The following is a 474,450-nucleotide window of genomic DNA, read 5'->3' as shown; positions in this document are numbered from 1 at the left end:
GGGATCGAGGCATCAGATTCCCTGCTCAGTAGGGAGCCTGCTTCTCCCTCTCTCTGCAGCTCCCCCTGCTTGTGCTCTCTATCTTTGTCAAAAAATGAATAAAATCTTAAAACAAAAAAAAAAGTTAAGTAACTTGCCCAATGTCACAAAAAAAAATCTATCTTTAAAGATTTTATTTATTTATTTGATACACAGAGAGAGTGAGAGAGCACAAGCATGGGGAGCAGCAGAGGGAGAGGGAGAGAAGCAGGCTCCCCACTGAGCAGGGAGCCTGATGTGGGGCTGGATCCCAGGACCCTGGGATTGTGACCTGAACCCAAAGTCACCCAATCAGTAAGCAATGGACAGGACCAGCTACCTAATTTTAGGAACCCAATGCAAAATGAAAATGTGGACACTTTTATTCAAAAAGCAGGAAAGAGATACCATTAAAGGTACTAAAATGTATGAAGTCTTGTTTTCTTTCATCGTCTCTGTCTTGACTGACAGTGTTTTTCATTTGAGATGTCATCTAAGTAAAGAACAATTAAAAATTTAAATCATTAGTATGAATTTTACCATCTGTCTTTATATTGTGCGATGCCATCTTTAAAGACATTTAATTCCTATGTTGAACCACTGACATTATATAATTTGTATTCGTAGCTTGTACTTGCACACGTATTTTGTTCTTACCAGGACTGTGGGGACTCTGGATAAAGTAACTCAAACATTTCGATTTCTCTTTTTGATACACGCACATCCTACCAACACTTCACTTTCCACTTACTGATGAGGAAGGAAGGACTGACAGGGTAAGGAACTCTGGGTTGACTTGTCTGCCTTTTCCTTCTGTGTCATCTTTTTTTTTTTTTTAAGATTTTATTTATTCATTTGACAGAGATCACAAGTAGGCAGAGAAGCAGGCAGAGAGATAGGAGGAAGCAGGCTCCCTGCTGAGCAGAGATCCCGATGCAGAGCTCAATCCCGGGACCCTGGGATTATGACCTGAGCCAAAGGCAGAAGCTTTAACCCACTGAGCCATCCAGGTGCCCCTGTGTCATCATCTTTAACATGAGCGATGGGTTCATACGGAGAAGTAACATGAGTAAGAAAAGATAGGATATGGGTCCTTGGTTTTCCATGTTTTTTAGACTATGTCTTCTTTCCGGGTTTGAAGCAAGTTCTAGTTTGAATGGAAAGTATGGCTTCTCAGGGCTTATTCAGTCATCCATGTAACAGGCTTATCTTGCACTCACTCTGAGTTTGGCTGAGCTCCTGTGCATCACGGGCACTCCAGAATTCTGTGTTCATGGGGCATCACTGATGCTATTCGTGAATGGGGTGGCAAGGAACCGTGACACCTCGTTGTGCTCTTGTCCTCCACTCACGCATTTGCTTCATGCTGCATCAGACTTCACATACAAAAACCAAGTCCAAAAGTAAAATTGTTAAGAGTTTCAAAAGGGCAGCAGTGAAATGTATGTGTGTGTGTGTGTGTATTGGGGGGGGTCGTTCTGAATGTGGGACCCTGTACGCTTGCACAAGTAACATGCAAATGAAGCCTGCTCACCGTGGTGACAGAGCAGGGTTCAAATCATAATTTATTTAACCAGTCCTATAATGACGGGCACTTAACTTTTATTTTCCTCATCTTTGGTTATTAGAAATAGTTAAAAACAAACAAACCGATAACTATGTTTATATAGATTGTCTAAAAATTTGAAAGTAGGGAAAAAATTTGTTATACTTTTTTCGTTTTATTTAAGGTGCTCTGATCTAATCGGAAGTATGTTCTCTGGTTGAGAGTCAAGCCTTCTTCCTCAAGAACCACTTCATGATGAGAATGAAATAAACAGCCCAATGTTTCCAGACTTTTCAGAGACGATGTCAGTAAACTAAGTTCTAGAGCATAAAGCAGCGGCTGTTATATAGCAGGTACTCAATAACTATTTGGGGAATAAATGAATACGTGTCCAGAGATAGGATTGCCAAATTAAACGGTATTTGCATTAATAATTTTGATGGCTGGGTACCTGGGTGGCTCAGTGGGTTAAAGCCTCTGCCTTCAGCTCAGGTCATGATCCCAGGGTCCTGGGATCCAGCCCCACATCGGGCTCTCTGTTCAGCAGGGAGCCTGCTTCCCTCCTCTCTCTCTGCCTCTCTCTCTGCCTCCCATCTGCCGACTTCTGATCTCTGGTCTGCCAAGTAAATAAATAAAATCTTTAAAAAAAATAATTTTGATGGCTATTGCCTAATTGCCCTCTGTAAATTTTGGAACAACTTTTATTTTCTCCAGTGATGTATGAAAATAGCTATTTTCTCCTCTACTGCCAACACAAAGTGCTAGCAAATGTTCGTCTTCATGACCAGCTAGATGAACATAGTGGAGCTTCAAATGCATGTTTTTTAAAGAAATTGAACATCTTTAGTTTAAGAGCCTTTATTTACTATTTTCTGCTTTGTGGAATTTCTGTCATATTCTTTGTCGATTTTTCTAAAGAGATGTTCTAAAAAATATTATCATTGTGAACTGTAACATACACACAGAAGAATATATAAAACTTTCTTGGTGCATTTTGACAAATAGTTATAGAGCAAACACTTGTGTACCCGTTACCTGATCGAAAAGTAGAACATTGCCAGCCCCTGAGAACAACCCCACTCCCAATTAAACAAAACTCCTTCTGCCCCCTACTAGCTCTCCTGACTTTTATTGTGTTCACTTCCTTTACGTTAGAATTTTACCACCTGCATATACATCTCTCAACAATACGGTTTAGTTTTGCCTGCTTCTGAACTTTATATAAATGGAATTACACTATATATATATTTTTTGGTATTTTTGCTTTTTTGTGTGTATTCAATATTACCTTTGTAAGAATTTATTCATGTTGTTGAATATAACCATTGCTATCAGTTTTCATTGTACAAAAATACCACATTTTAACCATTTTATGCTTGGTAGGCATTTGGAATGTTTCTAGTCTGGGGCATTGAGGAGTAATGCTGCTATGAATAGCCTCGTACAGCAATTCTAACCCTTAAAATTCTGCATTTCCTTATAACATATATCTAGTAGAGGGACTGCTGGAATAGCGTATGCCTATCTTAAATTTTCTTAGATTATATCTGTCTTCCAAAGTGGCGTGCTAGTTTACATTCTCACTAGCAGTGTACCAGGATTGTTGGTCTTTACTGATTGGTAGGAAGTCTTTAGATATAGAATTATGGAAATTAGCCCTTTTGTAATATGAGTAGCTAAAGTATTTTTCTGAAGTTAAAATCTGCTTGAAGAGGCACTGATGTTTTTTCCCACTAGAGGAACGAAAATATAGCTGGTGGAAGTGGAGTCTTCTAATTTTGAGGCATTAAATGGAAAACGAGTGTTCTGGGTTAACCCCTTTTGCTTTTCATTTGCTATTATATATGTCATTAATACAATAATCATACCACCAGTTTTCACGGAATAACCTGGATTACACGATGCCAGATATAATAATAATAGCAGTAGCTAAAAATTGAGCGTTTAGGGGTGCCTGGGTGGCTCAGTGGGTTAAGCCTCTGCCTTCAGCTCAGGTTATGATCTCAGGGTCCTGGGATAGAGCCCCGCATCGGGCTCTCTGCTCAGCAGGAAGCCTGCTTCCCCCTTCTCTCTCTGCCTGCCTCTCTGCCTACTTGTGATCTCTCTCTGTCAAATAAATAAAATCTTTTTAAAAATGAGTGTTTAGCCAAGTCAGGTATTATTTTACATCCATTATATGTATTGACTAATTTAAAACCCTAGGAAATAAGTACTATTTTTTCCCCCATTTTGCAGATACATGAAATAAGGAGCTGAATTGAAGATGTTTTCTAGGGCTGGTTTAAACAAAATTAATCAATTCAGAGAGAACATTTTTTCTTAGCTGATACAGATTTTTCTTTTCAGATTTTAAAAATTTATTTATTTATTTATTTTAGAGAGAGAGAGAGAGAGTGCGCGTGTGCATGAGAAGGGTCAGGGGTCGGGGTGGGGCGTCAGGAAGGACCTCAAGCAGACACCTTGCTGAGCGTGGAGCCTGATGCTGCTGGATCCTGAGTTCATGACCTCATATGAAGGGAAATGCTTCACCGACTGGGCCACCCAGGTGCCCTAGGGTACAGTTTTTTAAACCTGTGATCCTCAGATTAGGAAATTCATGAACTTAGATCAGGAAAAGTAATGTGCCTTTATTTGTGCTAAGGTCTAATGAAAATTAACATTATCATCAGTTCCAAGTGGAGAAATAAACCAACTAGTACTAGCGTTAACTGTGATCTTGTCACTAATAGAAATCACGGATATTTTCCTGTTATATGACAGTTGTTGCAAGTATCTTGAAATATTATTATGCTCATCTACTGCCTCAAAATTATGGTGATTAGGCCTGCCGTTGGATCTTATTATTCAATACATTGATGTAAAGCACATCTATTACTATATCACACTTATAAAATATTTTGAAAATTGTGGGTTTTTTTTTTTAAGATTTAATTTATTTATTTGACAGAGATCACAAGTAGGCAGAGAGGCAGGCAGAGAGAGAGAGGGAAGCAGGCTCCCCACCAAGCAGAGAGCCGGAAGTGGGGCTGATCCCAGGACCCTGGGATCATGACCCAAGTGAAAGGCAGAGGCTTTAACCCACTGAGCCACCCAGGCACCCCCAAAATTGTGTTTTGATATAATTCCTTTGAATTTCCTTTGAATTTGTAGGTATGTTTCTTTTTTTTTAAACAATGTTTTTTTAGATTTTATTTGTTTATTTGACAGACAGAGATCACAAGTAGGCAGAGAGGCAGGCAGAGAGAGAGGAGGAAGCAGGCTCCCCGCGGAGCAGAGAGCCCGATGTGGGGCTCAACCCCAGGACCCTGGAATCATGACCTGAGTGGAAGGCAGAGGCTTTAACCCACTGAGCCACCCAGGCGCCCCCGTAGGTATGTTTCTTAATGCAGTTAAAATATTCTGAGAAGGGGTCCATATGCTTCACCAGAATGCCAAGTGTCCATGGAAAACGTTAAGAACTCTGCCTTACTGGTATTTTCTTGGCTTGCTTTCTTCTCGAATGAGCCTAAAGAGGGTTCCTGGGGGGAACTCCAAGGACTGTGAGGCTCTCATGGTTTTATTAGTCTATTTTTTCCAGGTATCCTCCCTCCCTTAATTTTCATGCCTCTTCAACATGTATTGTTTTCTTATACTACTCACCATGTTTCTATTTCTTTCATTGACTCTGACTGTGGTTGTGTTTGTACACTTCTATGGGGAGTTTATCCACCACCATATTGCATAGAGAAGTGGAAATCTCCCCTAGTCCAGATTGCCCACTCTTTCCCCAATTCCATAACCTTGGCTGCCTCTGGGACACGTCCACTTGCTTTTATCCCTGATATCTGCAAGGAACGAATTAAAAACTGAGATTCCTCCCCACATCTGCATTTTGTCCCAATTTGCCTGGATGATCTTCTTGTCTGTTTCTCTGGTTTTGTGGCCTTGTAATTATTTAAAAGTATAAATCAATTAATTAAAAAAAAAACTGGAATCTTAGAGAATGGTACAAAATTCAAAAGATACAAAAGGTTGTGCGGGGGAACGCAAGTCTTCCTCCCCTCTGTCCTCCTAGGCACTCAGTTCCCCTCCCAGGAGGAAAGCACTGTTACTAGCTCTTAGAGTGATTTTTTATTCTTTCTTATTTTTGGCTTTATCTCAAGTCCTTCCCTGTCAGTAAGATGAGTGCCCTTTCCTCTCCAGGCCTTCATCATCATGTATGTTTGACTTTATATATAAGTATGGGTATGTGTATATTTTATGTACATACATAAAATCTCCCCCTGTGGCCTTCCGGCCTAGAGTTTTCATCACGTCGCTTCCTGGATGAGGAACCTACAGGGGTGAGGGGCCGGGGTTGGGGGTGATGGAGAAGAGGATCTACAGGGCACTTAGGTAGGGGGGCTTTGAGTGGTAGATTGGTGGGAAGCTCTGACGGGGTTCCTCTTTCTATTTCTTTCGCCTGGGGCCCCATTCCCTTCGTCTTGTCCAAATGCCTCTCGTTTCCAAGAGCCGAGACAGAGACAGAGACAGCGAGATACACAGAGACTGAGACGCCGAGGCACCAGCATCCTTCTGCCCCCCCCCCCCTGTCCCGCCCCAGCGCTCTGACGGACATCCTCTGTCAGCCAATGGCACTCACGATGTGCCCCGGAAGGGCCAATGGGAGACAGAGGAGGGCGGAAGATTCCCCGCCCCCACTTCTAGGCTTGGTTGAGCGGTGCAGGTAGGTCCGGGGCCGGGGGAGCCGCCGTTGGCACTGGTGCCCGGGGGGGTGGGGGCACGAGTCGGTGGTGATGATGGTGGGGAAGGGGAGGCGGCCCCGACTGCGGGAGCCTGAGGGGGTGGCCCGGCGGGGAGGCTGGGGGCCGAAGGGCCCGGGGAGCGGGCGCCGCCGAGGGCCCTGGAAGCGGCTGGGCTGGGGGAGCGGGGACGCGTGTGTGGGGCACCGGGACCCCCGCCCGGCGCCCACCAGAAGGCCTGGGCCGAGGGCTGCGGGCCGAAGGGCCGGGGGGCCTGGCGGCCCGGGGGCGGGCCGGGGCCGGGCCCGGGGCCGGGGGCGCAGAGCAGAGCCCAGGGCGCCAGGCCGAGCCGAGGTGGGACGGACCGACGCGGGGAGGAAGGGAAGCGGCATCCCGCGGGCCGCCCCTCCTGAAGCAAGCCGGGGCAACGGCCGCAGGCGCCCTGCCCTGAGCCCACTCCCCCACTCGCCCCCGTCCTAACAATGGGGATGGGGCAGAGGGAGTCGCCCCACAGCAGGAAGGAGCGAGGGGTAGGTTTGGGACTAGGGTCCAAGGCGGGGGGAGGGGTGGGAACTCGGGCTCTCCCCTTTCTCTTCTCTCCTTGGCTTTTGCGATGGGGATCATGGAGGGGATATTAAACCTCCTGAGACTTAGGTCAAGGGTCAAACTCCTCCCCCCTTGGACCCCCCAACCCCCCAAAAAATCCGATGAGCGGCAAGGAAAGTGATGCCAAGTCTTCGAAGCAGAAGTGACAAGCGCATAGCAAGAACAAACCCAGTCCAGAGGTTTTTATTTTTTAATTTTTCTGAAAAACGAGGGCATTGTAGTCTTTGGTTTTTCAAAATTTATTTTACGGTGCGGGCGGGGGGGGGACTGCTGTTATTTTTGTCTCTACTCGGGCAAGCCTCCATTTTAAGCGAAGCAGTAACTGGTTAAGCTGGAATTTTCATTCTGGCCTAGGACTTGAACAAGGATCCTACAGGAGATCATTTAATCGATCCTCCTTCCTCCACGCAAACATACCTCCCTCCCAAACTCAAAATTAAGTTGTTTGGTCTGCTTTTAAATATCTTTAGGAAAGGAGGGTCTTTTATTTGCTTGTAGGGTATCAAACAAGAATAGATTTTCTTTTTCATGTAGAATGGATTCTGAAACTTAAATTTAATAAAATTTAGGACAATCAGAATGATCAGAGAGTTTTTTTATTAAGTAAAATTAAATGTGGCAAGGGTCTTTTTAGATGGTCAATTAACAGATCAGTTTCAATAGTGTTTTTGAAGTACCCTGAATAGTCATTTATTTTTTTGTTTGGGATTTTGGTTTTCTGATGATTTGATAAGCAATTCTATATTATCTAAAACACGTGTTAGACATCTAATCCACATTTTATGTAAAATATGTTTCTACATATATATGGAGATATACATAGACAGATTTGCCCTTTTCTAAGGGGACTGAGATCTGTACCTCTTGTTAGGATGGTGATGCAAATAGTACTTCGAATTTCTGTCCCAGTAGCTTAAACTATTTGGTTATCCTTGATTAGCTTTCAGTCTAATTGAAAGTCCTCTCTTTCAGATACCTTCTTGAGACCAAAAATTTTCCTACCTGCTCATACTTGGTGACTGAGGGATTACTAAGATTCCCTTATTGCTCATTTCTGGGTATTGTCTGAACTCTTCTGACACTATGAATGCTACTTGGATGCCTCTCAAGGTAGGATGTATTATTTTTAAAATTCAAGTTCTCATTTTATTTTATTTTTTTCTTTGGAATTGAGAATATTTGAGCCCTTGAATTTGCAGTTCTTCAACCCTCTTACCTGACACTCCTTTCCCCTCCAAAGGTACTATTCTGTTTGCTTCCAGGACTGATTGGTTACTCCTTACTCTGCATTGCTCCTGTTCTTGATTATTGGTGTTAAAGTATTAGTGAAGTTCTTCAATTAACTTCCATTATAATGATGTGTTTACTTTTAACTTTAAATGATGAGAACCCACGTAGTTATAAAATTCTGTTTCAGTCTCAGTAGGATGGCTTGGCAATCAGACATCCAGGTCCACTTTCAAGCAGGTGCTTTAAAGTCATAGGTACTAGGGTGTGTCCCACTCTTGCAAATCTGTAGCTGATTCATGTGTTACAAAAGATGTGTCATTAACCGTGTGTTTACTTGAGACTTCCTATAGTAGATCAGAACATTCTAAGACCTGTTGGTTTCTGTATACAACTCTGTCGGGAGAGTCCTCCTGCTGCCCCCTAGTCCTTTGCACTTGAATTTACAGTATTTTTCTCAACAGGTAGCATTTTGTGCTGTGTTTCATCTCATACGATAAACTTTTTGGGCAGTGTGGACAGCTGATCTTTAGATGAAAAAGCCTTCATTGATATGATGGTTCTCCTGTCTGTTGTTTCCTTCCAGTTTCTTGTACAGAGGTGGCCAGAGGACTTTCCATTAGGACTAAACAGAGGGTAAAGCTTTACTAGGAGGGCACAGGTTGCCTTCCTTTGGAGCTAGAGACTAGTGTATCTGTGAGGTAGTCTGTCCTGTGGAATTCCAAGTTAGTAAAATGCATAAATCGAGAATACACGCAGTCTGGGTAACTTAAAAATAGGACTGTGGGAAATCTTCAGGTAAATGTAGACTGAATTCTCATCTTCATTTATGTTTCAGCTGCTGTTGTTAGATAAGGAGTGCTTATGTCAGTATAAAGGAATCCAAAGTGACACAATTTCTAGCCATTCTGCTTGTAGAGTTGGAGGGGTTGCATGGGGAATCCAGCCAGAAGTCCTGACCGTATAAGAATTGAAGGACCTTGTTTAAGAGTATCTGTCTTTGGTACCAGGTGTTTTTTTATTTTTTATTTTTCATTTTTATTTATTTATTTATTTATTTTTAAAAGATTTTATTTATTTGTTTGACAGAGAGATAGAGAGCACAAGTAGGCATAGCGGCAGGCAGAGGCAGAGGGAGAAGCAGGCTCTCTGCTGAGCAGGGAGCCCGATGTGGGACTCAATCCCAGGACCCTGGGATTATGACCTGAGCTGAAGGCAGCCGCTTAACTGACTGAGCCACCCAGGCGCCCTGGTACCAGGTGTTTAATCCCAGGATCTGGTGGCCCCTCTTATCTTTAAGAAGTAGGCAAGGGGGTACGAATGGGTCCGAGTTCTCTAGAAACCTGAGAAAATTGAGCCCAATATATCAGATACTATTTTTTAGTCACCTTAGTTTTAACAAATGTATTAGGTACAAAGAGCCATGTTATTTAACATGTATATGATGTTTAAGATTTTAACTCTAAATCTCTGAATCTGGGATATTACGATAGGGTTTCACAGTAATCCCTGAAGTTGTACGAAAAGCCTCTGGCTTGGCAGGAAAACAGAATGGAAGTCACTGTTCCATACGATGCGTTACCTACTTAAGAATTTAGTTATGTGGCTTCCTTAAATTTATGTTCCCTACCAAGCCTTTGATCAGTGGGAGACCTCTTCTGAGCCTAAACAAATTTTTAATTTGCTGACATTTTCCTATTCCTTTTATTACCTTAAAAAAAAAAATACCTTGAAACTTGTGTTGGAGACCTTTTGGGAGGAAAAGGGCACCTTTTGGGAGGAAGAGGATGGCATTGAATATAAGGATGGAAAATTAAAAAGGGAGAGAGAACTTTATTCTCTTTTTCATTGTGAATATCCTTAAAATGTTTCTTAGATGTATTTTCAGATTACAGGTGCTTATTTTTAAATTTAAAAAAAAGGCTAATGAAAATGTATATTTTGGAGCCAAAGTGCTCATTTTTTATAGCTCTTATTCTTTGTTTCTCATTCTCTTATTCAGAATGAACTCTAGTTCTGTCAGGCTTCACTTACATGTTAGACCTGAGTATGTGCTTGTTTCCATGCGTATGGAAAATAGCGCCATCACGTACCCTTTTCGCAAACCAGAGTACCAAAGGAAAGATAATTAACTCCAAACAAATACTCCAAACAAATACTCCTCCATTTAAGGCACTCTTATCAATTACGAATTCCCTTGGAGATTACTTACCCGTCTTCTGTATGTCAGGGATCTACAGCTTTGTCATTGCTGGCCATGACTAAACACTGTGGATAACGTTTGATGTCCCTAGGTTCAGTTGTCAGGGTTGGGGCATGGGTGAGATGGAAGAGGAACAAGGAGGAGGAGGAGAAATGGGCAACCTGGAGACAAGAGTGAAGAGAAGTTGAGGTAGTAGAGAAGGGATACATGGGCTCTGGGACGTGCTATGGAGCCACCGTCGCTTCTCTCAGGTAGCTTTACGAATTGCTGGTTGCCTTGTGTGCTGGACTGAACTATGATGGAAGGAGAGTAAAAAAGTATCTTGACAAAAGGACAGAATTACAGTATAATTCAATATGATATGGAAGGGTCTCCAAGATACGTAGTTAGGTGATAAAGTAAAAGGAAGATATAGAATAGTGTATGTGGTATGTTACCCTTTATGTTTTGGGGGAGGGTGGCGGAAAGGAATAAAGAAAATTCATATTGGCTTGGTGTATATGCATTTAAAAAAACACTTCAGAGGAATAAACAAAATGATACATTATATGTTTATAGAAAAATTTTAAAAATTAAAAAAAAATTTTATTAAAACCAATGCATGGATTGCCTTGAAAATGGAAATGTAAGTAGAAACACCCCTGATGTTCTCCACTTTCTCCCTTGCAATGAATATGTGACATCAGTTAATTTGATATAAACACATAAGTGGTAAAAAAAAATAAAATGGTGACATTGGTCACCTGTTAAGTCTAGGAACTAGGTGTGTCGAGGACAGGGTAGGAAGGAGTCTTCTTTCTGTATTATATTATTTTATACTGTGTGACATTTGTATCAGAATTTAAAAATTTAACACAAAATTTTAAAAACCCTTAAAAAACAGTATTTCGGTCCTTAACATCTCTTCTCCTCCAGTGTCTGGAAGTCAGAGAAATAGCCAGGGCTGCCACTGAAAGAGCAGAGAGCCCTTGAACAGTGGCTGAAGGGATACATACACAAAGGGTACTCTCACCTAGGATACACGTTCTCCTGAGATCGTAAAGAATTTTGAACTTATAGATGTGGATTTCTAGGATTGAATTAGGTGGTCAGGCATTTAAAATTTTAACTTGTTCTTTAAGTTTTAGTAAAAAGATTTTCATTGTTTACTCTCATGTTGGCAGTTAGATACACTGTCATGTTCTTGGTTGTGTGATCTTGGGCACTTTCTTAAACTCTCTGAGATTCAGAGTTCTCCTTTGTATTGGAAAGAATATTAACATTTAGTTCACAGGATTGTTGCCTATATTACAGCTGTAAGGGACATCATATCTGGCTTAGTGAACTACTACAGTTATTACAATCATTGCCATTAATAATAATTCCTTATAGCCTGGTGGTAAGAGTGAGGGCTCTGGCTGATCTTGGGCAAATTCCTTGACCTCTTAGAACTTTGGTGTCCTCATATATAAAAAGGGCATGATGCTAGTATCTAGATCCCTGGGTGGACTTCTGAAGAACTAAATGAGTTTGTTGCTGCAAAATGCTTCGACTGACACTTCATATGTGCTCAGTAAACACGGGCTGCTAATTCTCTTCCTGACATCTGTTTGCCAGGGCTCCCGTAACAAAGTGCCACAGAGTGAGTGGCTTACACAACAGAAATGGTTGTGTCACAGTCCTGGAGGCTAGAAGTCTGAGGGCAGGGACATGCTTCCTCTGAAGGTGCTAGGGCAGGAACTGCTCAGTCCTCTCTTCCAGCTTCTGGTAGTTCCCGTGGCCCATGGCCACATGACTTCAGTCTTTAATATAGAGTTCACCCTGTGTGCATGTCTTTGTGCTTAAAATATCTCCTTTTTAAAAAGGACAACAGCCATACTGGATTAGGACCCACCCCAGTGACCTCATTTTAACTTGATTACTTCTGTAAAGACCGTTTTTGCTCTACTGGGCATTAGGAGTCCAAATCTTTTTGGGGATACAGTTCAACCCATAACAACATCCAGTAGCCTTGTTGCTCAATATGGGGACCCTCAACACCTGTATGTAGGAAATGAAAATTTTGGTGCAAATTAGTAACATGATTTAAAGAAATAGATTATTTCTTTAGGCTTCTAATGGATTTATCTTTTTTTTTTTTTAAAGGTTTTATTTATTTATTTGACACAGAGAGAGAGAGAGAGAGAGCGCACGCGTGAGAGAGCGTGCGCACAAGCAGGGGGAGCAGCAGGCAGAGGCAGAAGCAGGCTTCTCATCAAGCAGGGAACCCGATGTGGGCGGGGCTCCATCCCAGGACCCTGGGATCATGACCTGAGCGGAAGGCAGACGCTTCACTGACTGAGCCACCCAGGGACCCCTGGATTTATCTTTATTATGGATAGATTTTTGTTGCCATTGAAATTTTAGATTTATATAAAATCAAAACTTTACAAGGTTAGATTCTTTTTTTTTTTTTTTTAAGGTATTTGTAAAATTCCAACTTGAAAAATTAAGGTCAGGATTATAGTCTTGTTCTCTATGTCTCATCCTTTGTGGAAATTGGTAGAACTTTGGGATTTCTTTAATCTGTAAGAATTATGCTCAGGTGTCTGTTTCTAGGGGTTTGGGAGCTAAGGCTATCCAATGAGGAATTAACACCCCCCTTCCCTGTGTGTTTTCTATGCAATCAGATGCCATATTTGAAGAAGCAGGCATGGTTATCCTCTAACAATTTGGTTTCAAATTGTCATTTTCGGGGTAGACAGTATGGGTCACCCCCAGAAATAGCAAGACCTTGAGGAATTTCCTCCTGTGGCCTGACTAATTTGGTCAGCCCTCTGCTTCCATTCCCTTCCTATGTGCCATTAGGGTAAAGTTCAAACTTTTTAATATAGCGTATCTACTCTTGATGATCCAGCTGCTGCTGACCTTTCTGTTTTGTTTTACGCCTTACCTTTCACCACTGGCCTATATGTACCTTTGTCTAGTAGTTTCCTTGTCCTGAAACTTCTAGTGTTAAGACTTAAACAGTTAGTATTTAGGTGAAAGTTTTTCTAAAGGCATTACATAGTTCTCTGTCGCCTTAAAGAAAGCATCCTGCACAAAATTTTTATCTTTTTTTTTTTTTTTAAAGATTTTATTTATTTATTTGACAGAGAGAGATCACAAGTAGGCAGAGAGGCAGGCAGAGAGAGAGGAGGAAGCAGGCTCCCTGCGGAGCAGAGAGCCCAATGCGGGGCTCGATCCCAGGACCCTGAGATCATGACCTGAGCTGAAGGCAGCGGCTTAATCCACTGAGCCACCCAGGCGCCCCAAAATTTTTATCTTTTAATAATAATCCAAAATTATTGAAGATCCTCACTATGCCCAGTAAATACTGTACTGGGCTGAACTATAATGTGCCTTTGGAGACCATAAAATATATTCTTTAAATGGACTAGTATGTATGTGTTCTATACTCTTGGCTTGTTCTTTTTTTTTTTTTTTTTTAATTTTATTTACCTATTTTAAGTAATCTCTACACCCAATGTGGGGTTCAAACTTAGGACCCTGCGATCAGGAGCCACATTGCTCATCTGAGCCAGTGAGGCGCCCCACTCTTGGGTTATTCTTAATATTCTTTTGTCTGTTATCATCTACTTGCGTGATCTCCTACCCTGTGTCATGAAGTTACTGTCTTCGTTCCAGCCTCCAGCAGCTCTCCCCTCTATTGTCATGCTTGCTTTCTGGAGTAGGCTAGAATACCAGCAAACTAAGCTTATATAAATTATTTGCCACGGAAAAGTAAATAGATCTTTAGTGATGACTGGAGGGACTTTTCTATGGATAAAATACATGAAGAGTGAGCATTTTCAGTCAGTCTGATACAAAATGATATGGTTTTATTTGTGTGCATTTTATGGAGAGGAAGGGTCCGTTGCTTTCATCAGATTTTTGCCGTGGTCTGGGACTGTTTTTAGATAAATACGTGTTATGAAATTGCTTTGTGAGTTGTCACCAGAGGTCAGTTCCTAAATTCCTTCTCCTAGCTCTCTACCCTGACGAGAAGGAGTTCACAGTGTTGGGTCATTGTTTGGACTGTGGGAGGAAGGGCTATTCAGCTAGGCCAGAGAGTGCTTGACAGGCCAAGGCAGAGCACCAGAGGTAGGGGCTGGCACTGGGGAGAGAAGTCAGGTAGAGGGTAGAAGAGCAGCACTGGGCTTTGTTGGCCGGTTTGCTCCAGAGGATAAAGGGAGTGGCCATAGTAATTCTGGAAGCTCCGAAAATATATGCAGCTACTTGATTTGAAGAAATTGAGAAAAAAAAATTTTTTTTTAAAGATCGTATTTATTTATTTGACAGATTGAGAGAGAGAGAGAGCACAAGTAGTCAGAGCAGCAGGTGGAGGGAGAGGGAGAAGCACGCTCTCTGCTGGGCAGGGAGCCTGATGCGGGGCTCAATCCCTGGACCCTGAGATCCTGACCCAAGCCCAAGGCAGCTGCTTAACTGACTGAGCCACCCAGGCGCCCTGAGAAAAATATTTTTTTAAAAATTATCTTTTTATTCTGAACAGTCTAGTGATTTAAGTTTTTGCTGGATTTTTTTCTTCTTTAAAAATCATCTTACAAAACGTTAGCAACCTGATCATAATTGGTAAGTGAGACAGCTAGATGAGAGTGAAAACGGGGTAAAGGAATCAAATAAAAAATTTAATTAACATTATAATTCTAAAAGCATTTTACTGTGGGGACTTCGTTGGAAGTTAAACAGCTGCCTTGCTTATAAAGCCTTTCCCCCAGGGACTTTGCTTCTTGGGTCAGAGAGCACGCAAAGCCTGTCAGGAAGGAAGACCTCTTGGGCACATCCCTGTATCTGTCTTGCCTCTTTCCATGTTAGGCAGCCCCCCTGGCCTCTTGAGCTATTTTCTTCCTCCTTGTAGGGACCTCTGGATGTCAGTTGTCTCTTTTCCCAACCAATTTTCTACCTCCTATTCCCTGTTGGCTCTTGTGCTTCAGCTTATAAATACACTGAAGTCTCTTTCACTTTTTAAGAATACAGAATCCCGGGGCGCCTGGGTGGCTCAGTGGGTTAAAGCCTCTGCCTTCGGCTCAGGTCATGATCCCGGAGTCCTGGGATCGAGCCCCGCATCGGGCTTTCTGCTCTGCAGGGAGCCTGCTTCCTCCTCTCTCTCTGCCTGCCTCTCTGCTTAGCTGTGATTTCTCTCTGTCAAATAAATAAAATATTTAAAAAAAAAAAAAAAAAAAAGAATACAGAATCCCTACATTACAACCACTTGTTGGTCCTCTGGTAGCTTCTACCTATGTGTATCCTTACAGATTCATCCCTGTTGCCACATTTAGAGGATCCCTTTTTGCCCACATCTTCTGAGCCCTTCTCATAGTGTTTAGCACTGTGGACTGTTCCCCCTGGCTGTGGTGGCTTTGGTCCCTCCTGGCCTCTTGTCTTCATTGCTGAGAAGAAGGGTGCTCATAGAGCATAGATTCCAGATCCAGAATCCTAGGTTCACATTTCGGCCTTGCCACCTACTGTGTGCCGTTGGGAAAATAATTTTAGCATCTCTCTGCCTCAGTTACTGCCTCTAAAAAATGGGGGAAAGGACTCTGGTGAGGAGGAAATGAGCTAATATGTGAAAAGTGCATGGAAAGGTGTTTGGCATAGTCAGGTACAAACAATGGGAGTGCAGACTCTATCTGTCATCATTGTCTTGTCTGGCTGCTCTTTGTGTTTTCTTTGCAGACTTTTTTCCCTTTTATATCACTGTTTGCCGTACCTTGGCCCTCTCTCCTCTCAACCTCTGCATTTCCTGGGGCGGGGTGGGAGGCATCTTACAGAAGTTTGTGTCTCAGTCTCCATCCATATACTGATGATTTGTATCTGTGTTTTTTCCAGCTCCCCATGGTCTAAGCTCTGATCCCATGCATACTGTTGCCTCCTGGACATCTCCACTTGGTTGTCCCATGTTTGTTTCAAAATGACCTAGTCAGCTATTCCCCCAAGTCCAGCCTCTTCCCATCTTCATGTCCCTGTGAGTGGTCCATTCACCCACCCAGTCACTCAAGTCAGGATTCCTTGTTCTGGCCCAGTGGTCACCATGTTCTTGAGATCCTAACCCGTAATGTTTCCTTAGTTACCTCTACTTCTCTCTCCTGAGTTCAGACCTTTGCCACCCGTTGCCCACATGAGGTCCGTCACCTTCTGATCTTCTCCTTGTCTGCTTTCTGTCTTACAAGTTGCTGCCATAGTGATCCTTGTAAAAATCTCGGGGTAGAATTCAAATGCTCTTGAATTCTTGAATTCAAAAGCATCCAGGCCTTGGTGAACTGGCTGGCCCCTGCCAGACCTTCTCTCTCCTTCCCGAGCCCCCTGCCCTCGACGGCGCTGACCTGCTTGCAGTTGCTGCTGTGCACCTGATTGCTTCTTGCTTCTTTGCCCCTGGGCCTTCACATGAGCGCTTGCTTCTGTTTAAAATGGCATCCACGCCTAGAGTAATAGCAGTAGTAGCTGATACCGAGAGTGTGCCATGTACTCACTGTTTCTGGGTGTGTGTGCTCGCACCTGGCACTTCTGTTGTATGGGGATTGCAGCTTTACTTCTCCCCCAGCTAGTCTCCAAGTCCTTTGAGAGTGGCAGTCCATGTCTTGTCTTTTATCATCGCTTGCCATGTGATGGCACTGAGTGAATGTGCGTTGAATGAGTGTTTTTTTTTTTAAAGATTTTATTTATTTATTTGACAGACAGATCACAGGCAGGCAGAGAGAGAGGAAGGGAAGCAGGCTCCCCGCTGAGCAGAGAGCCTGATGCTCTGGACCTGGTCCAGGACCCAGGACTCTGGGATCATGACCGCAGCCTAAGGCAGAGGCTTCCACCCACTGAGCCACCCAGGTGCCCCTGAACGAGTGGTCTAAGGACTACATTGCTCAGTCTGTGGAGTACGTCTTTAGGAGGGTGTGAGTGGAAAAGCTGAGTTAGTTACAACTATTCACCAGTCCTGGCCTTCCCCTTTGGAACCCTAGGACTCAACCTCTTCAGTGTGAGCAGCTGTGTAGCTTGGAATAAGGATTACAAGGAAGTTTTTGTTTTTGTTTTTGTTTTTTTTTTAAGATTTATTTATTTGACAGATAGAGATTACAAGTAGGCAGAGAGGCAGGCAGAGAGAGAGAGAGGAGGAAGCAGGCTCCCAGCCAAGCAGAGAGCCCGATGCGGGGCTCGATCCCAGGACCCTGGGATCATGACCTGAGCCGAAGGCAGAGGATTTAACCCGCTGAGCCACCCAGGCGCCCCTTTGGTTTGTTTTTATAAATTCCCATTGAATGATGAAGGGCATGGGTGTTCTTGTTTTCTTAGTTTTGCTTTTGAAAAAGAAGCCAATTTGCTGACAACCCAGTATCACCTGGTAATTAGAATGTTTTCACATTATTAGAATAAAGCATAGGGAAGTGAATAGTATTTAGCTTATGATGTTCCAACCAGGTAGTATATTTGGCAGTAAACTGATAATAATTTTTGAATGCTTTACTGGTGATCAGATGTCCCTTCCTTTCTCATCACTGTTCTGTTGAGTTTAGACACATACTGTATTACCTTTTATCGTTGTATATAAGTTGTGTTTTAAGCAACAAGGCCGAATATGGACAAGCTTATACAGTTGACTCTTGAACAGTGCAGCGGAATGCCAACCCCGTGCACTTGAAAATCTACGTTTAACTTTCGACTCACCCACAACTTAACTGCTGATAGCCTACTGTTAACCAGAAGCCTTATTGATAACATGAACAGTTGATTAACATGTATTTTCTATGTTACATGTATTTCAAAATGTATGCTTACAATAAGGTAAACTAGAGAAAAGAATGTTATTAAGAAAATCATAAGGAAGATAAAATACATTTACAGGACTGTACTGTATAGATGCTGTCAGTTTATAAATGAATCATGTGTCTATCAATATCTACATCAATGTTGTCTTTTATGATACAAATTGCTGTAGATGTTATATATATTACTAACACTAGACATCAAAAGTGAAAAGATGGGCACCTGGGTAACTCAGTTGGTTAAGCAGTCGCCTTTGGCTCAGGTCATGATCCCGGAGTCCCAGGATTGAGTCCCACATCGGGCTCCCTGCTCGGTGGGGAGCCTGCTTCTCCCTCTGACCGCACCCCTCTCATGCTCTCCTCTCTCTCTCTCCCATTTTTGCTCTCTCTCTCTCAAATAAATAAATAAAATCTTAAAAAAAAAGTGAAAAGATAATGTACAGTCTGTTTGTGTATATAAGTTTTTAATAAATTTTAATATTTATAAATTTGTATATGTTATATGGTAGTGATATACAAGTATCTACATAACATTTTATGCATTCATGATTTACCTAACATTTTCTTAATTTTTTTGATATTTATAGACTATATGGTTCATCTGCCAGTTTTTTTTCAATTGTTGTAAATCTTCCAAAAGTTTTTCCAATATACTCATTGAAGAAAATCTTTGTGTAAGTGGCTTAGCACACTTCAAACCCTTATTCAAGGGTCAAATGTAATCATAGAGTGTGGTTTATTTTTATCTAGGTCTTAATCAGATAGTAACTTTTGGCCAGCAGGGGGAGCTGAAGCCACTGATACGTGATTACATCTCAACTGGTTTTCATATGACACTACATCTACAACTAATAAGGTACTTACTAAATGTTAGCTAATTGAATTTGAATAAAAAAAACTTTAAAAAAAGAGAAAAGTAAAGAAAAGCCTTACTGACAGAGAAATAATCAGAGTTTTCAAGGAAGAAATACAAGCATATGAGGAGCATTTTTATTTTGATAAGTAATCAGGAGTGCAGATTAAAACGATATACTCTTTTTTTTTTTAAGATTTTATTTATTTATTTGATAGGCAGAGATTACAAGCAGGCAGAGAGAGAGAGAGAGAGAGAGGAGGAAGCAGGCTCCCTGCTGAGCAGAGAGCCCGATGCGGGGCTCGATCCCAGGACCCTGGGACCATGACCCAGGCCGAAGGCAGAGGCTTTAACCCACTGAGCCACCCAGGCGCCCCTAAAATGATATACTCTTTTTAAAAATTTTCTAATTTTTTGAGTAAACTACCCCTAATATGGGGTTTGAACTCATGACCCCAAGACCAAGAGTCTTAAGTACTACCAACTGATCCAGCCAGGTGCCCCTAGATAGTATTTTTATTTTAACTTATCAAATTGGCACTTGAATTGTGCTGTCTAAGGTAGTTAAGGGGGCAGTTTCCACAATTACTAGCTGAAGTGTACATTGGGCCCAGTTTTTCTGATCGTATTCTGGCAACTTACATTGAAAAACCTAAAGATGCCCTTTAACTTAGTTTTTTCCACTTCTAGGACTATACCTTAGGAGAGAAAAATAGAGAGCTATAGAAAGATTTGTGAACAAAGATATTTATCATAGCATTATCTGTACTAGTGAGAATTCAGAATAAACTTAAATAAGCAGTGAGATTAATGGATACATTATGGGGTGCCTGGCTGGCTCGGTCAGTAGAGTATTAGATTCTTGATCTTGGGGTTGTAAGTTTTAGCCCCATGTTGGGTGTAGAGATTATATAAAAATAAGATCTTAAAAAAATAGGAACATTATGGCATTATTTAAGGATGGATGATTATACAGCCATAAAATAGTATTTTTGAGGAACTTTTAATGTCTTAGAATGTTGACTCTTTGATAAATGAAAAAAATCAGGATATAGAGCTATATAAGGATTCTAAATGTATAAAAGATAAAGAAAAAATATAAAAACACGAATACATAAATAAAAGAATGAAAGGAACTATAGCAACAAACCTCACTGAGCCTATTACACAAGGGTCATCAGCCAGTTCTGTCACCAAGGGATGTTTTGAAGACTTTGTTACCTTAAAAGCTGTTAACCCCAGAAATTTAGGGCCCCACCTAAGATACCTCTTCTATCCTGTAGGACCCCAGAATGCACTTAATATACATAAATTTATGCACCCCTTCAGTATTCTGCACCCTAAACACCTCTTGGTGATAACACATTCCACACATTTCTTTTTTTTAATAATAATTTATTTTTTTATTATGTTCAGTTAGCCAGCATATAGTACATTATTAGTTTTTTATGTAGTGTTCAGTGATTCATTGGTTGCATTTAAAACCCAGTGCTCATCACGACACATGGCCTCCTTAATACCCATCACTCCCTGCTTATTTTTTTTTTTTAAGATTTTTAATTTATTTGAGAGAGAGAGAAAGAGAGGGATCACGAGTAGAGGGGAAGTGTAGAGGGAGAAGCAGACACCCCGCTGAGCAGGGAGCCCAATATGGGATAGGGTTAGGGTTAGGGTCATGACCTGAGCTAAAGGCAGACTCTTTAACGGACTGAGCCATCCGGGCACCCACCCTCCTCCCTTTTGTAACCCTCAGTTTGTTTCCCATAGTCCAGAATCTCTTGTGGTTTGTCTCCCTCTCTGATTTCTTCCCATTCAGTTTTTCTCTCCTTTCCCCGTGGTCCTTCGTGCTATTCCTTATGTTCCACATAAGAGTGAAACCATTTGATAATTGTCTTTCTCTGCTTGACTTACTTCACTTAGCATTAACCCCTCCATGTCGATCCAGTTCCATCCATGTTGATGCAAATGTTGGGTATTCATCCTTTCTGATGGCTGAGTAATATTCCATTGTACATCTGAACCACATCTTCTTTATCTATTCATTTGTTGAAGGACATCTCGGCTCCTTCCATCATTTGGCTATTGTGGACATTGCTGCTATGAACATTGGGGTGCCACACATTTCTTTTTTTCTGTTGTGGAAAAAAAGACTACCTTTTCAAGTTTAAAAGCTTGATATATTGTACCAAGGTGGGGTGAGTAAATTAGCATTTTTGTCATATTGATATATTTTCTGATTTTGATCATAGTGCTCATTAGCTTTCATGTTTCTCAGTTGAAGATGATGATTTTAGAATGTAGTCTCCTGTGAACCTCCTTCAGCCTCTTGGTCATTCTATTTACATTTCTTTGGATCCTTGTCAGCATTGCTTTGCCTTTCTGGATTTATGGTAACCAGTCAGAACTACTTCAGAATTAGCTAAACCGTGATTTGTTAGAAGGATAGGAAAATATGTTCTATTTATAGTCTTTTTTCCTTGTTGTCGTCAATAGAATTTCCAACTACCCTCCATCCCCCGCCTTTGCACAGAACATCATAGTCTCTTTAGAGGAACATTCTATAATTATTCAATTTTTTTTTTTTTTTTTTTTACTGAAAGCCATGATTTCTTTAGGTACAACTTGGGTTTTTTCCTGTAGGTGCTCTACTTTCCATTTGTCCGAGCTGTGATACCTGCCATTTTCCTGTCTGGGTATCTTGGCTTTCTCTAGCTCACTGGGCTCTTAGAGCTAATTCAGGGTAAGAACCACCTTCTTAGTTAGGTTTGATAGTTAGAAAGCTTGACCTTATGTTGAGTTGAAATGTGCCTCCCTGCAGTTTCCACTTTGGGCCTAATTTTGTCTACACAGGAACTGCGTAGAGCAACTCTAGTTTCTCTTCTGTTGGACAGATCTTTTAGGTATTTAGACAACTTTCATGCATGCCAAAGTATTCTCTAAGCTGAAAATGAATCCCTACTTTTTGCAGAGGTTTCTCATTTGATACATTTAAGAATCCTTTCCACCTCTCAGTTCCCTAATTTTTCTGTATTTCATTATCAGGAAGATCATCCCTCCACCTGCAAAATGGGGAATTTTCTCTATGTCTTTTAATATAATTTATTCAAATGTTAAGTGTAGCATTTCCAAAATGTTACCTATATCCGTCTTGTGCTTATACTTCTTTATTTGGGGAAGTGCCTCGGCACCCATTATAATTTTCCGTCTAACTTACAACCCATCTTTGGTAAATATTCTCAATTTTGTGGTCACTTAGGTTTTTGTTTTTTTTTTTAAATAAACTTTTACTTAGAATCTTGTCAAGACTTTTATAAAAGCCCACATAAATCATATTCACATACTTACTTTCTTCTTAGAGAATTTGGGTAGACTGGTATGGTGTGATTTCCTCTTTTAGAAACCATAATATCTTTTCCTCAGAAGGTTATTCATGCTGATATGTCTTCTGATCCAATCTTCTATTAGAGATTTGCCAGTTTGGCTGATTTAAAGCTTATAGCCAGAGCACTTCTCTTGAGTACGTGGGAGTTATAATGACGGCATGTTTCTGTTCATTTTTGTTCAATAAATATTTACTGAGTGCCTGACTATGCCAGGCTTTGAGCAGGGGGCTGGATAAATGTTGATGACGGAAACAGATCCGGATTCCATCCTTTTGGGGCTTGATAGGAGGTCACTCCTCTCATATGACAGCGAGTTAAGTTCTGTCTGGCAGTTTTATAATTTTATACTCAACCTTGTTTTAAAATGCTTTGGGATTTTGGATCCCAAAAGTATTTTGGGATTCTGTGACTACCTAACATTGATATATTAGTTAAGAAGCATCTGGTTTTTTTAATGATGAATTTGACTGACTATCAGGGATTTATATGCCTTGATTTAGAAATAGGTTTTTCTTCTTCATGTTTTCAGTAAATATTGAAGTAAATTAAAGTTATCAGCTATCAGCTATCTTGCTTTTATCACTGTTTATACCCTATTTATCAAGTGACCCATTTGGTATTTATTTGGCTTTTTTTTTTTTAGATTTATTTATTTGACAGACAGAAATCACAAGTAGGCAGAGAGGCAGGCAGAGAGAGAGGAGGAAGCAGGTTCCCTGCCAAGCAGAGAGCCCGATGCGGGGCTAGATCCCAGGACCCTGAGATCATGACCCGAGCCGAAGGCAGAGGCTTTAACCCATTGAGCCACGCAGGCGCCCCTGGCATATTTTTAAATATATATTTAAACCACCTCTTTGTGGCTTTGCATTTTCTTGCAAGGTTTTCTTGTTTGTTTTTGGTTTTTGGTTTTTGTTTGGTTTTGGTTTGGTTTTTGTTTTTAAAGATTTGTAGCATGGGGGGTTGGCAGATGCAGACTCTGCATCAGCATGGAGTCTGAATTGGAACTTGATCTCATGACCCTGAGATCACCACACCACTGGAAACCAAGAATGGGCCCTCAATTGACTGCACCACTCAGGCGCCCCTCTTGCAAGGCTTTATTTGTTGTTTTGCTTGCCTGTGTCTTAGTGCTCCCGATCAGCTACAATTTATGGTCTTTTATTGCTTTTCCTCATTTTTGTTTTTCTATTTTGAGTAAAGCTTTCGCCTTTTTCCACCTGCCCCTTCTCTCCCCTCTTCCATCCCCACGCTAGTTAGCAATTTAAAATTTAAACATTTTCAAAAATTTGGGTTGAGCTCCTGACTTTTTTTTTAATCTCTCACACTCAGTACAGTATTACAAAGTCCACCTCTATGTTTTGTATTACTCACTTGCTTCTTAAGCAATTTTAATTATATCTAACTAAAGTCTGTATTTTTTTTTTCTAAAATTAGGTCACTATATAATACATTTTTTTTGATAGGCACGTTTTTTAATGAAATGTGTTTAGAATAGAATGAGCTGGGCAGAAAGGAAAGGAGTCAGGAAGGTGAAGGTTTTCATATAAATATTTTTATTTTTCTCTCACTCTACAGAATGTTGGTTAAGTGTGTTTTGTATTTCTGTTACCTATGGATTATGTATGTCAGTTTCTGATTATAATTTAGAACCAAGTTCTGTTATATGTGTATGTTGTAGGTTCTAATCTTTTTTAAAAATGTTATTGAGAGAGAACAAGAGAGAAAGGACAAGTGAGGGGAGGAGCAGAGGAAGAAGCAGACTCCCCACTAAGTAGGGAGCCCAACACGGGACTAGGGACTCCATCCCAGGACCCTGGGATCATGATGTGATCATGACCTGAGGTTAAGGCAGATGCTTAACCGACTGAGCCACCCAGGTGCCCCTGTTCCAAGAATTAGTGAGAAAGCAGTATTGTAATTACTTAAGATTTTATCAGTTCCCTCCCAAAGAAGTTTTGTGTCAGTAAACACATAGATCCTTGAACCCCGCATTACTGTTATTGTTGTAGTTTTCGGGTTTCTGAATTATTGAGCATTAGAGTTGAAAAGAAATCTTGATTTAAACTAGTCAGGCTCCCTGGTTTTCTACGTGAAGAAAGAGAGTGGTGCCGCCATTTGCCCAAAGTCACATAGCTACCAAGTAGCAGAGTTAAAACTTTAGCATTAATTTTATCAGTCTGATGAGTAGTAGGGATAGATTTATACATACATTTATATGGAATCATATGGAAGCCAAAAAAATTGTTGATTGATGGGGGAAAACAAATGATTAATCTGGCTTGGAATTGAGTTGACTGATGAGCATACTTCTCTGTTCAGCCCATACTCTTCCTCTCAGATCCTGTAGCTGTGGATCCGGGTATCATCTTTACATTCTGAACAGTGCTGGGGATGACAGAGCCACATTTTTTCTCTTTGAACTACCCACCTATAGCAGGCATGTCAGCCATCTGTTATAAAATTCTTAGGGCAGCGTATAATATAGTTGCTTTTCTTTAAGCTTTTAAAATAGTAATACATTCCAATCCTGTCTCATTGAAGATAACCTTTCCAGTGATAGGATTTTGTGTTCCTTAAACTCTTAAACTCTTCCCTTACTGATGTTCTAATTCGTATCTACCTGTAGATAACTGTTCCTATTGCTGACATGTTGGGTTTTCCTCATTTCATTCTTATATAGAGTTAATTAGAGTAAGGTGAGTTTGATGAGAACCTCATTTTTTGCTTATGTCTGTTGCTGGTAATGAGTTTTCAAGTGTTATATGAAGGTGAATTAGTGCTCTGAGGTAACCTCTGAGGGGAAATAAAAGAATTATGGCTTGCCTTTTCTTGAGATTTTTTGCAAGTGGCTGAGTATTTTTCTTTTCTTAAAATTGTTTAGAAATTAGGTATTATTTTGGCTCCGTCCATTTTTTTACAGCTTTATTGAAATACACTTCACATATAAAATTTACCCATTTAAAATGTACAGCTGGTTTCTTTTAATGTATTGACACGGTTGTGCATCTGTCACCAAAACCTAATTTTAGAACATTTTTCAACACCCCCAAAAGAAACCCTGTATCTACTAGCAGTCACCCCTGATTCCCTTTTGTTCCCCAGTCCCTTTCAATCACTAATCTACTTTCTGTGTCTATAATTTGCCTATGCTGGACATTCACATAAATAAAATCATACAATATGTGCTCTTTTGTGACTGGCTTCTTTCATTTAGCATGTTTTCAGAATTCATCTATATTGTAGCATAGATCAGTACTTTATTCCTTTTTAAGGTCAAATAATATTCCATGGTATGAATGTGCCCCATTTTGCTTATCTGTTAGTCAATTGGTGGGCCTTTGGGTTGTTACTATCTTTTGGCTATTATGCGTAATGCTGCTATAAACATTCTTGTGTAACTTTTTGTTTGGACACCTCTTTTCAGTTCTTTTGAATATATACCTAGGGGTAGAATTACTAAGTTGTATGGTAAATCTATTTAACTTTTTGACAAACCACCAAACTATTTTCCAAGGTAGGTACACCCTTTACATTCATACCCACAACATATGAGAGTTCAGTCTCTCCACATCCTTGTCAATACTTCTAACCGTCCATCATTTTGATTATAACCATGAGGGTAGTTGTGAAGTGGTGTCTCACTGTGGCTTTGCATTCATTTTCCTGATGACTAACGATGATGAGATGTTTTCATGTGCTCGTTAGCTATTTGTATATCTCTGGAGAAGATTTTTCTGTCAAAACTTCTGCCCATTTTTTAAACTGGATTGTCTTTTTATTGTCGAGTTATAAGAGTTCTTTATATATTCTGGAAAGAAGTCCTTTGTCACACAGGATTTTCACATATTTTCTCCCACTCTGTAAGTTATGTTTTCACTTTCTTGATGGAGTCCTTTATTTTTTACAAAGATTTATTTATTTTTAGAGAGAGAGAATGCAAGCGAGCATGAGCTGGTAGAGGGGCAGAGGGAAGGGGAAGAGAGAGAATCCCAAGTAGGCTCTGTGCTTAGCAGGAGTTTGATCTCATGGGGCTTGATCTCACAACCCTGAGATCATGACCTGAGCCGAAATTAACAGCTGGACACTTAACTGACCGAGCCACCCAGGTGCCCCTTGATGGGGTACCTTAATGCACAAAATTTATAATTTTCATGAAAAGTCCAAGCTACATGTTTTTTCTTGTCACTTGTACTTTGGTGCTGTATCTAAAAGCCATTGCCTAACCCAGTATAATGAAGGTTTTATTCTGTTTTCTTCTAAGAATTTTGATTTTAGCTCTTACATTTTGGTCTATGATTCATTTTGAGTTAATTTTTGTGTAAGGGGTGAGATAAGGGTCCAACTTCATTTTACTGCACGTGAACATTCAGTTGTCCTCATTCTGTTCACTGAAAAGACTATCCACCTACCCCCTCTTGAATTATTGTGATACCCTTGTCAAAAATCAGTTGACTGTAGGGCTCCTGGTTGGCTCAGTTGGTTAAGCGTCTGCCTTAGGCTCAGTTCATTCTGGCTTTCTACTCAATATTTAGCTGGTTAAATATTAACTTGGGAGCATGTTTTTTATATATATATATTTGTTATATATTCTTATTATATCTATACTGGCAATGCGAGTTTTGCCCCCTCCCCTACACAGAAAGTTTTTTTCTTTTTTATACCACAGAACATACGGTTTCACTTAGCAGTTTAAAAAAATTTTTTTTATTTCTATTTGTTCTGCTAGTTCAAGTTCATTTGGGACAAGTTTTCCTAGATAAATTTGTCTAAATTTGATTGTGGAAATTAATTTGGAATATGGCTGAAAATACTGAATATTATATTCTTTTTATCTAATTCAGAAATGAGAAAAGGTTGTTGTTAAGGAAATTATGTATGATTTCTTAGTAAATGAGTGACAGAGATAAGACAGGGACTTTAGCATTTCCTGAATTCTAGTCATGTTCAGTAGCTTTATGGTCTCATTTATAATATTGTATCCATGACAATTTTTACATTAGATTTTTGCAAGTTTCATTATTTGTATAGAGGGATTATGGTCAGGATTTTGGGGGGATTGCATATTTATCTATAAATAATCTAAAGCAGTGTTTTTCTAACTTTTCCGTTAAAATACGCTCAGTCTGCGGTTGTCCAGAGCAACTTGTTACAAAAAGGACATTTTTTTCTGAGGACTCCTCTATCTTGAAAAAAATGAGAATTTTGCATTTTGCTCTGTAATCTATTTATGTTTTTAACAAAGTGTAGGCGATTTTACTACAGTCTTTGATGGAATTGACATTCCAGAAAGGTGCCTCTCCTGATTATTTGTTGGCTTCAATTACTCCCTAGTTCAAGCTCTGTGCTCCAAAGTGTACATGAAAACCCAGTGCAAGAATCCAGGAATTAGTGAATTACAAAGGAATGTTTCTTTCTGAGAATGGTGTGCTTCTCCGCTGGAGGGCAACAGGTGTGCTGTCTCCAAAATCCCTAGGTTTGCTTTGCCACCAGAGTGAGATTTTAGAAGTTGCACCTTAACTTTGGACTCAGCAACTGACTTAATTTTTTTTTTTTTTTAATGACATTTGCATTGTCCACCTGTTGCCTCCTTTTCTCTTTGAACTTTTTTTTTTTTTTTTTTAATCTCTGACTCTCTTTATAGGGCCCTCTACAGGTTGCTAGCTCATGACTGCCTTGAAGTTATTTTGCATGTTTACCTTTATGTTTGGAAAAGAAGCCAGGCGGTTTCTAGGCAGATTTGGGGCAAATTCTGACATTCAACTTAATTATCTGAAACAGTGTTTAGGTCCTAGACAGATTGTTTCATTTGACTTTGCCTCATATGCAAAATCAGTATATTGGAGCACTGTCTCTGTTAATGTTTGGTCAATTAACTTTTTTGGTAAATTCTAATTATTTGACAATTCTTTAATGTTCTATACTAAAGTTTAAAGCAGAATTAATTAAAATCCACCTTTATAATCAGTGTAGTTTTTTGTTTAACTTAGAAACTTTATTAAAATAGTCATATGAAGTCCTTGTTAAACTGCATGCATCAGAAGTCAGTGCTTGTTGCTTTAACACAGTGCTTCTCCACAGAGGAGAAAACCATCGATCTTGGATGTTAGATCCTAATGTAGCTGATGGCCTGAAAGAACCTGACCTGTTTCTTTACGTGGTATAGTTGTATTCAGTTGAATTTTAGTGCTATCTTCTGAATTATCCCCAAATAAAGTACTTGATTTAGGAGTGCTTTCAAAGTTAACCTGTAACTTTAGTTATTGTTCTTATTACTAACACAGTTTTTCTTCTCAAAGAGTTATTGAATCACTTCTATGGTGAAATGGTAAGGTTAACGACTTTATGTAAATTTGGAAGCCTATCTCTAGTATGAAGAAAATTATCTTGTTTTTAGGTGCGATTGAAACTAAGGAATGCCATGCATTCTTATAATACTTTGCCATTTACAAAAGTTTTTTACATGCCTTAAGTTGTTTAATCTTACTGAAAGTTTGCTACTGGACTGAGTACATAAGAACATATATTTGGAATTAGTTGAGACCTCCATTTAATGAAAAAAAAAATACTGATTTTTGAGCCTTTACTGTCATTGTACTCACTATGAGGATTTTCTTTTACTTACTTTTAGCTAAGTCTTGATACTTGTGAAACTGTGAAATAGGTAGTATTTTTTGGGTTTAATACCTTTTATCACGCTTGTAGTTCTTATTTGTCAAGTGAGTAGCCTGTTTCTGTTGAGGGGATGTAACTCTGGAAGGCAGGTGATGCAAGGGGGAAATTGAGAATTGGAGACTGACCTCTGATCCCAGCTTGTAGGGTTTAGGGTAGAATTCTAACTTCTCTCTTGGCCTCCCCTCATTTTTGCCCTAATAAAATTTGGAGGTTTAATTGGATGAACTTCCATATTCCTTCTATGTCCAAAATTCTTTGATTTAAATTTCTTACCTTTGGCTCAGTTCATTCTGGCTTTCTACTTAATATTTAGCTGGTTAAATATTAACATGAGAGCATGTACCAATTTCAGTTTTAAAGATGTTTCTTTCATGTTATAATTTAATGTATTAAATAGATTGATGCATTCATTTCTGTGATATCTGGAACAGGATCTTGAGCTTAATAGGTACTCACTAAAATTTTGTTGAGTAAATGTATCTTTACTTTTTTATGTGGCTTTGGATTTAAAATGTAAATAATCTTTTTCAGAATTAGAATATGTTTATAGGGAGCTCAAAGTATTTTTTTTTTTATACTTTTTTTTTTTTTTTATTTTTTTGACAGAGAGAAATCACAACTAGGCAGAGAGGCAGGCAGAGAGAGAGGAGGAAGCAGGCTCCCCGCGGAACAGAGAGCCCGATGTGGGGCTCGATCCCAGGACCCCGAGATCATGACCTGAGCCGAAGGCAGAGGCTTCAACCCACTGAGCCACCCAGGCGCCCCTCAAAGTATTTTTATGGGTAGTGTTATTTGAGTTTATGAATGAAAACATTGTTTGCTGGAGTGGATAGGGATTTGAATTTTGAATTAGGGAAGAGGTGCTGACCTTGTCTCATATTTTAATTCTGAATTACGGAACTTTGGAAAATAGCTTTAATAGTTAGATTTATGAAGTAGGCACTACTCTCTCCTTTTTACAGAGCAGAAACTGGGGCTTATAGGTTGAATACTTTGCCCAGAGTAACGCAGCTGGGCAAAGTAAATGGAGGGCTGATAATTAAAGGAGGCAGATAAAATCTAGGGCTACCCCTGCATCCTATACTCGTAGCTACCACACTATACCCTTTATTCATTTTTTTCAGCTGATTCTTACAAAGTGTCACCTTTTGCAAGGCTCTGGACTAGGTCCCTGGGATGTAATGATGCAATGATAAATAACAGAAACTGGGACCTTGTTCGTTTGAAACTAAATGGTTTAGGATGTTCTCTTCTGAGATAGATAGATAGATAGATAGATAGATAGATAGATAGATATATATTAAATTTTAGAGAGAGAGGGCTTGTGAGCACAAGTGGGAGGGGCAAAGGGAAATGGTGAGAGAATCTCAAGCAAACTCTGCCCTGAGTCGGAGGCGGGGTTTGATCCCACAACCTTGAGATCAGGATCTTAGCTGTAACCACGAGTCAGACGCTTAACCAACTATACTACCCAGGCACCCCCTGAGTTTTTATATATATATATATATATATATATATTTTAAGTGAAACAGAATAATCGAAACAAAATAATCCCTTGTCTTTTTGAGATTAGGTTGGACATACGAAGTACTGAATTTGTGATAGAACGTTCTGCTAAGAATATCTGGCTTGTTAAAAGATATATGGTGGGGGAAAAAGAGAGATGTGATGGGAAAGTTATTAGAGAATGTCTTCTTGGAATATGTTTATTGTATAGATGAGAGTTATAAATCTGAACCATAGTTCCTGCCTTTTAGCGCTTTTAGGCCAGCTTCAGAAGTGAGATTGATACATGAAAACAGTCTCAAAGGGATTACAGAAAGCACTTAAATCAAGATCAGGGTAATATAGTGCCAGTTATCTATATTACTGTTAAGTATGTAAATGATAATGGTGGTCTGGTGAAACATATCTTGAAGGAAAAATAAATGGCAGTATATTGGGGAGAGGAATGAACAGGAATGATTGTGAGGAGGGATGGTTCTCTTTTTCTAGGTGTAAAGAACATATAAAGACATGGATGGGTACAGAGTTGTATATAGAAGGGAAGGACTTTGCTGAAGAATAAATAAGGTTTTATATAATATGAATAATCAAAGAAATACAGATATTCTAAAATATGAGAAATTAGAATATTTTTTTAACTTTCAAATACAGAAAATCTAACTCAGATTGGCTGAAACATTAAAGAAATGTTTGTTGTTACATTGTTCTTATGTAGCTGGAAGTCCAAAAGTCTTGCAGATGTATTATTTGATGTAATGGCTTCAGGTTGTCACCAAGGACACAGGTTCCTGCCAGCTCTCCATTCTGCCCCCTTTGATGATGTTGGGTTAGGCTTGCTGTAGGGGGACTGTAGCATTTTGAGGTGCCGTGTTTAGCACTGTCTGAAGAAGAGGGAACTGTGTCTTCCTCATTTTGTCTTTAGGAATGAAGCTTTTCTCACAGTTCTCTCTTGCAGGCCTTCCAATGGGCTTCTGCCCATGTCTCATTGGCCAGGATTGGGTTTCATACCCATTCCTAACCAATCATTGGCAGAGAGAATGGGTTAAATTAATCCATTAGGATAAAGTAGGTATTTGAGAATGAACCACAGTGACTACTCCAAGAGTGATTTGAACAGTAAGGTGTGTATGAGTGTGTGTGTGTGTGTGTGTGTGTTCAGCCTTGACATCCACTGTGTTTCTGGGGTAAATTCTAAGAAAATGTATTTCTCAAGATTTTTGCATCTGTAGTGAGTGGCTCACCTTTGAATGTCCTTATTTGTAAAAATTGGTGCCTCAGCAAAAAGACATCTGGTTTGGGATAAGAATGTAAAACATGTTGACTGATTTAAATGCCATAAACACCGTGAACTCCCAAGTCTTTGGTTAAGCAATGAGAGAATGAGAAAGTTGGAATTCCCAGGACCCTGGGATCATGACCTGAGCCAAAGGCAAATGCTTTACGGACTGAGCCACCCAAATGCCCCCAAAATGCATGTTTTAAAATGAGCATTTCTAACTTCTGATCCACTGAAAAAATTTAGTTTATAATCTTGGTTATTTGGGGGCCTAATTTTTTTTTTTTTAAAGATTTTATTTATTTATTTGACAGAGAGAGAGAGATCACAAGTAGGCAGAGAGAGAGGAGGAAGCAGGCTCCCTGCGGAGCAGAGAGCCCGATGCGGGGCTCGATCCGAGGACCCTGAGATCATGACCTGAGCCGAAGGCAGCGGCTTAATCCACTGAGCCACCCAGGCGCCCCTTGGGGGCCTAATTTTGGCAGTTGTTTTAAGAGTTGGCAGTCTACTTACTAATCAGTAGTAAGATTAATTATTTTGTGGGTGGGTGTCTTTGAACGTAATGTTTTTAGGTATACACTGCAAGGGGCTTTGCCTTATTTGGTGTTTTTCATTCTGTTCATTTAGATTTCAGACTCCTTAGATTAGGGCTCTAGTTCGCCATCTATTGGTCTGTGTTTAACACCCTTCTGCTATATTTTTTGGAATTACTATTTATGTGGAGGTACGTATATACATTTTTTTAAAAGATTTTATTTATTTATTTGACAGAGAGAGATCACAAGTAGATAGAGAGGCAGGCAGAGAGAGAGAGAGAGAGTGAGAAGCAGGCTCCTCGCTGAGCAGAGAGCCCGATGCGGGACTCTATCCCAGGACCCTGAGATCATGACCCGAGCCGAAGGCAGCGGCCCAACCCACTGAGCCACCCAGGCGCCCCGACATTTTTTTAATCAACTAAATTTTTCTTTCCCAGGATTATAAAAAGCCAAGTCCAGCATCTCTTTTGGATGTATATACAACTCTGTATACATATATTAGTTTATTCTTAATGTAATTTGTGACTTCATTCTTAGCTGCTTGCTTTTGATATTTGAGAACCATGACTGTAATTGATAGTGTGATTTTTAAGAGTACAAATGGAAACTGATGGAAATATAGGTGTAGATGCTAGGTGCTGATGAGTTATTGTAACTTTGTGGAGGACTAAAACTGAGGGTGTTTTTTTTGACTAGCGGAAGTGACGCATACCACAGGATATTGGTTCTGGTAAGCCACAGAACAGTATTGAGCATTTCTCATCTTCCTTTTTCGCAGTAGAGCATGCCCTTTCTATCTTGCTGCATTTGATGATTTAACTGTTGGAATCCTTTTGTTGTTGTTGTTGTTGAGCTACTTAAATTCTGTGAATCCCAGAGTTCCTTTTTAAAATCTCAAAGCACTGAATTAATCTTTTGGCAACTTTTTCTTTGGTTTTAAGGGATAGTGGAATTATACTTTGTGTTATTCTTTGCATTATATTGCATAACTTTTTTGATTTAGAAAAGGTTGCATTATTTTAAGGCCCGGTTTTGGGAGAGGAATAAAATACTGTGCTGACAAAGTGGTCATGAGAAATGATCGAGTGCCACTACTTTAAATCAACTCTGGTAGGAAAGTGGGAAGTTTTGTTGTGAGATTTGGATTTCTCTACAGAGTTCTTTGTTAAACTTTTAGCACAGCAGTGAACTTCCTTTTGGTGGCGACAGGAAGCATAAATACTCATTGTGTAATGCCATTTGCCTGCTTTGGCAGATCTGCCAAGCCATGACACCCAAAACAAGACGCGTGTTTCTTACCGAAAACTACAGTTCCCAGCGGGCCCGGCGCGGGTGGGCCATCACTTCCCCTCTCGCTCCCGGCTGTCCCTTCCCGGGCTGGCCCGGCGCGGGCCCTGGCCTGCGCCTGCGCAGTGACGACGTGCGCCTTTTTTTTTTTTTTCCACCCTGGCGGCTGCGGAGCGCTGCACTGGGGCTAGTGCCCAGGCGTGCTGCAGTGTACGGAGCCAGTCGGCTAGGACAAAGGGCGGCAGAAAGCGCTTCACTGGTCAGGGAGCTTCCCACCCGACTCAGCGCGCATTTAGCCCTGGAGTAGTGTGGCACTGACGGCATTAGCTTGTTAACTACACAGTGCAAACAGTTCCTCGCTCACGTCCTCTTGCTCCGCCGCGCCTGCCCGCCTTGCCCCCTCATAGCCGCCGCGCGGCCCCGCCAGCCCCAGCGCGGAGGGAATGTGACGGCGTCAGTGCCTCAGGTTAGCCTCACCTCGGCCGGAGCGAGGGCCCGCTCCCGCCTGCCGCAGTGCCGCGTGGCGTCGCCGCACGTCTGGGAGCAGCTGGGTCCCGGCTCCGCGGCCTCCGCAGATGGAGGTGCAGAAACAGCGGCCGCGGCGAGAAGCCATGACTGAGGCGGCGGCGGCGGCGGCCGCGCCTCCTGGCGGCCCGCGGGGGCGGCGCGGCGGGCGCCCCCTGGCGGCGCGCCGGGGCGGAGCGGCCCTTCGCCGCCGCAGCCGCAGCCGGCGGAGGCGCTGCTGTCCCTCCTCCCCGTGTCCCCGGCGCTCGCCCGCTCGCTCGCTCGCTCCATTCTCCCTCCGCTTCAGATTAAAGGGGGGGAGGGAAAAGGAGCTCGGCCGCCATTTTCCCAGTGCCGCCGCCACCGCCGCCACCGCTCGCCGAGCCGGCGGGAGAACCGAGCACCGTAGCGAAGCCGACTCGTCTCACCGCGGCGGCGCGGGGGGCGGCCGGAGCGCGCTCCCCGGCCGGGAAGAGGCGTGCGGGGGTGGCGGCCGGGGTGCGGGCTTGGGCTGCAGACGGCGGCGCTTGTTTGTGCGGGGCGGGGGGGCGGCTTTACCCTCTGCCCCCGCCCGCCAGTCCTCCCGGCCGGGCTGCGGTCCCCGGCCGTGCCCAGGCCCCGCCGAAGCCGAGGAAGGCCGGAGAAGGGGCCCGAAAGAGAAGAAAAAGCGGCCGCTCCCCGCCGCCGCCGCCTTCCCCTCCCCCTCCGCCTCGCCCCCCCCCCCCCCCCCCCCCGCCCGGAAAGTCAGGGCGGCTCCGGGCGCCGGGGGGGAGGAGAGCGGCGGGCCCGGGCCGGAGCCGCCGTCGCGCGCCCCCGCCTGCCGCCGCCGGCCCTCGGCGCCCAGGCCGGGGGCTGTTTGCAAACTGCGCCCATTTTGTGGGGCTGAATCCGCCAGGGCAACGCTCCTCCATCACGTGGTAGGTGCTGCTGCTGCTGCTGCTCCTCTCCTCCTCCTCCTCTCGCTGCCCTTTCTCCTTCTCCTCGCTCTCCCTGTGGCTCCCATTTCTCTCTCTCTTTGTTAGTTGTAACTAGAAAGGCAGGGCAGGGCAGGAAAAATCCCCGGAACTTTAAATGGCCTCTCCGGGCTTCCCCGCTGCGGGTCCGGGGCTGGGAGTCGCCCCAAGGGCGGGGGTGTGCGGGGGCCCTTCCCCACCAGCTGCCGCCTCGTTCGCCAGCTTTTCCTTTGGCGTTCTATTTAAAAATGCGGCCTTAAGAACACGGTTTATTCCCGTTAAAAAAAGCCCCAAACAAACTCTGGCTGTCGCCTTGAACTTCTCTTGACTGCAGAAGGCCTTTCTCTGCTCGAAACACATCTTGCGCGTTTCACGGTGTGTATCACAACTCTGATTGTTAAGTCAGATGGTTATTTGTTTCATGTATTTATTATTTTTGTTGCCTGTATATTGAGGTCACTTACGTTTTCGGATCTAGTCTCCCTCAGGCGGACGTGTTTGTTTGTTTAAAAAAAAAAAAAACTAAAGAGGAAGAGGCATTTATTTGCTTTTAAGTGAGTTTGGGGGGCCTGTTTTCCGGCTGACTGTCTTTTGATTCTTCAGCAAATAGTTTGATTGTTTTCCATACGATAAACAACCTTACCCTCATGTTTTGCTTAAAAATCCTTTTGTTTTCCATTGTCGGAATCTCAGTGTGGTTATTTTGGAGAGACACGTTACTTAACTATTGCTTATTGATTGCCTTAGGGGAGAAGGGGTGACATGATGGCGCCACTTTAAATTGCTCTCTTTCGTCTGATTTTTTTCCTCCTTTTATTCTGGAGGTCACTGGAGCATTTTTCGTGATCTGGTAATAAAACTATATTTGAGAATGTTAACGATACAACTTGTAGGGCTAGAGTTTGGTACCTTAAGGGTCTGGAGACCGGAATCCCGAGCTCCCCAAAGTTCCGAGAAATCTTCCTAGTCCTCCTGCCTCGCCTCCCTCCCCTCCATTCACAATCCTGGTGTTGCCATCTCCTTTGTCACGTGGCTAGCAATCATTGTGTTTTTTTGTTTGTTTTGGGGTGTGTGTTTATATTTTTAAATTGTAGTCCAGAAGAACCTACCCCCTCCCCATTAAAGAGATCAAAACATTTTAGTTGTTTTAGTTTGAGAGTAGGAGAATATTTATAATACATGATAAAATTACATAATCTTTGACTTGCATAATCATGATATAGTTATAGATTGTTACTGAACTTTGTCTCTGAAGCACTTTCAAGTGTGGAAGGTAGTACATTGGAGTATGTTTGGCATTTTTTAGAATAGTTTATAGTTTTGATTTTTCCCAGCTTCTTGGGACTTTTAAGTACCACTGTTTAGAAAGGCTTAAGTGGGTGTGTTTTCCCCTCCCCCCTTCCATAAGATATGCTTGGTTCCTTTTCTAATAAACTGCCTGACCAATTTAGAAATTTTCTGTTGTCTGCAGCCATTGTCAGTTAAAACTATTTTTTTTCTCCCAGCAACAGGGAATACTTCTGAGTAATAATTATTTTCCACCTAAAAATATTTCGTTTTGTTTCTGTTGCATTTTTTGATCCAGAGAATTTTTGCTTTTAATCCTTGATGTTTAGAAGAATTATTTTGTCTGTTTCTTCATATTAGTTTTCCCAATAATTAGGTAAATTCCTATATTATGAAATACCAATTACCTTTTTCTCTTGTTTTACGTAGTTTCCTTGCCACTTTTCCAATTAAAAAAAAGTCTATAGTGAGTTAGTAAATATCTTTAAAAAAAAAAGTAAAAATGTAATATAGTGATCCTTAAGTATGTATTGATTCGTTTCCTCTTGAATATTTTTATTGGTTAGGGCCATTTTCTTTGCTAACAGTTACATCATGTCATGTGATATATACAGTGTGATGTGTAGTTCTAAAAATAAGGCAAGGTAAAAATGTTCATCCCTTGGGAATTTAAAAAATGTATTATATGTGGGGTAACTGTCCTCAGTCATGGAATTTTGATTTTAATTTCCACTTTGTTTCGCCAACAAAGTATGCAGTATCTTTGACCTTTCCGGTACTTGATGTATTTGTTAGTGATCTCATGATTTGAGGTGGTTAACTTTTTATTTCTCAAGTATGCACTATTTGGAGGGAAACATTAGATGTGACAAAGATTCTTAACATCTCTATTATGGTGAAGATGGTTTCTGTGGACTACTGCATTTAAGTATATATAAAATAACTTTTTGATTTGTGTCTTCAGACAGTTGAGAGAGTGATGAATTAATTATTGAAAGTTTGAGGTAAGGCAAGGTTTTTGGTCCTTCCACTTACATGAATCTGTTGAATGAAGAATTTAGAAGTGTCCTTGCTTCTTTCCTGAAAGCCTTATTCAGAACATTAGTATTTGACTTTTGTGCTTTACCAAAGTGAGATGTTAAATTTTTGTCTGATTTTCTTTATTCCTGCCTACACACGTAATTTCTGTGGTTAAACCTGCAGAACATTCTTTGATTGTTAGACTTATCATTATCCTGTTGGGGAAAATTCTGGAAGCTAGAAAATGAGTAAGCCTCGTTCACTTTTGAGCTTTTATCCTAAGGTGGGAAGAAAGGAAAATACTCCCATTTTTTTTCTTCTTCAAACACTGCCAGTGCTCTTTCTTCTTTAGTAATGCTACAGTGTAACCAGTGTCTTTACATCGTCTCCATTTTATTGGGTTGAGCACAGATTTTAATTGTATTTTAAGGTGAATAACAAGTTTTAGATTTGTTCTGTTTGACATAACCTGAATTATGTAATCTCTAAACATAAGGCCATTATGGGTGGTGATGCTGGTTTGAGAAGGTATTTTGGCATTGAGTGTAGTAAAGCTTAGTTGCCTTGTTATACTGGAAAAGCAGTTTTAAAATGTAAAAAACATGCTAGTCCGTATTGGATTTTCAAAGCAACCCGTTATTGAAAATCCTTTGTTTAAAGAGTAGTGCTTATTCCTCTTATATTTAGTCAGCTTCCTTGGGAGGGTTGGTAGGGGTTATTTTTTCTTGGTGAAGCTATTAAGATACAGAAACTAAGTGACTTCCTTCCTGGAGAGAGATTTTTAAAAATTAATTGATCTCCCCACCCCCAAAGCATTTCTCCCCTGAGTTTGGAAAGGAGGGAATAGTACACACTAAGTATATGCTCTTTGGTGGATTGTCCTAGAACAAATCTCATCATTGAGTGGTTTATTTAGAGTTTTCAAGCACCTTTTCACCTCCCCCTTTCTCTATATTAGGTAAGTTTCTGCCTTGATGGGTTAAACTGTTGCGTGTCTCAGGAAGCACATTTTACTTTCGTACCTTTTTACTTGATCACTTTATGAAGGAGTGCATGCAGGTGTCTCTAATAAAATGGCCCCAAACCCGGCCTGCCTGCTGTGTCAGTGCAATGAATACTTGGACCCTGTCCTTTCCCTAAAATAGGACTTGAAATACTTTCTGGAAATCTAAATTCAGCCTGGTTTTTTGAGTCTTCATGTTGATTCTGAATGTATGTTTGAATTATAGTTTCTGTCCTAATAAATGCTTATTAGCCTCTGGGCATACTAAAAGTTGTGCAAAAATACTTCTGCCTGAGTGCAGTAATTTATAATACAAAATAAGACTCTTTCGTCAGTACTTCCTATTCCCTGGAATGTGAGATCAAAATTCAGTGAACCACAATAATGGTTAGAAAGGACTGTATGAATTAGAAAAGACAAATATCCCACTCTACCAGAGGTCACAACTCAATTTTGAAGGTCACAAGAAGGGGTAGAAAGTAAGTGGTATTCGTGGGTGTCACTTGTGGATTGTGGGTCATAGGAAAAAGACATAATGTATGGAAGGGTCTCTGTTGGTTATTAGTTCAGTTATCATTTGTTCCTATATTACACCATGTGCTTGTCTTTTACAATGTAGGGTAAAATGTATAGAAGAAAATAAGCCAGTTGATGTGATTTTCTAAAAAGAACCGAAATAGGTACTTTTTTGGTGTATTAACCTTTTTCATGTCTTTGATAGAATAAAGGTAAAGGTAAAAATGCAGAGTCTGAGAGTTTGAGGAGACTTCATTGTAGAGAGCACAACGCATGAATGAAAAACAAGCTTGGGTAGTCTGAAAGAAATTTTAAGAGCATATATGAAGATTTTAAACTTTTTTATGCCAGGAGGCCTTCAACGTGGAGATGTTTAAAATTCTTGGGTTTTTGTTGTTGTTGTTGTTGTGTAGTGGTGTCTGGCAAATAGTAGCTGTTCAGTAAATGTTACCTTCTGCAAGCCTTGCTTTTCCAAGATTTCAGGCTAGCTCCATAAATTTTAACATTTGAATGCCCGATCCTCTTAGAGAGTTATTTAGCTATACATTTTATTGTTGTTGACTGTGAACGTGCCCTTTTTTCTCTAGTTCTAATTTTTTTAGAATTACAGTTGCCACCCCAAGCTTTTGAGAGTCAGGCAATGTAAGGTGGAGGTAAATTCAGTGCAGTTTTATCTAAATGTCATCAAAAACTCTGGTTCTTGTTACTTGAACAGGAGTCCCAAATGAGATCTTATTCTGAATTTTAAGTAAAGCATATTCTTCCCTTGTTTGGAAAAAGTTGCTCGAGTGGCATCAAACTTGATGGAGTCCCTCACCTTTTAATTTTTTAAAAAAGGAGTAGTTTAAGGTCAGAGCTGGTTAAATTCAGTTGGAGGGCAAGTGTTGAGGAATAAAAAAAGATGAATAACAATTTTGTTGTTCAGATGTTAAACCAAAAATTGCTAAAAACTGAAACGGAGGCTTTCTCTTGCTACTTGCTTTTTGGCCTTTGTGACGGCTTATTAGCACCTCCCCTAGGGGTTGTGAAGGGATAGAGGTGAAAGCTAATTTAGTTTCTGATGTTTGCTAGTAGAGAGGCTTTGTGGAAATACTGGTTGATTAAGTTGAACTATCAGGGAAGTTTCATTTAACTGTTCACATATTGCCATGGAGAACTGAGGATGTTTGAAGACCTCAAGCATATATCAAAAAAAATTGGACTGCTGTTTTTCAGTTACTGATGAATGGTTACCTCCTATTTTTCCCTTTGGCCTCCCAAGGGAATGAAAGAAGGATGTTAGTACTAACTTTTAACATTTTCCTGACATTGGAAAAGGTTTTTTTTTGTTTTTTTGTTTTTTTTAATCATTAAGTCAAAACGTTTAAGGGATAAGGTAGGTTTCAGTGAGATCCTTAGAATCTAGTCAGGGACTGTTTACTCCCCAAATCACCTGTTTGCTTTTGAATTGCTAGACCCTTCAAGCAGTGTCTGGTTTTAGGATTGTTCAGAAACACTTGTATTATTAGAGTTTGTTAGAAAGAAATGAGATTAAAATACACTTTTGTGAGCTAGATTGGTAGGAAATTTGAGTTCAGGTGATAGGGTAGAAATAGGATAAAGTCCAATAAATAGTTTCATACATAGTCATCTTTCAAAACAATTTTCTGTTTATATGTTTTTAAACAGAAATGGGATTATACTCGTTATGTGGCTTGGTTTTTTTTATGTAGCAATATATCATAGAGGTTTTTCAAATTAAGTTATGCAGTTCTTTTTAAAAAAAATAACTGTATAGTATTCTAGTGTGTCTTTAAGTTTAGGGCTTTTTTTTTTTTCTTGTATTACAATTCTTCAGTGAAAGAATTATGCATGTTTCTTTATGAGAGTATTTCTTTTGGGTAGGTTCCTAGAAGTGCAGTTACTAGGGAAATGTTTGGGTAATTGCATTAAAATATTTGATAGATACTGCTTTCAAAAGGCTTATGTAATCAAATTTAATAGTTAAAAAATTACATTTAAAAAGTTTGCCAGTCTGAGTGCAGGTGCTTGGCATTGTAAATGACTGGAACCTAAGGTAGATGAAGTCTGTCCTAGATTCAGTTGATGCCTGCTTCTCATTAGGTTGTTATCACTTTATGATCAGACATCCTGGTTAACTTCATAATGGATCTCCATCTGATGCATTTAACATACAGTTCTCAGGTTACCTAAGGTGTATTGGTCTTTTTTCTGCCAGGCTACATGTAGGGGATAGAGATAACACAAGCCAAAACCCTCTGTCTCTCTCTCTCTCTCTCTTTTTTTAAAGTGTATAATCTAGAGAAGGAGGGGGACAGTCAAGATTGGAAGTTTATATTACATTATGAGCTGTTGTCCAGGGTGTCGTGTGAGCGCGGATAAGACCCTCCATCTAGTGGGTGGAGCCAGGGATGGGTATTTCAGCTCAACCTGAAGTGGATGGGGAATACTTGATAGAGCATGTGATCTTGGAGGTGAGCCTTGAAAAGAAAGAGTAGTGTGGGCAAAGGTGCAAGGACATGGAAAGAGCCTGGAACTATAAATAAGATTCAGGTGGCTGGAGTGGGGATAAGTTGGAGAGGAGACTGACTGTAAAAAGGGGCCAGATATATGCTGTGTGGGGAGTTTGGATTCATCCTCACTCTAGAGTCCCTGAAGGATTTTTAAGAGGAGCACAGCATGTCAGATTTATGTTCTCTTTCCCCTTCCTTTCTAATAATCATTTTGGTAGTGGACGCTAGGTTGAAGGCTTGCTGAGACAGGAAGAAAGAACAGTTGGGAGATTATTACTGCCTGAATTACTGTAGTACATAATGAGGCTCTGAACTAAGGCAGTGGCATTAAGGATGAAATGAATGTGCCTATCATTCTACCTATCGAACCCTCCCTCTTCAGCCTTCCAAATTCAGTCAGAGGGCTTTTCTGGAAGCCTTCCTTGACCCCTTCAGGCAAAGCACTGTGCTTTACCTTTGCACCTACTTTCTATTCTCTTATCTTTAGCTTTGATGAAAGTGCTCCTATAGTCTTTTTATTATTTGTATGTGGCACTAGTGTATGCTTTCATGAGATATCTATGACAGATGGTACATCAGTAGTTGGGATCAGTATTCACTCACGGGGGGAATGTTGAGCAACAGGAATTGGTTTTCGATTTGGTGTTGGGGGCAGGGAATGGGTTTGGGTATGGGATTCTTGAAGTAGCTCTATGAGGGATGCTGGACCCTACTTATTCTTTAGGTTTCAACTAAGAATTGCCTCCTGTGGGAAGCCTTTTATGACTACTGACTCAGCTTGTGTGAGAGCCTGTTAATGTGGTTCCCTGGGATTTCCTGATCACTTGGTAGTGTCTGTCTAGAGTGGTCCTTGTCATTCTTGTAGGCACTTAGTGTGGTGATTTGACTGTTGTAGGCATTTTCATAAAGTGCTTATTGGAGATCATCAGTTGGTGTTCCCTCACTGACTTTCGTCTGAAGACTAATGTTCAAAGTCTGGTGTCTAGCAATTAAAGCCCTTCCAGCTTAAACCTAGCCTTCAGTGACTTTGAAAGCTTTAGATTTGAATTGGAAATCTTCCTTCGGCAGCCCGAGTAGTCGTTTGATCTTGGGCACATTACTTAACTTTTGAGCATAACCTCATCTATAAAATGAGAATAAGAGTACTTTTTATTGCTGTGAGGATTAAATGAGAGCATATGTATAAAACAGTACAATGACATAGTAAAAGGTCAGTTAATGTTAGTGAACAGTAGTTGTAATAATAACTTATCCTCCAGTCAGATCTGTGTTTCCCTTAGTAATTATAAACCCAAACCGTATTCAGTTAAAAGAAGCCTTGTGGGCATGGGAACATGTTAGGAACTAGGGTGGTGTGCAGCCCCCATTAGTTCATTTTATGATAAAAATTTTGCCTTCTATTCCATAACAAAACATTTGTTCCCACGTAAAAGAAGTACTTTCCAGTGTGTCCCATTATGTAGCTTTCAGTACTTTATCAGAGATCACTACAAAGCTGCATTCCTCCTCTCTCCCTCTTCTTGAGAAGCTGTACATGTACCACTTGCTTCATAAAAGGTGTTCTGTGGATCATCTCTCAAATCCTTTCCCATTATTTCAAGTGTGTTATTTTCTTGGTTAGAATTTCCTCATCTTTCTCTCGGCATAGCAAAGTGTTGTCTTTTGACCACTCTAGCCCAGTTAGTAAGTACCCATAGTGCTTACTGTGTTCCAAGCTTTAGATGAAGTTAGTGGGCATGCAGAAGAAGGGTGCTAAGGAACTTTGTCATCGTGGAGATAGAATTCATAAATTGACAGTTGGGGAACATTCAGATAATTTGAGTTGAGTGATGTTGACTTTAAGTGCCTTGTACAGTTTAAGCAGGAAGAGAGTGATGCGAATCTGAACAGTCTGGAAAAGTTTTTGTGGAAATGCCATGGTATTGAAGTATTAATTAAATATTGGCCTAAAGGTTAGAAGGGTATTCCAAGTGGAAGCAGCAGCATAGGCAGAGTTTATGGAGCTGGGAATCTGGGCGAGTTCTAGGTCTACTCGACTCGATCCCCTTGCTATGATCTCTATTAAATTTCATCTTGGAGAATTTGAACTCCTGAGAAAGGCTCGAGGAGCTCTTGCAGGGTAGAGAAGTGAGGTAATAAAAATGTACGGACGGATTGAAGGACCAAGGCTGTCAGGAGGTTGTTAGCATATTTTGGAGAGTGTTAATGAGACCCCAGACTGGGTTTGGGTGGATAAGGTTAGGAATGGAAAGGATATACCACCAGAATAGCCTTATGAGAAATAAATGGAGGGATTTCATCATGAAGGAGATGAAGGTACGAAAGAAAAAGAGTCTTCTGTCTTTAAGAGCCTTCACATTTTTGTTCGTGTCATTTATTTGGCTCTCCTGCAAACTTTAGCCTCTTCCAACTTCTGTATTTCAGCTTGGAGGAAGCATGGCTGATTGTGCTGTGGTGACCACCTTAGTTTCCCTCCTTGCTGCACCCTGTCTGGAGTTGCAGCAGCTTCATTGGTGCTCTTCACCTTTTTACTTCCTTATAATCCATCCTGCCCGCCTGGTCTCAAAAGCACAGTTCCTATGTGTCACTCCCTGTTTGAAAAACCTTTAATTACATTCTGCTGCCTTTAAATGTGAGTAAAGGCTGGCTATTCGAGGTTGTCCATTAATGATCTGGCTTCAGACTGCCTTTCCACTTTTTTCTGTACTGTTTCCTCCGTTAAAATATGCTTTATATTTCAAGCAAATTGATCCTTTCTTTTAGCTTCCAGGATGTCCTATGTTTTCCCACAGCCTTGCCTTTTCCCATGCCATTCCCATTCCTTTCACTGGAATGTCGCATTACCATTCTCTTGCCTTAGCCTTTTGCATGATGACATTTTAGCTAATTTTCAAATTTAAGTTGAAATTGTGACAACCTCATGGATCCTTCCCTAACCATCTTTCCTCCTGTTATTTATTTACTTTGTGCAGATTAATGAGGTAATGGTGGGGAAGAGGCTAATAGAAGCTGCATTATGGGCAAACTTTTCTTTCTCATCTGATTTGTGCTTCTGTTTCCAATGAAAGTGTGGTTTGTTGGCCAGCCAAATCGCCAGACCCCTCCCCTTGGGTCTCTGCAGCTTATCAGCATTTTTGCAGAGTGGGTGCTGCTGGATTGTTCCATAACCTGGCGTCCTGTGTTGGGAACTGTAAAGGAATAAGGCAAGGTTTTCATTTGTAGATGGGGAGTTAGTTCTGACTTGTGGTATTTGAGGCAACTGGATATGTTTTGCTTTCTAGAAAGAGAACTTTTATGTGGACAATAGTTTTAAAAAAGTACATCTATCGGTATGTATAAAGTCTGTATCTAGGCAGTAGTTTTCTATTGGAACATGTGATTTTGCCCCCTAGGGGACATTTGACATGTCTGGAGGCAATTTTGGTTGTCGTAACTGGTAGGTGGGTGCTGCTGGCATCTAGTGGGTGGAGCCAGGGATGCTGCTAACTCTCCGACATCACACAGGAGAAGCCCTTCCCCCACCACAAAAAATTATTTGGCACAAGATGGCAATAGTGCTGGGGTTGAGAAACTGCCCCAGGGGTATATTTTTGCTTCTCAGCTGCTACTTGTGTTAGGTGGAAGTTTTTCTTTGAACCTGTATTTCAGTTTAGACCAACAGAGACCCTGAAGGTCACATAGTTGAACTTTATCCCAACTTGTATCCCTCAGGACAGGGTTCTGCAAGATAATAATAGGTGTAATGAGGGGGGAAAGTGTTCATTCGGTTTGATAAAGGCAAATATTTAAGTATTCAGTCTGATGAAGTGCATTCGGAATCTCCGTCAGGACATTTTTTCCCAAATGTGTTTTCCTGCTGAACCCCTCTTACATCTTCCAGTCCCCAAAATACTTCTTGGAACTCGGGGGGAACCATGAGTACCTAGCTCAGTCTTCTATAGCCCTTTTTTAGAGGGTCTCTTCAAACTTACTCAGGATCTGAATTAATGTCAGTGACAGCAGGTACATTAGCTCATCTGTATTTATGTGTCAGGTTGTGGTTTATTACATGAACTAAAAATTGGGATATTTTAGGTTTCTTTATTCTGAATGTGTAGTACAACTTTATTGTCTGTCCCCACTAGTAAATTGGAAGTTATAATCCCATGCTGAAACCTATTGCCCAGGTTGTTATGAGGATTAATAAGTTAATTATAGCTTCTAATGCTTTGTATTTGGAGAAAGGTTATTTATCATAAGCTGTTTTTGTAAAACTGCTTAAGTTTGAGAGTCTTTTTCTGCTTTAGATTGTTGAAGAGAAGCTTTTGGGTTTCAGGTGGGATGGGAATCATTGCTTTAATGAACATTTTACTCAGTATGTTAAGTTTATGAAAGTTACTGTGGCATTTTGCCTTACTCACATTTTTTGGTTAAGAATGTATTTTTGATTTATTTATTTATTTATTTTTTTTGCTGCTTTTTATTATGCAAGTAATACATGCTTAATGGTGGGGACATTATATATACTAGAAAACAAAAGACAAAACAATCTTACCATCAACTTTCTTTAAACAAAAATGAGCCAATAGTATGAATTTTATTTTTTGTAACACCTTTTTATTTTTTCATTTAACAGTGGAGCAAGCACTTTTTCAAGTCAGTAAATATAGTTCTATATTATTATTATGGTTGCATAGTATCCCATTGTACGGCTGTTGCATAATTTAAGCAAATTATTGGGCATTTGGTTTGCTTTTTATTGTAAGCAACATCATGAAGTATTAAAAGTAGCTCTAGGGGTGCCTGGGTGGCTCAGTTGGTTAGGCATCCAACTCTTGATTTTGGCTCAGGTCATGATCTCAGGGTTGTGAGATCAAGCCTGGCCTGGGGCTCCACCCTAGGTATGCAACCTGCTTAGGATTTTCTCTTTCCTGCTCCCTCTGCCCCTCCACCTCCCCCAAAAGTAAATCCAAACATATAGCAAAAATCAAGGAAAAGTTCTAAGCTTTGGAACTTGATGGCAGTTGCAGCTAATATCAAGTGCTGACTGGATTTGCCATGTCCATTTTTATATGCATGGGTCCCCAAGTACAGTGATGTTTTAGGGAACTATTTACTTTATGTTTTTCTTGTGCATTAAAAAGTCTTACTGAAATTTATTCCTTTTAAATTTGCTTTTTGTTGGTAGGTTTAATAATAGTGCAAATAATCGGTGTTTGTGTCTGGCACTAGGCTAAGTAATCGAAAGTATTTTGTTTAATCGTCAAGCAGCCTTGTGTGGTAGGCTGTGTCATTTGCAGATGAGGAAATTGAGGAACACCATCAATAATTTAAATGAGGGTAGAGCCAGAATGTGAAGCTGGACCTGTTCCCCTTACATACAGAGTGAGTGCCTTTGGGGGTAATATTGAATCTCAGCATAGTAGTTCAAGTCAGGAAAGGGGAAGGATGAAGACTTCAATCTTTTTTTTGTTTTTTTAAACACTATTGTTTTGATACAGAAAGATAAAGATTTAGGAGTTAGGAATGGAATTCCTTCTGAAGAGGTTGCTTTTCCCCTTCGTTCCTTTTCACCCTCCCTACTTATGTAGATGATTGTTTTAGTAACTACTCTTTCCAGTGCATCCTGTGGGGATATGGAGACCAAGGAGAGCATGTGTAAACAAAATAAACTCTGCCTTTGAGATGTACATGATTAATGTCAAGTTCACAGGTGTACTTTCAGAGGGTCAGAGAAATCTTTAAAGAGTTGGGATTTGAGCCAGCAGATTTTTAAGTTGTAAAGTTTAAGGAATTGTATAATTCTAAAATAACTTTGGAATGTTTACTGCTTAAGTACCTTCTGTGGTGTGATGTTAATTATGACCCTTTTTATGTGTGCTGGGTGAGCCTGGGTTTTCCTGAGTAAGTTTAGTGTAAGCTATGTAACATCTGTGTCCTTGCCTGGGCCCCTGTGGGGAGGTTGTTTCCTGCAATGGCTGAGACTTACTGCAGAGCTCTGGGTTAGTAGAGTACAAGCACTCACAAGTACTCTTCTCATAGGTTGTATTGATCATCTGATACAGATAACATGCCTTCCTTCTTTGCTATTATCAACTGTGTATTGATGTCCTTTCAAAAGAGGAGACATTCTTGATGGGAAAGACCTGATAGTGATTTTTGTGTTTGGGAGAAGATCCTTTGCATGTTATAAACCCAACTCAGTGTATTTTTGAACAAATAACGAGAACATTGGTTCAGTTGCTATTTGGTTTGTAGCACAGCTGTTTATACTATATTAGGAATTATTACTAAATTTAAAATCAAATAGGGAAAATGGACATAGAACAGTTTGTGACACATAGAGTGCCATATGCCAGAAACTCCCTAAGGATAAAGCTCTTTTTAAGCCCCAGAAGATCTAGTTATTTCATAGGATGTTTATTAAAATACAGTATTAGAACAAGAAACTTTTGGTAAATTACATAGAGAAATAGACATATTTGACTTTTAAGTATACTGGTATTTGTATAGATGGTTTTCTCAGTCATTTGCTTAAATATTTCAATATTAGTAATTTGAATTGTCATACTTTAAAGAATCTTAGTGTATTCCCTAGGGCCTGTTTTCCGGTGTTGGTATTGATGTAGAGATAAAAAATGTTTGACTAAATTGGAAGTTGCTCTTCTTTTTTTTTGATTGGGGAGGAGGTTGGCTTAGTTCAGTGATACACAAATTTTTTGGTTTCAGGGCCCTTTTTTATGCTTTGAAAATGTTGAGAACCACAAAGTGCTTTCTTGGGTTATCAATAGTTGCTGTATTAGAAACTTTGTGAAATTTTAAAAATAACTATTTACTGATTTTAAAATGACAGACCCATTACATATTATGAAAAATAACTTTCTACCAGAGCAGAAAAATTTAGTGAGTGGTACTTTATATTTTTGCAAAACTCTTTAATGCCTGGCTTCATAGAAAACAGGTTCTCATATCTGCTTCAGTGTACATTCTGTTGTGATAGGTTGAAGTATATAAAGAAAATCTGGCATCACACAGATAGGTAGTTGAAAAATAGAGGAATATTTTAATAGCCTTTTTAGATAAATGTGGGTATTCTTTGACACTACACCCATACTTGACAATTAGTAATTTCATAAAGGTTAGTTGCACTGTAGAATCAAAAACTGCGTCAATGAATTTTTTTTGTATTCTGTTACATTAGAACCCGTTGGTTGCATTTGCTTTTACCTTTGCATGAGTTTCCAACAAACATTAGTCATTTGGTTATTCACTTGAGTTATGCAGATCTCCCAGATGTTGACACATACCATTGCGTGGTACCAAAAATTTCATATTCACTGATAATTAGAAGTAACCTGTTTAGTTGGAAATAAGCTTTTTAAGTATTGAGAAAATGTTTGAGCTTGTGGTAGATAGATACAAGTTTCCAAAATACTTATTTTTGCTTGAAAACTCAGATTTTATCATAGGCAACAAACATCAGTGGTTTTCCTTGAAGTGACAGGTTCACTTTGTTCATTTTTGAGAAAATATCTGCTAACTATTCAAGTCTGAATAACCATAGTTTGTCAGTTGTTCTGCCAAGTAAAAATAGTGTTCTCTGAAAAATGCTTCCAGTTCAGCTTGCAAATCAGTTGTATAATGCTTTCTCTGAGACTTCTTAAAGCGTAAAAGTTGCTTTATGTATACTTTTCTATTTAAAAATGTATACTCAAGAAGGTATGTACTCAAGATTGGAGATTTAAATAATACTCAAAATTTCATCAAAGACATTGTTCGATGGAATGAGGTTTGTTTTTTTTTTAACTGTAAATGAGTAGAGCATACAGTGACCAATGACTATTAGTACATTTCGGTGCCTCTGCCTTGATTTATGTGAATGTACCCACAGTTTTGCTCAGCCTTGTTTTTGTACCCTCATTGCAAACTTCTGTGCAGTAAGAGACAAATGATGTTTTACTGTTAGTATGAAAATAGCTTTGGTCTTGTGGACCCCTGAAATGCAAGCTCCTAAGAGGTTTGTAGACCATGCTTTAAGAATAACCGGCTTTTAACCTCTGTGTTTATAGCAGCATTATTTGCAATAGCCAAGATACAGAAGCAGCCCAGGTGTTCATTGACTGATGAATGGGCCAAATCCTTTCATATCTGCGGCATATATATACAATATTCAGCCACGAAAAGACTGAAATCTTGCCTTGGCAACAACATGGATAAGAGCTAGGGGGTATAATGCAAGCAAAATAAGTCCATCAGAGAAAGACAAATACCGTATGAATTCACTCATCTGTGGAATTTAGGAAACAAGACAAATTAAGCAAAGGGGAAAAATAAGAGACAAATCAAGAAATACTTTTTTGTTTTTAAAAAGATTTTATTTATGACAGAGATAGCAAGAGAGGGAACACAAGCATGGGGGTGCTAGAAAGGGAGAATCAGTCTCCCCACTGAGCAGGGAGCCCGATGACTTGAGCTGAAGGTAGTCACTTAATGACTGAGTCATCGAGGCGCCCCAGGAAACACTCTTTTTTTTTTTTTTTTTTTTTTTAAAGATTTTATTTATTTGACACAGAGAGAGAGATCACAAGTAGGCAGAGAGGCAGGCAGAGAGTGGGAAGCAGGCTCCCTCCTGAGCAGAGAGCTGGATGTGGGGTGATGTGGGCCTTGATTCCAGGACCCTGAGATCATGACCCCAGCCAAAGGCAGTGGCCCAACCCACTGAACCACCCAGGCACCACCAAGAAACACTCTTAATTACAAAGAACAAGTTGATGGTTATCAGATGGAAGGTGGATGGGGGGGATGGGGGGATGGGTAAATAGTTGATAGGGATTAAGAAGGGCACCTGTTGTGATTGGCACTGAGTGATGTATGGAATTGTTGAATCACCTAGTTTTATACCTAAAACTAATATAACATCGTGTTAACTACACTGGAATTAAAAACAACTTAAAAAGTAGTTGGCTTAGCTCTTTATATAAATTTCCTTTTGCTCTCAGACCAGATAAGTCCAAGGTGATATATAGAAGAGGCAAATGACCGAGGTTTTTAGCTTGGACTACTAAATGCAAGCAGTGCCATTACCTGAGATAATAAAACAGGGTGAAGAGTGTATTGGAAGAGGAGAGTGAATTTTGAGTTTCAGGGAGCTAGAGGATCATGGGGGTGGGAATGTCAGTTTGTGAAGCTCAGCAATTTTTCTGAGCATTAGGAGGCCTTGCTATACCAGGTGGTTATGACCAGGGAAGTGAGTTGAGAGAGAAGAGGGCAGAAGGGACCTTGGTGTCAAGGACATCAGGAAAGGAGGATTTCAAGAAGAATGAGGTGGTCAGCACTACCTAATGCTTCAGAGAAGTCCCATAGGATGGGGATTGAGACTTGACCAGTTGGATTTGATAATGAGATTACTAATGCCCTTTGCCAGAGCAGTAGGATTAGAAGCCAGATGATGAGTAAGAGTGCAGAGGCAGCTGTTTATATTATCCTTTCGAGAAGTTTTTGGGTAAAGGGGGTGCCTGGCTGGCTCAGAGGAGCATATGACTTGATCTTGGGGTCATGAGTTTGAGCCTCACATTGGATGTAGAGATTAATTAAATAAACTTAAAAAGTTTTGGGGTAAAGGAAAAGAAATATGTTGGGCAATTTCAGAGGTGGGCTGTACTGAGGACAGTGAAAGAAGAGAAATTGGATGAAGCAAAAATACAGGTGTTATACAGTTTGTCGGGTGAGCCGCCCTTCAGAGAAGTGAGAAGCTGATGAGCGCTGGATTCTCTGGCTAGAGACATGCACAGACCTATTTAGAGTACAAGCTTTTTGGTAGGAATTCTTTTCTGTTTAACTGCTAAGTGTTTGGTTTGATACATTTGCTTTGTTTTATTCTTAAAGATTGATTTATTTTAGAGCGTGAGAGTGAGAGCCTGTGGACAGGGTTAGGGTTAGAGGGAGAGAAGCGAAGGAGCTTGATCCCACCACAACTGTGAGATTGTGACCTGAGCTGAAATCACGAGTCAGCTGTTCAAGCGACTGAGGCACCCAGGCGTCCCAATACATTTGCTTTAAATCCACTAATTTCAAGAAGTTTTATAGTGATTTTTTTTTTTTATGCAGATGATTTAACTTTAACAGTCTGATTCCTTCAGAATGGAACTTCTGTTTTGGCTATTTTCAATCTTTGGTAACAAGTGACAAAGAAGAAGGGTGGAATTCTTTCTCTGTATAAGGATTGTCAACCCCTCCCCCCATATTTGAGTGTTCGGGTACCCAGAATAGTCATAGTGTTTTTCTTTCTGGAGGCAGAGTTTGGATTATAGCCTCAAGTTGTGTTTGTATTAAAAGATGTGAGTTGTTTTCTAATGTGCATATATTTCTAACTTCCTTTTCTGTTTTTCTCTTTTAGTCCGTTCTCTGGGGAGGCAGTAAGGGGCCGAGGAGCTGGCCTTGGCACCGGGAGAGGCTGGACTTCCTGTCTCTCTGTGCTGAATGGCTGCGATGGCGCCCGCTCTCACTGACGCAGCAGCTGAAGCACACCATATCCGGTTCAAACTGGCTCCCCCATCCTCCACTTTGTCCCCTGGCAGTGCCGAAAATAACGGCAACGCCAACATCCTTATTGCTGCCAACGGAACCAAAAGAAAAGCCATTGCTGCAGAGGATCCCAGTCTAGACTTCCGAAATAATCCTACCAAGGAAGATTTGGGAAAGCTGCAACCACTGGTGGCATCTTATCTCTGCTCCGATGTAACATCTGTGCCCTCAAAGGAGTCGTTGAAATTGCAAGGTGTCTTCAGCAAGCAGACAGTCCTGAAATCTCATCCTCTCTTATCTCAGTCCTATGAACTCCGAGCTGAGCTGTTGGGGAGACAGCCAGTTTTGGAGTTTTCCTTAGAAAATCTTAGAACCATGAATACGAGTGGTCAGACAGCTCTGCCACAAGCACCTGTAAATGGGTTGGCTAAGAAATTGACTAAAAGTTCAACACATTCTGATCATGACAATTCCAGTCCCCTCAATGGGGGAAAACGAGCTCTCACTTCATCTTCTCTTCAGGGGGGTGAAGTGGTGGCATCTGAAGCTGGGGACTTGAAGGGGGGTATGACCAATTGCACTCTTCCACATAGAAGCCTTGATGTAGAACACACAACTATATTTAGCAATAATAGCACTGCAAACAAATCTTCTGTAAATTCCATGGAACAGCCGGCACTTCAAGGAAGCAGTAGATTATCACCTGGCACAGACTCCAGTTCTAACTTGGGGGGTGTCAAGTTAGAGGATAAAAAGTCTCCCCTGTCTTCCATTCTTTTCAGTGCTTTAGATTCTGACACAAGGATAACAGCTTTACTACGGAGGCAGGCTGATATTGAGAGCCGTGCCCGCAGGTTACAGAAGCGCTTACAGGTTGTGCAGGCCAAGCAGGTGGAGAGGCATATACAGCATCAGCTGGGTGGATTTTTAGAGAAAACTTGGAGCAAACTGCCAAACTTGGAATCCTTGAGGCCTCGGAGCCAGTTGATGCTGACTCGAAAGGCTGAAGCTGCATTGAGAAAAGCTGCCAGTGAGACCACCACTTCAGAGGGACTTAGCAATTTCCTGAAAAGCGATTCGATTTCCGAAGAATTGGAGAGATTTACAGCTAGTGGTATAGCCAACTTGAGGTGCAGTGAACGAGCATTTGATTCAGACATCACTGACAGTAGTTCAGGAGGAGAGTCTGATATCGAAGAGGAAGAACTGACCAGAGCTGATCCCGAGCAGCGCCATGTACCCCTGTGAGTAAAACCCATGCGTAATGTTGGTCTTGAGAAGTGTTAGGACAAGGGAGGAAGAATTAGTGAATACCCATCATGGGGATATTGGGGTTCTTTTTATATAGGTGCCTATGTTCCATTTGTCTTTTTTTCTAAGTTTAGGTATGTGGTTGCATATTCTTGCTAGTGAAGAAATGAAAGATATTTCTGGCAGAGTGTTGTGTTGCTGTAGATGTTGTTTCTTAAGAAAAAACCCAGAAGCCATCCTATTTGTAAAACTGTGTACTTCTTTCAGAGTAAAGTTAGATTTCTTTTGAAACTGTATGTAGGGTATTTTTTGTAAGTCTGGCTTGACTTCAGATTCTCTTATTTCTAGTTAAGTGGGGACAGAAGTTTTCTTGACTTCGTTAACATTTCCGGAATTTATAATTGCATTCATTCATTCATTCATTTATTTTTAAACAAAAACTCCACCCCCAACATGGGGCTTGAACTCACTCTCCAGGGTTCAGGAATTGTGTGTTCTACTGATTGAGCCAGCCAGGGGCCCCATAGTTGCTTTTAGTTAAACTTTTCAGCAGAGAATGTACCCGGTTTTCAGTTTTAATGCTTGAGGTTTCCTTACATTTTAAGGACTATAAATCAGAAAATGCTTCGGAGTATTTTAGGTTACCTCCAAGTACAGTCTACTTTAACAACTTGATTTACTACCTGATTACTTCCTCAGAGAGCCCATCTTTATCAGATTTGAATTTTATTATTTTTTTTTTTTTTTTTAGTTAAATTTAATGTACTGACGTATTTGGGATAAAATTTTTCTGGTTTTTCCAAATCTGTTTCCAAATCTGTTGTTGTTTTCCAAATCTGTTCCAAATCTGCACGAGCTTTGGCTGGCACTCCAGATTGGCCTGGTGAATCCAGGGGTATTTTACTCATGTCCTTTCCTCTTCTAGTGGCTCCTTACCGATCAACAAGTATAGTATATCTCCTTAAAAATAAAGCAGTCTGCATTTGTCTACTTGTGATAAGTGTTAGACATATGAGAGAGGGAAGCACGAGATGTTGGGAAAGAAGGTCAGGGGAGTTGACTAGTAGATCCTCTTTCATTTCCCTTTTTGGGCCAGGGATGTTACAAAGGTTAGATTGAAAGTAGGCTGAAATAGGTGGTTATGTTGGAATATTTAATTTTTCCTTGCCTGTAGTAAAAAAGTGAGATTTTCACTGAAGAGTCTGTTGGAGACAGCCATGCTTTTAAGCATAAGTAAATCTCCTTTTTTCTCAGTTTTGTTTATAGTATTTACATGGACAACTGTGCTTTATCTGAATGTGAAGTTTCTATTTCATGGCTTATGTTTATATTTCAAGGGAAAAGTCTGGATAATTTTGCTGAATTTCTTCCTTGTAGACCTAGTTCATTTTCTTTCATTAGCTTACTGTGGTTGAGAGTGCACATCTGTATTCACATCTAAAGCAGATACATTTCAGAGGCTTGGTTATCTTTCTTTAAATGGATTAATGACTTAAACCAGCTTGCAAATATTTGTGGCGGTATCCCACTGACTTTACTGCATTAGCCACTGCTTTAAAAAAAAAAAATCTTGGTTAATGTTGAATATTTTGTATCTTAAGAGTAATTTCATGAAACGTATTGTAGTTGATCCATTTTAAGTTCATGTACTTCTTTTGTATATTTGAGAAAAACTAGAATCCATAAGCTTACTGTTTTCAAGATACTTTGTATTGAAAACATTTCTAAGTTTTGGTAATGTGGGAAACTGTTCATTTCAGTGAAATCAAAATACCTAAGTGAGAACTTTTCTTGTTCTCTGGAATAATCTAGTGATTTGAAAAGACTCCTTAGGCTTAGTCCATTCACTCACTACTTAGTTCTGAGCATTCCTATCACGTAATGGTTTGTTAATTGGAAGGTTGTGAAGTGTAAGAACAACTAAGGGATCACTTTAGGAAACTTGGAATCATTTGAATCCTCTGACAATTAAATCAACTAAACAGTGCTTTAAAAAATTGAGTCTCCAAGTATCATCATATTAAAGTAAGGAAGTTGGGGCATTAAAAGTACTGTTGATGTATATATACTTTTTGCTCGTTATGTATATAATTAAACTAAAACCACCAATAAAGCACAAGTACTTTAAAGTTTCTGTTGAGCAAGGTCACCAGACTGACTCCTGAGGCTGGTAGTTAGCCAGGTGTTCCGTTGAACTTCTGAGTGTTTTATTAAAGGTTTTCAGCAGTGAGCCAGACAGTGAGAACGGAGGGATTACTTTGACCAAAACAGAAGAAAGGGGGCAGATGGAGTGTTCTTTGGACATTGAGAAGCTTTTTCTTTGTGATTTAATAGTTGTTCCCAAATCTGCTAACCACTCTTATAATTCTTGAGTCCTGGAATAAGAAGTTAGTTAACTGTTCAGGAGCTTGACCCAGCTGATGAATTTCAGCTTTTTCCCTAAGGTAGCTTAATATTTCACTCCTTTGCTGAAGTACTTCTGCCAAAGATAAAATTGGCTAGATATAGTCTAGGCAGCCATGATGAAGATATTTAGCAGAGGAGCCTGTTGAAATGAATTGTTTTTAAATGATGGTGCTTAAATTACAAGTGGATGGTTCCGTGAAAATTATAAAGCCTTCACCAAGAATTTGTGTTTTTTTCTTTTTTCCTTATCTCCACGGGGAAAAAACAGTAATCCATTGTAAGTCATAGGCACTTGCTAGCAGTAGTGGAATGATTGACTTTTATGTTGTTGAATTTTTGACAAATTTTGTATTTATCATCATATTATACTTTACAGTTAGTAAATTCTGTATTGCCAGATGAGATATCTTAGAGAAGTTCTTTTCCTTTTCCTGATTAATTTTTTTGGGTAATGATTTTATTTAGTTTAAACCCCTTGTTACACCTTTTTATTTTAAGCTCTTTTTGGAAAATCTTCCTAAAACGTTTCATATATCTTCCTGTCTTGGTGCATTAATTACTTCTGAAATTCTGCATTGTACTGGGTTTGACCTGCATCGTTGTTTAGTAGTATCACTGTGGAAGGAGGAGGAATTTAAACATTACCTCTTTGATGGAGGGACAAACAAGCAAGGAAGGTGTATGTTTCAGCAATCACCTTAATTTTTATTTAAAAAAATTTTTTTTTAAAATTCATTTGAGGGAGATAGAGACAGCACAAGCCAAGGGAGAGGCAGAGGGAGCCGGAGAAGCAGACTCCTTACTGGGCTGGGAGCCTGACATGGGGCTGGATCCCAGGACGGAGGCCATGACCCGAGCGAAAGGCAAATGCTCAACCATCTGAGCCATCCAGGCGCGCCTTAATTTTTAATACTTAACTGTAGAAATAGAAATAAAAGCATTCAGTTATCTCATGTGTATACAGTATAATTGTTGAGTATGTGTGTGCGTGTGTGAGCGCACGTTCTCTTCTTTCTGCTTTAATTTTCCTTTATATTCCTTCTTCTCTTTTCCCTTTAAGAGTTTTCTTCTGCTATTTTGTTAAGAATTCCTGGACCGATAATCTCATTTTGCTAAATTGGTTTTCATTTTCTTTGCCCTTGTACTTACAAACTTCTGTAGTAAGTACTTGCTGTTAAGAAAATAATTTTTTTTCAGATATTCTCTTAAATGTTGGATAGCAGTGTTCTGGGTACCTGGACATGAATTATATAAAACTCTTTTCTAGAAAAAGTATATATATTTTTTCGTTCAGAACTGTTACTGTAGGCTTATCTTGGTGGTCGTTATAAAAAGAATCCCAAAGGGCACATGGGTGGCTCAGTTAGTTGGTTAAGTGTCTGCCTTCAGAAGATCCAGTGTCCTAGGATGGAGTCCTGCATTGGGTTCCTTGCTCAGCAGGGAGTTTGCTTTTCCCTCTTCCTTCTGCCCCTCCCCCTGCTTGTGCTGTCTCTGTCTCTGTCTCTCAAGTAAATAAAATCTTAGGGGCTCCTGGGTGGCTCAGTGGGTTAAAGCCTCTGCCTTCGGCTTAGGTCATGATCCCAGAGTCCTGGGATCAGGCCTCGCATGGGGCTCTCTGCTCAGCACGGAGCCTGCTTCCCCATCCCTCTCTGCCTGCCTTTCTGCCTACTTGTGATCTGTCTTTCAAATAAATAAATCAATAAAACCTTAAAAAAAAAAAGTAAAATGTTTAAAAAAAGAATCTCATAAAATGTTTCATTAGGACTACTGAAATATATGTTGTTTTATATATATTATATGTCTTTATATTACACATTGCCTTCTTTATAAGGACCTGAGGGAGAAAGATAAACAACTAGACTAAGTGTTTTTTTTCCCTTAAACTTCTAAGTCTGTGTCTGTTACGTGGATGCTATAATTTGTGTTGTTTACTAGGTTTCTATTTTCCTGTTGCCTTTGGAAGTTTAGAGCCAAGTTTGTAGGTCCTGTACCTTTTTTAAAGCCTCATTCTTGGCTTCATTTTGTTCTCCTTGTTCTTGTTTTATTTTCATGCTTTTATTTCTGGCCTAATTTACACTAACCTATGTTTTATTTGATAGGCTCCTAAAGTCTGTTTCAGATCAAGGTTGGGTAAAAATAAACTAGATGTTCAGTTTAGTGACATTAAAGAAATTATTGAATTTTGGATTATCTTGATTGCAGTGACTTTTCTTCTGGGGAATTTCGTTCTCTTGGAATTGTTAATAAAGATTTCAGTGTATAGTGAATTACTAGTGTGTTGGTAGGTTTTGCTTTTTAGGTTATCAGGGAGTGCTTTGTGTTGTAGCTTCCTATTTAAGTATACACAAGTGATGTTGCCAGAGGAGGTAGTCAACTTGATTTGTTCTTATTTTCCTATTCCTTACCTTTCACAGAATGATGGAATGAGAGTAGTATTAGCCAGAACTAAGTCATATCTAACCCTTCTCTGCTATAGACTAGCTATAGGGCTAACCATGTAACTACTTTTATAATAAAAATGAAGGAATTGACTAGATAAGCCAAAAGTACTTTAAATTGTGACTACTCTGTCTTTAAATAACATGGATCGGTGGAGCTGTTCTCAGCACTGGTTTGTTGTTTTGTTTTGTTTTTGCATTTGGGGAAACTGAAGCAAAAGTCCCTATAAGTTGCTGGTGTGACTTCAAACAAAACAGCCTTCTTGACTTGTGACTTACAGCTTTGATTTTTTTAAAGGCTATGTGTGTGTGTGTGTGTGTGTATTGTTTTTTTTATACAGAGCGCTTCATGAACTTTGTGTGCCTTTCTCGCACAGGGGCCCTGCTAATCTTCTCGGTATCTTTCGGGTTTTAGTATATGTGCTGCCAAAAAGAGCATTGTTTTGTGTTGTTTTGTTTTTTAATAGTCCACTAAAGTGACTATTGAATTTGTTACTGTGAGATACATACTTGGGAATAATTCCATTGTGTTCTTACGAAACAAAAAAAAAAAAAAAAAAAAAAAAAAAAAAAGAAACTTACTTCAGAGTAAGTAAACTCATTTGCGGAACACCTTTGATTTAATGCCCCTTGTTTTTCTGCTAGCCTGCATCTGACATCCAGTGGTAGAAATAGGGGCTTCTCTATTTTCTCCCTTTACTCCCCCCCTCCTTTTTTCTAAGATATGTAGATAGAATTTATTCTTGGTGTTTCTTGTGTGACTCTGAAGGAAGAAAGGAAGTCAGGCAACAAGGAATTGGGGGGTTACCCATTTGCTGCAGAGCTAGTTGCTCCAGATATTTTCTGTGGCCTTTTGACTGACTGGTGTTTTCGTTCTCTAAAATTGAGTGAAAGGACTCTTACGGTATGCTAAATTGGCCACAGAGTAAGTAATTTACTAAACGAGCAAATGTGTAAGAAGCAAGTGATGAGATAGGTAAATAAACGGATTATCTTTAAGAAGTTTATGCTTTAGATACGGAGAAATGGTAAGACAAAGATGAATATTTAGAACAGTGCCTGGCTCACAGTGATGTAAGGCAAATGTTAGATGACATAAATGAAACAGGAAGAGATCACAGCTGGAAAGAAAGGATATTAGAGTGAGCTAGGATTTTTGGTAGGAAGTTTCCTTTTGGTTGTGGCCTACTGAGGATAGGAAGCCTAAGTAGTACTTGTTTTAATTTACTTTTTAAAGATATTATTTATTTGAGAGAGAAGAAGAAGAGAGAGCACACACACATATAAACGGGGAGGGGCAGAGGGAGAGGGAGAAGCAGATTCCATGCTGAGCTGGGAGCCCAGGGTAGGGCTCTGTCCCAGGACCCTGGGATCATGACCTCAGCAGAAGGCAAATGCTTTACTGACTGAGCCAGGCATCCCAGAGTTAGTGGGACTTAATAACAGTGGATGTCGGGGAACAGTGAAGGAGGGACTATCATAGATGGAATTTCAAGCCGTGGGTGACTTTAAGAATACATTTTGCAAAATAACCCTAATAGCACATGTAGGTCCAGGTTCTTTACTAGTGTCTTAAAATGAACATTTCTGTATTCCTTTATACATTCCAGCAAGTGTTAAAAATCAGGAGATGGGCGGGTGCGCCTGGGTGGCTCAGTGGGTTAAAGCTTCTGCCTTCGGCTCAGGTCATGATCCCAGGGTCCTGGGATCGAGCCCCACATTGGGCTCTCTGCTCCGCGGGGAGCCTGCTTCCTCCTCTCTCTCTGCCTGCCTCTCTGCCTACTTGTGATTTCTCTCTGTCAAATAAATAAAATATTAAAAAAAAAATCAGGAAATGGGCTTCCAAGTAATCTTGTAGAAACAGAGACTGAAGAGTTAAACCTGTACCTCAGAGCCTTATACTGGGGACTTTGGAATGGATGAATTAATTTATTGGGTGTATTGAATGCCTACTGAGGGGTGCTAGGTGGTAGGGATATATAGCAGTAAGATACAATCCCTGCGTTGTCCTTGTGGACAGTATAGCTTAGAAAGAGATTAATTATTTAAGCACGTAATCACATAGTTTATTGATGTATTTACTGGGGTTGTGGGTGCTGCAGAATGAAGTTCAGAGGGTGCATATCAGGAAAATCTGATTACAGTGGGTAGGGATATTATAGCAGGTATACTGAAGAAGTAATGTAAGCTGAGACCTGAATGATGAGAAATCGGTGGTGGTGAAGAAGGGGAGTGTGCTATAGACTGAAGCATACGCTAAAGGCCTCGGGAATGGGAGGTGCTTGACACTTTCAAAAACAGGGCACAGTTTAAAGAGAGTGATGAGAAATGAGTCAGAGAGGTAGTCAAAGTCCAAGTCATTTGGGTATTTTTGTTGATTATCTCACGTTTAAAATGTTAATTGTGGAGCCAGTGATGTTCAAATATTATTGGATTTCTTTTTTTTTTTTTTAAACCTCTTGTAATTGTGTGAAGAGTGAAATGGGTGTAGATTTTGGGAGATCAGTTAGGCTGTTGTGGTAAACCAGGTAAGAGAGAATGATGGACTCAGACTTTGGCAGGGAAGAGTGAGAGAATTGGATATTGGAGGTAGGGTAACTAGAACTTGTGATTGATTGGATGTCATGAGTGGATGTTGAGAGGGTAGGAAAAGGTGTTATGAGTGATTCCTAGCTTTTTGGTCGGAGTAACTAGATTGAATGGCTGTGTGGAGATGAAGGAGCAGTTGGAAAGAGGTTATTAATTGTGGTGGGCACTTGCTAATTTTCACTTAAACATTGTTGGGTATTGGGTATACCCAGAGTTTTCAGTATCATTTGCATAGTACCCTGCTAGATTCCGTGTGCATGATAAATTATTTTACTAGAAAAGAGAAATCATGGGACCACATTTTATTTCAAATGGATATTAATTTTTTTTTTTAAGTAGACTCCAGCCTGAGCATGGGCCCCAATATGGTGTCTTGAATTCATGACTCTTGAGATCAAGACCTGAAATCAGAGTCAGTTGCTTAACTGACTGAGCCACCCAGGCACCCCCTCAAATGAATAGTAATCTGATTGGTTTCTCTACTTTATCCCTAAACAAAGATCAAATAGACTAGATTGTTTTGCAGGCTTGGCAGAAGTTTATACCTGTGGTCATGTCCTTTAATATCTGCCAGTTCATTCATTCCCCCCCACCTTTCCCATTTTATACCTGGGGAAATGCTCTTACATTCAATATAGAGAGAGCATTGAGTCTCTAAAACTTCTAACTAAAGGGTGGAGTATGTAACATATACATAAAGTAAATCTTACTAATTGGGATTCCCCTTAATGCTTGTGACCACTGCAGCCTGTTTGGTTTTATATTGGTTTAGTTACAGAGAAGTGTTTTGCATTGAAATGGTGAACAAAATTGTTTTGAAATCAATTTCAGACTGATTAAAGTGTCTGGAGAGTCTTTTTGTCAAGTAGAGTATCCTGAAAAGTTTTGGGTCAAGTACAAATGTGGGTCACTCTGGTAACCTGTTAGTAGCATTGTAGCAACTGTATAGATTATATTCAGAACTCTCAGGTAAGAGGATTTGTGGAGAAAAGGTATGGGGGGGGGTGGTAGTGAGGATTTGAGGAATGACAACCAGGAAGGAGGGGTTATATTCAATTTTAAATTATTTTCAAGTTGTCTTACCTTTGCCCAATAGAATAGAGGACATGAGCCATGGGATTAAATGAGTGCGTATATGTATAGTGACTACTTTTTTGCTCACCGTTTAATCTTTTTTTTCCTGTTTGTTCTTCTGGCACTTGAGAGATGCATCCTGGGAAGATAGAAGCTAAGACAGAGCTTAGGACTATTGGGACTAAATTAGTCTGAAACCTGGGAGATCACAGAGCCCCAGGGGGGACTCTGACTGAAGTGATTCTGACTGAAGTGATTTGTTTGAACTAGGGAACAACATTTTTTTTTTTTAAGATTTTATTTATTTACTTGACAGACAGAGATCACAAGCAGGCAGAGAGAGCGGGGGAAGCAGGCTCCCTGGCAAAGCAGAGAGCCCAGTGCGGGGTTCGATCCCAGGACGCTGGGACCATGACCTGAGCCGAAGGCAGAGGCTTTACCCACTGAGCCACCCAGGCGCCCCGGGAACATTTATAACCTACTTTGCCTAATCAGACAACAGAGTTGAAACGTGTTAGGAAGAAAATAATAGCTTACGTTGGTTGAATATTTTGATTTGTGGGCAGTGTTATAAGTGCTTTATACTTACTAACTTACTTAGTCCTCACTATACAATGAGGTAGGTATTAACTTAGTTTTACAGACTGATAGTGAGAAATGTCTCACAGCTAACAAGAAATCAAGGTATTATTCTAGGCTGTTTACCCACAGCCTGGGCATAAATACTAAGCTGTATTAGTGGAAACAGAAGCAAATTGCCCTTTAGACTTGGTTGATGAAATCTACCAAACATAATGTAAAATGGTACAATTTAACTTTATATTCAAGAGACTTTCTAGTATTACTAAGTAATTTGGTAATAAATTTTTGAGGAAAGGTAAATGGTCTGTATCTTAACCAGATACACCCTTTGGCCTGCAATAACCTGTTACTCATTTCTTTTATGGAATAGAAGTTGGATGGGTTGGGGAGGGGCATTTTGCTAGGGCAGACCTAGCATCTGGGAAGTGGCTGGAGTGACTTTTATTTATTTATTTTTTAAAAAAAATATTTTATTTATTTATTTGACAGAGAGAGAGGTCACAAGTAGGCAGAGAGGCAGGCAGAGGGAGAGGGAGAAACAGGCTCCCCACTGAGCAGAGAGCCCGATGCAGGGCTGGATCCCAGGACCCTGAGATCATGACCTGAGCCGAAGGCAGAGGCTTAAACCACTGAGCCACCCAGGCGCCCCTGGAGTGACTTTTAAAAAAAGAGAAGGAAACAAGAGAATGAGTATGTATTCATTACTCCTGCTGTATGTTAGGTGGGGTTTACATTTGGTACCTTTTTTTGTTAAGATTTTATTTATTTATTTGAGAGAGGGAAACGAGATAGCGACAGAGATAGCGAGAGGGAGCACAAGCCACAAGGAGAGGTAGAAGCAGTCTCCCCGCCGAGCAAGACATGAGGCTCAACCCCAGAGCCCTGGGATTATGCCCTGACGCTCTACTGACTGAGCCACCCAGGTGCCCCCTACATTTGGCATCTTAATTTAATCTTGAAAACATTCATATGATGAAGGTATTACCTCCATTTTATAGTTGAGGCCCAAGACTATAAACTTGTTACATAATTTACTTCAGCAAAGATAAAAAGCTAGTTCTTTCTTGCTGCTTTTTCTATGACTGTTTTTCTCTTGAACTGATTGGGAGGGAGCAGAAAGAAGATTCTGTTTCCAGAAACGGAGCAACCTGAAGGTGCATAGCTCTTTGGATGCATCTCTGACTGTACAGTACACTGGTGGGCATGGCGCTGATCATGAGGGATGATGGAAAGTTGTTTTTCCTCTACTATAATAAACAATCCAGAGAAGTGACCTAGTTCATAATTTTTTTAAACATTTTTGACATTCTAAAGGGATGATTTATATTTTAACTGATGCGGAAAAACCCTTATTCCCCAATTGCTGGAAAAAGAAATCTTTTAAAATATGAAGGTGTTTTATGTTCTTTTTCCTTAACTCTTGCATTGTGCTTATGGCTGATTATATGAATTATAAGCATGTCCTTAGGGTTTATTGAAGTATTTTCCTCAAAAAATCTTTTTCTGTTGAGTCTGACTATTACAGGAAGTTGAAAGGCAGAAAATAGCAGTTACAGAATATTCGGATTGGTTTTCCACACACTTACCTGGGTTTGTGTTGTTTTCATGTCTGAGTATGAAATTTATGATTAACATTCAATATCTTATTTTTATTGATTTGATAATTACCAGAGAACTTGAAGGATGAATTGGAGGTTATTATTTTTCATAGCATTTGTGGGATTAATACTAAAGAGGGAGCAGTATGGTAAAAAAAAAATTCTAAACTGTTGTTGAGAATTACTCATTTTAATTTTGCCTTTTAATCGTCTGGGTTCCTCACTTACAAAGTCTAAATTATACCTTTTTGGAAAAATGTCACTTGTTGTTTTGTCATGATGAGATCCAGACTGGGATGAAAAAGACTTTTACACTGCTAGGCGCTCTGTCCGTCTTATTGAGGTATGCTGAGCAGCTGAGTGATCCCCCATGGAGCTCATACTGCTTGTGTTTCCACAGGGAGTCTGCAGACTTGGTCCCAGCAGGGAGTTAGTGGCGGAGCTGCTGCAGTCTGCTCACTTGTTCTCTTACTTGTTGGAAACCTGGTGCCAGTGTGTATACCTGCAGTAACTTTTTAAATTTTTTTTTAATAGGAAATGCTTCCATGCTTTATTCTAAGTAGACAGTGTAATGGTATTACTAGATGAGACACATTGCCTTGTGTGTTTCACTTATGGCAATGAAATCTGAAAGCAAAGTATGGACTCTCAGGATGGGGTACAGTGAGAGAGTGAAGACAAAGGCTTTTATCATATGGGCATCCTTTTTGCTGAATAAAGCTGTTGGAATGTTACACTTTGGAAATAAATATCCCTAATGAAAAACAGTCCTCTATATCTGCCCCCTCACCCCAGTAAGCAAAAGTGGGGCAACTGGGTGGTTCAGTCGGTTAAGTATCTGCCTTCGGCTCAGGTCTTGATCCCACGGTCCTGGGATCCAGCCCCCTGCTCAGCCAGGAACCTCCTCTCCTTCTCCCTCTGCTGGTCCCCCTGCTTGTGTGCTCTCGCTCTTGCTGTCAAATAAATAAATAAAATCTTTAAAAAACCCAGAGACCAAATAATCAAAACAGTGAACATTTTTTTTTAAAGAAAACAATAAAAAGTTCTTTTATTCCTGTTTCTTTCCCAGAAATAATTGATTAAAGATATTTAGGTAAAATGAGACCAGTTGCTCTTTGACAACTATCAAAGGCAGAATTTTAGTTACTGCCTAAATGCGTAAAGTTAACAAGGATCACTCTTTCATTGATTCATTCAATTGCCTTTCGTAGAATTTCACTCTGAGAATGAAAAGATCAGAGTGTTTCCTTAAAAATTTTTCGTCAGATCTTAAGAGTTTTCAGCTGAGTTGCTGCAACCACTGTTTCTCTAGATTTCCAACTGGGTGAAAATGTTTTTCTTTTTAAATTGGCACCCCTCCAGCAGATTTTTCCACCAAGTATTCTTCGGGCACACCCTTTGCATAGTGAATTTTGCAAGATCTTTATTCAGAAGGCTGGAAGACAGGCCAGTCTTCTCTTTGTTAGATGAAAACAAGAGTGAGGCTTGCTTAAGACTCATTTTGCTTCTACCCAGCTGTATTTGAAATTGATCTCTTATGCAAATACATTCAAGCATTCACAGAAGAAATTTGACTTAGAAGTTTAAGTGGAAAGGCTAATTTTATATTTGCAGGAAGTTTGCTTGGTGCAGTGATTTTCCTCCCAAATGAGAATCTCTTAATTTGTTCTTAATCATAACTTGAGAGTAAGTAGGTCTCAGACTGGAGAGGTGACTTTGTATCTGTAAGTGTACATTCAAGACAGTGATGGGATACGTATATAGAGTTGACCCTTGAACAACGTGGGAGTTAAGGGTGTTGACCTCCCATGCGGTGGAAAATCCACGTAGCTTTTGACTCCCCAGCACTTAACTACTAATTGCCTACTGTTGACTGGAAGCCTTACTGAGAACATAAGCAGTTAATTTAACAAATATTTTGTATGTAGTATAAATTATATACATAAGCTGATATAGCAAGTAATAATTAGCAATATAAATAATAATTGATAAGCTAATAAAGTAAGCTAGAGAAAAAATGTTACAGGAAACAGAAAGTACATTTATAGTACTGTACTGTATTTGTTGGGAAAAAAAAATCCATGTATAAGTGTACCTGCACAGTTCAAACCTGTATTGTTCAAGGGTCAGCTGTACTTGGATTTCCATTTTATTAGGTGCAGGAAGTTATTTCTATTAATGTCCAAAGCAGCGTTCATTTGTTTATACTTCCATGGTTTATTCTAAGTAGACAGTGTAATAGTATTACTAGATGAGACACATTGCCTTGATTTCATCCATAAACATTAAGACTGACTGAAAAACTTGTGGATGGGTGAGGTGCAGTATTGCTCTTAGGTGTTTCCCCGCAGGCCAGCCTTCAAAGAGCCTTATATTATTCCCTTAACAGATACAGAAGTTACTATAGTTGATAATCGAGTAGAAACTAGTATGTGTCATTATTGAGGATAGTCAAAAATGTCCCTGTGGCAGTTCCAGAAAAGGAGAACCAGAATTCTCTGAGCAAAGAATAATAAATATAAAAAATTTCAAGGTAACTCTTAATTATTTAGAGATTAGCTGTTCAAGATCATCTGTCATGAAGATTGACCTTGCCCCTAAAGGACAAGGGAAAACTTCTCTGATAGTAAAATAAGGAATAATGAAAACACTTTAAGGAATAATGAAAACACTTAAGAATTGAGAACTTGGTTCCTGTCTTCAAGGAGTAAGTTATGTGACTTGATTTTTCTTTTTCTCCCACATTCAAGTAGAAAAGGAAGCATTAGAATGGCAGTGAATGCCTTAATTGTAATTAGATCCCTGATACAGGCATTAAATGCTGAGATTTAGGAGGAAAGAGTGATTACTATGGGCTAAGGTGATCAGAAAACCTGAGAAGGGTGGAACTTTAGTTTGATCCGAGGTGCTGAGATGACACCTAGGTTTTCAAGAGGAAATAAGATGTTTCAGATCCAAGAATGAGGGACCTCGGGTGAGGATGTTTTGTTGGGTAACAGGGAAGAGAGCCATATCTGCCATCTGAAAGATGAAGTTGGAAGGTTAATTGTGGTCACCTTGTTGATGAATGCCAAGCTGGTACGTTTGAATTTTATCCTAAGAATAGTGCAGAATCACTAACATGGAATGGCATGATTGGAGTATTCCTAAAAGGATCTTTGATAATGATGTGGAGTGAATGGATTGGAAGTGTAGGGTGGTTTGGAAGCCAGGGTGAGACTTAAGACAAGTAACTCAGCTGTGAGTAAAAGTCTTGAGCTGGAGCAGTGGGCATAGAATGGAAAGAAAAGTAGAAATGAAAGGCTCATGAAGTATAGAGCATTTTTTAAAAAGATTTTATTTATTTATTTGACAGGCAGAGATCACAGGTAGGTAGAGAGGCAGGCAGAGAGAGGGGGGAAGCAGGCTCCCTGTTGAACAGAGAGCCTGATGTGGGGCTTGATCCCTGGACCCTGTGATCATGACCTAAGCTGAAGGCAGAGGCTGGTTAAGTGGGTTCCACTGAGCCACCCAGGCGCTCTGAAGTATAGAGCATTTAAAAACTCACTTTGAGATTAGGCATGAATTTGTTAAAATTTACAGATGAGAAACAGAACAGAGAGGTGAAATGACTGCCAAAGATTATTAGGTTAAGAGTCAAGGTTGTACTAGAGTTCTTGACTCCAAATCTAACATATTTCATTGATTACACACATAAGTAAACTTTTGACATGACTGATATTCATGCTAGAAAATTGGAGAATATTGATGAAACTAGGAGAGGCCAGAAGGGATATATGTTAGTGTGTGGGAAGGGGAAGAAACAGAAGGAAATTTTTTGGAACATAAGGTCTTTTGTAGGAGAAACATTTCCCTGAGAGGATTGACTATATGTAGCTTTTATGTTTAGCTCTTAAAATTGGTTTTCTTTTTAATTGAGATGTAATTGACATACAGAATTACATTAGTTTCAGAATACAACATGATTCACTATTTGTATGTTTTACAGATGATCACAGTAAGTCTAACATCCATCACTATAAATTGTTACAGAATTTTTTTTACTTGCCATGAGAACTTTTTTTAAAAAGATTTATTTATTTGAAAGAGAGAGGGAGCAGGATTGGGAGGGGAGAGGGAGAGAGAACCCCAAGCATACTCCGCACTCAGTGCAAAGCCTGATGTGGGGCTCCATTCCACAACCATGAGACCACAATCTGAGCCGAAACCAAGAAGTTGGATGCCCAACCGACTGTGCCACCTGTGATGAGAACTTTAAGTTTTAGTCTCCTAGCAGCTATCAAATATGCAATACAGTGTCTTTTAGCTGTACTTGCCATGGTGTATGTTGTATCCCCACAATCTACATTTTTGTAACTGGAGGTTTTTACACTGACTCCTTTCACTGATTTGTCCACCCCTCTGGCAACAACCAGTCTGTTCTTTGCATCTATGTTTTTGTGTATAATTTGAAATAACATTTTAATCCCCCCCCCCCCCGCCCCATGGACATCCAGTTGTCCCCAAACAATATATTGAATAGAAACATTCTTTTTATATGATTAGAAATACTACTTTTATTGTAAACAAACTCCATATAGATGTATCTTGATAATATTCTCTTGTTTGATGCAGTGTCAGTTCCTGCATGGATATCAGACTGTTTGAATTACTAAAGCTGTAATGAATTGTAATATAATGAATTAGTAATATATAATGAATAAAGTAGTATAATGAATTACTAAAGCTTCTAAGTGATAAAATATATACTACTTAGCATAGCTTGAGATAGCTGATAGAGTAACTGCACTTTCCTTTTTCTTAAGATTATATATATATTTTTGTGAAGGTACTATTGCTCATTATCTTCCACATTAATTTTAGAATCAGTTTATCAGCTTCCTTTAAATCATGTTAGGATTTGGATTGGGACTGTTTCGTGACTGTGCATTTATTTGGAGATATGACATCTTGACAGCATTAGGTCTTCCAAAGTTGTGGTATTTTCCTCTAATTGAGGTCCTTTATGTCTGGAGTAAAATGTATACTTTTCTTTCTATAGGCCTTACACAGTTCCTGTTACATTTATTTGTAGATATTTTGCAGATTTTTAATGCTATTAAGAATGAGAATTTCATGTTGATACATGGAAAAACTGTCAATTTTTATACATTAATTTTTTTTGCCCGCCTTTTTGAATTTTCCTACTCTTAGCAGTTGTTTGACTTATTTTTTTGATATTACTATAGTCACCTGAGTGACAGTGACATTTTGTTTTCTCCTTTCCTTTCGTTTTAAGATTTTTTTAGTTGTTTATTTGAGAGAGAGAGAGATTGAGCGAACCAGGGGGAGGAGGGGCAGAGAGAGAAGCACACTCCCTGTGGTGCTGGGGCCCAGAAGCAGGATCCCTCCCAGGAAGCACCCTGGGATAATGACTTGAGCCAAAGGCAGACACACTTAAGCCACCCAGGCACCTTGTTTTCTCCTTTTCAATTGTTAAGACTTTGTGTTTCTTTTTCTTGTCTGATTGCATAGACTGGAACCTTCTAGTACACAGTTGAATAGTATCAGAGTTAAGGGACTTTCTTAACAGGGTCCTGACTTTAATTAGAAAAGTTATGTTTTGCCATTGAGTATGATTTGTGCTGTCAGTTTGTGATAATTGTCCTTTGTTAGGGCAGTCACAGTTCTTTTAATTTCTAAATAAGGAATTTTGTTACAACTGAACATATTATAGATGCTTTTTCAGTATGTTTGGAGATAGTAATAGGTACATTTTTTTTTCCTTTAGAGTCTTTAAATGATTTCCTGATGTTGACTGGCCCATGATTTTTATTCAACAAATATTTATTTATTGAGCGGTTATTATTTATCAGGAGCTCTTCAAGGCAGTGGAGATAGAACAGTTAAGAAAATAAGAAAAAAAAAAAAATCCCTGTTCTCCCTGGAGTTTGCATTCCAGTGGGGAGTGCTTAGGAGAAACATTATCAGCTACTATCAGGATGATTTGGATTATTATTTTAATACATGTCTAATGGGATTTTGTGGAGGGAGGACTAATTTTCCTCCCCCATATTCATAACTTGGAATGACCTATAAGATAGTTTTAGGCTGGCTGTGGTTATGGCAGGCTTATATTATAGACTAACTGGGTAAATTTTCTCATCTTTTTCTCCACTTGGAAATAATTGACAAGGATTAATCTGTTTGCTAATACTTTGCTAGAACTTGTTAAAATGTCTGAACAGCCCAGTTGCCATTTTACTATTACGAATGGGTCTTTGCTGATATTGTAAGCTGTTTCTTTAGTTACTGGTTTAGGTTTTTATAACCTTTTTATTCATGACCCAATTTTGGCAACCTTTTTAAAAAAAATATTTATTTATTTGACAGACAGATCACAAGTAGGCAGAGAGGCAGGCAGAGAGAGAGGAGGAAGCAGGCTCCCTGTGGAGCAGAGAGCCCGACATGGGGCTCGATCTCAGGACTCTGGGATCAAGACCTGAGCCAAAGGCAGAGGCTTTTTTTTTTTTTTTAAAGATTTTATTTATTTATTTGACAGATAGAGATCACAAGTAGGCAGAGAGGCAGGCAGAGAGAGAGGAGGAAGCAGGCTCCCTGCTGAGCAGAGAGCCCTATGTGGGGCTGGATCCCAGGACCCTGAGATCATGACCTGAGCTGAAGGCAGAGGCTTTAACCCACTGAGCCACCCAGGCGCCCCTTGGCAACATTTTTAAAGAAAATCAGTCATTTTGCCTGGATTTTTAAGTTTATTGCCTGAAATTCTGCCTGGTAATCTCTTAGAATCTTCCATAGATCTGTGGCTTGTCTTGCTTTACTCTGTTGTTTGCTCTTTCACTTCTGTTCTCTTTTCTTGGATACAAAGTTACCTGCTTTATAAATTAGGTTCTTACAAAAACTTGTGCTTGTATTGATTGAATTTTTCTTTTGTTAACAGTATTTCATTGGTTTTGTTTTTGTCTTTATTCATTTCTTCTGCTTTCTTTAGATTTTAAGCTGCTTTAGGTTATACATTTAGGTCATTTATTTTCAATCTGTCTTATTTTCTTAAATAAACATTTAAGTTAGGGCATTTCCTCCGAACTCTTTGGCCAAATTTAAGAGTTTTTTTCTGTCATATCTTCATTGTTGTTTGTTTCTTTCTTTTTGAAGAGCTTATTTATTTATTTGACAGAGAGAGCACAGCAGGGGGAGCAGCAGGCAAAGGGAGAGGGAGAAACAGGCTCCCCCTTGAGCAGGGAGCCTGCGAGGAGCTGGGTCACAGGACCCGGGATCATGACCTGAGCCAAAAGCAGACCCCTAACAGCTGAACCACCCAGGCGCCCCCATTGTTGTTCATTTCTAAATAGAGCAATTTTGGTTTCTCCTCCTCAGAATTACTTAGAAAGATGTGGTAAATTCTTATTGTTGGGTTTTTTTTTTATTCTTTCTTGCTACCCTTTTTAAAAGTGTTGATTTCTAGGGCTTTTTGCATTGTGTTCAAAGAATGTGGCCTGTGTGCTTTTTGTCTGATTTTTGGAATTTGAGCTGTCTTTTTACTTGTCTTTTACATTACAACAAATGTCTGTTACATGGTCAATTGTTAAACCCTTTATGGCTATTTGAAGAGTATTTGTTCTCTGTTTAGGTATAAAATTCTATCCGTGTCTAAGAGGTAGTCATGATTATTTTTACTAAATTCATAATACTCTGTCAAATTTTTGCCTCAGTTACTCATGGCATGCAGTATAGCACTAAAGTGCATGAAAGTTTAGAGCCTGGTCCGCCTGCATTTGAATCTAGCTAGCTCTGTGATCCTTTGCACCTTAGCTTCTTCTATAATATGGGATTTTCCATACGTACTTATGGGTGTTTTGTTAGGATAAAGGAGATAATATATGCAAAATGCTTCTATTCTGTTTTAGGGTCTGGCACATAAATAGTAGTAGTGATATCCAGATTTTGAGTGTCTAGATTTTGAGTGTTGGACATTGTTGTCGGTTTTTGTAATTATGCATTGAGTACTTTTGCACGTTGTGTTCTTTTAAATTGGGTTCTGAGGTCAAAGGATATCATTTTTATTCCTGTTTTTACCCCAGGATGCTTTCTGAGTTATATCACTTTGTTCTGTTCTGAGTGATAGGAGCGTACCAGTTTAACTCCCAAACTTCAATGTTATTACTGTTATTTGGAAAAGTGAATTTAATGGGTTCTCATTGATACTCTACCTGCATTTTAAAATATTGTTTGAGAAGACAAACTATTTTTCTGATGGTCTACAAGCTTTTTTCCTGACATTTTGATTTGTCATTTGAGTAACAGCTGCCATAAGATAGTGCTGCCTTTAGACTGCCATTTATTTATTTATAAATTTATAAACAAATAAATGATTTTACTTATTTGTCAGAGAGAGCATGTGCGCAAGCAAGGGGAGTGGCAGGCAGCAGGAGAAGCAGACTCCCTGTTGAGCAAAGAGCCAGATGCAGGACTGGATCCCAGGACTCTGGGATCGTGACCTGAGCTAAGACAGGCACTTAGCTGACTGAGCCACCTAGGTGTCTCCAGACTGCCTTTTGAAATAGGTTTCTTTCTTTCTTTATTTTTTTTTTTTTTTTTTTTTAAGATTTTATTTATTTATTTATTTGGCAGAGAGAGAGATCACAAGTTGGTAGAGAGGCAGGCAGAGAGAGAGGGAAGCAGGCTCCCTGCTGAGCAGAGAGCCCGATGCGGGACTCGATCCCAGGACCCTGAGATCATGACCTGAGCCGAAGGCAGCGGCTTAACCCACTGAGCCACCCAGGCGCCCGGGAGTGCCTGGGTGGCTCAGTGGGTTAGAGCTCTGCCTTTGGCTCAGGTCAGCAGCAAGGAGCCTGCTTCCTCCTCTCTCTCTCTCTCTACCTCTCTGCCTACTTGTGATCTCTGCCTGTCAAATAAATAAATAAAGTCTTTTTTAAAAAAAATAGGTTTCTTACAGACCATAGGGAGTATATATATAGACTCTTTTTCTCTTTCATGTTTGTGTGGTTTTCCAGCAATGAGTTTGTTTGGGTAGAGTCTCCCAGTGTAGGCATTGCCGACATTTTTGGTCAGATAGCTCTTTGCTATGGGGAGGAGTCCTGTTCATTGTAGGATGTTGAACAGTGTCTCTGGTTTCTACCCACTGAATATCAGCACCCTCCCTCCAAGCTGCTAGTTGTGACTATAAAATATGTCTCCAAACATTGCCACATGCGTCCTGACAAAAAATGTTTGTCCTGGGGGAAAATCCTCAGTTGAGAACCACAGGATTCGTCTTTATCTCTTTGGAAGGGAAAGGGCACTTTTTATATTGGACGCCTGGAATGCTCTTTATATGGTTATTTCATTTTTTATAACATTCTCTAGTTATGTAGCAGGCTTCGCGTCTGTTTCATAGATGAAGAAACTAAAGCGGAGACTAAATCTTAAGAAGGCATCTTGTAAACTATTTAATAGGACTACTTCTCTGGTTGTTTACTCCTTCCCCTCATCCCACCCTCACATTTATCACCAGCCCTAAGAAAATATGCTACAACTGTGTTCTGCTAGTGTTTAGAGGGTTTGAAGTGAAGATGGGCATTGATGAGTCAGACTGCACCTTTAAAGTAGAAATTCTTAAAGGGCTATTGTGAGGAGGAATAGCCTCCTAAGGGACAAATCAGAATCAGTTAGATATTTTCAGCTTCCCCCTATATCTGATCACATATGATTCAAACACATGAATATATGCCAGTCAACCTTCCTTAGTCTAGGTAGAAAAGGTTGTTAGCCGCTGCTTTGTTCTTTTCAGTCTTTTTTCCCTTGTCTTTTCTACTCTTCTCTTCCTCATCACTGTTAAACATTTTTTTCTTCCCTTGCCCCAATTAGATATCCTTTTATCATTTAGCCTCTATTTCAAAAGTTAGGAGTTAAGGGAAATGGGGCTGATTTCAAAAACACTGTGTCCCATTTAGAAGGGGATATATAGAGGGAGAATTAAGTGCAGTATTATTATGTGGCTGCAAGAACAGGGCATTGAGGCAGGAACTAGAAAGAGGGGAGTTCTCTCTCTCTCTTTTTAAAGATTTAATTTATTTGTTTGAGAGAGATGGAGGAGGGAGAAGCAGAGTCCCTCCCCACTGAGCCGGGAGCCTCTGCTGCGGGCTTCATCCCAGGACTCTCTCTTTAAAGCCCTTTGTATATTAAGGCATCTGAAGTTGTTCATGAAATAGGCTGTTTTACTGTTCAACTTTTTTTTTCCTTCCTCTCTCTCTCTTACCTTCCCTGACTTAGGCATTTAACTCTTAGGGCTGGGTTTTTCCCCCCATCTTGTAGTTCCTTTTGAATCAGATTTTCTTAACTACTACTACTACTTCCTACTGATATTTTCTTTTTTTGTTTATTCTTGTCTCACCAAATTAAAAGGAGTGAGTGGGTTGCAGACTTTCAGAGTCGGTAACATGCTACTGAATAAATGATCCTGGTGTCTTGGTGGTCATGAGGTCTTCGATGCCTGTACCTCCAGAGAGCCCTTTCATGTAGTTACCATCTCCTGCTCCTCTGTACTGGCAGCTCTCTTCGTATTACATGAGGCTTCTGTACATGAACACATTTTGTAAGCAGCCAGTGGAGTTCATATCCTGTGCTGCTTTGTGTTTGTTTCCAACCCACATTTTGGGAATGTGTATCTGTGGCTTTATTATCCGTTTACTAGTTTATCTCAGAACATTTATTTCCATAGGCTCTTGATAAAAGAGAAAGTCACTAATAAGAGGACATTATTTTTTGTAGAGTAAAATGACACGGCAGGCTAAAACTACCCCGTGGCCATTGTTGTAGAAGGGAAATTTTCCCACTCTGATAGTTTTACATTTACTCAGTTTTCTTTGCATTTCAAGCTCAAGTTCTTGGGCTAAAATGGGTTGATGAGTTGTGTACATCCACGTGTCTCTCTGCACTTTCTCACTAAATTTACTTCACTTACTTGACAAGGGCTTTTCATATATAAGGCTTAGGATAGACTATCACTGTACTCTGATTAAGTCAAGCCAGAGAGACTTCAGAGCTAGGAGTCTGGCTTTCTTCCCCAAAGCCTTTTCAATTTAAAAACTTTGCTTTAAGTTCGTGATGTTCTTTATCAGGTGGGTTCATGATCCGCTGCTTCAGCAAATACCCCTATACAGTCGAGAGTCAAGACAGAAGAGTAGGTGAAATGAGTGCTTTAGTGATTCTAAGTATCCCAGCATTTAAAATTATTTGCAACTGTGGGCTTTAGCATTGCTGGCTTTGTTATTTTTCAAATATTTAGCATTTTGGCTTTTTTTTTTTTCTCTTTCATCCCATTAATCATTTTTTTTTTAAAGATTTTATTTATTTATTTGACAGAGAGAGATCACAAGTAGATAGAGAGGCAGGCAGAGAGAGAGAGAGAGGGAAGCAGGCTCCCCGCTGAGCAGAGGGCCCGATGTGGGACTCAATCCCAGGACCCCGAGATCATGACCTGAGCCGAAGGCAGCGGCTTAACCCACTGAGCCACCCAGGCGCCCCCCATTAATCATTTTTTAAAATTTTTTTATTTTTTTTTTTTATTTTTTTATTTATTTATTTGACAGAGAGAGATCACAAGTAGACAGAGAGGCAGGCAGAGAGAGAGGGAGGGAAGCAGGCTCACTGCCGAGCAGAGAGCCCGATGTGGGACTCGATCCCAGGACCCTGAGATCATGACCTGAGCCGAAGGCAGCGGCTTAACCCACTGAGCCACCCAGGCGCCCCATTAATCATTTTTTAAAAGGGGCTACCCGGGTGGGGATATTAAAACCAGTAACCTATGATACTGTGGATTGGTAATGATGAATTGGCTCATTACCTGGTGTTTGCTTGTTGGACTTTAAAAAAAACAAAACAGAAAACGTGACACCACCTGTGTCATGTCTGACACCTGCTTTTTTCAAATCCTTGTTGGCATGATCTAAATAAATCTCTGAAATTGCCCATCTTCTTTTTTTTTTTTTTTAAATTTTTTTTTTTTTTTTAAAGATTTTATTTATTTGACAGAGAGAGATCACAAGTAGACAGAGAGGCAGGCAGAGAGAGAGAGAGGGAAGCAGGCTCGCCGCAGAGCAGAGAGCCCGATGCGGGACTCGATCCCAGGACCCTGAGATCATGACCCGAGCCAAAGGCAGCGGCTTACCCACTGAGCCACCCAGGCGCCCTGCCCATCTTCTTTTAATCCTTTTGTGTGTTGTCAATATTGGTTTCACCTAAAGCCACTGTGTGTCATCCTGTATAACAGTGGAGGCTAAATGATACATACACATTGCTTCAGAGACATTTTTAGCAATAAAACTGCAAAGGGCTTCACAATTGTAATGTGCTCTTGATTAGTCATCAAAAAGTATTTTATAATTCTTTTGATATATATAGGTTTCACCTAGTGTATTATTAACAAGTGAACCTCTATTTGAAATAAGTGGGTTTTAAATGAAAAATGTGATTTATATTCTGGGGGTAAGGTCTAAAATCTCAATGACAGATAGTATTTAAGTAGAGTTAGAGATATTAATCTTTATTTTAAAATGTTTTTGTAATAGAATATTTGTGCACTTATATATGAATCTGTTTGCCAGAGATGCTGATTTTTTCAGGATTCTCAGTTTTAAAATTTTATTTGCTTCCATATTAAGTGGCTTTGAGAAATCTGATCCATTTAACATCTGTTGCTTCCAAGTTGCATTTTTCTCAGTTTCTGCTGTTTACTAGAATCACCTGGGTAACTTAAAAAACAAAAGCAGCAGCAAAACCCCAAAAAACCAGAACCCTAGAAGTAATGCTGTACCCAGATCAGGTAAGATATCTTCTCTGTGGTGGAACCCTGGCATCTGTATTTTAAAAATTCTCCAAAGAGATTCCATACTGTAGCCAAGGTGGTAAATCATGGCTCCTAGTATGTTTTTGTGATTAGGGACCCTTTAAAGAAATGCTGTAGACTTTTCCCTTTAAAAAAAAGTTTGGGTATAATGACTCCCTGCGGTCTCAAATTAAGAACTTCTGTCTTGGGAGTAGCCTTGACATGCTAGATTTAATTGGAAACAGTTGAGTATAAGCAGCTATTGTAATTTGTGATGATGAAGGAATATTCCTCAGCCCTCATAAACATGTATTCATTTAACAAATAACAAATGTGGATCTAGTATGCTCTATGTGCCGGACACTGTTTTAATTGGCAGGGATACAGCTGCCAATAAGAAATTGCCTTTTTCATGAGGTTTTACCCTAATGTGAGAGACAGATGAATAAATGAACGAAGGCTAGTCTAACACTTGCTATCATGAGAAATAAAAAATATAAGGAGAAAAAAAGTGATGGTTACCTGGTGGGGTGATTATTTTCAGTGAGCGGAGCAGGGAAATCTCTCTAAGGTGAGCTGTGTGCTGACATCAAAATGAAGGCAGAAGAAATGTCCTGTAAAGACCTTGAGAAAGAGCATTCCTGGTGAAGAGAACAGGTGCGTTGGCCCTAACATGGAACTGAACTTGGCTTGTTGGATTTTCAATAGGAAAGCCAGGGTGGCACAAGCACACATAATAATCAGGGGTAGAATGATGAAATTAGAGAGCCTTGTAGGCCATTGTAAGAAACTTGACATTTAAAATTTTTTTTAAAGATTCTATTTATTTATTTGAGAGAGAGAGAGCATGAGAAGGGAAAGGGTTAGAGGGAGAAGGCAGGAAGCCCAGTGTGGGACCCTATCCTGGGACTCTCTGGGATCATGACCTGAGCTGAAGGCAGTCGCTTAACCAACTGAACATGCAGGTGCCTCTTGACATTTTAATTTAATAGGAACTTACTAACTTCTTATAACTCATTGTTGTTAAATGTTTAGCTTTAGGCCTAAAATATATTTGAAATGATACTCATTGGAATTAGCTGGACTCAATGTATTGCTGCTTATCTGAGAAAGATCATTACCTGACTGAATTTCTCCATAACAAGGAACCATCTATGTCTTTATTCTTCATATTACTGAGTACAGAAGATGTTCAACAACAGATAGGAACCTTGCAATCACTTTAGATAAGTGTTTTTAAATTTGTATGAAAGTCATAATGCATAATAATTTAATGTTTGCTGCTCTGTGCTAATAGTTATTCCTGGTCTCTTCCCCTCTCTCCCCAGGTGGAGGTAGCATTAATATCTAACAGGGGGGAAACACAACAATGGCGTAGCAAGGATTTGAATCCAGTCCTTTTATGTTCTTCCCACTTTACCGTTTTGCTTTCTGAGTAATGAGATTGAAACTGATTTTTGAAGGTATAATTTGTTGAGCTAGTGTCATTAGTTTTTCTGCAGTATATTAATACAGAACAAGAAGGCCTCAGGCTTACTCCCTTAAAAGTGCTAGGTTATGTGAGGGCTTTTAACTCTAGGAATATTTTCTTTGGGAAAACAGTAGTCCTTATTTTAAATATTTGGTGAGTGTAAAGTACTAGGGAAATAAACAGATGAGTCCTGAATAGATACTGTCTACAGTGTAAAGAGATCTAAGATATTCACACAATTCACTGTGGTATAAGATATAAAACAGTCATTGTCACAAAGGATAAAGTTTATTTTATTTATAAAATAAAATATTTTTATTTATTTATCTTATATATCTAAGAGTTTCTTGGTAAAGAGAAGGGGACTTTTTGGAGGATGGATAAGATTTAGTAGACCTGGATTGGGGCGGCAGGGCGGGGGGGCGGATAGGTGTTAACTATTCCAGAGGGAGGGAAAGAAAGGTCATCATTCTGTATACAAACTGAGCAAAAGCTTGGAATTGGGGAAGTGTAAGGAACCACACCAGGGAAACCAACTTGTCTGTAATGAAGGGGGAGGGAAGGGAAAAAAATTGTTGATGATGAAGATTAGACCCATTTGGAGGATGCCTTTGTGTATCAGGTTAAGAAGTGTTGAGTTCTTTGTAAGAAAGGGGACTTTTGATCAAAAATAACATCATCTCTGATGGAATTTAGCAGTTGTTGTTAGTTGGATTAGAAGGGGTCAGCAGATTGGCCTGTAACCAAATTTGCCCTGACGTTAGTTTTTGCAAATAAAGTGTTCTTAGCCATGCTCATTTACTTGCATATTGTCCTGTGGCTGTTGTAGTTCTACAGTAGCAGAGTTCAGTACTTGAGACAGACTTTATGACCGCAAGCCTAAAATATTTTCCATCTAGACCTATACAGAAAATTTTTTCTAACCCCTGGATTAAAGGAGTGGAGGTAGAAATCCTGTCTGGGCTAGAGTCTAACTAAACCTGTGCCTTTATGTGAAATGAAATGAAAGCCAGAATTGCAGTCCCCCTACTAGAAAATAAAAGGAGTGAATGAATGGAGAGATAAGATTATTGAGTTTGGCAATTGATTGGATTATCAGGATTCTAGGGAGAGGTAGGTATCAGTTTTTTTAGAAGTGTAAGTGATTGGGGATGGTGTTTTGGGATAGAATAAGATTTTATTTATTTGAGGTAGAGCACACCTGTATGCAGGGGTTGAGGGGTAGGGGGGATGGCACGGGGCTGCGGACAGAGGGAGAGGGAGAAGCAGATTCACTGATGAGCAGGGAGCCCGAGGTGGGGCTCACTTCCAGGACTCAAGAGATCATGACCTGAGCAGAAATGCTTAACTGACTGAGCCACCCAAGCACCCCTAGAATTGTAAGTCATTCTCCATTATCCGTGTTATTCTCTGTTTAAAAACCTTACATTAAATACTGGTTTAGAGCTCTCATCTTGGGAATCATGAATTTTTCCTTCTTTTGATAACCAGTAAACATTTCCTTCCTATTATGATTGGAAATGGGTTTTCTCACGGTCTAACCAGGTGATGATTTATATGTAAATGTCTAACAAATTGTGTGTAATGTTTAAATTCTAGTCCTTAAAATGTGACCATACTTTCCAGTTGTCTTTAAAGGAAACAAGGTTGATTTGTGTACCCCCCCTTCAAATCATGTGACTCTTATATTTAAAATGCTGCTTTCTTTTGGGAGTTGTAGGGGAAGGAGCGAAATGACACAACATATAAAGCTTGATAACACCATTCACTAATGTTAAAAGTGTCAAATATTTATAAATATAGGAAATTTTCCACCATAGTTGGTGCTATTTATTACTTACTATGTGTCAAAAGTCTATGCTACGTACTTTCTAAAATCCCATCTCCTTTAAAGCTTCAGAACTTTTCTGGGAAGTAGGACAACTGTGTCCCTACCACCCCTGCTTTACCATTGCAAAACCCAGGGGCTGAGATAAGTAATTGCTCAAGTTCTACAGCTACCAAGGCCAAGGATATTTTTACCCTAAACTTGTCCACAGTTTGACTCTGGTGGTTCTTAAATTTTATACTCATTAGAATCACCCCAACACTTAAAAAATACAGATTTGTTTGGCCAAGGATTTTACCTGATGGGTAATTCTAGTATTTGTGATCCTTGAACCAAACTTGGAGAAAACACTGCCATGTAGTCTTTTGTTACTAGATATTGCCTCATTTGGAAAACAACTAAAGTTTACCTACAACCTGTTTCCATGCTGACCCAGGTTTTTGGCTTTTATAATAAAATATTTTGAAACGTTTGTTAAGTTGGTCAAGCAGAAGATAATGTGGATATGTAGTATCTTATTAGTTGAGGTTTTTCACCCTCTCTCTTTAAAATATGTTTAGAATTTTAAACCAGTAATACAAAATACATAGTTTTTTTAATTTATTGCTTTTTTAAAAATTTCATTTTTTTAATTGGCTCATATTTTTGCATCCAGATACAGTGGCCTTTCCAGGCTGTTCTAATTTGAAGCAACAAATTTCTTAGTTGACTGGATCTTTTACCTTTTTATTTATTTATTTATTTTAAAAATTTGTACTTTTAAAAGATTTTATTTATTTATTTGACAGAGAGACCTCAAGAGAGGAATACAAGCAGGGGGAATGGGAAGGGGAGAAGCAGGCTTCCCATGGAGCAGGGAGCCTCCCGGACCCTGGAATCATGACTTGAGCCTAAGGTAGACGCTTAACGACTGAGCCACCCAGGCGGCCCTCTTTTACCTTTTTAAAAGAGGAAACCCTGTCTAGGTGTGAAGAATCTTCGGTCTGTCAAATTCCTGTGATGTTTCAGTTTTACACCTATGATCAATATAGGAGGAAAATAGAAGAGACTTGAATCGTCAAAAGACCATGTACCAATTGGGCTAGTTAGTTACGTTATGACCTCTCAGTTACGCCATAGAACCTTTACTATACCATTTTCTTATCTGTAAATTAGAGATTTTTTTTTTTTTTAAAGATTTTATTTATTTATTTATTTGACAGAGATAGAACAAGCAGCAGGCAGAGGGAGGGGCCGAAGCAGGCTCACTGCTGGCCAGGAAGCCCCATGCAGGGCTTGATCCTAGGGCCCTGGGATCATGACTTGGGAGGAAGGCAGTGGCTCTAACACACTGAGCCATCCATGGCTTGATGGCTTGCCCTCTTTCCTTTTGTTTTGATCAAATGAGTATGTGAACATTTCTGTGTAAACTAAAAGCCTTTTCCAATACAAGGTTGGTAGTAGTTTCAGAAATTTTTGGATGAATGATGCATTTATTTTAGTACTTTTCACAATTAGTGTCAAAGTAATGATTGCTTACTGAGGGTTTGGTTCTATGGAGGTAACAGTAACCGTCTCTTTAGGAGATGTTTTTAGCTATCCCAGATGGAGAACGGAAGGTCTTTATGAAAGCTCGTGTGGTTGTAGCATCTCCATACTCATCATTGCACTTAGAGCTGTGATGTTATTTTAGACTAACTTTAGGTAAGTTTTGTAGTTTGGTTTCTTAGTTCTTAACAGGCAGGGATTTTGTAAGCTACACCAGCTTGACAGTTTATGCTTTTTTTGATTAAAAAAAATTACAAGCTATTAATTTCATGAAAATTCAGACCTAAGTAGTTGGTTCTCCCTGAGAATAAGGCTGTATTTTGCATAGCACAACTCTGTTCTTCAGGAAGATAATTTCCCAGATAGGTGTCTTTTGAAAATTCCTGATGATGGAGGTCTGGGGAATTTAGAACTGTTTCCAAATATGACATTATCAAATTGGTTAAGTAGGAATAGAAAATTTGTTGCATAAATCAGTAGAGTTTTCTTCCTAAGAATCTTAGAAAATAGGAAAGGCCAGATCATGGTGTCTGTGTCTAAAATAGGGATGGGCCCATTGAGGGTGAATTGATGCAGGACTGTAAATGAATGTACCCCTTGAATGAGTTTACCAGTGCTCTTAAGTCTTAGAGAACACCTTTCCTTTCAAATATAACCATTTCCCATGGCTTTTCTTTGTGTAGAGTAGATTTAAAGCAGAATATAAGAAGCAGATTTTTAGTTGGGAAGATAGAATTAGTACTTTTCCTAAAAGATCTGTGTGTATCCAGATTCTCTCTTTTCACCACCTAATAGTGAGTTTGATCTTGTTCCCACTATGTTAAGAATTGGAAACTGAATTTGGAATATTCAACTCCTAGTGAACTTCCTAACAGTATTTATCTTGATACTTTATTCTTTACCTACTGCCTGCCATCCAGATAACTTCATAAATAATCTGGGGAGTTAGAAGCACCATCCATCCTGTGTGGAAAAAACATACATTAGTAATAAATTTAGCCTCAGAGGCCCAATACTCTGTTTTCACATAGAAAGTTCAGTGCAGTGTTATCATTCCTTTGTGAGGTAGGGTGCTGCAAAAGTAAAATTATAACCAGCTGTTCTAAAGGGTCTTAATTTCTTTCTTGGGATGATCTTGTGCTGTGCAGTGTCCCCACCTACATTTTTTGAGGGGGTGGGGGGCAGCCTCTTTGTAGATGGTGTTCTTCTTAAACTGTCGTATACTGGTTATGTACCTGGCAACCTATACCTGTAATTTATGCCTATTTATTAAAGGTTCAGCAGAACCTTCTCTTATGTAACATACTTTTATTTTCACAAATGACTAGAAAGAATGCTGAGTCTGAGTGTATATTTTGGTATTGTGTTCATTTAGAGCCACAGAAATTGGCAGAGTTGGTTCAACTCGTCTTTGGTTTAAGTTTGAATATGGAATTAGTAGTCTACTGGTATTTCAAAAGTTTGTTGTTCTAGGTTGTTGTTGTAGGTCTCTTGTACTTACAGGGAGATCTGGAATTTCTTGTTCTATTTTAAATTAGTATTTGTTCATTCATTCATTCAACAAACTTTTTTTATTATCTCCTAGAGTTTTGGCACACCATGGGAAATCTAGAATTGTACAGTCTGTACCTACTATTGGGAATGATAGAGATTTTTGAAAGGACTTGGAAAGTAAATCAAACTAATTTTGTCCTTCCTTGGGTTAATTAAAAAAAAAAATTAATGCCTTTTCCTCTCATGACAAGGTCACAAAAACAATCTATGTTTTGAAACAGAAGTGATGAGACCTATGATATATGAAACAGGTATTTTACCTCTAATGTTACTTGGTGTCTGTAGAAAACATTCCCTTCATTTAGAGTAGTGTGGAGAGCTTGTAATTTGGAATCAGATAGCATTCCAGTTCTGTCATTTGACTATGCCTGTGGCCCTCAGAACATCACTCAGCCACTCTGGACCTCAGGCATTCCTCTCTCTCCTGGGAAGGTAGTAACTCACAGTATTGCTGTGATAATTTTAATGTATGAGCACATTAAAATATAATATTTGACTTTTAATTGGTATTCTTACCTTACTTTTTGCTTTGCCCTTCATTTCACCTCAAGGTCCCTTATTTGTAGTGTTTCTCATGGCCTTTGAGGACTTTCAGTTTGAGTATACTCATTTGCAGTGTACTTACAGAGTTGAAATTTATAAATTTGCAATATTCTGGTATCCACTGCATTGAACATGGCCGTGAACAAGGAAGGCATAAAAGGTTTCCTTTACTACATACATACTTATGCTTTGTTACTATTCTTTTGATGAACTTTTCTAACATTTGTTGTTTGTACATAAAGTTCTTTTTGTATTTATTTAGATTTTCAGAATCTACAAAGAGGGTTTGAACACTTCAGAAGACTGCCTATATATCTTAGGTTGCTTTTCAAGTTGTATTCATTCATTGTCTGTTGTATTCATTCATACCAGCGGCAATATTGGATTGCTTGTTTAACCACACTCTAGTTAGCATGGAGAATGATCCTTTAATGTTTGCTGAAGTGATGGGTGAAAAATAACATCTTTACTTAAATTTGCATTTAAAATTATTAGTGATTTTGAACATTCTGATACGTTTTAATCAGTGTTTTAAAAGGGAGTCTTGTCCAGGCCGCCTGGGTGGCTTAGGTGGTTAAGCGTCTGCCTTTAGCTCAGGTCATGATTCTGGGGTCCTGGGATCGAGTTCTGTATTGGGCTCCCAGTTCAGTGGCTCAGTGGGGATCCTGCTTCTCCCTCTGCCTGCCTCCCTCCCTCTTTCTCTCTCTCATTAGTAAAAAATAAAATCTTTAAAAAAAAATAAAAGGAGTCTTACTTATTTTTATGATTCCTTGATACATTATTAATTGATTAATCCCTTTATTGGAAACCAAACTGGGATAAGATACGGATTATAAATATTTAAATTTTTTGTCTATTGATCTTTTTCTCTTGAGCTTGCTTTCTCAACCTAAAATAGTGGAAATCCTTCATCCCTTCCAGACGTCAGTAGGAGAATTTTTTCCTGTTTTCTTCTAGATGTTTTTAGTGGCTTTATTTTTAGAAATTAGCCCTTTAATTCATCAAAACATTTATTGTTGCATTCTTATTATCTAAATAAGGAGTTAGAGCCACCTCATTTCCCAAATAGCTAACTAATGTCTCAGAACCATACATATTTATATTACTTCCCTTTGGGACTTTGGAAGTTGTATTTAGCCTACATGTTAATTTGAAAAGTACATATTTCTTTTTTTTTTTTAAGATTTTATTTATTTATTTGACAGAGAGGGATCACAAGTAGACAGAGAGGCAGGCAGAGAGAGAAGAAAGCAGGCTCCCTGCTGAGCAGAGAGCCTGATGCGGGACTCGATCCCAGGACCCTGAGATCATGACCTGAGCCGAAGGCAGCGGCTTAACCCACTGAGCCACCCAGGTGCCCCTGAAAAGTACATATTTCCATCCAGAATCTGGGTTGTCCAGTTCCCTTTATATTCATATAATCTGTTTTTAAGGGTATTTTTGAGCATACTGTATTTTTTTTAATGCCTTTATAAATAGATTACTTTCATTAGAAGTTTTTATTATTGGCAAATAGCAAAAATGGTAAATAGTAAAAAATAATTTTTGTCTTTTATTTGGTATATTACCTACTTTAAAACAATCTAGAAAAAAGTACAAGTAATAGGAAGTAACTCAGTTGATTAGCAGTTTATAATTGTATGCATGCAGGTGTCCTGTTCTCTCTAGTAGGTTGAAAGGATAATGACAGGATAAATGATATTTTAAATGAAAACTGTCTTGGTGATTTAAATTCTCATGCAGTCTGTGAAAGGCCTAAGTGATTTTGCACATCTTTAAAATGTTTAACAAGGTAGTGTAAGTGAAAATCCCTGCCTGCCATCTAGTAGATACTGTTGGTGCTCTGGTTACATTTTGTTTTTGCTAAAACTTGTGTGACCTGTTGCTTTTGGTAAAATTTTGGTAAAATTTTTCAAATTTGCTTTTGAAGTGGTAGTTCTATGGCATGAAAAGTAAATCTGGTCAGTCCCTGTGCTCTAATGAAAATGGTTTCATTTTCTCTTTTATGTAAGTAATGATCTTAGAGTCCTGGATTTTCTCCCATCCAAGTACTAACCAGGCCCGACCCTGCTTAGCTTCCGAGATCAGACAAGATCGGGCGCGTTCAGGGTGGTATGGCCGTAGACAGTCCTGGATTTTCTAAAAGTTTTAAGAGGCCCTGGGTGGTACCAGGGCTACTCTCTTCCTTGTACAGATAGGGGAACTGAGTTCTAGATACATTTGTTGGTGTCAGTGGCAGACTAGCAACTGAAATCATGATTGTAGCCCAGACTCACTTATACCTTTATATAGTAACTCTCCTAAGAACACTGTCATCCATACTTGGTTGGAACGAAGACCACAACTTCCTTGGGAAGTTGGAATAGGGAAAGCCTTTATACATTGTGGGAATTTTTTTTTTCTCCTGCAGCTTCAGTGTTGGTGCTTCTCCCCACTCCTAGAACGTCTTCTCGTGATACCTGCCCAAGTATATGAAAGACATTTACCTATGGACACAGCTTACAATATTTTATTAAACACTTTGAACCTGGATAATACATTTAATGAATCCATGTGCTTTTGTTTTCTGTCTAAATATAGCTGGTTTCTTTTAAATATTTTAGATTTAGTGGACCATTCTTGTTACTTCTCTTTGTGTTTCTACCTGGATCTGTCTGTGAGACAGCTGTCTTGTGGCTTGCATGGTATTACAGAGCCTGGTGTAATCATCAGACCCTGTTCTCATAACAGTACTTCTTTTTTTTTTTTTTTTTTTAAGATTTTATTTATTTATTTGACAGACAGAGATCACAAGTAGGCAGAGAGAGAGAGAGAGGGGAGGAAGCAGGCTCCCCGCTGAGCAGAGAGCGGGATGCGGCGCTCGATTCCAGGACCCTGAGATCATGGCCTGAGCTGAAGGCAGAGGCTTAACCCACTGAGCCACCCAGGCGCTCCTAGAAGGTGATGTTTGACAAGCTTATTCTTTTAGCCATTTTCATGTAGTTTAAAACAACAATAAAAAACCTAACAATGAAGAAAAACAATGTAATTATATTCCATTCTTTGGTATCTAAGGTGAAAATTGCCTCCTTTTTCTTATTTTTCACCCAGTGTTTCTATTGTAGCCCAATGGAATGTTCTGAGCTTAGTGTGAGAGACCTTTTGTGAACTCAGGATACTGCATGGAAGTATTTTTCTACCTTAGCCCCTTAAACAGCCCCTTTCTTCTCCCTTCAGTGAACTTGATTTAGATGTGCAGAAAGCTTTGAGGGAAGAGAAGGACACTGGCTGTTTTCTTGTCTCGAGGAGTAGCTAAATCTAGAATTCTGTGAAATGTGAAAGGATTCCTAGTGGTAGAACTTCAGTTTGGACCTTGTTCTATGAGATAACCTCTGAGTTTAAATGTAGACGTTCCCTGTCTCAAGACCTTTTGTCTTGAAAGGTAGCTTTATAATATGGAAACTGAGTTGGCTTAGGTTCCCAGTGTGTGTGGAGGGGTGCGGGGGGTGGGGAATAGATTTTAGTTAAGTGTGGGTATCTAAACCATCTATTAGGAAGTTGAATGTGACCTGGAACTGCAAGATTTCGATCTTGGACATCTAGTAATCTTTACTAACTGCTTGACCTAGCTTAGTTTTAGCCAGTAAATAAAGATATTATTGTGGCTTAGAACTGTATCTTCCTTTTTCCTAGTTCAGATATGTGCTGTTAGTGATCAGTAGCATGACCCCTGGAGTGGCACACTAATGTTAATGACTGGATTGCAGAGCTGCAGTGACTTACTGAATTGTGCTAAGGCAGTAAGGAGGTTACTTGAGACACCTGGGTTGGAGTGATTTGAGAACGCCTCAGAGGAGTTTCAGATGCTTTCATTTAGGTTTTGCTCAGGGTTCTGACATAATGGAATTGATGTTTTAAAGACGAATCTCACAAATGTATGCACTTATAAGAACAGAGAAAGGCAAAAGATACAGTTAAAAACCATTTTTCAAATATTTATTTCACTGTGGTAACACTCAAAATAGTAGGTAACTTTACCTCATGACCATGTAAAATTACCAGTGTCCCTTGATGTGTAGGCCTGTCTGCATTCCTCCTTGATTTTCTTTGATATATTTTTCTCCTGAGAACTGTTTATATCAGTTGTTACTGTGTATAAGACCTTTTTAAAAGGATAAACACCAATGAAAGCTATTTTGTTTCATTTATAAATTTTGAAAGGCAAAGCTTCTTTCAGCTATTTTGATCTGCGTGGTGTAACTCTAAACAATTTTTTTAAAAAATCAAAGAATATATAGGCAAAAACTTGTAATTTCAGCCTTTTACTTTCTTTTAAGATTTTTTTTTTTTTATTTTTATTTATTTGACAGAGAGAGAGATTTCAAGTAGGCACAGAGGCAGGCAGAGAGAGTGAGAGGGAAGCAGGCTCCCTGCCGAGCAGAGAGCCCGATGCGGGACTCGATCCCAGGACCCTGAGATCATGACCTGAGCCGAAGGCAGCGGCTTAAACCACTACCCCAAATATACACTAAAGTGTCATAAAACCATACTGATATTATTAATTATATCCAGACCTTTAAATATGCCTTTTAGACTTGACTTTAACAGTGGTTCTCGAAGTGTGGTGCCCAGAGCAGCAGAATGCACATGAACTTAAGTTCATGTGGAACTTGAGTTCTGGTTAGGAATTTCTGACCTAGGTTACGAATGCAAGTTTGCAGAGCATACCCCAGGCCTACTTAACCAGAAACACTGGGGATGAGAATTCACAGTGTCTTTTGTTTTGTCTTTTAGAAGATTTTATTTATTTAAAAGAGAGAGAGACAGAGGGCGAGGGAGAAGCAGGCTCGCCATTGAGCAGAGAGCCTCTTGTGGGGCTTGATCCCAGGACCCTGAGATCACAGCCCGAGTCAAAGGCAGCCAGCCAACCAACTGAGCCACCCAGGTGCCCTGAGACTTAGAGTGTTTTGTTTTTTTTTAAGATTTTATTTATTTATTTGTCAGAGAGAGTGCACAGGCAGGCAGAGGGAGAAGCAGGCTCCGCGATGATCAGGAAGCCCGATGCGGAACTTGATCCCAGAACCCTGGATCATGACCTGAGCCAAAGGCAGATACTTTACCGACTGAGCCACCCAGGTGATTTGGTGCAAGGTCAAGTTTTGAGAACCACTGATTTGAGAAGCAAAGAAAGGATGGTATTTATTTCATCTGAATTATTTAAGAATCTGAAATTCAGAAGGAAAAAGGATGGGACAGAATATATAATTAATAGAAATTCATTACTTTTGTGGGTTAGTTTCGCTGCTAGTGTGGAGGCTGTGATTGCTTTTCAATTCTTTTAAACTACAAAAATATTTCAACTATCAAAACAATTTGCTATTAATATTAATGGAGGAAGGTGAGTTTTGGGATGATTTTTGTTCACCTGAGTGGATTTTAATGGAATCTCTTGCTGGGTCACTTTGGTAAAGATTTTCCTTCCTAATCTAGTTCAGCATACTGCCTAGAAGCAGCATAAAATGATGGCAGATATTTCCAGTGTTTGAGCAATGGAAGTACTTCACACTGATTATTTGGGTGCTAGGTTATATTCATCTTACTTAATATGAACAAAAAGGAGCCTTTATGTGTTTTTTTCTAAACAGTTTTATTGAGATAAGAATTCATATGTAATTCGTTCGTTTTAAAGTATACTGTTCATTGGCTTTTAGTGTGTTCAGTTGTGCATATTTTGCATAATCTAATTTTTCCTAATAAATTGATTTACTCCAGGTAGTTATTGATCACATAAAAAGTAAGCCAGCGGAAGCAACTTGTGTGTCCTTCAGCAGAATGTTATTTATCCTTAAAAAGGAAGGAAGTTCTGACATATGCTACAACATGGATGAACCTTGAGGATATAATGCTAAGGGAAATAAGCCTGTTACAAAAAGACAAATAGGTATGATTCCACTTTTGTAAGGTACCTAGAGCAGTGAAACTCAATGGATACAGAAAGAAGAATGGTATTCGTCAGGGTCCGGAGAGAAGAGGGAATCAGAAGTTGGATGTTTAATGAGTATAGAGTTTCAGTTTTGCAAGATGAAAAGACTTCTGATGGTTGCATAGAAACTGAAAAAAGAAAGAACGAAATCAGAACATGCTGTATTTCCAATTATTTTAAATATCTTTGAAGATTCCTTTTTGTAAACTGGAAGATTTCGTTTTCAGATTACGGCATACATATAGTGTTAAGTATTTTTTTTTTAAGATTTTATTTATTTATTTGACAGAGATCACAAGTAGGCAGAGAGGCAGGCAAAGAGAGAGAAGAGGAAGCAGGTTCCCTGTCAAGCAGAGAGCCCAATGCAGGACTTGATCCCAGGACCCTGAGATCCTGGGCAGAGACCCGAAGGCAGAGGCTTAACCCACTGAGCCACCCAGGCGCTCGTGTTAAGTATTTTTTAAGTTGGCAGGTACCCACTCGTATTTGGTGTGACAGGATGCAGAGTCAATAAATTTTTGAGAGAATTTTATTTTTTTTTAAATTGAGGTATAATTGATTATAATATTCACCTCTTAAAAAAGTGTATAGTTAAGTGTGTTTCAGTGTATTTACAGAATGTTCATCATCCCCAGAAAAAACCTTCTACCCATTAGCTGTCACCACCACACTCTCCCCCCGTTATTTCCTACCCCCAGCCCCAACCACTAATCTTCCTCTCTCTGGATTTGCCTGTGTAAGTGAAATCACATAATATGTGGCCTTTAGTTTTGTGCTTTTTTTTTTTTTAGTGCATACTGAAAAAACATTTTTCACGGTTTATACATGATTCAGCATTTATCAATATTTCATTCCTTTTTATGACCAAATGATATCCCAGTGTATGGCTTTACCACATTTTGTTTATTCTTTTTTTTTTTAATATTTTATTTATTTATTTATTTATTTAACAGAGATCACAGGTAGGCAGAGAGAGGAGGAGGAAGCAGGCTCCCTGCTGAGCAGAAAGCCTGATGCCATGCTGGGCTCTATTCCAGGACCCTGGGACCATGACCCGAGTCCAAGGCAGAGGCTCTAACCCACTGAGCCACTCAGGCGCCCCATATTTTGTTTATTCTTTCATCCGTTGCTGACTTTTGACCTTTTGGCTATTAGGAGAAATGTTGCTGGGACCATTCATGTGCAAGATTTGGTAGACATGTTTTCAGTTCTTTGGTATGTATTTAGGAGTGGAATTGCTGGGTTGTATGGTAATTCCATGTTTAATTTTTGAGGAACTGACAAACTTCCAAAGAGGCTGCATAATTTTATGTTCCCACCAGCAATGGATGAGGGTTCCAGTTCCACATCTTTGCCAGTGTTTTTTATTGTCTGCTTTTTTAACCATGTTGGTGGTGTGAGGTGGCATCTTACTGTGGTTTGACATTTCTTTAATGACTAAGGATGCTGATCCATCTGTGTATCTCAGATGCTTATCCATTTGTATATCATGGGAGAAATACCTATTTATACCCTTCCTCATTTTTTTTTAAGATTTTATTTATTTGACAGAGATCACAAGTCAGCAGAGCAGCAGGCAGAGAGGGGGCGAGGGAGACAGGCTCCCCGCCAAGCAGAGAGCCCGATGTGGGGCTGGATCCCAGGACCCTGAGATCATGACCTGAGCCAAAGGCAGAGGCTTAACCCACTGAGGCACCCAGGCACCCCTGCCCATTTTTTAAAGTGGTTTGGTTATTTGTTTTAATTATTGAATTGTGTTTTTTTATGTATTCTGAATACAAGTTTCTTGTCAGATACATGATTTGCAAATGTTTTCTTCTATTCTTTGGGCTATTTTCATTTTCCCGATTTGTTCATTACACAGAAGTTTTGAATTTTCGTAGTCCATTTTACCTTTTTTTCTTTGTTTCTTTTGCTCTTTGTATCATAGCATGAGACATTATTGCCTAACCCAAGGACATGCAGCATTTACTCTTCTGCTTCCTTCTTGTCTTATTGTTTAGCTCTTACATTTAAACCTGTGACCCACTTTGCCTTATTTTTCATGTGGTGTGAGATAGGGGTCCAAATTCCTGGTTTTTTTTGTTTGTTTGTTTGTTTGTTTGGTTGGTTGGTTTTTTTTGGCTTGTTCTCCCAGCCTCATTAATTGTAAAGACTATTCTTTCCCCATTATGTGTTTTAAGATGGAAATGCATATAAGTTTAAAATGGAAACATACTTGTTTTTTAAATTTCAGTGGTCTGTAGGTGATATGTTCTTTGCTATTTTTTATTTTCCAAATATCTGTAAAGAACCCTGGTGACAAAAATAACACACACACTAGAATATTAACAGTGATTATTTCTGAAGGATGGGATGGGAATAGAGAAAGAGGAAATGCTGATTTTCATTTATTTAATGCTTAAAAAATTTATAATGTAAAGTAGAAAATAATTCTTAACCTCTCTTGATTATACTGATTAACTTAAATAATTATGACAGAGTTTGTTTGTTTATTAAAGGGGTTATTCATTTGTTTGGGAGAATGGGAGTGCAAGAGAGCACACCAGCAGGGCAGGGGTGGGGGAGGGCAGAGGGAAAAGGAGAAGCAGGCTCTTTGCTGAGCAGGGAGCCCCATGTGGGGCTCCATCCCAATCTTGACCTGAGCTGAAGGCAGATTCTTAACCAGCTGGGCCACCAGGCACCCCATTTTATGGGAGCTTTATAGACCAGGGCCCAAAGCCCCTTAAGTGTGTGTGTGTGTGTGTGTGTTGTGTGTGTGTGTTGTGTGTGTGTGTGTGTGTGTGTGTGTGTGTGTGTGTTTTAAGGACAGTGCTTTCTAAGAATGCTTTCTGTTGTTGGAGTGCTAGTTTTCCAAAGTCACTGGGTGCTGTTATGGGATAAGGAAGTGGGAGGGGAAACTAACACTTGGTGCCTGTTACTGACATGTGCTTTTATGTAGGTTAATACATATTAATCTTTCACATTTTAACAGATAAGAAAAAAGAGTACTAGTCATCATGAATGACTTAACCATTGTCTGATAGCTTAGTTGTTGGTTAAAAGCAAGAACTAGAATCACTAGTTATCACCCCAAAGCTTAGGTTTTCTCTGTGCTTCTCTGTGTTGACTAGTACATAGCAAGCTGTTCATTGAATGCTTCGAAAAGCATGTACCCATATAGGTGGATGAGTAATATAATGGGTCAAGGAATCCTAATGGAGAAATAGATGTTAAAGAGAAAGGATTAATAATGGCAATCCTAAAGTGTCTTGAGGAAGCTAGGACATTTCGAATTTGATGAGAGTGAGTATTTAATTGTATTTGTCACAATATCCAATGCGTATTAGGGGCTTACACATTTCTTTGCCTTTGAAAGATTTTAAACTCAGTTCCAAATATTTGGCAAGTGCCATAAGAGGACAGAATATATGGCAGTACTGTGAGTTCACTTTAATAAAGATGAAAGGTTTTTTTCCTTCACTTACTTTGTAAATAGACATGACGTTCTTGTGTTGTCCCATATATTGCTCTAGGTTTAGGGGTGAGCAACAAAGCCTTTTAGTTTTCCTTTTACATGCTTTCCCTTTTAGTGAATTGACACTAGTTTCTTCTCAAAAACTTAAGACTTCATAGACTTTTAATGGTAATACTTTGGTGCTTTTAGGATTGATTCTTAAGCCACTGTGGGCATTTGAGTGTGAATAGGCTTAATGAATTCTGGGACAGGATTCCTGGGTAGAAGTAAAGTTTCTGTGCACTCTGTAGTTCTGTTACTCATGAATTCTCCTTCATTGTTAAGTATGTTGGTGAATTACCGTGATGATCCCTAGACTCCAGTTCTTGCTATCAGGGGAGAGTCCTTTGCATCAGGTGAAAAGTACTTACATCATTTTTGCATTGGACTTAGTCTCTGATTTAAAGATCTTTGAACCTCTAGATGACTGTATATCCAAATAACCAGGCTTGTTATTAACTTAGGGAACTGAAGGCTAGTGTTTGTCTTGTGTGTGAAGGAGCAGTATTCTTCTGAAGTTAAGTCAGGAGTCAGGAAATCTGAATTTTGTTTCTGGATAGCTTACTGAACCTGGGGCAATCACTTAACGAGTATCAGCTGCAGTGGGCCACTGCAGCCAGAGAGGCTGGGAAGCTGGTTTAACACACTTCTACCATCTTTTCACCTGGATTTTTCCACCGAAGGATGAATCATTCTTGTGAAATCAGTTTTCAAAACAGGAGGATGAAAGTCACATTGTTATTGTTTGAGTGCACACTGAAAACTTTTGTGACAATTGTTTGCATTTAGAGGGGGTGAATTCCACTTTTTTCTCCAATAAATACTGTATTTGCTACAAAATTACAAAGATTTTTGGCTGGATCTGAAGATAATTTGCTATAGTCAAATTTTGAGAATGCAAAATTAGATATGTAAGTGCTATCTGATAAATACAGGGCAGAAAGAGTAATGCACTCTAAAAAATGTAATAAACTTACAAGGTTTAGAGAAAGGGGGAGATGAAATCTGTTTGGAATATCTGGAAATACTGCAGAAAATGCTTCAGCATGAAATACTATTTTGACTGTTAGGTATTAGAGAGGATGGGGTTGAGTCTTAAATAAGTAGAGTGAAAAAGGAAAAAAGAAGGCCAGGGGATAGAAGTAAGCCAAGGGAGCAAGTGTGAACAGAAGCCCAGAAGAAGAGATAAGCATAATGTTTTGGGAGAAGGGTTTGACACACTTATTGTGGAGCATCTGCTTTCTATTTCTGTGTTACACTGTACTGCGGCTCTGCTGTAACCCCACCCCAAATAACAAGTGTTCAGGAGAGGTATTTTAATCTGGAAATAATTGAAGAATGTGATTTTTCGGTATTTATATTTGGTTTGTGGACTCAACTCCCAGCCCAGAAAATAAAAGTAACCATGACAAACTAAATGCTTTGCTTTTTAAAAATTTACAGATTCTAGAAGTACTGCGTGTTGGCTGACATAATTTGGTCCGAATTGGCGTTTAATTGCTCTTGAGTTTTGCCTTTGAAGTCATTAGCATTTTGACCTTCTGATTTTCTTTTCTTGGTAAGAAAGATACTGCGTAAATATAATAAAAGATTCTCCTTCCCTTTTTGGTTCTTTCTGAATCTTCATGAAGTTAATTTGGGAATGGAGAGCCTGAGTAGGGTGGGCGCAAGAAAGGCCTACAAATTTGGTTGATAAATGTCAGAAGGAAATGAGGTGGAATTGAGCTTTGGGCAGCCTGTCTACTTAATGCTTTCATGTCATGCGCTCTGTCATTTGAGGATTTCAGTTTAAATGTGAGTCCTGATATTGCCAAATTCCTACTTTTTGTGGATTATATTAGGTCATTTCTAGGAAATTATTTTAACAAACAAGAGTATGAATTTGGTTCATCTCTCTTTACTCCTAAGAGGGATGATTAAGGGTATGTGAACGTGTGTGTACATGTAAAATAAAATTTAATCTAAACTTTGTGATGAATTCAAAATAACTCAGGTTTCAGAAAAGAGGGTTTTTTTTTAATTTGTTTTTAGATATTTTATTTATTTGACAGAGACACAGAGAGAGAGGGAACACAAGCAGGGGGAGTGGGAGATGGAGAAGCATGCCTCCACCTGACAGCACCATTTGAGGCTCGATCACAGGACCCTGGGATCATGACCTGAGCTGAAGATAGACGCTTAACCGACTGAGCCACCCAGGCGCCCCAGAAAGTTTTGAACAAGGAAAAGGACATTAGCTTATTTAGCATTCATGGCATTCAGAAGGAAGTAGTACTTTGTTTAGAGTGTAGATTAGGAATTTTTATCTTGGGGTCTTCTCTGTGAAGATTACTCCCAAGTATTATTTTCTTAAGTACAATATTACCACTGGTTAGTGTGTATGGTTATGACTCAGAACATACAGCTCCCAGTTCCTTACGGTTAACAACTACTGAGCCTAGTGCATCCCACAGAATGTATGTTGAGGGATTTTTTTTTTTTTTTAACTGGTGTAGGAACATTTGATGCTTGCTCTGTTCTGTGAATGTTTCGTAGTTTCCCAAGGTAAGAGATTCTCAAAATGATGAAATTTTAATAAACTCAAGTAGTTGTCTTAAATGCAAGTGTTGAGTAGAGCTTAGTTTGCCATAGCCCTTTGGAGAATTTTTGAGTCACCATTCTGGTAGATTTGTACCTGACTTAAGCACCTATGACACATTTTAAGATGACAGTATATAGTTTAGAAAGAAATCTTTCACCCTTAGTTTATTGCTGTTATGCCTTTAATCTTTGAGAGTGTCTAGGTCTACTCTGGATCTTTGATTGCACCTTTCATTACCTGGATAATATCAAGAGGTTTCTCTTAGGCTGGTGTTTGCCGCCTCCTACCCCCTTATGTTTTATTATAGAAAATGTAAGCTTACATAGAAGTGGAAAGGACAGTGTTGTAAACCCCACTGTGTGTGTCACCAGCTTCAACAGGCATCAACTCGTAGCTATTCTAGTTTTACCCAGACCACCCCACCACACCCACATTTACACACACTGGTTATTCTGAAGCCAATTGTTAATAACATACTATTTCATCTGTAATTATTTCAGAATCTGTCTCTAAAAGATAATTGCTCTTTTGTTGCCCCCTCCCCATCTTTTTCTTTTTTAAAAGTATTCCTGTGTTTGCTGAAAAAAATAGAAGGAATGATGTACAGCATGGATGAGACAAAAGAGTACAAACCAGGTCCAGCTGTTATTTGACTTTGAGGAAAGGAATGGGGAGACCCAGAACCATAAAGGGGATATCAGCTAGAATCCATTTAATTATCACAAGATGGTACATTCCTCCCTCCCCCCTTTCCCTTCTGCCTTATAGGCCTCTATCCAGATTTGTGGCCCCTCTTTCCCTACTGTTTGAACGTTAAAGTGTGTAAGGGTTTAGTTTTCAGTCCTGGCTGTATATCGTTTCTGAAGTTCAGATTTATATCCAAGGTCTGTCTACTTGTAAATACCTCAAATTTAATATGTTTAAAATGGAGCTCTTGCTTCTCCTTGCTGAAACCCAGCTTACTCTCGTCATTAGTACCCTTCTCACCCATCTCCAACTCCACTTCCCTTCCCCATCACCATTTCTTAGCATGCTGCCTTTGTCTCTTCTTCAGGAAACCACTTTAAAACACAGCAGTGATACCTTTCTTAACCACGTTTTCAAGATGGCTTTTCCCAATTATTTTGTCCTATCACCCAGATTACATCATAGAACTAACTGTAAATTCAAATTATGTTCTTACTGTATTTGGTTTGTTTTGTCTCTTGTCCACTACAAAGTAAGCTCTGTTATGGTACTTCTCTGTAGCTTGGTGCCTAACACAATGTTGGCAAACAGTGCAGATTGTATGAATGAAGATTAAAATAGAGAAGGTAGAAATTAAGGAGGAATTTTCTTTTTCTGCTTTATTCTGATATCTTTTAACCAATGAACCTGGAGGATGCAGAAGAAAGGATACTGTTTGACTTGGTTAAATTAATTTGGAATTTAAGTTGTCAGTTATGTTTGCTTAAAATTTTTAGAATTAAAAATTCCAGTGATTAATAGAAAAAAACACCTTATTATTTCATTGAGCTTTTAGAAATCTGTAGCCACCCTCGTGAGCTGATAACTCACTATATGAAACCTCTAGGCTCTTGGGAATAGGGAGGTTAGGAAGATTGAGTAGCAGATTGTTTTTTGTAGTTAGGCGGCTGCAAAAGTATCTGTCCCATTTCTATTTCTCCATGCTCTGATTTCTGCTTCTTTCTCTTCTCTTAGTATCTGTTTTTACAATATGTTGTGTTCTTTTTCTAGAGTGCAGAACAGTTTACCACCTCTCTTTTGAGAGTTGCTTTTCAAAGTTGTGGTAATTTCTGGTCTTGTTTCATAGTAAAATTGAAAATATGAAAAGACCAGTGTCCTTGAGTGAAGGAGGCTTAGCGTTCTTCAAGTACTGCTCCCTCGTGTCAGTTGGTAGTAATAGGTCTAGTAGGGATTTGGGAATCACATACTTGGGTTTAAATTAAATGTTGGTTTTACCAATATTTTAATAATTAAATAATTATTAATAATTGAGTACCCTTTAACAAGTTGACCCTCTTCTGTTAAATGGAGGCCTTGGCTGGGTGGTTATGAGGAAAACCTCAGACAGTGGCTGGCAGAGTATCTGACACAGAATGGGCTCTAAACAGATACTCTCCATTATTGTTATTTTGGGCAAAGGAATCTCTGGCTTTCTGTTTCTTGATGTGTAGTTAGGAGACTTGACTAGAGCAGTGGTCCCCCAACTTCAGTGTCTATCACCATCACCTGGAGGCTATTAAAACATAGGATTCCTGGGCCCAAAATTCAGAGCTTATGATTTGATGGCTCTGAGGTGGAGCCCTACACTAGGTTTCTGAAATGTTCCCAGGGGATGCTGTTGCTTGTCTGGGAGCCAAGCGGTGAAAACCACTGGACTTGATAATCCTGCCAGCCCTTGGATTGCACTGTTGTCTTGACAGTGGTGGTGGTAGCAGCCAGAGTGTGAGACTGTGTGCCGCATGTGGTGCAGAATGCTTTCTGCATTTACCTTGTTTTGGTTCTCTTGGTGATTGGTGGTAGTATCCTCTTTTAAAGGGTTAGATTGTTGAAGTTCACACAGCCAGCTGGTAAATAGCAAAGTTGAGACTGCCCTGGTTTGCTTGCTTAGACACAGAGTACCTTTCTCTTGACCCAGAGGAATGGTTTCTAACCTCCACTTCCAGCAGTTTTTCTTGTTAATTATTTGGCTTACCAGCAGTTTTTTTGTTGCTAATTTCTGAGGCTCCAAGGCTGGATCTGCTATTAAGAACTTAATTTGTACTTCCTGATTTAAGCTTTAATATGTGTTTTATTGCTGTTTTGCTTATCTCCTCAAATTTATAAGCTTTTTCAGGATATGGACCTTGTCTTTTGATCATTATAGAGTGCTCAGCAGAATGCTGTTCACATTGTAATGGTCCAGATAATGAAGATGATGGACATTGTAATCATTTTGGCAAGTACCAGTTAGGCACTCAAGTTTAATGCATAGGGTGTACTTTGAGTACTCAGGGCATTCAAGTTTATCACTTCGTTGCTTTTAAGCAGTTAAAATAAGACAGTGCTAATCAAGTAATTGTATTGAATTGATTAGCTGAACTTTAGATATAGACATGAAATGAAAGGTCCTGTGATATGATTCCAGTTGTCCAGAAACTGGATGAATAAGGGCAGTGGTTGTAGCTCCTTTTAGCCTAATACTGTGCATAAAAATGCTTCCCATATTTTGTTTGTATTCCTATTCAGCTATCATTTTGACTGTTAAATTAATTCAGTGTAGGAGGATCTAAATCAGTATGGAAACCAGACTCAATTTTCCTTCTCTTTTATTCTTTCTCTTTCATCATTGATCATAGATTGGAAATGTGTCACTTCTCTGATAGTTAAAAAGAAAACTGGTGTCATTTTGAGTATCTAAAATGATATAAGAATCTGAGAGTTTTATAGTATGACTGAAAAGGAACTATGGCAGTCTTCTTCAGGTGTTCCTTTAGGAGGATGGAAAGGAGGTATGACAGTTAATTAACCAAGGTTCTTCTTTTTTTTTTTTTTTTAACCTCTCTTGTGCTATGTAGAATTTCTTAAATAAGTTTGTTTTAATGGCTGGAGATGTGTTTAGCTTTGCAGCAGTAATCGCTGTCCTATAGAGATTTAAGGCAGCTTTTCAGGAAGAAGACCTTTGATTTGACTCTCCACTGTTGTTGCTGTAGTAATGCGAGATGTAGGAAAGAATGTGGGTGGATTTACCAGGGTTTTTATTTATTTGTTTAAAATTATGTTCTCTCCTTACCTGAGCTGTTTAAGTATATATGAAACAGAACCATTCACCGTTCCAAATCAAGTCCTTTTTTATCTGCTTTCCAAAATGCCCACTATGAGCCACATGTTAATATGAGGGCTCAATTTTATTGACTCAGAAGATGTTGACTTTAAGAGTTTTTTATTTAAATCACTCTACTTTAATCTTTATTGCTATAGGTTGGTGATTCACAGCTTGGGTTGCTAAATAGAATCACCTGGGAAGCATTTAAGGAAAAAGTCCAGGCCTTACCCCCAATTAAATTTTGATTTAATTTATCTGGGGTGGGTCTCCAGTATTCATGTTTTTAATACCTCCCCAGATAATTCTAATGTATGGCCAGCATTGAGAAATACTGCCTAAAGACTCCAGTAAATTCCTGGAGAAAAATAGTTCCCCGCTATCCCCGTCGAAAGTAGTTCCTGCAGAGGAGGTTAAGAATGTCAAATATGAATTGTATTTAAAAGCATAGAAATTTAGTCCTGTAATTTGCAAATACATGAGTAGGCTTTGAGTTATTTTAAAAATAATTTCCATTCTCCCCTTTAACAGACTTTGTTTGCTAAACTTATTTTGTCTCAAAAAAAAAAATGCAACATGCTTTGATTAATGACTGATTTACCCGGAATCCTGATATCAAGGACCCCGAGGACCTCTAGCTCTATTTGATGAAGCAAGTCTGTCAATTTAAGTAACCATGTCAGATGGTGGAGCCAATCTTCTAATGCACAAAAAAGCAATGCTATTCAGATACTGGGATTCATTTCCCTAAATGAACCATTTTCATACATATTCCACTTTCAGACAGGTGGTACTTTGAGGTGAGTTTGCAAGTTCAGTGAAACATGGGTCTCTGATTTATTTCAGAATCTTTTAACTTCCCTTTCTTCTCCTAAGGTACTTAATTTCCATGTCTGACATCCTACCTGTATTTGCCAGCAAATGTAAATGCTTGTATTTTTATTCTTTTGAGAAATATAATAAGCCACTCCTTAGTTCATTCAACTAGAACATACTACTCTGTTACTGTGTGCAAGGACCTAATTATAAGTCGAACCCAGTCCCTGCTTTTATAGTGGTGAAATCCATTCTCATGGCGTGACACAGATACCACATTTTTCTCTTTCATCTCCATGTTCTGCTCCATTGGTAAATATTGTTCCCTCCGCCTTCAAATTACATTATGAATATAATTTCCGTTTTTTCATTTCCAGTGCTTCTTACCCGTCCAAGCTATTATTTTTCGACTGGACAACCTCAGCAGCCTCCTAATTTGTCTTCCTGTTTCTTTGATCATCTACAGTGTACACACAAAAGTCAGAGTGAGCTTAAAAATGTAAATGATAGGGGCACCTGGGTGCTCAGTTGGTTAAGTGTCTGACTCTTTTTGGCCTCGGTTCTGGATCTCAGCTATGAGTTCAGGCCCAGCTTGGAGCCTACTTAAAAAACAAAACAATACAAACAAAATGTAAATGATAGCACATTGTGTCCTTGCTCAGTTTTCTCCAGAGTTTTCACGTCACACTTGAACTAAAAGTCAAATTCCTTATCATAAGCTACAAAGACCCTACAGGATCTAGGTTATGTCTGCTTTGGTTCACTCTTTTTTTGTTGTTGTCTTACTGCTTTTCCCTTAGCTCACGGTGTTCAGCCACACTGATCTTAACTCTAGTGCATTCCTCTCTGTACACTACTATTCCTTCGGTCTGTAAAGCTTTCGTGCAGGTCTCTTGTCACTTTGGTTCTTCATACTGTTTAGTTCCCTGTCACTTTTTAAAGAGCTGTTCTTGACCACCAGTTATAAATGACAGCTTCATCTCATAAATGATTTTTTAAAAAGATTTATTTATTTTAGAGAAAGAGCGTGCACCTGCACACGTGAGTCGGGGAGGACCAGGGGAAGAGGAACCGGACTCCCTGCTGAGCACAGACTCCATCCCACGACCTGGAGATCACAACCTGAGCTGAAACTAAGAGTCACATGCTCAACCATCTGAGCCAGGCATCCGCACGATGACATTTTTATATTCGCATGCATACACATGCTTTTGCTTACTAGCTTACTGTCTTTCTCCACCTCTGGAATGTAAATTTCCTCCTGATAGGGACTTTGTCCTGTTTACCGCAATAAGGAAAGTATCTTGAAACAGACATTTTTTTAAAAAAAAGCTTGAACTAAATGATTAAAATTATAATTATGATGAGTATAGCAAAAGACCAGGAGTTCTATGAAAAGGGTCTACCCGGGAATTCTCCTTTGGTCTCTCTCAGTTTGACCAGAACATAAACGAACAAGGAGAGGTGTCCAGAGTAGTTGCTAAAGATGCTGATGTTATGAGCAGGAGCCAGATCAAGCAGGACCCTTAGTCCTAGTTAAGAGTTAGGAAAGGACTTGCCTTTTTCTTTCTTTACTTTTTCAAGTCTTTTATGTAGGTATTGTACTGTTCTAAGTTCATAGTTAGACAAGGGGTAAAGTATGAAGCTATCTCGCAACTCTTACGAGGTACTTTCAACTAGTAACTGGCTTGGGGAATAGAGAGGTAATTTTTTGATGCTGCTTTGAAGAAGATGAACAGAGATTTACCGCTCATTTTGTATTTTCTTTTTTCTCTCGATTTGATTCAAACATGAATTTTTTCTCTATTACTGGGAAAGGAAGGTTCTGAAGAGAACACAGTTGAATTTTTTTTTTTCCCTCCAGAAAATCTGGTTACTCTGAGCTGTTACTGGCCTTTTATCCTTTGAGTGAAGGAGTGAAAATAATTTTTGAACTCTCTGGGGAAAGCGATGGTGTTATGTAAAAGACATTTTATTAAATATGATTGTTGCCAGCTTCCATAATCCACCATGTCATTTGACCTCTGATTAGACCCAGTGTGTGACTCTAAGGAGAGCCAGTTATAAATTACCTGTTAAATTTCCTGTGGCTTCCCTTTCTTCTCTTCTATTAGCATGATAACCCAGTCAGGTATATTACTTGGAGGTTGGGTAATGACCGTAACCAGTTTTTTAAGGAAAGATTCCATATTGGTGGGTATTTTTTGTTGTTGAGTATTGCCAGAAACATTTTCACATTACTTTTTTTTTTCCCCCAAAGATTTTATTTATTTATTTATTTGACAGCGAGAGAGAGAGAGAGAGAGAGAGAGAGAGATCACAAGTAGGCAGAGAGGCAGGCAGGAGAGAGAGAGAGGGAAGCAGGCTCCCTGCCGAGCAGAGAGCCCAGTGTGGGACTCAATCCCAGGACCCCTGAGATCATGACCTGAGCCGAAGGCAGCAACTTAACCCACTGAGCCACCCAGGCACCCCTACTTTTTTTTCACTTAACAGTGGAGATAAATAACCAGGTTATTTATATATTTGTTTTTGGGGTACTCAGGTATCTTGGAGGAAAGGACTGTGGAAAACTGAGCCCTAAATTCATTTAATTTAAAGTTGGGGGAAAGTATTGCCATCTTAGTAGGTTAATATTTTCAGATTTTTTTAAGCCCTCTTTAATTTATTTTGCTAAAATATTCTGACCTATAACTCCTTGGTATTATCCAGAACCATGTAAAGATATGCTTTATGTACCTGTTGCAAGGATTTCATTTTGACTGAGAAAGGCAAGGCTATCTAGTGGAAAGAACACAGACTTTTTAAAAAACAGCTTTACTTAGGTTCATTTTATTTATTTATATATTTATTCATTTATTTGAGAGGAGAGAGAGCGCTTACGCAGGAGTGTGGGGGCGGGGGCCAGAGGGAGAGGGACAAGCAGACTCTCCACTAAGAGGGGATCCATGCAAGGCTCGATCCCTGAGATCATAACGTTTACTGACTGAGCAACTCGGGTGCCCCTACTGCGGTTTGTTTTAGAATGCAGAATTTTGAGTCACACCTGAATTTGAAGTCCTTCTGTTATTGATTAATTGTGTGACTTTGTCCAAATTGCTCTAATAGCTTTGGGATACAATATATACTTTGTTAGTTGTTATTAAGATTAAAAGAAAGTATGTGTCAAGTACTAGGCTCTTCAAATTTCAATAAGTGGTAGCTGTTTTTAATATTACTAATGCTAACGTAGTGTACTCATCACTTTCTTTGGGGATTTTAAAGTCTGGAAACTGAAATGAAGTGGACAGTAGTGATGGCAAAATCTGATATTTCTTTTTCTTTTTCTTTTTTTTTTTTTAAGATTTTCTTTCTTTCCTTCTTTGACAGAGAGAGTGAGAGACAGAGCAAAAGCAGGAGGAGTGGCAGGCAGGCAGGCAGAGGGAAAGGGAGAAGCAGGCTCCCCGCCGAGCAAGGAGCTCAATGCAGGACTGGATCCCAGAACCCTAAAACCATGACCCGAGCCAAAGGCAGATGCTTAACCGACTGAGCCACCCAGGTGCCCCAAAGCTGATATTTCTGAACACAGTCACAGACTGATCTGAAAGGCTGAAATTGTTGATTTGACTACATTGTCCTTTAACTCATCTTTCCCTAGGCAGGGCATTATTTTTCTAAGTTTTCACATATTTATTTGAGAGAGAGACCACAAGCAGGGGGAGCAGCAGGAAGAGGGAGAAAGCAGGCTCCTCGCTGAGCAAGGAGCCAGATGAGGGACGCCATCCCAGGACCCTGGGATCATGACCTGAGCTGAAGGCGGCAGATGCTTAATCAACAGAGCCCCCAGGCGTCCCTTTACTCAGTTTTTAACTGTGTTTTCCTCCAAGGTGGAAAGCCAGTGTCACCTTGGAGCAGAGGAGTGACATGATCTGACCTGGTTTGAAAGAAATGCTGACGACTGCTGAGGACAAAAGTAGAGAAACGAGTTAAACTGGGGACTACTGTAACATTCTAGCGAGAGAGAGGGATGATGATTTGGGTGAGGGTGTTCAGGGTGGTAGAGTTTGTCAGAAGTAATGTTCAGTTCTGGATGTGTTTTGGAAACAGAGCAGGTAGCATTTGCTGATTGGCTAGATGTGTGGGTTATAAAAGAAGTTTCTTGGTCTCAGCCAAATAGAAGCAAAGTGTACTGAGATGGAGACGATGAGGGAGGGCAGGGGTTATCAGTTTAGTTTATATTACTGTGATAAAGATACTGAGATGCCAGAGTGTTACTTTTTGAATCTGGTGTCCTATATTAAAAATATAATGGTGAATACATGCATTATACAGTTGTCGAACACCAAAACAACCCTAATGTCAAGTGTGGACTTTAATACGTAATCAGTTGGCTCATCAGTAATAACAAATGTCTTACATTAATACATTACGTTAATCATAAAGGAAACTGTGCGGGGGATGGGCACTCTGTACTTTTTGCTTAATTTTTCTGTAAACCTAAAACTACTCTAAAAAATAAATTATCTTAATTTAAATAAACCAGCCATGCTGATATATGCTATCATGCTTTTTCCGATCTTGGTCTTTGGTTTATTGCCAAGACTTGTCTTTTTTTCCTCTTTTGCAGTGGCACATCAGATTGCCTTTCCCCCCTAATTCAGATCAGTTTCTTAGGTAATTTCATACCAATAAGATACCCAGAGTAGATCTCTTTTCCATTCTGTTAAATTTAGTTACTTCTGAATTCCTTCAAGTCAAGTAAAGATTGTTCCTCTCCATAGTATTTTTGCCATAATTTTTTGTCTTGGATATCACCAGTATCTTGCAGCTCAGTAAGTGGTTTTGAATAGTAAGACATGTTTGAGAAATAAGAGAATCTCATGTGGCAATAGGCTTAAAAACATGATTTCAATGATACTGTTCTTTTGTTCAGTCTGTTATCTGTGCCTTCCCTTGCTTTGCAGGGTCATCAGTCTTTACTAAGTTTTGTAGACCAGTCTTGATGTGGTCCCCTCAAAGGATCACAACTAGCACATTTTTGACTTTCCAGCTTTATGCCTGTCTATGTGGAGGCAGATTTTAGGATGAATTGGGATATTGCTTTGTTTTGAATGCTGTATCTCAAGGCAGAGACTGATGTGTCTTTGTGTATATCACCCAAAGTCACACATGTTTTTAATGTTCTAGTGCAATTGTCTGCTTCTTTAATTGAGAAATAGCAAGAAATTCAAGATTTTTAATATAAAACCTATTGCTTTTTAGCTAAGTGATTTTCAGTTTTAGGGACATTGTGTTGTGGGTAGAAACAATGGCAATATTGAAAATATATAGCTTGTCTCTAATTGAAAGTTGCTTTTTGTGATAAGAGATTTAACTTGGTGTTGAGAGTTTATTATGCGTTCGCATATTGTGGAGCCTGGGGGGAAAATGTTAAGAAATAAAACTAAATCATTTGGGTTTGTCTTTTCATTGGGTTTGTGTTCTGATGCAAATTAAAAAAAAAAAATTTACTTATGGAATACTTTATTATAAAAGTAATTTATGGGGCACCTGGGTGGCTCAGTGGGTTAAGCCTCTGCCTTTGGCTTAGGTCATGATCTCAGGGTCCTGGGATGTAGACCCACATCAGGCTCTCTGCTCAGCAAGGAGCCTGCTTCCTCCTCCCTGCCTGCTTCTCTGCCTACCTGTGATCTCTGTCAATTAAATAAATAAAATCTTTTTTTAAAAAAAGCAATTTATTAAAATATTTAAAAACATAGGAAACTAAACAGTAAATTACTGGTAACCTTATACTCAGTTTAATACGAACACATTAGATGATAGGATAAAGAAGAAAGGAGGGTATTAATGTTCTTCTAGTGCTACCTATACTCTTGTGCTAGGGGCATTAAACACAGAATTTAATTAAGTCATCACAATTCTGAAGTTAGGTAGTTCTCAGAAAAGAAACTGAGTCTCAGAGTAAGGGGTGAGGGGGGCGGAAACTTGCCCAGAGTCCCACATAAGCACTGTTAAGTGCCAGAGTAAAGATTGGAATCTAGTTGTCTAGTTTTATCTCTGCTCGCTCTTTGAAGTGCTGCCTTTCTCACATTTTATCTGTTTAGGATATATACTTATTACATTACCTTTAAAGATAGCTGCTATTATCTGACTCATCAGATACCACTCTTCAGAATCATGGTGGTAGACTGTTACATTGTGTGAAACCGCATGGCTTATATAGATATCATTTAGGAAATTGTGTTGCTTTCATTAGACCTTAAAAACACAGGATTCTCCTGTCGCAAATGGCTTAGAGTTTTTCTGTGTCTCTTTGTACAGAGCTGTTGCCCACTCCTGACCAAGAGTGAAGCTCACTTTGGCATTCAGATTTTATGTTGGAATGTCTCAATAGTTAAAAGTATTCTCTTAACCTACCCCCTCCCAGCTCTTTTGAAATATAATTGACATATAACATTGTGTAAAGTTCTAGATAAACTTAAGGATTCTTTTTTTTTTTTTTTTTAAAGATTTTATTTATTTGACAGAGATGCAGAGGGAGAGGGAGAAGCAGGCTTCCTGCCAAATAGGGAACCCTATGCGGGGATCAATCCCAGGACTTTGGGATCATGACCTAAGCCATCCAGGATTCTTTTTTTAACTGTTAATGTTTTTTAAGGATTCTTTTTTTAATTGTTGACGACTCCATGAGAGAGGGGTTTGGTGTTTCAGTGTTCTGGTTTCAAAGCCTGTAGCTTTACACTTAGAAATGATACTTTTTTCTTTTAGGTTGAACGTTGCCTCCTTCCCTCTCACTCTCCTCCCTCAGAAATAAGGAAAGTTCTGCATTTTGTTGGTGTGTTTTAAGTAGAGTTCTTGTCTGTATGTGGAAATAGAGAAATGGGTCCAAGAGGTAAGAAAGACCTTGAATTGAATTCCCTGTTAACTGAGTTGGCCTTTGGCCCAAAGGATGAGAAGAGCATTGTGGCTTTGCTTGGGGGAGGACTAGAGTCCAGAAGAGTTGCTTTAGAGACTAATTATTTTAGAGACCATGTGAAGGAATGACTGAAGGACTTCCAGGTTAATGGAATTAAAAAGAAAAAGGACAGGTGTGAAATGCAGTAGGGCTTAATTATTGCAGGAACTTTATGATTTCAGTCCTGAGGACCTGAGTAGGAAATGGAGGATATTGACAGATAATAGGCAAGTTTAAAGGAAGAGCTGATTTTGGATGAAAGTTGGAGGTTGACTATGTTGAATTTCATGTGGTGAAGGCAGCGTAGTACAGTAGTTATAATTGAGGGCTCTGGTGCCAGATTGTCTGGGTTCAAGTGTAGGTCTTTCTTGTACTTCTTTGGGCAAGTGACTTAGTCTCTTGCTGCCTCAAATTCTCCATCTGCAATATGGGAATAGTAGGCATTATCAACTAGGGGGTGTTAAAATGATTAAATGATGAAATTTGTGTAAAGTGTGTAGCAGTGCCCAGAACAAAAGGAAGCATTCAACAGATGATAGCTACTGTATATAGTGAACCAGCTGGAGAAAAATCGAATTCAGTAGAAAATATTAGGGCTAGTAATAAACATTTTTGTTGGTTATAAAATATTGGGGCTATATTTGAAACCTCTGTTGTTTTTTTTCATGAGGTGTAGAAGAGGTAGTTAAAACTGGGAGCTAGATAAGACCCATGAGGAAGAATGTAGATTTGAAAAATGAGGACGAAGAATTTAATCCAGGATTATTACTAAATTTGGTGTGGGGCAGCAGTTTTCCACCTCTGATAATCAGGACGAGCGGTGGTGCTACGATGTCCTGCAGTGATGGTGCAGTGACCAGAAGCAGTGGTTGTTGGATTATCCATCAGCTTTTCTATGCTGCTGCCTCCCCTCCCTCCCAAGGAATCCCTAGTATTGTTCACGTATCCTGTAATTGTGTAATTTACAGGAGGCTGGGCCCCTTCTCTTAACTCCAGTGAGGAAGCTTCATTAAGTTAAGAGTACTGTCTCTGGGCTGGATAGTATTATTATCACTTAGGAACTTACTAAGATGTAGTAAAGATGTAAATTCTGGGACCCCATATCAGACCTATTAAATCAGAAACTCTGGGGGTGGGGCCCAGCTATATGTGTTATGAAAACCCTATAGGCTCAGAGTTTGACTTCTAGGTATAGGATTTCCAACTCTGGTAACTTAGGATAGCAGGCATGTAATATAAATTAATCAGGTTCTTAGGATGGGGATAATTGTGAGTCATGGGCCATGTCTGAAGAGACCAGCTATTGTTTAGCTAATAGTAGTCATTGAGAGACTTACAGACCCAGGATTGGCAGGTCATCTTGTCTTTGTATGTATTTTAAAGTGCTGGCAACAAACTGAAAAAAATAGGATACCCTTATGGAGGCCAAAGAAAATTCAGCTACAAGCAAATAAAACTAATTTAAGCGTTCTGACCGAAGTTGTGATCTTCGGGAGTTGTGGGAGTTTAAAAAACATTGTTGTAAGTAAAGCTTGTTTCATAGCACAAATTATTATCTTAGGTTAAATTTCTAGATGAGAAAATTTGTTTTGGTCATGGGATAATGATAGTTTTAAAGTTGTTTGTTTTTTTTTAAGATTTAATTTATTTTTAGAAAACAGGAGTGTGTACATGCATGGGCAGGGGTGGGTGGAGTAGAGGGAGAGAATCTCCAGACTCCCCACTGAGCTTGGAGCCCCAAGTGGTGCTTGATCTCCTGACCTGAGCCAAAATCATCTTAACCAACTGAGTTGCGCACGTGCCCCAGTTTTAAGGTTTTTGGTAAGAGTTATGTTGTTATCCACAATTGTACTGTTTTGTCAATAATGAAATAATGTTTCCCTGAACATTTTTTTTCTTTTTTTTTTTTTAGTAGAGAGAGCTCCCCCGGCGGGGTTGGGGGAGAGGAGCGGGTGGACAGTGGGAGGGATAGAGGGAGAGCGAGAATCCCAAGCAGACTCCGTCCGGCTCCACAAGGAGCTCAACATGAGCTCGATCTCACCACTCTGAAATCAGGACCTGAGCTGAAATTGAGAGTCAAGCCACTTAACTGACTGAGCTACCCAGGTGCCCCTTAGATACAATTTTTAAAGACTTTGAATTTGATAGGGGGAAAAAAAGTATTCTTTAAATTTTTTATTGCTTTGATTTACTAATGTAGTTTAACCCTTGCTTTGTATTTATTGGCCATTTATGTTTTTCATATAAACAAATCTTCTGAAATCATTTGCTTATGTCTTTTTGAATTGACTTGTAAGTGCAAGTTGTTTTTCCTAGCTTTTTATTGAATTATAGAAGTTTTAAATTTGTCTAGTCAGATCTATCCATCTTTGTCAAATTCCCTCAAAAAATTTCACTGGGGTTTTAATTGAAATTAGATCGAATCTGTAGTAACCCTCAGTAAAGATTTTTGACTGACTTCCCAGGGATGTTCATGGTTGCATGCACATGAACCACTGTATATAGGATACTCCCTTTTCTCACCTCCACCATCACCAGTATTCATTCATTCATTCATTCACTTAACTTTATTGAGTGGTCACTGCATATGAGGAGACTGTTAAGTTTGTGGGGATACATTATTAATAAAACATGTAAGAATGCCTGCCCTCTTGGAACTTAATTGGTAGAGGAACAGAGGCAATGAACGTGTATAATATGTCAAGTGGTGAGTGTTGTGGAAGACAAAACAGGATTAGGGGAGGGTAGTGACAGCAGCAGCAGCTTTAATAGTATGTGTCAGTCAAAGAAGACTTCTTGATAAAGTGACCTAAAGGAAATAAGGGACTATTAATTGCCCGAGGATATCAGAAGCAAAAGGTGTTCCAACGGTCAACTCAGATTAAGTCAGAAAATAAAAGGAGATAGGAACTTTATAGGAACTATGGCTTTTACTCTGGGTTACCTGGGAATGTGCTGAAGCAAAGGAGTCACAGGTAGATCTAAGAGAAAGACTGCTGGGGGTTGGGGTGGGAGCGAGGGGAGAAGGACTACTCAGGAGGTTGATGCCATATCCAGGTGAGAGATGGTGATTCCTTGGTTGGAAGTGATCAGGAGTGGTCTGAGATTAAATACACACTTTACCCTTGACAACCACTCATAGCCAGATTTTTTTCAGTAGATACAGTATACTATAAATGTATTTCCTTACTGTTTTCTTAATAATGTTTTCTTTTTTCTAGCTTACTCTTACAAGGTTACAGTATATAGTACATAAATCATACAAAATGTGTGTTAGTTGACTGTTTATATTAACAGCAAGGTTTCTAGTCAGCTGTAGGCTATTAGTAGTAAAGTTTTGGGGAAGTTAAAAGTTAAACATGGATCTACCACTCAGGGGCCCAGTGCCCCTTACCTCCATGTTCAAAAATCAACTGTATTTTGAAGGTAGAATCCAGAAAGTTTCTGGTAGATTAACTATGGTTGTGAGGGAAAGAGGAGCTGGGAATAACAAGCTTTTAAGGAACTAGAGGAAGAATAGTTTGTTGTGTTTTTGGTTTTTTGTTTTGTGTGTGTGTGTGTTTTTACAAAGGAGAAGAAGACCATCAGAAACGGTTTTGGAAGGATATAAGAATTTTAGTTTGGGGACATTTATTTTGTTTATCTTTTGTAACCTCTGCTGTGAACTCTACTTCTGATAGTTTCCCTGTTTCTTTCTCTGGAGATTTTAAGATAGTTATATTGCCTAGGAGGAAAGGCCTTTACAAAGGTCTTGGTGTTTGCAAGTAAGCAGTTTGATGGATTCCTCTCAGTGTCCATCTCGTTGCTTCAGATTCCTACTTTCAGCGTCCTCTAAGTGTTACTGAGTACAGCCTCTGGCCAGCTTGCTGATTCTGAGTGTGTTAAGATGTGCTGGCCTGAGAAAGGATCTTAGGTCTGATGATGTCATGTTGCCTTCCCTTATAAGTAGAGTTGTTTCTTGGATAACCCAGTGCAGTCTGTCGCCTTTTCCTTGCTAGAAACAGTCAGTTGAAGATTCTAGGTATGATACAGGTAGGAAATGGGAATCTGTCTTTCCTTATGTGTCCCTACTTTTTTTTCCTGCCTTCTGAGTTTGGTTATTGGAAATTTTCTCTGGATACTCAGAGAAAACCAGTATTCTTAGTTTTGAGCTCTATGAAACAATAAAATTCTTCTTTTCATGAGTATTTAAAGGAAAATTGGTGAAGTGCATACTGGATTTCAATATTTGCTATCTTAAAGTAGAAACGGTATTTTTCTTAACCTAATGGTAATGTGATTACTCTTGTCTCTAACCCCCATTCTCTCATAACATGTACTCCTGTATATATGTATTTATTTCTTTTTAGGTGGACTTCTGGGCTTATGACAGTATTACTGGTCCATGTGTGTCTTTATTTTAAAAATAATACACGCCTTTGACACTACCGTCCAACTCAATGACTGTTAATACCAAGAGTTTATCTATAAGATCCACCCCCATTTTTCATCTTAAATTACCATTTTCTTTTTTCTTTTTTAGTTGCATCATTTATCTGTGTTTGCCTAAAAAATAATAGGGAAGCCAGCAGAAAGCAATTCTGCCCCTCCAACAAAGATTCTAGGGCAGTGGTAAAACACGCACTCACAGCTTTTCAAGTTTCTTCAGGCATCTCTAATTTACTGTTGTTTAGTCTTAAACTTTACAAAAAAGAGTATAAGTTGTCTTACGGGACTTAGATTTTCAGCATTATATCACAAAAATTCATCCATGCTATTTCATATAACCCTAGTCCATTTTCATTGCTCCATTGATCAAATACACTGTAATTTATCCGTTCTCTTGGTGTGTGTTTGGGTTTTCTCTTGGATTGGTTTATTTTATAAGTAATGTTCAGTGCTCTTATTTTGAACATGCCTTCTGGTATATGCATGCTAAAGGTTTTGTTTTTGGTATATACCCATGAATAGAATTATTAGATGGTAAATAAAGTATGCAAATGTTCAACTTGATTGGGAAATGGCTATTTCTATTATTTTGCTGCTTAATAAACCACCTCGAACTGAATGGCGTAAAACAAGGCTTGTTTTATTGTCACAGATTCTGTGGGTCAGAATTCAGGATACAGTTGGAATGGCTTGTTTCTGTTTTAGAAGGTTGGTCTCCGCCAGAGAAAATTCAAAGGCTGGGGGCCAAAGGGTCATTTGACCCTTTGACCAGAGGGTCATTTACAAGATGGCATCTTGATTCATATGTGTGGCACCTGGTTAGGGATGCCTAGAGTGCTTTGCTCAGCTGGGACCCGCTGGCCAGATGCACCTGCATAACAGTGTCAGGGCTGTCATACTTCTTACATGGCAGCTCTGTGTTTTAGCAAACAAGGGTAGAATCTGCCTTTTCATTTGTAATCTGGCCTGGGAAGCTCCCTAGCATCATGTTTCACCATATTTTATTTACAAGTGGTCACAGGCTGTCTCACATTCAAGGGGGAGAGACAGAAGAGACTTCTTCTCAATGGAAGAAGTGTCAAAGAATTTTTAGCCATCTTTTAAAGCTGTCATAATATGATTTTTTTTCAAATTTGGACACACCAGTTTATATTTTAAAAAAACGTAATTTAAAATATTATGACAGCATTACTGTTGTTTATTGAGATAATTATGCCATTTAAAAAGTAATTTCAGGGGGCGCCTGGGTGGCTCAGCGGGTTAAAGCCTCTGCCTTCAGCTCAGGTCATGATCCCGGGGTGCTGGGATCGAGCCCCGCATCGGGCTCTCTGCTTAGCTGGGAGCCTGCTTCCTCCTCTCTCTCTGCCTGCCTCTCTGCCTACTTGTAATCTCTATCTGTCAAATAAATAAACCTTTAAAAAAAAAAAAAAAAAAAAAAAGCTGTCATAATATGATTTTTTTTCAAATTTGGACACACCAGTTTATATTTTAAAAAAACGTAATTTAAAATATTATGACAGCATTACTGTTGTTTATTGAGATAATTATGCCATTTAAAAAGTAATTTCAGGGGGCGCCTGGGTGGCTCAGTGGGTTAAGCCGCTGCCTTCGGCTCAGGTCATGATCTCGGGGTCCTGGGATCGAGTCCCGCATCGGGCTCTCTGCTCGGCAGGGAGCCTGCTTCCCTCTCTCTCTCTCTGCCTGCCTCTCTATCTACTTGTGATCTCTCTCTATCAAATAAATAAATAATCTTTAAAAAAAAAAAAAAAAGTAATTTCAGGTGCTCTTTTAGAAGCTATAGACCTGTTTTTGTTCTGTGTATAAAATAATTCCTGGGTCCCAAGCCTTGAAAGAAAAATGATGGAACTTGTACTTGTTGTTGGAAAAGTTTTTGAACTCTCCTGGAAAACAGAAGTTGGGTCGTCCTCTGTAAGGGGCGACCCCGACTGGTCTGTTTGACGGTTGGTCTGATTCCTGATGCTTGGCGTGGAATAAAGCTTTGCTTGACCTTCAAAAAAAAAACAGAAGTTGGAGGACTATTAATGAAGACTTTTTCATGATAAAGTTAGATTGCATTTTATTTACAGGTCAAAGGATCCACTGGTAGAGGCTGAACAGAGAAGTTACAGGGTGAAAGTGAATTGAGTTCTGTTACTTCCTGATGTGCTTTTAATGTTTTGTGCCTTGATAGAAAAGATGCTAATAGTTTAATAGGTTATTTGACGTTACCAGCATTTCTTTTGAGAGGAATACTGAAGGTCCCCCCCTCCCCCATCCACAATTTTACTTCCTGAGGTGTGGAAGCAGATGATCCTCCTGACGTATCACCCAAAGGTCAATAGTAGCCTAATGCTACGTCGTTAACCTCACTTCATCTAATCATGGAGGTATTTTATCATCTCACATCATCACAGGAAGGGTGAATACAGTGCAATAAATATTTTGAGAGAGAGAGAGAGGGACCACATCCATATAACTTATTACAGCATATTCTTATAATTGTTCTGCTTTATTATTAGTTGTTGTTGTTAATCTCTTACTGTGCCCAGTGTACAAATTAAACTTTATCCTAGGTATGTATGTATGGGGAAAACATAGCATATCTCTGAGTTCAGTACATCTGAGGTTTCAGGTATCTGCAGGGGGTCTTGGAAGATACCCCCACAAATAATAGGAGACTACCAAATATGTAACTGGGCTGTTGCTAACAAAATTTATATTACTAAATGTGTAATTTTTGTGTGATACATCATCTCAGTTGGAAGTTGGGTCTAGCTCTCTCACTCTACCATGTCTTGGCAGATGAGTTGCCTTATCTGTGAAAGACTTGGTTCCTTGGATTCTTTCTTTTCTTCTGTGATTCCGAAATTAGTAATGTGAGTTCCAGAACTAATCAGAAAATGTGAAATGAACCAGACTGTTTCTGTTGTATTTTTCAACCCTGGAGGCTCTTTCCCTGCTTCATCACACTGGCAACTACGAGCCTGATGAATAACCCACATTCCCGTACTTCTGTGCCATTTGCCTGGTGTCTGTGAACAACTTAAGCATTTTATGGCCATCCTCTATTGATGACCGCAGTGATCTCTAGGGAAACAATAAAAGCTGTGTTTGCATGTTTTGCAATTGCCTTAACATTTCTGCTCCTCTACAAGGGTTTTATCTGTTGGTTCCCCTAGAGATGTTTGGATTGCTTGAACACACTTTTTAGTGGGAGTGTCCTACAGATAAACTTGTTTCTCAGTCATAATGTCATAGTGAAGTATTTGTCTATAATTTAGTTTGAAATTGCATATAGCTGTCTGAAAAGTTATACATGCTTATACCATCATGTAATACACCACTAAAATTACCTTCATCTCTAGAATGTGTATTTTTCCTAGGACTTCTGCCTAGCTTTCATGAGCTGTGTAATTGGTGGGAGGTGGGGAGGGGCTGATACATGACTGCTGGCTGCTCTGTACAGCTTTATCCTCTTTCCTCTTCTGCAATAGGGAAGAAAGAACAACTGTTGTAAACTTTTTATTCTTTGAAATAATTCTGCTTACCTCATAAAAACAGGTGTTGTAAAAAAATAAGAAATGGTGGAGCAAGTTTATGGTCTTTATTAAAAAAAAGTTCTGAGATGGACCTTTCCCTGGACAGACCTTTATTTTATTTAGAGAGAGAGCCCCTGTGCGAGCACATGCTCAGGGGGGCAGAGGAATAGAGAGAATCGAGGCAGCCTCTGCACCCTGTGTGGAGGCCATCATGGGGCTTGATCTCACAGTCCCGAGATCACAACCTGAGCGGAAATGGAGTCTTCCAGCTCTTAACTGAGCCACCTGGACACCCCTGGACAGACCTTTAGAGAGTATCTTAAAAGGAGAGACCGTAAAAGAAAAAATTGCTCTCAAGCTTTATCCAGACAGAAGCTTGTATGTGATGAAATTTATAACCTCCTTCTGGGAAGAAATTAACATTTATATTAAAATGCTAAAGCAGTTGTCAGAAGAGTTTTTTAATGGGATTAAGATTTGTTTTTCCAACCTAGTTATCTACTCTGGAAGTTGACTGTCAGTTGTCAGTCAAGAGTCTGATAACTTAGGCATTGTTTTCATTTTGTTGTCTAATTTAAAGTGGTTTAAAAATGGTTTGCCATTCTCTTTTCCTTTTAAGCATTCATATCAAGAATTATCATTGAATTGGCATATTGGAGATATTTTCTCTTGCTTAGGAGGTTGTAAGAAAAGGTTAACATGTGGTTATAACTAAACTGTCTGGGGAAACATTATTATAAACTATCAAAAATGTAATACTCCTATGGGGAGCTTGATGGTTCTGTGCTTAAGAACATCAGATAAATTTTTTTTCCAGTCTTAGTTTTGCAAGTTAAGGTATCTGTATCTTTCTTCCTTCTTTAGAATTCATATTTAAGAATAAGATTTTTTTGTTACTAAAACCAGTCCAGTTCAGGTAGATGTTCTAGTTTTAGGTGTTGGGTTGCGTAGAGTCTGTTTAGGCTAATTCTAGGCCCAGGGTGCTTAGCAGTAAACAAATTGACAGGTGTATAGTTCATCGTTTAGGAACTCCTTGGCATAAAGATAAAGTTACTTCATAAAAGCTAATAACTAGAGAGACAAAGTTATTTCTACACACCACTTATTTTAGTTATTCATTATAGGTACCTTCTTTGCAGGACATACAAACATACCTTAAACTGGGAGCAAAATGTTGTGTTTCCTGTTCATAATGTGACAATTAATGAGCAAAGATGGGTAGAATTTTAGACCTAGAAGGACCCTAGAAATCAATTTTGCAAGTGAGAAAACTTGAGGGCCATGCAAGTAAAGAATAGATTGGAAGCTTGACTTCTTTAATGGTGGAATTCTTTATTAGTTCAGTATAGATGCTGCCATTTGGACAGTGTGTCTTTTTCTCTTACATGGCTCCTTATTGCTCAGAATAGATCATTGGTCTTAATTTTATATATTTTTGTTAGGAGGAAAATGTCAAGGATGGTCATACTGACAAGTAGTCTTATTTCTGAGTCTGTAAAACAGTTGGTGAATTTTATAAAGAGGACTTGTGAGTCATAGTTACCTGTACAAATAGTTAAGCCAAAGTAATCTAAAAAATCAGAATGTAACTTTTAGTTCGTGTTGGAGTGCTAGGCTCTTCTGAGCATCTTTTTTTTCTTTTTTTTTTTTTTTAAATATTTTATTTATTTGACGGAGAAATCACAACTAGGCAGAGAGGCAGGCAGAGAGAGGAAGAAGCAGGCTCTCCGCGGCGCAGAGAGCCCGATGTGGGGCTCCATCCCAGGACCCTGAGATCATGACCTGAGCCGAAGGCAGAGGCTTTAACCCACTGAGCCACCCAGGTGCCCCCTGAGCATCTTTTATGAGACTTGGTTTAAGAGGTTGACAGACTGTGGGTACCTGGGTAGCTCAGTTGGTTAAGTGACTGCCTTCAGCTCGGGTCATGGTCCGTCCCCCCTTTCACTGGGGAGTCTGCTTCTCCCTCTGATCCTCCCCCTTCTCATGTGCACCCCCATGCACATTCTCTCTCTCTCTCTCTCTCTCTCTCTCTCTTTCTCACTTTCTAGATTAATACATAAAATCTTAAAGAGGTTCACTGACTGGATTGACTTTTGATGCTAGCAAAGTCATTTACTCTGTTGGGCCTCATTTTGACCATTTAAGAAAAATTGAGATGCTTAGAGATAACTTCCGAGGTTTCTTTCAGTTTTACAGTATTTGGCACATTTTGAGAGAGCAATTTAGATTTAGACTTGGCATCATCAAGAAGCCGATCAAGAGACTTAGGAAATCTGTATGAGTTTTTTTGTTTTGTTTTGTTTTGTTTTTGTTGTTGTTTTTTGTTTTTTTTTTTTTTTTGAAATCTGTATGAGTTTTATAACTAAGGGAAAGGAGTAAATTGAGCCTTTCCTTAGTGAATTAAGCATGATTTCTGAAAAAGTTAATATGGCAGTGGATACTCAAGTTTATACTATCCCAACTGTTAAGAACAAGAGCTCTGGGCCAGAACTCTGTGATCTTAACAGCAGCAGTGTGAACTTGGGACAAATTTCTCAACCTTTATTAATTTCCTTAAATTCATCATTGTATAATGGGGTGATAATGATAATAATACCTATTTGAGTGTCATGAATTAATATATGTGATGTGCAGTGTTCTGTTACATGGTAAGCAGTACATTTGTCATTTTTATAATTTGTGTTACCTAAAAAGAAACATGAGTAAAATGAAGTACAACTTAAGAGCTCCTTATTATATGATCACTGCTTTTTCTCAATAGACCTGTTGAAAATCATAGACTTTTTTTTTTTTTAAGATTTTATTTATTTATTTGACAGAGATCACAAGTAGGCAGAGAGGCAGGCAGAGAGAGAGAGGAGGAAGCAGGCTCCCTGCTGAGCAGAGAGCCTGATGCGGGGCTCCATCCCAGGACCCTGGGATCATGACCTGAGCCGAAGGCTGAGGCTTTAACCCACTGAGCCACCCAGCTGCCCCGAAAATCATAGACTCTTAACAAAGCTGTATTGACATTATTTTAGGAGCACATAAAAAATTTTTTCCGTGTGCTTGGAGTCTTTGTGTGTTGCAAGAAGAGGTTCTTGCTGAGTTAAGATGAGCAGTTATTGTAGTTACTTGTCAATGACCCTGAGTTTGTGGGTGAGTTTATCATCGCTTTTTTTCCAGTGAGGAACCACTACAGAATCCGCCTGCGAAGCCATTTCCTTCATCACCTTCACTCCTGCCATTGCAAAAGATAGTTGGTCAAGTTCCTGTTTTCAAGTGTTTAAGAGACTTTACCAAAACAAATGTTTGTCATTAGATGGAAGGGCACAGAGCATCTTGTGGTAGCTTAGTTCAGTCAGGTGTGGTAGTCAGAACTACTAAAGGCAGCAGCATCTACCATGTATTGAGCACTTAACAGTATGCTGGGTATTGTGCTTAGTGCTGTAATGGATAGCTCTACTTACTGGTATCTCACAATTATTAGGACATGGAAAATGTCTTTCTTTGTGCATCCAGTCATTTTTTTTTTTTTTTAAGATTTTATTTATTTATTTGACAGAAGAGAAATCACAAGTAGCAGAGAGGCAGGCAGAGAGAGGAGCAAGCAGGCTCCCCGCAGGGCAGAGAGCCCAATGCAGGGCTCGATCCCAGGACCCCGAGATCATGACCTGAGCCGAAGGCAGTGGCTTAATCCACTGAGCCACCCAGGCGCCCCTCCAGTCATTTTTTTTACGCAAGCTGATTTGACCTCGGAGGGCTGACTAGGTCATTAAAAATTAGTTCTTAATGGGTGGGGTGGGTGGAGACTGGATTTATATACCATATGGTAAAGAACCTAACAGAATAGTTTTTAAGTTCGTGTGGAGGAATGTTCAAAATTTGCCAAGGAAACTTTGAAATAGAATAGCATATATATGTCATACAATTTAAGGTTCTCGCTATCTAGGAAGTGGTTTGAAAGAGTGTGGGAATTGAGATGTGAGAAGTTTGTTTTATTTGTAAAAGCATGTGGAACATTTATAGTGTCCTCAGTAAGCATTCAAGTTGTATATCGTTGGCGTTAAGAATATGGATCATATAAATACCTTACTGGCCGTTTACATTTTGTAATATTTTCCTTGGTCTGTGTAGACTTGGACTAAGAGTGTGGACTACAGTTTTGTCTTCTAGTTTGGTCAAGAGAGGCCAGAATGGCTTATGGGGATCTATTGGTACCATATGAGAAAGAGGTTTGCTTCACTAAAGGATTACTTTGGTTTTATGTATTACAAGGAAAAGTTGGGATCATAGTTCTAACCTCTGTCCTTCTTCCTTCCCCTTCCTATTTTCCTCCCTCCCTCTTAGCCAGTGTTTGGCTGCCTACTACTACATGCCAGGCCTTGTTCATCACACCTGGGATGTGGTAGTAAACAAAAGTCCCTACTCTTCTAGAGGGGGTTTTAGTTTGTGTGTGTGTGGTAGGGACAGACAATAAGTAAGATAGATAAACTATTTTACAGGAAGAGGGAAGGAAAGAGAGAGAACGTATTTTTTCGTGGAAGAGGGAAGGCTTCTTTGAAGTGACTTATGAGGAAAAGACCCGAAGAAAGTTCGGATGTCCACCTTGGGGATACCAAATAAAAGGCTCTCTGGTTGATAGTATAACTGGCATGTTCAGTGTACAGTAAAAAAAAGCAGTGACTGAGGGGTGTCTGGGTGGATCAGTTGGTTAAGCGACTGCCTTCAGCTCAGGTTCCAGGGTGGGTAATAAGTGATACGTGACCATTTGGGGCCATACAGGTTATTGCAAGGAACTTGGAGGATTTGGTTTTGTTTTATCTTGAGAGATAGGAAGCAACCAGAATTGATACTGGGGAGAGGAATGATGTCTTTTAACTTGTTCTTTTGTACGTCATTCTGGCTGCTGTATTGATGCTGAATAGCCTGAATTAATTCAGTCGAGGATGAGAGCCAGACCGTTGTTTAAGAGACTCTTGGCAATAATCTGGGCAGTATGGACCAAAGAAGTAATAATGAGAATGGCAAGAAGTGTCTGAGTGCTACACATATTTTGAAAATAGTTCCAGTAAGATTTACTGATGGACTGAATTTGTGTCTGTGAGGGGTTTGGGCAAAGGGTCTGAAGTTAAGGATAACAGAGGGTTTTGTTTTGTTTTAAGCCTCTAAGCAGATCAGTTCAATTGAAGCAGGTTTGGAATGGTATAAATGATGGGGAAGAGGGAGTCCATCAGTTTTGCATAGTAAATTTGAGATGCTTTTTAGGCCTTCAAATGCTGTTGAGTAGGCAGGTATATCTGGAATTCAGAGGAGTAGTTTTGGCTAGAGATAAGAATTTGAGATTCAGAAACATAGCCAGTACTTAAACTATGGTATTTGATAAGATCTCCTAGGAAGTGAGTGTAGGAAAAAAGACTGAGAGGTGTGGGCAGTTGGAGTCTTACAAAAAGGCAAGAGAAAAATCAGGTTACTGTGATTTTTTTTTGAAAGACAAATGAAAATATTAAGGAGAGAGTGATTACCTGTGTTGGGTGCTGCTGATATGTCAAGAGTGATAAGGACTGAGAAGTGGATTTAGCACAGTGGAGGTCATTGGTGACCTTGACTGGCTGTTTCAGTGCAGTAGTAGGGGTGAGAACTTGGATCAAAGAGATAATGGGGGAGAGAGATTAGATGGAATGAATCTCTGTTGTAAAAGGGAAAGAGAGAAATGTGGTAATAATATTTTCTCTGGCCTCTTATCCTTCGCTGACCTCCTCCTGATCCTTCTCTCTTTCTGTTGTGAGCCTGTCTGGGCCACTTTTGTTGCTAGATTGTAAGTTAGGAAATGCTAGGCGTGGGTTACCTTCTACTGAATGGGATGTTTTAGATGCCCTGTTACTCTGTCGTTTTTCTAGTCCTGAGGTCCCTAACCAGTTCACCTTCCTCTTTCCACATTTCAGAGTGTCATTTCCAGGGTTTATAGTTGTGTCTACACTGTATTGCCTGGACCAGAGGTTCTTCTGTTTATCTTAAGAACTGATAAATTAACTAACAAATTGATTTTTCATTCAGCTCATTTTCTTCAAGATGTGTCCTTTAATGCTTAAACCCCAGTAGCTCTGAGTACTGTTTCTCAAAGTATGGTCTTGCACATTTCTTGCATAAGAACTATGCAGGAGGCTTCTTTTCATGCAAGTCCCTGGGGCTCATTTCAACTTTCACATACTTCTTACACACAGTGAAGTAGGAACACCACTCTGAAGTTGAGCTTTTATAAGAACGTTGGTTCTTCCATCTTTCAGTCAGCTGACTCTGATTATAGCTAGCTAAATAAATGGCAGGGCCAGAATATGGAATTTAGTGTTTACTCACTCTCTATACCATATTCTTTCTAACAAGCTGTATTTTTGTTTTTAAAGTGAGTAGAAAATGTTTTTCTCTGTAAAAATCCTGTTATTAGTTAATTTGAGGGGCTGAATTAATAGATTCCTTTGACTATTCTAGAGATAGCCAGAAACAAGTTCTTTCCCATGGAATAAGTGGTGGTGTCCTTCCTCCTCCTTCCCCCTTTCTGTCAATATTTTGTGCTTTTTTGCTCCTCTACTCTACTTTCAGGCCCAGGGCTGGGAACCTGGGAAATGCTGAAGGTAAAAGATTGGTTTTCTTTCAGTTTTAGTTGCAGTGTGATAATTATGAAAGTGTCTAAGCCCCCTGCTGCTTACAATAAGAACTTTAAGTTGTAAGATACGCTCCTTGTCAGGCTCTTGCTTAGGTAAGTGAGCTAGATCAAATAATAGCTACTCTTAAACTTTAAATTTATGGCTCTTGAACAGTTGGGATTATTTATTCAGGATTTTAAAAGGAGGAATTAATATCATATATAGAATTTGAATCTTCTAACCTCAGTTTGAATTTTGAAAGGCTCTAAAGTGAAATCCACTCTAAAAAGATGACAATGTAGGCAAAAAAGTAGACAGAAAATTGATTGGTTCACTCTGAAGGAGCCACTCTGGGATAGCGGTTCTTGGAATAACTGAGTCTTTCAGTATTAACTTTGTTGTTTTGCTTTATTCTTGAAACATAACAGAGTCCTGTTCTCTGAAAAAGACACAGTAACTAGGCCAGTGTTTTGTTCTGAATCTTCATGCTCAGATTCTGTGTCTGGTCCTACAGCCAGCCAAGAAGAACTGCCATTTCCATCCTTCTTTGTCATACTGTGTTTTTCTCCATTGGAACACTTCAGTGTGTGTGTCAAAGGCTTTCTGGATCTTTTAAACTTCAGTTAGGTGGGTGTTTTTGTTTTTGTTTTAACAGTTTGAAAATTAAGCAGTACAAGCCATTGCTAAGTCAGTCTCATATTTTAAAAATTTCTTGGCAATTCCTTATTTCTAAACTACAGATATGCAGATATCATTGAAAGTTGATCTGCAGTTAAAACATGTGGTAGGAAAGAGGCATGGATAACCTAGTTGAAGACCAGTCAAAGTCTTCATGACATGACTTTGGAAATAGAGAACACATAAATAACAAAATTATCACAGTAAACTTGAAGAATACACAGTAATGAATTCTGAGATATAGTTCCCCAGGGGAGAGCTTTCCCCAGAGGGAGGTGGGTGCTCCTGAATATTTTCAGGCTGGAAACCTGAGTTGGTTATGACAAACAGATTGACCTGAGTACTGCTACTCAGGGGCTGTGTTGGAGAATTAGTACATTTTTTGTTTCATTGTACTTGGCAGAGTACCTATTATGTAAATGTTACCGATTAATAAAAAGTCTGACAAATGGGCATTGAGAAGAGTTTGAAGTACCTTAAGTCTTTAAAGGTTGGGTGTGTCTTAGTACATCTCTTGGTCTTTTTTTCCTCAGTCTTTTTTTTTTTTCTTTTTTTTTTTTAGATTTTATTTATTTGTCAAAGAGAGAGCACAAGCAGGGGGAGCAGCAGTCAAAGAGAGAAGCAGGCTCCCTACTGAGCAGGGAGCCTGATGTTGCCACTGGATCCCAGAACCCAGGGGTCATGACCTGAGCCAAAGGCAGACGCTTAACCAGCTGAGCCACCCAGGCTTCCCTCAGTCTTAAACATGTAAAAATTAAATGTACAAAAGTACAAATAATTTATTTGTTGATCTGCACTAAACAATAACAAACTAAAAGTATTTGAAAGGTAGAGTTTATAAAGTTCAAAAGTGTGGACTTTGGGACAAGGATAAAAATAAATGTGGAATATTCTAAAATATCTTTTTTAAATTTTTATTTATTTATTTGACAGAGAGAGAGATCACAAGTAGGCAGAGAGGCAGGCAGAGAGAGAGGAGGAAGCAGGGTCCCCGCGGAGCAGAGAGCCCGATGCGGGGCTCGATCCCAGGACCCTGAGATCATGACCCGAGCCAAAGGCAGTGGCTTAATCCACTGAGCCACCCAGGTGCCCCAAATGTGGAATATTCTAAAGGACAGAGTTCTATTTCTTCTACAAATAAATTGCAAGGAGAAAAAGAGGAAATCTTTTACAAATTTGAGATTTATTACCAAATGCAGTGTGTGGATCTTCACTTTGGAGAAACCAGTTGACAGTTCAGAATATTTGACCAACAACTGGATATTTGACATTAAGGAATTGCTGTTTTTTAAATTATGGAGGTATATAGTGTAGTGTATGTGTATAAATATAGCACAGTATATAATATACTGTATTTTAAGTGAATTTACCTTTTAGAGATACACATGGAAATACATACAGATGTACTGACCTGATGGCTAGGATTGGCTTCAAAATTAATCCACAAGGATTGGGGGTAGATGTTACAGATGAGATAGGACTGGCCAAGAGTTAATAATAATTAAGTTAGTTGATGGTTATGTGGGAGTTCACCAACTGTTAGCTTGTATTTAAGATTTTTCATTTAAAAAGAGCCCAAGGTAAATGCAAGAACATAGGCCAAGACCAGGACCGTGTAATACTGTTTCATAAAACTAATATGGATTACAGAGGTCTGTATGATCTGACCCTACTACCTTCCTATATCCAATGTCAACTCCAGTGCATTCTTCCCCTTGTTTCCTGGTTGAGCTCCAGCTACAGAACCTGTATACATAGCATTTCTTCTTAAGACACACCACAGTCCCCAGTATCTTTTGTGCATCTCCACATTCGCCCCCTGCCTCCTTGGACCTCTCATCCCCAGCAAGTTTGCGTGTCCACATCCTGATGTATTCTTTGGAATTTATTAGGTTAAATGTTTATACTACAGAGAAGTCTTCTACATGCCTCAATCTAGATCCGATGTCATAGCTACAATCTTTTCTCTCACATTTTGCATGACTGTTTATTAACATTTGTATTGCCCATTAAAGTCTAAGCTTAATGAGCCACAGTTCTTGTTTGTTATTACTGTATCCTCAGCACCTGGTTTAATCTCTGGTAATAAATAATAGGTACTTATATCTTAAATGGCACTGGCACTGGGGTAGGGGCGGCAGACAAGAGGAAGAGTTGATGGTGGCTGAAAGTTTGGCTTAAATAATTTGCCAAAACACATAGATCTCTTTTCAGTTTTGGAGTTAATCTTATTTAAGCATTAGGACAAGAGGGTTAACTATTCAAAACCCCCACCTCCACCCTCTCCCACCACCCTGGAGTCTTTATGAGGATGAATTAATTGGAAGTTTAGAATTGGCTCTGGTAGATTGGTTTCCTGTTACTATAGACCTCTCTAGAAAGCTGATAATAGTTAGAATGACAGATACAAAATGTTTCTTAAACTCATTCTCACCGAAGTTTTTATTTTACAGACAAAACATGAAGGATGTTTGATGGTAGACTTTTTGCCGCCCCCCCCCCCATTTTATTTCCTCCATCTCTGTAAGTTTGGGCAGAGGGTAATGTCATTCAAGTTGTTGCTGAATACATTATCTATTCTAATGAACTACAGTTGAGCCTTGAACATAACATGTTTGAACTGGGAGGGTCCATTGTATGTGGTATTTTTTTGATACAGTACTATAAATACATTTTCTCTTATGATTTTCTTAATATTTTCTCTAACTTTATTGGAAGGATGTAGTATATAACACATAAAACATATACAATATGTGTTAATTGACTGTTTCTGTTATTTGGTAAGGCTTCCAGTCAACAGCAGGCAGTTAGTAATTAAGTTTTAGCATCCCAAACCCCCATGTTATTCAAGGGTCAGCTGTACTTTAGTTTTGCTGTTTAGCGTGGACCTTCTTTGGATGAGTCTGAAGCCCAGCCCTCAAACTTAAGTCTGTTGCTAACTAAAAACATCTATTTCCTGTATTTTTCTGCTTCTTGGAGGTTTATTTCTCCTCTTTCCCCTTCTTTTGTATCTTTTACAGTATAGAATTGGACTCCAAGATTATGTTTATTTAATCTTTTCTAATACACAGATTGTATTTTGCGGTTAGGATTATATAATTTATGAATGCCACATTCCCATGAGGCAGATGTTGCTGTTATTTCCAGAGGTCAGTTTTCATGTCTGTAATCACATAAAGTAAATAAAAGTGAGAACTTGGCTTGAACATGTATTCCTGCTTCTTCACCTGTTCATTTCATTCTGCTTTTAAGCTAGGTGGTAAATACTTGTATATACGTTTTTTTTTTAAGTGGCTCCCAGTAATGTCAGGATTTTCTATTCTTGTGACCCTGACTCTTAACCTGGATACTGTGAATCTAGCAACTTACTTTTATGCTCTGGTTGCTCAGGGATGATCTCGACTTCACTTACTTTATTCTGTTGGTTTTATAAGTCATGTAAATAATCCAGAGATTTCAGAACCTAGGTATCTCGGACTTTCTTGCACACTTGGAAGTAGCACAGAACTCTAAAATAATCTGTGTGCCAGTTTTTCAACATAGTGCTATGTAATTTGGCTGTAGACAGTTACTTTACTTTTAATTTTTTTAATAGAAATTTTCTACATAATGTGAAAGAACTGGAAATAGAAACGAAATCAGAATTTCTAACCTATTCATTGTTGTTTAATGAGATTTTTTAAAAAATTTCTAGATTAAAAAAAAATTTCCTAGGGCGCCTGGGAAGCTCAGTGGGTTAAGCTGCTGCCTTCGGCTCAGGTCATGATCTCGGGGTCCTGGGATCGAGTCCTACATTGGGCTCTCTGCTCAGCAGAGAGCCTGCTTCCCTTCCTCTCTCTCTGTCTGCCTCTCTTGTGATTTCTCTCTGTCAAATAAATAAATAAAATCTTTAAAAAAAAAAAATTTCCTAGGTCATAAGGTTGTGAGATTAGGCGCTGCTTTGGGCTCCATGCTGGGACCATGGACCTGCTTCAGATTCTCTCTCCCTCTGTCTCTGCCCCTCCCCTCCTGTTCCCCGCCAAACACACTCTCTCTCTCTGTGTGTGTATACACATACTGTGTCTGGTCCTACAGCCATATATATATTTTTTTTTTCTCCCCCCCCAGATCAGGGAAAAGTAGTATAAACCAGCACTGTTCTGCTAGATTAACAGATTTTCCATCTTGGAGTAGAAGTTAGGTGATTTTGTTAAAGACAGCATTAGGTCAAGTATGATGTGGTTCTGTGCCTAGCTTTACTGTTCTTTTTAGATAAGTCCACTTTTGCTCTAGTTTATCTTTGAGGAAGAGGAAGTGTCTGTCACCGCTGCTTATTGCTCTGCTGTCTGTGGCAGTTCTGTAGGCATTGAAGATAGGGTCTATCAAATAGAAGGAGCTCATATACTAGTAATATTGCAAATTCTTGTTTTTCTCTTGGCAGAAGTTAGATTCCTTAATGCTTTTCTTTTAGTAAAATCAGTGGTAATCACCTCTGAGTTAAGTGAATCAGATCATTACCTCTCATGGTGCAATAGAAAAGTTTTTTATCAGTGACACCTTTGAGGATTCAGTGTATAATTCCTAATATGTAATAAAAATAAGAGGACCTTGGCTGCCACATTTGAGGTTAAATCTCCTTGCATAAAAGTTCCTGTGTTGATGTGTTCCTCCTCTTCTACTGAAACATTTCTATTAACATTACCATTCAAGATGATTTTAGAAAATTAAAGACAGAAATCACTTTTTCGTTTTCTACATTGGCCAACATGTAAGCTGAAGCCTAAATTTTTAAGTGTTTTCCACTTTGTAGTTTCAGAGTGTTTTATAAATATAAGAGCTTTTTTAGAGGAAATGATTTTTTTGTTCAAGTGAGTGGCATAAATTATTGGATCCTGTAAACTACCCTAAGTTCTAGATATGTGGTAATAGTCTTCTTAACCCTCTAAAAAGAATCTATTTATACAGCATATGCTATTTTTTTTTTAAATTTTATTTATTTGACAGAGAGAAATCACAACTAGGCAGAGAGGCAGGCAGAGAGAGAGGAGGAAGCAGGCTCCCTGTGGAGCAGAGACCCGGATGTGGGGCTCGATCCCAGGACCCTGGGATCATGACCAGAGCCGAAGGCAGAAGCTTTAAAACCCACTGAGCCACCCAGGCGCCCCCAGCATATGCTATTTTATACAAATAAATGCTGGTACATAGCTGGCAACATTAAAATGTATTATTCATGTGGTATTACCAAAGGAAACATTGGTACTGTATCTTCCTGGATTTAGTTAACCAAAAATCAATCCATAATGTAAAATTTTAATGGATATTTATATAGCACATGGAGAGAAAGCATATTTACCAATATGTTTACAAAAGTGAGGGGCAAAATAGGAGTTCAAATGAATTCGTAGGCAGTAGCCTGGTAGGTGTAGACAAACATTTTGGTACAAACTGGAATAAAGTAGTACACAGCAGAATAATAGTTTAGTAGATATTCTAGTGTCCTGCATAGGCAATAAAGTTAAAATAATTACTTCACTAATTGTTAGCACAGAATAAGCAATGAGAGAATTCAAAGACTCATCTCTGTTGGAATTTGTATCTTTTTCTCCATCATTCACAAGGACTACATTAGAAACCAATTCAGTATATAATTATCACTATACAACCTTAAGTCATGTGCTCTTTTTGAAGTCTGTGACTAATATTAAATCAACAGCTCTTTGATCTGTAAATTATCAGAGTAATAAATTTACATTTTGAACATTGGGGGGAATCCACCTCTCCCTCAAGTAAACTGAATTTCTGTGGCATGTATTTGTTATAGGGGGAAAAAAGGTGAGATGTGAAGATCTTATTCTTAAAATAATTTTTTCTGGTGTTCTGTTCTGTCACTGGAGTCTGGTATCATCTTCATAGCTACCTCAGACTTGTTAACTGTTTACTTTGCTAATAGTTTGGCTTTCTACCCATATTGCTGGTATTTTAAAAACAAGATACTGGGGTGCCTGGCTGGCTCAGTTGGTTAAGCATCTGCCTTTGGCTCAGGTCATGATCCCAGGCTCCTGGGATTGAGCCCCATCAGTCTCCCTCCTCAGCAGAGAATCTGCTTTTCCCTCTGCCCCTCCAACCCCACTCGTGTGTGTGTGTGTGTGTGTATGCGTGTATGCGTGCACACACGGTGCAAGTGTGCTCTCTCTCAGACTCTTAAAACCACACAAGATACTTTTTGGACACTTGGGATGGGGGTGGGGTTTTCATTTTTCATTGATTACATTACAACATTGTGGACAACTTTCCATTGAAAATCACTTCCAATTCTAAACTGTCAAATGACAACTGTATCTGTACAATGAAAACTGTTCATAATTTGGTGCTGCCCGTCCTTAATGAGTTTATTAGCCAACTTCCAAAAAATACTATTAGGAAGTTGTTTGTTATTGATATTTAGGAGAATACCTGTAGAGTGGGCTTGTTAGTTTTTACCTTAGGAAAATTTAAAAGGGCTGTTCTTTAATATCAAAAATAGTACTTGTCAAAGTTCTTGTGAACGGAAATGTTTTAAGTAATTTTCTTCTCTGTTTTAGTCTCAGAGTTGAAAACAGATTTTAAAGTGTTTGGGTTTATTTCCTTTTTTTCGACCCCTTGATATCAGACAAGAAGGGGGAAAAAAGAATTCTTTTGGTTAGGATGTACCTAAATTCAGAGATAACAAATAGGTTTCATCTTTCTTGCCAATTAAGAGTGCTTGGTATCCTGGAACACTGTCATGAGAAAGCTTATGGATCAAGTTCAGGATCACTGGGAGAGACTGCTAGGATTCTTTGTCCATCGAGGGTGACTGAGGAGGAAGCACTGTAAATTTGCCACGAATTTTCTTTCCTTTAACTTAGTTTTTAACATTAGGGTTTTGTTTTGGCTAGCCACTGCCCATTGTTAAAACAATTTGTGAATAAACTGTCATTAAGTAAACATTATGTTAATTGTTCTGATCAGTTTTTGTCTTTGAATTGCTTTTACAGTATTTGACTTCCATTATACTTGGTTTTCTTGAAGACTTAGGATTTGCAAAGAAGCCATGGGAGGTGTATGGTTCCTTACACATAAGAGTGACAGGAAGTAATGAGGTTTGAGGCGAGTTTAGTTAGGAAAAGGAGTGTATAACTTAAGTTACAAGTAATAGTAGCTAAGGTTTATTGGAGTAGCCCAGTCATGCTATGGTAAATGGGCATTTGGTGCTGTGGTAGCTTTGGGAATGAATGAAATGAACTTTACAAAACCAAGAGATTTAGCAGGATAGGAAGGTAAACCTCGTGGAGGAATGAAAGTTGGAAATTTGATATGCAGGTTAACTAACTACCTCTTATTAAAAAGGTGGGGGGGGGGCATTTTTATAGTTCAGGAATGATCCAGAGATTATACTTAACCTCTTGAGGTTCTTTCCTGATTTGAGCTAGAACTAGAACTGCAGCCAACATTAAACCAGATAATTAGACTTCTCTTACTGAGAGAAAGAGAGAGGTGGTGGTGGTGGGGCAGGGGTGGGAGGGTGGGGAGCGAAAATCTTTTTTTTTTTTTTTTAAAGATTTTTTTTTTTATTTTATTTATTTGACAGTGAGAGAGAGAGATCACAAGTAGGCAGAGAGGCAGGCAGAGAGAGAGGAGGAAGCAGGCTCCCCGCGGGGCAGAGAGCCCGACGCGGGGCTCGATCCCAGGACCCTGAGATCATGACCTGAGCCGAAGGCAGCGGCTTAATCCACTGAGCCACCCAGGCGCCCCGGGGAGCGAAAATCTTAAGCAGGATCCATGCCCAGCAGGGAGCCCACCCAGAGCTAGACCTGGGGCTCAGTTTCACAACCTTGAAATCATGACCTGAGGTGAAATCAAGAGTCAAATGCTTGAGCCACCCACGGCACCCAGATAATTAGACTTTAAGTCTCTTTACATCTTGTACTGATTTTATCAAGGTTAGGAAACTGTAAAATCCCTTCTTTCTAAAAGAGAAATAATTGGGTAATACTTTGTCACAGTGGTTGGCTTGAATGGCTTATTTTTGGACCATATAAAATAAAAGTAAAATATCATTGCTAACCTTGGTCTTAATTATAATGGTATAATTAAGTATTAACTCCTTTCTAACCCTGCTGTGGTTAGATGTGTTCTGTCATTATTGACATTTTTTTTCTTTTTTTAAGATTTATTTAATTTAGAGAGAGAGAGAGCAGGAGGAAGGGCAGAGGCAGAGGAAGAGGGAGAGTGTCTCAAGCTGATGCAGACGTTGAGCTTGGAGCCTGAGGAGAGGCTCCATCTCACAGCCCTGAATCAGGGCCTGAGCTGAAACCAAGAGCTGAACAAGCTTAACCAACTGCGCCACCCAGGCACCCTGACATTTTTGTTTCTTTTTATAATCTCATTAGTAGACTCTGTTAGAGTTCACTTAAGCCATTTAAAATTTTTAGTAGTGAGTATATCCTGATTGGAGGTGGGGCTACAGTCAGTGTGACTGCTTCTGCTTTCTTAGAAAAGAATTTTATGGAAGATTATGAAATACTTGGATTATAGAATATACCAGGTGCCATATACCCCTCTAATATTTAAGGAATGTTAAAATGTTGTCATGTATTTCCATGAAACTTTTTATTTTTATTGTATTTTTAAGGGTTTTTTTGTTTGTTTGTTTTTTTAAGTAATTTCTATGCCCAACATGGGGCTCGAACTCATCACCCCAAGATTGAGTTGCACGCTCTACCATATGAGCTATCCAGGATCCCCAGACTTTTGTTTTTAAAGAGGAATCACACAGTACGTTATAAGTAGAGCTAAAATCCAACTTCTTCATTCCCATTCCCAGAGGTGATGAGAACCCTGATCCTAACTTTGTTGAATATCAGTACTGCACATATTTTTATACTTGACTATTTATGTATTGGCAACAGTCCTTCTTGTATGTTTATGCTTTTTTAGTTTTCTTACAACTTTTCCATTCCGTGTTGTTGAGATTTAGTCATGTTGATACCTGTAATACTTATTAATAAACAGTATTCCTTTAAATTCTTTTACTACTTGTGGGGCGCCTGGGTGGCTCAGTGGTTTAAGCCTCTGCCTTCGGCTCAGGTCATGATCTCAGGGTCCTGGGATTGAGCCCCGCGTCGGGCTCTCTGCTCAATGGGGAGCCTGTTTCTCCCTCTCTCTCTGCCTGCCTCTCTGCCTACTTGTGACCTCTCTCTCTGTCAAATAAAATATTTTAAAAAAATAAAATATCGTTTAAAAAAAATTCTTTTACTAGTATCTCAGACAACTTATTTCTTAGTTCATTTTCCTACTTTAGCAAATTAGATTGTAACTTTCAGCTATTACAGACTGTTGCAGTGAATCTCTTTCTTCATGCAGATGCGCAAGTGTTCTCAGAAATAGAATTTCATGATGGTCGGGTATTCACATTTTTCTCTCAAGCCACGTATTTCCAAATTAGCCTTCAGAAGCAGGTGTGCCAGGTTTTATTACTGGCAGTGTATGAATTGCTATTCTCCACATCTTAAAAAACTTGGTTTTTCCAGTCTGGGTTTGAAATAGCTTCCTAAACTTGACCTAATACTAATATTTTAACCAAAATCTAACAAGGTATGGCGTATTTTTGTGTATTCATTGGCCATTTGGATTTCTTACATGAATTTTCTATTGTTTTATTAGATTGTCTTTTTAATCTCTTTGTTGGACTTCTGTTTTATATTCTGGTATTTAATCTTTAGTTATGTGTGTTACAGATAATCTTCTCCCAAATAGCGGCTTGCCTTTAGCTTTATTAAATCTTTTGTTGTATGTTGAAATTTAGCTAAGATGTTTTTTGTGTCTTAAGGAATCCTTCCAAAGATATTTTTCTTTCAGTTTGGCTTTTCAGATTTAGGAATTCCAAAATTAAGCAATTATATGATGATGATGGGAACTAGTTTCACTTTTTTCTGTGTAAAGAGCTGGCCATTCAACTATCCATTGAATAGTTAAATCTTTCCCCACTGATAACGGATGTCATCCCTTTTATATATCCAGTTCTGAGTTTTGGGGCCTTGTATTTTGTCTCACTGGTCTTTTTGTCTTTCTAGATTTTGCTTTAATTGTTACGGCTTTACAGTTAAGTCTGTAGTTGCCGGTTTCCATCATATTTTCTTTAGAATTTCGCTACTGCTGGTCTTTGTTTCCTTGTGAATTTTTGGATCTTTTTATCTGTTTGCATTAAAAACCCTGTAGGGAATCTGGTTGTGATTTACTTGAATTTATACACATGAGAAAATTGTCATCTTAAAAAAAATTGTGTCTCATTTTTGTCTTTATGTTTTCAGGTTTTATTATTTCTCTAAAGATCTTGTATGTATCAAGTTAGCATAAGTTGGTGCTGTGAATAGTGCTTTTTATAAAAATGAATATTTTCTACTTGTTGGCACATACCAACACTTTGACAGTCTTGACAGTTTTGCTGAATTCTTTGCTTTAATAATTTGTGATGTCTTTTGGATTTTCTGTGTCGATAATCTTCATTATTTATATGTGTTTTATGTTGAAGTAGAAAGTATTGCTCTATCTCCTGAGAAATTTCTGTCTCCTGAGAATATTTCTATGTCTCCTCTGAAATTGCCACAAGATTGGGATACTAGAAGGCAGTTTCGGCTAGTTAATTTGGGAAATAGCTATATGTGAAATTTTGTCCATGTGTGTCCTATAATTGACATACATAAATATATACATACGTTAAGTCTTGGGTTTTTCTTGGCACTAGACTAGGTGACATAAGGGCCTTTAGATGTTAAAATCCTTCCATTCCCATTGGGTATAAATGTTGCTGCTACTCTCGAATTTCACTCAGTTTATTTCCTTTTAGGAGACGCAGGTCAGAATGGAGATGGGCTGCAGACCGAGCAGCTATTGTCAGCCGCTGGAACTGGCTTCAGGCTCATGTTTCTGACTTGGAATATCGAATTCGTCAGCAAACAGATATTTACAAACAGATACGTGCTAATAAGGTAAGAGATAAATGTCTGGTCTTTTTCAGCTCAACTAAAAATTACCATTATCCTTTTTTCCCCATCCCTCAAGAACTCGTAACTGGGTCAAAGAGAAGAGTTTAATATGATCTGATACAGTGTTTAGTTTGTTTAAGGGCCTGGTGTTTCGAATAGTGCAGACCACACTGTTAAGATTAATGTTAAATTGAACACGTGTTTAGAACGAAACAGTTCCTGTATTTGGGCTAATAGGAAACCAAAAAAAAAAAAAAGAGAGACTATATAAATGTAAGCCATTGATGTAACTCATTATTTGTTATATTTATGGAAAAGCAATGATGGCTAAGGATAACCTCTTGCTTTTCTACTTAGATGCATTTCTATTTTACCACTAAGTGTCCCTTGCTTTTTTAAGGAAAATTAGGATTTTTCCCTGAAAGACTGTTCCAATGAAATTAGACATTGGTGTTTGGGATTTTGTGTCCTCCAGTCTGCAGAGTCCTGATTCTTACCAAAGAACTTTTATCTTTGATAGTGACACTGTGGTAGTTTTTCTTCTTAAAAATCACCTTAGAAAAGAGTCCCTTACTCAGTTTGGGTTTGACTGAGGGGTAAATGTGCATGGAAAAGACACACATTTAGCAAATAGGTTAGTGCCTACCGTGTACCAGGCACTGTTCTCTTTAGAGGGGTGTGTGGTAAACTAAAAATCCTACTTTTGTGGAGCTTAAATTCTTTCAAGATTTTTTTTTTCGTATTAGCTAAATGAAGAGTCTGTTGCTCTTAAAAATACATGTCACAACACTTTTTTGTCCTGCCTTAGTGCTGGTCAAAGCCTTCAGAAAATTGCTGTACTGTGTGTACTGTATGCATTAAATTAATTAGTAAGCCAAAAGTTAAAAGGATGACCAACTGACAAGATAAAATGGGAGTTTGTGAAGTTCTGCAGCCCCCCGTATATATCATCTCAGCTTTTATTCCAAAAATTCCACTGGAGTGCTCTTGTAGTTGTCTTTTTGGGAAAACATTTTTTTTTTTTTTTTTTTTTTTTTTGACAGACAGAGATCACAAGTAGGCAGAGAGAGAGGGTAAACCAGGCTTCCCGCGGAGCAGAGAGCCTGGTGAGGGGCTCAATCCCAGGATCCTGGGACCATGATCTGAGCCGAAGGCAGGGGCTTTAACCCGCTGAGCCACCCAGGTGCCCTGGGAAAACATTTTAGTTGGCTACATTATATTACCTTTCTTGGGGGCTGTTTTAATTATGCCATTTATTAAAATCATAAAGCATACCATAATAAACATCTTTAGCTAAGTCATATGGATACTTTTATGTTCTTGATACCTACTTCATAGAAGTATTTTGGCAGCAGGCTCGGTTTACAGTCTCACTAGTTGTTTGTGGGATTTCTTTCCCCGTAAGATTTTATTATTTAAATAATCTCTACACCCAGTGTGAGGCTTGAACTCACAACCCAGAGTTCAAGAGTCACATACTCCACTGACTGAGTCACCCAGGCACCGAGAGAAGATATTCTTTTTTTTTTTTTTTTAAGATTTTATTTATTTGACAGAGAGGGAACACAAGCTAGAGGAGTGGGAGAGGGAGAAGCAGATTCACTGTGGAGCAGGCCTCGATCCCAGGACCCTGGGATCATGACCTGAGCTGAAGGCAGATGATTAATGACTGAGCCACGCCACCCAGGTGCCCCCAGAGAAGATAGTCTTAATTCACTTTTGGTTCCTGTTTTATTCTTTGGCTCATAACTCAGCAGTTCGGGGAAACTTTAAAAAGTCTTAGGTATTTCTAAATATCTGGAAAGTGCTTATTTGGGAGTTTTGTGCGTATATTGACTCTTCAAGAGTTTTATTATTCAAAACATAATGTATTAAAGAAATGCCAGGCTTGGGATTAATAATCTTTTGTTCTAGTCTTGTCTTTGCTACCATAGAGCTATGTAAGCTTGGGAAGAAAAGTCACTGAACTTTCCTGAGCCTCCGTTTTCATGGTCTATAAAATAAGGCATTCAAGATTCTAATATATTTTCTTGGTCTTCAGTCTGGATACACAATATCTGTTACAGAATTCTGATTGGAATAGTAAAAGTTGAATGATAATCCTAATAAGTAGTGTGTTGAAAACTGACAACTTTAATATCTGTATTTATACAGTGTCTGTTTAAAACAATTGTATTAGTTTCTTGGGGCACTTTCTTGGGTAACAGCACAAATTGAGTGATAAAACAACAGAAATTTGTTTTCTTATAGTTCTGGAGGCTAGAATTCTAAAGTCAGGATAGAGGGAAGGCCAACACCCCCTTTGAAGATTCTAGGGAAGAATCTTTACTTGCTGCTTCTAAGTTTCTGGTGGTTGCTGATAGTCCTTTGTGTTCCTCCTTAAAAAGCATTATTCCTGTTTCTGCCTCTGTCCTCACTTGGGCATCTTGTCTCTGTGTGTCTGTGCCCAAATTTCCCTCCTAAAAGAACATTAGTCATATTGGGATTTAGGGCCCACAGTAGGGCTCATTTTAACCCAGTGATGTCTGCAAAGACCCTAATTCCAAGTAAGGATCCATTTATAGGTTTTAGGTTGCATAAATTTTGGAGGGATACTGTTCAAGCCTTTATAACACGTAAGCAATAAAATATATCCCAAAGGTAAATTAATGTGCATTTGGTCTCCTATCACTATAATAACAGAAGTCTTTGAGCATTTACTGCATGCCAGGCGCTGTGCTAAGCGTTTTACTATTATTTACAAAACTAAAGGTAAACCATTGGCGTGTCAGAGAAGAAAGCGGTTTGTTCATGGTCAAGTAAACATGTGAGCACAGAGCTGAGGTACAAGCATTTGACTGTTGCTCAAGTTAGTTGCTTCCTAGAGCTTGCCTACTTTTTGAGTTACTAAAATTTTTAACGGCCTGTGTTTTGGTAAAGTGGTTTGATATTCCCATTTCCTATCCTCCAAGATTTGTTATGAGATGAATCTAGACTTGGTGGTAAACTGTAGAGCTGTAACATGTCTTGGTTGGGGAATAAGAGGCTGAAGCTTTCTTTTTCTTTTTAAGGATTTACTCTCTAGCATGTTAACTTCAATTTTCTGAAAGTGACATATTCAAAAAATAAATAAAGTATTTTGAGAACTACCACTAGTTGATTACCAGTTTCTTTCCTGTCAGAAATTAAGTATTAACTTCCAGGTTGAGAGAATCTTGAGAGTTTCTTTTGGGAGTAATGATTCCTGTTGCTTTTTGGAGAAAAAGAATACAGTGTTTAGGAGTTCCTCTGCACACTGCTCCTTACTATTTTAATTTTCATGATCATTGAGCTTTTTTTTTTAAGATGCTCCCTTGTCTTATAGAATGAGAAAGGAGAACAATATATGTACCTGGACTGTGTATATAGACAAGTATGTTCATGTATTCTTGTTTAGTGCACAGAGCAAATCTTACAGCTTACATGTTTGTAAGAGGCAGAGCCAAATTTGAACTCAGCTATTTATCTGACTCCAAAGCATTTTCTAACACTCTGCTGTTACGTTCTTTCGTCTTCATTATATGTCTCGAGCATATTTATTGACATTTCATTCTTGCTAAATCAAACTGAGGGGTAAATCACAGGGACCACATGGGTTTTGTTGTTAAAGGAGACTTCTTAACACAGTCTTCAATATCCATGTCTAATACAAAACATACCGGTTTTCTTTTATTTATTCTGACTGATCTGTAAAATTACATAGCAGTTACTAACTGAAGGTGGACATATTATTGGGAATGAGAGACAGAAGACCATTGAAGTTTCTGGATAGGAAGGGAGCTGAAGGGAATAGTAGTAGAAGCCTAGAAATACACCTTTGTCTTCAAAAGTGATGTAAAGCAGTTGACATTCCCATCTTAGAGGGTTATAAGACATTGTGGACAGCTATGTCTTGTCTAGGTAGCCCAGCATGGTTCCTGTGGAACTGATCTGCAGGGAGACCACTGATTTATCTTAAGATGGGTAAGGAAGATTGACCTACTCAGAATGAAAAGGGGAGGGAGTATGTGAAATTGCATCTTAATTTTGTGTTATAAATTAAGAGGTGATTTTTTAAATCTTGTACTTTGGTTCCATATATTATTTGAAATTGTTGAAATAGCAATTAAGTCTACAGCTTAAGTTTTTTCTGTTCTTTCCTTTTAGCTTTCTTTCTTTTGCCCCATTTTATAATCAGGCTTAGCATAATTCCTTCTACCAATTCTTCTTTTTTTAGTTTGGTTCATACTATTTTTTTCTTCCTTTTTTTGACTTCTGTAGGGCAGCTTTATGTTTCCACAGAGGAATAATGTATAAGGATATATTATGACTGCATGCAGCTATGATCCATCCCAGGTCCGTGGATCCTTTTATAGGATTTTTCTAGGTCTAGGGGCCTGGGCATGATTCTGGTTTTGACTTGAGCAGTGGTGAAGAATGGGGAGACTCTCCCAGTCTTTGTATCTTGGCCTCTGCTAGTTTGCGGTCTATTTTAGAGTGCAGTAATAGCCTTGAGATGCCCACTCCCATTTAATCCTCACATTGTCCTTTCTTCTTTAGCATTTTACACCTTCTCATGTACTACATAAAATTATTTACTCAAGTTGTTTATTATCTGTCTTCCCCAGGATTGGAATGTAGTAAGCACTTTCAGGGATGGGTTTGGATGAGGATTACCGGGGTAGAAGGATATGTCTCTCCTTTCCTGTATTCCCAGCCCCTAAAACAATGTCAATAAGTTGATAATTGATGGCCTGATCTGAGTGAATGAAAGAACATGAGGCGTTTGACCCAGTGTTTAGCCCTAGTTCTGCCATGGATTGGCCTGTTGACATGACCTTCAACCTCCATCCTCTCTGGATCTATAAAATGATTTGGAATAAGTGGTCCCTACCAGATCTTTTTAACTCTCAGGAGAGTGCTCTTGTTGTCTTTCAGAGAGGTGTTCATTTTAAGAGATTATTCAGTGGTTTAAGGAAAAAGTTTTCTCTCTGGAAAATAGTGACTATTGTATCCTGACTTATCTTCTGACAGTTGTCAGAATTGTTACACATTTCCTTTCTTGTTACACATTTCCTTTCTTGGTGTATGATTCTGCTAGGGAATATGGGGGATTCAAATATATTTGTATTTTGTCTAAGTCTTTAGAGGGCTTAACATAAGTTAATAAAACATGGAGGCGATAATAAAATAAATTGGCCCCAAGGTTCTGCTCTGGAAATGAGATTCAAATATACAGAATGTAGGGCAATAATCCCAATGCTTCAGAAACTCTGATAATGTAGATAAAACAAGTAGGGCCCAGTTAACCGGGGGCATTTTCTTGAAAGGAGATGGGACTTGGATTTGACAAGCTCTTTGAAAGGATGAGTGACATTTTGTATAAAAATATTTTTAAAGGGCAGAATCAGTATGAACAAAGGAAGTAAGAGAAGAGTATTGCAACCTTTAATTGCATTTATTTATCTAGTAACTATATTGTAATAACCTCCCTCTCAGTGGTAACAAACTCATACACATGCAGACATTTTCTAGGAGATAATGAGACCAGTGTAACTGTAACCAGGGCTCTTAAGCAGGGAAGATGTTGAATGTACTATTTTAAGAAGGGAATAGTGTGCAGGATAACTGGTTTTTGTGAATAGTTTTTACTTTATGAAGTTTATGAAGTTTGTTTTATGCTGTTATTGAGAGAAGAAAATATTTTTCAGCAGTTTTTTTTTAGCCAGAGAAACTTCATTCTGAGGCAAGGGCAAACCTTTCTAAATGGTCTTTCCCCCCCTTTCTGAGGAGTTTCCAGTTCATTTTCTACATAGGCTAGTCATAGTCTTATTCCAGGATAGGTAAGTGTTGTTTCTCTTGCTTGGGATGTAACTCTTTTTTTTTTTTTTTTCTTCATGTTTAGGAGGAAACAGAATTCCATTGTTCTTTCTTAAGATCAGCCCCCCTCCCCCATTTCATCTCTTGCATCCCCTATTTCATTAGAGATTTTTGAGTTAGACAGGACCATAGGAATGGATCATGTAGTTCACTGGCTATGACAAGAGTCTGTGTCATAATGGCTATGGAACTCAAATTGATACAGTCAAAATCTTTTAAGTCCTGACATTTATATTTTAAGATGGTCACTGGGGGGATTCTGATGCTGAGTCAAGATCGAGGAAGTCTAATATGTTTCAATTTAGAGCTTGCCTTAGGACTTACCCGTGGAGCTTTTTAAAAAATGTAGACTACCCAGCCATAACCCCAGGGACTTGGAGTAAATCTGATGTTGAAGCTGGGCAGATATAGCTTGATAAGTTTTCCCAGGTGATTCTAATACAGAATTACCTTTAAGAGATTTACTAGTCAGATCTTCTTATTTTCTAAATCAGGAAAGGAAAACCAAAGACAAAAAGCCCTGGCTACTTTCATCCCACTCTTTTCTCTTATACAGTGTCAAAACTTGGTTTTGGTTACCTCTGTTTGAGTTCATTTTGAGATTCATGTGTGTGGCTTTTTGTTTGTTTTATAGTATGAGCTCACTTATGTCTTTACCAAGCTACACCCTGGTTGACTGGATAGGATTTGTAGAGTCATTTTAAGTTTCTTCTTATATTTTTTAATTCCTGGGATAACTGTAAGAACCGACTTTGAAATTGTGAAGCAGGAACCTAAGAGTGTTATTTATGCTTATAGAAACAGGTGCCTTTGGGCACTTGGGTGGCTCAGTGGGTTAAGCCGCTGCCTTCGGCTCAGGTCATGATCTTGGGGTCCTGGGATCGAGTCCCACATCGGGCTCTCTGCTGAACAGAGCCTGCTTCCCTCTCTCTCTCTCTGCCTGCCTCTCTATCTACTTGTGATAGAGAGAGATCTCTGTCAAATAAATAAATAAAATCTTAAAAAAAAAAAAAAAGAAACAGGTGCCTTTGGAACAGCTCTGTTTTAAGTTCTTGGTTTGTAATATATTGTAGGGAGTGCACTGTTCCACCTTTGTAACAGGTAAAATTTTGATTGCTTATCACTTATATTTGTAGCACTTAACATTTATATTCGTAGCACTTAAGGTAATCTTTAAGCCACATCTGTGATCAAGTTACCTAGAAAAATTGCATTGCTGCTGTTACCACAGTATAGTCTAGTTAGTAATACAGTATAAATTACCATACTCTACTAAAGATTCCAGACTAAAAGATACTAAAGGGAACAAGCCTATGTAGGTCATAGCATTTGAGTGGGAAAAGGGGGGAAACTATGGTATTCTTTATGTTGAAATAACTCTTGGGAAAATAAAACTGCTGGTAGTGTTGTTTTTGTTTGAGAACCATAGGAAAAGGGAAGGGGGCTTTGGTAAACCAGTCCCCTGCCCCTAACTCTTGTGATACTAACTTGTAAATTAAATGTGTAATTTATGGTACCATTCACTGATGCTGCTCTTCTGTCTTGCAGGGGTTGATAGTTCTTGGAGAGGCACCTCCCCCAGAACATGCAACAACAGACTTATTTCTTCCACTTAGTTCTGAAGTGAAGACAGATCATGGGAATGATAAATTGGTAAGTATAAAAGACAGAAAAGGGGGAATGAGCGAGAATTCTGGCATTTGCTTCAGTACACAGTTATTCCCTGTAACAAGGATCCTGGCATTTTTTTTTTTTTTAAGATTTTATTTATTTGTTTGACAGACAGAGATCACAAGTAAGCAGGGAGGCAGACAGAGAGAGAGGCGGAAGCAGGCTCTCCGAGGAGCAGAGAGCCCGATGTGGGGCTCAATCCCAGGACCCTGGGATCATGACCTGAGCCCAAGGCAGAGGCTTTAACCCACTGAGCCACCCGGGTGCCCAAGGATCCTGGCATTTTTTGAAGGAAGGGGACTGTATCCCCTTTTATCACTTTTGGCATTTCAAGGCCTGAATTCCTGAGTAGAGTGGCACAGGGCCCCTCCTGCAGCTGTGTAGTCGACCTTGATTTTGAAAGCAACTCCTAACTCAAGACAACAGCCAGAGCAAGTGTGGCATTGTGGGGTATTACTAAGAATCAGGAGACCATGTGGCTCTGACACCTTCACAAGTAAAACAGCCTTTCTGGGCCACTACAAAATGGAAAGGTTGGACTAGAGGTTTAACTTACAAAGATGTTGAAAGCTCTCTCTGAGAGCTTTCTGTCATGAGAGTCATCATCATGAGAGTCTTCTGTCATGAGAGTAAAGCTGTCATTTTCTGTAAGTTTCTGTATCCTTAGAGCCTAGGCCATATCTTCCTCTTCCATGTTTCCTTCTCTTTTTCTATTTCCTCAGACCCCAAATTAATTTTTTTAACTTCTGAGCCCCAAGAGCGCTTTTTTATTTGTTTCAGGTCCCCCCGCCCCAGAAGCTCATTGGCTTTTATGAATATTAACATTTCTTGATTTAAGTCATTCGTTAGAAATTCCAGGGTCCCATGACAGTGGTTTGTTTGGGAGGCTAGAGTGCTAGGTCTTTGCATCTGCAAATCAGCAAAGCTTGTTATCCTTTATTACCATTTTAAGCAAGAATTCATGTGGTATGGTGGAAACTAACTTTCCTAATGACAGAACTTAAAGCCAGGGATAAATGTGAAGACATTAAGAAATTAATGGTTCTTAACTGGAAAATGGTTTTAAAGAAATTAAAGAGTAGAATGCCAGATTTTGCTAGTATTCAAGTCCACGGTGTGAGTTCATTATAAACTATCTGTAGAATTATTTTTTACAAATGATTTGTGAAACTGTTTTAGTGATTGCTCTAGACACGAAAAAAGTTGTTACAAGTGAGAGAACATGGGTAAGGTCACCTGGTGCTTGGTGATATGAGGTACAGGAAACATGAGATCTGAGGCACATGTGATTGGGAGTGAGTTTTGTAAAGATATTTATATATTTGTATATTTAGGAATTCCAAAAATTTTTGGACAGTCTCTTGTCAGGTTTTTCTCACCTCAGTGCTTGTGAAGGATAGGACGTGACAGTCTCTCATTGTGTTTCTGATGCTCATTGTGTTTACACATGTTCACATACGTGCATGTGCATGCAGCCCTTAGGGATTTGTCCCTTTTCCTATCCACTATTCAATTGCATGAGTATGCTAGTATTAGAGCGTATGATTCTTTTTTTTTTTTTAAAGATTTTTTTTTTTATTTTTATTTATTTGACAGAGAGAGATCACAAGTAGACAGGCAGGCAGAGAGAGAGAGGGAAGCAGGCTCGCTGCTGAGCAGAGAGCCCGATGCGGGACTCAATCCCAGGACCCCGAGATCATGACCTGAGCCGAAGGCAGCGGCTTAAACCACTGAGCCACCCAGGCGCCCTAGATCGTATGATTCTTGAAGGTCAAGATCATCTTCCTCCTACCTGATATGTCAACTGCCAAGCAAGAGTTTTTCACTGTAGGAAGGCCTTTTAAAGTTCCTGGTTTGTAATATATTGTAGGGACTGGAATGTTCACCTTTGTTCATGTAGTAGTTTTGGTTGCTCAAATACAGTTGGCTTACTTAGAATTATATAAATTTGTAGCACTTAAGGTAATCCTTAAACTACATCTTTAATTTTGCCTTTTTGTTATCCAGCTTTTCTGAAAAGTGATTTATACCTCTTCTTCAGTTTTGCTTTAAAAATTCTTAAGTCACACTTGACACAGGGGCAGCTGTAAATTTTCATACTCATATTTAACCAGCCAATTTTCCATTTCTATTTTGCATATTAATTTTTTTTCTAAAATGGAAGTATTTATTGCCCCCCTTTTTTACTTTTCCCTTTCAAAAAACATTTGAAGACTGTGTTTTAAGAATAATTATGTCAAAGATGTTTGTTTTGTTGCGCCGTGTTGTTCATTTTTGTATCTTCACTTCTGAAACTCACCAAAAAAGCCAAAGAGGATTTTTTTTTAACCTATCAAGATACAGTTTCAAGAAGTTTAACACAGTTTTCAAAGATATACATTGTGACTTCTGATAAAGGTGAGAATGATGAGTGCTGGAATGAGATTACTTGGTAGCCCCCAAAACTTACAATAGCCTATAAGAATAATAAAGCCATTACCTTCAGAGTTACGTTTTCAACTAGACACAGATGAGTTTTAACTCCTCAGTGTTCTAAAAATAAACATCCAGCTTGAGGCATCTGAGCCCTAATCAGGTATAAATAGTAAGTAAAACAAAGTTAAGTAATTTATTGAGAGTTATATGATCCTAGGAAGGCTTGTTTAGATGAAGTTCAAGTGTTACACTGAAAGGACACATAATCATCTTTTTGCCTTATTTACAAACTGAATGAGTGTTTCTTGACTGAACTATATATATCTGCTTTGGTTAGGAGCACAGTACAGATATGGCGGAAACTGAATTATTTTAGAGACTGGATACATGGGTGAGCCTTTTTAGAACTATGAAGACAGCAGGAAATGTTCCCTGAGATGGAGTGGGGGTTTTTTTTGTTGTTGTTGTTGTTCTTCTATTTTGTTTTGTTTGTTTGTTTTTGAAAAGATTTTATTTATTTATTTGACAGACAGAGATCACAAATAGGCAGAGAAAGAGAGGAAGAAGCAGGCTCCCCGAGGAGCAGAGAGCCTGATGCGGGGCTCAATCCCAAGACCCTGGGATCATGACCTGAGCCGAAGGCAGAGGCTTTAACCCACTGAGCCACCCAGGCACCTCGAATGGGTTTTGTTTTTAAACTACAGAGTAGTGGGGGAGAAGAAGGGAGAAACTCCTAGAAAAATGCCCCTTTAAAAAAACAGCCTTCATTCTGATTTCTAACTCAAAGACAGTTTGAAAGGTAAAAGTAGGTGGAGAGAAACTAAGGGCTTTGCAGGTGCTGATAAAGTCAACTGTTGCACTAATAAATTCAGATATGAAATAAAAAACCTTCTGAACAAAAAGGGTGTGTTCCTGGAAAGAGGAAGTATATAAAGCTGTTGAGAGCTGTTCTCCCATGTTCTAAAATGTCCTTTCCTTCTTTCTTCTCCCACTTCATTCTCCTGAATGAATAGTAGTCCCCTTTTCTCCATTTAAGAATTAATGAGTGAAGAGTGCTGACTTTTACAAGGTGGGAAGAATGCATTTAAAAATTACCAAAGAAATTCAACAATTTCAGACAGAAAACACACTCAAGAGATGAGGGCCTCCTTGGTCCATTTGGTACAGGGTTTTTTTTAGAACTCAGCTAGAGAGCCACCGTCTCCTTGGCTTTCATATTGTCAGAGGTTGGAGGTCACTGCTGCCAAGAAGCTAGAAATTGAGGGAGGGAATAGTGACAAAGGGAGTCATGGGGGTGGAGGGCTTAGTCCCACACTCTATGTAAATCCCTCTCGGATCTTTGAACCCCTTGGTTGGGGTTCAAAATGGAAAATAGGCTGGTTAAATATGAGTATGAAAATTACAACATTAGAATCCCAGCTCATTGAACCCTTGAACTTCACAAAGTTCAATTCAGTAAGTTTTGATAGAGCCTAGTAGAAAGCAGCAGTTGGGCTGCTGAAAGGAGCTGAGCCCACTGCAGGGAAGACAGAATTTTGGAGTTTGAATTCTGTCGTGACTTGGTAAATACCTAGGGCCTGGGCCTTAGACTGAAACCAAGGGCTCTTGCTTTGGGATTTAAAGACTTTCCTGGGACTAAGGGACTCACCACAGGAGTAAGTTTTCAAAAAATCCAAAATTGGCTCATATGTTTCTGTGAAAACATGAAAGTAGTTATACAAAATCAAGGTTCATTTGGTTTCTAACTAAATAGAAATTTGCCTCATAGAGCAAAAATCAGTGTGCTTCTGGGAAAATTAATTGAATCTAGAGTTTATAACATATCATATACAGTATATTACACAGTAACAGTTTTTAGACCTATCAGTAAAAAGAAGAATGTCCTCTTTAGTCATGAGAAAAAAGTCAGTAGAAACTGATCCTGAAGTGGCTCAGATTGGAATTAGGAAATAAGAATAAAAAGCATATAATAAAAATAATTTTAAAGATTTATTACCACCACACTAACCAGCTGAGCTAACCAGCCACTTGTGTTTGAAGATTTAAAGTAAAAGATAGTAAATCTGGGGGAATCTAAGCAGAGAGGTGAAAACTAAAGAAGAATCACATGGAACTTATGGAACACAAATTGGAGAATTAAAAAGTACAGTATCTGAGTAAAAAGGGTACTGGTATACTAAACAGCAGCTTGAAAACTTAGAGAAGAGAAGGGATCGTGGGACAGCTGGTTGCCTTATTCGGTTAAGCATCTGACTCTTGATTTTGCCTCAGGTCATGATCTCAAGGTCATGAGATTGAGTCCCACATGGGTTCCACACTCAGCACACAGTCTGCTTGTCCCTCTCCTTGTGTTTCTTCCCCTGTATGTGTGTTCTCTCACTTTCTCTTACTCTCACTCTCTCTCTCTCAAATAAATAAAATCTTTAAAAAGGGTCAGTGCACATAAGTACCCAACCAAAAAATAGACTGAACATAGAACTGCTCAGAAATGGCCATAGTCCTGGGGAAACAGTAAATATGTATTCTTAGAGTTCCAGAAGGAGGAGAGATTGAGTGGTACTGGTGGGGAGGGATGGAAGTTACGGAAATAACAGCTGGATATTTGAATGAGAAAGATAATTTTAGAGGTTGAAGAAACTCAGAAAATAGTAAGCAGGAGAAACATAACATGGTGATAATGAAAGATGAAGAAAATCTCACAAGTAGCCAGAGGGGAAAAAGATGCATTCCATATAAGTGAATATTGATAAGGATAGGTGACTTCTTTTCAGAAACAATGGAGGACAGACAACGATGGGGTGAGGTCATTAAAATGGGGGTGGGATTTGACCCTTGAGATTCTATACAGGGCTAAAAAAAATTCTTCAAAAATAAAGGTGAAATAAAGTCCTTTTTAGATAAAAGAAAGTTAAGAGGAGTCTCTTGGCAGAATATCTGCACTGAAAAATGTTAAAGAACTTTCTTCAGGTTGAAGGTGAATAATAACAGGTGGAAGCTCAGATCTGTCGGGAATAGAAGGACGGGGAAATACACTTAGTGAGCAGTAAGCATAAGAAAGCTGCTGTGGGTATATTAATAACAGCTAAATAGTTTTTAAGGCAGCAATACCAGAGATAAGGACATTTTACATTGATAAATGCAGTCATTTCATCAGAGGCAGAGGAGTCATGAGGGTGGGTACTTCAAGTACCTGAAGCATAAGTACACGCACACTGAAGGGATAGGTAAATCCATAATCATATTTGGAAATTCTCACACTCCCAACTCAGTAATTGACAGGATTACTAAAAAAATGAGGAAATAAAAGATCCAAACAACACTGCCGGACACCTTGACCTGTTGGACGCGTGTAGAACACTGCTTTTTCCCCACACTTCCCATACCTTCTTGGGCGAAGTGGGAGTAATAATGTAAGTCCTTACTCTGTTATCTCCGTTTCCAAACTCCAAAGATCTCTGAGAACCAAAAGTGGTTTTCCTAAGTCCTGCATCAAGGTCATTTGGCAGCAAAATTTGACCTGAAGTGATATTTGTTAAGACTCTTTATATTTTTAATTGTCTATACCTTTTGAAGCAGAAATATTAATGTATTTGATTTTTTAAAAAATTAAGACTATTTTGGGGTGAGCAGTTTAAGGTTGATGGCAAAATTGAGCAGAAGAGAGAGATTTCCCATCTACCACCTGCCTGGCATGGCACTCCTGCCTCGGGTAGTCTAATCCATGGTTAATGTCTCCCACTAAGGTGGTACATTTGTTACAAGTGATAAGCCTACATTGACATACCACAGCCACCCAAGGGCCATAGTTTACATTACAATTCATTCTTGGTGTTCACATTCTTTGGGTTTGGATTTGTTTTTTATTTTGAAGCACTTAACCCAGTACATATAGTGTATGACTTTGTAAAAGTCTGTATGAATTTCCATGCATATCAGCCTTCAGGGGTCTTAGGTAAGAGTGGCTCTGTTTTTGTACCTCATTAGAATGGTTGATAATTAGCTATTGAAGAAGTATACTATGCTTTTTTTTTTTTTTAAAGATTTTATTTATTTATTTGCCAGAGAGAGAGGAGGAAGCAGGCTCCCTGCTGAGCAGAGAGCCTGATGTGGGACTCGATCCCAGGACCCTGATCATGACCTGAGCCGAAGGCAGCGGCTCAACCCACTGAGCCACCCAGGCGCCCCAGTATACTATGCTTTTAACAGCATTTGGTCCATAATAAATGTTTGGTTAAAGCTTATTTTTCCAGACCCTACTGTGTGTCTAGGAAACACCTATTAGCAGAACCAGGTATCTTCCTTTGAGAGCTTTCATAGTCTTACAACAGGTGTATAACGGGGGAATAAAGAGGAAAAATACTCACTTCTGAGGGAGGTCAGGAGAGGTAGCATAATAGAGAAGGAATAATAGAGAAGTGCTGAGTCCTTGTCCCTTCCAACAGGGAGGATACTGCTTGTATAATATGAAAGGCTTGAGAGAGTCGGCATTGTAGAGGAACTAGAAATACTTTTCCTTGATGGAGTGTTGGATGATTGGGCCAATTCATAATGGGTTTTGTATTTATCTTAATGAGCTTATATACTTTATCCTGTAAGGTGACAGGAAGCTGCAGACTGATCCTAGATTTTTGTATGATGAAATTTGCTTTACTCAGTAATGCTGGGTAAACTTCTCTCCTTTTAAAAAAACTTTTTAAAAATGATTTTAAACTGGGGCGCTTGGGTGGCCCAGTGGGTTAAAGCCCCTGCCTTTGACTCAGGTCATGATCCCAGGGTCCTGGGATCGAGCTCTGCTCTCTGCTCAGCGGGGAGCCCACTTCCTCCTCTCTCTCTGCCTGCTTCGCTGCCTACCTGTGATCTCTGTCAAATAAATAAAATCTTAAAAAAAAAAGATTTTAAACTTAAAAGTTACAAAAGTAGCACTTGGGGTCCTACGTGCCCTTCACGCAGCTTCCTATAGTGTGGTTAACTTACATAATCATTGTACAATGATCAGAACCAGGAATTAACATAATACTATTCAGATATTATTCAAATTTCACTCATTTTCTCACTGATGGGGGGGGGTATCCAAAATCTGCATTTGGTTGTCCTTTTTCTTTAAATCTCTTCCAAACTCTGATGGTTCCCCCTCTTTGTTGTCTTTCATGGCCTTAGTACAAAAAATACTGGTCTGTTATTTTGTATGTTCCTCCCGATTGGGGTCACTTGATGTTTTATCTTTCTTAGAGGTTATACATTTATCACAGTAATACCACAGCAGTGATACCGTGCCCTTCTCAGTGCTCTCTACTGATGTAGATGTGTGATGGTGGTGGTGATAGCTTCTTTCACTTGGTTAAGGCAGCGCCTGCGAGCCTTCCCCACTATAAATTTAGTTTTTTTCCCTTTGTAATGAATGTCTGTCTCACAAGGAGAAGTACTATGTAGTATTCTCTTGCTCATTATACTTTAATCACAGTTTTATCATCTTCGTAGTGGGTTTGGCCTACAACAGTTTTTATGTGGTGTTGACTGAATAATTTTCTGTATTTGTTTGTTGGAATTCTGTTAGGAAGAGCTGTCTTTTCTCATCTATTTATGTATTTATTCAGATGTTTATATCAGAATGGATTCGTGGATATTAGTTTTGTTTTATGGATATAATCTGTTACTACTATTCAGTTGCTCTACTTGTTGAGACAACTTTTTCGTATTGGGTCTCTTTCATCTTGGTTCCTGTGTCTTTTCAACATGTTCCCCTCAGTTAGTGAGTATTCACTTTGAGGCATCAAAAGATGTTCTAAGCTCATCTTGTATTTTACCTGCTACAGCCCTGGTTCCTTTTATTGGGCAACAGAGTTCAGAAACCAAGATCTGGGTACTAGTTAAGCTTATTGCTGCTTGGTGTCATTGCTTCTAGGACTTCTCAACAGACAAAGCTGGGAAACATATGTATGCTCAGGCATATATATGCATACATATGTATGCACATGGGTGGTATATATTAAAAACTGTAAGTCCAGGGACGCCTGGGTGGCTCAGTCGGTTAAGCCACTGCCTTTGGCTCAGGTCATGATCCCAGAGTCCTGGGATCGAGTCCCGCATTGGGCTCCTTGCTTGGCAGGGAGCCTGCTTCTCTCTCTGCCTCTGCCTGCCACTCTGCCTGCTAGTGCTCTCTCTCTCTCTCTCTCTGACAAATAAATAAATAAAGTCTTTAAAAAAAAAAAAAACGAAGTCAATATTTATACCAGTCCCAACACCACAGCCTTCCCTCCTTCCTTATTGATAGTCATTTTTACCACACAAAGTAATTTCATAATTGCCAACTCATATCGCTGTGAGAATGTATTTACTAACCAGAGGACAATATCATGTACAATATCTTTGCCCTCTAACATGCAGTCAGAATTCTATTTTCTGAAGTTTTACTTCAGTTAAGTTTTTTGCCCTCATCCTTTCAGTGTGCTGTGTAATTGTTCTGTAATACAGTTAGGTTCTTTTGTTACTGTGATATTCCACTTTTTCTTTCCCACACACAATGGTTGATGATGATGGTGATTATTTCAGATTTTATCTATTTGAGAGAGAAGAAGAGAGACCACAAGCTGGTGGGGGAGAGGGAGAGAGAGAAGCAGACTCCCTGCTAAGCAGGGAGCCCAATATGGGGCTGGATCCCACAACCCAGGGTTCATGACCTTAGCCAAAGGCAGACACTTAACTGACTGAGCCACCCAGATGCCCCTTTATTAGTATTTTTTGAGTATGTGAAGCATTACTACATTTCTCAGAGTCAGAGCTGTACAAAAGAGAGTTTTCCCCTTCTGTCCATACTGTTCCCACCTTCTGTAGGTGGCCATTTTCATTAGTTTTGGATTAGCTTTCCTTTATTTCTTTTTTATAAATGAGTAAGTGACATGTATATTTTCTTATATTCCCTTTTTTCTTCCAGGAAAGGTAATTACTAAGTAAATATTTTATAAAGGACTAGATTTGAAATTGAGATTTGTTTAACAAAATACTGCTTCTGTGGCTTTTGACAGATGACTTCATTATTTGTGTTTATTTCTATTTGTAAAATAAGCCTCGTTTCTTTTACCTCTTACTTTGTGAAGTGGTGGTGATAACAAGTCAGAGGATAAATGCTTTCTCAGAAGAAAGGCATGCTAAAAATGTAAGCTCTTTTTCTTTTTAAACAGTCCAGGCTATAATCTTCTACCGTTGGTTAAAGCCAAAACAGCTTGGGTGGGGGGGGGGCGCGTTGAAGTTTTGCAGTCACCAGGGACAATGAGTAGTGCATTGGCCCAACAAGGATTTTGGGATAGAGTAGAGTGATAGGAGCTGAGGAGTATTTGATTTACCATATTTTAAAAAAAAAAGAAAAAAAAGACTAATTAGGACTATTAAAATAGGGATGTGGATAAATAAGTTGAACAAAAATTTAGGACTGTTTTTAGTAGTCGCTGTACTTCTCTAGTTTCTTGATGCGTATTTTCAGTGTGTGGGTAAATATCAATCTCTGATGCAGTAGCCTTTGGACTTGTGCTGATGGAAATTTTTCACCGTAAATGATTCAGGGGTGCTTAGCTGGCTCCAGTCAGGAACATGTGACTCTTGACCTCGGGGTCATGAGTTCAAGCCCCATGTTGAGTGGAGAGACCACATACATACATATCTATTTTAAAAATTCAAAATTACCTTTGCATAATTGTACAGATTTTTTAAAAAGATTTATCTTTTTGAGAGAGAGCACACGCATTCACAGGAGCAGATGGGACAGAGGGAGAGAAGCATACTCCCTGCATGTCCCTCCCTGCTGAGCATGGAGCCCAATAGGGGTCTTGAACCCACAAACCTGAGATCCTGACCTGAGCTGAGACCAAGAGTCTGTTGCTTAACTGACTGAGCCACCCAGGCACCCCTGTAGAGATTTTCTTTTAACCTCAATATAGAGACATAGGAAAGTGAGGCATATATGGTCCCAGTATGCAGAAGTGGAAACTTAAGTAACTTACTTAATGGAAGTAGAATTTTCAGAAGGTTCCACTCTGAATTTAGCACAATTTCCTGGTCATGGTACTAGTTCATGGAAATGACTGGTGGTACACCGTTGAGGGCCAGTAATATTTTGGTGATTTTAAACAAGACTACGTTAAGTATCTTTGAGATGAGCTTGGAACATGAAACAATTGATACAAAGCCAAAAGGTTAATTTATTTTCAACCAAGAATAAAAGTTGAATTTGTTAGCTTTTTCTTTCTTTTTTGATAACGTTGGTCAGAAAATGGAACCAAAATGGAACTGTCAAGTTTTCTAAACAAACGTGTTACACTTTAAAAATTGGTATTTCAAGCATTTATGACCTGACATTCATTGAATAACTAAAGATACACATAAATTATGCAGATTATGTGTTGTTAAGTATGTGCCTTTGATATTTACCCTTTGCTTTCTCTACTTCCTGGCAGAGTAAGTTGAGTGGGTATGGATTCTTAGACCCCCAAGAAAATCTACCCCCATAAGGCCATAATTTAACCTAACTTTTCTCTAAAGGCTCTTTGTCATACTTAATTGGTCTGGCCAAAAGAGTGGAATGATGAATCAGACAGATGCCTGCTTAATATGAATAACAAATTTGAATCTCATTGCTGTTACTTTATTCCTTCAGTCAGAAAAGAAATTACTTCAGTAACCCTCCTTGTACTTTAAGATCACCCTTAAAGGTAATCCCCTGAGTCTGTGCTTTTGGGAAACACAGAATTAAAGAGATTTTCTTTACCTCTTCAGCTATTCTACTCTTCTCTTTCGGGCTGTGGGATGCATGAACCCTTAGAGTGTATCTGAATACCACATACAGTTCCAGAGAAGCTCAATAGTAAGTCCTGCTTTCTGGATAGGAGAGCCTGAAAGTCTTTTATCCTTTTTGCAGTTTCCCACTGGAAGACTGTATCTGAGTCATGCATTAGTTTCCTAAAAACACTGATGATGTAAACCACTGCAGTGGTGATGATCAAGCTTAAGTTAGTATGTGGGTTTAACATTGGGGAAGTGCTCATTACTGTATCTCTACCCTCTCTGCACCTTCTGGGTTGCAGGATCGAGAGTGTTTGCTTTTTCTTTCTTTCTTTTTTTTTTTTTAAGGATTTTGTTCATTTATTTGACAGAGAGAGATCACAAGTAGACAGGCAGACAGAGAGAGAGAGAGGGAAGCAGGCTCGCTGCTGAGCAGAGAGCCTGATGCGGCACTCGATCCCAGGACCCTGAGATCATGACCTGAGCCGAAGGCAGTGGCTTAACCCACTGAGCCACCCAGGCACCCCTGTTTGCTTTTTCTTAGTTGTGAATGCATTTAAGTGGCTTTAAGTAAAATTATGCATGTTGTGAGTTGTGTTTTTCTTTTTCCAGATGGAACACTGTTGGAAGATTGGGATTAATATTTTAAGCTCTTTACATTTGAGAATGAATGATGAACCTAATTGCCCCGATGCCCTGCTTTTGGATCTCAGTGTGATTATAGGCTATCTCATGGTCCTCTGATTATGGAGTGTGTTCTTGTATGACTAGAAGCTAGGCACATTCCCTCTGAGGTTCATGCTCTTGATTGCTTGTCACGTGCTGTTTTATCATTGACAAACATTTCTGTGCTAAATAATGTTTTCCCTGTTGCCTTCGGTTTTAATTTGGGGACTGAATTGTCCCCAGGAAAGTTTTAAGTTCCTCTAAGAAAATCAGCAGAATTCACATTGAATATTAATGGCATCTAAATATATATACATTTGTAGGCAGGATAAACAAGATATTAGCAGTTACCTTTAGGTCGTGAGATTACTGGTGTTCTGTGCTTTTTCTTCAGACTTTTTGTACATTTCTGAAATAAGATCTTATTAAAGAATGGCAACATTTTTGTCTTGAATAGGTGTCCTTCCAGTTAATTCTCCCATAATCTCTACAAAATAAACTTTAATTAAATGAGGATTTAACCTGTTACATGGGGACACCTTATAAAACATGTAGATATATAGATCATATCTCTGCCATAATTTAATGTTAAATGCTTTTAAGTGAATGTAAAATTGACTGAAGTTTTTAAGATCAGTATACCAGGGGCACCTGGGTGGCTCAGTGCATCAAAGCCTCTGCCTTGGGCTCAGGTCTTGATCCCAGGGTCCTAGGATCAAGCCCCTCATCGGACTTTCTGCTCAGCAGGGAGCCTGCCTCCCTTCCTTTCTCTCTCTTCCTGCCTCTCTACCTGTGATCTGTCAAGTAAATAAATAAAATCTTAAAAAAAAAAAAATCAGTATAACAGCAAAAGGTTCATAGTCACAGAAATTTCATGTTGAAAGGAAACTTCCTTATCTAAACCAGAACTTACATAACCTTAGGAAAGCTGTAACATCCCTGGAGTCACACATCTGCTAGGCACTGTCAGCCTGAATATTAACTCCTTAATGTTTGTTTGCATTTTTGAGGTTCTCCCTGAATAGTAAATCTTTATGAGAATTCAGGAGGCAATTTGAGATGTTCTTGTCTTTCTTTTCTTTTCTTTTTTTTTTTTTTTTTAAGATTTTACTTATTTATTTGACACAGAGAGAGACGGCGAGAGAGGGAACACAAACAGGGGGAGAGGCAGAGGAGAAGCAGCCTCCTTGTGTAGCAGGGAGCCCTATGTGGGGCTGGATCCCAGGACCCTGGGGTCATGACCCTAGCCAAAGGGAGACACTTAATGACAGCCACCCAGGCGCCCCCTAGCTTTTCTATTTTTCTATTTTTTTTTTTTAAAGACTTTATTCCTTTATTTGACAGACAGAGATCACAAGTAGGCAGAGGGGGGGGGGGGGGGAAGCAAGCTCCCCAGGGTTCTGGGATGGAGACATGGGGCTCCATCCCAGAACCCTGGGATCATGACCTGAGCCGAAGGCAGAGGCTTTAACCCACTGAGCCACCCAGGCGCCCCTCTGTTTTTTTATATTATCTAAAAAATTTCTGTAACACTATTTTTTGTCCTGTCATTGTTTGTGTATGTGCATTTGTAGTCATCACAGTTATATTAAAAATATTTAGAATTTAATCTTTTTCTAAAATCATTTCTACATAAAAGACTTTTTTTAACCTTTATTCTTTTGGTATAAAGGAGGAAGAAATGTCTTTTGTGATTATTTTTAGTGCTCTGATTTGCTGTAGTGTAATTTACAACTGCCTCAGATGTTGAGCATTTTGATTATTGATATATACCATTGCAGTGATTATCTTTGTGTATGAGATTTTGGGAAATGTATTTATTGGGTTATTTCTTTAAGATAAATGTTTAGGATTGAGTGATATGAACATCTTTATAAATATTGCTACTTAACACCACTTTCCAAGAGGAAAGCATTTAAGGCAATGAGTATGTGTGCCAGATTTGCCATGATACTGGTAGTATTGATTGATTGTTGAGGATTTTTGTGGTACTTGTACAGGCTATCTCTAAGAACATTTCCCAGTGTTCACTCATTGTAGTTTGCTTATGTCTTTTCTGCTTACATACTTTGATCTAGCTTTTTGGTTAATTCATATGGAAACATTTTAATTAGTTTACCAGTCTGTTGTCCTTTCTTTCTTAAAAATTTTATTTATTCATTTGACGGAAGGGGAGAGAGAGAGAGAGAGAGCACAAGTGGGGGGAATAGGAGAGGGAGAAGCAGGCTTTCCCTTAAACAGAGACCCCGACATGGGGCTCGATCCCAGGACCCCGGGATCATGACCCAAGCTGAAGACAGACACTCAGTTTACTGAACACCCAGGCTCCCTGCTCTCGTCCTTTCTTGATAGTTACCTACAGCTGCTCTGTTTTGCAGGTCATTGGTGTTTTCTCCCTGGGGTTAAAAAGATCAAAACGAAACTGAACAATACTGAAAAATAGAATTTCAGCCTTAAAATACTGGCTTTGATATGGACTGGTAGCATTTACAGGGAGGAGAACTTAAGCACACCCTAAAGTCATTTTGAGTTTAAGGAAACAAAGACCACCACTTCTCTGTGGTATTCCAGCAACACAAGTGGAGGGATAAGTGTATCTATGGCTTTATTGACTGTAACTCAGACACTCCATATGACTGACATCTCATGTCTGTACCTACCCCTTTTGAGCCTAATGAATACATGATTTGTTTTGAAATAGTCAAATTCAAACTTCTCCAAATGCTTTCCCACCTTCCTTTTTTTTTTTTTTTTTTTTTTTTCTTTTTCCAGCTTATGTCCTAAGCATATATTTGATTTGTGTAGTCCAGGGACAGTGGTTACTAACTGATACCATTAGGTAATTAGTTACTCACGGAGCTTTTATTAATTTTTTCTATTTTAGCATAAGCCCATAGACTTACACAAAGTATGGTTTTTTAGAAGGAGGTTTCCAGCATATACTGTAAAGTCAAGCAGTTATTAACTACATTTACATGGTCTTAGTTGACTTGAAACAGAACCTGTGTATCTTTCTTGACCCTTATTTGAATATTCTTGTTACCATGTTATTATTTTGCTAAGCTTCTGTTCCATGGAATCATTAAAGCATTTCCCCATCAGTTAGCATTTAATATTAGTCTGTTGAATGTTTTGGTTCCTTACCCTTCTTCATGCTAAAACAAAAGTCAGTTCTCTTACTTTTTCCCCTCAGTCATACATGTTTGGTTTTGCAGGTTGGTTGTCAGAAATTTGGGGTGTTTCATTTAAGTGAAGTGTGGATGCTGTTGGTTGAAAGTTACCATGTATTTTTATCTTTCTCCTTTAGATTGAGTCTGTTTCTCATCCACTGGAAAACCATGGTGCCTCTGGTCATCCTTCAGAGTCATTATCTACCAAATCATGTGGAGCATTGAGACCTGTCAATGGAGTTATTAACACGTAAGTTTTAGGTCTTATACTTCTTGTGTGCAGTAGACTGGTAAAAGATGAATTGGGCTCTTAGTTATCCCTAGCTGGGACCAACCCTGGTTTAAAGACAAAAACCTTACTGCTTAAGAGTGTTGCGCATGCTTCTTACTGTATCAGGTCTATTTTAATTAGCATGCTTAATGTATTTCCCTTTTACTTACTGTAGCCTAAAATTAACTCACCGTGGGGAAGAAAATACAAGGTCCTACTTTTGTGAGTCATGGTTGGTCCTAGTCTTGGTAGACTTCTTGAGAAGTATTTACATAAACTCTTTTACTCTAGGGTGGATTAGCTCCCCGTAAAAGCTAGGCTTGTAAATCTGGATTGTATGAAAGTTGAAGGAAGCCCCCTGCAAGTGAAGGATATGTACCCATCCCTAAAAGTTGAATTTCCACCAGGAATCTCAAAACTAAGCACAGATGCTGCACACACATTAAGTGACATGCATCTGCCCCAGATACTCGTGTCTGTGATCATGTGTAAGTAGAGGAGGTTACACCAGCATTAGAGGCTCTGTTTCCTTGTTTTCTGAGAAGTGAATATTCTTCCTTCCCCTTGCATAGTCTTCAGCCTATTTTGGCAGACCACATTCCAGGTGACATCTCTGATGCTGAAGAACAGTTACAAAAAAAGCAACGACTCAATCTAGTTTCTTCATCAACTGATGGCACCTGTGTGGCAGCCCGAACGCGTCCTGTGCTGAGCTGTAAGAAACGAAGGCTTGTCCGACCCAACAGCATCGTTCCTCTTTCCAGGAAGGTCAGTACCAGTGAGACTTGGTCATTGTTCAACGGTGAGCCACAGGCTCAGATAGAATTATTAGTCTCTTGCCAACTTTGGTTCATTTAACTAGTGTTTTCCAAACTTGGCGAACCACCCAAGTTTCCTGGGGAGCCAGAGAAAATGCTCAGTTCCTGACACCTGTTTCCTAGAGATTCTGATTTGGTTGTTCTGAAGTTGGGCCTGGGACTCTTGTTTTCAGAAAAACAAAAAAACTCCCAGGTGGTTCTTTAGTCATTTTGGGAAATCATTGACGTGAGACTTTTAATCGAAATGGGAGAAAAGAAGTTTCAGTGCTGCCATCAGCACTGTGAAGGAAGGTGATGTGCTTCCCACTTGTTCTGTTACCACTGAAAATGGTGAAGTGGCATGCTTCCCTTCCGAATAAGAATCTCCATTAAAAATTTTAAATTGATGTAACTAAATAATGTTTGTCTTCACAGAGAAAATGGAGATAAATTTACGAGTGCGGGAAACTTTTGATTGCTCCCTCTTCAAGGAACAGAGTTGGATTTATTCCAAAACTAATGAAATAATACATCAGTAAAATTAATACCATGCAGTAATTAAGAGCATTAACTTTGAAGAGGATAAACCTGGGTTTGAATCGTGGCACTGCCACATGGTAGTTTTGTGATTCAGAGCATGTTAACAGCTCCCAGCTCCCCTCCCAAACCCTTCTCTTCTCTGCAAGCCTTGGAGACCTCATAGGGTTGTTTGAAATTTAATGAAGTGCATGTGACTTGCTTATGTGGGGTGTGTGGCTGATAAGTTCCTGGTACAAAGTGGCTGTTACTGTTAGGACTTTTGTTATTGTTCACTCCTTCACTCATTCAACAAATATTTATTGAGCTCCTACAGTGAGTTAGGTCTGTTCTGTGCACTGGGAATACAACACTAAACAAAAACAGTTAAAAATGTTGTGCTCCTGAAATACGCTAGTGGGTAGAGACAAAATAAAACAATAAATTAAGTATAATGGTATGTCCTATAGTTTAAGTACTGGGGAGAAAAATGTAGCAGATGAAAGGAGTAGGGACTGCTAGGGAGCTCAGATGGAATTAAGCCTTGAGGCAGTCTAAGGATGAGGGAGAGACTGGGAAGGAGTGAAGAGTGAAGTAGAAGGAAAACGAAGAAAGTGAGACACATACTTGGAAGGTAAATGAGTAACGTGTCAGGAAGTGGAAGGTAATGTGTGAGATGCTGTAGCCAGGTCCAGGTCCATGAAGACTGTGAACTGGCTGTTGGGTGTGGTGGGGTTAAGGCTGTTGGAGATCTGTGTGAGCAGTTTGGCTAATGGGAGAAGAGTGAAATTCTGCTTGGATTGGGTTCAGGAGAGGATGGGAGGCAACGAATTGAGGGAATCGTTTAGGGTAACACTTTGAAAGAATGCTTCTGTAAAGGAGAGCAGAGAAATAGCTCATTTGAAGGGAAATCTTTCTTATGATAGAGCTTCTGCACTATATTTGCTGATGAGAAAACTGCTGACAAGAGAGAATTATTGGAACCATTATTGGAACTACCACCCAAGAAAGGTGGTTACTAGTTTATCTACAAGTATGGAATATGAAAAACAAATGTTTAATGTCATTGTTACTAACTTACCTACATATTTTGCAGTATCTCTGCTTTATTGTAGATCTAAATATAAAACTCACTTTAGGGAACTTGCTCAGTTTTACAGGACAGTTACCTTAGCTGAATGACAGCTGGAATTTTATTCCATCAAATTTTACCAGCACTTCTGAAATTATAATGAATCTTACAGTTGAGATGTATTGGGGTGTCTAGGTGTCTCAGTTGGTTAAGCATTTGCCTTTGGCTCAGGTTATGATCTCAGGGTCCTGGGACTAAGCCCCCACATCAGGCTCCCTGCTTTGTGGGGAGCTCGCTTTTCCCACGCCACCCCACTTGTCCTCTCTCGCTGTCTCTCTCTCTCTCTCAAATAAATAAATAAAATCTTTAAAAAAACAAAACAATCGAGATGTACTTTTAGTGTAGTAGCAAGTTTCTTCTGGTCCTAAAAGGTTGTTTTTCTGTCATTAGTATCTTAAATTGAGTGACTACAACGAAGGGGGTTCAGTAGGTTAAACTTGCTGGAAATAAATAGGAATGACGCCTATCAGTAAATAATGAAAGGCTTTGAAGGCCCAAACTGTTGATTTGGGTTTTATTATCTAGATTTTAGAGAATTTTAGTTTTATAAGGTTTTTTTTTTTTTTTTTAAAGATTTATTTATTTATTTATTTATTTATTTATTTGACGGACAGAAATTACAAGTAGGCAGAGAGGCAGGTGGGGTTGTGGGGGCGAGCAGGCTCCCCGCTGAACAGAGAGCCCGACACGGGCCTCGATCCCAGGACCCCGAGATCATGACCTGAGCTGAAGGCAGAGGTTTAACCCACTAAGCCACCCAGGTGCCCCATAAGCTATTTTTAAAAGATAAAGTGTGCAGATAGTTTATGTTTGGAATAGATTGGCCATAAAAGATGCTGGAGTCAGAAAGACAGACCAATAACAATAGTAATTCTAGAGGAAAAAATAGTCTGAAGGCTCCAAAGCTCTTGGGATACAATAGATTTAAAAACTCTAGTCCGAAGGAAGAATCGCCAGGGTGTCATGAATGTCAGAGTTGGGAGGACTGAGAGCTTTGAGATTGGGAGAGTAGGGTTATCTTCCATGGAAATCAGTAAGACCTGGGAGAACTGTATCACCATTTTATTGTAATAGTGCAGGTCAGAACAAGTTGCCTGCACTGTTAGGTATTGGTATTTCATCACTGTTAGGGGCCTGGTTTGGTAGATGCCAGTGGTTAGCTAAGCCTATGAAGAAACACTCAGGTGGGAAATTTTTATAACACGTATCATTAATGTTTATTTCCTGCCCTCCTATTCTGTGAGGTAAATATTTACAGGTTAATCTAAAATTTTCCTAGATAACAAAATTTCAAATCAATAGAAGTTTTAAAATAAATGTGGGCCCAATATAGGGTTGCTTTTTTATTTTGTTAGAAAAAGTTATTTCATAAAATATCATAGTACAGATATTTTTAAAAGAAAAAATAACATGCCATGAGATTTTCAGATTGGCCTTAATAGCATTTCTTTTTAATTTCTAAGATCATACGGTTCTTTTTAGTTTCTATTTTCTTAACAGAATTTTTCAGAATATAGTTACCATACAGTGTATAGTGTTATACAGTTACACAGTATAGTAATACATCACTCAGTGCTCATCACAAGTGCACACTCCTTGATCCCTACCACCTGTTCCACCCAGCCCCCCCTCCCCTTCCCACTCCTCTGGTAACCATCAGTTTATTCTCTATAGCTAAGAATATTTCCTGGTTTGTTTCTCGTGCTTTTTTCCTTCTTTGTTTCTTAAATTCCACATGAGTGAAATCATATGGTATTTGTCTTCTCTGACTTTATAATCTCTAGCTCCATCCATATCATTGCATATGGCAAGATTTCTTTTTTATGGCTATTATTCCATTGTGTGTGTGTGTGTGTGTGTGGGTGTACACAGGTACACCCACACACACCACCTCTTATTTATCCATTCATCTATCAATGGACATTTGAGCTGCTTCTGTAATTTTGGCTATAAATAATGCTGCTATATAAATATAAGGGGGTAGCATTTCTTATCAGATGATTTGGCAGTGCTCTGGTGTGATTTTGGAATTTTATAGTCTGTGTTGGAAGATAATTATATAGGAGGATTGCCCTGGGTTAATTTTAAAGTCATATTCTAGAGAATTTCCAGTGGTGGTTCACTTCTTCCTCTTGTATCACATTTGAAGATATAGAGGACATTACATATAGTAGTACTAGGACATTCTCTTAAGGCACAGTGTCATGTGATATTTGTGGTTGAAAACTAGAGAACTAAAATGATTGAGTTTGTATTACAAGTGAAGAATTTGGGGCACTTGAGTCGCTCAGTTGGTTAAGCAGGTGACTTTTGGTTTGGCTAGTAGTCATGATCTCAGGGTCCTGGGACTAAGCCCCATGTTGGGCTCTGCACTCAGTGGGGAATCTGCTTGAGGGCTCTCTGTCTCCCTTTCCTTTTGCCCCTCCCCCCTCGCACACATGCGCTCTCACTCTCGCTCTCAAATAAATCCTTAAAGTAGTAAATGTGAATAACTTGAAATCAAATAAGATACATTCTTTACTGACAGAGTCTTCTTATGATAGGTATTGGAGGCCTAACTTAAGTACTAGTCAAACTTTTGGGAAGGAGCAGGAGTGCCACATGGACATTTGCAGTTGTTATAAAACACAGACAAAATAAATTTTGAAAAGCTGAAGATAAAATAGAGGTAGAAGCTCTCATATTTTATTTATAAGCTGTCCTCAAGCCAAAAGAATTTCTTAATGCTTTGAACTAATATTCTGTGATTAACAGAAAATGATGAATACAGCTTTATTTTGATAGTGGAATTCATCCATGTGCATTGTATTGGGTTTTTAATGGAAATTACTTCAGAGATAATTGATAAAATTTATAGTATTAAAAGGATGTAATTTTTCCATGTATGCAGTATTTTATTTCTTCATTCAGGTTTTTTTGTTGTTGTTGTGTCGTTTTTGTTTCTAAGATTTTATTTATTTATTTGACAGAGACACAGCCAGAGAAGGAACACAAGCAGGGGGAGTAGGAGAGGGAGTAGCAGGCTTCCTGCCAAGCAAGGAGCCAATCGATCTCAGGGCCCTGGGATCATGACCTGAGCCGGAGGCAGCCACTTAATGACTGAGCCACCCAGTCGCCCCACTTCATTCAGTTTTTATATATTTCCTACATTCTTGATATTTTTGTGATGCAAATGAGATCTTTTCTGTTAGTGTTATTTTATGAGTGTTGTTGATTCCTGTAACTGAACACTTTCCATGAACTCTGTGTTTTCGTTGATTATTTTAAATTTTCTAGACAGGCTACAAATAATGTGATACCTCTTTATACACTTCTTACTCCTTTTCCTTGACTAGATGTGATGTACTTACAGAGCAGTATTAGGAAATAGTTGATCACAATGAGGCATCTCATTCCTGGTTTTAATGGCAATACTGCCTTTTCTTCTTTCTTTTTTCTTTTTTTTGTTAGAGAAAAGGATGGAGGGGGGCAAAAAGAGTGGGGAAGAGAATCTTAAGCACACTCTCTAGCCCAGTGCTGAGCCCAACACAGGACTTGATCTTATGACCTGAGCCAAAAGTGCCACCCAAGCACCCCTCACGGTGATAACTTTCAGAAGTTTAGTATTAATTTTGATGTAGGATGACTTCTTAGAACGAATAAGAACACTTTACCATTTGCTGTAGTCTGGAAAACTAAAGATTTTTCAGTAAGTATCTATTTCTTTAAAATTTGTTGGAACTTAAAGACCATCTGAGACCAGCATCTATTTTACAGAAAATTACCCATCAGATTTTTCAAATTAACTGATACAGAATTTTATAGAAAGCATTCTTCATTTTTTAAAGTCCTTATTATCTGTAGTTATGTCCATTTCTCAGTCTTAATTACATTTGTCTCTTCTTACTTGATTAATCTTGTCAACAGTTTTCTTATTTTATCGGTCATTTCAAAGATTGGTCAGTTGCTTTTAATTCCTTCTTCCTTCCCGTGGTCTTGGGTCTTGGTTTGTTGGGTTTGGTGTTTTATTGTTTGTTTTGTTTTTCTCGCCTCTCTGCCTTTTACTCAAATGCTTAGTTAATTTATTTTCTGTTCTTTCTTATGTATTAATAAAAGTGTTTAACTTTTTGTATTTTCTTCATGTAGTTTTGGATGGCATTCCACACAGCCTTTGATGTGTGAAGTATTCTTTTTGCAATTTGTAAATTGCGTTTGAGTTTTCCAGTTATTTTCCCAAGAGTTATAAATTGAGTTTCCAATTGGTTAGTTTTGCTTTTTTAAACTTTTCATTATTTAGTTTTTGCTTTTTAAATGTTTTGTTATTTAATTACTAATTTTTATAGCATTTGGGTTAAAGGGTGTTTCTGTAGTTTCTCCTTATATATGTAGTCCGTTATGTTGATTTTTCTAAAAAATGTCATTGGTGTCTAGTCTGGAGTTCTATGTGATTATATCCTCTTAGTGACTTATGGCTTCTGCAGTAATTTTTGCCTCACATTCTCCTTTCCTTGATACAGTCTTAGAGTATGTGATTTTTTTTCACCCATGCTTTTAGCATTTTGTTTTCTGTATGTTTTTTGAAACATCATGTTTTTTAAATCTCCATAAAGTCTTTGATTTTAATGGAGATTTTATTAAATAAAAGTTTCTCATTTTATATTCAGTTTTTAAAGTGGACTTAAAGGCTTATTTAGATTTATTTTTACTGTAACATTTCATTGTTTATTGATAGTCCTTTTTATAACTTAATATATGCCTATTTATTGAATTGGGTTTTTTTTTTTTTTTAAGATTGATTGATTTATTTGACAGAGAGAGAGAGATCACAAATATGCAGAGCAGCAGGCAGAGAGACGAGGGGAAGCAGGTTCCCCGCCAGCAGAGAACCCGATGCAGGGCTCAGTCCCAGGACCCTGAGATCATGACCTGAGCCAAAGGCAGAGGCTCAACCCACTGAGCCACCCAGGCATCCCTCATTTATAGAGTTCTTAATTTTAGTTTTTCAGGATTAGAGCAACAGTTTGACCATGTTTCAGGTTCTTAGCTCATAACCTTTGTCCCTTAAAACTGTTTCACTGTCTTTGCGGTTGGAGAGGGTGATTATTTATTGTTTTGTTTTGGCATAGAATTAAAATGATCTTATTTTCAATCCTTCAGTATTGCTAACCAGTTCTGTTGTACACTGCCCAGTGTGGTAGCTACTGTAGCCACGTGTAGCTATTTAAAATTAAGATAAAAAATTTGTACCTCAAAAAAACACATTTCAAGTGTTCAGTAGTCAGTCGCATGTGAGTCGTGGCTACCGTATTTAAGTCACACAAATACTGAACACTTCCATCATTGCAGAACTGCAGTGGAGAGTGCTGCAGGATTTTAATACGGTCCTGCCAAGTCTCCTATACTAGCTCTGGTTCTTGATTTCCCAGTTTGTAGTTGGAAGTGGGAGGATTCCAGTTACCTCTGTGTTACTGTTTTCTCTCCTGTTTGTTTAGCTCTTACTACCTGCTGCTCCTCACTGTCATCATTCAGTTAAACATGGAAGTGATTGCCATAGTTTGGATGCACATGATAAGTACTCATATGGTAGCTGTTCACATTTCTGTCATGGTTCTCATCTCTTTGGTTCTCTTGTAGTATAAAGGAAGAAAGACAAGTTTATTGCTCACATCCTATTTTAATTCTCCATATCATTAGTTCTGACCATAGTTCCTCTTAGGTAGGTTTTAGTTCTGCTACCATGGGTAGTTATGATTTTTTCTTTTATTCTTTTCAAATTTTATATTTCCTTTCTATGTCATCTTACTGCCCTTCATCTTCCCTGTTCTGTGTAATAGAAGTTGTGTTATCTTTTACTCTTCTGGAGATGAGAGAAGTTTCATTAATTAATTGTTTTATCAAACTTGTTTAATAGTTTTCTGGATTTCTGAATTTCTCAGATTTGCTTCCTTTTCCCTTATTCTGCAGTATTCTCACAGTCCCCATGCTGAGGGGTTTTTTCTCTTTCTTTTATTATTCTTAAATAATAAGTTGATCTATCCAGACGTGATTTCACTACAGAAAGTTAATAGCTGGGGGTATTTATTTCCTATCACGGTTCTAGAGGCTAGAAGTTTGAAATCAAGGTGACAGCCCTTGCTGCGTCTGGAGGCTCGCAGAAGGAGAATCCTTTCTTCCCACTTCCTGCTGTCTTTGCTCATGGTTGCTAGCAAACTGTAGCATTCCTTGGCTTGAAGCAGCATCTCTCCTGTCTCTGCCTCTGTTTTTACACGATCATCTTCCCTGTGTGTCTGTATCTTTGTGTTTTCACATGGTCTTATTATGGACGCCATTTATTGAGTTTAAGGCCACCCCAGTTCAGTATATCACCTCGTGTTAAACTAATCACATTAGCAAAATTCTGTTTACCAATAAGGTCACATTCTGTAGTTCTGGTTGAGCATGAATATTGTGGTGGGGTCCGGGGGTGGTGGTGGGGACACTATTGTACTCAGCACACTGGCCATTGGTCCTAGTCTGCTACTCATATGATGGTTGAATCTTTTTCTTAATTCTAAATCTGGAAAGGTATTATTCCTAATTCAGTTCATGGGTTTCAGCAACTTTCCTACTTAACATACCTTTGCTCTACTTGGAGAAATAGTTGGGCTTCTACTCCCACTGCCAGTTTTCTGGAGCTCTTCTGTGCCACTGACTTTACTATGTGAAGAACTTGAATTCCCTGTTTATGGAAAAACTTAACCAGGTTTACTTGCCTCCTTCCCTAATTTTTTTTTTTAATTCTGTAAAGTATAAAGAACGATAATAACAAACATTACGTACATACCATCTCAAATGTTAGTATTTAACCTTTTTTTAATATTTAAAAGAAAATTACAGATGAAGAATATTTGTTTCATTCTCTGTTATCTCCTCTGCCTGCTTCCTTCGGCAGAGGTAACCACTATCATGAATTTGGCGTCATGGACCCAGTTCAGGTTCTCTTAGATTTTCACTACACATATATGTATCCATGAGGAACGTGCAGTATGTATTGTTTAGTTTAATGTTCATATAAAAATTTATGTAAATGCCGTCATTGTGTACGTATTCGGGAAGTTGGTTGGTGTGTGTGTGTTTTTAACTCATTGTTTCCATTTCAAGATCTCCATGTTGATAGACATAATTTTAGTTCATCTTTTGTAAATAGTCCACATTTCCTTAAAAAAATACAGTGTTTTTGTGGGTGTGAGTATATCCATATCCCGTTTGTTGACTTCAGTGTTCTAAATTTAACTTCTGTTTTGGGCTTAATAATTGTGTTCATATCTTCTGTGTCCTTTGGCCTCCTTTCTGTTTCTCTCTGAAATGTATTTGGTATGTAACCATTGCGTATGGTTAAAGTGTACAGCATGTTGATTTGATCATTGATAATGCAGCATGCCTGCCAGTTGTAGCCTTAGCTAATACCTCTATCATGTCACAGATGTATCATTTCTTTCTTGTGGTAGAAATAATTACGATCTAGTCTCTTCGCATATTTATAATATAATACTGTTGTCTCTGTAGTCACTATACTGTGTATTAGATCCCCAGGACTTACTTACCTACTAACTGCAAGTTTATACTTTTAAACAACCTCTCTTATTTCCCTATCTCCCATTTCTGTTTGTTTGTTTGTTTTAACGCATATGTATTCATATAGTTCCAAGATGACTGGTTAGATGTAGACAAATTCATGGTTATTTCTTCTTTTCATCTTAACCTTTCATCACTTTGTTGTTCCCTTTTGATTTCTAGTAATGATTTTACTTTAAATGGATGTCTTGATAAATACTCGCTAGGTATATCTTTTTTCATCTCTTTGTTTTCACTTTTTTTGTGACCGTTTGTTTTAGCAGAGATGCATTTACATTTACTCTGATTACTATTAGATTTGGAATCATTGCTTCCATAATTTTTTTTTAAGTCTTATCATCTCTTGGCCTGTTTTGTTTTGTTGTTTTTTTCCTCTTCTGCTTTTGGGTTTCATTTCTTACTATTTGGGGAATAATAGGACTTGGGAATGCCTCTTTTTAAAACTTTTTTTTTCATTATCTATAATTGATCTTTAATATTTTAGTTACCTTGTTTTTATTTTTTTATTTTTTATATTTGTTTAAGTAGGCTCCACACCCAACATGGGACTTGAACTCATGACCCTGAGATTAAGAGTTAGATGCTCTACTAGCTTAGGCAGTCAGACACTCCAGTTACCTTGTTTTTTAAATCCTTCCCAAATTAGTCTGTAAAGTCATACTTCTGTACATTGACCAACACATTTACCATTCTTGCTCATAGTTACTTTCTGAGTCCCACTCTCCTCCTTGCTAAATAAATACTTCTTTGGTAGCCTTCCAACAATGGTCTAGTAATTTTACAACTCAGTATTTACATAGTGTGTTTTGTGTGAATATATAGTTATAAATTGCCTTTATTCTTGAATGGTGGTGTGACGGCATGTAAAATTTTATATTCAGCAGTGTGAAGATACTGCATTGCATTCCAGTATTTATTGTTGATGAAAATTCTGATGTCATTTTGTCATTCTTCTCTAGGGTAATTTAAATTTCCCAACCCCCTACCTTCGGTACTATTTTTATGTTTTGCAAGAACAAGGGACGTATTTAGATGTATGAATTAATTTTTAGCCATTTAGGGTTTGGTTTTCATCTCGTTCTGAAAGGTCTTGTCTGGAGTTTTGAAAATTTGGAAATTACTTCTTTAAACTTTTCCTCTTTCTCCTCTTTAATATGGAATGTCTGTTTATATGTAGATTGTTGTAGATGTTGTTATTCTCCTTCCATACCTCTTTTTTGTATACTTCCCATTTCCATCTCTCTGTCTTGCTCTGTTTTATTCTCAGTAGACTTCTGTGCCTGTTCTTCCGTTCCTCAGGTTTCTCTCCAGCTATGTTTAGTTTACCGTTAAACCTGCTGGGACACCTGGGTGGTTCAGTTGGTTAAGCGTTTGCCTCAGCTCAGGTCATGATCCCAGGGTCCTGAGGTCAAGTCCTCCATTGGGCTCCTTGCTCAGTGGGGAGCCTGCTTCTCCCTCTGCCTGCTCTGCTTGCCACTTCCCCTGCTTGTGCTCTCTCTCTCTGACAAATAAATAAAATTAAATAAATTAACACCTCTATTTCTTTAAAAAACAAAAACAAAAAAACCTGTCAGTTGTTTGGGGTTTTTTTTGTTTTTGTTTTTTTAAAGATTTTATTTTTTTGAGAGAGCAAGCATGAGCAGCGGGGAGGGTTGTAAAGGGAGAAACAGATTTCCCGTTGAGCCGGAAGCCCAATGTGGGACTCTATTCCACGACCCTGGGATCATGACTTCGGTTGGTCAGAGTCGTCAGATGCTTAACTAACTGAGCCATCCAGTTGCCCCACCATGTTTTTCATTCTGAATTTATTTGTGGTTACTTTTAGAAACATCTTTTTTTTTTTTCATCCTTTCCTATTCTTTTATGATGTTCATTCCTTTATCTGTTTGAAAGACTATTAAAAGATTTTATTTATTTGACAGACAGAAATCACAAGTAGGCAGAGAGGCAGGCAGAGAGAGAGAGGGGAAGGGAGGCAGGCTCCCTGCTGAGCAAAGAACCTGATGTGGGGCTCGATCCCAGGACCCTGGTATCATGACCTGAGCCGAAGGCAGAGGCTTTAACCCACTGAGCCACCCAGGCACTCCATTACTGTTTTTTTAAGAGAACCATGTAGGCTTGTTATGTTTGCCAGCGGTAGAGAACATGAGGTTTCTGCATCTTCGGCCAATATACTTACTTTAAAATTGCTTTCAGATTACTCCATTTCCAGAGGTGCCTGGGTGTGTCAGTGAGTAGAGCATGGAACTCTCGATCTTGGGGTCCTGAGTTTGAGCTCCACGTTGGGCTTAGAAATCACTTTTAAAAAATTATTCCATTTCTAGTTTCTTGAGAATGAGTTCTCCGCATTTTTCCATCTGCTGACTGCTGCATATCAGTCTGTTCTTTTCTGCTTTGTAATCTTTTACAGTGAGCTCACCTGGGGTGGGGTGAGGAAGGCATGTTTTCTGTGGGAGTCTTACGTGATCCCTAGACTATGGAAGTGTCCTGAAAGCACAGTTTCCCATTGATCATCTTTTCCCTTTTCAAAAAACTTTTTTTTTTTTTTTTTAAGATTTTATTTATTTGATGGAGAGAGCGCGTGAGCACCAGGGGAGTGGCAGGCAGAAAGAGAAGCAGGCTCCTCGCAGAGCAGGGAGCCAAATGTAGGGCTTGATCCCTGGGATCATGACCTGAGCTGAAGGCAGATGGTTAATGACTCAGCTACCCAGGTGCCCCTAAACTAATTCATTTAGAAATATCATCTTTGCTGCATATTAAGGTGTCATGTATACTTTGGTCTAGTTCTCTTTCTGTTTAATTGTTCTGTAGCAGACTATTTTAAATACTGTAATCTTAAAATACTTTGATATATAGTAGGACAAATTACTCCCTCTCTGTCTTTGCTTATCAGAGATTTTATGGGGACTTCTCCCTTTAAAACTATATTCTTTCAGTTGCAGTTTTATGATTATTTATTTAAATCTTATTTGCCTCTTCCTTCCCCAACAAAACCTTAATAAGATTGTAGATTAATTTGTAGATTATTAGTAGTTTTTAAAAGGTTTGTGTTTACAAGTTTTAGTTAAACTTACTCTTGTTTTTTGTTGTTACAGTCAAGGAAAGATTTTTTTTTTTCGCTTAAATGTTTCTAAATAACAGTTAAATTTTTTTAAGAAGGTGACATTTCAGAAAAAGACCTGAGGTGAGAGTAACTGTGTGAAGGCCCATCGTCTGGAATTCTGCCTGCCATATTGAGGCAATAGCAATGGTAGAGTGAGCAAGGAGAGAAGCAGGGAGTAAAAGGAAATGAGGTCAGAGAAGGGATAGAGGTGACAGATGCTATAAAGCTTTGTGCGCACTGTTTGCAAGAACTTTGGCTCTTCTTTATGAGAGGAGGAGCCACTGAGGACTGGTAAGTCAAGGTCACACCTACTACGTATTTATTTGATTAGTTGGAAGGAGGAGCAAGCAGGAAGACAAGTTAGGAGTCATTTAAAAAATTCATATGAGAGGGATGCCTGCGTGGCTCAGTCAGTTAAGCCCCGGACTCCTGATTTCAGCTCAGGTGGTGAGATCAAGCCGCACGTCAGACTCTGCCGGGTGTGGAGCCTTCTTAAGAGTCTCCCTCTCCCCCTATCCCCTGCTACCCCTCTCTTTTTTTTTTTTTTTTTTTTTTTTAATATTTTATTTATTTGACAGAGAAATCACAACTAGGCAGAGAGGCAGGCAGAGAGAGATGAGGAAGCAGGCTCCCTGCCGAGCAGAGAGCCCGATGCGGGGCTCGATCCCAGGACCCTGGGATCACGACCTGAGCCGAAGGCAGAGGCTTTAACCCACTGAGCCACCCAGGCGCCCCCTGCCACCCCTCTCTTAAAAAAAAAAAAAAAAAGAGAAAAGATACTCAGACCAGAGTGACTGCAGTTGAGGCAATTATAAAGTGGTCAGATTCTGGATACATTAAGAAGGTAGAGACCACAGAATTTCATGATTGGATATGGGGTATGGTAAGAGAAGGGAGTTTAGTATGAGTTCAGAGATTTAAAACTGAGCAGCTAGAAGATGGGAAGAGCTCAGTTTTGAACCGAGGTGCCTTACGTTAAGACATGTAAGTCAAGCTGAGTGAGCAGTTAATGTACAAATGAAATCTCCACTTGCTCAGGTTTGGTTGTTTATATTTGTTGTGATGTTTAAAATTTCTTATTATAAAATATATATTGTGATAAAAAAAAAAACAAATAGGTTCTGGGGCGCCTGGGTGTCTTAGTCAGTTAAGCATCTGCATTCAGCTCAGGAATGATCCTGGGGTCCTGGGATAAAGCCCTGTGTCAGGCTCGCTGCTCAGCGGGGAGTCTACTTCTCCCTCTGCCCCTCCCCCAACTTGTTCTCTCTCTTTCAAGTAAAGAAAGGAAGAAAGAAAGAAATTTTTTTTAAGAGAATCTTATTTTTCTGAAAGGACAGTAGAATTCTCATTTCTTTATGTTAGTATCAACCATCTTAATTGAATAGAAAATGATCTGTTCTTAAATGCATTTCTTTCTTTCTTTCTTTCTTTTTAAAGATTTTACTTGTCAGAGAGCACAAACAGAGGAAGTGTCAGGCAAAGGGAAAAGCAGGCTTCTCGCTGAGCAAAGAGCCTGATGTGGGACTTGATTTCAGGACTCTGGGCTCATGACTTGAGCTGGAGGCAGATACTTAACTGGCTGAGCCATCCAGGTGTCCCTCCTTAATGTTTATAAAGCTTTGACCAGGGAAATAGACTGTCCCAGCCTCTCTCTTTTTTATGCATATATATGCTATTCCTTTATTAGATGGAATACAAAAATATGTTAACATTGAACATCACAGAAATGCATAATTTGTACACACATATTACATATATATACACAGTTTCCAGTTTTTAACTTAACTAGTGCTTTTTTGAGTTCTTGATCTTAATCTCTTCCTTTAGTTTTTATTTTGTTATTTTTGCCATATTCTTTTCCCTCTACACCCAGTCTGTTGGCTGTTGACTTAAGGGTATGCTGGAGCCACAAAATGGAATGTTCATTTTTCAGCTAATTGATGCCATGGATTAGTTTATGAGGAGAACATATCTCCATTTTAAGATTTATTATTTTGATAACTTTTTCTAATTTATTTTTAATGCTTTAAGTCTTGGTGCAATTTCTAGATCTACCTAATTACCTAAATCCTCCCATTCATCTACTGTATGGTCTGTGGTTTTCATCTCCTACCAGCATATTCTCTCTCAGTTCTATCTGAAAATGTTACCTCTTTCAGAAAGCTAGTGCTGATTAAATAGAGAGCAAGGGATATTTTTTTCCCAAAACAGTACTGGCTGATGTGTACACAGTAGTGTCATGTTTAGTTGGTATAATTCCCTTTCAGTGACATCTACAATTGCACTTATTAGAATTCTAGTGCGAGTTGCCCAGTCTGACCTTCACAGGACCTGCTTTGCATGGCACCCATCTGTGTGGTTGCATGAAGGAGGCAGTTGGGGAATGTCGATAAAGGCCATGTTGTTCTCATATTTATCTTTCTCCTGTACATGTCTGTAAAGGCAAATAGTTTTCAAGAGAGGTTTGTGCTGACACTGAATGCAGCTTTTGCAGTCGTCGTAGGCTTTTTGCTAGCAGTTTCCATGCTACCCTTTTGTTTTTGTTATGATACTGTCCTTGCTCAGAGCATCGCTCTCATGGTGCTGTTCCACAGGCAAGTCCTTTTCTTCTAGGACTGTATGCTGCCCAGATGGCTTTATGGGTCATGATTTGGCACATGGCAGATTTGTCCACCCTAACACTAGAGCCTAGGAATCCTGCATTCAGCATGACCTGAAGTTTTTTCCTCAAAGCATTAAAATTGTTAAAACAAAACAAAAAACCTTTTTTTAAGCTTTGCCCCCCCCCCCATATTAAGTCTTTTAAAAAGTTAGATTACATAGCACGAGAGGTTCATTCTTATCCTGCCTACATATGTACTAAGAAAGTTTAATGGGAATAATTTCTGTCCCCTTGAGTTTAATCTAACATAAAGACTGTGGTGTGAACACTCACCATACCAAATTTCTTTTCTTTTTTTTAAAGTTTTTATTTATTTATTAGAGAGAACATGAGCAGGGGAGAGTGTCAGAGGCGGGGAGAGGGGCAGACTCCCCACGGAGCAGGGATCCTGACAACGGACTCCATCCCAGGACCCTGAGATCACAACCTGAGCCTAAGGCAGACACACTTAACGGACTGAGCCAACCAGGCACCTCCAAATTTATTTTCATTGCTTAGGCATGAACTTTATAACTATGGATCTTAGGCTCGTCAAAATGTAACTAATGAGTTCTGTGTAGTCCAGGGAAACTTCCCACCTTGTTTGAGACCATCTGAAAGTCTTTAGAAGGGGTTGTGAAAAGAACAGGAGAGTTGTGATTGGTTATTCAGGCTCTTCAGTGGATGAAATTGCTGGAGAGAGCAAGTCATGTCCAGGTGGGAATCAGGTGCCAATTATTCATCCCAGGGACTGTTGAAACCCATCAAGATGGTGGAAACATTCAGGTTTTATAAGGTTCTCAACACAGTTTCATAGCTTTAAACTCACAAGTTTGGTACCTAGGTAAGTGCTTAGGTCTCTGGCGGCAAGTGACTGGATTTTGTCATTGAAGAAGAAGCAAGTTTACTTAATTGCTTTGAAGGTTATTATGTGGGAGAAAAGGGACTCTTTTTTTTAAGTTTTGGGGTTTTTTTTGTTTTTTTTTTTTCTTTTAATTTATTTGAGAGAGAGACAGAATGAGTGGGAGAAAGAGGGAGAGGGAGAAGCAGACTCCCCACTGAGCAGGGAGCCCAACTTGGGACTCGATCCCAGGACCCTGAGATCATGACCTGAACTGAAGGCAGACACTCAGCCATGTGAGCCACCCAGGCGCCCCAAAAGGGACTCTTTTTAACAAAGTAATTGAACTTGGGTTAGTAGTGGTATATAGGTATCTAGGAAGAGTCTTTTGAATCTTTGGGATAATGAGAGAGAGCTGGGTTTTATCAGACACTGAATTGTCAGTTTTGTTTGGCTTTTCACAGGTTCACCGGAACAGCACAACGCGCTCTGGCTGTGATGTGAACCCCTCCTGCGCACTGTGTGGCTCGGGCAGCACCATCACCATGCCTCCAGAAATTCACTATGAAGCCCCTCTGTTGGAACGCCTTTCCCAGTTGGACTCTTGTGTTCACCCAGTCCTAGCATTTCCAGATGGTAAGAAAGGCCACAGAATATAAAGTTTAAATGAGACTTAAAGGCTTCAAAGTGAAAGAAAGTCAGCCAGGATCCTGGTACAATCCAGGTGCTGTCAGGATATCAATTTCAGTCAACATTGTCTCTTAAAATTTTGTAAATAGGGTGCAGCAGATCTGCCAGACCAGAGTGTGCCACTAAAAGATTGCACCTTGCCAGGAGAGAGATTTCCCCCCAGCCTTTCAAGTGGCTCCTGATCCTGAAATAAAACCCTAGCTTTGCTAGCTATATGGCCCAAGTTTTCTACTAATATTTCCACTTTTATTAGAAGTCACCTGACAGCAGGAATAATTTGATCAAGCTCTTTGTTAATCAAGGGAGTTCTGATAACAAGTCCTGGAGCAGCTATAGAATTTAGGTAGGAAAAAAAAGAATTCAGTAATTTGAAAAACAGATAAAGGAGAGGGGATTATTGTAATGTAGTGTTTGGTCAACTGTCAAACAGAAGAGGGCATCCTCTAGGGTAGGTGTCAGTAATTATTGTTTTTTTATAAAGTTTTATTGGAACACAGACAGCCCATTTGTGTACACATTGTCATTGGCTGTTGTTCTGCTAGAGTGGCAGTAATATTACATAGTTGCCACCAGACTGAACATAGTTTGGCCTGCAATGCCCAGATTATTTATCATCTGTCCCTTTTAAGAAAAAGTTTATAAACTTTTGGACCATATGGATAGCGAGCTAGGCAGGGTTTTTATTTTAGGTCGGGAGTGGTGGAGCAGTAAATAAACTTTAGAACACAATGAGTGGGAAACCCTAACACATCTTCTGTACTTCAGATTCCAAGGTTCATTGGCTTTTACCTTCTCTTACCATTTGGATTATAGCTCATATAACTTAAGATTTTATTTGTATAGCATTTTATGGTTTACAAAGCACCTTTCTTCTGCTTGTTTTATTTGCTTCTCTCAGGAATCTTGGAAGGTGTTAACTTCAGTTTGTGGTAGATCAAGAAAAGGCTTAGAAAAGTTGTGCTCTATCTTAGGCTGAATGGTAATGAGTTTTAAATGGTTCTAGAATTCAAACCCGCATCATCTGATGCCTGTCCTTCATTTCACTATATAATATGCTTCTTCCCAGCCAGGTTATTCAGGAAATCAGTTTTCCATACCCATTTCTAGACTCTTATTGCAGGTGGAGCCACCTGGAAAACTTAGGAACATTTCTTGGGTTGCTCTCTCAAGATTACATTTGCATTTCTCAGGATCTCGTATTTGAATAAAGAAGCCTGAAGCCTGTAGTTACATTCTGATTCTGATAAGGCCTCTTCCATACTCACTGAATATCAGCTTATAAACATGGTGATCATTTCTTTGTCAACAGCATTACCATATACAGTTGTGAATTGTCTTCCCCTTCCCCAGTCACATATGCTCAAACTCTCTGTCTCATAGACTGGTGCCTTTACACTTCCTTACTCCATCCACTTTCAAGCTGTTGTAGGTAGTAGTGAGGGAGAAAGGAAGGAAAGATGTGGAGACTCTTCTCTCGGATCTCTAGCATCTTCACTTGCCTGCCTGCCTTTAAATACTTTTCCTCTCTCGTTGTCTCCCAGTCTCACACAGCTCCTAACCATGATACTGGGGTTTGGACAGGAGAGTTGGTCATTAAATTTCCTTACGAGACTGTAAAGGAGAATATATATGTTTTATTATTTCAGGTAGGATGTATGAACATATTTGCCTTAGACTTTCTGTGGTTTGACTTGGGCGAGACAGTTACCACAGTTAATATTGTTCCTTTTAGATAATTTTGTTTTGATCCAAACAAATTACCACATTCAGAATGTTTGTAAGTTGTAAGGTTTTCACAAAGATGTCCAACTCCAAAGGGCACCATTCTTCTGTGTGACTAGCACTTCCTGAGCACTGAGATTCCCCATGGATCACTGTGGAGAATAGTAAGTAACAGTGAAGACTAGCGGCCAGCGTAATGCGTTGTGGGTCAGACATTACACGCCCAAGATCTGACCTTTGGGTCACCCTTTTACAGCCAGTTCTCTTGAAGATATTTAGAGATGGCAGGATTTCCAGGTAGTTTTACTAATGTTTCCTAACCTTGTTTGTAGGTGGGATGGGAACCAACTGCAGCTCTTAATCCTAGAGTTCTTTCTCCCATGTTGACCACGCCTCAGCCATTAGATTCAGTGTGGCTAGAGATGGTAGAATTGGAGGAGCTGGAGGAGCTGGGTGCCTGGCCGCAAGGTGAAGGCATTAGAGTGTGATAACTCTTCAGTACTCCTAGGAGGAGGAGCTTATTTCCTTAACAAGCCTTAGTTAATCCTTAGCATGGAAATGTAGAGGATGTCTAAAACCTTGGTAGAATGTTAACTTGAGTTTGAGCTTCATAAGAGCACCACCTGCTGGCCTTGAGGATCTACGCTATTTTGAGAGCGTTTACCCAGACTCTGGTATATGTGAGGCTACGGCAGTTTACCAGCAGGAGGAGGAAGTGAGTATTATGAAACTAACCTAGAAAATTTGCTTGAGAAAATGGTGGAAAGTAATGAGCAAAACAGTCAAGTGAATCGTGAAATGTCAGACCCCCCCAGTGAGCATGAAGTCAGTCTTTTCATTTTGTCTGAGGAAATAGTAACCTTAAAATGATGTTAGTTTCCTTCTCTTTCCTATTTCCTGTTTTAACACTTCTGTTTTCCTGTTATTGACCTGATCAGGCATCTGCACCCTCTTCTCTGGTGATGGCACTTGAACGGCATGGCCTGTGCGGGGATGGAATGTGTGAAGTCTTCTGGCTGAATGGGTCTTTGTTGTGTTCTCTTCTATTTCATACCCTTTCATTGCTTACCTTCAGGTCCTGCATATCTAATCCATTTCAGAGCTTTAGCGCTACATGGATCTCAGGTGTTATTACTTACTTAGAGCATGAACTCAGACCAGCAATTCCTAAGAGATCATTTTTGTTCATTGACTGGGGGATTTAACGGACTTCCTGTTCATTCTTAGAGGAGTTAAACACACAGCAAGTTTCTAGCAAAGTAAAACAGCCCGAGTGCTTTGAGCAGTTTGTTATTATCCCTAACTGCCTATTCGGTGGGTTTATAGGGGAAATTGCTCTTGATTCTGCTTAATACCTCAACTCTAGGGCACACAGTGGTATTCTTCAATTATAGCAGCTTCTACTTCAGAGCATTAGATGAGGGTGGGGGATTAGGTATGGTTCTGGAGTTTGATGTAATGTGTTGAGAGTGGAGAGAGTCAAGGGCGCCTGGCCCAGTTGGTTAGGCGACTGCCTTCATCTCAGGTCACCATCCTAGGATTGTACTGGGCTCCCTGCTCCGCCCGGGGCGGGGAGGGGTGGCAGTGTGGGGAGCCTGCTTCTCCCTCTCGTGCTTCCACTGCCAGCGCTCTCCTCTCTCGTTGTGTCGAATAAAACCTTTTAAAAAAAAAGAAGAGGAGGCGCACTGACCCTTCGGGGCTCAGACCTAGTTTGAGGCGACATGGCTAATCGCACCAAGAAGGTCGGAATCGTGGGCAAATACGGGACCCGTTATGGTGCCTCCCTCAGGAAGATGGTGAAGAAGATTGAGATAAGCCAGCACGCCAAGTACACTTGCTCCTTCTGTGGCAAAACCAAGATGAAAAGACGAGCTGTGGGGATCTGGCATTGTGGCTCCTGCATGAAAACTGTCGCTGGTGGCGCCTGGACCTACAGCACCGCTTCTGCCGTCACAGTAAAGTCTGCCGTCAGAAGACTGAAGGAGTTGAAAGACCAGTAGAAGCACCGCCGTTTGAAACATTGCTAGCCTATAATAAATGGGTTAATTTATGTAACAAAAAAAAAAAGAAGAGGAAGGAGTAGTGGAGAGACTCCGTCAGTCTAGGCTAGCAGGAACAAATACTGTCCTCTCTTGTGCTTACTCTGATTGATTGGTGGTGGCTTTCTGGACCCAACTCTGTAATTTTTAAAGATGAATCTAAGGTCTCAGGGTACAATAGGGAAAAGAGTGTTTTGATTTTTTTTTTTTTTTTTTTTTTTTTTTTTTTTTTTTGGTCTGCAACAGAGGAAGGGAGAGCTCTAGAGCATGTGTGCTGGGATGTTACCTTCCCAGATCTAGGCCTGCCACCTCATTTTCCCGATAAAGCTAAAAAGCCCAGCTAAGTGGTTTGTTCTTGTTTTTGCCTTCTACTCAGTGATGGAATTAGGACCTGAATCCAGGCCTTCTCATTTCTAGTCAAGGTACTGTTTCCATTATAAATCAGGTCTCTTAAATTCCTCCCTACCTCCTTTTTTCCTGGCTTAATTTTCAGGTTTGGTAGAGCAGTGAGTGGATAAAGTAAAAGGAAAACGTGAAATCACTTGGCTTCTGTTGTCCCATTATATAGACTTGGCCAATTCTTCTGTTGACAAGGGGTGTCCCGGGTTATGGAGGAAGTGTTTTCCCCTTTGTGGGGCCTCTAGACATTCCAGCTTAGCCCAGTTTTCAGAGTGCCCCCAGACAATGCTTTATTTCCCACACACCCTTTTTCCTAACCATTTTGAATTACAGCAAAAAATATTTGCCGTTAATAACCTCAAGTCAATTCTTGATGTTTATTAATGGGAAATCCTTTTTTAAAAAAACATTAGATCTTTAGGAGGGTGGGGAGAATCAAACCATTTTATTGAGGGACTCGGGAAGGAGTGGAAGGGCTGGGAATAACGAGATCCAACAGCCTCAGTCTGGTTGGTATCTCCCCAACTTTGAGGCTGCTGAAAGCTGATGTTTAATCTTTCAAGGTTGGGATAGGTGAATTTGTTTTTAAGTGTGGAAGAGAAGGGATGAGTATGCAAAAAAAAAACCATTCAGAAGACAGCACTGTCCTTACATACTGTATCTCAGTACTTAGACATATAGCAAATATTTATTATCTTTAAAACTTCTATAGTTCTCCTAATTTGTTGGACTGCCATAATAAATGGCATAACAGTGGTCTTTTCACAGAACTGGGAAATAATGTCTGGCGCTGAGGCTGCTTGCCCACTGGGGAAAGGCATCCCTGAGAACAGAATTATTTTATTCACTCAGGGATATATGTTCATTCCAGTCCTGAGAAGCCCAGTGTTCAAATTTGTTCTTAAAGCGTCATGAGGTCCATGGTATATACTATAGAAAAGAGTGTTTAAATATTTTTACCTATAGAACTGCCTTGAAAAATACCCTACACACTCCACTTCTTGCAGTAATTTGAGAAATCTTACATTCCCCTTTCCATTCTCTGGACCACATCATCTCGTGGTGTAGTAGCTGAGAGTGTGGGCTCGAGGGTTCTACATACCTAAGTTTGAGTGTTGGTTGACTTACTAAACTGTGTATCCTTAAACAGTTAATTCACCTCTATGAACCTGTTTGGTCTTTTAAAAAAGACCATAATGATGCTTACATCAAAATGAAATACAGATTTTAAATTAATTTTCAACTGTAAGACCTGTAAAAAGAAAACTGCCAAACAACGCTGAGAGAAAATTAAAGAAAACCTAAATAAATAGATCTATCACATTCATGGATTGAGAGACTTGGTGTTGATGGCAGGAAAGAAAGCAGTTCTCCCCAGATTGACCTTAGAGTCCGTGTAATACACAACAAGCTTTTTTGTATTTGAGTTTTTTGCAGAAGCCTAAAGAAGAAACAAACCACCTAGGATTAAGGAAGAATCTGCTTCCATTTTATCTGCAGCACTGAATGTTAGACTAAAGTAGAGTAGTAGTCAGTTTTTACGGTCTGAGAGAAAAATGGTTTCAGTCTAGAAATATTTTTTCTAAAGAAATTATTTAATGGCACATTCTTAGGAAAATAAAAAACAACTAAGAAAGTGAAAAGGTACAAGAATGGTAAACCAAAGTGGTAAAAATTATAGTTTAAAAGATTAAATTTTGATGTTGAATATTAACTAATCAGCAAAAAAGAACCCTCTAGGTGGGAGGTGAGAAGCTAGGAAGGAAGGGGGGTAGTACTCAGTAGATAGGAAGTATTTGTTGAATGAATATATCCTGATTAACTGTGTTAATAGTATTAGGTTTAAATGTTTTAGTCTCTAGAAGAATAGAAGCAGGGTGTTTATCAATCTTTTGAACCAGTAAAGTTTAATTGGTAGAATTCCTGAACAAAGAAAACTCCATTGATCTACTAAAAGGTGTTCTTAGATGGGGTGTGTGTTTGTTTCATTTGAAAATGAAAGGCAAAAATGACTTGCTTTTGTGAATAAAAGAATGACCTTCAGTAAGGTTCAGGTAAGCAGCTGCTCCACAGGACAGTGCTTGCCCTGCCGGGCCATCCTGCCACTGGGCACAGAAGAAAGGGTATGACGTGGATCCTCACTGGGTGGAGAGTGTGGGTTACCGGTGGACGCATATCCCTTCTTGAGAGAGGAGCCCAGAGGCCAGGTGTCTGGACTAACCCGCAGTGTTTCGTGTTTCTCGCAGATGTTCCCACAAGCCTGCACTTCCAGAGCATGCTGAAGTCTCAGTGGCAGAACAAGCCTTTTGACAAAATCAAACCTCCCAAAAAGTTTTCACTTAAGCACAGAGCACCCATGCCAGGCAGCCTGCCAGATCCAACTCGTAAAGACAGGCACAAGTTGGTCAGCTCCTTCCTAACAACAGCCAGTAAGTTCCGGGGGACCCGGGATTCATCCTCCGGTTATTCTCTTTTCCTTTTGTTTCTCAAGTTACTGTTCTGCTGTGGCAGTATCTCGGGGTTGGGAGAGGCAGTTGGCTGATAGGAATTCAGCTCACAGTCTACTTCTGCTTGTCTTGGGTGTTCTCACATGGACTTCGAAGGCTATTCCAGACACCAGGGGTCTCGGGGCAAGACCCAGAGTGCGGGATGAACAGCTGGCAGTGACATGGCATTGGCTCCAGCTGTGGGCAGGCTTTGTCCTATAGCCTGGTTGCAGATCTCTCTGCTTAAGGGCCCTGTGGGCTGCCTGGCCTGTCCTGGCCCTCGTGCTGTCTGCTAGGAGTGGCGGTCCCAGAGGACTCTCCTGCTGCCCTGGGTGTCTGTCACTGGCCTAGAGCGAACTCCAGAGCTCGGAACTCAAATAAAAGATTGAGAGAAGATTTCACAGCTCCTTTTCTGTTCCCCTCTTCAGAGCTGTCCCATCACCAAACTCGGCCTGACAGGACCCACAGGCAGCACTTAGACGATGTGGGGGCCGTGCCTATGGTGGAACGAGTGACAGCGCCAAAAGCAGAGCGCTTGCTCAACCCACCGCCACCCGTGCACGACCCAAACCCCAGCAAAATGAGATTGCGAGACCATTCATCTGAGAGAAGTGAAGGTAGGGCCAGGCCCGGCACCTCTGCCTGCATCTGCGTCTGCTCAGGGCTTTCTGGGGCGGCCTGGGCTTCTCTCAGTCGCCCCCGGCTTTGTCCTTCACTTTCTAGGAAGGCAGAGTAGAGGGACCCCTACTGCTTCTAATGCAGGTTACTTCTGACTGCTGCACGACCTCCGCCCAGCCCCCTACCTCCCGCAACCAGTTTGCTTCACCTTTTTATCCTCTGGGCTTAGAAAGTGTTTTTGCTTTTACCTTGTGTTGCTGGCATTTGTGGCTTGTGCTGGAAGGAGAGCCGGTTGAGGTGGCCACGTATTCCTCTTTTCTGTTGACTTCTGCAGTGTTGAAGCATCACACGGACATGAGCAGTTCGAGCTACCTGGCGGCCGCCCAGCATCCCCCGCACAGCCCCCTGGTGCGACAGCTCTCCACCTCCTCAGACACGTCGGCACCCACCAGCTCGAGCCCGCAGGTCCCAGCCAGCGCGTCTGTAAGTACCTGCGTGGAGCTGGCTGGACAGCCCCTCTGCCGTCCCAGCTCCTCAGGGGGCTCTGGAGGACAGTGTGGGGAGTGGGCTGTAAGGCCCAGGGCATTTGGGGGTGCTCAGCACACCGTGATATGTCATTTTTTAGTCCAAGGAATGGTATTTGACCTTGTGGAAAGTTGGATGCTGAGACACACCCTGAAGGTGGTCTGTGGGGTTAGGTCTCACCCAGCACTCAGCAGTAGCATGGCTCTGATCCTGTTGGTTCCAGAAGTTTACTCGCGAGGAGCGGTAGCGGACAGGTCCTTAGGAACACTGGAGGCATTCCATTTCCTTAGTTTCACTCTCCTGGTGAGTGGAGGGGAGAAGGCAGGACCTCCGGCGTCCCTGAAAGCTGTTAGCACAGCCATTCCAGACACACGTTCCTGCTGGTTTCTTTCTCATATTTAATTCCTCAGTGTTTGCCTCCTTGAAACATATACCTAGAGCTTCTTGGTGCCCGCTGACTGGACTTTTCTGTGGTATTAATGATAATAATGATGATAGTGCTAATAAAACGGTGTTTATTGTGTCTGTTCTGCATGCTTTTCTGTGTTAACTCATTCAATCCCAATACCGTCCTTTGAAATGTAGGTGATGCTAAGGATTCTTACTGTGTGGGCAGGGAAACTGAGGCTTCGTAAAGTTAAGTAAACTGTGCAAAGGGAGGCAACTTGTGAGGGTCATGACTGCCACTCAGACCCAAGCCGTGTAACCACAGAGCCAGCTCTTCACCATGACATGCACGTGTGAGCTCGGCATCACTGAGGTCACTTGTGGGGGTGTGCAGCTGTGAGCCCCTTCAGAGCGTGCTTCAGGAAACGTATAAGCTCACAAATGGGCTCGCTTTGTTCTCTGTCTTTGCTCTTTAAAATCAGACGCTCTTTTCCAAATGACCTCTTTATTCCACCCTTTTACCTCCGTCACCCACAAATTTTTGTCTAAATAGGTGTGTAGTGCCTATCACAAACTCCGTTTCCCATCAGAGAGTCTCAGACAACCAGGGGATTCCAGTCTGAACTCTGAGATCTGACAGTTGGAGAGACTTCAGTGCTCTTTCACTTCCTAGCCCTTCTTGTCTGGAGGATGTTCCCTTAGACCTGGATTGTTTGAAATTTTTTCTTATTAATTATTGAGTACAGATTTTGTATCTGTACTGACCCTTATGGCTCTCACTGCCTGATCTTTTCTAAGAGTGTGGATTTATTTAATAGTAAGAAGAAAGATAGGCCAGATACCAAAAATTAGGGGGAGAAACTGGTTGGGATGTGTGGGGTAGTGCTGCCCGAAAGCTGTTGGGTACCTCAGAAACCTCCTGTGGCTTTAAATAAAGAAATCCCTGAGGATTCTGGTTTGATAGAGAAGGCATCCCAGAACCTTTTGCTTGCTTCTGTGATTTCTTCCTTTCCTCCCCTTTCCTTCTTGGCAAAGCACTCTTCATCTTGCTTCTGAGAAACCACTTCCATTCCCATCACCTGTTCTGCCCCTCTGGCTCTAAACAGGAGAGAGTAGTTGAATTAGACCAAATGAGTGTCTGGTGGAGGCAGGGCTCAAGCCTATTGACCCTTTTTTTTTTTTTTTTCCATAGTAGAATGCTTGATGTTGAGACAAAACTCCACGGGTGTTGTCCTCAGCCCACTCCCATCTCTTGCCCTTGAAGGTACTAACAGCAGGCCCAGAAGATTCAGGGAAAAACACACCTGTTTCTGCCAGCTCCACATTCAGTCTTGACCGGGCTGCAGGGAGAACGCTCTCTCGAGCTCCCCTGAGGTACACTTCCGGTCGTGGGATGTGTCCTTTCAGCAGAGATGGGCCAGTGGTAGAGGCTTCGGGGTGTGAGGTCACTGAGCCTTAGCTACAGACCTCACCCAGGCAAGATATGCAGAATTCTCTTGGACCATTTTGGTTAACCAGTTTTATCTTAAATTTGTGAGGTAGAGGCCATCTGTCCTCATTCGACAGAGAAGGAAACGGAGGTGAAAAAGACGTGGTGATGGGCTGACACGAGAGGCGACAGCAGCTCCAGGCCTGGCCCAGGAAGCACTGCCTGTCCGCGTTCTCAGAATGCCTGAAGGGATGAATCAGTCCTGTATCGCCCTCCAGGAACAGAGAGTGGGGTGGTTAGTTGTAGGGAACAGTGTCTTCCTCATCGTGCTTCATGAGCTGACCACACTTGGGGCTTGGCTCTGAAATGCAGCCCCTTGGGTGTCTCCAGCTGTGCTGTTGCCATGGCAGCACGTGTGTCATCCCACTGTTGCCCTCTGGCCTCTCTCCACTCAGCCACCAGTGTCTGTTTCAGGGTGGGCTGTTCGCTGTCTGGGCCCAAGCAGCTAGTGGACTTTGCCTGCGTCCGAGAAACCCAACCAAGGCCTTCAGCTCCCTCCTGTCTTCCTCCTCTTGTCTCTGAGCTGCTGTAGATGCTCGCCTTCTCCTCTGATTCTGGACCCTTGTTAGTCTTCTTCCCTGAGAATTTGAACTTCTCAACCTGCAGAAGCAAATCTCTCTTCTCCAAGAGTGAGCTGTGTGGCCAGGTCCAGGTCCTCTTCCTCTGTTTCCCTCCACTCAGCTCCACTGATAGAGCTGGAAAGCTCTCCACTCTTCCCCAGTAGTCGAAAAGAGGGGCTATCCCATAGGGCTGAGCAGATGGTGGGTGCAGACTTAGCTGTAGAGTTCAGATCTGCAAGAAGGAGGTGCTTTCATGACGTCCAAGGTTAGATGATCCGTCGAGCTGGGCCTGTCCCCCGAGGTCTTTCCAGGATGAGGAAGCTCCCCTTTCTTAACCTTAAGGGTGCACTAGGTTTAGGGACGCGTTGGCTGTGGGGGCCTCTAGGGTCTGGGTGATAGAGATAGCAAGGGGAAGCAGAAAGGATGACCCTGACGGGGGCGGGGGATAGTTAAGGTGTTTGTGGGGGAGTCAGAACCACAGCCACCTGACTTGAGGCCTCAGGGTGACCGCCCCTGCAAAATCCAGTAGAAGTCGTCTTCCACATGAGCCCATGAGGGAAGAGACTCGGGAGCCACCTGGCAGCTCTCCTGAGGACGTCATGGGGAGACCTTGTCCTCAGTGCAGGCGGCCGGCCCCCGCCCAAGGCTCAGGTGCCCGGGTGCTGGCCATCCTATTTTATGTCCCAGGTGTAGGATTTGACGTTTACAGAATTGCGCCTCCCTTGTACATACACTTTTTTTTTAAGTGGTACATATGACTTTGGGGCTTAGACTTTTTTTTTTTTTTAAGATTTTACTTATTTCTTTGACAGACACACAGCGAGAGAGGGAACCCAAGCCGGGGGAGTGGGAGTGGGAGAGGGGGGAGCAGGTTTCCCACGGAGCAGGGAGCCTGATGTGGGGCTCAGCTGCAGGACCCTGCAATCAGGCCCTGAGCCGAAGGCAGATGCCCGACAACTGAGGCACCCAGACGCCCCCTTAAATTCACCTTTGTCTTACAGCAGCCAGTGAGGAGGAGAAGGGGAGAGAGCTCATTCGACATTAACAACATCGTCATCCCAATGTCTGTTGCTGCAACAACTCGTGTGGAGAAACTACAGTACAAGGAAATCCTTACTCCCAGGTAAAGGCCCTTGCTCATTGGCTTCTTGCCCTTTTCTTCCATTACTGCCTCTTTCCACTCTTGTCCCCGAGCTTTGGGTCCTAGCCTTAGGTTTTGTCTTCTCTTTAAGAGAAATTCTTCCCTGATAGCAGTGAAATTGTTTCTGTATATCATTCTCTTGTTCTTTTAATAAAGAGTACCAACCAGACCTCAGGCCACATGCTGGCTGTAGCCGTGTTTGTCTGACTGCACAGCGTGTTTCCCAGTAGTGAGTTTGTTGTCCGCAACAAAGCAGGACTTCACCTAGGAATCAAACCTGCTTTTGTTGACAACTTCAGAAATTGGTCAGCCCCATGTATGTGCCCTCACAGACTAGCAGTCTGCCAGCGCTGGCAGTGGTCCCCTGTGGACAGTTCTTTGCCTGCTGTTTGTCACGGCCTCCCAGCCGGCTCCCCGTGTCTGTCCTTTGTGGGGCCCCTCTCTGAGGCCTTGGGAATACCAAGGCAGAGGGCAGGGTCGTCCACAGGCGCCCAGCTCGCTCTCTCACACAGACACACTCAACCTGCCCAGCTGCCCTGCTCTCACACTTGTCCTGTCTTGATTTTGCAGCTGGCGCGAGGTCGATCTTCGGTCTCTGAAGGGGAGTCCTGACGAGGAAAATGAGGAGGTAACAGCATGGTCGTTCTCTCTTGGAAGGACGCACACACATGCCGATACACGCGCGTGCGCACATGTACACGCACACGGTTGGGCGCACACACCCCAGGGGCCTCAAGACCCATGAGTGTCAAGTACAAGCTCACTGTATTCCTGTCCTGACGGGGACAAGCCCCCCCAGTAAGGGCTGGGGCTGGTTCTAGAATTGCTCTAGCTTTACTTGATCTCGGCTTCCTAGAGGAGAGAGGGAACCAGTGAAGCTGCTCTCTTGCAGGTCGAGGACCTATCTGACGCAGCCTTCGCCGCCCTTCATGCCAAATGTGAGGAGATGGAGAGGGCTCGGTGGCTGTGGACCACGAGTGTGCCACCCCAGCGGCGGGGCAGCAGGTGACGGGGCAGGCACAGGTCCCCCGGCCTGTGGAGGGAGGGTGGGCCGGGGGAGTTGGGCTCTGGGTCTGTGGGGTTGCCCTCACCCCTGGGTTGCTCTGTGTGTCTGTCCACTGGCGAGGGCTGAGAACGCAGAAGTTCCCGGCTGTTCAGTTGTTGGGCTCTTCGGCTGTTCGTTGGAACTAGTGAGGGTATGAGGGTCATGTGGCTGGAGCCTTGCTGAGCGGTAGGGTCGCTGTCCAGTTTTGGCAAACGCATGATCTCCCAGCTCTGCCCGGCGGCTGGCTGGGCCATTTGAGGGCCAGTTGAGGGTTGTGTTGATTGGACCAGAGGCACTTCGGAGGCGTCACCAAAGTTGAACCCTCCTTGGGACAGTTGAATTGGGGAGTTGTGGTCCTGCTCAAAAGAACTGGCCTGCTCTGTCTCCGTTTAGCTAACAGTGGCACAGAAACCCTCAGGAGCCTCAGAAAGATTTAGGGCCTTTGTTTTTGCTTTTTTCCCCTTGACAACAGTTTTGAAAGTCTAGATGATTTTCCCTTCCCTGTGAATTCAGTGGGCACTGCGCCAGAGATCAGCCCCTGGCATCGTTCTGCCCTGGCTTTTCTCTTGGGATGATAGGTGCACCCATTTCTTAAGATTTGTATATCGGGGGCCTCCCCCCCGTACACAGCAGTGGGAGGAAACGAGGGATTTATGGTTCCTGGGAAAGAACTGTGTGTGTCCGTCTACCTCAGCTCCTCGAGTTGGAATATTCTTTTCTTGCCTCCTCCCCAAGCCCTCGAAAATCAACCTGCCCCTGTCGCCCAGGCACTCAGATTTGCACTCCTTGGTGTCCAGGTCTTACAGGTCATCAGATGGCCGGACAACTCCCCAGCTGGGCAGTGCCAACCCCTCCACCCCCCAGCCCGCCTCCCCTGATGTCAGCAGCAGCCACTCTCTGTCGGAGTTCTCCCACGGTCAGTCCCCGAGGAGCCCTATCAGCCCGGAACTGCACTCGGCGCCCCTCACCCCTGTGGCTCGGGATGCGCTGCGACACCTAGCCAGCGAGGACACCCGTTGTTCCACGCCAGAGCTGGGACTGGATGAGCAGGTGAGGAACACCGCCTTTGCCTGGGGGTCGGCCGGGTAGGAGACAGAATGGGGAAGGGACAGCACCCCCTGAAGGTGGGTCTGCCTCTCATGCCCCTCCCCCTCTGCATCTTAAATGGGCTGCACTTAAAGTTGACCTTCTGAAGGGACCGTGGGACGGATGCCCACTCTGAGGGGTCTTCCTGGACCACTCCAGGAGCTCTTGAGGGACTAGTCTTGGACTTCAGTCCACATGTTTTGGGAGAGGGCCTTGGGGCAGGATGTAGGCTGGGCCTCACTCCTCACCGTGGCAGTCTGTCTCCCCACAGTCCGTCCAGCCGTGGGAACGGCGGACCTTCCCACTGGCCTACAGCCCCCAGGCGGAGTGCGAGGACCAGCTGGACGCACAGGAGCGGGCAGCCCGCTGCACTCGGCGCACCTCAGGCAGCAAGACTGGCCGAGAGGCAGAGGTGGCCCCCACCTCACCTCCTGCTGTCCCCCTCAAGAGTCGGCATTTGGCAACAACGGTCACAGCTCAGCGTCCAACTCACAGATGAGCGGGAGACGAGAATCTAAACAGACTCACTAACTATTGGCATTAAAGCTTCAGAAATCTCTGCGTTTGATATTCAAACATCATATGCCGGAAATTTTCACAGTTTTTAGTGAATTTAAGGAATTTAGATTCTACTTTGGTATTTTTTGTTTTGATTTTTGTTTTGTTTTGGTTTTGGTTTCCATGTTTTGTTGTCACACACCTGAGCACTTCCTCCAATTGGCAAACAGAAGTTCAGGATAAGACCCTGCTGGCCTGGTCCTGGCACGTCCTCTGCACTGTTGAATCACTGGACTTAGCGATGCTAGATGATCACCCCTCTCCTCGCACCTGTGGGCAGGGTGCACCGGCCAGGTGGGTGGAGGGGGTTGGGGAGAACAGTTTGCTCTGGGCCCCACCCTCTTGCCTCCCCTGCCATTGGTGGTGGCCTGGCCCTGCGCTGGCCCTCCTGGCTGGGTCCCCCTTGGCCATCTGTGCTAGAGCACCCCCACCAGAGCCTCTTGGCCATAATTGCCACCTGTTCTCACCGAGCTCTCAGTTGACAGAATGGCTTCCCCTTGTCATCCAGATCTTGGAGACCTAGTTAGGGTTTCCTCTGCATTTGGTCATCTCTGTTTTGACTCCTTAACTGCAGTGACCTAGCTGCGGCTGCTCAGGTCCCCGTCCTGCCCCTTCGTGCCGTCTTCTGCTCCCCGACACCATCCACACACCCGTACGCACCAGTCCTTCCACTCGGGACGTTTTTACCACCTATCCTTGTCTGTGAAGGTAGGGTTAGGGCTACTTAACTTCATTCCCACTCCTCTGCAAACTGGGGGGGTCAGGGACACGAGCAGCCATCTTCCCTGTATGATTCTGTTGTCACCGATGCATTTAGTTCCGTTTCCTTCACATCCGGTTCCCTGTCGGTGTCAGACCTTTTCCTCTTCCACGCTCCCCTTGCCTGTGGAACATTGTCTGGTCCTAGCTGTGGTTCCCATCGCTCCCTCACCACCCCCCTTGGTTAACCTTGTGCCTGTCTCATGTATGATCACATCACCAAAAGGGGGGGGCAATAAGGACTTCTTTATTTTTTATTTTTTTTTTGTTGCCATTTTGTAATCGTATAAAAATAGTAGACAAACTGCTTAATGGTTGGGGTTTTTTCACAATTTTCAACATTAGTGATTTTTTTTTTTTTTGATTCTGTTTGCAAGTTAAAGGGTTTGTCATTGTTTCTTTAAAAAAACAATAATGCACCATATCCCTATGCATAAAGTGCTTCTTCTATTTATAAGGTTGAAAATTCTGAATAACCCTTTTAGCATTGTTAAAAAAAAAAAACAAAAACAAAAATGGAAAAAAAAACCTTGTATTTTGTAAATATTTTCTTTTCCTGCTTTGAGCTGTGTATTGGCAGCGAAACATGTAGCTGTCTTTGTTCTATAGAAATGCTTTTCTTCAGAGAAGCTGATCTTTGTTAATGTCTTGATTCTGTTCGCAAAGCACAGACTAGTGCTTAAAAAAAAAAAGGAAGGAAAAATTGAAAAAAAAATAATAAAAAAAAAGTTACAGAATGTTGTGTTGTCAGGCCTTTCTTGACATTGGACTAGCTTCTTGGGGAGTCTCCGTTCTCTCTCTGGGCACCTCACAGGGTCACCTGATGGTCACTAGGAAAAGGATGTCGGGGGAAGTGGGGGGTGAGGGGGCCCAGAGGACGGGATATATCTTTTTGTTGGATGTAAGTGATTGATCATTTGATCATTGCCTTTCTCTAGTGAGACCAGCAGTATGACATTTCATATCTATTCTAAATTGTTAAACTCTTAAGGAGATCCCACCTCTCACTTCGTTTTTTTTGTGGTTTCCCCCACCCCAGGGTTGGGGTCAGTGAGAATGTATATGTACTTTGTAACATCATTTTTCTGAGGTAAGACAGGTAAGTGGGCAGGCCTGATCCCTGTTTACTCTTTTCTTCCTTCTGATTGCTGTCCAGTTGATGCCACCAGGGAAGCCCCCTGTCCTGGCAGAGAAGCCCCTGAGTCTGGAGGTAGCATTTCTCTCTGGCTGCCCTGTCGCTTCTCCCACAGGAGGGGGGCTTTGCAACTTTTTTTTTTATTTGTTGGCTACGTGGTGTTCTGCCCTGACGTAGCAGACCTCTTCCCCCATCCAAGTAAGGATCCAAAGGAAAGAGGAAGGCAGATTCAGCTGGCCGACTGGCCGGCCTAGGGACCAAAAACGATCTCCCCCACTACCCCCGCCTTGTCTGGTGGCAGTATGCTGGCGTGGGTCTGGCCGACTCCGAGTGCAGCCTCCTGAGCTCGGCCCCAGGAGCGGTGCTGCCCTTGTGAGTTGGACCCGGGTGGTTTGTGAGCAGCCGTCAGAGTCCGCGCAAAATGAACGAGTCAGAACTCTTCTTGCACCTCCTGGGCCCGGGAGAGAGCTGTTCAATTCTGATGTCCAGGTTTTAGCAACCTTGACATTCCCTGTTCAGAGGCATGTTCCCGTGTTGGAAAAAGACTTGCAAATCCTACATCCTCAATTATTTTCTTACTCGAATCCGCACACGGAGACCTTATTTAATCAGTAATAACTTTATTTCCAAATTCACTTTTACAGCAACAATCAGTGTAAATCATTTGTTAAAACACACAGTACACCATAGGGACATTCACAGACAGGAAGCTAAGCTAAGATGGTTTCATGTCCCTCCCCCCACCCTCAAAATTACCGAAGAAATTGTGGGACTTGCAAGTGCCAGAAATTGTCCTGCCCAACACTGCAAATTCACAGGGCAAAGTCCACTAGGAGGGGCGGCTCTGGGCCAGTGCCCAGGGTAACCCTTTTCGAAGCTGAAAAATCAGTCTCAAAGCCACAAGCCTGTAGATGGGACAAGCTGACCACCTCCACCTCCGCCCTCGTCCCCACCTTGTTGGGTTTACTTGGGGACAAGATAGAAGGTGGTGAAGGAGGAACTTGCGGCTGCCAGGAGGACAGGCTGCGCGGCCAGAGCTGGCGGGAAAGGTGACACGGAGGTGCCAGCGGCTTAGATGGAAGGATGCCAGGGTCTGTGGGAGGCAGAGCTGGGGGCCTAGGGGGCCTAGGGACCCCGTGAGAGGGCAGTTGTGTATCCAGGCTTCTCCACGAGCCTTGCTGCCTGCACCGGGCTGGGCGGGAGACGGCGCGAGCCGGCCGCCTGCTGCACTCGGGAAACCTGGCCAGGGAGAGGTGAAACCCCAGGGGCCTCTAGCAAACCGTGGGTGATCTGAAGAAAAGGGTTACGAGGCGGTTGAACAGCTACCCTCCAAGACTTCCCTCTGCCCATGGTAACTATCTTACAGGTTCCTCCCCCCTCCCCCCAGAAGCACGACAAGCAAACAGGATACAGTCTCCGCATTGAAGTCGATTTAAATGGAACTACTGATAAGTGAGTGGAGGGCTCGAAGGGACCAGGCGTACAGCACAGCCTGTCTGGCCCACCCAAGGGACACTGACCGTGGAGTGGCAGAGTGCCCAGCCCTGGAGCAGGGGTGGGGTGGGGGGGATTGTCCTCATTCAAGGTCACAAGCCGGCATCCCTTTGCAGTCTCCCGGCCAGCACGGACCCGATCATCTTAAACCGTGCTGTCTAGGCCGTCCCCAGTAGTCCATCCCACCAGGGAGACGGCAGGGCCCGCTGAGCAAGGCCCTAGGAATAAGGTATCAGAGCAGGCTCAGCAACTGCAGAACGGGCAGAGTCGGTGGCCACGAGGAGGGGCCGTGTGTCTAAGAGCTACCAACTCTGAACCGCATTTCCCTTCTCTTCCTCAGGACCCTTCTAAGGACAGCTGGGACTCAAAGCGATGGAGAGCCTCACAGTGGTCAGTTCCGGGCCCAGATGATTCCTTGCACGGAAACCTGGTTGCAAACGAAGCCCTGGGCCCTGGAGAGGCGGCCCTTTACTCCCCCAGCCCCCAGGGCTGCCTGAGACTGGGCCCGAGGTTGCTGAATTTCTCTAAAGCGATTTTCTACAAAGGCGGTTCCCTTTTCCCTGTGCCGGGCGAGCGCGGCTCCGACCGAGGCTTTGGGCTTCCCCCGTCTATAGTCGGGTGGCTCGGGCTCCCAGGGCTGTTCCAGGGCGGACGCAACCCCTGCCATGGCCGTGGCGATGCAGTGGGGAGACCCGGGCTGCCTGCCCCAGGACTCCGCGCTGAGGAGGGGCTGCGGGCCTCTCCCCGGCTGGTACTGGATCCCGAGACCCCCCTCTCAGGGTTGCTGGGGGCTTCTGGCTGGGACCAGAGAGGGCCATCTTCCTGCTGCAAACCAGGCCGGCCTGGAGATCCGCCGCTCTCCACCCTGACAGAGGGAAACCCTGGCAGGGCCGCGAGTGGGGGCCATAGCTTCCGTCCTGTTCTCCAGGCCTTCCTCGAAGCTGAGGGTCCTCGGATGTGACAATCTGGTCTTGTGTGGGTCCCAGAGGCTGGGAAAGCCTTTCCAATCGGGAGGCCCAGCAGGGTAGAGCCACACTGGTCCCCTAGAGCCGGGCCCCAGTGTGTGTGTAGGGGGGAGACATCTAGGACCCCCACGGGGTGGGGTAGAAACCTCTTCACAAGCATTTCAAGATACATGCGTCCTTTTTTTTTTCCTTTTCATGATCATAGTCACTCTGAATCCAAGCATAAACAGATCCGACTACAAGGCGACAGGATGCAGACGGGGAGGGAAAGGCGACGTCTATGTATATGTTCAGCTGCTCCGGCAGGACAGACGGTCGGCACTGCTTCCAGCTGGGCCGGGGGACAGTCCATTTCCGAGGGGGCGTGCTCCCCTTCCGGGGGTCCGCACGGGTTGGGGGGGGTCGGGCGGTGGCGGGGCTCTCTCAGAGGCTGGCAGTCACGAGCTTGGGTAGAAGTGGGGGGTGTGTGTGGTCTTGCCCAGGGGGCCTCACCTGCCTGTCCTGGTGCCACCTCTGGAACCGGGACAGCCAGCCTGCTGCCAGCTCAGCTCAGGGGGGCCAGACCCTCTCATGGAGGAAAAGGCTCTCCAAGTAAACAAGGCAAAAACACCCCGGGTCCTCGCTGAGCCCACCTGGGCTCATGTCTGTGAGGAGAGGTGGGGGATAAGGAACTGAGGAAGGTCATCAGGTTCGTGGGGGACACACCAGTTGGTGAGCAGAGCTTAAACCAAGAGACCGAGGTCTCACCGTGTGCGCGGGCTTTGCCTTCACTCACTCACACCCCTCAGATGAGAGCAGGTGCCTCCCCCATCTGAACAACGTCCATTGCTGAGAAGGGGCGTGGTGAGGCTGGGGACTCCGGACATTGTGACACGATGAGGGGGGACAGGCAGTGACTGGGCTCTGCACAGGAGACACACGGGCATGGCGGGCAGTGGGGGGTGGGGGAGACAGGTGGCTGCAGTGGCCGTGGGAGGGACAAGGAGGCTCAGGACCCACCCGCCGGAGCCCCGCACACCCAGAGATGCCAGAGGCCCAGGCTGGGGAGCCGGCGGATGCCCCCAGGAGGCACGAGTCCTTACAGAGAGAACCGGTTAGCCCTAAAGTCCCAGATCGGTGAGGTGGCCAAAATCGTGGCTGCAGTTCCAACCTTCAGAACTCAATAAAACAGGGTTTCCGTGGGGCCAAGGGGAGCCCCTCAGCTCAGGACCCCCACCCTGCAGGGAGGGAGAAAGAGGCCAGAACTGGGGACATCAAGGTCAGTCTTCGAGGAAGTGATCCGCGAGGTGCCACCCTCCCACCAACCGGCCACCACCTCCCACCACCGTCCCTTCGTGGTATATGGGAGGGACAGGAGCCCTTCTCCAGAGGGTGGCACATTGACCCGCAGCAGACCCGGGGCCACCAAGCACAGGAGGCCACTTGGTCCAAGTTTGCAGTTTGCCCTTCCTGCTGCCCTTCCAGGCGGAGGGCAGCGGCTCCTCCCCACCAAGCCCCTGTCACCGCCTCCCATGCTCTCCCTTCTGCCCTCTCCCTCCCCCCACCCAGGCCTTCCCAGGGCTCCCCTTCCCTCCCCTCCCCCCCCCCCAAGGTTGACATCTGGTCCACAGCTCCAACATGGAACCCGGTTTCAAATCCTTTGTTGCTGCCGCTGCCTCTGTGACACCCCCAGGACGGGGCAGAGGGGGGCGCCCCCAGTCCCTTGAGATGCCCCAGAAGCAGCTTTCAGAGCCTCTCCACCCTCTTCTACTCAGAGGGGAAAAAAAAAGAATCAAAAGGAATTGCCCAAGGAAATGTTGGGTGTGGCCATCTTTTTAAATGTTCTTAAAAATATTTTATTATTATGAGCCCACCCATCAATTTGGAAAGATGAAATTTGCTCTTTTTCCCGTCATTGATTTTGAAGTCCCGAGCCAGAGCCGAGTGACAAAAGCAGGTTAAGTGATTAACCGATTAACCGGTCTGTGAGGAGCAGCTGGGGGAGGGCAGAGGGCGAAGGGCCAGATCATTATTCTTTTTTTTTCCACACTCTTCTCTCCACGATTATTGACCGCCCCGGGGGCCTGATCACAAACCCTGCTTGGCCAGGGAGGCGGACACTTCGTCGGCTAGCGTGGCGAGCTGGGGCGAGTCTACCATGTCGATGCTGCCCGTGGAGGACACGTTGCTCAGGTGCCGCGGAGATGTGTCCCCAGACACCACGGGCGACTTGTACACGATCTCCGCCCCGTGGTCGGTCTTGGCTTTGGCATTCTCGCGGAAGGTCAGCTTGTGGGTTTCGATCTGCAAGAGAGGAGGCGAGGGAGGGTGAGCGAAGCCCCAGGAAGGGGGGCAAGCCCGGGCCTGCCCACGGGCTGAGGACGGGGAAGGGAGCCGTGGTGGCAGTGGGGGCTGTGTGGTCTCCTTTCCAGAGGGGACACCTGCACATGGCTCCTGCGTCACCCGCCTGCCGGCCACCCGCTTCCCTTCTCCAGACGCAGTGACTGTCGTTCATGTCTTGTGTGTCCTTCCAGAAATTCCCACACGTGCACAAACGTGATATATGAGAAGTGTGTCTGTGTATTTAATTCACACAGTGACAATATCACATGCTTTACGCTTCAGTCTCTCGGCCTAATATCGGCCCCTGGTTTCCCCGATGCTTGTCCCGTGGATCATTCTACCGCCCTCTACGAAAATGCACCTGCTCCCCTACATGAGGGTTTTCGCACTGTTCCCGCGTCCTTGCTGATCACAACGCTTGTCCGAGTACCGGCCTGTGCACAGCGTTTCACACACGGGGAGATGCATCCTAGGAGCAGAATGGCTGGAAGGTCCAAAGCCATGTGCATTTGATTTTAATAGATACTAACAAGCTGCAAATGAGAGCATGAAGGAGGGGCGCCTGGGTGGCTCAGTCGGTTGAGCATCTGCCTACTTTTGGCTCAGGTCATGATCCCAGAGTCCTGGGATGGAGCCCCACATCAGGCTCACTCCTCAGCAGGGGTTCTGCTTCTCCCTCTACCCCTACCCCCTGCTTGTGCTCTCTCTCTCTCTCTCAAAAAAATAAATACGATCCAAAAAAAAAAAAAAAAAGAAAGAAAGAAAGAAAGAAAAGAAAAGAAAAGAGAAAAAAAAAGCATGAAGGAGAAGCCAGAGATGAGTAAGGTACACCACCAGAGTCACTGCTGGCCAGCCATGAGCCACACACATTCCTCCCCGTCGCCGGTGATGGGGGTGGCATGGGGGGGTTGGAGGTGGCAGCAGCTGTGGGCAGCACTGGCAGGATGTGGATGCAGGTGGGCTAGAAATCCTGGCGTGATGAAGTTCTTTGTCAAGTACAGAAACAGGAACGTAGCCAGAGGCCCAGAGGTCTTTGCTCTCCACAGGAGACCCGGGACACTCAAAGCATCTGCTAGAGACATGAGCAGTTCATAATCATCCCTGATGAGTCCTGACGTGGTGGACACAGGAATTCCCTGCTCTTCTGGGCCCTGGGACCGTTGTCCATCTGGTGAAGCCAGGAAATTGTATATGTGGGCAGGCATGTGCTCGCCCACCCACAATTCCTCCGCACGATTTCAGGTCCGCGGCCCCGGGGGTGAAGAGCCCCCGTTGCAGGGGGCATGAACGTGGGTTTAACAAAAAGCCAGGCTCCCATTTAAGCTCTACGGGTATCTGGTCCCTTTTGGTGCAGTGCTTTGCAAAAACAGCCCTTCCCTACCACGGTATTTGAAAGGCTGTTGGGGCATAACCTTTGATAAGAGCATTAATGGTAGAGCCTTGAAGAAAAAAGTGATAGGGTCCTGGGAATGTCCCCAAATCTCCCAAACTAGAAGGGGCTCAGGTGTCAGGGGCCCTGTGTTCCACTGCTTCTTAGCAGTTTTGCTCATCACATCAGTGGGGGACTGAGTACAAGGGGATGCTCTGGGATCAGGACAGTGTCTTCTGGGTGGTGGTGGGCCAGGCCCACCCTTCTGAGCCTGCACAGAGGTGAGTTAAAACAGAAGTTCACACTCAGGTCTGACTTGGACTCACATTCTTAGATGGCTACAAAGTACCCGGAACCTTCCAGAACATGGTCTCATCTGGGTCTCCCCACCACCCTGGGATGTGGCTATTTCTGTCTATTTTGCTGATGGAGAAATGCGTGCAGAGCCCTCGCCCATCCTGCCCAGGGTCACACCTCCAAGCAGAGTCAAGCCCAGAGCTTTGCTCAGGACACAGAAGCTTCCAGGGATGGGCGGAGACCTTCCCTCACCCAGGGAGTCACCAAGGCCTTAACCCAGGGAGGGGCAGGCCTGAGTTTGCAGCCTCTGCTTTAAGACCATCCCAGGAGGTGCTTCTACAAAACGGTACCGTAGGGCCTTCCCCTCAAACACAACATGGGGTGTGTCTATCGAGAAGGCCCAGTGCTGACCCAGGAGGCACAGGGGATAAGGGGCAGTGGTGGGGGGCGATCGGCCCAGCCGGCTCCCGGCTGTGGCCCAGCCCAGCGTGCTGTGCCAGCTGCCATATCCAACCAGCCGGGCCACCTTGGGCAGCACCCTTTCTCAACGCTGGGCTAGGTTTCAGAGTCTGTGCCCATTCTGGAACCCCCCTTCTCCTTCCCCCACAGCTCTGTCAGCGGCTGGGAGGTGCTACAAACTTGTAGAAGAGCCATTTCCAGAACTTCCAGGCGGGCATGCGTGGGAAACCCCCCAGAGGGCGTGTTGGCGCATTTCTGCAAAAGAGGAAAAGGGCAGCCACGAGCCCACATCCTGTGACGCCCCCAGCAGAAGCCTGCTCAGGGCCACACGCATCCTCGTGTCCCCTCCCCCACGCTCACACACTGAGACCCGGAGACTGGAGAAACTGCGGGGATCGCCGAGATCTCGGGCCAGCCTCCCTGCGGACGTTTCTGTACCAGACAGGCAGGTGCCCTGCAGGAACCTGGATTTCAGCAGCATTGTTTTGCTCTAACTGCCTAGTGACCCATTTAGAAAATTAGGTTATGTTCCCATGACTTGTTCGTGGTGCGCTGGGGCAGGCTCTGGGGCTGCTGCCTCCTTGCGCGGATGCTTGCCAGCCACCGGCCGACGGCTGTCACCAGCGGCAGCGGCTCTCACCTTCAAGGGCACGGAAGAATCCCCTGGGGGCTTCTGAAACTCCAGGTGCCCGGAGGCCCCTGAGACCCATCAGAGTCTGGGAGAGGGTGGGGGGAGATCAAATCTGGCAATCACGGTCCTGCTGAGAATCCCCATCAAGCCGACCAAGACAGGCCCCTCGGCTTTCCTCCTCTGGAGAACCGGACCAGGCTGCGAAAGCGTTCACGGCCATATCCAAGTGCAGCCTCCTCCCCGCCCTGCCCCGCTTACCTTTTTATTCCCTCCGCCAGGGACGTGGGTGATGTTGTCCAGGGACCCAATCTTCGACTGGACTCTGTCCTTGAAGTCCAGCTTCTCCGACTTGACTTCCACCTGGCCGCCTCCTGAAACAAGGCACATGGGGCATGGTGCCTTGAAGGAGGGCAGAGCGCGCGATGCCGGGAAGACGCCCGCCTCTCCGAGGGGGTAGGACTACCCTTCATTTAGAAGGTGCTCGGGGCCCAGGTAAGCCCTTCCCAAAGGGCCTGACGACAGCTTGCGGCATCTCTCTCATCAAGGTGAGCATCCAATATTCGCTCAACACACGTTACCGCACAGGTCACGGACAGCTCAGTCCTGGGGGAATGGTTCCGCACTCTAAGCTTGCAGAGAATGAAGTCTTTCTATGCCAGCGCTCCGAAAGGCACAGCCCTGCAAGCTCTCTGAATGAAACTAAACGGTGAAATGCACCCTAACCGAGCCAGGGCCAAGACCCTTCTCCTTCCTCAGATGCTTAGGGCCGAGCCCAAGCATGGGGGACCCAGCCTGAGGAAGTAACGAGTGCCATTCATTTCTGGAGAAAGGATAAAGCCATCTGAGAAAGCTGCTCCCAGCATGGGAGGATGGTGGCCCCAGGTGAGGAATGGTTTTCACCGGGAGAGATGAAACCCCCACGGCATGTCCCAGGAAAGCCAGAAACCGATGTGACACAGTCCAGACCACGTGTCTGCTGGCCTTCCCTCCCCACGGGAACGCTTCAAGCAACGATGCCCCTCTGAATCGGGCTTAAGGCAGAAGCCCTCGCTCTGGACTCCCAGGCAGGAGTTAGAGTCTACATCAGCGCTGGACAAGACGGTAGCCATCGGCCATGTGTAGCTACTTACATTTTAATTTTAAAAAATTGTTCATTTCGTCAAATGCACTAGCCATGTTTTCAGGGCTCGACAGCCACATGTGGTTGGTGGCTGCCATACGGAACAGAGCAGGTCTAGAACAGTCCCACCATCGCAGAGAGATCTACAGCTACTGCTCTGGCTTCTACATGGGGTGGGACGGGGAGGAGAAAGGCAAGCATGGCCAGCCCCGACAGTATTTTCTGTTGAAACCAAGTCACAGCGGGAGCATGGCACTGGCTGGTGAAGTGGCCCCCATGTGGGCTGGGGATCAAACAAGCCAGCCTCCGGGAGCCAGATCAGGCCCTCCCCCAGCTCCAGAGGCCCTACGTGCACCTGCTCGGAGAACCACAAGAGAACCACGAGCTGGGGTTCAGGACCAGCCTCTGCCCTCCCCCCTTGCATTGTCTTGGCCAGCACAGCACCCCGCGCAGGAGCGAGACAGACAGGGCAGCCGCCCCTCCCAGGGCCCAGAAAGTTTTACTTCCAACGCCCCCCTGGCCAGCTCATCCCCTCCATCCCTCCAGCCACTTCAGGAGAAGGCACCCCCCAGCCGGTCCTGCCCCCATCCCCGACCTTCCCGCCTTCTGCAGGGGCTACCTGGCTTATGATGGATGTTGCCTAACGAGCCGCACTTGGAGGTCACCTTGCTCAGGTCCACTGGCTTGTACACTATCTGCACCTGGAGGTGAGAGACGATGAGCAAGAGACAAAGAATAAAACAGGATGATTTCACTGTGGGCGGCACAGCCTGAGAAGGAGCTGTGTCCAGCAGATCGGGCCCTGCTGGGACCGTGCTTCCTGGAGCCCCGAGGAACGCACCCCTCGCCATGGTGGGAAGCTGCATCTTCGGATTTCTGCCAACCCTGCCCCACGCGGGGGGCCCGGATCTTCACAAAATAACAGTGGGACAGGAGGGCCCTCGTCCCTCAGGGGAACAAAGGGAGCCTCTGTCACGGGGCAGGGCCCACACCGCTGGTTTCAAAGAGTCACTCTTCCCTGACGTGACACAGACACCACAGTAAGTGGGGACAAAGCAGAAGGGATCTGCACGATCCGTGTATGCGACACTTAGAAAATCTTGTTGCAAAAGCAAGGAAGCTGGGTCTGCTGGTGGCTGGGCCTCAGAGAGGAGTGGGCCGAGCAGGCTCGGTGGGAGGCTTGCTCCCAGGACGGCCTCCCACAAACCCCAGGACCGCAGCAGGCGCGTTGACAGTCAGCAAGCAGGACCCAGAGCCAGCCGGCACCCGGACACACAGTGTCCTGGACATTTCGGTTCTGTAGCCCAAGGAGCAAAGCGATAGGAGATGGCCAGGCGGCACGGAACAACCCACTGGGACACACACAGGTAGGGGAGGCCTCAGGGCTCCTCAGAACCAGCTGAGGGCCCAGCGTGTGGCTTGCCCTCCGGAGGGGGTGACAGCCCCTGAGTGAGCCACCAGTCCCAACCCAAGGCACAGCTCCCTGGAGGGGACACGCCCACAGCACCCCCCATAGCCTTGGCGGGGGAGGGGGGTCCCTGGATGGTCACTGATGGACACTTCCTAAAGCTGCCAGCAGCCACCAGTGTGAGGTCACCTGTGGGTACATGAGGCCAGTCACCATGGAGTGCGGAGTTGCCTCCCCCTCCTTGCCGCCGGGGTGACCCAGGGGAGAGATGGCCTGGAGCCAGAGAACCAGGAAAAAAAAGGAGATCTACTTCTGTCTAAATCATCTGGAACGATTCCAAATTATTTCAGTTAATGAAAATCGTGCTGGCATTTGCCATTTATTGATGGAGAGTTGAGCAGGGCTGACAGGTGCCCCTGGCCTGTGTGGGGTGTGTGGAGTGAGGCGGGGGGGGGGGGGGGCACAGGGTGGCAACCACGCCTGGGAGGGTGAGCCCGGGGGGAAGGAACAATTCTGAGGGGGTCGGGTCTGGGAGACGGCGCATGCTGCACAGGGCGCCGAGAGGCTGGGAAGGAGCTCCTCCCGGCCTGGACCAGGGAACAGGAGGGCAGGGAGGAGGAGGAAACTGGTCGGGCAGAGGGAAAGGACTGCTTGAGGGCAGGAGGCCAGGCCAGGCGGACTGGAGGCCAGGAGAGCGAGGAGGCCAGGTCTGGGAGTGGAGTCCAGAGCCAGCCAGGAGGTGAGGGTCCCGAGATGGACAAGGAGCGGGGTCTGCCTGCTGGGAAGTCACCACCAGGCTCGGGAAGGGAGGGCAGCTGGCCAGAGGCGGGGGCCCAGGCCAGCCGTCTAGCACCCCCAGAACACAAGAAGCTGCTTGGAGCCCCCCAGCCATCGTCCACCAAAGAGCTTTCTGTGAAGCCCTTACCACAAACCAGTGCTCAGGGCCAGCCTGAGAAGTCCTGGGCTCCCTGCCAGCTCCTACAGTGAGCTGCACGTGGGCAGAGAGCACAGGTCAGACAGGGGGTGCCCCCCTGCAAGGCCCCTGAGGTCCTGGGCACGGCCAGCAGCCGTGGGAAGCTACAGTCTCCCCAGAACCTACGTCCGGAGGAGCGGTCTGCTGTCAGTGGCCCCCTGGGCCCCACAGCCTTGGCTGTCCCCACACACCTGCCACCAGCTGACCAGACTGGTGTCACACCAGGGAGCCTTCCTCCCCGGGTCAGAGCCCATGTCTGCCCAACAGCAGCCCTCCAGGAGTCAAAGCTGCCACCTGGAGCCCAAGGGCGTGGGCAGTCCTCACACCTTCCCTTGGCTTCTGGGAGCAATGGGACCGGAGCACAAGGACCGGGGACACAGAGGGGACACGGAGCAGACACCGGTGAGGAAGCGTTACCGAAGCGTCATGCAGCAGCGGTGGGAAGCAGACGCTAGTCCCAGGACCAGCGGCAGGGTCCGGGTGCTCAGGGTGGGGACAGCGGCACATTGCAAGAATAAACCTCAGGGGCGGGGGTTGGCTGGACACAGGGGTGCGGCCCGGGGTTGGGCATGTTCTGGAGAGAGAGCTGGCAGGGGGCTACCACCATCCCCCAGTCTCCACCAGCAGGGAGTGAGATCCCTGCTCTCAGAACTGTCCCCCGACCCGGGGAGGGGGACCTCAGAGGGGCTTGGCCCTCCCGCTGAGATGGGTTTAAAGGTTGGCTGCCCGCCAACCCAGAGGCAGGGAAGGGGGCCGGGGAGAAGGGGGCCCTTCCTCTGGACACCCCTACTGTGTGTGGCCACTGAGAGGCTGGAGGTCAGCAGAGTTGACGGAGTGGGTGGGTGAGCAGTGAGGATGCCAGCCCAGATCTCAGGCCCTCACCCACTGGGGACTCCAGGAGCCCCCAGGACATTTGGAGGAAGCCAAACTTAAAAGGGCGCAAAGCGGTGTTTTTCTGTTTTTCTGGCAACGCCTGCCCACCGCAGGCAGGGTCCCCTGGGGCACTGTTTTCTACTCTTTAGCACCTGATGGCTCAGCCACGGGTGGGGCTGTTTTGTAGTCTGAGCCCAGGCTTGGGGACCTGCTTGTCCCTTGCAAATGCGGGGTGCAAACATTAACAGAGACGGGATGCACGTCTCGTGGCCCGAGGCAGGACAGGAAGACGCTGTGTCTGCTCCTCTGCCCGGGCGGGCCAGCTGTCCCCCGAGCTGTCAAGGTGAACCTGCCCCCGTCACAGGGGAGGACGTGACAGAGCCCAGACTTAGGTGCCACCACCTTCCGCCCAACCTCCCGCGGGCTGTGGGACTTCCAGGAGCCCATGCTGGATGGTGGGTGGTGCCCCCCGCGGGGTGTTACACGGTGAGGACTCGGCCTCCAGGTCTGGGACAGAGAGGGTCTGGGTCATCTTCCCCTTACTGCCCCGGCAGCCTGCACTGGCCAGGGGACCCACCGGTGCTGGGGCAGCCCAGCCCCCATGAACAGTGGGTACAGTGTGGGGTACCGGGGTACCCGGTACGGGGTACACGGCTGGGAGGCACGGGAATCACCAGGTACTGGGGACACAGGCCGACCCTGACCCGGGGGATGGTTTATTCTCTGCAATGTCTCGCGAGCGTCTACACCCACGCTGCCTCTTACAAACGGCGGTGGGGTGCGGGGAAAGTGTGAAAGTACTCACACTGCCGCCTCCTGGCACGTGTTTGATATTATCCTTTGAGCCACACTTGGACTGGACGTTGCTAAGATCCAGCTTCTTATTAATTATCTGCACCTTTGATAGCCAGAGAAAAGGATGAGTGACACACCATGCCCAGCACGCCCCGCCCGGTGCTACGGTCCTCCCCGGGGCCAGCTTCGGGGCTGGGAGAGGCGGCACCAGGCTGAGGGCAGGAGGCCTGAGTCAGGCCTTACCAGGGGAGCTGCCCCGGGAAGGCTTTCCAGAACTTCGAGTGCCGGGCTCCACCTGGCAACGCTGGGCCTAGAAAGCAAGTCCACCCGGAGGCGATTCGCATCCCCCCCAGCACCTCGGAGTCCTATAAACCCTATAAACCCAGCCGAGTGTCCTCCAGGCTGGGACAGAGTGAGATGTGCTCCATTATGTGACTGAATGAATAAACAAAAGAAAAACAAAGTCCCATCCGTGTCCTCATTCACACGCCTACCAGGCTTGCCCGAACATTCGAGAGCTCCCCTTGCCTGTCCTCACGGCTGGGAGGCATGGGAATCGCCTGCAGAATTTTTACCCCACCCGGACCTAGAATTAGCATCTTGGTCTCTGTGCTTCTGGAAAGCTCGACCGGGGCTTCGTTGGGACGCTGGGCTAGGTGTGAGAATCGCAGGGAGGACACAGAGGGCTCTGCGGAGAGAGACGAATCCCGGCCTCCCTCCCTCTGCGCGAGACACCACCGCTTCAGTGGTGACTGATTTTTACTCGGTTTGTCTAAAAACTAAAACACGCTGACAACTGTGGCAGAGAGGAGGAGAGTCTGGGGCGCCGGAGTGGGGGTAACATCTCCATCCCCGCTCGCTCCCCGCGGGAACTCCCTGCTGGGAAACCGTGTGCTTCTCTTCCGGTTCCCTTCACTTCTGTTCTGCGCAGAGAACAGCCACCAGCTGGCCAGCGGGGGCTCCCCAGTAAGAACCAGTTGCTCTCTGGAATTCACGAAATGGCACCAACCCCTTCGATGTGACATTTGGGAACGCCGGGCTGGGGCCGCTGCTCCGGGGACTCGGGACCCACGAGGGTGGCTGTGGCTGGGCGGGGGCGGGCAGGCGCGGGCAGGGGTGTCGCGGAGCCCCAGCCTGGCTTTTGGGGAGAGAAGGGTCCCAAACCCTGACCCCAGAGTCAGAGCCAGCCCTCAAGGTCCTCCTCAAAATGAGGAAACCAGGACACAATGGCAGAATCTGTCTATCCTATTTTTTGGTGTTCAAATGGCCTTTCCTTTATTAAATTATTAGTTATCAAATTACATTGGTAGCAGATCATGTTTATCATTTTTAGATGTCCTTAGCCTGACAAAATAAAAACAGAGTAAGCTTCTCTTGGACCCCATCCCGTTTTTTTTCCCCTAACCTTACTGGTCTGGCTCGAAACACCCGGTAAGCACGCACCTGCCCACCTTTTTCATTCTCTTCTATGTTTCTTTAAAATAAAAAGCTTTTTTTTTTTTATTAGAAAAGTAACAAAACATTATGATTTTGAAAAACAGGTTAAAAAAAAGCAAAAAAAAAACCAAAACAGTTTCCCCATTACCCTAACCCAATAACCATCAACTTTTCGTTCTGTTCCCTTGAAGTCACAGATCTATAAATAAAACTACATTTAAAGGGTCTTATTTACATAAGTAGCATCATCTTCTAAGCATTTGTCTTATCTACAGTCATGAAAAGCATTATTTTAAATAATGTGTCATATTCCATTCTGTGACATCTGTGTGACTAGATACTTGTTTTAAATATTTTATTTATTTATTTGACAGAGATCACAAGTAGGCAGAGAGGCAGGCAGAGAGAGAGGGACAAACAGGCTTCCCCACTGAGCAGAGAGCCCGATGTGGGGCTCGATCCCAGGACCCTGAGATCATGACCTGAGTCGAAGGCAGCGGCTTAAACCGCTGAGCCACCCAGGCGCCCCTAGATACTTATTTTAAATGACAAAAACAGTTTCGCCATGAACATCTCTCTGCAAGGAGTTCTTTCTGTATGATGGATTATTTTCATAGCAGAGTCCCAGAAGAAGAATTTCTGGGTCAAAGTTATAAATATTCTAAAAATTCTCAGTATAACTCTCCAAGAGGCTTTCTAAAAGGGTCGGATTAATTTACCCCACGAGCACCATGGAAAAAGTCAGTTTTGCCACACGGCTGCCGGCGTCGGACACCTAAAGACTCAGTTTGCTTTCTTTGATTCAAATAAATGGGACTGCATTGTTGGCTTATTCTGCATTTTTAAAAAAATTATTATTAAGAAGTTGTCCCTTTGCCCCCTTTTTGCTGGTAGATGTATATTTTTCTACAAATGTTTATAAATTTAGACTTTGTCATTTCTTCTGTTTTTTATTTTTTTTAAAGATTTTATTTATTTTTTTTTGATAGAGATCACAAGTAGGCAGAGAGGAGGGGGAAGCAGGCTCCCTGCTGAGCAGAGAGCCTGATGCTGATGCCAGGCTCGATCTCATGACCCTTAGACCATGACCTGAGGCAACATCAAAAGTCAGATGCTTGGGCACCTGGGTGGCTCAGTGGGTTAAGCCTCTGCCTTCGGCCCAGGTCATGATCTCAGGGTCCTGGGATCGAGCCCCGCATCAGGCTCTCTGCTCAGCAGGGAGTCTTCTTCCCTCTCTCTCTGCCTACTTGTGATCTCTCTCTCTCTCTAATAAATAAATAAAATCTTTAAAAAAAAAGTCAGATGCTTAACTGACTGAGCCACCCAGGTGCTCCTCTTTTTTGGTTTTTAATTGTAAAAACCACTCCTCATTTAGCGGTTGGGTAAATATCTAATTCCACATCATCTTCTTCACATGCCATGCCCCTAACTTGGTGATGAGGAGACCATCTGAGGCCCCAAGGGGTTCAGCGACCTTCTTACATCAAGACCTCACTACAGGGGGGCGCCTGGGTGGCTCAGTGGGTTAAAGTCTCTGCCTTCGGCTCAGGTCATGATCTCAGGGTCCTGGAATCGAGCCCCGCATCAGGCTCTCTGCTCAGCGGGGAGCCTGTTTCCCTTCCTCTCTCTCCTCTCTCTCTCTGCCTGCCTCTCTGCCTACTTGTGATCTCTGTCAAATAAATAAAATAAATAAAATTAAATTAAAAAGACCTCACTACAGGCTACCTACGTGAAAACACTTCACCCCAGCTGTCCTCAAGCTGGGTGTCTCCTACACCAAGTACCAACGCCCCTCTCTCTGGGTGGACTCTGAAATTCTCTTTCCTGCTGGGGAGGAGATATAGGGCTCAAACCGGGCGGGAGCGGGAGCAGCAAGCGGGACAGGGTTTCTCACACAGCTTCTCAAGGACTCGCTGCCGCCCCTCGGCACAATGTCTCTGAATTAGCTCATGCCACCTTCAGATTTTAAGGAGTGGAACGCCTCTGTTCCCACGGAAGGGTTTACTTCATGGTTTACTCATCCCTTTCCACTGGTGAAGTCCCAGAAGCAGACTTGCTTGCTTTCACAAAATGCACTGGGGCTGTCTAGTATTAGAAAACACACACACACACAAACACACAAAATACTAATACAACAGAATTAAAAGGGTAATGGTCAAAGGAGGAGAGGTCCTCAGGACTGACCATGTGACCGATCACTAACTACCTTGAACTCCGCGCTTCCTGGAAGTCAAGGTAAAACGGGGACCATGAGGAGCTCCATAACCCTCCTTATCTGACAAAGAAAACTTACCAGTTTTGCAAAGATAACCTTGTTTTCTGAACTAATCCATTTAAGAAATTCACCAAATGAATTTAGCGATATTAAGCAACAAGATTTGCAACGTACATAGACTTTTTTTTTTTAATGTGTCTTCTTCTCGTTCCAATCCCACAAAAAAGGCAACAATTATTTTTTTGTGGGATTTGGCAGTAGACATAAGGATATTTACAAAGAAGACCTGAATTACTGTTAGTCGTCAAATTAAGTCAACACCCATTACGAAGCATTAGATTTTCAGAAGGGAGCTAAAAGGGTTGGCTTTATGAAACTGAAATCCAGAAACTTAATTTCTCGGCTACAGCAACATGTAGGATGTTGAGCCTCGGCTCTGGGCAGACACTGAGAATTCTCATCAAAGGAAAGAACGATGTTTTCAAATCTCCACATTTTGATTCAGGGACTCACAGTCAACGGAGAAATTGCTGCAGTCAGGGTTGATCCGGGAGGAGAGGCTGGGGTGGGGCGGGGAGGAAGAGAAGCTCCCTTTGGTTTTGTCCATTTCCTTGAGGACCTGAAGCTGTGCCAAATGCTCCCCAGGCCTTGATCTGACTCAGTGCGGGCTCAGAGCTCTCAAGATGCTCCAGATGGCCCGGTCCTCCCCCCCAAGAGCTCCCAGTCTGGCCCAGTGTCCACTGGCTGTCCCTGGCAATGCCTGTTTCCAGCATGGGCTGGTGCTGGCTGGGCCCAGCCTGGCATCCCTAGAGTCGATGTACGGGGTGCATCTTTAATATGATGGGATTTACACAAGTTTGTTCAGAGATACAAATGCTGTGCACAGGGAGAGGTGCCCGGAAGGCCTGGGAGTTACAGGCTGTGCCAGGGAAGGGTCCCAGCCTGGTTCTGCAGTGCGGGCCGGGCCCCTCAGCTCAGGTTCAGCTGAATCCCTGGACCTGATCCAGGAGAGACAGGCTATCCCAGGTATAAACGGACTTAACCGACTTCACGTAAATGTTCTGTGTGCTTTTTACAAGAGAACTGGGACCCTGTTGCTAAATATAATGAATTTTAAAAATACAGTCTTCAGTGCACCCGTGTGGAGACAGACACAGCGTTCTGCTGCCATCTTGTGGCCACCTGGAATATTGCAGCCCAAAGCTCTGGAGAATGGAGGGGGAACCCTTTGGCTCTCTTTTTTTTTTTTTTTTTTTTTTTTTTTTTTTTTTTTTTTTATCCTTTGGCTCTCTTGGTTGGTTTCTGTCCTGCTTGGGGCCCTAGCATTGCAGGACTGGTCTGGACATCCTCAGAGCCATAGGCTCCGCCCCAGTTCTGACCAGGAGGCCTTGGCACCAAGTGAGCTCCATCTCTCTCCCACGCGGGATGGTCCCTGGGACCCCTGTGGTTCCCTCTGTGCCCAGTCCTCAGATTTGCGTAGCACAGGAGACCCTAGGAGGGGTCGAGGTCAGAGCCAGCAGGTGAGAATCCTGGTATCGGTGGGGACTGCACATTGAGAACACCTGGGGAGGCTCTCTGGGAGATTCTAATGGGCCTGAGGAAGGCTCTGGCACTAGGATTTTTACAAGAAACTCCTACCTCCCTCCACCAAGCCCCCAGCTGATTCTCCTGCAGTCAGGGAGGACAGCCGCTGCCCCCCCTCCTCCCCGGGAGCAGGCAGGCGGGTCTGCAGTGCTGGTCTGCCTTGCCTTCTCCTCCAGCCTTTGGTGGACTCAGCAGATTCTGTTCAAGTGGCCAAGTGACTATCTGCATTTTCCTTTAAAAATAATTCTGTTCTGGAATCTTCAAGCAACACCTGCTCATAGTAGCAAATCAGGAAAACAGAGCAAAGTACAAAGCAGAACACAGATGTTTTACATTTCTTTCCCCCAGCCACTGATCTACGTCGATCCTGGGTATTTTCAGTCTCTGCAGGTTTTTTAAACTGGACCCTCTTGCTTCTCCTCCTTTAGGGGACCACCTATGCAGGGGGTCACGGTACTCGTCAGACTCACAGCGCCGGCCCTTTTGCGGTCGAAATAAGCTCCCACTGAGCCCTTACTGTCTGGCAGGCCCCACGGGAGGCCCCAGGGCCCCAACGATCTCAAGGAAAGCTCCGGAAACCTTTAGTCCAGGCGTTTTGAAAGCCATCCCCACGGGTCCCATTTGCCTTCTTTCCTGCTTCCTGGCTCCTCGTTTTCCCTGGAGATTAGTGTTCCTCTTCATTATGGCTGAGATTTTCTGTTTCCAACAATTTTCTAGGTTCTCCATGGGATTTAAGGGAAGCTGTTCCTCCTCCCTAGGCCACTTCCCTGCGTCCTACCCCACGGAGGCCCAGATAAAATGTTCCTTTCCCCTTGAACCCCTGTAGTATATGTGAGGCCACAGGTCCGTGCCCAGCACGGTGAGGTTGTAAGGAGGGGGGACTGGGCCACTCAGAGCCTCAGGTCGCTGCCCCCATCCACCGGACTCCTCCCCCACAGGTGGGCAGCTCTGGGTGCGAGGGGCAGAATCTGGTCCCAGAAGGGTCCTCAGTGGGAAATGCTCTGCCCCGGCACTGGGGTCTGTGCCGAACTGCTGGAACGGGGCCAGGGACGCCCACGCTTTCCGTGCCAACCTCAGAGGAACTCGGGTTTGGGGGGGTGCAGCCTGAGCTGATGGGGGTGCGGCTGGAGCTGGCAGGAAGAGGTGGGTGTTTGCTGGTGTGTGACAGCCCACAGGCGGCGGCAGAGGGGGGGCGGTTTGCTGATGGTGACTTTCTCTCTGGTAGTCACTGTTGTCCTGAGACACTGGTCGCAGCCCCACAATCTTCTCATAGGTGCAGAGCTGGCTGTGTGGTGGTGGGGGGGGGTGTTTGTTTTCCCTTTTCCACCACGAGGGGCCAGCGGTCCCTCTATGCTATGGAAACAGGGCACACGTGGGACACTCACGGCGCTGAGGGAGGTGTGTGGACACCTGTGGGAACAACCCATCCCATTGTCAACCCTCTGTCCATAAAGCTTCACAGAGGGGTCAACTTCAAGCCAACACCCCAGCTGCCCCAGAGCCCCTTCTGGAAGGATGCAGGCATCTTTACAAGGAACAGCCAAGGCAAACACCACAGAAAAATAAACACGGGTCTAGCGCCAACCCCGGGGACCACAGACCAGTGGCCATGAGCCCTGGGGCTCTACCCGGAGACGCACCCAGACCTCCCAGCTGGGCAGGACTCTTCGGGACCCCAAAGATGGGGAAGGCTGGGGGGAGGCCCTGAGGCTCCACGGGGAGCAAAGCTCAGGGTTTCAGTTAAGGCACCAACATGGACAGAAACCCTGAGGCGCCCTCCCTTCATGGTGGCCCAGGCCCCAGCCAAGAGGGACATCGATAGTGCCAACGGCCCCCGCTGTGGGGGGAGTCGAGTGGCTCTGACTGAAAACGGAAATGCTGGCTCTGGGTTCTCTAACGTCCCCCCAGCACAGCAGGAGGCTCACGGGCCCCCAAACGGCCCAAGCCCGGGAGGCCCAACCCATCAGTGCTCCCAACCCCTGAGTCCTGGTCCCCCGTACACAAGCCACCTCTTCTCCCTTCCCCACCCCCGCCACCAATACGGGGTGGGGGGCAGGCTGTTTAGGGTTGTATCGTGTCCCCCCAAATTCATATGCCGATGTCTTAACTCCCAGTGCCTCAGAATGGGACCGCATTTGGAGACAGGGCCTTTCACGAGCTGGGCCTCCATCCAGTATGACAGGGTCTTTCTAGGAAGGGGAGACTGGGACAGAGAAGCACCCAGAAAAAAGACCACATGAGACACAGGAAGGCTGTCATCTACACGCCGAGCAGAGGGACCTCAAAAACAAAACAAAACAAAAAGACCAGCCCTGCCGATACCCTGATCTTGGCCTTCTGGCCTCCAGAACAGTGAGGAAACACACTTCTGTTATATGAGCTGCCCCGTCTGTGGTCTTTTCTGTGTCAGCCTTGGGAAGCTTCTACAACGGGGGGCAGGGGACGAGAGGAGGAGGAGGGGGTCCGGGTCAGTCCCCATCTCCCACCACCTTAGGCCTTTGGAGGTTCTCGTTTCTCCACCATTAGGGAAACCAAAGATTTCATGAGCGCCCACGTGCCCCAAAGAACTAGTTGTTCAAAAGGGCACCCCAGATTCCCTCGGAATTGAGGATTAGAGAGAATGTTAACCTAGAGAAATGTCCAACAAACGCCAGAGAGACTCACCTACAGATTGGTTGTGTCATGTTTTAAACACGAGACAGGATGGGGAACCTCTGTGGGTGCCCCCAGGTCACGGAGACACAACCAACCTCATAATCGGAGGGACTGTCCGGTCAGCAGGGGCTCACACAGGGAAGGAAAGAATCAGAGCTTTCTATCCCCTAAGCAGGGCACTCACAGTGTGGTGGTGACCCCAACACAGAACTGAGCCAGAGCTGCCTCTCCTCGAAGAGATCTGGGAGGGACTGGGTATGAGGGGACCGGTGTGGGCAGGGTCGCTGCCCGCCTCTGCCGCCGGCGTCCTGGGGCCAGCCCCTGCCCGCGCGCCCTTACCTTCCCGCCTCCTGGCTGGTGTTTCAGGTTTTCCGTGGAGCCAATCTTGGATCTGACATTCTTCAGGTCTGGCATGGGGACGGGGGCGGTCTGCAGGCGGCTCTTGGCCGAAGACGGCGACTTGGGTGGAGTGCGGACCACAGCCACCTTCTTGGGCTCCCGGGCGGGCGGGGTTGGCAGGGACGGGGTGCGGGAGCGGCTGCCAGGAGTGCCTGGGGAGCCGGGGCTGCTGTAGCCGCTACGATCCCCGGATTTCCCTGATTCACCTGGAGAGACAGCAGGCGGTGAGGCCAGCGCTTGCGGCGGGGAGGGGGGTGCAGAAAAGACCCTGGGGGCTGCCTGTCCCGAGGGCCCACTCCCAGACCCAGGGCTGGCTAGGCAGGTGGGAACCAGGTGGGAGGTTCCACTGAGCCAGCAGGAGGCTGCCCTTGACCTCATTTCTAGAACTGTGTCTCTTCTTCCAGGCCTTGTCTCGTAGGGACAGAGACTTCCTGTCTCCCGGTGGGGGGACCGAGCCATCACCAAGGACCGCCGGGTACCCTGTCCAGAGGGGACCAGCTCTGCACCATGGCCCTGGTGTCTGTCGAGAGACTGGGTCCAGCTAGCTGTGTGGTCTCAGACAAGTCACCTTCCCTCTCCGAGCTTACACGCCCCAGCTGGAACATGGGAATAACGACCGAGCCCGCGGGGAGGGAGGCCTGGCACGGATGCGTGCAGATGTGCTCTGAAAAACTCTGCCATCCTCTGTGGCTTTTCCCTGAATAGGGGTGACATGGTGACAGGACCAGGGGCCACCGTTGTCTGGCTCTATTAGACCCTTTCAGCAAGTTCCAGACCCCTTTCTCAGCCCTGCGCAGCCTCCCCAACCCCTCTGCGGTATGTGGGCTCCAGAACAGGACGCCTGCCCTGTGTGCACCTGTCCCCAGCTCTCCCGACAAGCCATGCCACTTTGTGCCGCCTGCCCTGGCCTCTCCAAGAACTCCCTGTCCCCTAGGCCGATGCACGGTGGTCCATGCCCCTTTCCCCACTGCAAGGAAGTTGCTGCGACTGCTCTTTCCCCAATGGACTCCGTCCTGGGCGGCTCAGCCTGCTTCCACCCCGTACTTCCCAGGCCCTGCACGCTCCGTGGTTCCTGTTCCATGCGCCCCACGAAGCAGTGTGTTTCCAAGTGTCCCAGGGACCCCTGCCTCAGAGTCCCCAGAGCCTCGGGTCGGGTGCGGGACCTGTAAGATGCAGATTCCTGAGCCCGTCCAGACCTGGAATGGCAGGAGCCCCGGGGCCAGAGCCCGCCCTGCTGGTTCCTCCCAAGTTCCTGCGGATTCTTGAGCGGACCTGGGCCTCAGAGCCTCCGGGCCGGATGCCATGCCTGCTGGAGGGCCTGGATCCGCTCCACTCGGAAGATGGCTGAGCTCCGTTGACGCCTCCAAGCTTCCCAGATACCCCAGCCCCTGCCCCGGGAACCATGTGTCCCAAACCGGGACCTGCAGACCCCACCCAGCAGAAGGGCAGCTCTTGGCTGGAAGTGCCGGGCAGCAGCGAAAAGGCAATTTCTCTCATCAGGAGGAAGGGGAAAGTCCTGCCATTTTGAGATTGAGTTTCCACGTCTGTGGGACGTCCCTAAGGTCATCAAGATCTGTGGCAACGGGACAAACCAAGCTTTTCCTCCTTTTCCACATTGGAGCAATGACGGACAGGGTCTCCGCGCCAGGCTCAGCCCCCTGCACCCCTGCTCCTGCCTCCGGGCACAAAGGCTGACCACTGCGGACTTGGGGGGTGGCTGCAAATCCCTTCTGTGCCACTTAATGGCAGACTGACCCTGGACAAGCCCCTCAGCCTCCTAAGTCTGCATCCTCATCTGGACAATGGGGAGAGCGGCCACAGCCGCTCAGGGGCTGACCTGAGGGCAAGTGTCCAGCGTGGGGGGGGGGGCAGCGCTCACCGCCCTCATTAATAAATGCCAGTGGCAACTTCACACCTCTGTGCTTCCTGCCCCCAGAGCCTCGGCGGAGGCTCCTGAGAACACGCGCGAACAGAACAGAAAGGTCCATCAGACCGATGCATCTGTTTAAGTCACAAAACGCGGAGCAGGAATTCGGAGGGTTCCGCGTTCAGGTTCAAGAAGCAGGTCGTCTCTGCTCTCAAAACCTAGGCCAACGGACAGCCACACACGAACAGCACGTGCCCACGGGGAGAAGCAGCCCCCGAATTACCTCGCTCGGATTTGGCCCCTGCAGGGGGTGGTTTTCTCTGCACTTGCTTGGTAGCTTAAAAAGAAAAATCCACAGGAAGTCTCATTATAACCAAGCTTAAACGGGGCCTCCGTGAAATCGTCAGTCATGCTGCGGGCACCAGCCAGGCCGCGGAGCAGAGGCGAGCGAGGCAGGGAGTGTGTTTGGAGAGCAGGGGTCCCGACCCCTCCCGGTGGCAGGACACAGGTCGAGGTGGCCTACAGAGGTCAGCCCCACCCGCAAGCCGCCACCCAAATGCAGGTAAGACCCAAAGAGAAAGGCACATTCTCGTTCCCAGTGCTGTGAGTTGTGTGAGTCAACGGGCTTGATGCCAAGGGAAGAAAAGCAGGGTGAGAGTCGGGTATAAAATCCAATCCCAATTCTGTGAATTAGCCTTATGCCATATGAATTATCGACAGGAACAAGCCACCCAGCGGGCGTTGGTGAGCTGAGCACCCCTGCAGGAAGCACCCCAGAGCGCAGGAGGCAAACGTCACCGCATGCAGATAAGATAGAGGGCTCTGAGCTGTCCCCCCGGGGCCCCCGCCCAGCAGAGAGACCCCAGAACAAGTGCCGGCTTCTCTAGCCCCGTGCAAAGTCCTCAGACCCCCGGGCACCTCCCCAAAGCCAAGGCAAGCCAGATGCCCTGAGTCCCTGTCCCCCAGGAGATGGAGGGAGAGTAGCTCAGCCGGGCTGTCTCCCAAACCCAGAGAGGGCAACTATTCTTTCTAGTGCCACCGGGAGCCGATATGTTCCACGGAAGCCTGCTCGGGACTCAGAACTAACTAAACTTGACTTTCAGGAGCACTGGGGGATAGGGCAGCACGCAGATGCCCAGCCGAGGGCTCGGGGCTGCCAAAGGGCCCACTCCAGCAAGTCCAGCCGAGCGGGGGCTGCAGCTGGTGTGAGGTCACCCATGGGGACCCAACTCGGCTGCTGCTGTTTCCAGAGACACAGAACCGCCACGCGGGGGTCCCCCGGGCTTGGGGTCAGAGAAACTCAGAGCACCCCCTCTCCTGCCGCTTAGTTAGTCCCGCGCCTGCATTCTCCTCATGCTTGAAGTGAGTCTTTAGACTTAAACGTGCACACTTTTAAGGCCTTGATTTCGTCATCGGTCGAAAGTGGGGATTCAATATTGACCTCCGAAAACTATCCAAAGGCTTAGAAAGCAAGTAAGTGCTCAGGTGCTCAGTGAGCTGCAGGTGTCTGTGTGCCTGTCCGTGACAAGCAGTGACCCACCCCCAGGGGCCTTCCAAGATGAGGACGGCACCCACCGACAGCTGCCCCTGACCTAGTGTCCAGAGAACATTTTTCTTACCGGTGCCCGGCGGGGTCTTTGGGGAGGGCGTGGTTTTCGCTGGGATCCTGGTGGCGTTGGCCTGGCCCTTCTGGCCTGGAGGCGCCGCTCCCCGGGGGGTGGCGATCTTCGTTCCCGTCTTACCGTCCGCCCCCTGTCAACCGAAGCACGGTATGGTGGTGTTCACGTCTGGGAAAGGTGACTCACCTGCGTCCATGCGAACCCCACTCAACCTCCTTGACTCAAAACGAGGCTAAGACTGGGGTGACCCTTTCCCTGCTAGATGCCACAAACGTCTTCCTTGATGTCAGGGGTTTGCGGGCGCAGGAACCCCCAGCTCCACCCAGGCGCCCAGCGCCCTGACCTCCGAGTGCTCCTGGAAGAAGAGCGCAGGTGAGCTTTCCGCAGGAGGGGTGCTGTTGTGTTTCATAAAAAGGTCACAGAGCTTAGAAGAACAAACGGGCTCATCACCGGCCGGGGGCTGATGGGTGGCCGGGACGTTCCCCGTGTGGACAGCCATTCTCCGACCCTCCACAGGGATTCACTGGACTCATCGTGGTTGCTTTCACCAGAGGCCCCTGGGGGGCACTGATGAACCCGACCTCGGGGATCAACAGAGCTAGGTCATTCTTCTGTTCTGTCCCAAACAACCCTTAGGCTTCCGTGACTCCTGAGCACGCTAAGAGCCCTTGGCGGGGTGAACGCCGGTGCCAATTAGCAAACTGCCCAACGGTCGAGAGCCGGTGTGCGAGCCATCTGCTGACCGGGGGCAGTCACTGGGTTTGACCTTGACACATAACACAAACTCAACAAAGAAACTCACATTTACCAAAGATCACAGGATGGTTCAGGGTGGGGCCAGGAGAGCCCTTGCGGGACAGTCTCTGCGTGGTGGCCCTGTACCCAACCCACAAGGGGGCGCTCTAGAAGCACTCCCAGTTAGGGCAGTGAATTTTTAATTTTTTAATTTATTTTATTTTATTTTTTTCCAAAACTGGGCCCTGTCGGAAGCTACAGGGGACTAAGGCCAGCCGGGAAAAAAAAAAAAAAGTGCCACGCCCCCCTTGTCCCAGTTTACCAGGATGCTCACTGTTCTACGTGGTGCTCCTAGGTAAGAGTTTCTCTGAAGGAAGGTCTTTGTGGCTAAAAACACCATCCATCTGAAAACCATACTAGAGCAGCCTGATTCTTTTCAAAGGTGGTTTTCCTTACCTTGACTTTCATCTCCTTTGCTCCAGAACTGCCAGTTCGGGGTGTGACAGAAGAGACGTGTTTAGGAGAGGAAGATGACTCTGGGCACACAGCAGGGCTGGAGGGTTTGATCAAAGGGTCTGAGCTACCAGGAGTGGGGCGTTTGGGGCTAAGGCAAGGCCTAGGTTTCGGGGTTTTAGCAGAGGAAGGTGTGGATGTCTTAAACACAAACATAAATAAAATCAAAATAAAAGTCAGCACATGGGGGGGGGAACAAACTGAAATAGGACAGCAACTAAAAATAAACAAGGCAGGCAATGGTTTAAAGCAGTGATCTCCAAACTGTCTGGATTGTGCACCCTCATCCGTCCCTCTGATCCCTAAGGACCGAAAGTGGCTACACGCTTTTAACATCCTGGTAGTAATTTATCAGTTAAACACACATGCTACGATGCCAACACACCATGTACCTCATAAAACTTACGTAGGGCAGATCTTTTAAAAGAGAGGTGGGGGAAAAAAATCGATAGAAGTTCTAGAATGTTCTTTAGCCCATTAGATCTTCTTGGGCTGCCCCCCTGCCACTTTGGAGACGACTGGTTTAAAGGTGTTTCACGCCCAAAGAGCTCATGGAGATTGCCAAAGCATAGGATTCTTAGGATGTTTTTCAAGAAAACATCCCCAGGGTGTCATGGGTCAGCAGGGCCCCACTTTCTGCTAAATTGCAGCTGAGGAACTCATGCTGGCCTGCTAACCCTTGGCCTTCTTCTGCAACATCGAGAGTATCACACTTACTAACATCAGGATTGCGCCTATCTCAAGTCTTAACGATTCTGCCTTATACCTCGGGTTACATGTGCACACACACACACACACACACACACACACACACTTTCTGATTAAAGTCTCAAACAAAACTAACCTTTCACACTACCTGTTAAATCCTAATCTGGCCAATGTTCAGCCTTGAACACATTCTACCTAATGAAAGAGCCTGGGTGAGGCAGTCCAACAAGAGGGCATGGGGCTGGATGGCCTCAGAGATGGAGCTGCCCCTTCGAGGAGAGGGAAAGTGATGGACGGTGATTGGGACTCATGGTCTGTCCTAACTGGCCCTGGTGGAGGGCCCTGGTGTGTTGGGAGGAGGAGGAAGGGGGTCACACCTTTAGGCCTAAGACCGAGAGGCCTAGTCCAGAGGTGTTTCCAAGAGGGAGTCAGAGCTAGCTACCAAGCAAGGACCTTGAGTTTGTTTTTTCGTTGGGTTTGTTTCTCGTCCACCAAAATGGTGGCGGCCCTCTGGGTGGCCAGCCTCGGCAAGGAGGAGGGCTCAGGGGGTGGAGAAAGGTGTGAGGGGACGGACCCAGGCTGAGGTCTTGGAATTGGTGATGATAAAAGTTGGGGTGGGTACTCCTCCTTTCCCAGCTGCACAGGCCCCTTCTGCTGGCGGCACTCCCCACCTGGCCCAGGGTCGTGCAAGACCCGATCATTGGCTGTCCAGGGCAGGGATGTTGTTCCCACGTGTGCACGTGAATGAATGAACGGAATGCATGCATGCCTGAGGCTGGGGCTCCCCTGACGTGGGTCACGACTGGCTAGCAGCTCTTGCCATGGCTTCGCGCCACTAGGGCCCAGCCGCCCAGGTCCACGCAGGACCCTCGGCTGCCTCACCAGGACTTACGATGGCAAACTCTGATCTCCTAGAGGGGAGGCACCACACATGCTCCCCAACTCCTAGAGCTACCCCCCTCTGCCTCTGAGGACCCCACCAGGGCTCTGGGATGGATTCAGACCCAGATGTTCCGGGCAGGATTTATATTGGAAATTTTAGATGCCTTTATAGAAAATAGGTCTTCATCTAGCGCCACAGAGGGATTTTCCTGGGGAAACTCTACTGCGCAGTTTCAGGAGAATTTTCGAGGAGGCACAGTCATCACGGGAGGAAACTACAGCTGACAGGAAGCACTGAGAAAGCCAGCACCGTTCTGGATGCACTTTTGGTGGGAGCAGAGGCTCCATTCACCATACCTCAGGTTGGTTTTTGACGTCTGACTAAAGCTTGGGTCAAACTGGCGCCTTGGCAAGATTTCAAGATGGCGTCTACCACATTGCTGCCCACTCGTCCACTGAGCATTTGGGGCGCATATCCGCTTTCCCTCCCTCACTGTCCTTCCCACCATACACCAGCACCACTTGGAGCTCCACAGCAACCAACCCACCTGCCTAGAATTCTCAGAACATGTATCATCTCTTCATGTGTCTCGGCTTTGCTGTGCTGTTCCTGCTCCTCGGAATGCTGTTCCCAGTGCTGCCTCAGCAACTCTCCTTCACATTTCCTTCCCCGTCTGCCTCGTAGGTCCCTTCTTCTAGGGCTTTCCCAGAACTCTCCACCTTAGGTTAGAGGTCGCTTCCTTGATCAATGTTCCCTCAGCCACCTGAATAAATGGTCTTTTCTCTACACCTTAAGTATGCATGTGTACATATATACTCACTGAGCCTGGATCTGCAGTGGCAAGTGCAAAATGTGCAAAATTCAAACTTTATTGCAGAAAATTCAAGGGTATCTTTGTTTACGATGAACGTCTTGTTTCAACTACGCTAACGGAATTGCAATTAGGAGCATGAATTCATTCACCTGCTGACCGCCCTTCCCTGGCATAAGCATCAAAGTAGATAAATGCTGGAATTTTAACAGTTTGCAGGAAAACACAAAGCATTTTTAAATGACAGTCATCCTTCGGTGACAGAGGCTCCCCACGTGTTACATATACAAATTCAGATGAGCACGGCTTCTTGATAAACTTGACGTTGGCAGAGGTTTGTGGTTTTTTTGTCAGCTTACCTTGGCTTTTTTGTCCTCGGGTCCAGTCCCATCTTTGCCTTTACTGACCATGCGAGCTGATAAGACATAAAATGAGATTGTATGTTACACCTCTTTGCAGAACTCCTGGGAAGAGCTGGATGCGGTTGCGCTGATTTCCCGGGATAGGTACAGTGTGTTCTGCTCGGCTGGGCTGGGTGGAAACCCAGTGGATTTTCTTTCCCCTTGAATCTGTCTCTCCTTGTTAGTATCCACACAGCACACCGGGGTCATTGCTTGGCGCACCCTGACAAGAGGGGGCAGCAGGCTGGCCAAGGGTGGGGACATGCAGAGGGGACGCAGTGAAAACTCTTCCAGGCACACGCGGGTGACAGGGGCGATCAGGGAAGGCAGACAGTGCAGACCTCCTCTCTCATAGGCTCCTTCCTTGTCTCTTCCAGGGTCTGCCTCTTCCAGGGGGCACCAACCCCACTCCAAAGAGGGGCATTTGGAGACCCTCGGGCACAGCCAGGGTCACACAGCTCAGCTATGCTCCAAACCCCTGCAGGATCCCTTACTCGTGCTGTCCCCCAAGGGTCAGGGTGAGTGAATTGTCTTCCTGGAGCTTGTCCCTCACTAATAGCTGGGGGAAGGGCGGCTGTGGTCTCCAGCCCCAGCAGGCCTGCCCTCAACAAGCCCGGTCCGCCTCTGACACAGTCGGGAAGGGTCTTCTCACCATCTACAGGCCCTCCTAAGGGGACTAACCCTTGTTGATTCCGCAAATTAGCCACAGACTAATTATTGTCAAACATTTTACAGGTCACCTCTGAAATTTAGGATCAAACTGCTGGCGACTTTCGTGTCTAGAAAGGCACTCATCCTTCCCTTTTGGTGACATTCTTTGCTGATTATAAACTGATTATAGACTTTCGTCCTTGGTCTCAGTACCATACTCCCCCTGCTGAAAGGTCAGTGGGGCTTCCTGGAGCTTCCCGCTAGCTGCCGGAGACTGGATTTCTGGAGTGACCCGGATTGATGGTCTAGCCCAGAGACTGTCACGCAGTCCCACACAGCAGAACACTAGGATGGGTTGATAAAACACAGATCCCTGGGTCCACCCAAGACTCTGTAAGCTCAAGGTGGGGCCTCCGAATATGTATTTTAATAAGAGCCCCAGGTGGACCTGATTCACATCTTTTGCTCAAATCAACCATCACCATCCATGTCACAACAGAAGCATCTGCTAGATACGCATTTCCCAAATCGGGTACTACTGAACAAGTCCTCTTCTGGGAGATGTTAGCAGGTCAGGTCAAGTAAACTTGGGAAATCCGTACTCTGTGTGGTCATAGTATGCATTAGAATATTAAAGGCTCTGACAAGCCCTGCTGCTTAACTTCGCTTTGCCTGTTTTTTTCCAAACTTACTGGACCACGGAACTCCTTTTCCCTTGGACACATCTATCAATAGCCAGCATTCAATAAAACACCACTTCAGGAAACACTATTATAATTGGTCAAGTCATAGTTATTTGTCTCTTACTATTTTGGAATTTGGGATATTTTAAAATAGGATAGTACAGGAATTTTTCAGGGCCTTAATTTTATACATAAAGTTCCTTTATATACATTTTAAAGTTCTCTTGAAAGTAAAATCTCATAACCATGTAACAGATGTTTGCAGTTGGCCGCTCAAGTGAGGGATTTCTGAGCCCTGAGAATAATTCCAACACACTAGATGTCCTAAATGTATGAATGCACCCGAGGCCTCCGCTGGCCTCCTTGTCTTCCTGACAGAGACGCCAACACGGGGGAACCTCCCCTACCCCCTCCCCAGCTCCCGAAGGGCTGCTGTGCTCCCGAGGCCCCTGCCATCCCAGCACAGGGGTTCCCAGGCTCCCCCAAGGGAGGAAGAGAAGATTCAGACAGGAACATTTTGGTTTTGCTCATCGTCTCCCCTGCTGCAAGATAGGGCAGACGGGGTGGGGGGCTGTTGGGCCGAAGGCTCGGCTTGGGCTCTGGGCTACCCCCAAATGCTCATGTCTGTGTCATCTGCCGCATGTGATGCGTTGTCCACTGACAAGAGCAGCAGAAGGCAGGCTCATGCCCTTTGTGTCTCTGGGCGTGGAGGGCACCCTTCAGAACCTTCCAGAAGGCACTGTGCTGAACAGGGAAGAGTGTGACTTTCAGAGCAGACCCACCCGGATTCTGAATGTGGCTCTGTCCCTTACTACCTGGTGACCTTCGGCCAGTGACTTTACCTCTCTGAGCCTGCTTCCTCGTGGGCCAAGTGGAGTGAATTACACCCTCTTGGAAGGGTCGGGAGGGTTCTGGACAATGACTGTAGCGCCCATAATCAGCCCTCAAAAGCAGACCAGCTGTTATCCGCTCTGCGGAGGGCAGCACACCAGCCACCTGTGGGCTGATGGACCATGGTGGGTCCTTTGAGGGGCCAGAGGAATGGACAGGGTGGACAGCGCTGGGTGGGGTGTTGGTGACATGCAGCATGGCGGGCAAGCGTGAGAGGAGCACGTGCTACCGGAGCCTGAGGGGCAGGAGGCGGCTGTGGGAGGGTGAGCGGCAGTGTCCGGCGGGCGGCTTCAGTGACTCTCCCGAGGAACCTTGGAAGCAGCGGGAGTCAAGGAGGGGCCCGAAGCTCGGCGGCAGTGCCCGCAGCCCAGGTGCCACACGAGGTCGCCAGGGAGGAGCGAAGGAGCTCAAGACACAGACCTTTGAGTTGAGGGACCCGGCTGACCGGCTTCCCTGGCAGAACAGTGGCAGGTTGCTTTCCAGAGGCTTCTGGAAGGTCAGTCTTTTTTGTGTCCTCTCCCCCAGAAGGGCCCTGGGGTTCTTGCTGCTCTCCGGGGGACCCTGGGAGGGCAGCCCCTTCCAAATCCAGCTCTGACTGTCCCTGTTCCTTCTGCATGTTGGCTTTGATTTCCACGTGGAAGGTGAACTCGGGGGGTGTGTCCTGCCCTTCCACCGTGGGCCCTGCGCTGGGCCCGTGGGGCTCTGAGGACTTGATCTCTGTGGAGACGTTGGAGAGGAAATCGACAGGGAGGCGGATGGCACCCTCGGCTGGGAAACTGGGGAAGCCAGTGGCTCCTCTAGAAACTGCGGGGTGGGGGGGTGGCCCGCCTCGGGTGGGGGAGCTCTGAAGACCTGGGGAGACCTGGGAGGGAGAGGAGTCCTGGGGCGAGGACTCGTCCACATCACGGTCTTCGTCGACGTCCTTGCCCCTTTGCCTCTCTTTGTCATGGTCCCCCTTCAGAGGGGGCCCCTCCTTGCGCAGGTCTCCCACAAACTGGTACTCCGGCAGCTCCAAGCCATGGCGACTGGCCTCTGTGTCCTCAGGTTCTGTCTCCGAAGGCTGGCGTGTGGCCTTCCTGGGGCCGTCAGGCTCGATGGGAGCCCCAGGTGTGTAGGACACACGTTGGCCTGTGAGACCCAGGGTGCCCAGGTCGGTGGCCTCACCTCCACGGTGCCCTGGCTCCCCGGGGCGGCTCAACTGGACAGGCTTGACACCCCCAGACTCCATCTGGAGACATCCAGGGGAGGTGGGCTTTGGAAAGGCCAGACCCCCCTTGACCTCAGCCCCTGGTTTGGGTCCCCACTCCTGGTGGGGCTCCTGAGGGCCTCCTGTTGGAGAAGATGGCTCACAGATGGGGCGATGCTGGGAATGGCAGGGGACCACCAGCGCGGGGGTCTCTGGCCGTTTCTCCCCCAGAGGCAGTACGGAGACCCCAGAAGCTTCTCTGCCGTGTTCAGGCTGATCCTGAGAGCTAAGCCCGTTGGCTGGGGGCCTCTCAGGTACCTCTCTCCGCTGGCCTGGAACTCTCAACTCCTCTGGGTTTGAAGAGGCGGCGGTGGCAAAAGGTTGGCAAGGACGCGTTAATTGTTTAAGAGAGAGAACGCACTCTTGAAATAAGAAAAGGACATTTAAACAGCATCACAAGCCCAGCCGAAAAAGAAAGAGGAGCGCGCACCCTGGGCTCATCATTGTTGCTTTCCATTGCTCAGAATGAGAGCTCTGTTGGTCTATCTAACACGGACTCCCCGGGCGACACTGGGTGGGCAGGCATCTCCCCTCTCTGGGCCTCCGTTTCCTCATCTGTGAAATAGGTGCTCAGACCTGGGTGACCTCCGAGGCCCCATCTAGCGCCAGCATCAGTCCTCTGCCTCTCGCGGGCTCTGGGTGGGCTCAGAGCACGTCAGCACCTCCACGGCTGCCGGCCCCGCCGTAGGGCTGCCTCGTGCTGAAACTCCTAGGCTACAGAAGCTTCTCCCTCTCTCCAGGGACCCTGAGCTTCCTGAAGATTCTGGCCTCTAGCTAGGCCCGGGCTTCGGGGCAGTGAGGATACCCTTTTCTCTCCCTCTCTCTGCTTCTTCTTTCTGCCAAATGAAACCAGCAATTGCCCATACACCAAGCCTGCCTTACAATTTGGAAAATGCCCAAATTCATCACCCCCAGGGCTCGAGTCTTTGCTAACAGACCGGCCACAAGGTTCCTATAAACAGAAGCACGATTCAGATTATCCAGGTTGTGGACAGGGAGGGGACTTCTGCATCTATAAGGCGAGGCTGGCCGCTGTGGCGGGGAAAGGGCTCTGCGTGGCCAAGCTGCTGTGTCCGCCAACGAGACCAGTTTTCAGCGTGTCCCACAACTAGCACGTGGCGGAGGGCACACTTCACTCTTTCACCCGTGCGGGCGGCGTTCCCGTGAGCCCTGAGCGCGTATTAAGGACAGGAGTCATGCTCTCCGGTACTCCTAACCCACATCCTCTCTTGTTGTTTTTTGTTCGTTTGTTTGTTTTAATTCCCAACCTCTGCACCTCGCGTCTAGTCTCCACAGAACAACCCATACAACTCCACCACAGGACCCCAAAGATTCAGGGTACTGGAGGAGATCAGGGGAGGGAGGCGGGGGAAGGCCCATGACATGAGCAAACTGGTGTCGGGAAGACAGGCTCATTTCTGCTTTCTGCAGGGTTATGGGCACCTTACTGGGGCCGTCCGTCGGTCCCCCGGAAAAAAACAGGAGGAAGGACGGATAATCTGAACATGGGTCTCAAGGCCATGACGCCTCGTCAACCAACCAGCTCGACAGGCCAGAGGCTGCGTGCACAGCCTTGTCTACACCTCCTTGGCGGGCCAGGTCTCCCTGCCTTCTGGAAAGAGCTTTCCTCCCAGAGCTTTCTAGAAATTGTTTGTGGTCAGGATGTGACTGTACTGATACACCAGGAGACTGTGAAGACCCTCATGACAAAAGAGACAAAGGCCCCAAACGTAAACAGTAAACACACCTTGAAAAGTCATTAGTATTTGATGGTGCCGCGCGCGCACACGCACGTGTGTGTGTGTGTGTGTGTGTGTGTGTGTGTGTGTGTTTGACTGAACCTAACTTCATGCACAGACTTCCGGAGGCCGGAGCCAGGCTGGGAGAACAGTCTGTGCGGCTGCTGGTGTGCTATGAGGAGCTCCTACGGAGTAAACACCGCGGTCATCTGGGGGTGGGGGGCGGGGCCACGGTCTGAGGTAAACAGTATCTGGCCCACCAGGGGGAGGCCTCCGGACTCCGGACAAACGGTCCCCTCACCTCGCCCTCAGGAGGCCCCAGTCCCTGCGACACAGACAAAAGGCGAGCCCCGCTGTGAGCAGGACGCGGGTAAGGCCTTCCTACACCTGACACTCAGCTCCCTGGGCGCCATCCTGAAGCAGCCTCGTCTATCTTAGGTTCTTCAAGAACACGGGCTGCCAGAGGTTTGCCTTCCGCCATGGAAACTTCAAGAAGATCAAACAACAGGGCTATGGTTACGTGGCTCTTCCTAAATCTGAAAACAGACCACAGGCCTTTGGGAAATAAGATGTGTTTGTGGATCGTGTGTCCAAGCTTCACACGGGTTCACCGGGGGGACGAGGCCTTGTCAGTATGGACCAGCAGTCTGCATCAAGGCAAGAGGTGCTGGTCTTGGGAGCAGAGATAGAAACCTCCATGTTTCGCGGATTTGGTGCCCACTTCCCACGGCCAGTGTCTATCTGGTGTTCATCCTTGTATCTACGTGACTCTAAGCCACTGACGGAAAAATGGAAGAAGTCAGTGGCACAAAAATAAAGACATCGGCCTGATCTTTTCATTGCATGGCATATGTCACAGGGGCAGGAACACATAGCCTTTAGCAAAAAGGTATAGGAAGGGGCGCCTGGGTGACTCAGTCGTTAAGCGTCTGCCTTCGGCTCAGGTCATGAGCCGGGGGTCCTGGGATCGAGTCCCGCATCAGGCTCCTTGCTCAGCAGGAAGCCTGCTTCTCTCTCTGCCTCTGCCTGCCACTCCCCCTGCTTGTGCTTGCCCCTCCCCCTCCGTCAAATAAATAAATAAAATCTTTTTAAAAATTCGTAGGGAAAAAACTCAAATCCACTTCTTCCTATGGAAATAAATGATCATCTCCAGAGGTTAGAAAACCCTCTCATTTTACCTAAGTTGAAAACCATGACCTAAAAGAAAGAGGAGGTAGGGTCTGTTTGTAACGCACAGGCTAGGGCTCCCCCTTACATTCATTATCCCTTCTAATATTTTTTGAGGCTCTTTTTAAGTCTAAAAATGAAAACACGCCTCTCCGTGCCACGTGAGTTGAGCACGTCAGCCCGCTCTGGGGCACAGACCCCTCTCACATGGAGTTAAGCTTCAAAACACCCTCAGCGAGACCCTTCTTTGGGACCAGGGTCCTCCTAAAGCCAGCGGACCCCAGCGGCAGCACTAAATGTTGGACAAATCCCACATCACTTTCTGGAGAGAAGAACAGGGTCTTCCTAGCTCTTTGGCAATCTAGAAACTTCCCCATGATACAGTACACTCTCGAGTTCATTGACGCGGCGAGTGATAAAAAACAAACCTAGAGGCCTCCCTGTCTATCAGAGGTCTCCATTTCCTGAGATTAAGGAATCTTTAGGATTTATAAAACTAAGTTCATAAAACACGTGTGCCAAATGCTCACAGAAAGCCGGCTTCCTTGAACACGGCAGTTTGGGTCTCTGAGAAGAGAGCATCACGGTAAGGTCTGAAGCTTGCCCAGGAGAAAGCTGAAAAGAATTTGCTGGGCTGGGATACGGCTGAGGCCCTGCTCCTGGGACAGGCCAGAGGGCAGCCTGCAGAGGAAATCACCCATCCTGCATCTCTGTGTTTCTGTTGGGACATTCTTGACTCCCCACTAAACAGCTTAGGAATCACCCAGAGATTGTATTGGGGGGAAAAAAGGGGACTAGAGCTCTTTATCTAATTAGCCCAACCTCGATGAGCGCCAACTCCTAGAAGTCTGGGCCCAAGAAGTCGGGCCCGGGTACAGACTGTCTTTACAGGGTGGAGCCCCTTGGAGTGCTTCCAGCTCCCCCCTCCCAACCCCCACACTGTGGTCGGCGATTCTAGCCCACTGACCTTGAGTCACGTGTCCAGCAGCTTGGTCCTCCAGGTTGGGGGTGTCTCCAATGCCTGCTTCCTCAGCTGTTTTGTGGTCAGCAAATGAAGAAGATAGAAGCAAAGATAGTTACTGTTTGCCAGAAACAAAGCTCTTTGCATTTTCTGGGATTTTTCCGAGAACATTCAGGAAAGGCACATCTTATGAGGTACCAAGGGGCGGCCCCTCTGGCTCTTCACAAACATTATTGCTGGGGATGTGGATGTGGATGAAAGCACCTAGCGAACCCGCCGCACCCACACACCTTCCACATGAACATGATCCTGCAGGAAAGACCTCTTCCGCAGGGGCGCAGGGGCCTGAGTGCCCCGCTCATGCAGGAGGGGTGAGGTCAGAGAGCCAGTTTGTGCTCAGCCTTTGACCCCGGAACCAGGTCTGAGCAGCAGGTACGCTCCCAGCCCCAGCCAGGGCTCCAGAGGCACTGGGGTACAAGGAAGCACTAATTATCTAGGGCCGTAGAGTCAGGCTGGGGCTCACAACCAGGCACCACCATTTATTTCACCTCTCTGAGCCCGTGAGCTCATCTAGACCCCCAGGTGATGACACCGGCTTGTCTCATACGACGGGAGTAATGGTTAATACGAGAATTTGAGCGAATGTGTTTGGCTGAGTGCCGGGCATATGGAAGGCGCCGCAGAGCTGTTTGGTTTCTTGTCTCCAAATGACAGGGCAAACACCTCTAACCACAGGCTAGGAGTAGGCGCCCCTGCTTAGAGGGGGGTCAGCGGTGCCAGAGAGCAGCTTTGAGGACGTCCTGGGCTCCTGCTCAGGGAGACCACATCTCCGGCAGCCCCGAAATCAGTACGCTTTACAGCAATGCCAATTTCTGTACCATGAAGAACCAGGACTTTGCTCCGGACAACAGATACCAGTGTCCGGAAGAAAGGGTCTATAAAGCAACTTGGCCACATGTTGACGTGTGCTTGCCTCATGGCCCCAGAAGAATCCTCCGGCCCCGACAGACACGGACCGAGAAGCCACCACCCTGAAGAGATGTCTACGAGTGGCGGGCTGGGCCACCAGTCTTTTCTCCCAGCCCTGAGATGTTTAAGATTTTATACCTATGACAGAAATGCCAAGTGACCAGCCTGGACCCACCCCAGAAAGCACGGATGAGGGAAAAGGACGATTCTCGGGGTCGCTGGACAGTGACTTTACAAACCCCTAGCCCATGGGCTGTCCCAGAACAGCTGTAGGGAGGATAGAAGGGGGCCGGCAGCAGGCTCCCCATCTGCCAGGCCATGAACATGACCACCCTCTGGGCCCCCACCAGCCGACACTGTGCCACCCACGAGGTCAAATGGTGACAGCTCCGTGTCATTCGACAAGAGCCAACCGTCCAGGAGAGGCAGCTCCAAGAATAGATGTGGTCTGAGTTTCTGACCAGGCCATGACAGAAAGCCTTGGACTGACAGCAAGTCCAGCTGAGCGGCATGGAGTCCTGGACACTGAGAATATGAGGGGACACGTGGGCATGTCAGGACTGCTGGGGTGCTGGGAAGTCGCTGCACTCACAGGCCAGTGCAGGGTTGACTCTCTTGGCCCTGGCACATGTCAGAAATTGAAAGCTGCTGGTAACTCTGATGTCCCCCCCAACCCAGTTCCCAGCAAGGGCGGTGCCCAGAGAAGCCAAAGGGGGCGGCTCAGATATGTGAGAATGGCTGGGCCGTCACTCTCTCCCTGAAGCCCCCAGAAGCAGGGGCTCCCACCCCAGCAAGGTGGGGGTTCCTGCAGTGGGGTGGCCACACCACACCCCCAAAAGGACCTCCAAGGAGAAGTTTCATCGGCACGCCAAGATACAGCAACTGTGACACGCCCAAGCAAGGACTAAACTAGGGTACAGGGCATCCAAGACGATAGCTGGAAACAAGTTCCCCAACTCTGAAATCTCTCTACCTCGTTGAAGATGCAGAAGGTGGAAAGCGGGGCTTGGGAGTGTGGAGGACAGCTACGGGGCCACCTCCCATCACAGTCCCATTGAAACAGTTTCAAGGCACCACTCAGACACTCTGTGTGTGTCCCTGGGGTTAAAGACATGGCGGACTGCTGTCAGAATCCCACCTGGGAAAACCAGGAGAGATGCGCTGGCCCTGATTTGGGGGTAGAGTGAAGGGGCGCGGCTTCAGCCCATGAGGTTAGAGAAGTGTCTGCTGGAAGCCAGTGCAGGGGGGGGACCTGCGGGGGGATAACAGGGATGCAGGGGCTGGAAGTGCTCCAGACAGGTGCCCACGAGAGAAAGAGTCAACTTTAAACACAGCAGAGCCTGTGAAGCTGACTCCCCGTAGTGCCAATCCGGGACGAATTTTCCTGCCTCCCGCCTCCCCCACCTCCCCAGCCCCAGAAGGGAGGGCTGCAACCCCCAATGAGCTTGGGCTATTGCATCGAACCAGGCATGCCACGCAGCACTCGCAGACTGCGTTTTGCCACTGAGGAGACAAGAGTACTTTAGGTTACCGAGGAGTGATGACGAAGTCAAGAGCAGGCTACAGTTTTCACACTGGGAGGAGAAGGGCTCCCCCACTGAGTCAGCTGCATTGGGACGGGGAAGACAAAAATCCGGTTATCCAAGATCTCAGTCCATGAGTCATTCCACGGCCTTCAAGCCACCTTCACCGTCAGGATGAGGCCCCGCCTTCTCTCCATTTCAAGAGATCAACTCACAAAGCAGAAACTACTTTGATGAGCTGGGGCGGCGGGTGCTGCTGGACCTCTGCATGGTGGGTGGGTGGGGCTCTCCACAAATAGAGCCCCCCCAAAAGTTTCCCAAATGACTGCCGTGAGCACTGTCTTCAGGAAGGAAAGGAGACTCCCATCTGGGGACGTTTCCCCCACTCTCCACCGCTGGTGAAATCCCGTCCAGCACTCTCCCGCCTGTCCTGTTGAGCAACCCCCAAATCGCCACGCCAACAGCTGAGTCTTTACGGAAACCCAAAGAGGAGGGATGACAGCAAGCACTCTGGGCCGAGCGCGCCACATCCTAAGGGCACGGGCAGCTCTGAGGGCCCCTGGAGGCCCTGGGGTCATCTCGCTGGCTCTGGTGGGCGCCCTGACTGAGCTACTCCCACCATCTGCGTAGACAGTACAGTCTGGTCACGCCTGTTCTGTGCAAACACGATTGAAGCAACAGTCCTAGAAATGGGTGCTAGATCCCATTGCCGAACTCCTTAGGGTCTGTCCCATTAAGACCCTGCCACGCTCTGGGGGGCCCCGGCGGTAAACAGCCCACTAGGAGATGACTCTGTCACTGGGCAGAGTGCCAGCAGGAGACGGGACTGAGCTGGGGGTGAAGAAGACAGAATCTGCGCCCCCGCCTGCCTCAGAGGACCTGGCCAAGAGCTCTGAGTTGAGGTGGGAGAAGAGAAGCTGGGAGGACTCCTGAAGGGCCTCGGTCCGTCGAGAGGCTGGCAGGCAGCCACGGAAGCAACAGGGCATCAAGGCACCAAACTCGGAACGACCCGAGAACCCCAGATCCCGGCATCCACCCACGTGGCTGCCTCACTCGGGGAGAGCGTCAGCCCTGTCCGCACCCCTCCTCCATGCAGGGCAGCCGGGCGCCCGGCCATGGGAGTCACCCTCACCTGTGGCTCCTTCTGGGATCTCCGTGTGGGGCTGAGCGGCCGCCTGCTCGCTGGGGGCTCCCTCATCCACTAAGGGCGCTGTTGCGTCTGCAAACCGAGAGTCGCCTTCAGGGGGGCTGGGAGGAGCCAGGCCCACCCCTCACCTTACTTCTAGTGTGGGAGCGGGCAGGGACGGGGAGGCAGGAGGGGGCTCAGCGGCATGCAAAAAAGCAACACCACAAAGCAGGGCCCAGAGCCTGATGTCTTCGAAGGAAGCAGATTTGTACCCTGCTTGGTGGCCCCGGCTCGTGAGATGCCCAGGCCATCTGCTGGGGACAGTCCCCATGTCAACACTGCAGTGAGAGAGACTGCTGGGGGGTGGGCCCAGGAGCTTTGAAAGAAGGCATGTTGAATAGCAGATGATCGCTATGAGGCTTGGAGCAAGACCTTTGACCTCTGGGTCTCAGTTTCCTCATCTGTGAAATGGGAGTGTCATTGCCAGGTGACCAGCAAGTTTGCGCCCAGCTCCCAGCCCCTGTCCCCTGAGCCCATGACTGATGGTTGGAAGCACAGACTCCCCTGGGCAGGTGGGGGCAATGGACAGGCTTGTCCTGTCCAGGGTTGGGTGCTTGACAACAGTCCTTGACAACAGATGGTCCACCTTCGGAGCAGAGGCCAGAGGTAAAAACCCACCACCAGGAACGGCTGTCAGCCTCTCGTCAGGGTGAACACTACCAAATCCGCAGTCCTCCCCGAGCACTGCCCTAGCACACCCGAAGGCTGTTCCAGGCAGACAGAAGGAGTTGTCAGCTTTGAAAGTTTTTCAAGAGTCTGAGTCAGTTAGTCAAATGGAACCCATTTTAATTATGATTGTCTCGGGAGAAGACAGAGCAGCCTGGAAAAACCCACCACCCGCAGGGTCCCCTTCCCCGTGGGGTGGGAATGGAAGCTCTTGGGGCCCACACGTGTACAGGATCCAGAGTGCAGCGAGACTTGGCTGGAAGATTCTTCCAGAATAATGTTGACAGGAGCACTGAAAACCATGATTTGGGAGGCTGCCATGAAGTCTGGCGTTAGGCTTTGAGGGCTTTCACAGGGCGGTAGCAACTTGCAAAACTGTCCTAACAAGATCAGCGGGAAATGTCTTGCATCACCAGCCCTAAGAAGAAGAGCAATGAGCACTAGGCATGGGTATTCTCTTCATTAGGCTGAACACCACGGGGGAAGGGCCTCACCCACTTTCTCCCCCACAGACGCTCCCTTATGCCAAACAGTCGGCAGGCACTTGGCAGTCGCTTTCTGAATTCATTCAAAAGTGGACACTTGGACACTTGGGAGATGCTGAGCCAGGTTTTCATCCGTGACAGCCTCCAAAGTCACGGGCAGGGCCAGGAGAAGTGCTGAGAGGCCTCCTGGGGGATGGATGGAGAGATGGAAGGGCAGATGCCATAGACTGGTAACTCAAAAGCCATCCTTAATGCCCCTCTCCCTTGATTTCTACAACTAGTGAGTCAGAAAACAAAATGCTCCACGTTCCAGCCTCCTGCTTATAGCCAGGGGCATCCATGAGACTCAGCTCTGGCCAATGAGACATAAGTGGGGGTCAGCAGGCTGGGACTTGTCACAGAACTCTTGCTTTCCTAATAAAAAGGAAAAACATTTGGTTTCAGGGCCCTTTTGGCCACTTTGCTTGGCTACTTTCTTCTTGCTGTGAAAGCCAATGTGATGCTTGGAGGTGCAGCAGCCATCTTGTCACCATGAAGCAACAATCCAACTGTTCAGGATGGCAGCAGATAAAGACGGAAGAGCACTGATGACCGTGGGGTCCTGCTGCCCTCCAGACATCTTATTACATGAGACACAGAAAGCTCTTCATATCCGTGCTGCAGCTAGTTGGGTTTTCCATGATCTGAAATCAAATGCAGTCTTGATGGACATAGATGGGAAGCAAGAGCAGGTGGTCAAAATCAGGACCAAGGAGCTCTTCAGGAAATACATGAATTTATATGTATAATATAAATAAAAAAGCTTTATAATAACCTCGACACCAAAGGTCTAGAGAGGATAGGGTAGGAGATGTGCTGGAACGAACACCCTGGCCAAGGTCTAGAGGCCCGGACGAAGCCCAGAGCCGAAGAAATGAAGGAAACTAAACCATACCAGGCCCAACGTGTGAGCTTGGAGATGTGCACTGAGCCCTCCCCTTCTTCAGCCCAACGGCTGCTCTGGGACCTGGTGGCTCCTGAAAGAGATAACGTGAGCGGGGACTTCTGAAGGAGTGCGGGAAGATATCGACATGGAACAGGGGCTTTGTGGAGCCGTGCTCAGGCCCCGCTTTGCCACAGATCCTAGCCTCTGCAAATGCGGCCACCTCAAAGGGCACACACGACGAAGGTGCCCAAACCTCGCCCTGGTCAGCAAGGCATCAAAGCAGGGCTTGGCTCCTGTCACATTCCGGGGCCCGAGCCCATCCTGCAAAGCACGGAACAAGCATGACTCTCAGCCAGAGGGACAGGCGGCAGCAGACGCAGCCGGGAAGGGTGGCACGCGGAGCTGAAAGCATGGCTAAGCGCAGGCTGGAGGCAGGGGGCGGCTGTCTGAATGCAGCAGGGAGAGGAGGGCCCACCTTCGGCCGTCGGCGTGCTCTTAGCATCCGAGGTTTCAGAGCCCGGTTCCTCAGATCCATCATCAGCGGGGGTCTGCAGGGGAGACTCTGGAACATACACAACGAGCCGCTCAGGACGGCGGCCTCTCCCCATCCCTCCTTTCGGCTTCAGGAGGAAATGGGGAGCAGGGTCTTTCAGACCTGAAAATCCCCTAGAGTGGAACCCAGATGGATGGGAGGGGGCCACATGATAAAGTCACCGATCCCACCCCAGCCCCAACACAACTGTGTCCCCATACCAGGGTTATCAGGCAAAGATGCTCATTCCTGGGCGAGAAGAGAAACTGCCTTTTAATCAGCTGGCTGTTTCAAAGGAGGCAAGGGCTCTTCTATTAACAAAAGGGCGGCCAATACTACCAAGCCAAGCTTCAAATACACCACTGCTGTGTCTTTCCTGACAGAGAGGTGTTTGGGAGATCACTACCACTTGTCGATGACAAGTAGATGCCTGGAAAAACATTCAGATCCAACTCCTTCCTCTGAAAAGGAATGAGCTCAGGGCAGACACTGCGCCTTCTAACTGGACTTCTGGCCATGTGTCTGGACTTGACTCAGCTCCTTCCATAGAAAGCTCTCCAAGGACAGACCAACAGGACCAGAGTAACACCTGAAATGTCAGCCAGGGTTACCCACGAGACAACTGTCCTTGCAGAATCCGGAGCCAAGGAGGCTCTGGTGGGCTTCGGGAAAGCCACTCCACCTGTGGTGAGGGCAGCCTTGGAGACAATTTCAGGCCAGGGTCTGGGGACATTGGTTTGTGCACGAAGAAGTAACCCCAAATGAGAAAAGGCAAGTCACGTTCAACCGCAGTGTGAGATCAGACACCCTTTGCTAAAATGCCAGCACTGGGTACCCAGCCCTGGGGGCGACCATCCGGCCAAAAGAAGGGCTCATCCTAAACAAATTTCCAGCACAGACTGAGCAGCCTGGCCCCAGGGCTGGCAAAAACCCACCAACTACCTTAAGAAGGCTTTGGACAAATGGTGAGGGAGCATCTGCAGACGGTCTGCTGGGTCTGGTCACTACTAACCGGCCTTGACTGTGCAAGCTCGGGACCATAAGGCGGGAGAGCACCCCAAGCATGCTGGTCCTCGGAACAGCCCCTCCCCTGCTGGGTCCTGAGCCTGCCAGCCTCACCAATTACCTGAGCTTTGTTAAATTTCTTGGAGGGAGGGAAAAAAGGAGGAAGAAGCCTCTTTTGAATGTCTTATCTGGAAGGTCTAAGAAGTTGACCCATGAACACCTTTTAATTCCTTACGGTGCCTGATTCTATCAGTTAAACCCCGGTCCCCTCCCCTGCCTGGCAGCTCTTGGCCGTATGGAGCCCTTGTCCAACTGGGAGCCTCCACGTAAATACTCTTGGTTCTAGTATTTTATACGTGGTTTCTTGTCATTATTCAAAATAGTCTGTCACTTATCTAAGACGTTGCTAGTTAAGTGACATCTTCTGCCAAGTCACGCTGCTCACTCCCCGTATAAAAATAACTCATTCGAAATTCCTAGGAGCAAGAATAAATTTGATAAGAACTATGGAAATCTCTTAAGTATCACTTGCTTTCTTGGGAAGTATACTCTTTCGGTAAGCAAACCATCTACAAATGTTTCCTTTCACATCAGTGACAAAAAGGTTAGCAACTGCAAAAAGAATGAATACTGTTACGCTGAAAAAATAAATAAAATGGAAAAAAAATGAAAAAAAAAAGGTTAGCAACTTAAATTTTGCATATATATGTATATATATATATAAAATATGTCTTAGCATAGATCTTCTGATCATGTTTTATGTTAAAGAATTGAGTGGTTTTAGGAAGCATACTTTAGACAACTCTGAGACACAAAAGAACTTGGTAAACTTGTTCTAACTTTACAAATAGAATTTCATTTCCCCTCCAAAAAAGCAGGAATGGTAAAAATCACTTTTTCTCCCAGATTTTTTTAAATGAAATTTCTATTTGAGAACAGTTGTAGATTTACAGAAAAATAGTAAACTCCAGAGAATACACCCCACACCCAGCTTCCCCAATTATTGACATCCGACATTATTATGGTACCTTCTTCGCAACATTGTATGTATTTTAAATTTCATATTTAAACCAGCCTACTCTAAATAGAGAGTCACTGGCACAATTCATACAGGACAGAATTCAGTACTTTGTGATTCTAAGTTGGACTCTACCCGTGAGGGATTCCCCTCTGCCTGTCGTCTGTCAACCAAGGGAAGTAACACCTGCCCTCAGCACTTACTGTGAGCATTGCCCACGACATTGGTGGTGAAGGCCTTTGCAATCCTACAGTTCTACAAAAATGCCCGAATTACCATTTCAGGGAAGTTCCCTTATAAGCAGGGCGTTGACAGACTTTGTCACCCAAATCGGGACACTCTGAGTGTAGAGGCAGGGATGGTCGTCATGACACAACGCAGACTTGCGTGGGGATGTGATGTGTGGGCTCAGGTCCTCTTAGGAGCTCTTAGAGCCCCAGTCAGGAGGTCAGGGGGTCAAGGAACAAGGCAAACTCTGGCTCCCTTCCGAAAGCTGCCTCAGCCAGGGAGGGCTGTGGGGTGAAAGTGAGGTTGCCTTTGGGATGGAGGTCCTGGGGGTCACCACCCCTCTCATTCCACACGCCTGGGGTCAGGGCGGGGAGAGAAAAAAAGGGGAAGCGGCTATAGAGGGAGGGGCATGGGTGAGACAGCAGGAGAAGAAAAAACAAGGTGGGAGGAGGAAAAGGAGAAAGTGGGAGAGGAGGAGACAGTGGGGGACAAAGGGAGGAAGGGAGTGAGCAGGCCTGAAAGGAGAAAGCAGATTTCCTCAATGCCCCCAGTGGGAGCCGCACCTTAGCAGCTCTGGCCAGAGCTGGGCTATGGACTGGGAGGGGTCAAATCACACATTTTTTTTTTGGCCACCATTTGGAGCCTGACATCTGGAGGGCAGGTGTGGCCCCCTGGGACACTTGGCTGGCATGGATATTTCCCCGCACCCCCTCCCTCCTGCACCTGGGCTCGGGAGGCCCCAAGAAGGCCAGCGGGCAGCCTCTGAGCTCCCCAGGACAGCGTACCCCCTCTTCCTTCTCCTCCCACCGGGAGCCTACCTGTCCGATCCCTGGGTTCCTCTGACTCTTACATTCTCTGCTTAAACAGAGAGACAGACGTCATCTTTGGAACCAGGCCCACGGGAAGTCCTGCCAGTAGGAATTATGGCTCCTCAGGCTTCCCAACTCAGGGGACATCCTGGTGACCCCATGTCCTGCAAGGAACCTTCCTGGACAGAGGTACCCAGAGGGGACCCCTTCCACCTCGGAGCTCCGCCACTTAACGGGCGCTACTCCATACACGGGCCACAAAGTGTTTTTGTCCTTCTTAGCATTAACAGAGAACGAACAGCAGGCTGTTTGCTATCTTGTCTCCCTAGAAATGGGTCTGGAGGGCAGGGACGGAATCCTTACACGGGGGCCGCTTGGAGCTGCTGGCGAGGACGCAGAGCACAGCATCCGAAGCCGGAGAGAGGGCACAGTGTTCTCCATCTGGCCTGCCCAGACTCCGTGGTCAGTGCAATGAAACACATGTGTTTGGCAGGGGGGAGGAGGAGGCCAAGACAATTTGGCCCAAAGGCTGTACTGTAGAATATTTGGAGGTTTCCAGGATGTAGTCTGTTAGGGTAGGTACGGCAGGAATCCCAGAGCTGACCGGCTCTTGCTGAAACAGGGCCCAGACAGACTCGTAAAGACACACAAATAATGTCCCAAGCCGAGGGCTCTGCTCGCTAATGTGTGTGGCCGGTTTAAAGGTGAATCGATGTGGCTAAAGGCTCCAGCCTCAGACTGACAACCCCCCCCCCCCCCCCCCGGGGAATCTGGGTCAAGCTGTGGCCCGCCCGCTTGTCAAACTCTCCTTTGGAAAGGTGCATTCTCCAAGAGCCTCACGTTTTGAGTTCTCTTGGCCCTTTAAGAGGCTTCACTCCACTGACAAGCCAACAGAAGTACTTAAAATTCCTTTTTTAAAATCTCCATGGGCACGCCTCGGCCAGCCCTTCCCAGAGCTCAGTGCCTGGGCCCCTGGATGTGCAGGGCTGTGTACTCACCTTTCAGGCCGTGGTCCACGTCCCCCTCATGGTCTTGCAGGAGGGTGTAGCCCCCCTGGGAGGGGAGATCAGAATCTTCCATCACAGTGAACTCCTGGCGGGGCTCAGCCATCCTGGGTCAAGGCCCACCTGGGGAAGGGAGATGGTGGGTGAGCAGGGTATGCTGAGCTAAGGGACCTAAGTGGGGGGGTGGGGAGCGGGAGAGAAGTGCCTCCTGGGGGGGGGGGTCGGGTCGTAGCAGACAGCTCTCCGCCTTCCCAGCCCATCTATGGGATGCCTAGCCTCATCTGGTGTGCCCTTGACCTTGATGGGCATTCTGAATTCATCTGTATCACGTCCATTCCTAATCAAAGTCACCTGGTGGGCAGGTCCAGTGGGCCTGACTTGTTAAGCCCAGCACTCTCTCCACTTCATTAAAATATAAATGCTGCTGACTAGTAGCTTGAATTTTTAAATTTTTTAATGGAAAGGGGAAAGACCAAACAGGAGAGGGAAGACAACAGGTAAGGAAAATGAAGCACAGAGAGGCAAACGTGATCTTTCCATCACAGGACAGTGGCGAAGCAAAACTGACTTTTTTTTTTTTAAGAATTTATTTATTTGGGGCGCCTGGGTGGCTCAGTGGGTTAAAGCCTCTGCCTTCAGCTCAGGTCATGGTCCCAGGGTCCTGGGATCGAGCCCCGCATCGGGCTCTCTGCTTGGCAGGGAGCCTGCTTCCTCCTCTCTCTCTGCCTGCCTCTCTGCCTAGTTGTGATTTCTCTCTGTCAAAGAAATAAAAATTAAAAAAAAAAAAAAAAAGAATTTATTTATTTATTTGACAGAAACAGGGAGAGAGGGAGCACAGCTGGGGGAGTGGGAGAGGGAGAAGCAGGCTTCCCACTGAGCAGGGAGCCTGATGTGGGACTTGATCCTGGGACCCTGGGAACATGACCTGAACCCAAGGCAGACACTTAACAACTGAGCCGCCCAGGTGTCCCAGACAACTTCCTTTTAAATTACTTATCTCATATTATTTATTTTCTACTTTATTTTTATTCTTATCTCTGAAACACTCCTGTCCTGGTTGCTCCTACTTCCTCTCTTTACCTTTCTGTAGTCTTTGGTCTTCGTTTTTCTTTCTTTCTTTCTTTTTTAATATTTTATTTATTTGACAGAGAGAAAGCACAACTAGGCAGAGAGACAGGCAGAGAGAGAGGAGGAAGCAGGCTCCCTGCGGAGTAGAGAGCCCGATGTGGGGCTCAATCCCAGGACCCTGGGATGATGACCTGAGCCGAAGGCAGAGGCTTTAACCCACTGAGCCACCCAGGCGCCCCTCATTTTTATTTCTTACCCTTTAAAACTCTCAGCTCTGTCTTGATTTATTTTACATGCATTCATGTGACTCATTACACATAGCTACAGAAATATACATAACACATACACCCACGGAAATGTAAGTATATGTAAAAAAATCGATGTAGTAAACACATATATGTGTTGACTTATTTTACATGTATTTATTTACATCTTTATAGTTTTTTTTTTTAAAGATTTTATTTATTTATTTGACAGAGAGAGATCACAAGTAGACAGAGAGGCAGGCAGAGAGAGAGAGAGGGAAGCAGGCTCCCTGCTGAGCAGGGAGCCCGACGCGGGACTCGATCCCAGGACCCTGAGATCATGACCTGAGCCGAAGGCAGCGGCTTAACCCACTGAGCCACCCAGGCGCCCCTATAGTTTTTTTGTTATTTTTACTTTTAATTTTCGCCCCAGATTCACATCAGCTTTTCATTTAATTATTATTTTAAATAATAATTGAAGATAATTATTGACTTACAGAAGAGTCGTAAAAGTAGCCCAGAGGATCAGTTTATCTCTAACCTTTTGAAATTCCTTTCAAATATATTTGCCTATGTTATCCTTCTATTTTTCTGACTGTTTACATTGTGCTTGTTTTCTTTTAATCTTTCCTTCCTATAATTGTAGCTTTTATAATTTTTCCACAAGGGTGACCAGCTGGCTCAGTCAGTGGAACGTGTGACCCTTGATTTCGGGGTTGTGAGTTTGAGCCCTGCATTGGATGTAAATATTACTTAAAAGTAAAATATTAGGGGCACCTGGGTGGCTCAGTAGGTTAAAGCCTCTGCCTTTGGCTCAGGTCATGATCTCAGGGTCCTGGGATCGAGCCCCGCATCGGGCTCTCTGCTCAGCAAGGAGCCTGCTTCCTCCTCTCTCTCTGCCTGCCTCTCTGCCTACTTGTGATCTCTCTCTGTGTGTCAAATAAATAAATAAAATCTTTAAAAAAAAAAAAGTAAAATATTAAAGGGGCACCTGGGTGGCTCAGTGGGTTAAAGCCTCTGCCTTCAGCTCAGGTCATGATCTCAGGGTCCTGGGATCGAGCCCCGCATTGGGCTTTCTGCTCGGCAGGGAGCTTGATTCCCCTTCTTTCTCTCTGCCTGCCTCTCTGCCTGCTTGTGATCTCTGTCAAATAAATGAATAAAATCTTAAAAAAAAAAAAAAAGTGAACTCAGTGGGACCTCTGCTGGGTGGGTGGCCTGACCCCACTTAGGTATTTACCACGTATAGAGAAGGGGACTCCTCTCATTCTGACTGAGGACCCTGTCGCTCAGGGAGCTCTTGGCAAAGGCAAGATCAGAGTCCCCATTCACCCTTCCAGGCTTAGGGTTTGGTGGTGATATTCTCTACCCTTAGATATGCTAATGGTCTGTTGCCCTTAGAAAGCCCCCAGATGTCAGAACCCCTCTTCTAAGAGGGAACAGTTCCATTATCTGAGAAAACTATTGTTCCCTCCCCAGCATCTTCCTTGCTGATGGAGTCCCTTAGGGCGTCCCTGGTCACCACCCAATGGTTTGTCCCCGAGACCGGTCCATGAGTCACTATTATCTGGCTGAGTCACCAGACACCTCACCCTGGAGCCGGGGGGGGGGGGGGGTCGCCCCAGAAGCTCAAGGCCTCCCAGACTGGCTGGAGACACACCACCAGGTCCAGGTGAGCCAGGCTAGCCAACTCAAGCCACCCCGCCTAGCCGCAGTTCAAGGTTCGATGAATCTCGAGGTGCCTGGGTGGCTCAGCCGTTAAGCATCTGCCTCCCGCTTAGATCATGATCCCAGGGTCCTGGGATCGAGCCCCGAATCGGGCTCACTGCTCTGCTTTCTCCCTCTCCCACTCCCTCTGCTTGTGTTCCCTCTCTTGCTGTGCCTCTCACTGTCAAATAAATAAATAAAATGTAAAAAAAAAAAAGATTCATTGGATCTCAGTGAATGCTCAGAAGTGTGATGAGCTCTGGGGGTTTAGGTCTTCAGATGGGATCGATTCCTTTCGATGAATGACCAAGTTTCCCCACCTGGAACATGGTGAATGGAGGCGTAGAAGTAAAAATCTCATGGATTGGTTTCCTCTTTTATAAAATGCCTGTTCATAGCCTTTGCCCCTCTGTTCAGATCTCAGTCCTCATTGTAATGACTTGAGTGAGCTCTTCATGCATGAAAAACATCAACCCTTTCTCATATGTGTGGCAGAAAGTTTCTTCAGTCAGTCACCTTTATTTTGGTTCCTGATGGCTTCCGACCTGCAAGGTTTTTTGTTTTGTTTCTTTTTTAATTTATTTGTGGGGGGAGGGGGATTTATTTAGATGTATGACATGAGGTAGGAATCAAAACATTTCCTCCCAAATAAGAATAGTGAAACCAAAGACCCAGCCGTATTCACAGAATCTGTCCTCTCGCTCAAGCAAACAAACCAGCTGTTCTGCCTCATTTATCCGTCCGTTTTGGTGCCAGAACTGCCCCCCAACTCCCACCCCTGAGTGAAGCTTTGGATCTCAAGTTTTATTCTCTAGGTGGCCGTGGACACTCTCATTTTCTTTTTCAAAACCATTTGACCTCCTTGCATGTTTTCTCTTACAGACGTCCTTTAGAATATTTTTTCTCAAATTCTCAAAATTCCATTGGGATTTTGGCTGGAACTGTGTTATGTGCCAAGACGATAAAAATTGCTCCCTTAGGAATATTTGGTGTTCCTATTGCAAGACCATAGTACTACTTCCCATTTGTTCTGGTTTCTAAACCTCTCTGTCCCGCACTTTCCTGCTGGGGATGTCACTCTTGATGTCTTGCCATTGTCTATGCTGCCTTAGTGAGTGGGACCCTTGCCTTCATGATGCTGATGATTTGCAAAGAGCTCTGAGTTTCTGCAGCAGAGGTGATCAGGCTGCAGCTCCAATGCTGGCATTGGCCCAGAAGCGACAGGTTCCCCTCAAGGTCTCCGGGGGGTAACACGGGAAGCATTTTCTAGGTCTCTCTCTATCAGATGGTTGGGATCCCTTAGCAGACAATCTCTCACTCCATGAGCTTGTGCAAAGAAGCTGGTAGAATTCAGGAGGTTTTGCAGAAGAATGCAGGCATGGGAGGGGACATTCTTTTTTTTTTTTTTTAAGATTTTATTTATGTATTTGACAGGCAGAGATCACAAGTAGGCAGAGAGGCAGGCAGAGAGAGAGAGAAAGGAGGAAGCAGGCTCCCTGCCGAGCAGAGAGCCCGATGCGGGGCTCGATCCCAGGATCCTGGGATCATGACTGAGCTGAAGGCAGAGGCTCTAACCCACTGAGCCACTCAGGCGCCCCTCTTTTCTCTATTCTTGAGGCCAGCTTGCCCCCAACCCAGTGGTTGCTCATATTTTAAAATCACAGGTTTTCAGTTCTTCCAAGGGAGCCTGGGAGGTGTGAGACGCCAGGAACCCACACGCACTATATGGCTTGCCACATTCGGCTCATGGTTCAGTCGCACAGTCCCAAAGCCCATCCTCCACTTAAGCCCTGAATATATAATCTCGCCAATTAAAGTTCCCTTCCTCTGACAAACGACACAGCCACACATCCCAGCCCTAAGACTTTCAGCCAAAGACAGCAGACTAGAAAACACAAAATAAGCACAGCCCCGAGGTGGGTACACAAGCCAGACTAGACTCGGCCACCACCCCACAGATCCCTGTAATCTAAAAGGGACGCACAGACAGGAAAATAAACACACAGGGAGTTGTTTTCTTAAGGCTGCCCTCTGCTTTCTTATTCTTCTAAATCACCCAACCAATTTCTCTTCTTTCTGTCTCTCTCATTTCCTACCTCCTGTTCTCCCAGGCAGTGACTTAAAGGCAGGGGAGGGTAGGACGTAAGCAAGAAATTCTAGGAGGGGCACAAAAGTTAAGTTAAATCTGTAAGCTAAAAAGGGCCATTTTTAAGCACCCCTGGGATAAATACCTAATTAGAGAAAGACAAGAGCCAGAGTGTCCTGGGGTCTGTCCCTGTCGTCCTGTAGCTTAGCCAGCTTTGGCCCACGAGGGAAGGCACCTTGTCCTACAGGGTCACACCCCTAGCCTCATGCCACCTTGCTGATGGACAGAGTCGGAATGGGGCCAGGGAAGGAGTCAAGGGTCCACAGGGTGAGAGGGACAGACAGACAAAGACATGCAGGTGAAGGCAGGATAAGGGAAAGGCACAGGGAGGGATGAAGCCCTGAATCAAATTATGACTGCTGCTACCCAGTCTTTATTTTTATTATTATTATTATTATTTTTTAAGATTTTATTTATTTATTTGACAGACAGAGATCACAAGTAGGCAGAGAGGCAGGCAGAGAGAGAGAGGGAGCAGGGTAGAAGCAGGTTCCCCGCTGAGCAGAGAGCCCGATGCGGGAATCGATCCCAGGACCCTGGGATCATGACCTGAGCCAAAGGCAGCGGCTTAGCCCACTGAGCCACCCAGGTGCCCCTTTATTATTATTATTATTGAGGGAAAAGTCACACAACAGAAGTTTAACCATTTTAAGGTGAACAATTCACTTTATGCAACTGCCACCTCTAACGAGCTCCAAAACATTTGCATCCCTCCAAAAAGAAACCCTGTGCCCATGAAACAGTATATTCTCATCCCCCCCACCCCTAAGTCCCTGCCCACTGGCCACCCGTCTACTTTCTGTCTCCTTGGATTATGCATTTCAGAGAACTGAAATCATTGTACATGCGGCCTTTTTGTCCCAGGTTTCTCTCACTCAGCATAATGTTTTCAGGACTCAGGGCTTCCTTTCTTAATAAGATTCCACTGTATGGACACACCGCATTTTATTTCTCCATTGATCCTTTGATGGATACTCATGGTCTTTTAATAAATGACGAGTTCGGGAACAAGGTAAAGTGGAATTTTTTATTGTGACTTATCTGATAACGTGAAACCGTGGAGGGAGAAGGAAGGTGTGGGTGGGCAGGGGAAGATGGCAGAAGGAGGAGACCAGCAGGGTCCCTCAGACAACCTTCAACTTCTCCCTTGTTTGGAAAAGTCTGGGCCTTCCTGGGGCATAAGGATGTAGGTGTAGGTGAGACCCCCGCTCCCTTCTACTCCCAAAGAATGGGGCCTCCCCAGGCTGCCAGAAGGAGCCAACTGTCTGCTTGGCAGAGATCCCGTCTCCTGCGGAGCCTATCTGAAGAGGCACCTCTGTTTTCTGATCACCCCGGGCTGCCCTGGGAGGGTGAATGAGGGAACCCCAGGCACCTAGTCCTGCTGAGAAGTGACTTCTGGAATGTCACCAGGGGACCCTGCTCACTCTGGCACGTATCTGCCATTTTCCTGGACACTTCCCTGTGACAGAACATCTATGCTCGGTACAAACCTGTGAGGTTGGCAGGACACAAATCCCTGACAGGTAAAGGACCCCGGAGGCTAAATGACTTGCCCAAGACCACTGAGGCAGCCTGGGACCTGACTCGGATTCAGATAGGGCTCCATTGGCCCCACTGTCTTCTGGGACATGGATTCCTGCCAGTTCCGATGCCTTCCTGTGCTCTCCACCAGGCCTTTCCTCCAGCACGGTTCTCAGGGCGTCTGCAGGTATTTTCTCACCTAGGGCAGTCCTTACCTGGTGTAGGTGAAGACCAAATGGCCTTCCGGCTCCTACTGCCTCTTTCCTGTTCTAGTGGGAGAGGGACAAGCAGGCTCTCTGCTGAGCAGGAGCCCGATGCGGGGCTCAATCCCAGAACCCTGTGATCATGACCTGAGCCGGAGGCAGATGCTTGACGACTGGGCCACCCAGGTGCCCGTGAACTTGGATCTTTTGATGCTCAAGCCCATCTCCAGGCTACTACATCCTCCCGGTGACTTTCCAACACTGTTTAAAAAGCACAGCCCTTTCCCCCCCGTCCAGGACTGAGCGACAGGACGGACTGTCCGGGCCGCAGGGAGAGCCGAGGGCAGCCGGGGCCCTGGGCGCACGGCGCTCGGAGCCCCACGGACCGAGCTGCGGGAGTCTGACCCGCGCGTCCTTCCGCGAACCCACCTCGGGGGCGGGGCTGTCCCAGGCCGAGGGGCAGCCTCGCTAGGGGGCAGCAGACGCGCGGCCGGCGGCGCGTGACTCGGCGCAAAGCCGGATGGCCCCGACCGGTGGGTCCAAGGAGAGGAGGATCGCCCCCAGACCCCCTCCGCCGAGCAATCCCGCACTGCAAATAGAGAGCAGTGCCGATGCCCAGCTTCGCCAATCGGCCGAAAACAAGACTTGCCCCCTTTCAAGGGTGAATTTCAAGGTACAGGACGTCAAGGGTGAATTTCATGGTACAGGACGTATCTCAATAAAGCTATTATTGAAGAAACAAACACCCTAAATGGACCTCTCTCAGAAAGCTGAAGATCCAGCAGAGATAAATCTAGAATCCAAAACAACCTTACAATGAACTTTGTTCCCCGAAGTTATTTTTGGCTCCTGCATCCCATTTTTCCTTTGCTCCGGTCCCTTTTCGGCACCATCGGGAACGTGCCAGCGCACTCCGGTGGAAAACAGGATTCCTCCTAACGAAAGGAGCCGCCTTTCAAGTGTCTCCAGGTACCGACTCCTTTAATCCATACACCTGCCTCCATTATGACGCCTCCTTCTACAGAGGGGGAAACTGAGGCACGGGAAGGCTGAGTAGGTTGTCTCGAGTCTGGCAGTAGGCATGTCAGAGAGTCGGCATTCAAAGCCCAGCCAGCTTGGCACCAGAATCTGACCCTGTTAAGCGGACTGTTCATCGTGACAAAATCAAGTGGTGATGCAGATGCTCTTTAGGAACACCGGGACCCTTGCTCCACTGAACTTAAAAGCCTTTTACCTCGAAAATGTCCTCGTCTTATCTGCACTCTATTCTGTAACACTGACGGTCCGCCTGTTTTACTTTAAGATACAGAGATTAATGGAAGGGGACGCATGCTCCTCTCCCGGGCTGAGGCGGAGCCGGGCCCCAGGTCATTAGGAAATCCCTCTGCTTGGGAAGCTGGGAGCCAGCTGTACCAGAGGAAGAGAAAAACCCTCAAGGGTTTAAATCAACAGCCCCTTGAGGTTGACTCCCGGCAACCCCCATACCTCAGACACCATTCACTAACAGCTGGTCCCATCTATGAGTGTCTGGGGTGTGGCCTTTCCGCTGGTGCTGTCCCTTTTCTCCCCTGCCCCCCACGGCTAGTAGGCAGCACGGAGCTAGGCACAGGGATATCCCCAGGAAAACTCGTGGCATGGCAAACCTCCAAAGAGCTCTAACATGTGAGCTTGTGGTCACATCACATGTGTACCACAGAATGTTCTAGAACCAAATCTGGACAATAATAAAAAAAAAACCCAGATTTTAAGCCTAACTGCCAAATTAAGAGGAGAGAAGATAAAGGAGCCCACAGAGAGGGAAGACTTAACGTTGGTGAGAAGAAAATGGAATAATCCTGGGCCTCCATCCAGAGAGAACAATCAGCAGTTGTATGAAAGCATGAATGAAGGCCGCTTTTTGGAGGGAGGTGGCGCTGCTGTGCACAGACAGCGTGTCATGGCTGATGTCAGCCGGCTGATGTCCACCAGCGTAAGAAAATTCAGATTGTGTCTGAGAGGACAATTCTAGTTTTAAGCCTCAGATTTCTATTAAAAAAAATTTTTTTTTTAAAATAAAGGCTTCTCTCCTTGTTTGTAGTCGCTGGCATAACGAAATAGTGCTGTGACATCTGGCAGGGTGACAGATGAGGCTTGGGTGGCCTTTCTGTTCAGCACTGTGGTCGCTTTTTCTCCAACCCCCTTTCCGAGAGATTTTTCCATCAGTCACCTTTCAATGAGGACAGCGCTGCTGTGTGACATCTTGACGGGTGGTAGAGACAGGCTGCTGAGCCTCTGTCCTGTTCAGGAACCACCCATGTCCCTGGACACCACTTTAATTCTACCTGCGATGAATCCCCTGAACTCAGAACACCAAATGGATAAAGAGGAGTCTCTTCTGACATCAAAACCAAGAAAACCAGAACAAAAAATTGCCTTCCTTGGGCAAACCACTCTTAATTCTTAGGGAGAGAGAGAAAAAAAATGCATTGTTTTATAAAAGTGATTTCTAGGGGCACCTGAGTGGCTCAGGCAGTTGAGCATCTGATTCTTGATTTCAGCTCAGGTCATGATCTCAGGGTCCTGGGATCGAGCCCTGAGATGCACTCTGTACTTATCGAGGAGTCTGCTTGAAGATTCTCTCCCTCTCCCTGTGCCCCTCCCCACCCAACACATGCATGCACTCTCTCTTTCTCTAAAATAAATAAATCTTTTGGAAAAAAAAAAAAGTGACTCAGGGGGCGCCTGGGTGGCTCAGTGAGTTAAAGCCTTTGCCTTCGGCTCAGGTCATGATCTTAGGGTCCTGGGATGGAGCCCTGCGTCGGGCTCCCTGCTCAGCAGGGAGCCTGCTTCCCTTTCTCTCTCTCTGCCTGCCTCTCTGTGTGATCTCTCTGTCAAATGAATAAATAGAAATCTTAAAAAAAAAAAAGAGAAAAAGAAAAAAGTGACTCAGTCAATATTAAAAAGTCAAATATAAAAATGTGAAAGAACAAAGCAAAATAATCACTTTTAACGTGTTGGGGAACTTCCCCACAGATACCTCTCCTGGGCACACATTAAAATTTTCCCTAAATAAGACCATATTCTGTTGCCTGCTTTATTCACTGAATAATATAATATATATTATTCATATATAATATATATGCATGTATATAATATAATGCATATAATGTATGCATTAATAAACTTTATTTTATTTCTGGTTGATCTTTACTGGATATAATTTGTAGCATTGCTGCTGTGTCTCTATCCTCCAGCTCTAACAGGCAGCAAATGGTCCATAAACCAACATAAGATTATACTTAAGAGGTGATGGAGGGGGGTGGTTCAGGCCACCCCTCCAACTCCTTTAGCCTTCTGGAGTCTTCGCTTTATAAGAAAAGATATTTCTAGAGCCAGGCACTATTACACATTTTATCTCATTTAATCCTCATAACAACCTATGTGAAGTAGGAAATATTATCTATCTCTGTTTTTTAAAAAAAGATTTATTTATTTGAGAGCGAGGAGGAGTGAGTGAGTAAGCATGGGGAGGGGCAGAGGGAGACTCTGAAGTGTGGAGCCCAGCAATGGGCTTGATCCCAGGACCTTGAGATCATGACCAGAGCTGAAGTCAAGAGTTGGACACTTGGGGTGCCTGGCTGGCTCAGTCATTAAGCATATATGCCTTCGGCTCAGATCATGATCCTAGTGTCCTGGGATCGAGCCCTGCATCGGGCTCCCTGCTCAGCGGTAAGACTGCTTCTCCCTCTCCCTGCTTGTGTTCCCTCTCTCACTCTGTCCTCTCTCAAATAAATAAAATATTCAAAAAAAGAAAGAGTAGGCTGCTTAACCTACTGAGCCACCCAGGCATCCCTCTTACCTCCATTTTGGCAGTGAGGCTCAGTTGCCCAGGCTGGTGCGGGGCTGCGTGTGGCTGTGAGTTTGCAATCCTAGCCCTCGCTGGGTGGGTTTGACACTGGGTAGGGACCTCCATCAAGGAATCATGACGCTCTACTCTGGAGCCCTAATCCAGGAGGAGCCACCCGCAAGTACCCGTTTGTGAGGTTCACAGGTCATCTCAGCTCCATTTTGCAGTTGGGGAAACTGAGACACAGAGAGGCTGAGGGGCCTCCAGGGGACCTAGAAATAGTGGCAGAGCCGGGGACAGAGTCTGGCATGTGGTGATTTGCTGGAAAGCTCAGCTCAGGAATGGGAAGTGGGCCAGGAGTAAGCACAGGAACTGACTGTGGGCGGGGCAGAGTGGGGTCTCGGAAAGGATGGCGCCGCCATCTGATGGGTGGGCCTCCTCCGTCAGGCTCTTGCCTCAGCAATGTCTCGGGAGCTGGGAAGCCTCTCAGAAGCACCCTGGGGCCACTGGCCGAAGAGCATGATGGGTTCTGGGAAGCACCTGCTCCTCCATTAGCCATTTGTGGGACTGAAGGAAGGTACCCAGGCTACCCCTTTCTCAAGGCACTTTGAGAACACTGCCAGGCCTCACCCTCACAGCAGGGTCTGAGGAGGCACCCTCCATCCTAGGCCCAAAGGGGAGACTGGAGGAGGGTCCCTTGCTGCTCTTCCCTCCCCCCTCCGTTCCCAGGGTGCTCCTGTGAAGTGGGCTCTCCAGATCTGGAGACGCCCTCTTCATGTCTACCCTCACAGGTGCACCCGGAGGTTGCTCAACCTCAACTCTTTTTTTTTTTTTTTTTTAATTTACACATTTGAGAGACGAGCGCATGCGCACATGAGTCGGGAGGAGGGGCAGGGGGAGAAGGAGAAGGAGACTCCCTGAGGCGCGGGGAGCCTGACATGGGGCTTGATCCCAGCACCCCGGGATCATGACCCAAGCTGAAGGCAGACACTTAACCGACTGAGCCACCCAGGCGTGCCCACCTCAGCTTCTTTGTGACACGCGTCAAGCCCAGCGTTGTCAGTCGGATGAAGGCTGACTTTTTGGTCCCTGAGGGTCGGCATCAGCTCCACACCTTCCTGAGGGGCCCTTGTTCTCGACTCAGATCCCTCCATGGATTTGGGTGGAAAAGACACCTGGTGTGGAGTCAAAAACCCTAGGTTCAAGGCTTAGTGGGGATTAGTGGGGGCCACTAGCAGCATGCTCTGTCCTGGGCCAGTCACTTGCCCTCTCTGTACCGTGGATTCTTCATTTGTAACAGGGGCATGAGGACACGTGTCTCACGGGGTGGCTGTGAGGGTCACTGAAAACATGCACGGGAGAGACAGCACTTTAGGGAACTGCCATGTTCTAGACTGTTGTAAGGGACCAGGGGATGGGGATGACAGGGGAGGTATGAGCAAGGAGAAGGTGTCTGAAGATGGGGAAGAGGAGGCTTACCCTGAAGGGATAAGATAAGGGGCCAATCTGAGGGCCTTGGCCTGTGTCTCTGCAGACCAAGGGGAGGGGGAGTAATGGTATAAAGCAGTGAGAGGCAGCATTGAATTAACCCTGGGGAGAAGAGGAGAAATGAGGGGGTCCTCCTGGGGAAGTCTCAGGAGGTGGAGAGAAGGTAAATGCCAAAAGCAGAACTAAGGAGTCTGAGGTCCCCCTTCCTCCCAGTACAGGCATGGAGAGGATGTGGCAGGTGACTGGGGAGGGACGAACCGTGGCCCCAAAGTCTCAGTTTGCTGGAAGCAGGCCCAGGAGCCGCGAGGGGGCCTGGAGTTGGCGAAGCTGCCAAGAATGATGAGAAATGGGGGGTGCCTACGTGGCTCAGTGGGTTGAGCCTCTGGTCGTGGTCTCGGGGTCCTGGAATCGAGCCCTGCATGGGGAGCCTGCTTCCCTCTCTCTCTCTGCCTGCCTCTTTGCCTACTTGTGATCTCTCTGTCAAATAAATAAATAAAATCTTAAAAAAAAAAAAGAATGATGAGAAATGGGCTCCTTTTGCTATGACATTTCATTAGGGAACAACAGGGAAGACACAGAGGGAAGAGAATAAAGAAGGAAAGTGGTCATTTTTAAGATGTTCTCCTTGCTATTTCTTGAGTCTGAGGACATCTCGGAAGGATGCGGGGGAGAGGAGGGTGGCGGAAGGCTGTCGCTGATTAGCAGCTCTCCCTCAGTAATGAGAGGCCTGAACTCAGCATTGCCTCAGAAGGACAGAGAATAAACAGGGTCCTTCTAACACACGGGAGAAATGCCACAGCAGCGCAGGTACATTGTCCCCGAATTCCTCCTTTGACAAAGGTGTCCCCACAAGGCATCGGGGCCAAAGTCCACGACGGAACAGCACCGAGGGCGTCAAGCACACACTTGAGCCAGGTTGCCACTTACTAGCTGGGTGACCTTGGGCAAGTCATGCAACCTCTCGGAGCTTCCAGTGCTTTGTCCATAAAATACAGAGGTTAAATGAGTTCATAGAAATCGGGGGCTTAGAACCATCCCTGGCTCCCAGAAAACGCTCTGTAACTGCCCCCTGTGGTTATTATCGTGACAACCGTATCACCTGTTCATTTAGCCAAACCTCCCTGCATCCTGTTTGTATCTGCAGACCAAACAGCTACTCTGGGCACAGAGCCCCACCCCACTTTGGATCTACTGACACGTGGTGCCCCCTTGGCCCTCCCAGGGCAGCCTCCAGCCAGGCCGGGCAGATGGTGTACCCAGTGAGATCATCCCCTTGTCCCGTGACGCCTGGAGACGGGGCCAAAATCGTGTCCTGGGGCACCCTGCATGAAGCGGACTCCTTTGTAAGAGGGATGGGGGAGAAAGGAACGCACTGGCGTGGCGAGAGGCCCACCCTGCATCACCAAGTGAAAAAAGCAGCTTTAGAAATGTGCTTGTACAGAATTTTTCGAAATAAAAAAAATAACATCTATATGCACGGGTGCAGACAAAAAGTCCTGAGGGCTGAACAGAGGTTTTCTCTGGGAAGGGAAATGGAATTAGGGGGACTTTCTCTTGTTGGTGTCTCCATCTTTGTCTTACATTGTTTTAAAAATACATATTATGTTTATAGTCTGATAAAAAGCGATAAATACCGTTTTGGCAACGCCAAACACCCTTGTAGAGTCAAGGACTTTTCCCGCTATGTCCTTTTCCTCTGATCCATGTGGCATAAATCGCCCTCAGCCACTGGCAAGGCTGGAGAGGCAGGTCACCGAGACATTTAACATTGATTCCAGGCATCAGGACCCCTCTGTGATCCACCACAGAAACCGAGGCCACTCAGGGTGACAGTGTGCAGGTGGGACTCTTACCTGAGGCCGTTGCAGTGCCTCCAGAAATACCGGGCAGGGGTGGGGGCCTGTGGAGCCAGCGGGGGCCCCTGGATGGGAACGTTAACATTTTGGGAGGAAGGTAATGAGACCGGGGCTTGGGTTTGCTCACAGCTGCCGTGCAGCCTTTCAATTACACATTTTTAAAAAAATTTAAAATTGTTATTTATTTATTTTTTTTTTTAGTGAATACACTTACTCACGTTCACATTTAACAAGAGAGCCACGAATACCCAGGCGTGGGACTTGGATGACACAAATCCTTGCCTATCGCAAATTGATTCTCTATACCTTTTTTTTTTTTTTTTTTAAAGATTTTACTTATTTATTTGACAGACAGAGATCACAAGTAGGCAGAGAAGCAGGCAGCAGGGGTGGGGAAGCAGGATCCCCGCTGAGCAGAAAGCCTGATGCGATGCGATGCAGGGCTCCATCTCAGGACCCTGGGATCATGACCTGAGCTGAAGGCAGAGGCTTTAACCCACTGAGCGACGCAGGTGCCTCACAAGTGTGATTCTCTAAAATCCAGGGAGGGGTAAGGGCTGGCGCGTCTGCACACTAGAGAGCTGCACTTTTCATTGCATTTACATTCCCCTTGATCCAAAAGGAATTTAGAGAAGCAGGGATGTGAGGAGTCCCAGAGAGCCGAAGCTACACCCCATGAGCCCCATAAAATGTAACCTGTGAAAGTATGTCCTGTAAGATCCCAAGGCTAGGTCAGAATAGAAAAATAAAGGCTCTTTAGATAAAGGAGAAACCAGAGAGTTTTGCTGCATCTCTGGAGGTTGACAAAATAGTTTCAATATTTATCAAAAAGATGTTTCATTTCAATTAGAATAAGGAAATGCAAATATTACCCAATGTGGGACCCCGGGTCATGCCCCCCTGATTTGGATAAAATCATTATGCTCGACAACGTGGAATATCCAGCTGGAGCCAGAGAAAACGGAAAATTGTATGGAATGAAGAAATTATCTTGAAAGTAAGAATTCAGACACAACTTTGGAACTAGATACAATCCAGGTTACAAACACACGGATCAATTAAAACTAACCCATCAGAAATCTGGATCAGGGAGAGATAGGAAATCGAAGCTGGGGCATCCATTTAGGTTCTGGGCTCCAAGAACATATTTCAGAAAAAGTCAGGCACAAAATGTCCATTATCCAGCAGAAAGGCCTGGACAACATTTATGTTCAGAAACAGAAATGATAGTCCAGGAAGGAAGAGGAGAGAATGACTAGATTTCCATGTGAAAGAGAAAAAGCTGGCAAGGAGGAAGTACAAAACACTTGAAAACATAATAGGAAATTAAATTCTACTCGGAGAATGAGAAGGCCTGCTAGCCTGGGGGTGGAAGCCAAGGGGGAGACTCTGCATGCCCATTGGTCAATGAGCAGGAGAGCGGAAGAGAAGTGGGACCCGGTGTCGTCACCCCTGTCTGTGATCTGAGCTGCTTCCGGGTCCTCCCTGTGTCTCAGGAATCACCATCAGAATCAAAATCATAAAGAAATAGTATAAACCACTGGACTGCAGAAAGGTGAACTTTAAAATAGGTGGTTTTATGGCAAATGATGTATCTTAATAATCATGTTTTCAAAACATCACGAAAGAAAACTAAATTTCTTTTTTTAAAAGATTTATTTATTTTTGCAAGAGAGAACGCATGCAGAAGGGCACAAGAGCAGGGGCAGGGGCAAAGGGAGATACAGACTCTCCGCTGAGCAGAGAGCCTGATGTGGGGCTTGATTCCAGGACCCCAAGATCATGACGTGAGCCGAAGGCAGATGCCTAACCAACTGAGCCACCCAGGCACCCCAGCATTTGTTTTTTTATTATTTTTTAAAGATTTTATTTATTTATTTGACAGACAGATTACAAATAGGCAGAGAGGCAGGCAGAGACAGAGAGGAGAAGCAGGCTCCCTGCTGAGCAGAGAGCCCTATGTGGGTCTCGATCCCAGCACCCTGGGATCGTGACCTGAGCCAAAGGCAGAGGCTTTAACCCACTGAGCCACCTGGGCACCCCTGCATTTGTTTTTTTAAACCACTGGAAATAACTCAATTCTTAGTTCGTTGCTTGGTATGGCATAGGTGCTCAATATACCTTCACAACTGGATGAATGAAAAAACGTGAACCGAGAGCCACTCACCACCCTTGGTCAGAAGGTGGGTGCTGCCTGATCTGCTACACCCTTCCTCACATCTGGGCCTTGGTCCATGCTGGTCTCCCAGCCAGGAAAGCCCTCTCCCCCACTTTCCTGCCCCTTTGTCTGGCTAACTTCTACTCAAGCTCCAGGCTTTATCAAAGCGCTCCTAGAACCACTTTAAAGCAGCCGTTCCTGACTCTGCCAAAGCCCTTATATGTGTCCTAATGAACACTTGTTGCACGGTGCTGTGATTCTCTGGTTACTTGGCTCTGGGGCTGGAATGTTAAGGCCCTGAGGATGGGAGGGCCATGCCGCCTTCGTCACCACTGTGGCTTCAGCAGCTGGCCCATCCCTGGCACGAGGAAGGCACCCAGGAAATTGCTGAACAAATGAGTGTGTGGGGCAGGGAGATGGGCTTTGGTGGGATGAAGGGGGACATGGGTCAACATTAATCGCTAACACTTCCCAGGCTCACAGCTCATGGTCTGTTTCAAATCTGACAGCCAGTGTGTTCTCTCACGTGGGCCACCCCAGCTCCCTGGGCGACTGACGTACCTCTGACACCCCAACAGAGAGAATGTTCTCCTGTGATCAGAGAAGGCACTCAAGTTCTCCCACTCCTTTGTAAACCTCAAGTGACCAAAATAAGGGAGATGCGTAACTCTTATGTTGGCTGGGTGTTGGACTAACCAGGAATGACCTTGAGTTTGTCATCTTTGGCATCAACGTCTCTCCTGTTTTTGTTCCTACTTCCCCTCCCCCTCAAAACAGACTTGTTCTTCAGGCATTTTTCTGGGAGCCCCTGCTTGGCCAGGACAGATTCATATAATCCTGGGTTCTCAAGCTTGGAAGGGACCTTAAAGAAACAGCTTCTCTATGGCACAGAGAGGTGAAGTAACTTGCTGAAAGTCACACAGCCGGTTGGTGCGGAAGCCAGGATACAAGCCCAAGTCAGGGGGACATTGCACTGAAGATAACCCGAATAAGGCAGAAAACCATTGTTTTCCATAGCATCAAACCCATGCATTTGACACTGCAGGTCAAGTGCAGTTCTGTTTACCTAGAAAATACCACAATGTCTTCGCCATAAATACAGAAACTTGTAGCATACAGGCTGTCTTTGCCCATTTCATGGACTTTATAACTCACTGTTCTCTCTGAGTCCCCATCACAACACTCAATCTGTGCTTCCTATCAGGGAGCAGAGGAATCATCTGATTCCTTCAGGCTAAACCAACGATGGACAAAAACATGAGAAAGTGAGTTCACTGAGAGGACAGTTCACTTTTTACTGGAGATAAGTAAGGACATGAGACTCTGAAACACGCTCAGAGAGAACACATCAAGACAAACTGTCCCCACTGCAGGCCATGCATGAAATCCAAGGCTCTTCTCGCATGTGGCCCCAGGGACGTTTTGGAAGGAGCTGTGCCTGTTCTGTCACTGGGTCCCTGGGGGCTCAGGATGAAGCCACATCACATGATTATCTGTTTAGAAGCTGTCACCCTTCAATTCCTCAGTTCAAGAGAAAGAGCAGAGTAATTAGAAACCAAGAAGAAGACCATTTACAATTACAGCGCTCTGTACCTTCCTTTTCGTTCCTGTGGTTTACTGTTCGGACGGCATTTTCCAGGGAGCCGTGACATGTTGACTTACAAGCAATATTCAAGGGACCAAGAGTGTCTAAACACCTCGAGCCAGTGATTCAAGGCTTATTTTTTTAAAAAATTCTATTTATTTATTTGATAGACAGAGATCACAAGGCAGAGAGGCAGGCAGAGAGAGAGGAGAGAGGAGGAAGCAGGCTTCCTGCTGAGCAGAGAGCCAGATTTGGGGCTCTATTCCAGGACCCTGGGATCATGACCTGAGCTGAAGGCAGAGGCTTTAACCCACTGAGCCACCCAGGCGCCCCTCAAGACTTATTTTAAGTGAAAAAAAAAAATGAGAGAAGATGCCCTAACAGGATGCAATCTTCTTTAGGAAAACCTGGTTAAAAAATAAATAAAAAGTGCAATGTGACCAAAGGTATTATCAAATATGATTCAGATTATTTGTTTCCTAATTTAGGTACTTATCCCACTCGTTCCAGGTCTGGTTTGAAAAGTTTAATTATTCAATCTTCTCTTAAGTAAAACTATGCATGTGCATTTAGTTAACGTGGGAGACAGAATAACGGCCTCTCAGAGATGTTCAGTATCCTAACCCCAGAACCTACGAGTCTGTCACTTCACATGGCAAAAGGGAAGTAGGATTGCAGTTGGAATTCAGGTTGTGGACCAGCTGAGTTAAAATAGAGCGCTGATCCTGGATTATCTGGGCGGGCCCAACATAATTACAAGGGTCCTTCCATGTGGAAGATGGAGGTAGGAGGGTTGGTATCAGAGCGGTGCGACATGAGAAAGACGCAACTGGTCAGCAATGGCTTTGAAGACCAACGGGGCCATGAGCCAAAGGATGCAGATGGCTCCAGGGGCTGGAAAAGGCAGGAAAGCAGATTCTCCCCCAGACCCTCCAGAATGGAGGGCTGCCCTTGCCAACACCTTGATGACAACCCGGGGACACCTGTGTCAGACTTCTGACCCTCCCCAGAACTTCCTTAAGCCAACATTGGTGTTGGCTTAAGGCACTAAGTTACAGAAGCAATGGGGGTGGGCACTTGCGGAAGAGGGAGGCACCTCGAAGGGCGAAGTGGGTGGAAGAGCCCTCCTCTCCCGGGTGGGAAGAAGGGAGCGGGAGTCACCGCTCTGCACGGCTCACCCTGCTACCCTACCCCAGGCCCGCATGTGCCCAGATGGCAGAGGTGGCTCTCGAAGCCTCCTGGGTGTTCAAAGAACACACCTGGGCTTAGCTCAGAGCAGCAGCCTGCCTTGGGAGCTGTCCGGATGCAGGTCGCTAATGATGGGATGGGGGAGGGCCTTTTCCCAATCGAAGGATAGGAGCCCGTTAATTAAGAAGAAATGCTTTGTGCTTAAAAGGCACACATTCAGACCCACCCTTTAGTCTCTTCCATTAAGATCACTTTTAAATCAGAGCAGCCGAGCTGAGGTTAGAGGAAGCATCTATTATTAACAGACAGAGAGAGGAGTGGGCTCCGAAGGGAGAGGCTGGTCAATCACCACACTAGGGAGGGAAGCTTGCGGGCTGATTCGGGCGCGTGAGCTGTGTGCTGTGCACGGGTGCATTAGTGATGCTGTGCTTAGGGGCTCTGTGTGTGTGTGTGTGTGTGTGCACGCGTGTATGCATGTAGGCCCTCCATTACCACGGGCAGCCCCATGATACCTCCAGGCGACAGAGCAGGCCAAGCCGGGAGAGGATGGTATAAACAGGACACAGCAAACCCACCAGCACAGGCGTGGCTGAGCCACTGGGGGGACCTCAGGGACAAGGGCGGCGAGCAGACTATGAGGCAGGAACATACCAGCCCCCACCAGAGACCCAGAAAAAGGAGCAGATGCGGTCCTCGCCCTTCAGTGTTTTCAGCCTGGCCAGGGAGGAACATATACAAGTACTGAATGACACAGGGATAGTTTCGGAGCCAAGTGACCCCAAGGAGTCAACTCCATTCTCAACATGCTGTCTACCACGTTCAGGGGCTCCAGGCTGGACCAAGGGATGGACGATGTGCTCCCTGCTCTCTCAAATCTGGGAGGGAAGACAAAGAGATAAATACAGTCTAAGACCACAGGCCAGAAGAGTCTGTGATTCTGTGAGCTAAGCATGGAACAGGAGCAAGAGACAGAGGCTGCGGCAGCAGAAAGGAGATACGGGTAGAGAAGGCTGGAGAAGGCTCTGGGGAGCTGACCTGGGGCTAAGACTCAAAGGGAGGGCAGGCTTGGAGCAACAAAATCCTTCATCTAGGCTGGAGAGGGTGATGACAGGGTCATTATCAGGCAAAGGGGCACCAATGGTCAAGAGGGTGATGGTTGAGAGACAAGACGTTTTGGAGAAGCCAGATCAGAGAGACTTAAGTCCAGGCACCGGCTAGAAAGGCCCTGAGCCAAGGTCGGGAGAAGAGTCCCCCGAGGAACCAGAGCAGCCCCCAAGCTCTGGGACAGTCCTGTTTGCCAGAAATGAGCAAAGAATGAAAAGCCTGCGTCCTGCAGGTTTGGCTCTGGGGCTGGTGGTGGAGCCGCTAATTCTTGCAGAGTCTGAATTCCTGCACAGCCTTTGAGTTCCGTGGGGGTAAGTGAACGGGCTCTGGCTGTGTGCCCACCTCTGACCGCCTCTGCAGGGTGATCCTTGGACCAGAAGTAGTGGTAGGTTACATAATGCAGGCGGGAAGAGGCCCTGGCCAGGACCTGCTCATCTGAAAAGGTAGCAGTGGCGTAAAGCCTTGGGAGAGGGAGGAGGGCTGTGGGAGGAAGGAGAGGAGAAGAGATGGGGAGGGGGGTGAAGGCAGGGGATGCCCAGCGTCCTGAGGCAATGGAAAGACCTCTTTGGAGGGACAATTCTCAGCACATGCCGCCACAGGCAATTGTCAAATGTCTGTTGGGCTCCCGGACACAGCAACCTTGCCCAGAGAGGTCTGTAACTTGGCAGTTCCTTCCCTAGTCACGCTTCCAGCCAGAGGACAAAAACGGTCATACTTATCGAAACAGACGTGCTCCCTTTCCTTCTCCCAATTATTAACCCGGGGTTGTTAAATTACTTACAGGATCAGAGGTCCTTCTAAGAGGAGAAAAATGCAAAAAGTTCTTGGGCTCAGGGTCCACTTTCTGTCCGGTAAGAAGGCAACTGAGCAAAGGCAACCGACAAGCTAAGCAAGTTGCCCAAAGACACAGGCTGGTCAACAGCAAAGGAAGACAAGGAATTAGCCTCCCGGAGCAGAGAGCTCCGTTCGCCGTGCACAGTCTCAGAAAGCAGGCTTCCATTTTCCGGAGAACTGATGGCTTTCCATCAGCCCACCCACGTGCTCGCCAGTCTCCAGCCGGTGACTATCACCAAAGTCTGGGGACTGAGGCACCAGCAGGAGGCACAGTCTCAGCTGAACGGCTGATGGGATCATTTGGGCAACTGCCCAAGAAAAGTGATTTTTTTCTTTTTAAGTTAAATTAAAACCCACAGTATCAACTACTCCCTGAAAAGAAGAATTCATGCATCACTTAGATCAAACACACCCCTTTTCAATGTTCTAGGGATCACTCATGATCATTGAAAGAAACAAATCAATAATGCAAAGTGTTAACAACAAATGGAAGCCTCTTTCTGAATTTAGAGTCAATTGAGGGCAAATGGCTGGAGAGATCATTCCTCCTAAGAAAAACCTGCAAGAATTTATTTCAAACCAAATGCTCACTTCAACCTTCTCAAACCTAACATGTTCTTGCTTATCTACTGCTTCTCTTTTTAAGGCAGTAAATATAACAGAGCAAAAGTTCCATCAGAAAACATTTTGAGGGGCGCCTGGGTGGCTCAGTGGGTTAAGCCGCTGCCTTCGGCTCAGGTCATGATCTCAGGGTCCTGGGATCGAGCCCCGCATCGGGCTCTCTGCTCAGCGGGGGGCCTGCTTCCCTCTCTCTCTGCCTGCCTCTCTGCCTACTTATGATCTCTTTCTGTCAAGTAAATAAATAAAATCTTAAAAAAAAAAACCTTTAAAAAAAAAAAAAGAAAACATTTTGAGGGGTGCCTGGGTGGCACGGTCAATTGACTGACTGACTCTTGGCCTCGGCTCAGGTCATGATCTCCAGGTCGTGAGATCGAGCCCCATGTCAGGCTCCATACTCCGTGGGGAGTCTGCTTGGGATTCTCTCTCCCTCTACCATTCTGCTTGCGCTCACTCTCTCTCTCTCTCTCAAATAAATAAATAAATCTCTTTGTTAGAGAGAGGGGCGTGGAGCACAGGCAGACAGAGTGGCAGCCAGAGGCAGAGGGAGAAACAGGCTCCCTGCCGAGCAAAGAGCCCGATGTGGGACTCAATCCCAGGATGCTGGGATCATAACCTGAGCCAAAGGCAGCCGCTTAACCAACTGAGCCACCCAGGAATCCCAATAAATAAATCTCTTAAAAAAAAAACCCAAAAACAAAAAAAAAAAACCAAACCCACACATTTTAAGGTATGGACACACTGGGAGTGCTGGGAGATGACCCTCAAACAGAGTAGTTCCTTCCTGTTCAGAAGGAAGGTCAAGGATCCAGCAAGTGGCCTCATCTTCCCTAAACGGACGAGGCATTGGCTTAGGAGGACTGCCAGCAACATTCTACTAGCTCCCTTCAGCTCCACCAGGGCAAGGAGCTGGAGTACAATGCGGGGACCAAGGGGGAAGGTAGCAAAAGCAGCTGCCACATGGCAGAACAATAAAGGGGCGGACTGTAGAGTGTCCGAAATTAATAATAAAACTGACGAAAAGCCAGCCTGGTTTTACAAGCATCACGTGCCAGCAATCCTCAACAACATCAGTGATAAAAATACTCATCCTTGAAAAATGTTTCTTTGGTCTATGTTGTAAACAATCGGCATCACTGCCACTGAGCACGGATAACATGTATGTAAGGTTTGCATTAGCCCTTGAGAAAGCATGTCCTTTCGTAAACCTGGTTTTCTCCATCGAAGTCACTTGGAGAACTCCCAGTGCACAGCCAGCCCCCAGGGCTGTGGAGTTGGCTACACACGGTCGTTTCAAGAGAACGTTCTCAGGAGTTCCGAATTGTGCGTTTGGACACCGTTGCAGCTCCTGCCTCCCTAAGATCATGTTTCCACGTTCAGGAATTAGGTTGTTAAGTGTGAACACTGGTAGTACGGGGGCACCAGGAAGCTGAGTTACTTTGGTCATTCCGTGTGGCCACTTGGGAGTTTTTATTTGTGTTTATAAAATTTAGAACAGTGACACAGAGTATGAACTGCCAAGGGTACTATTTTTGCTTGGTAAGTATAATTTTTACTCACATGTGATATAGTTGACTAAGTTTGAATAATATTTTTCAACCAGAAACTTATTCTTTATTTTTATTTTTTTAAGATTTATTTATTAGAGAGGGGGCGGGGGAGGGGCAGAAGGAGAGAGAGAATCTCAAGCAGACTCCCCGCTGGGCACAGAACCCGATGCAGGGCTCAATCTTACCATCCTGAGATCACAACCTGAGCCGGAACCAAGAGTCGGATGCCTAACCGACTGAACCACCCAGGAGCCCTGGAAACGTCTTTTTAAATGGTTGAGGGATAGTGTTTAAAATTTTAAAAAAATTAAGCAATAAAGTGGGGTAGATCCCTGGTAGGGCTTAGTGGTTGCTAGATTATAGGCAACTCCCGCAGGTGTTTCACTTCTATTAAAGAAAGTGAACAGTAATTTATATAAATTACATCAGGCCTCAACCAGTGATCAAAACTCAGTGGATATATTGGGGCGCCTGGGTGGCTCAGCGGGTTAAAGCCTCTGCCTTCAGCTCAGGTCATGATCCCAGAGTCCTGGGATCGAGCCCCGCGTCGGGCTCTCTGCTTAGCTGGGAGCCTGCTTCCTCCCCTCTCTCTCTCTCTCTGCCTACTTGTAATCTCTATCTGTCAAATAAATAAATCTTTAAAAAAAAAATTCAGTGGACATAAAAACTAGTAAGAGGGCCCCTGGGTACCTCAGTTAGGTAAAGCGTCTGCCTTTGGCTCAGGTCATGATCCTGGGGTCCTGGGATGGAGCCCTATGTCAGGCTCCCTACTCAGTGGAAAGCCTGCTTCTCCCTCTGCCTGACACTCCCCCTGCTTGTCTACTTTCTCCCTCTCTCCCCCTCTGTTAAATAAATAAAATCTTTAAGAAAAAAAAATTGAGCTTTTTTCCTTTTTTGTACTTAAAATTTTACTTTTATTTTATTTTATTTTTTACATTGTGGCATAATTCTATGTGTAGCATTCAATAAGAGAAACATTTTGTTACTTCTGTTTCCTTTCTGGCTATCATTATGATCATTTCTGAAGGGAATTCTGTCATGGAAAGGAGGGGACAGTGAAGTGACAGGTACCTACGGCTTGTACCCATTCCAGAAAGGGGCTCGTGATGAGAGAGCAAAGCCCTTCAACAACCTGCCAGGCGCGTGCACCACAGATCTGCACGAGAATGCAGATCAGCTTCTCCCCAGACCACCGGTTTCTCTGCTAATGCTCGATGTTCCTTTCTTTAAACATCGACTCACGCAGCAGCCACAGTGACGGTGAGTTCTAGAATGCAGACCTCAGCGATGTGAAGGTTCGTGATAACTTGGCAGGGCCAGGGATGGGAAACCCGAGCAGGGCCTGCAGAGGGCGGCGCCGCACTGGGGTCTGGCCCTTGCCCAGGCCTGAAACCAGAGGCTGGCTCTCAGCAGCCAGAGCGTGTGGTCCCTCCCGAGCCAGGACCTACTTCCCGGTCTTCCGGCAGGGGAAGCGGGCAGGCGTGACAAAGCAGAATTGAGTGAATTTGGAGGGAGCCCACATCGGAGGAGCTTCTGAACGGTGCTCACCTTTTACCAGGGACAGGAGGCAGATACGATGAATAGAGGAAGAGTCTAATCTTGGAAATTAAAAGATTGACAGGGGGCAGGGTAGTGAAAAGAACACAGGCTTTGAAGATGAAAGGTCTGGGTTCGAATTCTGATTTATGGTTTTGGGCAAGTGACAACCGTTCTGAGCTTCAGTTTACTTGTTTGTAATGTGGGGATATAACCCCACCTCTAAGGCTGTCCCGAGATGAAACAAAATCGTGTCTCTCCTCTGAATACCTAAGAGCATCTTACTTCTCCTTTAGGTTTCAACAATGGCAAAATTTTCTACAGGGACAGAGCCAAAGCCTCATGTGGCTTATAAACAACCCCACCCCCGCCCCGCCGCGCCCCCGGGGTGCCTTGGTGGTCAGGTCAGGCCCAGAGACTTCTCTAAGAATGCAGAGAACAGCCTGGATTCAGCCGAGGAGGGCAGGCCCGCTTGGAGAACACGGAGGGGGCAAGAGTGTCAGGGACGCTTTAAGAAACAATCTGGCTGGAAGAGAAAGAGCGAGCTAGGCCGGTTGACCGAAGGGGGCATTTGTTTAGTTTTAAAGAGAGGCATCATTTAAACCTACTACATACTGACATTGTGGGAGGGGTCAGGAGAGGAGGAGAGGACAGAAATAGGAGAAGGGGAAAAATAAAAGCGAAGGAAATCTCCCGAATGGTGGGAGAGGTGGAGGAATGGAATTCCGGGCATGGAGTTGGAGGGGGCTTGGCCGTAGCCACGCTGCCCAGGAAAGGGGCAGGGTCACATGCACAGGGAGAGCTCTGGCTGGAGCAGAACGGAGCTGAATGAGCACTTGGCATTCGGGTCAGCCTAGCATAGCACCTTGACGGTCCCCAGCCCCACCCAGGGGATAGACGTTTGCTTCCTTCCTTCTTCCTAACACTACCAAATCCCAATACCACTGCCCACCCCCCTGCAACATTTAAAGACCATATTTTCCCACAACAAATCCCACTGGTTATATTTTGAGCATTCCAAATGAGAGCTCAGGGGTGGCCTGATACTCCTGCCTTCCCCCCATTTTTTTATTTTGAAAAATTTTAACTCACAGGCAGGTTGTACAAATAATACAATCAGCTCCTAGATACCCTCCTGAACTCACCAGTTGTAAGTATTGTCATCATTTGCTTTCTCCCTGTCATTCTCTGTATATTCACGTAAAATTATACATATATACAATTTAGTTTCAAATAATATTTTTCTGACTATAAAAGCAGTATCTGCTTATGTAATCAAGTACAGGAAAACATACAGAAGTACTTACCTATAATCCTACCACTTGAGATACCGCTATTAATATTTTCATATATGTCCTTTTGTTGTTGTTTTCAGTTTTTTTAAGTCGACTCCACACTCGATGTGGGGCTCGAACTCATGACCCTGAGATCAGAAGTTGCATGCTCCGCAGACTGAGCCAGCCAGGCAGTGCCCTCCCCCCGCCCCTGCTGCCCACATGTCCTTTTTGGATCTTCAAATGCATTTTTAAACATAGTCAAGATTATACTAAACACAGAATTTGTACCATGTTCTTCTATTATGTCCGAAGTGTTTTCTCAAGTCATTTAAATTTCCATAGACAATTTCCAATGGCTACCTACCATTCTACATAACCATTTCCCTGAGGTCGGACACATGGCCTGCTTCTGAGATTTCCTATACTAACAACACTTGGGTGAACTTCTTACTAAATACATCCTATTCATGATCCTAATTATTTCCTTAGGACAGATTCCAAAAGTGAAACTCTGAGGTCAAAGGATCGCAATATATACTTTTTTTTTTCTTTCTTTTCTTTTCTTTTTTTTTTTTGAATAGGCTCCATGCCCAACATGAGGCTTGAACTCCTGACCCTGAGATTAAGGAGCCCATGCGTCACTGCCTGAGCCAGTCAGGCGCCCTTGGAGAGCAGTATTTTAAAGCGTCTCTCTACATCCTGCCAAACTGCTACCTGGAAATTTTTCCAAACATTTCCTGCCACTGGCGTTGTACGGGAGCAGACCTAACATCACTGAACGGGGTGGGTGTGGGGGGGGGCACAGGCAGGGGGAGGTTTGGCCCCGTCCCAAATCACCTGTGACGGTGGAAACCAAATGAAGGGGTAGAGAAACCCCGCCTCTCAGGGCTTCTCATTCTGGCCCACTGCAGGCACTTGAGAAACGGTCACTGCATGAGCAAAAAATCCAACAAGCATGTATTTCTGCATTCCTATCACATGTCCAACACAAGCGACAAGGAGAGAGAAGGAAAAAAAAAAAAAAAGCAAGGGATCGTGGGATGAAAGGCGCTAACTGGGCGTGCAGGAGTCAAAACTAAATTTGCCCCCGTACAACATGGCAAGTTTTCTCAGGACAGCCTGCCCACGGCTCGCGCTGGCGTCTGCAGATCTCCCTCTGCGGCAGGTAAGCCTCGATCTGATTCAGGTCCACATTCCAAGCAGTTAGGAAGACGGAAGATACGGGGGGTGGCGGGAGAGTCAGGTGTGGCATCCACTGCCAGCCCCCAGCCTTGCCCAGAGAGGGGCAGCAACATTACCTAGGGCAACAGGGAGGCCTCTCGCAGCTGATTCCTGCCGGGAGCTGGTTGTCAAAGAGATGGCCTTGGCCACCGAGGGGACGGCAGTTCCCCGCCTCAGCGCTTTGCAGTGGACGTGCTGTCACTTCACTGGGATGATTTTCCATAAGTGACTCCTGGTTGTCATCCCGATTCCAAAGGGTCAGGAGCAGCCCCTGCTGGCAGAGATGGGCTGGATGGGGGCTGCAGGGAGGTGGTGGGGACACACGTGCCTAAGAGCGGGATGGCCCTAGGGAGGGCAGGAATGACATCACAGTCACCCCAGGAGAAGAGCCAGGTCTGTGAAGTCATGGAGTTCTGGGGCCTTTCTCCCCCTGCTCTGGGCACTGGGTTTTTGGTCTTTTTTGCTTTGGAATGGGAAGTGATGGATAAACAGGCAGAGAAGAGCAGAGGGGAGGAGGCTGGCGTGGCAGCCCATCACTGTCCGATATTGGGGAGTTCCTACGCCCTCCTCCACTCCCCATGAGCCCTGCTAAGGGAGGATGAACTGAACAAAGTAGCCTTGGAGTCATAGGTGACTTAAACCCTACACTCATATCTGAATGGGCTTTGGAGATTCCAGACTTTGAGCACCTGATGGGGCACAGAGCAGGCGGCTCTGTGCCAGTGTCCCCACGGTGGGCTGGGGGCTGCCCTCTCTCCTCTTCCTGTAGATGGGCTCTGGTTGGATTTCGAGGGAGAGAGGGCTTAGTTGTCAAATGCAAAAAGAGGGTTTGTGAAATCCAGAAGGTACTTAACGATCGTGTCTTTTCAATGCAAACACTCAGCTACCACTTGGGGCCTGCAAGCCTCTTTTCTAGGCACATGACAAGACTGAGTTCATTTCATTCTCTTCCCAACCCTAGGAGGTGGGTAGTATGATTTTTACACCAATTCTACCAATGCAGAAACTCAGGCACAGACAGGCTGAGCAACCTGCCCACATTCACACAGCTAGGACACGGCAGGGCTGGGATTTGAACCAAGGCACTTGGTTCTAGGGTGTGGGCGTGAAACTTCACTTCCATGTTGGAGAAACTGTGGGAGAAGTTGTCTCTCAGAAGCGACAGCTGAGTTCTCCTTCCCCATGGGTTTGTGCTGTTCAAGAAGAGGGCCGTTCCTAAAGACAGCAGTGGGTAGGTCAAGGTCCCACACAGTGTCAGTAGTGGCTGAGTCCATGAACCTTGCAGTGTTCTTATGAGCTGCAGAGGTGTGAGAGACTTTAATGAGAGACTCAGATTCCCTTTTATGGGAGGAAACAGGAGCCACGGAGAAGCCCTGGGGGCCGGCTGGTCGGGACACTCCCTCAGCACCCTCAAGCAAGCCTGGGATGGTTGGACCACATCCAGGCCGCCTCCTCCCTGAGTCTCAAGAGTGAACGCTATGGGGCTTGTGGGCTAAACCAGCCGTGGAGGGGCCACCGTTTCCTGATGATTCTGGGGACCTGTCCTAGCCTAAGGTGACATTCCTGGTGGGGATCCATTCCCAATCTCAGCCTCATCTCTGGGCCACGTTCCCATCCTGTTCTCGGTGAAAATCCCTGAGTCATGACAGAGGACAAAACTAACGCTGGAGAGAGGCCTTTAGGTAACACCTGTTCTAGGCATCCTCTCTCTCTCTCTTTTTTAAAAGATTTATTTATTTATTTGTTTATTTGAGAGAGAGAGCATGAGAGGGGAAAAGGTCAGAGGGAGAAGCAGACTCCCCATGGAGCTGGGGAGCCTGATGAGGGACTCCATCCCTGGGATCCGGGATCATGACCGGAGCCAAAGGCACTTGCCTAACCAACTGAGCCACCCAGGCGCCCCAGGCATCCTCTCTTTAAAGAGAAGGTCAAGTTTCTTGATTGCAGCTCAGGCCATGATCTCAGGTCGTGAGATCTAGCCCTCCGTCAGGCTCTGCACTCCGTAGGGAGTCTGCGGGAGGATTCTCTCTCTTCTTCTCCCTCCGTGTCTCCCCCACACTCACGCACACTCTCTCTAAAATAAATAAATATTTTTTAAAATGTCAAGATGCCTCAACATAATAACATAACACCTTCACTGCACCTATAAAAGGGACTTATAAAACCGCTGTGTGTGTTTCTTCCCTAGCTAGACTCAGCGTCCTAAGGACTAGGATTGAGGGTTTCCAAAGCACACAGGAGACATTCAGTTGGACACGCAGAACCTTTTCACACCTTAAGGTATAACTTGTTTAGACATCATGGCTGGGAATTTTGATAAAATACCCCTAGTTGGAAGATGGCAACCAAGAGGCATCAGATGAATGGCTCTGAAAAAGCCACATATAAGGCCTTCAGGAAGAGGGGCCCAGAGCTCTCCAGAGCCAGCCATGACACAGGCCACAGAGAGGACTCAGAGTATATGTCAGTCAAAAATCATTGGCCAAGGGTCATGGGCTTAGGTGCTTTGAACCTCCCTAAGGGGACTGTCGGTCCCTGCTTCTCACTTCCAGAAAGATGGGACCAAAAGAGCCCAAAGCTGACACCAAGCAGATCTCAGCCTCAGCTCTTTGAGTAAATGTACTGTCACTCCACTGGGATGATTTTCCATAAGGGACTCCTGGTTGTCACCCCGACTGTAGACCAGCAGGGGCAGGACCAGGACCATATGCCGTTCCACCAAGGTCTCAAAATCCCCACTTCAGGAAGTTCTTCCTGCTGTCTAGCTTGAATTCTTCCAGACACAGTTTAAACCAAACAGCCTATGAGTTATATGGCAGAGTTTTAAAGCTTCTAAATTAGTAACCCATGCTTGAAAATTTAATCGAAGTACAATTTATTTTTTTTAAGTTGCTAAGAGAATGGATCTTTTTTTAAAAAGATTTTATTTTATTATTTTTTTCTTTTAAAGATTTTATTTATTTATTTGACAGAGAGAGATCACAAGTAGGCAGAGAGGCAGGCGGGGTTGGGGGGGGGAAGCAGGCTCCCTGCTGTGCAGAAAGCCCGATGTGGGGCTCGATCCCAGGACCCTGAGCTCATGACCTGAGCTGAAGGCAGAGGCTTAACCCACTAAGACACCCAGGTGCCCCTTAAAGATTTTATTTTAAAGTAATCTCCATACCCATTATGGAGCTCAAACTCCCAACCCTGGATCAAAAGTCCCACACTCTACAGACTGAGCCAGCCAGGAGCCTCCGAAGTACAATTTCTGATTTATCTTGAGAAGTTGGAATGATCTGGCCAGGCTGGGTCCATGCTTGCACAAGACACCACCATTGGCTGGGGTGTTCCCAGTGCCAGTCCTGGGGGGGCATTAGGTGACATGCTTCTTGTTTGGGCTCCTTGCACCTCCCAAGCCATCTGTTGTCACCCAGTTACCTAAGCCATCACGAACCCCTGCAGATTTTCCTCCAGGCCCCGTGACCCCAGCCCAGGCGCTGGGCTTCCTCCAGGGAAGGCTGCCCAGAGTGGGTCGTCTCAGGGGAGGCGGGGCTGCAGTGTCCCGCATGCCCAGTGGCTGCAGAGCATCAGGAAGCATGCACTCCCCATGCTCCGACCCAGCTTGTCTCGTAGGACACATTCCTGAAATGGCTGCCAGAGCTTTGCCTCCGGGTCTGGAGAAGACAACTTTCCTGTAAGGGATACTGATGGCCTGTGCTGGAGGAGAAAACTTCCCACCGCCTGTTCTGAGCCGGCTCTCACGGACAGAGACACATGTCAATTGCGTGCCCAAGTCTACATGGAGGAGCACAGAGAGGTTCTTGTTCTAGTTCTTTTCATTATAAATCCTGCTACAAGGACAACGGAAGGGAAATGGTCCCACGTTTTCAGTGAAAAGTCTGGGGGGGGGGGGGGAGGAAAGAGTAAACGTCTTTGCGATCAGATTTTCCCACATTCACAGTTGTCCCTCATTAACCATTCCCGGCTTGTTCATGATGCTGTAGAAGAACTGTGCAAAGATGCATGCATTTACCACAGGCGGGCCTTTCTGACATTCACCATGAATTTAATTATTATTAAATACCCACAGTGTGCCAGGCGCCAGACAGCAAATGAGGGGCAGGCGGGAGGAAGGCTCCATGTCGCCGGTCAGCTGTCCCTGTAACTGCTCATCCCCGCTGCTACGTTCCCAGGCCCTGCAGCTGGAGCCTGCCCAGCCCCCCTGCTCTCTCTGGACTTCAGACGGGTCCCCTGAGGGTCAGTGGGTGACAGGGGAGGGGCGGGTGTGTCTGTGGATTCCCGGGCACTAGGAGGCGACTGCAGGCAGCAGGGCCTGAGCAGCCGGGCCTTACCTTACTAGAGCACTCCAGTCTGGTGTCCCTAAAGGACAGGGGGCAGAGCTGAGCCCCTGAAATCAGGCACAGTGTTGAAGAGTGAGGCAGGAGGCCCACAGCTTGGGGAAAGGAGGCCCCTCGCGGCAGTGATGCTCAGGCTGGAGTGTCGTCCAGGCCGCGGATGAGGAAGGGGCTGCTGCACCGCTGAGTGTAAGGGACTGTGGGAAGCCTACCTAGCCACCCCAAGCCTCAGGTCCCCCAGGTGAAACGATGGCTGGAATTGCAAATTCAGCGGGGCCCTATGGTGATGAAATGAGATGGACCAGGCTAACACATGTTAGCCATCACCATTTTTGTTTTGTTCTGTTGTTACCGTCAACTCCAGCCAGGCAGCTGGTCACCAGGAGAGAGGAGAGCAGAGGGCTTGGGGGAAAGCCCAATCCATCTCACCAAATAAGCAAAAACAGACACACAAAAGCGACCTGAGCCCTAGAATCTGTGCAAAGCACGTGCATGGCTCAGGGAATTGCAGGTGCACACGGAGCCCAGGAAAAACCCTTCCGGCACCTGCATTCTCCACCTACAGCTCATCTGGAAACTTCCCTTGTCTCCCGCAGGTAGCCAGGTGCTCAGGCTAGCCCACAAAGGCCTAGCAACAGCGCTCATGTCTCAGATAGACCTTAGCAGCTTTGAGGGGCTAGGCCCGTGTTGAGCCCCCGTGGGCCCTTCTGAGCTGTGAGCCCACCGACCTCCACTAGAGCCCAGCAGCGGGGACCGGAAGGAAAGAAACATCAGCGAGGTGGAGTAAGTAGTCGGCTCTGGTCAGGAGCCCACAGGTTCCCACAAGCTCCTGTGTGAGTGTGGCCACAGGGACTAACCTGGGCCGGGCTGTCTGCACGGGGTCTGTGTCTGCAGAAGCCTCCAGGGTCCTCTGCAAGGTAGGGGCAGGTGAGGGGCCAGGATGAGGGCTCGATAGGGGTGAGGGTGCACTGGGAGGAGGGCAGGGGGGCAGCCCCTTCCTCCAGTTCCTGGCGAGTCCTGGCCTGCTGGATGGCAATCGCACAGCTTGCCTGGGTGGAGGGGGCGTGGCCAGGGCGAGGGTGGCCAGGTAGCGACAGGCAGGGCTGGAGTGGTCAGCGTCACTGGCAGGTGGAGAGCCTACAAAGACTCAAAAAACATCGAAGTATGGAAAATGGGAGTAATTCAGATAATTTTTTTCAAAGCGGTATCTGTATTTTTTCTGATTATAAAAGTAACTTGCGCTGCTATTCGAATTTTTGATAATGAGAATTTACTCATGTGTTACTAATAATAAGCTTTTAGCCACACACACACACACACACACATAGAGAGAGAGAAATTGGATTTGGGGAAAAATGCAAGTGCAGACGGTAGAAAGCGAGAGTCCCTCTATAACCCACCTTCAGTTCCACAACCCGGCCTCTAAAAGTTTAATAACACAGGGGCACATTTGCAGGGTGTCATGGGGGCTGTTCAGGAGTGTGACTAAGGGCTAGTCACTTGCTGTCCTCTGTCCTTTATAGCAATCATTGCCACTCATTAACCACAGCCCTGAAAGGGAGGTGCTATTATTCCCATTTTTCAGATGTGGAACCAGGCTCAGAGAGGTCAAACGGCTTATCCAAGGTCACACAGCTAGGAGAGGGCAGCCAGGAGTCAACCCTGGTCTGCTCTCCTCCCAGGAGGGGACCCTTGCTGCCGCATCTCATCCAATAATCCGGGAGAGCAGGAAGGAGGTGGGTAAACACATCTCATATCTGTTTCTTCAGTGAGACATGGTAACCATACGATTCAAACAATACTTGGGGAAAACTGTTTGAGCCGCTAAAAAATAAGCCAAGGGGCGCCTGGGTGGCTCAGTGGGTTAAGCCTCTGCCTTCAGCTCAGGTCATGATCTCAGGGTCCTGGGATCGAGCCCCGCATGGGGGCTCTCTGCTCAGCAGGGAGCCTACTTCCTCCTGTCTGTCTACCTGCCTCTCTGCCTACTTGTGATCTCTCTCTGTCAAATAAATAAATAAAATCTTTAAAAAAAATAAAAATAAGCCAAGGAGGTGCAAGAAGGGATGTCCGCCAGCAGCTTTTGCACTAACACGGGGTGGAGGGGGCAGACTTTGGAAATGAAAGGGAAGTGGCTCCAGGAGACAGCAAAGGAAGAAATGGCCAAAAGTGGACAGAAAAATGAATGAGCCCCTCCAGGCTCTCCCGGGGCTCGCCACAGGGGTGGGCAGAACGGGCGGGTGGTTGTGTAGCCTTGCTCATACTGCAACATGTCCACCGCTGGGAAGCGCTTCATCTCCGTGGGCAAGAAAAATCTCATTAACCTAATGGATATTTTCCAGCAACAAATGTTGCTTCTGTTTAAGCACGCCCAAGGGGAAAGCTATTCCACTAGGGACACCCAGGCATCCTCCAGGAATTGTGGACATGCTCTAGGAAAGTTAGCGGGCGTTTTCAAGCAGCCTCTATGCTTCTCCTTTCAAAAGGAGGGAAGTCAATTCAGCCTGGCTGGTTTAATGAAAGTCCCTGGACTGGCCAGGTGGGTCTAAGAGTCCCCGTCTGGTACTGGAGGCAATGTGGGGCCTGGAAAGGGATGTGCAAGAGGAGGAAGGAGACCTGTGCTGCTGAGCTTTGCTATGAACTTGCTGTGTGACCCCAGGGAGGTCACTTTACCTCTCTGGGCTGTTACCTCATTTCTCAAGTGGCTCTGGCATCTGTTCAAATGCCAGACTCATGGGCCTTAACACCTTGCACTGGTCCCTCTGTGGATTTTTCTCAGTATAACCTCGAAGAGCAGGGGAGGTATGAGAAAAAGGAAGGTCCCTCGAGGAAGAAAAAAAAAGAAGTGAAGGGAACGTGGTGATTCATTTTAAGGGTGTCATACATTTGGGGCAGCTCTCAACACTTCCATCTTTCTCTGCTGGTCCCTTCTTTCTCCTCCCTTCCAGCCCCCCCGTCACATGGTTGGCAGAGGCCATGAGCCACCATCATGGGAACCCTGGTGACTCAGTCAGGAAGGGAGCAGAGGAGGTCTGGGCAGTGGCTAGTTGGTGAGACCAGGTGGCCTCTGGAGTTCAGGGTCCTACATGGTTCTGGGAGTTCAGGGTCTTACAGGCCAAGCAGAGGGAGCCTTAACCAACAAACAGCGGGATATGCTCTGGCCTGACGGGGAGGAAAGCTACACTCCAGCGGGGGCTATGCCCGTCAGCTTCTCTGGAGAGCGCCAACAGGACAACACAGTAATTAACACTGAAATGAGGCCTTTGGAGGATTGGCTGGAACATCTCTGAGGACTGCTGTGTTGTATCTGGAAGCAGAGACTAGAAGTGCCTTTTTGCTTCTCTGGGTGTGGGAAGTGTCCCCAGAGAGCAGGGTCTTGGGGTCATGTTCTATGTGCTTCAAGGAACGTGGGGGATTCTGGAGGAACTCAGACAGGCCTTGGAGCCGGGAGCGCAGTCGGCTCACGGAACTTACTCCAGAAGAGACAGGCCTCAGTGCTCGGCCAGGACACAGGCCCCCATCTCGAGGCAGGGCTGCGGCCAGAAAAGGTACCAGCGCTTGGCCCCCACCGCAGAGGTTCTAGAATGGCAGCTTCCATTTTCTCCCGTTCCAAATAGGAAGTACCACCTAGCCTGCAGTGGGAGGATGAAATGAGGTCATTTGTGTGAAAACACTGAGAGAAAATAGCACTGAAGTTGTTTCCGATATAAAAGGTTTGGGCATGAAGAGGGTCAAGTGGCGTATCATTCGTCCCCGCCCCCGGGGTGGGGGGAGTGTCTCACTTGGAATGCAGGCTACCAGCCACTCTGGGGACCGTGGTGGTGGCTCATGGGGCTAGTTTGGGTTGTCACGAACAACGACAAGGCTTGGGCACTTAAACAACACAGTAGCCAACCTCCCTTTGTCCTCCTGCCCCCTCCCCTCCCCTGCTTCCGAGGGAAGACTCCAGAAGGTGCCCTGTGTATTCAGTTACACTGTATATACGGTTCACACACACTCTGTGTACTTGAGCTCCTGCTAAGCTGTAGTCCTACAACTAGTTTGGAAAGTCCTCCTGTCTAAGGCAGTGCAGTCTCAGGCTAGCCCACAAAGACCTGGTTATAGAGCTTCTATCTTTCTGAAATTACAGGGTGAAGGCAGATCAGAACTTACCCACCAGGGGGGTCATGTCTGTCAGCTTCACCTGGGGGGCCTTTGAAAGAACCTTCTTCCAGATATTTTCATCCTTCTGAAGACAGCTGGGGCCCAAGCATATATATGAATTTGGTTTTAAAAAAATATACACAAGGGTGCTTGGGTGGCTCAGTGGGTTAAAGCCTCTGCCTTCAGCTCAGGTCATGATCTCAGGGTCCTGGGATGGAGCCCCACATCTGGCTCTCTGCTCAGCGGGGAGCCTGCTTCCCTTCCTCTCTCTCTGCCTGCCTCTCTGCCTACTTGTGATCTCTCTGTCAAATAAATAAATAAAATCTTAAAAAAAAAAAAGTACAGAGTGATACTGACAAGGCCTGCCCACATCTATGATTTCTCTCACCCAGAGGCTACCATTAAAACCTGATTTTCATCTTTCCTTCCGGTCGGGCTCCATAAACACGGCCTCATTCACAGGCATGCTCCCTCTTTCTGCGCAAGTGGGAACACATGGTGGCCGCCTTGTTCCTCGCTTGGCCTGTCTGAGGGAGTGTCCACAGCAGTGCATTCTGCGGGGGGGGGGGGGGGGCAGTTTAGTCAACCAGTTTCCCAGCAATCATTTCCAGACTTTTGTGCAGCAGATGCCTCCCCAGTGAACCCCCACATAGATTGTCCTTGCTCACACAGAAAGGAGCTCTGCCACCTGCGCCACCAACAGAGGCGTCCTGCTGTGCTTTTACCAGCTATCTTTTAGAATCAGCAAGGTTTAGCATCTTTTCAGTCCCCATTGAAAACTTCTGCTTTTTGCCTGTAAACTACCTGCTTTTCTCTTTCCCCAGGCGTGAGTATTCCGGTAAAACCTCTGGGGCAATCCTGGAGTGTCCCCGGACTCCCTGTGTGTTCTGGATGGCCCAAGGCCCCTGAACCGCTAACACTGTGAGCACCCTTAAAATCCTGAGAGTCCAGGGACGCCTGGGTGGCTCAGTCATTGGGTTTTTGCCTTCAGCTCAGGTCATGATCCCAGGATCCTGGGATCGAGCCCCGCATCAGGATCCCTGCTTGGCCAGAAGCCCGCTTCTCCCTCTCCCCCTGCTTGTGTCCCCCCTCTCATTGTGTCTCTCTCTGCCAAATAAAAAAATTAAAATCTTTAAAAAATAAAATCCCGAGAGTCCAGGGACCACCCAGCCTCTGCATGGGCCCCAGCACTCCTCAATGGCTGGGCCCAAAATTCCCCCGGGGGCAGCTGTGGTATCAGAAATGTGGAATCAGTGGCGCCTGGGTGGCTCAGTGGGTTAAGCCTCTGCCTTCGGCTCAGGTCACGATCCCGGGGTCCTGGGATCAAGCCCTGCACTGGGCTCTCTGCTTGGCAGGGAGCCTACTTCCCTTCCTCTCTCTCTGCCTGCCTCTCTGCCTACTTGTGATCTCTGTCTGTCAAATAAATAAATAAAATCTTAAAAAAAAAAAAAAAAGAAAAGAAAAGAACGGAAATGTGGAATCACCCGAAGTGGGTGATTGGCAATATTTCATGGGGTTTATCTCGCAGGGTTTGTCATGGACGGGATTCGTTCATGCTCACCTTCTCCACCCTTACACAGAGCTTCTGTCTTACAGGAAGTGCTCAAGTGACTGTTGAAAGAATAAATCATTAGCACCTGTCTAATTGCCCCCCTCTTCTGTCCAGAGGGTAGCTAGTGTGGTTCAAACGTGTTCAGTGGAACTGTGCTTACAAAGAATCCTAGTGTAAGGAAGTCCATTTCCTGACAGCCTCAATCAGCTTTCTTGCAAATTTCTAAAGCCCCTTTCTTTGGCCCTGGCAATCAGGGTTGCCAGATAAAATACAAGGCACCCAGTTAAATCTGAATTTCAGATAAACAACAACAGTTTTAGTGTAAGTATGTCCCAAAGACTGCATGGGACATACTTAGTGTGATAGTTTCTGGTGGCCACGGTACCAAATTGCAAACCGAGTGGCTTAACACAACAGATATTTCTTCTGTCACAGTTCTTGAGGCCAGAAGTCCAAAATCAGATCACTGGGCCAAAATCACGGTGTTGGCAAAGTCTCGCTCCCTCCCACAGGAAGTTCTAGGAGCCAATCCTTTGTCTCTTCCAACTTCCAGTGGCTGCTGGAATCCACATCATTCCCCAGCACTCCAACCTGGTCGATCACAGGGTCTTCTTATCTCTCTCTGCTGCCTTCTTGTTAGGATACAAGTGGCTGCATTTATCACCCACCCAGATAATACAGGATAATCTCATCTCAAGATGCTCCAGAGAATGACATCTGCAAAGATCCTTTTTCCAAATAAGGTCATATTCACAGGTTCTAGGGATTAGGATCTGATATCTCTGGGAAGCATTTTGTAGCCTATCACAATTATACTAAAAAAAAAAAAGGTCGTTTATCTGAAATTGAAATCTCACCTGGCATCCAGGATTTTAATTTGCTAATTCTGACAGCCCTCCCTGGACCTGAGTTCCTCCTAAGGTGGCAGGAACTTAAGCCGTGTGTCTTTACCTGCCCATCACTCGTCCTTTAATGAGCTTGGGGACTATGCCTCAGACCCAAGCCTGTTCACCAAAATCTTTTGTCTTTGAAGTAGGGCTCATGGCTTATGGCGGCGTTCTGGTTTTTAGGAGAATCTAAAGGCGTAAACTAATACAAAGTCTTAGCTTTTTAAAAGATCCTGGCAGATGAACGCATTTCCACTTTCAACACTCAAAGCTTCAAATGCTGACTGGCACTCCCCCCACCCCCCTGCCGACTTCAAGTCTTTGTGTGAAAGCATTAAAAGGAAATGCAGTGTTGGATTTGTTTTCTTTGTTGTTGTTTTAAAGACTTTATTTATTTATTTATTTGAGAGAGATAGAGAGGGTGGAGGAGGGGCAGAGGGAGGGAGAGAGAGAGAATTTCAAGCAGACTCCCAGCTGAGCACAGAGCCTGATGCAGGGCTTGACCCCGTGACTCCTGGGGTCATGACCTGAGCTGAAACCAAGAGTCATTTCTCAACCGACTGGGCCACCCACGTGCCCCTGTTGTCATTGTTTTTAAAGACTTTATTTTAAAGTAATCTCTACACCTAACTTGGATCTCGAGCTCAAAATTTCAAGGTTAAGAGGGGCACACTCTTGGGTTAAATGGGGGATGAGTATTAAGGAGGGCACTTGTGATGAGCACTGGGTGTTATATGAATCACTAAATTCTACACCCGAAACTAATGTTACACTATGTTAACTAACTGGAATTTTTTCTTCTTATTATTATTATTATTTTAGATTTACTAATTTATTTTGGAGACAGCATGAGCGGGAGGGGCAGAGGGAGAGAACCCGAAGCAGGCTCCTTGCTGAGCATGGATCTCACCACCCTGAGATCATGATTGGAGCCAAAATCAAGAGTCAGATGCTTCACTGACTGAGCCACCCAGGCATCTCCCACTTTATGATTTTAATACCTAATCCTTTTATATCAAATACAGTCCTAGGGCACTTGGCTGGCGCAGTTGGTGGAACATGCAACTTTTTTTTTTTTTTTTGGTAGTTTCAAGTTTTTATTTAAATTCCAGTTAGTTGGGGTGCCTGGGGGCAGAGTCAGTTGAGCATCAGACTCTTGGTTTCTGCTCAGGTTGTGATCTCAGGGCCCTGGGATCAAGCCCCAAGTTGGGCTCTACAGTTGGTGGGAAGTCGGCTTTCTGCCTCTCCCTCTGCTCCCACCCACTCATTCGCATGCTCTCTCCCTCTCTCTCAAAACAAATAAATAAATAAAATCATAAGGCGACCCATCACCCACATTATACAAGTTATACACCTGTTTCCCTTTCCGTTCTCAAGTCTCTTGAAGAAAGGCCTTAGGTTTTAATCAGTATGGGATTCACGCAACCACCCATCTATTTATTCTTTAAACAGTCATGGAGCATCTATTCTGTGCCAGGCACTGTGCCAGGCACTGAGGCGACAGAGATGAGCAGAACATCGCCCAACAGATGGAGGTGGTCAGGCACCGGCTCTCCGGCGAAGTCAGCGGTGGACTCCGAAGAAGTCGTGGAAACTGAACACAACATAACAGGCCCTCGTGATGTGGAAGCAGAAAGCGTTAATCGATTTGCTTTGAAACTAGTCGTAGAGAGAAAACCCCAATTAATTTACCAATTATCTTGAAATTCTAGCAACCATTTTTAGCTGTCAGTTAAGGGAAAAATAACTTGTATTACAAGATGTGAGGCTTAGCCTGGTCTGCTGTAACACTATAGAGGTGTCTTCCTCTCTCTGTGTCTCCTGGATCCCTGGAAATGTGGGTGACGGCAGCAAAGGTGAGCCCAGCAGTTCAGCCCAGAGGGGGGCTGCTTGGACTGGGTGATTTCTTCCTTCCCCTGTGCCCCGCATTCCTAGGGTGAAGGGAGCATTTCAGGGGGCACAAATGATGTCCACACCCCAAAGATATATTATGCTGAATAGACTTTTAAGAAGAAAAAGCAATCTCTTCATTTAATAATCATAAAGCTAAAATTCCAGGTCACCACTATATATATACATATGTGTGTATATAGTGATACATATATAGATATAAATATAGATATATATATTTTTTGTTTGTTTGTTTGTTTTTTTCTTTTTTTTTTCTTTTTCTCTTCTGTTTTTTTTTCTTTTTTTCTTTTCTTTTTTTTTTTAAGATTTATTTATTTGACAGATAGAGATCACAGGTGGGCAGAGTGGCAGGCAGAGAGAGAGAGAGGAGGAAGCAGGCTCCCAGCTAAGCAGAGAGCCCGATGCGGGGCTCGATCCCAGAACCCTGGGATCATGACCTGAGCTGAAGGCAGAGGCTTTAACCCGCTGAGCCACCCAGGTGCCCCTAGATATATATTTTTTTAATCAAAAAGCACTAGCCAGGGGCACCTGGGTGGCTCAGTGGGTTAAAGCCTCTGCCTTCAGCTCAGGTCATGATCCCAGGGTCTTGGGATCGAGCCCCACATCGGGCTCTCTGCTCAGAGGGAAGTCTGCTTCCCTTCTTCTCTCTCTGCCTGCCTCTCTGCCTATTTGTGATCTCTGTCTGTCAAATAAATAAATGAAAATATTAAAAAAAAAAAAAGCACTAGCCATTTAACAAGTAGTAGGATCCCTCAGGCTAAAACAATGGATGGAGAGCCAAGGATGGAAAAGCCAGGGTGAGGCCTGCTCTTGAGAAGCAGAAGTTCTGGGTTCAAATCCCCAGTCAGTCTAACACTAGCCATGTGATTCTGAGCTGTCCCATTAGCTCTAAAGTAAAGTAAAGTTTCATCATCTGTAAAAGGGAAAAGAATTTTTACAGGCTAACATTGAGAAATAAATGAGATCATATAAACTCCAAAGTACTACCTGCTTGTTAGCAATTTGGAGAAGGGGGAGGTCTCCCTAGAACCTAGCACCTAGGGACACCTCCTAGCACTCCGACATCACACCATGTGGGCCGCCCAAATGTGAGCTGTGCCCCACGCCCTGTGTTACAAATGTTCCTATAAAACTCCCCTCTCCCAAATACCTAGATAAGAGTGTTAAAATAAGTCAGCTTTTTAAATGAGACTGACCATTCCCTAATTAGTCCAAATTAGAACATTATTAGTGTATCCAGAAAGCCAGGTCATCCCAAGTGTTCTCTGCAAACTTGGGCCCACGGGGGACAGGGTCTGTTCTCCTAGAAGGGAGCAATCACAGGAACCTCAGTCATTAAGTCCCAGAGACATAGGGTCTGGTGCCTATAATGTGGCCATAACCTTTGATGATGAATGAGCTCCCTGCACCGAGAGGCCCAGATGTGGCCAGCATGCCCTGGCCTGTCCAATGGGTAAGACAGCAGCCCTCTGCCCAGCGTTCCCATGCTCCTGACTTTGCATCCAGTGCTTTGGGCAAAGGGGCCCACACCCAGATCCATGAGAGCTAAGCTGGCCGGCACTCCGTGCTGGGACAGACAGTGTCCCTCCAGGTAGCCCCATCTTTTAGTTTGGGGTGCTTTTAAGAATTTTCTTGAACTACTCAGACTACTCACACCCTGAATACAATTTATATTCTGAAATGATCATGGCTCCCTCTCCCTCCACCCAGGAAAACCCAACAAACAAACCAGGGTGAGATCTCATACATGGTATATAGTTTACTTTAGAGCTAATGGGTTTAAAATTAAAAAAAAAAAAAAAAAAAAGCCGGGGAGGAGGGAGGCAAGAACAGAACTGAGAAACGGTTCTTGTTTTCATTAGATGCAGGGGTGGCTATGGGAAAAGTATTTCAGTGTCATTAACATGCCTGGTGAGGCTGCAGATTCTAAATATCCACTATGTGTGGCCCCCAACCCTGTCCATGTGAGGCCCCCTTCTCTGCTCCCCATTACTCCCTTTTTTCCTGGTCCTAGAGGTGAGCTGCAGTGGTATAGACACGGGGGAAATAAAGTGGATTGTTGAGGGAGGGGGATCAGACATTACACCAGGAGGCTAACTAATGCCACCCAGTCCCTCCCTTCCACTGTGACCCCTTTTCCTAACAGCAGACAGTCTGCCTGGCTCACGGAAAATGGGAAAACTCCCACTTTGAATTAAATTTCTCCCTGTAGACACCACCTGGGAACCTGAATGTCATCTCCCCTGAGTTTACACATCCAGGCCCCTCCTGGCCACCTTTCCCAGCCTTCAGTCACACATAACCCCTCCAAAGAAGTGTGGCAGGTGTGGACATTTCTCATGTTTTGCATGAACTGGAAGAAAAATGAGCTTCTCTGTTGGATAAGTGTCGACCTGCCCACGACACTAAATTTGGTTCTGCCGTCACCGGCGACATGAAGCGGCAGCCCAGTTTAGAGGCTAGCTTTCAGTTTAAAATACTTTCTCCAGGCTCAGGTTGCATATGACCCATTCAGGGAGGCTGGAGGGCACAGCTTCTCTGGGCATTAGCGCTAAAGACACATTTGTTGGCGTGGAGAGTGGCCCGTAGAGGGTAGGCATGAAGGCAGCAAGGCATGGAAGTTGGGGAGAAGCATGACCTGGCTTCCTCTCCAGCTGGGAAGTCTCTGGGCTTCAGTCTGCTCCCCAGCAAAATAAGGACGATAATCCCTGCCTCGAGGGGGAGGGAGGGTTAAATGAGGCCATGTTTTTAGTAAAATAAATGCAACCAGCTAATACCATTATTATCAGCATCTTCATACAACAGGACTAGTTTAGACCAACAGGGACAGTGTTCAGGCAGCCAGGCTGCTCGCAGGCTGGAGTGACACGCGTGCCCTGACCTACTACCCACCAGCCACATGCATGAGAAGCCCCCCACTCCTAGGGCAAAGAGAGATGATAATCCAGCTCCAGCTCCATTCAAATTCCAAGTGTAGGCGCTTCAATTAATGACACTTGGCTGAGCCTCCAGCTGCCCCATAGCCACCAGACTATCATACCACCAAAGTCAACGTCTGCCTTTAATTTAATCACTCTTGCCTGACTCGGTTCCCAACGTGGGCCAAATATGGAGTAGCCAGAAGAGGCTGCCCCTGGGCATAATCAAATAGGAGATTCTGTACCAAGTCCTGGTCTGATTAGGAAGAAACTGAAAACCCCTGCAAAAATGGAAAGGCCATCTGAGGGTCACGATAGGGGTCAGGGAGGCCCCCCGCCCCTCTCCGGGTATCACTTCAGGTTACGCTACAAGCATGACCACCCTCTGTCCCGTCCTGCACCCTGGCTTTAGACCTCCTCTGCAAAGAAGGGAGCAGATGAGACCTGTACAGGCTGGACCACAACCGCCTGTCCATCCCGCATGGGCACAGGCCCTGCTGATGGCTGCTCACCCCTGGGAAGGAGCCTGCACCGTCCTGCCGGCAAGAGGGGAGCAGGGGGGCGGCAGCTGAATGATCTTGGGCGTCGGGCTCCATTCGCCCCATGGAGACTTCAGATCAGCGCCTGACTCTGGCTACCTGCGGCACTGGTCTTCTGAGGGGCTCGAAGGAATCCTCATAGAAGGTTTTATTTCAGCTCTGCAACTGTCCAGTGAGAAGGGAGCCTGCATTATTATCCATTTGGGGGTGAGGGCATTGCACGATCCCCATTCTACAGATGGAAAAATGGAGATACGGGAAATCTTCCACTTTGCCCCAAGTCTCTTCAGTTGGTGAACAGGAAAGGCTGCAATTAAACTCAGGGTTTGGCAAGCAAGCCCATGCAGCAGGGGATAACAGGCCCACAAAAGGAGGCAATGGCTAGCTTCTGGAATTCAGTCTTGCCAGCAATAAATGGTAAGGAGACCTTTTTTTTAAAATTAATGTGTAATGTATTATTTGCCCCAGGGGAACAGGCCTGTGAATCATCAGGCTTACACAGTTCACAGCACTCACCATAGCCCATACCCTCCCCAGTGTCCACAGATCTTTTTTTCTTTAAGTTCTTTATCACTTGGCCCAGATTATCAACTTATAACAAGAATCCTGCCAGTTAAAAAAAAAGTTTTCCCATCAGACATCAAGAGTCGGTTCATAATTATTTATAGCACTTTAGTGACATTGAAAGGGATTTATTTCAATGTATTCAGTCTTTAACCCTCTGCAGGGAACAGAGTGCGGTCATCGCTCCCTGCAGGGTTAAAAAGGGAGGGACTCCAGATACAGGCAGCCTGCGGAATGAAAGCCAATGGAGGCACCCAGCAGGCCCTTCCTGCAGGATTACCCCCCCCCCCCCCAGGAAAGATTAAATAGGGTTAAAGCAGGTTCAGGTGAGTCTGTGACTGATCACTCCATTATTCAAGTGGATTTAGGGATGTTCTGGAAAATCCTTCCTTTCTAAACTGGGCCCATGGTGAGGCACAGGCATGTGCCCTGGGGCTGGTGTGGAATTTCCCTGTTCCTAAGGAAAAGACAAGACAGAAGGTGGATGGCAGAAGACCTGGGGACTCTTCCAAACAGCTATTCCTGGTGATTCTTGGCAATGGGAGCTTTGAAAGACAGGTTCACATGAATTTATACTGCAATTATTACCGTACCCCAACACAGGAGATTATATACAAGTATTTTACTCATATATACAACCTTTGCTTGAGTTTAAACCTCGATTTAAATCCTGATGCTTTACCCATACTGAAGTTGAAAGTTGTCAGGTGTTTAGCAAACCTAATATAAAAAGTCAAGACATACATCAAATAAGGGAGGGAATATTTATATTTAAATACATAATTATAATTATGGGGCGCCTGGGTGGCTCAGTTGGTCGGGTGTCCAGCTCTTGGTTTCGGCTCAGGTCATGATCTCGGGGTGCCGGGATCGAGCCCCATATTGGGCTCTGCACTCAGCAGGGAGTCTGGTTGCGATTCTCTTTCTCTCTCTCTCCCTCTGCCCCCCTCCCCACACGTGTGCTCGTGCTCTCTCTCTCCAATAAAACAAGGAGATTCTTTAAATTGTAACTTTCCCTTGGGCATTAAAGCATTTGGTTTGAGATTATTAATTAATCAATAAGCCTCTTTTAGAGGGATAGGCTGAGGGAGGGGGCATGAGTTAGGATGATAGTTTGGTGCCAATGTCCAACTAAGAACAACTGGAAATAAGTACTTCTGAAATGACCTGCCTATCAGTGACCTAACCGGGTTTGGTCCGGGATGATTCTGTTGACACGTAAACTAGACCACTGGTTCTCATTCAGGTCCTTCACCCTGGAGGAGGGACCCAGTCCCACAGCTCTGTGAAATGGTCTTTCCTTGCACTTCCTTTTTGGCATAATGTGTCCGCCGGAGATCACATGACAGCAATTATGCACCCCGGGGGTCTTCTAATATCCTTGATGTCCCGGGGAGGAGGCCTCGAAGATAAAAGGGCAACCCTGGGCTTTTCATGCTACAACTGCAGACCAAGTCCGAAGACAACATCATCCAGACTTCCTGGGAAAACAGAAAACTGGGCTCCAGGTAGGTGGGAAAACTAGCAGCTGGGACCAGAGATAGTTTCATCCCTCTTCTCTTAGATGCCAGCTTGAGCAGGAGAGGGGCAAGACCAAAGGAAGGGCCATGAATGGAGCATCATTTCCAGTGGCTTTAGATATAATTCTACCTTGCTGATTCAAAGTGGTTTTTAATAGTTGGATCTTCATCTAAAATTCCTTCACTAAGGAGAGTTAATATAGTAGATGGGATTTATATTTATTTGGGGCTTTATAGGGAGAATTTTGCAACACCCCCTTAATTTTGTGTGAATGAATTCAAAGTGCTGAGCTTGTCCTAGAAGGCAGGCAAGAGATGGGGCAGGCAGGGAAGGTGACTGCTCACCATTCACTTAATACCAGTCTCCACAGGGCGCTCTGTCCTAGCTGACACTGTGTAAGAAGGAGAAAGGAAAGACTGTAAATATTCAAGACTAGGTCCACAAGGCCTGATGTCCATGGCTAAGGCCTCCTCCTACCACAGCCAAACTTCTAGGTCCGTCACACTTGTTACCATAATGATATAATTTAAATAAGACACAAGCTGATGAGATTCAAGTGCAAAATGAAAGGCAAACTCTTAAAGTCAGTCATTGGTTTTAGGAAATCCAGTTGAACGCTTTGGAAAGACTTCATAAAACTGAGTAATTTTTTTCCTGTCAAAGGAGATATTAAAGTCTCTGAATGAAACAGTAAAACTCGAGAGAGATTCTGCATTCAGATTACTCGGTAGTGTAATCCCTCTTTCCGAGGAGCTGAAATCTGAAGTCTTAAACAATGTATTGTGAGTGTGGCTTAGGTAAGAAAGACAAGAAATTCCAACCAGCTGATCCAAACACCAAGAATATCATTTCATAATGTTTTTTCTGCTTTAATGACTTTTTAAAAAACTAACGTAGTATGACCCTCAGTCTTCACTGCAGAGATAAGAAGGCTTCTTAAACCAAATTTAGGAATTCAGACATGAGCAAGCTCCTGGGATGCTTGGAATCCCCTGGACTCAGAACACGTCCAGTCTGTTTTATTTAACGTTTTTTGGCTTGACTCTTCTCTTGACCATGAAGCCCGCTTGCCGGTTTACTGACTTCAACACCCTGCTTAATCATTTCATTTGTAAATCCTCTCTTCCACTGCCTTCCATTACTTTCCCAATCCCATCTGCACTCGGTTTTAATTCGGTGAGTAGGCTAGTAGGATCTCCGAACCTGACTCGCTCGCTAAGCGGGGTCGAGGTTCCCAGGATGGTGGGAGGGCGCGGTTCTGCTCTGGCTGGCGCGGAGCATACACAGTCTATTCCTGGAGTGGGGCGGATTTCAGGAAGGAAGCAGACAGAAGCAGGGACTGCAGATGATAAGACACTCTGCTTGCCTGTAGCAAGAATTCTGTCTGTACGATTAGACATAGGTGTGTGGGATTTTCGGGAGACCCGTTTCCTCCCAAACAGCTGCGCCTGGCTCCAGGCAAGTTGGGCAGCTGCCCACTCCTATCTTGATCCTTAGTGCAACAATTGATCTGTTACAAGTGTATCCATCACCAGGGTCAGGAGATGTCTTTGCACATTCATCCAATCACAAGCCTTGATCCAGAGGTGGCTACCCTTGGGACCATTCACTAAACAATTTATTATGTGCCAGGCCCCGGGCTAAGCCCTGCATCCTCCCCTTAAACCCCACAGCAACCAGGGAGATAGGTAATGCCATGGGAGGCAGGATTTGCACTCAGGACTCTGCTGGAGTCCACACCCTTAACCACTGGCCAAAACTCTCTGCAAGACACGGCCCTGCCCCGAGGGCTGGTCAGGAAGAAATAGCACCTGCCTTCAAGGTGCTCACCAGCCTTCCCTGAATAGCGAAGGCACAAAATACATTTCGGGGGGATTCATTCTCTAGTGCCCCTGATTGGAGAAGCACAGAGCCCACTGAAATGTCAACGCAGCAAAAACAAACTCAGATAAACCACCTGGAAGTCATTCAAGTTTGAATTTCGGGGAAGCCGGTTTTAGCTGCACATCTGCAGAATGTCTCCTAATCAGAGAACCCAGAAAGTTCAGAAACCATCCCAAGATGGCCTCTCCCTGCTTGCCCACACTCAGGTGGAGGCCATCTGGGCAGGAAAGGAACTTGGCCGAGGTGGCAGGAGCATGGCGCCTGGAGACAGGAAACGCGTGCTTGGACAGCAACCCCGTTGGCGAGGTAATGGGTGAGACGGGCATGTATGGTATATGTCTGGTTGCCCACACAGGGCTGGCTGCAGAATTACCGTGGCCTCCGATCTTCCCCCAGGTGGATGCCAGTGAGTTCTGGCGACGAAGGATTCCAGGCAGTCCCTCTGTGCCACAGCATAAGGGAATATTTATTGTACAAACTGCGCCCCAGGAAGCGAGAAAAGCCTCCAGGCCCACTTTTGCCGAGGGAGCCCTGAGATTCTTGCATGAGGCCCTTTCCCATATCTACCCAACTCGACTCAGCCACAGACTCAGAGCTCGTCCCACTGGCTGGTGCCAAAGCTTTGATCCCTCTGAGGGCACCTAAGATGAGGATCTGCTGTCCCTAAAACTGCACTGATTTGGCCCTGACCATAGCTGAGTCTACGTCATGATGCCCCAGTCTTGATTTCCAGCCTTCTCTGAGCTGATCAGAACCAGCTGCTCCTTTGTACGACAGAGCCGTCTTGAACACCTGGGTCTGGGGGAAGAGGTTTAAGGTCCCTAGGATATTTTTCTCTTTGCTTTATAAACAGAGGCACAGAGGCTGAGTGAAATCCCTTGCTCCCTGTGCCAAGGCTAGATCAGAAATTACGAGCTTCACGTTGTGCTCCAATGACAGACTCTTTCAGAAGTCCATTTTGTTGAGTCAGTGGCTTTGGAATTTGAATCTTCCAATGGGTCAGTGTTGCAGAGATCATGCTTGGGTTCCCAGGCTAGCCCACAAAAGCCTATTAAAGCCACATGTAGTTGAGAAGGGGAGGAGGCCAGGGTTGGACTTCCAGCTCTACCACTCCCTGGCTGTGTGACCTGTAGTGAGTTACTAAACCTCTCTGTACTTCAGAGTCTCCATACATAACAGAGATAATAACAGCACCTGTTACGAAATGGAGATTTGGAGAGGATGAAATGAGATCATCTCTGGGGAGCACTTACAACAGTGCCTCCTTAAAGACACTGCCTGAACATAAGTGCCATTATGATAAGAATGCCAGAGTAACAATGTTTCTGTAGCAGGACTTCTGACCCTGGCACAAGTGATATTTGGGGCCAGATACTCTTTGATGTGGGGGACCGTCCAGTGCATAGCAGGAGGTTTGGCAGCGTCCTTGGCTCCTACCCACTAGGAGCCAGTGGTACCTTCCCCAGTTGTGAAAATTAAAAATGTCTCTAAACCTCTCGATGGCCCTGGGGACTGAATACCACTGCTTTACAGGAAAACACCCAAGAGTCCCAGCTGGAATATTGGGGTCCTTTCCCGGAAGCAGCCCAGCTGGTGAGGCAGCAACCCTCTCTTCCCCTCACCTGCTCAGGTATGCCCTTCCACGCCAGGACTCCTGCAAACCACCAGCAGAAGCAGCAAGGCTGGCAAGTTAGAGAACCAATGAACTAGGTGGACATTTCTGGGGATATGGAGGGGTGGAGGGGCACTTTTTAAAGCGGGATAATGAAAAAGACAGGGTGGGAGGAAGGGGAAAGGGCAGAGACAAATGGGGTTTCCCACCTCCTCCATCCTTCTGACTTCTGGTGCCAGGAGGGCCTACAGTCCCAAAGATGGCAGAGATCAGTTCTGATTTGTTTTCCCCCCGGAGCTATTATGTGCTTTCTTCCCATCCTCTCTCCTGCACTCTTCTGGCCAACCAGGGTGGGGTGAGCAGCACGGACCCAGCTCTGGGGCCAGGGAGCGCTGTACTGGGAAGGGAGAAGCCTCGGAAGCAGAGTAGGGAGGGTGTGGAGGTGCACCGAGGGGCACAGGCTGCTTTCCAGGTGCCCCTTGGATACTGAGCAGGGGACAAACTGGACTAGATTTGCCCCCAAACCTTAGTGATGCCATGACCTTGAATACAGCCCCCTTCTTCTCTTTTTCTCTTTACCATCTTTTTGACCTGCATTTCCCCATTTTACCCATTTACTTGTTAAATGGGTATGGACCAAACACCTATTCTGGGTCTAGCACTGTATTAAACCCCGACGGTGTTTTGATTTGTTTTTGAGTGATTCTTTTTCAAGGTGGGCATAGGGAGAATACTATCTAGTTGGAAAACTACCAGGTGTTTAATAGAAAACTAATGTATGTTCACACACACAGCTGTGGGGCCACTCAAACCATATTCATATACATAAATGCTGAGGGAAGTTGTAATAAAACACAACTTTTTAAAGTTTTCGACAAATGGGTTCATGAACTGATGTTAAAAGGGCAGAAAGAAAATTCAGCCTAAACAAAGGGCACCACGACCTCATTGCATCTCCAGGCTGGGGCTGCCCTCCAAGGGCAGGAGGGTCAAAGCGCCCATCCATTAGAAGGGGCTCTTTCCCCAATCGGAATAAATCTGACTCTTACTCAATCAAACTGCTTATAAGTTTTCTTCTTGCAATTTGTGGGAATAATCCATTTCTTTTGTTCCTGTCAGGGATGCTGAGCCGGATACCTGAAACCAGTTCCAAGCCACGCCCTTCCACCATAGACAGGTGCCGCAGGAGGCCTGTGTGGGGCCGGCACATACAGACAAGGGCTGTCACTTCTCCAAAAACCAGCAGAGCCAACAAAACTCTCCCGCAACTATCCAAGAGCTAAGTCAGATTATTGCAGTAAACACAAGCTGTTTCGGAAGCAGCCGTAGGTCAAAGAATTGATTAGGTTCAGGAGTCACTTGGGACCAGCCACTGGGATGGGGTGGGGCAGGGGTGGTCATTCATTTGTTGTTTAGAGGAAGGGTTTGGAGATGGAGGAATGGATAAGCAATTCTTATCTAGCAAACCTAAGCAGCACCATAAATTGCAAAATAATGCCTTCATTTATTTAGGTAGGAAAGACATTTCTCTTTCCGCCGTAGGACAGGTCAATGGGAGGGGTAGCGATCAAAAACCCATCCTGCGGAGCCTGAGCACACACACGAGGAGGCCTGGAGAACCAGGCCCCCCAGTCGCTGTCCCAGGTTCCAGCATCCATCCCAACTCAGCCCAGCTGGAGACCGCGTCTGGAGGTTTCTGGGTGCCAGAGGCCAAATGGGGTGTTCCGGGACATAAATGAGCTCCCGCCTGATGGGGGTCGGGGACAGGAATCGATAGCCCTCGGATCTGTGCCCGGACCTTTCCCTTAGGAGCATGGGCTCAAATGCTGTATCCCTCGAGATCCCAGTTGGGGGAGGGGGGAAGCCGGTTACTTTAAGCACGAGGAGAGCCAGGGATTGTGTTTCCGGATCCAAGTACGAAGATCCATCCCCTGGCGACCGGGATTCCTCCATGAACAGCTCCCAGGCCTTGCCGACAGAGAGCCCCACCAAAGCGCCAACACATTTCAAAATGGAGCAAAATCGCGGACGTCTGGACTGCGCTTTGTTCCCGGCATTGAGCTAAATGTGCTCGCTCCCGACATGCTCCCTTTCCCCCAACCGACAGGAGGTGACCTCTCCGCCCGCGCCCCCCCCCCCGGGGGGAGCTGTGGCCGCGGGCTACCCGTTCTCAGGGCCGCTCTGAGACCCTTGCTCTGTCTGTAACCAGAATTCCGCGCCCAGCTCTAGGGTGGCCGAGGTGGAGGGGGGCGAGAGGAGATGTCGAAGTGATACTTGAGCCTCTCCTGCACCCCACCCTTGGCAGACTCAACTCTGCAGGGAGGCCCCACACTTCCCGGGCTTCGACCTCCGATGCCGCAGCCAGGAAGGTTCGGCCGAGTCTCTGGCGGGCTCTCGACCCCAGCTGGACCAATCCCTGGACATTCAGATCAATCTGGGAGGCTCGCGTGGATGATTGGGCTCTAGGGATGCTCATCCCTCTCGGAACTGCGCCCCCGCATCAGTTTGCAGCGATAGAATTAACCAGAAAACCGCGCGGACCCGGCTCATGGCAGGAGGGCGAAGCTCGGACTCCCTTGCCAGGAGGTCCATAACCCCCTTTCCCGCCCCCTCCCCCCCATTTCAAGGGTGGCAGTGTACTCGGGCTTTTAAGTTAAAATCTTGTACGTTTCCAAAATAATATTCGGCCACAATAATAAAAATACATGAGGGACGCTAATCTGGGTGGCTGAGGCCGCCGGAGGCCAATTAGGAAGAGTCACCAGCTCAGGTTGGGGGCGGTCTACCCCCAGCAGCCTCGGAAAGACTGAGGGGCTCTTGGGTTCAAAATCTTGGCTGGGAAGGGGCGGGGCAACGCCCCGAGGTCCGTTCTTGGGACGCGTGTGGTTTCCATAGCAACCACCCCTCCGCGCCCCCCCCCAAGTCATCTCAGGAAAAATGGGTGTGGCCCGAAGCAGAGGAGGAACCCTCTTGCCCCCTCCTTACAGTCTCCAGTCTGGCGAAGCAACAGGGCAAGAAGCGGAGAGGGGCTCAGCCTGCGCGCTGTCCCCGCCACCTTCCGGGGGTCGCCGGTGACCCTTGGTGGACAGCCCGTGGGAGGTGGCCCCCAGGCCTCTTGGGATGGAGGGAGGGGCTTCCTCTTCTGCGGCCACCCGCACAGCGCGCAAAGACCTCGAATCCCAGCCCTTCGGCCCCGCGGACTCTTCCTGGCGCGCCGCCCGGCTCCGGGAGGGGGCCGAGCGGGGTCACGGCCATTCCATCCGTGCCCCAGGGCTGTGACTGAGGTTCCTTGACCCGAGCCAGCCCGAGATCTAACAAAAGGCTCAAAAATGGGGACGGAAAATAGGGGGAGGGGGAGGGGGAGGGGGAGGGGCAGGGGCAGGGGCCTTGGTTAACCACTCTCATAGATAAGAGCCAAAAAACCAGGGCTGGCAAAGCAGATCACGTAAGCTCTACAAACAAAGCATCTAGCTCCCGAGAAAGATTATGGGTGAACGCCCCCAGGGCTCAAGCCCACAGCAGCAAAATACCAAGACTTCAGGGTTGATTATCGTCCCCCCTCCCCTTAATTACAGTCCCCGCCCTGTCCTCCAAAGCCTAGCCACCCGGCTTGGCAGGGTACAGTAAAGACGTGACACGCCGCAAAAAGATGGCACCTCGCGTTTGGAGGGGAAAAAAAAGCAGGGGTGGGAGTGGGAGGAGGCAAGCCTACTCTCCCCCTCCTTGCCCACCCCGATCCACACCCACTGCCGCAGTGAGGGGCGAGCCCTGTGCGCCAGCCCCGCGCCTCCGGCAGAGAGCGCACACGCCGGACGCCAGGCGCAGAGCGCAGAGAAAGGGGCCCGCCCCGAAATGCACCTGCAGCCCCCGCGCGTGCCTGTGCCGGGCTGCGGTTGCGAGCAGGGATCCGCCGCTACCGAGTGCTTCCACACTGCAAGGCCAGGTGACTTCAGCCTTTCGCCTCTCGGAGCCCCCACAGGGATCCCCGCACTACCTTCTCTCGGGCACGGCGCCGCTCGCGTCTCGGTGCCAGGCGCGCGCAGGGGGAAGGGCAACGAAAGTGACAGCGCCTGGACCCCTCCCCATCTCCTCGATTCCACTCCCAGCCCCCAAATGTCCCCTGCGGGTTTCTGAAGGAGGAAAACGGGGAGGGGGTGGGCCACCGCCTTAAATCAGGGGCAGTGAAAGCCCCACTGGAATTGCTGACGGGGAGGTGTAGGGAGGGGCAGGCAGGGATTCATCTTTTCTAGAACCGGATCCATACCTTCCTGAAGGGCTTATGGCAAACCAAAGCAGAGAAATCGGATTACGGGCTCGGTTTCGGGGGTCGTCACTAGACACCCCCTAACACACACACATACAGACACACGCCCATTGCGGCAAAAGATGACGAGCAAGAGTGCACAGCAGCCCCCTCCCCCAGGTCACCGCCATCCGCGCCCCACCCTTCGGGCACAACCTCTGGCCCGGTCCGCGCAAAGCGGGTCTTAAGGACACTCCCCAGCGCGCGCGCAAACACACACACACACACACACACACACACCCCAACACATACGCGTGCGTGCATCCCTTGCATGGGTTCCTTTCCAAGCCGCCCTATTCCCAGCCCGGAGCGCACAGGGCGCAGGGAGGGGCCCCAGCCATTGCCCCCGACCTATGCTTACCTCACGAAACCCATCTCTGCGGCGGGGGACGAGGGGCGGCAGCCTGAGAGTGCAAGGGGGCGGACGGGGAGGCAGATAGAGGAGCCTCGCGCTTACCTGATAGCCGACAGAGAGCGAGGACAGTAGAGGAAAGAGAGGAGAAAGTGGCAGTGGTGGCGGCGGCAGAAGGTGGGCGGCGGCGGCGGCGGCGGCGGCGGCTGCGCTGCTGCTGGTGCGGGAGCTGGTAGGTGGCGGAGAGTGCGAGCCCGCGCACCAGCGAGAGGGCGCGTTCCCGAGGCCGGCTGGCGGCGCAGGCGCGAGCATCGGGAGCGCGAGCCTCCTCAAGGGAGGGGTCAGCAGTGAGGTCTTCGCGGACGTTTTCTCCTCCGGCCACCAGCAGGCGCGCGCGAGCACCCCACCACTCGGCCCTCCCCCGCCTCCTGGCTCGCTCCTTTCGACGCCTCCCTTCTTCTTCCTTCCCTCCCCCGACACCTCGAGCCGCGGTGCCGGCCGCTATGCGCATGCGTGTTCCATGGCGCACGCGCACTCTGTGTCTCCTCCCTCGCTGGTCTTTGTCTTGTCTAAGGGGTCTCCACCCTTGGGAAAGAGAGTGTAGCTTGCGTCCGGGGTTTGGGAGGAGGTTGGTGCTTGGTCTCGCAGATCCGCTGCCCCTTTTCCTTCCTGTCCCGGTGATGTCCTATCTCGAAAAGGTCCTGGGCGGGTTTCCACATAGCTCCCTGGCCAGGCATCCTGAGCCCTTGAGTTTCCCTAAATGGTCTCAGTTGTTGGAGTTTAGTTTCCCTGGGTCACCCTCCTTTCCTCCTGTTTTCTTAACACCGTTTTTGTTTTTGACCAAGGTGGGTTCTTAGTAAATCCACTTTAAACAGACTCAGTCATAATGCAGTAGTACAGGTTTTGGGTGGGTTGGTTGGTTTTTTATAAGGAGCATTCAGTCTATTACTTACCTAACCGTGACCCAAGAATAAAATGTTAAATTAGACGAAGTTGCCAATACCGCTTATCACGTTGCAAAGTATTTTCATATAATACAGTTATTTTTACTTTGCTTGTCGAAACACCGTTATTTCGTAAGTAGAGCTTGGGATCCCAATTTCCAAGTGCCTGTTGGAGATTCTCACCTGGATAGCACACCTCACTGAAACTGACCAGTGGCTTTCACTCTCCCAGTCACCCGGCCCTCTGACTTTGGCCTTACTTGGTCTATCCAACATTTAATGTAAGCCCTGGCAGTGGGGGGCTGTATATGTATGGGGCTTGGGGGGCAGTTATCTTGTCCTGGGGGGATGGGAACTTGTCCTGAAGCTTTAAGGTGCATATTCTTTACATTCTCTTAAAAAACAAACAAACAAACAAACAAACAAACAAACAGGGTGGCTCAGTGGGTTAAAGCCTCTGCCTTCAGCTCAGGTCATGACCCCAGGGTCCTGGGATCGAGCCCCTGGGATCGAGCCCCGCATTGCATTGGGCTCTCTGCTCAGCAGGGAGCCTGCTTCCCCCTCCTCTCTCTCTGCCTGCCTCTCTGCCTACTTGTGATCTCTGTCTGTCAAATAAATAAATAAAATCTTTTTAAAAACCCCCAATATTGTATGTTACACATTAATACAAAAAGTAGGCTGTTAAAAATGCTTTATTCACACAGGATTAATATGTTATTATTGGGAGTACGTGATGGGTGATGAAGACGCCGGGCTAATTTTTTAAGCCACTGGTTCTGAGTCTCCGGACTTGACCTTTTTATTGTTGTTGCAACGGCCACCATCCTAGTTAAAGACTGCTACCTTGGTTCTGGAAATGTAGTTACTTTACTGGTCACTCTGCTCTCCATTTCTCCCTATGTCAGCCCACCCTGCATCCTGTAGTCAGATCAGTCTAAAGACGCAATCATTTTAATCATGGCACTCTCTTGCTCAAAAATATCTAAAGTTTTCTATCTATCCCTTAAATGAAGTTAAACTCCTTAGCCTTGAACTCCTCAGCATTCAAGGAGCCCCTGTCCTCTCCACTTTTCTCTTCTCTACTCTGTGGCCAACTGATCTTGTTTGGCTGATGTTTTCCCACCTCTACTCTAGGGTTTTCCTTTGCCTTCAAAGTCCTTGCTTTTTCCTCTGTTACCAAGGTCCTACTTAACCTTCAAACCCTAGCTCAGATTTTAGCAAAGCCTCCCCCAGTCACCCCAGCTGAAAGGGACATTTCCAACTTCTAGAAGGAGCTTAGAAAAGTTATTTATCTTCTCTGGGAAAGTGGAGAGGGGAGTGGAATTAATATCTATCTTATAGCACTGACGTTTTCTTAGTGTCCCTACTTGTTTCCTTTCCCTTTTTCCCATATGGGGATTATATGTCCTAGCCTGTCACTGTGTGATCTGCACTACCTCTACTCTCTCCTTCCCCACTGATATTTGACTTTGGCCTTGTGATGGTCTTAGGCTACTAGAATTAATGGACATGTTGTAGATTTGTCTGAGCAGAAGCTTTAAGAGGCATTGCAACTTTCTTGTACTTTTGTTCTTTCTTTCACCACCAGAATGGCATGTCCTATAGGGCTGCAACTTCAGCCTAGGTCCCCGAATGAAAAAAACACAAGGACATACCATTCTTCCACATTTGTTGGGGTTCTTTGCAGCTGGGATGGCCATGTGACTAAAGTTTATTTAGTCACATGAATAAGAAATAGACATTTAGGGGCACCTGGGTGGCTCAGTGGGTTGGGCTGCTGCCTTCGGCTCAGGTCATGATCTCGGGGGTCCTGGGATCGAGTCCCACATCGGGCTCTCTGCTCGGCAGGGAGCCTGCTTCCCTCTCTCTCTCTGCCTGCCTCTCTGCCTACTTGTGATCTCTCTCTCTCTCTCTCTCTCTCTCTCGCTGTCAAATAAATAAATAAAATCTTTAAAAAAAAAAAAAAAAAAGAAATAGACATTTATTGTGTGAGTCACTGGGATTTTGAGAGTTGTCACCACAGCAAAGCCAATGATACAGGGATTAAATGAGAATGTATATATCCATATAGCCATATATCTATAATTTATATATCTATAATTTATATATCTATATATTTCTTACACAGCGTGTTTTTGTATGTGTGTGCATATGTGTAAAGTTTCTTATGCAGTGCCTGACAAATAGTGGGCATTTATTAAATGATAAATGGTAGTTATTTATCTTATCATCATATTTATTGCCAATGCTTTTGCTACATGTGATTTTATGTCTATCTGTAAAATAAACTATAGCAGTCAAATGAACAGTCATCCTCATTCAAATTCTTGTTTCCTTGAAGATATAGACAAGGACCTGATGACACTGTGGTGCTCTGATACTGAATGATCACATTTGCCTGCATTAAACTGAAGTGATGAGCACTGAGAACAATTGTAAGCAGATCTGTCATTTCACTGTATATGTTGGGTATTCACTCCAGATAATTGAATCACCGTGGGTAGCTAATGGCTCACTAATTGAGGCAAAGAAAATGCATCCCCTGCCTTTCTCCCTGCCCCTCCCTCTTGCTGAAATAGAAATCTCATGGCCACATTCAGCAAGCCATGGCCCCTCCTGCGGAACGGTGGAAGGCGGAATGGCATAGGGAAAGAGAAGTGGATTGGGTTTCAGAAGAGTTGGGTCCTAATCTTAACCATCTTGTGAGTCTTTAGACAAATTCATTGACTTCTCTGGACTTCGGTTTCTTTAGGTAATAGTGTCCCAGGTGGAACTGGAACTAACCTCCAGATACCCATAGAATTTGACACTTCTACCAAATCTATTCATATACTATTTCAGTCAAATAAGCTAAACTGTTCTGGCATGTGGGTGCTTCAGTCAATTAAGCCTCTGCCTTCAGCTCCGGTCATGATCTCAGGGTTCTGGGATCAAGCCCTACATCAGGCTCCCTGCTCAGTGGGGAGTCTGCTTCCCCTTCTCCCTCTCCTTCTGCCCTTCTTTTCTCCTCATATTGTCTCTCTCTCAGATAAATAAATAAAATTTATTTTTTAAAGAAGTAAGCTGAACTATTGTACTAAACAGACCCCAAAATATAATGGCTCAAACACAACTCCCTTCACAGCCTAGGGCCAGTGTTCAGGTGGGAGGCTTCCTCTGCCTGAGGTTCAGGAACCCAGGCTCCTTTCATCTTGTGGCTCTGCTTTCATCTTGTGGCATCTTGAAGGCTCTCCTTAGAGCCTTCTTGTTGCTTGCTTGGTTGAGGCTGGGTCGTCTCGTACTGGGTTGAGTTGGCAGGAGGAGAAGGAGCAAATGCAGGAAGCACATTGGCTGTTCTTAGAGGCTGGACATGGCATCTAATCCCGTTCCACTGTTAAACTTTAGTCACATGGCCATCCCAGCTGCAAAGAACCCCAACAAATGTGGAAGAGCTGTGTACCCAAGAAGAAGAGAAAGGATTTGGGCAGAAGGTAACAGTCTCCACCATACGCACCTTGATTTACAGAGAGGGTAAAAAAGACCCCTCGGAAAAGAACCTGAACTTTTCTATCATAAGATTCTCACATATGTGACTAATTCAGCAGATCTTTTTTTTTTTTTAAGATTTTATTTATTTATTTGAGAGAGAGAGCACATGTGAGAGAGCACAAGCAGGGAAAGGAGCAGAGGGAGAGGCAGAAGCAGACTCCTCACTGAGCAGGGAGCCTGATGCAGGACTCAATCCCAAGACCCTGGGATCATGACCTGAGCTGAAGGCAGATGCTCAACTGACTGAGCCACCCAGGCGCCCCAATGCCAGCGGATCTTGAGGTGGATACTGGATAACTGAGAATGATGATAGCCAAATTTCAAATTAAGTTCCGGAGAGAGGAGGCATCATTGTATACCTTTTTATCAGAGGGTTTTTCTTTGTTTGTTTGTTTTTAAGATTTTATTTATTTATTTGACAGAGATCACAAGTAGGCAGAGAGGCAGGCGGAGAGAGAGGAGGAAGCAGGCTCCCTGCCGAGCAGAGAGCCCAATGCAGAGCTCGATCCCAGGACCCTAGGATCATGACCTTGTCCGAAGGCAGAGGCTTTAACCCACCGAGCCATCCAGGTGCCCCTTATCAGAGGGTTTTTAACCTTTTTCATTCCAGATCTCCCCCAGGAGCCAGGCAGGCTGCTGTTGGGCTGGATCGTAACTCATCTTCTTCCTCTGCTCAGTCCTGCTTCCTTTTCCTACTTCCTCAGGTGTTGACGGCATGTCCTAGAACACATTTGTATCCTAAACTCGGGTTCTTGGATAACTCGACCTAGGACAACTGGCATCAGCAATGGTTGAAGAAAGCAGATGAGAAGATGCAGTTTGGGACCTGGAAAGTCCTCTACGCTGCTGTCGGGGAAGGTCCATCACTGGTGGGGGGTGGAGCAGCGATAGCTCCCGTCATGAGGTGGGTCCAGTTGTTAAGACTGTAAATTGGGATGGGATGCCGGTGGAGGGGAACATACTAGCTGGTGTGAGATATCAGGTGTTTGAGGAACATGGCGGGTGGGGTGGGGAATAGTAACTAAGGATAACATAATGGGATGACTATTGCTAAATTCATTTGAGTAACCATGCTTCAAAGACACTTAAACTGCCATCCAAAGCCTCCTGTGACTGGGTCAGAATCTTTGTTGGGAAAGGATGGGCTCTGACATACAAAATGGACATTCAGTGATGCCCTTGAAAATCCCAGATTCCCAGATTCCTTTGAACTCTCTGAGGCTGGAGGAGCACCCCCTCCCCTTTGCTTGAAGAAAATGCAAAGTCATCTTCCCTCAAGTCAACATGACTCCCTTCTCCATCTGCCCTCCCTGCCATCAACTCCTTTCCAGGCCACTAAACATAACCAGGATTAAGTGGATCCGTGACTTAACTCAGCCAGCGAAATGACTTGAGAGAGAGAAGGGAGAAAAGGGACGGCCCCTCAAAGGAAACACAGATCTAACCAGCATGTACCATTGAGAACCTGGAAGGTATGTGTGGGACTGGATTCTAAGTATGTGTGGGACTTGATTAAGGGGGACAGGAATTTGTATCCAAGCAAAGACTCCTGGAGATGGTCTGCATGCCTTCCTAGAAGCATGAGAAAGACAAAGGCCACACAGACTGGCATAGAAATGCCAGAATTGCATGCTGGCCAGTGGAAGAGGGCATTCAAAGGTTAAGGGCAGTGGCGCTGCTGGTGTAGATATTTGGTGTAAAGTCCAGAACCCCACCAGATGATAAAGTTCCACAGGGAAGCACAGAAGACAACTGTATCAAGGCCATAAAGAATGTGTTGATAACAGGGACACCAGTATCAGTAGGCTGAGAAGGAACTCTCGTTAGAGGCCAAGTCTGCATAGGAAAGGCTCTTACCGAATTAGGCCAAATGAAAGCAATGATGATGATAGGACCCAAAACAATAGAGGCCAGATGTGGCCTTTAGTCATTTATGTAGATACAGGGTTCATCTTCCCTGGTTTGCTGCAACGCTGAGTTTAATTTCAGGGGGACCCTAAGGAAGTGGTGCCTGCCCTTGACCCATCCAGAGTAGAGTTTACAAACTAGTGATTAATGTAGTTCTGTGCTCAGTCCACAAAACACTAGGGACAGTCTATACCAGATTGTCACCATCATTTATAGAAAATGTACAGATGGATTGTTTGTACCTGTTTTCTGTTATGTAATCTCAGTTTTCATTTTGAACCCAATCGTGCAGGCTGGTTTGGGCTATGTGAACAGAAGCATACTAAAGACCCACCTTCTGATGAGACTGTAGCCTCCTTGAAATCAAGACATCTTGTGCAAATCCTGGCAGGTTATGATCCTAAGACAAAGTACATCCTGTGAGACTGATGGGAAGCTGAGCCTGGATGCCTTAGACATTTCTGATATTTACCTGTCACTTCTTGGTCCTGCTACATTATATCCTTTACCTTATATGAGTGTACTTTCTGGAGTCTGCTTTCATTAAACCAAAGAGTCATAATTCGTGCACTATCAGAATTTGGATGGATACATGCATTTATCATAATGACTGGTGAGGTTGGAGTGGAGCCAATGGGATTGACCTATAAAGACTTAGGAACCCTGGTAGTGGAATACAGATTCCCTTGGGGCAAAAGACATGGGCAGCCAGAAGCAAGAAGAAGAAGATAGGCAGCTTGCATCATCAGAAGAAATCAAGGACAAATGATCAGGAAGCTAAGGCAGTCTGCCCAATAAGAAGTCATGCTCCTTTTCCCAAGTCTCAGACCTGAACCAGTTCTCAGATCCAGAAGGAACTGACTGAAAAGAAGGCTGGCTCTCCATTGAGAAGGACTCTGTAACACTATGGCATGCATATACTGGGGAAAGAGGAATGCCCAAATATTTTGAGGACAGTTGGATTCAGGGTCTGAGTTGACACTGATACCCAGAGACACATAGGCATGTGAAGACCAGGTAATGAATGGAGCCCTGGCCAGTGTCCAGCTGACAGTGAGTCCATCAGGTCCAGACACCCCACCTAGTCATCATTTCCATGGTTCACATCTCCTTCTCTGACTCTGATACCCCTGCCTCCCTGTTTTGCTTATACTCCTTAGGCTAACACTAGGCCCACCTAGAAAATCCAGGACCATCTTCCCATCTCAAGATTCTTAATTGAATCATCAAAGTCCACTTGCCGTATGAAATAACACATTCACAGGTTCCAGGGCATGGGCATCTTTGGTGGCGGCATGATTCTGCTTACCAAAGAAGGCATGGTGACTGGGGCACAGCCCCTTCAGGGAGGATCCCCTGGGTCATGCCTTCAGGTAAGCCAAGGTAACCCAAGACCAGCAGAGATGCTAGCTGAGGACGACGGGGGTCTAAAATGGGTATTGGAATAAGGGGATGGTGAATATCATTTGAGGCTTCAACACCTATTACAGCTGCAGCGGTTGAGAATCAATAGAACTAACTTTCCTAAGTTCTTCCAAGACGAAAGGCCCACTGGAATATTGGGAAAACTGCTCCCTGAACATATATGGAAAAATGGATCTGAATAGCGCAAAGGGTGACCTGGGATGGACGTGGAGACCATGTAGCACCTAGATCAGCTCTCAGCAAGGACTTGCTGTCCCAGCTACAGCTGTGCTGTCAGCTGATGGCTTTTAGCTGTCACATCTTCCAGGGATGGCCACAGCTGCAGAGAGATGGCTCCTCCGAGGCCATGTCCTTCCTGGGGTACCCTATATTTAATGGCTAATCCAGGCAGAGGAATGAATATTCAACGTGGGGCGACTCTGATGGTCCATTTTGGCATAGAGATTCCCATGAGTTCCTCTGAAGCTGTTGTCGGGCCTGTATAGCAGCTCGATTTCCTCCTTTGCATAGTCCTGCTTCCTTCCTCTCCTTCCACAGGTATTGATCCCCAAAAGGGCACCATCTAAATATCTCACATGCTAAACTCTGTCTTGGAATATGCTTCCCCGAGAACCCAGCCTGCCTCCACATGATATTACATGACAAACTAGCACTAAGTTTAATGACTTTCCTAATTTCAAATGGGGGTAAATAGAAATGATACTTTGAGATATCTGTCACACACGAACTATGATATGAACATATCTACTAATGACAAAGTCAAAGGTACTGTTCATACTACATTCAGTACTGAAATGCCATATTCCAGGAAAGGTTGTAAAAATAAAGATGAATTTTTTTCCCTTTTAAGTTCAGGGACCCTCAGGTTAAGAACCTCCATCTTCTTTTTCTATGTAGTGAGGGGTTTAACAGGTCCATTTAATTGAGTTAAATAAAGTCTACAATGAGATGAAATGAGCATTTCCTTTATAACTCGATCAGTTAGCATTTGATTCAGCTCTGAGTGAAAAATGCAACATAGCAGTGGTTCAAACAAGAGAAAATTGTATTTCTCTCTTACACAGGAGCCCAGAAGGAGGAGTCGAAGGCTGATTTAGAAACTCCAAGACCGTTTTGGAGCCCATGTCCATCTGTCTGGTTTCTCTACCATCCTTAGCATGCTCCTGGTGGGAAGCAAGAATTCCTGTTCCCTCAAAGGTCCTTCTAGCTGGACTCAGTTCATTCTGAACTAAGGAGAAGTGGGTACAGGTCTGCAATTTCAGAGGAACAGAATACACTTTACCAAGTGATGAGAAGAGCAGATATTTGGAAGTTAGATGTTTGCCCTGGCATATAGGTGGGTCACTCAGATAAAATTTACCTCTGCTGGAAAGACCCCCAACTTAGATTCCTCTGTGTAATTAAGGGAGGCTAAAAAGTTTCTCTTGATCCCACAGGGTCTCAAGCCTCCAGCTCAAAATAATCCACATGCCAAGTAGTGCGCTCTTCTGAACCCCTTCACTCCCTGAGAGTGCAAAATGGCTGCTTGAACTCCAGACATCACATTACCAGAAAGGAGGAAGAGAAAAAGAAGGGAGCATCTCTTCCTTAAAGTGTATTTCCTAGAAGTCACATTTGACATTCTTGTTAACATCCTGTTGGCCAGGATTTCCGTGTGTGGCCTCACATAGCTGCAAGGGAGGCTGGGAAATGTAGTCTTTATTGGAGAGATAAATACCAGCTCCAGGGACAGGAAGGATGTCAAGGAATAGCCACAGTAATACTAGGAAGTCATCTCACTTAGTAATTCCTCTGAATGAGCAACCTATTCTTTCTCTTTGAAATAGATTCATGAACATGTTTTTCATAACAAGGCATTTTCTCTTGAAACATAGGACAGCCTTTGATACCAACACTTCTTTATTTTCAACATGAAGTCAAAGGCCCAGATTCATGGCATACTTAGTTAGCCTCAAATGTATTTGTCCTGCCTAATGGTCTGCCAGGCGGGGTGTTTTGATGAGACATCTACAGTCCTAAGAAGACATAGGAAAATACCAAGATAATACAGCTAGGGGGCGCCTGGATGGCTCAGTCAGTTCAAGAGCTGACTTGATTTCAGTTCAGATCATGATCTCAGAGTCAGGAGCTGGAGCCTGCTTCAGATTCTCTCTCTCCTTCTCCCTCTGTCCCTCTCTCTTGCTAACCATCCCTCCCTCTCTCTCTAAAATAAATAAAGTCATATATATCTATATCTATATCTATATATATATATAATGTATATTATATATATAATGTATATTATATATATATAATTTATATTTATATATAATTAATATAAATAATAAAAGTAATATAATTAAATTATATAATTTGTATTTAAATTTATATATAAATATATATATAAATTTCTAATTTAGCTGCATTTAATATATATGTATATATATCAGCTCCCTTGTTGCAGTTGAAATGCAGGTTGATTTACATGCAAATTTATAAACCCCCTAGTTATGTAAAGTAACTCCATGTTTTAATTGCTCTGGGCTTACTTCTCACTAATAATCATTGTTTAGGCTCAGGTTTTCCTATCTGTTTTTCTATTCCCTGCATCACCTCTCCTTCCCTCCACTGCCCTGGGGAGGCCTCTGCTCCTGGTCTAGGTTCCCAGGGTTCCAGCAGGAAGCAGGGTGAACTGCAGAGGAAGGTTTAGGTTACACATGACTCAGCAGTCAGCTCTATTGTCAAAAAAGTAAAGATGATTCTTGGACTAGAAATAGGGACAACCCATAACGGATCCATGAGGTCATTTTCTCCTTATGTTTGGCTTTGCTCAGACACCCTGGATAGCCCAGCCTAGGGGAGTGTCAGGCAATTTGGGGAGTGCTTAGAGGGGAGCCCAAACACAAAACTTGAAAGAGCTGAGCAGAAATTCCTTTCACTTAAACCATGCCATCAGATGGGAGATCCCACTCTATGAAGGTTGTAGTCAGAATTTAAAGATCTGAATCAAATCTCATTATCTATCTATCTATTTATCTATCTATCCATCTATCATTTATGAGGAGAGGGAGAGAGAGACAGTCTGGCATCTGTACCTTATTTTTTACAAACTGTTCTTTGTTAAGAGTGAATATCATTTCTTTTCCCAGGTAATAATAAGTTGTAAGTACTAATACTGTCTGTTATTAGTGTTCTGATTTTTTTTAAATTGGAGAATCTGCTTTTTTCTTTTCTTTTCTTTTTTCTTTTTTTTTTTAAAGATTTTATTTATTTATTTGACAGAGAGAGATCATAAGTAGGCAGTGGGGGGGGGGGAGCAGGCTCCCCACCGAGCAGAGAGCCCGATGTGGGGCTCGATCCCAGGACCCTGAGATCACGACCCGAGCCAAAGGCAGAGGCCTAACCCACGGAGCCACACAGGCGCCCCTCTTTTCTTTTTTTTTTTTTTAAATGGAGACTCATCCATTCATGCTTTCAACAAATATTTAAGTGCCTCCTCTGTGCTGGGAAGACATCTACGACCAAGATCTCAAGCCTCTCACAGTATAGCGGTTGGCAAAAATGTCTTGTTCACTGATATTGATCTCACACATTTAGGGGTAGCCAATCTGAAAAGGCTACATACTGTCTGATTCCAACTATATGCCATTCTGGAAAAGACCAAACTATAGAGACAGTAAAAAGGTCATTGGTTGTCAGGGGTTGGCTGGGAAGAGGTAGAGCACAGAGGGTTTTTAGGGCAGCGAATGATTCTGTATGATATTATAATGGTGGATACGTGTCATGGTGTATTTGTCCAAACCCACAGGATGGACAGCGCCAAGAGTGAACCCTGATGTGCGCTGGAGCTTGCATGGTAATCATGTGTCAGTGTAGGCTCATGGATTATAACAAAGGTAACAACACTCCGATGCTGATGTTGGTGGTGGGCAAGGCTATGTGTCAGGGCCAGGGGAAAATGGAAACTGTACTTTCTACTCAGTTTTGCTGTGAACCTGAAACTACTCAAAAAAAAAAATCTATCATCTATAAAATTACATTTAAAAAACTGGAGACTGAGGACTGCTGGGGGATGGGGGGTAGGGATAGGGTGGCTGGGTTATGGACATTGGGGAGGGTATGGGCTATGGCGAGTGCTATAAAATGTGTAAGCCTGATGATTCACAGACTTGTATCCCTGGGACAAATAATACATTATATGTTAATAAAAATCATTCTTAAAAAATTGGGGAAATTCCAAAAAATTGGCATTAAGTATCACCTAGGCAGTTTGTAGCATACCTTCTTTAAAGATCAAATTCTAAGTAACGAAGTATACTCTTCAATGATAAAGAGAATCCCTTGATGAAGTCAGTGTCAGCTGGGAGATTGGACTGAGGCAACTGTTTCTACATCTTTTTATTTCCTGTATAAGAGATATTTATTTATTTATTTATTTATTTATTTATTTATTTATTTATTTCTGACAGAGAGAGCAGAAGCAGGGGGAGCCGCAGAGGGAGAAGCAGGCTCCCCGCTGAGCAGAGAGCCCCATGGGGGACTGGATCCCAAGGTCCTGGGATCATGACCTGAGCCAAAGGCAGATGCTTAACTGACTAAGCCCCCAGGTGCCCTTTATTTTATTTTATTTATTTTTATTTTAAAGATTTTATTTATTTGACAGAGAGAGACGCAGTGAGAGAGGGAACACAAGCAGAGGGAGTGGGAGAGGAAGAAACAGGCTTCTCGCCATGCAGGGGACCTGATACAAGGCTCGATCCCAGAACCCTGGGATCATGACCTGAGCCAAAGGCAGACACCTAACGACTGAGTCACCTAGACGACCCCCCCCATATATTTTAAAATAGTAAATAAAACCGTGTCTAGCATTTCAAATAAATAATTGCCCTGGGAGCAACCCTGGGTTGTAATTTATCATCCCATTCCAGAAAATTCTGAAGCATCAGGCTGCCCAGACTGTTCTCGAAACACATGGCTGGACAGGACCTGTCACATTTCTGCCAGCAACTGACGGGCTGTGATTTCCTGATGCTCCTGCACAGACGAACACGTTGCTGACGGCTGACATAATAGAGAAGCGGTCTGGGGCTGAGGCTCTTTGCTTTGCTCCAGTCGAGAATGATGATGCTAGTTAAGTCGTCTGGTTTCCCTGGCATCAGAGAATGAACTGTAAGTCACCCTCTGACAGGCTGCCCTTCTGGAGCGACACAGGATGGTCTGTTCTAAACACTGCTTTAGTGTCCTGTGGCCTCACATGAATTCTCAGATATTGAGTCTTAAATACAGAATTAGCCCTAAATGCTCTCGTGCCTTTCTCCTGCATTACAGGAAAAATCTAGATGAAGAACATCAAAATATTCTGTTGTGTCTAGTGGTCATTGGCTATTCCAAGAACTGCGAGGCTTTTACCTATGTTTTTGAAATACAGACAATCCATCTTATTCATGATTCCGTAGCTGTCAATTCGCTTACTCCCTGAGATGGATTTGTAACCCCCAAATCAATATGTGCGGCGCTTTTGCGGTCCTTTGCGGACGTGTGCAGAGTGGCAAAAAACCAGGATTGGTCCAACTGGGCACGTTCCCAGCTGAGGTCAAACAAGGCAACGGTTCTGCCTCCTCGTTTCAGCTCTCACGCTGTAAACAAGTACCCTTTTCATAGTTTGTTTAGTGCCATGCTTTTGGCATTTTTGTGTTTCTTGTGGGTGACTTTGCTGTTTAACACGGCCCCAGACATAGCCTTGAGGTGCTGTCTGGTGTCTGTAAGCACAAGGAGGCTACGATGAGCCTCGTGGAGAAAATAAGTACGTTAGGTAGCCGTCATTCGGTGTGAGCTGCTGTGCTCCAGGCGAGGAGCTCAGCATGAATGAGGCAACGATATGCGTTAAAGAAGGTGTTTTAAAACAGAGACATGTAAGACAAGGGTACCTATGATCCAGTCGATGAGAAGGTTGTAGGAATCCTAGCCCGTATTTCCCCCAGGAGCAGTGGTTCGGTATCCGCTAGTTCAGCATGCGTGGGGACAGCAGAACACAGCTCCTGTGAATAATGGGAACCAAAGTTTGATAACGGGGTTCAAGGCCACAGTGGCCATGGGGTGGCCATCCGGGGCCGGCCTGACCATCTCCTGTCTGAAGATTACTGTCCAATTACAGCACACTGTCTCCGAGCCAGTGAATCACCCCACTTTCTCTGCGTGTTTATGCCTTTCATAAGCCTGGATTATTCCCTCATCTCTGCCCAAATAACTCTTATTTGTCCTTCAAGACTTAGCTCCCCGGAGGCCTCCCTTTTAGGGCTAGATGTTGCCTCAGTGTCCACTTACCTCACTCGTAAAGGTGAGGGTGTGCTCACTCGTGCACATGACTGCGCCTACCTGAATGTGGCGCTCTGGGAAGCCAGCGCTGTATTCTAGTCGCTTCCGTACCCTCAGCCCATAACACAGTACTTGGCACATAACAGGTGTTGCAGAAACAGCTGAAGAGGGGCAGGTGGACAGAACGGTTGAAAGAACAACCTGGAAGAATTATTTCTAAGAAACAGGTGCTGACTGTGTTGTAGGATAGCGTGGGAGCTCAGGCTATTAGCAAACTAGAAAAGTGTTGATGTGGCTGGGGTAAAAAACCCCCAAACAAGTACAAATCTAATCCAAGGAGAAGATAGGTAGACACCCTCTGTAGGGAATCTGGAGTGGAAAAGGCCGTCTGGCCTGTCTCTTCCAGCTTTCGAAAAATCCTGAATCATCGTTCAGACTGAACAGTCTTTTATTAAATACCTCTCACTCCCTTTCGAGTTTCACTGTCAAGCTTTATTGGATTCTGAGATGGACAGGGGGGAAGTGCAGAGGGCGAGGAAGAGGGGACGTCTCTCCCTTTCCTCCTCCCACCCCTGCCTTGAGTCTAGCTAAACAAGAGTCAAGAGGCCAATAAGGACTCAGCAAATCTAATAAGCCTGTGATCGTGACTTTTTAAAAAAATTACAGGCAGATTCAAGCTGAATAGAAATTGTCCAATTTCTCCTGCCATTGGTAAGGATACAGCAGAGGCGTGCATGCGTGTGCGGGCACGTACACACACATGCGTGTGCATAGACACACACACACACACTCTTCCCTCTTACTTTCAGGTACACTGTTCTTTTCTCTGTGCACAATGCATGCAATTTATCCCTTAACTTCTCCTCCAAAAATAATTTACCAGCCCCTGTCCTTCTCTTCTATGCCTTAAGTCACAGGGGACACTTGAGTGGGAAGGCACAGGGACAGCCTAGGAAATGCCTTTTTGGTGCATTTTGGTACCTTTTCCCCATCTCCTTCTTTCTCCACCGGCCTTCCACTCTCTGTGCTCCCCTCACCAAGCACCCCCCCTCCGCCGCCCGCCACCTGGACAGTGCTGCTGTGCGGCTGGAGTCCTCACTCCCCGCTTGTTTTGGGGAGAGAGTGAGGCTATGATTGGAACAATGTTAGAATGAAAAATTCCAGAATCCGAGCCCTAGACCCTTAGAAGTCCTGAGCCCACTTTAGGAACTGTCTTGTGTGATCCTCTCATTTTACAGATCGGGAAACTGAGGCCCCAAGAAGGAAGTCACTGAGTGATACAAAGCCAGAGCTGGATTTAAAGGTATGTCTTATATTTCCCAGTTCAGGATTCCCCCGGCAGCACAGCTGGAATGGGATCATCCTGGAATCTGGACATTGTATGGGATCAGGGTTCTCTACTGGGGGAGATGCTGCTCTCAGGGGCCTGTGACACTGTCTGGAGACATTCTGTGCTGTCATTGCTGGGCAGGGAGGGCTACTAGTATTGGGAAAGCCGAGGGCTTCTTGTAAAGCATTATCCGAAGCGGGATCTCGTCCCCGCCCTGTGTAGGGCGCAGCGGCAGCCCCTCTCACGGTGCCCATGTCTGCCTTCTCCCCTGGAAGGACGACATCTCAGCGAAGCCAGGGCTGCAGGGCTGGAACTCAAGGAGCCTTTTTGTTTGTTTTTGGTTTTTGCTTTCAGAATGTGAACGTTGCATTAACATAGGATTAATGTAACAGGTAATGTAACATAGGGTTCTTGACCACAGCATGACTTTGGACCAGGAAAGTCTTTGTTGTGGGGCCTGTCTTGAGCATCGTGGGATCTGCGGCAGCACTCGTGGTCTCCACCCTCCAGAGCAGTGCCGCTCCCACTTCCCCTCCATGTCCCAGACCCCAGGGAGGAACAGGTGACCTTTTTTTTTTTTTTATGTTGAGATACAACTCATGTACTATATAATAAAGTGAAAAATTTCTATGACTTTCATTGTCCAGAAACCCACTTCTTATTCCTCTGTTCCATCCAGGCCTGACTCCTAATTACACTTAAAGCTTTGATCAGTTGATTTGGCACCGGGCTGTCCTCAGAGAGGTTTGTACCTGGACCCATTATAAAGATGGGATTCTTACGAGCAGTGTGCGTGCATGTGTGTGTGTGTGCTCACACGCACGTGCGCGCACTGAGCACCGTGTGGTCTCTCCTCTCCAGATGAGCACACGGGGCACTGGACTTCCTGGCCCCCAGAGGGGTTGCATGGAGTCAAAGGGTGACTTCAGACCAAGGAGTTGTGAAGGGACGTGAGGCGTCACTTCTGGGCTGGAGCATAAATTGGCTTGTGAAAATCCCTCCAGAGTCCTTGCCATCTGCTGAGGCGAGTGTGGAAGCCCAGGTCAAGATGGAGCCTCTCAGGGCACCTGGGTGGCTCAGTTGTTAAGCGACTTCCCTCAGCTGAGGTCATGATCCCAGGGTCCTGGGGATGAGCCCCACATCAGGCTCCCTGCTCTGCGCAGAGCCTGCTTCCTCCTCTGCCTGCCACTCCCTCTGCTTGGGTGCTCTCTGCAGTGTATTACAATCACTCAAGTAAATAATAAATAAATAAATCTTATTTAAAAAAAAAAAAAAGATGGAGCTTCTTTCAGTCCGGGTCCCTAAGTGATTATAATATGCTCCAAGCTCCCTCCTGATCCTCACGGGCCACATAACATGAGCAGGAAATAAATTTTATCAAGCCATTGGTACTTGGATATTGTTTGTTACTGCACTACAAGCTAGCTAATCCTGACTGTTGCAAGGCACATACAGAGAAATCAGCCTGTGTTCAAAGAGACCATCCAAGTGAAACCAGCCAGTGGAGTCCATTCAAATGCAGATATAATCTGGGGTTAAAAAAAGAAAAAAAGAGTGCGTGAAGTTAATTAACAAACATTTTATTGAGTTACAAACACAAGCAAGCTAAAAAAAAAACAACAAAAACAACTTGTTTTTGTTAAGTTTCAGTTGTTTACAAATTCTAGAGGGTTAAAGAGAGCATGAGCACAGTGAGCGTCCTTCTTGTGCTGTGTGATGTGGGGGACTGAGGCTCACGAAGTCATAGAGGGGTTTTTGTGGGCAACAATAGCATCTCAGGACCCACGTGCTCCCCTTGTTCATCCACAATAACTGCTTTCTCTTGCAAGTCGGGCCAGTGACTTTGTGTTTGGAATATGGAATCGAAATTATGAACAGATTAGGGAAGAAAAATTGTACCACACATTATAGGTCCAGGGGAGTATGCCTGTTTAAGGAAGGCAGATGCGAAGACCCAAACTAGATCGACCAGAAAGAGTGACCAATGACCGAAGCAACTCTTTAACGAAGAATTCTTCTGTCCTTATTCCCTCCATGTCCTGAAGTGTTTGCTTCCAGGTCCCTGAACGCCTGAATGGGAGGCCAAGGGCAGTGGAGTATAAAACTAAGATTCACTACCCACTGAAGATCAAAGGCATGCAAAGATAAAGCATTGTGCAGATGAATACACTGAAGAGAAAAATTAGATTCAATATTCATCTAGTTAAAAAATGCAAATGGCTTAAATTTTAAGCCTAAAAAAAAAAAAAATAAAAGGAGGCGTACTTGTCCAGGGTAATTTTCATCACCACAATTGTTGTCTGAAACAATGCACAAACATCGGGTAGAACCCCTGAGTGTTGATTCACGGTTGTTTTTGTTTGTTTTTTAGGAGTTTTAAGGATTTTTAAGGTTTCTAGTTGCCAGTGCTCCTAAATAGCTGCTATCACTGGACAAAATACTCGACTTCTCTGCACTTGTTTCCTCATTTGTAAAATGAAGGGGTTGGAGTAGAAGACCTCCAGGGGGTCTCCTAGCTCTAAACAGATATAATTCCTTGAAAAGCAATGTCCTGGAGGGAAGCAGGGGCCTGTGCTTTGTATACAAATGGTGCATTTTCTGAGACAACTGACCTTCCAAATCTGACATTTTAAAAATCTAAAATAACATTCTTCCAGATAGGCTGGCTGCTGAGAACAACCAGATTTGGCAGCATCCAAGATACCTTGAAAGTGAATGCTTTGAGCTAGGGGTTGATGGAGCGAGGAGAGAGTGCCCTCGGGGCACAGGCTATGGACAGCAGCAGCTGGTCAAGGAGATCAAGCTGGAACAGCTGGAAGTCCTGGCCAGGTCCCCCAAGGTCTTCCTTCCTGCGGAGGAACCAGTCTTCATAGACAGGAAGGTCAGGCCATGGGCTGAACATGGGGGAATGTGGACACCCTCTGTTTTGTCTGCCTAGGACTCTTTCCCCTTTCCTAGGACATGGATGCCCTCTTCTTTAGGAGAATGACCCCTTTTGTCCCTTTGAACCCTGTGGTTCCAATGGGGTCCCCTATGATGGTGTCTACCTTTCTGGTCGTGCAACTGGGCCCATAGATCCAAGCTGGGCTGACCCCTGGGCCCTTTCTAGTTGGAACTTGGGGAAGAGGCTTACGTCCTCTGCACCCCTTCCAGGGTCCTAGCCCCGCAGACAAAGTGCCTCTGAGAGAAGCAAGAACAAGAGGGGGAAAGGCATGATGGGTTCTGGGTCCCTGCCTGGACCTTTCCTTGTCCTCTCTGCAGCTGAACCCACAACTCCCCTCTCCACCCCAAGTGAGTTGCAAGTAACCATTGGCAATGCATGAGGCTGGGGTTGTGGAAGAGAAGGAAGAGGGAGGAAGTCTTGGAAGCTTTTCTGTGTGTTTAGCCTGCAGAAGCCAGCCTTGTAAAGTGCTTGGAGCCAAAGCAATGAAGGTGGGTCCAATCCAGCGACCACTGGGGAAGGGCAGGCAGGCCCAGCAACCGAATACTGCTGGGGAGAGGATTTGTGGAGGGCTGATGGGTCTCAGTGAGTGAGGAAAGAAAGAGAAGGGGAGGAGGAAGGAGACACGGCCGAAACTGGAGGAAGTTTGGGGGAGAGAAGAGGGTGGAAAACATAGTGGTCAGGGAAAGAGGAAGAGAGGCAAAAAGAAAAAGAGAGGGTGTACCCTTGTGTTGAGAGACATTTTTGAGAGTCGGATCTGAAAGGAGGTCAAAATAGGACACTTCATGTCTTAAGTGAATTTAGGAGGGACACTACTATCCCGGAGATGGAAAAACACTGTACTACATGGAGCCCTAGCACACTTGAACAGGAAACTCAGTTGAAATAGATTCACTCTGACACTTCCCTCCTCTTCCAGCTCCATTTACCTGGAGATGACCTCCAATTGCTTCACAGGGGGTTCTACCTTATGTCCTATGATCTGCCTACCTTTGGGTCAGACTGACCTTGGGCTTTGACGAGGTGTGGAGGCAGCCTTACATCACCCCTCCCCCCTTCTTGTACCCAAGCCTCTCCCAGCATTAAATCCCTCTGGACATTCCACCCATCTGAGGCTGAGATCCCTACTCCTTCCTCTGGTCTCCCAGACCCCTCTGATCTGGACTTGCCTTGCCTTCCCTCCTCTCCCACCATTACCTCGGGGGGTCAGGGAGACCCCCCAAGGAGGTGACCATCACGCTGAGCTCTAAATGACAAGAAGGAGTCAGCTACGTGAAGACATGGGACAGATAGAGCATGCCAGGTTTGGGGGTGGGGGCCAAGTGCAAAGGCCTTAAGTCAGGAATAAGCTAGAAAGTGTGAGGACTAGAGAGAAGGGGCTGGGGGCAGAGTGGGGAGGGGACAGTGTCCCCACAGCCTCAGCTTCCAGTTAAAGACATTCAGAGCTGGAAGCAGCTACAGAGGAGCCCTAACCTAACTCCTTTATTAAATTGAATCAATTATTCAGTTTAATTTTTAAAAATTGAGATACAATTGATGTATGACATGGTCCTACTAACTCCTTTATTCTAAAAATTAGGAAAATGCAGGTCAGAGGAGGTTAGCACCTGTTCAAAAAATTACCATAAAAAAACCCCGCACGAGTAATCCATGAAAACCTTATTGTTAAAAAAGCTAAGAATACAGAAAAAGCAAAAGTCCCCTTTGGCACCACCCTACCCTGCCCCCATCCCGGCCCACTGCCCTCTCCAGTTGGGAGGGTATCTTTGTCAACTTTTGGAGGGGTGTATACATTTGTACACATACATTTAGGAATGTGCGGCTTTATTTGTGCATTCCCTTTGCATCAATGAGATTATACTTTTGTTTTGTTTTGGAAGACTTTTCATTTTTATTCATTGAATGTATGACATCCTTTTTACCTGCTGTATAATATTTCACAGCTACGTGGACTATATCATTTAACCTGCCGCGTGGGGGTGACTTTCCTCCACTTGGGCATTTAGGTGACTCCTGGTTATTACAGGTAGGGACATGTACTTGGACATGACTCTTTGAATCCAAGTAGAAAGATTTTGGTAGGGTAAATACCTAGCTATGGATTTCCCGGGACCAAGGGGCATGCACAGTGACGTTGTAATCCGCACTGCCAGGGTGCTCACCAGAAGGTGGCAGCAAATCACACCCCTCCCAAAGGTGCATGACACAGCCCACTTCTCAGCGCTACCCTCTGGCCATGGATCTAATCTTGATCATTCTTGTCACTCTGTAGAGTATACAGTCACATCTCTTTGTTTTTTTCTGTCACAGTTCTAGTAGTTCTTGTTTACCTTTCTTTTTTAAAAAAAGATTGTATTTATTTATTTATTTGAGAGAGAGAGAGCAAACATGAGAGGGGGAAGGTCAGAGGGAGAAGCAGACCCCTTGCTGAACAGGGACCCCCCCCCCCCCGACCCCTGTCCCCATGCAAGACTCCATCCTGGGACTCCAGGATCATGACCTGAGCTGAAGGCAAGTCCCTCAACCAACTGAGCCACCCAGGCGTCCCTCGTTTACCTTTCTATATTGCAAAAAGTTTAGGGTCACAGAAGAGTTGTGACAATACAGGGTTCTCAGAGAACCTTCGTCCAGGTTCTAAACGTTAGCATCTTATGTCGTGATACAGTGATCAAAGCGAAGACATGAACATGGGTACAGTTCTGTTAATGAAACATCAGATTTTCCTCAGGTGTCACTGGTTTTCCCACTTGTGTTCTGGTCGTTTTCAGTTTCACTTCCCTAATTACTAGAGAGATTGAACATTTTCTCGTATGTATTTTGGCCACCTGTTTGTTCTGTAAAAAAAGCCTGTTCAAATTCTTTGCCCATTTTTACCCTCTTGGATTGTTTGTCTTTTTCTAATGAGGTGTTGGTTCTATACTTAAGAACACGTCCAAGCTCACACAGCTAATTAGTGGCCAAGCTGGGAAGAGAACCCAAGTCTGACCCATTTCCCTATTTCCACCATGAACACCCTGTCCTCAGGTCTCCCAACTCTCCCTTCTTTTCTTCCTTGGTCCAGACTTAGTGGTCCCCAGCTGGGAGATCGTGTTCTTATCAGCTTCCCTCAGAGAAGCACAGTGGGGCCAGACTAGCTCATTCATTTCATTCATCATTATTGAACTAATGACATTAGCAGCCATCTGGGATGGGCCTTTTCTGGATGCCAGCTCACTTTCTGGAAAGTCTTATCCTCCTTGGCCCCGAGACAGACTACACAGAACGCCGGCTGCCGAGGCCTAAGAATGCACAATTTGGCCAATTGTTCCCTCCTTAATTGCCATCCTGGCAATCATAAAATGTCCTACACTGGCAGAACGGAAGCTGCGGGAGGGAGTGCTGTGGACCCCGCAATTCCCAGAATGCCTCCCAGGATATTCTGCCTTCCTCTCAGGGCACTATCTCATCCTCCAGTGGGAGCTCCAGAAATTGGCAGAAGATGGTGGCTGGGGTGGGCACTGCTGTGGGTGGGGGTACAAAGGTGGCCTCCATATTGGCTGTTCTGGTTCCCCCCAACCATTGGTGTCTTGAGAAGAGGGGCTCTTCCTTGTTTCTTTGATGTTCTCTTCCCTCTGGCTCAAACATGGGACTCACCAGAAATCTTGTCCTTTGTGGTTACTCCAGACAAATATGGAGATGGGACAGGGACACCATTTGTCCCTAGTCTGGTCCCAAACACTTGGCAGGGTGGGTAGCATAGTGTTTTGAATGGTGACTGCCCAAATATACATCTACCCAGAACCTGTGAATGTGACCTTATTTGGAAAAGGGATCTTTGTGGAGATAATTAGTTAAGAACCTCAAGTTCAAATCATCCTGGTAGATTCAGGTGGCCCTGAGATCGAATGACCAGGGTACTCATAAGAGGAATGCAGAGGGAGCTATGAGGCACACAGAGAAGAGGAGAGGGCGAGTGAGGATGGAGGCGGAGACTAGAATTAGGAGCACTGCAAGCCCAAGGATTGCCTGGAGCCACCCGAAGCTGGAAAAGGGAAGGAAGGATCCTCCCTTGAGCCTTCAGAGGGAGCACAACCATACTAATACCCGATTTCCAGACCTCTAGCCTCCAGACTGTGAGAAAATAAACTTCCATTGTTTAAGCTACCCAGTTTGTGATGTTTGTTGCAACAAACACAGGATACTAACACAGGTGGGTACCAAGCAGGGTACTAAAACCTGTGATCCTTGAAGGGACAACAGAAATCATTGGTCCTGTTGCTGCCTGAATAAGAAAATGCAGGCCACAGAGAGAGGCAACATGCCTCTGACCAGCATAAACAGAGTCAACGTGTTACATTTATACAGAGTAGCTGTGTGACAGTTTCCACGGGTGACAGCTGGAGAGCAAGACATGGGATCTTCATCATGGAAAGGAGATGGGAATTTCTCTATGGAAAATAGAGGGCAGGGGGCAGAACTTGCGTAGTACACCTGAGCGAAGGCACCCAGCTCCTTCCCAGACCCCTCCAGGCCCTGGGAAGAAACTCAGAGTTTGCTTTTCTGATGCGCTCCCAGGTGATGGATCAGAGGTCATTCAGAGAACTGCTGCTCTGTGGCAGTGCCGCTGAAACTTTCATAAACACACAAACAACCTAAGGGAGCTTGCTAAAATTCGGATTTTCACAACCTGGCAACCCTTTATACTCTATGACCCTGCTCTCCCTGTCCTTCATCTCTAGCCACAACTGACTAAGCCAAGGGTAGACGCCCGAGTCAAGGGCACATGGGCTCACTGACAGCCAAGTGTAGGACCCTGACCAGATAGAGTAAATCTAATAGAGTAATTCTCTCTGTGTATAGAGACCATTGCCCATTGGTGATGATCTCTGGACCAAGAGACCATGATATAGAGTTGGGGCCAGAGCCATGATAAGCCAAGAGCAAAATGAATGTGCAGAGACAGTTGGCTCAGGGAGGGGAGGAGGAAGTGGATGCCAGAGACCATGCAGCCCTGAGAAGCAGAGAGGGAAGCTTTGTAGTTTCTGACAGCTTTCTAGCTTGTAATTCCCACGAGTCCCAGTTGGGCTCTTGGGCCTTGTGTTCTGAGAAATCTCATATCCTTCCAATAAGCTCTTTTTTCTTTTTTCGCTTGAGATACTTTGAATTGAGTTCTTATTCCTTGAAGCCAAAAGGCTCCTAATTAATCAGAATATTATTTGAGCCCTCTTCCACATGCTTTTGACAGGGAAACCCTCTGAGTCAGAAACTACCTCCCATGACTGCTCCTCTCCAGGACCTTGGACAGGGCCCAACACAGGGACCCCAGGGAGTGTGGACTAGATCTCAGTGGATACCACGTACAGAGGAATCAGGGGAAGACGGAAGGACCACATTCGAAATGAGTGGAACCGTAAAGCAGAGACATGGAGTAAAGATAAGCATGTATGGGGAACCACACACAGGGTTAGGGGCTGGTAGGAGGCCGGATGGGCTGGCAGAGAAAGTTGGCTGTCAATGGCTTTCGACACTCAGCTGAAGACTTGGGATTGGTTTGATAGGCAGTAGGGAGGCATCTGAGGTCTTTAAGCTGGAGGGACATGACCAAGAACAACAGTGCTCTTTTCTATAACAAAGATCCTAATGGTCCACATGAGACACGATGTCTTCAAATAAGTCTATAAAAGCAGGAATGAGAAAATGGATACTTTCCTTAGTGCAGAATCAACTGGAAGTGGTAACTGGTTGAACTTTGTGCCAAGCTCTGGAATGGAGAGTATTCCGTCAACAAACCGGAAAAGGGAAATAAAAATACAACCTCACAATTAATCAGAGATAGGCAAATTTAAAGAGATGCTCTTTATCATGATGTCAAATTAGCAAAGATGCTGGTCATGATGTGGTAAACTGGCCACTTCCATATTTTGCAACATACACAGAGGATGAATTGTCGCAAATGTGATTTGGAAGGTAATTCAGCAAAATGAATCACAACCTTCAAAGATTTTCGTATCCCTAGTTTCCCAGAAATAGAATGACTGATCTACCATATAGACATCTTCTAAAATAAAGTAACTTACAGCCAAATATATTCTTCATGGTGCTATAAGAAACAGACTAAACATCTGTAAAAGAATGTAAAATCTGTGTAGCTCCATCCGCTCTAGAATATCCCAGAGCCCTCTCCCAGGATAGGTTCAAAGGTTCTATAGAATATTGATAGCAAAATGCCAATATGTAAATGAAACACCCAAAAACCTATGAAAGGAAAAGAAAGTGACTGGACGGAAATAGACCAAATTTTAATAGTAATTGTGTGTTTCTCCCTACTTTTTTGTCCTTTCTACTTTTTTCCTCCAAAGTAAAATATTTTAACAGTAAAAACAAGTCCTTGGAACCTGAACAGAGGATACATTCACTGCCATTGTCACTGAAACCCCGATTCCTGCCTCTCCTTCTCTGACTCCCCTGTGCCTGGCTGTCCCCTGCGGAAAGAAATACACAGACTAGGGGTTTTTCTGTTTTGCCGTTCTTTTTCTCGTCTGTTCTGCAAAATATGCAGTTCTCGAGCACAGTGCTAGGACATAGGACACTGTGCTAGGGATGTTTGTTGACCCAGGCATGAATTCCCCGTGGCTGCTATCACAAATTAACCACAAAGTTGGTGGCTTAAATACCAGGTATTTATTCTATCACAGTTCTGAAAGCCAGTCATCACCCAGCTGAAGTCAAGGGGTCAGCAGGCAGGTGCTCCTTCTGGAGGCTCCAGAGGGGAATTCCTTCTTTGCTTTTTTTCCAGCTGCTGGTGGCTGTTGGTGTTCCTCTGGCCTGTGGCTACATTGTTGGGACCTCTGCTTTCACCATCCTGTAGCCTGTCCACTTCTGTGTGCCTCCTGCTTCTCTGCTTTCCTCTTATAAGGACTCCTGTGATTACATTTCGGGCCTGCTCAGATAATACAGGATAATCTTCCCATCTTCAGATCTGTAGCTTAATCACATCTGTCAAGTCCTTTCTTTTCCCTTCATATAGTGGAACATTCACAGGTTCCAGGGATTAGGATATGGATATCTTTTGGGGGGACGTTATTCATTTGACTACAGTCAAGTTTTTTTTTTTTAAGATTTTATTTATTTATTTGACAGACAGAGATCACAGGTAGGCAGAGAGGCAGGCAGAGAAAGGGGGGTTGGAAGCAGATTCCCTGCTGAGCAGAGAGCCTGATGCGGGGCTCATCCCAGGACCTGGAGACCATGACCTGAGCCAAAGGCAGAAGCTTAACCTACTGAGCCACCCAGGCACCCCGACCACACTCAGTTTTAAGCATTAAGCAAGGTGGGTGGAGATTAGCCCTGCCCTTGGCTTACACTGTCATGCAGGTGGGTGGATGGCCTGGAGGACACTGTGGGCTATGAAGGGCAAGGATTCTCAGGAAGGCTGCCCCTCCTGCCCGAGTTCACTTCCCTGTCTGGGTCAGAACTGCAGGCACCGGTAAGGCTTTGCCCAGGCTGGGTTATGGGGGATAGGGTTGGGGGGGGGGGCGGAATTTTGCCCAGAGGAGTTCTTTTCTCTCTGGACCCAGGCGCCTCCTGCTTTTTAAGAAGACCAAGTGTGTGGGGGAAGTGGGCCTCAGGAAACAATCTCTGAAAGGCAAGAATTTGCATTCCAGAAAGGGTGTCCTTTTACAAAGATTCTTGGGTTACTTTCCAGGTTTCTAGTTGTCTTGGATTTGTAACTGACTTGCTGTGTGACCTTGGGCAGGCTGCTTTCCCTCTCTGCCCTTAGTTCTGGAGAGTTCTGGAAAGTGTCTGGAGGCTCTGCTATCACTCTCACTCAGACTCCACACATGGCTCTCTCCACCAGTCTTCTCTAACGTTCAAGTCCCTAAGAGGCTGGGGAAAGCTAGGAAAGGTGTTTCTTGGAAAAATGCCGCAGTGTTCTAGCAGCCCAAGGGTCTCCCAGCAGCAACCTCAGTTTCCCTTTCCAGCCTCGCTTCCTGGGGTCTCTCCAAGACCATGTCCCATGATCCCAAGGGGACTTAGGAAGGAGGTATGAGACCTGGACTTAGGCTTACATGTCTCGTGGAGCTCTAGAGGAGAGTGGATAAAACTAAAGGTAAAACGAAGCATTTGGAGAGTAAACCAGTGGTGATCAGGGGTTTGTTCCCAAACATAATCACTGAGATGTCTATGGAAGGGGTGTCTGTGGGGATCCAAGAACGAGAACAGGACCATATGGAGAGTTCAACCTCCCAGCAGCAGTCCATAAACACTTCTTTGTGGTGGCTGGATGCTATGAGATGGGATACATGGCAGAGCAGGAACCATCTTCAAGCATTAAGGACATTCAGTGATGCTGTGTGGGGACTATTTCATTTCATAAAATATCAAAATACTCTTAGACCCTTCTCCAGGACAACCTCCACCTTCTCACAAAAAGCTTCTAAAGGGTTAAACCCGAGCCAGTAGGGGTTTCAGAACTCTGCTGATGGGTGGGTTATTATATATTTTTTGAATATCATCCCTCGTTGTAATGATTCCGAAGTTCCCTAACAGAATGAGTGCCCCTCTCTAGCCCTTAGGGTGTGAGCTCGCCTGCTTTTCTCATACTGACCAGCAGGTGGCAGCACAAAAGCGCTCAAAACTCAGGGTTTCAAGGAAAAATGCGCAGAACCTTTCCTGTGTCCATCTAACTGCAGAGGTACCCCTCTTCCCGGCTCGCTAGTGGTGTCCCTATTCACCCACTCATCACTCCATCCCACTGAGCATGGAGGGGGTACCAAAGGAAGAGAATGAGCTCACCTCTGGGAGCTCAAGCCTGAGCGACTGTAAGCTGATTTGGGAATGATGGCATTTGGGCATAAGCCAAATGCGGTCTGGGAAACTCCTGCTCTAAACCCGGAGTATCATGTGAGGAGGCGACATGTATATCTCGCCTGTTGCTTGTGCTTGGCTACTGTCCACTGTTTATACGCACACCTCACCTCATTTAATCCTGACAACACACCTACAAGGTAAGTCTTAGCAGATCACCTTACAGCCGAGGATAAGGAGACATGGAGGGGTGGCCTTGCCTGCTCGATGTCACAGGGCAAATGAATAGCAATGCTGGGCTTTGAGGTCTCAGGGACTCGGAGTCCATCTGTGTCCCCCTGCTGAGGACTGGTTTAACACTGAATCACGAACCTTCCTTATCAAGTCACACATACAGATATTCCTCAGTGAGAACGGAGGGCTGCACCTGCTGGGGGGGTACAGGGTAAAGGACTGAGTAGACCCAGAGTTTTCCTGGAAGAGGTCTGCTTTGCAGACCAGGATGTGTGGAGGGGAGGGTGTTGAGGCATGGAGCTCATCCCAGAGATTGCGCTGGGAAGCAGAAGACCAGAGTCATGTTCTATTTCTGCTATCCCATTGCTGTGTGACTTTTGGTAGGTCCTGACCCTCTCTGGGCTTTCCTTCACTGTGGTTTAGAGCATCTCATGGGTCCTTGCTCTTTCTCACTCTCCTGGGAATCCAGAAGCTCTGACATCAAACTCTTTATTAATTCAAAAAACAAAACAAAACCAAAAAACCCCTAAGGCTGCCACTATTCACCTTAAGGGGTTCTTGCTGGGATTAAATGAGGCCACACAGAGAAATGCTGGGCAGCCTGAGCAGAGGACAGCCCCAAAGCCAGGGGTCCGCCACCTGGAGCCCTGCCTGTGGCCTCAGGAGGCTTGTTTCTGCCCTGGACCCATCTTAGGCTTCACCAGTGATAGGTCGAGCTCCCCCGGAAGCAGATGTTAAGGTGGAGTCAGGAAGGCAAAGGAAGTGGAGGAAGCAGGCAGGGGCAGGGGGAGCCCTCAGGCCCGGATGCAGGTCTGCCACCTTCTGGGCAAGCGCAGCGGGGCTTGTGTTCGAGGATCCCTGTGTTGGGTGGAGATGCCCGGGCCCTGGCGCCGCCATCGTGCTCAGTCATTAGCTGGCCCTCTGTGTCCCCCATCTTCCTGAAAAGCTACCTGGGCTGGTTAGCTGAGGGGACCCCAGAAGGAGCTGTGGACCAAATGCCTTTCTTTTTCTTTCTTTCTTTTTTTAAAAGATTTTATTTATTTATTTCACAGACAGAGATCACAAGTAGGCAGAGAGGCAGGCAGAGAGCCCGATGCGGGACTCGATTCCAGGACCCTGAGATCATGACCTGCGGTGAAGGCAGAGGCTTAACCCACTGAGCCACCCAGGCGCCCCCAAATGCCTTTCTTCAAGGGAGGTCTGAGCCCTGCATTTCCATATCTACCCCATCAGGAAAGGGCCACCCTGTCCTGTGAGGTGGGAAGTCTGGGCGTCAGCGCCCCCACCCCCCAGGCCCAAGGCAGGCCTGGGGTGTGTGTGTGTATGTGTGTGAGTGTGTGTGCCTGTGTGTGCACACGTGGAGGGTGTGCACAGGTATGTATGAGTGTCCAGTGCAGGGACATGTGCTCGGCCATGGGTATGCACACATGTGTGCAGGGCATGGAGGTACACGTATGTGTAAACACGTACCTGAGGGCCGTCTGGATGTGTGCACACGTCCACACAAGTGTTCATGCATCCACACGTGTGTGCAGTGTCCTGTGTCCCTCTGGCATGCAGGTGGTGGCTGCAGGCTCTGGGCACCTCTGACAGGTGGCAGCTTGGTCCAGCCACCTGGACTCAACCCAGTCCCTGGGAAGGGAGCTGGCATAGTGAGGCAGAACCCACAGCTGAAAGGGGACACTGGCTCTGGGGTCAGGGCAGGAGCGGGGTCCTCTGGGCCACCGCAGAACAGCAGCGGAAGCCCTCCAAGGTTCCTGGAGCCCAGGATCAGCCCCTTGCCCGTTTGGTAAGGGCATAAGAAAGAGTATTAGCCTCCCCATCTTAGAGATAGCGTCTCTCTGAATATTCGCCCCTGCGGGCTGGAGCAGGGAGGACAGAGTTGAACTCACCCTTGAGAATCCTCTTCTGCAAGGCAGGCATGCTTCCTGCCCCAGGGAGCCACTTGGACTGCAAATTCCTGGGAGAGAAGACATCCTTTGTCCCCCAGACTGGGGATGAGGGGGCTGAGAGCCCTCCCCGCTCCGGCCTGGCAGAGGCGTGGAGTCCATCCCTGGCAGGCCCAGTGACGCAGGTCAGCAGTGGGGAGGCCGCTGGGGCTGGGGGTGAGCCAGAGCCCGCAGAGGCCCCTCTGTTCAGGCCAGATGGCTGCCGGCTCCGGTGGGAGGGGCTGCCAAGCCCGCCAGTCAGTGTCCTGGCCCGGGTTCCACACACTGCCCTTGCCTGGTCTGGGCCTTCAGGTGCCCTTTGCCGAGGGGGTCAATGAGGGGACTTTCTTTGAGATTCACATTACCAGCCCCCCTGCACCGGCCCCCTTAATCCGCACACCCAGGGCCCAGCCAGCCGCTCAGGGCCCCATCCCTGCACTGACCCCCGCAGGGTCCCAGGAAGGTGGCCTGGGCAGCAAGGCCTTCTTCACGGCATCTCCTTTTTCTCCAGAGTTCAAGCCGGATCAACGCCTCATTCATTCATTCTTCCAACAAACATAAATCAAGCACCGACTGCACCCAGCCCTGTTCAAGGCTCTCGAACCCCACAGATGCATAAGACAGGGAGGCCCCTGCTCTCACGAAGCTGACACTGGCCTGGGGGAGGAGAGAAAACCAGCGAGCAGGTGCATGGCAGTGTACCCAAGGCTGGGGTCTACTTTAGAAAGGGTCATCAAGGAAGGCCTCCCTGAAGAAGGAGCATGTGAGCTGGAAGGAGAAGGAGCCAGCCAGGCCCACTGTTGGGAGTATGGGAGGAAGAGAAAGTTCCAGCCGGCGGGGCAGGGAAGGGGTCCTGTGTGGGGAGAGGATGGTGTGGGGAGGGGTCTGGTGTGCAATCCCTGAAGAGATAGAGGCAGGGATGCTGGGTGTGAGCGGTTGGCGGGGGAAGCGGGGGCCGGGCCTCAGAGGCCTTGTGGGAGTTGGATGTAGGGGAGGGACAGAAACAGAATTAACATTTATAAAGCATCGCATCAATCAGCCGACTCATTCCAACCTCCCCCAAGCCGTATGATAATTGGGGATTTTATTATTATTCCTTTTTACAGACAAGTAAACCATGGCCCCAAAAGGTTAAGCCACTGGCTCAACGACACGCTGTTAAGTCAGTGGCAGAGCTGGGATTTCCATGGGGCAGTGGTCCAAGAACCCTAACACGCGGCCTCTGTGATGAGTCCCTCGCCTCCAGCAAAGCTTCCTCCAGGAAGCCTCTCCTGACCCCAGAGTTCATTTCCTTTGTTAAACAGCATAGAACCACAGCATCCGGCCTAAAAAACCACGGGGTCCTCAAGAGGTCATCTTGTCCATGCCCCTGCCTCCAGGAGACATGGTATTATAAGTCCCATTTTGAAGATGAGACTATGGTCCGTGCCCAGAGTCAGTGAGGGGGGTGTGGGGACTAGAGCCCTGATCTTCTACATTTTTCCACTCGGGTTCCTATCTCTCCCTCCCTGCTCTGAGGTGATTCTCAGGTTGTTTCTGGTCTGTGCTCAACTCCCGTTCCCCAGCTAGACAGCAACCTCCTTCTGCGGCCCCTCATGGGGCGGTGCACACAGCAGGTACATACTTAGTGCCTGTGGACGCAGCGGGTGGACGAGAACGGGAACACGCCGGGTGTGTGCTGCTGTGAGGATGCTTCGAGCAGGGATGTCCCGGGGGGGGGGGAAGGGTGGGTGTGAGCTGGCACTTGAAACGTGTCTAACAGTGTTTGAGTAACCTGGGTTGGGGTATTTCTGTCTGGGACGGAAAGGGCATCCCAGCCCGAGGGACTAGCGTGTGCAAAGAGAGAGGGGAGGATGTGGTGTGGTCAGGGAACAGTAATGGTTCCGTTGGACCCGAGCATGAGGAAAAGACGGGCCGTGAGGTGGAGCTCCAGGGATGGGGACTGTCGGTCAGGCCGGGGAGCTAGGGCTCTGGCGTGGAGGGTGGGCAGGTGGGGAGAGGGGAGGTTGCTGTCCAGTAAACCCCGGGAGCAATTCCTGACCTTGCTGAGTAACTTCATGCCTGTCACATGCCCTCTCTGGGCCTGTTAAGTGCTCTGCACACCTGGGGGCTGGCACCCAGCTTCAGAACCCTCCAGGCCCTGCATGGATCTATGCCGTGGTCGCTGCTTTCTTCCAGTCACAACAGACAATGAAGCTCTGCTGAGTAGATACGGAATATCTTTAATGCCCCTATTGCTTGTGGACCACGTGTGGCTGCACTCTGGCGTACTCTGCCGGCCCCCCCTAGGGGTGCGTGTCTCAGCATTCCGGTTCACAGGGGAGCCTGGGTCGACATGCTCTTCTTTACCTTCAAGCCCTTCCTCTGGTGGAGCCCTGCCCAGGGCAGGCCAGCGTCGTGGGCCTGGGCCTGGGCACGGCCCAGCTCTGAGGGCGGTGGCATCAGCGGCATCATCGGTCTCAGCATGGCCTGTGGCTCCCGTGGCATCGGCTCCTCCAAGGCCCCAGGGAAGGCATGAGGCAGCTCGTCGGGGTCCAGATTGGCATCGCTCCAGCCCTCAGAGCTATCACTGCGACCATCCGGACCAGTGACTTCGTCCTCAGACACGGTGGCAGTGTCGGCCGTGTCCTCCTCCAGGTTGCCGTCCAAATCCTCTGCCAGGTGGCTGGCGGCCCCCTCAAACCGGCCGGCCACGTGGACGTCTGCCGCACCCTCCCACTTCTCTGAGCCAGACGAAGGGGCTCCACAGAGCCCTGCCACGGGCTGGGCAGGTGTCTTGGCTCTGCCCTGGCCGGTCCAGAAGAGGGTGAGCTCTTGGCGGCAGGTGGCCACAGCCAGGCTGGTGAGCAGGGTGCTGGAGACCAGGTACAGCAGGGCGGGCTGGCCCATCTGCATGAGGACCATGGCCACAAAGGTGACCAGCAGGCCCACGGCGTAGGCTGTGGTGCAGGCCACGAAGTAGACCTGGCGCGAGTGGATCTGCACATCAAAGCGGTGACAGTAGGCCACCAGGAAGCCAGGGACCACGATGTCCCCAAAGCCCAGGATGGAAAAGGGCTGGTCGCACAGCGTCAAGGCTGAGAAGCTCAGCCGGGGCACTTTGAGCACCATGGGGAGCCTCTCGTGGCTCAAGGAATCCGCGGGTCCGGAGGCTACCTCCACCATGATGCTCTCCCCGGTCCTGGTGAGCAGGGGCGTGACGAAGACGAAGAAGACGTCGAAGGCGAGCAGGGCCAGCAGGAAAGACGCACAGCTCTTGAGCGTGGGCAGCCGCACCCGCCGCAGGACGAAAAGGCAGTAGGCCACCCCCAGCGTGTCCTGCAGGAGCCAGGCCCAGCGGTCCTCGTTGCGGTGGGCCACCCAGAGGGTGGTCACCACGGCGCACAGGCCGGCCAGCAGCAGCAGGGGCCGGTGCACACAGACCCACCGGCCGGCCGCGGGTCCCCGCGCGGGCTGCGGGCGCAGGTGGCGCACCAGGGGCGCCAGGCAGCTGTAGAGGCCGGTGCCCGCCCCCAGCCCGAAGATGGCGATCATGACGTAGACGAAGCAGTCGTAGAAGAAGTAGAGCAGCAGCATGATGGAGCAGGACATGGTGACCACAGCCCCCGTCATGGCCGGCGTGAAGTCCACGGGCGCGTCCTCGTCCTCGTCCTCCCGGGCCCCCGGGGCCGCCGGCGCTCCCTGCTGGGGGCGCCCGCCCGGCCCCCCCCCTCCTCCTCCTCCTCCTCCTTCTCCTCGGGCCTGGCGCCGCCGCAGCCGGTCAGCCTCGGTCAGGCCTGCCCAGTAGCCGCCGGCGGCCACGGTGCCCACGGCCAGGATGAAGATGACCACCATGTTGTAGTCGAGGACGGGCTCCGGGGGCGCGTACAGGGCCACGCGGACCGCGGCGCTGCCGTGGGTGTGGCTGAGGATGTCGAGCATGTCGGCGTAGCGGAGCACGGCCACGGGGATGCTGAGGCCCGGCTGCGGGTCCTGGGAGGCCGGGCTGGTGTCCGCACACTGCTGGCCGCGGACCCGGCTCACGACGAGCAGCCCGTGGGCGCCTTGGCCCTGAGCCAGCCAGCCCTTAGCGTAGAAGCTGCAGTTGCCCCTCATGACCATGGCCGTGGTGCGGCGGAGGGGCAGCCGGCGGGGGGAGCTGGGCTGGGCCCCGCCGGGGGCGTCCTGGCCTGGGCACCAGGGGGCCGTGGTGCCATCGTGCAGGGGCAGGAGCGGGGCGTGGCGCAGGTCCCGGGGCAGGGTGACGTGGTCAGAGCTGAACAGGACGCAGTAGTCCTTGCTCCAGTTCTTGGCCACCACGTGGACCACGCCGTACTCGCCCCGGGCCACGGTGCTGGTGAGGAGGAGGAGGAAGCCGCCCAGGAACGCCATCCTCCTCAGCCGCCTGCCGCCGCCTCCTGCGAGGCCGCTGCTCCAGGGGTGGGGGGGGCGGGGCGGGGGGCAGGTGTGGCCCTCTGTCACAGAGCCACCCAGCCTCCTGTCTGGGAAACTGGAGCCACACCTACCTGGTCACAAAGCCATGTCGCCAGGCCCAGGGCACTACTTCGGAGCCCAGGGTCCTTCTCCACGCTGTCCCCCAGCCCTGACCCCCCACCCCACCCCGGGGTCCCTGCTCTCTACTCAGCTCCTGGTGGGCCTGGATCAGGTCATTGGAAATCAGAGGTGAAAGAGGATGGGGTCAAGGATCCAGGACACAGATTCTGGACCAACTTTGGCCATTAGGGACTGGGCAACTGGACAGATGCTTCTCCTTTCTGCACCTGTTTCTTCAGCTGCCAAGAAATGAGAACATCGGACCACAGGGTTTCTGAGGCCTCTGGGAGCCCTGACCTCACTGACCTTGCAAACTTTTATTGAACACTTACTAAGTGCCACAGACTTCATCTCTACTCATCGCGTCCTTGCAGGGGAGTATTACTACTGTGTCCAGCTGGCCTGAGACTGAGCGGCGTCCTCCAAAGCCCATGCTCTTTTGTAGTGACATGTGACCAGAATTTCATTTCGAGCTTCCCTTGGAGTTTGGATCGGCCATATGGTCCAGTCTTTGCCATTGGAATTGGAACAGAAATGACGGGAGCCCCTCAGGAGCCTGGACAGAGATCACGAGGCGCCTCATCTGTCTCTTCCTGTTTCACAAGCCAGTCATGGGAAGGCCATTGACTATGGTGGGGAGGATGTTGTCCTAAGGGATGGAAAGAGAGGAAGGAAAGGAAGCAGGACCCTGGCTGTTGGCATGGCCCCATGCTATGGGAAGCACAACACCGACACTTGGATCCATTATCTTCCTTAAGCCCTCGGCTCATTGTGGGTCTCTTTGTGAGAGCAGCTTTAGCTCCTGAGCACGCCCTTTACATGGAGGAGTAAACCTGAGCTCGGAAAAGCCCAGCCCACAGGCCTGCGCCCCAGGCCTCAGATCCAGCTCCCACACCAACCCCTCCCTTAGGCCTTGCCCTGCCCAGGGAGCTGCCCGGCCTCTTGATTCCAGAAGACTTCCTGGCCATCCAGCTCTGCCCCCCTGCCCGGAGGCCTCGCCCGCTGCCAGTTCTCCTCCTACAGACCCGTGCCCCAGTGTTCCCTCCACCACCATGGCCAGGAGCAAACAAGCCCTCTTCTTAGCATTCATGATCACAACTTAGGTCTGTTTTTGTTTGTTTGTTTTTCAAGATTTTATTTATTTGACAGACAGAGATCACAAGTAGGCAGAGAGGCAGGTAGAGAGAGGAGGAAGCAGGCTTCCCACCAAGCAGAGAGCCCGATGTGGGGCTTGATCCCAGAACTCTGAGATCATGACCTGAGCCGAAGGCAGAGGCTTAACCCACTGAGTCACCCAGGCGCCCCAACACCTCAGGTCTTTGCTCATGTGTTTCCTAGTTTATTTTCTGTGTCTCGCTGGTCAAGTTCTGTGAGGACAGAGATGTTGTCTATCTCTCTGCTGCTCTCAGATTCTGGAATAGCAAATGATATTCAGAAAATGTGTGTGGGATGTGTTTGTGAATGACCCTGCTTTTCAGTAGAAGGGACCAAGGCCCCAGGCAGTGAAGAGACTTTTCCAAGGTGACACGTGAGTGGTAGAGACAAGATGGAAACTCAGGGTGTTGGACAAAACGGAAACTTCTGGTGAACTCTGCCATGCTCTCTACAGGGTGCCCAGCAGACTCTGGCCTGCCCACTTGTTCCAGATGACTGGGACTGGCTAACACATGGGTGTGTTGAAAAAAATCATTTGAAGACCTGACTCATTGAAAAGTTACTTCCATACCTTACAATATGGTATTTGGGGATGAGACCTTTGGAAGGTGATGATGTCTTGAAGGTGGAGCCCTCAGGAATGGGACTGGTTTCCTTACAGGAGACATGAGAGAGATGATCTCCCTTTCCATCTGGTGAGGATCCAGCCTGATGGCAGTGGTCTGCAAACCAGGAAGAGATCCCTCATGAGGAACACTCTCAGCTGGCACCTTGATGTCACTCTTCCCAACTCTCGGGACTGTGCGACATTGTCTTGTTGTTTAAGCCCTGGTCTACTTGTTATACAGTCCATGCTGACAGAGACAAAGTCCAGAATCAAGGTGTCAGCAGGGCCAGGCTTCCTCCAAGACTCTGGGAGGACCCTTCACCATGTCCTTCCTCACTGCTTCTTCACGTGGGTGGTGGCTGACGATCCTGGTGTCCTTGGGCTGCAGCCACATCAGTCACATCTCTGCCTCTGCTGTCCCCACACCTTCACCCTCGTATGCCCTGGGGCCCATCCAGTGACTTCATCTTAACATGGTTACGTCTCAAAGGTCCCGTTTCCAAATAACATCACATTTACAGGTCCTGGAGTTTAGAACTCCAACGTATCATTTCTGGGAACACAATTCAACCTACAAAATACATTTTATTTTCACTTTTACAGAACATCTAGTCACTGATCTCCTTAAGGCATCTGCTTTGATCACAGGTCCATCCCCTGGAGTTCCGAGTCACCTTCCTTGAAAAATCCATGCTGATAAGACACCATCCCCAACATCCAACTTTGGGTTCTCGTGGGGAGGGGAGTCGTGGAGGGCAAGTGTTAGGGTCCGTGATCAAAGGAACGAGACTGACACAAAGCAAAAATCAAGCAAAGCTTTATTTCGCGCCATGCATCAGAAATCAAACTGACCGGTAGGTGCCTGAGCCTTGCTGGGGGCCACCGTCTCCTTGCCCTGGGGTCCTTCCTGGAGGCTCCCTGCCTCACCCTCACTGTACCACAGGCCGCTCCCCGGGACGAGGCCGCTCCTGACGAGGCCGCTCCCCGGACTCGTGACAGCGCGAGCGGTGGCGCCGCTGCGAACGAGGCTGCTCTGGACAGGGCCGCTCCCCAGGACGAGGCCACTCCGGGTGAGGCCGCTCCTGATGAGGCCGCTCCCCAGACTCGTGACAGCGTCACTGCTCGGGGCGGCGAGGCTCCCAGCAATGCCACTCCTGACGCTCCCGATGACAAAAAGGGCGCTGTCACTCTCCACAACCCCGACACTATCACTCCTACCACTACCCTAACTGCTCCCAACGGCTACTCTAATGGCCACTCTAACTCCTCCTGCTACCTGCCCCCGCCCAGCCTCACAGACCAGCCTTTATAGAGGTGGTTGAGCCCGGCCCACACACAGGTGGCCAATGAGATTGCAACTCACCTCAGTAAATATATGCATGCCCCACTGATTGGCTGTCTCCATCTAGCTGGCCTGGCCCGCCCCTACACAAGCTTCAAGGATCCTGCGAAGTGGTCGGCAGCTAGAGCCACGTGGACTCCGCCAATCTCTCCCCGCCCACCCCAGCTATTTCTATTTGTCTTGCCCCCACCTGAGTTGACAGCTAATTGTTTGTGTGACTCAGATTGTGACTTTCAACCGAGTTTTCAGAAAAGACAACCTTTCTCTTTGTTTGTGCAATTCTGTTTGGTCCGTGGCTATAACATTTAATTCAATTACGAACAGTAATTGCAATGACAAGGTAACTGTCAGAAATACATGAGGGAAAGAGACAGCAGACTGGTGAGCGGCCCCCCAGCTGGTGCAGGGACACCTGGCAGGGCCTGGGAACTGGGGAAGGTTGCCTGCTGCTCCTTCCATGGGTTCCCACTGCAGGGAAGGATTGGCTCGATGGTCAGGGGTGGTTAGGGAAGAAGACCTCTCTGCATTCCAGCACCTAGATCTGAGCCCCGTGGGGCAGCCAGCTCCTTCCGGAGTGCTGTGATAATAAAATCTGTCTGGGGCCCCACTGATGTTCAGCTTAGACCCTCACTCTGGGCCATGATCTCCCAACACAGGGAGTCTTGGGTCTCTTAAAAACTGACCCGCACACCCACCAAGGTGGCTTTGACTACAAACACAGGTAGTAACAAGTTCTGGTGAAGATGTGGAGAAGTTAGAACTCTCCTACGTTGCTGGTGGGGATGTGCAATGGTGCAGCTGCCCTTAGAAAGCCCTTTGGTGGGTCATTGGTTCATGAGGCATAGAGTCACCATATGACCCAGAATTCTACCCCTGGGGTACATAACAAAAGGATCAAAAACAGGTGTTCAAAAACAAAAACAAAAACCCCTTGTACGTGAATGTTCATAGCAACACTATTCACAGTGACACAGAATAGATGGAAAGAACACAAATGCCTTCAGCAGATGAATGGATAGTGTGGTCTCTCTGTACGGCAGAGTATTATACAGCGGTAAAAAGGAACGAAGTTCTCACACCTGCTATGATGTGGGTGAATCTTGAAAACTTTGTGCTAAGTGAAAGAAATCAGACACGAAAGGACAAACACTGTATGGTTCTACTTTTCTAAGATTTTATTTATTTATTTGATAGAGAGAGAGAGAGATCACAAGTAGGCAGAGAGGCAGGCAGAGAGAGAGGAGGAAGCAGGCTCCCCGCGGAGCAGAGAGCCGGATGCGGGGCTCGATCCCAGGACCCTGGGACTATGACCTGAGCTGAAGGCAGAGGCTTTAACCCACTGAGCCACCCAGGCGCCCCAAGTATGGTTCCACTTTTATGAAATACCCGGCATAGGGAAAGCTACAGAGACAGAAAGCAGGTTCATGGTGGCCAGAGGCTAGGAAGGTGGAATGAATGGGGAGTGACAACTTAATGGGAATGGGGTTTCCATTAGGGTGATGAAAAAGTTCTGGAACTAGACCACTCTATGCCCCTATTTGGGGTTCAGAAACACAGGCTCCCCCAAAAGAGCCTGCAGCCGCCCTTCCTCCCTCATCTACCCTTGGGTTCCTAGGGTCCTGGCTCAAAGAATTCTCTTTAGGCTTCTTCCCTCTGAGGCTCTTCCTGGGACCTGGTTCACTGAAGGCTTTTGGGTGTCTTTCCAATGGCTGCTTCCCCAGCTCCTCCCCACCCCCACCCCCACTTTGTCCCCCCCTCACCAGACGACCCTGGAGCTGCTCTTCTCTCTGGCTGGCTGTAGGGGCGCTCTGCACAATGCCCAGGTAGGCGCCATCACACAAGTGGCAAGTGGCTGAGGCTGGTTTTTGCTCCAAGACTCTGCAGCCCGGCACACCCCCATCTCCAGATTCCATCCCTTTCCTGGAGGGCCTCCCCCTGTCTCTGCAGCTTCTGCTCCTTTCCCTGCTGCTCCTCTAGCTATGGCCTGGGCTCTCAGCCTCACTGTCCCGGGCAGGCCAGGGGCCATGTCTCCACCTTCTGTGTGGGGACCTGGAGCATTTGTCTTTGTCCACTCAGGGCAGCAAGGACAGCCGACTTCACACAGCAGGCCTTAGCCCAGTGTGGCTGCTCAAGAAGGGTGGGGAGGGGGCCCAGCTTACTGGGCCCCTCACTGGCCTCACTTTCTGGCCCAGGGCTGTCCTAGATGCACGTTCTAGAGATGGTACAGACACCAAGAAGGGGCTGGGTCACCCTCTGCTCCCTCCCCAACTGCCCCAGCAATGGAGGTGAGAGGCAGGAGCCCCTGTGGGTCCGCCTCCGCATCTCCCCCCACCCTAGCTGTGTGCCCGCCTCACTCTCCCAGTCTCCTCATGGTACACGGAGCACATGGCCCTCACCCCTGCTTCTGCCCCCCACCTGCCTTGGCCCAGTGGGCAATGAGGTCAGGCAGCAGGCATCTGTCCAGGACCCCTCAGAGGGGCAGATGGAGTGGGTGGCAGTCTGGGGGCTGAAGGTGGTCTCTGGAGTTATCTCCAGATGATGATCTCATTGATGTTTCCAACACATGCAGAACTCTGAAAATATACGTGGTGCGGGCCTGTCTTGAGCGCGAGCCTGACCAGCTGTTCTGCAGAGGCTGGCGGGCTGTACGAGGGAGGGACAGGAGGCAATGCTCTGGCATGAAACGGCGACAGGGCTAGGACACCTGGAGGCGGGGCCGGGCTCAGGAGTGGGCTCCCTGACATCCCCACTTTGCAAGGGCCAACTTCTACATCTAGCTTTGTGTCTGCATGCTGCTTGTCCACAAGCTAGCGCAACTGAGGAGTTTCTCTAGGGAGGGTAGTGGAGGGAGCCGCGGGGCATGGAGGACCAAAGAACTGCAGCTGCACGGGGTTGAACACTCAGAGGCTGGATGAGGCCAGCCTGGGCTCACACCCAGCCATGCCACCGCTGGGCGCCCTGGGGCAGGCCTTGTACCCTCTCCGTGCCTCCCTTTCCCCATCTGTTTAGTGGGGATAACCGTCCCTGCCTCACAGGGTGGTACGAAAAGCAGGTGAGGGGCTTGGCTGTGCCTGGTGCCTAGTAAGCGCTCAGCTTACTTGTTGCTTGTGTTGAAACACAGAGACCAGCTCCTGTTCGTCTTCGGGCGGGCAGTTGAGTTTGAAGTCAGGGGGGTGGTCCATGAGATGATCCTGAGAGAACCTTGAGCTGGAGGCTGGTGACCCCCTAGCCTGGGCTGAGGAGAGCCTGGGTGGGTGCAGGAGGACCCACAGAAGCTTCTGGTGGCCTGTTTGCCATTAAGTATCCTTTTAAGGAGTGGAAGGGTGGTGTGTGTTGGGAAGGTAGGGCGCGCATGCTGGGAATCAGGACGGACGTACAGAACCCTCACTGCTCCAACCCAGCTGAGCTCAGCAACTGGACACTGGCCGTGCCATCTTTGGGCTGGTCCCATCTTCACCTGGGACTCGTCCCCAACCAGATGATCTGAAGCCCTGAGGCCTCCTGCTGCCCCCTCCCCCCAGAGCTGCGTTATCTGTCCCAGCCTCCTGAAACCCAAACCTGGGGACTGCAGCCCACTGAGGGCCAGAAAGAGCCCTGGACCTTTGATCTCAGAGGAATCACTGGGCCTCAGTTTCTTTGGCTGTAAAATGGGATGTTCCCTGCTCCCTGAGTCACTTGAAGACTAGATAACACATGTTATAAAGGATTTTGCTGATTGAAAAGCAGCTTTCCAATGCCTACAATTAAGGTATTAACATCTGGATTCTAAAACCTCCCTTCCTCACTAGCATGTGTTTTTCCCACATCTGACTCCCTCCCCAGTCCTATCCCAGGGCATCTGACTCAGTAGCGGCAGGAGGACTGAGGAGACCTGGAGGGGAAACAGAGGACTCCAGGGTAGGGGCCATGTTGTCCCACTCAGAGGTGAAGGGGCCCGAACTGGAAAACCAAAACCCCACAAGGCAGTTTTTCCTCCACCGGGGGTCTGTGCCCATGAAGGAGGGTCCCAGGGAGAAATGGGCTGGGATACCCCAGATCCTGCAGCCTCTGGGTGCAGCGTGGAGAAGAGCTCTCGTGTGTCTGTCCGTCCATCACACCCCCCCTCACCCCCAAGGGACTTCTTTCCACCCAACCCACCAGCTGAACCTCAGGGCACAGTGACCCTCAGAAACCCCATCTGGAGTCCTGTCTTCACCCTGGTCTCCGAGCCAGGGGCTGTGGAAGGGTTAAACTCTGGGCACCTGCCCGTGGCAGAGGAGATACAGCTGTTTGGGGCCCGGATGTTCCTGAAGTAGCCCCTCCTCCCCTTAGTCTCCGAATGGGGGGTGTCCTGAAGCTCCTCTGGATTAGCTCCCAACTGGCCAGGGCCCCCTGAGCAGCTTCTCTGATGACTGTCAGCCTTGTTTTGGAGGTGTCCTCTGATGTGGCCTTCTGGAGATGGTGGCTTTGCCCTTGGCTGCTGGCCCTCGTCTTGGGGGTGCCACTCATCTCTGCCCCTTGTGCAGGACCAGGCAGGGCTGAGCGCACAGCAGGTGCGTGGAGGGGGCCAGCAGCTAAAGTGAGAGAGGGGGCGGTGCCCCAGCTCGTGTCCCCAGGCCCTCTTGTCCACTCAACCTCCTTCCAATGCTCCTCCATCCTTGGGGAGCCCCTGTCCCCACAGCCCAACTTGTGCAGGGGAAGCCTTGCTTTCTCACTTCTTCATTGGGTGAAAGGCAGAGTTGAGAAAGACACCTCGATCGTGGGCACTTCTCGTCCCTCCTGTTCCATGAATCTTTCTCTGGGACTACTCTCTCACCTCGCCTTGTTCATGAGGTTGTCAGCCTATCTCTCTCTGTCCTGGTGCCTCTGGTCCCCTCCCCGCATCCCCGGTCCGGAGACCCAGGAGCGAGAGCCAGACTGCCTTGTCCCTGGGTGCCAGGGTGGAGTTTCTGTGTCCCACCCCCTCTCCTGCCCTGGGAGCTGGTGCGGGCTGCCTTTCATCACTCTCTGCTGTGCCCAGGCCTTCTATCCTGGTCTCATGGCCCATGTGGCTGGGGGAAGTGCAAGAGGATTGACGCCCCCCCCCCCCCCCAGCAGCCTTCCTCCCTTGTGGCCCCTGGGGTGGGCTGAAGGCAGGGTGTGCCCTATTTTGGCTCTTCAAGCTTCTGCTGCAGGACTATGCCCAGCTGCCTCCAGCGGGGGCTGTGGAGGTGGGCATCCCCCACTCCCGCTGCCTCCATTTCCTGGCCTCATGCCCCCACTCTCTTCCTGGGCTCCCCTTCCCCGAATTGGTTCTGGAAACCTTGTTTGTTTCTGGGGGTCTCAAGAGTGTCAAGGCCTCCCCAGCTGTACTTCTGGCTTCCAGCTCAGCCCCTCCCTTGGGGCTGGGACACATTCCTGTCTGGTCCCATGACCACACCTGGGTTCAGGCTGTCCCTGTGGCCCCTGCCCCATCCACAGTGTCCTTGGCTGGCACTGTTCACCTGTGCCCCCCCCCCCCCCATGACTCTCCCCTTCTAAGAGCTGTCCTTGGCAGCTGGGTCCGCAGATCCATGCCTCCAGTGTCTCACCTTGCCCCCCATCCTGAGGGGTGGGAGTGGTGTCAGGTTTCCCAGCCACATCCTGGTCCCAAAGACTGAAAACTGGCCTCCCTTTCTCTGCTGCGCCCTCCCCACCCAGCCCTGCGCAGACCAGACCTTCACAAATGCTGGTTGGAAAGATAAATATTATTATTTACAACAGCCACCCCTCAGAGCTGACGCTGTTATCTCTGAAAGCGTGGCTCCTCTGGCCACGGGAGGGTCCAGTGGGGGCTAGCTGGTTGTCCCAAGAGCCAGCTGTCCAGCTCCAGGACCCTCAGGCAGAGGATCCAAGTGCTCTGCCCCTTCTCCTATCTCCGCTTGGCTAACCATGCCGCCCCAGAGGCCACCCAGGGGACCCCAAATTCCCTGCGACCAGCACAGAGGCTCCCCCGGAGGCCAGATCCCTGAGGCCAGTAGGCAGGAGGGCCCCAGTATTCTCTGTCCCCTGAAAGGGAAACTGGCTTTGTCTGGGGCAACCCGTTTCTTGCTCACAGGACACTCCCTCTCCCTCCCACCCCCATCTTCCCACACAGGGGGAGACACCAGGGACAGGAGGAGACAGAAAGCAGGGTGTGAATACTGTGGGGGTAAAGGGGGGGGGCAGCCAGCTGGCCTGCAGGGCAGTCAAGGTCCAAGGTGCAAGGCAGCGAGACAGGGCGTTTCCGATGACAGTGTCACAGATGAAGTCCGGGGTGCTCGGGAGGATTTCCTGCTGTGTGGCCTGTGGTCTGATGATGTCACCTGATTTCTAATGACATTGCCTGGGGCTTCTGGCAACCTAGCTTTGGTTCCTGTTGGTACTGGAAGGCATTGCCAACACCCGGAGGCATCATCATGGTGGTTGGGAGGCTGTCACAAAAGTTTTCCCTAATTCCTCTAGGACAGCGACTGTCGCCCCCCAGCTGCTGAGGACAGGCCCCAGGTCTCTTGTGCTCTGGGAGAAGGCACCTCTGGGAGGGACCCAGGTACTGCTCTGGGTTCCCAGCTGGCCATTTCCACTCCATTTTCCTTCCATCTCCAGGGAGGACTGGGGCAGGGGGAGCCAGAGGCCCTGGACCCAGACCAATCCTACAGATGATTTCCCATTCATCCCGGGGCCCAGACTGTGGCTGCTCTCGCAGGCCTGGAACTCCCACTCAGCCGGGGTCCGGGGAAGGGGCGTGTCCCCCAGGCTGTCGGTGCCAGCAGCTTCTGGGGATACAGAGTGTGAGAAGGGGCCGGTCCCCTCCACAGGCGGGGCAGCTGGCGGAACCTGGAGAGCATCTTACAGACGCTGGCCCTCCAGCTCAGACCGCCGTGGACTGCTTGATGCTGTGGAAGCTGACCCGGGTCGGGGAGGTGGGGATGGACATGGCGCGGGCCACGCGGTTGCGGATCGAGTGCTTGTCCTGCCACCGGCGCCACCTCTTCCGGATGGCGGAGCGGACCTGCGGGGACGCGGAGCAGGGCGCTTTGTGGGAGTCTGGGTCTCAGCACTCCCTTCCCTTCCCTAGGGTCCCCACACCAGCAGCGGTACTGGGACAGTGCGCAGGTGTGAGGCGCACAGAGGGCAGCGCAGGAGGCGGGGACATTCATCTCGTTAACATTCTCATTTGCATATTTGCATATTGCATGCTCAAGGATGATTTTCTCAAATGTTCTGAGAAGGGATGCCTCCTGCCCTGCCCAAGGGTTCAGCCCCTACTGTTTTCAACCAGCCTTTTCATAGACTCATTGATGAGACTGAAACCCCGGCTTCTGACCCCCAACCCCCGCCCCGCCCCCTGCCAACTGCCTAGGAGAACAAAGGAATGGGCTTGCCACTACAGGAGCACGTGGGCAGGTGTCAGGGACCACCCTGGAGCTCCCAGCAGCCTCCCCGTTAGGGACCTGGGGACAGGGAGGAGAGAGTGTGGAGGGCAGGAGGAGGCTTCAGACTATCTCAGATCCCGACAGGCCCCCGCCATTCCGGGGGCCCCAGTGTCCTTACCTCACTGTTGAGGAAACAGTAGAATACAGACACGAAGAAGCCCTGGGGTGGACCGAGAAGGTGGGTCAAGGGACAGGGACAGGGACACGTGTGGCCCCACCTAGCCTCCGGGCCACCCCCTTCCTCTCCACAGTCTCCTGCCCCTCCGGGCCCCTGCCTGGAAGAATCCCCACCCAAGGGGGGGTGCGGGGGACAGCCAGAGCCAGAGTGAGGGGTAAGTGGCGATACCTGGAAGGATTCCAGGAAGGAGTTGAAGTAGATGAAGACGACCCGGGAGACCTCGTCCTCCCCGGGGTTCACGAAGAACAGCATGTACGTGATGCCCAGGAGGGGAAGGAGCACCAGAGTGGCCTTCACAGCCTTCCTGAGGTGGGGGGTGGGGTGGGGAGGCCCAGAGTCACAACCCACCCCAGGAGGGGGGAAGAGGACTGGACTGGGGGGTGGAGTGCCAGGTCCCCCAAGTGTCTGAGACTGAGAGCTGGGGTTTCAGGAGGGGCGGTCGGACCTGCGCAGGGAGACCTGGGTCCGAGGCTGGGATCTCTGGAGCCCCCACGGTCAGGGGAGGGAGGCGGGCCGGGTTACCTGTACTGAATGGTCTCAGACGTGGTGGACGCCCGGAGTTTGGTCATGAGAATGCGGACAATGTTGAAAAGGAAGATAAAATTGATCTGTAATTTGAGCACACAGTGGGATGGTATGGGGGTGTGTGTGTGTGGACAAGATGCTGGAGGCAGGTGGGGTGGACAGGGCGGGGGTCTCAGTGTCTCAAGTCTTGTCTGCACGGGGACCCCGTCTGTCCACAGCAGGCACTGCTTGTCCCCCTCTCCTGCCTGCCCCCCTCCACCCAGGGTCTTACCAGCAGGACCAAGATCATGGGGCCCTGGTAGATGTAGTCAGTGTACACCCCCGGCCTTTTGCCAAACCAGCACCTAGAAAGCCACAGAGGGGAGGTAAGGGGGGAGGTCATCTGGGTCCAGTGCAGCAGCATGGGGAAGGGCAGTGCTTGGTCAGGACAGGACTAGGGCTGGAAGTTAGGATCTGGGTGCCTCAATTCCAATCCTGGGAGAAGGTCAGGATCCCACCACAATGCCTGTTATTCCATCTGCAGGATGGGCAGACAGCACCCTCTATTAGATGAAAGCTGGAAGCAGGCAATGTGGCAGGGAGGGGGGGTTGTGGAAAGGACCACTGAGTGGGACAGGCAAGGGTTCAGCACATCACTGCTCCCCTGGGGCCCTGCTGGGGCTCTGACACGAGCCCTCTCATGGTGCCTGTTACGCAGGCACCTGTCACGTGATGCCTGTCATGCAACGAGCCCCCAGCAGCCAGTGATCTCGGAATCCCTTAAGATGCAGCCCGAATGACCCCCAGGCAGAGATTCCACAGGTTTCACCTGTTCAAGAGGCAGAACTGCTTTTCATTTTCTTGAGTTTCCCTCCAGCAATCTCTTGGGGGATCTGGGGAGTGGGTGGAGGTGAGGCACAAGGGAAGTCCCATATCCTTGTGCGGAGACCGTGGCCCTCAAGGAATGCAGACCCACAATACGGAGATCTCATGATGCTTCCATAAACCAGAAACTGAGATTTTTATGTGAAACCTCTTTGAAACGAATTCAGGGTTTCAAAAAGCACTATGTAGGCCAAATACAAGCTAGACCCCAGGTGGAATCGTTAACCCTAGGGTCTGTAAGTTAGTTCTTTCTGGTATCTTACACCTGGATCCCTTCTGCTGCAGTGTCAGAACCTTACCACTAGATGGGGCTCCAGAGCCATTCAGACAGACTTTCTTAAGCCAAAAGTCCTTTTTCCTCCAAGACACACTGGGCAGTTTTTTCAAACCTGTTCTTCCTGCCTCCCCTGTACTTGCTTGCACACCTGCAGGCACACGCACAGTTGCCCAGGGTTTATGATGCTCCTGTGCCAGGACCCAACATCCTCAGCGTGACCCCAAGCCCCCAGTGGTGTCTGGCAGCTGGCCGCCCTCCCCTCGCCTGTCGGCTGTGCCAAAGGCAGAGAGAGCCAGCCAGGTTGGAGTCAGGAAGCATCAGCCTGGTAAATATGAATATCATTTTCCAGGCTCCTTGTCAAGCTTAGTGAGGTTGTGGCGGCCCCCTCCCCTCTATAGGGGTGGAAAGGAACTGACATCGACAGTGGGTTCCTGGTATGAACCCACATTTTCTGCCTTTCTCTCAGTGATTCTCAGTCTTAGCAGCTAAAAATCCCCATACCCAGGACACACTACAGACCAATTACATCCCCTTCTTTGGAGGTCAAACCTGGGCGTTGGTGCTTTTTAAAAAGTTTCCTGGGTGATCCTAATGTGAGCCAAAGTTAAGAACCACTACAGCAGAAATCTAATTTTCAGGGGCAATTGGGAATACCCAAGACCAAAGTTACCTCAGGACTTCAGAGCTGGGGGGACTCTGTGAGATCATCAGAATTCATTTCTATTCAATCCACGAGTCTTTTGTTAAACAAGGCTTAATATTCATAGAAAACATTTCTATGGCCTTTACTATGTGCCAGACAATCTTCTAAAGGCTTACTATTATATGACTCCTGTCGTCCCCACAAAAACCCTTTGCAGGGGCCAATTTTACTAGGATGCCCATTTTATAGTTGAGGAAACTGAGGCACAGCACAGTAGCTAGCCCGAGGTCATAGAACTACTTAATGATGGGTCCATGGTTCAGAACCTGGGCTGTGTGACCCCAGACACTGCCCATAAACCTTATGCTGTTCGTGAGATCCTAAGACAGATCAAGGAGCCTGGATCCACTGTTCAGCCAGCCCCACCTTGAGCACAGCACTGCTGGGACCCGCAGATCGAGTCTAGACCCCAGCACCCTCCCCTACATAAATGAAGAAACCACAGCCTGCCAGGGAAGGTGATTTGGCCAAAGGTCTTTGGGGAGCGTCAGGCGGAGCTGGGATGGGAGCCTGGACCTCGGGGCTCAGGGGAGGAGGGGACTTACTTCTCATTGTCATAGTACAGCTTCCCGATGGCCCAGGCCACAATGATGGGGAAAGGCACACCTGGGGAGAGACTGGCTGTCACAAGGCTCATCAGTGGGATCTGGGGGCACGCAAGGCCTGGAGGAACTTCCTGTGGTCCAGGGCCTTGAGGTGGGCAGGGGTTCCCCTGGGTTAGAGCTCCCACTCACGCATCCAACTTGCTGCACGCCACCCCCAAGTATGGGCATAGGTGTTCACCCTGACCCCCGCCCTGGATGTGGCCCTGGGCTCTCAGGCCCCCTTGCCAGCTGGCCAGAGTGTGGGTGCTGGTAGGGGGTGGGTAGCCCAGCCTGGGGGGAAGGGGGAAGGGAGAGGGAGAGGGGGGCTGGCTCACCCCAGCCGATGCAGATGAACATCCACTTGCGCAGCCGGTCGGTGGTGTAGGTGAGCACGATGGCCGTGTGCAGGTAGCAGCCCTCCCCGAACATCCAGAAGAAGTTGGTCACGTGGAAGTAATTGTAGGCAGCAGTCACCAACCTGCACCAGCCCTACCACCCGCCACCCCCGCAAGCAGAGATGACACTTAGACGGGGGCGGGGGGGGGGTGGCAGCAGCAGCACCCCACCCTGGGCCTGGGGCCTCCTCTCCATAGGATGCACCCCGCCCCCCAGGGAACCATCCAGCCTCAAGGCCTGCGCCTCGCCCATTTTCCACCAGACCCTTCCTCTGACCCTGGGGCTGCCCCTCTAGGACACACCACGTTGCTCTGGTGGACCTCGGGGCTCATGGTGAGCTGGACCACAAACCACGTGGCATTGCGCAGGATGAAGGCGGAGATCAAGTTCCAGTGGATGATGTTCCGCAGGCATCGGATGCTCCTGGGGGGTGGGGGGCGACGGCAGATTGGGTGATGTGAGCAAGGGAGGGGAGGGGGGTGAGGGACAGGCCGCAAGCATCCCTCCAGCCCAGATGGGTGGATGGGGAAACTGAGGGCAGGGCTCACTGGCTAAGTCACAGCGGGAGCCCTCCCACGGCCCTTCCTACCAGAGCCCCACCCAGACCAAAGCTCTGATGGTAGGGCCTGCCACACAGCTGATGCTCTGGGAACTGGGGGCTTCTTGCTTGCTGGGGATGCCCCTCCTCCCACAGCGCCCCTCCTTTCCTGTAGCTCCAGGGTCAGAAAATAAAAAGTTTCCAGCGGGATGCCTCCCTCCCAGCATGCGGGCCTGACGCTCAGCTCCGACTCCCACCCCTCTTCCTGGCACGGCCGGCTGCAGCCTGGGCAGTAGTTCTGGGCCCAGCCAGGTTCGAACCCAAAGGGCTCCACCTTCCCAGCCTTCTAGATGGGTGCCTCCTGGCGCGGGCAGGGTGGCACAGGCAAGCCTGGGCTTCGGCCATCCCGTGCCCTGGCAAGGACTGGGTTCAGTGAGGGGGCAGAAGTTCCCTGCCTGAGGTTCCAAGGGACCCGGGACTTGTTTTCCTGTCACCCCCTGCCACTGAGGTGAGGGGACAGGGGCCCCCCCTTGCAAGCAGCCCCTCACCCAGAGCTGCCCCTTGCATCTTCCTTCTCTATCCGGCTCAAGGCCTGGGGCCAATGCTGAATCTTTCTCACCTAAGCCGCAGAAAGAGGACAAAGGCCACCAGGAGGGCCACCAGCGAGATGCAGTGGCCCAGGTAGTTGATGATGACCGCAACATGGTAGTGTACCTTGCTCTTCTTCTGGGGTAGGAGAGAGGGACAGGGGTGAGACTCCCACACAGCTGCACCCCCGCACCCACGGGACATATGAGGACAGCCCCCTCGGGTGGACGAGATGGAGTTGACCATACCAGGAGTTACCGCCCTGCCCGAGCCCCAGCTGTGTGTCGAGCGTGGCCCTGGGAGTGGGGCCGTCCAATGTGAGACTGTTGTCTGCGCGTCTGTCCCCGAATCCCCCACTCTACCCGCTGCTCCATGCTGTTGGACGAGTGCTGGCTACCTCGGCTCTGCACACCACACAGGGGGCCCCGCTCGGTGCGTGCGGCTCCCACACTCACATTTCCGTCCCGCCCAGACACCAGGCGGCCATTCGAGGTCCCTCAGCCTGAACCACCTCCTCACCGGCACGGGCAGACTGGCAAGGCGCTGAGGCTACCACTGTGTCCCCACCCCACAGTGGGGACCGGTGGTCCCAGCCCAGCTTTAGGCAGACAGCAAACCCCCCTTCACCCTTTCCTAGGTCCCGAGGGGGCAGGACCCAGGGAGCCAGAACCAGGCACGCAGTGGGCTCCATAACTGTGCATGAAGGCAGGCAAAATGGTTGTTGAAAGCAGCTGGCTTTGCAAGGGCAGCGGGAGGCCCCCTGTTGGCACATCCTCCCCTTACCCTCTCAGGGTCTGGAGTGGGGCCAGGCCACGAGGATGCACAGTCCCTGGCTAGTGGTGAGAAAAGGGCAAGTTCACGAAGGCTTTGTTCAAACTTTCAGGGACACCAAGGAGCATGTGGCCCTCCACAGAAATTCCAGTCGGGATCCACGGACGTCAGAGCTGGTCCTAAGGATGGAGTCCAGCCCCACTCTTCTTCCAGATGAGGAAACTGAGGCCCAAACTCTCTCACTCAAGCACAAAGGACGGACCTCCGCAGCGGGTCACTGAGCCAGCCTCTGAGAAGAGGCTGAGCCCTCCCTCCCACAGCTCTTCCCAGCGCCCACCACACCCTTTCTGAAGGCATGTCCTCACCGAGGAAGCTCTGAGGCCCAGAAGGCTTGGGAAACTGTTCTAAGGCGCTGATTTTCCTGGCAGAGGCTTTCAGGAACGTGGCAGGAAATCACATTAGCAACTCAGGCTCTGAAGGGTTGAGACCCACTGAGGTGTATGTACGTGGAGGCAGGCAACAGAGAAAGGCAGACAGAGAAGCGGGAGAGAGAGAGACAGAGAGAGGGGAAGGGGGGCAGACGCTATCTATGGCCATGATGCAGATGGGAAGGGTCTCTGAGTGCCTGCCAGCAGAGGTCAAACCCAAAGGCTCTGGAAGATACGCACACCCGGTCTGTCTGGAGCTGGGACCTAATTTCCTTTCATTAAATTTTCTGCAAATCTATGCTGCGAGGCCCCCGGGTGGCAAGAATTCCTGAGGAGCTAGAACAGCGGGACTCCCCAGCTTGTTTGCTGGCCCAGGTGGGCACGGCCAGCCGGGTGGGCAGGGAACCCCTTCACCACTGTGTGCCATCAGCCCCGCCCCCCCCCCTTAGCCCTGGTTGTTAGGTTTCAGGTGGGAGGAGCGGATCTATTAAGCACCTACTGCATGTCCGTACTTTTCTCATGACGGCCCTCAGAGACTGTCCTTCTGTCTCTGTTTTTCCAGCTGAAGAGGCTGCATAATCGGCCCAAGCTGCCTGGCCAGCAATGGCAATCCAGGTCTGCACCGCCTCCTAGATCCCCTCCTCCCCTGCCCCCCCCCCAACACTGTGGCACATTTCTGGGAGATAAGCAGAGACTGAAAACAGAGGCGTTCCCTCGGCCCAGCGCCCAGGATCCCCGGGGACTGCTGCAGGGCGGGTGGGGGTGAATGAGGGGTTTTGTCCATCCAGGCCGAAAGGGGAGAACGGGGCTGACCCACTCAGGGGGCTGCCTCTGTGTGCCTCCCTCGCCTGCCACATCAGCCTGGTGCAGTCTGACAGACGGCAGACAGCAGACTGCCCGGGACACAGCAGGGCCGTCCTAGGAGATGGACAGCCACACTCAAGAGACAGGCAACACCCTTGGAGCTGGTCAGCAATAGCCCGAGATGGGGTCAATGGCAGCCAGAGAGAAGCCAGAGAGAAGAGCCAGCAAGATCCTAGGAGCCACGCAGCGACACTCCAAGAGACCCTACGATGCCCGGCGAGAAGGTCACCGTTAGCAGCAGAAGCAGCTGAGACGGCTGGAGGACATACGGACACAGCCAATCCCTGGGAGCCTGACCTGCACTGTTCCTGTTCGGCATGGAGACCAGCTGGTGCCGTGAGGGAGGGGTCACAGGGTGCCCCTTGGGCAGAGTCACTCCGTCGCACTCTCAGTGACCAGGATCCAGTAAGGAATTAGTGCCCAGCCAACTTCGACCGGACGCTGCAAGACACACCTTATCCCAAGCGGCGGCTGTGTCAGACCTATCCTGATGCCTTTGCAGGATGACTCTGAGTGCTCGCTACCGCCTCCCCCTGCTCCCACCAGGGCCATCCCACTCTGGGGCTCCCTCTCACCAGCAGGTTTCCAGAGCTACTCCCTGACCCACCCGTGGGCACTCCAGCAACTTCCTCCTCCAGGTGTGGTCCCCAGCATCACTCACCCGGGCGCTTGCAGGAACCTGAAGCCCCACCCCAGATCCTGAGTTTGAATCTTCATTTTAGCCAAAGCCCCAATGATTCTTAAACGTTTCAGAAGTTCTGCTCCAACCAACACGCTGTGGGCAGTGAACCCCAGCCCAGAAGTCTACACCCCTGAACCCCTTTCATATGCGTCAAGGTGTGTGCCCTCCCAGGATGTGCCTGGGCTCCCCAGCTCAGCAGGGCGTAGGGGAGGGAAGCAGAGCAGGTGTAAGTGTCCCGAGAGGTGGGGGTGAGTCTGGGCTTGGGGGGGGGGGGATGGATGTCACTGCAGTGAAGGGAGACGGTGTCTGGGGGGTGCTGATATGGAGAGTGGGGGCCAGTGTAGGGTGGTACTGAGTGGGGGGGGTCAGTGCCTTGAGAGTGGGGAGGGGTCTGGTGAGGCTAGAGGCTGGCAGAAGGGAATGGCATTTTCAGTAATTAAATTAATTGATTACCCAGAATGCCAGGCAAGCGGACTGGCAGGGGCTGCCCGGGAAAGGGGTGGGCGGCAGCCCCCACCAAGTTGGTGACCAGAGGAACACCAGGGTGCCCGTGTTACCTGGTCTCATCAATGGCGCCCACCCCCCACCCAGGTGTACCCGAAACCTCCCCTGACCCCAGGTGAGGGGAGAGGCAGAGGGATGGCGGATGGATGGAGCGCCCTCCCCAGACCAAGACGCAAGCAGACGTGACCCTCTCTCTCCTGGAGGCAGACTCTGTCGCTCTGGGCCCTGTTACAGATGAGGAAGCTCGGCCTTGGTGAGGGTAAATTACCCACGCAGGGTCACACAGCACGTGTGCTAGAACCAGAATCCAGCAAACCACTCATGCTCCGAGCCCGTGCTGTAACAGGAACTGCCGAGACGATGGCGTCCCGTCGTCCTTCTCCCCCCATCCCGCTGGTAGAGAGAGGGCGACAACTCTGTCATGGCAGAAGGAGTGGGAGCTTCAGGGTGGGGTCCCCGTCAGCCAACTGGAAGGATGGAACTTAAATTAGAGCAGGAGGGATTCGGGTGAACCGTGAACTTCCCCTGACATTCAGGGGGCTCCAATGCAGGGGAAAGGCGGGGAGCAGCTGTGGCTCTCAAGCTGTGCTCCTGTTAGAGGAGCAACTCCCCAGTGGTGGGTGGGGGTTGGGGGGACGGTGATTCATTTTAAGCCAGGAGGCTGGTGACCTGACCCGTAGTTGGAGATACATCACCTCAGGTTCTGCAGTCCCCGCAGGACAGAGTGGGGTGCAGTGGGGGGGGGGGTTGAAGACTTCTTGCCTTGGCCATGCCCCCCACCCCCGCCACCACCCTCTCCCTATGGGCGTGACCTGTGGCCAAAAGTTGTCTACAGCACTGCCCTCCCTTTGCACACGAGCCGCAACTCCTATGTGCCAGGTAAGGAGTTCCTCACCCGGCTGAGGGGTCTTCCTGCCCACCCCTGCCCCAGACCTTCTGGCCCAACTATGTTTCCTGACTCCACTTCCTTCTCCCAGTCCCTCCCAGGGGTGCGGATGCCTCAGGTGCAACCCTAGGACTTCCCAGGCTGGCTCACTGTGTGGGTGCTTAGCCCCCTGCTCAGGTGTGGGCGGGCCAAGCCAACCCACCGTGGCCTGCGGGAGACCATGAAGCTGACCTCTTGAGTGGAGATGCCAGCAAACCTCTCTCCGACATCCTTAGGAACTCACCCTCCCAAAACAGCCCACCAAAACACGTGCCATTCTTCCAGGCTAAACTGCCCTGTGCCTGCAGCTTCAGGAAGGAGACAGCAGAGTCCCGATGGCTCAGTGACAAGAAGCCAGGCAGCCTGGGGAAGGGGGTCACCAAAGCACCCAGGGCCGGGTGCGGTGCAAGGGGAGGAAAGCTGTTCCTCCTCCATCAGCTTGACCTCACACAGAGCACCTGGTGGGGGGCAGAGGCGAGCCTGGACCCCAAGGCCCAGGTTCCAGGCTCTGACTCGTTCTGGCTGTGTAACCTTGCAAGAACCATTTCTCCCTTTCCTGGCCTCAGTCTCCCCACCTGCAAGGTGAATGGGTTGCACTTGGTCGGAGTTATTCACTCCTCCTCCCCGCCAATCAGAAGGTACCCTGGGGCTCTTGTTAAAAAACAGATTCCGGGGCGCCTGGGTGAGGGTGAGGAACTCCTTACCTGGCACAGAGGAGATGCGGCTCGTGTGCAAAGGGAGGGCAGTGCTACAGACAACTTTTGGCCACAGGTCATGCCCACAGGGAGAGGGTGGTGGCGGGGGTGGGGGGCATGGCCAAGGCAAGAAGTCTTCAACCCCCCCTACTGCACCCCACTCTGTCCTGCGGGGACTGCAGAACCTGGGGCGCCTGGGTGGTTCAGTGGTTAAGGCCTTTGCCTTCGGCTCAGGTCAGGATCTCAGGGTTCTGGGATCGAGCCCCACATCAGGCTCTCTGCTCAGCAGGGAGCAGAGAGCCTACTTGTGATTTCTGTCAGTCAAATAAATTTTAAAAATCTTAAAAACAAAACAAAACAAAACAGATTCCCAGGTCCTCCTTGCAGAGTTTGACTCATGGGCGTTGGAGATAGTCCTGGGGCCTGTATTTGAACAAACACTCTGGGTGGTTCTTCCTACCAGGAAGGTTAAGAGGGGACAGAGGGTCTCCAAGGTCCTTTCCAGTTTAGATCTGAAATTCTCAGGAGGGTGTGGATCCTCCCCCTTCCTCCAAGTCCCAGATGCCCGGAGCCCTCAGACAGCTTGGGGTGTCCTCCTGTCTCTCCTCTGCCTTCTGCTCACTCATTTCTCCAGCTCCACGACCCTCTCCTTACTCAGCACCCACTGAAAGGGCGTGTGGAGATGGAGGGGAGGGGGCACAGGGGACGGGCGCAGCTGCAACACTAGATAATTCTCAGGCCCCTGCCAAACGCCACCCTTAAGAGAGTATTCATTGCGGCGCCGTTGGTAATAACCAGACTGAGAATAAAGATTGGCTAAATAAACGATGGCACGTCTGCCCAATGTGATATTATGAAAATGTAAAAAAGAATGAAGGTGTTCTTTAGGTACCGATCTGGAACCATCTCCAAGACAGATGATCATATGCAGAAAGCAAGGTGTCAGACGGTGTGGAGAACACGCAACATTTGGATAAAAACAAAAAAGAACACATATATATGTAACTACTCTCCTAGGCAGACAAGGTGTTTGGGAGAACACCCAGGAAACTGGCCTTGCCCCTGGGGAGGGAACCCAGTGGCCAGGGCAGGGCGGGAAGATCACTTCTCTGTGTTCCCATTTGTACCTTTTGAATTTTGTATTATGTGTAAGCACCTTCTCAAAAACATTTAAATATTTCAAAGGCTCTCCCAGGGCTTTTTCCCTCTGCTCCCTGCCCCCCACCCCGCCGCCATCTTGCAGTCTGACACAGCGCCCCCTGGCGGGACCCGGATGTACTGCGCAGGTGGGGGGTGTGTGGTGAAGGGACGAAATTCGGTCCCAGGGCATGCAGGTGCAAGGAGGGAAGGAGCAAGGACCCAGATGATCTGTGTCAGAGCCAGCTGCTGCCCTCTTGGCTCAAACTCCCTTGGGGATGGCTGCTCGCAGCCATGATGCCGGGCGCCCGTGCAGCGGACCCAGACCTGAGCTGCGGCCTGACCCACCGTGCACACCGGCAGCCTCACCTCCCCACTGAGGATCTCCTGGCACTCGGAGTAGTTCACGCGGGCGGCCCAGCTGCCATTGGCCAGGCACTCCCTGTAGCCGTTGTCTGGAAGAAGGAGAGAGAGTCAGAGTCACCATGGGCTCCTCTCCCAAAGAGCAACCCAGGCATCCGGCTGTCCATCAGTCCGTCCATCTATCCATCCATCTGGGTGAGCACACTGCTTGCTGGGTGGGGGACACTGGGGTTGAAGCTGAGGAGAGGGTCTTCCCTACTACCCCCATCTTCTTGCCTCTTTCTGCCCACTGGCCCCAGTAGGACTGCCCATGGGCTGTGGCTCTGCGTCCCCAGGCTGCCATGAACGCATTCCTGGGACGGGCCCATGGGCAGGCTTAACTAGCTAGCTGGGGCTGTTTCCTTGCAAGGCCTTATGTGGCCGCAGATTACGTGTGGGTGCCCTTCGGAGAAACGTCCCGCCTTGGCTTCTCACACGGCAGCAAAAAGGATGGTGAGAGCTGATGAGTCAGTTCTCCCTCACGAGGCTGGGCACGCTCTTGGTGGAAGGGTAGACAGTGACAGCTTGTGTGGCACACTGAAATGACGCTTTTCTACGGTGACTACCCGTGGAGAGGTTTCCCATGGGGGGGGCGGGTCCTCACGTGGCAGTGTTTCCCAGGGGGTGGGGCTCCAGGGCAGGTGTTGGGGAAGGTCCTCATGGTGGCATTTCTCTAACAGCAGGATTTACGTTGGAGGGTGGTGTGGTGGGCGCATCCACGGTGGAGGTCAGGACAGAACAGGACAGGCGACAAGAGTGGGCTGGGAGATGGCACGGGGGTGGGTCTCACGAGATCCACTACAACCAGCTCCCAGCCTAGCACAGGGCATTTGGGGAAAAAGACAGGAAGGCGGCCCAGGGAGGCGTGGGGGCCCGTGCAGCCACCAGACCAGACTGGGGCCCGGAACCTGTCGCCTTCTAAGGAGATGGGGAGGAGCCCTACGATCTGAGATTAGGCCTGGCTTCATGGCTCTTGGTGGCTGGAGCTGTACAATGGGTTCCTTCTACCCTCCCTCCTGCCTGCACCCCTGGCAGGCACCAGGGCCCTAAAATCCCGTAGGGAAGGGGCCAAGGAAGATCCAAATCTTGAGTCTTTTCTCCTTTGAGGATGGAGGTCGCCCTCCCTTACCCTGTACCCTTAGGCATTGGTGGCTTTAAAATGTTTCCTAGAGTGAACTCTGGCCCCGATTCCAGGCAGCACTGGCTAGAAGAGCAATCGATCTTGAACCAGTCCCCTGCTGCAGGCCCTTCCAAGGCTCACACTGACCCTCACGCCACCTCCCCACCCCGGCAGGGCTCCAGGAAGGTTGGGGAAGCTGCCTGAGTCCCAGTCCCTGAGCCCAGAACCCGGAAGGGGCAGAGCACTGCATGGGAGACAGAATGGGATGCCCTAGGCCCAGCTCAGGGCTGTTGGGCCACAGGAGTGAGCTCAGCCAGCTAGCCTCCCGAGTCGCTTAGGCCCCTCTTGTCATCTGTAAAGGGAAGGGCTTGGGCAGCTGACCTCCCAGCGGGCACTCCAGCCCAGACCTGCCTCTCGGCTGGCAACAGCAGGACAAGAGGGAGATGATGGCGTGGTGGGTGGTCGGGGGGAGATGCTGCTGCCTCCAGGAAAGAGGGAGCCATGGTCTGACCCCGAGGACCACAAGGCCATGGCCTCTCTAACGTACTCCTGGCCGCAGCTGAAACTGCTCAGGTCACAGCGTGCCAGTGGGAACATGAGGCTAAATGCATTTTTAAAGTTCTGCTCAGCTTCCCTTCCCAGCAGAGTTGAGCCCTTGGGCAGAGTGGGCAAAGGAGCTGCTGATTCTCTCCTAATTGCTAAATGAGGGATAAGCTACCAGAGGGCCAAGGGCTCAGTGACTGGGATTTCAGGAAGGTCTGGGAGGAGGCAAGGAATCAGGGGAATCCAGTGTGTCTGCCTGGACGGGACGTGCCTGGGACCCAAGGCTACTCTGGAATGTCTGCAAAGAAAGGGACTTTGGGCAGAGATCTGGTTGGAAGAGGCGTGGCGGGGGTGGGTAGGAAGAGGGGGATGGTCTTGCTTTAAGAGAGGCAGCACCAAGTAGGGTGAAGAGCGTGGCCCTCAACTCAGGTGTTCCGGGTTCAAATCCTGGAGCCACTCCTTCCTGTGTGACCTTGGGCAAGTCACACAACCTCTCAGCTTCCTTATCCGCAAGATAAGAATAAGCTTTGCAACATCTCCTGCCTCAGAGGCTGAGTGGGCATATTTAGTTCCCATGTACAGAGTGCTTGGAGCTCTACCTGGCCTGCGGCGTGCTCTATTATTTTCATTATTATTGTCTTTGAACTCTTTCTTATATAACCTTATCTAAGATTCAGGACATGTTACGTATCCCTATCAAAGGGGGGTACTGGTAGAGGCTGCAGGAGATGCCCCCTTGGTTCAAGCTCCTCTTTTGTGTCCCCCATGTGGGGCGGGAGCCTGGAGCCCCTCCGAGGCCTGGTCATCCGGAGGGAGCAGGCTTCAGTGAGAAGGGAGGAGGTGGGTGATCCGGAAAGGAAAGCAGCACCCCCCACCCCAGCGACAAATCGTTGCCAGGGAGGATGCGACCTCCTTGTCTTTAATTGCTGAGCTGAGCAGTCCTCCCGGAGAGTCTCGGGAAAATGGATATTTTTGGAAAAGCTTCCCATCCCTTTGAAGATCAGATGTAGCAGGAGGGAGGGCATTAAGGAGAAGGTCTGGAAGTCCTGGCAATGCCTCATCAGTAAATGAATTAATTAGTGCCTAATGATTAGGTACAATTCTGGGCTCCCAGGCACCACTGATTACATGGGTGTGTCCCTCACTTTCTGGCACTGGGGGCACCTGTGAAGGGAGAGTCTTCCAGACCTGGTTTCATGTCCAAGGAGCATCACCCCCAGCACCCCAGGTACAGAGAGATCCTCACCTAAACCTCCCAGCCATCCTGCAGGTGGAGAAACTGAGGCCTGGAGAAGGCAGAGCAGAGGGTTCCCAAGCCAGTTCCAGGTGGAGCCAGGGCTAGAACCCCGTACTCCTGGCCTGTACTTAAGGCAGTGGCTAATCAGCAGCTTGTGCCCAGGCACTGACGTCTTTCTTAGGGTCATGTCAAGTCACCCCTGGAGATAAGAGTGGAGTGAGCTCATAGCGGAGAGCCAGGGCTGTAACCACAGAAAGCCTGGCCGGCTGCACTCAGCAGTGTGGACTTGACCGTGGAGGCAATCGGGAGTCACAGACGGTTGATGGGAAACCAGGGTCAGAGAGCCGGTGCCTTGGACTGGGGCAGTGTCTCTGGGGATGGAGGGAAAGTCGGCTCAGAAGGGAACATCACTTTGGAGGTGAAACTGACAGACCTGGTGCTGCGGAGAGACAGAAGGGCCTCCTTCTGGGAGCAGCCTTGTGGCACCCTGCCAGGCACCAGCCCCTGGGAGCCCTGCAGGGACTGAGCACACAGCACCAGGAGTGGAGCCATGGCCCTGTGACCCTGTGACCTTGGGCAGTCATCAGCCTCTGCCTCCATTTCCTAACTGTAAAATGGGCACTACTATATTAGAGGCTGGTGGGCAGCACAAGCCAAACTCTCTTCTTAGGTCCCTCTGTCCTTCCCCTGACCTGTACTTCCTCCCCATCCCCAGGTCCAAGAACTGGTTGCAGACACAGGAGCCTGTGTGGTCTGGCTGTTCCAGCCTCCCCTGGGCCCTCCTACCCCTCTTGGATTGCAGCCACCCATCCGAACACCCTTAATGTAGCTGGTAAAGGAGAGGGGGCAGGAGGAGGAACATGGGAGCTCTGAGCTGAAGCCGAGCACTCTGGCTTTCTCATAGTTAGACCTGGAGCCAAAGGGCCGTAAGAGGGGGAAAATGTGTCAAGGTCACTCGGCAAGTCTCCAAGTGAACCACCTGGGATCTGGTCACCCTTGGTACCCTCTTGGGACTCAGAGCCCAGGCTCACCAGACCCCAAGAACCCACCTAGGGACCCCCAGCCCTCCCTCCAACAGGACAGGGCCCCTGGCCTGCAGCTGTTGCTCTCTTCATAAGCAGGAGCTGTGAGTCATTGACAGGGGAGAGCAAATTAATTCTGAGGGTGACAGGTGGTGTGACAAGGAGCTGCAAAGCCTGGAGGTGGAGGCTCAGGAGGCCCAGGGTCTCGGGGCAGCATGGTGTTTACATGGGGATCAAGTATCCAACAGACCCTGGGCAGTCCTCCCCCGCCCCACCAGCCCCGAGAGCCTGCATGCGTGGCTCAGCCCCCTGCCTGTGGATCTAAAACTGCACCCCCCACCTCCTGGCTGCAGGGCCCTGGACGGACCTCCTAACCTTTCTGAGCTCAAAGTGGGGGTGATTCTGATGTTTCCTGCCCTAGTTCATAGGGTTGTTCTAGGCTTATCCTGACTAACCCAGTTTGTCAGATAGACTTGCAGGCAAATTTCAGCTTCACCTGGTGAAGGGAACTTGGGTAAGTTCCCTAACCTCTCTGAGCCTTGGAGACCTCAGTGTGTAATAAGTATAGAGTTATGTACAGCACCACCCAGGGGTATTGTCGGAAAGCGGTAAAGAGCACAGAGCTGGTCTTGGGTAAACGGTGGTTGTATCCACAAGACGTACTACAGTCCTGTCGTTGTCAGGATTATTTCCCCCACCTCCAACAGGTCCCAAGCTTTCCCCGTCCTGTCCCACCTCCCAGCAGGGGGTCCGCCCTTCCATAGGCTTCCTTACTTGTGGTGTTGTAGCGGACACCATAGAAATAGGCGGGGCAGGGTCGAACCACCAGCTGCCCCGCCGGGCTCCGGGGCCAGCAGGTACCAATGAGGTCCACGGAAGCATTGCACTGCAGTCCTGGGGGCAGAGACAGCTGGTGAGGCAGGGCGAGCTCCCCACTCCAGTGGCCTCCCCATGTCCCCACACACATACAGCAGCTGGGAACAAGATGGGAGCGATGACCCCAGCGTAGAGATGATCTCATCTCAGGCAGAGGAGCCATCAAGGAAAGCAATCTGAATTTGATGCTACGGCACTAGGGAGCCGGCTTGGGTTCCAGAGTAGAGGAGAAACAGAGACAGCTGAAGGTGGTGTGGAAAGCTGAGATCTTGACTAGCATTTAGAGAATATCCCGGACATACTTCCGGTCCTTCACTCTGTAGCCCGAGGACACTTCTCTCGGCCCCTCATTTGGCAGAGATTGGACCTCTGAGACTTCACAGTCTGGAGCAGCCCAGAAGAGAGCCAGCCAATCCTCTATCTAGCCCCCTGCACACATCAGTGGAACCAGACCACATCCACTCCGACTCTGTGGTGAGGAACCGTTTAAATGAAGCTGGTCGTGCTCTTCCCTCGCCTGATAACCACGTTCACTGAACATGCAGTGTTTGCGTTTGGACTGTGCTGGGCCCTAGCGGAGGACTGACGGAGAAGGGAGCCACAGGGAGACAAAAGAGGGAGAAACCACCTAAGGGGACGGGAAAGGGCACTGAACCAATAGTGTGGGACACTCACTTCAGACGGGCTCTGCTACTAATTTGTTGTTTGACCATAGGCACGTCGCTTGCTCTTTAAGCCTCTGTGTCTTTATTTGTTTTTAAGACTTTTATTTGTTTTTGAGACAGAGAGAGCAGGGGGAGGAGCAGAGGGAGATGGACAAGCAGACTCTGCGTCAAGCCCGATGAAGGGCTCCATCCCAGGATTCTGAGATCATGACCTGAACCCAGGCCAAGAGTCAGACGCTTAACCGACTGAGCCACCCAGGAGATGGAGCACCATTTGTGTCTTTATAATAAAATGGAGAGGTTGGATCTGACCAGAAATTCTTAATCTCAGTCTACTGGAAGCTTTAAGGGTTCACAGAGACTCTGAAGTTAAGTGAAAAAAGTGGTGTATATATGCATCTGAATTGGGAAAGGGACCGTGGCTTTCATTAGATTCTCAAAGAGATCCATGACTGAAAGATGTCAAAGTCCAAATATTTTCCAAATCTTCCAAATTGAAGAGCACTTTGGTTTTTTTTTTTAAAAAGGTCATTTGTTTGTCAGAGAGTGGCGGGGGGCAGGGGAGAGAGCACAAACAGGGGGAGTGGCAGGCAGAGGGAGAAGCAGGCTCCCCTCTGAGCAGGGAGCCTGATGTGGGACTCGATCCCAGGACCCTGGAATCATGACCTGAGCCAAAGGCAGACGTTTAACTGACTGAGCCACCCAGGCATCCTTTGAAGAACTCTTTGGAGTGGAGTGTGTGCGTATGTGTATGTACGCCTCTTGGGGCAGAACAGAGGCCACACGGATGCTTCTGGAGGGTAGGGAGGCTTTTAGTCTCCAGGGAGGGGGGTGGGAGGCTGGGCCAAGGATGGCCTTGGCACCTCTCGTGATGCTGTCCCCTCTTTCCCTGCCTTTGGATGCCCCTCTTCCACAAAAGCCCAGCACACCAGTCCTGTAGGGACCCAGTGTGCCCATCCCAATGGGAGAGGGTGAGTAATTCTTGGGACTGGTGCAAGAATGCACAGACAAGCCAGGAAGAGCCACGAACCAATGCAGAGGCCACCTCCTCAGGGCTGGGCATTAGCATCAGCCAAGCCCTGGCTGGGGCCCACCTGCCATCTCCTCCCCATGTTAGCCTGATCTCAGTCTCTCTGGAAACAGCCCAGGGTTAGATGGACGTCCTTCCTCTGCTGGATGCTGGGCGGTGCCCAGCAGTCTGTGTACCCAGTGCTGGTTTTTCTTTCTAATCAAAGTGATCCATAGGCTGTTCCTGCAAATTGGGGCTTGGAGCAGAGGCCTTGAGACCAAGAGGGGTTTTTTTGTTTGTTTTTTTAAGATTTTATTTATTCATTTGACAGAGAGAGAGAGCTCACAAGTAGGCAGAGCAGCACGCAGAGAGAGAAGGGAGGAAGCAGGCTCCCTGCTGAGCAGAGAGCCCGACGTGGGGCTTGATCCCAGGATCCTGAGATCATGACCTGAGCTGAAGGCAGAGGCTTAACCCACTGAGCCACTCAGGCACCCCGAGACCAAGAGGTTTAACTGAAAGAGAAAGAAGTCTGGGTTGGACATGGGGAGCTGGTGGGCTCCTGGTGCTGTGCCACAGTACAGCCTCTGTGAATGGCATCATGGCGTGGTGGGCAGGGGGGTGGGTTGGGCAGGGAGGAAAGCAGCTTGCGGTTGTAATCTCTCATGGGTCATGCCACTCGTGCTGAGCCCAGAGGCGGGGGGGGGGGGAACTAGAGGCAAGTGGCCATAGGGAGGGGAGGATAATATAATGGACCATGCTCTGGTTTTTCAAAACCCATCATCATCTATCTCTTCAGTCCTCATCCACCCTGCAATGTCATCAGTCCCTTTCTACAGATGAGGAAACTGAGGCACAAGGGTGTTAAGTGACTTGCTCAAAGTCATGGGTCAACGAGTGAAAGAACCAAGAAGTATAGCCAAGTATTTTTGACTTTAAACTGCGCACTCTTTCTATTATGCCACATTTTGTGCCAATAAAGGGAGGAGAGAAAGCCCAGGAGGCAGCAGGGAAGGGAGCAACAGTTTTGAGGGCTGTGTGCTAGACATGTGCCAGGTACTTTGCATAGACCTTCTGATCGAATGATATCATTCCTCAGACAGCTGCTCATTCATTCATTCACTCACTCATTCATTCACAGTGTCTCCTGAGCTGGGTGCAGAGAATAGTAAACCGAACGTCATGTGTGGCAGCACCTGGAACTTGTCTATCATGCTCTCTCAGCGTAGGAGCTGTCCTCCACCCTCCTTCCCTCTCCCTCTCTCTCCCCTGCCCTGGACACTTCCCCAGAGCCTCTTTGGCAAAGAACAGAGGGCCAGGCATGGCTGGGCACCAGCCATAGCCAGGATCAGACTAGAGCCAAGGCAGAAACAGTTACTAAGCAGATGGCCCTTCTGACCTCGATGACCACGTACCAGCCAATGTCTGGAGCCCTGACCCACCCGCAGCTGGTGGGTAGGTATGGGGGCGGGGGGTGGAAGCAGGCGGAACAGACATTAGTTGCCTCTAGTCTGGTATGGATTAGGGTTCTTTAGCACCTACTGTGGGTCTCACACCACCTGCCGTGGTGAGTGCTAATTCTCTCCGATTTACAGGTAAGGAAACTGAGGCCCGGGTAGTCAAATTGTTTATGCAGAATCACACAAACACTAAGAGATAGAAGTCGGGGTTGACACCTGTCCCAGGCTCTTCCCACGGCACCACAGAGGTCCCCAGTCTGGGCTACTGGCCCTCATAGCATTTGGCTGCACAATTTCTAGCCCCTGCTGCCGCAGTGCCCCCCCCTTCTATCACCCTGACCCCACAACTCACAGAAGGCTGAGTGGGGCGGGGAGGGCGGGTAGGAAGCAGGGTAATACTAACATAGACGTGACCTTTACATTAAGAGCCCAGAAAATTCTGGACGGAATGAAAGTCTGTCTGCAAGAAGGGAAGAAAGGGAGAGACAGGCTTCAGAATGGAGAGAAGCCATCAGCAGCATCACTGCCGGCCGGGTGGGCGGGTCCGGTGGAGGGGCGTAGCCATATGGGGGCGTGGCCAGAGGCACAGGGCCAATCAGGAGCGGCGGTGGGGCCCGTCTTGGAGACACCAGCCTTTAAGTATGGGGCTAGGCCTTGGGGTCGTAGGGAGCGGGCTGAGCAGTAAATGCAGGGTGTTAGAAGAGGAAAGGAGGCTGGAAGAAGAGGGGCAGGAACCCAGAAGTCGAGGGAAGGGAGGAGGCTGCAGAACAGGGCCTCAGGGGCCATACCTGGTGGTGGGCGCTGCCAGGCAGACCTCCCAGCCCAACTGCCTGGAAGGCACCTTCCTGCAAAGTGCCCAGCCCTTCACAGCTCACGCCGGGATTTCAGTTCACCGTGCTGCGGACACGCGGTCCCTGGAGATCAGGCAGAGCCCAGGTGTCCAAAGGGGAAGGGTGTGTAGGACTTGGGGGGCGGGGAGAACCAACAATTGCTGAACACTACTGCATACCAGGCTGTGTAAAGGGTCCTTCTGGAAACCCAGGCCACTCATTCAATCCATTTAACCACTTAGAAGAAAAGAGGGTGGGAGCAAGTGGAGAAGGAGAAGGGGGAGAGAGAGGAAATAGAAGGAGACAAAGACACAGAGAGGAAAACAGAGAAAGGCAGACAGAAAGTCAGGAGAAAAGGGTACAGGGAAAAATAACTCTAGATGTGCTGGGGGTGGGGGAGGGCACGGATCTCCTAGTTGGGAAGGGGAGAAGGAAGGAAGGGAAGTCTGGGTGTCTCTTAGCATCGGGGCTATAAAGACCTAGAGGTCAGGGCTGTTGAACTCCAATTCTTGAGCCCGTGCCCCCTCCATTTGTCCCCCTGGCATAAATGCCCAATCCCTCCTGCTCCCCTGGGGGGTTATTTTCTCACTTGGATAGCATAGTTGTGGGGTGAGGAGCAGTTTGGACAGGAGTAAACCAGTCTTGCAAAGAGCTAAGCCAATTTACCAGCCAGAAGCAGAAAGCCTGAGCTACTATTACCGTCAACCCCTCCCCACACCAAGCTGTTTCAGGATACCCCTCCTGTCCAATTAAGTCATAGATGGGGAGGAATAATGGCTTTACTCTTTATTCAACAAGTTTTTACTGACCGTCTAAGAAACTTTTTAGGAGCTGGGGACACAGTAATGCATAGGAATACAGTAATGCATAAAATTAGTGACCTGCCCTTAGTTGAGGGTGGGAGGTAATGGGTGCAGCAAACAGACAGACAGACACAGAGCTGTTAAGCAGTAAGAAATGCTATGAGGAAAAAGCAAGCAGGGTAAGGAGATAAAGAGTGCCAGGACTGCTCTTTCAATTTGGTGCTAACATTAAAACAGAGACCTAAAGGGAGTAAGAGAGGGGGCCATGTGCACATCTGGGGGAAGAGTGTTCTAGATAGGGGGAACAGCACATGCAAAGGCCCTGAGGCTAGTGTGTACTTGGCATATCTGAGGTTTTGACATTCCTATCACTTGGTGGCTTGCCCCCTCCTTAGTGAGGTGGCTAGGTCCCTTAAGCGTTTTTTTTCTGGAGGCAGGGGGTGGAGCCAAGTGGGCTAAAGTAATGCATAAGACTGGTCCTGTGGCTTCCTCCATCCCCACACGCACACACTCTGATGTTCATGGGAGCACTGCAGTTAGACGGTCCCAAACCTCTGCCAGTGGAAGGAAGAGGAAAGAGGAACAGCATGGACAGCTCCCTCTTGCCTCTGACAAAACCCCTGCTGAATCAGGGTCCTTGGGGGGGGGCCTGTTTTAACAAACCCAATGAGAACCCTTTGAAGGTGGCCTACTTAATGCTTGTGCACAATTGGGCATGGGTTTCTTGCCTCAAGTAGATGACATAGTTCCTTTCCCAGCAGGCTCAGTGTCCAAAAGTGCCCAGCAGATCCTTCTGTCGTAGAGAACTTCAGAAGGAAATCAGAATCTGGTTCCAGTCCCCAGTTATTTCGGGTGTCCCATCAGTGGCCTCTGAATGAACCAAAGGAGGTGGGCACCTACCAGCAGCCCTGCAGTTGTGTGGTTGAGCTTAAGAAAGGAACTCAGCCAAAGCTGCCCAGAGGGAGAAAAGCCAGGTGGCCCAAGGACAGTCTCTGAAACAGACATGCTTGCCCATTCAGAGGAAGGCACCGTTGGGATGAAGGGGTTGGGGCTCTGCCGGGGTCTCCCGCATGGAGAGGGTGGCAGAGGGCAGGCAGAGAGTCCTGCTCTTGTCTCCACCACCTTGTGGCTGAACTTCCTCTTTTTTAGCTGGGTAGAATGGAAAGATACCTTTGCCATTGTGTGACTCATCAGGCCAAGTGGGTGGGAGCCTCCTGTCCTGTGGGTTTGCGAGCTCTCCATTTTTGCATTCCTGGCACCTAGTAGAGTGCCAGGCGCACAGTAGGTCCTGAGGGAAATTGGGGGCTGTGTGTATACCCTGTATAGGTGTGGGAAACTGCAGGGGTGACCAGCCACACCTGGCCCTGGGGATGATGGCTGCCTCCGGGCAGCCACGTATGCAACTGGCCCATTTAGTTCAAATCTTGCGGCTACTACTTAGTAACTGTGTGTATTTGGGCAAGTTCCTTAACCTCTCCTCTTAGGTTCCTCTCCTATAAGATGAAAATAAAAATACTTCCTGGGCGCCTGGGTGGCTCAGTGGGTTAAGCCTCTGCCTTCCGCTCAGGTCATGATCTCAGGGTCCTGGGATCAAGTCCCGCATCGGGCTCTCTGCTCAGCAGGGAGCTCGCTTCCCCTCTCTCTCTGCCTGTCTCTCTGCCTACTAGTGATCTCTCTCTGTGTCAAATAAGTAAATAAAATCTTTTAAAAAAAATACTTCCTGACAATATTGTTATGATGACTGAATGAGATTCAAGTACTTAGAATGGTGTCTGACACACAGTAGGTACTAAATAACTATCAGCTATCATTACTAACATTCATGACCTTAAGACAGGGGGTAGGAATGAATGACCCTGGGTCCTTGTCAACGGTATGAGTTCATTTGTCTCTGATGTCATTAGTCAATAATTCTATTACTTTCTGGCATTGTCATATTCACGCCATGATTTTATGATCTGCCAAGTCTGTGATCTGCCACATGACAGAGCTTTGACCCTGGGGACCCACCCTCTCCCTGCTCCTGGCATGTGAGAGGACCCCCAAAGGCCCCAACTCAGTGCCAGCCACCCTGGCCAGACGCCCATCCATCTGTCCCCGCCCCTCCACCCCATCCTCACCATCTGCCTCTACCAGTGCTCGTAGGTCTGGGTAGGTCTTGGCAATGGAAGACAAACAGCTCGTTCTCCGGGGCTCTTGTGCCGGTGATGGATTGTATGCCGTGAAGCCCGCCAGGCTGGGCTGGGCGGAGGGTAGGGACACGGAGCACAAAATCACCGGGGAATGAACGACATTCATCATGGCCTCTTGCCTCCAAGGACAGGTGACACCTGCATGGGCTCACAGACGTCACTCCTCCACACACAACGAGCAAGTGGATGGATGGAGGCTGACCTGGCCCCAGTGCATGGGGGACTTCGGGCAGGGCCTTTCATCTCAGACTTGGCCCCTGGACAGGTGTCTTCCCTCCCTGTCTCTCTCCGCTAGAACTCCAGACTCTTGCTCAAGAATTTTCCTATTCCCCATGGCCTGGCTTAGCCAACTTCACAGCCCGCTGTTCCAGGCTGCCAGTAACCACCAGACTTACTGTTCGTCCCTCCTCACTGCTCCCCTGCCTTTCCACCAAACCCACCTGCTGGTCTTGGGTCAGCTCTAGCTTTGGCTCAGAGCACTGGCTCTTCACTGCCAGTTCGTACTCAGAGTCTCTCAGAGATTCACTGTGAAAGTGACTCCTTCAGGAAGCCTTCCTGGATTCATACCACCCCTGATCTATCCTCCCCGCCATCTCCAGTGTAGTGAGCCATTCATGGCAAATGCCTTTCCCTCATTGCAGCTATATACAGTTTGCACTTTCGAAAGCCTACTGATGTTACCAACAATCGTACACCGTGCTCATTAGTAGCATGGCTCTCTACAGTCTGTAACAGATTGCCACAAAACTCAGTCCATTTAGTTGTTACAGATCCTTGTGTCAGGCGCCACCCCTCCCCCAACTTTATAGCTTGGACAAAGTGAGGCTCAAGGGGGTCAAAGTCCTGCTCATCCCTGGGGCTGCTAGAGGGGGCCCCTAGGGCAGAAGCACAAGACAACGCCACGGTGAGCATGGGACCCAGTTGGCCTTCTCCAAATCTGGGGCTCTTCCACTCCCCCAGGCTCCTCCCATAGTGAAGGCCCAGTAGGCCGGACGGCAGCTGCCCTGAGGCCCAGGCTCAGAAGCTCATGCCTCCTGCTTCCCTGCGGGCACCCTGTGGCCCCCTCTCTGCCAGCATGCGCCTGGTGCTCGGCTTCCCAGGGCACGTTTGTGGGTTTGACTCCGGACCAGATGGTGAGCCCCTCTTTGTCCCCCTCATGCCTTCCAGGGGGCCCAGTGCACAACAGTGCTCAATGCGCGAGTTGGATTGAATCAAGGAGAGACCTGAAGAGGAAACTGAGTCACCAAACAACGAGCCTCCTGAAGACCTTCCAGTGCTGTGCCCTTGGCTGGGCCGCAGCCTCCCCAGGAGCCCTGCATCAAGTGGCCAGGGCAAGGGTTCAGGGTCCACACCCTGAAAAGTCAGAAAAGACCTGGACTTGGACGCCACAGACCTGACTTTCCCATGCCTCGGTTTCCTCACCTGTACAGACGCTGAGTCTTAAACTCTCATGAGAAGAAAGATGATTCTACAAAAGGACTTTGCAAATAGCGTGCTTGTACAAGTTAGGAGTAACATTTGTAGTTATGCCGTATTTTCTACAGAGGAGGTATAAAGCCAGGCTGCCTCGGCTCCAGCCTTGGCTCTGGGACTTATTAGTTTTTTTCCTCTGTGCCTTGGTTTGCCTTTGGGTTACTATCTCTCTAGTACTTCCAAGAGTGCCTGATGGGAAGTTAGCACCCGACGGGTTTCTGGCACCAGAGGACAGCAGCCCTTCCCTGCCACGGGGGCCCAAGTCACAGCCCAGCCCTTGGCTCCATCAGTTCTCACAGCAAGGGCTGGGGTGACGTCCCTCATTGGCCGCCCCACGGCTGATGCTGTGACCTCGCAGCAGCTCTCCTTCCCACCACCCTTGTACCAACTTCAGGACCCTCCTGAGCACAGTTGTCTACAGAGGGGTGATGAGCTGCATGGGGTTCGGGAGGGGAAATCTCTCTACTCTTCCTGTCTTGACGCAAGGCTCTGTGTGCAGGCCCTGGGAGACCGGAGGAGGGGGCTGGGGAGACCTGGAATCTTGCATGACAAGGGGAGGGAGACTCACCAGAGATGTTGCTGACCAGGGACAGGCTCTCGCAGTGCTGGTCCTGGAAGGAGGCGGAGATTGGGTTCAGCCCCAGCAGGAGCAGGGCCTGTGGGCACAGAGAGGTGAGGGACTCTGTTAGAACATGCGGGGAACTTCCTGCTTCCCCTCGCTTTCTGCTCACCCCAGCTTGCCCTCCCCCTACCCCCATGTCCTCTGTGTCTGGAAGGTCTGGAGCTGCCCTGCTCTAGAAGGGCTTGGAAGGGAAATAGGTAACAACAGTAGGAGGCTGGGTTCCCGGGACAATAGTGAACCTGCTTCCTGAGGGCGGGGTCTTCGCGGAGGCTGCGCCTGAGGAAGGCTGAGGCCGTGCTCAGAGGACGCCCCTCCCCCCCCAGCTAATCACCAGTTCCTGCAAATTCGGCCTCGTCCTTCACCACGTCTTTTATACCTATACCTGCCACGGGTCTTACTTGTCCCCGGGGCTGCGGTGGCCGTCTGTGTTTCCAGATGAGAAACGGAGACCCACGGTGCTGAAGGGGTACATGTCTCTGGAAAGACGCCTGCCCTATTCCAAGGAGAACTTTTGCCCTATAACCTCCCAGGGGTTCCATGTTATTCTGATTCCAGAATTTCAGCCCACGTGGGAGGAGAGTGACAGGGTCCCCTTCAACTAACACCCTCACACAATCACTGTGTCCCCCTCCCTTGATGTCACCCTCCACCACACACATACGGATTTAGAGTCCAAAGAGCCCTGGCATCTAGGCCTGGTTTCACTGTGTTGCCAGAGGCAGGTTACTTGACCTCTCTGGGCCTTATTTCCTCACGTGGAAAGAGTCCTCCCTCCCAGGTTTCCCCGATGCACTGTTCGTAGGAGGCCTTTACGAGTAGCACATCGTGACCCGCAAGGACAAGCACTTTGTTTTGTTCACGGTGCTCAAATTCCCTGACTACCTCCATGGACCGCCCTGTGATTCAGGTCTACAAAGGGCACTCCGCAGGTCATGTGGATTGATTTGAACTTGGTGCTTTTTATTTAGTCATAGGTCAGAGACAAGGCAGTGGTCTCCCCTGGAACTTGAGGTTCAAAGGGATAAGAAGCACGTGGGGGACTGGGGTACAGAGTGGGCATTGTAACCAGCCCCTCCTTCCATTTGTTGGGACATGGGTGACCAGGACAATGACCAGCACAGCTCTGTCTGCCTGATCAGGGTCCCAAGGCAGGGAGCCTCACGGGAGGTGGCTCTCCACCTGACCACCCTGCTCCCTGCTCTTTCTTCCGGGGTCTCCTCCCTGACGCCCTCTCCTAGGCCCCCCGCTGATGGTAGCTCAGCCCCAGTCCATTTCCACACAGTCCGCAAATGTCTCTACAGAACTTCGGAAACAGACAGGAAGATCTACACACTGTCTTAGCCACGTCCCAGTGGGGAACTGAGATGGGGAGAGCGCTAGGGGCTGGTCCCATGGCCGGCAGGTGTCTGTGTTAGAACAGCACACAGCCTTGGTGCACAGTCCTCTGGGACCAGGGCGAGGAAAGCGAGGCACCCACCTTGGGTCCAAATTTTCAAGGGATGCCAAAAAGACAGTAATATTTTAATGCAACATTTTTAAAAAACTCTAGTGCAAAAAAAACCCCACGATGAACAAAATATCAAAAACTTCTTAAGAAAGACAGGCTCTGTAATAGTGCTGGGCCTACTGGAGCTTGGAGTAAAAGGAACAATTGGGAATGATATTAGCATAATCGTTTATCTTCATTATGAGATTTTGGACACCCTTATATTTTGCGCTTGAGGAGGGGCATCTGGATGGCTCAGTGGGTTAAACCTCTGCCTTCGGCTCAGGTCATGATCTCAGGGGGTCCTTGGATCGAGCCCCGCATCGGGCTCTCTGCTCAGTGGGGAGCCTGCTTCCTCCTCTCTCTCTCTCTGCCTGCCTCTCCACCTACTTGAGATCTCTGTCTGTCAAATAAATAAATTATATGTTTAAAAAAAAAAGTTGTGCTTGAGGAGAATGCCTCACTTGCCTCATGCTAGCCCCGACCCTGCCCTGCTCTCCCCAAACTGGACATCCCCATCCCACCATTCCCGATGTCTATGTCCTCCCCTCACTTGGACTCCTCCCCACTCACCCTTTCCGGACCTCAGGACCTTCTCCCAGTCCCTAGAAGCAGCCCGACCTGCCCTTTCCCAGAAGTGAGCTTTCCTTGCTCACCTGCCAAGGATCTCCTCTCCTACCCTGCCCCTCCCCATCAGTACCACCCACCTTCCCCAGGAGCCACCCCTTCCCCTCCCATCTCAAGACAGAGGCAGGCTCTACTCCCTTCTCTCCCGCCTTCCATTCCAAGATGGAATCAAGTGCTCCCCACTCTGGTCAGAGTCCATCCCGCACCCCACCTCCTGCAGGAAACGCCCTTGACCCAAATGATTCACCCACACGTCCCCTCAGCACATGCCCGAGTCCTTCGTGGGCTTTGTCCTATTCCCTTGCTAGCACACTCCTGTCACATCGTAGGAGCCTTTCTGCTCTGACTGGGCCAAACTCCAGTCTAAGAAACGTATCCCCAGCCCTGCACCCCCACTCTCTGTCCAGCACTCGGGACACTCAGCTAACTCGCTCCTGGGACTTGCAAGTGATTAGAACAAACCCATTCATCTCTCTGGCCCCAAGGAACTTCTAACACTTTATTAATCAGTAATTAAACTTCACAGTCCCCGGAGAGATGGAGAACTATCTTTACCCTCATTTTCCAAATGAAAACGCAGGAGAGAGGGAGGAGGAAGCCGCCAGACTAGCCAGCAGCTCTTGCTAGTTAAGCAGAGTGTGTCCTTGCTGGCAAACCTGCATGGCTTAGCTCAGCACAGGGCTCTGTGCTGTGCCCAGAGAGAGACCGCTCTGCTGGGATGGCCAGAGGCCCCTTCTAGAAGGGGGTTAAGAATCCCTGCCCCAGCTTGTCCCCCCACCACTGCCTCTGCTACCTCCCAACACGCAGACACACTCAGAACGGAAGCGGGGCTCCCAGAGCCAATGGTCACAGGCTAACGAAAGAAACTGGAAATGCTCTATTTGAAAATATCAGCCCCCACCCCCAACATTCCACCATTCTCCTTCTAATCCTGAAACCTGGCTTTGTGCTTTGCATCTTGGTCTTTCAGATCCCCCTTGAAAGCACACGCGTTCTATCCACACTGAATTACTTACCAATGCCCAGCCGCCAGATGGGGCAGGTGCCCCCTCACCTTAGCCTTTGTGGTTCTTTGCCCCCCCTGCACCCCCTGCTGGCCCACCACCTCACCCAGTCAGCCCTGCCGTCCTGGAGAGCCAGTTCCGGAGGCCACCCCCACCCCCGCACCTTGGCAGCAGTTTCCCCCAACACTCCAGAGCAAAGCAACAAGGTCATGCCGTCAATGGACCCAGGCTCCTGTGCACGTGGCCACAGACCCAGGAGCTCACGATGCTCACAGACGGAGCATGAACCCGTCTCAGTACAAAGCACCGCCTCCCCTCAGTCCTGATTGCTGGCAAAGACACAGGCCAGAAGATCTTCGCTTCCTGCCTTAATGTCCTAGGGTTTGCAGAGCAGAGGAAATCCAGATTCATCATGAAACCGGACCAAACGCCATGCAAGGGCAAACGGCAAGCCTGTCCTTGGCTGGCTGCCTGTAACCTTGACCCTTACGCCGTACATGACTTCACAAAGTCATTCTCTACCAACAGGGTTTACACTGTGCCAAGGAAAATGCTTCTTCGAATTTCTGAACCAACCTCTCCTCTCAGGAAAGCTCAGTTCTATATAGAATCCGTATCTGTACCATGTCTTGCTCTGTGGAAGGACTTGCAAAGGCTTCTGGCTTATTCCTGAATCACACTTCCAGGAAAAGTCTGGAATGTTCTTGTATATTTCCTCTCTACCGAACACGGATCTCTTCAGCATTCATCAGATTTCTAGCCCCGTCCACAGGTGACTACTGCACTGGGGGAACGGATCCCCAGAATTTCCAGGATATTGTTTGTTTCCTTCTAAGGCTGAGCGATCTTGATCTGGGTCCACAAACACGGAAAAGCCTGTAAGGAAAGCAGAGTGCGGTGCGTAACGACAACCATCTTCCCCGGGGAGGGCGCAGAGCTTTCTCCACAGCTCAGGGAGCTCTTGCACCCAAAGTAGACGGCCAGAGCTTACGGTGGATGGGGCCACATCAGCAGCCTGGGCCTCCATCACATCCGACACGTCATCCTCTCTCAAAGCAAACCTAAGCTGGTGTGGGCCTAGGAACCATCACTTCCTTGGGCCGCTCCGCAGGCTCCTCCCCGCGGTCATTAACTCCAGCTGCTGGCTCTCCTTTCAGAGCCATTTCTGACGAACCAAGTTTTCAGGACTATGTGAGGTTTACCATTCGCCTCCAGCTGGTAGAGAAGACAAAAATGGCCCTAGGAAGCGGAAGCTGGCAAAGCTGACGCCTCACTTGTGTGCCTCGGCCCGTGGCCCCAGGGCCCCAAACAAAGCCTGTGCCTCAGTGACGAATCTCTCCACTCACCAGAACCAAACCCTGAACGCGAACTCTGAGAAGGCCAAGGGTGTGCTGCTGCTCGATTCCAGCATCACAGAAAATGACTGTTCAAGGATCCAGTGGGTCCCTGACAAGGCCAGCTCTGTGGAAAGCAGATGCGGCAGGTCTCATGCTCCCTATTTTAAAGGGGTTTTAGTTGAGGTACCCAAGGTCACAGAGCTGTTTTTAGCAGCTGGGTGGGGACTAGGAGCCAGAGGGCACACTTTCAGATGGAGGCTGGAAGAAGGGGATGGCCCAGATCAGGGCAGGGCGTGGAAAGAAAGGATGGACAGAGGGGAGGGAAGGGTGCAGGCACCCTCAGAGAGGGAGAGTGGGGGTCAGAGTCTGACAGCTGCTGCCCACCCCTCCCCAACCCCCCTGCAGGCCAGCACTTTGGCTGGAATTGAAGCTGCCATCCCGATTCCCAGTGTGACTCTGGCATAAAGGTTAATCACACCCAGAAAATGCTTATTAGAGGCCATAAATAACTAAGCTGTAGCTCAGTCCGCTCCTTAAGGCACAAAAGTGCAATTTCCTTTGATGGGATGATTGGGTAATTAACCTTTTAGGGAGGGTCCTGAAGGGCCACTGGGGGAGGGAGGAGAAGGATGGCCTGGAGGCACCAGGGGCTGCCTCCACCCCTCCGAAAGTTCAGGATGAGCAAGGAGAAGGGCCTGCCTTCCTTCCCCTGGCTTGAGTACCTCTGGTGCTGGGCTTGGGAGAAAGTCCCCCGCCTCCTCCTCCCAGGCCCCAGGAAAATCTCTCTTGGGCTGCAGGGTGGAGGGGAGGGGAAGGACACAGCCACAGCCGCATTGGGCGTAAACCCTCAAGCAAGATCCCTCCAGCTACTGCTGAGTTCTGCCTTCTCCTGCCACCGATCTGTGACTTTGGGTGAGTCGCCTGGGCTCTCTGGGCGATGAGATCTCTCCTACCTGCTCCGCAGGGACATGAGCCACCTGGAGAAAAGCCAGAGAGAGATGACTTCTGAAATTTAAAGTTTTTCACAGGTGTCCATGGGGTCACTACTAGGATCATGTCTTGATCCATTCGTTCGACGGACGCCTGGGCTGTTTCCATGTCCCTACTCTTGTAAATGACGCTGCCATGAACATGGGGGCGCACATATCCCTTCGAGATGGTGATTTCGTTGCCTTTAGACATATACCCAGAAAGTGCAATGACTAGCTCATGTAAAATTTCTATGTTTAATTATTTGTGGAACCTTCATGCTGTTTCCAGAGTAGCGGCACCAACGTGCATTCCCACCAGCAGAGCACAGGGATTCCCTTTTCTCCACAACCTCACCAGTGCTTGTTATCTCTTGCCTTTTGGGTATTGTCGTTTTTGTTGCTGTCATCGTGGTTCTTTTTAAGCCCAGTGCAGGTCTTGAACTCACAACCCTGAGATCAAGACCTGAGCTGAGCTCAAGAGCTCAATGCTTCACTGACTGAGCCACCTGGATGCCCCTTTCCTATCTTTTTGATACTCGCCATTCTAACAGGTGATATTTCTCTGCCGTTTTGATTTGCTTTTCCCTGATGATGAGTGAGCACCGTTTTCATGTACCTGTTGGCTATCTTCTTTGGAAAAATGCCAATCAGGTCCTTTGTCCATTTTTAATTGGATTACTTGGGGGGGGTTGCTATTGAGTTGTATGTGTACCTTATATAGTTTAAATATTAACCCCTTATCGGATGTATGGTTTGCAAGGTGTAGCCTGTTCTGAGCAAAGCCCAGAGAAGAAAATCTAAATATGAAAAAGAGGAGGGGTCGTAAGTCAGGATTTCTTTAAAAGTTGACTCCCCCGTTGCATTTAAAAACTAGGATCTGGGGGCGCCTGGGTGGCTCAGTCGGTTGAGCATCCAGCTCCTGATTTTGGCCCAGGTCTCAATCTCCGGGTCATGAGACAGAGCCTCATGTTGGGCTCCGTGCTCTGCAGGGAGTAGGCTGGAGATTCTCTCCCTCTGCCCCTCCCCCCACTTACAAGTGCTTCCCCCCCCCCATAAATAAGTAAATGTTTTTTAAAACTCCTAGGATCTGGTTTATAGAAATGAGACATATGCCCAACCAAACTCTTCAGAAACCTGTCTGTGCCTACAGGGCACATATAGAGTGATGGTGCAGGGGAGAGGCAGGGCCCCCATGCAGCGGTGGCACACGGAGGTGCCAAGCACATGGGTCACCAGAGGCGAGGGTTGCTGGCTGTGCCCCAGCAGAATGGAGACCCTCCACGGTGTGTTTCCTGATCCACACAGAGGTGCTCTGAAGAGGAGTCAGGGTAAAGTAGACTTGAACAAAGGACAGCAAAGCCGCGTGCCCTTTCTCAGCCCTCTTGACTGCCCAGGACCTTTGTGCCCTGGACGGCCTCCCTTCCCCATCCTTTCCAGGCCAGATCCTCCCCCCACAGCCTCTTTCTAGGACAGCCACAGCCTGTTCCCATCTCAAGGCAAAGAGCCCGTGCTTTTCCCCCAAAGTGGGTGAGCAGTGAAAGATTATTCTAGGCAGATGAGAAATAATTTATTGTTACATTTAATTAACTTAAATTGCTGTTGTGCAGAGAGGAAAAACTGGAAAGGAAAGTCTCCTGCCTACAGATCAGGGAGGAGGGGTGGTGCTCGCTGGGGTGTTCCTCGCCTCCGCCCCTTCTCCCTGAGGCCCCAGGCAGCTTGTCACTCCTCTACTCCCCAGCACAGCCAAAGTGCAGTGGGTGCCTGCTTGACCCAGCCCAGGGCAATGAGGACCTGTAAGACCCCAGCTCTGGGTTCATGCAGACCCCCTCCAAGGATCCCAGACCTACCGTCCCTTGAGCTCTAAGCTCCCTGAGAGCAGGCTCTGTGTTTGGCTGCCTTTGGGCCCTCAGTGGGACCTGGTGCAGAGTAGGTCCCACAACACCTGAATGAATAAATGATCGATTGAACGAATGAACAGGTAGGTTTCTACTCTCTGCCGCCTTTGACCACAGAGTCCCCTTGCAGTTCCCACTGGGACAATTCTGATTCCCCCGAGTCCCCGTTTTTTCCTGCATCTCTTTGCTTCCATCCACCAGGAGCTCTCTTGGAGGCTTTGTTCCTAGCTCCTTAGAGGGGTGTGCTGAAGGAAAAAGAATTAGTGGGGTGGGAAGTGTGGGGCTGAGGTCCTGTTCTGACCCTGGCAAACTTGCTTCATGGGCAAGTCACTCCTTCGCCCTCTTTTCTGCCTCAGTTTCTTTCTCTGTAAAATGAGGAGTGTGTTCCCTACACTCCTTTCCAGGTCTGGATATCTTCCGCCTTCAAGATGCGCAGGAGAGTAGAAACCAGACTTCTAACTCTGGGGCCCGGGAAATCTGCATTGGGAACGTTTATCTGCCCCTTCCTACCTGTGTGACCTCAGGCGACTTAACTTCTCTGAGACTCCGTTTCCCCATCTGTAAATGGGGCCAATAGGGATGTAAGTTACACTCTAAAGCTCTTGAAGACTGTCAACAACTCAGTGCATTTAAAACAGCACGCACAGGTGATGCGATGAGCACGGGATTTTTCTAGACAAATCCCTGAACTCTACCTTTGAAACGAATAATACACCATATGTTAATTAATTGAATTTAAATAACATTAAATTATAACAAAATAAAAAATAAAATAAAACAGCATGGGGCCGAACACAGGGTAAGCAGGTGACAAGTGGCAATGAGAACTCTTATTCTACTCCATGGAAGTGGCTTCTTCCCGACTTGGCCCTTCTCTCCGGAAGCGCCCCCTGACGGGTCCCCTGCCTGTCCAGGGCACGCGCACCCACTTTCCACCACTGCTCTGTCCCCAGGAGCCACCAGCCACCTGCGGACGTGGAGTGTGCCTCTCCGTGGAGACCAGCCAGGCACAGGGAACGGTGGAGGGGGGTGGGCAGTGCCTGGAGCCCTGCTGACCTCCCAGCCAGGACTGCTCTCCTTTTCTGCTTCTCACGCATTCATTCTCTCCCCCTCTTCATAGGGTTCCCCCTCAGGTTCACTCATCAGTATTTTCTCAGGGCTCACACCTTCTCAGCCTCCCTGCCTGCCTCCCACCCACCTTCCTCTCTCCCCTGGTCTTAACTTCTCCGGCTTTTCCTCCCTTTCTCCCTCCCTACCTTCCTGCCTGCCTTTCTCTAAATTCTAGCTTTTGCTGAAGGCTTGTACCATTGCCAGTCCTTGATTTTTCTTACTTAATCCTGCTCGACCCCAAGAAGTTGGAGCCTTTACTCTCATCCCACTGCACAGAGGACAAACTGATGCACACACGAGGGTAACCTGCTCAAGGTCGCTTACCACGGGAACTAGAGGACCTGGCATGGGAGCCGGGTTCCAGCACGGGGACCGTACCCCTGGGTGGGATAGCCTGTCCCGCCTCCCTTCCTACTCCTGTCCCTGCCCCTCAGCATGGACCATCCCAGTGAGGAGATACAGGTTTCCTTTGTCACCTGATGTCTAGCTCTGGGCTACAGCTGGGATCCCCAGGAGCCGGCTGTGGAAACTAAAGGGGGGGATGGGTAGACACCCATGGGACACTGTCAGGCGACATCAGGAAGGGCTGAGTTTAGTTCTTGGAGAGGAGTGGAGCCAAGCCGAGACCCTGATCCAGCCCCTTGCTCCTGGGAGCTGTGACAGCCACTGGGAAACCATCCCCTAGGGCATGGGAGAGGCATCTGCTACTCTAGGTGACAGAGCTGAGGTGTTGGGGACAGTGTGCGAAGACACCCGCTACGCAGGTGTCACTATCAGCTGGGTCCTCCGCTTAGCCGCTCTCTGACAAGTGTGAAGTAAGGAGGATTTCAGTGTCAGCAGAAAAGGGATGTCCTTTAAGAAGCCGCATCTTAAAAGGGGTGTGAAGAGGGCCAGGAAGGCAGAGTGCAATCATTGACTGGGTGGAAATCAGGTTTAATTAGAAAACTGCTAAAGGTTTTGGCGCTGTTTGTTTTCCAGAGAAGCAACTGCCTTCCAAGGCCGTGAGGTGTTGGTTTCAAGGGGCTTCTGGGCCACCGAGCCCCACCGAGGAGGGTGATTTAGGGTGGAGATCAGAAATAACCATACAATCGTCCATAAGACAGGCAATGGCCCTGATTTTTTTGCCTGCAAAAGAAGTGAATTAAGCGAAATCAGAAGTTTCCAGAGAGTTCTTGGCATCTGGGAGATAGAAAATTCGTTTTTTCAGGCTTCACCCCAGAGACTGAGGTCCAGCAGGCCTGAAGGGAAACTCTGGTTTTTAATGATCTCCTGCAGTTCCGCAGAATCGCCAGAACTGAGGGTACCCGAATGAACGCAGTGGTTCTCAACTGGGGGTAGCTTTGTCCCCCATGAAACACGTCACGTCGCCACAACTGGAGGAGTGCTACTGGCATTTAGTGGCTGGAGGTCTAGAGGCTCCCATGCACAGGACAGCCCCCGCAGCGGAGAAGGACCTGGCCCCAAGTGTCAGTCGTGCGGAGACCTGGAAACCCTGTGCTAGAGCGGTTTGTGGCTTCCTCCCAGATCTCAAGACACGCACCTGCCGGCCCATCATGGAAGCTGGGAGGGGGAACAGCAGGTGGGGGGCCCTGGAAAGAATGGGGGAACAAGGGAGACAGGTCTGTAGGACACATAGAAGGCAAGTCACTCCCTCCAGCACATGCCCTGTGGGACCTCAGACCAGTCAATTACCTACCTCCTAGCCTCCGGCTGAAAACAGGGGAACTGAGGAATGTGTGGCGGAGATGCAGGGAGGAAGCAAGAGATGCAGGGATGAAGCAGGAGATGCAGGGATGAGGCAGGAGATGCAGGGACAAAGTAAGAAGGTGCCTGCCTAGGGCGCCTGGGTGGCTCAGTGGGTTAAGCCGCTGCCTTCGGCTCAGGTCATGATCTCAGGGTCCTGGGATCGAGTCCCGCATCGGGCTCTCTGCTCGGCAGGGAGCCTGCTTCCCTCTCTCTCTCTCTGCCTGCCTCTCTGCCTACTTGTGATCTCTCTCTCTCTCTCTCTCTCTCTCTCTCTCTCTCTCTCTCGCTGTCAAATAAATAAATAAAATCTTAAAAAAAATATTAAAAAAAAAAAAAAAAAAAAGAAGGTGCCTGCCTGTGGGTGCAGCCGATGCAGGGAAACAAGCCTCAAGGGAAAGGCATGCATGGCCCCCTCTTCCTCTAAGCCAGCAGTCTGGGCTCACCCACACGAGGCTCCCGGGCAGCCTGTGTCCAGGGCCAGTACCTTGGAGGCGGGAGGCAGAGCACTGAGAAGCCGGGCTCCCTTATCTCGGGCAAGCCCAAAGCCATGGGCTAGAACCCACGGGCGGGTGGGGGGGGGGGGTGCTGATTTCCGTGAGCTTTGTGGTGAGATCCCCACAGAGGAAGGGCTTCCCTTGTCTCACCAGAGCACGGCGACCACGGAAGGTCATGAGTCTTCCCCCGCCACCGCAGTGACAAGGTGCAGGTTGATGGGTGAGAACCAGGAGGGGAGGGGCCCACCCAGAATTGCCAGGGGTAAGGGCTCCAAGGAAACCAAAGGTTTCTGCCCTTCTGGCTATAAGCTCTTCCTGCGTCAGGTCCCCAGCCTCCGTGGCCAGAAAGAGCCGCTCTGTCGCTGGGTCCTGACGGCAGGAGGCACACGCATGGCCGGCAGCCAGGCTCCTATGAAAAGTGAACCAGGGATTCTGGGCCATCAATCCTGGCTCCAAAGGAGGGTTTTAGACCACCGGGTACTCAAAGGGTAGTCAGGATGTCTGCTGGACTGCAAACCATTTGTCACTGAGAGTAAGCATTTGGAGACGCCGAAGTGAATTGTCCTCGCTCAGACATCCCCCCTGTGTTGTCAATAGAGGCATCTCACTGAACAGGGTTAGACCAACTCAGACGTCGTCCACCTCCCCAGGGTAGGCGTGTGGTACAGGCTGCATGATCATCATACACCGTGGGACCAGGTGCCAGTCTGCCACGGACTGGAAAAATCCATGCGGTCCCTCCCTACAGCCTGTGTGAGAAGCCTTGCCTTAGCTGGAGGAGAGCAGACCGTGGCTGACTTATCAGGAAGGCCCCATGGAGGAGGCTCCATGGTTGGGGCCAGCGTCCAGGGCAGCAGAGGTGAGGCGCGGGGCCCCCCAGGAAAAGCAGCAGGTCTCACTCAGCGAGTTTTATTGGGGGCGGCGGGCTCCTCCCCACATAGCATGTCCTCCTTTATTTTCCATCATGGTCCAGAGGAGGACCAAGCCCAGCGAGGTTGTGTGACTTGCTTAAGGTTACCCAGCCGGGACATGGCAGAACTGGCTCGGACCCCAGGCACCTGCCCCCTCAGCTTTAGGGACAGCGCTCCTTCCTGGGTGGGGGGTGGTGCTCGACTTCTCAGGGGCGCACACGTGCCCTGCCACGGTGCACGGACCCTGTATTTCACAGCCTGGAGGCAACATTAATAACAAAACCATTGGAGCCCCACAAAATGGAGAGAAAAACACCAGAGGCGGCCCCACCCCCCTCCCATAAGGAACTGGGGGTTTGGATGTGGATTGAAAGACAGAATCCCCCCTAGGGAGCCAAGAACTGACCCACTCCTTTCCTCCTGTGTCCTCTGCCCACCTCTGTCTTGCCTGGCTATTCGTGCTTTGTTCCCAGCAAAACCAGGACAGTCTGGCCGAGGGAACCCCAGGCCGCCACCACGCCTCCTCCCCGGCCCCTGCTTGGGGACCACAGTGCCCTGCTCTCCGAAGACCCCAGGTTCTGAGAAGGATCTTGCCCCTCTGTCAGCCCAGCTCCAAGTCTCCCTCCAACATCCCTCACCAACCTTGCCCAGAACCCCTCGGGAAGCCAAATGCTGCCCTTGTTTTCACACGTAGACAAACATCCCCAGCAGTATGGGGACGGGGGTGGGACACGGGCAGGGCTGGAATTGCTCAACGTTACTAAGTGGCGCCGACATCGCAGCCCTCGATCCGCCATTGACTCATAAATCCGCACGCAGAGGCAGAGGAACTATCTGTGTAGCTTGTCATTTCTGTGTCTCCTGTCGTCATAGCACCTCTGCATGCACAGCAAACGTGCAGCAGGGAGCGGGAACCGGGAGACGCCCTCCCCTGAGTCCGCATCTCGCATCTCGGGGCTGTGTGCGGGCGTGAGCACTGGACTGGGTGCTGGGGACCTTTGTGCGTGCGTGTGTGTGTGTGTGTGTGTGTGTGTGTGTGTGTGTGTGTGTGTTAAGGGACTCCTCCCGGCCTTGGCGGGGCTCAGAGTCTACGGTCGGAGCAAGGGCTCAGGGGAAGAGAGTGACTAGGGGTCCATGTGGGGTCTAGTTAGCAGATGTTTTGAGCATCCCGTGAGGGGGACACACCAGAGAACTAGAGGGTCCCCTGTTGTTTGAGAGCCCACCCTGAGCCAGAGGTTCACGTGATGGGCAGGAGACAGAGCAAGCACAGGAACAACCACTGGAGGGCTTCCTGGAGGAGGGGGCAGGGATAGTTCAGGAAGACTTTGGTGGACATGTCAGACAGGATCGGTGCAGACTGGAGGGCAGAAGCCCCACGGGGAGCAACAGCATGGCCAAAGGCTGGGCAGCCATTAGAAAGGAGTATTCTGGGGGTGCAGAGGGGGTCGAAGGAGAATAGTCTGACTGCGGTGGAGGGCCAGAGCACCGATGGATGCCTGGAGTGTCTGATTCTTTCACACCTAGAATGGGACAGCAGGACTCAGTAGGTCGTGAGTGGGGGTCTGACACAGAGGCAGCTCAGTAAATGGCACATCTGGACAAGAGAAGCTGGTTGGAGAAAAAGGCAGGAGGAGGGGAGAAGGGCAGGGGGTTAGACCAAGCCCAGGACACAGGCAACCCTCCAAGGGCCAAGCTCTTGGCCTCCCAGCCAGGCCTGTGTGGCCCAGGGAGTGATTGGAAGCAGCTGGACCAGTCTGGCCAGTTTCTGTCCTGGACTCTGACCTAGGCGCTCTGGCTCATGGCCAGACTGGCTGGAGGTTGGGAAAAGATGGGCAGGTGGAGGGGGGCAGGTGCCTACCCCAAGAACCCCTCCTTAAGGCACCTCACTGGGGCTGCCCCCGTGAAGGGCCCAGCAGGGCCAGGGTGGGATCATAAAATTACCTGTGTTTATAGGGCAGGCAGAGTCCTCCCAAGTATCTTCATTTGTCCCTGAAACAGTTTCATGGCCACTGTATAGACAGTTGGCCAAAGAAAGCGTTTGGCAAGAGCATTTGAATCGGCAGCTCTGTGTACATGGGACCTGTCTCCCAGAAATGCATCTTGACGTGGCCATTTCACAGAGAAGGAAGTTTATGACCATATTCCCCAAGGCTTCCTCCCTCCTCCACATCCACCTGCCGCCTGCATCCTGCATTTTGCAAGGCAGACAGGGCTTACTCTGGAAAGGAATGGTGAAGACTCTGTTGCTTACAGCACTCCAGCTAGTTGTTTTCTGGGCGCCTGGGTGGCTCAGTGGGTTAAAGCCTCTGCCTTCGGTTCAGGTCATGATCCCAGGGTCCTGGGATGGAGCCCCACATTTGGCTCTCTGCTCAGCAGGGAGCCTGCTTCCTCCTCTCTCTACCTGCCTCTCTGCCTACCTGTGATGTCTGCCTGTCAAATAAATGCATAAAAACCTTAAAAAAAAAAGCACTCCAGCTAGTTGTTTTCAAAATAATTGTTTGCATCCATGAGTTAGTAATTTTGTATTATCCTTCCTATATGTCTCACTTTTATTATCCAATGTTTTCACATGATAGATGTTCAGAGGGTCAATTGTAGGCACTTCTGTCCTTTGACCTTGGCACTCAGCTGACAGCAGGTGACCCCCATCCCTTCTCCCCAGGGACTGTGACAAGGACTCTCTGGGCAGGAGATTCTCCATTGCCAAGAACTCCTTCCTCCACCTCCCATTCCCTTACCCCGTCTTTTGAGGGTCTGCTTGGATCGACAAAATGTGGTAAGACTTATTAAGTGACTACTCCAGCTGATGATTTATTAAGCCAGGTACTGTGCCATTGTGCTTAATTTCACCCCTGACATCTCATGAAATCATTAGGATTAATCCCATAAAGTAGGTACTATTTTCTCCCTCTGTGCCATTGTGCTTAATTTCACCCCTGACATCTCATGAAATCATTAGGATTAATCCCATAAAGTAGGTACTATTTTCTCCCTCTTTACAGATGAAGAGACTGAGGTTCAGAGTGATAACCTGACTTGCCGAGAGCCCACACCTGTTTCACCCGATGTTCCCACCTGTACAAAAAGATGCTGACCGCCACATCAGGCAGAGTGAGGGCTGGCTGGCCAAGAGCAAGTCTGAAGACAAGCGCTGGAAAAGGAACTCAGAGAATCTTAGGAAACAGGGATCATTGGTAATCAACAAATTTGTTCTTTGAATTGGAAACTGCAGCTAAAATTGAGATTTGGCCTTAGCTCCAAAATGGGCTCAGTCTTCCTTCTGTTGATTCCAGGCTTGGTTAGGGGAGAGTCAGAGCTGGGAGAGATCACCACCCCATCCCTCTCTGCCCGGAGGAGGAAATAAGAAAGGCCCAGGTTACCTGCTACCTACTAGCTCTCCTCCAGACACAGCACAGGAGCTAGAGCTTCACCAGATAAGGCTCTACCCTTAATGGATCCTCTAAATCATCGGGGTGCTGCACTGGCTGTTTGTTGTTTGCTGTCTTCCTCCCTCCTTCCTTCCTTCCTCCTTCCTCCCTTCCTATCTTCCTTCCTTTTTAAAATAGTGGGCTTAAGGGGCAGTTCCAATCTTCTGCATCAGAGCATTAGAGGTGGCTTTTCTTTTTTTCCCCCTTTTTCTGTTCTTTTTTTTTTTTTTTAGGGGGCGGGGGGGAGGCAGAGGAAGAGAAAGAGAGACAATCCCAAGTAGGCTCCTATGCCCAGCGCAGAGCCCATGGGGCTCCATCTCATGACCCTGAAACCATGACCTGAGCTGAAATCAAGAGTCGGAGGGAGGCTTAACCGACTGAGTCACCCAGGCGCCCCGAGATGGCTTTTCTGCTAGGGTAGCTTTGACATGACATCTGCGTCTTGTGGGAACAGCAGTCACTCCACTCTGATGGTACAATAGTAAACCGGAAGAAGCAGCAGTAATGTCCGATGAACATTCGTGAAATGACCACGGTGTGCAGTGGACTCTAACGTCCAGTGCTGTGACAAGTGAAAGAGGCGAAAATGCTATATACTGAGACTCCCAGAGCTTTTTCTGGTTGCCGCTCCTGCATTATCCCATTTTGTCCGAGAGCAATCACCTTGCAACTTTTTCTGAAAACAAACACTGTGGCGGGTGCTGTTTTGGGTTCTTTCCGTGTGTGAACTCTCTCATCCTTACCTGGGCCTTGTGAGTTGGGCACTGTCTCCATTTTGTAACTGGAGATGCTCGGGGGCGCCTGAGGGGCTCCGTCATTAAGCCTCTGCCTTTGACTCGGGTCATAATCCCAGGGTCCTGGGACTGAGCCGTGCATTCAGGCTCCCTGCTCAGCCAGAGCTTCTTCCTCTCCCACCCACCTTGCTTGTGTTCCCTCTTTCGCTCTCTCTCTCTCTCTCTCTCTCTATCAAATAAATAAATAAAATCTTAAAAAAACAAAAAAGGCTGCACCAATAAATAAATAAATAACTGGAAATCCTCAAGCTCAGACAGGGTATTGAATCCAAGTGTCAAGAACCAAGGTCCCACAGCTGGGGAGGAACAGCACCGGAAAGATCTGCTGCAGCCCAGTCTTCCCACGGAAGTTCATGGCCCTAAGGAGTATTTAGAAACACTCACATTTCAGAGAGATGTGAGAGGTACCCTGGAATGGGAATCTCGTTCAATACACTTGTTTACTGAGAAACAGCTCAGAGAGGGAAATTGACCTGCCTTAAGTCACACAACGGATTAAAGGCACAGCTGAGACCCAAGTCAGGTTGGCCAAATCCCAGGCTGATGGCCTTTCCACCCCAATAACTGCGGAAATGATCAGCCCTGTGCCTAATGCCTTCTTTCCAGGCCACACCACGGCCCTGGGCTTGGGCCTGCGGGCTCAGCACAGCATAGGTGCTTGGGGTGCGGCCAAGGGGCACCCTGGACCCTCCAAACGCCTTCATCTGTGCTACTGAACCCTGCTGGCTGCTGATGCTCTCTGAGGAGCCAATGTCAGACAGGGTGAGAAATGGATTTTCCACTTGAGCTGATCTTCACAGGCTCTGGGTCAGTGTCCTGCTTTTCCACGGGTCTGTCCCCTCCTTAAGAACTGGACTGACACCCTCCTTAGAGGATATAGAATCCGGAAGGCCTCGGCTGGCTTTCAGCCGTGCTCTCCTATTCTGTACCTGGTCTGTGGTGGCCCATGAGCGCCCCCCTCCCCCCACTCTGGGCTCACTTTTTTGCCCTCCTGCTAATGCTCCTGTCAAAAAGTGGCTCCACTGTATCTGTCAAAAAAGAATTTGGAAATGGTCCAAATGTGCGCCAGTACAGGATCCAAAGTATATTCACTCGCAGGAAATCGCAGCTATTGACAAGCTCCCTTTGGAGGTTCGGGAATAACCCGGGACTGATTCGGGCTGTGATACAGTATGAGAGTGTGCCCAATGGCCACGAGGGTACCCAAACCTGTACTTGAGAAAGGGCCGAAGGGATTATCTCAAAAATGATGGCCGTGGCTGTGTTAGGAGGGTGAGGGGGTAATAATTGTCCCCTCTGGTTTCTAGACTCTGTGACCCTCCTAGATTGCCCTTATGATGAGAACAAGAGCAAGAAAATCAGCTCCAGCTTCCGAACCCAATCACCTTTGCTATCCCACCAGCCTTTGCCTTCTCTGCCCTCACACCTGCAGCCCACTTGGACCCCACCATTGGGTCTCCCTGAGAGCAGCTGCAGCTGGTGGGTGGGTGACCCAGAGGTGTTCAAGCGTCCTCTCTCCTGGGGGCAAAGACAGTATTTCACCTGTCACTTACTCACACCTACCCTCCGCACCCCCCTGCCCAACCCCGCCGGCCCCAGTCCCCTGTAACCAGGGCAGTCTTCTTCCAACACTGTCTGACTTGCTGGGGACTGAGCTGGATGTTGGATTAACTCCCCTAGACTCAAACAGACAGAACTACCTGGGCTCTCATCCAGCAAAGACCTAGGATGAGACTTAAGTGGCTGTGAATATTCGTGGATCAAAGCTAATAAACAAGACCTTAGAACAACAGTACCTGGTTTGAATTCTGGTTCCGATCACTGGTTGTGTGACCTGGAACAAGTTATTTAGCCTCTCTGTGCCTCAGTAATAATCCCTACTTCCTAGGGCTGTTAGGAAGCCAAAGTGACTTAATATTTGCAAAGCAGGTAAAACAACACCCAGCAACTTGTACATGCTACATAAATAGGGGGAAAAAAGTAATTATTTAATTGAAACCAGCATGCACTGTCCATTCATTCACTGCCTCTCACTCATTCGGTATTTATTAAACACCTAATGAGTTCATTACGCCAGACATAAAGGGCACACACCTCACCATCTAGCAGGAGAAATACACATGTCACCATCTAGAAGGAAAAACACACACATAACGACAGAAAAAAAAAATTCGTTTTTCCATGTAGAAAAATATGACAATTCTAAGCAGAGAATTGCACAGGATTCTAAGAAAGGCCAGCGAGAGAACATTTACGTATTACCACGTAAACTAAAAAAAAAAAAAAAAAAAAAAGAACAAAAAACAAACCCAAAGCCTACAGTTCGATTCCTTGAATCCATTTAAAAGATCCAATTCAGCCTAACTGATGAGTGAATTCACAGCAAGGTTGGGTACACACTAGCCTTTCGGAAAATATTCTCATTCAATACCATCTATTCAACCTCCCTGGATGTTTTTCTTCCTCCCTCCCTCTCTCATCTCCTGGTCACCCAGAAAATAATCTCTGGGTTCACCCTTAGTCCTCAGTTAATGGGTGGGGGAGGGGATATGGGTTCAATCAGACCAACCCTCAGTCGTTTTTAATACACCACTTATAAATATTTGGGAGGGGAGGGAGAGAGGATGGAGAAAGCTTCAGTCACTGCTAAGATCTCCACTGACCAACCGGCAACTGCTACCATTTTTTAAAATTTGGGTGGTTTAAGTCAAACCACTGTGAGCCAGTATACGTACAGTTGGTTTAATAACCAATGGAAAAATGAAATTCGCACCCCTCCCCCAAGTCAATTCAATTCTTCTCAATGTAATCGCTTTTAAACGCCCTGAACCCAGTCAAGCTGGTGTGGTCTGTGTTTGTAGTCCAGGCGGTCCACACTGACCCTGCGGAGTCCGGATCCTCCGGCGAGAGCAGGGCTCTGGGGCAGCGGTGCCCAGGCCCACCACCTCTCATCTCCCTCGGGCTGCTGCTGACGCGCCTACACCCGGCGCGCCGAACCGCTTTGGGAAACGCTCGGCTCTGGAAGTGGCGGCTGTCACCACCCGCTGGCCGGACTGACGACACCCCCCTGGCCTTTCCCCGGCGGACGCAGCCGGCGGGCACTCCCGGACGCCCCAGAACTTCAGCCGGCAAACGCTGGACGTGCGGTCTGGCGACTTTTTCTAAACTCCGGGCGCCGGAATCGCGTCGCCAGACCCGGAGCCGGAGAAGCAGGCGCGGCCGCCCGCGCGGCGCAGCGACTCGTGAGTGCAAAGGCTCGGGCAGCGAGCGCTGGGCTCCGGCCCGCCGGCCGCCACGCAGGGCTCTGGGCGCCGCCGGATGCACCGTCTCCTCCCCGGAGATTGCGATGTTGATCAAAGGCTGCGAGACCCGGGGGACATTTGTCTCCCCGGACTCGCAGCTTTCCGAGCAGGGGAAGGGGCAGGAAGGAGCTCCCAAGAAACGGGCGGGGGCGGGCGGAGTGGGGGAGCTGGTGAGAGGGTGGTGAGGCCGGTGGGGAGCCCACCTCCAGAGCCGCCGGCCCCGGGGTCGGGGTCTGCATCTGGGGGGGTTGGGGTGGGCGGTGGAACCAAGTTTTCACTCCCAAAGCCTAAAGCGATTCTCCGCACAGAGCCGGTGGCCGGGGTGGGCGGACCCCCTCCTCCGCCAACATCCCAGCAGCTTCGCCACAATGATGTCTTTTTTTCACTTGAGTCCTCCCAGCCCCCGCCACGCTGGCTCCAGAGGTCCAGGGAGAGGGACCCGTGCGTAGACCTCCCCAGTGACCCCCATCACACCCACAGCCCACCCGCGTCCCGCGCCGGCCGGAGGCTGGGGACGCCCGCGCTCGAGGACTGACCGGCTCGCTCTTACCTTGACGAGCAGCAGCTGCGGACGCTGTCCCATCCTCGGGCTCGCTCGATCACCGTCCCGGACGCCTGGGTCCCTCGGACATCCCAGAGGGGCCGGCCGACGGTGGCGGGCTGGGGCGGCGACGTGGGCTGGGCGGCCGGGCTCCCGTGTCGCTGCCCGGCTCTGCTCTCCCCGGCTCCGCAGCCCGGCTCGGCCCCGCGGGCTCCCGCGCTCCCGGGCCCGGGCAAGTCCGGCGGCCCTTTCCTGACTCAGCCCGGCCAACAGCCGCCTAGCGTCCCCGCCGCCTCCCCCTCGGTCCGCGCAGCTCCCAGCCTCGACTCCCCGCCCCCTCGCCGAGCGTCCCCTCCCCTTTCTCCCTCCCCTCTCCTCTCCCCTTTCTCCCTCCCCTCTCCCCTCCCCTTCAGTCCCTCCTCCGCGCCGCACCCCTCTCCGCTCTCCCCTCGCCTCCTGCGCGCCCCCCTACCAGCCTTCCGGGCTGGCTCCTCGCGCCCTAGCCTTGCTGACCCCCTTTCCCTGCGCCCGGGTTTGCGGCAGTCGGCGGGACGCACTGGTAGCGGTGGCGGCCGCCGCAGCGCGGGATGGGGGGCGGGGGCGGCAGAGGAGGCAGCCTCCCGCCTCCTGCCTCCCTCCTCCCTCCTGGCTTGAGGTTGGGGCCTGGGGAGTCCAGGGAGTCTGGGGGAGCTTGGGGGGGTTCAGGTGAATCTATGAGAGCGAGGCGATTGGAGACTGGGGAATAGGGCAGCCCCGAGTGAGCAGAGGCGCCGCGGAAACCGGGTGAAGCTGGGAACTGCGTTTGGGCAGTTCCCGCCCTGTAGCCGACCCGGGAAAGGTCCGCACCGCGCCCCCTACAGCGGGGTCCCAGCGTTGAATCCGACCCTCAGCACCTTTGGCACCCACACGCCAGGTGCGCGCAGAGACGCGAAGCTCTGCGGGACGAATCCTTCTCGTCAGTTCGTTCATTCTTTCATTCACTCCACACTAAGCGCCTGCCCGATTTGGTCCAGGCAAGGGGCTTAACCCGGGAACCCTAAGATGAACGGGAGACGGCGGTGCCGGGCAGGACTAGTTGGCATCTGAGCATGGTGGAGCGGAAAGCAGAGCGCGCATTGCACTACGGCAGGGGAGAGCAGCTAGGCAGACAGCAAGCAGGGCGTGGAGGAGGCCGAGCGCCCCCTGTCGGCCGGACCCTCGGGGGAGGGGTCAGCTTCCCCGCCAGACCTGAGGTCTTCAGCAGACTTGGCTCCCTAGCTCCCTACCCTACCCCCAGCTCTGGGAAGCAGCTCCTGCCTCCTTCAGTCCCTTAAACTTTCCTCTGCAGTCCTTGCATTTGGACAGAACTTTTTCCTTCTTCTACCCCTTCCTTCCTCCACGGGGAAGCTGAAGAGAGAGCTGGAGCCACCTGGCAAAGCCTCAGCCTGCAGCACCAAGCAAACTCCCTTCAGAGCCAGCTCGAGGACTCCCGGGCAGAGCACGGTCCCAGAGTGGTGGGCAGCCAGCTTTGAAATCAAACTCTGATCCTAACTTCCCTGGACCCCGTGTCCCGCTGCACCCCATCCTCCTTTCCACCCACTACTCATCACATTAGGCAAGAACAAGTGCATTCATGGATCCAGCTGATTCCTCACTCAGGAAGGGAGTTATTTTAAGAGATAGTGTGATTTAACATGCACAGTTTCCTTGCGGGGAAACTGAGGTGCAGATTGGTGGTTCCCTGTCTGAAGTCCCACAGCTGTTGAGCCTCAACCTCAGGTTCCTGATTCCCAGCTCAAAGTGCCTGAAGGACTGGGCCCTGAAGGGGCTTGGGGCTCTCAAGTGGGGAGAGGCATTGCCCAGGAAGCCAGCTGGTCACACGGGCTTGGGCACGCAGGGTGGCACTTTCTAGATGAAGCACACAGTCCTGAGTCTTAGGTTAGTGCCGCCAAGCTGGGCATGCTGAAACCAGCACGGACTCACGCCACCCAAGCCCAACAGTCCTGGATGCACCAGCCAGATTGCTGATGTGTTATTCTCAATAAAAGTTAAACGCAGAGTGGTCTAGCCTAGTGCACATTCTGGAGTCAGTTAGTCTGAGTTCGAACCATGACTCTTCTGCTTATAAGCTGTATCAACCTGAAAAATTATTTAGCAGAGCCTCAGTTTTCTCACCTATAGAATGGGGGTAGGAATGCTTACCTCATAGGGCTGTAGGTCAGTTTAAATGAGTTAATATTTGTAAATGGCTTGGAATGGTGCCTGGCACATAGCATGGGCTTAGTGAAGGTTAGCAATGGTCACTATTACCACCACCGCCCCTCCCATCATCATCGTCATCATCATCGTTGAGTAGACCTGATGCTCTAGTGTATGGACCTCATGGTCCCTCCTTTCTAGGCAATTCTTTATGGGAATGAGGCAGTGAACTGTGGAATCAGAGGAGAGGAAGCTGGTGGGTCCTCAGGGAGGTTTGCCCCGGCCATGTTAAGTCCTTGCTCTCCAGCCCAGCCCAACCTTAGAACTGACTCTCCAGGAGCCAGACAGCTCCAGGTTTCCAGATTCTGTGCTTCTGTAGGTTTCATAAACACCGTCAGATTCTGCTTTTCTGAGTCCCATTGTCCTCCCCTTGACCTGATCTTTAAATATGATAATGCCATCGATTGGGCTGTAATGAGCCTTGCCCTTCCTGCCTTTTTGGTGTGGGATTCAGACCTTCTTTTTCTAAAGGAGCGTCTACAGATGCTACAGTTTCTCCCCCCTCCCCTCATGTTGATCATCTGTCTTGATTTCATGGACTTGACATCTACACCCCGCTTCCCTTCTGGGGTGAGAAGAGGAGAGCTTCTATATCACTCCATTACCTACTTATTTATAGGTTTGGCCTTGGCCACTTGCTTCAGGTCAGTTATGAGAACCTCTTGTTCAACATCCCTTCTTTTTTTTTTTTTAAGATTTTATTTATTTTTTTGACAGAGATCACAAGTAGGCAGAGAGGCAGGCAGAGAGAGAGGAATGGAAGCAGGCTCCCTGCTGGGCAGAGAGCCCGATGTGGGGCTCGATCCCAGGACCCTGGGACCATGACCTGAGCCGAAGGCAGAGGCTTTAACCCACTGAGCCACCCAGGTGCCCCTCAACATCCCTTCTGTGAAAGGGTTCCATATTCCCTTTCATTTGTGCTGAAACTGCTTCCTTCCACCTTCAAGAGCCTGGCTCTCATCCGTTGGGCCTAATGAAGATGCCATTCCCAGGACTTCCGTGCCCTTCCCCCATCTCAGCCCCAGCTGCTCCAGCCAACCCCCCTGACAGCTCCGGGTGGTCTCCTCAGGAGCCTCCCTCCCTCTTCAGGGTTGCCACTTGCTCCATCCAATCATTCCCTTCCCAGACTCTCTTCAGACCCCTCCTTTGCCCTCTCCTCCTCCTGTTCAGGCCCGGATCAGAATCAGCTTTCATTCATTTAACCTGACAGATTTGAAAGACAGGAGAAAAACTAGGAATTTAAACAGGAATAAAAGACACTTCCATGTCCTTCCAAACAGTAGGAGAGACAGATGTGAACAAGCAGCGATGGGTGCAACCCAGAGAGGGAGGATCAAGCATGCCCCTTCTACCTGTGGGGTTCCACTGGCTTTAGTCCTGGGGATCCCAGTGAGTTTGATGGTCTGGAACCATACTTCTCAGACTACCTGTGCAGAAAAACCTGTTCTTGATTTTCAAATTTTGAGCTGTTGCCAAATGACATGATGGCAAAGTACAGTGGGGATGACTTATTAGAAGAAGGAAGGAAATAACAAATAAGGACAGACAAAATAAAAGCCCAATTTTTAAAGCTATTAGATCCAGTGGACACAAAACTACTCTGCCAAGTGACCTAAAATTTTCTAAACGCTTACTGTCAATTTCTGCATTTACCTTGTCATGGACAGGCAACAAATTGTTTGCAGACCGATCATGCTTGGAGTAGCTCTTGTCTAGAATGCTTCTCAAGTGTGAGGTCAAGAAAATGGCCTCACGGAGGGAGCAGCTTATAAAATCACATGCATATCAGGGGAGATGGTATTAATTATCCCATCCGTCTGTGCATTCATTCAACAAACATTTAATGAGTGGCAACTATGTGGCAGTTACTGTTGAACACCAAGATGAATGAAGAGGAATATAATAGGGCTCTAGCCCTCAGGATGTTCGCAGAGTGGGAGGGGAGACGTTGATAAATAATTAAAAGCTAGTGAAATTAGGTCAATAATATCCAGGCACTGTGGGCACAGAGGTAGAAATATTAATTCTGCCTGGGGGCCGATGAGGAAGATTCTACCAAAGAAGTCGTATTGTGCTGGACTCTGGAGGCAGAAACAGACGTTCAGTCCCATATGGCCAGCCAGTATTCCATAAATGAGCTAATATGTGTAGTGTGCTTAGCGCAGTGCCTGGCACATGGGAAGGGCTTCAAAAATATCAGCTGTTCTTATTATTAAAACTTATAAATCATCGTCATCATTATCATCCACCCAGATCTACCCAGAACTGAGCATAACTTTGTCTTGGGGTTGTGGTGCTGTAGGTAGCTCAGTTGGGGGGAAGAGGACAAACTGACCTTCATCAACCCTCTTTGTCAGAGGAAAGATCTAGAGGAGGTAGGTTGGGAGTTGGATATTGAAGGACGTGAGTGTAGATGGGTAAGGAAGAGAGGAGGTCTTCAAGGAAGGAGGGTCCCTAAAGAGATACAGCCAGAGGAACAATTATGGGGCAGGGGAGGAGATTGGTCTGATTGGGACAAGTAGTGGGGATGTAGTGATCTGGTGAGGCTCGGCAGAACAGAGTGGGGAAGGGGACAGGCTGAGGATCCCATTGGATAAGGGACTTGATATTATTCCTTTGCTCATTTGTGTTTTTTTTTAAGGATTTTATTTATTTATTTGACAGAGAGAGAGAGAGCGTGCATGCGCGCATGAGTTGGGGGGAGGGTCATAGGGAAAGGGAGCCAGAGAAGCAGGCACCATACTGAGCAGGGAGCTGGATGTGGGGCTTGATCCCAGGACCCTGGGATCATGACCTGAGCTGAAGGCAGACACTTAACAAATTGAGCCCCCCAGATGTCCCCCCTCCTCTTTTCCCCAAGATTTTATTTATTTCACACACACACACACACACACACACAGAGTCTTTCATTTAGAACAACAGATAATAACAATAGTAATTAGGATTCAGGTGGCAGTTTGTACCACATAGCTTTTCCACAGATAGGCTCTCATTTAATCCCTACAACAACCCTGTAAAAAAAGTATTAACAGCTTCATTTTACAGCACTTACAGTTGAGAAATCTGAGCTCAGAGGCTGATCCCTCACCCAAGGTCACAAGCCTGGCTTTGGCACTGTCAGGACTCTAGCCTGATGTCTCCAGCTCCCATTCCACATATTTTCCAGTGTGCCACAGACACATGACCTGAGCCTAGACCCCTGGAGGGTGGTGATTTCACCTAGAGAAGGTCCTGGCTCCAGGAAAATGATGCTCTAGAATCATTCTTTCCTTTTACTTTCCCCATGGATAGACAAAAGGGAGGAGCAAAGGCAAGCCATAGGACAAGCTTGGCAGTGACAGCAAGCAAGGTGGGCCGGTCATCCACAGAGGTCTCATGTGACCTACCCACTCCACCTCCTCTCCCCCAGTCCAAGTCTAGATCAATGAAGGGCGAGCATGATTACGCTGGGTAAAATGCCTGTATTTTTGTCCTTATTAACTGTGGCCAAGGGGCACCTGGGGGCTCAGTGGGTTAAGCATCAGACTCTTGATCTCAGCTCAGGTCATGATCTCAGGGTCCTGGGATCGAGCTCTGCATCAGGCTCTCTGAGGATTCTTTCTCTTCTCCCTTTGCCACCCACCCCTGGCTTACATGTGCACACACACACACACACACTCTCTCTCTCTCTCTAAAATAAATAAATAGATTTTCCCCCCTAAGTGAGGCCAAGAGGAACGCTGAAGTTGTTTCTAAGAAAACATTTTAAAGGTGCACTGAAGTAAGAAGTGTTGACACCTTGGGAACATTCTGGAAGCAAAAAGAGATCAGAGGCACTGGCCATTTGTGCAGAGTCAAAAGGAAGGGCACACACTCACATCTCTTCTCAGAGAAATAGCATCCCTCTAGTCTAGACTCCTGGTTCTCAACTAGAGGCTTTTGCCCCCCAGGGAACATTTGGCAAAGTCTCAAAGTATTTTTGGTTTTCATGACGGGGGAAGAGTTCCTGGCATCTCATGGATAGACGCCAGGGACGCTGCTAAACATCCTCCAATGCACAGGACGGCCCCCACAGCAAAGATCTGGCTCGACATATCCACAACGCTGGGGTTCAGGCTCCGTGGCCTAGGCTGCAGTTTGGTACCATGGACAGCAGAAACCCAGGCTTTCCATGGGGCTATGATCCGTGGAATCCACATTCTATTCTGTCTGAAGACCACAGAAAAGCAAGGGTTCACCACTCTACATTTCTTGAACTCCATCATTTCCAAAACCCTGAGGCCCCAGGGAACACACTGCAGTAACACCAGTGATGGTTTGTGTGGGGCGGGGGGGGGGGGGGCGGATCTGCTTAAGGTCCCCCAGCTGGGCAGTTGAGAGCTCCCGGTAGAGCCGGGAGAGGACTTAAGGACTCTGAGGTCTTCTGTGAATGCTCCTCACCCTTCCCCAGATTAGCACTCAGCCTTCCCACCTCCACATTTCCCCCTATTCCTAAAATCCTATTTAGAACAAGGAAGTTTCTCGTACAAACCTGCTGGTCTAATAGGCACAGTGCTATTATTTTTGTTTGACAGATGGGTTCATTGAAGTCTATAGGTTAAATATACAATGTGCCTATCCATCTCCCTGAAGAGCTATGAGCTCCTTGGAGGGCACATCCTGCTTCCTCTTCACCTCGGTTGGCAGTCCCAGCCGCTGGCAAAGTCCTGCATCTCAGCAGATGCCAAATGAAATGTTTACACTTAATGGTCAATCTTACCATTGGACTAGACTCCAGGATCCTGCCTCTAGGGTAGTGTGCTCTGTCCTCTTCTGGGTCCTTCTCCCCATCCACGCAGCACTCTCTCTTCTGAAGTTTGGCCTCACCCCAGCCCTGGCTAGGGGCCCCCTAAAACAGGCAGTTACACGTTCCAGGTGGTAAACCATAGAACTGAGCCTCAGCCTGGTCTTTTCACCCTTCCCTTTCCCCACCCTCCACCGTCCCCTCAGGCCTTAGAAAGGGATCCTGGCAGGAAAGATTTCCCCTCCAATTTGCTGGGAATTGGGAATGTCTTCATTGCTCCCAGAGAAACTCAGGAAAACTGGTCACCCTGACCTTCACTGGCCACTTATAACTCACAGAGCAAGACAGAGACACTGAAGGGACGTATTAACCAGCCACACTATGAGGACTTCGCTCAGACTCTGATTCAAACAAATTGAAAGAAAAAAAAAGACCTATAAATAAACAATTGGAAACATGAATTCTAATTAGATATTTAAAAGTGTGATAATGGCATTGTGGTTATATATTTAAAATGAATCTTTATCTTTTAAAGACACAACCTAAAATATTTATAGATGAAATGGCATGATGTCTGGGGTTTGCCTTAAAGGGATACGGGAAGAAAAGTGGGCAGGCATATTAATGAAATGAGGTTGGCCGTGAGTTGCTAACTGTGAATCAGGGTGATGGATACATGGGAGTTTTATGGTAACATTTTGTCTGTTTTTAATGCATTAAAAAAAATTCACAGCATGTGAGAGCTGCCTGGGACCGCTTAGGGTGTTTATACGCCAGGGTTTCCAAACCATCTTCTTCTTCTTCTTTTTTTAAGATTTATTTATTTGAGAGAGAGAGTGCATGCATGCTCCCGAGTAGGGGGAGGAGGGGCAGACGGAGAGGGAGAGGAAGAGAAGCAGGCTCCTTGCTGACCTGGGAGCCCAGCGGGGCTCCCAACACTGAGATCATGACCTGAGTTGAAACCAAGAGTTGGACACTTAACCCACTGAGCCACCTAGGTTCCCCTGAACCATCTTCTGTGGAACCCCAGGATTCTGAAAAGATGCTTCAGGGACTGAAGTTAGAGATGGGGTGGGGGAGGAAGTGGTGATGGGAGATTGAGGAGAAGGCTCAGAGGCTGCATTTTCGTTTGACCAGTTTGATATATTAGAGGTACACCGCAGAGGTCATGTTTTGAAAAAGGTTCTTCCCAGCGGGGGAAGCCGTTTTTCTAGGACCAGGTGTACTGGGGGCAGAGCTGGGCAGAGTCTCGTCCCCCGACTGTCAGATTCCTGCACTCCGCCCTGCACCACACTGCCTTTCTCAGGCCTGGCGGATGTCCCATAGCTCCTGCAGGACTTAGGAGACCTGAGGTCTGGGTCAAGTTGGCCTACGCTGGGACAGGGGCTGGGTCATGTTTCCCCTGCCTTGAGGCGCCTGTAGGCATGCTCCCTCCCGCAGGCCACTCACTGCCTGATTTCCAAAGCCAGGCCTGTGGCTCAGAGGCGGCCTTTGCTTTGCTGGCTGCCATCTAGCCAGGCCCCAGTGGCTCAGCTGGACATGGCACCTCCAAGTCTTCCTGAGCCAGAGAAGTGTTGACCAGGGCTCAGCCTAATGGCCACACAATAGCTGTTCATTCCAGAAGATGAAGGCCTCAGGATGCGCGGGTCCCTTCCGCATGAGAGGACTGGCCTGAGGCTGGCCATATGGTCCCATCCCATGTGGTCAGGACAAGGGGGTGACAAAGGCTGAAGTTCTTTCATCCCACCCGTGTGCTTGGTGGGGGAGAAGCACAGAGAGCTCTTGAGGCATGGAGCAGAGGGGCAATTACCTGTGAGGCAGGTGGGAGATACCTTTGCAGGAAACAGAGCCTGGTTGGACTTGTGAGGGCACAAAGGGGAAGTGGCTATGTCGCGATGAAGGAGCTCATGGTGGTTGGTCAGGGTCATCCATTTGCTCTTCCATAGCTCCCTTTGTATTTCCCTACTTGCTGTGTGCTGTGTGCTGACTGGTCAACCTCTCACTTCCTGTTGCACGCAGCCAACAGGAAGTTCTAATGTGGATTGGCTGAAGAGAGGAGAGGGGGTTGGGGTATTGTTTCACTAGCTCTCTCCCTGTGGGGTGGCCTTGGCCTGCTGTGTCCCTTGACCAAGGGCCCCTGCTGTTCTCATGGCAACCTCTCTCCAGAGGTTCTGGTAACTTCTTCCCCTCATCCCTTTGGATCTAAGGAGAGTCAGTTCTCACTGGCCTTGGGGTCCTGCATGACCCCTTGTGGTTTCCCCATTCTGTGCAAATCTTTGTGAACAGTCTCTTCAATAAACCCTTCTCGAATTATCCAGTTCAAGTGGGCTGTGCATTTCTTGCTAAGGTTTCGGTCAGTGCAGGCTGCTCAGAAGCTGAGTTTGCACATGTGAGAGCATTCACAATGAGTCTTTTCTTGCATGTGACTCCAGTGAACTCAGGGGATGACGAGGACTCCCAGGGGGTCTGACTGGACAAACAGACCAAGGATGCAAGGCAGGATGTGAGGCAACCTCAAACAAATGAGCAGAGACCTCATTTCCAGTGAAGGGAATCTAGCGGGAGGCATGGTTGGTAGAGGCGTCAGGAGGAGACCTAAGGGTCTCCCCAAACCTCACTGAAAAGATATTGCTATGAGGTAGGGGAGGGCAGGAGGTAGAGGGGTCCAAGCCAAAGAAAAACAAGGTCAGGCTCTGCCCATGCCTCTCTCACTGCGCTGATGGAGACAGCTGTGCCCTGCATGACTCCAGGGACACCCAGGGTCCCTTGGCGCGTGGCTGCTAAACTTCCAAGGATAAACCCCATTCACTGGACAAGAATCCCCTGCCCAACCTACACCTCCACGCTGGCTCCGGTCCTCCCCTGTAAATATCCAGCCTCCAAGCAACCTACCTTGGTGCTTGTCCTCAAGTTTTGCCAGCTGCCAAGTGCCCTGCCCCCTCCCCAGGACTAGAATCTCTAACCTGGGTGCCATACACTCTACGCCTGCTTCTCCCCTATACCCGTTCCCACCTTATATCAGGGTGGTGTCCCCAGACCTGCCTTCCAGCCCTGGCGCAGCGGACTTTTGGCTGCGTGGTTTTGGCAAGTCCCATCTTCTCTTTGGACCTCAGTTTCCTTGTCTATGAAATGTCGCAATGGCTAGAGGTGTATCAGGGGACCTCTCCTGTCCCTTTCAGGCTTAAACAAATCCATAGATGTATGTCCTTTGTCCCACTGATAGATGACGCAGGAGAAGAGAGCATGTTTCACTCATTCATCTTGTGTTCCCACAGCACCTAGCAGAGGGCCGCACCAGCAAGGGTTGGCTGTGTGGACTAGTGGGTGGATGGGGAGATGATAAATCTCCCTGGGGTGGAGAAAGGCAATTCATTCCATGGCCCTAAGTTGATAGAAATGTCCCCTGGGAACTTCCCACTGCCTCTGCCCACCTCCTGACTAATCCTGCATGTTCTCATCTGTAACCCGGTCCCCTGAGCAGACTCCCCCCTTGAAAGTGCGTTGGAACCAGCACTAATAGGTACCCTGTGAAGGAACACAAGAGACCAGCAGCCACAGTCACCTCTAGGGTGTGAGCTTGAGGGACTTGGGAGAAAGAAAATGTTCCTGTATTTCCTCTTATTTTCTTTGGATTCTTTTTTTTTTTTTTTAACCACGAATTACTTTAAAAAAATGATTTTATTTATTTATTTGACAGAGAGAAAAAAACGAGAGCACAAGCAGGGGGAGAGGCAGGCAGAAGGAGAGGGAGAAGCAGACGCCCCTCTGAGCAGAGATCCTGATGCGATGCGGGGCTCGTTCCCAGATCCCAGAATCCTGGAATCATGACCTGAGCTGAAAGCAGATGCTAAAACAACTGAGCCATGCAGGCGCCCCAACTGTGAATTACTTTTATAATATAAAGGAAGTCTCTTCGAAGAAAAAGTAATATATCAGTTGTTGGTGATTATTTGTTTCTTCCAAAGAGAAGAACCAGGTAGCTGAGCATTAGGGCGGGAGAGAGGAACAGGGACGAGATTCACTTGTCGACTTCTATCCTGTGGGTACCTTTGGGATTTCATACCATATACATTGATCATCTATTTTTTTTAAAAACCCACAACTTTAAGAAATCACTAATTTGTGTAGATATTCTTATAGAGAAATGAGGCTCTTTTACTTGGCAATAGCTCACTTAATCCTCATTACCCCCTGGGGTAGCCATTATTACCCCTATATTCAGATGAGGGAACTAAGGCTCACAGAGGATCAAAGCTTTGCCTGATTTCCTCCCTCGGTATAATGGGGCCCTGAGACTCACACCCCAGTTTTCTAACCCTCAAGCAGGCTGCCGATGAGGCTCAGCTTACCAAATATACTTCCATTACAGAGAAACAAATTGGCATTTTGGTGTATGAGTCAGTCTCTGGAAAGTTTGTTTATTGTGAGTCAGCCCCCCCTGAGCTCTGGCCCACTGGAGGCAGATGAAATGACAAAGTTCCCCAAGGCTGCCAAGCTGAGACCGAGACCCAGGGCTGAGGACACCCCAATAAACTGCACACAAGACAGGCTCCTTGGGCCCCCTGTCACATTGCAAACCCTCATCTCAACTCTGTTACTTTAAACATCCCTCACCCTAGGAAGGCTTGGCTGGTGCTGTCCCCGAGCTCTGTGAGCACTCCCTTGGCACTCAAAACATCCTTGGGCAAAGTCTGCTTTCCCTGACACCCCGAGTTCTCTGCCATTTCACAACGACTTTCTCGTACCCTGAGCCCCGCATCCCGCTCGTAGCAGGAACTCAATGGACACTTGTCCAATGAATGAATAACCCAATGGTCCAAGCCCTGCTCCTGCCAAACACCCTATGTGGCTCATTTTCTATGTCCTGCATCTGTGCTGATCATAGGTGCTCAGGAGGGGGAGGCTCCGCCACAGGGGATGGCCTGAGGAGACCCTGCTCGCCGGGTCTCTCTCCCGCAACAAGAATGGGATGTAGGCCAACTAGATGCTCATCTTGTCAGTGAATGAGTGCTTGTCCCTCCCAGGCTGCCCAGCCCCTCCCCACCCCTAGTCCCCACTCTCTAGTTTCTCACCCCTCCCCTCTGGGGTGGAGTTGGGGTGGCTGTGGTGGGGGAGGAGCTCTGGAGGGCTCCTGGCCACCCTTGGGCTGTGGCGCCTCCGATGTTAGCTCAGCAGAGCTTGTGGAAATGGCTCTTCTGTGTCTCCATCTCCATTTCCCCCTTTGCACATCCCTGCCTCACCTCTCAGACCTCCCCAGCGGCTCCTTCCAGAAAGATGGAGGAGTCACAGGAGACATAGTTCCATTCTCTCTGGAGCATGTTCCAATGCTCCGGGTGACCCATCCGGTCACCGGAGCCCCTGCCTACCTCTAACACCCCCTCCTAATGAGAACCCCCTCTCCTCCATCCACCTCCCCCCCCCCCAGCCTGGTAGCAGGATTTCTCCTCCTCCCTAAGCCCTGGGAGAGCCCAGTCCTGCTGATGAGCTGAAGCTGACCTGGTCTCTGGGCTGAGACCACTGTATGTATCTACCCCCACGACCCACCACTGCAACAGGACCAGTACTGATCCCCAAACCCTTTCTCGTCATTATCCCATCAGCCCAATGGAGCCATTTATTGGGCACCTACTATAGGCAAGGCTTTCACAGGGGGAGGGGCAGTGGTGCTGGGGACATGGCTCTTTTCCTTGTGGAACTATAATCTCGTGCGAGCAGCCGCAACGTAAAGGGGTCCGTGTGTGAGAAGACACATCACCACTGTGAAGCCTGCCGACCTGGAGTCTGGTCTGGATCTTCCTACCAGCCCGCTGTGTGACCTTGGGCTAGTCCCTTCCCCTCTCTGGACCTTGGTACTGCTATCTGTAAAATAAGGGTCTGAACAAGGTCGGCATTTTCCAAACTGCAGTTTGTGACCCATTCCAAGATGGTGAAATAAATGGGGTGAGTCAGAACCAGCACTGAAATATTAAAAAGAAAAAAGGAGCAAACATATCAGAGCATGGCACACTGCAGAAGTGTTACACAAAGAAATTCCCTTTGGGTGTGCATTCGTGTGTACACGTGCGTGCCGTGTGTCCGTGCTTCCCTGCAGGTGTTTTCTGACAATCTGTCAGGGGCTTTGCACACTGATGTGTTGGCATTTCAGGGATCCTGATGTTTGTGAGGACAGTTGGGACCAAAGACTGGAAACTGTGAGTCTACAGTGTCTGCGAATCCAGTGCATGATGAGATGGGCTCATTTCATCCCTCCTCCTGTCGATGAGGAAACTGCAAACCAGAGAGAAGTGACCGTGAGCCCTACTGGGTTAGAACCTGTTCCTGGGGGGCGCCTGGGTGGCTCAGTGGGTTAAGCCGCTGCCTTCGGCTCAGGTCATGATCTCAGGGTCCTGGGATCGAGTCCCACATCGGGCTCTCTGCTCGGCGGAGAGCCTGCTTCCTTTCCTCTCTCTCTGCCTGCCTCTCTTGTGATTTCTCTCTGTCAAATAAATAGATAAAAAAATCTTTAAAAAAAATTTTAAAAAAGAACCTGTTCCTGGTCCACCATACCCCAAGCGGTGGCATGCTGCTGTTGGTGGCTGGGGCGCACTGGGCAGAGAAGAGGTAATATTTTGGGAGGCTGACCAGGGAGTCCTCTGGGAGGGTGACTGCCTACTCAAAAAGCCTGTATTTAAAATAAAACAGTTCAGCCTGGCTTCCCTCCCCCACCGAAGGCGGCCTCCACCCCCGCCCCGCTGGATAATTTCTCGACAGACACATTAGTGAAAGCTGGTTAACTCTTCACGTCCGGCCCCTAGCACCGGGGCAAGACCCGGACCCCAGGGCCATCCCCTCCCTGGCACCAGCAAAGATTGGATGTTGAGCAGGGGAAGGTGAACCCACAGCCATACTATTTTTAGTCCAGGAATTGGTTGCCAGGGACATTAAGCTAATTCCCTGCCGTATATCAAAGAAGCGACAGCGGCGCTGTTTGCAGGGTCTAATTGTGGGGATTTATTGTAAAATGCAACTTGTCAGGGCTGCCGTGCCTGGGGTTCAATCTCCTTGTCATCAGAATCTGAGCTATTTGCTGATTCCTCCGGTGGAACGGAAGGGAGTGGGGCGGAGAAGGGGCAGGCGCTGTGCCCTGGGACTCCGGACGGTTCGCAGCTGACCTTGCACCAAGAGTCCTTGAGCCCAGGAGGGGACAGGGAGAATAAAAGGGATGGAGCCTAGGCTGGGGCTAGCAGGTGGGGCTGGGGTGGCTGGGCCCATGGGTGATGAGACTCAACCTTAACTTTCTTGATGCCTCCAGATCGGGACAAGGCCCCTGTGGGACTGGGCTGCTGGTTTTTCCTCCTGCCCATGGACACGAGCACAGGAGGCCTGGGTGGGGCGTACAGCAGACAGAAGGGGCGTACAATTAGACAGAAGGAGGGGCCCCTTGTCAGGAGGATGCTTGATGGAGGCAAAGAGGGGACAATGTCTGACCTTGGCGATGGTTATTCTTCTGCCCAGAGGAGGGGAGGGGGATGAGCAGACCCCTAGCAGAACCACTGTGTGCCAGACACACAGTGTCTGGGTGGGGGGGCCCTCTGTACCCATTGCACAGATGAAAAGCCTTAATAAACCTCAGGTGAAGAGACTCACCTAAGGTCATCCAGCAACCGGAAGAGCAGAGCCCCGATCTCAGAGAGAATGTGTCCAACTCCAGAGTTTTGCTCACCAGCTCTCACTGACCTAGGATCCCGGGAGTTGGAAAGAACCAGTCCTCCTCCCCTTTGCTCCTCCATGCCTGAAATCCTGGGGCAAAAGGCAATCGTCTCCCATCGCTCCGACGAATGTGCCAGGTGCTATGCAAGGGCCTCTGGGACAGAGAAATAGAGCACAGTGCTCACCCACAAGGGGCTCGCGTGGAGGGGTCATTCCGTCCAGCCCCCCGCCTCCTCTCATTCTCCCAAAGATAGCAGTCTGCCTTTCAAGTAGCTCTGGAAAAGAAAAGCTTCAACCTTCCCTGGGTCAGGAAGATTTTAGGAAGTTTCTTATCTCCCCCGGGAAGGGGTAGGGGAAGGACGGCTTGGACTCTCAGCATCTTGGGAGAAGGCTGGACTCAGGCCTACTTTCCTTATTTAGACACCTGGAGTAATGGTGCAGAACAACCTTATGGGAACGCTAAATGAGAAAAGGAAGGCCAAACGCCCCTGGCCATAGGTTCAACTTTCCCTAGCCAGGCTAAAATTGGGTTGATCATGATAGCAAAACCCTGTGATTGGGTTCCTGTGTTTGCGGTTCTCCTTTACAATTATTTTTAAGTTCTATAAAATTTTGACGGAGACCACAGACCCTGCACATGATGCAAACATCAAAACACGCGCAGACCCAACCCTGAAAATTTCCCCCTCCTTCCCTGCTCTTAGCTACCCAATCCCTCCCTCCGGAGGCTCCAACTTTATCAGCTTCTTGGTACCCTTCCAGAGAAAGTCTATTTACATAAACAAGGAATTACGGCTGCGTATTCTTTTCGTTTCATGCAAACATGCTTCTCTGTACCTTGTTTTTGCCCCCACTTAATTTTTCTTAGAGATGGTCCCAAATCAGCCCATAAAGAGGGTCCCCTGGCTTTCCTTTGTCGTGGCTGCCTAATATTCCACTGATTGGATGGAATCATGTTCTACTTATCCCCAGGGCTGGGCATTTAGGTGTTCCCAGTCTTTGGCTCTTATAAGCAGTGCTGCAAAAGACATCCTTGTTCCTAAATCTTTTGGCATAATATAAGTGAATGTCTATAGGATAAATTCCCAGACCCATGGACAGGTGCATTTATAACGTTGGCGCTTACTGTCAAATCGTCCCCCAGATCAATTGTGCCAACTTGCACTGTCTTAGAGAGTGGGTTTCCCCAGAAGCAGACCCTGGGATAAGGATCCAAAGGCAGGTAGTTTTTTGGGGAGTGATGCCAGGTAGCCCCAGTAGGGAAGGGGAGAATGAGACAGGGAGGGGAAGAGACCAAGTGAGTTACCCCTGCAGTGACAGGAGCTTAGTTCCCCCTGAGGAAACTGGAGAGCCTTTGTGGGGCACAGGGCTCAGGGTTGTCCCACTGGGGGCATGAGGGGTCCTCCAGAAAGTGGGGTGTCCCGTTGTCATAAGTTGTCAACTTATTACAACTAATGTCAACTTATAAGTTGTCAACTTATGACAACTAAGTCTGACAACTTATGAGTGACAACTTATGAGTGGTTGCCCACCCTGCAGCCCCAACCCAGGCTGACACCCGGTCATTCTGTCCTTGCAGGACCTGGCAGGGTCCCTCCTGGCTGCCAAGCCCTAGAGAAGGTTCAGAGGCACGTCTCCCGTGACTAGACACTAAGCTCTCTGAAAGGAAACTTCATCTGGCACTTCCGTTGTGCCCTGCTCCCACCCTCCAGGCCTCAGCACAAAATGTGCCCACTCCGTAATTGCTAACCTGGCCCAAGAGAAGACTGTGCCCTCATTCCCTGGATCCCACACCCTGCATGCCTGCATGTGAGCCCCGCGGCGGGGCAAGGCCACACAGAGGACACAGACACAGATGCCAAGAGTCAGCCCAGCCAAAGCACGGGCCCGGCTGCCTCCGAAGCTGGGCAGGGCTGGGTGTCGGAGAAGGCACTGCTCTCTGGGCTCAGGATGCTTCCTCCTACTCTCCCTGCTCTCCACACCGGCTTTCCTGACAGGCTGGCACAGAGATCCAGCTCCCCTCACTGAGGGCCCCCACTGAAGACAGGAGAGGGGGTGAGTTGCTGATGGGGCTGCTGGGGCACACTCTCGCCCACTTTTGGGATTCCCTGCCCTCACCCTTACAGCTTTATTTAACTGATGGCTACCCTCCCCACCAGGATGCCAGCAATCAGCCTCAGATGCAAAAGAATGAGAGGAAGCAGAGTCTTCTACTAACTAGGCTCAGAGAAGGACCCGGGTCAGGGGCATTAGGCCTTGCTTGAACCAAGCTTGCAGCCACCAGGGACATCAACAGCGAAGGCAGGGAACAGAAATGACCCCCCTGACATCTTCTGACCCAAGTGGAGATATCAGCTACAGCCTCCCCCTACCTGAGTCCTTTTCCTGACTATTACTAGAAATGCCAGAGAGAAAAATTAGCACCCATGACAACCGGCTCAGTGTCAGGGAGGGGGAGAGGGCAGTTCGGGGGAGCCTGGAGGCCTGGCGGGTATTCCTTATCCCCCCTCCCCCCACCAAGTCTGGCTGGGAAACACTGGACAAGACCTGGCCCCTCCCTAGGTCTCAGCTTACTTCTTTGTAGAATAAGGATGCTGTATTAAATTCCACTGATAAATGAGCGTGTATTATGTGTCAGGTGGTAGCAAAACCAAGTTGAACACCACGCGGTTCCTGCCCTCAAGGAGGTTTCTGTCCAGCAGGAAATAAGCCCAATCCAACAACGCTGTGGGAAAAGAACTGAGTCAAGTGGTGTGTGAAGGTCATGGGGCACAGACGAATGACTGGCTGATTCTCCCAATAGGGAAACACCATGGAGAGCCTGAGGCTTCTGAAGTGGGCTTCACGGGATGCATAGGAGTTTTCCAGAGGCACCGTGGTGACTTTCCAATACTTCCAGTGCGCAAATCCTATTCCCTAGTTCACTTCAGCATTCCCAAACTGCATCTTACAAAAAACTCTAATCTTCAAGATGTGAACTGAGTGCTCACAAGAGATGGGAGAGGTTTGGCAAGCAGTCGTCAAGTGCAATGGGTTTCTTAGCTGCAGGACTCCTCAGAGCCTTCACTGTGTTCCTTGAAAAGTGAATGTCCAGGAAAGGGGCAGAGACGAAGGAAGCCCCTTTCTCCCTCTTGTCATTTTGAAGACTTCCTAGGGCTTTCCTAGGGGTATTTCCAGGTGAGCGTGGGCTCCGGCAGCTCTGGTCCATCACTCGGCATGGGGACAAGGAGGCCTGGACTAGCTCCCAGCCCCCTGCCTGCCACGCAGCTATCTGTCCACCCAGGCCTCACAAGCTCAGTAATCTCCAGAGGGCTCTTGTCCTGCTGCCTCTCCTACCTACAGCCAGGCAGGAGGCCCCCTGCATGCTAAACAGGCCTGCCCCTCTGCGGGGCCTCGGGGTGGAGAGTGGGGCTAGGTGGAAAGTGGAAAGTGGAGGACGGCATAGGCGCATGCTCTGGTCTGCCTTGGCCCTGATGGGCTGTTCCTGCTCTCCCTGCCCTCGTGCTGCACCTGCCGGGGGCGGGGGGCATTCCTGGTTCTCCTGGGCAGCATAAGGCCACGGGGAACAAGGGCTCTTACCTGGAAGGCCCACATCACCTCAAGGGAGAGCTGAGCTGGATAGAAAGGGAAATCCAGACGGAGGGACACAGACTAATGCCGCATTCCCGTCCTCCCTTCCTTCCTTGTTGCTCCTTCCTTTCTTGTCTCCCTCTACCCATCCCTCCATTCACACGCCGTGCCTGAAGCCTGTGTTCTGAACCAGTCAGTGTGGAATTCCCATGGTGTCCATTGCTGCTAAAGGAGTCCGTCCTTCTCTTCCTGCCCCCATGATTTCTTTCTTTCTCTTCCCTTTATTCCTCCCCTCTCCTTCATTCCCCCTTCCTGCCCCTCCTCCCCCTTCCCTTCTTCCTCCTTTCCTCCCTCTGCCTTTTCATCCCCCATCTCCTTTCGGCACACCCGTGCTCACTGCATGCAGAATTCTGACCCTGACCCTCCAGATGGGAGCTGGAGGCCTCCCACACTGGACGCGCCCAGCAGAGGAGAGAAGGGTAGGCTGCTCTATTCCCAGGACGTAGCTCTCTGGCAGAGAAGTAGAATGAAGATCAGAGCACTGGTGGGCTCAGAGAAAGGGTTCAAACATTACCGAGAGCTTACTAGTGTGTTGAGCACGTGCTAAGGGCTGTTACGTACACGAGGCAATTTCCTCGGTCCCAAACTGCGTGAAAGTGGTGTTATCGTCCACATGTTTACCCATTAGGGACCCAAGGCTCAGAGAGGTTATGCAGTGGGCCCAAGGTCACACAGGAGTGAGTGGAGACCAGGCGCCGTTGACACCAAAGTGCCTGCTTCTTGGACGAGGTGACACAGAAATGGGTGAAGGACACAATGGGCCGGACCACTGCGGAGGCCGGTGAACTGGGGTTGAGGGCAGGAGTGAGTCTGGGAGAGGCTGGGCTGGCCAGGGCTGGGGCCAAATCAGCCAGGATGGAGAACAGAGGTGAGCCAGGACAGGACAAAGGGCTGCTCAGCAAAGCTTCTGGCAAGATGCGAGGGCGGGGCTGGCTTCCCAGAAGTAGCCCATCAAAGACCCCCAGGACAGGAAGACTTTTGGGGGAGGGAGTGAAAGCAACATGGGGAAATCCTTGCAAAAAGCCACTGGGACTGAGAAACGTAAGCTTCTCTGATTTATCTGCTGTAGGTTATGTGGTGGGTATTGATTTTTTTTTTTTTTAATAAAATTTCATCCTGATTTCTTAAAAAAGAAAAATGAGCACAGAGGCACAAGGAGACAGGGAGCTCGGCAGCAAACGGCTTGGTGTAAACTCCCTTGAGGGGGATGGGGCACAGTTCCCTGGAGGGAGGGGTGGACCCAGCCCTGGCTGTGGGAGGGTGCTGGGGGTGGGCAGGGGGGCACCAGAAGCATGCTGGGATCAGAGCGGTCACCCAGACCTCAGTCCCTACCCACTCCCTTCCCTCCCACCATCCACTCCAGGTTGGAGCCCATGCCGCTTCGTGGGTCATGCTTCTGCTGGGACCCCTGCACCCACATATCCACTCCCCCCATACCTGGGGCTTCTTCTGCACCACTTGGCAACTATGAGCCTAGGAAAGCCACATCCCCTCTCTGAGGCTCACCTTTTCTGCAAGGGGGATAATGCCACTAGGTGAATGTCCCTGCCTACTCCATAGGAACGTAATGATTACAGATATTTTCTGTAATTTTGCAGAAACTGAAAGTTTCTTCCAAAGGCAAGGGGTGGGGTGCGGGGCTATGGCTGCCCACTCCTCTGCAGGGCAAGCCTTCGCCCCCTCCCCCAGTGCCTCCCTCACTGGCACCCTCTCCTTTCCCCCACCCCCACCCTACCCATTCCTGGTCCCTGGAGGGGCTGCTTAGTTTCCCTTTGGCCACCTGTCCCCAAATCAAGTAACTGACCCCACAGGGCACAAATCAGATGATGGTTTATTCCTCAGGAACCCTCCATCTCACGCATTTCTATTTGTAAATAGATTCCACCCCCACCCCCGTAAAGCAGAAACACTGAAACAATGATATGAATACTTACCTAACATCTCTGTTTCGCCTGTTAAATTTAAGATAAAATTTCATTCGGCACACGATTGAACATAACCCCAGTTTCTGAGTACAGATGGGGACTTTCTGTCCAACAAAACTGTTGTCAACCTCTGCTTAAATTCATTCTGACTTCTCCCTGAGCGTCTCTGGAGCTACTTTAGTTTTCAAAATCCATGGCCTGGAACTATCTGTAGACATCTGCAAGCAGTTTGCTTTAAAAACAACAACAACAACAACAACAAACCTTTCCAGGTGCAGCCAGCTGCCCGACTAAACCACTGACCCCTAATTTTCTAGGCAGGAATTCACCTGTTTTCCTACCCCTACACCTTTCCAACTCCTTCTTCCCAAGAAAAATTTGGCCTTTAAAAAAAATCATATTTCTCGAAGATCCCTCCCCTGAGGTCCACAGCCTTCTATAATCCAAGCCCTTCAGCCAGGAACGCTTTCGGCCCCAGAGATAGCTTCCACGCAGCCCTGCACGTGGAGGTGGTTTCTCTTCTTCTCCAGCCTTGTCTCCCACCACACCCCTCTTGGATCAGCCTCACCAGCTCCCCGACACGCCATCTCCTCTGCTGTGTCCTCTGTCTGGAATATCCTTGCCCCGTGCGTCTTAGAGGCTCAGAACAAAGGTCACTTTCTGCATAGAGCTTTCCAAAACCTTACCAAGACCGTGAGCACTCCGTCTGTTGAGTTTCCTTCTACCCTGCCTTGTGATGTGGTTGAAGATCCAACCACAGGGGGCACGACCCCCGCTCTACCATCCATCTATACAATCTTGATAAGCGGCTTAACCTTCATCAGCCTATTTCCCCCTGAAAAACAAGGCCGATTAATAATAACACCTGCCTCCAGGGGCTGTTGGGAAGATTGAACACGAGTCCACGTCCTGGCCTGATGCGTGCATGGCAAGGGCTCCTCAGACACTGGCTGACTGCAAGCACCCTGCTTACAGATAGATGTCCATTTCTTCCAATAGGCGGTGAGCCCCTGGAGCCCATGAGCCAGACCTTACTCTGCTCTCGGGACAGCTCTGATCCCACCCCATCTGTTCCGCTTTCATCGAATGCCCCAACCTCGTGGTCTTTTCTGTTCCTCGAGACCCACCATCCTTCCTTCTACTCCTCTGTATGCCTTAGGCTTACAAGACAAAGGACACAAGAACAACAGTGGCGGCTGGAAGGAGATGGAAGTCTGTCTCCCACAGACTTCTGGGCACGCAGTTCAGGGCTGATAGGGTGTTTCCATTTTAAGGCCTCGTGCCTATTGTTCTGCCTATTTTGACTCCCATGAGCTCCTGGCCTCCAGTTTCACAGTCCAAGATGGCAACTTCCATGTTCCCAGTAGTCAATATGGAGGAAGGAACAAAGAGGAATGATAAGGTGTGTATTGGTGCTGTCTCTCTCTCCCACCCCCCCTTTTTTTTTAAGATTTTCTTCATTTATTGGACAGTAAGAGAGAGCACAAGCAGGGGAAGCAGCAGGCAAAGGGAGAGGGGGAAGCAGGCTCCCGCTGAGCAGAGAACCCAATGCAGGACTCGATCCCAGGACCCTGAGGTGATGATCGGAGCCGAAGGCAGAGGTTTAACCCACTGAGCCACCCAGGCACCCCTTAGTGCTGTCTCCTAAGGAAGGTTCCAGAGGCTATCACAGGACTCTTTCACTTGTATCCATTGGTCAGAACTTAATCAAATGGCCACAGTTACCTACAAAGGATGCTGAGAAATTGTAGTCTTTATTCTGACTGGCCTTGTGCCCAGATAAAATTTCTATTTCTATGGAAAGAGAAGAGCCTGAATATTGGCGGGAAACTAACCATCTCTACCACCCCCACACAATGCAACAATTATTTTTTTAGTTTAAAATCTATTTATTCTTTTTTAAAGATTTTATTTATTTATTTGACAGAGATCACAAGTAGGGAGGGAGGCAGGCAGAGAGAGAGAGAGAGAGAGAGGAGGAAGCAGGCTCCCTGCTAAGCAGAGAGCCCGATGTAGGGCTCGATCCCTGGACCCTGGGATCATGACCTGAGCGGAAGGCAGAGGCTTTAACCCACTGAGCCACCCAGGTACTCCTTAAGTTTAAAATTTAAAAAGAAGTTTAATTAGGGTAAAATACATATAAAATTGCCCTTTCACCCATGGTCAAGGGCACAGTTCACTGGCAAGAAGTACGTTCACTCAGTTGTCTCACCACCACGCCATCCATGCCCAGAACTTCAATTGTCTTGCAAAATGGAAACTCTGTCCCTATTAAACGCTAGCTCCCCGTTCCCGCCCCAGCCCCGGGCAGCCACCGTTCTACTTTCTGTCTCTATGAGTTTGACTCCTCTAAGTACCGTAGATAAGTGGGATCCTACAGTGTTTGTCTTTGCACGACGGGCTTACTTCACCGTGGGATAAGTGGGATCCTACAGTGTTTGTCTTTGCACGACGGGCTTACTTCACACAGCACATTGGCCCCGAGGTCCGTCCACACTGCGCATGTGTCAACTTGATTTTGTGTCATCGCATGGTAATCTCTGCTGTTCCTTCATTCCGGACATGCCCTCCGACTCGAACCGAAGATCCCCATTCATTTGACAAGACAGGCTCGGAGGATTGACGTGCAGCAAGGAGAAGGCGGAGTGCTGGGATAGGGCTCGGGGCAACAGCGATGCGCAGGCTCCTCTCTGCCTTACAGCACCTTTCCGGGGCGGTAGCTCTTCCTGCTGCCTTGTAACTCATCGTTCGGGGACTGATCAGGCATGCTGGGCCACCATCACTGGGATTTCTCAGTGTGTTCATCTGGGGACATTAGACCAAAGACCCCACAGATCACCTCACCTACCTTCTCTCATGCTTTTTGCCTAGCTGGCTTCCGACTTCAGGCACCCTGTCCCCAAGCCCTTCCCGTGTCCCCAGAAAGCCCTTTCATTCCGTCTGCTCTCAGTTGTGTTTTCCTTGCTGTTCCGCACGGCAAGAGAAAGAGAAGATCCTGAGGAGCGGCGGGCCGGCGGTTCAGGTTGGGGGTCTCGACTGGGGTTGGGCCAGAGTCAGGTGTGATCTCCCAAAAGACCACCCCCCCTCCAACTCGCCTCTCTGCCCTGCACTCCTGAAGATGACACACACCCCTCTAGGGGGTGTCCCCGAATACACCGGGCGCTGCCCCGAAATACACCTGGTCTTGTTCCTGAATCTCCTGAGACAAACTGTTAACACTGAAACAAACAAATGACAAAATCCAGATTCCTGGGCCCCACTCAAAGCCTCCCGAGTAAGAATTTCTGAGGGGGCGCCTGGGTGGCTCAGGTTTTGATCCTGGGGTCCTGGGATCGAGTCCTGCTTCAGGCTCTCTGCTCACTGAGGGGTCTGCTTCTTCCTCTCCCTCTGCCCCTTTTCCAGGTTGTGCTTTCTCTCTCAAATAAATAAATAAATAAATAAAACTTTAAAAAAGGAATTTCTGAGGACGAGGGAGCAGAAATCTTCATTTCTAACTAGAGCCCCAGTGGCTCTGATGTAATGAGCTTGGACCTGGGCTCCACTAGTCTACAGAGGGAAGAGTTTGTTGGAATTGGAAAGCCCGAGGTCCAACATCAGTTCTAGCACTTATTTGCTGTGCAACCCTACCAAGTTGCTTAACCTTTCTGATCCTCATAGCAACCAACACTTGCCTTATAAGGCAGTGGTGAGGAAAAAGAAATGATGCATGTAGAGCACTTAGCCCAGTGCCTAGCCTGCCCAGGACCCTAATAAGTGGGGAGTTGGTTTTACAGTTATTATTACTTCACCAATGATGATTATCCAAAGGCCTGGCATAGCCCACTCTCTCTAAAGAGTGCTGTCGCCAGGCAAGGCCCCCCTGGAGAGAGTGTCTCAGGTTGAAAGCCAGATAAAAGGCAGCAACAGGGCTATTTGCTAGATGCTGGGCTCAATGAAAGCAAAAGCTCCAGGGAGCCCAGGGAGATGAAAGGAGGGACTGCCTTGCTCTCCCCAGCAGCTTCCTGCGGCAGCTTCGAGCAGCTTCAGGGCAGGAAAATCACTGGGGGGAAGTTCCTCTGGGCCCTTGGCGCCACTCTAGAGTCCCCTGCTCCTGGCGGGGAAAGGGACCGAGTTTTGGAGAGAGGCCCATGGGGATGGAAAAATGGAAGGCCACGCTGGTCCAGAGAGAGCTTTTCAAGCGCAGTCTCAAAACTCGATGCCCATGTTGCCTCCTCCAGCCTGAGTTCAGGGCGTCCCTGCCCGTCCCCTCCTCCTTTGCAGCATTCGCCGCTCTGCTCTGACACTCATCCTCCCCTCCCACCGGAACGTGGCCACTTGTCCACGGTACCTTGCACCGCTGTGCCCTCCACCCTGCACAGGCCCTTCCCCTGCCCTGCAAGCCCCCCGAGCTGTCCCTGTACCCCTTGCTTTGCACTCTCTTGGCTCCTAGCCTCTGGCCCTTGGTTGGCTCTTTCAGTCTGCAGGTCCTAGACGGCCTCTTCCTTGACCGTCCCTGTCCGAAGTAGGCCAGCCCCCGGCGGCTCTCCGTCACAGCACCTGTATGTTTCCTTCAGAGCGTCTACCCAGTCTAGAATCATCTGGCTTATTAATTATGTACTTGTTTATTGTCTGTCTCCTTGGGAGGGGAGCACATGTGTTCTGTGGAGGTAGGAATACCTGTCCTACTCACCTCCCTATGTCCAGAGTGAAATCCCAGGGCCTGATGTAGAATGGAGCTTGGCGCACAGGGCTGAACGGTTCGTTATCTGGCCATCTTGGTCCTTAACCCCTGGCACAGTGCCAGGGACCTGGAGCTGCCGAACAAATGCTTGTTGAAGGAACAGATGATAGCCCGGGCCTCTACTGAATTGGTTTATGACCAAAATTCTCTTCTTAGAGTGATCCTAGCGCTGGATATCCATTTGCTCAACAATATTTATCCAATAGCTACTATCTGCCTGGCACCGAGCTAGACTCGGGGGGATAAAGCAGAAATCAGAGTCCCTTCCCGGTCTAAATCACAGAGGAGCAGAGGTGAGCTATGGGGAGGGATTTTCTGGGAGGTGAGCATAGAGGCTCTCAACATCACAGCCACTTTCCTCCCGTCCTTTTCCCTGAACTCTGGAATATTCTAACATGCCATTATCGTGGTTTGGGTTTGCTGGTGTGGGGGTTTGCTGGCAGAGGTTTGAATATTGGAGGAGGAGCCAGAGGAAATGTCTCTTTGCAGGTGGGACCAAAGAAGCCAGAGGTCAGCGACCACGCTTCCCCTCCCCCCCCCCCCCCCCCCCCGCCATCTCTGTCCCTTGGTTGCTGCCTGCCTACAATCCAAACAGCCTGCCATCAGGCACCTTCATTACACAGACTGATGTTACCCAGAAGGGGATCTGAGACAGCTTTGTCGTGTCTGACTTTTGTCATAGGAATGTGGAGCCCTTGGTCACTGGATGGGCGCAGCTCCATTACTCGGTGCCAAGGAACCAGGCTTAGGCAAAAAGTTCCTGAGAGGATCTGGAAGGAGTCCTGGGGGCCCAGGACAGCTGGCTGGGTGAGGTGCCAAGCAGACTCTGTGCTGAGTGCGGGGCCAGACGCGGGGCTCGATCCCACGACTCTGAGATCATGACCTGAGCTGAAACCAGGAGTCGGACGCTTAACCGCAGGCGCCCTGAGACTGTGTATAATGCAGAATTTACTGGCACCTTGATTCTGGACTTCCCAGCCTCCAGAATTGTGAAAAATAAAGTTAAGCACCTGGTCTATGGTATTTTTATTCTAGCAACACAAATGGACGAAGGCACTGCTCATGGGCCTGGTCCCCTCAAGTCTCTGAGGTACAGCCAAACACACAAATAACCCCCTTTCCTGAATGCTCTATATTTCAAGGTCAGCCCATTTCTGTAAGTCAGGCTCTCCCCCTGTGGGGGTGAGTGATGCCCATGACCCTGCAGTCCTGTGCTTCCCGCACCCACTGCAACTGGGCTCTAGGAGAGGGTCTTTGCCTGGAAATGAGAAATCTCTGCCTGGAAGATCAGTCCCAAACCCTGATGTGCCAGAGCTGGAAGGGGCCTTGAGATCTTTCGTCTAACGCCCCTCTTCTTACAGAGGGGAGCCGAGGCCTAGAGAAAGAAGAGACCTGGTTTTCCAGGCTCACCCCAGAGTCTTTTGGTTCTACACACTACCCCGTACACAGTAGGTGCTCAGTCAATACCAGCTGAATAACTGAATGACTGAGTGGATGGCTGGATGGATGGGTGGACGCGTGGATGGATGGGTGGATGGGTGGATGGATGGGTGGATTGTTTCATAACTTTAGGAAAGGAACAAAGACAACCTCCTGGCTTCCTGTGGTGTGGTTCATTCTGCAGAACCATGGAAATGTATCAATAAACCAAATGAGCAACTAGACACCACCCAGAAGTGCATCACACACTACCCAGCAGCGAGTAAATTGGCTTCGGGAACAGCAAACTGTGCCAGACCAATTTAATTTCCTCTCCAGTGATAGAGTGACGGGCCTCACTGGCGAGGGGCGAGAAGGAGCTGTCATCTATCTTGATATCAGGGCGGCTGTTGGCTCTGTCTTACATGACATTCTCATCAACTTGCCAAGGAAACACTGCATTCCCAGTGTCCCCCCCAGGGTGGACAACCGGCCGAGGCCTCACACCAGAGGCCTTGTCCCCATGTCAACTTCCCAGGGGGCACTGGGCTCCCATTCAGAAACCGGCCAGTGCGTGCCTTCATCAGGGCCCCCCCTGAACGCGGAGAGGTCCAGGTGCAGACACATCTGTGGGTAGGGACATACGTGCATAAGGCCATGTAAACACACGTATGTACTTGCAAACATGTGTGTACCAGGCAGGGGCCATACATATGCCTAAGGAGGCTGGAGTTCGAACCTGAGATTGTGGGGGAGGGGAAGACAGTGGGGCGGTTGCTGAATTGTTCATCAGTGGCTTACATGAGGGGCCTGGGTGGCTCAGTCGGTGGGTCACCCAGCTCCTGGTTTCGGCCAGGTCATGATCTCAGCGTCCTGAGACGGAGCGCTGCGTGCTTAGCGGGGAGTCTGCTTGAGATTCTGTCTGTCACCCTCCCCCTCTGCCCCTCCCTCTGCTCTCTCTCTCTTTCTCACTCTCAAATAAATAAATAAAAACTTTAAAAAAATGTAAGTGCTCTCTGATTGAAACAGAATCCAAGCCACATATAAGATTTTAAATTTTCAAGTAGCCACATTTAAAAAGTTAAAAAAGACAAAAAAATGAATCTTAAAATATATGTTTGCTTTTTGCTCTTTCTACCAGCTCACTAGGTGCTAAATACAATCATTTCAACATGTGATCAATAAAAAATTGAGATATTTTATTCTTTTTAAATTTTGTATAAAGTCTTCAAAATCCAATGTGTATTTTACACTCACAGCTCATCTCCATGCGGAAGGTAACTTCAGACACAGTATTTCTCATCTGAGAGAGTAGATCTGCCTTTGGATTTCACTGAATTATAGTTGAAAGGACAGGTTCAGGGGTGCCTGGGTGGCTCAGTCGTTAAGCATCTGCCTTTGGCTCAGGTCTTGATCCCAGGGTCCTGGGATTAAGCCCTATCTCTGGCATCTGGCTCCCTGCTCGCCGGGAGCCTGCTTCTCCCTCTCCAACTCCCCCTCCTGTGTTCCCTCACTGTCTCTCTCTCTATAAATAAATAAAATTTATTTATTTATAAATAAATAAAATCTCAAAAAATAAAAGCGGGGGGCAGGTTCACATACCCAAATTGTTCCAAACATTTGGAAAAGATTTTTAATAACTGATTGGTGTCAGTTTTTTTTGTTTGTTTTTGATTGTTTTTATTTGACAGAGAGAGAGATCACAAGTAGGCAGAGAGGCAGGCAGAGAGAGAGGGGGAAGGCAGGCTCCCCACTGAGCAGAGAGCCCAATGTGGGGCTCGATCCCAGGACCCTGGGATCATGACCTGAGCCGAAGGCAGAGGCTTTAACCCACTGAGCCACCCAGGCGCCCCTCAGTGTCAGTTTTTAAGTTTACACTGGTGTAAATGAACTGCTGCCCTAGCCACATTCCAGGGGTCCAAAAGCCATGGGGGGCTCTGGCCACCAGGGGCTCGAACCCTAGCCCGAGGAGGTTCGGTAAATGCAGGACCATGTGGAGGGGGCGTGGGCCAGAGCTCGTGCTGGAACCACGTTGGAAGGACAGGCAGAGGTGAATGGTTGGGGGCCGCTAGGCCACAGAGGGGCTTCATCCCACAGGTGGTGGGGAATGGCAAGAAACAGTGGGTTAAGGGGCACTGGAAGCAGGAAGCCATAGCTGTTCCAGGGGCAGGTAAGGTGGGGGAGAAAAGCAGAGGGGATCCCCAGACTACAGATGGCATTGTGGGCATCTCCCAGTCCCTAGGACAGAGCCTCGGGACCCCTTCCCTCTCCAGGAGGAGCTCTGGCATTACCTATGCCCTGGGCTGCGTTCTGCCCATCTCCTTGGCCACAAGGCTTCCCACCTCAGCCTCCACCCTGAGGCACCGCACCACCACCTTGGCGTTCCTACAACCACCCTCTAGCCATCTGGGCGAGCTCTTGCTGGCTGCAGCTCGGGCTGGGCGGATCCAGTCCCTGGAGGGTGGGCTGCCCACACCTGGATGGTTCTTGCTGCCATCTGTACCCTGGGCAGAGATAGGGGGGGAGGGAAGACTTCTTTAGGGGGCAGGCTTGGGGAGCACTCTGGTTCGGGATGTGCTGGCTTTGAGGGACTCGAGGGAGGCTCTGAGCCGAGTCCAACAGATGGCTAGAAACACTGGATGTGAGTTCTTCCTGGAAGGAAGGCAGGAAGGAGCTTTAGTTTGAGGAGTCGCACAGCCGTGGTACACACACAGGTTTGCTCACCTTCTCTTCCCATTGGCCATTCCACCAGGACCTACATAAAATCTCACAGTGTTCCTTAGTTCTTCCCCAAGCAGCAACTCAGTTCCCAGACTGGGCTTCCAGAGGGAAATTGGATTGGACTCACCACTGCTCCGGGCAGCAGGAAGGCCAGTGCTCAGGAGGCCATGGAGGAGGACGCCCAGAGGAGCAGAGAGGGTGGGTGCTGTCTCAGAGAGGCGGGTTCAGTCAACAGAGATCCCTGCCACTCTACACATGTCCCTCCTCCAGTTCTGGTCATTGACTGACGCATGGCACAAGCCCCAAAATGTAGTGGCTTAAAACAAAAATGTATTGTGGGGAGCCTGGGTGGTTTAGTCATTGAGCATCTGCCTTCGGCTCAGGTCATGATCCCAGGGTCCTGGGATGGAGCCCTGGATTGGGCTCGCTGCTCAGGGGAGAGCCTGCTTCTTCTTCTCCCACTTGCCCTGCTTGAGTTCCCTCTCTCACTGTGTCTCTCTGTGTCAAATAAATAAATAAAATCTTAAAAAAAAATGTATCGTTATCCCGTCTTACAATCCTATGGGTCAGAAATTCGGACAAGGCACAGAGGGAATGGCTCATGTCTGCCCCAGGATGTTTGTGGTTGTAGGTCAGATTAGGCAAAGGGCAGCGAACCAGAAACCATGGAGAGGAGCCTGGCATCACTCTCTCCCTGCTTGGTCTTTCCACGAGGTCCCTTGAGCTTCCTCACAACATGGCCACCTCGAGGGGAGTCCCCAGAGATGCAGACAGGAGCTGCAGGGGGGTTCTTCCGATCTCGCCTTAGAAATTCTGAGCATCACTTTCTCCCCACACTTTTACAAGCAAATCAGCAAGGAACTGCTCAGATTCAAGAGGTGGGAGGGACAGATTCCACCTCTCCAAGGGAGAATAACATTCACAGAAAAGGGGGGACTGGACAGCAGCCACCTTGGGGACAAGCTTCCTTGTCTGCACACCTGGGACAGCAATGGTCTTCCCTGCTCTCCCACTTTCATAACTGGACATTTTTCTTACTGTCAGTACCTTCTGCACGGAGGTCACAGCCTCAGGGACATGCTGGAGCGCTCGTCTCACCTAGAACACAAACCCTGGAGGGCGGTCTCTTTAATGCCATGCTGCCCTGGCTTTGACATGGTGGGTGCCTGCTTTCCGAACCAGTGTGCCTCACCTGGTCCCTTCAGCCTTCTGTAGGGGGTGGCCCATTGCTTCTAGAGACAACCTTACCGAGTAGCCTGGCTTGCAGCCACCCCCCCCAACCCCCAACCCCACACACACCCCAGAGCATGTAGAGCTCTCATTGACCCGTTGGCACTCCCGTGCTGGGACAGATGGAGGAGGTGAACAGAGGGATGGGGTGGACAGGGAGAATGCCCCAGGGGGCTGTGTGCCCCGCAGGTCTGATCTGGAGGGGCTGCAGGTGCTGGCGGCCACATGGATTTATGCTCTTGTCCTGCACGCACGCCACCGGTGTCTAGGAGGCCCCCCCGCTGCTGCGACATTTCAATTCAGGGCTCTTCTAGCCTTACAATGTGAGATGTCAACGGAAGAATTACATTGTTTCCGGGACAGGAAAGAAGATAACAAAGGGAGGGGAGGGGAATGGTAGAACCTTTAAAAGAAACTATTTGTCAAAACCTTTCTAACTAGTGATGGCTGGAATAGATCTACAGCCAGCTCCTCCCACAGAAATGCACATGCTGGCGCTGGAGAAAGTGAGAAAGCGATGTCTCCAAACGAATTCTCCTCTCCCCTGGCGGAATGTGGCGGAACAATGAGATCAGGCGTGCAAAGCAGAAACTGCTGATGGAAAGATGATTTCTGCTCAGGAGGGCAGGGGCTTGCCTCTGTCTGGATCCCTTTCATTGCTCCACAAAGAGCCCTTTCTTCTTCCTGGGCCGCACCAAGTAATAACAATCAGGGACTTTTCCTCGCCCCAATTTCTGAGCCTCTTTAAGTGTCACCTGGTTAGCAATCAAATTCATACCTGGAATAGTGTCCTTGACCTTGGGCAAGTCTGCACATTGCCCAAGTGCCTGGCCCTTTTGTGATTCCGGGAGAAACGGTTTGTTTTGGAAATCTGATGGAGATGGGGGGGGGTCCCTGATATGTTGGCCAGTAATGCCTATATATTGGGTCTTTGTAGGTAATTTTTCCTATTGGCCACCGTTAGATTAGGAAGTGTGTTGTCTGGAAGAATTGCATAAGCTAAGCTCCCCTCACTGCTCAACCCACCAGTCACCATGGCCCCGGCTTCTCCAGCATTTTCTTGTTCCCGCAGGCTGGGGGGTACTGTTTTGCTCAGGTTTCCGCCTCCCTGCCTTCTAATTCAGCTGGTCTTGAGGGGTCTGCCAGCTATTTGCCTTGCTCTGGTCTCTCTGTTCACCTGGGCATACCTCACTATCCTGGCCTTGACATTTGGGAAATTTGCTTCTAGAGTTGGTGCTCCTCACCTGATCCCAATCAGCCTTCGGCCACCACTCACCTGAGTGACACTGTGTCTCGAAGGCTGGGGTGGTAGAGAGAGCCCAGGCAGCTTGGGGGGGGGGGGCTGATTTGGATCCAGGTTCCACCTCTCACTAGCTCTGGAACCCAGACAGGGTACTGAAGAAGCGAGAATTCCCGTTTCCTTGTCTCTGAAACAGGGATAATAAAGCCCTTCTTGCAAGATTGGTGAGGATTACAAGTTTTGCAGGCCAAGGGTCTGGCCCTCTGAAAGCCCTCAATAAATGACAGCTCCTGTTACCCTCTCACTTTTACTGAACATAGCTTGGGGCTGGCTGGCCAAGACCTTTGGAAATGAGCCCGTTTAGTCCTGGACCCGAATGAGCTGATCAAGAGGGGCGAGGAAGAAGGAGCTCCTACGTGTCTGCCTTTTACTGGGAGCTCCAGTTATCTCGTCTCATCCTCAAAGAGCCCTAGGAGGGAGGCACTATTATTATGATCATTTTACGAAAGAGGCAGCTGGGACTCAGGGCAGAAGGTAGATGTAGGTCTAAGGGCTATAGATCTGGGCTCCAAACCCACGACTAGAAAGGGGCCCGGCATGAAAGTAGATTCCCGGGGAGCCATGAAGAGGACAGGAGGCTCAGTGCTGAAACTACTGCCCCCCCCCCCCAATCCTCAGCATAAGAACAGGATCAGAGGCAGAGCTGGGGAGGGAGCAGGCTCTTGATGGAAGCTGTTGTGGGATGAGATGGTGCTGAAGAGACAAGGATTTGGCTAGTCCTTTGGAGGACTGCGGGGAGTTTCACACTGCTGTTGGCCCAAGGTCAACATCGAGACTTGCTGACTCTCTTGCCAACTCAGCACAGGTCCGAAGAGCAGCACCCAGGCTAGGAAGAAGCAGTGGGAGACAGGGGTGGAGGCCAGTGGAAGGAGGCCCTTCTGCCTCTGAGGACGGCCACTTGAGCCACCCATGGCCTACTTTCCGGTCCCTCTTCCTTCTTCCCTCTAATCGGCAACCACCTGCCCACTCATTCGTGCTTCTCTCACCAGCCCTCTGTGCCCTCATCTTCTACAATCACTCCCCTCCTTCCTCCCTCTGGGGTCTGAGGCCCAGAGAGGCGCCTCCTAAGCCTAGAGGTACACAGCCGTCTGCTGCTGGGCCTGTCTCCTGAGATTCTGCTCCGTGCCCCATTGTCTTGGTTGGGCTGTGGTCTCATCCTCAGGGGGAAATCAAGCCTGTCTTCTCTTCCCTCCTCCAGGGGGGAGATGGCAGAGCCCTTTAAATGGCGAGGTTCCTCCTCCCGTTTATAGGCAGGAGCCCCACGGACTGGCTTTCACAGCCCGTGGACCCAGGGGAATGCATACTATCTCCAATCTCCCCAAGCTGTGAAACTGAAATACAGAGACAAAGGCCCTTCCTTAGGGGCCCTTAATCTCTCTGCCAATCATGGTGGAGGAGCCCTCTCTCCCCGATCACACCTGCCCAGCTCAGGTTTAAAGCCGAGGGCACAGCGGACAAAGAGGGAGGCAGAGCAGGTGAAGACAAAGCTATTTGTGTCACCTGTTTAGTCTTGCAGGCCCGGGGCGGCCAGCGGGGAGGGGCCGGGCGTCTATTTCACTGTGGTTGGGACAAGCGCTACACATCAAAACTTCTCAGTCCACCTGCCGACTCAGCACAGGGCTCCAGGGCCAGGGGCACCTCTGCTGGGAGGGAGGTCCTGGCAGTGTTGGAAGCATCATGTAACAGAATAACAAAGGGAGCAACACCGGCTTTAACCTCAATTGATACCCAAGCCCCTCTGCTGCCACCCTACCCCCAGAAGGTGATGGAGCTTGGGGATGGAGGGGAGAGATGCTGCAGGTTCAGCCGTCCCCTCCAGGAGAGCAGATCCCAAGCACTGGCTTTCCCACCCGGCTGCCCTGTGACTGCACAAGCCATTCCCAGGAGCCCCCGGGGAGTTCCTGAGTGAGCACCCAGGGTCTCCTGGTTTGGGATGAGGCTTTCTGCTCTGGCATTCACTGTCAAGGAGGATGAACAATGTTTCATCATCGTCATTAACAACCACTGCCTGGTCTTCTGCACGGCGTGTGACCAATCTGGCTGGGTGCACCCCCTCCCCCACCCCCAGCGCTGGCACGGAGCTTCCTATGGGGCTAGAGGAGAAAGGAGACAAGACTTTCAGCCCTTCAGTCTCTCTGGGCCACTCTTACTCTTAGACTTACTCATACTCTTAGACTATGTAGGGAGGCAAGGCGACCTGGGGTTAACACTGGGCTTTGGTGACTCTGGGTTGAAATTCTGGTTCTGCCACTCCCCGAGGGTAAGCTCACCTCTCTGAGTAAGCTGCCTCTTACTGACCCTACCAGTAAGAAGGGAGACTAAGAGCGGTCTCGGAGAGTTGCTGGCAGCTGCTGAGGTCGAGCTGTAAGCTCCCACGACACCGGGCCACCAGCACACAGAATGGGTATCAGTAAGATGTCACACAGGTGTTGGACAAATGTTACCTAATGAAGATGAGAAAATTCTGGGCTGATGGCACTCCTTCTGACAACCAGGGCAGCCTTGGCCTCCATCCCTGTCCTGGGGAAGACCCTCAGAGGATCTCTGGAATTCCAAGGCATGTCACCTCCCTGCAGAGAAAGGGCAAAGGGGAGGGGAACAGCTTTACGCACTCAGGGAGAGGGGCTCCCAGTGGGCCATCAGCTGTGGCTGGCGGGGGGGGGGGGGGGTAGTATCCTGCTGAGCCCTGGGCAGGACATGGTGCTCCCTTGGAGGACCTGGAAAGGGCTGGGCTCCTCTCACACAGACTCTGTAATGACGTCTGGAGCAGATGGCAGGGGTGGGTGTTCCCAGCGGGGCTAACAGAGTCTCACTTGCCTGGAAATTCCTTCCAGTTCCAGGGAATCCCTTCCAGATGTTCTCACCCACAGGCCAGCTGAGCAGGAGTGGGGGGGGGGGGGAGGAGCTAAAGAGCCAGCGCTGGAAAGCTGAGCCAGCCTTAGACATAGAGGAACAACCACCCATAAGGCCAGTCCCCCAGCCCTACTACCCTCAAGTACCTGCCCACCGCCACTTAACACTATTCCAGGGCTCCACTCTTAGATAGCCATTTCTTTGGATGTCATTCTGTCTCAGGGAGTTCTCTTTCAGACTTTAACCTCACTGTGAGAGATAACACAGAAACCCTTTGGCAACACGCACTCTAGGTGAGGAGGGCTGGACAGGACAAGGCTTGCAAAAGGTGTGGTGGTCCCAAATAAGCTTTATAATTACTCCCAGACCTAGAAGGGAAAGTGGGCTTGGGAGGGAATGAGACAAGCCCCTGCCCCTGAAGGCCCCCTCCTCTGCCTTCACCTTTAATCTGACTCCTCTGGAGGGCTTCCCAAGTGGCCTCCTCCTTCCACAGCACCCCCACCACCACCACCACCACCAAACCCTGCTGCCTCTGATGCCTGCCAAGGCTCCCGAGCACACTGCACACTTTTTCCCATGAAGGTATGTTTTAGACCCTCGGCCCTGCTGTTCAGGCTGCTTCCTCCACATCCCTGTGAGGGGACTTGGCGAATGTGTGGTGGGTCCTCGGAGGTGGCAGGCTCTAGCCCTGTCCTTGCAGCAAGTGCCAAGCTGGTCCCTCCATCAACAGTGGGGAAACTGAGGCCCAATGATAAAGCAACTCGGCCCGGTCCACAAGGGTGGGAATGGTAGACAAATGTGCTAAGCTTTGCCTCTTGGATTGGTGTTCTCTCCATCTCCCCGCTGTGGACCACTTGGTGTCCTCCCTCTGGGTACCCTCGCCTCTAGTGCCTGGCGGGTCCTCGTGGGAATCATCGTGGAATGAATGAGTGAGAAGCAAAGACCCCACTGGGAACCAAGAGGACAATAAGAGTAGTAAAGCCCACCATTTATCCAACTCTCTCCCTCCCGGCCAGGCACTGTGCTAGACACTCTCCAGAGGGTGTTGCTTTCAATCCTCACGGCAACCCGAGGGAGGAAGCACTGCTGTTATCTCCTTTACAGATGAAGAAACCGAGGTACGGGGTGACTAAGAAATGAGGATTCATCCTGATAGAGCTGGGATTTCAACATATTTCTACCCAAAATTCGAAATCCCCCAGCCGTCATCGGGATGCTAGGCTGCTCTCTTTCTTGCTGAACCCTTCTTTGAAAGAGGCTGCTGCTGCCTGGACGATGCTGGCACAGGCTCGGAGCTGGAGGAGTTTTTAATTCACTTTCATGGCAAAGCACAGCGTGTCCCCAACTGGCTCCTCAAGGAGCCTGAGACTTCAAGGAATTTGTCCCGAACCTTGCTCCCTACCCGGGATGTCCGAGGTCCCTTGGTTCACTCTCAGTGGCAGCTCCTATTCAAATACGAGCTCTTCTGCCGGGCTTCTTGGACCCTTCCGTCTAAAAGGGCATCCCACAGACCCGCCTGTCTCCATCCTCTCTCCCTGCTTTATTATTCCCCATCGCATCAAACATTGCCTGATACCGCTGCGTGGTGGTGAGCTGCGTCTGCTCTTCAGCCAGCTCCCCACTAGGCAGGGAGGCCATGTCCACAAGGGCAGGGACATCGGCTGGATTCCTGCAGCGTCCACAGGGCTCCGGTGCAACACTTGGTAGGTGCCCAGGGCAGTGACTGACTGAATGGATCTTCACAATACGATACATAAAACAGCACTGTTCTAAATCAGGGCAAGCTGGTAGTGATTTAGCGAGACACGGACCGCTAGGAATTTGTTGGTAAGACTAAAAAGTCAACATTGGTCAGCAGGCCCATTTGCCCAGCCCTGAACCCTTACTGAGCACCTCCGTGAGCCAGGCAGCCTGTGGGTTCCGGGCACAGAGCAATGAACAAGCCATGACCTCCAGCCTGTCCTGAAAGTTGTATATTAATGGGGGGATGGACATGAACTAGCCCCACAGTAAATATTGAAGCAGCTTTGTCATTGTGTTGGAGCTCACCAGGGTCCTGACCTGGTGTGCTGGGAGGGGAAAGGGTCTGCGGACTGCCCCCCACAAATGTCACTCGCACTTGTCCGCATTCCCGTGGGCCTTCCCCAGTGGCAGTGGTGGGTGGGGGAGGGGGGGCTGGAGCAGTAGCCAGCCTACCCCCAGCTGTGTGTGGCCTGGGGGGAGGGGGCAGCAGGGACAACATCCCTCATGCCAGGGGGATTTTCTCCAGGAAAAGCCGGGCCTCGCAGGCTGGGGGCTCGGCCTCACAACAAGGGGGGGGTCTTCTAAGTCACCTGCCAAGACCCTTCTTAGTGTGGGCTCCAGGAGCCTGTTTCTCCAGCTGTAAACACGATGACAGGATCTGCTTCCCTGCACACGAGGGATGGAGCAGGGAGAGGCACGAGGTGAAGGAGGTCATAGCTCAGGGCCTGGTTCACAGGAGAGACTTGTGTGTGTGTGTGTGTGTGTGTGTGTGTGTGTGTGTGTGTATGAGGTGGAGATTCCTGGGGGTGGGGAAGGGACCGTGGAGGACCAGTGAGACAAGAAATCAAAGAGAAGGACTGGGGGCCCTGGGTGGCTCGGTTGGTTGAGCCTCTGACCCTCAATGTCTGTTCAGGTCAAGGTCTCAGGTTGTGAGAATGAGCCCTGAGTCAGAAAGGAAAAAGAGAGAGAGAGAGAGAGAGAGAGACTAGAAGAGATGAAGAGATGGCTCATGTGCTTCACTTTTAGTCCATAGATAGGGTCATTGGTCAGTTTTCACACAAAGAGCAGAACAAGGAGAAATGACTAACTAAAACAGAAAGATTTGCAGTCAGATAAGAAGAAGAACTTTGAAACTCAACCCAAAAAGAATTGCATAAGCCAATGAGAAGGATGGGGAGACTCTGTTGGTTGGAAACAGAATCACAAAGCTGGAAGGGACAAGTCAACTCCCCCACCCCCAATAGACACACAGCCCTTGGATTTTAGAAGTTAGACTCAAAGGGAGAGGGGCTTGCCTTTGGTCAACAGGTGGTCAGTAACAGGTCTAGTAGCACTAGAACCCAGAGCCCCGGACTCCTGGGCCAGTGCTCTCCTCAACTTCACCTGCCCGAACCTCAAATCAACTTTTCTAGGAAAGAATATGGACCACTGATGAAGCATTCACCACATGTCTGGTGCTGTTTGAAGCCTTTCCATAGAGTTTCAGGGTTAATCCTCAAAGCCATCCTGTGAAGTAAGCACCTTATCACAGACAGGGAAACTGAGGCACAGACAAGTCGCAACAACAAATCCATGGTTATTTAGCTCAGCAGGGACAGAGGGAGGATCTGTACCGGGGCCTTTGGGCTTACCTGCTGGCTCTGCATCCTTGGGGATGGAGGCGTATCATTGTGAAGGTGTCTATTTGTTCGCACAAATCAGAGCTTTAACCTCCGTGGTTCGGTGCTGCTCAAAGACCCGGAGCATGTCCTGAACGACAGCAATGTCCCTCAGGAAAGCTTTACACACTCCCCCATACCAGAGCCAGACTCCCCTGGTGGCAGGGGGAGGCAGTGCCAGCTTCATGGGTATGATAGGACCTGTGCAGTCGTCACCAGGGCCCACACTTAGAAGGAGCCTGTTTCTGGCTTAGTGCAGTCTTCATATTAAGCAAATGCCCTGCATTTTTGTTTTGCACATGGCCTCGCAAGTTACACAGCTCGTCTCAGTTTTGGATGAAGGTCCTTGACCTTCATCTGAAGGGGTTTGGGGGGGGGGGGTGGCGGACAGCAACGCCACTACAACTGGAGGACAGTCAACCAGCACCAAGCTTGTCTCTGGCACCGGGGACCTCAGCTCCCTTCCCTGGGATGAAGTGATTCCATCCCTTTCTTTCCTTTTCTTGGACAGAGGTGTGAGGTCAGCCTAGGGTGGCACTCATATTCATTCTCTCTCTCCCTCTCTCTCTCTCCTTCCCACTGGCTGTGGATGAACCAGCAGGGCCAGCCAGACACGAAGCTCCCTCTGGGCTCAGAGGTGACAACTCACCCCCAGGCTTCCTCCACAGCCTCGGGCCTCTTACTGACCCTGCTGGCCTTGTGGCTGAAGGCAGCCCATCCAGCCACCTTGGAACAAGACAAGGCACAGGGAAGCTGTGTAATAACAGTATCAGGAGAAACAGGGGACATGCGGGGGCAACACGGCAGAATGCTACAGGGGGGATAAAAGGGGCAGCCTAATTAGACCTGAAATAGAGCATCTTCAGTTTAAAAAAAAATATTTTGCTGAATGATATGTTACTTGATACTTTTATGTAAAATGGGCCACATGCACACACAGTCACAACACGCTATATACTTTTCATAAGCCCATGCATATACATGAAAAAAAATTTAAGTGTGAAAGGATCACATCAAACTCATATCCAGCTGTTAGCTCTGGAAGTGAGGCAGGGCATCAAAGAGGAGATTATCTGTGATTATGTAACAAGTTAAAAGGAGAATGGCCTGTGTGGTTTTGTTTTAAGCACGGACAGGCCAATTCTGGGCCAGAGGATCGAGGTCCATCAATCTCGTCCTTCCTGCGGTCCCGTGGGTGCCCACTCCCACTGACTGCACAGCACAGGGCAGGGGCCGAGCACCGTCACCTCCTTCATCTGGGGCCATGTCCATGGTCATGCTGTGAGGGGTAGGGCACGTACAATTATTATTCCTATTTTACAGATAAGACAATAGAGTCAGAAAGTCTGAAGGACTTGCTCATGGTCACCAAGCCAGGAAGCAACAAACCAGGACTCTTTGGTCCTCGGAGCCGAGTCAGGTCCAGGGGGCATGGAATGGTGGGGGTCCAAGAGGCCATTTATTTCCCAAGAGCTAGTCAGTGTTTTCAGGGCGTCTGGTGTCCTTTCTGTTGGAGGCAGCTTCTCCTAGACCTGGTCTGAGTCTCTAAGCATTCATGGGATGCCCCCTACTCCCTTCCCCTGTTCCACTATTGTCCTCCTGAACCCCAAAGGTGATGCCCTTCTAACTGCCTCGTGGTACTAGAAGCTGCACCTAGAGAGGCAGTAGCCAAAGAACTTCAGCTTCTCTCCTCAGGTACTTTTCTTCCCCGACTGCAAGCCCAGCCTTCTTCCTGTCCAGACAAAACCTCCCACTTCTCCTCCAAGGAGCATCCCTGTCTGGCTGCTTCTGCTTCTCCTGATTGGTTTCCCCCTCTGGCTCCTCCTCCTTTGGGGCCACCAATTGGCTCCCTTTCTCTGACTCCTCCTACCTCCCTGGACCACCTTCCTAACTTCCGCTGGAGGCTGCCCCAGACTGGTCTGAGTGAACTCCTGGGGTGCGGTTCACTGGATGTCAGTGCGCCGCTGGCCACACAGAAACCCAGCCGAGGAGTTTTTTAAACACTCAGATGCTGGGGCCTCAAGCCCACAGATGTTAACTCAGTAGGTCTGTGGTGGGGCCCAGAAATCAGTTTATTAAAACAAATCCCAGGTGATGCTGATATTCAGGGAAATTCGGAAATATCACCAGAGGCCAAAACTGAGTCAAAAATCAGGGAAACCAAGACCCAAAGAGGCTAAGTGACTAGTCCAAGGTCACACAGCTAATAAATAAGAAAATACTAAGAGGCCACCTGTCCCCCTAGGACACCCTCCCCATGCCGCGGCCCCACGTGACACAGACGCACATACACACCATGCATACCCCCTCCAAAACTAACTCTCCAGGCCTGAGGAAAACCTGGGTCCCTTTAGTCCTAGGCACAGGACCCAAATTCTGGTCCAGAGTAGTCCCTATGGAGCAATGAAAGGTCTGTGGTTTCTTGGTGAAAGGTACCACCCTGCAGAGACTAGCGTCTGGCATCATTCTGCTGCCTAGTCCGTGCCCAGGTCACACACCAAGCCGTGATGAAACTTGAGCTGCCTCTCCATGTCCTCAGCTGTCCCAGGAGGCTCCAGGGACCCGGTCCTTCAGCCACCTTCCCTAAGATTCAGGTGTCACTCAACTGGGCCCCAAGCCAGGCTTCTGGTTCCCAGGCTCCCTCCCCATCCTTCAAGCCTGTGGGGATCCCAGGAGATTGCAATTCCCTCTGCTGGAAAGGACTGGAAGCCCTGGAAAGGAGGGAGCGGGGAGGCACTGAGGCAGTGAGGCCTCTTCCTGGGCCCCGAGAGACCCTTTCCCACTATCAACAAGCCCCACTGGGCAGGCCACTCTGGATTGATGTCCCCAGGCCCTTTACTGGCAGTCCTGTGTCCTAGTACCCTTTCTGCCTCTGCTCTTGTCTTGATTCTTCTTCACACACTTGCTGACCATGACCCTTTCCTAAAGACTGCAGTCCCGAAGTTTCTAGTGTCCAGGAATTCTGAAAGCCGTCCTCTGCTTCTCCTGATTGTGACCACACCCTTTCCTCACTCCTTACTGGTACCCAAGGTGGGGAGAGGGGCAGCTACAGCAGAGATAGAAGGGCTAAAAACCTGAAACTCACATCAAAACCAACAGCTAAAGTAACAACAACAATGATGATACTGATAATACCAAGTTGTGTCTGAACCAAGCAACTGGAACTGGTACGCATCACTTGTTGGGAATGCAAACTGGTACAGCCACTTCTGAAAACAGCTCATCAGTTTCTTTTTTTTTTTCTTTTTCAATATTTTGTTTATTTATTTGAGAGAGAGAGAAAGAGAGAGCACAAGCAGGGGGAGGTGTAGAGGGAGAGAGAGAAGCAGACTCTCTGCTGAGCAGGGAGCTGGATGCGGGACTGGATCCCACGACCCTGGGATCATGACCTGAGCTGAAGGCAGACACTTAACCGATTGAGCCACCCAGGCGCCCCAGCTTGTCAGTTTCTTACACAGTTAACAGATACCATACAACCCAGCAGGTCCTACTCAAACCTACTTACCAAGAACCCTGGAAACTCTGTCCACACAAAAACTAATGTGTGAATGCTTAGAGAGGTTATTCCCGATCATCAAAATGCAGAAGCCCCCCAGTGTCTTCCAGCTAGTCAATGGATACATAAATCAGTACATCTGTGCAACACCACTTAGCAGCAAGGAGAAGTGAACTACCGGTCAAAGTCTCAAGTGCCTTTTGCTAATGGTAGAAGCTAGACTCCAAAACTTACATATTATTTGATTCTATTGATAGGATTTTCTGGAAAAGGTAAAACTATAGGGATGGATCCATCATTGTCTGGGATGGATCCATCATTGTCTGGGCTGAAGATGGGCACAGGGTTGACTATCGAGGAGCAGGGGGGAATTGTGGGCAGTGACGGAAATGTTCTATATCATGACAGTGTGGCGATTACCTGACTGTTTGCATTTATCAACACTAGCCGACTTACACAGGCTGAATTTCACTGTATGGAAATTATCCCACCATTTTCCGAAAAGCCCCTCTCACCTCCCTGCTTCACCTCCTCAGCAGTTGTCTGCCATAACCCTGAGGGCTTATGCAAAAACCACAAAACTAAGCCCTGTCTAAATGCAGTGTGGGATCCAAGAGTGGCTCCCAGAACAGAAAAAAGGACATTAACAGAAAAACTGGTGAAATCCAAATAAAGTCTGGAATTTATATTTTTTAAAAGATTTTATCTATTTATTTGAGAGAGAGAGAGAGGACTGGGGGGAGGGGCATAGGAAGAGGGAAAAGCAGCCCCCGCACTGAGCTGGGAGTCCAACACAGGGTTCAATCCCAGGATCGTGAGATCATGACTCACTCAAGCCAAAGTCAGATGATTAACCGACTGAGCTACACAGGTGTCCTGTAGTTTAATTGGTAGTAGTGTACCAATGTCATTTCTTACTTGTGACAAATGTACTTCGGTAATGGGAGATGCTGACATTAGGCGAAACTGGATGGAGGGCATACGGGAACTGTACCGTATTAGTCTTGTACCAAACCTCAGGGGGTTTCTGCGTCCGGCTAACTGTCTGTGGTGAGTCACCTGGAGACCGAGCTTCTCATTGTTCTACCCCAAAGCCTGGGATGACAGAACAGCCACTCTCTGGGTTCTGTAAGTTCTATAAGTCTAAAATTATCCCAAAATGATTAATAGTATATGTAACATAATATATAATATATTACATATAATTTTATATTTAAATTTTTATCATGTATACATAATTTTTTATCATTTTGGAAAAATTAGTTCCAGCTCTTTTGCACAGAGAAATGAAGACTTATGTTCACACAAGAACTTGTACATAGCAGCTTTATTTGTGATAGCCCTAAATTGGAAACCACCCAGTTGTCCTTCAACATGGTTACAAAAACTGGGGCATAGTCTACCATGAAATACTGCTCAGCAATAAAAAGGAACGAACTGTTGATACACACCACAACCTCAATGAATCCCCAGACTTATGCTGATTGAAAAAAGCCAAACTCCAAAGGTTATATACTGTATGTTTCCTTTTTATGTAACATTCATGAGATGACAAAAGCATAGACGTGGAAGACAGATTCGTGGTTATCATCAGTTAAAGAGAGGGGAGGTTGATCAGAAAGTAGCTGTGGTTATAAAATGGCAGCATGAAGAGCCTTTTGAGGATGGAAATGTTCTGTGTCTTGACCATATCAACACCAGCATCCAGGCTGTGATATTCTAGTATCATTTGGCAAAATGTTATCATCAGGGAACTGGGTACAGCACCCATGAGAATTCTCTATATTATTTCTTACAACTGCATAAGAATCTACACTTATCTCAAAATTTTTTAAGTTTAAGTAAATTTAAGCTTGAGAAAGGAAAACTGCTGCTCCTTCTTCAAGACAAAAGAAGAGGCACGGACTCCAGATATCCAAAGCCGCTGGACCAGCCAGGACAGACTAGTTGAATCAGGAGGATGGTCCGCTTCCTCCCCATTCTGCCTCCAGTCTCTGCCTCTCAAGCCTCAGGCAAGTCCTCTCAAGCCCTCTCCCTCCCTTCTCTACCAAAATGCAGACAAGCAGATAAGCCACTAGCAGCAATCCTGGATAATTGTTCAGACAGCAAGTGCCTGCTCACACGAGGGTATGCCTCTTAATGGTAACAAGCCCCGGTAGGCTAAAAAGCGAATCTCCAATTGTGAAATTGGAAATTGCTGACCTAGCAGACAGAGGAAGGAAGGTAGTTGGAGTACAGGAGAGCTTCTTTGAACTCAGGAAAACCCATCAGGCCTGTGACGCAGGGTGATTCATCAGGCTAGCTGTGCCCAGCGAACAGAGACCTAAGCCACAAGGTAGGGGACAGGAGGTGGCAGAATGTACTTTTCAGTAGTGGCATTTCGATATTGGATGGGAATGGCTAGAAGCAGAGAGAACTGGCATTTAAAAAATAAAAGAAATGCGTTACTTTGCCTAGAACGTTTCACCCCCTGTTCTCTGGACCAAGCACGGCCCATTCCATTCTAGTTCTAGTTCTAGTTAGGGGAGCTGAATGGGCGTGGTCAACTTGCTTTGATCACCTGATCCAAGCCTGGCCAATCATGGTGCCCTTCTACTGGAGGGTCCCAGTAATAAAGGTGATGTAATAGTGAGAGGCAAAGCCTGGGTTGGGGCTTAATGCTTTCTGACTTCCAAACTAGTTTCTCTGCAATCTTCCACCCTATCCTCCTGGAGCACAAAGATTTTTCTCTTAGCAAATCTCATCGGCTTAGATGAAGCTTAATAGTCCTCAGACATCTCAGTTGCTTGGAACCTCAAAACTGTGGGGGTCCCAGTAGCCCCTTCTGCCCTAGTCAGATGGACGTGAGACCTTGGGAAATTTACTTTGCCTTCCTGGGCCTCAGTTTCCCCGACTTCCATTTGCGTTAATAACAGTAGTGATCTCCGGAGCGGGGGGGCTTGCGAATTAACTGAGACAATCAATGGAAGGTGTGCAGCATGTTAGCAAGCACTCCAGCAGCAGCGCTCAGCAAGCAGACTCTGATCATTATGAAAGAGAAACCCAGGGCCAGACATCTGTCACCATGTCAGCCGCCTGATGTCCCTAATGTCCCAGGCTCTGACCTTCTCCCTCTTCCCAAGCCCAGCCCTGCCCAGGCCATTCTTGTCTGAATGTCCCCAAATGTCACTCTTTGGTTTTTACTTCTTTATGCTTGGTGTCTTTATCTAGGTGACATTTTTGTTTTCTTCCACAGGGACTTTTATGAGAACAGGAGTGAAAGCAACAAAAGGGCCTCTGGTCAGGCTCCCCCAAAGAACAGGAGGATATTTTGACCTAGAGACACTCCAAGGGAGTCCCAAGGGAGCGGAGAGGGAGAGAGGGGAGCGACTGAGCAAGGGAGTGCTGTGGGCAGTTCTGCAACTAAGACAAACGGCGGGCCTCCCTCTCTAGGGAAAACTCCACGGACAGAATCTCAAGTGTGATGAGTCAAGGAAATCCAGCTCTGAATTCTTCATAAGCCCGGGGCCATGTAGGAACTTGTGGGGGCAGGTTAAAACACTTTCTAGCATGTTCTGTCCATATAGGGCTATGCTGGCTGGCTCAGTCAGATCAATCCTAAGCATCCCAGACTGGGTGATGAGACCAAGATATAGAGCTGGCCACCTCTGTGGTCCCTCCAGAGACAGGCTCTCCCAAAGCTCTAAGCCCCTCAGTCTTGCATTACCGTAGTTGTGTGGAAGGTGGGTAAGGATTGTCTCCATGGCACCTGCTGCCTGGAATACATCAATTAGTGTTTCAGGGGGCAGTCAAATGAAGGACAGAGATCCTGCTCTGTGGAAAAATGAAGAACAAGACCGGCTGAGAAGTTTGTGTCAGTGGTCCTAGAGGGTTCCATGTGCAAACTTGACTCCCTCTAGTCCGCCGGCTCATCACCGCCCCTGACTCTCCAGGAACTGGCTAGCCTCATGCATGGGCCCCAATGTGCTCTCAGGTTAACACCCCCCCCCCCACCTCTTGGATTCAGCCCACTGGAGCCAAGAGGAAAGCCTACCTGGAGGTAGCTGGTCCAGTTCCTTCTGCCAGGATTTGGAACTTTTTACCTGTGAGGCTAGCAGGTGAGCAGGATAAAGGGCCACCCCTGCAGGAAGGGGCATGGCACAGGGCTCCGTTTTAAGCCACTCTTGTTGCAGGTGCTCCCAAGGCCCATGCTGTGAGCTCAGAGCCCCAGTACGTCCCTATTCATCCCCCTTTCTGGCTTGCGATGGCACCAAAGTCCATATGCGTTGCTTGCAAGCAGAAGAGCCGTAACTGCTTATTCCCACACATCCTCACATGCCAGCCTGAAACTCAGCATGAGCGCAGATGTGCCCCCGTCATCCACGTGTGAGGTGCTTGGAGCCCACACCTGCTGTGTGCTTCTTTCTGCAAAGCCAGGGGGGCTGGCCGTATGGAGGAGGCAGCAAGCTCAGGGGAGAACGAGCCCTGGATTGGAATCAGGAAGCCCAGATTTTAGATCTAGTTCAGCCATCAACTTGCCACGTGACTCTGGACCTTTGTCACTGCATCTCTGAGCCTTTTGATCTTTTATCCATTTAATTCTGCCTCTCCGATGCCAGAGCAAGAACTCTTTCTTCCTGTGCTGGTCTTCCCTTCAAACTGGTCCCCCCTTCCCTTCCATTCTGCCCTAGCACACACACACACACACACACACACACACACACACACACACACTCGGCACACTCTCTGTTGTGCATATATGCACGTGTGCCTTCCTTCTTTGTCTTTCTCTCTTTTTCTCTCTCCCACAAGATGCCTTGAATTAGATTGTCTTTGCAGTGCCTAGAGAGGAGATAAGGGTCTGTATCAGTCAGAGCAAGTGAGGCGATGCTGTAGTAACAAAACCCCCCAAACCTCAGGGGGGCTCTTCGTCCGCCTAACTGTCTGTGGTGAGTCCCCTGGAGACCGAGCTTCTCATTGTTCTACCCCAAAGCCTGGGATGACAGAACAGCCGCTCTCTGGGTAACTGCCTGTTGTTTGGTCAGTGGATTTTCGTGACAGCAGGAAAGAGCAACGTGGCTGTCCCAGAACAGACCCAGAGTCCATGAAGCAAGTGCAAAGAGCTGATCTGGGAGGTGCAGGGAATACAGGCTTGGAGAAGGAAAGTGCAGCAGGGAAAGGAAAGCAGCTAATAAAGGAGGCAGATTAAGCCAGCTGCTGTGGGTGAATGCGGTTCATCCTGTAGGAAATCCCAGGGAAATGGTGAGAACCTGTCGGAAATCCCAGGGAAATGGTGAGGAGCCCGTGCTGCAGGGTGAGCCCTCCTGGGGCGAGGTTGGGGAGGGGGGAGAGCTGGGATATTTACATCTCAGCCCCCCAGTCCCTGAGCAGGGCAACGGAGGTGCTGTGTGTAATTCCTTGGCGTTTCCAGCCTGTGGTGCACACAGGCAGAGCTGTGTTTTGGGGTCTAGGAAAAGCCTCCTGGTGCAGAGATGCAGACACCTTAAGGACAAGACAGTAGGATGGTCCCAGGGGTGCGGGTGAGGCGCTGACCATCTCTGCCTTTATGATGAGTCGCACGCGATCTCTTCAAGTTTCCCCCCAAGGGATACTGTCACTCTGCTCAAGTGTCATTGCCCAAATCAAGTCCCATAGCTACGCAGAACCTCAAAAGCATAGGGACTCTAGTCCTGTGCCATGTACCTAGACAGAGAGAACACCTGAGGATTGGCATGCAGCCCACTGACAACCACGGGGACCCTGTCCGGACGCTCACTTCCTGTACGGGAGCAGCTGGGCGAGTTTGCCGTGAGACCCAGAAGATCTGGTCCTCCGGCCGCGTCTGGTCTCCAGCTCCTCTCTTCCCTCACCTCTCTCTACTGGCCATTTTGGGTGTCCTCTCCTTGTTTTCTCCCTCTCTCTTCTCAGCGAAGTCATCTCCTGGTTGACCCTCAGCCGTCCCCTGCCCCCCACCCCCCCGCAAAGACGCCCCAGGGGATCTCTTCGCTGTTCCCACCCACCTTGTAGTTCCTGGCCCCTAGTCCGGGGCTCAGACCTCCCCCACGTGTGGCTTTGTAAAGGTCAGCCCCCTGACTCCACTCTCCCTCTAGGGCCACCAGCGCCACCTCCTCGCCGTCGTAACTGACGCACTCTGTCCTTCTGTTATTTCACAAGTGCGTGCCTTTGCACGTGCTGTTCTGTCCTTCCTGAAAGCCCTTCTCCGTCTCCACCAACCAAAGGGCACCCAGAAGCAGTCCATCTCCCCAGGCCACAAGCACAAGGGCCTCGGGGGCTCCTCCCTGCAGCCTGGAAGCCCTGGAAGGTGAATTCCTTCCACCTGTGGCTACAGCCACTCGGATGCCAGTTCCAGGACTCAGGGCCCCAAGTGCCTCCTACACCTCCCTCTTCCCATCAGCTGATCCCATTAGTTCAGTTCCCTGCACCAGGGAAGCACCACCCTCGGGCCAGCAGTGGCAGCTGGCAGTTAATACAAGGACCCAGAGCTGGCTGGTTCAGCCCTGCTCCATCTCCTGGGAGGGCAGCCTCTAGAACCTTCTCCCTAAATCACCCTCTTCAGCTCTGCTCTAAACAGCCCATAGCATTGGTCTGGGCCTCTTTACACTGGGTCCAACATGAATTCCTCACCCCCACCTCAAGGCTCCAGATATCTGACAGCCATGGGGAGGGGACAGGAGAGGGGTGGAGGGCAGACCCGAGTGAAAATCTGAGAGTCAGGTAGGAACTGGGTTTCTCATTACCATTGATCCACTCAAGGCTTTCTGCAACATTTGCCTTCTCAGTCCCTAAGTACGTTAGAAACTGCCTTTCCTGGGAAGTCTGGGTACCACACTTAACCTGCATTGCCTCCTGTCATCCCAACACACAGTCCCATTTTATGGATGAGATAACAGAGAACGAAGCCGGCAGATCGAGATCATTTATTCATTCGAAGACTATCAACTGAATGCTTATTACATGCCCGTCTCTGTTCTAGGCACCAGGGACAGACAGGGGAAGGAGATGGATGATAACGGTGCCCACAAAGAAATGCATACAATAGAATGTCAAGTCGTGATAAGGGCTCTGGATGGAAACAGGGCAGAGTCAGGGTGCAGGGAGAGAACACACCTGCCTAAGGAGGGTTCCTCTTTCCAAGGACGCAGTTATTTGATCAGAAACCCGGACACAGTGAGAAAGAGCATCATGCAAACTTGGAGAGAACATTCCGGGGGGAGGGAACAACACCTGGCAAAGGCACAGACGTGGAATGAGCTTAGAGCATCTGGGGAGCAGCAGGGAGACTGGTACAGCTGGGACAGAATGACAGAAAGGGGCAGGCGGGGCACCTGGGTGGCTCAGTGGGTTAAAGCCTCTGCCTTCGGCTCAGGTCATGATCCCAGGGTCCTGGGATTGAGCCCCACATTGGGCTCTCTGCTCAGCGGGGAGTCTGCTTCCTCCTCTCTCTCTGCCTGCTTCTCTGCCTAGTTGTGATTTCTCTCTGTCAAATAAATTAAATATTAAAAAAAAAAAAAAAAGAAAGGGGCAGGCGCTGGTGGGCTTGGAGTGGGACCAGACCACGCAGGGTCTTGTATCCATGGGGCGAGCCAGCTGCTGGAAGCGCCGCCCAAGCCCGAAAGGTTTAGCACGGACAGATACGGTTTTGTGCTTGTGGATCAGCTCACTGAGTAACGTCCGAACAGAGGTGGAGGGGCTTACTTCCACACACCCAAGGACCCTGGCACTTTCCACCCTTCCAGGGCTCTATCATCTCCTCGGAGTCGTCACTGGATTCCCCACATCCACCTGGCAGGTGGGGGACGCGAGGGGGAGGGCACGCCCCTCTCAGCTGCCTCAGCCTGGGGCGGCACCTGTCACCTCCACTCAGATTCCACGGGCAAGAACCCGGCATGTGGCCCCATCCCCACCTGTGCGAGGAGGCTGACAAATGTTGCAGGGGTGAGTCCAGGCCCAAGAGGAGAATGAAGGTTTTCATGAACACTGGCAACGTCTGCTGTGGGTCTCGGTGAGGCACTTGGATTTTATTCTAAAACTGGTGAGAAGCTGTTAGAAGGTTGAGAACAGAGTGAAATGATCCAATTTGTGTTTGAAAGGCTCACTCTGGCCGCAGAGGAGGAGAGTTGGGGGGTGGGGGGGCTGGAGAAAAGAATCAGCCTCAGTCATTTGGTTAGTTCAGTGCTACAGTTGAAATGTGAACTCCACCAGTCTGGCTCCAGAGGCCTTCGGCTTCAGCCCTGGGTCCGCTGCCTCCTGCAGTGTGAAGCACAGATGTCAGCTCTTAACCAGAGAGCTGCAGTAGCCAACCTGCGCACCCGTCTTTGGGCCTCCTGGGAACAGTTCAGCATGGGAAGTAGAGGACAGGCTTCAGATAAGTCAGGCCTGGGGTTGAACCTTGGCTCTGCACCTGACAACTATAGGGTCTCTATGAGCGGTAAGAATGCAGCTCATAAAGTGGTCATGACCATTAGATGAGACACTGTGTATGGAGTGTGGGGCTGGGGCCCATGACCCTGTACTAGAGGATCCAGGGACCATCTTCTAGGTATAGTTCTAGTAGCCTTGAGAAGAGCATCCCTGATTTCCAATGTTTGGCTTTCCTTTCCCTGGAAGCCTGGGATCCTGGACTGGAGCTTACGGCTTTGTCCCATCACCACGTGAGATCCCCTGATAGAGATGGTACAGTCCAAAGTCCCTGTCAATTCTCTCCAGGGGAAGAGCTTCAGCAAACTCTCCTCAGAAGCCTGCTTGAGTGAGGGTCTCAGGGCCCAGTCTGTGGGGAGGGAAGAGCCAACAAGAAGAAAAATGAGCCTTAGACTAGGGCCAAAGATCCTCTTTCCTTCTGGAGCAGCTCTGCCTGTTCTCATCCCAGAATTCTCTCGCATTCCCTGAATCCATTCCAGGAAGAAGAAGTTGGCCAAATTCTGGCTCCTCTGAGCTCTCAGTTAGACCTTACCGGCCAGGACCTGGCCAAAGTGAAGAGCTGGGAGGAAAGGTTTGGTGTTGACATTTGAGTCTCTGAGGATCAAAACTTTGAGATTTTCTGATGCATGATGTTCACAATGATTCAAAGGAGGAAAGCTCCAAAGAGATTATAAAAAGCTCTGACCTAAACCTCTTTGTGGCTGAGCATATTTTGACATGTGGAAGAGTGACAAGTGGAATAAAGAGGGATTCTGACAAGGCGAGGCAGAAGATAGAGCTTGGGGGGGCGCCTGGGTGGTTCAGTGGATTAAAGCCTCTCCCTTCGGCTCAGGTCATGATCCCAGGGTCCTGGGATCGAGCCCCGCCTCGGGCTCTCTGCTCAGCAGGGAGCCTGCTTCCTCCCTCTCTCTGTCTGCCTCTCTGCCTACTTGTGATCTCTGGCTGTCAAATAAATGAATAAAATCTTAAAAAAAAAAAAAAAAGATAGAGCTTGGGGAGGCAGACTGGAGCAGTAGAGTGTCTGGGGCTGTTCACTGGCCACATTAAGGGGCCGGAGGTAGGGAACCAAAGGGAGGAGCGGGGGAGGCTCAACCAACCAGGGGCACTGGAGAAAACCTGTCAGAATGTTCCCTTCGGACATGCAGAGCTAACAGTTGGGATCTAACAGACAAGTGTGGCTTCAGTGTGGAAAAAAAGAAGTGGAGATCCAGAACGAAACCAAGAGAGAAAAAGGGAAAGAGGAGAGAGGGTGGCTCAGTGGGTTAAGCCGCTGCCTTCGGCTCGGGTCATGATCTCAGGATCCTGGGATCGAGTCCCGCATCGGGCTCTCTGCTCAGCGGAGAGCCTGCTTCCCTTCCTCTCTCTCTGCCTGCCTCTCTTGTGATTTCTCTCTGTCAAATAAATAAATAAAATCTTTAAAAAAAATAATATTTTAAAAACCTTGAAAGACAGTGGAATTTCAGAGTCCACTGGCCTTCCTGAAAATCTCTCCCACTGCACAACACCTAGAAATGGGTAAAATGAAGCACTTTCAGTGAAGCACTGAGCTCACAGGCAGGTGAGAGTCATCCTTGGAGCCCCCAAAAAAGAGAGAATAGGAAGGTAAGAATTCTAAGATAGCTGCCTTCAGGGCATTATCCCCCCTCCCTAACATAGGGTCTTAAGTTTTAAAATCCACATGGGCACTCAAGCAGGGTGGGAAATTGGAACTGAGATTCCAGCAGAAAACCTAGATCCTTGAAGGGTTAGATCCAGAATGAAGAGTTGACCTCATCAGCAAAGAGAGGCTAAAGGAAACATGTCTGTCTTGGCCTGGGCCCTGAGTTGAAAAAAGTCAATCTTTCCTGGGAATCTGGGAATCACAGGCTCCTTTCCTCTTCTGGTTGGGATTCAAATGTACAATGCTTATGTGATTTGGAAACCCCCAAACCAAGAAATTTACTTAAACTCGGGCCAGATCAATAGCACCTTGGGGAGGTAATGTTAATCTTCCTTGGAGCTGACACTCTTAACCTGGGCCTCACAGAAAGCCTAGGGAAACATGACTCACAACCTGTAATTACAAGATACATAAGAAAGTAAGCCCCAGGGGGCACCTGGGTGGTTGCATTGGTTGAGCAGCCAACTTGATGTTGGCTCAGGGTCTCATGGTCATGAGATTCTCATGAGGTCTCATGGTCTCAGGGTCATGAGATTGAGCCTGGAAACAGGCTGCGTACTCAGTGGGGAGTCTGCTTCTCTCCTCTCTCTGCCTTGCCTCCTGCTCTCACTCACATTCTCTTTCTCTTTCAAATCAACCTCTCTCTCAAATCAACTTTCAAATCAATTCTCTCTCTCTCAAATGAACCAATCAATCAATCTTTTAAAAAAAGAAAGAAAGTAAACCACAATGAGTGAAAATCAGCAGACAAAACAAACAGCAGAATTAGACCTCCAGAGGACATCAGATATTGAAATTACCAAATTTGCACTATAAACCAGTATGTTTAAATTATTTAAAGAAAAATACTTGAAAAAAAAATACAAAGCTCTAACCTGAACATTATTTTGTGTTAGTCTCATAAAAGCTCTTTGGGGTATGAAGGTGAAATTGCATTCACTGCATTTTTTGGATAAAGACTCAGAACAGAGGCCAGGAGATCTCCTTGGGATCACATAGCTAGTAACGGGCAGCATCAGAACAAGAAATCCATGGTCTTCTGCCTGCAACATCCATGCTTCTTTCTTGTTGTATAGTCAGCCCACCTGTTTCTCAATTACATCCTCAAGGGCCACATTTGGGCTGGGGATGGCTTAGAACTGGTGAAAGTGGTCAAGGGCTAGTACGGGGAAAAGTGACAGGAGTGTACACCACGGTCCTCAGCTCTGACCATCTGGAACACCGGTGTGCACCCTGACCCCTGGAACCTAGAAACTCCATCCTTCTTTTCCTAGGAGGTTTGTATTAGGGTGAGGGAAGAGGTGGAAAAAGAGTAAGAGAGAGGGGTGGGGTGAAGAAGAGGGAGAAGAAAAGGAAGGAAGAACAAGGAAGGAGAGACACAGATAATGCCAAAGAGCATAATGGCATGAAGGGACTGTCCAAGGGAGAAAACAAACTTTGGGATTGACAGTATTCAAAGATCCAGAGACTCCTAAAAATCCATTAAGTTTATATCTCCCTCCTTCCTCAATGTCAAGGTTGTATCTGAGCATGTGAGACCCTGGCTAGGGACCACATTAACTGGCCTCCCCTGCAGTTAGATGTGACCTTGGGGCTAAGTGTTCACCAGTAGAATGTGAGCAAAGAAAAGGGCTCAGTTCCAGGCTGGAGCCATAAAACAGGGGTGCCTCCCTGGAAACCCAACCTTGATTCTCGACCCCAAGGATGTGGGTCAACAGCCACACTGGAGAAGGGATCTGGTCCCTGGATGTCTGCATGAACAGAGTTGCCTGCGGACCTGGAATGTTACAGGAGCAAGAACTAAACTTGTATCTTCCGAGTTCTTGGGCCTCTGTTCCAGCAGCCTGCTTTACCTTCCCACACACATGGGTACTGCTGTGCACGCGTGAGGGGCAGCAGAAATATGTGTGCTGAGGGGTGCAAAACTTGCAGACTGTTGGCGTGAACCAAAAGTCCCAAAGTCCGTGCAGTTGGCTATAAGACTTGGCAGAGATAATGCCATTGAAATTTTCTAAATTTTCATCACAGATGCAGCTTTGCCTGTTGTTCCTGATTTTGTGAACTTCTGACATTTCTCATGTTTCTTACCATCATGGTGCATATTTTCTTTCTGAGTACTCCAGGGGGCCAATGCTCTTTCTGGGGTCCCCGTTGCTGCACGGACAGAGAGAAGTGTTAGGGGTAGGAGGAGCCCAGCTGGCCTGGCCAGGCAGTGAAGGATGGGCTCCGCTGCCCTGGCCCTTTCCATCCTGGGCTGTTTCCCCTGCCAGAATGGAGTCTCAGGCTGGGTCCTGGGGCCGGTGGGGGGGGGGGGTGCTCTTCAGCAATTACTTTCCTTCTAAAACTGAGATATTTGTGAAGGGCCTGATGGGTAGGCAGTGAGCCCTCCCTTGACCCCCCCCCCCCATCCACCTGCTGAGCAGAAGATACAGGAGTGGCCCTCCTTGGGAGGTCTGAGAATGTTCCATGCAAATCATGCCAAAGCCCACCCCAGGGAAAAAGAATTTGAAAACCTACCCCCAGTCCCACTGAGGTGCTTGGGACAGAGTGTCATGGGCCTGATAGCCCTTTCAGAAAATCAGAGCAGGTCAGACCTTAGAAGGCCTTTCAAGCCTTCTTAGTCCAATGCCCTCGATTTACAGAATGGAAAACTGAGGCCCAGAGAGAGAGAGTGACTTCCAGATAGGATTTAACTCTCAGCTCCTGAGCAGGAATATTTTCTAACTAAACCCCAGTAGCTCCCTATAGATTTGTATTGGCGGCCTCATATCCATGGCATGTGTTTTGGATCCAAAAAACAAACGACAAACCTTCCAACTGCTCTCTCTGAAAACAAACACAGCCCCTCCAACGCTGACCCTGAGCTCATAAAAACCAGGCCGTCCCGACTCTTGGGAAGGAAGATCACCCCTGAGCCTCCATCCCAGGCCTGGCAGGGACAGACTTTTCTAGGGATGATCACAGGATTCCAGGGGTGGGGTGCTGAATGGGCCCCCACAGCACACACGGGGAGGCCACAAGGAGGGGGAGGACTCGCAGCTAGAATCCAGCAACCCTGATCTGGTCATATTGATCCCTTTGTTGCTGTGTGGCCAGGGGACCCTCGCGTGCCTTTCCGGAGCCTCGGTGTTTCAGGTGAGACGTCTCAGAGAGGGGTAGGCCTGATGACATTCTGGGATTGGAACCGCTAAGGAAAGAAAGCTTTCTAGGTTCACAGGTGGGCAAGCAGACCCCTGCTGCCAGTCTGGCCCAGCCCAGGAGGGTGCAGAGGGGAAAGCGAGCTTCTGGGTGGAAAGAGGGAGGCGAGGATGGCAGCCGCCCTGTGCAGAGGCCCTGAAGGTGGTTTCTGTGGGAGGAACAGAAGCAGCTCATCACCAGTGCATACAGGGTCCTGGCTGTGGATGAGCGGGTCCTCACATGGGGCTATCTTGTGGGGGTTAGGACTCCCACCCTCGCTGGCTAGGGGGCAGTGTATCCTGGGACAGACAGAACTGTGGGGCTCCAAGCACCCACACACTCATTTCCTGCTTCATCTACCTCTCCTGGACTGACCTGACACTGATGTGAGCGCCCCCAGACTCTCTGAGCCCTCCTTTCTTCCCCAGGGCCGGCCAGATCCCCAAGGGCAGGGAGGCATTCCCGGGCTCTGCGTGCTCCCTGTCCCCAGGACAGGGCCCCTGCTGCCTTGATTGGTCTGGAGAACAACAACTTCTCATCAAAGAGCAATGTACCCCCCCTCCCCCGTGTGCTTCCATTGTGCCCAGAACACACAATCACATCCCAAGTTCTCAGAATTTGGCTTCTGATTCCTCTCTCTGAGTAAATGCACACACTTGATCCCAGCAGTCAAGTCCAAGTGCGGGGCCATGGTTTCCCGGGGTGGGGAGGGACCCTCTGTCACCAGAAGGAGCTGGAGGCTCCTCTGGGAACCAACAGGCCTGAAGAAGATGATCAGAGTCTCTGGCTTTGATTCCATTTGTGTCTGCTTTCTGCTCAGCCAGTGCAGCCTGCTCGCTGAAACCCTTGGCATGACTCAGAGGCCAACCGCCTCTCTAACCCCATCCTTTCTCCACTCCAGGCCGCCCCCCACCTGCCCGGGCGCAGGGCCCCCCAGCTGGCCTCCGCCTCCTTGCCCACCCACTCCCATCCAATCTCGGCAAGGAAACCTCCTTGCAGCTTTGATTTTTGGCTCCTCTTCCCCAAAGCCTCATCTCGCTCTGTTGCTTCTCCCCCAGAGAGTAGTTTCTTTCATCCTCTCTGCCAGGAGGCCTCTTTCTTCCCTGCTCTGAGATCCTGTTCTACCTCTGCTTTCCCTCCTGCTCCTTCTCCCCTTTCTCCACCCTCTCCACCTCCCCTTCCTCCAGAAAGCTCTCCTTGATTAATGGGGAGAGGAGGGAGTACCTCCCTGAGTCATCAGTAACGCTTCCAGCACCATCTCGCCTTCTCTGCTGGTGGCCGCGTGTCGTGTCGTGGGGGCCAGAGGAGACCGGCAGCAAGCCCTGCCCACGCCTGCCACCGCCAAAACAGCTTCCTTTTTGGAATTAGTCAGGTTCTTTCTAAAGTTCATACAGAAAAATAACCAAGCAAGAATACGCAGAAATCTTCTAAAAAAGAATAGTGAGGGGGCCTAGACCTACCATCTATCTAAAATAGGATAAAGCTATGGTGATTAAAACAACATGAGCAGAGAGATCAATGGAACAGGAGAAAAATAAAAAACCTCTAGAGCAAAAACTAGGAACAATAGCAATTAGGAATGTGGTGAAGATGGTATTTCAAAATATCAGGGATGGGATGGGTTATTTATTCAATGGCGTGGAATAATTAGAAAAGGAAGCCAGATCCCTGTCTCACACCTTATACTAAAGTAAATCTCAAATGCGTTAAAAGCGTAAACATTTAAAAAAATGAAATTAGTAAGAAACTATTAATCTGGAGGTAAGAAAACCTTTTAAAGCACATTAAAAACCTAGAAAACATAACAAAAATGTTAATAAATCTGACTACTTGAAAGTCAAAATTTCTCCCATGGAAAAAAAATCTCATAATCAAATAACAAATTGGCATCACTTAGCACAGGGCAAAGGACTGTTTTCTTAATATGTAAAGATTTCTCCAAATCCAAGAAAAATAAACAACAATCCAGATGCAAAACTAGCAAGTAAAGAAGACAAACAGTTTGCAAAGAAGAACAAATGGTTCTTAGACACATGAAAAGATGCTTGACCTCACCCATAAAAGAAATGCAAATTCGCCTGCAAAAAGATAGCATTTTTTTTCACCTAGCAAATCAGCAAAGATAAAAAATATTTGCTAACCTATTTTCGTATATTGCTGGTGAGAGTATAAATTGGCATAATCTCCGAAAGGGGTAATTTAGCCCTATCAAAATTAAAAATCTATATATCCTCCGACCCAGAAATTCTACCCCTAGATATTTATCCCATAGATTAAGCATTGAAGTGCCCATTTGCAGGTCTATTGTATTGAAACATCTCTTGGGTGAAAAAAAAATTGGAAAATGACCTGAATGGCTAGTGGACGATTAATTAAAGGAATTGGCCATAAGATAGAATACCAAAAGCTGTTTTAAAAATATGTAGAAGGGGGCCCTGGGTGGCTCTGTCGGTTAAGTGACTGCCTTTGGCTCAAGTCATGATCTCAGAGTCCTGGGGTCGAGCCTGGTGTAGGTCTTCCTACCCAGCGGGGAGTTTGCTCCTTCCTCTTCCTCTGCCCCTCTCCCCTGCTTGTGCTCTCTCTTTCTCCCATAAAATCTTTATAAAATCTTCATAAAAATGTGGCTACTCCCTATGTGCTGATATGGAAAGATCTTCAAATAAGTAAAGTGGAAAAACCAAGGGGCAGAAGAGTGTGTATAATACGTTACCTTTTCAGGGAGAACAGAAGTAATTTCCCCTGTCTGTGTTTATTGACAGAGACGGTCTCTGGAAGGATCTGTTAGAAAGTGGAACAGTGGTTTCCTGTGGGGCGGGACTGAGTGTTCGAAGTGACGGGAGCAACTTTTCACAGGATGCCCTTTTGTAAGTTTTGGCTTTGTTTTGATTCTAGCAAATAAAGTCTTTAACAGGAGCCCCTGGGTGGCTCATTTAATTAAGCATCTGACTCTTGATTTTCGCTTAGGTCATGATTTCAGGGTGGTGGGATCGACCCCAGCCCTGCACCAGTCTCCGTGTTCAGCACAGAATCTGCTTGTCCCTCTCCCTCTCCTCCTCCCCACACTTGCACTCTCTCTCTCAAATAAATAAATAAATAAAATCTTGAAAAATAAATAAAATGGGGCACCTGGGTGGCTCAGTCATTAAGCGTCTGTCTTCGGCTCAGGTCGTGTTCCCAGGTCCTGGGATCGAGCCCCACATCGGGTTCCTCACTCGGTGAGGAGTGTGCTTCTCCCTCTCCCACTCCACTGCTTGTGTTCCCTCTCTCGCCGTGTCTCTCTCTGTCAAACAAATAAATAAAATCTTAAAAATAAAAATAAATGATAAATAAAATAAAATAATTAACAACAGAACTGATTCTTTGTACAGTCTAACCGACCTTTCCTGTCGTGTTTGACCCTTGTTTCCTGCTGACCATGTGTTGCTCTTATTTCAAAGCCCACTCTGATAGTCCATTCCCAACCCCCTCCAAACAAAGGAGGCGGGGCACGCATTTCCCATGGGACCGTAACCCCTCGCCCTCATAGCCCTGTGGAACCATATCCCCCTGGAAACAAATGAAAAAGTCTAGCTGTCCCTGTCTCCCATCCCCAGCAATTTCCATACACCCAGCTGTTTCAACATATGGGCAAAGTGAAGGCCTGGATAATACTTAGTGTTGGGGGGAGGGAGGAGCTTCTGGAAGGAATGAGAAAAGGGAATCTAATTACATCAACAGGAATCTTCCCAGCTGAGAAGAGCCTCATTCCCGGTAAAAAAAAAAAAAAAAAAAGAAAACAGTTCCCATGGAGTTTGAGACTGCCCCAAGGCATCTGGCAAGGTTCCTGTTTGTCTTGGAAAGCCATCCCTCCTTCCAACCAGCAGGTCCTAATCCCTAAACACTTGCTGCCGCCACCCAGCCCAGGCTGGGGTACAGAATGGCACCAGAGGGAGGAGAACACACAGAGACAGGCAGCACGGCCCCTACTTGGAAAAGCAGCCTGGTGAAACCGCAAGGAGCTTGAATTCTAGGCTGATGGGTCCCACCTCAGGAAATATTTGAAAATATCCCATCCCACCTACTGAAGCTGATCTTCCATAGGCTGGGGGCAGGGATCTGTATTTTAAAATATTTTTCTAGGTGATTCTGATACAGCCTAGCGAAGAGGTGCTATCTGGAACCCCAATCTAGACCAAGCCACTTAGGGGGAAACGGAATCACATGGAGACGTGGTGATTCACCAAGACCACCCAGGGAGCTGGAGAGCCGTTGGTAGAAGGTCACCCACAGTCGAGCCTGTGCCGCATGAAGACCATGCATGGAGCAAGACACCAAGGAAGTGCTCAAAAATGGATGGGCTGAGTAGGAGGCAGCCTGGATGGTGGCGTGCCTGGAGGTACCCTCCAGCTCCGAAACCTTAAGCAGAGAAGAAAGGAGTCAATGTTGCTTGAGCGTCTTACTCTGTGCCCCACACCACCATGCCACATCACTTTTCACCCCGGCACTCACGTGATCCTGGCCACAGGCGGGCTTCATGCATGCCCATTGTGCAGATGAGGAAGCTGAGGCTGAGGACTGCCTAGAACTCATGAAGACTCAAAGTCAGTGAGGCGTGAGGCTGGTTGCCAACCCCAAGGGATGTGGCTCCCTGACCCATTTCTCACAGAGCTACGGCTTCCCCCAGGGCTCACACTGCAGTGGGACACCCTTGAGACCGTGGTAGCAGGCAGGGTTCTATGAGGACAACCAGGAGGCGTTTGTTTCCGCCCTTGGCGCACTGGCCTCCTGCTGTTGCGGTGAAAAGCAAGGACTTGAGAGCCACACAGAGCTGGGCTCAATGCCCTTTCTTTGCTCTGTGACCTCAGGCAAGTTACTTAACTTCCCTGAATCTCCATGTCCTCCTCTCTACAGGGGGAACAAGGTCAGCTATTCCACGGGAATCTTGGGAGAAGTCATCTCATCGGCAAAGTGTGACAATATCTGACAATCCTTGAGCTCTTCTGACGTGCCACTCCCCGTGCCCTCTACCACCTTACCTCCTTTAGCCTCCAGGACAGCTCTACCAGCCATGGTGTTACAGCTCCATTTTACTGCTGAGAAAATGGAGACGCACAGAGGTTAACTAATTTTCTCAAGGTCACACAGCCAACCTGAGACTCAAACCCAGAACTGGAGCTCTCAACCACCATACTTAGAACTGTCTTTCAGCACCATGCCCAACACAGGTAACTGTTTGGTCAGTAAGATGAATCTCCTGTCACTGTCCTCAGAGCAGAGAGCAAAAGAATGCGGGTAGGGGGCACGTGGGTGGGGAGAACCTGTCCTAGTCCCCAGGAGGCTGAGGTGGACGCAGGTCACTGTGGCCCAGTTACTGAGGTGAAAATAGTAAGTGTGTGCTTAAAAAAAGGGTGGGTGGGGGGAAGGGGGCGTGGTCCCTGCTTCAGCCAAAAACCCCTCCTACCTTGTTCTGTCCTTGCCCGTGGACTTGCATTTCCAGTTTCCATTGTGAAGAGTCACGATGTCACCAAGATGGGAGCCCGGCAACGTTATGAACACCAGGTGGGGACAGGCTGACCCAACCGGGCCTCAGTGCAGGCGAGTGTGAAACTGGCGGAGATCCAAACTGGCACTCACTGCTGCCCACTTGTTGCTTTTATTAAGGTGCAGGAGCACGTGAGCATGGTTGAGGCAGGGAAACAGGATCTTAAATTAATTTACAATGAGGACTCCTCTTACTGACACCAGCGGTCGGTATGAATGCATTCCTTGGGATGTATGCATTCCTAGAGAAGAGCTTTGTCCTAAAGGAGGCTCCTGAGTGCATGGGGGCCTGGAGAAGGCTATTTGGACAGAGTTGTGACCAGCACGTGGTCAAGAAGAAACGGCAGCCAGGGATGGGAGAGAAGAAAGAAAAGAGGAAGTTGCTTTAGGGGCTCTGGTGCACCGGGTTCATTCACATTCAGAACTCCGGATCACCGTGCTCCCCATTCTGCAGATGGGGAAAATAAGTCTAGAGGCAGCTCTAAATCGGGGCTGGGGTCCCAGAACCAAATAAGCACAAAGAACAGAAAGAAGGTTAGTCAAGTCCCTCCCATGTCTCCCAGGGGCTTTGTCATTCATGTTTTTACCTTAGGAAAACCCTACAGCATGGCGTATGTATGACCATTTTACAGAAAAGAAAATGGAGGTCTAGAAAGCTTGGGTTCTTGCTCATAAGTGGTCTGTCTTCCAACAAAAGTCATCTCCTTCCCCCATACCTTGGAGTCTCGGGTTGCAAGAAATCCATCAGTCTATTGTTGTAGCCAACAATAATGGAATAAACACCTTTTACATGTGTGCTATTTTTCAGATCTGGATCAGCTGCTGCTTTATTGGCTAACCTAGATACTAAAATATGATCAATTTTAAAGGGTAACTAATTCATAGCTGCTCTTCTAATCACTGCGTCTCTCCCCCAACTTGGTTCCAGTCGATGGTTACCGAAACGCAGCCACTGCACCTTGGGGGTCTGAGACACGAATCAATGCTGTAAAAGGACCCTCATAATGGAAAAAAATGGGGGGGCGCTTACTCTTTCCCCGCTCCAGTGGGAGCATATTCTGGAAGGAAAGCAGGTACTCCTCAGAAAGAATGAATGTGACATTGGGGGGCCTGGCTGAGGGATAAGATGTTTCTCAGATTGGAGGTGGGGGCTGGAGTGCTGGGAGGGCGTATTCACTTTTCTGTGACGATGTTGTGTAACAAACTGCCCCCAGACCTCCATGTCTCATGACGAGGAGCTCACGAGTCTGCGGGCTGGCTGGGGTGACTTGTCCTGGCTATGGCCGGGGTTCAGCTCTGCCCCACATGTCTCCATCCCAGGACCCAGATGGAAGGAGCGGGGACCACATGAGGCCACACACTCTTCTCAGGGCACAGGCTGGAGTCCCAGAGGCCAAGCCACCAGGCAAGCACATTTATGGTTTCTGTTTGGATGAGCGGTAAGTCATGTCCACCTACATTCCATTGGCAATGCCAAAGTCACTGATAGGGGGCAGGGCAGTCTAATCAGCTGCACAGCAAGGAGGGGAGACTGACTATCTACTGAAGAATAACATACAGTCAACCAGAGAGGGTGACTCTGCCTCCCACCACCCGGACGGGTCATCCTGGAGGACTGTTCCAGAGGAACCTGTCCCAAGACGCCAGAATTTAAAATCCACAGTAGTTTTACCCCCTGAATACAAGTGGCCAACATCTAACAAGCATTAGGGAGGAAGGCCCTTCCAGGCTCTTTGCTGGGTCAAACTCTACACCCGCTCTGCCCTTCCTACCTCCTCTTTGAGTTACAGCGGCTCCAGGCGTGGAGCCTCGGGACAGAGGAACCAGCCCCATCCAAGACTCTCTCCTGCTTCCCCAGACATCCCTGCCCATCTCAGGGGATTGCTTCCCCACCAGCTCATAAAACATTCATTTCCCCTAATTCAAATATTTTCACTCTTTAGAATACTTGCTAATACAGTATCTTAAGAAGCATATATTTAAACATCACTCTTTGTTCTGGCTGGAACGATGGTTCATAAATTATTGATTTCTGGTGGCAGGAAATGAAAGTTCTCTTCTTTCTTGAACCAAAAAAGACGTTGCCCTGGCCGGGATCTAATAAGGGATCAAGTAGGGCTTGGTGCAGATGAGTGTCTTTACCATCCGGGGCAGGGAAAGGAAGAAAAGGGGCCCCTTTATTTCTCTACAAATCCTACTGTAAATTATTAATTTGAGGCTCTAATTTATCTGCAATAAATGTATCTTACTGAGGGTACACTACAATTTTAACTATTCTACTAATTGATACATATTTTCCTTTATTTATTTGTTTGTTTTTAGTTTCTGATGTAGTGTTCAATAATTTATCGGTTGTGCATCACACACAGTGCTCATTACAACGCTTGCCCCTCTTAATGCCCAAGGGTCCCCTTTGGTCCACTTGTAAATAGGGCTCCAGTTCCTGGCTTTCCTCACTCTGGTTTAGGCAGTGGGCCTGGCGGATTCCTGCTTTGTCTCTGGCCAGCTGTGTCACCCTAGGCCAGACGCTTGCCCTCTCTGAGTTGCAGTCTGTGCTTCTGGAATAGTGGCATCTGTGGCAGGGGACCGCTGGGAAGTCACCATGGTCCACCAGGTCCTACTAAGTGGTCATTTTCTTCCTTCTTCCTCTGGCTTCAGATCGCACCCTGTTTTTGCAGCCACCGCATCCAGACTCTGAAATCAGCACCGGATTAGGCCTAGGGCAAGAAAACATTTCAATCTGGGTTCACCAAGGAGGCCCTCTGTGCTGCCTAGTGGTCCACCCCCCTCCCCCACCGCCAGGATAATCCAGCATTGCCCTTGAGCCTGATCAGGGTGTCTCAGTGGATGTCAGCGGAGGCAGTCCACAGGACTCAGAGCTCAGAGCAGGGGTGAGAGCTGCCGGCAGAGCCTGCCTTCCCCACCAGCCTCCACCCCAGCCTGTCATCTCCAGGGAATGCATTAGCATCTCAAGCCTTGGTAAATCAGGCTCCCTGTGTGGCAATATTCACTGGAGACTCAGAAAGCCGTGAAGATATGGAGAAAAGCAGCTCAGAACCCCAGGGAGCAGGCCAGGGAGGATGCTGAGTGGTCTGCGCAAGCCCAGCGGAAGAACCTGGCATTTGATCCATTTTCCCCACCATCCGCTGGGGGTTGGTGTCCAGGCGAGGAGGGCAGGATGGCAACGGGGGCCCCAGCCCTGATCAGTGAAGGTCTTACAGGCTGGACACCAGGCCCTGGCCCAGTCACCCCCTGAATGGATGAGTTCTTGGGCACACCCAGAAACCCAGTATGGGGGCGTCTCAGCCCCTGCGCAGTGGGACCTGGGAAGACTGGAGTTTCTCAAGACACTGACCCAGGGGCTTGGTAGATCATTCTTCCTAAACATCAAGGGCAAAAGCTTTGAGTTGTGTTCTGTAAATTAAGGCAGATCCCTGCAATGCCATTCTTGGTCATTGTTCTGATGAGTTTTTTGGAGAGGGGCTAAGAGGGACATTATTATGGCTCCTGGTGTGGTCCTTAAGGAGCCCGAGGAAGGACCAAGCCTGTGCATTCGTGAATGGAGAAGAACAGTCTGGGAGTCATCGATCTGGTCCAAACTACACAACAAAGTAAAGAAACCCAGAAAAGGTAAAACATTTGGACAGCATCTACAGCCAGTTAGCACGGAGCCCACACCAGGGCCCAACTGCCATTCCACTTCCTTTTCTGCTTGTCATTTTGCCCACTTGTCTCCCTGGATCCCTGGGCTGGCTTTTGTTCGGATCACCTGTCAACCAGGAAACAGACACCATGCCCACAGCTGGAGCCAGGGTGAGAATCAGGTGACATGGTAATTCTCCTCCACCACCACCCGTCCCTCGCAAGGACCAGGCCAGAGCTCTCTACCAGGCAGTGTCCTTCAGTCCAGCTCTCAGGGATCTGCTTTTTAAAAGAGGAAATGGGGGGGTGGGGGGTGAGTGCCTGTCCCCAAAAGTACACGTGGCTCCTGGTAAGGTATCAGGTTCTGAGCCCCTCCAGGCAGGAAGGGCATTCAGACATCTCTGTGTCATCCCGGCTGGATGAGCGCTTACTCCTGGCTACAGAAGGCCTCCCTGACTACCACTGGCCACCCTGGCTCTGGTTTAATTTATAGCCTCGTGGTACCAACATCGCAGCCAAAGCCCCTTCCTTCTCATCCTTCTCTCCTGAGCAAAGAGCCAAGAGACCTGAATTCTAATCCCAGCGCTGTCCCTGCCTATGTGATTTTGCCTATAGGCAAAACATTCCTCTTCTCTGGGCCTTGGGTCCCTCATCTCTAAAATGGGGAGATTCCACCTAAAGATGGTGAAAACCTCCTCCAGCCCTGGAGGGAAATGACTGTGTCATTTTGTGAGGATCTCTGTGTGCCCAGCAAAGGCCTGAGGGGGCCGGGGTGTGTGTTTGTGTTGTTGGCCTTGGAAAGATAAGGCTTGAGAAGTCACTGGAATTAAACAGAAATATGAGATGACCCTACAGAGGCCATCTGTCACCAGGAAGCTCACACAAACAGCCAAGGGGGCTGGAAATGACCCTGGAGAGAGGTAGGAAGTAGAGGGAGGGGACACCAGGGGGCTGGAATTATAAGGAAGTACTCTGGAGGAGGTGGGACAGAGTTGAGCTTGAATGACAGGTGAGCTGTGAATCAGCGGAGAAGAGCCAGGTGGGCACTGGGGGTTGGCAAGTGAGCAGAGGAGCAATGAAGATGTAGCTTAAGTTTCAGGCAGGATTGCTATAGGAACAGCCCTTGTTCTTTCTCCCAGAATCCAGCCTGTGAGCCCCGGCTTCCAAGATGGCATTAAGGACACAACCCCCAGACATTTCGTCTTCCTTGCCCAACTGCCCTTCTAGGTCAATTCTCCCTGCTCCCCAAAGGGAGGAGCCATGCACCTTCCTGCCATGTTCCATGTGACATCCCCCGCCCCCAGACCACAGGGGCTTAGATGAGGTGTAGGCAACCGACAGTTCCATCCATAGGCTGATTCAAGGGCACCAGAAATGCTCTCTCTTAAGAATGGCACTAAGAGGGGCACTTGAGTGGCTCAGTGGGTTAAAGCCTCTGTCTTCAGCTCAGGTCATGATCTCAGGGTCCTGGGATCGAGCCCCGCTTCGGGCTCTCTGCTGAGCAGGGAGCCTGCTTCCTCCTCTCTCTCTCTCTCTGCCTGCCTCTCTGCCTACTTGTGAGCTCTCTCTGTCAAATGAATAAATAAAATCTTTTTAAAAAATGTCACCAAGAAATAGAAACTGTAGTCAGGAATGCTTACTACAAAAAGTTTGTTTTTGTTGTTGTTTGCATGGGGAGAAGGCAAGGGTAGCTTCGTTGGCTCTTGTGCAAAGTGAGTGGCTGTAGGGCCCAGGAGAAGGGCTGGGGTCCCCGGCCTTCCAGCTCCAGCCTCAGGAGGCTTGTCTCTACTGCCCTGTGGCTTCCTGTCATCATTGCCAACCAACAACACACCCAGAGGATGCAATGAGTCACAGTTCTTTGTGACAAACATGCCTTGAGTAGCATCAGCTCAGACAGGGAAACTAGCCTGAGAAGGGTGGCCACAGCATCCAGAAGTTCTCCTTGCCCTGTGTCTAGAATTAGCATCAGAAACGACCTCTGCAAAGACTCTCCATCTCTCTCACCCAAATTCCTTGTTCCTTTGGGCTGTAGCCAGTGTTTTTCCATGTATACTTAGAGCCCAGCTCAAGACTCCCTCGCTCCGAGGAATCTCTAGCTGTACCAACCTCACCTGACCACACCATCCCTCAGGTCAGCCCCAGTCAAAATGGTGGTCAGGATGAGGAGGACAAGGAAGGGCAGCCCTTTATCATTTATAAATGCTTTTACTCGCATCCCCTGGTCTGAGTTTCAAATACTTGGAAGGATACAAGATAGGCTACCTTATCTCCACTGTACCACTGGTGAGGGGCAAGGGCTGGGGCTTGAGGCCAGCTCTTCTGAATCCCAGTCTGAAACCTTGGGCACTTCTTCTCCTACGGTAGGTAACACATTGCTGGGCTGATAACCTGCTCGAACAGCACTCAGAATTGTCTTCATTAATTCACGCCTTCAGCTAAGATTGATTGAGCACCTTCTTCATGCCAGCTGCTTTTCTAGACATGAAAGATACTGCAGTGAATAAAACAGACAAAATTCCCTACCCTCATGAACCCTGCCTTCTAGTGGAAGGAGATAGACAATAAACATGCTAAATAAATAGAAGACACAGTGTATTTGGATGGTGATAAGTAATATGGATAAAAAAAAATAGAGTAAGAAAGGAGAACAGAAAATGCTAGGGTGGGGGGACATTTTAAAGTAGTGTGGTCAGGGAGGCCTCACTAAGCAGGTGATTTGTGAACAATGATCTAAGAGTAGTAAGGAAATTGGCCATCCAGATATATGGGAAGGAGCCTTCTCCATGAAGGGAATGGCATGAGCAAAGGCCCTGAGGCAGGTGATTGTCAGTCCTGTGTGGCTTGTGGCAGCACTTCCCTGGTCTTTTTTCCTTATATTGTTTAGCTTCCTCATAATACTTTGTCCTCCGGCTCCTTTCAAAGTGCTGGCCACAGAAGAAGGCAGCAGCCCTGAACAGTCAGGATAATCTCCCTCTCCCCATTCTCCAAAAAGAGAGGCCACATAGGCCATTGCCATGTCCAGTGAGTAAGAGTCTTTCTCCATGGCAGACTCTGCTCCAAAACTCAGGCCAGGACAGCAACAACTAGCTTCATTCCCCTCTGATAGATATAGACCCAGGAGCTGGGGGGCCACTGGTTTAAGATTCCCTGAAACTTCTAGTTACCAACCACATTGGCTAAGAAGGGCTAAAGGGGTCAAGACAAAACATACAGGGAAATGGCAAAGAATGCAGAGGGAACAAGATCAGGAAGACAATGCCATTCACATGGGCAACCCAAAGAGAGACCTAAGAATGGGGGCCAATATCAGTAGGCACCAGCTGCTCCCTCTCCAAGATGCCTGGGTTTCCATATTTCTTTGGGCAGGTAAAGATGTGCAAACCCCTTGTCTTCACCCACATTGTATTCCCTTCACTGAGTCATATTCTCTTTGTCATCTACTCCCACTCAGAGTGACTCACTCATGTCAACAGATCCAACACACTTTCCCCACCCTTCCTGTAAGCTTCCAGTACTGGCCCCTGGTGCAGATGAGGCTAATGGGAGCAGAGAATCATAAAACCCAGCATTGCCTCCAGTGTTGATGCTGCTGGGAAAAAAGCAAGAGAGAGACCTGGAAGATAAGGCTCTTGGATTTCTGTTAAAGGCAGTACAGCATCTGAAAAGTAGGGTAAAAACTGGGGTTGGAGTCAAAAAGTAAGAGATTCTTGATCTACATGGCTGGTGTAGTCCCACTGCCCATTCAGATATGGCTGAACTTCTCTCCAAGATGGGCCCCAGATTTTCCACCAGGTACCCATCCTAGCATTTCCTCTCTTGTCCCCAGCCATGCCAAATGTGACAGAATTTTCAGGGATGTGTTGAGGGTGGTGTTATAAGATCCACTGGGACAGCAATTGAAAATAACAAAATTGATGGACTGAAGAGAAAAAAATCCATTTATTTTCCCCAATCCAGTATTAACCAAACACTGAAGCTCCATTCTCTTCTCTCTTGGCAAGGAAATAATTACACAGCCTGACAACCTGTCCCTGGGGCCTGGGCTGAGTTGGAGCTAATTACCAATTGCTAATAAACATTGAGTTAATTCTCTTGACCAATTAAAACTAATTTGGATCAAACTATAATGACCTATTGAAATCCATCTCCCTTGTCTTCTCCACACATATTTACACCCTCACATCAACTTATGTCTGTAGCAGTAAAGTCTCCCCAAGTTGAAGAGTCCCGGGACAAACTCTCAACCCACAGAGATGCAGCATCAAGACCAACATTGCTCTTGTTCCCATTGAAGCAACTCTAGACTCTAGCATACAATGCCTTGGTCATCTGTCCTCCCCACAGTCCTGTATCCCACCACACACATCTCACGCATTCTTCACCTGGCCCGCTGGAACCTACTAAGCTTGCTGGCTCCCCAAACACACCCAACTTGCCAATCACTGCTTCTGTCTTTACAATATATGATTATCTCCATTTTTCTGCAAAGCCTGCTTCAACGCTGCTTCTAAAATCTTCTCTTAGAAAACCTTCTTAGGTAATCTTTATCACACTCTGAATTGGGGTTTATGTCTTATCCCCAACCTTACTAGCTGTACCAACCACCTCTTGGTATCTCTTGGTCCCTTCCTGAAGCTCTGTGAATGAATCCTCGGGGTGAAAAATCTGTTCATTCTTCTCTCTTTTCTCTTCTCATTCTAGGGTGGTAAGGCTTTGGAGCTGGTCGTTCCCCCCTGCCTTTTCTCTTGAGAGTTAATTGAAATTAAAGGAGTTTGTTTGTGGGTCTGACTATGATTAAGTTTTCAAGGGAGAGATGGGGAAAGGGTTCCTTTAAGGTTTGTGTTGTCTAGTCTAGATCCTTTGTGGGACACCAAATAAAGTTGAAAGCAGTAGTCCCACATAAGAATAAAGAGTGGTCCCAGGGATAGAGAATTCCCTGAGTATTTGCTTTCAGGGAGTTATGATTTCAGGGAGTTAGGTAGATGGATGGGTTACATATATATCCAACATAAGTAAGGACCTAACCAACACATTCTGATTCAGAGACTGTAAGGATGAACCAGCAAGAACCTTATTCAGCCGTCTTGTCAACTCTTCTTGTTTTAAAAGAGAAACTGAGACCAATAGACATGTGACCTGCCCCTTATACAGCAAGTCAGTCAGAGATCAGTATCTTTGTCTGATGAAATATTAGTTTTCCAACTTCAGTAATAGAACTAAAGCAATTCCTTGCCTCCGTGAGCAGTTAACCTTCACAAATATACAGTCTAGATGAAGGTGTAAGCTAACTGCCTCCTCCTGTCCCTTCTAAAACCCAGTATGGCAGGCAGGGAGGTCCCTAGCTAAAGAAGGAGCCCAGAGTTGCAGTTTCTTCCCTTTCAAAGCAAAAGGGGGAGGCAAATACTGAGAGTGGAGAAGAGGGGTGGGCATAGTCCCATCATACTCAGGTCCTGACAATGCTGAGGTCAGGGGAGGGACTGAGAAGGGACAGCACTTAGCCATGAGCTTCTGGAGTCTCCTGCTTACAGGATCAAGCCGGGTGTGACTATAAGAAGCAAGGGTTGAAAGACCATGGCCATATGGTCTGGGGATGGGCACCCAGACAAAAATTACTCACCAATCCTTTTTAAAGACATAACTAAAAAGCCAATCACATGCTTACATTTCAAACATAGCATTAACACCTAAATTTAAACTGCTGCAGTTGGATCAACTAGTTTATATCCAAGACCTTTAGGCTTTAAATACTCTAGGGGATGCTGTGGTGACTAAAGAAAGAACATTTCATTATAAAGTGGTTTTTTCTATAAAGGGCATAGACCCTAAAATGGGGCTTGCCTCAGGGACCCCTTTATCAAGACAGCCAGAACCCCTCTCCTGTGCAGTTTTCTGAGACCCATCATTATATGGACCATTCAGGATTGTTCCCGTGTGTCCTTATGTGGGTGTTTTATTGTCTCCAACTTGATTAAAGGACCTTTTATGGCAAGAACTGGGTTCCTTAATGTCCTTTGGGTTCTTCAGAGTGCACAGCTGAGTGCTGAGCTTCAAATAGAAGCTCAACAACCAATTATTTCTGGGACTGTTGTTCAGCACCATGGACAGAACCTCTCCTCCTCCCAGGCTGTTTTCTATTTCTCAGATCTACCTCCTGATTTCTTTCAAAGCAGAAGCTTCCAGCTGCCTCACTGACGGCTGGGCTCCACTCAAACCTGCCTTTTTCCTGGGGGCCTGCACAATGACCCAGAAGCCACACCATGCCAGGTAGGAGTAGACATGAAGGACCCTTGAAAGAAGGGAACTCACAGCATCTCTTGTGCTTAGAATGAGAAGATCGTTTTACTCATGTGCTCCAGCCAGAACCACAGAACCCAGATCCCCTAAGAACTGCAGATATTCCCCTCAATAATGCTGAACTTGGTCTGTGGTCATGGGATTATAGGCTAGCAGAATACCTGGGGCAACGCTGGAGTGGAGTCTGGGCTAGGCTGGGTTGGGAAGACCTCAGGCATGAGAGAAGATAGAGAGGGTAAAGAACATGTCTGGACTGTAAATGAGGAAGGAGTTAAAGGGCAACCTCGTGCATCAGAGTCCAGGAGAGTTTGAAAAGCCCTGGGCAGGGGGCAGGGCAAGAGACCAATAGCTAAGGCACCCAGGAACAATTCAGAGAAGACTGGAAGTGGGATGAGGTGGTAGGCTCCAGACAAAGGTTGCAAATAATACCATGGGGCTAAGAACTTCCTCCTCCTTGATGCTGGCCATGGAGTAGAAGTGGGTCACTATATATATATATATATATATATATATATATATATATATATATAAATTTTTATTTATTTACTTGAGAGAGAGAGAGCAGGAGAGAGAGTCAGCAGGAGGGAGGAGCAGAGGGAGAGGGAGAAGCAGGCTCCATGCTGAGCAGGGAGCCCAATGCAGGACTCCATCTCAGGACCTTGGAATCATGACCTGAGATGAAGGCAGTCACTTAACCAACTGAGCCATGCAGGCATCCCTGTGTGGGTCACCACTTTAAAGGGCGCCAATGGGACACATCACGTAGTGGGAACACAATAGAATTTTTAGTGGGCAATAATACAGCACCCATTAGAGATCAGATAGTGCCATTCTAGAACTGGGATTAGTAAACTTGGCCATCCAGGATAATTCCAAAAATCTACTCATTTGTTATTATCTCCATTGTGGGGGATGTTCCACAAGCTGACATAAAACAGTAGTGATCACCACAACAAACACAATAATTCTATTAAAGTCATCTCCTCTTCTACTCCTTCCATATTCTGCCTGCCCTTTAAGGCCTGCTTGGAATCCTTCCTCATCCAAGAAGACTTCTAGGGCTGGAGTTATCGAAAGTGCAAAACAGTTGTTTGCTGAACAGATGGACAGCCCTCGTGTTCACCAGACTTGGTGATCCTAAACCCAACTCTGATTGGGTAGATGAGGAACACTCTGAAATGGAGATTTGCATAAAGTAAATTTATTGAGGGTACTTTTGGCATCAACAATCAGGGGAAGGGACAGGGAAAGAGATTGAAGGAAGTGGGATTTAGCAGAGAGAGTTGCTGAACTGGTTTGAAGTTTCAACAAAGTTCTAGGCAATTCTACAAGGATCTCTGGTCTGATTTGACCCTTCTGAGGACAAAGAGATGGGTATTTATACCTGCATATTCATGGTGGGTTGCAGGCTGCCCCCAGGAAGCAGGGAGGTGACATGACCTTTACTAGGATGGCTGTTTTAGGTGAGGGCAATTCCTGGAAAGGGACTCTGGTGAAATTCATCATCTGACAACTCTCTGGGAAGCTGGAGGAATGAGGACCTTGGTCCTTTAGGAAGGATCAAGGTGACCCAACAACATCTACCACATGTGCCAATAAGCTTGAACAACATTGTATGGAAGGCACATATTAGAATCCTTGGAGGGGGCACCGTTTAAAGAATTATCCAAAATGGTTCAGACCAACTTCCCTACTCTGCCCATAGAGCATGATGATTAGAAATTGCTGATCTACTCCAACCGGCCCTGAGACAAAAGAGGTGATTTGCCCAGGGCAAATGGTTAGCGTGAAAGGAGCCCATGCATTTGTAGGCTGCTCTCCATTGTGGTATGAGCCCCATTTCCCGAGTACTACGAAAATAGCACCCATGCCTTACCTGCTCTCCTATCCCCTGTAATGAACAAAGCCTAGCACACACAGGGCCCAGAGAAGATGGGAATATGTTGGGGAAGGAGCGTAAGTGAGGGAAGAGGTGTGTATGTCAATGAATGCATGCAGAATGGAATCGGTTTTTCAAAGCAGTTATTGTGTGTAGATATCGCCTTTGTGCTGTGTGTACATGACTTAACCTGATGAGCAAATCCCCTGATTCTTAATTAACCTTTTCATTTGAACCCCTTGACCGAGCAGCAAATGGAGGCTGGTAAATTGGAAATGACAGCCTCATCTCCCCTGTGCCCCAATGTGGCCAGCCACCTAGCCTGGTAATTACCTTGGCCAAGGCGGGGAACTTTTATAGGCTGATGGACAAATAATGTCCCACTAATAGCTGTGATAACCACAGAGCCAGCCTTCATTTCTGCTGGTCACCTTCCATGAAACCAGAGGGCAAATTGTAATAATATTCTCTTCTCTTCTCTCCCGGCCTCTCTGTCGCTGTCTCTGTCTTTGTTTCTGTCTCTCTCTGTGTGAGTGTGGGTATCTCCTTTTAATAAAAAGAGACCATTTGGACTAAAGATCAGGAGAAATGGCATAAGGAAGGTGGAGACATTGGCCTGCAAAAACCTCTCCCCGCCCCACTCCCAGGAAAAGCCAGATGCCCTGGCCATGTCCTTCAGCAGACCTGGTGAACAGCTGATATTTCTGGAACGTGCTCCTCAGTGGATGTCAAAGCAACTTGGAAGGCTGGCTCTTGGCCCACAGTCACAGGGAGGGGTTGGGGAGGTGTCAGCAAAGTCTTTAGCGCCCAGGGCTTCCAGCATAACTGAGCAAGGAGCACGGGGCGGAGAGGGAGAAAGGGGCAGGACAACGAAAAGGAGGGGAAGAGGAGGATGGGAGGAACATATGCCAGAGAGGAAGCAAAGGTTAAGTACAAGGAAGCATGAAGGGTCTGGGCATGGAAAGAAGATCTTAAGAGTGGCCTGGCTCCCTGTCACAGTCCCTTGAGGTGGCTCATTGTTTCTGCCTAGAGTGTCCTCCCTGTCTCCCCACCTCAAAATATAATAAGAGTGGTAGAATCCCTTAGAATGATCACTTTAAGCCAGGCCCGTGCTGAGCACTTTAACATGCATATATGCTCTTGAGTGAGCCTCAAGCAACATTTCCCCCCATTTTACAGATGAAGGCAATAATAAGTACAGAGAAGTTAAGAAACTTGCCCTAGGTTCACACCGCTAGTTCAAGATGGAGCTAAGCACTCTAACTCTAGAACCCAGCCCGTACCTATACTGCCCCACCGCATGCACCCCCTCCCCCGCACCCCCCTACCAAGCCCTGGGCACCTTTCCTGTACGTGCTTAATGTAATGGAAGGAGCACTGGATTTGTGTCCCAGCTTTGCCCCCACCTACCGGTGTACCTGTGAGCAAGTTAATCTGCTTGTGCCTCCATCCTCTCATCTACGAGATGGAGAAGGGCTGTCCGGCTTACTTCACAGAACAGGTGCAGGAATCAAGTGGGCTAATATTTGTGAAAGCCCTTTGCAAGCCCCAAAGGCCCTGCATATGTCCATTGGCATCCTCCTCCCTCCTCCCTTCTACTCCGTGAGCTCCTGCAAGGATGGTGGATACTTCCTACATTATTTACCTAGTCTATCTCACATGGGTTGGGCACTCAGGAATAGTATGTTTCCGAATGAAGAAAGAAACCGAGTACTCAAATCCTCTCTCCCTCCCCGCACCTCCTTTCTCTCTTATCCCTTCTCCTCCCTCTCTCCCACCTTCCTTTCCCTCTTCCTCCCGCTCCCCATACCCCATACCCTTCCCAGGACTCGCACTGTAATGGGAAGACATCCGTCCCACTCTTCCCAATCCATCTCACACTTTACTTTGAGATCAAATTTTCAAAAGCACAACGGAGACCACATCACAACAGGCTCAAAATCCTTCAGTGGGCTCAGAGGAAAACGTCCGTGCTTCCAAGCCTGCCACAAAAGCCTCGGCAATCTGGCCCCTGCTCTCCCCTGGCCTCGCTTCCCATGACTGTTTCCCAGGAGATCCCAGTCCTCACTCATTCTGTGCATTTCTTCACCTGTAATAATCTCCTAGGCAATGGGCTCAAGGGGCCTGACACATGGCGAGGGGTCAAAAAACGTAACACACTGAGCAGAATGCTCCCTGAGGATTTGCCCTGCTGTCTTGGAATCTCCCCTGCAAACTTCAGGCGTGAAGTGCCCACACACTCTTAAAGGAGATGCCAGATGGTCCGGGTAAGAGTCGCCGAGTCTGGCCCTGCCCTGACTCTGGGAATCCTAACCCTTTACACATCTCAGCCTGTGCAGAAGAGGAGGCTCGAGACTGGCTGAGGGGCTGGGAGGGAGACAGGGGTTTTTGAAATGCACCCACCCATCTCCATCTCCCCAAGCCAAGTGAGGGCGCCCTGCAGGCGCGACACCCTGTGGAGCTGAAGGGAGAGATACGTTGGCTGGCAAACGGCCAGAGCTAGAAGAACACAGAGAGTAGGACCCCGCTCACCCTGAAAGAGCCCAGTTGGCGCAGCCGTGTCCTCAGCCAAGAGGAGAGAGCGCGCTGAGCAGGAAACTGTGTCCACTGGCAGAGTTCAGTGGGACAGAGATCCCAGATGTTGCCAAGGACTGGGTGGAGGCAGGGAGAGGGGACAGACTAGGGGAGGGGGCCCACCCAAGAGGCGCTGATGATCACCTCCTGGGGGGATGCTGGCCAGCAGAAGGACGCCATGGGGGCGACATAGCCAAAGGAGGAGAGGACGAGGGAAGGAGCTCCTGGGGAGTCACAAGTGGCCAAGGAGCCATACATCCCCCAAGGTATAGGGTCCCCCACTGGTTACAGCTAGCTTTTAGCACTAGTTCTCAAACCTCCTCTACAGGGTCCCGGCTAGGTTAGCCTGCCCACAGTCTTCCCCCATACTGAGTGCATTCGCCTTCACTTACATTCATTCCCCTGCCTGGAATGTCTTCTCCACGCATGTCTACCACTTAAAACTCAGTCTCAGATTCAGTCTCCTTCCCTTGATACAGCCCTCCCTGATCGGGCCACCCTGACACCCATCCTTTCTGTGAATTTACTACTTATGGTAGCACGGCTGGTTGCCAAAGCAGAACTTCTTGGTTTTTATCTGGGCACGTGGCCATTCAGGATAAAGATGGACTTTATCAGCCTCCTCGGCTGCTAGGCATAGTCAATTATTTGTGGGTTTTTAAAATATTTTTATTACTTTTTTTAATTTAAATTTTTTACTTAGTTAACTAAATAACAGTATTTGGTGCCCACTTCTAAGAAATTTTTGCAAAAGGCTGCTGGTGTGTGTCTTCTTCTTTTCTCCTTTTCCTTTTCACCTGCCTGGAATGCAGATATAATGGCTGGAGGCTAAGCAGCCATTTTGGAGCATATAGTAATTTCATGGAATAGAAGCTACATGCAAGGATAATGGAGCAAAAGAACTCTTCTGTGTTCTTGACGCTGTAAGACTGCCCCACAAGGTCTGGACTGCCTACTTCTGCATGTTAAATGAGAGCAAGACAACTTCTTATTTAGGCCACTATTACTTTTGTTTTCCTGTAGGAAGCAGCCAAGGCTAATCCTAATTGATACTTGCCTAAATTGTAGGTCTCAAATCATAGCATCTCAGTTAGTCTCTTTCTTCTCTTAACCTGTGACATCCCTGGTATTGTAGTTTTTATACTGTCAATCAATTATTCAAAGGTATGTGTAGCTCAAACTCTCTAAATATAGCTCCTATTGTACAGTGCTTTTCAAAATTGTTATTCCTGAGCTTATTTAATCCTGCAAAGAATACACTATTGTCTCATTTTTTACAGATATGCAGGTTCCTTGGGGACCAAAGTAAGTCATATACCCAAACACTTTCTCTCTCCAGGCCCACTGTTGTCTCTCTTCCCTCACATCCACAGCAACTGGAACTGAACTTCTTGATTTATCTTCATGTCTTTTCCATTGCAAAGAACATGAACATTTTCTGAAATGAAGGCATGCACACAGTAGGTGTTCAATAAATATATGAAACCCCGAAGAACTGGAGAAATTTATCTGAGTTAGTTTTCGAGATACTTCTAGCCTAGGAGTTGCACACTGTGGCCCACAGGCAAATCAGGCCCACAGTTGGTTCTTGTATAATCCATGAGTTAGTAAAAACAGTTTTTATATTTTTAAATGGTTATGGAAAAAAAGGAAGGAGGGGCGCCTGGGTGGCACAGTTAGTTAGTGTCCGACTCTTAGTTTCATCTTAGGTTGTGTTCTCAGGGTTATGAGATCGAGCCCGACAGCAGGCTCTCTCTCAGCATGGAGTCTGCTTGTAATTCTCTCTCTCCCTCTGCCCTCCCCACCCCTGCCTGTACTCTCTCTCTTTCAGTAAATAAATAAATCTTAAGAAAAAGAAGGAAAGAGAAAGGAGAAGGAGAAGAACAAGAGGAAAGAGGAGAAGAGGAAGGGGGAGGAGGAAGACAGGAACAGGTGACAGAGATCCTAGGATTTCTGCAAAGCCTAAAATTCTCTGGCCCTTTACAGGAAAGCACACTGCTCCCCAGGCTAGTCTCTCCTCAGGCAGCTGGATGTTTTCTCCCCCAGCAGCACCTTCACTGCTTCACTGCTGCTGTCCCTGAAAGACACGATCTCCCAGAGACCTCGGAGACCCTGCCACGGAAGGATGCGGGATCCGTCTTCTGTGCTCCCAGGCCAGACTCCGTGGAAGCCCCAGGAGCTCGTGGAACCGCCTCAGCTCTACCTCCTTTGGGCAGACAGGAACGGATTTCTCTCCCCTCAGCCACCAACCCCCTAAGCCTTGGAAGCCTTTCTGATTCACTGGTCGCATACTCAAGCTCAATTTCATTAAAAATTCATTGGCTTTATTTCCTGTAAAAAAGAGTAAATAAGCGAGCAAACATCAGGGCCTGAGGCTGTGAGCCGTGAGCTGGTGCGGAAGCCCTAACAAACAAGCCAAAAACCACGACAGGGAAAGCCGCCAGCTCCGGGGTATTTCTCTTTCCAAAAAGACCAGGCTTCCCAAGGGGAGGCGGAACTCGTTCCCATTTGCAGCATTTCTGATGGTATGCTCCCCTGTAAGATTCCTGTTATCCGCTCAGTAGGTATTTCAGTGGTTAAGAGAATGGGCTTTGGAGTCAGACTGAGTTTTCCTTGTTGTGGGTTTTTACCGGAAGCCCTTCCCTTCCCCGGGCCTTGGTTTCCTCATCCATAAAATAAGAATTTAATATTTATCTTGTAGGATATGCAACGTACCCAGGTCAGTGCCTGGCCCTGAAGTACTCACTAAGCAGAAGGCATACATTTGGAATTATTATCCTGACCGGACATTTTTTTTTTTAAGGTTTAGTTATTTATTTGAGAGAGAGAGACTGTGAGCACAGGGAAGGCCTGAGGGGGAAGGAGACAAGCAGGGGAGCACGGCACGGGGGCTTGATCTCTTGACCCTGAGATCATGACCTGAGCCGAAATCAAGAGTCAGATGCTTCACCGACTGAGCCACCCAGGTGCCCCACTTTCTCTCCCTCTTAATCTCTCCCCAGTCACTAGCTAAACCCCATCCTTGAAGGCAGTCCAACCTACCCCTCTAACTTGGCCCTCTCCTTCCTGGCCATGACCTTCACCCTTGGCATCAAGTCTTCCTTGAACTGGCCCAAACCATCATCCTGCCAGCCTCCTGCCAGCGGCCCCTCCCCATTCTTCTTTTCCTGCCTCTCCCTTGAGCCAGCTTTCTCCCTTCACTGACAAATAATAAATCTAGAGGCTAAAAAGAATCCATCTTTCATTTGATGAAGCTCTCAAGAAATCAGTTCTTCCTCAACCTGCTTACATTGCCTGAACTGGGCCCGTGGTAGGTGTTTTATGAGCTTCAGCTGGTGGCCTGGCCAGGAGCATGATCAATGAGTACCTCACAGTCAAAATGTCCCTGTCCTGTGACCAAAGTGAATCCTAAGAATGGCTTGGACTCAGAGACAGGCCCAGGTCCAAAGTCATCCAGCTGGAGAGCTGCCTGAAGCAAGAGGGGGGAAAAAATGTGGATTTGGAAGTGAGGCATGCCTGATTTGAATTTTGGCTTCTTCTCCAAGTGTCCTTGGACAAGCTGCTTCACTTCTTTGAGGCTTAATTTCCTTATCTATAAAGTGAGATGAGCCTATAATGAGCTACCAATTCACACTCGCTAGGATGGCTACAGTCAAAAAGACAGACAATAACAAGTGCTGGTGAGGACGTGGAGAAATTGGAGCCCTTATACATTTCAGTGAGAAGGCAAAATGGTGCAACCACTTTGGAAAGCAATCTAGCATTTGCTCAAAGTTTGAGACATAGAACTACCATATGACCCAGGAATTTCATTCCCAGGCATAGCTCCAAAGAAATGAAAATGTATGTCGAAAGAAGGGAAGGAAGGAAGGAAGGAAGGGAGAAAGTATATATCCATATGAAAACTTGGACACCAATGTTCACAGCAGCATTATTCACAGCGGCCCTAAAGTAAAACAACCCAAGGGTCCATCACCTGATGAAAGGATAAACAGCATGTGGCACGCCCAGGCAATGGAATACTATTCGGCCATTAAAAGGAAGGAAGCCCGGACGCCGGCTACAGCCTCGGCGGGCCTTGCAAACATTATGCAGAGCGAGAGAAGCCAGACACAAAAGATCACATATTGTATGAATCTATTTATATGAAATGTCCAAAATAGGCAAATCCATAGAGACAGAGAGTAGACTAGTGGTTGCCAGGGGCTGGGTGGAGAGGGACTGGGAGTGATGAAAATGTTTTTTTGGGGGGGTGATGACATGATCTAAAATTAGAGGACGGATGCCCAACTCTGTGAATACACTACAAACCATTGAATTGCACGCCTCAACGGGGAGGATTGTAAGGTATGTGAATTTTAGCTCAAGAAAGCTCTTATTTTAAAAATGGGATGGGTAAGGCGGGCCTCCCCACTTTTCAGGGTCATCGTGAGGCTCAGGGGAAGACGTGTATACAGGGCTTGGGACACAGTGTCATGTTATTACAAATAGGAAGGTGGGGGCCGTAGCACTTTGTGCAGATGGAGCCTGTTTGCTGCCCTCCCTTCTTTTCTGTTCTGGCTCGGGACCCCTCAGGGAGAGAGTGGCTGAGGAGTGGCATTACCATCTGGCCAGGACAGGAAGAGGTCTGGGCCTCCAATATGTCTGTCCCAGAGCTGGGAAGGCGAGAAGTATCTCTTATCAGAGCCGCAGACCAGGAGGGACCTGACCTTGCCGGGATGCTCCTTTGCTTTGGTCCCACAGCTGCCTCTCCTCTCACTCTCTGAGCGTGCCAGGGCCTGGCTTCCTGCTGGAGGAGCAAGGGGCCAGTTAAACCTCAGGTTTTAGAGTAACTGAAAGCAAGGTGAGGGAACAGGGCAGGTGTATGGGTGACAGACTCTATTTTAAAGACCATATGTCTAACCTTCAGCAAACAGCAAATGCTAAAAAAATAATGATTATGACTCCTCTCTGTTGAATAGGCATTTACTCTTTGCCAGCACTGAGCTATGCTTTTGTATGTATTGACGTATTTAATCTTCATAAAGATCCTATGCGGCAGGGACTTTGCGAATCCCCTTGTACAGACGACAATACCGAGGCACAGAGGTTTCAACTACATTGCCTACAGTGGTCCAGCTAGAAATACAGAACCGGATTTGAGCCCTGGCCCTCTGGCTCCAGTGTGTGTGTGCTTAGCCACTGTGTTAGACTGTATAAACCCCACAGGCTGCACGCGATGGAAGGCCAAGTTATATCTAAGATTGTTCCAGGCCTCCTGCTCCCCTCCAGGAGTAGCCTGGGTGGCTCAGGACTCTGCATTTGTGACCAGTATCCCAGGGGACCCTGACAAAGGCCATTCAGGACATACTTGGAGACATGTGGCCTCCCTGAGTCCAGACCCAACTTCTGGGCCTGGTTGGCTGGCTCTCAGGCCATACCACACTTACCCTAATATTATTGTCCTCATTCAAGTCTTTAAAGGCCCAGATCAGGTTCCATGTAATCTCCTAAGCCCTCCATAGGGATAGGAGCCCTTCTGGTTTTCCCTTCTCTAAAACCCCCAGCTCCTGAAGGAGGGACCTCTTTCAGAACCTCACTGCAAACTGCCTGGTGTTCCTACCTCGGTGTCCCGTGGCTACACAACTTTTCCGGTGAACTAGATCATCACAAGCACCTTAAATGTAGACACTTTCTTGTATAGTCTCCATGGGTGTTCCCTGCAGCTCACAGTAGGTCTGCATTCAATAGAGACCTATAGATTTGGTTACAGACCTCACGTGCCAAGGTGCTCCTATTTCAGTAATCATGGCAGACGCTCTCCTGGCCAATTCAATGGGCACAGTCCAACAGTCTGGATTCCAGATTCTCCTCTACGGAATCCAGGACCTTCTCTATGCCAGACACCATTCCACTGCTTAGGGTTCAGAGAATGCACTCTCTTGGGGGGCCGACACACCCAGACACTGCTCGTTCTAATGCAGTGTCCTTGGGTTCCATTTTACACTCCGCCCCCCCCCCCCACACCGGGGACATTCGGCAGTGACCGGAGATGTTTTCATTTGTTATAACTGGGGTGATGTGGTTACCGTATTCTAGAAGGTGGAGGCAAGAGAGGCCACTCAGTATTCACTAAGGGCACCCAGGACAGCACCCCGCAGCCAAGCGGTACCCAGTCCCCAAAGAGTGTGGAGGCTGAGAAAGCCTGCTCTGATGGGAAACGCTGAGACCTACAGCGGAGGAACAGCCGGTGACAGGACTCCCAGGGAAGGCACGATTAACTCACGAGGGAGGAAGAAGTGGTTGGAAAAGGATTCACAGAGGAGGGGCTTGCTTAATCCTGATGAATTGATCCACGGACGGGAAGGGTTTTCCCAGATGGAAGCAGAGGAGGAAAGATGTGGTGTTCTTGGCATGACAAGTGAGAGTCGGGGGCCTGGGTGGCTCAGTAGCTCAGGTCATGGTCTCAGGGTCCTGGGATCGAGCCCCGTATCAGGCTCTCTGCTCCATATGGAGCCTGCTTACTTCCCCCCCTCTCTCTGCCTGCCTCTCTTCCTACTTGTGATCTCTCTCTGTCAAATAAATAAAATCTTTTTAAAAAAAGAAAGAAAGAAAGAAAATTGAGAGTATTTGGCAGGTTTGGGAAGCAACTGCTGGGTCTGATGTGGCCAGAGCACCTGGCGCTCGTTCCTTTCATTCATTCAACACGTTGGCCGTTGGCCGCTCTCATACTTTCATTACTCGTTAGTGTACTCTGTCACCAAGCAGAGGGCAGTGGTCAGCTCTGGTCCTGGTTGAACGTCCACCCCCTTCCCCATCCGTGATTCCAGATCCACAGTCTCTGGACAAATGAGGTTTTACTTCAAGGATGGGACAGTGTGGAGCTGAATGTGGCCATTCGGCTAGCCCAAGAGCTGAGATCCCGAAACACTTCCAAATTTTCCGAGGCGCCATCGTAAAAGGCTACCACTTAAGGCATAATGTCTTCCTTCCCAGAGCCATCAAAGAGCGGTGTCTACACTAGCGCATGAAGAAAATGGATTTTGAAGAATGTCTGTGCCTCTCAAAGTTTAGATAGGAATGAAAACACATTCCAAAGTAATTCTGAAAAAAAAGAAGTAATTCTGGTAAAAATTTGTCTCTTTAAGGGAAAAAAAAGACCCTTGATGGCCTTGTTTATTTGAAATAGCTATTTCCCTGGGTGAGCTCAATCTTGGCCTCCCTCTCACACACCCCCCATGTGTCCCTTGCTCTGGCTCGAGCTTCTCCATCTCTGTCTCTCGTCACATCAAGTATCTGTATCTGGGCTGTGTGTGCATGCTTTTCCTTGTTTGTCTGCATTTTTGCTTCTTTGAATGTGGGTCTGTTGCTCACATTCTCTCTCCCTCTCTGTCTCTCTCTCCCTGATTTCTTTTCTCTCTCCGTGATTTTGATATCTTTTTAGTCACCTGTTTCTGACGCTGCTTCTCTCCCTCTCCCCTATTCCTCGAACCCCTCTGTGCCGTCCCCTCCTTTGGCCTCTCTCAGTAACTGGCCACAGTAGACAACTGAGGTGTGTTTTTATTATGGGTTGTGTTTACCAGAGAGATCTACATGCTCCCCATTCTTGATTTGTAACAGCAAATGCCTTTTCTGCTTCTCTCTCCCCAGGGCTCCCTGAATGAAGCTGCATTTTACTTTCATCTTTCCCCATTGATTTATTTTTCCATCCTGGGGGTCATGCCCTTGATAGAAAACAATGAGTTCTCCACCCTCGCTTGACTGTGTTTCAGAAAAGAGCCTCCCCGGTGGCCTCTGGGGGAGACTCCAGGGCTCTGCCTTGGGGGTGGGGGGTGCTTTTCTCCGTTAAATCTGATTTCGCCGGAGCCGGGAGCTGCTTTGAGTGTAACAAGAGGCCGTGGAGGAAAACGTGTCCATCAAGTCTTAATTCATCACCTTCGACGCTGCTTGTGGCTGGAGACAGTGGAAAATGATTGAAGAGGAGTGAGTCTGTCTGGAGAACACATACTTTACATCTTAAAAGGAGAGAGATCGTCAGCCTGGCAGGGACATTGGAGGAGGTCAGGGAGCTTTGCGCTTTTCTGTTTTGCTTGAGCCTTTGGTATGCAGGAAGCATTTCAGCTTGGTTTGAAGGTCTGGTGTCGACCTCTTGCTGGAGTTGACTCTATCTTTTGCCCTGGTCCTCATCCTGCCACTCCTGGCATCTGACACGGGTCCTTACAGAGTCGTGGGTTGTGCAACATCAGGGATGGAAGGGGCCAATCAAATTGCCTTATTGCTAGAGGAGAAAATGAGTACCAGAAGGGGGAAAGGATTTGCGAAAAAAGCACAAGGCCACCTAGTGGTCCATGTTCCCCAGTCCCCCTCCAGGCCTGTCTGCGCATCTATTAGAGGTGGTGTTACCTGGCTGGGGGCTGGGAGTAGATCTCTGTCTCCACCGACGGCTCAGGATCTGGGGCACGTGGCCATCTTGGCAGCATGATGGGCCCATATGGCAGCCCTTGGGGACCATCCCAAGGCACGCATGATACTCATCCCTGGAGGGATGGCAGATGACCCCTGCCAAAGGGAAAGGGAAGGAAGAAGGGCAGCTCCTTAGGCATTCGCACCTGGGTTTGCATCCCATCTCATTACATTTAATATCATTTATTGAACAACGAGTGTCAGCCAGGCCCTTTGCTGGAAACTGGAGGTACATACAGCGTGAAGTTTAGAGCCTTAGGGTATAACACGGAGGTATGTGTGGGGTGAGAAAGGGGCAGAGAACCAGTCCTCCCTCCCAACTCATTCTGGTTGGGAGGACGGGCCCAGGAAGGTCTCCCGGAGGAGGTGATATCATGAGATATTAGTGAACTCACGTTCCACCAGACCCTTCCTCATGAGCAGCCAATCAGGGCCCTCTGAGGAACACCATGGAAATAAAAGGCCTTTGGACGTATTAGCAATTCAGATCAAAGCACTCAGTGTTCTCATTTCAGCCTCAACCCTGGCTCACCAGCTATAGGAATGCAGGCAAGTCACAAGACCTCCTCAGTCTCCCTTGCCCCCGGAGACTGGGTGAGTGCTCCCCCCCCCGGGGGGGGGGCGCTGGGTGAGTGCTCCCCCTAGGGGCTGGTGAGTGTCCACCAAGATGTGTTGTGGGAATGCATTTTGCACATTTTAAACCCCTCGGACATCATGGGCCATTATAACTCATAGGACCCAATTTGAATCCTCTGACCACGGAGCGCAGCTGAAATCAAAGCTGCACACCCCCGCCTTGAGGATGAGGCAAAGGAACAAAGAAGTAGGCCTGAGACTCTGTGTCTCCGAGCATCCCCTGAGCTACCCACACCTCATTTCCTCACCTAAGACAGAAGAGCTTTGGTGTTGTCTTCTAAGAAGGCCTGTGATTTTAGGACACAGCCAAGAGACAGAGTCCGGGACCCTCGGATGGCCAGTTCTCTCTGCCCGAGCAGTTGTCACCTTGGCCTTGCCCCCAGGCAGGGGCCTGCATGAACTCTGACCCAGCCTGCCACGGGGAAACCGCACCCCAGGGCCTGCCACTTTGGGGTCACCACCAGCCTTGCAGGACCCTGCCCTGTGCAAGAACCGAGATACTGGAAATGAGCTCCGGCCGCAAAAACAGGGAACTAAAGGAAAAAAGATCTGTCATCTTCCTCAAAATAAAAACAGAGGCAGATGGCTGGGAGGGTTTCCATGGTTAATTAAATATGCTTTAGTCTCTAAGTTAATTATGAAGTGATTCCTGCGGGGGGAAGTTCTGCTTTGCATGGAGTGGGTTCAGGTAAATAGCCTGGGGAGGCGGGCATCAGAATTCCCATAGGAGGGCATCAGAAGCCTCCAGTCCAGGCCTCCAAGGCAGCAAAGTCCGCCCACCGGGGGGGTGACGGGAGCCACTCTCCTACCCGGGCATCTCGAAGCGAGGAGAGGGGTACCGCGCAGCAGAGCTGAGACTCTGTAATTTCCCTTCTGGGAGTTTCTTCCAAGGAAATTACCAGAAACCCAGATAAAGATTTCCTGAACAAGAATGTTCACTGTAGCATCATTCAGAATTGTAAAAAATAGGAAACAGCCTCGGTGCCTACACATAGAGAATGGGTTAACTAAATCCTCCTGTAACTAGACAATGAAATATTATGTAGTCATTAAAATGGTGTTTTTGGAGAATAGATCGTGACATGGGGACGTGGGGACATGTACAAAGTGGGGGAAAAAAGCAAAATGCAAAACCATATATGTAGTACCACTGAATTTTGCAAATAGTTGGGCACAGAAAAAAAAAAAGGTGGTCCATTCAATGGTATTAGTAGTTATTTCTGAGAGGTAAGATTCTGGGAGATTTTATTTTTTCTACGTATCTGTCTTTTCTTAATTCTTTGTAATGAGTATGTAAAGCTCTAATGATCAGGAAAATAATAAAAAAACCTTTTTGGTGCCAGGGCCCCTTATCATGGATTTCCGAGTGGGTCTGAACAATTTTATCACACCTTCTTTGAAGTAAATTAACTTGACATTATATGAGCTTCCAGGATGGATAACGGTAGGTAATCTTTTGTTTGCTAGGACTCTTGACTTAAGGCGCTTTCAGAGAGAATCACTGCACATGTTACCTGCCCTGGCCTCCGGGAGACTACGACATGGCAGCCTGCTCTGTCAGCTGTGACCAAGGTATGGGCATCCGGGAGAGAGGAAGCAGGAGTGAGCTCCTGGAACCTCCTAACGCGAAGACTTGATGAGACTCGGAGGTCCTCGGAGGCCGGAGAAGCCCAGCTAGACTGAGGAAGCATAACGATGACAGGCCAGTGGTGAAATCCTGACCTGGCCGGGACCACAAGACTGGGCTCTCCTCAGTCTGAAACCTCTCAGAGTCTCCAGAATCATACAGGGACAGTGGCAGCCAGGCTAACCTGTAGAAGCTTGGGAGGCATCGTTGAGCTCACATGGCCACTGGTGTGACAGGAACACCGGGTGGAAAGAGAACAAACCTTCACAAATGTTTGTATGATTCAAACTCCACTTGACGTTGTAATAGCCACTGTCCCTTGTCCATGTCGCAGGTCCACATCACTACAGCAACTGTCCTTCCAGAAGCAGAAAGTCCAGGGCCTTACCACGAGAGGGCAAGGAAGGAATTCAGTGTCCTACGACGTGCTGTCTGGTGACAGTATCCTCTGACTGAGGCTCTTGGTTGCTTCTGTATACGCCCAGGGCCATCCTGTCGGCAGGTAAAATCCTCTGTGGGCATCAGGCCTTCCTTGGTGTTCCACTGCCAGACACACCTGCTCAGAGTCACCTGTGTCCTCTCCAACTTCTGGGATCGAGACATCAACATAAGAAGAGTATCAGGGTGCCTGCGTGGCTCACCTGGTTAAGTGCTTAACTCTTTTTTTTAAAAAGATTTATTTATTTATTTTGAGAGAGAGGGAAGGCATGTGGCGGGGGGGGGGGGAGGCAGGAACAGAAGGAGAGGAAGAGGGAGAGACCCATGACCCTGAGATCATGGTCTGAGCAGAAACCAAGAGTCAGACCTTTGACTGGCTGAGCCACCTCGGTGCCCCTAAGCGTCCGACTCTTGATCTCAGCTCAGGTCTTGATCTCAGGATCATGAGTTCAGGCCCCACGTTGGGCTTGGTAGCCTTGGAGAATACCAAGATGACAGAAACCCTAACTGTAAGAAGAGTGAAGAATTCCAACACTATCACACTCACCCAAATCACAAAACTGAACAAAGAAGTGTGGGGTGAAGAATGGGGACGGTCGTGAGTTATCAGCTATAATGTAAGATGTTCTCCCAGAGAACAATAGTGGAGAAGGATTCAGGCCACACTGAGGAGGCAGCCTTGAGGTCCGCTGCCCCCCAGAACTTCTTACACAGGGTACACGGCAGAACTCACAATTCCATTTAAGAATCCCCCCTCCCACTAACCCTCTGCTACAGGAAGGAAGAGATAATTGTTAAAACTCTTCTCCAGTCTCTCTCACCACAATCCCAGCATGACATAGACGTACCTGTCACCAAACTTGTCAAACCCATCCATTTTCCTATAGAAGACCAGCTTACCTTTATAATGGAATTTTTTTAAAACTACATCATTCACATTATGAGTGGTTAACTTTATAGCCAGCTCCCCTGGAATGGGTCTGCTATGAAGGGGAAGGAGGACTGTCTCCAACTTCCTGGTCACAAATTGTCCCTTCGACAAGCAGATCATGACCTGAACCCAAGCGTGCATCTCGGCCTCACTAGTCTTTGTCTTCTGAACCAATGCCACCATCACAGTTTGGACTTTGACATTCCTAAATTGGTTTTCCTTCACCGAATTCCAACTTCTGCACCTCCAACAGCAAACATGCTGAGATGTCACGAAGTGACACAAACAATTGGCCAACAGTCCCATTTTTGAAGCACTACCGTTCCACTTGGCTTGTGCTCTACATGCTGGTATGGTTGTTTGAATACGTTGTTGTGTTTGTTGGTGCAAAAAAAATGAGCAAAAACAGGAGAATAAAAGCCCAAGCCCAGTAATAAGAAACAGAAGTTTCACAAACTTAATACAATTGGAACCAAGGTGAAAGTCATCAGCCGGCTGGAAATAGCAAACCTTGGGCTTCAGCTGAGTGTTCATCGGTCTTAAGCTGGTTGACCGGATTCACTCATGAGGGACAGAAAACAAACCCTTAGAATAGATCGTCAGTGATTGTGTCTCAGAGGTAAAATACAATTAGGGAGTCAATCTTTTTTTCATCTTAGTATAGAACGCACCTTAAATATACAACAATAATTGCTAATGCATACAATGGGTAAGACCCCGTTTTAGTACTTTCAATACAATAAATTACTTAATCTGCACAAGAACACTGCAAGGGAGTTACTATAAACATTCCCGTTTTTGAAAACTGAGATGCAGAGCATTTTCTTGGCCACCTACCAGGCAAGGGGCAGATCCACGCCCAGGACAATGGTCATGTCCTTAACCAGTAGAACACATCACCTCTCCCGTAGCACAAGCCCATCACCCAATTTGGGGACATGTATTCACAGACACTTTTAGGAACTTATTGCGTGTGAAAAAACAAGGTGAAGTTCTCCTGGGACGGGGCAGCCCTTGAGGAAACCTCCGTCTTTGCTGTGCTCCGTCTTCATGAGCATCCTGAGGTCAGCTTTCAGGACTAGGAGGATCGAGGAGGAAGGTAGACAAGACCAAGACAGAAACCATTTGGCCATAATCACTGCCATTTACCACAGGAATGACCCTGTTTTTATGTCAGGTTAGTAAACGATGTGTGGGTCCTGGAAACACATGAAAACTCCTAGATGAGCAGAAGTCCATGCAGTTAAATTCAAATGTCAAGAAAATCCTGGAGGAGGGGCTCCTGGGGCTCCCCTGTACCCATCTCCCACAGTGGGAGGACAGGAGAGGCAGATACATGCATGGGGCAGGTGAATTCCCTATTGCTGGGAACATTCCCAGCGTGGGGTGTGGCGGTAACAGAAGGCTGGTCCAGGGAAACCAAGGTCGGGGTAGGGGGGGAGGAAGAGAAGGAGAGAGAGCGTGCCCCTGCCTGGCAGGTTTGATCTCAAGCCTCCCAGAACCAGGATTAGGGTTTCAAAGTAAAGAGGCAACCACTTCTTTGGGGTGAATGCTGACAGTCCTTAAACTTAGAACCCGATTTCCTGGGAGTAAACGTTCACATGGGTCCAGACAGCCAGGGACCAAGCAAGACCCTTTAATGGGCCACAGACCCCTTCGAGAAGCCATGGACATTCTAAGACAAAACGTACGGGTGCACATACCCATAAGATGTCATGTACACGATGCCGCTCGGAACCCTCACGCCCTCCCCTGACATGTCCATGTCCCCTCACCAGATTATAGAGAGCCCCTGCAGAGTGTGAGAACATTTGGGATGTGAGCCAGGAAAGCTAAAAGGGCAGAGTAACTCGGGTCATGTGATTTGTCCTCTGGTTCAATGCCAGGTCCGGAAGGTTACAAAAGGTCTCCTCCCCAGGCCGCTTCATCAGAGCCCCTCACAAGCTGTTCTCATTCACACTCTCAGCATCTCTGCGAGAGGCATGGCGCGGCGACCTCATTCCTCCCGTGGCCATTCAGGAAAGGGGAGAGCTGGATGCCTTGTCCATCTGTCCATCCTGGGGTCTTCCTACCTGCCTGTCCCCACACCTCTCCCCTCAAGCTGTGCAGACCCCCCATCCATCTGCCTCTCCTGTCCTCTCACTGTGGGAGATGGGTGCAGGGGAGTGAGGGTGTCTACGGAGGGGGGTTCATCCCGATGAGCCATGGGGAGCTCTGACTCCCCAGAGGCTGAGGGGGAGGGTGCAGTAGAATTTGGAGGGCCTTGAACGGCGGGAGGAGGCCAGGCTCCTCCCAAGCACCAAGGAGAACCAGAAGTTCTTCAGGAAGAGGGTGGGGCTACAGGAAGTTCCGGGGACTGAGCGAGCCTGGCTGGCCCCGAGGGGGTGAGCGCGTGGACTGTGGGGAGGGCACGGAGGTGGGCACTGGGGTCACGGCTGGGATGGAAGCTGGGGGCCTGCAGAAGGAGATAGAGAAGAGAGTTTGTGTGTCAAGAGTAATGAGCAAGGCCCCAGGAGATGGAAGGAACTTCTGGCAAGAGCTAAGCAGCCAATCTCCCAAGACTCCCCCCAGACCCTTGTTCCCAGCCCTGTACCCCTGACCTGACCATCCAGGAAAGCACCCTGCCCCCTGAGGGCTGGGTTCACCCCTCCACCAATGCATCCCCCATCATGTCCCTGTAAGTGGTGAGGGCCTCACACCTGAGGCTCCAGGTGGCAGGGTGGTGTCAAGGTTCATCACTCTGAGCACACGTTTCCTGACCAAGTTCCCGCTGCTGGCACCTGCGTGGGTGGAGGTGAGGGGATCGAGGCCAAGGACAGGGGATGAGGACAGCGTGGCTGCAAACAGGCTTCTGTGTGTCTAGATAGGGAAGCAGGGTAGTGGCGGGGCGGCGGGCGGGGGGGAGGGTTGCCAAGGGCTGTGGCAAGTTAGCACAGGGGCCAAAGGTGAGGCAGCCAAGTCCCCATCCTTGCTCACTAGGTAGATCTTTAGTGCACAGGGCCTGCCTTTCCTGGGCACCGCACAGATCAAGGACTGTTGGGGTGCTCATATGCCTTGTATCCCAGCACCCAGTGCCAGGGAGCCCCAGGGTCTGTCTGCTCAAGGACAGATTCTGTGAAAAGCCCTTGGAAGCCCAAGGTCACCAAGATCATCGAGGCACCATGGAAGAGCAGAAAGACATAAGTAAGGACCGACAGACTGGCTTCCAGCCCTGGCCCCTGCACCAACCAGCTCAGCAGTCTTGGTCCCATGATCTGACCTGCCCGAGCCCCAGTGACCTCATGAAACAGGGAGAATAATAATAACGCTGACAGCAAAGGGAAGGGCCGGCACGCGCCGGTCCCCGTCCCTCCAAAAACTGGGTCCCTGCCCCCCAGGTTCCTACAGACCTTGGGGCAGCCCTCCTGCCTCGGTTTCCTCACCTACCCTCCGCAGGTGGAGGATGATTTCCACTCTTATCTTGTGTATTAGTTAGCTAGTGCTATGTTTTTTAAAACCACGCAAAACAAACTGTATAGGAAACCCTCCTAAGGTTCTCCCTTATTCTCCCAGGATCACACTTCACTCCTGGTCACTAAATGGGTGGGAGTGGGTGTCCTACAATTTAACTCTGTTCTGACACCATCCACCTGGAGGGAGCCTCAGATCCCCCTGGTTCAGGGCGCAGGCCCACAAGACGATCTCTCCACTGCTCCCGAAGCCATCACCTGTACTTCTCACCAATCGGCCATAAATTGGGGTTCCCACAACTACCTTCTTGGGTTCAGTGATTTGCTAGACCGGCTCACAGAACCCAGGAAAACACTTAGGTTTACCCATTTATTATATAATATAGGATAAAAGAAAGGATACAGATGGACACGTAGAGGTAGAGATACAGAGCATGACGTCAGGAAGGATCTGGAGCCCAGGAGTGTCTGTCTCCGTGGAGGTGGGATGCATCACCCTCCCGGTACATGGATGTGTGCATCAACCTGGAAGCTCTCTGAACCCCATGCTCTGGGGACTTTTATGGAGTCTTCATCTCGTAGGCATGACCTGTCATGAAATCACTGTTCTCCTCTCTGCTCCCTAAAACGTGGAGGTGGTTCTAAAAACTCCACGCTTCTTCTAATCATGGCTGCATCTTTCTGGTGACCAGCTCCCATCCCAAAACCATCCAGGAGCCCTACCAAGAGACATCTCATTAAAACAAAAGAGACTCCTCTCACCCGGGAAATTCCGAGAGATTTAGGAGCTCTGTGTCGGGAACCAGGGATGATGACCAAATATTAGACCAAAAGATATTCCTAGTGTTCTTATCAGTTACATAACTGCAAGGGTTTAGGAACTCTGTGCCAGGAAATGGAGGCATATAGGCATGTTCTCCATGTCTGGGTGTGTGTGTGTATGTGTGTGTATTCTATTATTTCACAACAACAAACATTTATTATCTCACAGCTTCTGTGAACCAGACATTCAGAAGCAGCTTGGCTGGGAGGGTTGGGTACAAGCTCTCTAATGAAGGTGCTTACAAAACACTGGCCTGGGCTGCAGTCACCTGAAGGTTCGACTGGGGCTGGTAGACCTCTTTTCAAGATGGTTTATCAATATGGCTATTGGCCAAGGTTCTTTTGCTAGCTATTGGCAGGTGGCCTCCGTCGCTCACTGTGCAAGAGTTTCTGAGCATCTCTCCACTGGGCTGCCTGAGTGTTCTCACAAACTGGCACAGCTGGCTTTCCTGAGCAAGAAGGAAATCCAAAAGAGAGAAGTGATCCAAGAGAGAGAAGGCAGCCACAGCACCTTTTGTGACCTAGTCTGAGAGGTTGAATATTACCTTTTTCACTTTATTCTGTGCATTAGAAAGAAGTCATTAAGTCCATTCACACTTAAGGAGGGGGGGGTCAGGCTCTACCACTACAGGATGGAGTATTGAAGAATTTCCATGCATAGTTTAAAACCATCACACCTTGAAACAAACTCCCCCCTCCAACGTCTTTTGGTCTTTTCTGCACAGACCAGAGACAAATGGGCTAGATACCTCTAACAAATAGGGAGCCGCTCAATATCTGGAAAATTTGGCTGAAGTGAGGATAAGATCTCCATATATCTGATGACACTTGGGAGATCTCTGATGACCCTTGGCAAACACCGTCTGGAGGACACAGTGAACTAGCCAGAGAGGGCGGAAGGCAGATTCCTGGACCCCAGCTCTTACCTACTGTGTTGGAATTTTCCAGAGCAGAGACCTAGTGATTCAGATAGTTAACACGTGCCCCAGTTGACTCTTATCATCAGGGACATTTGGGAAGTCACGGGGCTGATGTAAAGAGGACAATCCGATTAGGAGCCATAGCTAGCTTCAGTTACTGAATCTGTAAAATGGGAATAACTAGGATTACCTCAGCTGCCTAAAGACAAGCCTGGAACAAATGGCTTCTTGGGGTTTCTTTTGGCTCTGGACCAGAGCAGAGAGGAAATGAGAAAGAGATTTTAGCAACTGGAACCAGTAAATCCCCTCAGGGAAAGAGATTGTAGTTAAGGCAGATGAAGCAGGCGTGCCCATCTTTCCCTTGGGTGCTGAGACTCATCTGAGGAGTTGGTGTCACAGGGCCCCCCGGGGGCCCACCCACTCAGCATCTCTGGCGGGGGGGGGGGGGGGGGGGGAATGTGTCTGCTGGGTTTGGCAGCTCTCCCAGAATCAACCCAAGATGGCTCTGCATAGAAATAAAGTCTGCCTTCCCACTCCAGAGGATGGGCTCTCCTGCTCCCCTGTGAGTCAGCCACACACGTGCAAACCCAGAATATGCCCAATGGACAGATGGAGGGGACTCGGGAGGGGGGACTGAAACCATGCTGCGGGGCAAACTGGCAAATCCAAGAGCTTTGGTGGTGGAGAGACCTGGATTCAACTCCTGCCTCCACTACCTCCTGGCTCTGTGATCTTGAGAAAGTTACATGGGAGTGTTTTCATCTGTGAAATGGGAATAATGATAATTGCAGCTGTTATGAAGCGAGGTAGCAGAGCATAGTGGCCAACAGCTCAGCTCGGAAGCCCGAGTTCCTGAGCCGAATCCTCCCCCTGCTACTTACTACCATGCAACCCTGTGTAAGTCGCCTCAATCTCTCCATCTAGAAAATGAAAGTAATGATATTCCATACCCCAGAGGGTTGTTGTGAGTGTACAATGAGTTAATTGATAGAAAGTGCTTAGAGTACTTCCAGGCAAACAGTAAGTGCCATATAAGTATTTGCCTCATAAAGGAAGACTTGGGGATACCTGGAGACTGCTCCTTGTCACCCTATAGTCTGGGCAGGGAAGGGAACTGGCCTCACTGAGCCCCAATGACAGGCCACTGTGCTAGTGGCCTCCATATCTAAGTTCTCCTCTTGCTCTATCATCTCCCTCTCCATCTCCTGTTTCTCTTTCTCCTGATTTCTTTCCATTCCACATCCTCTAACCCACCACCAAGTCATCCCCTCCTCCAGTCTGAGATGGGTTAGCCTGACAAACTGGAACCAAGACCCTCCCTATCATGAAACCCCACACGGGGTCCCCAGGAAAGGGCCAGGGTATTGAGGGGTTGCAAGGTAAGACAAAGGGAGAAAGCAAATCCTAGACCTTGGGAAGTTCAGGGTGTTCCCCTCGGAGAGGTAGCTGTGTGGTGGGTCAGGTTGCAAAGTAACTCTCACCATGCAGACGGTAAGGCAGCTCTAAGGTAGCGCTTCTCAATGCTGGCTGGACCTGAGAACCTGCTTTAAAAATGCTGAGGCCCGTATCCCATCCCAGAGGCTCTAATGTCATTGTCTGGCCACTGAGTGCTTTGAAAACTCCCTAATGGCTGAGAGACAGGGCTCTAGAACAGGGGTTCTTAAAAGTCAAAATGCGTAAGAATCACCTGGAGAGCTGGTTAAAAGACAGCTTTCTGGGGGCACCTGGGTGGCCCAGTGGGTTAAGTCTCTGCCTTTGGCTCAGGTCATGGTCTCAGGGTCCTGGGATAGAACCCCGAATCAGGCTCTCTTCTCAGCGGGGAGCCTGCTTTCCCCCCTCTCCGCTCAATGGGGAGCCTACTTCCCCCTCTCCCTTTGCCTGCCTCTCTGCTTACTTATGATTTCTCTCTCTCTGTAAAAAAAAAAAAAAAAGACCAAAAAAAAAAAAAAAGACAGCTTTTGGGCTCCACTCCCAAAGTTTCCAACTCAATAGGTCTGGAGACTGGCTTAAGAAGTTGCATTTTGGGGTGCATTTATTGGTGGCTCAGTCAGTTGAGTGTCTGCCTTTGGCTCGGGTCATGATCCCAGGGTCCTTTGATAGAGCCCAGCATCAGGCTCCCTGCTCAGTGGAGGGCCTGCTTCTCCCTCTGCCCCTCCCCCTGCTCATGTTGTTTCTTTCTCTCAAGTAAATAGATAAAATTTAAAAAAAAAAAAGGAAGAAGAAGAAGTTGCATTTTCAGCAAGTTTCCAGATGCTGCTGTTGCTGCTGGATCCCATAGGACTACACTTTGAGAACCACTGTACTAGCAAAATCATCAGCAAACTATGGCCTTTGAGCCAAACTTGGTCTATGGAATGTTTTTGTAAATAAAGTTTTATTGAAACACAGCCACACCCATTCGTTTACATATGGTCTATGGCAGCTTTCATGATACAACAGAGTTGCATAGCAAGAACAGAGACCATATGTCTGGCACAGCCTGAAATGTTCACTATCTAGTTCTTTATAGGAAAAAATTGCCAACCCCATTTATAGGAACTTGTGAAGTGACAGATGGTGGGATCCTGGGTCCCTGAGTGACTGCCTGGAGCAGAGCTCTCCTACTGGCTTGGGACCATTAGATGAGAAATAAACATCAACATTCTTTAAGCTACTGTATGTTGAAACCTCTTTATTACAGTAGCTCAACTTCACTTACATTCTGTATTCTGGCTCTGGCACTTCCTGGCTGTTCTAGAACCTCTCTGAGTCTCTATTTCTCCTGTCTGCAAAATATGAATAATAATATTGACCTTATGAGTTATTGAAAGGATTAAATGAAATATAAAGACCTGGCTCAGAGAAGCAGTTCAACAGATCCCAATTCCCTGACCTGCTATCCTCTTTGGTGCCCATGGTTTGAAGGTGAACTTTGTTTCTGCCCCCTAGGAACTCTGCCTGCTCAGGGAAAGCAGATCACAATCTGACAGGTCAGTGAAAGTTGCGAAAAGCTCTAGATACTTGTTTTGCTCTTAAACCATACACACTCCATTTCCCCATCCCCACCTCCCACTGCAAATGAATACAGTTTTCTTTTATTTGGAGACTGGCACAGCTGTTCGATTGCAAGAGTGTCCTTCTCAACTCCAATGAGCCAATCTTGGAAGTACTTTAAAATAACAGTCACTCCAGGTGGGGAACCCTCTGGCTGGGCTGGAGTTTGAGGAAACCAGCTTAAGTGGCCGCCCACAGCTCAAGAGGGTTGCACACAAGCACTTCATACCGAGGTCAGTAATTATAGTTTCTACTTGGTTCCACTTAGTGCCAGCTGTGGAGTCGGGCTGCCTCTCCCCGCTGCTGGTGGAGGGTAGGTCGGTTACTTCAAAAGCATGTCTTGATCATCTGCTGAATGTTGACTACTGTGTCAAGGAGCTGGGGAGGAAGGAAGGGGAGGAGACACAATAAGAAACAGACCAAGAAAAGCCACCATCAGTGACACTTTGTACGACCCACCTAGATGCCAAGGAATAACCAGGTTTAAAGGCTCAGGGATGCCAAGCTCCCTGCATTACACCCATTTGACACTGAGCTGATCACCCATACAGGAAATTGTTAAATATACAGGTTTCCAGGTCAACCTGGGGCCACAGAAGCAGATTCCCCAGGGTGCGGACCCAGGATTCTGTATGTTTAGCAAGCTCTTTGGGTGATTCTGGTGGTGCCCATCTGACATTGGTCTGAGGATAGATGTTGAGAAAACACTGTGCTAAGTGTAATACAAGGAAGGACTTTGAGGCCCACAGATCTGGGTTCAAATTCAGGGTCAGGGCACAAAAAAATAAAAAATAAAAAATAAAGAAAAGAAAAAGTTGTTAAGTCGAACCCTATCAAAACAAAAATCTCCTGCTATTCAAGGGATACTACTGTGTGGGGCAGCTGGGTGGCTTAGTTGCTTAAGCCTCTGACTCTCGATTTTGGCTCAGGTCATCATCTCAGGGTGGTGAGATCGAGCCCTGCTTTGGCTCTGTGATGGGCATGGAGCCTCCTTGGGATTATCTTTCTTCCTCTTCCTCTGTCGCTCCCTCCACTCACAGTCTTTTAAAAAGAGAGAGAGAGAAAGAGAGAGATACTACTGTGAAAATGAAGAGACAAGCAACAGACTGAGAGAAAATATCAGCAAAGCAGATGTTGTATCTAATAAAGGACAGATATCTAGAACATAAAGATCTCAAAACTCAATAACAAGCCAATAAAAAAACAACCCAATGAACAACCCATTTTATTAACTGCATAAAAAAAATGGAACAAACATTCACCAAAGAAGAAAT

The 474,450-nt window shown here is 47.2% G+C and overlaps 5 protein-coding genes and 1 non-coding gene across 20 annotated transcripts; 2 read left to right on the top strand and 4 right to left on the bottom strand.

The window, feature by feature from the left end:
- Positions 1-6,253: 6,253 nt before the first annotated feature.
- On the top strand, positions 6,254-189,139 carry KANSL1 (KAT8 regulatory NSL complex subunit 1). 5 transcript variants are annotated; one of them, XM_045984617.1, is made up of 16 exons: positions 6,254-6,269; positions 7,864-8,001; positions 51,778-53,149; positions 133,295-133,436; positions 140,859-140,963; positions 156,142-156,254; positions 156,848-157,043; positions 173,363-173,534; positions 179,995-180,177; positions 180,663-180,851; positions 181,187-181,335; positions 184,815-184,936; positions 185,525-185,582; positions 185,847-185,959; positions 186,797-187,049; positions 187,357-189,139. In XM_045984617.1, exons 3-16 carry the CDS (start codon positions 51,861-51,863, stop codon positions 187,582-187,584), a joined length of 3,312 nt encoding a protein of 1,103 aa, XP_045840573.1. In that variant the 5' UTR covers positions 6,254-6,269; positions 7,864-8,001; positions 51,778-51,860; the 3' UTR covers positions 187,585-189,139. The 5 variants fall into 5 exon arrangements, with proteins under 5 accessions (XP_045840573.1, XP_045840572.1, XP_045840571.1 ...); XM_045984616.1 differs by lacking the exon at positions 6,254-6,269 and adding an exon at positions 6,876-7,070; XM_045984615.1 differs by lacking the exon at positions 6,254-6,269 and having other exon boundaries at positions 7,159-8,001.
- On the bottom strand, positions 58,332-58,439 carry LOC123930337. Its single transcript, XR_006816053.1, has one exon. It is a non-coding gene; the product is annotated as a U6 spliceosomal RNA (small nuclear RNA).
- On the top strand, positions 177,008-177,325 carry LOC123929209 (60S ribosomal protein L37a-like). The gene has a single exon (XM_045984619.1). The coding sequence runs from the start codon at positions 177,032-177,034 to the stop codon at positions 177,308-177,310; it is 279 nt and encodes a 92-aa protein (XP_045840575.1). The 5' UTR covers positions 177,008-177,031; the 3' UTR covers positions 177,311-177,325.
- Positions 189,140-190,140: 1,001 nt separating the features above from the next.
- Positions 190,141-289,676, bottom strand: MAPT (microtubule associated protein tau). 10 transcript variants are annotated; one of them, XM_045984600.1, is made up of 13 exons: positions 289,512-289,676; positions 235,753-235,881; positions 231,638-231,724; positions 229,033-229,119; positions 225,415-225,480; positions 218,029-218,084; positions 215,211-215,408; positions 214,020-214,152; positions 210,474-210,739; positions 202,254-202,346; positions 198,814-198,895; positions 197,333-197,445; positions 190,141-194,279 (listed from the first exon to the last, which is right to left on the bottom strand). In XM_045984600.1, the coding sequence occupies exons 2-13, from the start codon at positions 235,862-235,864 to the stop codon at positions 194,064-194,066; spliced, it is 1,509 nt and encodes a 502-aa protein (XP_045840556.1). In that variant the 5' UTR covers positions 235,865-235,881; positions 289,512-289,676; the 3' UTR covers positions 190,141-194,063. The 10 variants fall into 10 exon arrangements, with proteins under 10 accessions (XP_045840556.1, XP_045840566.1, XP_045840558.1 ...); XM_045984610.1 differs by lacking the exon at positions 229,033-229,119 and adding an exon at positions 220,716-221,831; XM_045984602.1 differs by lacking the exon at positions 289,512-289,676 and adding an exon at positions 289,416-289,491.
- A 31,362-nt stretch (positions 289,677-321,038) lies between these two features.
- SPPL2C (signal peptide peptidase like 2C) lies at positions 321,039-323,096 on the bottom strand. The gene has a single exon (XM_045983817.1). The coding sequence runs from the start codon at positions 323,094-323,096 to the stop codon at positions 321,039-321,041; it is 2,058 nt and encodes a 685-aa protein (XP_045839773.1).
- Positions 323,097-331,418: 8,322 nt separating this feature from the next.
- On the bottom strand, positions 331,419-378,553 carry CRHR1 (corticotropin releasing hormone receptor 1). 2 transcript variants are annotated; one of them, XM_045983746.1, is made up of 13 exons: positions 378,340-378,553; positions 358,631-358,718; positions 349,532-349,651; positions 344,803-344,888; positions 338,459-338,565; positions 337,604-337,724; positions 337,241-337,394; positions 336,867-336,927; positions 334,749-334,821; positions 334,475-334,560; positions 334,121-334,256; positions 333,893-333,934; positions 331,419-333,350 (listed from the first exon to the last, which is right to left on the bottom strand). In XM_045983746.1, exons 1-13 carry the CDS (start codon positions 378,370-378,372, stop codon positions 333,210-333,212), a joined length of 1,248 nt encoding a protein of 415 aa, XP_045839702.1. In that variant the 5' UTR covers positions 378,373-378,553; the 3' UTR covers positions 331,419-333,209. The 2 variants fall into 2 exon arrangements, with proteins under 2 accessions (XP_045839702.1, XP_045839704.1); XM_045983748.1 differs by lacking the exon at positions 334,121-334,256.
- Positions 378,554-474,450: the final 95,897 nt, after the last annotated feature.

Source organism: Meles meles, chromosome 18 (genome assembly GCF_922984935.1).
Source record: "Meles meles chromosome 18, mMelMel3.1 paternal haplotype, whole genome shotgun sequence".
Taxonomy (NCBI): Eukaryota; Metazoa; Chordata; class Mammalia; order Carnivora; family Mustelidae; genus Meles; species Meles meles.
The sequence above is the reverse complement of the archived record's forward strand: the minus strand, read 5'-3'. Positions and strand labels throughout refer to the sequence as shown.

Bases quoted from the DNA above. Each gene is read 5' to 3' on its own strand.
- MAPT (XM_045984610.1), bottom strand. From the start codon at position 235,864: ATGGCTGAGCCCCGCCAGGAGTTCACTGTGATGGAAGATTCTGATCTC. The intron at 215,409-218,028 runs GTAAGCTGACAA...TTTGTGTTTAAG, and splicing joins CCGAGGACAAAAAAGCCAAG to ACATCCACACCTTCCTCTGC. The intron at 214,153-215,210 runs GTAAGGAAAACC...TTCGGTTGACAG, and splicing joins CAAAGGAGATGAAAGTCAAG to GGGGCGGACGGTAAGACGGG.
- LOC123929209 (XM_045984619.1), top strand. From the start codon at position 177,032: ATGGCTAATCGCACCAAGAAGGTCGGAATCGTGGGCAAATACGGGACC.
- CRHR1 (XM_045983746.1), bottom strand. From the start codon at position 378,372: ATGGGACAGCGTCCGCAGCTGCTGCTCGTCAAG. The intron at 334,561-334,748 runs GTAAGACCCTGG...CTCAAATTACAG, and splicing joins CCATGATCTTGGTCCTGCTG to ATCAATTTTATCTTCCTTTT. The intron at 333,935-334,120 runs GTATCGCCACTT...GGTCCACCCCAG, and splicing joins CCTTCCTGGAATCCTTCCAG to GGCTTCTTCGTGTCTGTATT.
- KANSL1 (XM_045984617.1), top strand. From the start codon at position 51,861: ATGGCTGCGATGGCGCCCGCTCTCACTGACGCAGCAGCTGAAGCACAC. The intron at 180,852-181,186 runs GTAGGGCCAGGC...TGACTTCTGCAG, and splicing joins TTCATCTGAGAGAAGTGAAG to TGTTGAAGCATCACACGGAC. The intron at 185,583-185,846 runs GTAACAGCATGG...GCTCTCTTGCAG, and splicing joins CTGACGAGGAAAATGAGGAG to GTCGAGGACCTATCTGACGC.
- SPPL2C (XM_045983817.1), bottom strand. From the start codon at position 323,096: ATGGCGTTCCTGGGCGGCTTCCTCCTCCTCCTCACCAGCACCGTGGCC.